Below are 477,478 nucleotides of genomic sequence, written 5' to 3' on the forward strand. Positions count from 1 at the left end.
ATTTAAGAAAGGATTAATTAACAAAATCATAGGGTAGGAGGGGTACAACTCCACACAATTCCCACCGCCCAATCTCCATATCTCACCCCCTCCCCAGTAGCTTTCCCATCTCTATGCCTTTGGGAGCATGGACCCAGGGTCCTTGAGGGTTGCAGAAGGTAGAAGGTCTGGCTTCTGTAATTGCTTCCCCGCTGAACATGGGCGTTGACTGGTCGGTCCATACTCCCAGTCTGCCTCTCTCTTTCCCTAGTAGGGTGGGTCTCTGGGGAAGCTGAGCTCCAGGACACATTGGTGGGGTCTTCAGTCCAGGGAAGCCTGGCCGGCATCCTGATGGCATCTGGAACCTGGTGGCTGAAAAGAGAGTTAACATACAAAGCCAAACAAATTGTTGAGCAATCATGGACCCAAAGCTTGGAATAGTGGAAAGGAAGTGTTAGGGAGGGTACTCACTGCAAACTCTAGTATACTTCTGCTTTCTTACTTTGGTGCCATACTCCAAACTCAGTCAATTTCTGCTTTGTGTTTCTACTTCTTCTTCTTTTTTTTTTTTTTACATGCATAACATTCCCCAGATTCCCATTTAACAATACAACCCCCACTATTTCATTCATCATTTTTCATGGACCTGTATTCTCCCCACCCACCCACCCACCCCAGAGTCTTTTACTTTGGTGTAATACTCCAATTCCATTTCAGGTTCGACTTGTGTTTTCTTTTCTAATCTTGTTTTTCAACTTCGGCCTGAGAGTGAGATCATCCCATATTCATCCTTCTGTTTCTGACTTATTTCACTCAACATGATTTTTTCAAGGTCCATCCAAGATCGGCTGAAAACGGTGAAGTCACCATTTTTTACAGCTGAGTAGCATTCCATTGTGTATATATACCACAACTTGCTCAGCCACTCATCTGTTGTTGGACACCTGGGTTTCTTCCAGGTTTTGGCTATTACAAATTGTGCTGCCAAGAACATATGTGTACACAGATCTTTTTGGATGGATGTGTTGGGTTCCTTAGGATATATCCCCAGGAGGGGAATTGCAGGGTCATAGGGTAGGTCCATTTCTAGCCTTCTGAGAGTTCTCCAGACTGTTCTCCACAGAGGTTGGACCAATTGACATTCCCACCAGCAGTGCAGGAGTGTTCCTTTGACCCCACACCCTCTCCAGCATTTGCTGCTGTTACCTTTTCTGATGTGTGACATTCTGGAAGATTTTTTTTAGCCATTATTTATTCAAAAAAAAATTTTTTTGGGAGTTGGGCAGTAGTGCAGTGAGTTAAGCGAACGTGGCACAAAGCGCTACAACCAGCGTAAGGATCCCAGTTCAAGCCCCCAGCTCCTCACCTGAAGGGAGTCCCTTCGCAGACGGTGCAGCAGGTCTGCAGGTGTCTATCTTTCTCTCCCCCTGTCTTCCCCTCCTCTCACCATTTCTTTCTGTCTTATCCAACATCAATGACATCAATAACTACAACAATAAAACAACAAGGAAATAAATATTTAAAAAAAAATTTGTTTGTTTTTTGTTTCTGCCACAGAATCTTCTCTCTTCCTGGAGATTAAAAACAAAAAAGGATTTATTTTATTTACATGTTTATGGGATAGGGAGAGAGCCAGTTGTCCATCACTGCCAGTCAGGAGGCTCAGTTTTCAAAGCTCCCCATGCCCTGGTCTCTAAATCGGGGTCCTCGGGCTTTTGCACCTCAGTTCTTTTCTGTTTTTCTTCCAGAAAGAGCTTCTCTGAGCACATGTCTCCTGGGACACAACCCTGAAATAAGGAAGGGCCCCCGCCCGCTGGCACCAGCGCTGTATTCCTGTGGCTTTACTACATGGACAGAGAAAGTTCAGATAATCAGGTCTGCTGGGACAGATGGGGAGAGGATGTGTGTGCATTCCCAAGCTTCACTGCTCTAGGCTTTGTTCAGGTAGAAAGAGGCAAAAGAAAAGGAGAGAGACCACAGCACCAAAGCTTCTCCCCCAGCCCAAAGGTAAGTATATATTTTCATGTTTCCTATGGAAAAACAAAAACAACCAAACAAACCAAGGAATTTCCTAAGAGGTAGGAATACAGGAAGAAAAGTACAACACTAAATTGGTACAGACTATAAGAATAAATTGGCTTAAAAAAATATTTTAGGGAGGTTGGGTTAAGCGGCGCCAAGCACAAGGACTAGCTTAAGGATCCTGGTTCGAGCTCCTGGCTCCCCACTTGCAGGGGAGTCACTTCACAGGCGGTGAAGCAAGTCTGCAAGTGTCTATCTTTCTCTCCCCCTCTCTGTCTTCCCCTCCTCTCTCCATTTCTCTCTGTCCTATCCAACAATGATGACATCAATAACAACAATAACTACAACAACAATGAAAAACAAGGGCAACAAAAGGGAAAATAAATAAAATATAGAAAAAAAATTTATTTTCTTTATTTGCTAGAGACAGCCAGATATAGAGAGTTAAGAGTGACAGACACCTGCAGACCTGTTTCACCATTTGTGAAGCTTTCCCCCTGCAGGTGTTACTGGGGGCTTGAAACCGGGTCCTTGTGAACTGTAACATGTGCACTCAACAAGATGTGCCACTGTCTAGCCTTGGACAAATTGGCTTCTTAAAAATAAAGGTTTGTCAAAGTGCAAGGACCAGCATAAGGATCCTGGTTCTAGTCCCTGGCTCCCCATTTCTCTCTGTCCTATCCAACAACAATGACATCAATAATAACTACAACAATAAAACAACAAAAGGGAATAAATATTAAAAAGAAAAAAATTAAAGGTTTGGGGGCTGGGTGGCAGTGCACTAGGTTAAGCGTACAGTGTGCAATGAAAGGATCGGTGCAAGGATCCTGGTTTGAGCCCGACTCCCCACCTGCAGGGGTGGGGGCTGCTTCGCAAGCAGTGAAGCAGGTCTACAGATATCTTTCTCTCCCCCTATCTTCCCCTTTCTCTCTGTCCTATCCAACAGCAGCAGCAACAATAATGGAAAAATGATTGCTGCCAAGAGCAGTGGATTTGTAGTGTAGGCATTGAGCCCCAGTGATAAACCTGGAGGGGGAAAAAAATGAGTGGCTCAGGAGGTGGCACAGTGATAAATCTTTGGACTCTCAAGCATGAGGTCCTGAGTTTGATCCCTGGCAGCACATGTGCCAGAGTGATGTCTGGTTCTTTCTCTCTCTTCCTATCTTTCTCATAAATAAATTAAAAAAATCTTAAAAAAAAAAGGTTTATAGGAGTCAGGCATATCCAATAAAGCACAGACCTGGATTCAGGTCCCTGGTCCCCACCTGCAGAGGTAAAGCTCTAGGAGCTGTGAAGCAGGGCTGCAGGTGTTTCCCCCCCCCTCAGTTTTCTGTCTTATCAAGTAAAAAAAAAAATAGCTACCAGGAGCAGTGGATTCGATGTGCAGGCACTAAGTCTTAGAGATAACCCTGGAGGCAACTAAAAATAAATACTATATTTATCTCATAAGCAAATGGAGTGGGAGAGAAAGGAGCTAGAACAGCACTCGCACATGTAGTGCTGGGGCTTGAACTCAGGACCTCTGCCTGCAAGTCCAGTGCTATGCCTCCTGATCACAAACTGGTTTTACTTTTTTTTGTTTGTTATTGCTGGGGCTCATGTCTGCATAGCTTCACTGTTCCTGGTGGCCATCTAAGAAAATCTTTTTGATAGAGGGTGAGATAGAGAGGGAGCAAGAGATAGAAAGAAGTGGCTGCAGCACTGCTTGTGAAGCTTCTCCCCTGCAGGTGAGGACCAAGAGCTTGAACCCCACTTCTTGTGCATAGGAATGCTGTGCTGCCCAGCCCCAGAATGCCATTGTAAGGCACCAGGAGACGCCAGGATGCAGGTCCATGTGCAGCAGCCCTGTGTGGCCCTGCCCTGCCTCACCTGGCTGTCCTCACCGCACGGGGGCAACCTCACACCATGCGAACAATTAGCAAGAAATGAATCAAAGGCCTGCATGTAAGAGCTAAACTCTTAGAATACAAAGAAATGAATCCTTTGATTTTAATGATGTGCTGGATACTTCTTAGCCCAGACTTCTGTCCTTTGAAGGGATGAAAAGGCAGAGGGAGGAAGAGGGAGGGAGAGAGAGAGAGGGAGAGAGCTAGTTTGCACTACTCCACCCATGGTGCTCCCATGTGGTGCTGAGTCTTGAACCTGGGGCCTCATGCAAGCTTTATGCTCTACAGGGTGAGCTCTCAGCCCCTTTGTCTTTCTGTTATTGAGCTGAGTTCTACCAGGTATGGTTTTCATAGTCTTCTTCCATTCTGTGGTCTATTGTCGCTTATTTGATAAGTGTCCTTTGAAGCACAAGCTTTTATTATTACTATTATTACTTTGCCTCCAGGGTTATCTCTGGGGCTTGGCACTATGAATTCACTGCTCCTTGTGGCCATTTTTTTTCTTTTAAGCTTTTTTGCATTATCTGTTATTTATTTATTGGATAGATACAGCCAGAAATCAAGAGGGAAGAGAGTGAGAGACAGAGACACCCACATCCCTGCTTCACTACTTGCAAAGCTTTCCCCCTGTAGGTGGGGGCCGGGGGCTTGAAACTGGATCCTTGAGCACTGTAACATGTACACTCAACCAGGTGTGCTACCACTCACCCCCATTTTTTCATTTTCACTAGACTGGACAGAGAGGACAGGGAGACAGAGAGGGAGACACTTGCAGACTTGCTTCACTGATTGTGAAACAACACTGCTGCAGGTGGGGAGCCGGGGGCTCAAACCTGGATCCTTGTGTTTCATACTATATATGCTTAACTGGTGTGCCACCACCTGGCCCCTCAAGTTTTTTTTTTTAAATATTTATTTATTTATTCCCTTTTGTTGACCTTGTTGTTTTATTGTTGTAGTTATTATTGTTGGTGTTGTTGTTGGATAGGACAGAAATGGAGAGAGGAGGGGAAGACAGAGAGGAGGAGAGAAAGACAGACACCTGCAGACCTGCTTCACCTCCTGTGAAGAGACTCCCCTGCAGGTGGGGAGCCGGGGTTCGAACCGGGATCCTTAAGCCGGTCCTTGTGCTTTGCGCCACCTGCGCTTAACCCGCTGCGCTACAGCCCGACTCCCGCCCCTCAAGTTTTTAAGAGGGTGAGAAATAGAGGGAGAAACAAAAGGGAGAGCTACCACAGCACTGTTCTACCATTCATGAAGCTTCTGTGTGGGGCCTGTGGACTTGAACCCAGGCCCCTGTGAATGGCAGAGTGTATACCAGGTGAGCTATCTTCTGATCTCTAGCATTTTACAAGAACTCTATTAAAAATGGGCAAACTATATATTTTTTGTGTATGTGGGGTCATCTCTGGGGCCACTGTGCCAGGCCTTTTTTTTTTTTTTTTTCCAGAGGCAGAGGTGAAAGAGTGAAAGAAACCACAGCACTACAACTTCCTTCAAGGCCATGGGGCCAGGCTGGAACCCGGGTCACGCATATGGCAAAGCAGCACACTGTCTAGCTGAGCTATACTGCCTGCCCAACAGACTTGAATAAAGATGGGAAGGGAGGGTAGGGGTGGCTCACCTGCTTATCTCTCACACTCTAGGAAAAAAAAAAAGTTACCAAGAACAGTGAAGTCCTGCAGGCAGCACTGGGTCCCAGTAGTAACCCTGGAAACAAAAACAGCAACACCCAGAAAGTGGAGCAGCCCAGCATGAACAGAGTAGAATGTACCCCTCCACTGGCTGGGATATCATTCAGCAGCAAGAAGTGAAGTTCTGCTTTATGTCCTGTGTGGATGGGCCACAAGCAGGACAATGTTGCCATGTATGTGCCACATTGAGAGCAGCAACAGGAGTAGGACCCAGGAGATAGCTCAGTGGGGATTAACACATGTGAGGCCCAGGCTGTGATCTGGGGAGCATCTAGGAGCCCCATGGATGGTGGAGTGGTGCTGTGGTATCTCTTCTGCTGTCTGAGTCCACAGATAGAAAGGCAGGAACACCCAGATGAGGCAGGTGAGTGGGTGCTGGTGCCCCCTGGGCTGGTGGAGTCACTCCACTGAGGTGACATTGAAAATTACGGGGCTGGGAGGTGACACACTTGACTGAGCAGACACGCTGCCGTGCTCAAGGCCCTGGTCCCCACCTGCAGGAGGTAAGCTTCGCAAGCTGTGTAGTAGTTACTGCAGGTCTCCCCCCCACCCCATTTCTGTGTGTCTTGATTTCTATAATCTCTAAGATTCTTCTGTTTCCTAAAAGTCTTTTTGTCTCAGAGGGAAAAAAAGAAAAAGAAAGGAAGAAAAAAAGAGCACTGGGAATGTTGGAATGGCCTTCCAGTCGCAGAGCCTGTGATAAGCCTGGCGGAGGAGAGAAAAAAAAGGAACCAGGCCCCCCAACCTTGAGCTGTGGCCCTCACTCAGTACCTCTTCTACAAAACCCCAATGCCTCCCCTTTCCTCAGCTCCTACAAAACCCCAATGCGCCCCCTTTCCTCAGCTCCTACTCTTTTTGGTTTGCTGCAGAGCCCTAGGGGCACCCCAAAGCCAGCTCTGAGGGCATAAAGCACAGGGTCCCTGCACCCAGGACCCACCATGACCCCAGACAGAGGTGGACAGCACTCCCTGGGGTGGCTGGATGGAGGGAGCACTCTCCTTGCTGAGTCTCCTCCATAGCCACTGTGGGGGAGGGGAGGGTGGGCTTCCTCCTGGCCCATGGGGTGGGGTGGTGTCTCCTGGGAGCTCTAGATTGTCGAGTCCACTCCTCCCTCCTAAGGTACCACCCTCTGCCTGGTGAAGTAAAGCACTCTGTCCCCTCCATCTTAGTGCACCTAGACCCAAAGGGGCTGGGCTGTGATTTCTCTCCAAGTGAAGCCCCCTGCCCACAACCTCCTGTGCTCACAGCTCAGCCTGCCCCATCACTGCACTCCCTCCCCGTACCCAGGCCACAACAGACACCTCATCCCAGCAGGGGTGCCCATTGTGCTCACCCTATGGGTGCCCCAATCACAGCCTATAGCTGCATGGGCCCCAAGTCAGGCCTTGTTGGGCGCACAGGGCGGTCTGTGTGCAGATGGCTGAGCACAGGGCTCCAGGACTCCCAGGTGGTTCTGGGTGGTGGCTGCAGGTAGATCCAGGGAGCAGGGCTTCAGCTCAGCCAGCCAGTGTAGGGGAGCCTGGGGACAGGCTGTGACCACACTGCAATGCTGGCCCAAGTTCCTGAATGAGAGCAGGGAAGGGGCCCCCCTTTGGCTGAGGTGTCCCTACTCAGCACATCCCAGATTGCACCCCAATGGGTGACCACTCCTGCCCACCCACTCCTGTAAGCATCCACACAGGAAGGTCCTGGGCTCCCCCTAGCCCCCTCCAAATTTTTGGGTCCCCACTGGGCAATGGGAGCCTCCAGGGACTCAGATGCCCACTTGCCCTCAGGGGAGGGGTCTGATGCCAGCCCCCCAGCCCCTGGCCACAGCCTCAAGGGTCAAGTGAGACTATGTGGACAGAGGCCACCACAGCTATTCCTGGGGTAACAGGCCAGACCCCACTGCACTGCACAAGGGCAGCTGGACCCCAGAGCTTATGACTGGCTGTTAGAGGCTCCAGCCCATGTGGCCACCTGGAGGGGACAGCCTGGGTGCCCCACAGACCCCAGTCCACCAGGTGCAGGCCCTGTGGCATCAGCTTTAATAGAGGGCTGGCCTGCTGGGGTGAGAAGGGTCCCTTTTAGGTTCTTGGGCCCTTGAGGCCCAAAGTGATGCCGCAGGGGGGGTCTCCTTACAGACCCGTAGGCTGAATCCTCTGTGCTGAAGGGCGGGCAGGCCAGCAGGCACTACTGGGGCCAGGGCCAGCTCTGTCCTGGGAGTCCTTCTCCATCATTGCCTAGGCAGCACTGCACTAGGACTCCTTATCTTGAAGGAGTGGGTGGAAGGACCCTTTGGTGCAGGAAGTAGAGCAGAGGGAGGGGCTTGTCCATGAAGGATGGCCTCAGAGTCAGGACGAATGTGTGACCAGTACCAGGGTGTCTGGGCCGGCCCAGGAGTCACAGCCACTGGAGCTTGAGCGCTGCCTGTGATCCAGAGATGCCAGGAGGCAGTGCCAGGCAGGGCTAGTCTGGTCTGGTCCTGGCTGCACGCATCACCTGTCAGCATCACTGCTGCCAGCCAGCAGCCTCCAGAGCCTGGTCAGCGCCCCCGGACTCTGTGCCTGTCCATGAGGAGCCCCGTGAGGTCCACGTGGGGAAAATTTTACGAGGCTGCCACCAGCTCCGCCTGCCGGGGCCTGGCCTTGCCAGGGACCTTTTCTGTGGGGAAGCAAAGAGACACCTGTCAGTAGGGTCCCTGGGGCTGGGAGGGCCACACAGGCCACACTAGGGTTTTCCCACGGGGGCTCTGTCCCTGCATGGTCACTACACTGCTCCCCAGATAATTATATTTCATGAAGACAGGATGAGAGACAGAGAGAGGAGAGAGACCACAGCGCTGCGCCACCACAAAGCTTCACCTGCTCATGGTGCTCCCATGTGACTGTTGTGGGTTTGAACCTAGGGCCTTGTATGTGGTAAAGTGTGTGTTCCATTAGGTGAGCCACCTCTGGCCCGTGCTTTGTTCTAGAATTCACTTTTCTTCTGGAGACAGTACTCCCTCCCCCCATGTACCTGGATGCTTCTCGGGCAGCGGCTCTGAAGGGACATCAGGCAGCTCTATCTGCTCCTGTGGGAAACGGGCATGTGAGAGCTGCCCCAGGGCCTCTGCAGCCCCATCAGATTTGGGGGGGCAGGCCTGGGCTGTGATCCACTGAAGCAGACACAAATCCCCAGCTGAGTGTCCACTGTGTGTTGGCAGTGTGGCCACTCTATCACTGGGGGCAGGCAGGGCTAGCTGCTCTTCTCTGCCCAGCACAGCTGGGCCACATTGCTCCAGCAGCCTGGAAGGTTCTGGGGACCCACCCAGACGCCCCTCCAGGGGCTGCTCCAGTTGTAGTCCGCTTAGCTAGATGTCTGTATTTCCAGAAGGAAAACTGCTGCTGTGCTCAGCGAAACCAGCAGGCTGTCAGCTGGTGGTGGCCATACTCTCACAGCCTGAGAGACAATGCTTGGTCCCCTTGTAAGTGACTACGTTCAGTCCTGTCATGAATGATTACATCCAGTCCCCATTGTGACTGTGCTCAGTCCCCGGACCTGAGTGACTGTGCTCAGTCCTGTGGTGGACTGTGCTTACCTGAGTTATGGCGTCTAGCTCCTCCAGGATGGCCTCTTCATCCTCCTGAGTGAGGCTTCCTGCCAGCAGCTCGTCTATTTGCTGTGAAGAGAATAGGGGGGATGAGAAGCACAGTGGCTGGGGAGGGGGAGCCAGGCCCTTGCAGAGGAAGGAGGTTTAAAGGTGCCTCCCACGTAGGCAGCCTCAGGGGCCCAGCTTTCTCATGCACCCCAGGCCCCACACCTACCCTCTGGTACTCCACAGCCTCCTGGGTCTCATCCAGAATCCGTTCCACCTCCTCGATGGACATGACCTGTGTAGGGGCAAGTCGCAGCCTGTCAGCTGGGCAGGGTGGAGCCCCCCTTCGGCCACGGGCTCCCCAGTCTTGTAAGAGTGAAGCCGGACCCAGCGGGACACAGCTCAATTTGGCCACTTTGGTGCACGATGGCGCAAGCCCAGCAGCTCCAGGGCTTTTAGGCCAGTGTCTCCAGTCTGGAGCATGACTCCTCTGTCCCCCCACCCCATGCTGCCTGCTGAGACAAGACTATGTTGCCTTCTCTAGGAAGCCCTCTGCCTACCCTGATCCACCCCACCATGTTGCAACCAGGGACTCAATAGACACCCTGAGCCCCCCCCCACCTTCTCCCACCAGTGAGAGGCACAACCTCCCCGCCCCTCACTTCAGGGCCCCACCTGCCCCACAGGGGCACACCTGGTGCATCTTCTTTAGACACTCGTTTCCAAACTGCAGCCCCTCCATCACCTTCATCTCGATCTGCGTGAACTCAATGCTCTGCACCTGGTGTGTATGGGGAGGGGAGAAGGGGGACAGGGTTGTGCTCAGACTGACCAGGCCGGGCCCAGGGGCTCTTGCACCCAGACCTCTGGGGGAAGGGCCTGGAGGGGCAAAACCTGGAGGGAGGCCACCACACCATATCCCTGCCCTGTCACCTCCTCCAGGGGACCTACCATGCTCTCCAGGCTACTGATCTGATTCTCTGTCTTGTCCAGGAGCTGCTCCCGGTACCGCTTCTTCTTGAGCAGCAGCTTGGCGCGCCTGTGGACAGAGGACAGAGGGCAGCCGGTGTGAGCTCGCAGCACCTTCCACCACCCTTAACCACCCCCCCAGCCCCCACCAATCTGCCCCGCACTCACTCCTTTTTGCCCTCCCGCAGCAGCTGCCGGGCCACCTCACGCTCACGCTCCAGCTGCTGGGTGATCCTACGCTGGTACTGCTTCAGCTTGTCCCGCTGCTGCTTCAGTTGCTGCCAAGAAGAAGCCAGGCTCGGCATCCATACCATGCTCGGGGTGTGCACCCAACACCCACTGGAGGCCCCCCAAGGCCAGGCCGACCCACTGCTGCCAGGGCAAGCACCCCCTCCAAAGCAGCATCTATCTCTCTGGGCCCAGGAAAGATGCTCAGTGGTAGAGCAACTGCCTTGCATGCGTGTAGCCCGGGGTTCCATCCCTGGAGAAGCAAAGATAACTCCACAGATTGTGGAGCAGGGCTTTGTACCTTCACAAGTGCAGTGTGCGCACATGCGCACACATACACACGAACCAAAACCACCTCAGTGCACACTTGCCCATGCGCGGGGACCTGGACCAGCCGGGAGAGCTAAGCATGGCAACTGCTGTGGTGTCTCTCCTTCTCTGTCTCTCTCTCAAAAGGTCGGAGAGAGTCCACCAGTAGCAAAGTCCCTGCCACTAATGACGTAAAATGAAAGGCCAGGCCGAGGGCAGCCTGGCTGTGGGGTCTCGGGGCGTTGGGCTCTGCAGGGGCAGTCACAGAAGTACACGGAGGAGGCCTCTCCGTGTAAGAGTTGTTCCCGCCCACCCGAGTGTGGGGACAGGGTCCGAGACCCTCCTGGCTGTGGCAGGCAGCCCTCGCCCTGTGTCACATGTGCTCAGGAGCATCGCGCTAACTGCACGTCACCCTCTAAAGGTGACGGCACCAAGGGCCCCTCCGGGCCGTGGTTGGTGCTGGACCCGCCCGGTCCTCCGTGGCCGGGGACCGGGGGCAGAGGGCAGAGGACCCGGGCGGGACACACCGCTGTCTCCGCTGCCAGCGCCCGCCGCTGACAAGCCGGGGCCGGGGTCGGGTGGTAGCGCCCGTCACGCCCTCCCCTGGCGGGGACCCGCCGGCAACCTGGGCCGCCGCTTCCTGCAAGAGCGGGTCAGGACGTTGGCACCTGGGGCGCCCGCCCCGCCCCAACCCCCTCCAGTCCGGCTGCCCCGGAGCCCGGCTGGGGCACCTCCGGGGTCCGCGTTCCGCCCCAGGGCAGCATGGGGCAGCGGGGGCGCCGCCAGGAACCCCGCCCAGCGCCCCCGGCGCAGGGGGCGGCGACCCGCAGCAACGCCCCGGCTGCGTCCCCTTCCGGCGACCCGCCCCGGCCCTCACCAGGATGGCCTTGTCCTGCTCGGTGACCCGGCTCTGCTTCTTGCGGCCAAACAGGTTGCCCATGGCGCCCGGCGCCCGGCCCCGCGCCCCCGGCCCGCCCAGCCGCGCGCCCCTCGCGGCCTCCGTAGTCTGGCACCGCCCCTGTGACGGTGGCCGCTGGGTCCACGCGCCGCAGAACTCCGACCGCGGGCCTCCTCAGCGCGTGCGCATTCGGCTCTGTCCTCCGGCTCCGCCCCCCCACCCGAGCAGGGGAGAGGCTGCGACGCAGGCCGGACGTTCGGTTCCGTCCAGAAAGTTCCTGCTAGCGCAGACTGGCCCCAAAGTTCCGGTCTCCTGTCTGTCTGGCGCACCCTTGCGAGCGGGCAGGTCCCCGGTGAGCGCCGGTGCAGGGGCGGGTCCACCGGGATGGCACACCTGCTGCTCTCCTCCCCTCCCCCCCGCGCTTTCCTGCGGTCAGTCCTGGGGAGACACCCCGCCCCAAAAAAGCTCCCGCCCCGGGTAGAGGCATTCCAGGGGTGCAGAGCTGGTGTGTCCTGGCGGGGCCTCTACATCTAAGGATGGCACCCGCCTTTCCCGTTGGCCCCCCCCCCCCACCAGGTACCCACAATGGGTGAGAGCAGACTGCCCCGCACCCCCAGTGGGAGTCGCTTTGGGGTGCTGTGCTTTGGCTGCTCAGCGGTCACAGCAGCCGGAGACACTTGCTGGGCGACATCCTGCTCTGAGCGCGCCCATTTCTCCATCCTGGCTCCCTCAGTGACCCGGGCCATGGGGCACTTCTACCAGCTTGGGGCCAGCAGACCTGTGTCACCCCAATGGAGATTCCCCTTCCTGTGGGTCCCTACCGGCTTCATGCTGCGGGGCTGGGGCTCAAGCTAAAGTGGAGCTACCTGAGTCTTGGGGTCCCCATGCCCTGTGTCAGCCAGCTCTGGCTTAGGAGCAACAGGTGGCTTGGCCGGGGCCCTGTGTGCTCAGCTGGCCCCCTCTTAGGGCCACAGGCAGCTTCAGGCCAACACAAGGGGACCTAGCCCAGCCTACCACTGGGGTCGCCGTGGCCACCTGCATCCCAGGGTGACGCTGCCATGGGAAGGACTGTAAACACACACACAGAGAACACCAGAAAAGAAAGGATTTACACCAGGGTTTTTTTTTTTTATTTTTGTTTTTTGTGGTGCTAAGGTCTTTCTTCAAGGCTGGAGTTTTCAGTCTTTTTATTTCATATAAAGAGAAGGAGACACTCCACAGCACCAACCCACCATCTGTGGGGCTTCCCCTGAGCTCCTGCCTTCCACACTGTTAGAAAGAAAGAAAAGAGCCCATATGGCTTCCCACCTGCAGGGGAGTCGCTCACAAGCAGTGAAACAAGTCTGCAGGTGTCTTTATCTTTTTCTCCCCCTCCAACACCACCAATAACAACAACAAGGGCAACAAAAATGGCCTGCCTCCAGGGGCAGTGAATTTGTAGTGCAGGCACTGAGCACCAGCAATAACCCTGGAGGCAAAAAGAAAGAAAAAGAATTGGGGGGAGAAGGAAGAAGGAGAAAGGGAAGGGGGGGGTCCATCTCTGCTTGCAAAGTCTAAATATATACTTTTTTTTTTTTTTTTTTTTTTTTTACTTTTTGCCTCCAGAGTTACTGCTGGGGCTCGGTGCCTGCACTACAAATCCACTGCTCCTGGAGGCTATTTTTTTTCCCAATTTGTTACCCTTGTTATTGTTGCCATTGATGTTGGATAGGACAGAGAGAAATTGAGAGGAGGGGAGACAGAGGAGGGGAGAGAGAGACAGACACCTGCAGACCTGCTTCACCGCTTGTGAAGCTACCCCCCTGCAGGTGGGTAGCAGGGCCTCCAACCGGCATCCTTACACTGGTTCTTGCACTTTGTGCCACCTGTGCTTAACCCTAACCTTTAACCTGACCCCCTGCACTGTTTTCTTTCTTTCTTCCTTTCTTTCTTCCTTTCTTTCTTTCTTTCTTTTTTCTTTCTTTCTCTCTCTCTCTCTTTCTTTCTTCATTCCATTTTGTTGTCCTTGTTGTTTTTATTGTTGTAGTTATTATTGTCGTCGTTGGATAGGACAGAGAGAAATGGAGAGAGGAGGGGAAGACAGGGGGAGAGAAAGATAGACACCTGCACACCTGCTTCGCCCCTTGTGAAGCGACACCCCTGTAGGTATAGAGTCAGGGGCTGGAACTGGGATTCTTAAGCCGGTCCTCGCTTTTTGCACCACGTGTGCTTAACCCGCTGTGCTACTGCCAGATTCCCACTGTTTGTTTTTTTTAATATTTATTTATTCCCTTTTGTTGTCCTTGTTTTTTATTGTTATAGTTATTGTTGTTGTTGATGTCGTTGCTGTTAGGTAGGACAGAGAGAAATGGAGAGAGGAGGGGAAGATAGAGAGGAGGAGAGAAAGAGAGACACCTATAGACCTGCTTCACCGCCTGTGAAGCGACTCCCCTGCAGGTGGGGAGCTGGGGGCTTGAACTGGGATCCTTAGACCGGTCCTTGTGCTTTGCACCACCTGCGCTTAACCCATTGTGCTACTGCCCGACTCCCCTACTGTTTTCTTTTTACAGAAGAGAATCCCTAGTTTTCTGAGGAGCTGTCTCCTCCCATGCTGTACCTCGTATCCATCCCACTCCCCTCGCTTCCAGGCAGCAGAAGGTAGCTTAGGAGGGTCTCAGGATTCTGGAGGCTTTTCAGACCAGTTAATGCCCCCAGAAAGTGCTCCCTCTTGGGGTTGGGAGACAGCCCACCTAGTAGAACACACAGGTTACCAGGCATGAAGACCTGGGTTTGAGCCCTCCTCATCCTCTTAAAACTGTCTCCACAGTGTGATTCCTGGCTGCCTGCCATCATGGAGCTAAGGCTGCCTGTTGAAATGTCATCTGGATCCGAGGTGGTGGTGGTGGTGGTGAGGACTTTGAGTGGTGGATCAGTGCTGCCGGTGTCTCTCCTTTTGTCTCTGTACCCATTGCCCACTTTCTATTAAAAGCTGAAAATGGCCACCAGGACTGGTGGAGCTGTGCAAACATTGAGCCTCAGGCATAACTCTGGTGGCAAAAAAATGTAAATATAAATAAAAGTCACCTGCCAGCAAGACAGCTCAGCATTGGAGCTCAGGACTTGCTTACTGGAGGCTCCAGGTTTGATGCCTGGTACTGCATAGGCTCATAAATGATCCTTGCTCCTCCTGTGAAAATGAATTTTATTAGTGGTGGTGATGTGGGGGACCCCAGAGCATCACTCTGGCACATTTGGTGTTGGGGATAGAAATCAGGACCTTGCACAGAAATCAGGACCTGGATAGAAATCCAGAGCCTTCCACAGTGCACCCTCCCAGCCCCCTTTCTGTGGGGATGTGGGGACCCCCCAACCCTGAATCTGGGCTTGACCCACACAAAGGCCATTCCCACATGAAGCTACATTTAACATGGGGACAGGGCTGGGGGCGGGGGTCCAGGGTGGACATGGGCTGTGGTCTCACAGCACTCTGGTTCACTCTGGCCCACACAACTCCCTCGGCTTAGGGGTCCTTGTGAGGGGGCCCAGGGAAACAGGTGCAGAGGCAGCAAGCTGAGAGCCAAGCCTCCCCTGGGTGGGGCTCCACAGCCCTGGCCTGGAGCTGCTGGCTGAGGGGTGGGGGATGTCTTCTGGTTCCCCAAGCCCAGCCCCACCCACTGTCCCTACAGGCACCTCAGATAGGGCCCCCATGAAACCCCAGTGGAGGGGGGAGGAGGAGGGCCCCAATCAGAACCTGGGCTTGCTGGCCTGAGAGCCCCCTCATAATGGGGGTGTCTCTGTTCCTCCCAGGCCCTCACAGGAGGGAGGGGATGATGGGGAGGAATGGAAAGGAAGGAGGGCCACTGCTGGGGCTGGGATGTCACATGGACCTGCAGTGGTGCCCTTTTTGGGCCCCCTCACTTTCCCTTCCCAGGGGGCCACCTGCCCAAGTTATGGATGGGAGACAGAGTATGAGGGCTCCCCCAGACCACAGGGGCCCCCAAACACAGGGCTTGCAGTCATGGTGGCACGCCCCTGCTAGACAGAGGTGACCGGCTGTGAAGGGGATATAGGTCTGCGTGACATCCTGTTGCTTCCTGTACACTGAATGTGGGAGGAACCTCTGGTGTCCCCACGGGGCCTGCCTGGCCTGAGTGACCGAGTGACCTGGTCACAGAGGGCAGTGTCTTGCTGGCCACGTGTCCCTGGGAGCCATAGATGGCCCAGCAGCAGGAAAACTGACACTAATGGGAGAAAAGTAACTGGGCCAAGGCCGCCCCCAAGGTGCAGAATATAGTTCAATTCATTCCGGGATTCCAGCAGCTCAGACCCCAGTTTCTATAGTGACAGCCCTCCCCCCCCACCCCCCCTAGAGCAGCTGTGCTCCAGGAACAGGAAACCTACCCCTTCCCCCATCCTGGTCCTGCCAAGTTCCCTCTCCACCAGCAGTGATGGGAGGGGGGCAGACAGCCCCCCTACCTTACTCCTCACAGAGACCACCCCACCATTTGGGGGGTGTTTGTAGTGCTGCTGCCTCCCTCCAGCTACCCTCCCAGCCTGGCTGGTCCCTGGTCCCAAGGCTGCTGTCCAGCCCTGACCCCAGACTAAATGCAGGGCCACCAGCCTCTTGCCAGGGGCCTCAGCAGCCCTGGAGCTAGTGGGGAGCCTCAGGGGACCCCTCAGCAGGGACAGGGTATCTGAGTGAGTCTGAGTATATCCCAGTACTTCCTGGTGGCCTGTATGACTGGGGCTGTGGTGCCTACCTGGTCCTCAGTGCCCCTCATCCGTTTCCCACCACCCCTCTGGAGTCTTCTAGAGTCCAGATGCCCTGGTTGCTGTTGCTCCCAGGGGTGTGGTCTCAGGCTTATTCCCTAGCACCCGGGCCCCAGTTCCCCATGGAAGGGGGTGACAAGAGCCTGTCCCCAAGCTGTGTTTAGGGAGCCATGCTCCTGAAATGACCTGGGATACCCCCTTCTCCCCACTGCTGATTCTGGACTCTTACTTCGCATAGTACCTACTCATGGGTGGCTGGGGTGGGGGTCCTCTGAGAGAGGGGGACGTCCATAGCAGAAAAGGAACTGCTGCACGGGGGCTGAGGCTAGGCAGGAGAGAGTTCTGGGACACTGGTGGGCCAGAAGGGGGCAGTAAGCTCCCACTGGAAGTTGTACACTGCTTTATCTAGCAGTGCTGCTCAGCAGTGGCTTATGGTGGTGCTGGGGATTGAACCTGGGACTTCAGAGCTTCAGGCAGGAGAATCTCTTTGCAGAACAGTCATGCTATCTCCCGACTGTACACTTTTTAAATTTTGCCCCCAGTATATCCCTGGGGCTTGGTGCCTGCATGGCTCCACCTAGTGGCCATGTTTTCCCCCCATTTATTTATTTCCTTTTGTTGCCCTTGTTGTTTTATTGTTGTAGTTATTATTGTTGTTGTCGTTGTTGGATAGGACAGAGAGAAATGGAGAGAGGAGGGGAAGACAGAGAGGAGGAAAGACAGACACCTGCAGACCTGCTTCACCGCCTGTGAAGCGACTCCCCTGCAGGTGGGGAGCCGGGGTTCGAACTGGGATCCTTATGCCGGTCCTTGTGCTTTGCGCCACCTGCGCTTAGCCCGCTGCACTACAGCCCGACTCCCTCTTTTTTTTTTTTTTAAATGATAGAAAGTGAAAGAAATAGCACAGCCCTGCTTCACTGCTAGTGAAGCTTCTCCCCTGCAGGTAGAGACTGGGGGCTTGAACCTCGGTCCTTGCACATGGTAACAGAAGTACTACTCTATCGGGTGTGCCACCACCCGGCCCCCAGCATGTTGCTATCTGGAAAGACAGAGTTGCTGGTCACTGTGCACGTAAGTATTTTTATTAACAGTTTATTGTCTGTTTCTGCTCTCATTTTCACATTCCAGTCCTGTGTTCTGTTAAGTCTTCCAAGTCTCCTTTTGGTAAAATAAATAGAGATAAATGAGCCTTCTGGGGGAGCTCTGTGAGCCCTGGTTTGGTTCACTTCATGATTGAGTTTTCGCATCAGACACCAAGGGCAGAGCAGGATGGGTGCCTAGAGCTGAGGGCAATCTGGCATGGAAGGTTCTGGGATCTGGCCTGGAAGCCACAGCTCACCGCAGTCAGAGTACACTGCGGCCTCATGTGTTCCCTCCCGGGCTCCCCCAGGACCTGGCTTGAGCAGCCATGCAGCTGGTGGGGACAATGGTCACCTTCTGGCCCTGCCTGCCCAGCCCTCAGATGCTGGGCACAGCCCCCTAAGGGGGGATGCCAGGGCTGGCCTGAGGAACCCCAGGTACCCACCACAGTCCTAGCCCATACCCCCAGTCACTACAGGAACTAGGTGACCCACTGCCCTTCCCTGTGGATAATCCTGATTCCCAAGGGGAAAAAAAAACTTTAAAAAATAATCATCATTCTGGTTTGTTCTCCAAGGTTGTGTCTGGTTCCTAGCACATCCTGGGTGCCAGCTGTGCCTAACGGGGGACCAGCACCAGGGACCCTGGTTCCTTGATCTGGTCAGTGGCTGTGGGGCAGCACAACCTGCGCCATGCGTGTGTCCAGTATGAGGGGTGTTGGGAGCGTGAGCCCTCAGGCTTGATGAGTGTACACACGTGTGGCCCGGGCACATGCATGTGTGCTGTGCCGGGTGTGAGTAGCAGACGGGGCCTGAGGTAGTGGAGCAGAACCTCGTACCCATGTCCCACCTGCCTGAGCTGGGGGAGGGCTGGTGTGCAGGATGGGGGGGCTCATGAGGATCCGTGGGTGTCCCCACCAACATGCCAGCTTGGGCCAGGCACCTGTGTCGTTTCTTGCCCTGTCTGAGTGCGCTGCCCACTGGCACAGGGAATGTGGGTATCCCCAGGCAGGGCTGCATGTCCTCACAGCTGGTGACGCAGCCGAGTGCCTGCTGGCCAGTCCCCAGGATGACTGAGTGGGAGGCAGCTCCCCTGTGGCCTATGGACAATCAGATGAGCCTCCCATTCCATCAGTCCCCATAGCAGGTAGAGAGATCTGAGCCCGGCAGCTGTATCCTTGGCAGGGGCCCAGCCCTGGGCTTCCTGGGTGGCACAGCAAAGACAGACAGACAGATGGCAGGGCTGCCATGGGCCCTTAGTAGCCAAGGTGGGGCCAGTGTTGAGGGAGGCATAGGGAGGCTGGCAGTGCTGCGCCAGCTATCTGATGCGCTTCTCCACCGAATACACGGAGATGTAGTAGTCATTGCTGCCCACGGCCAGGTGAGGCTGCAGAGAGAGAGAGAGAGAGAGAGAGAGAGAGAGAGCTGAGTGGCTGCCTCCTGGGTGCAGCCAGCAGTGGGGTGGGGACAGCAGTGGGGCAAGGGATAGTGTGGAGGGGACAGCAGTGAGGCAGGGGACAGCAGTGGGGCAGGGGACAGCAGTGGGACAGGTGACAGCAGTGGGGCAGGTGACAGCAGTGGAGCAGGAGACATCTGTGGAGCAGGGGACAGCAGTGGGGTGAGGGATAGCAATGGGGTGGGGATAGCAGTGGGGCAGAGACTGCAGTGGGGTGGGGACAGCACTGTGGCAGGGACAGCAGTAGGCTGGAGATATCTGTGGGGCAGTGACAGCTACCCCTGACTCTGGGGAAGATGGTAGATGCCAGCAGCCTCCCATCCCTCTACTGAGCACTGCCCCTGCTCCCCAATATCTGAGCTGCAACAAGCAGCACAGCACCCCTGTTCCTGTGCCCACAGGAGGGGGGCAGGGAGCCCAGAGATGATCCTGGGTGTGAGTGGGGTTCAAATGGGTCATGGGACTGCAGAGACTGGGCACCCTGGGGTGGCCAGTTTGATGAGGCTGGTCCCCAGCCCCCACACACTCACCCAGTGGGGATGGAAGGCCAGGCAACTGATGGCGCCTACACGCTGGCCCATGAAGCCGTCGTAGTACTTGATGTTGTTGATGAGCTCACCACTGCCACTGTACACAGCCGTGAACTGGTTCATGGAGCCACTGGGGATGGGGGGTGGGGACAGGGCCTTAGCAATTCTACAGGGCAGGGGGGCTGTGGGCGGGGGGGGGGGCTGCATGCAGAGAGAGGAGTGGGTATGTCTTTGGCGGCGGGGACGCGTGGGGACCTCTGGGAGGATTCAGGGATGTGCCCCAGGCATGGTTTGGTTCCCCCCAGCCCCCTGCCGCCTGTGTGAGTCTGGGACACTGGATGCTGTGGGGAGGGGGAGGCACGTACCAGGCGATCAGGTTGGCCTGGGGGTGGATGTCCAGGGCCGTGAGCCCCTTCACGATCTGCAGGACGTTCACAGACTCTGGCATCCGGGGGTCGAAGAAGCGTACGTCCCCGTTGACACTGTGGAGGTCTGAGTGAGTTCCCCACCCTGGGGTTGCTGCAGCAGGAAGGGGGCAGCCTGGGCCAGGGAGCAGCCTCTGCTGCGTGCACTGCAGCCAGACCCCTCTCCCCCCTTCAGGAGTGATGCTCTGCCTGTAGGGGTGCTTGGTGGCAGCGACAGCGGCCCCTCCCCTTGTAAATCCCATTCTGCCATCCCTTTAATGGGTGCATAAATATCCAACTCTCAGCATAGGGCTTAGCAGGGGCCTGGGGGTTGATGGTAGGCTGGGGGGGGGGAGCCTGTCCCAGGGCAGCCCCCACCTGCATCCCTGCAGGGGGGCAGGGAGAGCAGGGGCACAGTGTGCTGGCCCCACAGGACTCTGACCTTTCAGGCTAGCCCTGGAGCAGGAAGGAATTACAGCCCTGAAATGCCACTGATTCCCAGCTGTTGAAATGCCAGGACATGTTTAAGGGGCAGTGAGTGTCTGCCTAGCAGACAGACACTCAGGGACAGTGGGGCCTCTTACCTTACGCTCATGATATGGCCCTCAGGGCGTTTCTGCAGGTAGGCCTTCACCACCCAGGCTGTGTGCTCGCGGTAGGTCATGACGCGACTGTGTGTGTGGGGGGACATGGCTCAGAGGAAGGGCTGAGTGGGGTGGGAGGGGTGTCTGGGGGGGAGGTGAGGGACCTTACCACTCGCTGAGTGCCATCCTGCGGTCATAGACTCGGACAGAGCCGTCACCCAGGCCAGCCACGATGAGGGAGCGCTGGGGGTCGCAGGACAGGCTGGTAACGCAGCTGTCGGCGCCTGTGGGGATGTCCTGGGGGAGACACAGCACCCTGAGCCTGTGGGTAGGCCCCCCACGCACCCCAGATCTCCTCATGAGCCCAGACCAGCTCACAGGGTCTCCCTGCAGCTGATGCTGCAAGGCCTGCATGATGGACAGATAGAAGAGGGGATCCCGGAATCAGGACCAGCCAGGCTGGAGTGTGCGTGTATGACTCCAGCCCTAGGGGGAGAGGGAACCCCTGCTAGGGCTCAGTACCTCCTTGGCCAGGGGTCCTTGAGGGAAGAATAGCTGTGACCTGTGCGCCCCCCCCCCAACACACACACACACACACACACACACACACACACACACACACACACACACACACGGTGAAGGTGTGCACTCGGCAAATCTCTACCAGCCTGGCCTGGGTTCAACGCCATGGCCAACACCCCCATACCCACGTCCCATTGCACCTCCTTCCCGGGACATCCTGGGCACAATGAACATGGCCCCTAACTGAAATAAAAGCTGAGACTGAAAGCTCTTTGAAAAGCACGGGGCCCAACATTAATCACTTTAATTTAAAATATTTTCTACCCACTACTTTCAGATACTCATTAATTTGCACAGATAAAGTAATATTTGAGAGTAATTAGCGTCAGCAGAGGTTTAATTATGCAGTGGTGTGGGGTCAGTATACCGTGAGAGATGTGCGATGGCAGAATTGGCTTCTGCTGTCCCGATCTGTCCCTGCCCAGCCTCACTGCAGAGCCCCTGTGGCTGAGGCTCAGCTACTGACAACCCCCCCACACACACACCAGGGGTTTGCTGGAGTCTTGGGGTGCACCCTGAGGTACCTACCTGAACCTTCATCTCCCGGTCTGTGTCCCACACCCGCACGATACGCACGTCCCCGGAGCTCATGAGGAGGCCTGTTTCCTGCTCCCAGTCCACCACCATGCCGGCTCCTGGAGACACAGAGGACACAAGGTCAGGCCACATGGAAGCACTTGGTGAGCAGCGCTGGGACCTGTGGCCGGAGACTGCCCACTTGAGGTGGGACAGTGGGGAGGTGTCTCCAGGCCTCACACACAGAACAGAGCACAAGAGAGGAACCGGGCCCCACCACCGGGGAACAGCAGCTGCTGTTTCGTCAGTTTTGCTTTTAAAAAAATTCATCTCAGGACCAGGGAGGTAGGTGGCTTGGTGGCAGGATACCTGCCTTGTATATGTGAAGCCCCAGGTCCGAGCCCTGGTACCACCTGAGAACAATGAAGCTGTACTCTGGTCTTTTGTAAAAATATTATTTAAATCTTTATTATTTTACTTTTTTTTTTGCTTCCAGGGTTATTGCTGGGGCTCAGTGCCTGCATCATGAATCCACTGTTCCTGGAGGCCATTTTTTCCCCCTTTTGTTGCCCTTGTTGTAGCCTTATTATGGTTATTATTGTTATTGTTGATGTCATTCGTTGTTGGATAGGACAGAGAGAAATGGAGAGAGGAGGGGAAGACAGGGAGAGAGAAAGACCTGCAGACCTGCTTTACTGCCTGTGAAGCGACTCCCCTGCAGGTGGGGAGCCAGGGGCTTGAACTGGGATCCTTCCACTGGTCCTTGTGCTTTGTGCCATGTGCACTTAACCCGTTGCGCTACTGCCCGGCCTCCTATTGTTCTACTTTTAAGAGAGAAAAAGGAGACCAAAGTATCATTCCAATATTATGATGCTCTATTTGATTGTCTTATTTTTTTATATTAAATTTATTTACTGGACAGAGACAAACTGAGATGGGGAGAGAAGATAGAGAGGGAAAGAGATAAGACACCTGCTGCTCTGCTCTTGAAGCTCCTCCCCTATAGGACCCTGGGGGGCTTGAACCTGGGTCTCTATTGGGTGTGCCATCATCATCTGTCCACTACCTCCAGTCTTCTTATTATATTGTGTTGGGGATTAAACCTGAACTTCATATATGGGCTATGTGACTCAAGGATCCCCTTGTCCCAGTTTTTAAATGTCTTAAAAGTTGTCTTGAAGCTTTTTTAGGGGGCTGGGTGGTAGCGATGTGGGTTAAGCACATATGGCACAAAGTGCTTGGACTGGCATAAGGATCCCACTTTGAGCCCTCAGCTCCCCACCTGCAGGGGAGTCACTTCAGCTGGTGAAGCAGGTCTTTCTCCGTCTCCCCTCCTCTCTCCATTTCTCTCTGTCCTATCCAACAACAACAGCAATGACAATAATAATAATAATGACAACCACAAGGGCAACAAAATGGGGAAAATGGCCTCCAGGAGCAGTGGATTCATAATGCAGGCACCGATCCCCTGCAATAACTCTGGCAAGAAAAGGAAACATTTTAAAATGAAAACTTTTTAATTGTTTTACTGTATTTACTTGATATAGACAGAAAGCGAGAGAGAAGGGGGATTGAGAGAGAGACCTGCAACACTGCTTCATTGCTCATGAAACTTCCCTTCTGCAGGTGGGGATGGAGGGCTTGAACTTGGGTCCCTGCACACTGTAATATGTGTGTTCAACCAGGTGTGCCACTGCCTGGTCCCTTAAAAATTTTTTTTAAAAAGCTCTCTGTACATCCCATGGCAATGATGCTTTTATTTATTTATTTATTTTTTAATTATTTATTGGTTGGAGACAGCCAGAAATCGAGAAGGAAGGGGGACAAAGAGGAGAGAGACAGAGAGACACCTGTAGCCTTGCTTCACCGCTCATGAAGTTTTCCCCTGCAGGTGAGGACCAGGGGCTCAAACCTGGGTCCTTGTGAACTGTAACATGTGCTTAACCAGGTGCGCTACAGCCCAACCCCCCAATTTTTTTAAAAGAAATTATTTAATGAGAGAGCACCAGAGTATCACTCTGGCACATCTGGTGTTGGGGACTCATGTCTGCTGGGCCAGTCATGAGCAGAAAGGAATGGACCCCAAGCCCACCACACACAGCCCCACTTGGGACTCCCATATGGTGTCAGGGATCCATACATATGCAAGGTGTGTACTCTACCTCCTAAATCACTTCTCAGTCTCCCCCCGTTTTTAAAAATGTTTTATTTATTTAGCTTTTGATTATTTTTAATAGCTACTAAGTTTATTACTGTGGCTCGGTACCAATACTTAGAGTAAACCATTCCTGGTGGCCATTTTTTAAATTTTTAATAAGAGAAAGATATCACTCTTTTACATAATTATGCTGTCTCCCCAGCCCCTACTTTTTTTTTTTATACATTAAAAACAATTTATAAAATCACTTTATGGAGGAAATGTTGGTTTACAGAATTGTCTTGTTTGGAGTCCAGTTCTACATCTCCCCAAGATGGTGACATCATCTTCTACCACAGGGCACTGGGTCCCCAGCCCCCCCACAATACCCCATTCCTTTCTGAGTTCCCAGGTGATCTCTGTGACAGACTACAGTCTTCTGAGGATTCACCCTCTGCCTTGTTTTCAGAGCCCATCAGTGAGTGAGACTGTGGTATTTGTCATCCTTTGGGCTTATCTTGCTCAACATGACTTCTGCTTTCTTCCTTGTTGTGGCGAAGGTTTCATCATTTCTCACAGCTGTGTGGTACTCCACTGTGCATCTGTGCAACAGCTGCTTAACTACCCACCTGCTGCTGGGCACCTGGAAACAGGTGTGTGCCTGGGTCTGTTCAGATTCCTGCCTGGGCTCTTCAAAGAGATGGCAGGAGAGGAGTTGCCAGATGAGCTGGCAGCCTCCTGTTTCATGGTCTGGAGAATCTGCAGGCTGCTTCCCAAGGGCGGTGGCTATCTGCATCTATATCCCCGGCAGGTAGGAGTCTCCTGTCTTCCCTGTCCTCACCAGCACTTGCTGCTTCTGTTCTTCTCATGGCGACTGTCCTCACAGGCATCTCCCACTGGTCTTGAATGGCATCACCTCCCTGCTTTTAATTTTTTTTTTTTTTGCCTCCAGGGCTATTGCTGTGGTTCAGTGCCTGCACATGAATCCGCTGTTCCTGGTGGCCATAGTTTCCATTGTTGTTGGATAGGACAGAAAGAAATCAAGAGGAGGGGAAGACAGGGAGAGAAAAAGATAGACATCTGAAGATCTGCTTCAGTGCTTGTGAAGCACCCCCCTGCAGGTGGGAGCTGGGGGCTCGAACTGGGATCATTGTGTAAGTCCTTGCACTTCATATTATGTGTGCTTAACCCAGTGCACTACTGCCTGGCCCCCTGCTTTTTACATCTTAAGTGAAATTCCAGTGAACACTCTGCTTGTGGGCTTTGTCCCAGCTGGCCTTGACCCTAAGCTGGGAACATCTGCTGTTCTCAGGGCATCCCGGGTCTGAGTCTTCTCTCTGGGAGCTGACCTCGATGCCAAGACTTTGGCTAAGGATGCTGCCTCAGACCATAGACCATCTTGGAGTTGTTGCCAGCTTTGTGGGTCACAGCAGCCCAGCAGCTCTGTGAGGTGGTCCCAGAGAACACAGCAGAATGTGTCAGTGGCCCCTATGGCTTGGCCTGCAGCAGCCTGTGTCTGGACTCCATGACTAGAGCTCCACAGAAGCTCACTGCTCCCAGTCTCTGCTGCCATCCTGCTCTTGGCTTCTGCTAGGGCTGGGCCCCGAAGTTCTTTCAATGGGCCATGTCCCTGTTTTAGGCAAAGTGGGGTCTTGACAGGGCACGTAGCGGTCACTGTGCACCCTACCAGCTTTGCCCTGACTGTGGTGGGCTGTCTCCTCCCAGGCCATCTGTGTGGCAGCTCTCAGCCCTGCGAGTGTCCACCAGCACCCTCTGCAGACAGGCTCCAGGGCGAGGTGAGGAAGGGAGTGTCCTGGGCAGATTCCTAAGCACCAGAAGCTTCAGGAACCTTACATCCCTTCAGAAAAAGTCCAGGAAAGAGTGTGGTATGGGGAGTCAGTTTGTGATGAGAATGTTTTGCATCCTGCTAACAGGAAGTGGGGGGGTGGGGGCACTGCCTGTCAGGGGACAGCCAATCTGGCATGGGAGGGGAGGGGCTGGACCATATCACACACACCCCACTGGTGATGCCCAGCTCTTTCCAGGGAAGCTGAATCATTGGGAGATGGGGTGAAAGCAAAGGGGACATGACTCTCCTGCTGACCATGACCAGCAGAAGGGTGAGAACTGACTCCTGTGACGTCAGTAGTCATCACCACGATGGCCATTTCCGGCACCTGTGTACCACTGCTTCCTGTTGGCCAGTCAGCAGAGCCTCTCTGGAGTGCCTCCAGGGTGTCTTCCTGCTCACTTCCTTGTGCCTGAGCCCACAGGGGTATCAGGGAGATCAGGGGAGCCTGATATTCCTCTTGAACTGAGAGAGGTGGCTGACATCCCCCATGGCCCTGCTCCTTAGTTATGGGCTGTGCTGGCCAAGCAAAGGGGCACCTCATACGCAGCCCTGCCCCCTCCCCAACTTCACTGTCCAGGGGCCTCAGGATGGGAGTTTGGGTCTCTTTCCTTTACCCCTGGGGGATTCTTCATGAGCGATGAAGCAGGTTTGCAGGTATTTTTCTCTCTCTCCTTCCATCTTCCCCTCTCCTTTCAGTTTCTCTCTGTCCTGTCCAATACTTTTTTAAAAGCTCAGTATGCTTCATTTCAGACTGTGTCCAGAGATGTCAGGCATGGAATATCAACCCTTCAGCCTCATTACTCGGGTGAGACCTTTCCTTTCATGGGATTCTCTAATTCCATTCCAGGTGGTTCACTTCCTAACAAAGTCCCAAAACCTACATATAGACTAGGTCCCATGAGATAGGGCATATGTTCACATGTATCCATAAATTAGGGCAAAATATATACCTGAAAGCAAAAGTACACAATTATCTACAGTGAGTCAGTATGAAGTTCATAATGAAATAGTATCTACTTAGACTTAGCTACCCTCCTCACCTATTACACTTCCCTCAGTCACTCCAAAGCTAACCTTATCAAAGCAAGGACTACAAAAGCTGAGTAAGGGCAAGAGACTGGCATACTTTAACAATGACTAGTCACTATCAGGCCACCATCAGCTGGGGCCCTATTCGGGGAGTCCTGAGATTCCCAAACAGACATGATGGGCCTAGACCTTGAATAAATCCCTCTCCATTGTTACTGGTCATCTATACCAGGAACAACAAAACAGACCTCTTTGTGACCCCCATAGGACCTTGCCCTCAACTTGGATCAACAACGGTAGAGAATGTTCCATCCTCCGAAGGGAGGATGGACAACATACTCTATGCTCCACCTGAGGAAGATGGGTCCTGAAATTGGGGCAGCTTGGAATGTTCCTACTGATGACCACAGAATGTGAGCTCAGATCTACAGGGATGTAGATCTACAGGTCACATAGGCTTCTAAGCTGAATATGGGCCCCAGATTACATCAAATAGATGGGGTTTACAGTCAACAATATTTATACACCTTTCCCATATTTGGGAGCTACTCCCTTCCCTGATCCAGCTTTCTGGTCCTTTTTCCAGCCTTTTTCATCTCCCCAGAGAATAACTAGGATCCACCTGCATATTAGATTTTAGGCTTCGGAAAACAAACAAACAAAAAACTAGTATAGCCACAGGCCCTTTGGAATATAACTAAAATAGGCCTACTAGCTATCTATAGAACGGAGACCTCCCCCAACTCTTCATCTGCACTACTCTAGCCTTTAGGTTCATGATTAGTCAACAACTTGTTTGGCTTTATATGTTGACTCTCTTTTTCAGCCACCAGGTTCCAGATGCTAGCATGAACCAGACTTCCCTGGACAGACAACCCCACCAGTGTGTCCTGGAGCTCCACTTCCCCAGAGCCCTGCTCTGCTAGGGAAAGAGAGAGACAGGCTGGGAGTATGAATCGACCTGTCAACACCCATGTTCAGCAGGGAAGCAATTACAGAAGCCAGACCTTCCACCTTCTGCATCCCACAATAACCTTGGGTCCATGCTCCCAGACGGTTAAAGAATAGGAAAGCCAGGGGTTGGGCGGTGGTGCAGCGGGTTAAGAGCACGTGGCGCAAAGCGCAAGGACCAGCATAAAGATCCCGGTTTGAACCCCCAACTCCCTACCTGTAGGGGAGTCGCTTCACGAGCGGTGAAGCAGGTCTGCAGGTGTCTTATCTTTCTCCTCCCCCTATCAGTCTTCCCCGCCTCTCTCCATTTCTCTCTGTCCTATCCAACAATAATGACATCAATAACCACAATAGTGTTAAACAACAAGGGCAACAAAAGGGGAAAAAAAGAATAGGAAAGCTATCAAGGGAGGGGATGAGATACGGAGCTCTGGTGGTGGGAATTGTGTGGAGCTGTACCTCTCTTATACTATGGTTTTGTCAGTGTTTCCTTTTTTATAACTAATAATAATTTAAAAAGCTCAGCCAGACATTTCTTTCTGTCAGCAATTCAAACAGGGACAGAGGCCTTAAGACTTGGCACAATGTTCTGAGACATTTCCTTTAGAAAGCTCAGCAGAGGGGCATGGGTGGCCTGCCTGGTTGAGCACACACCACGTGCAAGGACCCAGGTTTGAACCCCTGCTCCCCACCTGCAGGGGGAAGTTTCACAAGTGGTAAAATAGGTCTGCTGGGGTCTCTCTTCCTCTCTATCTCCCCTCCTTGACTGTCCTATCAAATACAATTCAAAGGAGGGGGGGGAAAGGAAAAATAGCCTCTGGGGGCAGTGGATTAGTAGTGGCTACAAGGAGCCCCAGTAATAACCCTGGGAATGAAAGAAAGTGGGGATTGGGCAGTAGCACAGTGGGTTAAGCACACGGATTCTTGTTTGAGCCCCCGGCAGGGGAGTCGATTCACAGGTGGTGAAACAGGTCTGTAGTTGTCTATCTTTCTCTCCCCCTCTCTGTCTTCCCCTCCTCTCTCCATTTCTCTCTGTCCTATCCAACAACAATGACATCAATAACAATGATAATAACCACAACAACTATAAAAAAAACAACCAGGTCAACAAAAGGGAAAAAATAGCCTCCAAGAGAAGTGGTTTCGTGGTGTAGGCACCAAGCCCCAGCAATAACCTTGGAGGCGAAAAAAAGAAAGAAAGAAAGCTCAGGATAGAAAAAGAGCTTTAGCTCATGGAGTGTCCTGGGCTAGGAGTGTGGGAAATGGGTGGGGACTGGATAGTGGCTTCTGTGGAGGTTAACCCCCCACCCCTGCTATGAGTGTGTCTTTAGAGGATGCTGTGGGTACCCAGGAGAGAAGGCACAGTGGGGCAGCATGGAGCTGAGGGCCTGCAGGGTGAGGGTCCAGAAGATGCCCAATGTGGCAGGGGCCATGGACACTTCTGGTGAGGCTTCTTCCTCTTGCCACCTCCCCTCCCCTCCCCCCAGTCAGACCTTCATGCTTACTCCTAGTGCTCTTGTCCACAGGGGACCATGGGGATGTGTGAGAAGGGACTGAGCAAGAGCGACTGCTTTGAACCTCTGCTGTCATGGGGGCAGAACAGTGCTAGGTGCCAGAGCCTTAGCTGGCACACAGTTGAGAGAGGATGGCACTCCCTCACAGCCCTCCCCCAGCACAGGTGAGGGGACAGCATGCCCCTCCCCCTTAATGCATTCCCCCCCACCTTGAGCATAGATGAGAGGAGAACATTCCCCCCTTTGAACACAGGTGAGAGAGGACGGCACCCGCCCTTAAGCACAGGTAAGAGGATGGCACAAACCCCTCACCCCCTGAGGTGAGGACAGCATGCACTCACCTCCCTGCTTACTGTGGTCAAGATAGATCGAGACCTTTCTGGGCAGACCTGGGAGGAAACGGGTGATAGGTGTGAGGGGGGGTCAGCTGGGCATTGTCAGCTATGCCACACTGGCTAGGGCGGGTTAGAGGAGTGTCTGCACAGATGGAGGTGCAGCCAGGAGCAGGCACTGGAAACCAAGGGCACAGGGCCCTTGACTGGAGGACCCAGCCAGGTTCCCCAAGCCCCAGCCTTGGTGTCAACACAGGGGCAAATGGACAAGCTGGCGCTCTCAAGTCCAGGAGCTCAGCCAAATGGGGGTTGGAGAACACTGGCCCATCACCAGCTCCACATCCGGGGTCAGTACACATGACACTGCAGACACACACGTGCAGAGGGTGAAACACACACAGGTCTGTCGGTACACACGTGAGCGTGCACATGCCAGCCAGAGGGCTGGATCCCTGGGAGCCCCAGCACACACTTGCAGATACCTCCAAAGCAGGGCCCTTCTGCTCCACAGACCAGAGCAGCCCTTCAAACACATGACACCTGGCAGAAAGCGCACACATCACCATGCTTGAGGCCCTGGGTTCAAGCCCCCACTTCACACCTGCAGGGGGGCAGCTTCACGAATGGTAGAGCAGAGTTGCAGGTTTCTATCTCACCCTCCCCTCTCAATTTCTGACTTAGCAAAAGGATAATGAATGAAAAAAAATCACACCCACAGTCCAGGCAGCCACATGGAGCAGGGTGCACACACTCGGCTGGAAGCCTCCTGGGAGGTGGTGGCTTCTGACCGTGCAGGCACAATAGGACTGCGGGAGCTTCTAGAAGTTTCCTTCCAACACCAGGCCAAGTCCAGGGCCCCACTGAGCTTGTTCTGAGACACTGGGTGGGGTGGGCAGGGGTAAGCTAGATTTGGAGGGCTCCCTTTCTGCCCCCCCACTACTCTGGGAAAACCACAGTGCTGCACTGGGTGCTGTGCTCAGAGCGAGACTTCCTGGGAGTCAGACACTGCCCAGTGCCATGGCTATTGTCTCTCACACTCATGTCTCTCTGGAATCTCTCTCCATCTCATTCTACTGTAAGAGATGGTGCACACACACTACTGGCAGTGCTCCCCATCACAGTGGGCTCTCGGGAAGCAATTTTTTTGGGGGTGGTGTTCAAAAGCTGCTTCTAGACTTTTGACTGCCTGAAGTTGGGGTTTTCAGCACCTCCAGTGCACATTATTCACAGGGCAGCTGTGTTATATGTAGAAGGTGTCCTAGGACTTCTCCACCTGTTATATCAAGGTTAGGGTAGAGTCCTAGCTCTGTCTCTAGAGCTTCAGGACTGGCTCTGCAGCAGATGCTGACAGGCAGAAGGGGACTGGGATCACTGGAGGCTGGAGTGTGGGTGCAGAAGGAGTTCCTCTAGGTACCCCAGGGCCTCAGCTACCCTTCCTTCCTGCTCACCATTAGAACAACCTGTCCCTCACTTAAATGGTGGCCTCTTTAGTCACTGCCAGGCCACCCCATCACCTGGAGCCCAAGTCAGGGAATCCTTAGAATCCCCATAGATATGATGGGCCTAGAATTTTAACAGACCCCTCTTCATCATCACTGGTCACTTTTATTAGGAATGTCATCAAAAGCCCTCCTGTGAGCCTTTCTAGTACATTGCCCTCACTATGAAGTAGCATGCTCTCTATGAAGTAGATTGCTCCACTCCGAAGGGAGGCTGGGACAATCTACCCTGTCACTCAAGGAAGACTGGTCCTGAAATGAGTGCAGCCTAGAATGTTGTCAGCTGTGACTATGGACTTTGAATTCAGACTGAGGCTCCTGTGCTAAATGAATATAGATGGGCCCTGGGTCAGATTGATGTGGTAAACAGTTAACTGTATTTACATATTCTCTTCCAGTTTGGGAACTACTCTTTGCCCTAATCCAACTTTCTAGCCCTATTCTCAACTCTGACTATATCTTCCCAGACAATATTTTTAGCCCACCTCTATGATGCCCCCCTAGGAACATACCTAAAATAGACTTCCTAGTTTCTTTTTTTTTAACTTTTAAAAAATATTTACTTATTTTCCCTTTTGTTGCCCTTGTTTTCTATTTCTGTTGTAGTTATTGTTGTTATTGATGTCATTGTTAGATAGGACAGAGAGAAATGGAGAGAGGAGGGGAAGACAGAGAGGGGAAGAGAAAGACTTGCAGACCTGCTTCCGCCTGTGAAGCAACTCCCCTGTAGGGGGCGGGGGGGGGGGGGAGCCAGGGGCTCAAACTGGGATCCTTAGGCTGGTCCTTGCACTTTGAGCCACCTGTGCTTAACCCTCTGCACAACTCCCCAACTTCCTAGTTTCTTACCACCCTATACTTACCTGCTGTATTCCTGCTTTCTGGTTCCTATTTATTAAACATTTTGTCCTGCCTCATAACTTACTGCCTTTCAGTTGCAGATGCTACTCTGATTCCATCCAGAACTTCCTGGGCAGACAACCTCATCAGTGTGTCCTGGAACCTCACCTTTCTAGAGCCCTGCCTCACTAGAGAAAGATAGAAACAGGCAGGGGGATATGGATCCATCTGCCAATGCCCATGTTCAGAGGAAAAGCAATTATAGAAGCCAGAACTCCTACCTTCTGCACCCCAAAAGTAATTTTTTTCCATACTCCCAGAGGGGGGTAAATGTTTGGGGAAGATGACCAGAGGGTTCTGAAACTCAATTTTATCAGGGCCCAGAGACAGAAGAGGAAAAAAGGAAAGACATTTAAAAAAGTAGTGGTGTAGCTGTGACTTAGAAAGGAATAGAAGGGGGGCTGGGTGGTAGTGCAGTGGGATAAGCGCATGTGGCGCAAAGTGCAAGGACTGGCATAAGGATCCCAGTTCGAGACCCCAGCTCCTCACTTGCAGGGGAGTTGCTTCATGGGTGGTGAAGCAGGTCTGCAGGTGTCTATCTTTCTCTCCCCCTCTCTGTCTTCCCCTCCTCTCTCAATTTTTCTCTGTCCTATCCAACAACAATGACAACAATAATAGTAACAACAACACCAATAAACAACAAGGAAGGGCAACAAAAGGGAAAAAATGGACTCCAGGAACAGTGGATTTGTAGTGCAGGCACCCAGCCCCAGCAATAACCCTGGGGCAAAAAAAAAAAAAAAGAAAAAATGTTGGTATGCATGAGACCCCTTCTGTTTCATTTGGTTTAAATCCCCCCTGCTTAACACTATTCTATTTACATAACCACTGCATTCTATTTACATAACCACTGTTAACAAGCACCACCCTCCCTCCAGGGCATTGGTGGTTCAGTGATAGGATTCTCGCCTGCTCCGCCCCCGTTGTCACACTCTGATTTTCACCAGTCACTTTTCTCTCCACCCTCTCTATGTCACATCCTGTTTCCACCCTACTTGGCAAGTATATATAAAGACAGCATTGTGAGTTTTACTTTACCTTGAGTTTAGCTTAGCTCGGCTTAGATTGTGCTGCGTCCTGCATGAATAAAGAGATACTGCCTACAGCTCAACCATGAGTCCCTGGTCGTCTGTTACCCGCCCGTGAAGCCAGCCCGGCGAAAACAACAGAAAAAAAAAAGAAAAGAAAAGAAAGAAAGGAATAGAAGGCAGGACTGTAGAAAACGTGGGCAAATATATATACATATAAATACAGACAGGTAATTATAGGAATAGTAGTGAACCCCTATCCGTGACCTTGGAAGAACCACTGCGGTTTCCAATAGAAGGACTCTGGTGGTGGAAATGGTGTAGAAGTGTACCTGTTATTTTGTGAATGACTAAAAACAAAAGCCCCCCCAGCCTGTCCCCTTCCAAAAGCATTGAGGAAACTCTGTCAGCCACCATATTGGAAGGGAGGGTTTGGGAGAAATATCTGCTTGGTAGAAGCAAGTGCCAGTCCAGCTGCCCTGCTGCTGACCAGAGAGGGCCCAACCCCAGGGGGTTGTTCTGGGGGGACGTGCTGGCCAGTCCACTGACTTCAGTTCCCTCTTTCCAGATGGACTCTCTTCCACACCCCTACACTCCATTCTCCCCTCTGCAGACTGCTCTTTGCTAAAAGGCAGCGAACCACAGCATCACTCTGGGGCTCGGACTTGGGACCTCGTGCTTCAAGTCTGGCACCCTACCCACTATCCCCCTCCCAGACTCCCACTCTCTCCTCTAGAACTTCAGGGCATACCCCACAACCTCCCCCTCAGGAATCTGTGGGGTGGAGTTGAAGACTGACAGCCTGAAAGTACACATGCAGCTGCAAGATGAATATGCACTGCATAGCCCGGGTGGAGCCTCACTGAGATCCCCTACAACCCCACTCTTGCCTAGTCCTCAGCTTGACTCTACTCTGTGTGGGCTGTGGAGGGGGGCTGGGGATCCAGGAGAGGCCTGATGTCCTGGGGGTGAGATGCTGAGGGGTTGGGGAGGGGGTTCCCAGGCACCTGCTCCCAGATGGGGCATCTGTGGTGTGGGGTGCAGGGGCAGTGGGGCCCATGTAGAGGCCAGGCTTTCACGTAACTGGAAAAGGTGGCTCAGAGGTAGGGGACAGTCTGCAGCCACCTTCCCTTCAGCTGGATGACTATGTGTGGGGTGCCCCTTGCTGGGAGGGAAGTGTCCTCCCAGCAGACACTGGGCCAGGCAAGTGGTGGTGATGACTGTGTGGTGAGCGGCTATCTGGCATGGCAGACACACTGGGAAAGGGACAAAGACCCAGCACTCCAGATGCTGAGTAGAGGCCAGCTGCCTCCTGTGGCTGAGTCACTCATGCCAGGGGTCTGTGAGGAGGCCCTGGAGGCCCAGCAGAGGCACAGGCAGCATGTAGAGAACCACCCCTCACCTTGGCACCCTGCCCTCTGAGTATATCCCAGTGGAGGTCAGCACTCGGGGTCACCTTTGGCTTCCCCAGGGGGCAGTGGAGGCTACCCAGCCCAGTGCTTCTGTTCCATTTGGGGGGCTCTTCAGAGAACTGAGGGCTGTGTGGGGACTGTCACTGGGAGCAGATGGGGACCCACCTCGGGTGGTTGGCAGCATGTCGGAGAGGCCCTGCCATGCGGTTACCATCTCTGGATTTTTTTCCAAATCAGCGAAATTCTTCCACACCCTGATGGCACCATCATCTTAAGAGAGAAGGGGGGGGGTGTTTCATGACCTGGATGGCATGTAGGAGGTGAGCCTGTCTCAGGGGAAGGCACAGTGAATGTCAAGATGCACTGAGCATGTGGGTGCTGGGTGATAGGCCTGAGTGGGGTTCTGAAGGTACTGATGCAGGGTAGATGAAGGCAGGGGGCAGGGCCCCAGGGTGTCTGGCTGGGCTCCTCCCAACCCTCCCCCACCCCTGCCTCCACCAAAACTGGAGGCCTTTGTTGGTCTTGGAGGAGGGTCTGGGCAGGGAGACAGCTTCACTATGCTTCTGCTGCCCTGGGCCTGGCCCGGCCCTCAGGAAGCTGCCACCCCAAGAGGCCCTGACCTCCCCTGTGAGAGGCAGCCTAAAGGGGCATGGGGCCCGGTCTCACCGGTGGCTGTGAGCAGCAGCGAGCAGTCTTGGCCGTTGAGGTACTCCATGGCAGTGACCCTGGTGTATCGAGGGTTCCCATTGTGGAAGTAATCCAGCTTCTCCCCTTTCTCCCAGTCCCAGAAACTGAGGGAATGAGAAAGAAGTCACGACCCCACCAGGGCAGGGCAGTGGCTCCCATAGACAGGATGAGGGTAGACAGGGGTGCTGGTCACACAGTCCTCTGGCTGTGATCATGATCCAACAGGCAAAAAATGGGTAGAAAGGTGATTTTTGCATCCTGTGTGTGTGACTACAGTAACACAAAGAAAAATAACTAGGAATGGAGGTGTCCACCCTGCCCTGGGGTCTTCCAGATCCTTCCACCTGAGACAGCCTGCAGGATCTCAGATGCTTTGACTCCCAGGAGCTGTGTCTACATGGCATGAGGTGCATAGGCGGAAGAACAGGGCCTACCAGATGCTGTCCTTATCAGCCACGGCCACACAAGGTGTGAAGGGGTGAAACTTGACCACAGAGGGGACACCCGGGTTCCTGTTCAGGAATATCTGGTCATCCAGCCTGGTGACGCCTGCAAGAGATGCACGGACGGCTTCCACACCACATTCCTGTCACCTTGTCTGTGGTGTGGAGTGAAACGGGGGACAGGACAGAGGGGAGCAGAGCCCAGGCCTGGCTGCACAGTGCATCTTCAGTCAAGCTCCTCAGCCATGCACGACAACCAGTAATGCTCAGCCCAGTGCAAGTGTGTCCACTTCTGACTTCAGACCCAGGAGCTGATGGCTTCAGAGCCAAGCTCACTCAGCAGGGCCGAGCTGGTGACTCATACGCTGGGGCTGGGACAGTGTGTCCAATTCTCACTTCTCAAGGCCACTGTCCTAGTGGGTCCTTTCATCTACCGAGTGGACCCCGGGAGGTCACACAAGTGAAGGGGGTATGTGTGCGTTGATCTGCTAGTGCCCCCATTCCCCCCATACATAGCAGCACCAGAATTAAGTTCCCTCTGGGTCCTGAAAATGCATTTGGAGAGAACAATAAAAAGAGGCTAAAGATGCAGTGAGTGTCAAGGTGCACCAAGCATGTGGGTGCTGGGTGACAGGAGGCTCACTCAGCAGCTGGGGTGAATCCCCAAAGGCAGTATACACACAGAGACACTCCTGCCACATGACCACACATCCTAGGAATGACCAGCAGGAGGCTAGTGTGTGCTGGGAGCCCAGCTGAGAGGAGCGACCCCCCCCCCCACACACACACACACACACACACTGCTCCATGCTGGGTCAGGCTGGGGCAAATGAGGAAGTGATATTGGTGTCAGCTGGTGACTTAGGAAAACAGTTTGGGAAGGCAAGGCTGAGACCTGGCTTTGGGTGACAGTGACCAGTGGTTCTTTCAGGACTGGTTGGGGGGGGGTGTTTCAAGTACCACCAGAGGAAGTATTTTATTATTATTTTTTTTTGCCACCAGGGTTATCACTGGGGCTTGGTGCCAGCATGACGAACCCACTGCTCCTGGTGGCCATTTTTTTTCTTTCACTTTTATTTGATAGGACAGAGAGAAATTAGGAGGAAAGCAGAGACAGAGATAGGGGGGAGGGGAGAGAGACACAGAGAGAGAGAGACCTACAGCCTTGTTTCACAGCTTGTGAAGCTTCCCCCCTGCAGGTGGGGAGTGGGGGCTTGAACCCAGGTCCTTGAGCATGGTAACATGTGCACTCAACCAGGTGTGCCTCCACAGGACTGGGGCAGGGGGGCACATTGTCCATGGTGAATCCGGACGGGCCTACATACTCCCTCGGGAAACATGGGAGTGCAGCTCAGTGCTCAGCCCAGCAGGGCACCATCTGGGGTTGCAACCCTGTACCCCATCTGGAGGCCTCCTCAGAGGGCCCCTGCCCTCTCATTTGAGCCTGTGTGGCCTCCTTGGCCAGGCAGCAGGGGTGCAGGGCTATAGGGTCCTGCCTCTGGGATGGGCGGGTGCTTACCCTTCTGGATGAGCTGCTGCGCCTGTTTGCGCACGCGCGTGTTGCGCAGGAACCTCCACTCGCGCTCCTTGCGGATCTGGCTTTCCAGGTCGTGCTCCTCAGGGATCTGGGGGCAAGAGAGACACCAAGACTCGCAAAGAGAAGCACCTTTCCCACAGGGTGGGAGGCAGGGGCCCCCGGAAGTGCCCCTAGCGCCCCGCCTCAGGCAGGGTGCAGCAGCTGTGGCGACCAGTTCTTAGGGTATGTGTTTCTTGGGTGGCCCTGCCCCATGTCTCCTGTGGCCTCCAAAATTCCCAGCATGAGGCCCCGAGTTCGAGCCCTGGCATCACATGTGCCCGAGTGATCCTCTGGTTCTCTCTCTCATGCTAATTAATAAAACTGCAATTAAAAGAGGGTGGGGTTGTGAAGCTGCCGCAGTGGGTGTCAGGAGGTCCTGACCCAGCCCTAGGATCCTGCCACTCTTCCTGCAGGACCAGCTCCCAGGTCTGACTCATTAGTGGGGCGCCCAGGCCACCATCTGCACGCCCCCAGAGAGGTGCTGCTTGCTTCCTGGCCTGGTGTGTGTGTGTCTGTGCATGTGTGCATGTATGGGGCGGAAGAAGGGGGTGCCAAAGCAGCATATGTGTGGCCTGCACGGAGTAAGCAGGGAGCTGGGCTGACATCTGCTCTACTCGGGACAGTCTTATGGGGTACAAAGTACGTCCCCAGGCCTGTGTGTCCTCGGGTAACTCAGGCTTTGAGACCCTGCTGGGAAACCTGGAGTTGTCACACCCCCAAAGATAAGAGAGATGCAGGAGAATGAGGACTCTGCCCCTCTCACCAACAGTGGTTTCCCTGCAAAGTCACGTGTGGTCAGTCGCCTGATTGACCAAAGGAAGACAAACAGGTTCTCTGGGGAAGATGTGGGTGTGTGTGGGTGCACAGTCTACAGAGAGGCCACCTGCAAAGCCAGGACACACAACTGCCCATTTCCCTGGAGCCTGAGCCCACCACCTCCTGGACAATACCTCAGCCACTCACAGATACAGCCCCATGGAACTGCAGGAGACAGGCTGTGGAGCCACCATCGGCCCCATGGGGCAAATGAACCCTCAGAGCTGGCAGGGCAGCAACAGGGAACTGGAAGCTGTGCTGAGAGGGTGGGGCCATGGGAAGGCCAGCAGAAGAAGCGAGGACACAAGAGGCCAGGGGTCTGGGGGCCAGAGGCCACTCAGGACAGTTCCCCCTCTGCATGCTTCTTAACTGTCTATTCTACTCCCCAAACCCACTGCTGGTAATGGAAGGCACTAAGGGAAGGGGAGACAGCCAGAAGCTGTTGAGCCATGTATACAGGAGAGGCCTGGCATTGGCCTGCAGGGCTGCCTGACACCAGGGATGTTAGTGAGTCCTGAAGGTCCCCGAGGAGCATCTGGGGAGGGCAGGTGTTGGCCAGCGCAGGTGTGAGTCCACTGTGAGTCTCTGTGGCTCCCAAATACTCCAGGTGCAGGGAGTGACAGTACAAGCAGGTATGTGACTGCCAAGACCTGAAAACACCAGGCCAGGAATGGGGGAGCCAGGCCCCACAAAGACTTGTGATCTTGATTCTGGATTTCTAGAGGCAGCAACATGCAGTTTCTACCCAGGAAGCCAAGAGTGTTTAGGGACAGGAAGTGAGAACAAAGGTGACTTTTATCCAAAACACATACACAGACACACACACACACACAGACAGACAGACACACACAGTAGTCTTTGCTTGGATGTGGCATTAAAGGTGCTTTTCCCTCCTAACCCAGGCTTTCCTCTGACTCTGGGCCATGCTGAGTTATGCTATGATGAATACCCGTGGATAGATACCATCATACACACAGAGGGAGTTTTCAGATTTCTCACAGAGCGAGGACTGCTGGCTTCCAGGTTGTGCCCATTTGTAATTTTGATGGCTGCTGCCAAATTGCCCAACCCCGAGGCAGTATTTCACCACCCACCCGTGGCATCTGAGAGTTCCCATTTCCCCACGCCTGGGAAGCCAACCTCTCGATAGAATCAATCTTTGAAATTTGTCAACCTGGGAGTGAGAAAAAAAACTGTATTACTCTTGTGATCAGAACAAATCTCCATCTGTCTTTTGAAAGCACATGATCAAGCATTTTAAACACTCTTTCGAGGCAGTGTAAGCTCTGTAGCCAACGGGAAATAGAGAAGGCTATTTCAGTAAAAGCAGAACAAGTCCTAACACCACTGCTACTGCCACACAGGCCTGTAGGAAATCTGACTGTGAACCAACAAAAACCCTGCTGAAAACCATTCATGGTCACACACTTGCCTACTCAATCCCACCAACACCGCTTGTGCATGATCGTAACACCAGGTATGGTTTTGCTGCTGGATGAATACTTCTAATTTCTTTCACTTATGTTTGAAGTGGTTTGGGACTTTCCTGTCCTGTTGAAGGTACAAGCCCCACCTTGAGCTACTGCTAGCTTTCTTGTGCAGCTGGCTAATAAAAAAACTTCCTAAGGTTCAAGCCCCCAGCTCCCCACCTGCAGGGGGGTCGCTTCACAGGTGGTGAAGCAGGTCTGAAGGAGTCTATCTTTCCTCCTCTCTAGATTTCTCTCTGTCCTATCTATCAACAACAACAGAAATAACAATAATATCAATAACAAGGCCAACAAAAATAGGAAAAAATGGCCTCCAGGAGCAGTAGATTTGTGGTGTAGGCACTGAGCCCCAGCAATAACCCTGGAGGCAAAAGAAAAATACTTCCTAAGGCATTTTATTGTTAGAATAGGCTGTTAGATGATTAAGTAAATTCATAAGAGAATGCAGACATCTGAGTCCACATGCATGGGTTGAGGGGTCAGGGAAATGGCCTGATTAGCATGCTGACCTCACCCTGGCACCATGCCACTGGCCAGCTGACTGCCTCTGTGCCAGCCACATGCCAGAGCCGCCCAGCACTCATGCCCCCAAGGACATACACAAATCACTAATACCTGCGGTGACGCCTGAAGAGAGGAAAGGTCTGGCATTGGCTATGGTGCAGGTACTGGCTCTAGCTTGCACAGGAGCACCTTAACAGGCCCCTAAAAGTCATCATCGTCATCCCCCCCCCCCCCCCCGGGCCTTCTGCATCCCTCCAGGGCACCTGCACTTGCTGCCGCTGTGTTTATCAAGGCTCTGGATTTTTTTTTTTCCCTCCCAGCATAGCTCAGCTCTGGCTGGAGATTGAACCTGAGATTTTGGAGCCTCAGGTGTGAGTCTTTTTACAGAACTACTATGCTGTCTTCCCCTGTCTGGCACACTATTTTTGATGCCAGTCCACAGGCACTGTGCTCGGGAGGGAAACTCAGATTTCCTAGAAATGGGCTCTAGGGGGCTGGGTGGTGACATACCCAGTTGAGTGCAGACATTTCCATATTCAAGGACCCAAGCACAAGGCCCCAGTCCCCACCTGCAGGGGGAAAGCTTCACAAGTGGTGAAGCAAGTCTGTAGGAGTGTCTCTTCCCATATCTCTCTTCTACTCCCACCTCTCTCAATTTCTCTCTGTGTCCTATCAAATAACAATAATAATAAAAGATGAATTGAGTTTTGGATCATCTATGCCACTTGCCCCGCTGTCACAGGCAAATGACCAAGAACAGGCATTGTTCAAAGACTTCAATAGAAGTCACATCTGAGCATGAGCCCTGGCTGCACTGTGTGGAGCAGGAGGGCACAGCAGGGACTCTGTGCTGCTGTGCCTACTGGACTAGACCCTGCCTACACCTTGGCTGGATGGTGCCGATGCTGAGGACAGCTTGCTGCCTTCACCACCCATTGAGGCTGTGTCCTGCCATAGGTTCTGTGATGACCCCTCTCTCTGTCCTAAGCCAGGGTCTCAGGGGTGCTAGTATCCACCTGGGGGGGTTCTCTTGTAGATGTAGTTCTTTGGTAGATGATGTTCCCAAGTCACCTGGAGGTGAGTCAGAGAAATGGAGCAGGTACTGTGCCTGGCTGATCAGACTTTCACCCATGAGTCCTAATAGTCTTTTGGGATTTGTTTCTTAATCATGTTATTCTAACACTAGGTAGGGCATGTGTCTTTACATGCACAGAGCTCAGATTCAAGCCCCAGCAACACACAGAAGTACCTCGGCACCAAGGAACGTCCAGTACTGTGGTGTCTCTCTGTCTCTCATTCTGTGTCTCTCTCTCTGAATTAAAGTTGACCTGGGGACAGATTATTTTCTATTTATTAGCAAAATAGTCTTTCGGTGTGCAAATATAATACTTATACACATTAACAGTCTAGTTTGCCAAAATACTGAAGAAATAAGTAAAGGAATACCAAAAAGGAGACCACCTGGGACCGAAACAAGGCAGGACTAGAACGACTTCAGGAACCCACCAAACCACTAGGGAGTTGGGTGGTAGCGCAGTGGGTTAAGCACATGTGGTGCAAAGCACAAGGACCGGCGTGAGGATCCCGGTTCGAACCTCTGGCTCCCCAACTGCAGGGAGTTGCTTCACAGGCGGTAAAGCAGGTCTGCAGGTGTCTATCTTTTTCTCCCCCCTCTCTGTCTTCCCCTCCACTCTCCATTTCTATCTGTCCTATCCAGCAATGATGACATCAATAAAAACAACAATAATAACTACAACAAGGGCAACAAAAAGGAAATAAATAAATATATATTAAAAAAATACTAAAGTAAAAGAAAGAAAGGATCCTGAAGTTTGGATGAGAAAAATACTCATCTACAGAGGAAAACCCATTAGATTAGCAGAAGACTTCTCCACACAAACATTATAGTCCAGAAGAGAATGGCAAAATATCTATTGAGTGCTCAGTGAGAAAGGCTTTCAACCAAGACTGCTGTATCCTACTAGACTGTTATTAAGACTAGATGGAGGCATAAAAACTTTCTCAGACAAGCAACAGTTGAAAGAAACAACTATCACCAAGCCTGCACTGAAGTTCTGAAAGGTCTCCTATAAACAGTCAGACCACCATAAACATGCCATATATCAGAACACTCTAAAAGGAAGAGGAAGTAAAGGGAGAAATCAAAATGTTTCAAGAGTTCAATGAAAATGAAGACACAAGCTGTCAAAATATTTGGGACACAGTGAAGGCAGTACTGAGAGGGAAATTCATACCCATACAAGCACATACTAGGAAACAAGAAAAAGCTCAAATAAACAGCCTGATTGTACACCTTAAAGACCTAGAAGAAGAAGAACAAAGGAACCCTAAAGCAACCAGAAGGACAGAAATCACTAAAGTTAGGGCATAAATAAATAATATTGAAAATACAAAAGATCAATGCAATAAATGTTGGTTCTTCGAAAGAGTGAACAAAATCGACAAACCTTTAGCCAGACTCACAAAATAAAAAACAGAGAAGACCCAAATAAATCAGATTGTAAATGAAAGAGGAGATATCACAACAAACACCACAGAAATTCAACATATCATGTGAGGCTCCTATGAACAACTATATGCCACCAAGCTAGAGAACCTGGAAGAAATGGACGACTTCCTAGATACCTACGAATTTCCAAAATTAAATAAAGAGGAACTAGGTAATATGAACAGGCTCATCACAGCCAACAAAGTTGAAACAGTTATCAAAAACCTTCCCAAGAATAAAAGTCCTGGACCCAGATGGTTTTACAAATGAATTCTATAAAACCTTCAAGGAGGAGTTAATACTTCTACTTTTAAAAGTCTTCTAGAAGACTGAAGACACAGGAATACTCCCTTCCAGCTTCGATGACACCAACATCACTCTGATATCAAAAGCAGAGAGGGACACAACCAAAAAAGGAAACTACAGACCAGTATCTTTGATGAACACAGATGTTAAAATATTGAACAAAATTTTAGCCAAGTGGATACAGAAGTATATTAAAAAGATTGTTCATTTTCAGAAACAGAAAGATGAATATGGGAATAGCTCACTATCAGGCAGAAATTGAAAAACAAGATCAGAAAAGAAAACACAGTAAGTAGAACCTGAACTGGAATTGGCGTATTGCACCAAAGTAAAAGACTCTGGGGTGGACGGGGGGCAGAGAATATAGGTCCAAGAAGGATGACAGAGGACCTAGTGGGGGTTGTATTGTTATATGGAAAACTGAGAAATGTTATGCATGTACAAACTATTGTATTTACTGTTGAATGTAAAACATTAATTCCCCCAAAAAGAAAAAAAAAAAAAAAAAAAAAGATCGTTCATCATGACCAAGTGGGATTTATCCCAGGGATGCAATGTTGGTTTACTATATGTAAGTCAATCAACGTGATCCACCACATCAATAAATGCAAGACCAAAAACCACATGGTTATATCAATAGATAAAGAAGGAGCCTTTGACAAAATACAACATCCCTCTATGAGCAAAACACTACAAAAAATGGGAATAGATGGAAAATTCCTGAAGACAGTGGAGTCTATATATAGTAAACCTACAGCCAACATCCTACTCAATGGTGAAAAACTGGAAGCATTTCCCCTCAGATCAGGTACTAGACAGGGATGCCCACTATCACCATTACTATTCAACATAGTGTTGGAAGTTCTTACCATAGAAATCAGGCAGGAACAAGGAATTAAAGGGATACAGATAAGAAGTCAAAGTCTTCCCTATTTGCAGATGACATGGTAGTATACGTAGAAAAACCTAAAAGAGTCCAGCAAGAAGCTTTTCGAAATCATCAGGCAATACAGTAAGGTGTCAGGCTACAAAATTAACATACAAATGTCAGTGGCATTCCTCTATGCAAACACTAAGAAGATGAAATCCAGAAATCAATTCCTTTTACTGTAGCAAAACAAACAATAAAATATCTAGGAATAAACCTAACCAAAGAACTGAAAGACTTGTATACTGAAAATTATGAGTCACTGCTCAAGGAAATAGAAAAAGACACAAAGAAGTGGAAAGATATTCCATGTTCATGGGTTGGAAGAATGAACATCATCAAAATGAATATACTGCCCAGAGCTATATACAAATTTAATGCTATCCCCATCAAGATCCCAACCACTTTAAAAAAATTTTTTTTTTTTTTAGGAGAATAGAACAAATGCTACAAATCGGGGACCAGAAAAGACCTAAAATTGTCAAAACTATCTTGAGAAGAACAGAACTGGAGGCATCACACTCCCAGATCTCAAATTGTATTATAGGACCATTGCCATAAAAACTGCTCGGTACTGGAACATAAATAGACACACTGACTGAATAGAACTGAGAGCCCAGAAGTAAGCCCCCACACCTATGGACATCTAATCTTTGACAAAGGTGCCCAGACTATTAAATGGGAAAAGCAGAGTCTCTTCAACAAATGGTGTTGGGAAAAATGGATTGAAACATGCAGAAGAATGAAACTGAACCACTATATTTCACCAAACACAAAAGTAAATTCCAAGTGGATCAAGGACCTGGATGTTAGACCAGAAGCTATCAAATACTTAGAGGAAAATATTGGCATAACTCTTTTCTGTATAAATTTTAAAGACCTCTTCAATGAAACAAATCCAATTATAAAGAAGACTAAGGCAAGTATAAACCTATGGGACTACATCAAATTAAAAAGCTTCTGCACAGCAAAAGAAACCAGTACCCAAACAAAGAGACCCCTCAAAGGATGGTAGAAGATCTTTACATGCCATACATCAGACAAAAGGCTAGTAACCAAAATATATAATATGAGCTTGCCAAACTCATCAATAAGAAAACAAGTGACCCCATCCAAAAATGGGGAGAGGACATGGACAGAATATTCACCACAGAAGAGATCCAAAAGGCCAAGAAACACATGAAAAAAATACTCCAAGTCTTTGATTGTCAGAGAAATGCAAATAAAGGCAACAATGAGATACCACTTCACTCCTGTGAGAATATCATACATCAGAAAAGGTAGCAGCAACAAATGCTGGAGAGGGTGTCGGGTCAAATAAACCCTCCTGCACTGCTAGTGGGAATGTAAATTGGTCCAACCCCTGTGTAGAGCAGTCTGGAGAACTTTCAGAAGGCTAGAAATGGACCTATCCTATGATCCTGCAATTCCTCTCTTGGGGATGTATCCTAAGGAACCCAACACACCCATCCAAAAAGATTTGTGTATGCCTATGTTCTTAGTAGCACAATTTGTAATAGCCAAAACCTGGAAGCAACACAGATGTCCAACAACAACAGAGTGGCTGAGCAAGTTGTGGTATATACACACAATGGAATACTACTCAGCTATTAAAAAATAGTGATTTCACCATTTTCAGCCCATCTTGGATGGAGCTTGAAGAAATCATGTTAAGTGAAATAAGTCAGAAGTAGAAGGATGAATATGGGATGATCTCACTCTCAGGCAGAAATTGAAAAACAAGAACAGAAGAGAAAACACAAGTAGAATCTGACCTGGTGCTGGTGTATTGCACCAAAGTAAAAGACTCTGGGATCAATGTGGGGGCGGGGGGAAGGTCAGGTCCAAAAATGATAACTAAGGACCTAGTGGGGGTTGTATTGTTATGTGGAAAACTGAGAATGTTATGCATGTACAAACTATGGTATTTACTGTGGAATATAAAACATTAATTCCCCAATAAAGAAATTTAAAAAAAAAGAGGGAATGGGAGCAGGATAGAGAAGGGAGAGGGAGTGGTGGGGGGGAGACAGAGAGAGAAAGAGAGAGAGAGAGAGAGAAGGGCAGTTGTCCATGTGCTTCACTGCCCTGCAGGTGGGAGCAGGGCCTTGAACCTGGGTCCTTGCTCATTGAGACGTGACGTGTGCTCAGCTGTGCACACCACAGTCCATTTTCCACTTTGTGCAGCTTACTGATGACTTACTTTAAAAGTCACCCCATGAGACAGAAATGTAGAGTATATGTGTGTTATACATATAAGTACATGAAGATTTGTCTCCTAAAAAAAAAAAAAAAAAAAACAATAAAATATCTAGGAATCAATGTAACCAAAGAAGTAAAAAAAAGTTAGTCTAGTGTTATTTTTTAAAGATAAGATTTGTCTGTTTATTTTTTATAAATATTTATTCCCTTTTGTTGCCCTTGTTTTATTGTTGTAGTTATTATTGTTGTTGTTATTGATGTTGTTGGATAGGATAGAGAAATGGGGAGATGATGGGAAGACAGAGAAGGGGAGAGAAAGATAAACACCTGCAGACCTGGTTCACCGCTTGTGAAGCAACTCCCCTGCAGGTAGGAAGCCAGGGGCTCGAACCAGGATCCTAATGCTGGTACTTGCACTTCATGCCACCTGCACTTAACATGTTGTGCTACTGTCCAATTCCAGATTTGTCTGTTTATTAATGAGAGAGAAACAGAGCATCCTCCTGGCACATGGAGTGCCAGGGATAGAACTGGGGACTTCATGCTTGCAATTCCTTGGCTTTGCCATAGCACCACATTTACGGCCACATTATTATTAATTTATTGCTTAAAAAATTTTTTTTTTAAATTTATTGCTTTTATTTCTTTATTTTATTTTTACCAGAGCACTGCTTAGCTCTGGCTTACGGTGGTGCTGGGGATTGAACCTGGAACCTCAGAGCTTCAGGCATGAAAGTCATTTGCAGAACCATTATGCTGTCTCAATGGGCCACATTATTTTCACTATAAGAAAACTTTGGGGCACAGTATGGAAAACACAGAAATAATCCGGAAACACACATTAGGGCTACTGAAAGTGGGCCATTTGAGAGCCTACCATTAGGACTATTTCCTTTGTGGCTGAGTGGGCCATAGCATATAGGACCTTCCTCTCCTTCCAAAATACCTGAGCAGGAATGTTTCCTTAGGCTTTAGCTTTAACTCATATTTTTATGCAGTGCTTGGGGAATGAAATGAGGGCCTCCCAAAATCAGGAGACTGGTGGAAAGTCTCCCAGTTCACCTAAAAAAATAGAGTGGGGGAGTTGGGCGGTAGTGCAGTGGGTTAAGCGCACGTGACGCAAAGCGCAAGGACTGGTGTAAGGATCCTGGTTTGAGCCCCTGGCTCCCCACCTACAGGGGAGTCGCTTCACAGATGGTGAAGCAGGTCTGCAGGTGTCTGTCTTTCTCTCTCCCTCTCTGTCTTCCCCTCCTCTCTCCATTTCTCTCTGTACTATCCAACAACAACATCAAGAACAAAAACAATAACTACAACAATAAAAAAGGGCAACAAAAGGGAAAATAAATAAAATAAAATTTAAAAAATAGAGTGGGAGAAAAGAGAGAGGAAGAGACAGTGACGCATTGCTCTCCCACTCCCATGGTGCTGCCATAGTACCAGGGACCAAGCGCAGGGCCTCAAGCAATGGCAAGGCCTCAATCTACCGGCTCTCCTGACCCTATTTTTTTAATGTTTATTATAGACAGAAAAGGCAGAGAGAGTGAGAGTGAGAGTGAGAGCGAGAGCTAGAGAGAGAGAGAGAGAGAGAGAGAGAGAATGAGACCACAGCATCCAAGCTTCCTCCAATACAGTGGGGGCTGGACTTGAATATGGGTGATGCACGCAGCAAAGTAGCGCACTGTCCAAGTGAGCTTTTTGCTGGCCCACATTTACTTTTTTCCCCCAAAGTATTTTATTTATTATTATTGGATAGAGACAGAGAGGAATTGAGAGGAGATGGGAAGAGAGACAGAGAGACACCTGAAGCCCTGCTTTACCCCACTTGTAAAGCTTTCCCCCTGCAGGTGGGGACCAGGGGCTTGAACCGGGATTCTTGTACACTATAATGTGTGTGCTTAACCAGGTGTGCTACTGCCTGGCCCCTCCACATTTACTTTTTAACAGCTCCAACAACATGTCAGACATGCCTTTATCTTAAAGTCATTCAGGTTGATCCCACTTGTCACTATGACAAAGGTCACACATGACTCATTGTTCCATTAAGATAGTCTTTGGGGGGGGTCTGGTGGCGGCACAATGGGTTAAGTGCACATAGTACAAAGCTCCTGGTTTGAACCCTCAGTTCTCCACCTATAGGGGGGTTGCTTCACAAGTGGTGAAGCAGGTCTGCAGGTATCTTTCTCCCTCTCTAGCTCTCCCCTCCCTTAATTTCTCTCTGTCCTATTCAAAAAATTAAAAAATGGCCATAGAAGCAGTGGATTCGTAGTGTACGCACAAACCCCCAGCAATAACCCTGGGCCAAAAAAAAAAAAAAAAAGCCTTGGCTGATGCATTATTGGGGTCAAAGGAACAGGCCAATTCAAGTTTCTGATACTTATCACCACAATGTTTTCTGAAAGCAGTCTGGCCATTTCACATGGTGAAGTTCATTTAAAAACTGAAAGCGAGAATTCTCCCTTCTCAGCAAAGAACTTTCCTACTTGCTTTGGGCACTGGCATAGATTGCTTTGAGTTTCAAGGATATTAGTATTCACTCTGGGGAAGAGGAAAGCAGGAGAGTTGAAATCAAGAGTCAATACTCTTGAAGGAAATGACTCTGATGAGCTTGGTATAAAACAAAGAACAAGTCTGCAACCTGCACTTTCCAACCATATATCTGAGAGAAGAAAAAGGTCCTGCAAGGATGAGCCTTAGACCACACAGAGCCGATGGCAGCAGCTCTTGGACTCCCAGCAGAAGGAACAGAATCCAGGTGTCACTGTACTATGTCCCCCTCCTGCCACCAAAGCACACACTTCTGCATGACCGTGGCAGAAGTGACTCTGCACAGTGGTTGTGAGGACCAAGCTGAAACACATTTGGGTTAGAAAGGCAGGTCCTCTGAGGACCTAGTGGGGGTTGTATTGTTATATGGGAAACTGGGGAATGTTATGCATGTACAAACTACTGTATTTACTGTTGAATGTAAAACATTAATTCCCCAATAAAGAAATAAAAAAAAAACATAAAAAAAAGGCAGATGGTTGTGGGTTAAAGCTCAGGTGCCGCAAAGCTCAACGACCACCGTAAAGATCCCGGTTTGAACCCCTGGATCCCCACCTGCAGAGAAGTCACTTCACAAGTGGTGAAGTAGGTCTGCAGGTGTCTATCTTTCTCTCCCCCTCTCTGTCTTCCCCTCCTCTCTCCATTTCTCTCTGTCCTATTCAACAACGACGACATCAATAACAACAACAACAATAATAACTACAACAACAATAAAAAACAAGGGCAACAAAAGGGAATAAATAAATATTTTTTAAAAATTTTTTTAAAAAAGAAAGGCAGATGGCTTGGCCCAGCAGACCCAGACTTGGAGCACTCCCTACCAGATAGGGGACCTGCCTATTCAGGCAAAGGACACATGTCACCCAATGTGGGTTCAGGGTCACTGCAGCATGTCTGTGATGATGGGACAGAGTGCAGACACCTCAGCCTAGAGACCAAGGGGGTTGGAGAGAGGCCCTGCAGGCCTGAGTGTCTGCCCTGGAGCCTCCACAGCCAAGTGGCACCCCCAGTACCTTCATTACAGGCTGTGCAAAGTAGCGGGCACTCCAGTCACAGAACCCTGTCTGCATCGCGGCCGACATGAAGCTCTTATGTCCTGTAGCATCGTCTGCATCATCAGTGGTCTTTGGGGGGCATTTGGAGGAGAAGGAGAGAACACAAGAGAAATCTGATCACAGTCAATTCTCCACAGACATATGGCTAGGTTAGGGGTGACCTGCCTCCCCCACTTCCATGAGCCTGGAACCCTGGCTACTGGGAGGGGAGCCCTGGGAAGCAAAGACCACGTCTATGTTCAGGGGACCATGTGTCCTGGGAATGGTGAGGAGACCTGGAATGCAGAGCCACTGTGGCTCCCTGTGCTGGTTCCCCAGGACCCGTAGGCCCTCTCATTCTTAGGTATAGCTTAGATAAGTCCAGCCCTGTGGATGCTGGTGGATTCTGTGCACAGTGATCCTGGAAGGGAACACAGTTCAGCGCAGGCCTCCCAGGATGTCATGAGTAGGACAGCATTTGCCACACCATTCCATTTCCTGTTGCCAAGGCAAAGGGCCCTCAGTTGAACCCTCAAATGAGATGTAGTGACAGGGGTTCATTTCCTCCCTGGCAGGAGAACCACAGGCCACCCGCTCTGCTACTAAGGGACTGGAACCAAAGAGAGAAGAACCCCTGCATTTGGTCACCCTGTGTTCAAGAGGCTAGACAGGCCCTGGGGGCTTGTCTAGAGCTGCTGAGGGGAGCCAGTAGAGCAGTCATGGGAAACAGGGGCAGCGGCTGTACCAGCGCCTCTCTCTCACTGCCTGCCTTCTGGTCCTTACTATACCCCGGTGCTATGAGCTGGAGCAGTGGAGCTGTGGCTGCTGGGGTGCCCATGGCAGCCCCCCACCCATGGCAGACCCTTTAGACCTAGGGACCATGGCCCTCCTTTCAGCTAAGGGCAGTAGAGATGAACCCACAAGTGAAGTAACTGGTGTAACTGAGTGTTTATGGAGACAAACCACTGTTCAGCTGCTGTGGCATCACAGGCAAAACACCACTGACCTGGGAAGGGTGGGAGGACCCTGCCACACACTCTTCAGCTGGCACAGAAACTGCTAGAATGCAAGCCTGGCACAAGGGGAAGGAGGCAGACACCCATGACCCTACAGAAGTGACCTGGGCAGAGGCTGAGGGCTCTGTATGCTGCATAGGTGGGCCTCGGGCCTGTCCTGTTGCAGCAGGTGTGGCCTGAGCCCTCACTTGGTGTCATACCTGATCAGGGCCTTTGTCGAACATCTTCCGGGTTCGGGGGAACTGGTGGGAGTGGGGTGTGTATTGTACTCCTGTGGGGCCTGTTGTCCCCGGCCGGCCTGTGGGCAGATCCCGGCCACCAGGCTGCTTGGCCACGTCGTTGGTCAGGCTGGAGCTGCTGGTGCTGGAGGTGGGGGGGGAGCCCCTGTTGGGAGAGCACTATCATTACCTGTGAAGCCGCTGTGGGAGAGCCTTTCTGCTCACCTAGCAGCTCTAACCAACTCAGAGTGCCGAGTCATTTTTTGGGGGGCTAAGGGACACCACACCCTGCTATCCTGGGGCCTGTGCTTCTCATCAGCATAGGAGGGTCCCCAGCTGTCCAGTATGGGGGGCACAGACTCCTGTAAAGCTAGACAGCTGAGCTCCATGGGAACACTTAGGGGCAGGACAGGATTCTAGGAGGGGGCTCCAACAAGACAGGTATGTAAGAGGGGCACATGTGCTGGAGGGCACACAGGACCCTGCACAGGGTGGGTTCAGGTAGCAGCTGCTATGGCATTGCAGGCAAAATGCCATTTACCCAGGAGGGGAGGAAGGATCCTGCTGGCATAGAAACGGCTAGAATAGAGAGCCTGGCACACTCACCCTGCCTGGTGGATGTGGACACCCTTATTGGTGGGGCTGGCCGGCGCCGACTGGGTGAGTGAAGACGTAGGGAGGATGCGCTGAGGCCGGGCATTCACCGTGGCCTGTGGGAGCAGAGGGACAGCCAAAGGCAGTCATCAGGCTGAAGAGCTGAGAGGCTCCCGGTTATAGCAAGGAGATATCACAGCTGGGTGGGAGGTCCTGGCTGGAAGGCTTTCCCCAAAGGCACCTATAGGTAAGATGGTGCCCTCTGCTCTTCAGAAGGTACTGGGCCAGAGCCAAGCTCTAGGGATGGTCCTGCTCCAGGGAGCTCTGTGGGGAGGGGAGAGCCCCTGACTCTTCCTGCCTCTGCTGCTCCCAGGCTCCAGCCTCACTTTGCTAAACAAGAAGAGGAAGCATCTCTGGGGACAGCACATTTTCCTGCTCAGGGTGACAATTCTGAACTTCCTGCCTCTTTGCCCAGGCTGCACACAGGATCCCTGGGGACCATGGGCTGGGTGTTAACTGCCACAGGCAGGGCCAGGGCCGTGACTGACTCCCTTCACCATACATAGAGGGGCTGGCTGGAGAAGGGTGGCTCCTCATGGAGCAAGCCCACCAGTCTCTGCTCTAGTTCCTCCTACTTTGGGTGCTAGACCAAAACAGCTAGCCTGGCTGTGGCTACTTTGTGGGTTCCAGAAACTTCCTTTCACAAACAGTGTCAAGTGGCATTTCACCAAGAAGGAGGGTCTGTGGCAGCCTGAAGTGGCTATTCTGAGGAGTGGGCTTGGCTGGATGATTTCAGACAGGATTTTATGCAGCTCAGAAGCCAGCTGTCTGAGGAGTAAACCCTACTGAGGAAAGAGTAAACAAATGGGTTTTTCCCTGCTCATCTACTGGCAAATCTGACCTCTGGCAAGTTTCTTCCTGGGTGTCCTGGCCTGAGCACAGAGACACTGAGGTAGAAGATTAACAGCCCTTGCAGGAAGAACAGAGCTCTTGGGCTGTGTGAGCTCTTTTATACACAGCAGATGGCGGTTTCTGTGTTTGAAAAGAAAACTCCATGGGCATGCCTCAGTAACAAGGCTGTTTTGATGATGATAAAAAACATTGACTGCTAAGTCAAATATCTAAAACAGGCCCATTTCTCTGTGAATTGAAAGGCAATTCCCTCATTAGTCACTGGAGCAGAGTGAGCAGTTTCTAGAAATAAGGGCCAAGAAAGGGTTTCCTTTGTGCTGGTGTTTCCAAATCCTTCAGAAAGCAATGCTTACTTTAAGAAACAAACGCAACCTCCCCCCCCCTCTCTCACACACATACACACACACACACACACACACAGACAGAGAAAAGCATAAATATTTACACACACAGAGAGAAGACATATATGCAAAAATACATAAACAGATGGAGACATAAGACACTCGAACCGGATACTTAAGCCGGTCCTTGTGCTTTGCGCCATGTGCGCTTAACCCGCTGCACTGCCGCCCGACTTCTGGTCTTTTTTTTTAAATTGCCACCAGGGTTATCACTCAGGCTTGGTGCCTGTACTACAAAAATCCACCACTCCTAGTGGCCATTTTTCCTTCAATATATATATATAATATTTATTTCCTTTTTGTTGACCTTGTTTTTTATTGTTGTAGTAGTTATTATTATTGCTGTCATTGTCGGATAGGACAGAGAGAAATGGAGAGAGGAGGGGAAGACAGAGAGGGAGAGAGAAAGACAGACACCTGCAGACCTGCTTCATCGCCTGTGAAGTGACTCCCCTGCAGGTGGGGAGCTAGGGGCTTGAACCAAGATCCTCAAGCTGGTCCTTGCACTTTGTGCCACCTGCGCTTAACCCTCTGTGCTACTGCCCAACTCCCCCATTTTTCCTTTCTATTTCACTTGATATAACAGAAATAAATTGAGAGAGGAGGGGGAAATAAAAAGAGAGAAAGAGAGACACCTGCAGACCTGTTCTCCACTCACGAAACTTCCTCCCTGCAGGTAGGGGTGGGGGTTTGAACTTAGTTCCTGGCACACAGAACTGAGTTTACACTCAACTGGGTGTGCCACTCTCCAGGCCCCCCCACCCCCAGGCTATGTTTTTAAAGAGTTCAGGGTTGCAGTAAAGCTAAAATATAAGTCACTGAAAAGCAAACATACAGGCTGGCCATTGATTATTATCCAAGGAGCTAAGCTGACAGAAGGAAAAAGGACCTGCAGAGGGGCTGTCACAGAAAGAAGGCAAGGCCTGCAGACAGCTCTGTGGTCAGTAGCTTCCTGGCAGAGGGGAATTGGGAACTGCTCTGTGTGAGCCTAAATTCTAGAAGCTGACATCACTCAGTCACGTCTGTGCACAATATAAAGCATCACCAAAGTAGAAGCAACTGCTTACATTCCAGACTTGCTGTTCTCTACCATATGGGGTTGGACAGGCAGTGAGAACTGGGGTGGTTGATTTTCTTAGTGGGTAGCATGTGGACACGTCTACCCCAAGCTTTCAGCCCCAAGCTTCCCAGAATCCAGGATCATCCGGGAGCGCATTTCTGGGAGTCCTAGGGTTGGTTCTGGGGTGTATGTGGGCCTGCATGGTGCCCCTCTACCCCGCACTTCTGCCTGCCCTTGGCCACAGATTATAACATACATTTTAAAAAGGTGCATTTTGGAATTGATCCTGGGCTTATGGGAATAAGCAGGTATTTCTGCTTTCCATGACATAATGGAAATGCTAATTTGATTGACTGGCTGTTTTCTAGGGGACAGTGACATAAAAAAGAAGCTGAGGGCTCTCCCTCCTTCTTGAAGATACAGCAGGGTGGCCAGGTAGGTGGGGTGGGCTCACGAGGTTGGGGGAGTTCAGGTGAACAATAAATAGCCCAGAGAGTTCCAAGATGGCTGGTGGTGAAGCCTGACATGTACTGGGTTGTTGGAAAAGTCGTGACACACCTTTGCATAGGAAAATACAGAAAATTATGTCATGAGTTTTCTGACAGTCTAATAGCATCAGGCTGCCAGTTCTAACAGACAGGAAACATAGTGAAACCCCTGGACCCGTGTCTCCCACTTCAGGGGAGCCTCATTCAGGAACCCAGCTTTATATAATTCGTCATGCTTCCCCAAAGGGATAGAGGAGAGGCAGCAGTGTGTGGCCAGGTATATCACAGTGCCAGCCATGATAGACACTGCAGATGAGGAGGTGAATCTCAGGAAAAGACATAAACTAGACCAATAAAAACACTTTCAGGGAGCTGGGCGATGGTGCACTCAGTAGACCTGGGTTCAAACTCCCAACTGTGTGAGTGTATGTGGGTGTGTGTGGGTGGGGGAAGGGGAGAGCTTCATGAGTGGTAGAGCAGTAAACAGGTCTCTCTCTCTCTCTTTCTTCCTAGCAAAAGCAAAAACCAAAAAAAAAAAAAAAATCTGGTGTCTGGGAATAGTGGAGTTGTGTAGGCATTGAGCCTCTGTGATAACTCTGATGGCAATAAATGAATAACTCAGTCCAGTGAAGGAAAAGAAGACCGCACAAATTGCGTGTCCTCAAAAGGAGGGTAGGTGGGAGGCTGACAGGAGTGAGGCAGCAGCATATAAGGTCTGGCCTGGGATAGGAGAGACTCACATTCTAGTCCAAAGAAACACTTTGTTTTTTGTTTTCACCTGCAGATGGGGACCGGGGGCTCAAACCGGGATCCTTACACTGGTCCTTGTGCTTTGTGCAAAGAAACTCTTCTAAAGAGTCCCGGGGGGCCAGGTGATGGTGCACTGTGTTAAGCACACATAGTACCAAGTACAAGGATTCCCAGTTTGAGCCCCTGGCTCCCCACCTGATGGGGGTTGCTTTGTAAGCGGTAAAGCAGGTCTGCAGGTATCTTTCTTTCTCCCTCTCTATCTTCCCTTCCCCTCTCAATTTCTCTCTGTCATATCCAATAAAAATGGAAAAAATGGCCACCAGAAGCAGTAGTTTAATGGTGCAGGCACCGAGCCCCCAATGATAACCTTAGAGGCAAAAAAAGGTAATAGGTGGTGGTGCATATGGTTAAGAGCACACATTACAGTGCACAAGGACCCAGGTTCAAGCCCCCGGTCCCCACCTGCAGGGGGAAGCTTCACAAGTGATGAAACAGGGCTGCAGGTACCTCTGTCTCTTTTCTCTCTCTAGCCCTTCTCCTCTCTCAATTTCTCTCTATCTCTATCCAGTAATAAATAAGTAAAAAGAGAGAGAGGAAAAATTAAAAAAGAGTCCTAGTGACCCAGGACAGACTGGGGCTATGGTCAAGGCTCAGACAAGAGTCCACACAGAACCAGGTAAAATGGAGCAGCATTTCTTAGGATTCTTCCTGCAAGAATTCTCCTTTCAAGTCTATAGGCCCGAAAGCAGACCAGGAAGTTCCAAAAAAAAAAAAAAACCTTTTAAAAATGCCCTAGTAAACAACTGCCATGTCAACTGTCCATCTTCCAGAAACTACACTGAAGACGAGGAAATAATGCAACAGCACCTGTCCCTGACCTCCACGTCCTGGATAGGGGTTCTGGAATGACCCAGGCATCATCTGCCAGCTGACAGGACATTTGGGGGGAGCTGAGGTGACTCAGCCAATAGGGAGAGGTTTCTGGGGTGTCTAGGGATCCCGGGGCGGCCATGCTTCCTGCTGGTGGGCTAGGAGGGGGTGGCCACATCTCCCCCAGAGCTCATGAGAGGGGCTGGGAGTGTTCATAGTGCTCTCTAACACACCAATCAATCAATCAAAGTCACAAACTTCCTGTTTATGACAGCAGAACAAGTGGGGCAAATTCAAGCAATGCAAAGCAGCAGAAAGATGCATCAAGAGGAAAAGGAAGACAAGACCAAGGGAGAGACACCAGCCAGTCCTTGAGCTGGCAGCATTGTGAATTAAGAGAAGCCCTCACTTGGCGACACAACGTGGGAGGGGGCGATCACTGCAGGTCACACAGAGAGGACCCCAGAAACAGTGGAAAGCTCCTGGCATTGTCTCTGCCACAACAGGTCCTCAGAGCTCAGGATGAGCTGCTGGACTTGGAAAGCATGCTGAAGGCTCCAACACCCCTGGATGGACCTGGGCATTTGCAGCTGAGCCAGGAGCTGGCATCACAGGGCAGCAGCCACACGTACCTTATAGGCAATACTGTTGAGCACTTTCATGGCCAAGTCAGAAACATCTGGATACGGATCTGCCGCCAGGTGTAGTAAGACCCTCCAGATCTGAGTGTAAACACTGTTGAAGGAAACCCCTAGGAAAGAGAAACAGATGAGATGCGTCAGTATGAACAGCTCACAGCATACCTCCCAGCCTTCATGGCAGCTCTATATTTAAAAACTTAATTGTGCCTTTGGGAAGGAGAACGTTGGAGATGAGACTGCGGGAGACTTCTTTTTTTTTTTTTAAATATTTATTTTATTCCCTTTTGTTGCCCTTGTTTTGTTATAGTTATTATTATTGTTGTTATCATTGTTGGATAGGACAGAGAGAAATGGAGAGAGGAGGGGAAGACAGAGGGGGAGAGAAAGATAGACACCTGCAGACCTGCTTCACCGCCTGTGAAGCGACTCCCCTGCAGGTGGGGAGTCAGGACTCGAACTGGGATCCTTATTCCAGTCCTTGCACTTTGCGCCATCTGCGCTTAACCCACTGTGCTACAGCCTGACTCCCTGCGGGAGGCTTCTATGGTTATCACAGATGGCTACCAACAGGGATCTCATTTTCTTTCTCTTTTATTTTATCTATTTACATTTATTTATTTATTTATTTATTTATTTTAAACCAGAGCCCTGCTCAGCTTTGGCTTAAGGCAGTGTGGGGGACTGAACTTGGGACTTCAGAGTTTCTTTGCAGAACCATTATGCTGTCCCCCCACTTGGATCTCACTTTCTTTCTTTCTTTCTTTCTTTTTTTTTTAAAGATTTTATTTATTTATTTGTGAGAAAGATAGGGGAGAGAAAGAACCAGACATCACTCTGGTACATGTGCTGCCAGGGATTGAACTCAGGACCTCATGCTTGAGAGTCTAGTGCCTTAGCCACTGCTCCACCTCCTGGACCACAGGATCTCACTTTCTAAGGCTGAATGCTGGAAGGAAAGTGAGTGAGAAGAGAACAGGAAAGTGGCCAGAGGGATGGCACGTTGGATGAATAGATGCTCACACATGATGTCCTAAGTTTTATCCCTAGCATGGCATATGCCAGTTTTCTTTCTTTCTTTTTATTTTTTTTTCTTTCTTTCTACCTTTCCTTTCTTTCTTTCTCTCTCTCTCTCTCTTTCTCTTTTTTCTTTCATGTTGATTGATTAAATAAACCTTTCAAATAAAGCAGAAAGCAGGACTTGCCTTTGAAGACTGAGGCCACTGCTCTGAGCAAGGCTGGCCCCAGAGGGCCCCAGAGCTGCCCCCCTTTCCATGAGAGGGGGCTGTTTGCTGAAAAGTAAAGCTTGCCTAAGCACAGAAAGAGCTAGAGAAGAGAGTTCAAGTGAGCTACACTCCCACCCACACCAGGGAGTGGCTGCTGCATCCATGACAGCCTTGCTCTAAGGGGCTGTGGGGCTCAAGTGTACCTCTGATTCTAGTGCACTCCTGTAGCTTGTGAGTGAAAGTGGCACCATGTCTGTGGGGGCCTGTCTGGTGCTGTGCAAGCTGAGAGCACACCTTGAGTATAGACAGAAAAGCCCTGTCCTGAGAGACCTACCACTGGGAAGCACATCACTCAGCAGCTGACATGACAGTGGTGAGCTGCAGCTGCATGGGCCTCACTGCACCCAAGGGCTGGCATGTCTGTCCCATGGGCAGAGGCACTTCAGAGTAGCAGCTTCAGAGTAGCAGCCCTATCCTCAGGGACTCACTGGGCCATGCAGCCTGTACTATCCCTGAGGGCTATTCACAGAGGTCTAAGGAGAGGGGCCACTCCTGCTGGGCTGGGAACACCCATTCAGGAGACTTTCCTGAGGAAAGCCCACCAGGCCAGGGCAGCTCTTCTCCTGCATGTGATTCAGAGCCAGATGCCCGGAACCAGAGCCTCCTTGCCCCCCACCCCACCTTGTGACAGCTGTCTCTTCTGATAAGGCCCTGCCCTAAACTCAAAGTCCAGGTGCCACCCCAAAGTTGTGTGGGGCTGGTGGGAACAAGTCTTCCCAACTTCCTGCAGCCCTGGGAAGACAGGTGGGGAGAAGCTATTTCTTGTCACCAGCTACTGTGGAGGGAAACACTGAAATATTTTATGACCACTGAAGTACTTGAGTCAGAAACTAAACTCTACCTACACAAAAGACTCTGAACAAGCCCAAGTCTAGCCTAAGGCTAGACAGCTTTAGAGGCAAATTCTACCCAGATTCCCACAGAACAAGACTTTGAATCGGGGCGGGGCAGTAGCAAACCGGGTTAAAGGAACATCAAACAAAGTGCAAGGACCAGTGTGAGGATCCTGGTTCGAGCCGCCAGCTCCCCACCTGCAGGAGGGTCGCTTCACAAGCAGTGAAGATCTGCAGTGTTTGTTTTTCTCTCTCCCCTCTCTGTCTTTTCCTCCTCTTTCGATTTCTCTCTGTCCTATTGGACAACAACAACAACAACAATAATAATAATGATGATTAAACAACAAGGGCAACAAAAGAGAAAAAAATAGCCTTCAGGAGCAGTGGACTTGTAGTGCAGGTACTAAGCCCACCAGCAATAACCTTGGAGGCAAAAAAAAAAAAAAAAGACTTTGGATCACAGTAAGAAATATAGATTTCACTTTTGGAAAATAACCAAATGAGTTTCTAGTAACTAATGAGTGTGTTCTCTGTAAAAATCTAGAGTAAACATCATTATCTAAAGGTAGAAGTTTAGGGAGGGGGCTGGGTGAACACAGCAGAATAGGAAAAGAGAAGGCAGAAAGGACAGGGTGATATCACCAATGTGGGTGAACCAAGGCCAACTACCACAGACCTAGACGTCAGAACAGAGTCTTAAATCTTAATCTCTGTGTCACCTCTGCTGGAAGCAGAAGGAAAAATGCTGGATGAGTCAGGAAGAGAGGGATGAGAGGGATGAATACAGGGTAACTCCACATGGAGGTGGAACTTGGGAGACAGAATGAGAAAGGGAGAAGGCAGGACGAAACCTGGACTGGGGTGGGGGTGGGTGGCACTGAACCAAAGCAAGGGATTATGGAGAGGGGAGGGAATGGGAAGTCTTGGGGGAGAAGGGGATGGAAGACCTTGATGAACGGGGGGTAAGAGTATGTAGCAGATACCTGCTATAAAGAACTGAGAAAGCACACACATGTATAAACCAAAGTGCTGTAATTCATTATCCTCCCTCAATTAAAAAACAACAACAAAAAACACAGTATAGTCCCCACCAAGTAACCATGGCTGGGGAGGAGTCCCACCCCCTTCTGGAGCAGACCCTGCCCCTGCACACACCTCTGGGGCATCTCCTGATATCTGCAGAGAATCCCTACCCACTCTGCCGGGCTCAGCACCCCTGAAGACAGGTGGTGCTGGTGGCTTCCAGCCCACATGACCCTGGGATGCAGGAGCAGGGGACACTCTGGCATCCCTAGAGGTGGGGCGCCCCAGGCAGGGAGACCAGCGGGAGGCTCACCAATGAGGGAGTTGAGGGATGAGTAGGAGCTGACGCGCCGCATCTTGTCGATGGTCTCAAAGGACAGGATGAACTCCTCATTCTCGGGGCTGCCCAGTGTGCTGCTGGCACTGCTGCTGGTGCTCAGGTTCCCAGGGGAGAAGGCTGCCGAGCTGCCCGCTGCCCACCACAGGGAGAGAGGAGGTCAGCAGGGCCAAAATGCATGCTCCCTGCTGAGGACTGGCACTGCAAGCCCCCCCCCCCCCCCGCCCCCGGACCTTGGGAGCAGAGGACATGGAGCCAGATGCTTGGGTGCAGGGCCCAGGCTGGAGGAGTTGCCAGGGCTTGGCCTGTGGGACCACAAGACACGCCTCTGTGGCCAGGGGTCTCTGAGGCTTGCTGACAAGATAGCTCATCCAGATAGTGCTCTGGTTTTGTTCTGTGCATGATCCAGGTTTGAGCCCAGCCTCCATAACACTGAGGGAAGCCTCTGAGCTGTGGTATTTGTCTCTCTGCCTCTCTCTCTATATATATATATATTCTTCTATATGAACAAGTCAGCCTGGAGTCATAAAGCCTCAGTGATGATTAAAAAAAAAGTCCCTAAGATTTTTTTGATAAAAAACATGGTGGTTATTGTTGAAGTGGGCACAGAACATAGGTGGTGGATGCAGTGTGGGCTGATCCCCTGTGATCTTGTCACCTTATAAACCACCACCAAGCCACTGCTGAGAATGTGAACAGAACACGGGAGGCCCTGCCCTGGTCCCAGCTTACACTCCTCTGTCAGGCTCAGGTTCTGTAGAGACTTGTTTAGGCTTCGCGCCGTGGTGACTGCACGGATGTTCCCGTAGGAGCTCACAGAGCGGAGTCTGGGGGTGCAAGGGCTGTCCCGAACTGGCGTCAGGCTCCCTCCCTCTGCGGGAGATAATCACAGGGGGAGGGGGAGGTCAGTGCCCATTGCTGGCAGAATGGCACCCCTCCATCCCCATTCCACGCTCACTCGGATAAAGTCACCACCAGGTGGAACTGCGGGGTGCAGGAACAGGTGACTAAGCTCCTGTCTGATGTGTGTGCTATAGACATGCAGGCCGGGACCCTGCAGCTGTGTGTCCCCAGAACCCTGCTGTCCCTGGGACTGAACCTTTGTTATCCCCCACCCTTGTAACAGCAAGTGATGCCCTTATCGTTGGTCACAGTCCCCCTTGCTTCAGAGGTGGCCGTGTCCCAGGCTCTCCAAGTTGGGGGATGGGAGCGTGTGGATGACTGAGCTTTGAGATGCACAGCAGAAAGGCAGCCACTGTGGCTGACTCACACTTAGAGCCCCTAGAGCCCACACCGTGCCTCCTCATCATTTCTTTTTCTTTCTTTTTTGAAAAACTTTTAAAAAGTATTTATTTATTCCCTTTTGTTGCCCTTTTTTATTGTTGTTGTAGTTATTACTGTTCTTGTTATGATGCTGTTGTTGTTGGATAGGACAGAGAGAAATGGGAGAGAGGAGGGGAAAACAGAGAGGGGGAGAGAAATACAGACACCTGCAGACCTGCTTCACCACTTGTGAAGCGACTCCCCTGCAGGTGGGGAGCCGGGGGTTCCAACCAGTATCCTTATGCCGGTCCTTGCGTTTTGTGCCACCTGTGCTTAACCTACTGTGCTACCGCCCAATACCCCTCCTCACCATTCCTACGATGGGTGTGTGTGTGTGGGGGGGGGAGTCAGGGGCTCCCAGGGCTCCTCCCACTCTGCTAGGGATGACCAGGAGCCTGGAGCCCCTGGTCACCCTAACCTGGGACTTGGCAGAACAGGTCCAGCAGCTCTGAGGAAAGGCCCTAGGGTTGAACTGGGGCTGGCCAGACCATACCACACCACACCACACCACACCAAACCACACCACACCACACCACACACCACACCACACCACACCACACCACACACAAGCCACACCTGTAGCGGCAGGAGAAGGCAATGGGTAGTTCTTTTCCTCCTCCATGAACTGCAAGGCCACGGTGCAGAAATTGCTCTCGTACTGAACCACGAGGTGACTCAGCGCCACCACCAGCTCCTGCAGGGGAGAGGACAGGGCAATCAGAGATGGGGGAGAGGATGGGGAGGAGTGAGGCTTCAACCTGAATGCTGTAGGCTAGCCACAGGGAAGAAGAGAAGTTAAACTGGGAGGGCACTTGTTACTGCTTATGGGCTTTCCCTTCCCAGGGCGGACCTGTGGGATCAGTGGGAGCAGAAGCCCTTGTCCAGCAGGCCGCAGGCTGCTCACGGCATCAAGGGTACAGAACATCAACCAGGGCTTAGACACATACAACTTTAGGAACACTATACAGACAGCAGGGTGGACACACCTCAATGCCAAAAGGCGAAAGACTGAACACCCAGCAGTGTGGTGAGTTGGGATGTTTTTAAGCAGAAACCACCTGACAGGCCCAAGCAACGCCATTTTTATTCAGTGCAAAGCTCTCAAAGATATACTTGTTTCAACTCCAACGCTAAAGGAGCCCATCAGTGGTTGAGTAGAAGTGGAAACACAAACAGAAGGAAAGACATTGGACAAATAAAGACAAAATGTTCAGAGGGTATGAACAAAGTGGGTTAAGATAAGCCAAATATCAAAAGGCCAAATACTAGGCCAGAAACTCTATAATCCAAATCTCTGCCTCACCGTGTCTGAAACCTGAAGGAAAAATGTTGGGTGGGATGAGTCAGGAAGAGAGGCAGGAATGTGGAACACACACAGGTGAAGCTCAGAGACAGAGTCAGAGAGGGAGAGTACAGTGTGAAACATGAACTGGGAGTTGGGGGGCTGCATCAAAGCAAGGGGCTATGGGGAAGGAGCAGAGGAGGGGGTGACTGGAGTATGTGTGGGTCCTGGGTTGGGGGTAAGAATGTTTGCAAACACTCATGGTGCTGTAAACTATTAGCCTATAAATAAAGTGGGGGGAGGAGAAAAAAATGAAAAGAGATACTTGTTTCTCCTCCCCAGGAGGGGAGAAGGTTCCAGAATGACAGCAAACTCTTTAAGCCTTGTAGCCTCAGTGCTAAGAGGCACATGGTCCCTCTCTGCTAAGTAAGGCAGAAGGTGCAGTAATCCTGGGGGCCTGGACACCATGAGAGTCTGAGGACCGCCCCCTCCCAAATGTGGGTGTAGACTGTTCTCTCCACCATTGTCTAGTTTCAACGTAAGCTTTTTGTTTTTTGGAAAACTACTCAGAAGAGCCAAGGTCTGCTTGTTCTCTTTTTCTGTGACATCAGGTCCTCATGAAGGTGCAGTTACTCTCACCTTCACCTCACATATTTCCTCACACAGAGAGCAGGAGAGGCATCAAGGCCCCTGGCTACCATCGTCTGCCGAGACAATGAAGGGAGTGAGCTGCCAGTGAGGACACTGGCAGCACAGAGGCTGGATGCTCCCTGCCCTGTGTCTCTCCCAGGGAGCCCTTGAGGAAGGGCTGGATGCTTCTTGGTGTGTGTGTGTGTGGGTGGTGGTGGTGGTGGGGTTTGCTGACTGGGCGCTTTGGCTTCATGCCCTTCACAGGCGAGTCCAAGGTCAACAACTTCTGGGAGGCTGCTGAGAATCATTTGTTCACATGAGCACTTAGCTGAGTCAGTAGCCCAGAGCTCTCAGCTGTCAGGACCTCACTGGGGAAGGGGTGCTTCTTCATGAAGAACAATAGGATTTAGGTGCCCTCTCCCCTGCCATGCTGGGTTCCCATGTCCTTACTGTCCTTCTGTCATAGCAGCAGTGGGGACATACTGGACTTACCCAGTGTGCAGATTGCCTCCAGCAGCCTGCCTGGGGGAGGGGTAGTGAACGCTGGGGTTCAGGGCTCTGGGGCTCTCTGGTACTAGAGTTTGGTTCCAGCCCATGGAACCTGAATTCCCTCAGAGAAATGAGCCAGGACATTGTCACAGGAGGTTCTGGATGGAGAGGAGACAAGGGGACCCCTGATAATATTGGGGTTGTTCCCACTTGACTGTCCTATTCAAGACTGACCCTTCTCCTAGGCATGTCTGCTCACATTTTAATCCACAGACCTTCTCAGTTTGCAGACTGTAGACCCCCCACAGGGACCCAGGGGGCTGCAGCCTGTGGCTGAAATGCAAGAATGAAGCACTCACTACCAAAAGGACCAGTTTCCCAAGCCAAGGGCAAACCAAAAACACGAGAAAGGAAAATCACTCAGAGAGGGAGAAATGCTTGTGGTTGGGGGGGGGGGGTAGTGTGGACATGCTGGCCTTCTGCTTGGCCATTGCCCTGAACCTGTCCTCACCTGGGGGGACACAACTGCCACTCCTCTATGTGTGTAGGAGGTGGGGTGGGGCAGGGCAGTGCTCTGGAGCACATGCAGAAAGCTTTGGGGTTCCCAATGACAACAGCTTTAGTGCAGGGCGGGCTGGCTCCCCACACCACAGCCTGGTCTTCAGGGGAATGAGGACACATGTAAGGGGTGTCACACTTGTGCCTCTGGACCCCAATGTGGCAGGCAGCCCTCGCCTTCTGCAAGGGAACACCAAGTTGAGGCAGCTGTTGGCAAGGCCTGATACCTGAGGGCCCAGGGCCATGACTTCTGCAAAGGGCAGCAGAGGCTCACAGCAAGGGGGTGGGGACATACGCATGTTTCCAGTGACCTCAGCAACCTCCTCACACACAGAAACCCAGGGGCAGTCTTATATGATCTGTTAAAATACTTTAAAAATACTCTTTTGGAAATGTGAAAGGAAAAGTTCCTTTCTGCAAGGGGGATTTTAATGGATGATTCCAGAAAGTGCTGGCTTGCAGCTTCTGGGGATGTGCAGTTTAGGGGGAGGGGATGCTGACAACAGCTGGAACCTGAGGACTGAAGGGTGACAGTCGGGAGGGGGTCCCCGGCACTCAGATCACCTTGCTCCATGTCACAGCTAGAAATAGTGGTCTGCTACAACTTGGTTAGTTGGGGCAAGGGGGAAGGAGCAGGTATGGGGCACGTACGTGTCCACATACTCTTCCTCCCTAGCCAATGAGGTCTCAGTGAGGGCTGTACATCTAGACAGATTAGTACAGGCTCACTCAGTACAAGCACTGACAGACACCGGGGCTGGGCAGGGGTGTGCCCCACATACCTGTGGCCCATGTGCCCCGACTTCCCAGGCTGCGTCTGCTGCCCCAGCAAGAAGGAGCCTGGCACACAGGAGCCACAAGTGTGATGAAGTGACTCTCGAAGTGTGGGGACCACGCTCACTTACCTTGCGCACCACAGGGCTCCCGTCATTGATGAGCTGGGCTAGCATCATGGCCACATTGTGGTCGATGGTAGTGGAGTGGTCAGTCCTCTCTGCTGAGTTGCCCACAAATGTGCCAAGGGCAAAGACAGCGGCGCAGCGTACCTGAGGGGGTTGAGCTTGGGGTCTCAATTCTTGCCACAGGGGCTGCCATCACTCACCCCGTCAGTCCACCTGATGAACAGCCCCCACAGCCCATACAAACAGAGAAAGGTGGGGGCGTGTTCTGAAGTTAGAGGCCCCGGAGGCTCCACGTGACCCATTAGGAGCAGAGTCAGGCACAGGGAGGATGGCCTGGGGAGGTGGATGTGGCCAGAGGGAAGGAGTGGACAATGGGCTGGGCAGTGGCACACCAGGTAGAGTGTGCAGTTATCATGTACAAGGGCCTGGGTTCAAGCTCCTAGTCCCCACTTGCAGGGGAAAGCCTCATGAGTGGTGGAAGGGTCTGTTACTCTCTCCCTATTTCCCCCTTCCCTCTCAATTTCTGTCTCTATAAAAAGAGAGAAAGAAAAAAATATTGGGGCAGGTTGGCCATGGGGTCTGAGAGCCTGGTCTCAAATCCTGCTGCCTGCCCCATGAGATCCTGCCTATGTTAGCCCTTAGCCCTGCAGAGGCTCTTTCCTCACTTCAGCAAGGAAGGACCAACACACAGCTGGTGGACGATGGCGGGATATATACACTATGCAAAATAATGTGTGCAAAGTCCCACACGGGAGGAGGGACTACAGCCAGTGGCACTTACACTTCACCCTGTGAAGCTGGTCATGTCCAAGTTCTTGTGGTATGCACATTTGGCTTGAGTCAGAACTGCAGTGTCTACACTAACTCAAAAGGTTATCTGCACCCTTAGGCTCACAGCTGCACCAGCCACAAGAGCCCAAGCATAAGGCCCATTCATAGGAGGAGAGAAGAAGTTATGGTGGTGGTGGTGGGGGAGCTGAGTGGTGGCACAACTGGTAGCATGTACACATATTACTGTGTGCAAGGACTCAGGCTAAAGACCCAGGTCCCCACATGCAGGGGGGAAACTTCATGAGGAGGGCTGCAGGTGTCTCTCAATTTCTGTCTGTCTCTCTAAAATAAATAAATACAGAAAGGTTGTGATGATCTCTATATAAAGTATATTGCTTTAAAGAAAAAAAAAAGACACCCAACTCTTCATCTGCACTATTCTAGCCCTTAGGTCCATGATTGGCCAACAATTTGTTTGGCTTTGTATGTTAACTCTCTTTTCAGCCACCAGGTTCCAGATGCTAGCATGAAGCCAACCAGACTTCCCTGGACAGACAACCCCACCAATATGTCCTAGAGCTCCGCTTCCCCAGAGCCCTTTCCCACTTGGGAAAGAGACAGGCTGGGAGTATAGATCGACCTGTCAACGCCCATGATCAGTGGGGAAGCAATTACAGAAACCAGACCTTCAACCTTCTGCATCTCACAATAACTTTGGGTCCATACTCCCAGAGCGTTAAAGAATAGGAAAGCTATCAGGAGAGGGGATGGGATACAGAGTTCTGGTGGTGGGAATTATGCAAAGTTGTATCCAATGGTTTAGTCAATGTTTCCTTTTTATAAATAAAAAATTAATTTTGGTGCCCTACACCAGATTTAGTCAAATCCTGCTTTTAGTTTCCCTTTCTGTTCTTCTTTCTCAACTTCTGTTCTTCTTCTAGCATTTGCCCTTCTTCCGTAGCCAGTTAACAGTGTCAGGTTAAGCCTGATGTAAAGTTTCGAGACCTCCTTTGAATCTGGAGAGGTGGCAGTCGTTGACTATGTGGGTCATAGTCTGTCTGGAGCCGCAGGGGCAGTTCGGGTCGTCTCTGGCTCCCCAGTGATGGAACATAGCGGCGCACCGGCCATGGCCTGCTCGATAGCGATTGAGGAGGGCCCAATCATAATGTGCTAGGTCAAAGCCGGGTTGACGCTTGCAGGGGTCTGTGATGAGGTGTTTGTTCTTTACCTCAGCTGACTGCCAACTCTGTTTCCAAGAGTCTGGAACAGAGAAGTTCAGTGTAGGCGTAGGAGACCAGATTGGATGACGAAACGTCTAGTGTTGGACAGGGTGGGCAAAGATATCCGCGTATATTGGCAGGTCCGGTCGAGCGTAGACGTGGGAAATGAACTTAGATGATGCTGCATCCTGACAAATATCTGGCGGGGCGATGTTGCTAAGAACTGGCAGCCATGGAACCGGGGTGGAACGGATGGTTCCAGAAATTATCCTCATGGAGGAATATAATTTGGAATCAACCAAGTGGACATGGGGGCTACAGAACCATACTGGGGCACAGTATTCTGCAGTAGAATAGCATAATGCCAGAGATGATGATCGTAGTGTGGAAGCGCTCGTGCCCCATGAGGAGCTGGCCAGTCTTGCAATGATGTTGTTCCTCGCGCCCACCTTTGCTGCAGTTTTTATGAGATGTTCGTGAAATGACAGAGTGCGATCGAGAGTAACGCCAAGATAGACTGGCTGGGCTTCATGCCGGATTCTCGTATCATCAACTTCTGTTTATGAGTAGGATCATACCATACTCATCTTTATCTTTCTGACTTAGCTCACTTAACATAATTCCTTCTAGCCCTGTCCAGGATGGGTCAGAGGAGGTGGGTTCATTGTTCTTAATAGCTGCATAGTATTCCATTGTGTATATATAACACAGCTTTCTCAGCCACTCATCTGTTGTTGGGCACCTGGGTTGCTTCCAGGTTTTAGCTATTACAAATTGTGCTGCTATGAACATAGGTGTACAAATATCTTTTTGATTGGGTGTTATGGAGTCCTTGGGGTATATCCCTAGGAGAGGAATTACTGGGTCATAAAGAAGGTCCATGTCTAGCCTTGTGAGAGTTCTCCAGACTGCTCTCCACAGAGATTGGACCAATTTACATTCCCACCAGCAGTGCAGAAGGGTTCCTCTGTCCCCACAGCCTCTCCAACATTTGTTGCTGCTTTCCTTTTTGATGTATGCCATTCTCACAAGGGTGAGGTGGTATCTCAATGTTGTCTTTATTTGCATTTCTTTGACAATCAGTGACCTGGAGCAATTTTTCATGTGTTTGTTAGCCTTTTGGATCTCTTCTACAGTGAATGTTCTGTTCATATCCTCGGCCCATTTTTGGATGGGGTCATTTGCTCTTTTGTTGCTAAGTTTGCTGAGCTCTTTGTATATTTTGGTGATTAGACTCTTGTCTGATGTATGGCATGTGAAGATCTCTTTTCAGCCACCAGGTTCCAGATACTAGCATGATGCCGACCAGACTTCCCTGGACAGACAACCCTACCAATGTGTCCTGGAGCTCCACTTCCCAAGAGCCCTGCCCCACTAGGGAAAGAAAGAGGCAGGCTGGGCGTATGGATCGACCTGTCAATGCCCATGTTCAGTGGGGAAGCAATTACAGAAACCAGACCTTCCACCTTCTGCATCCCACAATGACCTTGGGTCCATACTCCCAGAGGGATAAAGAATAGGAAAGCTATCAGGGGAGAGGATGGGATACGGAGTTCTGGTGGTGGGAACTGTGTAGAGTTGTACCCCTCTTATCCTGTGGTTTTGTCAATGTCTCCTCCCCCCCTTTTAAAAAATATTTATTCCCCTTGTTTTATTGTTGTAGTTATTATTGTTGTTGTCTGTGATGTCATCATTGTTGCATAGAATAGAGAGAAATGAAGAGAGGAGAGAAAGACAGGGAGGGGGAGAGAAAGACAGACAGCTGCAGACCTGCTTCACTGCCTGTGAAGCGACTCCCCTGCAGGTGGGGAGCTAGGGGCTCGAACTGGGATCCTTGTGCCAGTCCTTGCGCTTCGCACCACGTGTGCTTAACCCACTGGGCTACTGCCTGACTCCCCAATGTCTCCTTTTTATAAATAAAAAAAGAATAAAAAATAATTAAAAAAAAAAGAAAAAAAGGACACACAGATATTTACCCATAAACAATGGAACCCAGCGTGGACATTAAAAAGATGACAGGTCTCACCCATAGGAGGCACATAGAGGATTGAAGCAAACAAATTTTCAAAAAGAAAGAAGGGTTAGCAGCCTGTCTTAGACTCTGGAAATGAAAGTGGTGATCAGGAAGACAACAGAGGCAGGGAGGACAGCAGCTTGGGGGTGTGGGGACACACACACATGTGCGTGCGTATAAAGGTAGGAAACCGCACTCCTGAACTTGCGGTTTTGTAAACTGTTGTTAACAGTCCTGTCTCCTCCAAGGTCTGTGTTTGCTTTCCTCGGTACTGCCCTCCTGGGCATAAGACCTTCCCCTCCGTGAGTGAGCTGCCTTGCTCTGCCAGGAACCAGGCTTGGCTCTCACGATGCTTACTGTGTTTGTAGACCTTTCCTCTGTGCTTAGGTAGCTTTGGGGAAACAGCATTTCTTCTCTGTGTGGTTTGTGTCGCTTGTAACCTCAGGAGGGAGTCTCTGGTCCCCTTTGTCACCTGGGGCTGCATGGCTCTGCCTGATCTGGACAGGGCCAGTTCTGAGGGGCCTGCCCACAGTTCCCACTTCCTCATCTCTTTTCACTGGCCCTGCCTCAGCATGCTATGCTGTGCATTTCTGTGATGCCTGAAGCATTTCCCAGAATACGCTGGCCAAGGCTCAGCTGTATTTGCTTCAGGGATGACTTGGAGGAAACCTCCTTTCTGGGGGGATCCTGAGCCCCACCTGCCTGTCAGTGCATGGGGCCCTGCCATCTGTTGGAGCCCTGAGTTCCCTCCCAAAGCGGGTGACCCTGAGGCAGCTCTCACCTCGGGAATGGGATCCGAGAGGAGGCTGCAGAGCTTCTCGTGTGCGCTGTCCCTCACGCCGCACCACCGGGCCGAGTCGAAGTTCTGCCAGATGCGCCCTAAGCAGATGGCCACCCACTGGCGCAGGAGAGGGTGTGGGTCACTGAGCTGCTCCAGGCAGATGGCAATCAGGTTGCCCTGGAGGCAGGCTTCCTGGAAGAGGCAGATAGTGCTTGCTTGGTGCACCCCTGTCTGCCCGGCCAGCACACTGGGCTGGAGTGAGGGACCAACGTCTGTCCTGAAATGCCCTGCTCTTCTCTGGAATCCCCTGGGTGCTGTGTTCCTGGGGTTTCAGAACCAGGGTCCCTCGGTCCCTCTGATCCCTGATTATGGGAGCTGGGGGTCTGGAGGCCGCAGCCATGACTCACCTGGCCTGTGTTGTAGCTGTTGACAATCACGGCGAGGATGAATGCAGTCATCGTCCTGTGCTCAGCCTGGAACACAAAGTCACAGTGTCACTACCCTCTAGTACATCCATGTCCCATCAGTACCTCTATGGTGAGGCTAATGAGGAATAACTGACAAGGCCACATGGTCACGGGGTCCGAGGCTACTGCAAGGAATAACTTTGGCGGGGGGGGGGGGGGGGGAACACACACTGTTCTGTAGAGCTTCCAACAGAGAGTACTTTGAAGAATGTAGGTCTCTAGGACACCTCCACATGTCTTCCTGTCACTCTCAAGTCCCCTGCCCAGGTCTGACCCCAGACCCTCACTGAGCATTAGTGAATGGACACAGCAGTCTAACTACATCACCCTTTCTTCCCAAATGCCCTTCTACTGGACAGACAGACAGACAGATGGACATTCACTGACTGGGAAATAGGCTTAGTGCTTCCAACTTTAACCTCCAGCCTCCCCGGATTACCCTGAATGCCCCTGAATCAGTGATTGCAGGGCCTCCTTTTCCAGCCAGTGATTATACAGGTCTATACATTTGCTATTCGCCTTGCTTAGTGCTGCTTCCTACTACCTGCTCAGTTTCTTCTGGAAATGTGGCCTTTCCAGTTCAATTTGTGTGTATGTGTGTGGCGGTGATCATGGAAGGGTTTTTACCCTAGTCTTCTTCAGGGTTACTTCTGCTGGGTAAACAATCCCAGGGGGGAGGGGTGGCCTGGGAGGTGGCATAGTGGATAAAGCATTGGACTCTCAAGCAGGAGGTCCTGAGTTCAATCTCTGGCAGCACATGTACCACAGTGATGTCTTCTTTCTCTCCTATCTTTCTCATAAATAAATAAATTCTTTAAAAAAAAAGAATCCCAGGGAGGCAGGCGGTGGTGCACCTGGTTAAGCACACATTACAATGCACAAGGACCCAGGTGCAAGTCGACCTGCAGGGGGAAAGCTTCATGAGTGATGAAGTAGCGATGCAGGTGTCTCTCTGTATCTCTCCATCTCTGTCTCCCTTTCTCTTCTCAATCTCTCTGTCCCTATCCAATAATAAATAAATAAATAATTTTTAAAAATAAAGAATCCCAGCGGTCAGGCAGTGGTGCATCCTGTAGAGTCCATATGTTACCTGAATTTAAGCTCCCAGTCTACACCTCCAGGGGGAGGTGGGAAGCTTCACAAGCTGTGGAGGAGCTTTGTCTTTTCCTCTCTAAGTCTCTCACTCTCTATCAAAAAGAAACCCAAAAGTGAAAAATGGCTGCTGGGAATGGCAGTACTGGGCAGGCATGGAGTCACAGTGGTGACCCTGGTGACAAACAAAACAAAGAGCATCAGCAACAACACTAAAGTTAAAAAAAAAAAATCCTAGGGTTCTGGTGGGTTCTCTCTGTCCCTTGAAGGCCTCTCCATGGCTCTTTGCCACTTGTCATTGCTGGGGAAGTGGTAGTTCTGTGTGTGACTGTCTCTTGTCTCTTTGCCAATGGTCTGCATTTTCGTTCTGCTTACTTTTTGTCTTTGATATATTGTACTATCATTAAATTGAGTGTGTGTGTGTGTGTGTGTGTGTGTGTGTGTGTGTGTTTGTTTTAGACAGAGGCAGAGAGAGTGAAAGAGCCCACAGCAATGAAGCAGCCTTCAATGCAGTGAAGGCTGGGCAGGAATCTGTGTTGCGCACATGGCAAAACAGAGCACTGTCTAGGTGAGCTGTTCTTCTGGTCCTTATTGCATGAACTTTTATAATACCTGGTTCTGGAGATGGAACTCAGGGTGTCACATGTGTGCTCTATCTAGTATGGAGCTACCTCCTACTCCCAATTAAACCAAACCGCAGAGACAGTGACATGGAGAGCAGGGCTGTGTGTAAGCACAGGCAAGGACAGCTCCCTGTGGCTCTGCAGTTGCCACATGGTGCTGGGGACAGAACCAGGACCTCACGTGTGGGAGGCAGGTGCTCTGCTGTTGAGCCACTTAACCTGCCCTGTGTGGGCTTGCTCTACTTAACTTTCTCAGGACCTGGTGAATTTGCAGGTGCTTCCTACCTGGAGATTCTTTTCTTTTCTTTTTTTAAAAAATGTTTGTGTACTGGATAGAGACAATCAGAAATTAAAAGGGAAGGGGGTGACAGAGAAACACCTGCAGCCCTGCTTCACCACTCGCACAGCTTTCCCCCTACAGGTGGGGACCAGGGACTTGAACCTGGGTCCTTGCACTTTGTAACATGTGCACTCAACCAGGTGCGCCACTATCTGGCCCCACCTGGAGATTCTTATCTATCAGGTACACACAGTGCTGCTCCCTCACCTTAAGAGACACAGAGGCCTCCATGTGGCCTGGGAGTCTCTCTTCCACATGCCCTATTCACCTGGGATGCTTGTGCACCAGACCTCTGATAGGCTGCAGCGCTCAGACAGGACAGTCTGCCCTCAAAATCTTTCCTCCTCCAGCCCACCTACTTACTTACAGACTACTTAAGTTATCTTGGAAGGTAAGAAAAAGATATAAAGGACAGAACATCATTTCCTTATGACAGGCATAAAAGTACTTGTCAAGAAACAATACACTGTGGCTTATCTTTTGTGTCTGTTCAAAACAAACACAACCTTGAGTTAGTCACTTGGGACTCATTTATCTGGACTCTGGATGTCTCTGATAATTTGAGTAGTTTCCGCTGTCTCGCTTGCACACCGGTCACTCGAGCACAAGCACATGGCTCCATGTGAGGGTAGGAGCAGGTGCATAGCGGGGATAGGTGTGTGGGAGGGTGCTCTGGTATGTGTGTCCCTACAGAAAGACCCTGCCTTTGTTCTTCTAGGACAAGGGCTTTTCAGAGATCCTGCTCATTCACTGGATGTGGCCTCATCCACAGGGGTTATGAAGGGCAGACTCAGCTGGGAGCATCTCCAGGTCCTTATCCTGCAAAGGGAGGTCACTAAATGGCTGCTGGGGCTCCACTACTCAGCCACAGGAGCCACGGTTACTAGATCTAAGAGCTCTCTCCCCACATCCTCCTTTGGTTTGTGGCATTTGGAGGTTTCCTTCCCTCTTCCATCCTCTCTTCCTCTTTTCTGTCCTTCCTCCCATCCTTCCTTGGCTATTTCCCAAGTCTGAGTGTGTTGTGTGTAGCAGACATAAACCTCCTGCATGCCAGCGTGTTCCCCATTTGCCTCTTTTCTCTGGTTTGAGTTTTGTTCACATTCACCCTGAAAGGCAGGGAGAGATTCTACTGCACCCACAGAAAGTATAAACTTTCACTGCTTGTAAAGATGCTTAACTATTATATTTCAGTGAGAACACATCAATACTTTTTACCTTTTACACAATACCTCTGCTTTCAATTTTTTCTGGTGCTGGTCTTTTTAAAATCATCGTGTAGTTTAGAAAGCCAGCTAGAGGATGGAAGTTCACACGAAAGTCCTCTCATCTGACCAAAGCCAGCAGGGCAGTAGACAAGCTGTCATGCTTAATGAGGTGATCTGTTAAGACTGATAATTAGAATGTCTATTTTGGTCTTCTTAATATGTGAAAAGCCAGAGGAAGTGAACACAGACATTAACTACGACATGTTTACTGGGCTGGAAAGATGGCCCCTTGGGTAGGGTACAGGTTTTGCCATGAGTGTGGTGCGTGTTAAGCCACAGCACCACAGGTGAGGTACCATGGTGTCGAGGGGAGTTCACTTCGATCATATTGCTCTTCCTCTCTCTACCTTATTACCATTCCTCCTCTTTATTTTTTATCAGAGCACACTGATCAGCTCTGCCTTATGTGGTGCTAGGGGTTGAACCCAAGACTTTGGGGCCTCAGGCACAAGTCTCCGTATAGCCATTATGCTATCTACCCTGCCCTCTGCCTTACTACCTGGATGAAAAAGTGAACGGTTTGAGACCATGACTCCACAAAATAAACAAATTAAAAAAAAAATACATGCAACAAGTACTATATAAGCTATTGTGGCTGACTAAATTTTCGGTGACTAAATACATTAAAGTACATTTCAAATGTAAACTTGCCAAAAAAAAGAATCTCATGGCTCTTTCGCTTCCAAGACATATTAGCATCTTGTTATGTTCCAGAAGCTTCTCTCGGCACATGACTGTGGACCCTAAAGAAAGGGTGCTGTCATATGCCTGGGAAATAGGTAGAGCAAACCTGCCTGCAGGCACATGCCTGGCTGCAATTCATGCTGGGGCCACAGGGCAACAACGGCAGACATAACACACGATCAGGAGAGCTTGCCTAGAATCCGGATGCAGCCTCTTACCAGAAGTCCACCCCCAGGCCCTTCCTTGGCTGAGAGGTAGCCGGTCCCCACGAGGCGCCCCCCTGAGGGCACCGTCCTCATGTGGCCTGTGTACTTAGAGCACTGCAGATATCCAGCCTGACCCCAGGGAAATGCGCTCAGAACTTACTGGCATGTAGGGGTCTGCCAAGACGGAGAGGAAGTACTTGTGGCCATTGTCCTTCACCAGGTCAGCTTGGCAGGACTGGGGAGAAACACAGGGAGACAGTGAGTGTGGGAAGCACTCAGTTTTACAGGCTTCAAAATGCAAGTGTGAATGGTAAGTGGTGAATGATGGCTGTGGAAAGGCAGCAAGAGGCCAAGGGCCCTCAGAGCAGCACCTGCCGAGGGCTCTGTCTCACTTTGCCAGCTGCTCCCCATTAAGCTACCTGCTGACACACTGAGGCCAGACAAGAAATGCAGGGGAGAGGGCCAGGCATGAATATGCGTGAGCTCTTCCCAATCACAGACCAAACCAATGGAGACTTGCCCTGAAGTCTGCCCACTGCTCTAGTCTTCTGGCACAGGTTTCAGGGAGAGGGAGGGAAGCGACAGAGGAAAGCAGAGAGAAGGGTCCTAGTGGCTGTGCTCTGGGGAGGATGTGCTGAGGCCAGGTCTCCTCAGCACAGACCGTGCCATTTGGGGAGAGAGGGACATGCAGAGGCTACCAGACCACTGGCCTCTGCTTGGTACCAGTGAGGTCAGGACAGACCTGAGCAGGGTCACTGATGGACACTGAGACCTCACAGAGGGCTCAGGAAAGGACACAGGCTGGGGAGGTCAGTGTCACACAGAATAGCCTGAGCTCCTGGAGGCCGTCAGGGATATCCACATGCATAGGGATAAGACTGCGTTAGGATGTCTCACACCCAGGTTATTCTTTTAATAGAGATACTGAGAGGGAAGGGGGAGAGGGGGAGAGAGAAAGACACCTGCAGCTCTGTTTCACTGCTTGTGATGCTTCTTCCCTGCAGGTGGGGGCTAGGGGCTTAAATCTTGGTCCTTGTGCATTGCTACATGTGTTCTACTGGGTGCACCGCCATCCTGGCCCCACACTGGATTTAAATCAGATTTTAATGAGTGTGGGGCCAGAAGCTAGGACAGCTGAAATGAAAGACCCCAGAGTTCCTCTTTAGCCCCCAAGTGCTTTCCCTACACTTTGAGGCCACTGAGCATACTGAACCCTCCCAGGAGGGGAAAGACACTTCCGTTCTTCCATCATTGCTGTAAATCTTCAGAAAACATCATAGCTCTCCTCACAGCAGATGCTCTTGAGCTGAAAAGGACTGAAGCTCAAGGACTCACATTGCCAGGAAGCCCATGTGCAGATGGGGCAGCTGTCACATCTTTACTCACTTTCTGGTTTATGTTCTCAACTTTGTAAACGTTTGAAGGTTCAAAAGTCAAGACCTGGCAGTGAGGAGTGGTGGGAGGCACTCTGTGCTGAGGGTGACCATTGGTTTGTGCCTTGCTCCTCAGGAAAGGGGGTCCCACTCCTCACTGCTGTGCCTCACTTGTTGCTGTGGAAGACCTGAGGTGTCCTGCATGGGGCCTCTCCTCACGTGCACACAGCCCCATAGAGGACGCAACCCTACTCATTCAGTGGCTGCTACGGACACTGCACATTTGAGTTGACCTAAACACTTAAGAAACGTCTCCGTAAGCCACTTCGTTTGGGTGCAGTGAAGGTGGGGATTCCTAGAGGTGACACTGCCAGGTCAGAGGACAGACGTGCAGGTCATTTATTTATTTTTTAAATATTTATTTATTTATTCCCTTTTGTTGTCCTTGTTTTATTGTTGTAGTTATTATTGTTGTTGCTACTGATGTCTTGTTGTTGGATAGGACAGAGAGAAATGGAGAGAGGAGGGAAGACGGGGAAGGGGGAAGAGAAAGATACACACCTGCAGACCTGCTTCACTGCCTGTGAAGCGACTCCCCTGCAGGTGGGGAACCGGGGCTCAAACCGGGATCCTTACACCAGTCCTTGCACTTTGTACCACCTGTGCTTAACCCGCTGCACTACCGCCCGACTCCCAGGTCATTTATTTTTTAAGTACCTTAAATATTTTATCTGGGGCCCGGTGGTGGCACACCTAGTTGATTGTACATGTTACAATGTGCAAGGACCTTGGTTTAAGCCTGTGGTCTCCCCCTGTAGGGGAAAAACTTTACAAGTGGTAAAGCAATGCTGCAGTTGTCCTTCTCCCTCCTATCTCCTCCTTCCCTCTCGATTTCTGCCTGTCTCTATCCAATAAATAAATAATTAAAAAATTAATTTTATTTATTTGACAGAGACAGAGAAGTCAAGAGGGAAGGAGGAGAGAGAGAGAGAGAGAGAGGAGACCTGTAGCCCTGCTTCACCACTTGCAAAGCATCCCCCCCCGCAGGTGGGGACTGGAGGCTTGAACGTAGGTCAATGAGAATGGTAATGTGTTTTCAGCTAGGCTCACCACAATGGTCATTTTGACGGTTGCATCATCTGTACTTGTCTGCAGAGCATGCTGGGAAAGTTCTGCCTTCCTGAGAAGGAGAACTGGAATGTGGGGGGGGGGGGGGAGCGGGGAGGCAACTCACTGAGCAGCATCTTCCTGTAAACAGACTCTCATGTGTTTGAGGCTGGCTCTATTTGTCCTCTGTCTGTTGGTGTTTTTCATGATTTCAAGACTTTTTGTAATATTAGGAGGACTGGTTGTTGATCTCTAATGTGTTGGTATGCTTCTAATTCTGCTTCTAAAACACCTTCTGTTTCATTGGTTTAATCCCCCCTGCTTAACACTGTAGTCTATTTACATAACCACTGTTAACTAAGCACCGCACTGCCTGCAGGGCACTGGTTTAATCCCCACTGGTTCATGATGTCTTTTTGCTCCGCCCCCTCTCGTAGTACTGATTTGCACCAGTCTCTTTTCGCTCCACCCTCTCTAAGTCACATCCTGTTTCTACCCTACTTGGCGAGTCTATATATAAGGACAGGATTGTGATTCTAGATAGTTTAGATGGCTTAGATTGCGCTGCGTTCCACATGAATAAAGAGATACTGCTTCCCAGCTCGGCCATGAGTCCCTGGTCGTCTGTCTCTCGCCCGCAAAGCTAGCCCGGCACTAATGGATTTAAAAAATTAAAAAAAAAATTTATTTATTTATTTATTTATTTTCCCTTTTGTTGCCCTAGTTGTTTAACATTGTTGTGGTTATTACTGTTGTTGTTATTAACGTCATTGTTGTTGGATAGAACAGAGAGAAATGGAGAGAGGAGGGGAAGATAGAGAGGGGGAGAGAAAGACAGACACCTGCAGACCTGCTTCACTGCCTATGAAGCGCCTGTGCAGGTGGGGAGCCGGGGGCTCCAACCAGGATCCTTGCACTTTGCAACACGCGTGCTTAACCCACTGCACTACTGCTCGACTCCTGATCTCTAGTGGATTTTTAAATGTTCCTGGTCCATTCTTGTTTGTTTGAAAACTGCCATTTGCCCAGGCACTTAAAATTCTGCTATGCAATCAAGTAAATTTTCAAAGACTTTGAGACTTTTATCTTAAAAAGGTTAAAAAGGACTTCTTCACGACAAGGTTAAAATGTAGTTTGCTGGGCTTTTTCTTTTCTGGTTATAACTGAGGTTTCACTGCTTTGGGTCAACTTTTTTCATATAGAAAGACAGACAATGACAGACAGAAAGATACCACCGCTTCCCTGGGGGCTGGGCTCAAACCTGGATCATAGCAAACGCATTATTCAAGTGAGATGTCTTGTTTTCTTCTTGTGCTTTCACTGATACTGAGTAAGAGGTCCCTTTATTTAAATTTTCCCTGAGATTTCTTTTCTTTATTTATTTTAGCTTTATTGAAGACCTCTCTTTAAAGAGGATTCTCGGGCCAGGTAGCAGCTCATTTTGTAGATAGAGAACACAGGTTACAGCGAGCAAGGGTCTGGTTTAAGTCCTTGGTTCCCACCTGTGTGTGTGTGAGAAGATTCATGAGTGGTGGGGCTGTGCTGCAAGTGTCTCTCCTCACATAACTCCAATCAAAGGAAAAAGAAAGGCCACTGGGAGCAGTGGTAGAGTCACACAGACACTGAGTCCTAGACACTGATAACCTTGTTAGCAAAATACAGTAAAAGAAAGCTGATTCTGAATTAAGATACGCAGCCAGGCCCAGACTGCTTCTACTTAGCCCTGCCATCTGTCCTGTCCCTCACATAGCACTGCACTCCCTTTTTTTTTTAAAATTAAAAAAAAAATTATTTATTTTCCCTTTTGTAGTCCTTGTTGTTTTTATTGTTGTTGTAGTTATTGTTGTTGTTATTGATATTGTCGTTGTTAGATAGGACAGAGAGAAATGGAAAGAGGAGGGGAAGACAGAGAGCAGGGGAGAAAGATAGACACCTGCAGACCTGCTTCACCACCTGTGAAGTGACCCCCTGCAGGTGGGGAGCCGGGGGCTCGAACCAGGATTCTTATGCTGGTCCCTGTGCTTTGCACCATGTGTGCTTAACCCACTGCGCTACTGCCCGACTCCCATGCACTCCCTTTTATTACCAAGGTTTCAGAGTTCATTTCTGTGGCTGGCAGGATTAATTCCCCCATCCAAATTCTTACTCAGAATCTCCCTGGTGATTCCTATTTATTTCTCCGTAGGAAATTTAGAAACTCTGCTTAGTGCCGGAGATAAAAGCCTGCTGGTAATTTTAGTGGAACTGTATTAAAGTATAAATCATCTTTGGGAAACTGACATGTTTATGACAATGGCAAAAGCCAGCGAGCAGGCTATGTTCTGATGTGTTCCAGCTGATTTTGGTGTTCTCTGGGAAAGCTTAGAATCAGGTTTTATAGAGGCTATGTTTCAGATCAGGTTTATTCCTAAATTATGACTCTCTTGTAAATGGGGGTGCTTTCTACCGTTCTACCTCACTTGCTACTTTTGGTTTCTGTATGTTAATTTTAAGGCTTTTATCTTCCTATATTCTTTTGTTGGTAGTATCTAATTGACTGCATTGGTCTTTCTTGGCATGTATGCATATCATTTACTAACTGTGTTGGCCACAGTTTTATGCCTTTAATTTTGTTCTCTTGTGTAGCTGTGTTTACGACAGTGGCATATTATCTTGTTCTTATTCGAGTTGGAATGCCTTTAGTTTTCTTCCACTAAATATGATGTCAGCTTTGGGGCTGATAGGAAGATATTTTATGAGAAAAAAGATAATATTTTATGAAAATATATTAAATCTTAGCGAAGTAGCTACTAATGCCTGTTTTACTGAGCTTTCCCCGCCCTCTGCAAGAGCAGTTAGCTTCCTCCCAATTTATTAATTTACTGCCTTAATAGCTTTCCTAATCCTAACACTGCGTGCCTGGAAGAAGCCCCTCTCAATGATGGTGGGTCAATTTTTCAATGTTCTGCTAAATTGCTGCAAATACTTAAAACACTTACAACTGTGAATACAATGTACTTTCCTTCTTTCTTTTTTTAACGCATAGTAAAATGTACCCACCATTAGACTGGCCATCCTTTACATTGCTATACATTTTCAATTAAAACACTTTTTATTATATTTATTTACTGGATAGAGACAAACAGAAATCAAGAGGGAAGGGGATGACAGAGAGGGAGACAGAGAGATACCTGCAACACTGTTTCACCACTTGCAAAGCTTTCCCCCTGCAGGTGGGGGATGGGGGCTCGAACATGCGCTGAACCAGGTGCACCACCACCTGGCCCCTGTACATTTTCAATTTTTACATCAATGTTACATATGCTTCATAAAAACAATTTAGATGCTTTCCTTTATTTTTGTGCCACAGAAAGATTTTAAAAATACTGGAACTAACTGTGCTGGAAAGGTTTAGTAGAATTCCCATGGGAAACCATCTATACTGGTGGTTTCTTTGCAGGGACTCTATTTTTTTTCTTTTTTTAAAAAAATAACATTCTCATGGTGAGGCAGAGAGCTCAGCAGGCAGAGCACAGGGCTTGCATGTCTGGTGTCCCTGGATCTAGTCCTGAGTCTGCAGGTAATACAATGCTGCTCTCACTTTTCTCTGTCACAGGACTGCATCTCTTCTAAAATTAATCTTTTCAAAAGTGATCTAACTTTCCCTACTCTTTCTCTGAGGTCTGTTTAAGTCTTACAGTCTTCTGAGATGCTTATTCCCTCCCTAGGAATGTAAGGCTTTTGTTTTCAAGTTGTCAAAGTCTCTGCACAGATGTGCAGTGTCATCTTTCCAGAGCTGTTTCCCCTTGACATCTCCAGGGTTATAACTTCTCCTTTAGTGAAGTGACCTGCTTGCTCCCCAAATAAGTCACTTTTGATTTGTTCTCTGATTTGTATATTTTCCTGTTTGCTAACTAAGAACTTACTGTTTTTCTCTTTACTGAACTTACTCCTGCTTTCCTGTAGTTTAATCTGCTCCATTTTCTCATCTTAATTTTTATTCATTCAAATCAAAATAAGAATTTGAGACTATCGGCTTTTCTCTGAATGGTACTTTGGCTGTATTTCATGGGTCTGCTATGCATCATTTTCATAACCACTAATTCTGGAAATCGCAGTTCTGTTTGACAATTCTTTTCTTTGACCAAAGATTTACATTTTTTTTAAAAAAAAAATTGCCTCTAGGGTTTTCACTGGAGCTCAGTGCCAGCACTATGAATTCACTGCTCCTGAAGGCTATTTTTCCCATTTTGTTGCCCTTGTTGCGGTTGTTATTGTTGTTATAGTTGTTGTTGTTGTTGGATAGGACAGAGAAATTGAGAGAGGAGGGGAAGGCAAGAAATTGAGAGAGGAGGAAAGAGAAACACCTGCAGACTTGCTTCACTGCTTGCAAAGTGACCCCCCCTGCAGTTGGGGAGCTGGGGGCTCGAACCAGGATCCTTACACCGGTCCTTGCGCTTTGCACCATGTGCACTTAATTTACTGCGCTACTGCCCAGCCCCCTAATTTTTTTTTAAGAGTACTTATTTACTTTACAAGTGAAAGACTAGAGCACTGTTCAACTCTGGCTTCTGGTAGTTTTGGGGACTGAAACTGAGGCCTCTGGGGCAGCAGGCATTTTTGCTTGAAAGGTCATTTAAATTTTTTATTTGGAGTTTGCGATGAATTCCCTAGATCTGTAGATTTATCAAATTTGCAAGTATTTTAGCCAATATTTCTTCAAACTGTCTCCTGCCAGTCCCCTTGGGGGCTGCAAATAAATGCATACATCTTAGCCTGCCCATCACTGACAGTGAAGCTCACAGCTCAGTGAGCTCAGATAGTCCTTCAGTTACAGGAGACACAGGGATGAAGAACCAGCATCCTGGGAAGGACCAACATCTTGCCTGCTCAGCCTGAGTCCAAGCCCTTGCACCTCATGGGAGGTACCCTGGGACCAGGGAAAACTCTGATGCAAAGGTGTCTCACCGTCTCTCCAATGCACTGAATGATCAATGACAAAAACAGCCTGGGAGTGAGAGGGGAAAATTCATTTGAATGCATGAGGCCCTAGCTCCCCTCAAAACAAACTGGAAAGAAAACAGAAGGAAAATTCTGTTCTTTTCAATTATCACAGAAAATGAAAGGAGAGAGGGAGGGAGGGAGAGACCGCAGCACCGCTCCACCATTCATGGAGAATCCCCTGGGCTGTGCACTGCACACCAGGTGGGCTGGGGGGCTTGAAACAGGGTCCTTGCATATGGCAACATGTGCCTTCCACTGGGGTGAGATATCTCTTGGCCCTGAGACAGTGAGACAAAGGCTTGAGCAACTCTGGCATGTGCAGTGCCTGGAGTTGAACTCAGGGCCTCATACAGTTTCTGTCACGAGCGCCTCCCTGGTCACAAGATGCTATATAGTCTTTCTCACTGTGCTTCATGACAGGTAGTTAGTTAAACACTGCTGTTTTTAGCTCAACACTGGGGCCTCCCACAAGTGTGAGTCCACTTCTGAGCAGCCTCTCTCCAGGTCAATGTTCCCACTTCTTATTTAGAGGCAGGGAAAGAGAACATCACCCCACTACTCCTTCACAGAGCTCCCCCAGTGCTATACAGGGTGCTCCCATGTGGTACTGGGGCCTGAGTCTAGGGTATACACAGGGCTAGGCATGCATTCTATGGACTTAGCTGTCAATGAAGTTGCTGTCATTGTCTCACAGGTCACTAATATTTTCTGTGCTGTTTCCTTGGCTGTTAATTCTACCCAGGTCATTGCAGCACACTTTGGAGTTCTCTTCTTCAGAAATTTGAGTCAGGTCTTTTTAGTACCTTGCTTGTCTCAATTCAACTGTTTTATGAGGGACAGACTTCTAATAGCAGTTTCAATGTTCTTGTCTGATGATTCTGATATTCAGAGTTTTGTGTAGGTTTTAAAGGACTGCTTTTACCCTCCCCCCTTTTTAAATTTTGTAATATTTTATTTAATTATTTATTGTAGAGAAATAAATTAAAATTAAAGGGAGAGACAGTGAGTAAAAGAGAGAGAGACTCTCAGCATTGCTTCACTGCTCATAAAGCTTCCCTCATGCAGGTAGGGGCTAGGAGCTTGAAGCTGGGTCCTTATGCATGGTAACATGTGCACTCAACCTGGTACACCACAATTAAGCCCTTTCTTCCTTTCTATTTAAATGAAGAGCCAGGAACCCAGAACCTCACACACGTGTAACATAGATGTCACCTCCCAGCTCACTTTTCTATCCATCCTGATTTTTATTTTGAAGATGGGGAGAGACACTGAAGCACTGCTCCACCATCAATGGAGTTCCCTTGGTGCTGTCATGGGCAGTCAGGGATTAAGCCAAGGCCTAAGGCACAGTGATGTTCTAGGGGGCCGGGCTGTACAGGTGGGTGGGGGAGGCCTGCATGGTGAAGCTGGACATGGGTTTGCCAGTGGTATTTGTGCAAGAGGTTCAATGCCAAGCAACAGGGGTTCCCATGGGCTCAGAACAGGTACAGATAAATATTTCTCCTCTATGAACCACTGGCAGCAGGGCCCTCTGTGGAAATACATTTAAGAATGGAGGGATAGGCTGGGGAGATAGCATAGTGGTTCTGCAATAGATTTCTCATGCCTGAGGCTCAAGGTATCAGGTTCAATCCCCACCACCAACACAAGCCAGAGCTGAGTAGTGCTCTAGTCTCTCTATCTTTCTCTCTGCATCTTTTATTACAATAAAATAAATAAGATATTAAAAAAGAAGGGTGGCTGACCAGTGGTGCACCGGGATAAGCACACATAGTATGAAGCACAAGTACTCACACAAGGATCCTGGTTCAAGCCCCCAGTTCCCCAACTGCAGAGGGGTTGCTTTATAAGCAGTGAAACAGGTCTGCAGGTCTCTCTTTCTATCTTTCCCTACCCTCTCAATTTCTCTCTGTCCTATCCACTAAAAAAATCGGAAAAAATGGCCACCAGGAGCAGCAGATTCATAGTGATGGCACTGAGCCCCAGCGATAACCTTGGTGGCAAAAAAAAAAAAAAAAAAAGAAAGAAAGAAAGAAAAAAGAATGGAGGGGATCTTCACATGAGAACACCTGCCACCTACATCACAAGTGCACACACAGACACTTATGTACACACGTGTACTGTACATACAGTAGGCCAACTGAGGTCTAATTCGAAAGGTCATTCTTTTTCACTTTTTTTTTTTCCTGTCCCCTTAAGTTTTCTCTGGGGCTTTGTGCCTATGTAATTTCACCACTCCTACTGAACCCTTTCTCTTTTTAAAACAGAGGCAGGTACCTATCACTCTTCTTTTATAATTCAAGGTGGAGTCACTGTTCACTTCAATATGGCCAGGGGAAAAAACTCTGAGAAGCCAGGTGCCGTAGGAAGGCCATGCTCACACCCAACAAATTGCCCCCACTGCTGTTCCCCACTGCCCTCCCAGCCCCCTGCCTAACCTGAGGAATCTGTCCCTGTTGCTGCCAGGACTCAAGGGTCCCACCAAGTATCCCCTTCCCTGAGTCTGTCAGAGGCACAGAGCTCTGGGGATACATGGTGGCCTACCAGGCTTGGCTGCCCTCCACATGGCTGCTCCCATAGGTAGGGCAGAATTTAGAGAGGGGTTGAGGGGCACATAGAGAGTTCCTTGGTTAGCAGTGGGAAAGGAGAGCTGAATAGCCAGGGCCCCAGTGTCCTGTGTCCTGGGAGGGCCTGGCTGTGCCAGGGTGAGGGGGTGGTGGTATCGGAGTGGCTGTAAGAAGAGAGGCTTGGAAGAAGGTGAGGATGAAAGATGTGGAGTCTCCCCAAATGCAGACATAGTGGGCACACCCTAGGATTTGGCCTGGTGTCGGGGAGAAGGCAGGGTGTGCCAAAGGCCTGCCAGAAAGAGGGCAGTTAACAAAGTGCACAGACCTTCTCCTGTGAAGGCACAGGGCTACTCACACTGTCCACGGCGAGAATCTTGGCCCAGATGAAGACGAGCAGCGGCCGCAGCTCCCTGGCTGAACTCTGCAGTAGCTTCAGTACGTACGGGAAGATGCCCACCGATAACGCCTGTGGAGAGAATGGCATGGGGGCTCAGGACTCATGCTGGGGTGCACTGCCACAGCAGTCCTCGTAGGGAGGGGCTTCCTCCAGGCGATGCAGCCTGACCGTCCTAGAGGCTGCAGGTGTGTCCCCCTCCACCCCAGGGCTACAGAGACTGGCCTGGACTGGGGAGACAGTGCGGATTCAAACCCCTGTTGACATGTAATTCTGTAATATAAAAACAAAAAATAAAATAAAAAGGAAAAAAAAGGGGAAGAGGAGCTAGGAAGAGAGACAGAGAGACACCTGCAGCACTTCTTCACCACTCGAGAAGGTTTCCGCCGCAAGCAGGGCTCAGCTGCTTGAACCTGGGTCCTCGTGCGCTGTAACATATGCCCTCAGGGAGTCGGGCTGTAGTGCAGTGGGTTAAGCGCAGGTGGCGCAAAGCACAAGGACCGGCATAAGGATCCCGGTTCGAACCCCGGCTCCCCACCTGCAGGGGAGTCGCTTCACAGGTGGTGAAGCAGGTCTGCAGGTGTCTATCTTTCTCTCCTCCTCTCTGTCTTCCCCTCTCTCTCCATTTCTCTCTGTCCTCTCCAACAACGACAACAACAATAATAGCTACAACAATAAAACAACAAGGGCAACAAAAGGGAATAAATAAAATAAGTATTAAAAAAAAAGAATGGTGAATTCATCTTTTTCACCTCATCTTGGATGGAGCTTGAAGGAATCATGTGAAGTGAGATAAGCTAGAAAGAGAAGGATGAATATGGGATGATCCCACTCATGGACAGAAGTTGAAAAACAAGATCAGAAGGGGAAACACAAAGCAGAACTTGGACTGGGATTGGTGTATTGCACTAAAGTAAAGGACTCTGGGTTGGGGTGAGGGAGTGTTCAGGTCCTGGAATATGATGGCAGAGGAGGATCTGGGGGGTGTTAGAATGTTACATGGAAAACTGAGAAATGCTCCATATGTACAAACTATTGTATTTTACTGTCAACTGTAAACCATTAATAAATAAAAAAGAAAAAAAATTGTTACAAAGAGAGACACAGAGAGAGAGAGAGAGAGAGAGAGCGAGAGAGAGAGAGCAGGCCTTTCCTCAGTAAGGGTCATCAGTGGGGTCTTTCTGGTCTACAGCGGGGACACAAGTGGGGGCTGAGAGGGCAAAGCAAGATAAATCCCCAATGCCAGGTTGCCGGGATAGCCTGAGGGTACTTCTTCCCGAGCTAGTGCTCTCTGGCTTGGAGAGAACTCAACTGGAGCCGATCTAGGCTGCTGCGTGGGAGAGGGATCGGGAACTTGTGCCGCACTAACTTCCGCAGGAGATACACTCTGGAACTCTCGGAGCCGGAAAGCAATTTCCAAGTGTCTTTAATCAGAAGAGCAGCTGTTTTTATACTCTCCAAGTAGGGTGGAAACAGGATGTGATATAGAGAGGGTGGAGAGAAAAGTGACTGGTGAAAATCAGAGTGTGACAAGGAGGGGGCGGAACAGGCGAGAATCCTATCACTGAACCACCAATGCCCTGGAGGGAGTGCTTTATGTAAATGTAAAAGTGATTTATGTAAATAGACCAAAGCTTTGAATGGGTTCAGTAAATCCCTATATAGGCATATGGTTAAGCAGAAGCCAGGGGGAGGAGGCATACTACCCAACACCAGGTGACAATAATGTCCACCCTGGCTACTGGCCACCCCACAGTCACCCTGAATCTCCCCTCCCCCTAACCTTTACAAAGGAAGCACATACCAGGCTTACTGCCCAGGGGCCCAAGTCCAGGAAGCGTCCCAGGAGGTCCAGTGCTCGAAGCCGGTGCACTTGGCTGAGTAGCACCTAGAGGGAGAGAGGACAGGAGGCCTTCACTGTGGAGGCTGCAAGGAGGTTAGAGGGGGTTGCCCAGTGGCTGGGAGCTCTCACCACTGCCTTCCATCCATCATGTACAGCAGCTGCCAGTGCCACTGTTCACGCTGTGAAAGGTTAGGGAAGCTGTCTTCTCATTAGCTGAGGGAATGCAGGCAGCACAGAAAGCATTAGCAAAACACTTCTAATTGTATTCCAGAAAGCCCTCCCTGATGACATCTTGGGCTAGATTTCCAGATGTTCTCTCAACAGAGAACAAACTACTGTTTTTATTCTCCTTTATTCATTAACTAAAGAACACACTGTGACAATCTCTCTCAGTCTCTGTGCCCAGGGTGGCTGGCCCTCTCTTCCCAAGGGGGCATTTCACTCACACACATGTGCACTGTTCACAGCTCCCCTGCCAGCTGGGTATGTAAACTGTCATCTTGTGTGCATTATGTAAAACTGTGGCAAGTACCACAGGAGATACAGCTTTGTGTCCTTACCTGACTTTTTTCCCCTAGAATGGATCTGAAAAGTGAAATTACAGGCTGGATCCCACACATCCCATTACCAAGTGAGGGGTGACCCTGGCAATTTATTTAACTTCTTTGAACCTTAATTTCTTAATCCAGAATCTACCCATAGGGGTTTTGCTGAACTAAGGTTCCTGGGAAGTTGTCAGCAGGTCTCACATGAGTATCTGCTCACATGACTATAGAAAATAAAATTGTGGGAGTTGAGTGGTAGTGCAGTGGGCTAGGTGCACGTAGTACAAAGCACAAGGACCGGTGTAAGGATCCCGGTTTGAGTCCCTAGCTCCCCACCTGCAGGGGGGTTGCTTCATGAGTGGTGAAGCAGGTCTTCAGGTGTCTATCTTTCTCTCCCCGTCTCTGTCTTCCCTTCCTCTCTCCATTTCTCTCTGTCCTATCTAACAACAATGACATCAATAACAACAATAATAACTACAACAACAATAAAAAAAACAAGGGCAACAAAAGGGAAAATAAATATTAAAAAAATTTAAAAAAGAAAATTGCCTTTAATCATATATATATTAGTAAAAATGAGGTTTAGCATTTTCCCATAGGTTAATTAGCTATTTCTCTAATAAATTAACCACCTGTGTCCTTATTTCCCCACCTTCAATGCCAGGCTTCATGATTTGAAAGAATCCTGTCTGAGTCAGAAAGAGCAGCACCGGCCCATGTTTTTCTTGCCTTCTCTTTTTCATGTCAGCATTGCATTCCTTGTGGAGTCCCTGGGGCTGGATTTCTTTCATGGCAGGTTCACAGAGGTCACCTGTGCCAGGCTACTCCATGCAGAGAGAAGGCTTCTGTTCCCAGAGGTGGCATCATCATGGGGTTGGATGATAGTTTTATTGCTCAGAACTACTGACTTCTGAGGGAAACTCATGAGCCTAAGGAGTTTCTACAGGATGCAGACTGAGTTGGACTTTCTACCTCCCGGGTGTGTTAAATGCAGCCCTGCCTCATTGTATCTGGCAGAAACCAAAGGGCTCAAACCCACATCACAAGTTCAGACAGGCTTCTTGCTACTTAGAGCTCTGCAAATGTGAAGGAAACTCCATTGCTTTGCCCTCTCACCCTCTCTCTCTTTCTCTGAATGAAAAAGTGGCCTGGAACAGTGAAATTGTGCTGCAGTTAATAGTGTTTTACTGGAACACATCCATGAGTCCTGCAGAGGAATAGCTCACTGGGTAGGGCACAAGCTCTACCCAGTGAGCTATTCACACCACGTGGAAGCATCTGAGCTGTAGTCTCTCTTTCCCTCACCCTCTCTCTGAAGAAATCAGTCTTTAGTGGTGAACTGTGGCCATAACAAGAACCACATGAGAAATACCAACCTACCCACGAGCCTTCACATTTGACCCCAAGGTCTTCAGCTAATGGGATTTTTGGGTGGAACAAGTTCTCTGAGGTCTGTATTAAAGGAGCAAGAAAACTTCAGTCTCCCCCTCAAACATCTTCTGACACACTAAGGCACCAGAGGCCACTTTCTGGAGAGAGACTGGGTATGGGACCAGGCTTGGACAAGAACAGAGGACTGAGCTCAGGGCCCCCAGCTGACAGGAGTGGGTATGGGCTCTCAGATGAAGCTGCCCCCTACCCCGCTGGCTTAACTGTCTCCTGAGGTTCCGGTGAAAGGAGGCTCACTCCAGGAGGCTCAACCCTTTACTGACCCAGCCAGGCGCAACTCAACACAGGCCCCCCAGAAAAAAAAAGGGAGTCTAGCTTGTCATCAGCCCTTGTGGGAAGACACCTTGGGAAAAGCTGCTTCCTTTCTGTCAGCTGTTTTCATCTCCTCACTGGGGTGTGGATGGGAAATGGACCGAGAAAGAAAAGTCAGTTGAAGCCCATTTGCAGCAGGGCTGTGGGCCAGGCCCCAGGAAGCAGGACTGCTCTGGGGACTGAGTTCATCTGTCAAACAGCTAAACACAGAAGGGTCACAGGCTCCTCTCCTGAGAGCCAGGGACTAGGAGGAGCTTCAGAGCGGGGGTCATGGCTGCCCCCAAATCCCACCTGGCCCCTCACAGTCACCCAGCAGCACAGAGCAAAGTGCTCCTGGGAATCAAGCTCCCGGTGTGCTTGTTGCTCCCGTCGTCTGTGCTGCAAGCGTGTCTGTTTAGGCTCTCCCTGGAATCGCAGGGCCGTGGCAGGAAGTCAGTGAGCCCAGAGCTGCATAGTGCTTACACAGGGCTGGGAATGAACACTGGGGTATACCCCAGCACTGTTCTCTGCGGTGGGGGTAGGGGGCGGCCCAGGGTTGATGGTCCTGTGCAGGTGATGCCCAGAGCCTGAGTGTGTGTGTGGCCCACAGGAGGGAGGGAATCAACCCAGAAGGCATGGAGCAAGGGCATGGACTGGGTGACCCACAGGCTGGGCTTGGAGCGGGCCTGCCCACTGGGTGAGCTCAGTACTCCTTTTTCCTTGTTCCTCCAGGGGGACACAGCTCTAAGGACACACCAGAGCAGCCCCAGTCCTCCCTAAAGCCAAGGCTGACTGAGGCTCAGAATCGAGGGCCCAGGCTGGCAGGGCCCCTGTGGGAGCACTGAGCCTGGCCTCTAGCCATGTCTGTGTGGCTTCTCTCCTGGAAAGCCTTCTGTCTGGGCACAGACAAGCAGCCAGCAGGTTGGTGGCTCCTCCAGCTCATGCATCCCTGGGCCAGTGTGCTCTGATGTTATCTTGGCTTTCTAGCATGTTCTATGCTGGTTAGCCCACAGATGCTTACCTGTAGGACGATGGGTAGCTGCTCGGGGGGGTTCCTATTCTCCACACCCATCGTGAGCCACACCTGGAATGCAGTCAGCTGCTCAGCGAAGAAGGGGCTGTGCTGTGGGAGGGCAGAGGGGGTGCAGTTACAGACCCCGTTCCTCCACCCCCACTCACCAAGTGGCCTCCATCCAGGCTGGCAAGGAGAGGCTGAAGCAGGGGGGCAGGGACTGGTCTGTGGATGGAGGGGTAGGGGAGAGCCGGAGTGGGTAGAGGGGATGGCTGGAGCTGAAGCGTGTGTGAGTCAGGGGCAGAGGGCCCAGGCCAGTCTCCAAAATGGAGAAGGCACAGCTGACGATCCAGATGTGGGGGTGGGAGGGTCATAGAGGGATACCTCTGTTGCTTCTTAGGCAGACTGGAAGGAGGACATGGCTGAGGAGGAGGGTGAAGGTGGGACACAGAGGACAGGCTAACCCAGGGCTCAGGGGCTATAGTCACTCTGCATAGCAACATCTGTACTGGGATGTCAAGGACCAGGAAAAGCAGAGAAGCAGCAGCACAGGCAGGAGAGAGATGGCAACTGAGGGGCTGGAGGGCAGGTGGGTTTTCTGCCTCACACAGTCAGTTCCACTCAACACACACTTCTGAACTTGAGCCCCAAACAAACACGATTCACAATTCTAACCCTCTGCCTCCTGCCTCCACCCCCTGGGTGCATCTCAGGTACAGCTGCACATCTGGTCATCTGTGTGCAGAGCGGACCAGGCCTGAGCGCTCATCTGCGTGCCAAGGCAGGGTGCTGGCTGGAACCCCAAGTTCTGTCCCCATGGACACCTGTACCAGGTGACCCCAGGCTGTGTGTGTGTGTGTGTGGGGGGGTGCTCAGTGTATCTGGAAGTCCCAAGAGCCCCAGGACATGACTCCCTGCCTGGGGCACAGCTGCAGAGATGAGCTCCTTATAAAACGTCCACATTACAGGAGAGGCAGTGGACGACTCACCATTGAGGAGGCTTTTGTTCCTGCAAAATCAGCTCTTATCAAGCTAGTCAACTGGGGTGAGGGAGTGGGCAGGAAAGCAGTGAGATGGTATGGCACTCCCCAAAGCAAACCTCTTGCTTTGAAGGATCAGTGATTCATATGGCAATAATCTCCTGGTCCTGCTCACGTCAGTCTGAGATAAGAGTTCTGCTGAGGGGAGGAAGCCTGCCCCATCTCTGCTGCTGGCCTGCTCTCCCCCCTACTCCCCCCTCACTCCTTTCTGCCTGAGGATGTGTTGGTATGCTTCTAAATTCTGCTTCTAAGAACCGTTCTGTTGCATTACTTACGATGTGGTCTATTTACATAATCACTGTTTTACCTGGGTCCCGCCCTGCCTGCAGGGTATTGGTTTAATCCCCACTGGTTAGATGGAAGCTTTCTATGTTCTGTTCATCGCTCTTTTTTTGCTCCGCCCCCTCTCCTAGTCATTTCCTTTCCCTTGTCACTTCCGGTGAAGAGATGCATAAAAGGCGATGTATCTGATTAATAAACGAGATACATAAAAGGCGATGTATCTGATTAATAAATGAAATACTGCTTCCCAGCTCAGCCATGAGTCCCTGGTCGTCTCTCTACTACCCGTGAAGCTAGGCCAGCCTGGCAAGGATGTGCCATGCCCCATCTGTTCACCCAGGTCTGACTGAAGCAGAAGCCTCTCCTGCTAGGGAGGCTGAGGCCCCTGCTTCCTGGCTGAGGGCAGAGCTCCTAACAGTGCCTGACTCAGCATCTTAATTGGCTCTGCATAACCTCCCGAGCGCTGTGCTGTGTATGGCCATGGTGAGTCAGATCTGTGTCAGGGCCAGATCTCCACGACTGGGGTGTTTGTCAGAGCCAGGGGGTGGGGCTGAGCCACATGACAACATGCCCAGGGCCTCCCTGTGCCCCCATGCCAAGTGGTTTGCTGTTGCCTGCCCATGTGTCGGTGGCTGGGCTGAGGATGGGCACTGTGTGGGAGGGAGGCAGACCAGACATGGCCTTGGCTGCCACTGACAGGGAGCAGCGGCATCAGGCCCCTTCACTGCTATCAGGGAGGACAGCACACTCGCTTCCCCCGTGGGGACAGACCCCCTCCCTGGACTTCAAGCTTTAATGAGGAAAGAAAACCTATGTGTGGCCAGGAGCATGGAAACCCCCAGCAGATGTGGACCCGCATGGCTTACAGAGAGGGCTTTAAGCCCCTGAAAAAGCCAGGCACCCTGGCTTCCCTGTGAACCTCCACCCAAGCAGCTCCAGTCCTGACAGGACTGTCTTGTTGTTAATTAAAGCCTGTCATTTCCAACTGCTGACTGTGGAAGAGCGACTTATATGCTACACTTTCTTCTCATGCCTCTGAAATAGAGACTTAGACATAAGGCCAATAATTTATGAAGAAATTATCAGAACAAAGATGCAGGTTTAATGAAGCCGCGACATGAAATTACTGGTAAACAGTATCTGCACAGGGAAGAAATTAGAGGAAAACTGAGAGAGAGACAGTGAGAGACAGAGACAGAGAGAGACCAGCCACTGCCAACCTGCTGGCTATGAGAGCCCACTGTGGAGATGCCTACACACTCCTGGGGCTCAGTCAAAGCTGTGTTCACAGGCAAGTCTGCAGTCACAGTGCAAGGACAAAGGGACCTGTAGAGAGAAGCTGGCAACAGTCACACAGGGTCATCTAGCTGTGTGGAAATAGCACTGGCCAGAGGAGATCTGTATGGGACACACACACACACACACACACACACACACACACACACACACACACACACACGGCAAGAGGAGGCGGGTTCAAATGTGAAAGGTGACACAGGACAGATTTCATTAGAGAGAGGACAGCACCGCTTCTCATGTATTGTCACCTTAGAGCAGATCAAGGTTTCTCAACCAGAGTTGCCAAAAGCCCACCCACAAAGGCTGGTAAATGGATTTGTACTCAGACTGCTCAAGATACTTAAAAGCAGCAGAACACAGGACTTGCAAGGTGGAGCAGCCACTGGGCTTACATATGCCAGGGCATAATGATGCTCTTCCTCTCATAAAAATAAACACGTTTAAAAAGGAAAACATTGGCGATTGAAGATAGCATAATGGTTATGCAGAGAGACTCTCCTGCCTAAGTCTCCAAAGTCCCAGGTTCAATCCCCCACACCACCATAAGCCAGAGCTGAGCAGTGCTCTGGTAAAATAAATACATAGGAAAACATTTAAAAATTAAGTTTGAAGAGTCAAACATGATATTCCTAATGCACGACAAAAGATTGGAACTCAACTCAGAATCTACACAGGACAAGAACAAACCAGTAAGAAACAGAATATAGAGCCCCAGGAGGTGGCACAGTAGAAAGGATGCTGAACTTGGAAGCATGAGGTCCTGAGTTCCATCTCCTGCATCCCATGTGCTTTGGTTCCTTCTTTCGCTTGCTACTTTGTGTTAACAACAACAGCAAAATCTAGTAATAAAAAATAAAATAAAGAAGGAAAAATAACCTAAAAGAAAAATGGCTGCTGTCAGGCAGAGCAGCACTGGAGGACTGGACTTGTAAGCATGAGGTCCTGAGTTCCATCCCTGGCAATCTCTCTGCTATAGTGTCATACCTGACACTGACTGTCCCTCTCTTCTTGTTCTCACAAACAATCAAATCTTAGAAACAAAGAAAAATGGCAGAAGTCCTCAACAAGCAATTTACACAAGGAGACATTCAAGTAGCCAGTAAAACAGAAGATGTTTAGCCACCAGGGAAATACCAGACAGAACCCTCACAAAATGCCTCTTCATACAAAATACCCTGTGCTGACAGGGATGCGGATCAACTGTAACTCTTGCTGGTGCTGCTGGCAGGAGCCCAGAATTCAGCCACTTGGGAACACCTTCACTAAAACTGATGGTCCTGGGCCTGTGAGCTGGTCTCCCTCCAGCAGCAGGCCTGGCACAGGCAGAGAATCTGACCCAGAGAACCAGCAGTGTCTGAGGAGCCAGGGTAGAGGAGTGAGGCATTCAACTCAGGCACCAAAAGGCCTACTTGTCAAGATAAGAAATAATAGTTTGCTGCATTAGAAAATAAGAATAGCTCCTTTTGTTGTAAGCACCAGTGGCTGCTGTTGAAATGGGCAAGTTTGTGAAACCCAGGAAGGTAGTGTTGGTCTTGGGTGGGATTGACCATTATCCATGCAAAGTGACAGCTGCCACTGGCAAGAAGAAAATCGCCAGGAGGTCAAAGATCAAGTTTTTTGTGAAAGTTTGTAATTATAATCACCTTATGTCCATAAGGTACTCTGTGGATATCCCCTTGGACAAAACTGTTGTCAACAAGGGTGTCTTCTGAGATCCTGCTCTTAAATGCAAGTCCTGTTGAAAGGCAAAAGTCAAGTTTGAAGAGCGGTACAAGACTGGCAAGAACAAATGGTTCTTCCAAAAGCTATGATTTTAGATGTTTTGTTCCAGTCATTAAAAGTTAAAATAATAATAAACTAAACACTGTGTCCAGAAAGTGGCACTGTGGGCATAGCACTAGACTTTCAAGCTGAGGTCCTGAGCTACATCCCTGGTAATCAGTGTGGCAGAATGATGCTCTGGTTTGTTTTCTCCTTTCTCTCTCCCCCTAAATAGAGCCTTAAAACAATACAGAGGTGGGTGGTGGCAATTGTGTGGAGTTGTACCCCTGCTATCCTATGGTTTTGTTAATGTCTCCTTTCTTAAATAAAAAAATGAAATAATAATAATAATAAAAAAAACAATACAGAGGGTGTCGGGCAGTAATGCAGCGGGTTAAGCACATGTGGCGTGAAGCGCAAGAACTGGTGTAAAGATTCTGGTTTGAGTCCCCAGCTCCCCAACTGCAGGGTGGTCACTTCACAAGCGTTGAAGCAGGTCTGCAGGTGTCTATCTTTCTCTCCCCCTTTCTCTATTTCTCTCTGTCCTATCTAACAACAATGACATCAATTACAACAACAATAATAACTATGACAACAATAAAAAACAGTAAGGGCAACAAAAGGGAAAATAAACAAATATAAAAAAATTAAGAAAAAGAAAACAATAGTGATCTGGGAGGTGGTGCAATGGGTGAAGCGCTGAACTCTCAGGCATGAGGTTCTGAGTTCAGCCCGCGGCAGCATATGTGCCGATGTGATGTCTAGTTCTTTCTTTCTCTCCGCCTCTCATTCTCATTAATAAATGAATAAAACATTAAAAAAAATAATACAGAAACCAGCAAAGACTCGATGCTGGACAAACTTAGGATTGCAAGTCAAGATGGGCTCTGTGCTGCAGACTTTGCTGTCTGCCTGGGGCTCTGTGAGGCTAGCCACAGGGTGGATGGATGGAATACTCTGCAGTATTCTACATGGTGATGAGCATGAACACCAGCCCCACATGGCTCCCTGAGGCTACTGTGGCCAGCAACAGGAGGGAGGGGATCGTGGTGTGGCTAATGCCTGCTGACTGCTCTGGGCACTGCCACTCGAGGACAGTCATCTGGTGAAAAGGCAGTAAGCCGCAGATACCTGACACATGGAACTCTCTAGCTGCCTGTCAGGTGAGAGTGAAAGGCAAACAGTGAGCTTATAGTCTAAGTCCTTATCCCTCCTGCCACTCTGGTGCAGGGATTCCCCATTGCAGAATATTGATCATGTGGGTGGGAAGTGGAGGACTTGGCCGGAAGCGAGAAAGTCATGGGAGGAGGGTAGTAGGGGAAGTGTAATGTTTCTTGGGAATGTACAGTTCTGTTCGCTTAAAGGTTCACAGTGAAAGGCTGGGTGGTGGCCCAACTGGTAGCACATACACATTATCATGTGGGAAGACCCAGGTGCAAGTTTCTAGCTCCCACCTGCCATGAGGGTAAGCTTCATTCACAAGTGGTGGAGCAGTGCTGTAGGAGCCTCTCCCTCTCTCTTGCTCTCTCACTGTATTTAAAAAAATATGGCTGTTGGGGCTGCTAGTGGGAGAGTCACACATTGACATTTGAGTCCCAGTGATAATCCTAGTAAAAATAAACACATCAAAGAAAGAAAAAAGTACAAAGTAAAACTGGGCACAGAGCAACTGAAGCCACATAGAGTTTTCCATACAGGGGTGGTTTGGGGAGCAGGCCTGCCCTCTGTGGGAGGGGCCCTGCCTGGGCAGGCATTGGACATGTGGGCAGCCCAGGCCACTCTTCAGTGTCTGTGGCCTGAGAAGCCAAGCGTATTTGTGAGGGCCAGCAGCCCCTCAGGGCTTAAAGTGGAAAAGGTGCCTGCAAGGTGGTGCGGGGGCAGAGTGCAGGACTCGCACGTGCCCCAGGACCACATGCGCCAGATTGAGGCCCTCTTTTCCTTGCCACCAGGGTTATTGCTGCAGGTTGGTGCCTGCATGATGAATCCACCACTCCAGCAACTATTGTTTTTCTTTTCATTTTCCTTTTTAGTTTGATGTAACAGAAAGAAATGCGGGGGGGGGGGGGGTAGAAAGGAAGAGAGGAGAGACATCTGTAGACTTGTTTCACCGTTCATGAAGCTTTCCCACTGTTGGTGAGGACCTGGCACTTGAATCCAGGTCCTTGTGCATTGTAATGTGTACACACAACCAGGTGTGCCACGGCCTGGCCCCTCTCTATCTTTTTCATTAACCAACCTCTTTCTCCCTCCTCCACACCAGGGTGTTTTCTAGGGCTTGGAGCCTGCATGATTCCACTATTCCTAGTGGACACCCCTTTGTTTCAACAGAGGATGAGAGACAGAGAGAAGGAGAGACATCATAGCATTGCTATTCTGCTCAAGAAGTCTCCCTAGTGATGTTGCCCCCATGTGGTGCCAGGATACTCAAACCCGAGTCCTCTCACATGGCAAAGTGTATGCTTTACTGGACGAGCCATCTCCTGTCCCTTAATCAGTCTTAAAAAATAAAACAGCACAAAGCACAAGGACTGGCGTAAGGATCCCGGTTCGAGCCCCAGCTCCCCACCTGCAGGGGAGTCGCTTCATTTGCAGGGGAGTCGCAGTGAAGCAGGTCTGCAGGTGTCCATCTTTCTCTCCCCCTCTCTCCATTTCTCTCTATCCTATCCAACAATGATGACATCAAAAACAACAACTACAACAATAAAAAACAAGGGCAACAAAAGGAAAAATAAATAAATATAAAAAATTGAAAAACAAAAACAAAGGGGCCTGGAGATAGCACACTTGGTAGAGCAAGGGAGAGGTCCCAGGTTCCAGACCTGACACCTCACAGGAACACCATAGCTGGTGGGAGCTGTGTGTAGGGGGAGGGTCCCATAGACTGTGGTGGAATGCTGTGGTCACTTCCTTTCTCTTTCTGAAAATTAATAAATTAAAAAGTCTGGGAGCAGTGGAGTCACACAGCATGAGGCCCTGACACTGCAAACAAGGCAAAGGAGGAGAATAGGGTGGAGAGGCAGCCCATGGGAGGGGAGGAGGTGTCAGAGCACAGTGTGTAGGTAGAGAGGAGAGCCTTGTCAGGTGTGGCCTTGACACTTCTGCTGCAGGCCAGAGGGTGCCCCTGAGAAGAGGAGAGGAAGCTCTGCAACAAAGGTGAAAACAGAAGATTCAAGAGGGACATCCCAGCTAGGGGAAGAGTCACTCACAAAACACACACACACCCACACCCCTAGAGTCAGTCACAAAACACACACACCTAGACAGATGTACACCCTTCCCCCCACCCATGCACAGGTGCACACTCCCAGGCCCCTGGCCTTCCTGCAGGACAACTTGGCACTGATGAATCCTGAGCAATGGAGAGGGTAGGGGCAGGGACCCTCTGTGGTGCCAGGATGGCCTGAGCGCCTACTGAATGCCTGTTTCATCCCCGTGTGCCCTGTTCCCCCTGGCAACTAAGGACACGGGGCTGGGAGCTTGGGAGCCTTGGAAGTGATCCTGCTATGAGCACATAGGATGGCTGCAGGGACTCACCCGGAACGCAGTGCCCTCCTCAATGATTGTGGGCAGTTGAGAGAGGCAGATGTCCACGGCCAGGTCCCAGGCTTGCCTGAGGGTGGGATAGGGGGAAGCAGAGCATGAGTGATTGGGGTCCGTGGGTGCAGGGGGCTCTCCCATCACCCTTCCAGAGAGCAATGCCATTGCCTCTGGAGTTGGGCTGAGGACAAGCTCAGGTGTCGGAAAGGGAGTCAGCCCACTGTCTCATGCAGCCTCTGTGCAAGTTTGGGGGCTCGGCACACATGCCCCATGGTCCTGTGTCATACCCTAGAGGCTTAGGTGCTCAGGTGCCCAATTATACAGGGACAAGGTGGACAGTGCTGTATGAGTGGGCAGGGCCAACTTCAGGGTAGGGGAACCTGCCACCCAGGATCTAACTCCACAGCCCACACACACCCTGGGCACCTTGATTCCAGTGCTGTGCCAGTCTTTGAGGTTCAGATGTAGAAACCACACAGATTTCTGAGGTTTTTGTATAGCTCATAAGCTTGTGGCATAAGCCTGGGTGGACACACTTGAGGAGGTGGGCCTGTTATCCCCCAAGGCTCCTGGGTAGTTTCTCAGGGGTGTCTGGCGGGGTAGGCAGCCTGATAGATGATAGCAGGCTGGCTGTAGTGTGCTGAGTGGCTACAGCATGTTTTGACTCCATGGTCACTTTGAACCACCTTTAACCCACAGGAAAGTGTAAGCACCGAGTAACACCTAGCAGCATCATCTGTCAGCAGACTCATCTGTGCCCCCATGGGCCTCCATGATCACTCCACACCTCATGAGTGGGTACAGGCTCCCACACTCTCTCCTTGTGGGAGCTGCCCAGGGCTCTCTGCACCCGCTGCCTCCCCCCTGCTTCCTGACACACACACTGAAGAGTTCAGGAAAGGCCTTCACACAGGAAGAGGGGCCAGCCAGTGGACACTGCCTCTGGCTGTTACATGGGCCAGGTAGCTCTGTAGTTGAGGGAAGGTGTCTCCAGCCTCTGTGGAATGTCTATTCCTTGGGGTCCCCCTTCCCCCTCATTTCTGGTGTGGACAGCTGCTTCTGTGTCCATCCCAAGCCAGCACTGGGATGTAGCCTGGGTCTGTTCTACTGTCAGCTGTGTGGCCTCAGCTGACCTTGCTGCCTGAGACACAACTCTGCGTTTGCCTGTCTGCCTCTGTGGTATGAGGACACATCCACCTGGCAGAACACTCCACCCTGGCTCCTGGCTTCTGCTCAGGTCCCAGGACACCATCCCTTCCATCCTGGGGTACCCATGGGCCCCTAGTGGCCATGCCCTGGCTCATGAGTGTGCAGGCAACTTCCAGGGGCTCCTGAAACCTGGGGTTCCCTCAGCAACCCCCCACCCCCAGGGGAGGTGAGAGTGTCCCAACATTCACCACCTCCCCTGCCTCCCAGGTCCTGTCCTTCCTGCCCTGCATATTGTCCCCCAGGTCCACACTGCAATGCTTTCTGCCTCTCTGGGCCCCCAACCCATGCTCCCCGGCCCTCAACCCCACCCCCTGTGTTGCCCTCACTCACTGTGCCCACTGCTCTCGCTGCTCAAGCCCACATCTTTGCTTCTAGCGACTACTCTGCATGGACTGAGTCAGCTTTTCGTGAAAAGAGGCAGAGGAGGAAGAGAGAGAGCTCTGGCCCCACAGGTGGGGGTGTGGGGGAAAGGGCAGGTGTTACCCATGGCAGGGGCCCTGGGCTCCATTTTCTATGTGCTCATCCACCAGCCAGGCCCAGGGGGCAGTGCCCTCATGCACAGACAAGCCCATATAGTGACAGCTCAGCAGGGCCTTGTCACCATCTGTGAACCAAGTCTGTGTCCTTCTGTGACCCTGGGTGATAGGAAGGCCCTGGTAGTGCTCCTGACAGTTAGGGACCCCCCCAAGATTTTCCTATAGAGATCATTAGTGCTAACCCTAGGTACAGTATGTGTCAGCCCTCCTCTCATTTCCATCCGATCCCCTGGGATCCAGACTGAGTGTGATGATCTCCTGGTCTCCCTGGAGGTGGAAATTTATCCTGTGTAAGCATGGTGGTGGACTCAGCTCCCAGAAAGGCTCTCTCCTCCCCAAGCCTTTTCCTGAGGGGTCCTGGGTCAGAGTAAAGTTTATTTAGGTTTATTTAATGAACCTGCAGTCTGTGTGTAAGAGTACCTTTACAAGTCATGTTAGTAAAGGATCAGGCCAAGGCTGAAAAACAAAAGACAGTAAAAACTGACTGGGGCACTCTTTCATTAGTCAGACTTAGGAAATGAACCCATTTTCTCCAGCTGGTCCACTGGCAGGCACGGCCATCCCCCTACTGATATAATTAGGAGGTAATCAGGAGATAATCAAAAGGCTTCAAAGTACAGGCAACAAATGGCTCCCATATGCTCTGTAAGTGCCCAGACCAGGATAAGCTACTTGTCATCCAGGAGGGAATGCTGCTGGTGTGGAAACAGTTAGGGAGAGCAATGAAGCCCTACTAAGAGGTACAGTAGGGTTAAGACCAGGGGAAGGTACGGGGTGTACCTTGCCTCTACACAGCAGGCTGACATGCACGCCCTGGCTCCATTTTCCAAAAAGGCTGCCAAGCTCTTGCCATCACCCCAGAGCTCTTCATGGTCCTGGAAGCTCTATACAAAGTGGAGAAGAGTGAGGTTTCATGGAGAGGCCACTTGAAACAGGTGTCTCCTGCACCCTGGCCAGAGATAGCTGTGCCAAGGAGGGGACAAACCTCTGTGACCTCATCATTGGAGGCTAGTGGCTTCTAGGTATATCTAGGCTCAACCTGGGGGTGGGGTGGGATGCTGCCCAGATCCAGCCCAGGCTGGCTGTTATTGCTTCCAGGTGAGATCCCTGGGATGGCAGGAGCCATATGGGTAGGTGGGCATCATTTAGGTGGCCGGGCCCACACAGAAGTGCTCAGAGCCAAGACTGGTTAGCACAGTGTCTGCAGGTGGGGAGGAGGGGCCTGCTTAGGGCTCCAGGGAGGAGTGGCAGTGAGACCCTCAGGAATGCTAAGAGTGGCTTCACCAGGGGACAGCAGGGGCCACCTCTCTGGCATTGTGGCTGATTCTTCCAGAAGAGGCTGGACTTGAGGACCCAGGACCCCATTAAAGTTCACAAACACCACACCCTTACCAAGGCTGACAGCTGTGTGACAATAATGCCGTCAGCTGGGCACTGCAGAAATAAAAATGAACTAGGTGGCTGAATTTGGCGTTGGGGGGGAGGGGGTGCTGTGGCTTGCAGGCCTGGTATCCATTCCCTCACTCACTCTTGCTCCAGCTTGGAGGTGTCTGGGTTCGCACTTCCCACAGCCGAGCTAGAGGCGTTCCAGAGTGTTCCAGAGCTGAGGCGCAGGCCTGTCCTCCCCCAGCCCCCAGCCCCTAGCCGGGAGGGAGCAGGGGCTCTTCGAGCCGTGGGCAGCTCATGACTCACTGTGGAAAACGTGCCATGCCAGCAGAGCTGGGGTTTTCAGGAAACGGCTGTGATGGATGGATGGATGGCAGGGGCCCAGGAGTGGGCGGTGGAGCCTCCCTCCAGGCTCCATCTGCACGGAGCTGCCCTGCCAGTACCCGGGAATGCCGACTATTACTGCCCAGGGGAGCCAGGCTCTAAGACTGGCAGAAATTGAAAGCAAAGGAGAATGGCTCTCTGATGGCCCCACATCAAAAATTAAACAGGAAGCTGGTCTAGCTTTTTCATCACCAGCACCCCTGCTAGAAGTGGCGTGCAAGCATGTGTTATTCTGGACTTTAACCTCAATTACTGTTAGGCTTTGTTCTCTGCACCCCCTACTAAAAATTCAACCTCTCGCCGCTGCCACCCATGGAATATCATAACCAGATAGTGAATTATTCATTTTCAAGGCTGAGCCTGACTGCCTCTGCTGGGTGCTCCTGGGGAAGTACAAAGGGTGGCCTCTTTATGGGTGCATGTGTGTGGGGAGTTGGGGCTCAGACTAATGTTTTAAGGTTTCCCCTCTTGCCCCCTCAATACATAATATGGAAATCCAGGGTCACATACCACCAATCCAGCATCCAGCATACACAGGCCCCCACCAGCTGCTGATGAAAGACACCCTGGGGGAGTCGGGCTGTAGCGCAGCGGGTTAAGCGCAGGTGGCGCAAAGCACAAGGACCGGCATAATGATCCTGGTTCGAACCCCGGCTCCCCACCTGCAGGGGAGTCGCTTCACAGGCGGTGAAGCAGGTCTGCAGGTGTCTATCTTTCTCTCCTCCTCTCTGTCTTCCCCTCCTCTCCATTTCTCTCTGTCCTAAAAAAAAAAAAAAGAAAAAAAAAAAAGAAAGACACCCTGGTCTCTAGCCTCAGGGTTCCCCCACCCTGCTGCTGCTTCCACCGCTGCGTCAGTGCCTGCCCCACCTCACTGCTCTCCTTTGAGAACAGTAGTCTGAGTTGTCATTGTCCCTCAGAACACCCCTCAGATGGGGTGGCCAGACACCAACAAAGGAGAGAGCAGAAAAGGTGGCTCCCGTGGCCAAGCCACATGGGAAGTAGGGCCCTGGCATTTGAGAAATGGGGTTTACAACTCCCTAGAGTGACCATACTCATGAACCCACACAGAAGGGCTCCTGCTGTGGTGACCAAACTGCAACTCAGCCAAGGGTTGGAGGGACACTGTCTGAGATGTCCCTCTAGCCAAGTCGGCGTGACCTGCAGGAGGAGCTGCATGACCCAGCTCTTCCTGACTCTGACTCTGTGCCAGCAGGGAGAGTCTGTACAGAAACCGGGGCCACTGCCAGCTGGAGGGTCTCTCTCTGAGCCTTCAGCAGTGCTTCCTGTTAAGCTTCAGTGTGGGCACAGAGTCAGGGTCATGTACTACTCTCCGGCATGGGACATGGGCCAGCTTCAAGGTCCCAGGTCATCAGGACACTAGCAGGACCCAGACAGCCACCCTTCATCCACCCCACTGTGATCAGGGTCATCAGTGATGGTTCACATTTCAGGAAGGCTGCAGCTTCCACATTCTGGAACATTCTTTCACAGGTCTAGTCTGAGATACAGTGCTGGCACTTTTCCTCTGGGGATGGGAGGGGAGCCCTTGGGTTCTCTTTTTGCTTGCTGAACCCCATCTCCCATAACCTTTCTGGAGGCAGCAGAAGGGGGCAGGTGAGGCCACAGACTCCCAGGTCTTCCTTCAAGTGGAGTTTACCCTGACACCCAGGTTGAGGTGCTGACTGGCTTGCAGGGACCAGGCAAAAGCCCAGAGCAGCCACACTGTAGGCCTGTGGCTGAGTGACAGGGCAGAGACCCTCTTCTCTCTGCCGCCACGAGTGTGCTTCTTCTCTGTGTCTGAAGCTAGATTTACATTTGATTGCTGATCTAGTGGGTTAGCAGTGTCACTACCAGCACTGGATGGATGGATGGGTGCTTTCTCTGCAGCTAATCCCCGAGGTTCCTGTGGGGATGTGGGTTCAACATGGTGGAGTGTGTGTGCCATGTGTGCTGCTCACAGGCTGCAGACTCATCCTCTCTCAGGCACAAAAGGGCTGGGGGCAGGAGGGGGAATGCAGGCTGGGCCCAGGCTGTCACCAGTCCAGGCTACGTGGATCTAATGGGCTCTAGTCACGACCATTCAAGAATAGTGAATGAGGCTGGGTCTGAGCACTGGGAGCACAGGAGTCCTGCTCAATACACTCTGCTCTGGAAAAGGACTCCTCTTCCATCTTCTCTGTCTCCTATACTGTCAGGGAAAACCTTAACCTAGATGGCTCAACTTTAAATGACAGCTTTTCGGGTTTTAAAGGCTTAATGGAAGTCTACATGGAGATGATTAATTACAAAAGTAATATCTACCAGCTTCTAAAGAGGAGACCTCTTGCTCTAGTCCTATAGGGGACTGGCACCAGGCATAGCTTTTTATGATCCCCCCATATATTTAAACAAGATTATACTGCTGAATGGCACACAAGATGTGTTTAAATTTAGGGGTTAAAAAAGAAAAAGAATTAAGAGGTCCAAACCCCAGAATGTGCCTTCTTGGGGAAGCCAAGAAGTCAGCTTGGGAACCAGTAGACCCATATCAGCCTGGCCACAGTATGTCTCCTCCTGCACCCTCCCCCCCTGAATGTCCATTGGAGCAGGCCTGTGGAGGTGCATCTCTGTGAGGACAGTGGCAGCTGGGAGGTGGCTGCGGTTCCCTCTGTGGGGTGCCCTTGGGGCTAGTGCTGTCTCCTTGTGATGCCTAAGAACATGTAGGGGGTTACAAGTACATTCACTCTGAACACAGCCCAGATGGGCACAGTGGGTTAAGCGCATGTGGCACAAAGTGCAAGGACTGGCATGAGGATCCCGGTTCGAGCCCCCAGCTCCCCACCTGCAGGGGAGTTGCTTCACAGGCAGTAAAGCAGATCTGCTATCTTTCTCTCTCCCTCTCTGTCTTCCACTCCTCTTTCCATTTCTCTCTGTCCTATCCAACAACAATGGCATCAATAACAACAATAATAATAACTACAACAATAAAAACAAAGGGAATAAAAAGGGAAAATAAATAAATATTAAAAAATAATAATAATAAAAAAAGAAACAGGTTGACTGGGAGCCAGGAGGCTGGACACTAAGGGGAGAGGAATTCCCTTTTGAACCTCTCAATCTCTGCAGGAGACAGATGGGCATTGACAGAGGGGAACACCTGTTATAGTATTGGCCCCACTGCTGGGGGAACTGAGGCAGGTGGGTCACCCCATCCTCATAGCTGCAGAGGGTAGGTTCACACAGCTGCAAGACTCACTCAGCTTGACTTTGCTCTCCATCAGGGCCACTTTCCTGCCCAGGGCGTGCTTTCCCGGAGCACTGCCTAACAGAACCCCAAAGCCAGTCTGCACCCTTAAAAACCAACTAGAGATCATCCAAAAGGGAGGACAAAGGCCCTAGGCTACAGCTGACACATCACAGGGGTGTCTGAGATTGAGCCACTATATGGTACCCAAGTCCTTAGGGTGCTACACCAGCCCCAGAGCAGCTCTAGAAAATGTTCATAAAGGGGGAGGTCGGGGAAACAGAAACCCCCAGGAGTCCACGAGCTTCTCCCAAGCCCCAGGCTTTCTGTATGCTCAAGACTCCGTGGGCTGCTGTGTTCCTTGGCAGCCGTGTGGACGAGGACTGTTGTATGAGCTTTGGGGAGCAGGATGCACAGGGCAGAAGGCTATTGTTTCAGTCAGAGGAGATAACTCTGGAGGGGCTGCTGCCTCATTTAGACCATAGGCCTCATACTGAGCAGTGCTACACAAACAAGTGCTGAGCCTAGAGACCTCCAAGAGGTCCATGAGTCACGACCTTGAGATGAGTGGAAAGATACAGGGTGATGCCCGGCTGAGCCTTTAGGCAGAAGTTTGCTCTTAGCCCTGGTCTCTGTCCTGTCCTGCAGTACTGTGTCCCCTCTGGGGTGGCTTTGCTGGGCTTCTCTCCCACTTCCTGTCCCTTAGAGTGCATGGCATCCCTTTTCTTAAAGAGAGTTAGGCTGCTCTATGGATCTAGTCTGCAGAAACATGGGCCCTCCCCTGATTATTCAGGCTAAGCATTGCAGTGGCTGGCAGGCAACCCTCTCCTAATCTAGCTTCCATGAGCTCATGAGGTTGACACCATCTGCATTTTGCTGACATGGGCTTTAGGCTGCTATTGCGCCCGACTTCTCAGGTGTTCAGCTCTATTTCTTCATTCTCCACACAGGGGAGGGGTTCTTTCTGCCACTCAATCTTAGTAAGGATTCAGACTGCACCTGCTTTAACTTTCCCTGTTGACAGTGTGATGTTGTGACTGCCACATAAAAACATTAGTTCCTGGGGAGTCGGGCGGTAGCATAGTGGTTAAGTGCATGTGGCGCAAAACGCAAGGATCCCAGTTCGGGCCCCTGGCTCCCTACCTGCAGGGGAGTTGCTTCACTGGTGGTGAAGCAGGTCTGCAGGTGTCTGTCTTTCTCGCCCCCTCTCTGTCTTCCCCTCCTCTCTCCATTTCTCTCTGTCCTATCCAACAATGACATCAAGAACAACAATAAAAACAAGGGCAACAAAAGGGAAAATAGATAAATATAATAAAAAAAATTAGTTCCTGTTAGATCTGCTCAGCTAACAGAGTGCATGCCTTACTGTGCTTGAGGCCCTGGATTTGACCTCAACTCCCCATGCAAACACTATGGACAGTATTGGGGTAGGGGAGAGGTCTCCATGGGTGGTGGAGCTGTGCTAACCTATTCCTCCATCTCTCCCCTCTCTCAAGAAGAAATCAAAGTGCAAAAATGGGGCCTGGTGGGTTCTCTCAGCAGGGCCACAAGTCTGAGACCCAGGGTTCACTCCTTGCTGCCAAAAAGAACACGAGCTCCTGGCTTTCCTCGAGTGAATGAGAGGCAGGGAGTTTATAAGCTCCTAGATGTTCCAGGTTTTTGGTTGTCCGGGGACAACGTGGTGATCCACATATTAATAAACCAGTGGCTAAAATGAGAAGACACCACAGCGCGGTTATGGAGGCTAAAGATAAATGCATTGCTCTTTTTAGATGCTTGTATCAAGGTTTCCCCCACTGTGGGATGGAACTGACTCACTTGTGCTTTCTTGTTCCATTTTAGCACTTCCTCAATTTCTGCTTCTGCTGGAATGGCAAGGGTACAGATGACCCCAGGTGTCCCCAGATACAATGGCACAGTGAAAGGCAGCTTTATTCCTAGTACTGTTGCCACCTTCAGGGTAAACAGAGTGGCCCTGCTTGGGCACGTTATTGCCCACAGTCCCAAAGGACCACACTCGGATGTGTGTGCATACCTGTGACATAAACATGAGGGCTCACTGGAACCCAACAGTTTCAATTCTCCATAGTAATCCCAGACATGCCTCATATGGTGCATTTTCTCTGCCCTGGATCTATTCATTCCCCAGCCCCTCAGTGACAGAGGTGGGAAGCGGGAAGGAGCTCAGAGCCACCTGCTCCTTGCTCACAGAGCCTCAGGCAGAACCCTGTCTCCTCTCTGTAATCATCAGGGTCTCTGGGCTGGGATAGGCTTCCTACCTGGCTTCCTTCCCCCACAGACACAAGCACCCACCCAGAGTCTGGCAGACATGAGCCACTCACCACATGGCATGCATGTAGGTGGGGGGCAGACGTGGGCTGCTGACCGGGGTGCAGTTGTATGACCTCATGATCCTCTCTGCCAGAAGGAAATTCCGGAACAGACTGGCCACCAGCAGATCCTGTCTGAAGAGCTTCTGGAAGAGATCTGTAGGAAGACAGGAGAGGCATCATCTCACGTCCAGTGTGCGAAGACAAACACACATTTATTATTTTATTTTGAAAACCAGGGTTGCTGCTGGGACTCCATGCCTCATGCCTGTACATTCCCACCACTCCTGGGGGACTTTTTTCTTTCTTTCTTTTTTTTTTTTTTTCTTGTTCCCAGACAGGAGCTGAAAAACAACAGAGAGAGCAAGAGACAGCAAAAGGAGACGGTGGAGGTACTGAACCCAGGTCTGTATTCTACTGGGTGAACCATCTCTAGGCTATCCCCTCCCCTTAATTTACTTCTATCTTTTAAAATTAATTAATTAATTAATATTTAAAATTTGGATAGAGACAGAGGGAAGAGGCAGATAGGGAAGGAGAGAGACACTGCTTCACTCTCTATGAAACAGGAGGGGACTGGTGGCTTGAACTCAGATTCTTCAACCAGATATACTACCTCCCAGCCTCATATCAATAACACTTTAAAAATATTGGGGGGGAGTGGCAGGCAGTGGCGCATCTGGTTAAGCACATATAATACAAAGCACAAGAACCCACAGAAGGATCCAGGTTCAACCCCCCGGCTCCCCACCTGTATGGGAGATGCTTCACAAGTAGTGAAGCAGGTCTGCAGGTATCTTTCTCTCTCCCTATCTCCCCCTCCTCTCTCAATTTCTCTCTACCTTATCCAATAAAATAGAAAAATAAATGGCTGCCAGGAGTAGTGGATGCCTAGTGCCAGCACCAAGCCCCAGTAACTGGAAGCAAATATATATTGTTTTTCAGTGAAAGAGATAGTGTGAAAGATAGAGATACAAAGATAGAGCAGGCGAGTCTTTTACAAAACTATGATGCTGTCTCCCAGGCCTCTATCAAAAACTCTTAAAAGCAAGTTGAGCAAAACAGATACATTTCCCATGGGTAGTACAGACAAGTATACATAAGTAGGAAGAAACTCCAAATTCCAAAATCGTCAATAAAAAAAATGTCCTAGTGATTTTTCATGGCAGTCCTGGTTAGGGAAACACAAATAGCACCAAAGATTTCAAGGAGAGAGAAGCCCTACGGCAGCACCAGTCTCACCTCGAGGAAGCACATTCCAGGCGATGGTGTCCGTGATGGCTGTGAAGATCCAGTTCAGCTCACCCAGCGGAGTCCTCCTGTCGTTCAGCCGCCCAGGGATTCTAGGAAACATGGGGTTTCTGTTAGTGATACCATGGTGAGAGGGAAGACCTGAGGGGAGGCAGCTTCGGGTGTAGCTGGGTGGTAGAGCCTGTGCCTACTACTCAAGGGAGGGCCCGGGGTAGACAAGACAGATGAGAGCCAAGTGTTGTATGCTTTACATTGGTTTGTTCTAGCCCTCCCCCACCAAGAGAATTAGATCAGTCCAGTTAGTTTCGCGGGCCTGCTTGGCCCTGCCCCAAAGGAACCCCACGAGAGTTCCAGAGTTGGAGGGTTCCAGAGTTCCAGAGTAAGGGAGAGTGCTTGTGCCGCCGCAAAGAGACAGCAGAGTTCTGTTTGGTGATTAGTTTGTCTTACTTTATGAATCGTTGTTCCTGAATAAAGAAATACAGCTGCCCTGCCCAGCCGTTGTCTCCGCGTCTCTGTTACCTGCCGTGAAGCTAGCCCGCCCAGCAAGAGCCACCGAATTTTAACAACAGCCAAGGAAGGTAGAGAGTGCAGCCCAGAGGTGGGAGCACTAGGCTCTGCCCAGGCTACTATAGCCTGCCCTGTTTCTAAGACTTACTTATTTTTAAATTTTGATGTGTTTCCAGGGCATGAGCTGAGGCTGTGATACCTCCAAGCTGCTTCTCCCCACTCAATTTTTGAATTCTATATACTTATATATACTTACGGGAGGGGCACCAGAGCATGGCTCCACCACCCACAGAGCTCCCTAGGTGCTGTTCATGGTGCTACCATGTTGTGCCAGGGCTCGGACTCGGCCCCACACCTGCTAAAGTGTGCACTCCACTCACTGAGCCATCTCCCAGCCCCAAGACTCATCTACTTCTACGTGTCATCTTCTATGTTACATCTCCAGACTCTACCTCCACCTTCCACCTTCTTCCCACTCCATGTTGATGCAAAGGCATCAGACCAACACCCAAGACCATATCTGCGGGGAGCCTTGCACCTGGACTCCTGTCTCTGTGGAGCTGTGGCATTTGCTACAGAAGCATTTAAGCCGCATTCTATGGCTCAATCTTCTCCATGCTGTCACCACCCACAGGAGCACACTGGTCTCCCAGGAGCCCATGTAGGAAAGCTTGCTCCACAGGGCCATTCATTCAGCACACATCGGGGCCTAGGAGTGGGAGGAGGAGGCCATGGGTGCAGGAGAATGGAGCAGGAGCTTCCAGTGTGGTGGGAGAGGTTGGGTAGCCAACAGAGCAGGCACACAACAGCCCAGGACACGCAGCCCAGCCAGTGTGGGGAGGAACTCTGCCAAAGGTGGTGGGAGGTGGCACTGGGAGACAGGGACAGGAGGAAGCACCAGCCAGCAGAGAGCAGGGGGCTGCACGTGTGTGTGTGGGGTGGGGTGGCACTTGGCTACCCCTGAGAGTTAGGGTAGGAGCTGTGGACGGGCCCCCTAAATCAGACATACTCTAGTGGATAGAGAATGAGAGAAACTGGGGTGGGTAGTTAATAGAGGGATGGAGACAGAGACACCTGCTGCCCTGCTGTGAAGCTTCCCCCCTGGGGTCTTGAACCTGGTTCTTTGTGCATGGTAACATTTGTACTCAACTGGATGTGCCACTGCCCAGCTCTATTTTTATTTTTTTTCTTCTTTTAAATTACCTTTATTTGTGGTCCGGGAGGTGGCACAGTGGATAAAGCATTGGACTCTCAAGCATGAGGTCCTGGTTTCAATCCCCCACAGTACATGTACCAGAGTAATATCTGGCTCTTTCTCTCTCCTCCTATCTTTCTCATGAATAAATAAATATTTTAAAAAATCTTTATTTATCAGACAGAGACAGCCAGAAATTGAGAGAGGAGGGTGTGATATATATATATGGAGAGAGAGAGAGAGAGAGAGAGAGAGCTACAGCCCTGCTTCACTGTTTGTGAAGCTTTCCCCCTGCAGGTGGGGACCAGGGGCTTGAACCCAGATTCTTGTGCATTGTAACATGTATGCTAAACCAGGTGTGCCACTGCCCGCTCCCCTCCTTTTTTTTTTTTTTTAATTTAAGAGTTTACTGGAGCAAATATCTATTTGAATAGAATAGCACAAGACAGATATAGTTAGGAACATTTAACATAGCTAAGGTAGGGATAAGGCTTTTACAGAGAAGACACAGAAGCAAAACATGGAAAATATTCAATCATTCATTATCTATAGGCTAACTTATTTTATTTCTTTTAAGAGGTGTGTGTGTGTGTGTGTGTGTGTGTGTGTGTGTGTGTGTGTGTGTGTGTGTGGTGGGGGAAGCCCCAAAGCTTCCTTGAGTGTGGTAGGAGCTGGGCTTGAACTTGGGTTGCACACATGGCAAAGCAGCGCACTATCCAAGTGAGCTAGTTTGCTAGCCTGATGTAATGGCTCTTATTCTAGCCATCTCTCTCACAGGAGACCTGCTTCCAAAGGAATGTTCCCCTGTGGCTTGGTTCAGAGATGAGAGTGGGATTCCTGCTGTTTATAAGACTTTCAGATCAGTAACTCCTGTGAGCTGGGCCCATTCCATGGCACCACTCTGTGTGAGGACAGTCACAGAGGCCCCAGGAAAGGCACAGCTGGGCTGGCTGCTTAACTTCCTCCTCCATATAACATCTTCTCCTGAGCCCCCCCCCAAGATGATAGGACAAGAAAAATAGGAGACAGGAAGCCAGTGAAATGATAGAAAACAGCATCAGTGTCCAAGCGACTCCAGAAGTCTCCTCAGAAATATTTCTAAATTCCAGAAAGCTTTCTGCCCCCAACAGGGAAGGCATTGTCTACCCAGAGGGAAAGACTATGACTCCTGACAATGTTTTGTGGCTTTGTGTGCTGTTATCTTCAAGGTGCCAGGCTCAGATCAGCCCTCAGCACAGGAACAAGGGTCTGTGAATAGCAGAGTCAAGCAGCTGCTTTCCATAGGCAGCAGGGTTTAGCCCGCAGGGTGGATGAGTGCGGGAGTGTGGGGTTCCTCCCTGGAAGAAACACGTCCAAAGACTGACCCAAAACCAGAGTGAAAAATGGGGAGTCAGAAGCATCTGTCTGTGAGCAAGGAGTAAGGAAACAAGGGAACAGCAATGGTGAGGTGGCAGTGAGCTGTTGTCTGAGTATTTTTACGTGTGTGTGTGTGTGTGTGTGTGTGTGTGTGTGTGTAGGCACAGCTGTACAACATTAAGTAGAGAAGACAAAGAGTGCAGACTCTTGGACTCTTGGTTACACATTAGGAGCCTCAGCACACCATACTGGCGAACACGTTCTTGACCGTTCACTTGTACACAGCTGACACTGTTCACCTGTGGCTGAGGGAAGGCCACACTGTGTGTGTGTGTGTGTGTGTGTGTCGCAGGGTTCACCTTCACAGAGTGAAAAAAAGCTGCGTCCCTGCTGGCTGGCCAAGTCACTGGGCTGTCAGGTGAGTTTTTAAACTGCTATCAGGGTTGTCACTGGGGCGTGGTGCCTGCATGGCAGATCCACTGTTCCCAGCAGCTGTTTTTCCCCTTTTTTCTTCCCTTTATTTGATAGGCTAGAGAGAAATTGAGAGAGCAGGGAAGGTAGAGAGGGAGAGAAGGAGAGACACCTGCCGATCTGCTTCACTGTTGTGAAGGGTCCCTTTGCAGGCCAAGAGCAGCAGCTCGAACCTGGGTCCTTGTGCACTGGAATGTGCACTCAGTTGGGTGCACTGCCATGCTTTAAATGCAAAACCAGACCCCCTACTGCCATGTGCTCAAAAGGCCACAGATTTCCAGTGAAGGGGCTATTGATCCCCATGCCACCTGCTGACAGAGTTCACAATTCTTCTCTGTCTGTAGACTGGACCACATGGACTGGGTCCAACTATCCTCATTTCTCATGCCAACAGCAGTGTTAAGACCCAGTGCCATGGAGTGTGAGGTCATTGGTGGGCACAAGGGAGGGGGCAGTGTAGCCTACAAACACCACCCACATCACAAAAGCTGCTGGGGCATTTGGGTAATGAGCAGGGCAGCCCTCTAGCCATCTCCACATGGTGCTCATGGAGGACTCCCTTCCCTGGGAGCAGTGGGGGCAGCTCACTGAGCTGGGAGACATGGAGGGGGCTCTGGGCCCGCCTGTGTGGCCCGGGCCTTCTGGCGGTTTCTCTGCTCTGAGTCACCCAGGCCAACCTTCTGTGCAAAGCAGGACGGAAATAAAATGGATAGATCGCACTTCAGGAGCCAGTGAGATCTCCTGAGGAAATGCATGCCACCTCCTCAAACCCTGCAGCACCACTGTTGCCACAGGGGTTATTTTTACCCGAACATCTGGGCTTTCCTATGGGTTTCTGATTCTTTTTGGGGGTGACCTTCCTTGCCTTCAACCCCTAGGCTGTCATGGGGGGTCATCTGGCCCTGGCACACACCAGCTGCGTGACAGCTTGTTCACCCCAGTTTTTCTCTCTTCTCCCTCCCCCCAAAGCCCAGGTCAGCTACAGCTGCATTTATGGGGGTGACGGGGCTGGGGCAGGGAAAGCTTGCTTTTGGCTTCCCCAAGTCCCAGGGACAGGCCAGCTCTTCTCCTTAGGAGTTTCAGCTCTCAAGTTCACAGACTCCCTCCATGGGGGACCTGCCACACAGGGCTGGGGACTAGGGGTGGGTGTGGGGTCACAGACTGGCCTCCCATCCCAGGAAACCTCCCAGCTGGTGGCCAATCCACTTTGATCCCCTTGACACTGTCTTGCCCTGACTTTGACTCACATGGTAAAATATGGTTGCATCCTCTCTGTCTCTGCCTGCCCCCAGGGGGAGTGGCTGGGAATCACAGACCCCAGAAGTCTGCCCTCCCGTCTGGCTATTTGCTAAGCCTCCGGATGTGGCCGTCCCCTTCTTCTGGACCTAAACAGCCTCTTGGCACATGCTCCACCAGGTGTCCATCTCCAGCCCCGTCTCTCCCTTCAAGTCTCACAGGACAGCGATCCTGGAAGTGGCTCCCCTGACCTCCCCAGCACCTACCAACAGCCAGGCCGTTCATCTCTACCCTCGACCCTGTGCAGGGGCTCTCATGGGAACCACAAGCACAATTCACTCATCTGGCCCCAGTCCTCAACTACACAGAGCCCTCTTTTTGGCTCTGTGGAGATACACCATCCTCTCCCCAACCAAGCCAGGAGCCTACTGGCTCCTCCACCTAACCCTCAGCTCTAGCTCCTGCCACATGGGCATCCCTCTGGTCAGCACGGGTTGTGGGGCTCTGGCTACAGGGGTGAGGGCTGGAGTCCAGCAGGATGCATGCAGAGTTCTGAGCGCATGCAGAGGTGGCTCTCAGTGGGGATTGCTGAGTGTACAATGATCACCTATCACTCGACCTGAGCTAGTTATCTTTGAATTGGGCCCCACAGACACAAGATCAAAGTTTGTCTCTACTCTTTTGTCCCCGTCATCCCTAATGCCCCTAGAAATTGCCTCCCTATGCACAAAGTCTGTGATAGCAGAGGTAGGGGTGGGGCTGGGGAGGGTGTCCTCTCTAACTGGATAGAAGACTAACTCAGACCTCCTGGGGTTTCTCTGGTGCCCCAATATTTACTCTTCTCTTCAGTCACCACTGCTCTGTGCATGCTAATCATCTGTGTAACTAGACCCTCAATTCTGTATGAAAAATGACTTACTTTCCTCGATATAAATCAATTTCCTTATAGTTTCTGGCAGAGTGCTGAGCACACAGCATGAGCCCGGCAGCCCACAGGTCTGACTCATGGCAGTTTCCTCTTTGAAAACAATTGCTACCCTCAGCCAGCACTTCCCGAGGCTGATATGAAGGAGCACTGCCCAGGCCTCCCAGGAAAGCTGGGCCTGATGTGGTCAGGACTCAGTGTGTCTTGAGCTGTGAGGTGGAGGCAGAGACCGAAGGCTTGGCCTCTCTAAGAGCTACGACTCTGACGGGTCATGGTGCTGACCTGGCATCAGAGCCCCCTCCTGGCCCCCGCTGTCCCCTGTCCCAGGTCTACACCTCAGACCTCAGCCAACACAAGTGGTTGCGGAAGGCTTTGCAAGCTGCAAGCTGCCCTATCAACTCCCTTGTGGTCTTTTCTGTCACTAAATATAGCGCTTCTTGGTGACTCAGAGCTTGTCATTTCCAGTAATCCAATGCATCCTCATGTCTGTGCAGACACCTCCCTATCCCCACAGCACCTCTGGAGATTCAGCTCTCGCCTCCTACTCCTCCTCACATGTTCTGCCCAGGCTCCCAGGGTGCCTGCAGACCTCTGTCCTGAAGCATGGCTTCAGGTGGGCTTTGAGCTCTGCGCAAGGAGATCCGTGCATGTTCTCTTTGGCACTAAGCCAGTGCTCGGCCCAAACACAAAGCCACAGCAGATGCTTGCTACAGATCTGATGAGTGAGCAAATGACTCTCAGGTGCTAAGCCATGTGGAGTGAGTAGGAACCTGGTTTACAGAAAATCACTACTGATACTGGGACAATGATCAAACACCAAGAAGGTGACACAAATCACTCCCGAGTCCACTGTCTATTGGAAACCCCAGTGACCACTGCTTCTAGATTCCTTTCTCTGCACCAGCTCAACTTCCTTCGTGGCTGCAGAGGAGGTCCAGAATGATGCTCCGTCCTAGGCCCCACTCCACACAGCACACCAGACCAAGAAAGACATAAATAGGCAATATGGGGCCAGGTGGTGGTGCATTTGGTTGAACGTACATGTTACATGTTGTCGTCATTGTTGGATAGGACAGAGAGAAATGGAGAGAAGAGGGGGAAGACAGAGAGGGGGAGAGAAAGACAGACACCTGCAGACCTGCTTCACCACTTGTGAAGCGACTCCCCTGCAGGTGGGGAGCCAGGGCTCAAACCGGGATCCTTACACCGGTCCTTGGGCTTTGGGCCACCTGCACTTAACCCGCTGTGCTACAACCTGACTCCCTTATTTATTTGTTTTTATTAACTTTATTTATTGATTGGATAGAGACAGTCAGAAATTGAGAGGGAAGGGGATGATTGAGAGGGAAAGAAACACCTGCAATACTACTTCACCACTTGCAAAGCTTTCCCTCTGCAAGTGGGGACCAGGGGCTTGAACCCGGGTCCTTTTGCATTGTAACACATGCACTCAACCAGGTGCGCCACCACCTGGCCCCACTGCAAGTGTCTCTCTATCTTCCCCTCCGCTCTCAATTTCTCTCTGTCTCTACCCGATAATAAAATTAAATAAATATGGGGCTGGGTGGTAGCACAGTGGGTTAAGTACACATGGCACAAAGTGCAAGGACCAGCGGAGGGATCTCAGTTCGAGCCCCCGGCTCCCCAACTGCAGGGAGTCACTTCACAGGAGGTGAAGCAGGTCTGCAGGTGTGTATCTTTCTCCCCCCTTTCTCCATTTCTCTATCCTATCTAACAACAATGACAGAATAACAACAATAATAATAACCACAAGAAAAATTAAAAACAAGGGCAATAAAAGGGGAAAAAATAGCCTCCAGGAGCAATGGATTTGTAGTGCAGGCACTGAGCCCCAGTGATAACCCTGGAGACAAAAGAAAAAAAAAAGTAAATAAACAAAAATCTTAAAAAATTTAATAAAAAAGGAAGGACGCAACAACAAAACCATTAAGTATTGCTTTGACATATTTTTCAAAGGTTTAAGTAGAAGGGAGATATACCATATTCATGGATCAAATTAACCAATATTGAACATAGTATAGTACTGGCACAAAGACAGACATTAAGACAACCCAAATCACACAGTCAAATGATTTTTGTAGCAGGTACAATGACTCTGAGACAGCTGAACAGTCATACAGAAAAACCAGTCCTTGCCTTTCATGTATGTTTACATGAAATAGCTCCTAAGGACTGGGGAGACAGCAGAATGGTTCTGCAAAAGACTCTCAGGGTCAGCCCCTTACACCACCATCAGCCAGAGCTGAGCTCTGGTTTTTCTGTATCTTTGTATCAGTCTCTCTCTCTGATTAAAATAAAATAAAATGTTTTTCTTTTCCAGCTATCGATAGGGTTTACAGTCAACAATATCTATACACATTTCCCATATCTAGGAGCTACTCTCTTCCCTGATCCAGCTTACTGGTCCTTTATGAAGCCATGACATCATCTCCCCAGATAATAACTTGGATCCACCTGCATTTCAGATTTCAGGCTCAGGGAAAAACAAAAACGAAAAAAAAAAAAACCTAGTATAGCCACAGGCCCTTTGGAATATAACTAAAATAGGCCTACTAGCTATCTACAAAATGGAACCCCCCTCCAACTCATCATCTGCACTATTCCAACCTTTAGGTTCATGATTAGCCAACAATTTAACAATCTGTTTGGCTTTATATGTTAACTCTCTTTTCAGCCACCAGGTTCCAAATGCTAGCATGATGCCAACCAGACTTCCCTGAACAGACAACCCCACCAATATCTCCTGGAGCTCCACTTCCCCAGAGCTCTGCCCCACTAGGGAAAGAGAGAGGCAGGCTGGGAGTATGGATCGACCTGTCAATGCCTATGTTCAGCAGGGAAGCAATTACAGAAGCCAGACCTTCCACCTTCTGCATCCCACAATGACTTTGGGTCCACACTCCCAGAGTGATAAAGAATAGGAAAGCTATCAGGGGAGGGGATGGGGTATGAAGTTCTGGTGATGGAAATCGTGTGGAGTTGTACCCCTCTTATCCTATGGTTTTGTCAATGTTTCCTTTTTATAAATAAAAAAAAATAAAGTTTTTTTAAAGGATAGAAATAGATCATATATATAAATGTACTAGTTAAAATCATAAAGTTTTTGAAAAACAGAAAAATACCCTCAGTCCTGGGGCAGGCAAAGACATCTCAGGTGGAACACAGAAATTAGAGATCAAGGTCACAGATTAAAAGAGGTATGACATCAGACTTGAGGAAGATAAGAAGACTCAGTGCTTCAAAGTCTGGTGAAAAAGAAAAGCATAAGCTAGACTGACTCAACAATGCAGAAGACAGAAACTTGTACCTAGAATACACAGGGGGCTCTTAGAAACAAACAACACAATTAAAAAACTGGCAAAAGACATGAACATCCATTTCATTCAAGAACATGAGTTGGTGTCCGACAGCGCTTGACAAGCTGTTCAGCATTAGTCATTAGGTAAGGCCAATTACAAGCCCAGTGATACAGTACCACCCAGCCATTAGAGAATCTAACATGAGCCAGATCAAGACTATCAAGTGCCCATGTGCATGTACTGCAAAGCCTCTGGGACACTCCTGGTGGGGATGTGAAATGGTGCAGCAATGGAAAAAGGCAGGAGGAGGCCAGGCTAAATGTCCAGCCAGCCCACACTGAGGTACCTGTGTAGGAGAAATAAACACAGAGCTGTACACACGAATACCTGCAGGAGCCTTGATCTTTATGGTCCAAATGGAATACCCCCAACTCCAAGCCCACTTATGAGTGAGTAAGTACTTGAAACAGGAGAAATAGGGGGTCGGGCGGTGGCACAGTGGGTTAAGCATACGTGGCGCAAAGACAAGGACGGGCGTAATGATCCTGGTTTGAGCCCCTGGCTCCCAACCTGCAGGGGAGTCGCTTCACTGGCGGTGAAGCAGGTCTGCAGGTGTCTATCTTTCTCTCCCCTTCTCTGTCTTCCCCTCCTCTCTCCATTTCTCTCTGTCCTATGCAACAACGAACAACATCAACAATGGTAATAATGATAACCACAACGAGGCTACAACAACAAGGGCAACAAAAGGGGGGGAAAATGGCCTCCAGGAGCGGTGGATTCATGGTGCAGGCACCGAGCCCAGCAATAACCCTGGAGGAAAAAAAAAAAAAAAGAAAAGAAACAGGAGGAATGAACTACTGGTGAAAAATCTCTCACAAATAAACAAACCCAAGCTACTGCCACCAATATTTCTGCCTGTGAAAGACTGCAGTTCAGCCCCTCCCAGCCATGCGAAGCAGGACTGTATAGGTACTTATAAACCCTGTGCCTCTGTGAATTCATTAAAACACCAAATGAGAGCCCCCCATATAGCTGGGCTGTGCTTGCTGCCCTGGTCTGCTGCCCTGGCTTTTCTCTGAGCCTGTGCTGGCAGACATGAGCTCCAAATCCCAGGAGTCACTGTCACCACCTGGCCTCACCCTCACTCTGGGCCTAACTCACAGAGCAGGTATGTTGTGCCATGGTTAGCCTCTTCTGAACAGGCTATGGTGGACTTCATGTCTGAAGCCTCCTTCATAGAAGCCTCTGCCTGGGGGCCCTGGTGCCAGCACTACTGGGTTCCACATAGAGGTGTGGTCTGTACCCCATGGCTCTTCACTTCTGAATATTCTCCTAAATCGATCCACTGATCCAGAGTCATGCCTGTCCCCCCCTCCCTATCAAGTTGGGGGGAGCTAGTTCCTCCTGTGGAATTTCCCTGTTGTTGGAGCAAAAACTCCCAACTACAAAGCTTGGTTTCTCCCTCAGGGACTGGCGCTACCGAGTCTCATGCTGCACATGTGATATGTGGGCATACTCTGGGGTCTGGACATTTGAGTCTAAACAGGAAGGACTGGCACAGAGCACAAATCTCTGACAGAGTTTTGCTGAATGAATAAATGAATGACCCAGGAAGTACATACAGGCTGTTTCACCTCAGAACATCTGCTTCCCTTCCCCATAGCGGGTGTCCTGCAGGGACACAGGAACTTCTTGATCAAAGTCAACAAGCTCACATCAGAGAGGGCAGAGTACAGTTCCCAAAAAAAGAGTATGTGGAGCAAACCTGGGTGCCAGTGTGAGGGGCAGAGCCAGGATCCCCACAGAATGACTCTGAGCAAGTCCCTGCTGCCTTAGGCCGAGCTGGTGGGGCTGAGGTGAGGTGATGAGGGCAGGCACTGCACGTCATGTTGGCATAGTGAGGGCAGTAGAGGGGCACTGAGGCACAGGGTCCACCCTCAGGATGGGGTGTGTAGGGGGAGCCTGTGTCTTGGCACCTGGGCCATGACTTCCATGTGCTGCCCACCTGTGCCTGTCAGAGCACTCAACACTGAGCCAAGGGGATACAGAAATGTGCACCCAGTTTCATCACCACCCGATGGCAGCAGAGTGGACAGAGAAGCCTCGGGCCACACATGCACAGTGGGACACATCCATCTGTGAGGGGACACCTTGCCTTTTGCAGCCACATCCTTAGAGTGGTGGGGGGTTGGGGGGTGGTTAGCCTGGGCTAAAATGTTAGAAGGAGAAAGACAAATCCCAGGAGACCCTGCTCATACATAAGATGCAGAGAAACAAAACAAGGGGACAAAGTCAAGCAACTCCGTGTGTGTGTGTGTGTGTGTGTGTGTGTGTGTGTGTGTGTGTGTGTGTGTGTGTGTGTAGGCTGTGGGAGTCCGAATGCATGGTGGTGGAGAAGTCTGGGTACTGAGCTGGTGGGCATGAGGGTCATTTGCAGAACCACTATGCTGTCTCCCTACACCCACACATAATGAAGAAGTGTAAAATTGTACCCCTAAGACATATAGTTTTATAAACTGACATCATTACCCCAATAAATCCAGTACTTCATGGTGGGGAAGAGGACAAGCTCAGGCCGGCAAGGTAGCTCACTTGGGTCATGCACTTGCTGTGGGGCTGGCTCCACTACACTGAGGGAAGCCTCCATTCTGAGGTGTCCTCTGTTTTTCTATCTGAAAAAGTCATCCTGGAGCAGTGAAACCTTACTAATAACCAAAAAAGAAAAAAAGCTGGTGGAAGGTGTGTTGTGTTCACATCTATCATGGGGAGACAGGAAGCCATACTGTGACAACTACAGCCTTGTATAATAAACCAACATCCCCCCCCACAAAGGGATCTAAAAAGGACCCCTCCTTTCCTTGAAGCGTGGAGTTCACATTTCACTGCAGTCTCTGCGTGCAGGTTATCATTAAGATTGGGACTTGTGGGAGCAGAAAGCACTTGAACCAGCATCAGGATCCCGGTCCTAGCTCCCGGCTCCCCACCTTCAGGGGGTTACTTCACAAGCAGTGAAGCAGGTCTGCAGGTGTCTTTCTCTCCCCGTCTTCCCCTTCTCTATTTCTCTCTGCCCTATCCAACAACAAAGACAGCAATAATAACAATGATGATAAACAACAAGGGCAACAAAAAGGAAAATTAAAAAATAAATTAAGTTAAATTAAAACAAATTGGGACTTGTTTGCTTGCTGAAAAGGAAAGCAGGAAACCACTGCAACCAGGAGTCTGGGTGGGGGTACAGTTGCCTGAGAACCAGGTGGACACACTTTGCTGGATGCCAGGAGGCACCAAGACCCTTAGGACAGAGGGCCCAGGGACCTACACATCCCATGGCCCCAGGAGCAGCAGGTACCCCCTGGGACCCTGAAATCAGAAGCCTGAGACAGAGGAGCTGGTGGGAAGGGGTACTGCCCGGAGAGGGGGCAGGTGGGTGGGTGTGCATGGGGGGCTACACTGTGCCAGCCTCCGCTTCATCAGTTACTCACATTCCCACTGCAGAGCATCTCTTGGGACTGGCTCTCTCCCACCTCACTTCTAAATCAGCTTCCTGTGACTCATCCCTCAGCAGAGAGTGGCAGGCGCTAATGAATTACTGATCCATCTCCTTCAACCAGCTGCTACAAGATATTGATGCTGGAAAGGTGCTGTGTGCACCAGGGCAGGCGCCTCTTCCTGGCTTCCCTTTCAAACATGATTCGTGCAGATGATTCTGACTCCATGGTGGAGTAAATCCCCATTGTGGGTGATGAATTTTGTGGCAGCAATCTGTACCTCAACCTGGCCTATGCTGCCCTCAGCAGACACTCCTGTCTGGCTTCAGTACCCCAGAAGCCCCAATTCACCCTTCCTGCACTCCACACTGACAGAGGCTGATCCAAGATGCCCTGACTGTTGGCTGCTGGGAGCCTTCTTTCCGGCTTGGTTCCTTGGGCTCCTGTCTTTATGATGTTGGTAAACTGAGACACCAAGATGGCTCACTTGGGAGGGTGTTTTGTCACAAGCACAACCCAGCTGAGAGCCTGGCCCTCACCACACTGGGGGAAGCTGTGGTGTCATTTCTTCTCTCTTTCTCTCTACCTGAAGAAGCTGCCCTGGGCAGGTGAAGCCCTGGTGATGACAAAGAGGAAAAAAAACAAACCAAAATATGGGCAATCGTAGTACTCCCCTGAAAGGGTCTAGCTGATGTGACAAAAATCAAGCAGAGGGTCAGAGAGCGAGCTCACTGGGAAGCCAGGTGGGGGCTCACCGGTCGAGTGCACATGTTGCCACGTGGGAGGACAATACTCCATCCCCACCTGCAGAGGGGAAGCTTTCTGAGTGTTGGGAGCAGTGCTGCAGGTCTCTCCCCCTTTCTCTTCCTTTCTCTACAGAGTAGGGAGGAGCTCACCAGGTATGGCACCTGCCTTGCCATGCATGTAGCCCAGTTCTGATCTCCAGCACCATATAGGAAGTACTGCAGCACTGGGGGAGCTCTGGGGGCTGTAGAGCCCCTCTCTTCAGCCTGCATGCAATGAACTAGCACATGTGCAAGGCCCTGGTTCCATACATACACAAGATTTATTAGCTGATACTGATTTTCATGATTGACTTTTCTTCCTTATTTCCATCCCCCCCTCCCTCCCTCACTCCCCTTGCTTCTCCTCCCCCTTCTCTAACCCCCGCCCCCTCCTGTTCTCTTTCTTTCCAGAGCACTGCTCAGCTCTGGCTAGTAGTGATTCTGAGGGATTGAACCTGGGACCTTGGAGCCTCAGGCATGAGAGTCTTTTTGCATGCCCACTATGCTGTCTCCCCAGCCACGAATGACTTTGCAACTATGGGATCACTAAATTCCAGTCAACTAAGAGCAATGTGATTGGTTGCCAGGAGTCAGGATGGAGCCACACGTGGAGCTGCCTTGCTCTTTGCACAGGACAGCAGGACCAGGGGACCTTCCGAGTGGTAGGATAGCTACATAAAGCAACTGGACTGTTCCCAGAAGTCCAAGCTAAGCGGATAGAAAGGAAGAAGGAAAATGACAGGACCTTGCTGTTGCTTCAATGCAGTACTGAGCTAAGAGATTGCTGATTGCTACTTTGCTGTAGAATTGATCCTGGGTTTCAGCCCTCAGCTCAAGAAAGTCACCTAAGATCTAAGTGTGTTAGTTTCCATCAACATCAAGGAGAGAGAGAAAGAGAGAGAGAGAGAGAGCAAAAAGCAAAGTCCTCAGCAAGCAGCACTGTGTTGCAGGAGCTCAAGATACACCTGTTTCCACTGTTCCTGATTCCCGACTAAAGGATCAGAGAAACTGCCCCTCCCCCTGCCCTTTCTTAGTCCAAACTAGCCTAGGGCCGGGCCTCCCAGCTGCCACCACCCTACAATAGTAGGGCATTGAGATCCATTTTCTTTAAGATGCTGGGTTGTGAGCCACTGAAAACACATGATGCACAGCAGCTCATCAGTTGTGATTTCCAGGAGCCAAGTGGTGGTGCACCGGGTCAAGCACACATAATACGAAGTGCAAGGACATGAGTAAGGATCCTGGTTTGAGCCCCTGGCTCCCCACCTGCAAGGGGGTCACTTTGCAAGCGGTGAAGCAGGTCTGAAGGTGTTTATCTTTCTCTGTCCCTACCCTCCCTTCCCTCTCAATTTCTCTCTGTCCTATCCAAAAAAAAAAAAAAAAAAAAAAGGAAAAGTTGGAGGCCACAGGAGCAGTGGATTCATAGTGCAGGCACCAAGCCCAGCGATAACCCTGGAGATTTCCAGGTTCATTCTGCACTTGCAGTGAGCAGCTCTAATGGGCAGTTTCCTGGTGGAGTTAGAGTCTCTCTGACTCCACAGGGCTTCCCGAGAACCCAGACATTTCTAGTGAAGTATAAGCACACCATTTTTGGGGGAGTGAAAAATGTCCCTTTGCATCGCCCCTCTCTCCAGGAATCCAGGCCTCCAGTGCCGGCCAGCCATCAGGCTGCTGGATGCTCTCTGATAATTAGAAACCGGGGAGGGCTCACTGTAATTTACATCCAGACATGGCAGCTTAATTAGAAAACAAATTCCTTTCCCAGCTTCAAAGACTGCTGAATAATCACAACGCACACACCCTGCCCAGACCATCCTACATCTGTGATGGAACTCTGAACCCCGCTGACAGAGGGGGCGGGACAGGGGAGGGCAGCTGACACGCAGACTCCTGAGGACCCTCGCTGTGAGTGGCCCTGCTTTCAGAGAAGGGGATATTTGGAGCAAAAGACACACATTTACTATGGAAGCACTGTGCTGCCTCGAAATTCCCCACTAGCTCCTGTAGTGATGTAAAGATATGGAGACTGTGCTCAGGCTGGGCTCTGAGTGAAGAACCTGTGGGAGCATGACAGCTAGGGCAGCTCCCACACCCTCTCCGTGCCCCCCTAACCCCCTGTCCATGTTATGAAGATGGCTGGAAAAACAGGTCCCAAAGTACCCTGAAGTCCTCACCCCAACCTCTGGGCCTTGTAGTTCCTGGGATGTAATACCACTTGCTGCCAGAAGGTGGGGCAAGATTTCTCTCTAGCCATCACGGAGTCAGGGATGCTCCAGCCCCTAGAGGCTGGCCCTGCAGACCAGAGCACACAGAGCCCCAGAGAAGTTTCTAGAGAGCTTAGGCAAGGGTGTGAGGGTGCACTGGGTACCCCCTCACCTGGGTGCTCCTCCCCAGCAGGAGATGTGAGGGAGGGATTATTGTAAATTCTCCTTATACTAATTGCAGATCTTTCAATTCAAAGGAAACAAAACCCTGACCCAGGCGGCTAGCCTCCCTGTCTTAGGTCCCTCAAGCTTGTGGTATGGGGACCAGGACTGAGGTACATTAGAGGCTATCATGTCCCTGCAGGAGCTAAAGCAGGACAGCCATGTGTGGGTTCTCCGAGTCCTTCCTGGAACTTAGAATTCTGCTCAGAAAGAAGAGCTGAGGGACTCATAAGCCAAGGTAGGGAAATGGGCAAAGACAGCCTTTCCCACTTGGTCCTACAACTGTAATGCAAACAAGCCCTTAAATCCCCCCAGAGCCCTGGGCCTCGTGTGTCCCCTGGGAGAATGTGGGCACAGGGATGGTGGATGCTGCTGCTGCTCTAGTGCTAGTGTCAGTGAGGGGCTGCAGCCTGTCTCCTGTAGCAGTGCCCATGACAGTGAGCAAGAACATGAGGAGTTACCTGGCAGTTCCCTAGGTCTTGAGAACTCCTAGGTAGCCACTTACTTTCTCAGCATTCGTTTTTTTTTTTTTAACTAAAATATCTCAAGTTCCTCTTTTTTTTTCCCACCAGTGTTACTGCAGGGGCTCAGTGCCTAAATGATCCCACCACTCTAGGTCATCATTTCCCACCTCCCTATGACAGAGACAAATAGAGGTAGGGAGATAGGAGGAGAGAGAGAAAGTGGGGGGAGGGAGAGACACACCTGCAGCACTATTCCATCACTCATGAAGCTTCACTCTGTACAGATGGGGACTGGGAGCTTGAACCTAGGTCCTTGAGCATGGTGATATGTGTGCTCAATTCCTAACTTTTTTTTTGCCTCCAGGATTATTACTGGGGCTCAGTGCCTATGAATCCACACTAGCACTAGCCACACACAGAGTTTAAAATGAAGTGTTTGCTCAGGCAGTGGTGGTGGGGAAGGTACCACGGTCCAGCTTTGCTCTCTTGTGGGGGCCTGCAGGGTGGTGCCCTGCATTACAGGGCACCGCTTGAAAGTCATCCCTAAGAGCATCTTCAAAGAGGACAGCCCTCCTGCTCACTGATCCTGGGGACAGCCAGGAACACTCAGGGCCACTCTGGGAGGAGTGAGTTTGAGTGAGCTGGAAACAAGCCTCCAGGTAGGAGTGGGAATGAAGGACCACTCATAGCATTTTAGGAAGGCTCTGGGTTTAGACCAGTGCTATATACTGAGCAGTGCCCTGGACTCTCATGAAATTAGTACATAGATCTTAAAAAAAATAAAAGTAACAGAGAAGGCTGTGCATGTCTTCTATGGTCAGGGAGGGCCTGGGTGCCCACAGGGCTGCTCATTTCTGTGGTGGTGGTGAGGCACCCCACACATGTGTCTATCTGAAGGTCACCTAGCCTGACTGAGATCTTGGGGTTCCTCTCCCTTTGCCTTTCACACTTTGATTTCATATTGTCTGACTGAAGGCTTGGCAAACAGCCAGGGTGGAATCCAGACCTGGACTTTTCAGCATACAATTGTATACAGAACCATTTCTCCTGAGGGCCCGGCCTTCCCTGTGGCTCCAAGCTGGGGGTACATACAATGGGGGCCTTGGGGATGGGCAGTCCCTATAGATAAGTGTCAGAGAGGGCTGGAGTTGTATGCTCTAGAGACATGGGCACGTACAGGGGGTCCTGTGGGGATGAGCAGAGTCCCAGTAAGGGGGGCAGGAGGCTCTGTAGGACCCCTGGCTCTGGACTCTAGGGTGTGGTGCTTTTGAATGCACTTGCCTTGGTTCTGGTAGCCAGCAGTCCCTGTGGGGCACAGGGGACCCCAAAACATCAAGGGAGACAGGACACAGTCCTAGCATTCTCTAGGATCAAAAGCCACCTATTCTGAAACCTCTTCAGCAAGTGAGAACAAAGTTGGTGAAAATGACGTGGCTTTCAGCTCAGGAATTGCCTGCAGTCATCTGGCACTGTGATGGCAGGGCAAGCTCAGCAAGCCGGGACTTGTTCAGACTGCTTAACTGGGGAGAAATCCTAAAATTGATAAAACAGAACAAGGGCACTTGCTTTTCAACAGCCAAGTCTCCCAAACCAGTTGCAACAAAGACATGCTTGGTCTCTCAAGACAGGTGTGTTGTTGGCTATGTTTTGGAGCTATGTGTCTAGGCTTTTGTCTAGTGCTTTCTAGTTCTGAGGGCTGGAATCTGGGATTGAAAAAAAAAATACAACCTGGGGCTGGGTGGTAGCGTACATGGTTGAGCACACACACTACAGTGCGCAAGGACCCAGGTTCAAGCCCCTGGTCCCCACCTGCAGTGGGAAAGCTTCACAAGTGGTGCTGTGGTGCTGCAGGTGTTTCTCTGTCTCTCTCCCTATCACCTTCTTCCCTCTCAATTTCTGGCTGTCTCTATCCAATAAATAAATAAAGATAACAACAACAAAAAAAATTACAACCCTTACATTGCAGTAGACCTTGCCTGGGCTCCAAGGGCAGCGGTCTTCGGGGCAAGCAGATCTGTGTGTGAAGACAGTGACCGAGACCCAGCTCCATACGTCCCAGGGCATGACCAATAATGGCGGGTTGCCAGCTCTCACTTTCCTTTGCCTCCATCGTGAGCCCCAGGACACTGCATCTTCCAGGGCCCCCAGGGAAAAGTGGGTGCATTTTCCATGCCTGTACCCCTAACTCACCAACAGCAGCTCTTCTATGATAGGGGCCTGTCTGAAGCTTGGGTTTTCCTTCCTACACCCCCACACCGGGACCTGCACCTCCCCAGAGCTGTGTGGGGCATGAGGGTAGCTGTTTTTATTATCTTTGGAAGCCAAACTCTTTGGATTTGTGTTTGGGGTGGGTGGGCCTCATATCAAAACGGGTGGGTAGTCTTAACGAAGATTCTAGATGGACAAGTATGCCAGAAGGGTGCGCTTCTAAGGGTGAGGGCAGGTTCCAGTCACATCTGCCTGCTGCCACAGCCCCTCCCTGGTTGCCAGCCCCCACAGATGCATATGCAGAACTGTGGTGTCAATGACAGGTTAGTATATGTTTCTGTAAACCTAGTCTCTCCCCCTCCCCCCACCTTTGAGCATCTGGCCAACTGTGCAGATCCCTTGGCTCTGAGCCTTCAGAAATCCAAGTACAGTGCTGACCATCACTCATTTGGCACTGAGATAGGAGGGGGAACACCTTGTGTCTGGAGAAAACACAGGGCTGCAAGTGATGAACTCATGATTGAGGAAAAGAACCAACAGTGAACACTGTATCTTAACCAGTAAGGGTGTTTCTGGCAGGAGTAGATAGCATAATGGTCAGGCAGAGACTCTCATGCCTGAGGCTCCAAAATCCCAGGTTCAATCCCCTGCACCACTATAAGCCAGAGCTGAGCAGGGCTCTGGTAAAAAAAATGAACAAATCAGTAAAAAATAAAAGGTGATTCTGTTTTCTTTCCTACCTCTTTTGGAATTTTGTTACTGCTGGGAATTTACCACTTTAGGCTGATCTTCTCAGAGAGACAGAGCCAGAGACAGGGAGGGAGAGATACCACATGCAGTGGGGGCCAGGCTTCACCGGCGTTTTGTGCTCATGGCAAAGCAGGCTCCTCCTTGGTGAGTTGTCTCGCCACTCTACTTCTGCTTTTACGATCCTTGCTGACCAGTTTCATTGTTGAGCAAAAGAACAACCTTTCTGGAAGGAAATGCATGCCCCCTACTCCCTGGGCTCAGCCCCTCTGGCCTGCTGTCCTCAGGGTCAGCTCAGTTCCCTGCTGCCTCCCTCAGCGTCCTGCCCTTGCTCCCCACTGTACATGTCAGCGCATTTCCCAGGCTGTCCTTGTGCTGTAGCTCTATGACAACAGACCTGTGCAACCAGCCCCCTCGAAGGACAGCGACTACTCCACTTTGTCTCTCCTCTCCTGGGGGAAGGCCCACAGCAACCCCTCTGTGCACTCTGAGCCGCTGGCACTGCTCATCAGTTCTGTCTCTAGTCATGTCTTTTCCAGAACCACAACCGGGTGGGAGCAGGGGTTCTGCACTCTCCTTGGTGTGCAGGGTCCTGTGTCAGAGACAACTACCCACCCCTTCTGGCACCAAAGGCCTCATGGGCAGAGGGGCTGCCAGCCCTTCTTGCTGCCCCTCTGACATCCATAATGGGAAGGGAGGCAGCAGCCTCTCCCTCAGAATTGATTTGTAAATGGAGAAATCATGCTTAGTGATGTGTCTGTAGGTGTCTTAATAATATTTTGTGTGAATTCTTTAAACATATTTGTAAGTAGTACTTTTTAAAATATTTATTTATTCCCTTTTGTTGCCCTTGTTGTTTTACTGTTGTAGTTATTGTTGTTGTTGTTGTTGTTGGATAGGACAGAGAGAAATGGAGAGAGGAGGGGGAAGGCAGAGAGGGGGAGAGAAAGACAGACACCTGCAGACCTGCTTCACCGCTTGTGAAGTGACTCCCCTGCAGGTGGGGAGCCAGAGCTCGAACCAGGATCCTTACACTGGTCCTTGTGCTTTGTGTCATCTGCACTTAACCCGTTGAGCTACAGCCCGACTCCTGTAAGTTTTTCTAAAATTTTTTTTATTTATTATTTATTCCTTTTGTTGCCCTTGTTTTATTGTTGTAGTTATGATTGATGTCGTTGTTGTTGGATAGGACAGAGAGAAATGGAGAGGGGAGGGGAAGACAGACAGGGTGAGAAAGACAGACACCTGCAGACCTGCTTCACCACCTGTGAAGCGACTCCCTCTGCAGGTGGGGAGCTGGGGGCTCGAATTTGGATCCTTATGCTGGTCCTTGCGCTTTGCGCCATGTGTGCTTAACCCGCTGCACTACCACCCAGCCCCCGGACTTTAAAAAATCTTAAATCTATTTATTTATTATTATATTTAGAGACAGAGTGAGGGAAGGATGGAGAAAGGGAGGGAAGAGAGAGAAAGAGAGAGACCATAGCACTGAAGCTTCCTTCCATGCGGTGGGGGCCGGGCTTGAACCTGAGTCACATACAGCACACTTTCCAGGTAAGCTATTTCAATGGCCCTGGCTGGGACTTCTTGCCTTAGGGCTCTAATACTTCTGGTGGACTCCTTTCTCCTTTTCTTTACTCCAGATAGGAGACAAGGACAGAGAGAGAGTAGGAGAGGGGTGGGCAGTAGCGCACCAGGTTAAATGCACATAGTTCGAAGGACAAGGACCTGTGCAAGGATCTGGGTTTGAGCCTCCATTTCTCACCTGCAGGAGGGTTGCTTCATGAGTGGTGAAGCAGGTCTGCAGGTGTCTCTCTCCCTTTCTATCTCCCCTTACCCTCTTAATTTCTCTTTGTCCTATCCAGTAAAATGGAAAAAAATGGCCACCAGGAGCAGTGGATTTGTAGTGCCAGCAATGAGTCCCAGCAATAACCCTGGAGGCAAAGAGAAAGACAGACAGACAGAGAGAAGGAGAGACCCCACAGCACTGCTCAAACTGCTCGTGAAGCTTCCCCTGTGCATGGTGTCCCATGTCGTGGCTGGGGGCTCACCCCAGGTCCTCACACATGGTGAAGGGTGTACTCTCAGTCTGGTAAAAACCTTTCTTAAAGATGGAAGATCTGAATGTCACTTCACATTCCTGCTCCACCCCTTCTCCAAAGGCCACCCTCCTCTTCAGAATAAACTACAAGTTTATCACTTTAGGCTCTTTAAACATATCTACATGGTTATGGATTGTTTTATGAATATTCCTGGCAGACTGAAGAGACAGTTCACCTGGTAGGGCACGTGCAAGGCCCTGGTTTGAGTCCCAGCATACACACCTTGGCGACAGAGAAAGCTCTACTGCTGAGGATCTCTCCCTCTCCCTGCCTCCTGAGCTGAATGAAAACACATCCTGGAAGCAGTGAAATTACACACATGATGCCCTGGCTCCTCAAAAACAAACAACACATGAAAAACTACTTCCTAGAATCTGACATGATACCCATTTGACTTTTTCACTGAGTAATGAATCTGACGGACCTTTCCACATCAGTACAAGTTCTCCCCCGTTATCAGCATGTTGCTCTTGTCATACAGGAAGCTGCCCTGGAGTTGTCCCCCTGCCCCTATTGGCACTGAGGCCTCACATCCCCTGTATTTCCCCAACACCTACAGGCATGCTGGCCTTTAGCGTCTAGGAGAGAAAGGTATAGTCCGTTTGCTTTCTCCATCTGCCTGAACTAAAGCAAGGCCTGGGCTGCCTGTATATGTGGCTCTGCATTAGGGCTCAGAGAGCCATGCTCTTGGGTGAGTTCTAGGAGCAGCAGGCTTGGGGTATGAACCTGGGTGAGTTAGGATGAACCAACAAAGGTGAGTAAGGAGTGGGGTTACTGGGAGGGTTTCAAGTCCAGACACACTGGGAGGGACGGTATCTGTGCCCCAGGGATTCTCTCACCTTTCTGAGATAGAGCACGGAAGGGGCAGGGCTGAGACACTGCAGCAGCAGCAGCAAAACTATATGGCAAGTTGCGGAAAACATGATGAAGCCAACCTCTGGTCTTGAAACCACAGCCAGGAACAGAAATGATTAGCATGTGTAGCCACATTTCTCGAGCTGGGAGTGTTTTCATGTTCAAAAGGACTGTTTTTATGCTTCTCCTCTAATCTGATGGCATTTAGCCCCGGCTTCTGCTAAGCACCCAGGTAACAGCCACAAAGATGCCATTAATCGGAGAACAAAAGGACACTGCCACATGAAAGAGAAACATGGCATCCCCTGAGAGGACGTGATTCTGAGAAAGGAATGTAAGAGCAGAAGGGCCCAGCCAGGCAGCCACACCAGCCCCTGCATACTCACTTCTCTATCAAGTCCAGCGTGACTCCAGGCACCAGGCTTACACATTTCTGCATGCAGAACCTGCAGAGAAAGAAGACAAGGGCAATCACACCAAGGGAATTCTACAAGTTCAACAGTCCCTGAGACAGTGCCAAAAGACCAAGGTAAGGAGTGGCTGCCTTGGTAGCAAAAGGAGATTTGAGTTCCGGTAGCCTCTGGATCCGTGAAGAAAGTCCTCTGTGGTGGGCAGGACCCTGGTGACACTATAAGCTTCTGAGTGGGGGTGGGGGTAGGGGTAGGCAAGTGCCAAGAGGTGGAACAGAAAAGAATGCTTCTGCCTACAGAGTGGAGAGACTAAATTTTTCTTTCTGTTTTTCCTTCTTGAAAAAGGGCTTGGGGTGGGGGCAGGAGGGTGAACAGAGCCCCTCCAGGCACACAAAAGAAATGTGCCAAGGAGACAAAGGAAAGCATATTCAGTAATATCATTTTAATTATCATCAAATCACACACGCCAGAGCTGAGACTTAATATCCGGAGAGTGGGGAGAAGGGAGTGGGAGATGCCCAAGGTCCCCTCCTCGCAGGGGTGCAGGCACAGCTGGAGTGAATGAAAGGTGACAAAGCCACAAGGTGACTTGGTGCTTTTACAGGCAGGAAGCCGATGCTTCTAACACCCCTACTTAAAAATCTAAGAACAAATGAACTGCCTCTGAAAACATGGAGACAGCTGTGGGCACACAAACAGACCCATTTATCATAGGCTGTCATGTGTCACTCAGTGGAATGAGGACCAGACGAGAACTGGAGGGTGGGCGGGCCAAGGGCCAGGCTGTGTTCAGGGAGAAACTGAGTGACATCTGGAAGAGAGGCAGAGAGGCAGACCTGGGATCCTCACACACAGACAGCCCCTGGGAACCCTGTGACAAACTGAGAGCCACTCCCTGGGGAAGCTGGGAGAAGTGGCCTATCTGGTTGGCAGTGGGAGACAAGAGTGCCACCATGGCAGGCCTGAGTGCTCCAGTTGGTTTGTATAGGACTCTTGCTTCCAGTGTCCACATGGTAAGAGTGTGGGACCAGCCCCAAGAGGGCCCTGGTCTCACTAAGCCAGGAGCCCTCAGTGCACAAGTGACATCAAGAGGGAGGCACACTTCAGGCTTCCTCTGAGCTGTCTCTTTATCCATCACGTGCTTTTGGATCAGGACCTCTGGATTCCAGTAATGGCAGACTGATTTCTACCAGACTAATCCTTATGCCAATAACAATAATCATACTCTGGAAACACTATAAAAAATGACCACGAGGAAGCAAACAGGCAGGAGAGGAAGAGAGAGGGCCTTAAAAAGAAAAGTGGGGGAGTTGGGCAGTAGCACAGCGGGTTAAACGCACATGGTGCAAAATGCAAGGACTGGTGTAAGGATCCCGGTTCAAGGCCCGGCTTCCCACCTGCAAAGGGTCGCTTCACAAGCAGTGAAGCAGGTGTGCAGGTGTCTATCTTTCTCTCCCCGTCTCTGTCTTCCCCTCCTCTCTCCATTTCTCTCTGTCCTATCCAATAACAACGGTATCAATAACAAGAATAATAAAAATAAATAAATAAAATGTATTTTAAAAAAAGTGGACTGAAGAGTCTGACTGGGACCCCTCAGCCTGTTCCTGGGTTTCCATGATCCCTTCATGGATCATGGGGCGGGGGGAAAGGAGAGGCTTTGGGAACTGCCCAGAAGTCTTAGGCTCCTTGCACCACAAAGGTAGGTGGTCTTCAGGATGCTTCAAGATTCTTACAGAAACAGAGGGAAAGAGCACTATGTTGAGAAGAAATTTACATTTATACCACCAGGACACTGCACATCTTGAGAAGATAAGAGACAGGGATGTAACAATCTCCAGTGGTCATGTGCCCCTAGTACTTAATGATTCCTCATCTTTCCAGATGATGAATTCTTACAGACACAGACCCTACCTCTGGGACTCTCCATTCTGTTCCACTGACTTTAGTGTCTGTCCACTCTTGTAATACTGAGTTGTAAGTTAAGGAGAACAGCCCTGGAGGAGGAGTGGAAGAGCATAGGACTCGAGGACCTGAGTTTGCCCCCAATACCATATTATGTCAGAGTGATGCTCTGCTTCTCTCTCTCTCTCTCTACACACACACACACACACACACATATATCTCAAAGAGGTTTTTGGTTGCTTTCTATTTTCTGATCTCACCATAAAGTGTCAAATCCCTCAGTTTATTCAAATTTACCTTTTTTTTTTTTCCAATTTACCTTTGTATCACCCAGTAAATAATGTGTCTGTTTTTTTTTCCCCACTAGAGAATTTTGAGTGATTTCACTCCTCTTACAGATTTTCTCCCCTTTTGTTTCAGATAGAGAGAGAGAGGCAGAGAAGAGACATCACAGAACCACTCCACTGTGCCCCCCCCCCCTTTGTATGTTGCTCCTCTGAGGTAGCCAGGGGCTTGAACCCAGGTCCTTGTACCCGGTGATGATATGCTCTACCAGTAAGCCATCTCCCAAATTCCCTTCATTCACTCTTGTGAAGTTCTACAAAATGTTCTTTCTGTTTGTCCAACACATTCTTGGCTAGTTGACGAGGCAATGGTCATTGCCTGTTATTGTTACCAACTGCTTGTCATATTTGCTTTCCTTCCCAGAATTTCCTTACTGTGTATGTAGCAGGAAGCAATCTATATATATATATTTAATATCATGGAAATTATCATGTACAGAACACATAAGCCATGGATATGAGTTCAGGGAATAAGAAAGTGAACACATCCAACACTCAGGTTAGGAGTTAGCACATTTTACATCTTGAACACCATCTGTGTCTCCCTAGTGATGTCTGCCACCCCACCCCCACCCCGGGGGCAGCCATGTTGCCTCTGATGGTATTGATTTGCAGACAGGTGTTTTTCTCACAGTCACTTGGCTGCACACTCATGTTACTGCTAATCGTTTTCCAATGGATTTTATCAGTTTTCTACCCCCAAAGATAAAGTGTAGATCATACATAATTCAAACTTGCCTTCTTACAATATACAGACCTGTCATTTCATTTTCTCATGTAATTATTATATTGACTCACATTTTCAGAAGTTTGCTGGGTGAATTAAAGCCAAGATGCATACTTCTCTTAGTTCTAATGATGCTAATGGAAACATTATGTTGAAGCATTAGTGTATGAAGATGCCTGCTAGGTTAGAAGGAAAAGTCTTTCATGCAAAAGAAGTATTCTATCTTTATTATAAATTTTTATTAAAATTTAACCTGTTAAAGTGATGAACTATGTTAATTGGTACCCTACTATAAAGTCATTAAAGTTATTCTGGAATGTATGTGACTTGAAAAAGTTTATTATTTCCTACTATACTGTAGAGTCTAAGTGCTGAAATGTTATTTTGAACTCAGGTGTGTGTGTGTGTGTGTGTGTGTGTGTGTGTGCCTGTATTTGTCAGGCTTGATACCCCAATCATGGTAACTTTAGGGAAAGCACTTAAGAGTTTTTACTTGCTTAATATGGCATACGCTTAAATGTTATTTTGTTACTGTTTGTTCTAATCCATATTGCAAACATTCACTTGTAGTTTGAGTCTTCATTGGGAGATGCTTCCCTATCATTTACTTTATTTCTTTCTGTTCCCCATCATATCTACATTACTTCTGGTTGATTCTGAAGCAACTTAGTATTTCTTTCTTTTTTAATTTTTAGTTATTTTTATTTATTTGATAGAGAAAGCCAGAAATTGAGAGGAAGGGGAAGTAGAGAGGGATAAAGACAGAAAGGCACTGGAAGCACTGCTTTACCACTACTGAAGCTTTCCCCCTGCAAGTGGGAATGGATCTTGAACCTGGGTCCTTATGCATTATAATATATGCACTCAACCAGGTGCGCCACCACCTGGCCCCCGCTACTTAGTATTTCTAATGACTCTGGAACCAATATCACATTCAGTGGTGGAAAACTGAAAGTGTTCCTTCTGAGATCAGGAACAAGACAAGGTTACCTACTGTTACCAATAATACTCAACAAAGTCCTGGAAGTCCCATCCATAGCAATTAGGCAAGAAAAAGAAATAAAAGGGGTTGAAGTTGGAAGAAAAGAAGTAAACCTATCATTACTTTTAGGTAACATGTTAGTAAATGTAGAAAATCCAGACAAATCCAGCAGAAAACGCTTACAAATTATTAGGCAAGGTAGTAAGGTCGCAGGCTACAAAATAAAAATACAAAACCTGGTGGAAGTCCTCTGCAAGCAATAAATTAGAAGACAGAAAAATCAAGAAAACAATCCCATGTATAACAGCATCCAAAAGAATTATGTATCTAAGAATAAATTTAACAAAGGAGATAAAAGATATAAACACCGAAAACTATGAGTCACTACAAAAAGAACTTTTAAAAGAAGAACTTCATACCCAAGGCAATATACAGATTTAATGCAATCTCTCTTTACAAAAATCTTTTATTGTATCATACACGACCTCAACATAAGTTATGTCCTTTGAAGTTATTTATATATAGCTTATATATGTATCTTATAAAGTAATGCCATCGGTTGCTTCTGTTCTCCCTGGTCTAAGCTTTTTCTTTCTTTTTAAAAAAATATTTATTTATTTGTTTGTTTTCCCTTTTGTTGCCCTTGTTTAACACTGTTGTGGCTATTGATGTCGTTGTTGTTGGATAGGACAGAGAGAAATGGAGAGAGGAGGGGAAGACAGAGAGGGGGAGAGAAAGACACCTGCAGACCTGCTTTACCACTTGTGAAGCGACTCCCCTGCAGGTGAGCCGGGGGCTCAAACCGGGATCCTTAAGCCGGTCCTTGCGCTTTGCGCCACGTGCGCTTAACTCACTGTGCCACCGCCTGACTCCCTGGTCTAAGCTTTTAGGAGAGCCAATATTTCAAAGAACAAGTCATTATTAGAGATGTACTAACAATTTGAGCCCACTGTTAAAATTCAATATGATTACCAATTTGAAGTCTTAAGTGCTTAGATTGAAAGAACATATACTTAGCCTATCAAAAGTTTGAGACATTCAATCCATTTCCCCCTCTCATATTAATTAAATAGTTATTTGTGAGACTATAAGTTAATAGGAGTGTATATTAACACCATCCCCCCCCCCCCCCCCAGGGAAGCTGAACATCTACTCTCACCCTCCACCCAGAGATTTTTACTTTGGTGCAATATTCCAAACTCATGTCAGATCCAGCTTTGAGTTTCCCTTTCTGTTCTTCTTTCTCAACTTCTATTTATGAGTGGGCTCATCCCATACTCGTCTTTCTCTTTCTGACTTATCTCACTTAGCATAATTCCTTCTAGCTCCACCCAAGAAGGGTCAGAGAAGGTGGGTTGATTGTTCTTAATAACTATGTAGTATTCCATTGTGTAACTATACCACAGCTTTTTCAGTCATTCATCTGTTGTTAGGCACTTGGTTTGCTTCCAGGTTTTAGCTATTACGAATTGTGCTGCTATGAACATAGGTGTACACATAACATATTATTATAGCAATAACTATCTATTGCCTTCTTAAATCCTAAGACAGCAGGAACCTCCCACTTCATCTATAAAGCCCATATTTCTTTCGGTCCTGGAACCTCTACGGTGGGGCTCACTTTACTGCATGCTTCTCTCAATTCATACCAACTGATACTGCATCTGCTAATACCAACTTAATCAATGCAGCAAGTACCACGTCGGCATGCTTCACTTTGGGTTGTGTTCAGAGATGTCAGGCATGGAATGTCAACCCTTCAGCCTCATTACACGGGTGAGACCTTTCCTTTCTCACAGGACTTCTTAATTGCATTTCAGGTGGTTCACTTCCTGACAAAGCCCCCCAAACCTAGATATAGACCAGGTCCCATGAGACAGGGCATATGTACACATGTATCCATAAATAAGGACAAAATATATACCTGAAAGCAAAAGTGCACAATAGTTTGCAGTGAGTCAATAAATGAAGCAAGCAAGTAGAAAGACCTAAAAAGATACCATACAGTACCTAATGAAATAGTTTCTACTTAGACCTAGATATCCTCCTCATCTACTTCCTATTACACTTCCCTCAGTTACTCCAAAGCTAACCTTGTCAGACAAAGTAAGGACTACAAAAGCTGAATAAGGGCAAGAGACTGGCATACTTTAATGATGACTCTTTAGTCACTACTAGGCCACCTATCATCTGGAGTCCTGAGATTCCCACAAAGACATCATGTGGGGCCTAGACCTCGAGTAGATCCCTCTCTCCACTGTCACTGGTCATTTCCATCAGGAACAGCATAATGGACCTCTTTGTGGTCCCCCATAGGACCTTGCCCTCAATGTGGATCAACAATGGTAGAGACTGTTCCATCCTCCAAAGGGAGGTTGGATAACATACCCTACCTACCACCTGAGGAAGATAGGTCCTGAAATTGGTGCAACCTGGAATGTTCCTACTCATGACCATAGAATGTGAGCTCGGACCTACAGGGATGCAGAGGTTACATAGGCTTCTATGCTGAATATGGGTCCCAGATCAAATCGATGGGGTTTTCAGTCAACAATATTTATACACCTTTCTCATATTTGGGAGTTATTCTCTTCTCTGATCCAGCTTTTTAGCCCCTTTTCAGCCATGACACAATCTCCCCAGACAGTAACTTGGATCCACCTGCATTATCAGATGTCAAGCTTAGGCAAAAACTAGCAAAGTTATGGGCCCCTAGGAATATACCTAAAATAGACCTACTAGCTATTTCCAAAACAGAAAACCCAAATCTTCTTCTGCAATATTCTTGGCTTTAGATTCATGATAAGTTAACAATTTGTTTTGCTTTATATCTTAACTCTTTTTCAACCACCAGGTTCCAGATGCTACCATGATGCCAACCAGACTTCCAGGGCAGACGATCCCACCAATGTGTCCTGGAGTCCTGCTTCCCCAGAGCTCTGCCCCACTAGGGAAACAGAGACAGGCTGGGAGTATGGATCAACTTGCCAATGCCCATGTTCAGTGGGGAAGCAATTACAGAAGCCAGACCTTCCACCTTTTGTACTCCATAATGACACTGGGTCCATACTCCCAGAGGGATAAAGAATAGGGAAGCTATCGGGGAGAGGATGGGACATGGAGTTCTGGTGGTGGGAATTGTGTGGAGTTGTACCCCTCTTATCCTATAAGTCTTTCAGTGTTTCCACTTTATAAATAAAAAGATCTTTTATTTATTAATATATTAGATATTGACAGAGAAAAACTGAGAGGGGTACAGAAGTGTAAAGAGGTAGAGAGGACAGACACCTGCAGCCCTGTTTCACTATTCATGAAGCTTCTCCACTGCAGGTGTGTGTGGGGGGGCTGGAGGCTTGAAGGTAGGCCCTTGTGCACACTAACAGGTGCACTCAACCAGGTATACAACCACCTGGTCCCCAATCTCTATGAAAATCCCAATGAGCAAGATGCCATGAACACTGATGCACAAATAAGCAAGGAGGAAAAGGTTGGAAACCAGAGAATCTCAGTCAAGCTGAGACTTAAGCTACAAAGCAGGTGGGGATTGCAGGGTGAAACCTTTTTCAGAGATTTTCAGAGCAGTTCTGAAGAATCGAGGCGGGTGGAGGGAGAGGAAAACAGAGGGGTTGCAGGGGGTTAAGGGATACAGTGGAGAAGGATGACATTTGGGGAGCTATGGAACTTGTATCTCTATGACAACAAACCTGCAATTTGATATTTTCTCAATAAAGTGATTACATAAAAATGTTTCTGGGATTTAAAAAAAAATGTTTCTGGGGACATTTGATTTCTTTCTCTTTGCTAGTTCTCTTTACTATTTTGTCACCTTAGCATTTATTTGTTTTTCCTAAGGCCCATTTCTCTGTAATTTCCTTGGGAGCCCGTATTTCCTGAGCCTTTTAGAACACAAGGCCTGTCTTCCATGCTCCTTTGCTGTACACTACACCCTCTCAGGTACCTGTGTGTCTATGGTTTTCTGCTCTCTGCTCACTTTTAGTCAGGACACTTGCTACAGGATCTGCTGACTCAGCATGTTGTTTCCCATTGCTGGTGGGTGCCTTGTGTATTGCTGGAGTAAAGTGGGGGGAGCGATCAGACCTAGAGGGGGTGGGTCTCCCACCCACCCCAAAGGGCAGCACACAGACAGTGCCTATCTTATCCTAGCGTCCTGTGACCTTCCCCTCAAGGCCACACTGGTCTTTTGCCTATCCTTTGCGTGGCAAGGCCTCTTCTGCATGGCCTTCCAACACACGGCTGCCCCACTTCCAGGCTCCCCAACACCCACACTGATCAACGCCTGGGGTGCTCCCTCTGTGTGCGTGCATGTGAGTTTGGACAAAACAACTCTGAGCACTGCCTCAGGATGTGTGTAAACCTACATCTCAGGAAACAGATGAGGCTATCTATGATGGCTGGAGTACAGGCTGAGGGGACAGCTGCCATTATAAGAAATGGCCCAACTGTTTCCCCCAAACACCGTGCCCTTTAGCACTTGCACTGGAGCATGACTGCCCTTGGCTGCTCTGCTACTGTCTTAGCAAGAGACGTCAGAGGATGTAACACAAGCTTCTAATTGTTATGGAGTGTGATCAGATGCTGTTTTCTTCATGAAGGATGATAGCCACCTCTCCACATGCTTATTTGCTACCCAAGTCCTTCCCTTGGCATAAGCCTTATGAATGTTTTTCAAACATTTTCATTAGCAGACTGAGGGTTCTTTATATATTGGGATGTGATAGTTTATTTTGCCATTTGCTGGTACTTTTTTCTAAGTTCTGCTTATTTTTCTCTCTTGACAGAGTTTTGCAAATCAGAGACTTTTTTAATTGTGAGAAAGCACAATTGATTATCTTGTTCTTATGTGAGTTGTGTTTGTGAAAACCCCACACAAACTCCTTTTGTTGCAGATGGAGGCCAATGACTGCAGATGTTTTTGCTGAAGACTCAGGCCTCTAGATAAGAGAGAGACAGCCTGCCAGGCAGGGTACACATGCCTCACCAGGTGTGCAGAGCAGCTCCAAGCTCTGGTGCCACATAGGAGGTGCAAGGGCACTCAGGAGAGCTCTTATTTCTCTGAAGGGAAAAGACAGGGAACAGTGAAATCATGCATAAGTAAGGCCCTGGCTCAACAAAGAGAAAGGGAAGGAGGGAAGGGGGAGAGAGGAAATATGTAGGCCCTCCCTTTCCTGTTGAATTGCCTATGCACCTTGGTTAAAGGTCAATTGATTGGATTTGTGTGACTCTTTCTGGACTCCCTGTTTTCTGTTTTATTGACATACGTGTTTATCCTTTTGCCAATACTACACTGTCTTAATGATTGTAGTTTTACAGTAGCTTTTGAAACCAGAGAGTGTAAGTCCTTAGATTTTATAATTCTTTTATGAGATTATCTGGATAGACTGACTTGTTTCTCTCACCCATGTAAATATAAAAACCAGCCTAACAGTATGTATCAAGAAGCCTGCAGGGATTCTGACGGAGATGGCTCTGACTCTACAAATCAATTTGGTGAAAACTGACATCTTAATGATGTCTTCCCATCCAAGGAATGTATTTCCATTTAATTAGTCATTCTTTGATTTCTTTCATTACTGTATTGTAGTTTTCATCATGTCGGTCATCCACATATCTGACAGAGACTATATACATCTTGTAATTTTTGTAGTACTACAAATAATGCTGTTTTCTTTCTAAGCTTTCAACGTGCACATGCTAGTGGAAGTATATGGAAATATAGCTGACTTTTGTATTGTTGTCTGTCTATTCTACAACCTTGGGTATGATCACTAACCATCTAAAACTGCTTGTGTTAGGGCCAAAAGGTAGTCCACTGCTGGAGCACTTGCCTTGCCAGTTGAAAAGTCCCAGGCCTGGTACCACATGGCAGTACCCTGGCACCAGTGAAAGCTCCATGGGTGATGGAACAGTGCTAATACATCTCTCCCTTTCTATCTGATTTAAGGAAAACAAAACAAACAAAAGAATAATAATAAAAAAACAGTCTAGGAGCACTGAATCATGTAAGCATGGTGTCCTGAAGCCACAAATAAAAAGCTTTTTAACTTTTTTGAGTTTCCTATGAAGAGGTAATTTTACCTTTTTAACTTCAACATGCACATGCTATTTTTTTGAAATATTTATTAATTTTTCTAGGACTTTATTAATTTTACCATAGCACTGCTAGATTCTGGCTTAAAGGTGGTACTGGGGACTGAACCTGAGACCTTTGGTGCCTTAGGCATGAAAGACTTCTAGCATATCCATTATGCTGTCTCTGCAGCCCAGAAAAAATATCTTTTTATCTGTGATTCAGAGGGAAAAAGCACTGTCCTGGCATATGAGGTGTCAGTGACTGAATGTGGGACCCTTCAAGTCCTGTGCTTCTACCACTGCACGCCCCTCCCAGTCACATATCTTACTTGTTTTGCTGTGTTTTTTTTTTTTCCCCCCAGTGGGTGGGTCTTACATTCAACAGCAGTGGAAATAAAGATATTGCTCCTTGAGACCCTGGTGGACATTCAGTTCTTTTCTTTTTGCCTCCAAGGTCATTGCTGGGGATTGGTGCCTGCATGACTCCACTGCATATGATGGTCATTTTTTTTTCTTTCCTCTATATAAAGGGTAAGAGACAGATGACTGATAGACAAACAGACATCCACAGAGAGAAGGAGCACTGCTTTACTGTTCATGAAGCTTCCCTCTGCAGGTGCTCCCAAGTGGTAGCCAGGGGCTTGAACCAAGGTCTTATACTTGGTAGCACATGCTCTTGCCTGGTGAGCCCCTGCCAGCCCCAGCACTCAGGATATTTCCCATGAAGGGTGATGTTAGCTGTTGGCATTCTGTAGACTTATTTCATTGGGCTGAGAACATCTTTCATTTTCTTAGAGTTTTAAATCAGGAACCAGTGTTGAGTCTGCCAAATGCTTTCCAATCCACTGATCACTCTTTCCTGGACTGACTTGCTTCTAAGTAAGGTACTTAAAGAATTCACAGTTGTGGAAATTAAGTTGTTTTAATGTTATCTCAATCCCTGGATTGAAGCACAGTGGCTGACAAATGCTTTTTACGATTGAGGTGATCATGGGTTTCCCTTTAATATATTAACAAATAAATGTCGCTCGTTCTTTCCTGGATGGTGAGCCAGCCTTGCCCTCCAAGAACAAAGACCACTCAGATAGGGGCTTTGTGCCTTGTTGCTGGCACCTAAGCCCCATGCAGTCTCTTCAGAGAGGTTACATAATGGCTTCCATAAGTGTTGCTGAGGAGTTATTCTGATGCAGTCTCCGCCCCCAGGTTTTACTACGCCCTGCGAAATCCTAGCAGTGCCCCCTTCAACCAATCCTGGCCCCACACGTCACCCCTGGTTGTCACCCAATAAAAAGCCCCCTCACCCCCCCCTCTCTGGGCTCTAAGCTCCCCCTCTCTCAGATCTCGCCCCCTTCTCCTCCCCCCCCCCCCCCCCCCCCGTGGTCAGGTAGTGGGGACGGCCATTGCCGACTGGCCCCACGTGGTCTGAACCACGCCCCCCCATCCTATAATAAAGATTTATGTACCCCTTTGCTCTGGAAGTCTACTCTCTTCTCCGCGGTGCAGCCTGACACCAGACCGCCACAACAACACATAAGGAATTACTTCTGGTTAAACTGTATCTGTGCTAAGGATGTGATTCACCAGGTGGGGATGGGGGAGCCTTGGTTGATCCAGGGAGGGAGCTGGCCAAAACCCTGTCTCAGAGGATAACAGCTGTGAACGGGATGGAGGTTGCATTCTCTTAAATGCTGGAACAAGGAGACTTAGAAGTTACATGCTGTGGACACGTGAGTAAGCTTCCTGTGAAGGCGGTGCTTCTACCACACTCTCCAAAAGGAAGGAGTCTTTCCTCAAGCTAGAAAAGAACAGCCCCCAACGGCCAGGAAGACAACTCACCTGGACAGTGTGCTGCTCTGTCATGTGTAACCCAGGCGTGACCTGTGGCGCCCCCCCACCCCGGTACTGGAGGAAGCTTTAGTGCTGTGGTGTCTTTCCTTCCTTCCACTACTCTGTCTCTCTTTTTCTGTCTGAAAAAGCCAATTTAAGGCCTTGTCTCTGAGTCCCTGTGCACTGGGCCAGCACTAGGGATGCTAGTCACAGTCTCCTACTCTACAGCCACTCAGATAACTGGGTTGTGATCTGGTGATAGGGGAGGGCCCGAGGGCCAGCAGGAAGTCCCCAGGGCCAGCAGAACGTCTCCAGAACAGAGATCCACCAACATCTCACTGAAGAGACACAGAGGACTCTACTAGCCTGGCCCTTTTGACCTGGTAAATACAGAGACTCTGGGCTTTTGACACTCCTCATTTGAGAGAAGTTTGGGATTAGGGCTCCAAGTGGCAGTAAACACACCATTAAAATCAAAACAAGCAAAGTCCAAAGCATTTCATTCAATCCAGCAGATTAAAAAAAAAATCCCAAGTAAACAACCCACTTGATACCACTGTGCCAAATCATCTACTGTTTGTGATGAAATTAGCAACTGTGCCATTTGGTCTTATTAGGAAAAAGGCAGGAGACTTTCCTAATTTATAAGCTTTAAATAGCTGCTGCTTCTAGGTCAGTAATCAGGACAGGACACACAAGGTACCAGCCCGTGTTCAAGGTTACCCTCTGCACTGAGGAGTCACTGAGGACAGAGATGATTATCCCATGGGGCTGAGGAGCACAGCTCAGTGCCTCATGGAGCGCTCTGCAATGACACCTGCTGGCCATGCCTTGTCCTATCTGCCTTCCTGCCCGTGGTGACCCAGCCTGGTGTGGCTGCAGGAGACAGCTTTCCCCAGGCCAGCATTAACTCTGTAGGGTGCTCTGTCACTGCATTCAAAACCCAAGGAGGTTCTGAAATCAAGACAAGTAGTTGTAAGGTGAAGGTTTTTAGAAAAGAAATGCATGTTTGGGTGCAAATACCACAACTTCTGTATATTCCTGCAACAGTCCAGGAAACAAAGCAACAGAGCATAGAAATAAGCAAGTGTGGGAAAATTGTCTACAGAGACTCACTTTATGGCTCAGCTTACCAGAGTAGATGGAGGATACTCAAGTTTATAGGGAAAGACTCCATGCAGACCCAGCTACATGGATGAGACAGTGTCAGGAAACCAGAGAAGGGAGGAAGCTGAAGTCCTGTGGTGAGCAGATGTCCTTCTTTCTGAAGAAGCCCAGCCTGGTGCGGTTCACCCCCAAGGTCACAAAGCTGGATGTAAGCCACTGCCCTAATTTGCAGGAGCAACCAGCACAGTCCCTCTTCCATGGAGACACTGCCCATAGCTGCCCACCAAGGACACAGATGCAAAGGCATCCATCCGAGATGCCCAGGGTTTCCAGGAAATGACACTGTGTAATTTGGTTTCTAGCTTGGTCAGGACAACTTCAATCTCCCAGTTGGATTCAAATCCTAATAAACTTACCATCACAAGGGACGTGTTTACTGGGTCCCCGTGACCACAGAGAAGCTTGCCTGGGGGTGCTGGTCCTTGGCTGGAGAGGCTGTGACAGAGGAAGGACTGCACAGGACACAAGAGGCACCCTGAAAGAACTGGCCAGGAAACTCAGGAGAACTACACCTTGGTGGGCTACAGGTGGGGTTGTATAGTGGAAGCCTTTCCACATTGTTCTCCTGATGAATTGGACAGACACAGTGAATAACTGTCACAGAACCCACAGAATGTAAACAGGACTTGTCTGAAAACTCACAGGGCCAAGCAGTATCTCCAGCTTGGCATTAGCTGCTATAAGAGAGGCTGAATTGAGCCTGGGGCTTTGGATCCTCAGGGCATGGGAGTCTCTGCACAAAACTACTGTTCTATCTCTCTTCCACCCTGATTTACCTCCTGGTCAGGAGTGAGTGATTAAGCTAAAAGGCCTTCTTATAGTTAAAAAGCCCTCAGCCTCCCACAGCCTATAGGGAAGAAAAAGAACAAAAGAGGATTTAATAGCCACTGTGCTTCAACTCAGGGATTGAGATAACATTGAAACAACTATTATTTCCTCAACTGTGAACTCTTTAAGTAACTTACTTAGACACAAGTCAATCCAGGCAAGAGTGATAAGTAGTTTGAAAAGTACTGAGAGAGGGACCTCATGTACCATATACAATGGTTAAATCAAGAAGACATATTGGAGAAATGAACCAGGACACAAGCCCAGCTAAAAGCCCCCCACAGGTACAGGCACAGAAGAATTAGATCAACCTTTAAACACTAATTGAGGAATTAGTCACAGGAGTGAGGAAAGAGTTTGCAAGTAAAGTAATCAGAAATGGGGAAAGAACAAATGAGACTACGAAAGAAAACACTATCTTGAGATAATTAGAAAGCTGAAGGCTGACATAGCGGAGCTAAGAGCACAACTAGCTGAATAAGTGAATACAGTATCAAAACGGTAACAAAACAGATGAACTACAGAAAACAGCAAAGGGGAGAAAGAATAGAACAAATGAGGCAGAAAACAGAATTAGCAAGATCGAGGATGAATTACAGAAAAATAAGAAAGAAGTAAGACATCTCAAAAAGGGATTAAGAGACACTGAAAACAACAGCAGAGACATGTGGGATGACATCAAAAGAAATAATATATCCATTATTGGCTTACCAGAAGAAGAGAGGGAGGGGAAGAAAGTATTCTATAGGACATAATAGCTGAGAACTTCTCTAGTTTAGACAACATAAAAGACATAAAGATTCAAGAAGCCCAGAGGGTCCCAAACAGAATTAACCCAGACTTAAAGACACCAAGACACACCATATTTAATATGGAAAGGAATAAGGATAAAGATCCTGAAGGCTGCAAGAGAAAAACAAAGGGTTACCTACAGAGGAAAATCCACAAGGTTAGCAGTAGATTTCGCCACACAAACACTAAAGGCCAGAAGAGAATGGCAAGATATCTATTGAGTGCACAATGAGAAAGGCTTTCAACCAAGACTACTGTATTCTGCTAGGCTGTCATTCAGGCTAAATGGAGACATAAAAACCTTCTCAGACAAGCAACAGTTGAAGGAATCAACTATCATTAAGCCTGCCCTGAAAGAAATTCTGAAAGGTCTCCTATAAACAGTCAGATCACCATAAATATGCCATATATCAGAACACTCTAAAAACTATAATAATGGTGTTAAAATATCTTCAATCTATGATATCCATAAATGTCAATGGCCTGAAATCACCTATTAAAAGGCAGAGTAGGAAGATGAATCAGAAAACACAATCCAACAAGATGCTGTCTACAGGAAGCCCACCTAACTCAACAAGACAAACACAGACTCAAAGTGAAAGGATGGAAAACTATTATACAAGCCAATGGCCCACAAAAACAGGCAGGAACAGTTATTCTCCTATCTGACATCATAGACTTTAAATGATAAAATTTAAAAAGATTGGAATGGACATTACTAAATGCTCAGAGGATCAGTCATCTAAATAAGCCATCTAAATACATCAAACACCTACTGAAAGGGCTACAGTAATATATTATCAGCAACACAGTAATAGTAGGGGACTTCAACATCTCACTCTCTCAACTTGACAGATCATCCAGGCAGAAAACAATAAAGAAACGAGGGAGCTAAATGAGGAGATAGATAAACTAGAACTATTGGACATTTTCAAAGCCATTCACCCCAAGAAAATGGAATACACATTCTATTCAAATACATATGGGACATTCTCTCCCATCCAAGTACTAACAAAGCCCAACCCTACTTAGCTTATGAGATAGGGCGTGTTCAGGGTGGTATGGCCGTAGACACACATGGGACATTCTCAAGGATAGGCCATAAAGATAGCATCAGCAAATTCAAGAGCACTGAAGTCATCCCAAGCATCTTCTCAGACCAAATCAAATTAGACTAACACTTAACAGTAAACAAAAGATTAGAAATAGTCCCAAAATGTGGAAAATCAACAGTACACTACTTAACAACTACTGTGTCAAAGAGGAAATAAAGGAAGAAATCAAAATGTTCCTGAGAGTTCAATGAAAATGAAGACACAAGCTATCAACATATTTGGGACACAACTAAGGCAGTACTGAGAGGGAAGTTCATAGCCATACAAACACACATTAGGAAACAAGAAAAGGCTCAAATAAACAACCTGATAGCACACCTTAAAGACCTAGAAGAAGAACAAAGGAACCCTAAAGCAACCAGAAGGACAGAAATCACTAAAGTTAGGGCAGAAATAAATAACATTGTAAATAAGAAAACCATATCAAAGATCAGTGAAAGTAATTGTTGGTTCTTTGAAAGAGTAAACAAAATTGACAAACCTTTAGTGAGACTCACAAAACGAAAAACAGAGAAGACCCAAATAAATCAGATTGTAAATTAAAGAGGAGCTATCACAACTGACACCACAGAAATTCAACATATCATGTGAGGTTTCTTCTTTTTTTTAAATTTTTTAATATTTATTTTCCCTTTTGTTGCCTTTTTTATTGTTGTTGTAGTTATTACTGCTGTTGTTGTTGTCATTGTTTGATAGGACACAGAGAATTAGAGAGAGGAGGGGGAGAGAAAGATAGACACCTGCAGATCTCCTTCACCGCTTGTGAAGCAACTCCCTTGCAGGTGGCAAGCAGGGGGCTCGAACCAGGATACCTTCCACTGGTCCTTGTGCTTCGCGAAGTGCACTTAACCCACTACGCCACTGCCCGACTCCCTCATGTGAGGCTTCAATGAACAACTATATGCCACCAAGCTAGAGAACCTGGAAGAAATGGACGAATTCCTAGATACCTATGAACTTCCAAAATTAAATAAAGAGTAACTAGATAATATGAACAGGCTCATCACAGCTAATGAAATTGAAACAGTTATCAAAAACCTTCCCAAAAATAAAAATCCTGGAACAGATGGTTTTACAAATGAATTCTACAAAACCTTCAAGGAAGAACTAATAGCTGTACTTTTTTTTTGCCTCTAGGGTTATTGCTGGGGCTCGGTGCCTGCACCATGAATCCACTGCTCCTGGAGGCCATTTCCTCCCCCCCCTTTTTTTGTTACCCTGGTTGTTTTACCATTGTTGTAGTTATTATTATCGTTGTTACTGATGTTGTTGTTGGACAGAGAGAAATGGAGAGAGGAGGGGAAGACAGAGAGGGGGAGAGAAAGACACCTGCAGACCTGCTTCACTGCCTGTGAAGTGACTCCCCTGCAGGTGGGGAACCGGGGGCTCGAACCAGTATCCTTCAACTGGTCCTTGCGCTTCGCATCATGTGCGCTTAGCCCACTGCACTACCGCCTGACCCCCAATACCTTTACTTTTAAAAGTCTTCCAGAAGATTGAAGACACAGGAATACTTCCTTCCAGCTCCTATGAAGCCAACATCACTCTGATACCAAAAGCAGACAGGGACACAACCAAAAAAGAAAACTACAGACCAGTATCTCTGATGAACATAGATGCTAAAATACTGAACAAAATTCTAGCCAACCGGATACAGCAGTATATTAAAAAGATTGTTCATCATGACCAAGTGGGGTTTATCCCAGGGATGCAAGGTTGGTTTAATATACGTAAATCAATCAATGTGATCCACCACATCAATAAAAGCAAGACCAAAAATAATATGGTCATATCAATAGATGCAGAGGAAGCCTTTGACAAAATCCAACATCCCTTTATGATCAAAACACTACAAAGAATGGGACTAGATGGAAAATTCCTGAAGATAGTGGAGTCTATATATAGCAAACCTACAGCCAACATCATACTCATGGTGAAAAACAGGAAGCATTTCCCCTCAGATCAGGTACTAGACAGGGCTGCCCACTATCACCATTACTATTCAACATAGTGTTGGAAGTTCTTGCCATAGCAATCAGGCAGGAGCAAGGAATTAAAGGCATACAGATTGGAAGAGAAGAAGTCAGTCTCCCCAAAGTCTCCCTATTTGCAGATGACATGATAGTATACACAGAAACACCTAAAGAATCTAGCAAGAAGCTTTTGGAAGTTATTAGGCAATACAGTAAGGTGTCAGGCTACAAAAGTCAGTGGCATTTCTTTAGGCAAATACTAAGTTAGAAAAAGAAGAAATCCACAAATCAATTCCTTTTACTTAAAGCAACAAAAACAATAAAATATCTAGGAATAAACCTAGCCAAAGAAGTGAAAGACTTGCATACTGAAAATTATGAGTCACTATTCAAGGAAATAGAAAAAGGGGAGTTGTGTAGTAGTGCAGTGCTCTAAGTGCATGTGACGCAAAGCGCAAGGACTGGTGTAAGGAAATAGAAAAAGCTACAAAGAAGTGAAAAGATATTCCATGTTCATGGGTCAGAAGAATTAACATCATTAAAATTAACATACTACCCAGAGCCATATACGAATTGAATGCAATCCCCATCAAGACCCCAACCACATTTTTTTGGAGAATAGAACAAATGCTACAAATGATTATCTGGAACCAGAGAAGAACTAGAATTGCCAAAATAATCTTCAGAAGAAAGGAGGAGGCATCACACTCCAAGATCTTATATTGTATTATATAACCATTGTAATAAAAACTGCTTGGTATTGGAATATGAATAGACACACTGACCAGTGGAATAGAATTGAGAGCCCAGAACTTAAGCCCCCACACCTATGGACATCTAATCTTTGACAAAGGTAATCAGACTACTAAATGGGGAAAGTAGAGTCTCTTCAACAAATGGTGTTGGGAAAAATGGGTTGAAACATGCAGAATGAAACTGAACTACTATATTTCACCAAACACAAAAGTAAATTCCAAGTGGATCAAGGGCTTGGATGTTAGACTAGAAACTATCAAATATTTGGAGAAAAATATTGGCAGAACTCTTTCCTGCATAAATTTTAAGAACATCTTTAATGAAATGAATCCAGTTACAGAGAATTCAAGAACAAACCAATGGGACTACATCAAACTAAAATGCTTCTGCACAGCAAAAGAAACCACTATCCAAAGACACCCCTCACAGAATGGGAGAAGATCTTTATAAGCCATACATCAGACAAGAGTTTAATACCCAAAATAAATAAAGAGCTTGCCAACCTGAACAACAAGAAGACAAATGACTCCATCCAAAAATGAAGAGAGGAGATGGACAGAATATTCACCACAGAAGCGATCCGAAAGGTTGCAAAATATATGAAAATATCCTCCAAGTGTTTGATTATCAGAGAAATGTAAATAAAGATAATAGTGAGATACCACCTCCCTCCTGTGTGAATGACATACATCAGAAAAAGCAGCAGCAACAAATGCTGGAGAGGTTGTGAGGACAAAAGAACCCTCCTGCACTGCTGGTGGGAATGTAAAATGGTCCAACATCTGTGGAGAGCAGTCTGGAGAACTCTCAGAAGGCTAGAAATGGATCTACCCTATGATCCTGCAATTGCTCTCCTAGGGATATATCCTAAGGAACCCAACACACCCATCCAAAAAGATTTTTGTATATCTATGTTCATAGCAGCACAATTTTTAATTCCAAAACCTGGAAGCAACCCAGGTGTCCAATAACAGATGAGTGGCTGAGCAAGTTGTGGTATATATAAACAATGGAATACTACTTAGCTATTAAAAATGGTGACTTCACCATTTTCAGCCCATCTTGGATGGAGCTTGAAGAAGTCATGTAAGTGAAATAAGTGAGAAACAGAAGGATGAATATGGGATGATCTCACTCACAGGCAGGTGAAAAACAAGATCAGAAGAGAAAACACTAAGCAGAACCTGAACTGGAGTTGGTGTACTGCACCAAAGCAAAAGACTCGAGATTACATACAGGTCCCAGAAGAGGATGACAGAGGACCTAGTGGGGGTTGTATGGAAAACTGAGATATACATATTATGTATGTACAAACTTTTGTACTTACTGTCGACTGTAAAACATTAACCCCCCAGTAAAGGAAAGCAAAACAAAACAAAAACCAACCAACCAAACAAAACCAAGTCCTGTCTCTGTTCTTGCCCAGGGCAGCAGGATCCTGATATAGCAACCTCTTCAGATGCCACTGGGGCAAGACATGGCTGTGGATGGTGGCAGTTGTTGTCCTGGGGAGGGACACCCTGGACAAAGCTCAAAACCATTGAGTGGTCAGGAGAGGGTCCTTTCCACCCACCCGTTTACTTCAGTCTCACCTCAGTCTTTTGTAAGTCATTTAAGCTCAGCTCTACAGGGATGCAGAGGCTAAATAGGCTCCTAAGCTGAATATGGGTCCCAGATCAGATCCGATTGATGGGGTTTACAGTCAACAATATTTATACACTTTCCCCATATTTGGGAGCTACTCTCTTCCCTGATCCAGCTTTCTAGCCCTTTTTCCAGCATGACATCATCTCCCCAGACAATAACTTGGGTCCATCTGCATATCAGATGTCAGGATCAGGAAAAAACTAGTTAAGTCATGGGCCCTTTGGAATATTCCTATAATAGACCTATGAGCTATTTCCAAAACAGAGAACCCAAAATCTTCATTGGCAATATTCCGGCCTTTAGGTACATGATTAGTCAATAATTTGTTCGTCTTTATATGTTCTCTTTTTTCAGCCACCAAGTTCCAGATGCTACCATGATGCCAACCGGACTTCCCAGGGCAGATGATCCCACCAATGTGTCCTGGAGTCCTGCTTCCCCAGATCCCTGCCCCACTAGGGAAACAGAGACAGGCTGGGAGTATGGATCGACCTGCCAATGCCCATGTTCAGCGGGGAAGCAATTACAGAAGCCAGACCTTCTACCTTTTGTACTCCATAATGACGCTGGGTCCATACTCCCAGAGGGATAAAGAATAGGGAAGCTATCGGGGAGAGGATGGGACATGGAGTTCTGGTGGTGGGAATTGTGTGGAGTTGTACCCCTCTTATCCTATGGTTTTTGTCAGTGTTTCCTTTTTATAAATAAAAATAATAATATGAAAGACTCATCATTTAAATTATTGGACTGTTGGAAAAGTCATGACACATTTTTTTCCATAGAAAAACAAGTTATGACTTTTCCAACAAACATATATATGGCCCAGGAGGTGGCACAGTGGATTAGGTATTGAACTCTCAGACACAAGGTTCAGAGTTTGATACCTGGCATCACATGTGCCAGTGATTCAGGTTCTCCCCTTTCTCATTAATAAATCTTTTTTTTTTTTAAGTGATTCTTTTTAAATTCAAGAAGCGCTTAACTGGCAGTCTCCTGCCATGTTTATATGGATTATACTCTTTCCCTGTTGTCTTTCTTAAGAATCTACGCCTTTGGGGGATGGGTGGGGTTCATCCTGTAGAGTGCAAGGACCTGGGTTCAATCCCCACCTCACACCTGCGGGAGGAAGCTTCACAAGTGGTGAAGCAGGGCTGCAGATTCTTTTTCATTCTCCATTTCTCTCTGTTGGAGTGGTAGTACAGATACCGAGTGCCAGTAATAACACTGGGGAAAAAAAAAAAAACAAGCCCCTTGCCACCCCAATCTCTTTGTCCCAAGTTCACTGGTGTCCAAAAGGGCAGGAAAACAGAGAAGAGAGAGGCAGATGAGTCTCAGTGAGCAGGGCAGGAGGTGGGACAGGGTACAGGGAAACTGCCACAGCACTGGGTTCCTTACTACCCCTCAACAGAGCTGGGCCCACGCAGACCTTGGATACTGGAGGTGCTGAGAGCAGCTGTGAGTGAAGATCACCACCACCTCCCACATGGGGACTGAAACTGATGTCACTGCACAGCTCTGGAGTCGCTGCACGTCTGGTGGCCCTGAGCCAAGCCTAGATTATGCTCTGAAATAAAGTGAGAGAAGGGATCGGCTGGAAGGAATTTTAAACAGGACAGAAGTAGCTAAGCTGTGCAGAATCCTAGCGCCTTCTGTTCTCAGGAGACTCACAGAACTCCCACCTTTCTGTAGGCAGGGGGATGGGGTCACGGAGATATGAATTTCCCTCTGCTACCCACACTGGCAGACTTCTGACCAGGTGATTTTGAGAGCCGAGGGTCACTCGGGGTGCCCCTGTCCTGAGGGTAGAGGAGCCAACACTGCATCTGCATTCCTTGTGGGTGTCTCATGTGGGATCATGGGAGGATGCCAAATATGGCTGCCACATGGCTCCTGCTGCGGGCACTGCACAGAGTGTGATCATAAAATCTGCCACCAAAAGGAGCCTTCTGAGTGAGCTCCAGTGTGCCATCTGAACCAGGGAAGGCCTCCCCATTCAAAACCTGGGAATTTTTCATTCCTTTACTTTTTAGCAGCAATGGGTTTAATGGGCAGGGAGATAGAATGGAGCTAGGAGGTGGTCATTTGGGGCAGGAGCTGGAGCAGAGTTGCCTAGATGGAGGTAGCAGGGGCAAGGAACTGCCTGTCTCTCTACTATCCTCCACCCCACCCCTTGCAGCCCCCACTCTGGGAAGGTTGAGACTGGAACAGTGGACTGGGTGGTGGGACACTCAGTAGAGCACACACATTACCATGTACAAGGTTCAAGGCCCTGCTCTCCACCTCCAGTGGCAAAGCAGGTGTCTCTCTCTCTCTTCCTCTTTCATCCCTTCCCTCAGTTTCTGTCTCAATAATAAATAAATACAGGGCCACCAGAAGCAGTGGGTTTGTAGCCCAGTCACTGAGTCAGTAATGACTTTGGTAGTATTAAAAAAAAAAAAAAAAGATTAGAACAGCATCACTGATTAGGTCTTCTGTGGCCAGAATCTGGCTCACAGATTTTGCTCTATCCTTCCTGTTCCACAGGCTCAGAAGGTTCTGAAATTGCCCAGCTAAGCCTGTGGACCCTTTTCTGGGCACAAAGCTATGGCCTCCCTACAAAGCCTTTGCATCTGAACCCCAAGTTAGAGATAATGTACAACTGCGTTCCTCTCACAATTCAGAGACCAGGTTTCATGCATCACTTCACAGGCTAGTCAGAGAAGTGGGGAAGGTGGGCAGTGGGTGGGTGGTGAGACAGTGGTAGCACTAGAAGAAGAGTGAGCAGTTCTGGGGTACCCTGGCTGTGTGAGGAAGGCCCACAGGGTACAGCCAGGATCTGGCAAACAACCTGTCTGCTCCTCTCCTGCTCAGTTGAGTTCAGGTCCACCGAGCCATAAGTAACCTTTTCTAAGTCTTGCAGGCCCATTTGGGCCTGTCTTTTCTGTGAGGAGTGTGATCCATGAGCTAGTTGGTCGGGCTGCATGAGCCCAGCACCCGGGCCAGAGGGGCTGTGGGAGCAGCTCTCTTCCCTTACCTGGCTTCCATGTCCAGTGTTTAAAAGCAAAACAGTCTCCCACAAAACCCTCTCACTCCCACCCCACAACTAAGTTATCCCTACTGTGTTTCTCCCCATTGATGTCTCCAATTATACATGAGCAAAGCAGAATGCCCAGAATGTCTGTGAATTAATAGCACTGACAGGACTGCAATTGCTTGTGAGGGAAGCATTTATCAATTAAGCAGACTGATGAGTGCCAGATACTCAGGCTGCTTTATGAACTATGAGTCTGAGCCGGCTAATGAAGAGGAGCAGAGGATGCAGGGGGGTGGTGAGGCGGGCCTGAGCACTCCCACCTGACAGCAGGTCTTCTGGCCATGTCAAGTCGGGTGGAGGAAAGGAACCAGACCCCTGTGGGCTTCTCCATCTCCCACAGGCATTAGTACCCATTCCCCACCCACCCCCCCAAAAAAAGTCCCCTAGGGACATGGGGGAGGAAAAGAACACCTGAGAAACAGCTAATTTCTGGCACTCTGGAAGCAAACAAGTAAATTTGTATTGATTTTCCAATTACCTTTTAAATGCATAGAGTGTTCTTTTAACATGCCTGATGTGGAACTTGTCCTTGATGCCTAAACTCAGTAGGAAGTTTGGAAATTATGCTCAGAGACTTCCTTTAGTCACGGGAGCTCATTTTACCTGTTGCTGTGTGTGGCTACTGGGCCAGAGGCTAGGGAATCACCCTTTGCTGAAATTCTGTCTAAACCAAGCCTCAGGGCTTCCCAAAGCAGGTGAAGCCCACTGTCATGAAGAGGCAGTTCCTGAGGACCATCAAATGTCAAATTCTGTTGTACTCCAGAGAGATGAGCACAAGAGTTAACACCTCAAAAGCATGCATGTGCAAGTGTCCTCAAAGCACAATTCACAATGTCTACAAAAGAGGAATGGCCTCTGCACCCAGGAACTGTGACTGCTGAGGCCACGCACAGGCTCTGCAAAGCAACTTCAGTCAGTGCCACACCAATGACTCAGGGCAACAGCTGCATGAGGTGACACCTATGCCAGGATGTGGTCAGTTATGATGACACCAGGGTGGGCTCTACTAAGAAGGAAGCTGTAGCTGGAGGGCTGCCCACCAGGCTTCTGCTTACTGGCCAATGACATAGTGATGCTGGTGCTCCATGCTGGAGGCTCCTAGATGCTGAGTAAAAGCAAAGGTGACACCGTGGGAGCAAGCACTGTGTTAACTGAACAGCCTGCTGGAAGGAAGAACACAAAGCTTGCAGTACAGGTGCAATTTCCTGTGTGGTGGCCTTTCAGAGCACCCAGTAGGAGGGGAATGGAGGGGAAACTCAGGATGGTCCAGACTCTAGAGCCTGGCTTCTAAGGACAGCAAGGTGGTCGTCTCCACCTACACCGAAAGCAGCATAACATTCTCATGATTCAGGTGTCTCTATAAGCTTGTGAGTCATTATTGGGTTGGAATGAGTGAGTTCACTCAGGCACCATAACACAAGTGATAGAACATTCTGGAGTGGTTGCACTGCAGTGTGTCCTGAATGATGGGATTCCATGGGCACATCCGCATCATGGCTTTTAGTTTGTTGACTAAAGCGTGGAGTAACAAAGGGTGGTGGCACCAAATGAGAGTGCTCTTTACCATCCATAAGGATATGGGTTTGTGCCCCCTGCCAACCCCCCCTCACCGTTCCTCACCTGGGGGGTGGGGTGGGGGGAGTGCTTCCTGAGCAGTAAAGCAGGTCTGTGGGTGTTTTATCTTTATCCCTCTCCCCTCTCAATTTCTCTCTGTCCTAGCTAACAAAAATGGAATGAAAAAAGAAAAAGGAAAAAATGGCCACTGGGAGCAATGAATTTGTAGTGCTGGCACTGAGCCCCAGTGATTACCCTGGTGGCAATAAAAAAAAATTAAGTAAAGGAAATGGAATGGCAGAAAAAATAATAATGCAAGCATGCACCAAAATAAGTAACAGACATCATGAAATGGGGGATGGTGGTCTCTAGCGAGTCATGCCTGATTCAATGGGGAGGCAGGAAATTATGGAGTGGCAGGTAATCTGCAGATGACAGCACCTATATCCTGGCAGCCCCTCTCTGAGTCCTGGCACGGCAGTGGGGACAGGGCTGCTGAAGGTGACCTGCTGCTACAGGCTGTTGGAGGATGTGGGGAATACTGAACTATGCAAAGAGCCTACTTACTGTACACAAAATACCAAACCAGTGTTTTCCAGAAAGATCTACTGACTGGCAACCTCAGTGATCATCACCCCACATAGGTGGCACAGGGCCTTGGAAGGGTGATCTATGGCAGAGGAAGCAGAACCAAAACCACTGAGCTGCAACCAGCGTGGAATGAGGCTAGAGTGAGTTTCTGGGCAGTGCAGTTCCTGGCTGGGCCCTGGTAAATATGGCAGCGGGCATGTGCAAACCCCAGGGTAGGACCCAGAGCCAGAGACTGGTAAATCAAAACAAGGGGAGCCCTTGCCTCCAAGCTTCCAGCTTAATAATTGGCAAGGGAGCCAGCAAGAATGAAAAACTGGCCCATAAAAAGAAAAGACATTTTCAATGACTACTCTCATGCATACTCAGGATCTATGTTCTGCTCAGCGGCATGGTGATTCACTGGCATACTGCATCACCATGCTTCTCTGCTATTGGGAAGATCCCTACAGGCCGCCTCTCCAACACACCCCTCCCAGTGCTCAACGACAAACCACAGGTGGCTAGTGGCGTCTGAAGCCTTAGTAATGCCTGGGCCTGCTTTTCATGAGTGGGCTTAGAGAAAAGGTCACCTGTGTCCCACCTGAGAGGTGGTCACTGGTTTCTGAGGGCAGCTGGCCTCAAAGAGCTGTGCACCTGAAGCCCCTGGAAGGACAGAATGGTACACAGAACCCTCATTAGGCAAGCCCCGGGTTCAAGTGGCAGCTTTGCCACTTACTAAGAGCCTGTGGTGGGAGGGGGGATGTATTTAATGACCCCTTAAATCTAGTTCTTTTCACTTAACAAAGCAAAGATGCCATCCTTATATTACAGGGGTTACTGAGAATAATAAAAACAAAGCAAGAAGTGCTCACATATTGCTGGCACATAATAAAAATTACATACACTTTAATTTCTCCCTTAAGAAAAAGACCTTGCTCACTGTCTTCCAGAGGGCTCTGTGTCCTCAGTGATGAGGCTCCTGCTGCTGCTCCACTGGGGACACTGACACCTCACACCCCCACCCCCTTCCTCACCCAGTAGAAGCTCCAGCAGCCTTGACTGCAGCTTCTCTAGAAACTCCCACAGGGGCCCCCATAGGTCCTTGCCCTCAATTTGGATCAACAACGGTAGAGAATGTTCTATCCTCTGAAGGGAGGCTGGACAACATACTCTATGCTACATCTGAGGAAGATGGATCCTGATATTGGGGCAGCTTGGAATGTTCCTACTGATAACCACAGAATGTGAGCTCAGATCTACAGGGATGCAGAGGTCATATAGGCTCCTAAGATGAATATGGGCCCCAGATTACATCAAATAGATGGGGTTTAAAGTCAACAATATTTATACCCCTTTCCCATATTAGGGAGCTACTATCTTCCCTGATCCAGCTTTCTGGTCCTTTATGCAGCCAGGACATCATCTCCCCAGACAATAACTATGATCCACCTGTATTTCAGATTTCAGGCTCAGGGAAAAACAAAAACAAACAAACAAAAAAAAAACTAGTATAGCCACAGGCCCTTTGGAATATAACTAAAATATGCCTACTAGCTATCTACAGAATGGAAACCCCCCAACTCTTCATCTGCACTACTCCAGCCTTTAGGTTCATGATTAGTCAACAACTTGTTTGGCTTTATATCATGCTAGCATGATGCCAACCAGACATCCCTGGACAGACAACCCCACCAATGTGTCCTGGAGCTCTGCTTCCCCATAACCCTGCCCCACTAGGGAAAGAGAGAGGCAGGCTGGGAGTATGGATTGGCCTGTCAACGCCCATGTTCAGTGGGGAAGCAATTATATAAGCCGGACCCTCAACCTTCTGCATCCCACAATGACCTTGGGTCCATACTCCCAGAGGGCTAAAGAATAGGAAAGCTATAAAGGGAGGGGATAGGATACAGCGTTCTGGTGATGGGAATTGTGTGGAGTTGTACCCTTCTTATCCTATGATTTTGTCAGTGTTTCCTTTTTATAAAAATAAAAAGAAGAAGCTCCCACAGGTCCCACAGCGGTGTCCTAGCCCTGACCAAGAGATGATCCCATTGGGTGGCCGGCTCTCCTCCCAGCTCCTGTGAGCCTGGCCTTGCCCTCCTGTGAGGACTCTGCTCTGTAATCCTGCCCAGGTATTGGGGGCTTCCATCAACCTTGAGAAGTTCCTCTGGTTCACCATGAATCATCCTTCTCACTCACTTGGCTGGCCTTTGGCTCTGTTTAATGTGAAAAGGGTATCAGAATGACCCAAGATTTATGATGGGCTACCCTCTGTGTAGTGGGGCTGGGAGCCCCAGTGGCCTGAGACCCCTTGTCTGGTCACATCTGATGGCAAAGAGGGGTATTATAAAACTGGGGGAGGGTTCACCCCACTACTGCTCAAGCAGCCTGAACACATTTCCAGCAGGGTCTGCCCCCTACCACCACTCATCCCACTGTTTCCCCATAGAACTTTCTAGTCGTGGTGTTACACCTGGACCTGGACAGACCTGCCCACCACTGTCACCTCTCTCCACAGATCCCCAGGGGTCTTACCACACCATCTTGCCCACAACTGCCTAAACATGGGTGACGAGGGGCAGAAGCCCAGTCACTGTCCCCCAGCTCTTCTCATCAGTGTGGCCTGACCTGTGCCAGGAAGTCTCCCTCTCCCTCTTCTACAGAAATGGCTTGCAGCATCTTAGAGATCTTAGGAGACTGAGGATCTTATCTCACACATCGATATAACTTAAGCACTGAGAAAGCATCTGGCACAGAGCCGAATCCCAGAGCAGCTATTTTGATAGTCTGTCTTGAATAGGCTGTCCGGGTGACTGTGGGGGAATACTGCTCCCCAAAAGGAGGCTTTGCACCCAGCCTCAGGGCCTTAACACGGCTTCCACATCCATCAACTGCTCTGAGCATGGAGATGGTGCTCTTGGCTGCTGAGAACAATCAGGTCAGCCAAAGCAGGTGCCATGTCCTGGCATCACTGACGCCACCTTTAACTGCAGAGACACTGGTGCCATTGGCCTGGCTTTTACAGGGCCACATGGGCTCAGGAGAAGCTTCTATTTCAAAGAGGTCATCAATCCCATTAAGGCATAAGTCAAATGAGAACAAGTTGCTGCTGCAACTTTGCTTCCACGAAGGCCAGCAGCACCCGCTGAGATGTGTGGCTGTGGGAGTTGACAGTTGTGGGTGCAGTGTGACTTGTCACTGCCCCTGAACCCAGGCCTGTGTACACTCAGCCATGCGTGGCAGACAGGAAGCCAGAGCACTATTAAGATGAGTGTGGGTTTAATAAGAAAATATAAACAGCAAAAGAACAGCTAACAAGTGATGGCAGAGAGCACATGAGGTGAGTCAGTTGCTTTGCACAGATGATTTCCAACATGGACCTAAATTCATTTGGAAGCTGGTGATGATGGCATCAGAGCAGCGGAGGATAGTGACTCAGCTCCACAGGCCAACAGGAAGCAGGAGGGCTGGGAGAGAGGGGAGAGAGGCTGGGGGCGGAATACTAGTTCATGACTGTTACTCCACCCCGAGTTGATTTCCTGGGAGGAAATTAATATCGCAGAGGCTGTAAGAGCCCCACTGTGTTCTGTGCTGCAGAGAATCTTCATTTTCTCCCGAACACTCCTATTATGGGAAAAGAAGAATCTGTTCGAGCTCACTACCCTTGAGTCTTCCACACATATTACCTGCTAATGCATTCAAATTCTTACAAATGATTTGCAGATTCACTAAAGCGCCCAGAGAGACCCGGCTGGGATAATGTATTCTATAGCTCTCTCATTAGAGACCTTCAGTGGGGGGAGTGAGCGATGGGGGCCCAGAGATTATTGCAAGACAAGAAAGTCCCTTTAGGAGCCAGAAAGAAAAAGGCAGGTGGCCCCTTAAGGAAAAAAAAATGACTACAGAAGATACTTTTTTCTTTAGAAGTAACTTACTTTCAAAAGGCCCCGGGTGCCTAAAACTTGGTCAAAATGGTCAATATTCCAGCAGTAGCTGTAGACATTATTTCTCAAATTTTACTATTATTGATTGCACTGGGCTTGGGGACAGCACTTTAATATGGTCTGTTGACAAATGAAAGCAATAAAAGGAGGCATGGTTTCACAATCCAGAATATTCACCAAGGATCCTCTGTAGTCTGTTCCATAAAGGTAACCTTTTCAAGATTACAGTGTCCAGAGGGTGGAAAAGGGGGCTCAGCAGGGTGCCTCACAAGTCCCAGGTCTGACCCCTGGCAGTGCAAGACAGCAACAAGAACAAGTGGAGCTCCAGCACCAGTTCTCATAACAATAAATACAGACTTCTTGGGGGACAGGCTGTGGCACACCTGGTTGAGAATATATGTTACTATGCACAAGGACCCAGGTTCAAGCCTCCAGTCCTCACCTACAGGAAGAAAGCTTCATGAGCAGTGAAATGGCTATAGTATCTTTCTCTCTCTCCCTTCTTTCTCAATTTCTCTGTTTCTATCTATCAAAATAAATAAATAAATAAATAAATAATAACTATTTAAAAAATAAAGAAGGGGAGGTAACTCACTAGCAGATTGCCTTCCATGCCCAAGCCCCTGGGCCACAGGCCTTGCACTCACAGTGGACTCCTGTGGGCCTTCATTTCTGTTATTTTTCTCCCTAGAGCCCCCAACCTTTCTCAGGCACCAACACCTATATTTTTACTTAAGTCTGTGTTGGCTTAAGCGAATACTATACTTTTTATACTTCATTTACAAAAAATTATTGTGCTATGGTCTAAATTGGTTTCATCTCTCCATTCAGTAGCATGTGTTTGAGAACAATCTAACCAGCTTTAATGAGGTGCAATTTGCATGTAATAAATGTACCCACTTAAAAACCACAGTAGAAGGCATGTGACACATGTGGATATATATAAACACCACTACTGCCCCCATGGAGGATGTTTCCATCACCACAGGTTACTGCTAGGAGTGACATCTGGTGCCAGGGACCCAACACTAGTGTTTTAGCACCATGGTTTAGCTTTTCTGAAAATGTTGCCTAAAATGCACTCTGTTATTTTCTTCCTTTTTTGCCTCCTGGGTTACTGCTGGAGCTTGGTGCCTGCATTACAAATCTACTGCTCCTGTAGTTATTTCTTCAGTTTTGTGGGGGATATGATGGAGAGAAATTGAGAGGGGGAGGGGAGACAGAGAGGGAGAGAGAAAGACAGACACCAGCAGACCTGTGAAATGACCCCCCCCCCGCAGAGTTAACCTGGGACTTGAACGGGACTGTGGCATGGATTCTTACACTTCATACTATGTGCGCTTAACTTGGTGTGTCCCGAATTTATTTTCTCCTGTTTTATTATTACTATTATTATTGCCTCCAGGGTTATTGCTGGGGCTCGGTGCCTGCACTACAATTCCACTGCTCCTGGAGGCCATTTTCCCCATTTTGTTGCCCTTGTGGTGGTCGTTATTATTGTTGCCACTGATGTTGTTGGATAGGACAGAGAGAAATCAAGAGAGGAGGGGAACACAGAGAGAGGGAAGAGAAAGAGAAACACCTGCAGACCTGCTTCACCGCCAGTGAAGTGACCCCCTGCAGGTGGGGAAGCAGGGGCTTGAATAGGGATTCTTACGCCGGTCTTTGTGCTTCATCTTATGTGTGCTTAACCTGCTGTGCTATTCCCCGGCCCCCAGTTTATCTTCTTTTAATCCACACTGTGTTTCTGAGGTTCAATCAATGGTATGTTCCTTTTCTGGTGCCCCCATTACGATGGTTAAACTCAAGTTTTTCTTTATACTGGTGCAAAAGTTACATGTATTTAGTAAAGTGTACATCAGGGGCTGGGCAGTGGTGTAGCTGGTTAAGTGAATACATTATGACAAGAAAGGACCCAAGTCCCTATCTACCAGGGTGGAAGTGGGGGACTTCACAAGCAACCAAGTAGGGCTATAGGAATCTCTCTTTCTCTTCTTCTCTGTCTCTGTCACATCTCTATATTTCTCTATCCTATCAAGTAAAAATTAAGGGGAGGGGGAAAAAGGAAACAATGGCTGCTGGGAGCAGTGGATTCCTCATGCAGGCACTTAAAACCAGCGGTAATGCTGGTGGCAATAAATAAAGGTGAATAAAATAAAATAAAATAGAGAAAGGATATTTGAGTTTTCACCCACTCTCACAATATTAGGCAGCAACAGTGAAATACCCAGTGACACCTCTTTCTCTCTTTTCTTTCTTTAAAAAAGTGGTTATGCAAAAAAGAATGTCCTGCCTGAGGCACAGAGGTGCCAGGCTCAGTCCCTGGCATTGATATTAACTAGAGCTGAGCAGTGCTCTGGGGAATAAATCAATTATTATTACTACTTAGCAGAATAGGTGGAGGGAGGGTAGGAGCAGACCTGAGCACTGATCAGCTCCAGCAAAGGGTGGTACCACGGACTGAACCTGGTAATACTGGGGCCTCGGGCATGCAACTCTGATGTGTTATAGCTGCACATCTCCCAGGCCCCTTCTCTATATTTTCTGAAAGGCTGTATAAGAGTTGGTCGTATTTCTTTTTTAAATGTTTGACAGAATCCATTAGAAGAGGTATCTGAGCCTGGAGCTTTCCTGTGATGGTTTGTTATGAGATACAAACTATCCAGGTTTACTTTTTCTTCCTGGGTCAGATTTGGTAATCTGTATCTTTCACAGAATTCATCACTTGAGCTGAAGTGGGATTTCTTGGGATTCAGTCCTCCAGTCATAACGGGGTTCCATTACTGCCTTTCTAATGGGCTGTAGAGGCATCCTCTCACTTCTTATAAGTTATAGATCTTGTCTATGTTATATTTTCTTCACCATTCTAGTAGCTAGTTTAAAAACTTTTACTGAGCTTTGCAAAAACTATCGTTTAGCTTCTTGGATTTTCCAGATCTTTTGGGTACATTTTCTGCTTTGTTTTTGCTCTTCTTTTTATTATTTCATAGATTCTACTTGTGATTTAATTGCTCTGTTTCTTCTCCACCAGGGTGCTTGCTGGGGTGCAGTGCCTGCAAGGCTCCACCATTCCTGGTGGCATTTTCCTCCTCTGTGTCTCCTCTCTCTCCCTGATAGAGGTGACAGGCAGAGAGAGATGGGAGCAGGGGGGAGGATACACCTGCAGCACTGTTCTACCACGTGTGAAGCTTCCCCTGTGCAGGCAGAGACTGGTGAGTTTGAACTTGGGTCTTCACACACAATAATCTGTATGCTCTACTGGGTGAGGTGCCAAGAAGTCCCTCTTTTTCTTGCCATCAGGGTTATTGCTGGGGCTTGGTGCCTGCACTATGAATCTATTGCTCCTGGTGGCCCATTTTTTCCTTTCCTTTTTACTTCCTAGGATGGAAGGGAAGATAGAGAAGGAGAGACAGAGAGAAACCTGCAGCCCTGCTTCACTACCTGTGAAGCTTCCCCCTGCAGGTAGGAAGTTGGGGCTCACACTTGGCTTTCTGGACATGATGTGCATTCAATCTTGCCCCTTGTTTGTCTTAAAAGAGAAAGCCTGGGCCATACAATCTAACATCTTTTCTAATTAAAAACCTATCAATACCATTACGATTTGAAGATCTATTGTTATTTGTATAAGTATACCTCATTGCACAATTTTATCTGTTGCTTACACGATTTTATCTGACTACCACACTGTCAACCTTTTGTTATTTTTCTTACAAACAGCATTATGGTGGGAAGGCTAGAGAACCCATCTCAAAGGGGAGCTTTGTGATGGAAAAATAAGGAACAAAAAGTGCTGATGGTTAAGTAGGTATTCATTGTGTGATAGCTCTGAATCTTCACTATGGGAAATATATTTTCTAGAATGAATGAAACATGGTAGATGATCATACTATACCTGGTGAGAAACACTTATACTGTTTCTGCTAGTTATGCATTAGATCCTGGTAGATAACCAGGTCTTCTAGACTGTTCCGTTTGTGCCAGCAGGAAGCCTTGCCTTGTCTAGACCTCAAGAGACAGCAGCTCAAGTTACCCCAGTGAATGTGCTGCCTGCTCAGCTTACCCAGTTAGTAAGCCCTTGTCACTCGATTTAAACATGGTGGCTGATGCTTGCAGATAAATCCTGACTCCCTCTGCGGCTTCACTAAAAGGAAAGCAGAAGAATAGGACAAGAAGAATAGGACAAGGCAAGCAAGTGGCAGCAAGTGAGATCAGCCAGTCACCAGAGTCAGGTGGGATCAGGTGTTTCCTGGGTGAGCATGGGGTGGGGCGGGGCAGGCAGGAGAAGGCCCTAGTTGATGCCCCTGAGCCTTTGTTAGCTGGAGAAGAGCTACCCCCTGGGCTTACTCTGGGTTGTCTGAGCAAGGCACTCAAAGTGACGCTCAATTTGTGCTGGCTGCTCTTATCACGATAATTTAAAATTTCAATCAGCTTAGAGTTGGATAAGCTGCAGTGACTCAGCAAAGGAGCGAGAACTGCAGCCTTAAGACTTTGATGGGAAAGGAATAGGGAAGGAAGTTGGCTCAAAATGCTCATTTTCAGAGAGGAGACAGAGCTGAGACATGTGGCTCAGAGCAAAGTGAGAGCACTGGCCAAAGGGTGTGCAGGGAGGGAAGGCCTGAAGGCTCTCGCTCAGCCCTCAGAAACAAAGCCTCCTGGGCCTTGAGCCAGAAAAGCTTGGGACGCCAGGCCCTGAGTGGAGCTGCCAGGGTCTTCTCCACTTCCTTTCCTTCACTTTCCCTCTTCGTTATTGCATTCTGGTGCTGTAAGGTGAACACTTCATTTCTTTCCCCTTTCCCAATCTGTATTCTCTGGCTGAGTGTATTAAACCCTCGCTCAGCATCAGCAATACACCCCACACGTGACAAATCGGGCCATCACTGTCACTCCGCTTTGATGGCTTCATAATTTTTTAAGAAGTATTTCTATTTCCTCTTCAAGGATTTACTTTTTGAGAAGAATTTTTCTGTTCTCTGACATCTTTTTAGAGCTGTGCTTTACTTGCTCCATGGTGACAGACTAGTATTTCTAAGACGCTGGTCCTCTGGGGTTGTTAGACACCTGTGCAGTACAGCAGAGAACTGGGAATCATTCAGCAATTATGCAGGTTCTGTGCTGTTTGGGGCACAAGGTTCTGCAGGCCTCCAGCTAATGAGTCCTGTTATGAAAACCTTGCCTGCTTTGCTTACTTTGGATCTATGGGGTGTTTCAGTCTCACCCAGGTTCTCTCCTTCTGTCCATAGCTCTTCCAGTCCTTACCTTACAAGGCAGGCCCAGGGCCATTTGTCAGGTGCATAGTCAAGCTCTCCATATTGTCCTGACTTGCTCTTTCTATAAGAAAACATTTTTCACCATGTCCCTTTCAGTAAATATTATACTAGATTCTACTTTGGTGAATATTAAAATTGTTATCCCACCTTTCTTTTGGTTCACATTTCTCTTCTCTCATCCGTTGATGTTCAAACACTCAAAGATTAACACTTTTCCTGTCAAAGTTTAAATTTTTTAATTTATTTGGATAGAGACAGGGAACATGAGAGGAAAGAGGGAGGTAGAGGAGAGAGAGTGTGAGAGAGACAAAGAGACAGACAGAGATAGAGAGACCTGCAGCCCCGCTTCACCACTTGTAAAGCTTCCCCCCTGCAGGTGGGGAAATGGTGGTGGGGGGTAGGATGGTTTGAATCTGGGTCCTTGCTCACTGTAAAGTGTGTGCTCAACCAGGTGGACCACAACCCGGCCCCTCAAATATTGTCTTAAACACACACCCTGTGGACAGGTTGCTATGTAGTGATTACTTTGATCCTTTGAGAGATGAATTCAACTCACTTGTAGTTAGAGAACATTTTTCTTTCCCCTGCTATCACTGGTACTTCACCATCCTGGGCTGACTTTTTCAGAAAGGAGACCAAGAGAGGAGATAGGGAAAGATAGCAGAATGATGAAGATTCCTACCCCCATCCCCGCCCCTATCCAGTATGGTGGGGGATGGGCTTAAACCTAGGCTGCATGCATGACAAAGCAGGCACCTTCTCAGATGAACTATCTCCCTAGTTCTAGGGTCCCGGATAATGATGAACTGTGTCTTAGCTGTCCTAACACACTTGCTCTCATTACTATACTCCGCCTCCCCCTTCCTTATCAGCTTCTTTGACAGTATTCCTTTGTTCTCTGGGTAACCTTAGTTCACAAATTCATTATTGTTTTGAAGCACCCCCCCCCCCCTCCACTGGCTCAGCTTTCTCTACAGCCTTCTCTCCAAACCCTTTACTAACTTGTTCTCTTAAATTCATGGTATGCTTTGGGCTTCACTTATTGGGCTAGTTTTATTTGTTTTCCCCATGGGGATGTTTGTAAGCCTTGGGAAGCCTTTAAGCCATGTGAGCACGCAATTTCACTGCTCCTTGTTTAACTGTCTCCATTTCGATAAAGATAGACAGACAGAGGGAGAGACACCACACTGATGTTTCTTTTGGTGGCACAGCACCACTGTGTGGAGCCAGGGCTGGAGCCTGGCAAGGCACCTGCTATTGCTGATGAACTCTCTCCAGCCCTGGACCTTCTCTTGGAGAGCAGTAGCTTTTTTTCTGTGTGAAAACTATATGCCCTGCTTCCATTTGCTTGGTGGTAGTCTCTATGCTTACTTTTTAGAACCAGTACCTTAACTAAGCAAGTATTCTTCTGCTGTCTCCTCTTTCCATTTCTACCTCTTAGGTGGTGTGCCTTCATCTTGAGTTTTCTCAGATTTCTCTGTTGGCTTTGCCAACCAGCAATGCTGCTCTTCAATGCAATGCCTACACGCCTACATTCTCATTCTCCTCTCTCTCTCTCTCTCTTTTAAATTGCCATCAGGGGTTATTACTGGGGCTTGATGCCTTCACAATGAAGCCACCACTCCAGATGGCTGTTTTTTCCTTTTCTTTTAATTGAGAGAAATTCAGAGGGGAGGCGGAACTAGAGAGACCTGCAGATCCCCTTCACTGTTTGTGAAGCTCCCTACCACCCCCACCCCCCGCAGGTAGGGAGCGGGGCTTGAACTTGGGTCCTTGGGCATTGTAATGTGTGCACTGAGATGGGTGTACTACTGTCTGGTCTCCCTTCCCTCTTTTGTGAGCCCCAGATACAGCCAAGCAAGCTGTGCACAAAGGTTAAGGTGGGGGATAGGGAGTTAGGCGCAACCACGACTATCTCAGCCACTCAGCCCTGGCCCAGGACCTTGCTCTGACTATGCTGCTAAGTGGACCCACTTTAGAGCCCACCCATCTCACTAGCCCTCCCTGGGCCTTGCCACACACTCTTCTCTCGGAAGCATAAAGGAGGGTTTTGTGTATTAACTCATCTTAAGGGAGACCTATTACAAGCCATCATGAGAGTCATCTTCATGAGACAGAAACAGTGTGAGAAGAGTTTCAATTTGGGAGAAAACAACCTTACCCTTGAGAGATCACAGAATCCAAAAGATACAGAATCATGCTGTCCCCTAGGATCAACCCCAGCTTCCACCACACTGAAGACTTCCATGTGAGAGCATCATTCACCACCTTCAAAGTGAACCCATCCACTACTGGTGTCTAAGAGAGCGTAAGACACAGTGACAAGAAGATTGAAAAGACACCTTGGTTAGCTGGAGTGTTCTGACTACTTTGCTCTCTGCGAGGGTCCCGACACCTCTGCCTTTCAACACCAGCAGTGGTCTGACTCAGCTTTTGTAGAGCTCACACCACAGGGAGCCCAGAGTAGCTGGGGCAAGTCTGCTCACCAGCAAAGTGCTTGTGGTATAGAAAGTCCCAGAGACCAAACTGTTAACCCCGTCATCAAACCCCAACACAATGTGCATTTCTGAAATGTGCATGTCCAGAGCTCATTCCAACTGCTTCTCCAAGAAGGAGAATAGCAGATAGAATGGCAAATAGTAAGCTATCCTCAACACTGGGCACTGTTCAGTGGGCAGAGGGGTGAGATCCCTAGGCCCTGCATGGCCACTGTTCCTAGCACCTGCGTTCATGCAAGGGGAGAACATAAGGCCAAACTTCCCAGGCCGGCAAACACAGAGTTTTTGTATGCCATTAATATTACAACACTGCAGAGTGGCTCCATTTAACTGAAAAGAAAGAAACAAGTTGCCTGACCTCTGTTCAAGCCTAAATAGCACTTGCCACTTCCACAGAGAGGCTGGGTTATAGTGTCACAGTCGTCACTTCTCACAGCCAGCCCTGGCTAAGCACACACTTCCCAGGGATAATTTTCAACAGTATACAGACATGCCCATGCTCCACTTCAAATGGCACCCTGCCACTCAGCCTGAGATGCAGAAGGTAGTCAGGGAGCAGCCAGCTTGGATTCTTGTCCTGTGCTGAGCTAGATGGTGAGTGAGCTGATTGCTTCTGTGGGCAGTCATGCCACTGTCATTCCTTTCAGAATGGTTGGCATTATCAATTTCTAGAAATGAGACAAAACTCTGAGAACAAAGTCTCCCACGAGACTTAATGCAGCATAAAATATGATTCACAGAGATACCCGGTATGAGGTGAGAGGCAGGAAATGGAATGTTCTATGGAAGACACACAGCAAACATCATAATAAAGCAAGGCTATGATTGGGCTTCTACTTTGACAGCTCTGCAGCATAACAGTAGAGCTGTTAAAACAAAACAAAATACAACGAAACAAAAACAGCGTCTTATTGACCTATGAATGAAGAGTGGGGGGTGGGAGCAAGGGAGAAAGCCTATCAAAACACCTTTTCAAGGGATTTTTTTTCTTAAATTTTATATTTACTTAATTTATTTATTTTCCCTGTTGTTGCCCGTTTTTTTAATTGTTGTTGTAGCTATTATTGTTATTGATGTTGTTGTTGTTAGGACAGAGAGAAATGGAGAGAGGAGGGGAAGACAGAGGGGGAGAGAAAGATAGACACATGCAGACCTGCTTCACCATGTGTGAAGCGACTCCCCTGCAGGTGGGGAGCCAGGGACTTGAACAGGGATCCTTATTTGCGCTTTGCACCACGTGTGCCTAACTACTGCGCTACCGCCTGACTCCCTCGAGATTTCTTATCCAGTTTCTCTCACTAACACAGCAGCTGGCAAGCCATGACTCACAGGTCAAATTTGGCCCATTGCCTATTTGTATAAATAAAGTTTTATTGGACCATAGCTACAGTTATTTATTTACACATCTCTCAGGCCTATACATAGGCCTATAAAACTTATTTAAAAATTTAAAAGCTGGGTCTTTACCTAAAAAGACTATAGCTTCCTATGCTAGAGCTACTCTGAACTTTCCTGCCTTTTCATGAAACTGTCCTATTCTTGAGTCAAATAAAACATGGAACACCAACAGTTTAAGCTATGGTGCCACCATTACACATAACGTTTACTAAGAGCTTCTCATTAGACACCAGGACTGAGAGATTTATTATGATGCTAAGGATTAAGTATATAGAATAGTAAATTTGGTCTAATTACATCAATCCAAAAAAAAATGCACATACACGGGAGAAAAGACTGAGAGGCAATATACCATGGACTGTAGTAAGGATGGTAAAATCCTGGATTATTTTTTCTAATTTTTTTTTTTTTAGGAGGGGGCAGCTTGCACTGGGGCTTCATGCCCAGATGATGACACCACTCCTAGTGGATTTGTCTTTTTTTCTCTCTCTCTCTCCCCTGTTCTCCCTTTCAACTCCAGAGAAAGAGAGGGAAGGAGAGAGAGAGAGAGAGAGAGAGCGTGAGCGAGAGAGCACTGCCCCCCACCCCCAGCATTTATGGCTGATATGACACTCATATGTGGCATCAGGGACTCTGATCAGGATCTTCACACACTAACAAGGCATCATCTTCAAGCCCCTACTTCAGTGTAAAATTTCTACAAAGAGAACACCTTCCACTGACAATTATTAACTTGATTGTCTCAAAGCAAAAAGAAATAAGTAAATAAAACCTCCCCTAGAAATACTGTCTGACAAAAATGTTCTCGTCCTTAAAAAAAAACAAACCCCAACAACCAGGTTTTCAACTCAGTTGTTACAGAGAACAGGACTGTCACTTGACAAGTCTTCCAATGAACATGTGATTTTGCCACCAGAGTTATAGCTGAAGCTTGGTGGCTACACAACAAATCTACCTCTCCTGGTGACCTTTATTCATACCTGCAGACCTGCTTCACTGCTTGTGAAGATTTTCCCTTCAGGTGAGATCAAGGACCTGAACTTGTGTCCTTCTAGATGGAAAAGTGTACACTCTACCAGGTGTGCCACTGCCCAGCTTCTTCAATGAACCTGGTTTCGTGCTCTTCACAGGCAAGTGTTATTGTTTGGTCTCATCTCTACACCCAGACGTGTCTGGCAGCCAGTGGTGGGTGGCAGAGACAGAGACAGGTCTTCCCGACAACTGCCCACCTGCAAAGTGTGGAGTATTGATTTCCAAGTCCATCTCCTGGGGAACTGGATTAGTGTGATTTGTTTTTTCACTCTGCTTCCTGCTAAATGCTTGCTTTGGAAAAATTCAATTACATTCCATATCTAAATAAGTTTTGGCTAGCTTTTGAGATGATGCACTTAGTCATGGTGGAAATCCCACTACCCCTGCAGAGAGCAGGTCCCCTTGCAGGACCTGTGGGGGGTGGTTGCCTCTTCAAGGGGCACAGAGCTGTGGGTGGAGGGACAATGAGTCCTGTCAGACATAGGGAGAAGATGACTGAGTTGAAGAGATCATGGGGAGGGGGCTGCAGGGTGCTGGCAGGAACAGGCCCCATCTCAAGTGCCCCACCCACTATGCACCTGCTGACTCCCTTGGACATCTCTGTTTACCTGCAGAAACTCCCGGAAGCTGTGGCAAACATGGTGCCCGGTCCGGAGGCAGGGGGGAGAATCTCCAGGTAGCATGCTTTGGTGTCTGGGGTGGAGTGCACAGTGGGAGAGGTGGCAAGTGGGATGTTCCATGGGAGAGGCTGAGGGCAGCTGGGAGCCTGTGCCTCTTGCCCCCTGCTACCCTCCCCCCTGACCTGTTTTGATTGCTCTGCCAAGAAAAGGCCCCGGCATGATTGAGGTCTCCCCAACACAGCATGAAATACTTCCTGTTCTTCCAAAGCCAATTCCTTACTGTAATACCTTCAGGGATCACCTTGCCAGCCCCAGAGATACTGGCGTCCTCAACCCCAAGTTCAAAGTGACTCACAGTCCATTCTTCATCCAGAAGGCCATGCCCACACCCCGTCCATCCCTCCCCGCAGAGGCCAGTTTACTCAATCACTCACTCACTCACTCACTCACTCACTCACTCACTCACTCACTCACTCACTCACTCACTCACAGGAATACCCTGTTCACTGCATGTGGGCCTTTTTGCTGGCCTTGTGTGTGTGGCTCCTTCTGCACATCTCACTCACCTGCTGAGAACCCCACCCCTAGTCCAGAACTTCCTCTGCTCTATGGTTTCCAGCTATGCCCCTCCATGCCTTGTTCATGGTTCTCAGGACCTCATGCACTCTGAAAACATATCAGCCTGGTCGACTCCATACCCAGGAGTCGATGGTTAGGGATGGCCCTGATGCTCAGACTTCTCTTTCCAGGCATTTTTATTGCAAATTTCAGGCCACAGGCCACCTGACTGCTCAGTGTGGAAGCCCATGCTCCCCTGCACAGCCTCCAGTGCTTAGTATGGAGCCCTATACAGCAGGCACTTGGTGAAATGTTTCTGGACAATGAACAAAAGGACAAAATCCTGAATCATCTGCTTCAAAGCTCAGTCCAGGATCGTGCCAAAGGGTGCGCAAAATCTTTCTGACTTTTATACAAGTGATCCAACAACAGACTCAAAAAGGAAACCCACTCATACACTCACCTGTGAATAGAACTGTGGGTCTGGAGAGAAAGCAACAGCAAAGATGGCAGAACGGATGGAGGTGTTTGGAACCCCTGTGGCTGGGGGTGAGAGAGTTTTGCAGAAAACTGAGAAATGTTACGCATGTACTGAAAGCTTTATTTACTGTAAACCATTAATTTCTTCAATAATTAAAAAAATAGGAATATGGAAAAAATGAGAGAGAGAGAGAGAGAGAGAGAGAGAGAGAGAGAGAGAGAGAGAAAGGAGCCTTCTTCCCTGATCATGTGCTCAAGGATGCTTCTCTGCCAGGGGACCTGGCTGGGTTGCCGTGACCCCCCAGTCTGGAGTCTCACCCAGTGTTGAGGAGTACACCTGTGTTGTACCCTCTCGTGGTACCCTCTGTGCTGGTTCTTTTTTTTTTTTTTTTTAAGATTTTATTTATTTATTCATGAGAAATGATAGAAGAGAGAGAAGGAATCAGACATCACTCTGGTACATGTGCTGCCGGAGATTGAACACAGGACCTCATGCTCAAGAGTCCAAAGCCTTACCCACTGCGCCATCTCCCAGACCACTCTGTGTCAGTTCTTTCCCTCTCCTCTTAGCTCCTCATATCCTAACAGCACAACTTCAAGTTTCTGTCTCCCTGTCTCTGTCCAAGTCTCCTCAACCCTTTCCTTACTGTCTTAGGCCTGAGCACACTCCTGCTGTGATCCCACCCACTGTGTCTGTATGTCAAATGCTATGGTTCTCTGGCCTGTTTCCACCTGTGTTATCTTCTACATTCCTTTTATTTGGATCACTTGTCCCTGATTCTTTCTCCCTATCTTCCACAAAGTACATCTGCTACATGAGGGCTGGTGACATAGTGGTGGCTAGTGTGTTGCTTTGCCATGTGTGTGACTCAGGCTTGAGGAAGCTTCAGCTCTGTGGTTTCTTCCTGCCTCTCTGTCTCTACCAAAATGTAAGATGACCCCAAAATGAAACAAAACAAAGAAATAGCATGCGCTGCCCATGCCAGCCCTGCCCTGTCCAGCTGCAGGGTGATACTTCCTCCTGTGGAGGTGGACCACCTTCCTTGGTGCTTCAGGTGGGTACCCGTCTGTGTCTGTGATGGCCCTTTGCTTGCCCTCATCTCCCTCCAAACTCTGCGGTGATGGTCCTCCTGAAGAGGCTTCTGCCTGGGGTGGTGCACCCATGCCCTGTGTGCTGGGAACAGAGCTGCTGAGGGGTGAGCACTGAACCCCAGCTTTCAGCAGCTCCACATATGCAGTACCCTTCTCTGCCTGCATTGGTCTCTCTGGGAAGTACTGAGGGCTCCCTGCTAAGCTGCCACTCCCCCCCCCCCCCCCCCCGGCCCCGGCATCCAGTCCATAGCTGACTCAGCAACCAGAGTGTCCCTACCTGCCTTTCTGGAAGCCTTTTATCTATGAACTGGAATTTCCACATAAGCTTCTGGGTAGCACACAAAATGGGGAAGGAGCTGGGGAGAGGGTGGCAGGACATCTTGGAGAGGAGACAGGGTTTGGAGCCAGGGCATGCACAGGCACCAGGGAGCATACAGATGGTTGGGGTTGGGGTGAGGGTGCCCACACTGCTGCTGGCCTAGCCCCTGCTACTCCTCTGTCATACTTTCAAGAGCTGGGGACCACAGAGAAGCGGTGGGAACAAAGAACTAGGATCTGCAGGGAGAAAATAGGAAGTATGTCTGTCTGCTCACTCAAGGACAGCAGTGACCTTTCATTTCATGGCTGGTTGCCCAGTCTACAGCCTGAACGGCTTGTCTTGTCCTAGGGCCTGGCCACCGTGAACAAGGCACGGATGGGGCATAGCTGGAGACCACAGAGCAGTGAGTGGTCTGGACAGCCAGCCAAGTGTGCAGAGGGAAGTCCCTGCCAAAAGTCCATGAAGCCTGGTGAGACCCTGGAGCTCTGGGCTCTACCTGTGTGCTGGTGGGTGCTGCGGGAGCCACTTACCAGCGCAGGGCGATCTTGATGGGGGTGGTGAGGCAGGACGTGAACAGGTCGGCCGGGAGGTCAGGGATCATGGGCAGGAGCTCATTGGCCTCACAGGCAGCCAGCTGTATGCAGTTCTTCATGGATGGTGGGAGGGGCATCTGGGCCAGTGGGTGGTTGGGGTTGATAGCGGCTACCTGCAGGGGAGAGGGCAGAAAGAGTGAGAGCTGCAGTGTGGGTGGGACCACAAAGGGTGGGGGAGACAATCTGTGAGGGGGGCATGCCCACTGGGGCCTGCGGCACTGGGGATTCCTATAGCTCCACTGTGGTGACCCCCTCATAGACCAAGACTATCTTCCTAGTCCCCCAAGCACACGGCAGGCTTAGTCTTTAGCAAGCTCTTTCTCCTTTTGGCTTATGTGAGCTAAGGCCTTTCCTCATTCTCTTAAAGTCTATACTGCCTGTACCTTCTCTCCTCTAAGTCTCTTATGGTATCGTGTCATTGATTTCAGTCCGTCTTCCATCCACTGTGACCTTATTTTACATGCTTGGTGACATGGGATGTGCTCAAAGTGTGGGGGGGTGAGAAGGCAGAGTACCTGCCTTGTTGCAGAACCCCTGAGTTCAATTATTGGCATGTTGTGTGATGGGCAGAAAGACAGACGGAAGGAAGGAAGGGAGAAGGCAGGAAGGAAGGAGGTGAACACCACCAACAGAAAGGTGGCAAAATCTGACTGTGCATGTACTTGCCAATGTGTCACATCAGAAAGAAAACGTGTTGAGAGATGTAGCACTGAGGTGGGGGATTCTCCTCTCTTTACTTTGTTTCTGAGTGTCCTACACACAGGCATATATTGCTGCTAGGATTGGGTGGAAAGGCCTGCTTTGTTTGCACCCAGGATTTCACTTCTCTCAAGGCAGGCACAGACATGGGGCTGGGAAAGCGGGCAGCAGAGGCTCTGTTCCTGGAAACATGAGGGGGCAGCAAAGACAAGCCAAGTAGATATAGGGATGGTGGAATGATGCCCTGCTCTTTGCTTCTATCTCACTAACTACAAGACAGGAGATGAGTCAGCGGCAGAGTGCAGGGGTGAAGTGAAGCAGACAGAGACAGAAATGCTTCCCTGAGAGCCCCTGCACTGGGATTTTGGTAGCTGACAGAGCACTCACATGTTGAGGAGACAGGCACCCAGCTAATTGCTATACTGTACAAATGCACACAAATTTCGCTTAACTGAATCAAATCAAACTCAAGTTGTAAATCATTTTTTCCCCAAATAGTGTAATATATTCGAAGGCTAAGAAAAGAATCACACTGCTACACATGTGGCCCATTGCATTCTCATGAGAAACATCAGCCTTCAATGGGCTGGATTATAAAACACAGCCCTTCCAGCACGAGGGGCTTATGGCTCCACTACACTCCACATACCACACACGGGTGACAATCTGTGGATCCACACGGTGGGCTCAGCTGCCTGTTCAGAAGTGACAAGGAACACAAGAATCCACGGGGCTGCTGCCATGGGATCTCGTCAGGAGGAGACTCACGCTGCTCCCTCCCTTCCTGTAAACAGTGGAGGATTGCTGTGCTGTGCGCTCAGCTCTCAGTGACACCCCGCTTGCTCGCTCACTCGCTTGGCAGAACAGATATGGCAATACTGGTGAGTCATGGGTGGATGGGAGTCCAAAGTGGCAGCCAGCACCTCCTGTGGCTGTGAAGACTTGGTTGCTGATGCTTCTCCAAGCTCTCTCATAGTCACGATTTCATCTGCACTCTGTCACCACCCCATGGGATCTGTTTACTTCCACCTGCACAAACTGATTAGGACAAAGGGACTGAACCCCAACAAAGGAGGGAGTGATCCCAGCAGTCAGTAGTAGTTGGCAACAAACACAGAGGTGACCAAAGTCTAGGGCAGTCTTTACCCCACTCCCCCAGATCCCTCAACTCCAGGCCAAGCACCTGAGGGATACAGAGGCTCTGTGAACACCTTCCAAACAGTACCTCAGCACTTTGCACATGAAAGACACAGGAAGCTAGATTTCCTCAGAATCTGATGTGTGGAGTGTTGGCATCACTGCTGCCAAGAAAAGTTTGTAACATTTGAAACATCTGAGATGGCAGAATAGTGAAGGCCCAGACTGGCTGACAACCTGTGCTACAATAGCAACACCCAGCACAGAATGGGGCCCGGATTCTGGCACAGCTGAGAATCAACACGGCATAAGCTTTCTGACGATCAACACAAGCTCTGTGGGGATGGGGCACTTACTGAAGGAAAATGTAGGATGCTGACCATTTGCACCCCCTTAAAGAAGGGAGCAGAGTGGGGCCACCCCCATGGTATGACTGCAGCACAGAACTGGGCCTCTGGAGCAGGGAGGAAAGGAGTGGCAGCATCATGTTTCAGTCCTCCTCAGTGGCAGCTCCAGCAGCAGAAGCAGCACCACGAGCCACCTAATCATACAGGAAATTAGTTTCCAGGTCTGGAGTGACAGCCCCATTCTCGAGGACGACTGGCTTGTGTGGGAGCTGGGGCTGTAGCTTTCCACACCTGCATCACACGGAGGCTCTGCAGTGATAGCTGTGGCACAGGGCACCGCAGGAGGAGGGTAGCTTCATGGCTCTGTGACTGGGGATGGGCTGTGAGTGGTGAGGGGACATGAGCTGGACTTGGGCTCCCAGGCTGGGTGAGGGGGAAACATACCCCTGTGAGGTGGGCATGGCCCATCTGGGACAGCGGCTGCCCACTTCCTATCAGGGGCACAACCGCCACCTGTAAAAAATGGGGACCTGAAGGAGAGGTGTAGGGGGTGAAGAGCAAGAGTGTCATGGGGACAAATGGCCATTTTTGTGCAAAGGTGGTTCAGTATTGTTAGGATTTTTAAAATTGCCATCAGGGCTATTTTGTGGCTCAGTGCTAGCACTACAGATTCACTGTTCCTGGTGGCTATTTTTTTTCCTTCTCTCTCTCTTTCTATTATATTGGATAGGGCAGACAGAAGTTGATAGGGGAGTAGGAAAGAGAGTGAGAGATAGGAAAGAGAGGTGGGGGGGGGTAGATAGCATTGTGGTTATGCAAACTGACTGTCATGCATGAGGCTCCAAAGCTTTAGATTCAAACACACACACCACCATAAGCTAGAGCTGAGCAGTGCTCTTGTTAAAAATACAACAAAAATGAGAGAAAGAGAGAGAGAGAGAGAGCTAGAGCTGAGCCATGCTCTGGTTAAAAACAAAACAAAAAATGAGAGAAAGAGAGAGCCCTGCAGACCTGCTTCAATCCTGGTGAGGCATCTTCCCTGCTGGTGGGGAGCAGGGGCTCAAACCTGGGTCCTTGTGCTTAACTGGGTGTGCCACCACATGGCCACTGATTCAGTATTAATTTAATTTCCCAAAAGAACACGTTTCCACAGCATAAATAACAGGGTGCTCCCCACTTTTTTTTGGGTGTCACTTCCCCCCCACATTAGATCTACATTCTAAACAGCTCCCCCCTCAGTGCCTCTACACAAAGCCTACTTGCCTTCTCTCTGGCTTCCATGAGAGGCTGCCAGGCCTGCCCCTAAGCCCTGGGCATTCAGACTACAGCCAAGCTGAGAACAGGGACAGCTGAGGGACAAACTGAGGGAGTAGCCTGTGACTGCAGAGTGGGGCAGCACACTGGCAGGTGCAGAAGCAGCTCAAGCCAGAGTGTCTATGAGGAACTCAGTTTCTTAGTTCACATCGGCCCCAGACAGAAAGTCAAGGGCTGAGCAGGGTCAGGAGTGGGTGGGAAGTTGGCTGCTACCACTCCAGGAAGGAAACCATGGTTCATTCAGGTTAAATCCCTCCCTTTCTACCACTGGGCTGCAAACTCTGTTCTGCAGATAATTTAAGTCAGTAACATTTAAAAACAACAACAACAACAACATTGAAGAGGCAGATGATTCTACCAATAAGTCATTATTTTTCATACTTGTTAATCCAAGGTTACAAAATCTGTTTGTTTATGGTCTCCAGTGCATCACTGTTCTGGGCCAATATTTTTGAGAAAGAAAGAGAAACACAGAGACAGAAAGAGAGGAGACAAGAGACAGCAGAGAGAGAAGACAGACAGAGATAGGAGAAGCCATAGCACTGAAACCCCCTAGTGCCACAGGACTGCCATGGGGTGCACCAGGGGCTCAATCCTGGGATGCCCCAAGGCAATGCAGGTACCCTCCAGGATGAGCTACCTCATCCTGCCCTACAAAAACTGCTTTAAGGGGTAGGTGAGTTCCATGCATTATCTTGGCTGTGCATGTCTCTTAGATACTCCCTTTCTGTGTAGACTGCTCTCTGGAAGCAGCTGCACACAAAGCCAGCTCCCAGTGGTTCAGGGAACTCTCAAAGGTGCTGGGCAGAGGAGGAAGCACTTCTGAAGCCAAGCCCTGTGGGCCAGCAGAGGGCTGGCTCCAGGGAATCTAAAGCCTTCCAACACTAGACAAATCCCTATCTCTAAAAGCTCAATAAAGCCTTCTGGAGGATTTGGGGAGGATCCGGCAGAGCCCTAAGATGTGACATGCAGTCAGCAGAGCAAAAGAAGACATCTGCTTGTTGGTCCTTGTGTGTGGGTCCTGTGCTCAGCGCTCAGGGGGACAGGCAGGCAGAGCTCAAGGAAAGAGTGCTGGTGTTGGTGGCTGTGTGTAAGTATGTGTGTTTGTCTGGGGTGGGGATGCCTACATCCTTTCTCTAGTTCCAAGTGGTACACTATGTTGCTTCCTCCACCCCAACACACACACACACACACACACACACATCTTCCACAAATGCCTTGCTGAAAATGATGATGACTAGGTGAGACCACTGCAATTCTAGCTTATGGCAACAATGGAGATCTCTGAAAAGTACAGAGAGACCAAGCCCAGCACCATTCCCTAACCCAGGGTATGTCCCCTGCCATTCATGGGGCTGCTACCACATGCCAGAGAGCAGAGGAGGAATAATTCTGAAGCCAAGCCCCGAGGGCACTGACAGCAGAGGGCTAACTCTGGGGAATCTAGAGCCTCTAACAGCAGATAAATTCCCTGTCTCTAAAAGCTCATTACAGCCTTCTGGAGGATTTGAGAAGTATCCAGAAAAATGGAAGCATGAATTTTATATAAATGCATATACTTATGTATTAAATATTACAGACATTGACTGACAGGAATGAGAAGCCTCAGCCTAGAGGGCAAAAGAGGTCCCGACTTCCATTTAAGGAAAACTTGTCATGATACCTTGGCACAGTGTTTTCAGCAGCTATGAGCCCTATAAAACAGGCAGAGTCTACTGCAATTTGAGTTTACCCCCCAAATCCATCCACTCTTCAGTTTTTAAAATGTTCACTCAAAGGGGTGCTGCACTGCCTGGCCCCTACTCTTCCCCCCCGCCAAATCATAAAATAGTTTTAGGTTTACCAAATGCTCTGATCACTAGATCTTTCACCTGTGATCTACTAATAAGGTAGAATATTTAGATGGACTTGCACACCTGGAATCAATTTCACTCAGTCATGGAGCAGATATATATATATAGATATACATATATATATATATATTTTTTTTTTTTTCCTTCAGAGTTATCACTAAGGTTTGGTGCCTGTACTACAAATCTACTGCTCCCAGTGGCCATTTCCCCCCCTTTTTTTGCATTTCCTTTTCTATTTTTATTTGACAGGACAGAGAGAAATTGAGGGGGGAGGGGAGATATAGATGGAGAGAAAGACACCTGCAGGCTTGCTTTACCTGCACCCCCCCCACACACACACACACAGGTTGGGAGCAGGGGCTCAAATCCAGGTCTTTGTGCATGTGATATGTGTGCTTAACTGAGTATGCCGCCACCTGCCATCCACCAAATTCTTTTTATTTAACCCACAGAAATGACTTGTTCTTATATTGTTGAGGATTTCTCTTCCAGCAACTTTTAAATTGCAGATTCCTTTCCTCCTGAGGTTATAGGACTATTCATATTGCCCATTCTATTTCTGCTGGAGTTGGCAATTTGGTTTTAGAAGAAATTGGCTGAGCTGGAAGAGAGTTTATCCAGTACCGAACACACTTGACCTAACAAGAGGCCTTGGGTTCAAACCCACATGGGAACATGAAGGGAAGTCCAGGAGTGGTGGAGTTTTATACTTTTCAGTCATTTGTTGCTTCAATAACTTTCTCTCTGTTGTTTCTGTTTTCAATATCAATGATTTCTTCTTTTTGTTTGCTATGGGCATGTCTTGTTTTCCCTTTCTCATCTCCTGAGCTGGAGTCATGGCATAAAATTGTGCTTTTCCCCACATCCCACATGCTGAAATTTCTATCATTCACAGGTTAGTAAGTGAAGCCTGCAGAAAGCACTTCTGTCAAGAGGGTGAAGTCCTTAAGAAAGGATTAAGATGTTTGTAAAGAAACCATTCCCTGGTCTTCATCACGAAGACAGCTGCCAAAGCAGGAGGAAAGCTTTCGCCTACAATACCTAAAACAAAACATGATGACCTCAGACTGCATGGTCTTCAGAACTGGGGAATAAATGCTGGCTTCACACGCTTGCCTGCCACCAGCCTTCTGTTACAACAGCTCTAACGGAAGGTGGCAGGTAGGGATTTGGTTACAAATCTGATACGCTCGCTTTTTTTTTTTCCCCTGATTTTTTTTATTGGGGAATTAATGTTTTACATTCAACAGTAAATACAATAGTTTGTACATGCATAACATTCCCCAGTTTCCCATATAATAATACAACCCCCACTAGGTCCTCTGAACCCTTCTTGGACTTGTATTCTCCCCACCCACCCACCCCAGAGTCTTTTACTTTGGTGCGATACACCACTTCCATTTCAGGTTCTACTTGTGTTTTCTTTTCTGATCTTGTTTTTCAACTTCTGCCTGAGAGTGAGATCATCTCATATTCATCCTTCTGTTTCTGACTTATTTCACTTAACATGAATTTTTCAAGGTCCATCCAATATGGGCTGAAAACGGTGAAGTCACCATTATTTACAGCTGAGTAGTATTCCATTGTGTATATATATACCACAACTTGCTCAGCCACTCATCTGTTGTTGGACACCTGGGTTGCTTCTAGGGTTTGGCTATTACAAATTGTGCTGCCAAGAACATATGTGTACACAGATCTTTTTGGATGGGTGTGTTGGGTTTCTTAGGATATATCCCTAGGAGAGGAATTGCAGGATCATAGGGCAGGTCCATTTCTAGCCTTCTGAGAGTTCAGGTGAAGGGGAGGGAATGACTTGCAGGAGTGGTGAAGTCAATATGCAGGTACCAAGTCCCAGTGGTTACCCAGGTAGCACAGGAAGAAAGAAGGAGGGAAAGAAGTATTGCAAGGAGATGGAGGGAGCAGAGTCCCATTAGTCGGGCTCTAGGTTGACATCTAGAATCACAAGAGAGACAGCCATGTTACCAGGAGATGAGCATTTATTAAAGCAAAGCAGGGACAGAAAAGAAAGGAAAATATACACTTTAGAGGTGAGAGAGAGGGGACCTGAGTTTTCTCATCTTTAAACTTTTATAGTGGGCTTAGGGGATGCTGAAGCAGGACCCTGAGGGGACTGACTTTAGCCACTGTGCTCAGGTCTGTGGTCACCTGCACTTTATGGCCCTAACAGTGAGCTGCAGACATGCTGGTATCTGGCCTTTGTCCCAGACTACCTGCAGAGGTCAGGAGGAGGGGTTGTTAATGACCTTCCAGGACCCTTCCCTAGATGGCCCCCTCACCAGGGAAGGGAGGAGGAAGGAAGCTGATTGAGCATTCATGTTTTTGAAATCCTGTGGTTCCTTTTTTCTAATCTAAGGATTTAGTGCTATAAATTTCCCTTTCAGTTGCTTTAGCTGCATCCTACAAATATTGACGTGTTGTCACTTTCATTCAGCTCAATGTGTTTTGTAATTTCCCTGGAGACTTGGGATCTGGAAATTATGTGTTATTTAAATTATTTGGGAAATTTTCCGTCGTCTTTCCATTACTGACTTCTGGATGAAAATGTGTGTATATGGTTGAGATAATTTGAGGTTTTCTTTATATCCTGGAATATGATCTGCCTTGATGAACATCCCACGGACACTGGAAAGGGTGTGTTTGGCTATGGCAATAGAGTGTTCTGGAAATGCCAATCAGATTCATATGGTTGGCACTTTCAACACAGACACTCATTTCATCTTCCTAAGCATAGTTTAATTAAAATTCTCCCTGTGTGTATGCCTTCTGTTTCTCTTCCTTGTCTTACTGCATGGGCTGATTTGTAGCACGATGCGGAGGGGGAACGCTGAGAATAAGCTCCTTATTGGAGCTTCTGGTCTGCATGAAGTACAAGCTACTGTCTCGTGTGACTTCCCACAAGGCCCTCTGGCACAGGCCTGGGTCCAGTCACTTTGGTTCAGTTATTTTTCTGGTTGCCACTAGGAAGCTCCAGGGTCTTGTGTCACCATGGGTTCTCTTCTCTATGAGAGAACATCTGGCTCTTTCTGCTGTATCCTCCAGCGTCAGCTCTGGGAAAGCTGAGCCCTCCGTCATGGGCAGCGTGCGGGGGCGGGGGGGGGGGATGTCCCTCTGACAGGGAGCAGGAACAAACAGATGGGCCCTGCTGGGAACCACAGTCCCCTGTGTCTTTTTATTTTTATTTTTTATATTTATTTACTTATTTTCCCTTTTGTTGCCCTTGTTGTTTTTCACTGTTGTAGTTATTATTGTTATTGGTGTTGTCATTGTTGGATAGGACAGAGAGAAATGGAGAGAGGAGGGGAAGACAGAGAGGGAGAAAGACAGACACCTTCAGACCAGCTTCACCGCCTGTGAAGTGACTCCTCTGCAGATGGGGAGCCGGGGGCTCAAGCCAGTATCCTTACACCAGTCCTTGTGCTTTGTGCCATGTGCATTTAACCCACTGCACTACCGCCCAACTCCCCCCTGTGTTGCTTTTTCAGCTATGGTCCAGAATAGTAAATGATTTCTGACCTACTTAAAATGATAAAATTGGGGGAAAAGATTAGGATTCACTTGAGAGAAGCTTCCAGTAGTATGATACAGCTGAAAATCTAAAATGTATTCATGGATTTAATTTAATAAACTTTGATTCTTTTTATACTTCATACAGAACAATCCAGACCAAGCACGAGAAAGCTCTGAGGAACAGCCTTGGTTACGAATTGTTTCTGCAACTGTGGTTGGACTGTTCCGGTGTTCTCTCTCTCCCTGGTTCTAGAAAGGCCATAAGATTTTCAGAGTGCTTATATGTCTCCCCGGTCACTCAGCTGGTTTGCACATAGATACTCTAATAATTTCCTGTGGCCCTTTGACTTTGTGGTCTCTGGCCTGCCGCTGCAGCATCTGTTGTGGTGGCTGCCCTGGCTGGCCTCACAACTCCCTACCTCAAAGTCTTCTCTAGCATCTGCTGCCCTCTCCAGGCTTTACGAGCTAATATCTGCTTTTCTGGGTATGGTCCCACCTAGCCCCTCATCCTGGACAGTACTTGGGATGCTTCTGCACTCAGGCAAAGCCCGACTGCACTTGATGGGTGTTGCAGCTGTCCATGTGGAGTGTGTGGCTGTTTTTGGAAAGCTGCTCTATTTGCTATATTTTAGCATAGGGAGCAGACCTTGCAGGCAGGGGACCCCAGGTTCAAGTCCCAGCACCACATATGCCAGAGTTGAGTGGCAGTTTGCTCCCTCTCTTTCTTAAAAATAAGTACATCTTTACCATCTCACACCTGAGAGAATGGCTTCCATCAGTCAACTGGAAAATGACAGGTGTTGGAGAGGTTGTAGAGAAAAAGGAACTCTGCTACAATGCTGGTGGGAGTGCAAACTGGTATAGCTCCTTTGGAAGACTGTATGGAGAGTCCTTAAACAAATAAAAATAATAGTACATTATGATCCAGCAATACCGCTCTTGGGCACTTATCAAGTAGATACTCAAGCACTAATTAGAAGTGACATATCCACCCCTATGTTCATAGCATTATTCACAATAGCCAAAGAGTGGAAACAGCCTAGATGTCCATCATCAGATGACTAGCTAAAGAAGTTATGAGATACATGTTCTATGGAATACTACTCTGCAATCAAAAAAGATGATACTGTGTCCTTTGGGACAAAATGAATGGAACTGGAGGCAATTATGCTTAGTGACATAAGTAAAGAGATCAAAGACAACTATCAGAATCTAGAAAGCAGATGTACATGAACTTGGGGAAAAAAATCCAAACAAAATAGAAGCAAGCAAGCTGTAAGACTTGTGAGAACTATGGTTATTATCTTTGGGTGGTGGGAGGGTAGGGATACAGAAGTTTGGTGGTGAGTGTGGCATGGAACTATACACTGTAATCTTACAATCTTATAACTATTAATACAATTAAAAGACACATCTTTAAAAGGGCTCAAGTGTGACCAGACAGTTGATTCTGATATATGTTTATTCCCCTCTCAGACCAAACCAGCACTCCCTTCTCTCTCTGGGCATGGCTTCCTGGACGGGTTCATTGAGTGGCTTTGAATTACAGCTGACAGCACTGACAGGACAGCTCCTGCAAGACAGCACTTAGTTAACTGCCCCATTAATTGTGTGGGCACTGCTGCTATAGGTCAGTCAGGGACTCCAGGCTCAGGGCAACCTTTCTGATGAAGTTGTTCTAGCTAACCCCTCATAATGGAGGGGTCTAGTGAGATGCTTTGCTTCTGCCTGACTTTTACTTCTTAACTTCAGTGGGGGAGATTATCATCTTTATAATGGAGAACAATCACTTTTCTTTTCCCCTGAAGCTTTCAGATTCTAAAGAAGAGGGATACTAAGGGCCAACAGAGAGAGGCCTGCTCTTTGGTGAGATGGACCCAAAGGGCCTGTACTGCAGGCACTGCAGGCCTTAGCCTGACCATGGGCTCAACATGGAGTTACTCACACCATCACAAGGCACCATGCCTACAGGCCTGGATGAAGTGCGTCCTGGCTGTTCTTATAGTTATGATGTCATATTATAAGCTCACATGTTACTATCAGTGATGACAACACAGGGAGACTGTGCCAGGGAACAGCTTAAAAGCAGGGCCCAGAATGGATGACGGAGGACTTGGGGCTCTCATTGTGAAAACAAGTGTCCCTCTGATAAGTTTCTGTGCTGCCAACTGCACTGCTGTAGCTAGCAGGAGTGGCTGCCGGCATAGCTCAGAGCATGTGGTGTAACATGACCTACTGGCAGTGTCTGGGGAAAGGCCTACAGAGCCAGTGACAGGGAAAGTAGAGACATGCACCTTCTCCAATCTCAGCAGTGTCCATTTGAGAGACAGATGGAGCCTCAATAAACATCCTTCCCCTGGCACAGCCACCCTGCTTAGCCCTGGGACCTGCCTGCTCTGGCTCTCCTTCAAGTGTGAGTGTGCACGCATGGCAGGCCTGTGGCTCCATGAAGCACAATATCTGTCTCCGTAAAGAGAAACCATTATGTGTCCCTGTCATGAGGGAGCAATCCAATTCCTGCCAGAGAGAGGGAGAAGTGGCCTAGGTGTCTGGAAGTGCCCGTGGGGATGTGAACCACCAGATGTGAGCAGAGTGGATGGATGCTGGCTCCATAGCACATCACAGGCTATCTTTGTAGTTCACACTCAGTCTCCTCTCCAGTTTACATACAAGGTCTCACTAGCTGAGCTAACAGTTGTTGCCAAGGTCCCTGCCATGGAAGGCTAATGAAATAAAAACTCAGTCAGAGAAAGTCTTCAGCCCCTAGAATTAGGCTCAAACTTCAGCAAATGAAAGGGCTGGGCTTCTAGCTGTCAGCCAGCCACCTTGATGTGGAATGTCAACAGAGAAAGCTCTGTCCTTACCCCAGGTAGTAGGACACAAACATATCTTTGTCTCCTCAGGGACTAACTGAATAAGGCAGGGAGTTACCCCCAAGGGAGACAAACTTCTGCCTCTGCTCACCTAAAAGACCTCATTAGAAAGGGTCCAGAACAGTGACCAGGGCAGTGGAATTCCTCTTGGTTGATCTGCTCAAGATCTTCTACCATACTTTCTTTAATAAACTTAAAATCATTTCTTTCACTTGGTGGACTTACTTTGCTGTCCCTTTGTTCTCATCATCAAGACACAATCAGGACGGACCACAGGTTACAGGGCACAACCAAGTGAGGTAGCACAGAGGCAGGAGAGTATGCATGTGAATCAGGGCCATTCTGAGACCCCTACCTTCTAACCTGAGGACTGAGGAAATGATAAAGATCCAATTTAAGAATAAGCAAGAAAAATCCCCAAAGAGCATCAAATAAACCTGCCATACAAATGCAAGCCTAGTCACTGGGAGAGCAATATTTCCAAGGTGTTAAGTCACTGGCTTAATGGTCTTCGTTTGCTGGAATTCTGTGTGTGTGCGCTGAGTATAGGGACCTGGGTCTGACTGGGGCACATAAGATAATCATAGAAGAAAAAAAAAAAAGTGCAGATAATGGGTGCTCTAAAAGTAAGAAATAGACAGTTCACAGAAACATAGAGCTTTTAAACCAAAGGTAGTACTGATTACTGAGGACACTAGCAACAAAAGCATGAAAACCTTACTTAAAAAACATAGGGGTTACCAGCTAGATTGACCCAGGTGTAGTGATGTCACCAAATGGAGAAGGCAGGAGAGGGAGTAGGAGAGACTCTCCCCAGAGTCCCTTAACCTACTCCAAGTGCAGACAACAAAGACATCTCCTTCCTGCCAAGCTTCTATAGAATTTCTCTAATTCTTTAAATAGAAGGCACTACCGGCAGGTGTGCTTTTAGTGTGAATGAGAGCAGTGAGCCCACAGGAAACCCAAGATTTATGAATCAGGAAGCAGAAGCGCAAGCAGATAATTTCTACCTTACAGATGCTTCATGTTGAGGAAGAGGTGACAACAGTCCCCAGGACCCCTTGAGCAGTAGAACCTTGGCTGGGGAATGGGGTGGAGGGAAGCTTCCATTCATGACAAGCCCCCCAAGTGGCTTATTTATACAGTGGCAGATAGTAATCTGATAAAAGCAGAACGGCTGGTTTTGAAAAAGAATATTGAAAGCAGACAAATCTGGAGACTTGCCTTAGTTTCCAAATTGCAAAGCAATGTGGCATAATGACACACAGGAAGGGGGTCACAGAGTGACAGGCATTCCTGGCTCCAAGAAGGTGATCGGTGGAGGGCACTTAGGTGGAGCTTTGCTGAAGCTGCTGGGCAGGCTACCAAAGTTGCCCCTCGACACAGGGGACATGAAGCAGGGCCTCCGAGCCCATACAAGGGCTGTCTTGTCAAGACAACCCAAAGCCCATAACCATCTCTCAGAATTTATGTCACTCATATCTATCTGTGTGAGCCTTTCTGGTCCAAGTAACTATCTTCTCACATTCTATTTAATCATGTTTTACTGCCTTAATTTTTTAAACACTAGCATAAACGGTGCACCTGCCAACATCCTTTTGCTCTCCTGTTACCATGCACACAGTAAAGTGTTAAAACATACTGTTAACTTACAAAGGCTTTGGCCAACTGCAGTGAGGGCAAGGATGCTGTAAGAGAACAAACCTGAGAGGGGCCACAGAGGATTGCTGTTTTCTACAGGGATAATAAGTTGGCTGAAATGAACATTAAGATATTAACTGGGAGGCAATTTTATCATTTTAATTTCCGCTGTTTATGCAGGAGACCATATGAACAATAGCCAATAACAGTAAGTATAATGGGGCAAAAACAGGACTTATCTGCACTGTAATTAAAAAAAAAAGAATGAAGATAAAAGTCAGAGCTAATCATAAAACATATGGCATAACTTTGCACTGCCGTATCTTCGCCACTTCAGATCACATATTTTTTCATTTACTCTTCTCCATGAGGAATTAGTCAATTAAATATTTTGCCCAACAAAGATACATAGAAATCCCTTTTTTGTTGCAATAGATGAAATGAACAGTTTCTTGGGCAGATCAGTCCTTGGCAACACACAGAGAACACATCTGAGTGCACAGAAGTACAGCGCTCCCCTCTGATGTCGGGGGAAGGATATTTAACAGGCTTTAATGAACTAAGGCTGAGGTCTTTTCCTCAAGCTTGTAAATTGATACAGAAATCAGACAGGATCTTGTGGCATTTCTGTTTACAGATTACACATGTAAAGATAATTTTTGCGATATTTATTACTTGCGATGGGGAAAAGGAAATTACTTCTCTGTGCTTTGAGCTTTCTAGTGCTCATTAGGTAATCCATCCCCTGGGCAACCTTAGACAAGATGCCTAAAAGATAGGAGAAATTTTGATGGTACGAAACTCGATCTCTCGCTTCTCTGATTTTAGAATGCAAAGAGAGTAATAACATCTCAAAGTGCCTGGATCCATTTTCAAGGGTATAGGGTGTCATATTCATCAGATAGTCTCAGGCAAAGTTTCTGCATAAAGACTTGGTTTGGAAAAGTAAAATATTAAACTGTGTAACATGTTAATTTAAAAACATGCCAAGCAGGATTTCACATAACACTGCTAACTGTATGACATCCTCTCTCCTGCCCTCAATGAAATGTGGAAACACTCAGCAATATATAATAGCTACAGATACTCTGAAAGGTTTAAGAAAATGTGGACAGGGCACCATTTCTTCCCTGGGTTCAGAATTTCCTACTGTGCAAACCAGCTGGAATTCATGACACCCCTGGGGCTACAAAATAGACTGCTCTCACACCTCTGGGCAGAACATAGGACAAGGCCTGCTAATTGAAACTGCCTCCTCCATTTCTCTTTAGAAGTTGCTTCCATCCAAACACCAGATATTAATTAAAACAACCAGGCAGAGTGACTCCCCATGATTAGAGCACCAGGGCTCTCTGGCTTTCTAACAGGAGCTTCCAATGGCTACTATGTGGATGAGCGAGCTGTATTTAGCTTTCTGGGGATTTTTTTTTCTTTTTTAAAGACAAAATAAAGAAAAAGAGGGGGCAACAGAGATGCTCTGGTGAAACTGAGCACTCCCAGGATGTAAGATCTTATGTGTAAGAGGAAGAACCATAAAAAGCCTGGGTAGATGGTAGCACTTAGGGAAGGTGCAGAATGAAAATGACCCTGAGCATAGAGAGGCGAGAAAGTGAGCCCAGAGGAAGTAGCAGCAGACTCATACTTGCTCTCCCTGGTCAACTAGGAAAAGCAATAAAAATCACCTAAAAACTCAACAAAATATAACCAGGATTTCTTCAGAAACCCTCCAAGTCACAGGTAAGCACACACGTGTGACTCATGGACAGGAAAGAGGTGAGGGAGAGATTCCCAAGATTAGGGGGCTGGGCAATGGCACACCAGGTGAAGTGTACATAGTGCAAAGCACAGGGACTGATGCAAGGATCCCAGTTCGAGCCTCTGGCTCCCCACCTGTAGGGGGTCGCTTCATAAGCGGTGAAGCAGGTCTGCAGGTTTCTATTTTTCTCTCCCACTCTCTGAATTTCTCTTTGTCCTATCTTAAAAAGAAAGAAAGAAAAAAAAAAAAGGACTCTAGGAGCAGTGGATTTGTAGTGTAGGCACTGAGCCCCAGCAATAAACCCTGGAGGGAAGAAGAAATTAATTCAAAATGGATTGAAGGCATGAATATAAAACTTGAAACCATAAAATACATAAAAGGAAACACAAGTGACATGCTCCCTAACACCAGTCTACAGACTCATTTCCAGAGGCAAGGAGACCAAAAGGAACTAAAAACTTCTGCACAACAAAAGAAAAACAACCCACTGAAGGTAAGAATATAAATGCAACTCACAGCAGAGATGAAGGGCTGGAATAGCAGCAGGGATACTCTATATTGACATCAAAGACACTGACCCGGCCTGCTGACTTAGGATAAACCCCCCCCTCCCCTATCAAGATATATTAACAGGGAAATCAAACACTTAGCCATAACGCCTCCTGCTGTCACGACAATGAAAACTGCACTAAATGAGGAAACTAAGAAATACAGACAACAATGATAGAAACCATAAATGACCCGACTGACAAAGATTTTGAAAAAAAAAAAAAAGACAGAGATGGAGTTCAGAAAACTTATGAAATCAATTAAAGAAACTAAAGTCAATATTTAAGAACTAAGTGATAACTTTACCAAAGAATTAAAAATTAAAGAAAAAAAAACCCCAACTGCACTGCAGGGGCTAATGAACACTTTGAATGTAGCTCAGGCTCGGAAGTAGACTTAATCAGATGGAGAAGAGAATATTAACTATCACACTCTGGATTTAAAACTTTTGGAGAGGAAAGGTTTAAGAAATATGAAGCACTTCTCTACAAAATAGACTCCATCAGAAAAATGAACATCAGAATTATTGGGATACCTGAGGAAGAAGAGAGTAAGAGAGGAGTAGAGAACATATTCAAAGAAATCTTAGCAGAAAATTTTCCATACCTTAGCATGTTCAAATTATAGAAATTCAATCCAAAACAACAGATACCAAGACACATCATTGTAAAACTATCTAAAATCAGGGACAAGATACAAAAAACACGGGCTGCCAGGGGAAGGAAGAAAGTCACATATAAAGGTAGAACTAGCAGGATTTCATCAGATTCTCATCACAAATCCCAGAGGCAAGGATAGAGTGGAATGGCATATTCAAAGTATTAAAAGATAAGAATTCTAAGCCATGAATTCTGTATCCTGTTAAATTATCCTTCAAATATGAGGGAGAAATAAAGATATTTTCAAATATTCAGAAACTGAAGGCATTTGCCACTACCAATCCTACCTTGCAAGAATTACTGAGAGGAGTCCCACATGAAAAAAAGCAGCAAAGAAATTCTAACTTTTGGGAGCTGGGTGGTGGCACACCCAGTTAAGCTCACATAGTATGAAGCACAAGGACTCAGGGTTCGAGCCCCTACTTCCCACCTGCAACATGACACTTCACTAGTGGTGAAGCAGGTCTGCAGGTGTCTATCTTTCTCCCTATCTACCCCTCCTCTCTCAATTTCTTTCTATCGATTGAAATGGGGTGAAAAAGGTGGGGCATCAGGAACAGTGGATTTGTAGTGTTGGCACAGAGTCCCAGTGATGACCTTGGAGGCCAAAAAAAAAAATCAACTTTTAAGGAGATGATCAGTATTAGAATAGAACCAGAAACACAAAAACAACAACAGCTAAGTGCATAGCTACATTATTCAGAGTAGCTAGAGTGGAAGCAGCCTAACTGCTCATCATCAGGTGTTTGGCTAAAAGAAGTTATAGGATATATACTCCATAGAATATTACTCTGCAATCAAAAAAAGATGATATTGTTGTCCTTTGGAACATAATGGATGAAACTGAAGGTGGTTATGCTTAGTAAAATATGTAAGGAGAAGAAAGACAACCATCAGATGGTTTCATTCATATGTGGAATCCAGAGATCTGGTATACATGAACTTGCCAAAAAACAAAAAAATCCAAACAAAACAGAAGCAAGCAAACTGCTTGTAAGACTTGTGAGAACTCTGGTGGTTATCTTTGGGAGGTGGGAGGATGGGAATACAGATCTTTGGTGGTGGGTGTGGTGTGGAACTATACACTGTGATCTTACAATCATGGAACAAACTATCAATTATATATATATGAAGAAAAAAGGAAAATGAGTCCAGAGCTGGTATCAAGTGTCTCCCTGGTTCTCTGTCCTCTCATAGGTCACCCTACCTGGAACTTTCTGAGCAATTCTCCAGTCAGAAGAGAGGAAAGGCCAATATCCCAGCCTCCCCTCCCCAGTCCCAAGGGAGGGAGCTGCTGGAACACACAGCACCATCCTTACCTCCAGCTCCTGTTCTCTCTGTAGGGCAAACTGTTTGAAGGACTTGACGATGAGGCCAGCATTAGAACAGTCGTAGACAAAGATTGATGGGCTGCCCATCCATGTCTGCAGGTCGTAGATTGACAGGGGGATGTACTGAGTGTAGTTCTGGAAGGCAAAAGGCAGTGCAGGTTAGTCAGCAAGTATGCTCTGGTCTGGGGGCACAGTGCACAGAACTGCCTCTGAGCCCAGTGTCACATCAGCGAAGCTCCCCCCACTCACGAGGCTGTTGGTCCACTGGCTTCAAGCTGGGTGACCTCCTGGTCAGTGGCCAGCCTGGAGATGCTCTGCAGGTGCCAGCAGACCCTCTCAGCACGTGCTCGTATAAAGACAGGGCCTCTCAGGACCCACATGCTTTGTGCACCCTGTTCCTGCCACTGCTCTACTCTGGGCTTGTGTCCCTCTGTGAAGGCCATGAGGTCAGCAGAGGAGACCAGGTCCTTCACTGTGCATGCTTCCTCCTATCCCTTTCATCCCTAAACACCCTGCCCTTAGACCACTGAGAGAAAATAAAGAAAAGATATGATCGGACTTGCAAGGCACAAGGGAATTTGGCCCTCTAACACTCTTCAAATAACAACAGAATGACTTGTTATAGCAGTCTGCTGAGTGGAGCAGTGTTTTAGAAATACCTCCCAGGTGTCACTCAAACACCCTCCCACACCTGTGTATAATCAGTGGTCAATGGAGAGGTGGCTATCCCTCCTCTTGCAGGAAGCACACAATTCAAAGCCCCACTTGAGGTGACAGTTCTAAGCAAGTCTTCTGCCTAGGAGTCCTCACTTGTTCACGGGCTTGAACGGGGAACCTTTGGCACCAATCAGTCCCTGGCCCTACAGCAAAGGTGGCTTTGTTCCCCAATAGCTGTGCCCCTGCAGCCTCTGGTGTGGACTAGAGGACTGTGTATAACATAGCAGGATGGAGGACAAGACTCACTGATAAGGATTGAGGAGGAAGGGCCTTGGAGCTGGCTGGCTGAGCCTTCAGAACATGTGCAGGATGGACCAGGTACCGAAGCCAGGAGCTAGCAGGGCCCAGCAGCACAGGCATGTGGGTATAGGAGGCACCTTGACTCACAGGCGCCAGTTCCTGCTGTTGCACTGCCCTCATATGCTGGGTGTTCCCATCACTGCACTGTGATTTCATTTGTTTGTTTTTCACCAGAACAGTATTCTGATCTAGTGGTGCTCAGGATCAAACCTAGGGCCTCTTGCATGCAAGTCTTATGAACCACCCCTGCACTATTTCCCCCAGTCTGATGGCCATGTAAGAGAACTCTTAGGAAATGTTCCCTCTAAAGAGATGACCAAGCCATTGATTCCTTCCTAACAAATCTATAAATTCACCCAAAGTCCAAGCAAAATCAGAGGTGGAGGCTCCTTTCATAGAAGGATACAAGAAACTTCCAAAGTAAGCATGAAAGAACAAGGCACACAAATAGCAAGAATAATAATGAGAAGAGTAATAATGATGAGGGCCTAAAACTACAGATAATACATATACTGTAAGTCCATGATAATCACAGAATGGTATTAGGGAGGGTGAGTCAAACAAATCTACAGAAGAGAAGGCCCAGAAATAGACTCACATATAATTGTAATGAAGGGAATATTTAACTCACTGAAAAAAGAATGTTTCAATAAGTCATACTGTGAAATCTAACCGACCACTCAACACTGCCAGCCAGTCTACACACCAGCAGTCAAGACACAATTTAAAACTAAATATAAAAGCAGAATGAAATATCTTTAAAAACAGCAATACAAAATTTTATAATTGTGATAAAACCTGTCAATGACAAGCAATTGAAGAGCAAATCAGGTATCACCTAAAGGACAATTACTGTCCCTTTGACAACCTTAATTAGAAATCATCAGATAAGTAAGGCCTAACTTAAGCCCCACTACAATCCTAGGTCTGTCTATTGCCTACCTAATTTGAGGCCAGACTCCATAAACCTAACACCAGTTAAGATACAACAAAGGACACTCAACACTTTAACAACTGGGAGAAAATCTAAGCTCATCAGATAAAAGAAAGAACTACAAAAGCTGGATATGGGCAAGAGATAGGCTCACTTCCTGATAGTCTTTTTGGTCTATACCAGGCAACCCCATCATCTGGAGCTCTAGTCAGGGAATCCTTGGATTCCCACAAACATATGATGGGCCTAGACCTCTAATTGATCCCTCTCTCCACCATCACTGGTCACTTCCACCAGGAATGTCATGATGAGCCCTCTTTTGGGCCTCTATAAGACCACGCCCTCAATGTAGAGAGCAATGGTAGGGACTGCTCCCCTCTCTGAAGGGAGGCTGAGTCAACCTAATTCTGGCATTCAAGGAAGACTGGTCCTGAAATGAGTGCAGCCTAGAATGTCCCTAGCTATGACCATGGACTGTGAGCTGTGCTAACTATGAATAGATATGGGCCCTGGATCAGATCTGTTGGGCATTATGCCAGCTCCCCTTCACTGCTTGATACTATGGCCTATTCACATAATCACTGTTTTGCCTGAAAGATCCCCACCCATGCCTGCAGGGTACATAAATCCCACCAGCCTTCTACCTTCCCAAAGTGCCTTGTTTTCTCCACCCCTTTTCCTAGCCAATCCCATTCCTGACTTGCCATTTCTGTTTTTACCCTATAAAGCCCACTGCTGTTCCTGGTTTTGCTCTCTTTCTCTTCCACATCCCGAACTGGAGACGGGCTGGCGTGCATATCGGGAGGCGGCCATTTTGCTAGCTCCACTTGGCCTACACCTGTTGTGTTCACACCCTACTCTGGGGTGTCCGCACCAATACAATTGTAGGGATTCAAGGGGCAGCCTCCTGAAGGCCAGAACATACTAGGCTCTCCAAATGCTAGTCATCATGGCAACCATAGTGGGGTTCTGAGGCCCCATGGAAGGGCTTGGGTGTGTGCAACACACCTCCACACAGGCTAGGGAGGCAGTAGGAGCTCCAGTGGCACATGCTGCCGTGCCTGCAGCCTTGACCCACCATTGCTGCGCACTGTACCACCCTGGCAGCATCCCAGCCTCAACCCGAGGTGCCCACAGCTGCTTCCTCCCCTACTTCCCAGTGTGAGGATCAGAAGCATCTTTGGACAGGGCCAAGTGTGCCTCCGGAGTAAGTCTCCTTGGGTGAGGAAAGAGTGTTCCTCCTCCAACACTAGCTGTGGATGTTACATTTAATAAACCGCATCATGGAAGCTGGCAGCCTGGCAGGGACACAGAATCAACTCTATTAAACCCTGCGGAGGAAAGTGACCTTTGAGAACTAATCCTTATTAGAGCAGGAGCCTGTGGGTCTCCTGCCTGGCTCAGAGAGCTTTGTAGGGCCTTTGTCAAGATTAGAGCCAGAATTGAGATGGAGCTGCAGAGACCAGAGGAATAGAAATGCATCCAAACTTCAACTGTTTGTCTGTGGAATATTCCTGGGCTGTCTCAGCTGCTGGGGGAGGGCATCAAACACGCCACCTCCCCCCCCCAACCCACAGGTTGCACACCCAGAACATCCTGGAGCTTTTCAGACACAGTCTGGCTTCTCCCACACCTGAAACTCCAGTGTGGAGAATCTCCAACCAGAGCACCTCATTCCCACTAGGAAACCCAGGCTCAAGGCTGTGTTTTCATTTCAAACAAAGAAATAGAGCGAGGTTTTGGATAATTTATTCATTGAAATCTACTTTAGCTGTCAGATTACATTAAACGTCAAGGAGAAAAAGAAAAAGCTCCCTGTTCCATCAGGCTGTCGCCGTGCGGAGAGGTCCTAGGCATGCCCGACACCGGGAGTAGAGCTAGAAAGGGGTCACCCTGTTTTCCAGGGAGAGACACAGAACACCCCGCTTCTGAGAAGATACTGGGTACATCTTCTGCCAAGAACTCAGAAGGCAGCTCCTGGAATTCTTGGCCACATGAACTGGCACCTTCTAACCCTGGTACAGGTCCCCGGGGGGAGGGGAGGTGCTCTCCTGACCCCAAAGGGTGTCTTCACATCCCATTCTCAGCAGGAGCAGGCTATGCCACTTCCTTTTGAGAGTGTTCTCTGGACACCCATCCTTGGCCAGCAGGAGGTGATGCCTAGGTACTACAGGTCCCTGAGGAGCAATGCTCCTGAACCAAATGTAGCCACCACCACCAAGTCCTGGCTGGGTCACTGCCCACTGCCAGTATCTGCCTCTGCCTCCCCTGGATTCCAGTGAAATAGCTGAGCAACTCTAAGAATAAATGTCATTTCAGTAACAAGAGTTACTACTGGGGGCCGTGCAGTGGCATACCAGGCTGAGCACACATATTACCACACACAATGATCTGGGTTCAAGCCCCTGGTCCCCGTCTGCACGAGGGAAGCTTCATGAGTGGTAAAGCAGTGTGTGCAGGTCTCTCTCTCTTTCCCTCTCCATTTCTCTTTGTCTCTATCCAATAAACAAATGCATAAATAGTTACTGCTGAACACATGCCTCTCATTCTGGTTTAGAGTATGGTTTGATATTGACATTATTGCAAGATGGACCATAGAGGTTTTTATAGGTATTAGCAGAATGAGGTTTGTGATTTCTCAAAAAGGATACTACTACAAGGTCACACTCAGAATTTTCCATGACTATTACTTTACCCTTATGGAGAATTTAGGAGGGCTGTGTCCTCCCACACCACATTGTTCATCTAATGGAAATTTAACATTTCAAGTGTTTGGTGATTATCATAATTGAAGTCTATTATACTTGACAGGACAGAAAGAAATTGAGAGGGGAAGAAGAGATAGAAAGGGAGAGAAACACCTGCAGACCTGTTTCACTGCTTATGAAACACCCAACTCCACCTGGGGAGCAGAGGCTTAAACCCGGCTCTTTGCGTATGGTAATATGCGCACTTGGGGCCACCACCACCTGGCCCCAGAACTACTTCTTTTTAAGAATTTGGGTGTTGGGTGGGATGATACAGTGGTTCTGCAGAAGACTTCCATGTCTGAGGCTCTGAAGTTCCAGGTTCAACCTTAAGCCAGAGTTGAGCAGTGCTCTGATCAAACAAACAATAAAGAGACTGGGTGTCTTTCAGGTATTATTTTCTTTATGGCAAGAGAAATGAGACCACAGATAGATCTCAGCTAGTTTCTAAGATATTCTATTTCAGAAAATGGGGGGGGGGGGTGCGAGCAGTGGTGGTGGTGAGGCAGCTATTTGCGGCTATGGCCTGCCTGCTACTTAGGCCTCCCCCTCAGTGGGCTTTTGCAGCTAGGGAACCTGGAGTCCTCACTTATGCCCAGAACTTGCTGCTAGTGGTCCAGGCACCCACTTTCAGAACTGTGGAGCTGATGGCACTGGCGAGCCAGCAAATGGGACATTCACTTTCCAGCTTCTATGCATTAAGAAGCATACTCCCTACTACCACAACTCCCCATTCATAGGCTAACAGACCAAGGGAAGACTGTCTTGGGTAGGTGCGCACGTGCGCACACATACACACAAACAAACACATACCAGAGCAACACACATGCCAGGGAGGCCCAGAGCAGCAAGGGACCCCAAGCCTGAAGCAGTGTTGGGATGCAGGTGGTTTGGGCCAGGCACCCTGGCATACTACAGTCACCGCAATCAATTGCAAAGTGAAAGATGCTGGGGCCAGGCATTACCTTAGTGAGTTAAACGCAGGTGGCGCAAAGCGCAAGGACTGGCATAAGGATCCGGGTTCCAGTGCCTGGCTCCCTACCTGCAGGGGGTTGCTTCGCAAGCGGTGAAGCAGGTCTGCAGGTGTCTATCTTTCTCCCCCCTCTGTCTTCCCCTCTTCTCTCCATTTCTCTCTGTCCTATCCAACAACGACAGTAATAACAACAACAATACCAGCAACGACAACAATAAACAAGGGCAACAAAAGGAAAAAAAAATGGCCTCCAGGAGCAGTGGATTCAAGCCCCAGCAATAATCCTGGAGAGAAAAAAAAAAAGGAAGGAAGGAAGGAAGGAAGGAAGGAAGGAAGGAAAGAAAGAAAGAAAGAAAGAAAGAAAGAAAGAAAGAAAGAAAGGAAGAAAAGATGTAAGCAGAGTGGCCTAAGCTGCATGGAATGCACAACTGTCTGGATGCTGACTGTCAAACAGAAGCAGGGAGAGCTGCTGTTGAGGTCTAGTATGGAATGAGCAAAGCCAGAAGAAGTCACATCTCTTCTTCCCTATCAAAAAGTTGCAGCAGGCTATGGAACATGAGTGAGTTCTCTGGAGGTGGAGGGATATGGGGGAGCACTGGGCTTCTATAGCCAGTACCTCTACCCCAGCTCCTGGGCTCTGGAGCCCCAGGGGCATCCCTCCAGCTCTCACCCGGGGGAGCAGATGGGGAGCAAGGCCCAGTAAGAGGCTGGAGTTTTTTTGGGTGGTCACTCACTCCAATATGAAGTGGACCTGGGGGGTGTCCTTGGATTGATCCTTTGGAAAGGTGAGCACTGAAGGAGACAGTCCATTTACCCATTTACTTGGGTAAATGGGTAAATTTCCTTCTTCCTGGCTTCAGGAAGAAGGAAATTTACCTCTGGAAAGTTACTGTCAAAGGAGAGTCAGTTCTCATCACTGTCTTCTTTGGCTTTTTTAATTTTTATTTTTTCCAGGCTTTACATAAGCCAGGGGCAAAAACTGGTGCTTTCCTGTGCCTGGGGGATGGCTTCTGCACAAAGGAGACCTTCTCTGAGTGTCCAATTCCAAGAGCATGAGTGAATTATTCCTTTCTTTTTCCTTCCTCCCCTCCCTCCCTTTCTCTTCCTCCCTCCATCCCTTCCTTCCTTTCTTTTACCAGATCACTGTTCAGCTCTGGTTTATGGTGGTGCAGGAGATTGAACCTAGGACATTGGAGCCTCAGGAATGAGAGTGTCTTTGCATAACCATTATGCTATCTCCCCCCTGAATTCTTCCAAGGACACAGAGATGAAGAGAGCCTTAGCAAGATTTTTCTTTTAATTTTTTTATGTCTTTGTTGTGTAATACATTAATTCCCCCCCCCCCCATTAGACAGGTGAGTCTAAGATGAACAATCAAGTCCCACCTTTCTCCCTGGTGGTGACCTCAGACACTTCAAGGACTCCTGCAGAAACTCTGTTTCCATGTTTATAAACATTTTCAGGAACAGAAGTCTCCGGAGGTATGCATCGTTTGAACATGTGATGGCGTTATCCTCTACATCTTCTCCTTTTGGACTTAAATACCCACCTATGATTTATTTAGCCCCTATGGTAACATTTCTAAGTTGTTTTTAAACAACTGGGTGCATTGTTTTGTTTTTTAGATGCCAGGAATGAACTCAGGACCTCACAGATATGTGATACTGCTGAGTGCCATTTCCCTACCCTTCAGAATTCTTAATTTCTTACTTTAATGAGGTTCAGGAGAGAAAAGACAAGAGACACGGGTGTGTGTGTGGGGGGGCACTACAGCACTGCTCCACTATCTCTGGATAGCTCCTGGTGCTCCCATGTGATGCCCCCATGTATGGGAAGGCACACATATACTGCTGGCTGAGCTATCTCCCACTTCCTGCAAACAGATCTGCATTAGTCATCTCCATCTTTGCACAGTGTCTAAGCACAGCTGTCCAAGTGGATTGATTCCAAGGAGCTGAACACAAGGTCAAGGTCATGAATCCCATCAACTCTACATCCATTTGCACTTTCATTTATTCAAGCTTTCGCAGGTATTGTCTGAGCCTGGCTGCTCCATTCCCCCAGCAGTAGACACTTTTAACTATGCCATTCCCTCTGAGAGAAGAAAAAGGCATCTCCTCGTGATTTCTCTGCCTATATACCAAAATTGGTTTATACTTTGGCTGACCATTTATACTTCTGTGCTGGGCCGGGCTAGCTTCATGGGCAGTAGAGAGAGACGACCAGGGACTCATGGCTGAGCTGGGAAGCAGTATCCCCTTTATTAATCAGATTCATTGCCTTTTATGCATCTCTTCACCGGAAGTGGCAAGGGAAAGGAAATGACTAGGAGAGAAAGGAAGTGGCAAGGGAAAGGAAATGACTACGCTCCACTAGGGCGGAGCAAAAAAAGAGTGCGAACAGAACATAGAAAGCTTCCATCTAACCAGGGGGAATTAAACCAATACCCTGCAGACAGGGTGGGACTCAGGTAAACAGTGATTATGTAAATAGACCACATCGTAAGTAATACTAGTGAACCTAATGTGATGATCAAAACAGAAGGTCTTATAAACAGAATTTAGAAACATACCAACACTTCTGCATCTTTAATTCTCATACACTTATCAGCGATTTTTGTTGTTGTTCTGCCTGAAGATGTTTTGTTGATTTATTACAGTGGTTTGCATACTAAAGAAACTGGCCTTGGGAGTTGGCGGTAGAGCAGTGGGTTAAGCGCACATGGCGTGAAGCGCCAAGGACTGGCATAAGAATCCCGGTTCGAGCCACCGCTCTCTACCTGCAGGGGAGTCGCTTCACAAATGGTGAGGCAGGTCTGCAGGTGTCTATCTTTCTCTCCTTCTCTCTGTCTTCCCTTCCTCTCTCCATTTCTCTCTGTCCTATCCAACAACGATGACATCAATAGCAACAATAATAACTACAACAATAAAACAGGGGAACAAAAGGGAATAAATATTAAAAAAAAAAGAAACTGGCCTCAGTTTGTCCTATTCTTTGTAATTATTTCCCTGCACTTGTCATTGAACTTTCTGATTTTTCTGTAATAGGCATAGAAATTTTCTGTGATCAAATTAACCAGGATTTCCACATGGATTTCTGTGAAATCCTTAAAGCATTCAACACTTAAAAGTATTTAAAAAGTATTGACTTTTTAAACTGTGGCATTATTTTGCATTATACAAACCACAACAAAGAATGATATTAGTCTCAGGGCTGTGGTTTGGGTTCAGAAGCCCTAGAAGAGACCTGTGCACTTTAGTTATATGCACGTGCAATAATCCTGGACAACAGTACGTGGTCCTGCATAATGCTGACAACCTTTAGGGATGGCATCGCCCTGTACATCTTCTGCACTTTGCTCTTCCTGCCTCACAGTGTGCTTGTGGATGGAGCTGACCTGATTCAAACTGCTCTAATGCATTTCTGGCCCCTGCTAAGTGGGTTTTTTGATCCATGTGCAAGCTATGGCTTTCTCCAAGCACAGTTCTCAGCAGAGCCACCTAGGCTGTGACGCTAAACACCATGCTTGTGATGGGGGAGGAGCTGGCGCACCACCTCGACATACACAGTAGTCCAGATGTTGGGGGAGAACAGTGTTATGGCCTATGAGCGAGTTGTTGAAATCTATACTTATGAATGCTTCACTTCATTTTATTTATTTTTTTATTATCTTTATTTATTGGAGAGAAACAGCCAGAAATTGAGAGGGAAGGAGGAGACAGAGAGACATGCTTCACCACTCATAAAACTTTCCCACTGCAGGTGGGGGCCAGGGGCTCAAACCCGGGTCCTTTCGCACTATAACATGTGCGAAGTCACTCAACCAGGTGCGCCACCACCTGGCCCCAACTTCATTTTATTTTATTATCTTTACTTTTATTGAATAGAGACAACCAGAAATTGAAAGGAACGGGGAGATAGAGAGGGAGGGAGACAGAGAGACACTTGCAGTCTTGCTTCACCACTTGTGAAGCTTTTCCTCTGTAGAAGGCCCTGGTCCTTGTGCACTGTAACATGTGCACTACCACCCAGTCCCTCACTTCATTTTAGATGGACATTTAATTCTGTTTATTTCAGTATGTAGTCATAGTATTTACTGTGGTCTTAGGACTTGCTCATGCCCAACCAAAAACAAATGTCCAGTATAAGAGTGGGGGGACCTAGAGGCCCTAGTGGGGACTATTTACTAAGTAGGCAGGGTTCCGTACAGCATACACAATGCTACAGAGCATTAAAGAGGTGAAAGAAGGAAGAAGCCCATGCAGCTCATCATCTTGAGCTTGCTACCGGTATAAGGATCCGGATGAGTTCCATTCACGGTGTGTACAACATATGTGTATGCATGAGTGTACTCAGTGCACAGTGTGTAATTCAGAGTGTGTATACTGTGTGTGCATGAAGCAAGAAGATGCATGTACAAGGTAGTTCATGGTACTCTGAACTGCCACCATCTGGGGCTGTGTCCCCTACTCCCACGGCCTCACTCTTCCTGCAGACCTTCAATTACATCATTAATACTGTAATTTTCTTCTCTTACCTTGTTTGAGTTTTTTTAGAAAGAGGCAGAGACAGTGAAAGAGACCCCACCACCGAAGCTTCCTTCAGTGCCAAAAGAATTTCACCACATGTGTCTGTCTCTCCTCAAAAGCACATCGTTGGTTTTACTTATTAAGTGTTACCATAATGAGGTCAAAAGGAAAGCAGCCTCCTCTTTAAATTCTGTATCCATGTTTTATGAATGGAGCCTTACTGCTGTGAGTGGTTATAACTAATTTACTGTCATATTAACATTTACTTTGGGACGTTTCAAGATGTACTGATCCAGTGCCTATTGGTGGGGACCTGGATTGTTTCCCATTTTACTTCAATTATAAAGTCAACATGTCTGCATATAGCCATGTGCATCAAAGAAGAGATGAGTGCTGTGGGAGGTGGGGAGGAGGTGCACACAGTTCTGAGGACTACAGAACATCTGTGCCCAGGTTGGGGCATGGGTTTGCCTGTCACCAGCCATCTGATACCGGTGACACCTTCTGGGAGTCATGAATATATGCTTCACTACAGGGACTCTTAAAAATGGGATATTTGTGGGATCAGAGGAACAGAAGATTCTGCTTCCAAACAGAATCTAAACATATGTCAACTTAGAAGCAATGAAAATGTAGATTCTGGTGGACTTCATGGGCACATTAGTCTGAACCTAAGGACGTTTCAAGTGTATGGTACTGTTGGGGGTCTAGTAGATACCTTACCCAGTAGAGTGCGATCAAATTATGGATTCAAGCCCAGGTGAGGAGAAAAAAACCTTATGGGAATTAAAAAATATATTTTTATTTACTTATTATTGGACAGAGGCAGAGAAAAATTGAGAGGGGAGGGGAAATACAGAGGGAAAGAAACAGACACCTGCAGCCCTTCTTCACTTGTGAAGCTTTCCCCCTGCAGGTGGAGTGGCCAGGGGCTTGAACCTGGGTCCTTGTGCACTGTAATGTGTATGCTTAACCAGAAGCACCTGGTCCTGGGAATGTTTTTTTTTTAATTGCCAACAGGACTATTGCTGGATCTTAGTGCCAATACATGAATTTACCATGTAAATTTACCATGTAAAAAGGCAGCCCTTTTCATTTTTTTTAAACAGAGAGAGATTGAGAGGGGAGGGGGATAGAGAAAGAGACAAAAGAGACAAGGAGACATCTGCAGACCTGATTCACCACTCATGAAGCTTCCCCCTACAAGTGGGGAACAGGAGCTCAAACCTGGCTCCTTGCACATGGTAACATGTGGTTAAGTGGGTGTGCTACTACTACCTGGCCCCCGATTTTTTTTTAACACCCATACTTTTAAGTAAAATTTACCCTTTTCTGTTGATGTCAGCCTTACAAAGGTTTGAACACTAGGCAATCTTCCAGTTTGGGAATCGGACTCAGAGAAATCATTACTACTGAGCTGTCAGACATGTCTAGGACCTGAACTTGCTTTCAGAAGGCTTTGAATTTGCAACACTAGCATTTGATGAAGTACTATGACCCATCAACATATTGCAAAAGACCCCTTTCCCTAGCCTCTGTCTAGTGGCGAGCTCTTATAGTCCCCACAGATTGAGGACTGATTCTTGCATTCACTGTGTTCCTCTATTTAAATCACACCATAAGACAGATGTGTCCGAGCATGCTTTTGCTGGGGTCCTCACTATACTCTGCTCTGCCCACCAACTCTGGATGCTATGCCAGCAACACTTTTAACTTAAAGGCTTTGGAAACTGAACAGAAAGTCAATCAGTTGTTGGTTAAAAGCAGAGATAATTTTTTTCCCTTATGGATAGATAGCACCTGATAAATTCGTGTGTGGACGCTTGGGGAGAACGGATTACTCCAGCAGTTCAGGAAGCACAAATAATAGAAGCAGCAGCAGAAATAACAGCAGAAGCCCAGTGATGCAAACAGTGACACAATATGAGAGCCGGATATGCCCCAGACACGCCGGTCCTGGTGCTAGTACCTCCTGACTCCCCACCTGCCTCACCCAAGCCAGACCCAGACGGGGTCTCAGGAGTGGTCAATCCCTTGTGGACCTGGACACTGCTGCCCAGCCTTGAGGACCCATCCTGTGAATTCTAACCTAGGTCTCAGCAGCTGTGGGGGCCGAGAAGAAAGGTGCTGACGGGTATTAATGATAGCTTGCTACGTTTATTAATGGAACTGTATTAATAGGAACAGGGAGCAGAGGCAGGCACAGTGGTAAAATGATGACAGTACAGAGTCTGCAGGCAGACAGATGTGACTTTGAGTCATTCTGCCATTAGTTATGTGTGTGATCTGGTGTGAGCTGCAAGACTGTCTCTTCCTGGAGTACTCAGTTGACATGAGGTCACTCTTGGTGCCATGCGTCAGAGTGGGTCTCGGGGGAGGGATAGTGGCATGTGGCCATTACTGGGTATCGACAAAGTACTGACAGCTCCACTGCTCTCCAATCCTCCATGCTCCTATATACTCATCCTTTCCCCTCAACTCCCTGGCAAGTACTTTTCTTTGTACTCTCTCTGTAGTTTTACCTTTTCCAAAAAATAGTCATAGCTTTGGAATTATACAAGCATGTAGTCTTTTCAGACTAGCTTGCTTCAACTAGAAAATTTAATATTCCTGTATGTTCTCCCATATTTAGGTCTGACTAATATGGGCTGTTCCAGGACTGAGCAGTTATGAATAAAGCTGAGTATAAATTTTTGCATGGACATGTTTTTCACTCTTTTGGGTAAATATCGAGGAGTATGACAGGTTGCTTGGTGAAAATACACTTAGGATCTAGGAGGTAGTTCAGTGGTGGTGTATGTATGTGACTTGCCTATATAAGGTCTTGGGTACTGCTGCTGGCCACCACAATGAAAAAGAAATTTAAAAAGAGAGAGAGAGAACATATTTAATCTTATAAGATACAATAGAACTATCTTCCAAAACAGCTGTGCTAGTCAGAACTGCCGCCGGAAGTTCCCGTTGCTCCCAGGCCTCCCTAACATCTGATGTCATCAGTGCAGTGAACTCTGGCTATCCTGGTAGGCCTGTAATGGATCTCATTGCCCTGATGATCTTTCCACATGCATACCTGCAATAATTATATTCTCTGCAATGTTGAGCCAGCCTTGCATAACTGGGATCAATTCTAATATCACAAGTATAACTGTTTTTATAAATTGCTGAATTAAACTTGTTAACATTTCATCAAAGATTTTTATATGTATGTTTTGGAGCAGTTTTGGTTTCTACTTTTTCTCACTTGTAATATTTGTCAGGTTTCAATATTAGAATAATTCTGGTTCATAGGACAAGTCAGGGTAACTTTTCATTGCTGCTATTCTCTGAAAAAGATGGTAGAAACTGGTATTATTTTTTCCTTAAGTGTTTTATTTTTAAATTAATTAAATTTTTAAATTTATTTTCAATCAATCAATTTTTACCAAAGCATTGCTCAGCTCTGGCTTATGGTGGTGCAGGGAATTGAACCTGGGACTTCAGGGCCTCAGGTGTGAGAGTTTCTCTGCATAACCTATATGCTATCTCCCCACCCTGTTTGCTAGAATTCAATAGTGACTTACAATGGTGACTTACTTATAAACTTACATCTAGGTTTGCTGCTTTCTGCTCTGGAAAGTTACTAATTACTTATTCAGTTTCTTTAACAATTGTAAGCCTATCCATAGTATTCAGTTCTTCTTGTTATATTTTTTCAGATTATCTATTTCAAGAAAACGGCCCATTTCATTTACGTTACCAAGTTTGTGGGCACAGAGTTATTTATTATTCCTAAGAATTGGGGAGGTAGTCCAGCTGGAAAAGCATCAGACGTGCATGCCTAAGATTCGCAGTTTGATCCCCAAGCACTGCATATACTAGAGTGGTGTTCTGCTTGTCTCTCTTTTCTCTATCTGATGTAAAAATATCTCTCCCTCTCATACGTAATAAAAACAATAAATATTTAAAGAATACTATCTTATGGTCTAGTTGTGCTGTTTGTCCCATGTAGGTCTGTGTAATTACATAGTTGTTGTTGTTTTTTTTTTTTAATTTTTTACCATAGCACTGCTCAGCTCTGGCTTAGGGTGGTGTGAGGGACTGAACCTGGGACTTCAGAGCCTCAGGCACGAGCATCTCTTTGCATAACCATTATGCTATTTACCTCAACCCTGTGTAATATTTTATTGTGGGTGAATGTCCAGAAAATATATCTTAACACACCAGGTTTGTGCCTGCTTCAGGTTTGCACAATCCATTGCCTAATTACTCTGCAGGAATAATAACATCTGTGGCTTTTCCAAGACTAATTGGTGTCCATGAACGCTACAACCCTGCATGAGAGTGCCCAAGTCATAGCTTAGTAGCTATCATCTGTGAGTGAGGAGGTACTGGACTTGTTGGCCTTGCTAAGATCTTGCTAAGATAAATCTGCTAAGATCTCATTAGGAGTACTAGTTAGGTGGAAGTCTGAAGTATTAGAATATTTCAAGCTTGATAGAAGAGAATTAATAGCCTTTCTATTTGCAATCTATGGCACAGTCCTTTTGCAGCTGTCCCTTCTCAATTTTGTTCCCCTTGTTAATGGACTGTTATGCCTTCCAGTGATGTACGCTGTTCTGGAATTTCTCTAATATATTGTGTAACTAACTGATAAAACACAGGGGACCCAGATGTCAGTGCTGTACTACCTGCTATCTTCCTAAAGGACAGTAAGAGATGTACACTACACTGCTCCCAAAGTTCCAGACTTGAGTCTTTGGGTAGTTACTTTATTTGTGTAAATCCTATGTGGAGACTAAGAGTTGAGGAAATGAACACTATGAGGTTTATACAGTGGGGAAATCATCTAGTGATACATTCTCAGAGTAGTGAGGCATAACTACTTTTAATAACCAAGGGACCTGCAATAATGTACCTCTCTTCCCTTTCTGGCACATCTCTCTTCTCAGCTTGATTTGAGGCTTATCTATTTCACTGATCGTTTTAAAAGAAATAGTTTTTAGATTCCTTGATTTTTGTCTACAGATCTTCTTGTTTCAATTTCACTGATTTCTGCTTTATTTCTCTTCTTTCTCCTCCACCTCCTCCTTCTTCTCTTACTTTGGATTTCATTTGCTTTGCTTTTCTCTCGACTCCTAAATTAGAAACTTGGATTACTGACATTCCCCCCACCCACTCATATAAACATTCAATGTTACAGAATTCCAGGTAAGCACTGCTTTTAATGTACATCACAAGTTTAAGTAGGCCATCTGTCCATTGCCATTTAATACAAAATATTTCAAAATGTTTTCCTATGACCTATGTGTGATGTAGAAGTATGCTGCTTTGTTGGTCTGCTTCTAAATTCTGCTTCTTTTTTTAATTATTTTTTTTAATATTTATTTTATTTATATTTTCCCTTTTGTTGCCCTTGTTGTTTTATTGTTGTAGTTATTATTGTTGTTGTTGTTGGATAGGACAGAGAGAAATGGAGAGAGGGAGGGGAAGACAGGAGGAGGAGAGAAAGATAGACACCTGCAGACCTGCTTCACCGTCTGTGAAGCGACTCCCCTGCAGGTGGGGAGCCGGGGTTCGAACCGGGATCCTTATGCCGGTCTTTGTGCTTTGGCCACCTGTGCTTAGCTGGCTGTACTCCCCTAAATTCTGCTTCTGTTTCATTGGTTTAATCCCCCCTGCTTAACACTGTATTCTATTTACATAACCAGTTAAGTAAGCACCGCCCTGCCTCCAGGGCATTGGTTTAATCCTCCCTGTTTTGCACGCTTTTTCCTTCTCCCCACCCCCTATCCTACGTACATCCTCTTTGGAACTGACTCTTCCGCCTCAGGATATATAAGGACAAGATTGTGATTAGAGATAGCTTAGATTGTGCTGTGTTCCACATGAATAAAGACTGAACTGCGTACCACTCAGCCATGAGTCCCTGGTCTGGTCGTCTCTCTCCCGCCCACAAAGCTAGCCCGACACTGCTTCATCTCCCTGTGTCTAAGGGCTTTTCCCTCATCTTTCTGTCACTGGCATTTAGATTAATTCCACTGTGATTTGACTCCAGACACTGAATGATTTCTAGCCTTTAAAATATGCCAAGATGTGTTTATGGCTCAGAATATGATTTATCGTGCTGAAATGCTTTCTTTTAATATTCTGGCTGCTATGAACATGAGGACCCAGGTGTTCCTTTTAATAAGTGTTTTCATGTTCAATTCATGTCTAGGAGTGGAACTGCTGGATCCTAAGGTATTTCCTCTTTTTCTTTTTTTTTTTTTTTAAAGGAATCACAACCCCATTTTCCATAGGGGCTATGCCAGTTTGTAGTCCCACCAAGTGTGTCAGAGTTCCTTTTTGTCCACAACTCCACCAGCACTTACATTCAGTCTTTTTTATATAAGCTTTTTCTCATTGCTGTGAAGTGGAATCTTGTAGTTTTAGTTTACATGTCTCTCTAATAGTGAGTTTTGATGGGCTTTCTTTCATATGCATGTAGGCCATATATGTGTCTGTAGATCTTTTGCATATTTTTTTTTGTTGTTGATATCTCAATAGTATTAGTTATGGAAGCTGGGGGGCTGGGTCTTTCTTGTGTATGTGTTTTAGCCATTCCTGTGTCCATGTTTTATCCTCTTTACATTTCCAGTTATATATATATGGAGACAGAAATTAAGAGACAGAGAGACACTACAGTATTAGAGTTTCCCCTTGGGCTATAGTATTCCCATGTAGTGTTGGACTTTAAACCTTTGACTGATATTAGCTATTCAGATTCTTTAATTTTATTCCGGGTCACTTCTAATGAGTGCTGCTTAAGTCTTCCCCTCCCCAGTCTAAGTTAAGGTGTTTTTGATATACAGTTATTAATGTGTTTTCTTCTTTACAATATGTTGATACCACCTCTTTCAATCCTAAATATTGTATAATTTTCTTGATTTACTAAACTAATAATTTATCAGTTTTACTAACCTCAAACAAAGAAGCTTTATCTACTTCCTCTACTCCTGTTCTCTGTTTTATGAAATGTCTGCTCTTGGGCTGGGGAGACAACATAATGGTTCTGCAACATGACTTTCATGCTTGAGGCTGTGAACTCCCAGGCTTAATCCCAAGCACTACATAAATCAGAGCTGAGCAGTGCTCTGGTATAAATAGATAATTTTTTGTTTTTAATATATTTAAAATAATTTTTTTATTGTTTCTTTCCATATACTTAAGTTGAGTTTAGTTCACATCCCACATTCTATTTCAAGTCAAGTTCTTAAGCCCTTTCCCTTTGTAAGGGATTATAGAATTCCAGGTTATGTATTTCCACATAAACACCACCTCAGTCAAATTCTATGGACTTTGAAAAGCCATATTCTCATTATTGCTGAGTTTTAATTATATTTTCCTCTGTGGTATCTTTGACACATTACTTAATTTCTGAAATTTGAGGATTTTCCAGATATTCTACAATTTCACATTGCATGGTCTGAAAACACTCTTGGTATGATTTAAACCCTTGGGACCTTACTGAGACATTTTTATGATCCAGCATATGGCCCATCTCAATGAAAACTCTACATACACTTGGCAGGTGGAGGGGGGGTTGTCTGTCACTGTTGAGTGGACTACCCTAAAAATGATAACTAAATCAGACTGATACTAGTACTGCTCTGGTCTTTTATATTAATAGTGAAAAAATTACAAGAAAAAAATTACTACATTAATATAATACACTGGAGTATTCTTTGTGAGTAAGTGTTTAGCAATTTTGTCTATGTTAACCTGATGCCTACTGACAGAGGTGCTTGAATGGCAGCAAGAATTACAGAATTGTGTCTTGACCCTTCTGGATCCATTCTGTTTTATCCATTTGAACACTACTGTTAAGCACAAATGCACTCAGAAAGTCCTGTCCCCTGATTACTTGCTTTGTACTGTTATCCTGAAATGTCCCTTTCCTTTCTGGCCACATTCCAGGCTTCAAGTCTGCCTTCTGATACAGTCACAACAACCCTCCAACAAGCAGAATTTACACAATATGTTTTTTTTTTTTTCCATCTAGTGTGTGTGTGTCTTTCTACTTAAAGTGTCTCTCTTGTGGGCAGAACAGAGTTTAACACGGCTTTTTATCCAATGTGGTGTGACCTCATGGAGAGAAATAAAGAAAGAAGAGGAAGGAAAGAAAGGAAGGAAGGGAAGAAGGGAGGAAGGAAGGGAGAGAGAAAGAAAGACAAAAGGGAGGGGGAGAGGGAAGGAGAAAAGACAGACTAGATTGTGGGGTGCTCTTAAGAACAAGCAGTTTACATTCTTTGAAAAATCAACACCTACTACTAATAAAATTACAAGTTACAGGCTAGAAGAAAATACTGGAAACACTGGAGAAAGGAACTAGGACAAAAGCCCAGATAAAAGTCCCCCAAAGGTAGAAGCACATAAGAATGAGGACAAGATACAAACACTAACTAAGGAATTAGTCACAGGAGTTAGGAAAGAGTTTGAAAGTAATATCAGAAATGGGGAAACAGCAAATTAGACTACGAAAGAAAATACTAACTATATGAACAGAACATTCACTACAGAAGAGATCCAAAAGGCTAACTAACACATGAAAAATTGCTCCAGGTCACTGATTGTCAGAGAAATGCAAATAAAAACAACATTGAGATACCACCTCACCCCTGTGAGAATGGCATACATAAAAAGGATAGCAGCAACAAATGCTGGAGAGGCTGTGGGGACAGAGGAACCCTTCAACACTGCTGGTGGGAATGTAAATTGGTCCAACCTCTGTGAAGAGCAGTCTGGAGAACTCTCATAAGGCTAGACATAGACCTTCCATATGACCCAGTAATTCCACTACTAGATATACCCCAAGGACTCCATAACCCCCAACCAAAAAGGTATGTGTATACCTATGTTCATAGCAGCACAATTCATAATAGCTAAAACCTGGAAACAACCCAGGTGCCCAACAACAGATGAATGGCTGAGAAAGCTGTGGTATATATACACAATGGAATACTACATAGCTATGAAGAACAATGAACCCACCTTCTCTGACACTCTTGCATGGAGCTAGAAGGAATTATGTTAAATGAGCTAAGTCAGAAAGTCAAAGACGAGTATAGCATGATCCCACTCATAAACAGGAGTTGAGAAAGAAGAACAGAAAGGTAAACTCAAAGCAGGATTTGACTGAATTTGGAGTAGGGCACCAAAGTAAAAATCTCTGGATTAAGGGCGAGGGTGGAAATTCAGCTTTCTGGGGGTGGGGAGGATGGGATGGGGCACAGTCTTTTGGTGGTTGGAATGGTGTTTATGTACACTCCTATTAATATGTAGTCATATAAATCACTATTTAATTAATATGAGAGGGGAAAAATTGACTGAATGTCTCAAACTTTTTAATGTACTGACCATAGGCTGAGTCTTTGATATGTTGACTTTCTTAAAAGCTTAGACCTGGGAGAACATAAGCAGCCGGTGTCACAGCTATATACAAATAATGCCAACAGACATAAATTATGGTGATGTTGCATATGATACAGAAAATCCTAACAAGGAATTTTTCAGTTAACCCAATTGCCAAATAAAATGATTATAGCAATAACTATCTATTGCCTTCTTAAACCCTAAGACAGCAGGAACCTTCCATTTCCTCTATAGAGCCTGGGTGAAATATAGGTCCCAAGGGTTTAAATCATACCAAGAGTGTTTTCAGACCATGCAATGTGAAATTGTAGAATATCTGGAAAATCCTCAAATTTCAGAAATTAAGTAATGTGTCAAAGATACCACAGAGGAAAATATAATTAAAACTCAGCAATAATGAGAATATGGCTTTTCAAAGTCCATAGAATTTGACTGAGGTGGTGTTTATGTGGAAATACATAACCTGGAATTCTATAATCCCTTACAAAGGGAAAGGGCTTAAGAACTTGACTTGAAATAGAATGTGGGATGTGAACTAAACTCAACTTAAGTATATGGAAAGAAACAATAAAAAGCAAAAAATTATTTATTTATACCAGAGCACTGCTCAGCTCTGATTTATGTGGTGCTTGGGATTAAGCCTGGCTCTTGGGTCCATACTCCCAGAGGAATAAAGAATTGGAAAGCTTTCAAGGGAGGGGATGGGATACGAAGTTGTGGTGGTGGGAATTGTGTGGAGTTGTACCCCTCTTATCCTATGGTTTTGTCAATGTTTCCTTTTTATAAACAAAAAAGAAACAAAGAAAAAAGAAAATACTATCTTGAAGTAATTTGAGAGCTGAAAGCTAAAATAGCTGAGCTAAGAGCTCAACTACCTGAATAAGCTAATACAGTACTGGAACAGGGTAACAAAATAACTGAGCTACAAAAAACAACAGAGCAGAGAAATTATAGAATAAGTGAGACAGAAAACAGAATTAGCAAGATTGAGTATGAATTAGGGAAAACTAAGAAAGAAGTAAGAGATCTCAAAAAGAGATTAAGAGATACTGAAAACAGAGACATATGGATGACTTCAAAGGAAGTAATATATGCATTATTGACTTCCCAGAGGAAGAAAGAGAAGGAGGGGAAGAAAGCATTCTAAAGGACATAATAGCTGAGAACGTTTCTAGTCTAGACAACATAAAAGACAAAGGTTCAAGAAGCTCAGAGGGTCCCAAACAGAATTAACCCAGACTTAAAGACACTAAGACACAGCATATTTAGAATGGAAAGGAATAAGGATAAAGAAAGGATCCTGAAGGCTGCAAGAGAAAAATGAAGACTCACCTACAGAGGAAAACCCATATGATTAGCAGCAGATTTCTCCACACAAACACTAAAGGCCAGAAGAGAATGGCAAGATATATATTGAACTCTTAATGAGAAAGTCTTTCAACCAAGACTACTGTAACCTGCCAAACTGTCATTCAAACTAGAAGAAGGCATAAAAACCTTCTCAGACAAGCAAGAATTGAAAGAATCAACTATCATCAAGCCTGTCCTGAAAGAAGTTCTGAAGGTCATAAATATGCCATATATCAGAACACTCTAAAATTTTTACAATAATGGCATTAAAACATCTTCATTCTATAATATCAATAAATGTCAATGGCCTGAATTCACCTATTAAAAGGCACAGAGTAGGAAGATGGATCAGAAAACACAACACAACCATATGTTGTCTGCAGGAATCCCACCCAACTCAACAAGACAAACACAGTTTCAAAGTTAAAGGATGGAAAAATACTATACAAGCCAGTGGACCACATAAAAGGGCAGGAACAGCTATTCTCAATCTGTCACGATAGACCTTAAAATAAATAAAATTAAAAAGATAGAGATGGACATTACTTAATGCTCAGAGGATCAGTCAATCAAGAGGTCTTAATGATTAGTAACATCTATGCATCCAATGAGAGGCCATCTAAATACATCAAACATCTACTGAAAGAGCTACAGCAATATATTAACAGCAACACTGTAATAGTAGGGGACTTCAACACCCCTTTGATGTTAGAAAAGAAACTACCAAATACTTAGAGGAAAATATTGGTAAAACTCTTTTCCATCTAAATTTTAATGGCATCTTCAATGAAACAAATCCAATTACACACACACACACACACACACACACACACACACACACACACACACACAAAACAGTTGAACAATAAACACAAACAGAACTTGGATGACTGGGTCTGGTGTATTGCACTAAAGTAAAGAACTCTGGGATGAGGGGGAGGGTTCAGGTCCTGGAACATAATGGCAGAGGAGGTCCTATGGGGGGTGGGTTTGAAGTGGTATGTAGGAAACTGAGAAATGTGAACAGGGGTAGATGGCATAATGGGTATGCAAAGAGACTCTTATTCCTGAGTCTTGACCTTCTTTACTCCATGTTGGATGGAGCTCGCAGATATCTTGTTAAGTGAGCTAAGTCAGAAAGAAAAGGATGACTATGGGGTGATCTCACTCACAGACAGAAAATGAAAAACAAGATCAGAAGGGAAAACACTAAGGAAAACTTGGAATGGGGTTGGTGTATTGCACCAAAGTAAAAGACTCTGGATGGGGGTCATGAAACATGATGGCAGAGGAGGACCTAGTGGGGGGTGTATTGTTATGTGGAAATGTTATACATGTACAAATTATTGTATTTTACTGTTGTCTGTAAACCATTAAGTCCCCTAATAAAGAAATTAAAAAATATTTACCAGACACGTATCTTTTAAAAAACTTATATACAAAGTATAAAAATAACTCTTAAAACTAAACATGAAATCAAATAACCAAGTCTTATAAAAGACTTGAACAGACACCAGATCAAGGAAAATATGCAGATGGCACTAGGAGTGTAAATATCAAATGTCATTAAGGAATTGCAATATTGAATCAACAAGCAGAGATCTCTGTGCATGTGATGAGAATGACGTCCTCAATACTTGCCACCCAAAAGATTTAGGAGGGTGAAGAGTAGTAGGAGGCCTCAGCTGCTGCTACTGTTGCCATTACTTTGGGCCATGTGTGCTTCACCTGCTGTGCTACCGCCTGGCTCCCTCACCATTGCTTTGGAATGTGGCTAGGCAGCTCCTTAGGACAATGCACAAGTAACAGGACTCCTACGTCAGAAAGCCTGTCTACACAGAGACTCCACACAAATGAAGAACAGGTAGTGTTCACCACTGCCCCAAACCAGAAGCAACCACAATGTTTGATCCATTGATCAAACCTGAAATTGGAGGGAGGGAAAAAGTCAGTCTGGAAAGGCTATAAACCAAACTCTAGGACAAAGATAAAACACTGGAAAAGACAAAACTCCAGAGATAGTGAAAACATCAATGAGTGGCAAGAGTTTCACTAAGGATGTCATTGCAGGCCTAGGATACCATACAATTGCCAAAAGCCTCAGAATGTATGCACAGGGTAAGCCCAATGCCAACTGTAGCTGTGCTTAGAGATAACAGTCTTGGTGCTTCATCTGTAATTGAGTATTCCACACTGAAGCAAGCTGCTCCCAACAGGAAGTACTTGGAAGGAAACTAACTGTGCAGCATCTCTAGAAAACTAAAGTGCTCTAAAGATTGATATCTATGAATTAAAAAGAAAAAATCCGCCACGTAACTACACTAACTCATTACATGAAAAAAACAATGCAGCCTCACTAAAGTAAACTTCAATGTCATGGGAGAAAAAAAAACAAGGCAAACAGATGGATTTGAATTGGAAGAGACTAAAAATTGGCAGATGTAGAGCCTGAAGCCAGTCTGCACTCTGGATGCCAGTTTGCACTCTGGATGTAAAACAAAATTGATATGGGAGGAGTGATGGTGAAAACCCCTTTCTACATGACTGGGAAGCACTGGTTACAGACTATCCATTAACCAATACAGAAAATTAGTTTTCACTAGTCAAACAATTATCACTATAACTACATAGAAAAGAGGGTTTGCGGTTTTCTACCATGGTGTCTATAACTTTCAACTAATTACAATAAAGAAGTAACTTATGTATAGAAATAAGCATGGGGGAGGCAGGTGGTAGCGCACCTGGTTGTGCACACATTACAATGCGCAAGGATCCAGGCTTGAGCCCCTAACCCCTACCCGCAGGGGGAAAACTTTGTGAATGGTGAAGCAGTGTTGCAGGTGTCTCTCTGCCCCTCATCCCAACTCTCCCTTCCCTATTAATTTCTGGCTGTCTCTATCCAATAAATAAATAAATGTAATAATAATAATAAACAGAGAAATAATCATGTGGTAATGTGGTAACAGAAGTATATAAGTGGGAAGTGTAAAAGTATCTGTCCTAGGGGCTGAGGACAGCTCACCTGCGTGGTCAAGTCACAGACCACGGGAGAGCCACAACACAGGGAAAGCTCCAGTGCTATGGTGTCTCTCCCTCTCTGAAATAAGGAAGGAAGGGAGGGAGGAAGGAAGGGAGGGAGAAAGGAAAGAAAGGAGGTAAAAAAGTTGACCCAGGGCAGAAGTAGATAGCATAATGATTACATAAAGAGACTCATGTCTGAGGCTCCAAAGCACCAGGTTCAATCCCCTCCTACCCACTCCCACCCCCAGCCCCACTCCCACCATAAGCCAGAGCTGATCAGTGCTCTGGTATTAAAAAAACAAAAAAGGGACCAGGGAATGATACATAGGTAAGGCCCTGGCAACACCAAAAATACAGTATAGTTTCTATATGGTATACACCAATGAATATAGTATAGAAACAGAGCCATCAAGAAGAAAAAAGGTATCAAGAATGAAAACACAAAGCCTCTGATAATGTAATGGAAAACTATAAGCGGGGTGGGGGGTGTGTGTGGATAGATTTAATATCTCAAGTTCCCCAACTGCCTATACCGTAGCCCTAAGCACAAATACTAGCTTTTGCTAATATTTATCTTAGATTTACAAAATGATCAGACTCTGATAAGGGGACTGTTTATGGATCTCTAAAAATATATCTGAAAATATAGCTCTGCAAACATCTAAATCAACTACAGCTTTAGACCAGATAGGTCCCTTTGACCTTGTAAATATTTAAAACACAAAGAGGTTCAGATACCACTAAAAGCGTTCAAATCATAGTGAAGTCAAGTATTCTAATATAGATACTAAACCCCCCAACTAACCTAGCTATAAAAATTAATTATTGATATTTTAACTCTCTCTAAGACTGTAAGAAACCCCTTGCATCCTCTTTAAGACCCACATTTCTCCTAGTCCTGGTACCTCTAGGATATGTCCATTCTTCTTGAAATTCCTTCTCTATGATTCTTTACCATCATACCAACTTTGTCAACTTCAGCCAAATAGCTACTGGTGCTGCCATCTTGCATTATGCTGCTATTGAAATCCTACTGTGGACTGCAACCAGAGATACCAGCCTGAGAAGCCAACCTTGCAGCTCTTCAAATCTGGTGAGATCTTTCCTAACACATCGGACTACCTACATCCAAGTTAGATGGCACATCATTTAACTAAGTAACAGATACCAGATTAGGCTAGGGTTTAGGGTACTGGATATAGGTATAGATACCATAAACGAGGGGCAATCATATAACTCAAAGTCAAAGTGCTTAAAAATGGTTGAAGTGCTTAAAGAAGGTAACACAAATTGTGTAATTGATTGGATTTAGAGCAAATTAGCAGGACAGCCTAGCAGAAAGGCCCAAAGACGAATCCCCAAAACCTAACTCTGGTCTGGCTCAACAAATGATACTCAACGCCTAAACAACTGAGAGAAAATCTAAGATTTTCAGATAAAGAAAAGACTACAAAAGTTGGATACGGTCAAATGCTTGGCCCACTTAATAATGGCCTGTTTGGTCAATATCATACCATCTGATCATCTGGGGTCCTAGTTAGGGAATCCTTGGATTCCCATACACATATGATTGGCCTTGAGCTCTAAAGGGTCCCTCTCTCCACTCCCACTGGTCGCTTCCACTAGGAACAGCATCTTGTGGGCCCTCTCAGGACCTTGGCTCTACCATAAAGCAATGACGGCAGGGATAACCTGTCTCTGAAGAGAGGCTAGGGGTATCCTACCCTGTCACTTGAAAAAAAAAAAAACTGGTCCTGAAATGAGTGCAGCCTGCAATATTCCTCAGATGTGACCATGAGATATAAGCTCAGACCAACAGGGACTTAGAGGTTACACAGGCTCTGGCACTAAATATAAATATGCATTTACTTATGGGCCCTGGAGCAGTGGATGGAGGTAAATAGTTAATTTTAGCCACAATTTTTTTTTATAAGAATGGCAGCTACTTCCTGCCCTAATCCAACTTTTTAGACCTTTTCTCCACTCTGACACCATTCTCTCAGACAATATTCTCATCCAATCTCAGGCTAGCTACCAAACTCAAGCAAACTACTATAGGTATATGCCCCCAGGAACGTGCCTAAAATGGTTCTCCTAACTTTCTTCTACCCTAAAATCCCTAATCCTACTTTCTAGTTCCTGTTCATTAACAATCTTGTCTCAACTTAGGTCATGCCACCTTCCAGACACCAGGCTGCAGATGCTACCATGACTCCACCCTTACTTTTCTGGGCAGATGACCTCTGCAATGTGTCCTGGACCCTCACATCTCCAGAGTTCTGGTCCACTGGAGAAAGATAGAAACAGGCTGGAGGTATGGATCGACCTGTCAACGCCCATGCTCAGCAGAGAAGCAGCTGCAGAAGCTAGAACTCCTACCTTCTGCCTCCCTTAAACAACCTTGATGCATGCTTCCAGCGGGGGAGAAGTGATAGGATGAAGGTAAGAGGACTCTGCACTCCAGCTCCATCAGCACCCAGAGAGGGAGAAGGAAAAGGAGAGGAACATAGGAGGTAGTTATGATATCATGAGTGGCTTAGTGGGAAAGAGAGGATTGAATCAGGAGAAGAAGGGACAACTATGTATAAATGTGGACAGATAGTTGTAGAGAAGATGGTTGGCCCATGTCTAAAACTTTAGGGGAACTGTGGTGAATTGCAGTGGGGAGAGTGAAGATTCAGAACTCTGGTGGTGTGGATTCAAACCTCTGTTGACATGTAATTCTGTAATATAAAAATATAAAAAATTAAAAAAAAAACAGTAAAAAAAAAAAGAATAGGAATGCTTACAATCTGTGTTCAGATTGTGGTTATCCATTGCGCCACTTTCTCGTCGGCCTTTAGATTTCAGATTATTAAACAATGTGTTCTTCTTTATATATGAGTGCTTTTTCATATACCAAGTTGCAGATGCTACCACGACGCCAACCTAACCCCCCCCCCCCCCCCCAACAGATGACCTCTCCAATATGCCCTGGAACTCCATCTCTCCGGAGCCCTGTCCCACTAGCGAAAGACAGAAACAGACTGGGAGTATGGATCGACTTGCCAACACCCATGCCCAGTGGAGAAGCAATTACAGAAGCCAGACCTTCCATCTTCTGCACCCCACAATGATTCTGGGTCCATTACAGATGCCAGACCTTCCACCTTCTACACTTCACAATGATCCTGGGTCCATTATAGATGCCAGACCTTCCACCTTATATACCCCATAATGATCCTGGGTCCATGATCCCAGAGAGATAAAGAATAGGAAAGCTTCCAGTGGAGGTGATGGGGTACAGAACTCTGGTGGTGGGAAATGTGTGGAATTTTACCCCTCTTAGCCTATGGTTTTGACAATATTTTCTATATTTTATTTTATAAACAAATTAAATTAAAAAAAACTATAAGCCACCTCTTAATAAAGATTGATTTACTTCCTAGCGACAGAGAGATGAGAGAATCAGAGCATCATGGGTGCACACACAACGCTGAGGATCAAACTTGAGGGTACAATGCTCCATCCACTGTGCCACCTTCTGCACTGCATAAGGCACCTTTTTTTTTTTTTTTGTAACAAGTATGAAACTTTAGTAGAAATGAAACACATTCCTACACCCACCAGTAAGCTAGAAATACTTTATGGAGAAAGAGAAAACAGGGGCAGCCCTTTGGCCATGAAAGAAAACAAAATCAGTAGGCAAAGATCTCTCTATGATCAAAATATCAGGCAGCTTTATTTGGCAGTTCTATCAAGCATTCAGGCAATCTATGCTTCATATCTTTTTTTTCCCCTTTTGTTGCCTTTGCTGTTTTTCATTGTTGTTGTAGTAGTTGTTGTTTTTGATGTCGTCATTGTTAGATAGGACAGAGGGAAATGGAGAGAGGAGGGGAATATTGATGTCATCATTGTTAGATAGGACAGAGAGAAATGGAGAGAGGAGGGGAAGACAGAGAGGGGGAGAGAAAGATAGACACCTGCAGACCTGCTTCACCACCTGTGAAGTGACTCCCATGCAGGTGGGGAGCCGGGAGCTCGAATCGAGATCCTTAGCTGGTCCTTGCGCTTTGCGCCACGTGCGCTTAACCCGCTGCGCTACCGCCCAACTCCCTATGCTTCATATCTTACAAAAACCACTCCAGTGTATATGAAAGGGATTATTTTCTCATCTTATTTCCTCAGGCCACTGTTAAGCTGATTATCCAAAGGCAGCAAGACAAAGAAAAAGCCCAAGACAATCTCATTCATGGGCATGGATATCAAAAGGTAAAACAAAATGTTTATGACCTAAAACCCTAATAAAGCACAATCTAGGTCAACAGGTTATCCCACCAATGCAGGATGTTGACTACTGGAAAAATAAAAGTCATGCAGTGCTTTGTCAGTTTATAGGAGAAAACAAAGCAAAACAGAATATGTGATACACAATGGCTTGGGAGAAAGTAACATCCATTCATGATTTGGAAAATAAAACTACAAATAGAAGGGTTTTTTGTTTTTAATGTGAGAGGAAGTTCTTTTTCACAAAATGTCCGTAGCACAATCCTACACTGCAGCACAGAACGTACACTCTCCCCACCCTTTGTCTCCCCGCACCCCAACACCATAGAAATGACTCAGATGCCCAGACGCCACCTCCTTCTCCTTGGGGAGTCAGCTGCCAGCACAGAAACAAGGACAGGAAACAAAAGGTGCGAGATCGGAAAGAAGGGAGGAAAACAGCTACTATTTGCAGAAGGCAAGATGGTCTATTCTAAAAATCGAAAAGCTCCATGTGCCATGGGAAAAGGTTACAGGATAAATTTTTTATAACAAATGAAACAACATAACACTAAAACATGCAAGAATTTCTGACAAATTATGCAAACCTTGATGAAATGATAAACTACTACTGACAGACATTTTGAAAAGCTTGCTTTGGAAGATGTAACATAATAAAACACCCATTCATCTATTGATATGTGCTGATTAAGGGCCTTCATGGAGGGTAAAGGGCCAAGGGAAGGGACCCAGCATACCCCAAATAGCTGTAGACACTGAGTTCCAGCACTCAGGAAACCAGTTCAAGAGCATAGATGGAGACCCAGGGAGCAGAAAAGAGAGATAGCTTAGAAACAGCCACACACAGGTGGCGCAAAGTGCAAGGACTGGTGTAAGGATCCAGGTTTGAGCCTGCAGGGGAGTCACTTCACAGGCGGTGAAGCAGGTCTGCAGGTGTCTATCTTTCTCTCCCCCTCTCTGTCTTCCCCTCCTCTCTCCATTTCTCTCTGTCCTATCCAACAACTATGACATCAATAACAACAACAATAACTACAACAATAATAAAACAAGGGCAACAAAAGGAAATAAATTAATTAAAAAATAAATAAGCAGCCACACAATCAATGCCTAATCCATCAAAGGTGGCATTACATGGTGACAAAATAGTGGGCCATGGTGGTGGGGGGGGATATTTCGAACCTCTTCCTAATAGTACCAACCTCAGTTATAGGTAGATTAAACACTGAAAATGAGCAGTCAGAAAACTTCCAGAAGGTCAGAAAGCGACTTCTATAGCCTTATACTTTGGGAATTCTTCTTAGTGGAGATCAAAATGTCCTGTCACCACTTAAAGGAAAGTGGACAAAATGGATTGCTTCAAAATAAAGAAGTCCTGGTCAGGGATACAGCTCAGCCTGTTAGACCACCAACTTGTATGGCCAAGGTGCCAAACGTCCCAGGTTCAATCCCTGGCATAGTCACCAACCAGAGCTAATGAGTGTTTTAAGTTCTCTCTCTCTCTCTCTCTCTCTCTCTCTGTCTCTCTCTCACATTTTAAAGCATTTATTTTTATTTTTTAACTTTATTTTATTTTGATAGAACAGAGAGAAATTGAGATGGGGAGACAGAGAGGGAGTGATATAGAGGGACACTTGCAGATTTGTTTTACTGCTTGTGAAGCTTTCCCTTTGCAGGTGGGGACCAGGGACTTGAAACTGGGTCCTTGTGCATGGCAATACATACACTTAACCAGGTGTGCCACCACCTGGACCCAGTGCTCTAAGATTTTTATCTATCTATCTATCTAATAATAAGTAAATCTTTAAAAAGTATAAAATAAAGCAAAGTGATCAGGAAGGCTGGGTCCCGAGTGTGGCCCAGCACAGCTATGGTCAGTCTAGCCTCATCAACCACAAAGCACTCTCTAAGGAGTCACACGGAGACCAGGCACGTTTCTAACTGAAGATCTCGAGGCTGTGAGACATATGGAACATCTTCCTTTGGACAAAAGGGTGGGAGAAGGAAGACACAGTGAGAGCTAGAGATCTGGGACCTTCCAGACAGACTCTCTCCCCCCCCCCCTCTCTCTCTCTCTCTCTCTCTCTCTCTCCCCCTCTCCCTCTCCCTCTCCCTCCCAACCCACATTTGGGAGATTTTAGGAAGACAGAAAGGGGAAAATGTTCGGTGAGGAAATCTTATTCTCAAAATTGTACACTGCCACTAAATAAAGCTTCCCACTGCCTGTGGCATCGGAGATGGGCAGTTCCTGCTCTATTTTCACACTACTGATGGGGTAGCAGGATGTTAATGCCCTCAAGAACCTCATACCACAGAACAGGGCCTGACCTGTTACTCGTGTCCCGGGAAGAAGGCAGGAGGCAGGGAGCTCACACTTACATCTGCAGGCTTTTATTTAAGGAAGTGAAAGAGGCATGCAACTTGGAGCCTTTGGACACTTACTCCTCCTCATTTTCCAGGAAGGACTGCTGATTCTCAAAGGAGGACTAGTCAACTAGAGGAATCATGTATCTGTCCAGACTAAACAAACGACTCATAACTCCTCAAGAGGGAGAATGAACCCAAATGCCAAGTCAGGATTTTCAAGACAGCTGTTGCACTAGCAGGTGTTGCTTAGAACCAACTCTTTGTGTCTGAGTGGGTTGCAACTTTTTACTAGTGAAATGGAAGTTATTTCACTACTTGTCACCAGACAACTGGTGACAGGTCTTCACTCCATCTCACAGCACTGAACATCAATGTCCCATAGGAGCTGCAGAGGAGTAGGGCCTGCAGTTCGCCAGCAAGCCCGCAGAGGGTCATGGTAGAGGAAGGAGGGAGCTTGGATGGTGTACCCACCTTGTTGAAGACCCAAATCTCTCCGTTGACGGTGGGCCGGGGCACACCATGGCCGTTGTAGTGGAAGAGAACCCGCTCTTCCTTGGCATTGCGCCGCAGGGACGTGCAGAGCTTCTTCACTTCATCCACGGTGGGGTCCAGGCTCTGCTTGTACCGGGCCTGCAGCAGGACAAGAGACGGGGGGTGATAACTATGGATTCTAAGAACCCTGTGAGATTAAACACATCAGCATCACACATGGGTTAAGTAACTGTGTGACCCAGCACAGCTGACCCGAGTTTCTCCAGTTTTAGAACTGAATGTTGTTAGCAAGAGGTGGCAGGGTCGACCTGGTTCTATGTTAGCAGGCATTACTGACTCCATGTTGCTCCTCACAAGCTAGGACTTGTAGACTTCTGGGAAAAAAACTGTACTAAGAATCTGTATGGGGAGTACCAGGAAAAGCTACCCCTCAACAAGGTTACCCAGTTTTCACTCCCTTATTGGGGGGATTAATAGTTAGATAGTAAAATACAACAGTACATGTGTAACATTTGCTTTCTTTTTTTTAAGTCTTTTTAAAAATTTATTTATTTATTTTCCCTTTTGTTGCTCTTGTTACTTTATTGTTGTTGTTATTGAAGTCATCGTTGTTAGGACAGAGAAAAATGGAGAGAGATGGGGAAGACAGAGAGCGGGAGAGAAAGAGACCTGCTTCACCACTTGTGAGGCAACTCCCCTGCAGGTGGGGAGCTGGGGGCTCAAACTGGTACTTGTTCTTTGTGCCACGTGCAGCGGGTTAAGCGCTTCACCCACTGTGCTACCGCCTGACTCCCTAACATTTGTTTTTCACCTAATACTCTACTCCCCCCACACCTAGATCTTCCACCATCATGTTCCAGGACCTGAACACCCCCCTTTGTCCCCCAGAGACCTTTACTTTGGTGCAATACAACAAATCCAGTCCAAGTTCTTTTTGTGTTTTCCCTTCTGTCTATGAGTGGGGTCATCCCATATTCATCCTTCTCTTTCTGGCTGATTTCACTTAACATGATTCTTTCAAGCTTCATCCAAAGTTGAGGTGAAAAAGGTGACTTCACCATTTTTAATAGCTAAGTAATATTCCATTGTGTATATAACCACAACTTTCTCAGCCAGTCATCTGTTGTTGGACACCAGGGTTGCTTCTAGGTTTTGGCTACTACAAATTGTATTGACATAGGTGTACACAGATCTTTTTTGGATAGTTGTGTTTAGTCCCTTAGGATAGATCCAAAGAAAGGAATTGCAGGATCATAGGGCAGGTCCATTTCCAGCCTTCTAAGAGTTCTCCAGATTGCTCTCCACAGGGGTTGGGCCATTTACATTCCCACCAGCAGTGCAGGAGAGTTCTTTTACCCCCACAAGCTCTCTAGCATTTGTTGTTTCTATCCTTTTCGATGTGTGACATTCTCACAGGAATGAAGTGGTACCTCACTGTTGTTACTCAGGTTTTACTCCAAGTGACAGGACCCTCATGTGGGGAGATGGCCTCTTAACAGAACTCTTTATGTTAGTCAGATGGTGGCCCCACTGAGCCACTGCCCTTCATAAGCTCTGGAGCCCAGCCTGAGAGTCAGATGCTTTTATGAGACTTAAGTCTGCCATTCCATAGGGGTTGCAAGCAGCTGACTAAACCTACTTTTCCTGTGTCAAGCCCTGTCTCTTGGCTAATTGTCCTTCTGAGCAGTGAACAATCTGAATTTCTGCTTCTATAACCCCAGCACCACCAACAGCTATAGCTAAATGGTGCTCTGGTCAAAAAGTAACAACAACAAACGCTGGGATAGAAACGACATCACAGGAAGAGAGTAAAACCTCTCATCCATTCAACAAATTTGTACTGCAAGAACCCTGGGATGATGGGACAGTCTGCCACAAGATAACTGAGAGAGGGCCATGTTGACACCCAGAGAGCATTTCTCAGGAGCACTGAAGACTTGATTGAAAAGGAAGGAAGGAAGGAAGGAAGGAAGGAAGGAAGGAAGGAAGGAAGGAAGGGAGGGAGGAGAAAGAAAGAAAGAAAGAAAGAAAGAAAGAAAGAAAGAAAGAAAAAAGAAAGAGATTGATTTGAGGAATATGGAAGAAAAAAATTGCTTAAATATAAGAATCTGACAGCAAGGTCAAAAGAAAGAAAAACAGTGGCAGAGAAGGTCACAGCAGGCCCTCTGCCGCCCTATACACTGGCTGCTAACCTCTCCCACCTAACCTCCTCTGTATGCTCCAATGTGAAACACTCACTGAATTAGCAGAGCTTAAAATAGACACATAAAAATCAGTGGCCTTTATGTACATAAACAATCAACAAAACAGTAAAAATCCTCATTTGTAAAGTGATAAAGTGCTTAAAATAAGGTTAACAAGAAATGTACAAAGCCACATTTAAAAACAAAACTCCTGAAAAACACAGGAGCCACCAAGAACAAACAGAAAGATGTTCCCTGCTTTGGTAGGTGGCATTGTGCACAGAGCAGACAAACCAAGCTTTTCAAGATGGGTGTTCTCAAGAAGCTGTCTCAGTGTAGACGGTGTAAAGAAGATGTGGGCCCTGAATTCTCTTGAGGAGCCATTAGTTCCCCTTTATCAAAGTGAGCATCACTTCATAGCCCTTGTCTTTGCCATACTTGAAAGGAAGTGGCTGTTACTTCCTTTCTCCCTCTCCATCTTTCACCTCAAGCCTGTCTCCAACTCTCTCCTCCACCCCCTGCAAAGATCTGATTTTTTTTTTCCCCTGGCTTAGCTGGCAAAGGAGAGGCTGGCAAGCCATTTTTGCACCCTCTCTCCCTTGGCATTGTTCAGCACAGTCTGCTGTCGTTCAGGATACTGAGAACTGTACACAGCAGAGGGCTGGGGCCTTCCCTGGGTCCAGACAACATCAGCATTATTTTTTATTTACTTTTATTGCGACCAGGGTTATCACTGGGGCTTGGGGCCTGCACTAATAAAACCACCATTCCCAGTGGTTTTTGTTTGTTTATTCTTTTTTGAATAGAAACAGAAATTGAGAAGGAATAGGGAGATAGGGAGAGAGAAAGAGAGACTCCTGCAGCATTGTTTCATTGCTCATGAAGCTTCCCCCCTGCAAGTGGGGACAAGAGGCCTGAACTTGGGTCCTTACACATGGTTATGTGTGTTTAACTGCTTGTCCCAGCAGCCACTTTTTTTTAAGTGATTTAATAATGATCAACAAGATTGTGGGATAAGAGATGTAACAATCCCACACAATTCCTGCCACCAGAGTTCTGTATCCCACTCCCTCCACTGGAAGCTTCCCTATTCTTTATCCCTCTAGGAGTATGGACCATTATTCTTAAGATGCCCAATTCTCTGCAAGTGAACTGACAAATTCAATGTGTTTCTGGTAAACATATTTATTTAGAAAATAAAGCTATTTTGTGGAGTTAATCCATTGCTACTGAAGTCCCCACAGTTTGGCTAGTCTGCCACCTTCACCCACAGCCTCACCCCCATGAAGACACCAAATGAAGCAGTGGACCAACAGGTCACTGGTTCAGTGGCTGGGGGCTCCCTGAGTAAATGCAAAACTCAGGTGCTTCCCTGAACCACTGCTGCCTTAATAGCCACACTTGGCAAGCTGCACACCACCTGAGCGGACATTTTCATCTGAGTCTTTATGGAGGTGGAAACAAATAGCTATGCATTTTAAATGGGAGTGCTCCGTGCAGGGCACCCAGCTGGTCAGCAGCAATGGCCACAGGCATTTAGAAGACAATGTTGGCAGCAGGAGCACACGGAAACAGCCGGGGTAGAGGGGGCTGAGCTGCCCTGGGATGAGATGGGGAGGTTAAACCTCACAAAATTATTTCAGCGGGTGCTGAGAGGAGTTCTGAATTTGCCATTCATTTCCCCTGTGAACACAAACAAATCAAGAGCATTTTTATTTACTACCAAGATGTGGGGCGTGGCCCAGTTCAAATGAGTTGTCTATATCGCCATGGTCTCGCCATGGTGCTGCCTGACAATGGATCTAGAGATGCAGGGCCTGTATCCAGAGCCACAGCACTTATAGACATAGGAGGAAGCTACCACTCACTACATGGGGCAGAAGCATCGGGGCTCTTTGGGGCCCAGGAGAGCTTCCAGCCTTCTCTATCACTGTGACAGGAGCCTGTGTGCTTTGAGGCAGGGACAGATGTGCCACCAATGAGACTGTGGTTGTCCCTCTGCTGGGCAGTCAGAGCCTGGAGTAGCCTCAGAACCTTCCTCTGCCTGCTGGTTTCTGAGACGTTATCCTAGATACATGAGCTACAGGGCCCAGGGAGCTGGAAGGTCAGGAGCTCCTGGTGTGGATGTGCAGAGAGCCAGCTCTCTGCCAGGTGGTGGGCGGCATGAGGCAGAGACAAGGGAGGGGAGAGGCCCAGGGAGATGAGACACAGCATGGAGGCTCCTGGCTGGGCACCCTCTATGGAGGCGTCTCCTTCCTGGGACCAGGACCCCTTGGGGACAAGCATGGAGAAGGCACCTCAAAGCATACACACCGTGGTCCCCAAAACCAGTGGGTCCCTGTCCCCAGCTCCACCTCCCTTCACTGGGGTGCAATCTGTTCTCCACTAGAATTTGAGGGGTTACTGTCCCTCTGAGGACCATTGCTGTCTCCTGAGATTCTGCCCAAGTAGGAGTTTGTTTTCCCAAAGTTCCCATGAGATCAGAGGCTTGTCACCACTAGGAGGCAGTAATAAAATTAGGGGTTCATTAGTTCTGACCCTGGCTGCACCACAGTCTTTTCCTGTGGGGTTGCAATAAAAAAAAAAAATGGTTTAGTTTCATTTCTTACCTACTGCACTAAAAGACTTGCACAGTAATGGACTTGCATGAAAGGCATTACAGATGATATTAATATGCCTCCTGGGGGATTATGGGAATTAATTAATATTTTTAAGGGTTTTGAAACGAGGCACTGTAATTTAAATGTCACATTGAGGTTTTGTTTCCAAACAGAATGCCTGGGACAAAGGCCCCATTGCCTGAGAGTGAGCGTGGCAGAGGACACCCTAGCACTGGGGGTTTATGACAGTCTCCTGAGCTATGGGAAATGACAATGCTGGGCTCTGAAGGATGCCAGTGGCGCTGGGCACCTTGGCTTCTCTTCAAGAAGGAATCAAATCTGCGCAAAGCCCCAGGACATGATGGGAGGGGAGAAAGAAGAGGGGAGAACCAGCCCCAGCACCCTGTCCTCTTCAGCAATACCCCAGTGACAGCAGGTGATTGATATGCCAAGGCTCAGGCAGAACTGCTGCAGGCCCAGGGAAGTAGTGCTGTGCCTGTCATCCCCTCTAAGGTGACAGGTCTCAGGGAGTGGGATGGGATGGAGCAAACCCCTTTGGCTCTGAGCCCCTCCTCCAATCTGAGGGCAGCCCTGTGGGTAGCAACCCCGGTGATTCTCTTCCCTGTGGCCAGAACCCTAAAGCCAGGGTCCCGATACTTCTCCAGAGTGTCTAGCCAAGACCAGTGTCCCAAGACTGGGAATATGAGGATGAATATTCCGATTCTGGTCCTCCCATCCCCTGTGGCAATAGATTCACCCCTCAAACTCAGGCCCAAGAAGGTGCTGAGATGCCTGGGAGATTCCCAGAGGCTATATCAAACCCTTTGGTCCCAAGCAGGCATCCAGGGAAATACCGAGCAGAGGAAACATAGGTCATCTCAAAGCAACCTGTCCTAGGAGACTGTCCCATAGGGGAAAGTCCCACGTGCTAGGCACTCAGGTGACTTATGCCACCACCCCTCAAAACCACTCAGTGCTGCTCTAGCCCTTTCCATCCTAGCTACTAGGAAGAGGGCTGGGCCACTGTCTTCACCATTTTTATGGTCACTGTCACTGCTCTTATCACTGTTCCCTCCACACCATAGCAATGACCACTGTCTAGGAAGGAAGGACAATGCCACATTCCCTTGTAACCCAGAGGATGGAGAGGACATTTCCTCTGAGACACTCAGGCCATGTTCCCTCTACCCAACCTTGCAGTTCATGAGTGACTAAGGAGCACAGGCCCTGGCACTTCTGTATCTTGTCTAGCACAGAGTCTTGCCATGTCTTCTTGACAAGAGAACAGGGGAGCCCAAACCTTTACTGTGAAACAGCCATCTGAGAAGCTGGGGACCCTTGCAATACACCTGAGTCCCATCTCTAGCAAGTCCAGCAGCAGCAACAACCTCCAAAAACAGTGTTTACAAGCTTCATCTGAACCCCTGCTCATAACCCCACATATCCCCTGCCCCCTAAAGGAAGGAAAGAAGGAAAGAGAGAGAGAGAAAGGATGCAAGAAACCCTTTCCACTCAGCTTTTGGTGGGGGAGGTTAATTTCAGAGTCTCCAACTCAGTTAGCTATTCTCCCAGGCTGGCACCTCCCAAAATAAACTTTTCTTCAGAGGAAAACTCTGCCAGTGTTTGGCTTTCTGTGTCAGGAGCACTGCTGCTGCCACCATCATTGTCACTCACTACTGTCACCACAGTCATCTGGTCGATGGAGGTCACATGGTAACTCTAACCTGCCTGTATCACCATGTGTGTTTGAATCTATTCTCCAAAACGTTGTGTCACCTGCAGACACACTGTGACCTCGGCGGCTCCCCTCACCTGTACACTCCTGGGGTGGCTGTCTGTGCCAACCTGGAGGCAACTGGACCCCAGGCAGAGGGCAATGCTAAAGTCCTCCACCTCCATGTTCCACTTGCCTGGTATCTGCTCACTTTTCTTCTGTCTCCAACTCCTAGTCGAACACTGACATTCCAAATACTAGGTTAAATAGTATTTTACTGGAACTGCCTCCTGCACCCCCCCCCAACCCTCAGAGGGAAAAAAAAAGCTGGGTTAGGTGCTTGTGGCGAGAGCTCCATGCACCGCAGCAGGGATGACCTGTTTTTTCCTCTCTCCTCCCTCCTTCCAAAGTGACGCTGGTGCTCACCTTTGCACACACACCCACACAAGGCCTTACAAACAAATGATGGCTTGCAAGCCAAAATAGAATACCTGAGTACAAATGGGAGACCAGAGTCTGCACCCTGCCATGAGAGTGGGCACCCACAGGGTACCTGCCATGACACCAGTGGTAGATCTGTTTGTGCATAGAACAGCCGCCAGGCTCCCCTTAGAGGTCACTAGCTCCTCTCAGCCTTACCAAGGCAGCTGTGGGGACAGGGTATGTGTGCACCCCACTGCAGAGCTGTGGGCCTGGTCTGGCCTCTAGCCTGTGAGGAAAGTTTTCAGGAGTAAAAAAAAGTGACCCTAGGAGAAGTCTGGAGATGTGGGAGCCAGGGCCCCATCCCAACCAGCTCCAGGGCCTGTCTGCTCATTCTGCACTTTGGGGAACTAAGGACCCCACTCATATCTCATGGTGAGTGATGGCTGGGGGCCTGGCTCTAGAGGGACAGGCAGGATGTTCCCAGCACATCTCCTGGCCTGGGGAGAAGCCTTCCACCTCCCACCTGGCTGTTTCTGTCTCTGGCAAGATCTGACTTAGATTTACATTTGCTTCAAGAGCCCAGGCTCCCCTGCTGATGCAGTAATATATCTCTCTAATGTCTGTCTGTCTGTCTGTCTGTCTGTCTGTCTGTCTGTCTATCTATATATCTCTATCTCTGACTTGGCCACTAGGATTATGGCTAGGATTTGGTGCTTGCATGACTGTATCACCCTTTCCTGGAGACTATTACTATTTCCTTTTCTTTTTTGATGGAGGGTGACACAGAGAGGAGAGAGAACTGCTGCACTGCTCCGCTGCCCATGAGGCTACCCCCTGCAGCAGGGGATTAGGGGCTTGGTGCTGGGCCCTCCAGCGTGATGATGTATGTGTTCTACCAAGTGAGCTAGCACCTGGTCCCAAGTAGTAAATCATTTTAAAAATAGCTTCTCTATTCCACAAGTTCCCTCCTCTTGATTCTAATCCTCACAGGACAGGGGCAGATGGAAACGTGTCCAGGTGCCCATACCTTGCCTACCTGCAGTGTGCGTCCAGGGCAGTGGTGCTTCACAGGTTTTAGTGACAGTGACAGCCACCTCTCTGTGGCCAGCTGGGAGCAAGCCCAGTCAACCATGTCACACCTCCAGGGACAGGTGAGGCAGAGTGAGGACCCCGGGGAAGGAGTCTCACTGACACGAAGCCTTCCCCAAGGGGTGCAGCTTCTGCTTGCCACTCCCGCCTTGGTATGGGAGGCGGCCTCAAAGAAATGATGTGTGACCACAGGAGATCTCCCACCATCAATGATGACCCCAAGGTGGCAGCTTCAGGATCCAGCCCTGTGGGCACTGGGCCTGGGGATCTGCTGCCTATCCCCCCTCCGTACAATGGCTCGCTTACTCCCCTGACAAAACACAGGCCAGGAGGCCTCAGCAGAGCTGGGGTGGCCCTCGCATACTGAGATGCTCTGGCTGCTACCCTATGCCCTTCATCCTCCATCAGCAGGAAAAACAGAACAGAGAGAGCTGTACCAGCTGTCAGCTGGGCACATGGTTGGTGAGTGGCCAATCTGCTCCAAGGATAGGTGTCCTGTTCCAGGGCTGTGGCTTCCCCACCTCACACCTTGGAGACAGGAGGGAGGATGAGTGGGTGCAGAGAGGGGTGCCTGGCTGAGCACTGAGGTAAGCCCCTCCTCCCACCTCTGCCTTGGTCTGCTTCCCTGAGTGGTGAGGCGGGTGTGAGTGCAGCCCCAGGGGAGCCAGAGAACTGGGTATGCGTTGCCGGCCCACCACCGCTGCTACCGCAGACCATTTCCCAGCAGTGCCCTATCAGCGCCCAGAGACTCCCTCCTCGCATTAACGCAGCTGCCTCCAAGCCAGATCGATGGCTGCGAGTTACCTGGAACACTCAATACTTCCTGGCCTGTCGGCAGGGAGAGCTCAGGACTGAGTGATGGGGAGGTGCATAGAGCTGAGGGGGCCCTGGAGAGTAGAGGGACAGTGGGAAGAGGGGAGAGGTCACTTGCTGGCCACAGTAACCACTGTCCTGCCCTGTGCTTGGCCACTGCTTATGGCATGTCTCCAAAAGGCGCCAGCGGGGGGCGCCTGCTGCTCTGGGCTTCACCAGAAGCAAATACAGGGAGGCAGAAATGCATGAACACAAGCAGGGCCTGACATGCTGCGGGCCCTAGGGCTGACTCCCTGAGGAAGGGCAGCAAGACTCTGGGAGTGAGGGCCAGGCCCTGTGCCTGCAGTGGGCAGCCCTGGCCTATGCTCACCCAAGACGCTCTTGGCATAGCTTGTTCCTCTCCATTCCAGATGCCTGGCACAAGGCCCTGGCTTCTTCCTGCTCGAGAGATGCATATCTGCCCCATTTACATGCGGGGAGCCCCCTGTGCCAGAGGCTGCTGCTGAAAGGGCTCTGGGACTACACGTCACGTGGGCACAAGGCTGGGAACACTGCTCTTTCCTGCACAGGTCTTCCCAAAGAGCAGTTTTACATGAAATGGGTTAAGATCAGTGCTTCTCTTTCCTTTATACATTATTTAGGAACAGGTCTTCATCCTGTCCTCAATTTACCAAGGAGGCAGGAGAGAGGTAGACGGCTGATACAAAATCTAAGCTAGAAGCTGCAACTCCGAGGTGGAGTCTGCAGACCGGCTCCAGTCCTCTCAGGGGCAGGGTCTGCCGAGTCCCTTCCCAGGTCTGGAGGCAGGCTTTGTGTCACGGCCCGGGGTGGGGGTGGTGGTGGTGGTGGTGGAAGACTGGTCATAGGAGTTTAATGAAACAAAGAAAGCAAGGTGGGGAGAATGTGTCAAATCCACTACAGATTATCTGAGAGAAAAATGAAAGTGAAATTATTTAGGGTAAGGGAGACAGCACGGTGGTTATGTAAAGGCTTTCATATATAAAGTACCAAGAATCCCCGGTTCAATCCCCAACACCATCACAAGCCAGAGAGGAGCTGTGTTCCCAATAGATGCACAGACATACAGGCACGCACACTATATTCCAATGCTTCTATTATTAAAATGTTTAAATCAGGGGCCAAGCAGTGGCACACCTGGTTGAATGCATACATTACAATGTGCAAGGATGCAGGTTCAAGCTCCTGGTCCCCACCTGCAGGAAGAAAGGTGCAATGGTAAAGCAGGTCTTTGATGTTTCTCTCCCTCTCTATCTCCCCTTCCTCAATTTCTCTATCCCTACCCAATAATCAATAAATAAAACATATTATTAATTTTTTTAATCATTACCTACAGAAGATGGGGGTAGAGTAGAGAGAACAGAAACAGAAATCAGACTTCTCTGAATAGTCCTTGTTTCATATATTTGACTTTGGAATATTTTACACAACTGGAAAGAAAAAAAATGTTTAACTTAAAGAATTCCTTAGAACTTGGAAGCAAAGTAGTGAAATAGTTCACTTGGATAGTGCACTGCTTTACTTTGTGTGAAACCCAGGATCAAGCCCCCCCCCCCCACAGCAGTGGGGAAAACTGGTGCTGGGGTCTTTTTCCCTGTCTCTCTGCCTGTGTGTCTCTCCTACCTCTATCTATCTGGGGAAACAAAAGTCCTCCTGGAGCAGTGAAGTCCTGGTAATGACAATAAAAAATAAAAATCAACGTGCACGCAGTTGACTGCTACAAGCCAACAGGAGGTGCAGTCTTCTGTCGCTGCTAAACAGGACAACCTGCCCAGCCTCGGGTGCCAGCATGGCAGGAAGTGCAAATACCTGGTGAGCAGTTGCCAGCAGTCATGTTAGTGGCAGTGCTGGCATTACTGTCTCAAAGTGCTTAGTGTGGAAAGAGAGGGATGAGTAGTTATGTTGGTGTCCATGGAAAACCTAAACGTTCAGCATGTGAGAAAACAGAGCTGCAAGTCCAGTCTGGTTAAGTCAAAACCCTGCAACCCTAAAACCAAATCAGTCCGAGCTCTTAAAGGAGTCCGTCAACACAGAAGAGCGGGAAAAACTGAGCACACGCCAGTATTACAGGGGTCTGGACTGAGCTTTCTAAAGCCCACCTCCCACTCCATGGACCCAGAACCAGGATGGGGGACAGTTCAGCAGCTGCAGCATTCACCTCACCATGGGTGAGGCCCTTGCCACCACATGGGAGCAGCATGGCACCTGGGAAGGGAGCTCCATGGATGGTATAGCAGTGTTGAGGTTGCTCTCCAGGTAAAGATGAAAAACTGGGCCCAGGAGGCCAAGCAGCAGTATGGCCACATGCTCAAGATCCTGAGTCCATTCCCTAGAGCTGCAGAGGAACGGGGGCACCCAGGACTCCGCGATAGATCCCGCTTAGGGAGGAGAAGGAGATAGGCTGAGGCCACGCAGCAGCAGGAGATGAATCCCACAATCTTCTGGATGGTATGGGCAGATCAATAGTTCATAAAATGTTCCCTTTACCATGTCCTGATCCAAACACATCGACTGTGTATGTTTAAAGTCACAATTATCCACAGAGATATTATGAAATATTTGCACATGAAATTATATGATATCTGGAATTTGTTTCAAAATAAGCCCCCAAAGTGGGTGGAAGCAGGGAAGTAGGTGGCAGCAGGGATGAAAGGAGACTGGGAACAAGTTAATAACTAATGGGAGACAGATAGCAGGAAGTGTGGAGATTTTCCAGAAAGAAAAGTTTAAAAACTCACAAGTGAATGAGCCACAAAACAGACAAGAGAAGCAGACAATGCCTGTGTGAGCAGCACTTCCAAATGTTTCCTTAGCATGAAGGGCTGCCCCAAGTATTGTCTGCACATGCATTCAACAATAACTTCAGGGTTAGAGTCTGCTTATACAAAGCATTTCACTTGGGCAGACTATTTTAAAAGGTGTCCAAACAGGTCTACCCCCTCCCCCCCACACACACTGATTTTGAATTTTATGTTGCTTTCTTTGTCTTTTTTGTTTCTTGTTTTATGTGGTTATGGGGTTGGAGCCTAGGGCTCCACACACTCTACTGCTGAGTCACCTTCTCGGTCTCTGAACAGGTGACAATCTCAAGTCTATTGAAGTTTGGTCACCAAATGACTCAGCAGTCTCAAAGTCTGTGACACCCGGGACAAGTAACTTTCATCCATGCAGTGCTAGTGCTACTGTGTTGCAGAAAACCCTCTGGCAGCCACACAGGATGGAGAGGCATCCTAATGGTGTGAGACGTGTTCAGCTTCCACCTGAGTGCCTGGTTTTCCATCCCCATGGGCCCAGTGAGGGTGGCAACTCCTGGCACAAGCTGTCCCCAGCTGTAGGCTGGGGGCGCCTGGGGCTCTGCCTCTACTGCCGCCTGCCCACCTCAGGCACTGTGTGGAGGGAGACACCCATGTGCTCGACAGGAAATAAGTGACTGTCCTGCAGAACAAGCTGCGCTGCTCTTACTGGGGGAACAGGAGTTGTCCATATGTTCTCCAGGGTGAGAGTATTTGTGGTCATAGGGGTGATCTCACCCATAGGAGAAAAGATTGTGGCTGCTCTGCTGGACAGTGAGAAACACTTGACCCGCATCTTGAGGCTAAGTCATACTGACAGCCAGGAAAACCACCCTCTGGCACTTGGTATGGCAGCCAGACACCACTTTGCATGTGAGGCCAGATCAGAGCAGCTCCATAGGAAGCAGATGACTATACACACACTGGACTCACCCTGGAGGCAGGGAGGCCTGACCTCAGCACCTACTTCAGCTCAGCTGTAGCCCTAAGCCAGAAAAGCACAGTCTACTGTCCCTGCCTGAGGTGGTAGCAGCAGCAGCAAGGCCAATCAAAAAGGAAGACCTTCTTATGCCCCGGGTCCTTCTACTAGAGTGTCTGTCCCACTGGGAGGGCTCAGATTCCCCAGACAACAACCCTGACATAATCCTGGATTGGGAGGTTTGAGGGAAGACAGTTGGAAACTTATGGAATAGTGTTTCCCTTGATAAAAGAGACTGGCTTGGTGTATTGCACCAAAGTAAAGACTTGGGCGGGGGTGGGGGTGGGGGTGCGTACAGGCCCTGGAAAAGGATGACAGAGGACCTAGCGGGGGCTGTATTATTATGTGAAAAACTGAGAAATGTTATGCATGTACAAACTATTGTATTTACTGTCGAATGTAAACCATTAATCCCCCAATAAAGGAAAAAAATAAAAAAGAATTATACCCTGTAGCCAGGCGTAGAGCACCTGGTTAAACACTAACATTACAGTGCTCAGGGACTCAGGTTCAAGCCCCTGGTCCCCTCCTGCAGACAGAAAGCTTCACAAGAGGTGAAGCAGGTCTGCAGGAGTCTCTCTATCCCTTTCTATCTCTATCCAATAATTAATAAACTTAAGAAAACATTTTTAAAAAAGAACTATACCCTGGAATCTTAATCACAAATAAAAAAGGCTTGGAAAAAAGAAATAAAAAAGAGATTGGTTGTTTTTCTTCCAATCTTCCTTTGAACACAATATGTGAACACAATATGATGCTGCAGCCATCTTGCTATCATGAGTCAAGAAACTGAAGACCATTCTCCAGAGCCCTGATGATATCAGACCATGTACACAGCCATTCCTAGAAGTACTAGAATTCATATGACACTATTTGCTGAATGGGGAGGGGGAGAGGAAAAACTCCAAAACATACAGGATAATGACTGAAAACACGACACTGGGAAGAGACAGTAGTCTACAGCAGCTCTGTGAGCTTGACAGGTGATGAACTCCTCCATGCCTAGACTTCTCTACTGCCTACCTCACAGTCTGGGGGAGGTTGAATGAGTGAGTTAATGAGCTGACAGGGTGTGGGGCAGTACCTGGCACACAATATACTCACTTTACTCAATTTACTCACCCAGCAGCTATCTTAACATGGACAAACCAGCTGCCCAAGGAATAAATCACTGCCCTACCAGACAGCCAATGGGGCTTCAGTCCTGCTCACCTGAGCCCAGTCCTTTATGGGGATCCCTGAGATACAGGCCCCAGGCAATCGCCTCACCCCCAGTCATATGTACCTGGCACTGGCTGCAGGGATAAGTGGGTCCCCAGATGGGAGTGCCCTCCCGACCCCCCCACCATTGCTCTGCATTTCTTCCATTACTGTACACACTGACACAAACTGGACAGCCAGCCACTTAATATGGAACTTATGTAATTGAGCACTTATTGTTGGCTTAATAATATCCTCAAACATCTATAATTCTCCATAAAAATTAAGGCTCACAGGAGTCAGTGGTAGCTTGTTGGTATGCATGAGACCCCTTCTGTTTCATTTGGTTTTTAAATCCCCCCTGCTTAACACTATTCTATTTACATAGCCACTTCATTCTATTTACATAACCACTGTTAACAAGTTCCACCTTCCCTCCAGGGCATTTGTGGTTCAGTGATAGGATTCTCGCCTGCTCCACCCCCTCCTTGTCACACCCTGATCCCTTCTTTGTCACACCCTGATTTTCACCAGTCACTTTTCTCTCCACCCTCTCTATGTCACATCCTGTTTCCACCCTACTTGGGAAGTATATATAAAGACAGCATTGTGAGTTTTATAGTACTGTACCTTGAGTTTAGCTTAGCTCGTCTTAGATTGTGCTGTGTCCTGCATGAATAAAGAGATACTGCCTACAGCTCAACCATGAGTCCCTGGTCATCTGTTACCCGCCCGTGAAGCCAGCCCGGTGAAAACAACATAACAGTAGCTCAGCAGGTTAAGCGCACATGGCGCAAAGCACAAGGACCGGTGTAATGATCCCAGTGTACGCCCCGGCTCCCCACCTGCAGGGGAGTCGCTTCACAGGCGGTGAAGCAGGTCTGCAGGTGTCTATCTTTCTCTCCCCCTCTCTGTCTTCCCCTCCTCTTTCCATTTCTCTCTGTCCTATCCAACAATGACGACATCAACAACAATAATAACCACAACAATAAAACAACAAGGGCAACAAAAGGGAATATATAAATAATAAATAAATAAATATTTTTTAAAAATTAAGGCTCACAAGTCTGCAGTGTTTACAACCAGCAGTCATGGAGAATGAAAACAGAATATCGACCCAGGCGATGTATCTATGTCGTCACTAGCACATGGGAGCTCTGAAATGGAAGCTCTTGGGTGGGGGGGCTCTGAGACTATTAGCACAGAGGTGACCCCAAACTAGAGTCTCCCTATCCTTGGAACAGGAGAGCCAGGCACTTGTGGGGAGCATAGTGGATGGTGGGAAGGAGGCTGAAGAAGATGTGAAGACACCTTGTGCCTAAGTTTCTAGAATTCTCATAACCTCACTATCCCCCCCCACAATGTTCTAAAAAAGGAAGTAGAAAGGCTCATCATAAACTGTGCAGACACGTGACATTTCCTTTTCTTAAGTCGCCATTTATTTCAGAGTGATCTAAGCACTGCCTGGCTCTGGTATACTCAGTGCTGAGCCTCAGACTTGGGGCTGTGTGCGTTCAGAGCTATCCCCAATGCCCTCCAGTCTCTTTCTCTAAACACACAGACTCAGGGTTCTATTCTGGCACTCCCTGCTATGCAGCGCACACAAGCGACATCCACTGAATGCACAAGGGGGTCCAGTCCTCAATGACACCCTTGTCCTGAATGGAATGGAATATAGAGAAGCAAAGCTGCTCACAGGCTCAGGGCAGAATACTGTGGAGCCTCATGGGAGGGAGGGAATGTGGAGAGATGAGAGCAATTAGAGGAAGAGAGAAGGGAGAGAGTGCCAGGAAGAGGGTAACAGAGGCCACGTGGTACAAGATGGAGGTGGCAGCTCAGAGAGGAGCAGAGAAGAACTGGGCATATGGGGGTGGCGGGTAGGGACGGCAGCTTAAGGACCTGCAACAGCACCCCCCCTCTGCACATTCTCACCCAAGGCCCCCACCCACCTGGGAGTCCTGCACATGGTCCCCCTCACCCCCTACCCCCCGCAAAAAAAGCCCTTGGCTACTGTCTTGAGCAAACAAGAACTGGCCATCAGCTCTAACTTGAATTGAGAGATGCAATAAAGCCTGTGATTTTCACCCTCACAGCCTCTACTTCTAAGATTTCCATTAAAATAAATCTCCCTCGAGTTTTAAGACAAATCACATAAGACAGGTCCAAAGCAGAAGAGGTGAGCTGGAGTGTGGGGGCCCAGGGGACTCTGGCAGAGCTGGGGACATAGGGGCTCATGCTGTGAGACATCTGAGTGCAGAAGGATGGGCCCAGCTGATCAACAAGACAGGGGCTACCCAGTAGGCATTGTCCTTTCCCACTACTTTCACAGGACAGGAAACTGAATTACACAGAGGCCCATAGAAGAAGTCCATAAAAGGGTCTTTCTGTCTTTGTGCCATGGTGCAAAAGCATGGTTACCACTGCCTCAGGGTGGAGCCACTCTGGACAAGGAGGCCCTGAGAACTGAGAGGAAGAAGCAGGAAGAGCCAGGGCTCTCATGGCAGCTGTCCCTGTTCTGCCCCCCCCCCCCCCCACACACACACACACACCTCCTTGGCTCCTTCAGCTCTCCAACAAAGGCGGCAGCTGTGACTCATCAGGCCATAGAATGAAGGACAAAAGCGTATCATCTCAACAGATATAAGTAAAGCACTTGACTCAGAATGCACTCATAAAGTGGAAACACTCATAAAGGCCATACTTGCTGAACATATTGCTGGCATCGTATACAATTAAAGACTCTCACTGTCATTATTACATAATGTCCAGCCATAGCAATAAGGCAAGACAAAGAAATAAATGGTACCCAAGTTCAAAAGGCATAATTAAAACTGTAAATATCAGGGGGACAAGCAGTAGTGCAGCGGGTTAAACACACATGGTATGAAGTACAAGGACTGGCGCAAGAACTAGAGAAAAGATCCTGGTTCGAGCCCCCGGCTCTCCACCTGCAGGGGGGTCGCTTCGCAAGCAGTGAAGCAGGTCTGCAGGCGTCTGTCTTTCTCATCCCCTCTGTCTTCCCCTCCTCTCTTGATTTCTCTCTGTCCTATCCAACAACAACAGTAATGGCAACAATAACAACAAGGACAACAAAATGTGAGAAAAAATGGCCTCCAGGAGCAGTGGATTTGGAGTGCAGGCACTCCGAACACCAGCAATAACTCTGGAGGCAAAAAAAAAAACCCTGTAAATAGCAGGACATAACACACACAAACCCACAATTAGAAATAATAAGCAAATACAGTAATATTTTGGGCTACAAAATTGATATGCAAAAATTTGTTTCATTTCTATATGTAAACAGTAGAGACATGAATCAAGAAAACTATGGCATTTGCAATCATATTTTAAAAAAAAATACCTTGATGGGGCTGAGAGGTAGCTCACTGGGTGGAGTGCACACTTGGTTATGATTTAGGACCTGGAAGCACTGGGGAACACTATTGGGGGGGGGGGCACGCTGCATGACCATGGAGTGAGGGTGGGTTATCTCTTTTTTTCTCTCTTTTTAAAGATCTAAATATTTATTACTGAGAGAGAAAACCAGGGTACTATTCAGGCAAAGGTGATGCCAGAGATTGAACTCAGGACCTCATGTTTGACAGTCCAAGACTTATCACTGAACCACCTTTCAGGTCACTCCCCCCAGCCCAACTACATCAGATATTTAAAGGGAAAAAACAAAATTCCACCAGGAGTAGTGGAATCTTTCAGGTGCAAAAATCCCCAGAGGAAATGAATGAATGAATGAATAAATAAATAAATAAATAAATAATAAATGGTTTTAAAAGACATCACTTTTTTTAGTACAGGCAGGGCAATAGCTCATCCCGTAGAGAGGACCCTTTACCCTGTGTGAAGATCCACGTTTGAGTCTCTATTCACTGTATAAGCACCATGCAAAGGGAAGTTACACCAGCAATGATGCATGTGCTGTGGGGTTGGGCTCTCTCTCACCCTCTATCTGAGGGGGGTTAAAAAAAAAAAAAGAGTATGGGGCCAGGCGGTAGTGCATAAGAACCTGTACAAAGATTCTGGTACGAGCCCCCCCCCCCCCCCGACTCCCTACCTGCAGCAGGGCCGCTTCACAATCGGTGAAGCAAGTCTGCAGGTGTCTGTCTGTCTTTCCCTCCTCTCTCAATTTCTCTCTGCCCTATTCCAATAACAACAAGGGCAACAAAAATGGGGAAAAAAATAGCCTCCAGGAGCAAACAAAGAATGAACATTAGAAAATAATAAAATAACCTCACATCCTTTAAAAAAAAAAAAGAATATACTAGAGCAATGGAATCGTGCAGGCATGAAGCAATGGTGAGAATCTGGTGGGGGGAAGAGAAAGAGATTTATTTTTATATATTAAGAAGATAACTAAGAATAAATGCAACCAAGGAAGTGAAAGGCCTATATAAAACTGTAAGACACCACTGAGAGAAACTGAAGATACAAAGAGGTGAAAAGACATTCTACACTTATGAATCAAGAGAATAAGTATTGTTAAATTATCATTTTAACCAAAATCAATACAAAGGTACCATGGAAACCCTCTCCAATATTCTTCACAGAAAACAAAGAAACCATTAAATATATATATGTAACCACAAAGGATCTCAAATAGGCAAAGTAATTCTAAGATAAAAGAATACAAATGTGGAACTATACCCCTATAATCTTTAAGCAACTATTAAAGGTATAAAAAAATTGAAGGATCATACTCCCTGACTTCAAATTATACTACAGAGCTATAATAGTCAAAACAGTGTAGCACTAGAACACACAGATCAGTGGAATAAAATCTAGTGTACAGAAATAACTTCACTCAGGCTGAGACAGCATAATGGTTATGCAAAAGACTCCCAGCCCAATCCCCAGCACTACCATCAGCCAGAACTCAGCAGGGCTCTGTTCTCATTCTGTGTATCTTTCTCTCTGTATCTCTCATTAAAAATAAATAAAATATTTTAAAAACATAATCTCACACTTATATGACAAGTTAGAGCACATGTGGAAGAAGAAAGCTTTTCAATGAATGGTGTTGGGCAAACTAGACAGCCAGCTGAGAAAGAATGGAACTGGAACATTAGTTTACAACACAGAAGCAATTAACTAGGGCTGTGTAGTAGTAACTCAAGGACCTGGGTTCAAGGCCCCGCTCTCCACATGCAGGGCAATCTCTTCATAAGTGTTGAAGCAGGTCTACATGTGTCTTTCTCTTTCCCTGTTAGTCTTCCCCTCCCCTCTCAATTTCTCTCTGTCCTATCCAATAAAAATAAATAAATAAAAACAGGAAAAATGGCCTCCAGGAGCAGTGGATTCATAGTGCAGGCACCAACCCTAAACAATAAACCTGGAGGCAAAAAAGAAAAAGCGAGTGAGAGAGAGATTCAAAATGGATTAAAAGCATGAATGTAAAACCTGAAGCCATAAAATACACAGGAGGAAACACAAGTGATGTGCTCCCTGACACATCTACAGACTCGTTTCCAGAGGTGAGAAAGACCAAAAGGAACTAAAAACTTCTGCACAAGAGAAAAGCAACCCACTGAAGGATAGAGGATAAATACAACTCATACCAAAGATGAGGGGAATAAATGACAATTTATAAAGAACTCATACTGCGCACCAACAAAATTAGAAGCAACAGAGTTTTAGAAAAGTCTTAATAGGCATTTTTCCAAAGAAAGTATACATACAGATGGTCACTGGCAAAGAGAAAAGTTCCAATATCTCCTGTTGTGGAAATACAAGTCAAAACCAAGGCAAGTCACCACCTCATGCCTGTGAAAATAGCTACTATCAAAAAGATGAAGGGCCTGGGAGGTGGAGCAGAAGGTAGAGCACAGGATTTACAAGCATGAGGATCCCTGGTTTGATCTCTAGCAGCACATATGCTACAGTGATACTCTGATATTATCATTCTTTCTTATGAATAAATTAATATCTTAAAAAATAGACAAGAAACAAGTATTGGAGAGATACAGAGAGAAGGGAACTCTTGTGCACTGCTGATGAGAGTATAGACTGGTGCACTTCAGAATACAGTGGTGATGCCTCAGAAGAATTATAGAACAGAGTTAATATGCTCCAACTACCCCATGGAAGGGAATTTACTTTTACTGAATGGCATGAATACAAATTCAAAGAGGTATCTGCACACCCATATTCATTGCAGAAAGACTCACAAGAACCAAGATATACCCATCAACAGATGGAATACTACTCAGCTATAAAAAGAGCTGAATGAAACCTTGCCATCTGTGGCAATACAGAGGAGTCTTGGGAGGGATTGTGCCAAGTGAAATAAGAAGTGAAATACTCCAATTTCACTCATATGTGGAAGATAAAGAAAGAAAAGGTGCAAACACAAGCAAAAAGTTGACTAGCTCTTTTGTCCCCCATGAGGTAGTAAAGACCGGGATCCTTATGCCAGTCCTTGCACTTTGTCCCACCTGTGCTTACCCCACTGCGCTACTGCCCAACTCCCCAGAGTGATGCTCTAACTTTTCTCTCTCGTGTGAAACTCTCTCTCTCTCTCTCCATGTATATATGCATATGAAATAAGTTAAGAAAATATATCTTTATGTCAAGAATTCACCTGAAATGAATGTGAGTCATCACCCATAGGAGGTGGGTGGCAGTTGGGAAATGACATTACTCCAGGCATAACTCTCTCTAGAGCTTCTCATGGGGGCAGAGGCCCTGGAGGGAAACACACATAGAGTCCCCGTTAGTGCCAAGCCCGATGCAGAGGTACATAGACACACACACATACTGCACATTAGAAATCTCCTTCCAGGGGGTTGGGTATTGGCACAGTGGATTAAACATACACGGCACGAAGCCAAGAACTGGTGAAAGGATCCCAGTTTGAGCCCCCGGCTTCCCACCTACAGAGGGGTCGCTTCACAGGCAGTGAAGCAGGTCTGCAAGTATCTATCTTTCTCTCTTCTTCTCTGTCTCCCCTCCTCTCACAGCTTTTCTCTGTCCTATCCAACAACAATGATAAACAAAAGGGAAAAAATAGCTTCCAGGAGCAGTGGATTCGTAGTGCAGGCACTGAGTCCCAACACTAACCATGGAGGCAAAAAAGAAAAAAGAAAGTTCCTTCCAAACAGAAGGAGATGTGATTTGTGAAGCTATGTTCCATGTCCTGTAAGACAGGCCAGCAAGTGCAGGCACCGGAGCAGGGAAGCCTCAGCCACCATCCCATGGGCCCTCACTTACTGGGGACAAGCCAGCCAGGTTTCAGGCCTGGGACACACTGCTATGCTGGGAAGCAGGAGCTGCTGGAGCCTGCTGGGAGCTGGAGGGAGTGAGTGGGGCAATGAGTAAGCCAACAATTCAGTATCTTTAACCTGTGCTTCAGGGCGACTGGCAGGCAGGTCCCGCTAACTGGGGGACCCAGGGCACAGAGTGGCAGATAAGTGTGAGAGTTGTTTCCCTTTGGAACATATGAAAGAAGGGAAAAGGGGATGAGTGAGTGGTGGTGACAAAGCTCGTGGAAGAATGCCAGCTAACACATGCACAGGGAAGAAGCCAGCAAGATCTTCAAGGTGGCCAGTAACTCAGGGAGCACTCACGGATGATGCAGAGCTCCAAAGGGTGGGCAAGTCACACGGACTCACCCCCAACCCCCCCACATGACTCCCACTTGGGAAGGAGGGAATGGCAGCTAGTGGGAAGAGAAACCTGGTTGTCTCAGATTTGGTGACTAAACCTGATATGGGAGCCCTCCTGGGGGCTGGAAAAGGCAGCTTCTGTCTGTAGCTTCCTGGCCCCTGGAGCCTGGCCCCTTGTAAGGAAACAGGAGTAAGGGGGGAGGGGGAAGTGTTCAGAGAAGTGGGGACTAGAACATTCCTGGAACTACTGGCAAAACACGATTATGAAACCAATGAGCTCATGGCACTGAATCAATGCTGCAGCGCCTAATTTTGATAAATGCACTGTGGTTATATAATAGCAAGAGCCTTGTTCTCAAAAACTCCACACTGAAGTATTTATGGACAAAGGGACATGAAGTTTGCAAAATACTTTCCCCTGGCTTGGGAAGTGCTCTCTGCAGAGAGAGCATGGCTGGTGAGGAAGCAGCTCTGGGCTTTCTCTCTCTCATTCCTGGGGATCTGGGAGCACCCACTCTGTCCAGCCCCAGAAGGCAGCTGTGTGCCTGTTTTCTGTGCAGTGAGGACTGGGCCATGAGTCCCTACATTTGTGTCCCTACCCTTCTCCCTCTTCCCTCACAGGAGGCTAGGAGCTGTGTGTGGCTGGGTAGTCCAGGGGAAGGGGGGCCAGGTTTATGTGATGGGAAGAGAGTCTGACAACAGGGCCCAGAATGTGACATGCTAGACGAGGGAGAGAGATGTCAGAGGTGGCTCCTGCTGGACTAGATAATGGACTGGATGTGGAGCATCACAGCAAAGTTGGGGTGTGGGTCACTGGTAGAGTGGACATCCAGCTTGCTGCACAGGGCTCAGAGAGGAAGTACGCGTGGCAGGCCGAGAGCCACTCCTGAGAGCACTGTCCAGAAACACCTCCGAGGTCCCGCGTCCCTGTAACTACAGGAAAGAAGGCAGGGTACTGTGGGGAGCAGGCAGTAGTCCCTGTAAGCCCACAGAGGTCGCCAGGGCTCTGTGCTGCAGTCCCAGGCAGGTGGCTCTCATTAATACAGTGAGCTTAAACCAGCCATGTCACCACATTAATTAACTGCAAGTGAAAAGCAAGATGTCCCTGTGTCCCATTTGTATTCATTTCCTGTGGCTTCTCTAACAAATTGGCACAAGACTGGTGGCCAAAAATAGCAGAAGGCTACCCTGGCTTTTGTGGAGGACAGAGGTTGTGCATCAGCTGGGCTGTGCTGCCACTGGGCTAGGCTCAGGGGACAAGCCCTGGTCTCCCTGTCCTTGCTCCTGGTGGCACTGGGAGGCCTAGCAGTCTTGGGCTTGTGGCCTTACCACTACCAGTGCTGCCCTGTATGCATAGGGTCTTCTCATCACAGAGTACCCTCTCCTGTCTCTCACAACAAACAAGTGACTCATCCAGGCTCTCCATACCCCCAGCTCAGCCACACCCTTCACCAGGTGTCCTAAAAGAGGCCTATGAGGTAGCACTGTGAGGTGGCACTCACAGGCTCTAGAGACTAGGGCATGCAGTCATCAATTCTGCCACACCTTTGAAATGACTCGTGGGGCGATACCACACCACACACAGAGCGCTCCTGCATGGCTTAGCAATGCTTACACAGAGCTACTTATACCAGGCCGTGCCTCCTCAGATAACAGAAATGAGCATAACTAATGTGAACCTTTTCTTTCCTATGTGACTGCTCTGCCAAATATTTGATAAGAATGAGTGAAATAAGAGTTAGCTTTAGAGAGAGCTGTGACAGGGATCCATGGAACTGGGATTTGTCTGTGAACATGGGGTTGGAGAGAGGACTTGGCAACAGAGACACAGTTTACATGCGTGAGGCCTTGGGTTTGATCCCCAGCACAACATATGCATTCTCTCTCTCTCTCTCCCTCCCTCTCCCTCTCCCTCTCCCTCTCTCTCTCGCACACACACACACACACACACACATACACACGTCTGACACTCATTACCATTACCATCTTCATGCCCTGTCTCAGTGGGCAGCAGTGGAAACAGGCTTCGCTGCAGTGTGGGGTGTAGCTGCCTGTCTGGGTGACACATGAAGACAAGCAGCCCATGAAGGAAGCCCAGCACCTGAGACTTGGACCAAACTCTGCTCTGAGAAGGGAGGGAGGGAGGGAGGGAGGGAGGGAGGGAGGGAGGGAGGGAGGGAGGGAGGGAGGCAGGGAGGGAGGGAAGGTGGGTGGAAGGAAGGAAGGATGGATAGATGGATGTATGGATAGATGGATGGATGGATGGATGGATGGATGGATGGATGGATGGATGGATGGATAGATGGATGGAAAAATGAGAGAGATTCTTGATTGTAAATGGTCTATAGGGCATCTTAACAATCTCAGGTCTTAAACAGGAAAAGGAAACAGAAACTTCCAACACCACTGCCAGCCACCCTGGCTCTGGTCTGTAACAGGAGGGAAAGTGAGTCTACTGGGAGGGCCCCTCCTGCCTGCTGTAGGTGAGCTGTGACTCTGCACTGGGAAGCATATCCTGAGGCTCCCCACACACAGGTCTCTCACTTTTCATCCAGAGGAAAGCAAAGGGTGGCTCACAATTAGTAGGGAGGAAATAGAAGAGCAGGGCTGGTCCATGTGAACCAGGGAGCTAGACAAAAGCCTTGAGAAGAGCTCCCCAAACACACATGCAGCCAGAAAGCCCTGGGGTGGGGAGCTGCAATCTCCAGGAGGTTCCAAATGGCAGATTAGGCTGGGCTGTCACTCACCACAGTGCTCTATGTCCACAATTGTGGAATTCCAAAATTCCCTCCTCTCATGTTATTATATTTTGGAAATGTATTTCCCCCCCAATCTTTTTCAGTTAGAAAGAGAGAAACAGACAGCTGGAAATGCTGTGCTTTTCCCATGTAGTTCAGTGGGGGGCTTAAACCCAGGTCTCAAGCAAAGCAAAGCAAAGCACATCAGGTGAGACCCATCCCTATAATTTCTTCTCTTCTCTCTTTTTTTTAAAAAATATTTTATTATTTTTCTTTATTTGATATGAAAGAGAGAGATTGAGAGGGGAGGGGAGGCAGACTGGGAGAAAGACACCTGCAGCACTATTTCACCACTCATAAAGCTCCATAGTTCTAAGGACCTTCTGTGGAAAGACTCTGGCACATACAGGCTATCTATTTCTCCACATTCATTCTAGGACTGACTCTAGCTTCTGATGGAGTTCTTCCTGTGACAAACAAGGCTGCTTAGGGTGACTGTCTGCATGGGCTCTGTATCTTGGAAAGATACCTTCAGGGCCCATTCCCAAAGTGAAATCTCTAGGCCCAAAGCAAAGTACATACAGGGCATGGACCTGGGTTCTACCCACCCTTCAAAGCGAGGGCCTGTTTCAACAAGCAAGAGGGCAACTTCCTCCCAGCTGACCCCAGAACATGCTGGCACCCTTCCTAATTGCCACTAGTCTGACGAATTAGAAGTGGCATCTCTTGTCATCTGGCTTTGCTTTACTCTAATTAGGAGCTTCAAAGCATCTCCCTTTTCCTGACCCACTTCCATACCTGGTGTGCATAGATTATCCACTCCCAGCTCCTTCCTGTTCTCTGTCACATCCTGAGTTCTGAGTTTGTGGGGTTGGCAGCCACTGGCCCGGAACCTGTACCAAATGCTCAAGATTTCTCCTCCCAGTTTGTAGTACACAGCTTCTGCCTACACTGATGTCAGAAGACTTAACCCACATTTTCTTCTACAATGTTTCTTGGTTTATTTACAAGTTTATCTTTTGTCTCAGCAGAGATGGCACGTTGATGACCTATTTATTATATTTCCTTATGTACTAAGCGCACATTTTTTTTATTACCAACGGGGTTTTTGCTTGAGCTTCAGGGCTTCATAACTCCACTTTCCAAGATGATTCTATTAATTTTTTAGGGGCCCAGGTGGTGACACACCCGGTTAAGCACACATAGTACTAAGCACAAGGACCAGGGTTCGAGGCCCCCACTCCCCACTTGCATAAGTGTTCTGCAGGTGTCTATCTTTCTCTTTCCTTATCTCCTACCCCCCCATTTCTCTCTGTCTTATCCAATAGTAAAGAAATAAAGATAAAAAACCTGCCAGAGAGTCGCTTCACAGGCAGTGAAGCAGTTCTGCAAGTGTCTCTCTCTATCTCCCCCTTCTCTCTCAATTTATCTCTGTCTCCAATAACAAATAAATAAACAAATAAATAAAAAGTTAAAAAAACATTTAAAAAATTTTTCAGGAGTCAGGCGGTAGCGCAACAAGTGTGGGTGTCGCGAAGCAAAAGGACCGGCATATGGATCCCGGTTCAAGCCCCTGGCTCCTCACCTGCAGGGAGGTCACTTCACAGGTGGTGAAGCAGGTCTGCAGGTGTCTATCTTTCTCTCCCCCCTCTCTGTCTTCCCCTCCTCTCTCCATTTCTCTCTGTCCTATCTTTAAAAAAAAAAATTCTAGATAGCAAATGAGACAGAGCAAGGAAAGACACCACAGCACTGTTCTACCATATGTGAAACCCCTCTGATAAGATGTTTCCATATGGTAGCCCAGGGCTTGAACTTGGGCCCTTTTGCACAGTAAAATTAGCCTAGAGCCAATTGAGCACACGTTACCATATGCAAGGACCTAGGACTCCAGCCTCCACCTCCAGGAAGGAAGCTTCACAAACTGTGAAGTAAGTATTGCAGGTGTGTCTCTATCTCCCTCCCCCATTTCAATTACTCTCTGTCTTGTCAAAAACTAATTAGCAGTGGAGCTATGCTGGCATCTGAGCCCTAACAATCTCTCTGGTAGGAATTAACTATTAGAAAAAAAAAAGTGCACTTTTGTGAAGGTGTCATCTCCTGGTCCCCAGGACTCCGCATATTCCCTCGGATCTGACTTCAGCCCAACTGGTACTAATGTAGGCATACTCCAGGGACTGGCTGCTGCAGGAGCAGGCCTGGCAGGCCATTTCCATGTGGGGGTGGGGTGGTGGCTGCTGCTTGCCTCTCCTCACATAAACTTTAATGCCAAAGTAAAGTGCTGGCATTCTTACTGACACTGTGTGGAATTCATCGATGAATTTCTAGAAGAAAGGAAAGCTTAATAGGCCAAGCTCTGGTCACCAGACACAAGACAGTTCTGGTTTCCAGGGTCTGGTACCTGACAGAGTTCTACACAGCTTTCATTAAGTGGTTAAGTGTAAAAATAGCTCGAGAGCAGTTGCAGGTGGCATCTAAAGGCCTGGTGTAGTTCAGCTCCAGTAAAACTTTTTTTTTTGCCTCCAGGGTTACTGCTGGGGCTCAGTGCCTGCACCATGAATCCACTGCTCCTGGAGGCCATTTCTTCCCCCTTTTGCTGCCCTCGTTGTTGTAGCTTTGTTGTGGTCATTATTGTTGTTGATGATGTCATTCGTTGTTGGACAGGACAGAGAGAAATGGAGAGAGGAGGGGAAGACAGGGAAGGGGAGAGAAAGACAGATACCTGCAGACCAGCTTCACTGCCTGTGAAGCGACTCCCCTGCAGGTGGGGAGCCGGGGGCTCAAACCGGGATCCTTACGCAGGTCCTTGCACTTTTTATGTGGTTGTTCCTTTTCTTTTATTTAATAGAAAGAAACTTGAGAGGTGTGGGGAAGTGGGAAGGGAGAGAGAGAGAAAGCATGGGGCTTTAGTGCTCATGAAACTTCACCCGGGGGTTTGAACCTTGGTCTGAAGGGTTCACGTGGCAGGCATTAGGACAGAGCTGGATGATTCCACATCCGGGAGTATCTGTCTGGAGCCTGAGGAGAAAAGCTAAGTGACCTCTAGTTTCTTGGTTCTTCTACTTATGGGACCCTTTTACCACCCCCACCCCTGCCACACACTGTCCTCTCTTTTAGGTCTCCTACAAAGCACCACTCAACTCTGGCAAAAGGTGATAGTGGTGCCAGAGATTGACACGTGCTGCTAGGATCAAACTCAGGACCTCATGCTTGAGAGCCTAACACTTTACTCACTGTTCTACCTCCTAGGTCCCTTCCTGACCTTTCTAGGGGAAAAGCCCCTCCATCCCTGGAGTTCCCCAAGTGTTCCATGTGCTCCCACGGGTTGCCAGGGCTAAGAGGCAGGGCTCCTCATGCAGGCTTACATACTCTACCAGGCAAGCGATGTGTGTGTGTGTGTGTGTGTGTGTGTGTGTGTGTGTGTGTGTAGCTGAGTGGTGTTGTACACCATTTACTGTGACTGTCTCAATGTCTTCCCTTATGGTGCAACACTCACTGGTTTCTGGGTTCGAAAAAGCAAGGGCTAGATGACAGCCATGGTGACAGCTCATGCCCTTCTTACTTTGAAGTCTGGGCATATCCATGTCTCTATGCTGAGGGTATGGTTTGTGTACTGTTTGGTTTCTCTCTTCCTTTTGCTTAATGTTGTTGTGGAGGGAATATTTGGGGGCATGAGCTGTCACCATGGCTGTCATCTAGCCCTTGCTTTTTCGAACCCAGAAACCAGTGAGTGTTGCACCATAAGGGCAGACATTGAGACAGTCACAGTAAATGGTGTACAACACCACTCAGCTACACACACACACACACACACACACACACACACACACACACAGCGCCTTCCCTGGCAGAGCAAAGGAGCAGCTATCTGCCCAGAGTTGGCCTTGTATCATTTCTGAAGGTGGTGAAGATAAAAACCTCAAGTGAGGCTTCCAGAGATGATAGCAAAGAGGAGACTTGACGCATGAAAGGCGTCCAATGGCCATGGGGTGAAAGTGGCCAGGCAAGGCATGGGCTGACAGTGAGGTCAGGGGCAGCTGCAGAGGGAGAGGCAGCCAGGCCAGAAGTAGTTTTTGAGCCTGGCTGAAGAGTTAGACTTTGTGCTGGGGCTGATGAAACGCCATCACGTGCATTAAAATGGCCAAGACCCTCAGAAATGACACCTTGAGGATGATCCCCAGAGTGGGGTGAAGTGTTCAGTGGGGAGTGGTTGTGCTTTCAGGGTAACTCTCTCTAATGCTTGCTTCCATTGCTGAGCAAGTGGGGAAAGTGGCAACAAAGACATGTTTTCTGGTCACCTCTCATAGCCCATTTCAGGGCAGGGCAGTTCAGGTGAAAAGGTATGTTTGTGGCTAAGGAGAAGAAAAATGTTTCTGTCAATAAGCTCTCCGGGTAGCCAACAGCATCTAAACCTTAGAGCCTTGGCAAGGAGCCCCTGATAGGACCAGGGCCAGCCACCTCAGATTTAGGCAGCTGACATCTCAGTCTGTCCTTCTCCTGCTCCTTTCTGTCTTTAAGATTTGCCCATACTGGTTACTGATGCAAAGTTCTGGCTGGGGAGGAGGCTTGGTGGCAACACACAGTCACAGTACTTACACGTGTGTGGTCCTGAGCTCTATCCTGGGCACTGCCTGTTGAAAGAGTGATGCCCTGGTCTTCTATGTCTCATAAATAAATCAATAAAACATTTTCCAAAATCTCCACACCACACTGACTTTAGTCCTGTTTGAGGAAGTGGTGGTACACGGAGACCCACTGGACTGAGGGGTGCGCTCCACCGACCCCCCATCAATGGCACCAGGCCTCCAGGCCCCTTGTGAAGCCGTGAGTTCTGCCATGGGGGTGGTGATGTCAGTGGGCCTGCAGGCCTCCAAGGACTGAAAGCGCCCACTCTGAAATGTTCCTCCTGCTTCATTAGTTCTCTGGTCTACCCCCAAATCAACTCTGCTCAAACTAGTACTTACTGCTCCCCCCACTTTCTCTCACACACACACACTCACACTCAGACAAGAATCCCATCCCAGCTGAGCACTCCTGTGCTTCCACCCCAGGTAAAGGGGGCACAGAATGCCTAGTCCGGGGTTGAGGGCCCAGTATGTGTGCTCACGAATGGGCATTGGTGCCCTGACCAGTCTCTCCATCCTGTCTTCGGCATTTAGGTCAAACTGGAAGGGCTCCATGTCCACTGCCACTCGATTCACTCAGAAATCTCTACTTCCAACAGAACCTGCCATTACATAACTACTTTTCACCCGCTGTGTCTGTCTTGTGTCAGTGAAGTTGGAGCAGGACATCATACATGGCACAGCCCCTGCTGATCACACAGCCTCTCAAGGACATTCACCTGCCTGACCGACACATTTTAGGAATGGCCTTCAATTCTTTTTTTTCTTCTTTTCTTCATCTCTCTCACAACCTTCCTTCCTTCCTTCTCATATGCCACCAGGATTATCACTGTAACTTAGTACCTATATAACTCCACCATTCCCAACAGCCAAGTTTTTCTTTTGTACTATTTTTTTCTTTTCTTTTTTTGGCTAGAAGATGAAAGAGAGAGAAAATGGGGGGGGGGGGGGACCAGGACTACCAGGTGGTTAAGTACACACATTATAATGTGCAAGGATCCAGGTCCAAGCCCCTGATCCCTGCCTGCAGAGGGGAAAGCTTCACAAGTGGTGAAGCAGGGTTGCAGGTGTCTCTGTCTCTTTCCTTCTATAACTTCCTCTCCCCTCTTAATTTCTCTCTGTCTCTATCTGATAAATAAATACTAAATATTTTTAAATAAGTTTAAAAAGAGAGAAAATAGGGAGAAAGAGAAACACCTGTAGCACTGCTCCATCATTCATGAAGCCTGAACCCCACCACCCTGCAATGGGGACCCAGGGCTTGAACCCAGGTCCTCACATAAGCTTGCCCAGGGCCCTTGCCTTCAGCTCTTAGGTGAACTCAACTTCCCCACCTCTGTGAACAGCAGCTTAGCAGTGAAAATGGCTACGTGATTATTAGCTATTCAGCCTACTTTCCAGTTCTTCCAGAACTGCTACCACACAGTGTCATTCAGAACCTGGGATTTAGTGCAACTCATGTTCTGAAAAATGGCTTTTTGTTTTTTTCGATAGAGAATAAAAGGCAGAGATACCCAGCACTGCCCCCATGGCACAGGCTGCTACTCCTTGGTGCAGTGGTGTTTATGTGTGGTGGCTGGGGCTTCAAACCCAGGCCCTTGCAGCCTGTCAGGTATACACTATACCGAGTGAGCCCTCTCCCCCAGCCCCTACATGGCTTCATTTTAAGACTGGGACCTGTGACATGCTTCATTCCTTGAAAAAATAAGCAAGGAAACCAATTGTGTGGTGATGAAAAGAGCAGGATGAGAAACTACTCAGCACCAAGTGGGAAAAAGCCCCACTCCCAGGTCACAGTGGAAATGCAGGGGCCCTTCTTAGATAAAGCATTAGCTGGCAGGCAGTGAGGAACATTCAGACCATACCCCAAAGGGTGTTTAGGCCTGGAAACAGATAAAGTCAGATGGCACCAAAATAGCAGGAGTGAAACCCTGTGCTGGAACAGGGCACTTGCAGTGTGCTCGGCAGCAAGAGACAGGGCCGGGGGACAAGGGGGCGGTAATGGTGGTATTCAAGGGCTGTCCCTCCACAAAAGAGAACTGCATAAGGAAGCTGCGGAACTACAGGCTCAGGGAGAAGCCCCCTCTCTCTAAGGACTGCAGGGTGGTGGAAAGGAGCAACAGCTGGCCCTGACCTGGGCTTGCCAGCATGCTAAATGACCTTTACTGTTAGGGAACTTCAGTGATTGAGAGAAGCATACCTAGAGAAACTCTGGAAAAAAGCAAGTTCACCTTAAGCTGTTAAGATTTTAGAGACATTTTTAAAAAATGTATTTGTTTATTCAGGAGAAAGATAGGCGGAGAGAGAAAGAACCAGACATCACTCTGGTACATGTGCTGCCAAGGATTGAACCTGGGACCTCATGGTTGAGAATCCAGTACTTTATCCACTGTGCCACCTCCCAGACCACTAGAGAGACATTTCTATTTTTTTATTTTTATTTATAAAAAGGAAACATTGACAAAACCATAGGATAAGAGGGGTACAACTCCACACAATTCCCACCCCCAGAACTCCATATCCCATCCCATCGCCTCCCTTGATAGCTTTCCTACTCTTTTACCCATTGGGAGTATGGACCCAAGGCCATTGTGAAGTACAGAAGGTGGAAGGTCTGGCTTCTGTAATTGCTTCCCTGATGAACATGGACGTTGACAGGTCAATCCATACTCCCAGCCTGCCTAGAGAGACTTTTTTAAAAAATTTTTTAATTTATTTTTATTTATTTGTTATTAGAGACAGAGAGAAGGGGGAGATAGAGAGGAAGAGAGACAGAGAGACACCTGCAGACCTGCTTCACTGCCTGTGAAGTGACTCCCCTGCAGGTGAGGAGCTGGGGGTTTGAACCAGGATCCTAATTGGTCCTTGCGCTTTGTGCCAAGTGCGCTTAACCTGCTGTGCTACTGCCCGACTCTTGGCTAGAAAGACATTTCTAAGGAAAGTAGCTCGCTGCCAATATTTAAGAAATGGGCACCATGACAGGAAGGTGACCAGTGGGTCAGAAGTATAGACTTCAGACAGTAAAACAACTAGACATAAAATCTAGTGATTGAGTGGTGGTGCACCTGGTTGAGCGCTCATATTATGGTGCTGCTCCTCACCTGAAGGGGGAGAGCTTTGTGAGTGGTCAAGCAGGGCTGCAAGTGTCTCTCCATCTCTTTCCCTCTATATCTCCCCCTTCATTCTCTATTTCTGACTGTGTCTATCCAGTAAATAAATAAAGATAATAAAAAATTCTTAAATATCTAGTGACTGAGCCTTTTAAGAAAGAGAACTGATAATGAGACGAGGATAAGCAGAGGCCAGAAAGTAACCCTCCCAGCAGAGCACATATTTTATTTATCAAGTTCAAGGACCTGGGTTTGAGCCCCAGCCACCACACAGGAGCATCATGAGTGGTGGCGCAGTGCTGAGATCTCTCCTCTGTCAGCCTGTTTCCCTTTCAGTTTCACACCTTCTGTGGGGTGGAGGGGGTGGGGGGGAGGGGGAGTCTGCTGGGAATTGTGGGGTCATACAAGGGAAAGTCCTCATGGCCATAACAATAGGAAAAGGGAAAGAAAAGCTAGGTTCATAGGGCAACAAAGAAAATGGTTTCCAAGGCAGCAATGTTTTTATCTGTGCCAGCAACTACCATGAATCACCCCAAACCTCTATATTTCTATGAAGTGACTCCTCCCCACCCACAGTCAGGGGCTTTGATGTTGATTCCAAGTGCATCGAGTCACCAGGTAAGTAGCTACTCCTGAGACAAGCAGGACAAAGTGCCAGGAGGCCTGTCACCAGACTCCTTGAACACATGGTGCACAGACGGCACTCCCCCACACTCAGCACCAACCCCACAGGATTACTGAGCACAGCCACTCTCTTCTTGGCATGGAGGCAAGACTTCTGCTAAGTTCTAGCCAGGATGGTGCATGTGCCAGAGCCCACAAGTTTTCTCCAATATCCCTTCCACTCTTTCACTGAATAGCAGAACCCAACTTTTTAATGTGAGCACAGGGTTACCAAGGTGACACTTCTCTGTCTCTCAGGGAGAGTACCATGGGTAACATTTAACCATCACTTTTTTGAAGGGCAGGGGAGGAGCCTTTCTTCTTTCCTGCAAGGTGGAATAAAAATGCAATGTCTGGGGCTTCAGTATCTTCATAGACAAAGAGATGACTGGAAGAACAGAAGACTGACTGACTCCCAGAAAAGAAACTGAGTGCACACAAAGAAAAGAAAGGAAAAATTGGTTAGACACACAGAAAAAGGTGTCTGCTTACAAGTCAAGTGAAGTGACCTCAGCAGGACGCCTGTTGCTATCTATGACTGTGGCTTTGTCTGTTATAGTAAAAATGAAAACTACTGGGGTGCTTTTCTTTGGGGTTTATAAAAGCAGCAGATTTATTAAGCATGATTTATTAAACCATGGTATGGAGTAGGGCGGTAGTGTAGCGGGTTAAGCGCACGTGGCGCAAAGCGCAAGGACTGGCTTAAGGATCCCGGCTCAAGCCCCGGCTCCCCACCTGCAGGGGCGTCACCTTTACAGGCGGTGAAGCAGGTCTGCAGGTCTCTCTTCCTCTCTATCGCCCCCTTCTCTCTCAATTTTTCTCTGTCTCTATCCAATAACAAATAAATAAATTAACTTTAAAAAGATTTTGAAAAAACCATGGTAGCAAAATAAGCAGAGGGAAGAATAGCCAGCCATGTGTTCACCAACATTGATCCACAACATATGAGGGTCCCGAGAGAAAGGGAGGAGACAGGGTACAGCAACAGTCCAAAGGGGCGGACTTCTGTGAGATGCTTGTTTAAGTAATCTCTCATTCCCACAACCCCTTGCAAGATTACGTCCTATGCTATAGGTTTGTGCTTGCTCATGACACCAGCCGTATACTAATTATAAACATAACCCATCATTCTTGCAGTCAATAAAAATAACGTATTTCCGGGGGTCGGGCGGTGGCGCAGTGGGTTAAACGCATGTGGCGCAAAGCGCAAGGACCGGCGTAAAGATCCCGGTTCGAGTCCCCGGCTCCCCACCTGCAGGGGAGTCGCTTCACAGGCGGTGAAGCAGGTCTGCAGTTGTCTGTCTTTCTCTCCCCCTCTCTGTCTTCCCCTCCTCTCTCCATTTCTCTCTGCCCTATCCAACAACGAACAACATCAACAATGGTAATAATAATAACCACAGCGAGGCCACAACAAGGGCAACAAAAGGGGGAAAAAATGGCCTCCAGGAGCGGTGGATTCATGGTGCAGGCACCGAGCCCAGCAATAACCCTGGAGGAAAAAAAATAACGTATTTCCAAATAATAATAATGATAATAATAATAATGTATTTCCAATAGTCTGTACTGTACCAACTCTATACTGTCCAAGGTTACTTCATACACACCAACTGTGGGGGGGGGGGCAGACAGACAGTTACGGGGTGTAGAAATGAGCCCTTCAGAAGCCATCTCTACAGCATCCAGTTGTGAAGAAGGTCTCAGCTAGATGCATACAAGGTACCGCATGGGAGAAAAGGAAAGCCTGGTGCCGACCTGGAAGCACCGTAGAGAAATGTGGACACCCTGCCTATTTTCAGTGACTAAACTACGCACTGCTTCACACGCTGTAGATAGCATAGCCCAGAGAGCTACAATGTGCTCTGAAAACTACCGCAGTGTGTACGATAAGGACTGGGAACAGATATGTTCATGGGTTATTTTAAGGTAGGACAGTAACAAGTGGGGATGGCTTTGGGCTGGGGAAGACAGTTCAGCAGCAGCTCACAGGACCTGAGCACAAGAAGTCCCAGGTTGGATCACTGTCGACCCCCGCCCCCAACAGCCAGAGTTGAGCAGTTCTGGGGAATGGAGCTGGAAGTGTGAGATGTCACTTTATATAAAAAATTAATGTAAGCTCTTGTGAAAAGTAAATACAAGTAATCTTAGTTTTCCTCAAAAGCATTGGGTTTTTTTTTTGCTGTTGTTTGTTTTTGACAGCTACCAATATTTAAATGTCTGGGCTGGAAGTTGGTTTGTGTGCCCTATCGCTGTCTTACATGGTTCTAGGTAGGAGTTGGGTGCCCTCCCGCCCCTGCCACATAGACACATACCAGCTCTAGGGCTGTAGGTTCATGGGGCTCGTGAATCTCAGCACTGTGTGCAAAACATGTACTGGGTAAGAGTGAAGGCTTCTTGTTTAGTTCCAAAATCAACCTTTTGGTCTCACATTCTCATGCTGGATGGTAAAATCCACAGTTTTAAAGTCCTACAATTTAGAAGAAATGGTCTACATATTTATTATATTTCATACTCCAGGATTTGAAATTAGATTGCCAATCTGTTGAAGTGGACTTTGCTTCCTGTCACTTTCCTCTGCCACAGCTTTTGCTACCTTTATTAAAAACACTCATTTAGGGAGTCGGGCTGTAGCACAGCGGGTTAAGCGCAGGTGGCGCAAAGCACAAGGACCGGCATAAGGATCCCGGTTCGAACCCCGGCTCCCCACCTGCAGGGGAGTCGCTTCACAGGCAGTGAAGCAGGTCTGCAGGTGTCTATCTTTCTCTCCTCCTGTCTTCCCCTCCTCTCTCCATTTCTCTCTGTCCTATCCAACAACGACAACAACAATAATAACTACAACAATAAAACAACAAGGGCAACAAAAGGGAATAAATAAATAAAACGAATATTAAAAAATTAAAAAATAAATAAATAAATAAAAATAAAAACATTCATTTGGAAACAGGGAGTGGGGGGTAGGGGTCATTCAGCAGAGTAGAGAACAGATTTTACCAGGCACCAGGACCTGGGCTAGAGTTCCAGACACCACATGGGAACGCCATGCACAAAGGAAGCTTCAGGTGTGGTGCTATAGGGCTATGATGCGATGATGTCTCTCCTCCTATACTCTTCCCTCTCTGATTCTGATTTTTAAAGGGAAAAAAAGAAAAAGAAAGAGCTCACTGGAAGCAGAGGAATCACATAAGAAAAAAAAAAAAAACCATAACAAACTAAAAGTTCAGTCAATCATGTGGAAGACAGGCAGTGGCCAGGGGCTGCCAGGTAGTCGAAGCGCAGGCCTTAAGGAATGGCGGCTGAGCTACACAAGTGTTGGTATGCATGAGACCCCTTCTGTTTCATTTGGTTTAAATCCCCCCTGCTTAACACTATTTTACTTACATAACCGCTGTTAACAAGCACCTCCCTCCAGGGCATTGGTTCAATCCCCAGTTTCATGATATGTTTTTGCTCCACCCCCCTCCTTGTCACACCCTGATCCCTTCTTTATCACACCCTGATTTTCACCAGTCACTTTTCTCTCCATCCTCTCTATGTCACATCCTGTTTCCACCTTACTTGGCAAGTATATATAAAGACAGCATTGTGAGTTTTACTGTACTTTACCTTGAGTTTAGCTTAGCTCGGCTTAGATTGTGCTGCGTCCTGCATGAATAAAGAAATACTGCCTACAGCTCAACCATAAGTCCCTGGTCGTCTGTTACCCGCCCGTGAAGCCAGCCCGGTGAAAACAACATAACCCAGCAAAAACAACATATGGTGCCCGAACTGGGACTGAAATAAGCCCTGAAACATGGACCGGCATCAACGTGGGACCCTACCCACCCATCGTCCAGATAAGTAAACTTGGCTACCCATCCACCATGGGTTGCCTTTCTACTTATGGAGAGGTTTGCCAAAGCCTCTACTGTTTCATCATGAGACAGTTACTCTGTCTCTGGAACATTTTACTCTGGGCCACATTTCGGTTCCCTGACTGGGAACTTTGGTTTCTTATGACCGGGATCATAGAGCTTGGGAGATGCACGGAGATTTCTCCTTGGACTTTCTGGATTCCCTCTCCCATGTTTTCTGAGGAAAAGGACTACATTTTGCTCCGGGCCACAGTTTGGTTCTTTATGACTGTGATCGTAGACCTTGGGATATGCATGGGGATTTCCCCTGGGACTTTCTGGACTTCTTCTCGAATGTTTCCCGTGGAGAAGGACTACTCTAATTTGAAGAGCATTCTCGAGTACCCTGGCAGTTCCCAAGTATGGAGACATGTGGTTAGTTCTACTCTCCTGATTGGATTCTTTCTTCGATGGAAAGACACTTTTAAAAATGGGTGCCTGAAGCAATCCAGCAGGAACAGTCCGAAGCACCCTAAATGGAATTTCGAGGAGCTTTTTGAACTAGGACGCCCTCCGGGGATTCTTAATCCTACATGGTGAGATCTTGATAATCTGGTTCAAGTTGCGTTTCATAAGAGAATGATTTGAATGACTGAATTTTTGTTTGACATTGACTTAAAAAAAAATGCTGGACGCAGCCATGATTTCTAGAGACATCCAGAAACAATTCAAAAATTGTTTTTTCCCTCCTTTGATTTCTCTTTTACATCTTGACATGATTCTGAAATGTTTAATCCTGAAAACTGTATGAGTTATGGGTGGGGCAGATAGTGCAATGATTATGTTAATTATTCTCATGCCTGAGGCTTTTAACCGTGGTTCTTCTGTTTACCTTTCCACATTTTATTGAGTTTAAACTGTTTAAACAACCTTAAAATCATACTAGAAAGGACTTCCAATTATAATAGAGTTATCAATTATAGTAAACTTCTAATCTGCTACAAGTTTTGTTCAACAAGTAAGTGAATTTCAGCTGTCAAAGTCTTCACATGAAAAAGCATCTACTCAAATGGAATTCCTGGAAATCCATTTGGATCCGGTTCTCTGACATCGCCCCCGAAAACCAATGATGAGACCTGGCACGACCTGAAGAAACAGATTCACAGACTCCAAAGATCACTCTCTACAGAAAAGCAGAATTCAGGTGGCCGACATTCCCCATCGAGACAGACATACAGCGTTTCATCCCTTGGCATTTTCTTCTGTGGTCAGCTACTTTGGACTGACACCTCCATCGGACTTAACTGGTACACACTGCTGTGTTTCTCAAAGACTAACTTCAGCCAGTTGCCTTGAAACTTTATAGACCATGTCCCCTCGCCTGCAGGCTCTGTCCCAGAGGCAGAAAGCTCCCCCTCCTTATTAGGTTATGCCCACAGAGGCATGAAGCGCCCCAAGAGGCAAGAGATGCCCACAGAGGCAGGAAACGCCCTTTGAGGCAAGAGATGCCCCCAGAGGCATGAAGCATTCCCAGAGGCAAGAAATGCCCTTTGAGGCAAGAGATGCCCCCAGAGGCATGAAGCATTCCCAGAGGCAAGAAATGCCCTTTCGCCTGCTAGGCCTTGCCCTTTGAGGCAAGAAAAGCTCCACTTGACATCACACTGGTTATTGCTGCTCGCCTATTTTGTTTTCCATGTTATATGCCAGTTCTTTTGAAAACGCCTGTACGATATACGTTTCTGTTCACCCCATAATGGCCATTAGTTAAAAAGAAAGGGGGAATTGTTGGTATGCATGAGACCCCTTCTGTTTCATTTGGTTTAAATCCCCCCTGCTTAACACTATTTTATTTACATAACCGCTGTTAACAAGCACCTCCCTCCAGGGCATTGGTTCAATCCCCAGTTTCATGATATGTTTTTGCTCCACCCCCCTCCTTGTCACACCCTGATCCCTTCTTTATCACACCCTGATTTTCACCAGTCACTTTTCTCTCCATCCTCTCTATGTCACATCCTGTTTCCACCTTACTTGGCAAGTATATATAAAGACAGCATTGTGAGTTTTACTGTACTTTACCTTGAGTTTAGCTTAGCTCGGCTTAGATTGTGCTGCGTCCTGCATGAATAAAGAGATACTGCCTACAGCTCAACCATAAGTCCCTGGTCGTCTGTTACCCGCCCGTGAAGCCAGCCCGGTGAAAACAACATAACCCAGCAAAAACGACACACAAGCAGTTCGGGAGCCCACACGGTTGCTGAAGAGCTTGTAGTTATGTTCATTTTCAGCAACTTCAAGTGACTGAAACCTAAATGAGAGCCAAGATCTCAGATGCTATTCAGACAAGGGCGTTTGCATCCCCACTGGCGATCTCATCTCCAGGACTGGTGTGACTGGGGCTGAGTCGAGCTGCTTCAGGGTTCCAGAGAGCTTATCCACGAGGCAAACGCAGTACGTGCTGGGAACACTTGCTGCCTGCCCTTGGTGTAGTTCTCTGATTAGTTGGACAAGGAGAAGATGGACAGTAAAAGCCAGCAGAAGAAAGGGACCAGGAAAGGCAAGAAGACCGACATGATACAGCGGTGGGTCCCAGAGAGATGGCATCCACTCTGCCCACAGCCACAGAACAAGGCTGAATGTCACCATGAAGCAGCAAGCTGGAATGCCAGGGTGTCCTGGAGAGGTGGGAAGTGTGGCGAGGAGCTAAGGCACTGCAAGAAGCAGCATAGCTACCCCGTGTGCGGGCGAGGCCTGGCTTCCAAGCATCTGACAGTGTGAGGCATCTCAGAGCAGGGCCATAGAACGCATTTCCCTTCAGAGGGAAAAGCATCACCTTGACTGTCTGCTGACTGTCTGCATCAAATGCTTCTGTTAAGACAACTTGTTTTTATTGTTGCTTATGGTTAAATTTACTGTGTTTCACTCATGCTTACTCTCACAGTCCATTTTAGCATAGTGCTAAACATATGAATTATATATGCATATTCCTTTATCAGAGCCTTTTTTGAAAAAGCTTTTATGAAACATGACATTTCATAAGGTATTTGTTATGCTTGAAAAAAAACAAAAGATGGGAGTTGGGCAGTAGCACAGTGGGTTAAGCGCACTGGCATAAGGATCCTGGTTCAAGCCCCCAGCTCTCCACCCGCAAGGGAATGGCTTCACAAATGGTGAAGCAGGTCTGCAGGTGTCTGTCTTTCTCTCCCCCTCTCTGTCTTCGCCTCCTCTCTCCATTTCTCTCTGTCCTATCTAACAACACCACCAATAACAACAATAGCTACAATTTAAAAAATTTTGTTGCCTTTTTTTTAAAGGGCAACAAAAGGGAATAAATAAATAAATATTTAAAAAAGAAAAGAGAGATTCCTTGCTAGGAGTCAGGAGCCCTGATATCAAAAGGACCTAAAAACCTTGAAGGAATCTGAACAATCTTTCTGATATCCCCACAGCCAGGGTTATCTCTGGAGCCTGTGTGAGCATCATTCCTGGTGGCCTTTGATCTTTTTGGTTAAAGAGTGAGAGGCAGAGGCAGGTAGAGAAAGGAGAGACTCCTGCTGGTCTGCCCCTTCTGAAGCTTCCTTCCCCCTGCAGGTGGAGACCAGACACTTGAACCCAGGTCCTGAACATGGTGATATGTGCACTTTATAGGATGATTCACCATCTGTCCCATTCTGAACAACCCTAGTGTGAGGCAAGAGGCTGCACTTTTTTTTTTTGCCTCCAGGGTTATTGCTGGGGCTCAGTGCCTGCACTATGAATCCACTGCTTCTGGAGGCTATTTTTTCTCATTTTGTTGCCCTTGTTGTTGTGCTTGTTGTAGTTATTATTGTTGTCATAGCTGTTGTTGTTGTTGGATAGGACAGAGAGAAATGGAGAGAGGAGGGGAAGACAGAGAGGAGGAGAGAAAGATAGACAGCTGCAGACCTGCTTCACTGCTTGTGAAACGACCTGCCGCAGGTGGGGAGCCAGGGGCTGGAACCAGGATCCTTACGCCAGCCCTTGGTGCACTGCGCCATGTGCACTTAACTGCTGCGCTACCGCCCGACTCTCAAGGGTGCACTTATGTTAACATTACTATAGCCAAAAGGGGCCCTGACACAGTGATCAGTAAGTAAGGGTCCATGACAGACATGGGGGGCAGGCCAGTGCCCCCACTCTTCTTGCCCCTCTAGGTTTGAGCAGGATTCTGAGCTGAGTATCTGCTACAAGCCCTACTTTTCCCAACAAAAACCCATCTACTAGCACTCACATTTATATACTGTCACGAGGGTTACTGCTGGGCATTCAGTGCCAGCACTACGAATCCATCAACCTGGCAATCATTTTTTTTCCTCTTTTTTTTTTTTCTATTTTCTTGGCTAAGACAGAGAAATGGGGGGGGGGTTAAAGAGGAAGAGAGAAAGATAAGACACCTGAAGACCTGCTTCACCACTAATGAAGCATCCCCCCTGCAGGTGGAGAGTAGGGGTTCAAACCTTGGTCCTTGTGCTTGATAATATGTGTACCTCATTGGGTATGCCACTGCCCAGTGACCTAAAAGTCACATTTTTAAAAGCAGAAATTGATGACAACTTAGTCAGGGGGGATAGAATGTTCCAGAAGCCCCTGTGAATCTAAGCCCATATTCAGTGTGAAAGCACAATGTGCCCCCCACCCCATACCTCTCTCACCATAATGGTTCCTGAATGCTATAACCTTTCCTCCTCAAGCACACACCTGCTTCCAGGGATAAAGGAGGTTCCAGAGCCCAATGAGGTGACTACAGACAAAAACAGGACCAGTGGCAGGCCTGATATGAGTGTGCTGGCTGCCTCAGCACCTGCAATAATGCTTTTCTGAGAACTCCTCTAAGGGCTGCTGAAAACCTCTCTTGGTCACCTTGGCAGTCCCCCACCCCCAGCCCGCATCTTACGCATCTTTTCTAGCCATCCTGACCTAACTGAAGTCACTGCCACCACCCTTGGAGGGCAGTATTCTCCTCTGAGACAAAGAGCAATACCTGCTGGGAGATGAGAGGAAATCAGTGCCTCGGAAGCATTCCGCTTCAGCCAAGATGCCTTAGTAGAAACATGGCGCACACACACTCACATGACCACACGCTCCTCTCTCTCTTACACTTACTCTTCCACATTCCCACGAGCGTCACATACATTTGCCCTCATCCTCACTCACCCACTATCTCACACACAGTGTCTCTCTCTGATATACACACACAAACAAACACATATATACACACACACACACACACACACACACTGTACAACTGTGTGTTGCGATGGAGACACACCAGGAACCTCTGACCTTCATCCTAGTCAGGGGCTCTGAAAGAAAGAGGACGGCTGAGCACACTTGAGGAAGAAGGCCCTTCGGGGACCATGAGGGGAAATGATAAGGGCAAAGAGGGGAGACGAGGGGGACACTGTGTGAGCCAGGCAGATGGAAACACCGGTGCATGTTTGGCTCGCCTACTCAGTCATGCTACTGGGCCTCGGTCACAAGGTGAAGCAATGCTCACTTGTGGTTTTTCACCAGGGGCAGCAAAAGCAAGTGCTGACAGCCACATCAGGGTGACCAAAGAAGCTGATGATCTGATAAAGGACAATCCAATGGCCAAGAGCACGTGGGGTGAGTTTAAGTATCAAGACCCAGAGTTCAGTGGAGGAGGTCAGGATGGGACGGAGAGGAAGGGTGACATGTGCCAGAGTCAGGAAAGGTCCATATGGGCCTCTGTGACTAATTGAACAAGGACTAAAGGCCAGGGACTTGTTTATGAAGAGGGTGTCTTTTCTGGCCATTTCTAGACAAGGGGGCAGACAGGAAGCAGCTGTGAAAAGAAACTGGTCCCAAAAGACCCTTACTCACAGGAAACAAGGCTTTAGAAGCTGGGCCCCTGGGAGTCGGGCTGTAGCGCAGTGGGTTAAGCACACGTGGCACAAAGCACAAGGACTGGCATAAGGATCCTGGTTCGAGTCCTGGCTCCCCACCTGCAGGGGAGTCGCTTCTATCTTTCTCTCCCTCTCTCTGCCTTCCTCCCTCCTCTCTCCGTTTCTCTCTGTCCTATCCAACAACAATGACAACAATAATAATGACAACAATAAAACAACAATGGCAACAAAAGGGAACAAATATTAAAAATAAATAAAGAATAAAAAAAGAAGCTGGGCCCCTGTCCTGGGTCACCCTCACAAAGCAGGTCCCTGTCCAGCCACTGTCAGCATGGAGTTCACAGACTCATCAGCTCTGATGGCTCTGGAGTGGAGATGCTGCAGACTTGACAAATGTGACAGAGAGGAGGGGGCACAGGTCCTATGAAGACTCCTGATTCCAGCAGCACCACACTTAACTGAAATAGACGCCGAGGTGCAGGCAGGGGCGCTGGGTGTGAGGGGGGATGGTGAAAGCCAAAGACGGGGAAGTGACTCAGGGTAGAGGGGACACCTTGCATATGTGGGGCCCCGGGTTCAGCCACTGGCATTGTATGAGGACAGCAGAGGGAAAGGGAGCAGAACTCCATGGGTGGTGGAGCAGTGCTGTGTGCTTTGTGCTCCTATGCTCTCTCTCTGTCTTTCTCTCTCTCTCTCATTAAAACAAAACAGGTTCAGGAAGTTTGGCTCTTGCCTATCCAAGGAGCTGTGTGGCAAGGTGTCCATGACCTCCCCAACCCACAAAGGTGAGGAAGAGCTGACCCCAATAAGGCTTCTGGGAATGAGAGCCATGACCACACATGCAGACTGGGCAGCGCTGGGAGGAACCAGTAGGAAGCCCTAGTAGCTCACAGTGGGCCAGATAAGCCTGTCTGTCTGTCCTCTCCCTCCTGCAGGAGCTAAGGATGTAGCCCTGCCCTGCAGTTAGCAAGGCTGATCAGCAGGCACTAGTTGCAAGAAAGTCTGGGAGGACAGCACATGGGGTTGGATAAACCAGACAGCCACACTGCTCCCCTGTGGACACAGAACCAGCCCCTTCCAGAACTCTGGATGGGGTGGAATTAACACACTCCCCATGTCCAGCACGCCTGTCAGGGACACAGTAGGACCAGCTCTACACAGTCCTCCAGGATTGCTTTGCTGCACACGCAAAGGGCTCAGGAATAGAAAAGTGACAAAGATGAGCAGTCAAGGAGACCAGAGAAATTATAACCCCTGAGAGGAGGGAGGCACCAAATTCTTCATCTTCTTTCCTTCAATCTAAAGGAGGGGGATGACCATATAGCATGTGGAAGCCTTGAAAACTGAAACCAGGGCTACAGCCAGACCTCCCTGAACACACCAGAGCTCATCTGAAATAGCAACAGGGACTCCATCACTACTAAGGTGACACCAACAGGCCTGTGTACATGTAGAGCACCTGACACATGGTAGTGGTGTCTCATCTGTGAACATGACAGTCACTCCTGGGCACAGGTCAGTGTCCTTGTCACTGAACCCCTCATGCAGAGTGTGTGTGTGTGTGTGTGTGTGTGTGTGTGTGTGTATGTGTCTGTCTGTCTGTCTGGAGGGGGGCTTCCAGCTCCCCCAGATCTCACACATGTATGGAAAGTCAGGTAAGAACAAGTGTCCAGTCAGTGCTCCCAGGGACACAGCCGAGAGGGCACTGGTCCCCCTGCTCAGGGTGGCTGGAAAGTGGACCTCACAGCCTACAGAAAGATGGAGGGACTAGAGGGTGGTATAACCCAGTAGAGCACACACATTACCATGTGTGATAACCTGGGTTGAAGCCCCCAGTCTCCACCTACAGGAGGGAAGCTTCTCGAGTGGTGAAGCAGTGCTGCAGGTCTCAGCCTCTCTCTCTCTCTCTCTCTCCCTCTCTCTCTCTCTTTCTCCTCTCCCTGCCTCTCCCAACCCTCTCAATTATTTCTGTCTCTATCAAAAAATAATAAATATAAAATAAAATTAAATAAAAAATGGGTTCCAGGAGGCATGGATTCTTAGTGTCCCATCAACAGCCCTGGTGGATATAAAATTAATGGAACTTTAAAGAAGAAGACGGAATCTGAACTCTGCATGCACACAGGCAAGAGGCCGGGAGACATAGGGGAGCCCCTGGGCAGAAGTCAGCTGCACCTCTTCACATGCTGCAGGGCACGCTGGAGCCAGGGATTTTTAAAAAAAATATTTATTTATTCCCTTTTGATGCCCTTTTGTTGTTGTTGTTGTTGTAGTTATTATTGTTGTTGTTATTGATGTTGTTGTTGTTGGATAGGACAGAGAGAAATGGAGAGAGATGGGGAAGGCGAGGGGGGGGAGACAGACACCTGCAGACCTGCTTCACCGCCTGTGAAGTGACTCCCCTGCAGGTGGGGAGCAGGGGGCTCCAACTGGGATACTTATGCCGGTCCTTGAGTTTTGCACCACCTGTGCTTAACTCATTGCGCTACCGCCTGACTCCTGGAGTCAGGGCTTTTGGCCTGCAGCAGGGGGCGAGGTGTGACCAGAAAGACCCAAGGAAGGTATGAAGGGACCCCTCATCACATCAGCAGCCCCCCCCCCAGCTGCTACACCAGGAGATGCTCCCCTGCATAAAGAGGGCCCCAAGAAGGAAGGGGGTCTCCCCACCACACATACCCAATCCAAGCATCTTCACCACGTGACTCCCAGTCAGGCTTGGTCCTGACCCTCCCATCTAAAGGTCATTCTGTCCCCGGTGTTTCTTTCTGTTTTCTGCAAAGCGGCAGATGCTGCAGAATTTCCCCATTAGCACGCTCTCGCAGAAAGGTCAGCTGGTTTCTCTAGAGTGAGGCACTGGCAGCACGTCCATCAGTCCAGACCTGCCAGCTGCCTAGGCTGGGGCTTGTCACCCCCACATGTATCACGTGGCTACCAGGTTCTTCCATCCCCTCTGCAATGCTGGACCCAGACTGTTAGTATAAGGCAACTCAAGACCGCTGCTTTTGTCCCATGAAGCCTGAGAGAATATTAGCAGGTTCTCTGATTTTTTTTTAAGAACTTGTTCGCTTGTCCAAGGAGACCTGGCTCAACAAAGGGCAAGGAGTGGGGAGGACACACCTGCACACAGAGACAAGCCCACTGCTGGCCCAGCCTGAGCCTGGCACAGAACTTCCATGGAACACTTTGCAAATGGGAAAATAAATTATTCAACCTCAGCTATTAAATCTGTACATCTTAGTCAAATTACTCTGAGAATGGTCTGGGAGGAAAAAAAATGGAATTGTAGGAGAGCTTTCCTCAGTGGAACACGAACTAGTCTTTATTCTGCTACCTCTTGTCCCCTCAAGTACCTATTTTTCAAGTCTGGGGGTCTCTTCTTTAAGGGTGTTCTGCCGCCTGGCCAGGTCCAGGTCCTGGGTCCCAGGTTCAGACACTGCAGGTGCTGTGGGGTTTCGATGAACTGCTTCTCACTCTGTTCCTGTCTCCCTAGCTCAAAGTGAATTCACAACTCTGCACAGACTGGGGAGACAACTGAGAGGGGCAGAGGGATCTGTGGAGGGCTTGTGCACTCTCTGCTCTCAGCACCAGTTCCTGGGGTAGGTAAACAGGGGTGGTGGGTCTTACCTTCCGGGGCGGCTGTTGGGAACCAGGTCCTGCTTATGCAGACCTAAGGTACACACATGCTGCCCCTCCCAGCCCTCCATACATAAAGTGACTGGGGGAACACTCTGGCCTACCAAACATTTAATCAGGAACAAGACAGCAGCTCCACCTGACCTGAGGTCAGGAGAAAAGTGTGCTGCTTAGGGAGGGATTCCTTATCTTGCTTTGCCTTCACCCATCCCAGCAGGGATTCTGACTGTTGGAGGTCCCTTGCTCTCTGAAAACCCCCCAAAAGGTAGGGGCCCCCTTTCAATGGCAGCCTCTGCTCAGGGTCTGGAAATATTAAGAGCCTGGAAAACACTGCTGAGTGAAAATGAAAACTAATGTTTCAATGACGATTTTCTCCTTCAAGAGTGGTGAAGCAGGTCTGCAGGTGTCTCTTTCTCCCTACCTCCTTCCTACCCATATCTATTTCCCTCTGTCTCTATCTAATAAACAGATAAATAAATAAAGTCTACTTTCCATATTTAACCTAGAGTTCTGGGCCAATTGAAAAACCTTGCATTTTTATATCCACAGCAACTAGCAAGGTCATATATGAGGCAAACCATCAGGGTCATTGTATGACAATGTTTGGACCGAGTATAAATCACTCTCATGTATTAGCTTTTCCTCTGCTTTGGCCAGTGTGACATGTTCACTTAGAATTACAGTGACGCTCAAACTCCCAACTTATCCCAACAACACTAGTGCTTCTCACAGTGCCTGTGACAGCTCCATCTCTCCTGTCTCCAGCAGACTGGACAGAGGGTGAAGCTACAGGTGCTTTCTCAAATTCATACCAGGAAGGAAGAAAAAAATTAATAATTGACGCTCACAATCCAAATTTAAAGAACAGGTAGTTTTTAACTAGCAGCTATTTCTGATGCCTTATATTAAAAGATAAAGAAAATATAGTTCTTCTCTAATGAAAATAACTAAAAAATAAAAAAGACTACCAGATTACAACAGATAAAGAATTCCTGAAAAGAAACAAGAGACTGGTGAGAAAGCTAAGGATTAGTCCTGGTGGCTGGGCAGATAAGTGAGGCTTTTTCCTCCCTTCCTAAGATTTTCATCCAGTTTTCAATGCTTTGTATCATTTTTACAGGAGAATTTTCTCAAAAAGCAATGAGAGCTATGGTTGGGGTATACCCCAGTAATTAGGCAGCCTTCAATTAGCTCTGGGCTATCTTTGATGTGGAGCAACCAGCAAACCATTTAATTGGGGTGTCAGGGAGAACCAGGGGGGAAGCAGGCCCCTAATCAACACAAAAGGTTTTCAGAGACATCCTTTCAAATCTTTTAATTGACAGAGAAAAGGAAGGATGAAAGGGAAATCAGGAAAAATGCCAAAGACAGGAGGAAGACCATCACAGTGCTCTCTATAGTTCTAAAATGAACACATTTCCTTCCTTTTGAGGAGAAATGCACGTTAAATACTGTATCAAAATTCATTCTGGACATAAAATTTATAAAACCACATTTTCCCTTTTAAGACAAATTCTGGGCCCTTCTGGAGCAAATGAACACTGTGAACTTATCTCAGTCACTTTACAGCTGATGAGCCATGTTTATAAATGCTCTGTCTGCTAATCAAGCTTCTAACAGGCAGGATTTCTTTGGAGACTACTTCCTCTTTCTCATCTCTTCATTAGCCAACACTTTCCAGGCCTGCCAAGGTCAAGGATGCTGAATGCTGCTAAGTGTTCCCCTAGAAGATAGGTTGAGGCATGGATGGAGAGGGTGGCTGAGAAGAGAAGGGAAGAGGAGTGGGGAAGAGGATGAGCAGAGGAGATGGGCGGAGGGGGGGAGCAGCAACAGGTTCTGGTTTTTAGAGGCTGAGAACCAGTACTAGGCATTGAAATTATTATTACTATTACTTTTTTAATTTTAGGTTTCACTTGTAAATACAGATAAATAAACTTGAACTCAAAATCTATACTGGATTGGTATCTCTTGCCACTTGTTAGAAAGGAGATGGGCGGTAGCACAGCGGGTTTAACACACATGACACAAAGCACAAGGACCATTGTAAGGATCCTGGTTCCAGCCCCCGGCTCTCCACCTGCAGGGGAGTCGTTTCATAAGTGGTGAAGCAGGTCTGCAGGTATCTATCTTTCTCTCCCCTCTCTGTCTTCCCCTCCTCTCTCCATTTCTCTCTGTCCTATCCAATAACAACAACAGCAAAAACTACAACAATAAAAAACAACAAAGGCAACAAAAGGGAATAAATATAAAAAATATATAAAAAGGAGAAAGGAGAGCCAGCTTCTCCAAAGTGAGACACAGAAAGTGTGATCAGCACAGCACCCCTCCCATATATACATACACACACACAGACACAGACACACACACACACACACACACACACACACACACACACACACACCTGTACTGTGGGCTGGAGGCACCCCTCAGGTCAGGGTCTGCCAGGTCACTGCCCCATGGCTGTAGAGCCAGGTTCTGTAGGTATGAGGTCAGTGGGGACCCCAGAGCCCAAAGTATCAGAAAGAGCTGAGCAAGGAGCTAGAGCACTGGCTGCTGCCCATGGGGAGGGATTAGGCTCCTGCTCACACTCATGCACAACCTTATGCCAGTTCACTCATACTCTCACACCCACATCATTCACTCACTCACACACCTGCACTCCTTCCCCCCGCCACTTACACAAACACAGACCTTTTCCCTCCTTCCTCCTGTGCGCACTAGCATGTACACACACACACACACACACACATCGCCGCCGCCGCCGCCACCACCACCACCACCACAGAAGCCTCAAGGCCTCTGCATACTGAATAGCCGCCATCAGAAAGGACTCAGACAAGGATAGGGACAGAAAGCCAAGCCTCCTCCTAATGCTGAAGCTGAGTAACAGGTAAAAGCAGTGGCATGGTTGTCTTCCACATGGCATGTCTATCTACGTAGTTGGGCCTTTGCTCACTGCCCTCTGAGAGGTGCAGGCCTGGGCATTGCCCTGAACTCCCCTTCAAAGGCAGCCTTGTGCCTCCCAGCTCATTTATGTTCAAGCTCCTATGTCTCCAAGGTACAGGGAAAAAACAGTAAATAAGACTTCTCCGCAGATTGCCTGGCTTTGAGAAAAGAAATGGATGATTCTTGCCATTTTTGCCAATTTAGGGCCGCTTGTGAAATGTAATATATGGCCTGCAGTCCCCTCCCCAGGTATCTGCCGAGAAACATGGAAACAGAAGCCAGCACAGGGCTTGCCTCATGAGCGCCTGCTGCAGCTTTGCTCACAGCAGCAGGAACTGGACAGGCTGGAGAAGGCTGAGCCATCCAGTGCAGTCCTGCCCCAAAACTCTCCAGGGGCAAAGCAGAAGCCCTGCCAGCACCAGCTAGCAGCAAAGGGGTGGGGCTCAGCAGTATCTACCACAGGGAAAGGCAACTGGAGACTCAAACTGAGGGTGTGTGAATAGGACAAAGACAGCAGTTCCTAGAGAGAAGGTGGCCTCAGCCAACAGGCACCAGCCAAAAAGAGGCACAAGGGACCATTTTGGGTGGAGGAGAGGTTCTTTCTACCTCTCACTGCTAAAGGGAACACAAAATTGTCAGGGGCCAGCTGATGGTGCACCTGGCTAAGTGCACACATTACAGTGCACAAGGATCTGGGTTCAAGTCCCTGGTCCTCACCTGTAGGAAGAAAGCTTCACGAGTGGTGAAGCAGGGCTTCAGGTGTCGCTCTGTCTCCCCTCACTCTCAATTTTTCTATGTCCCTATCCAATAATAAAAGTAAATAAATAATTTTTCTAAATGTCAAAAATCCATCAAACGGAACACTTAAGGCCATTTTGATTTACGTAAGTGACAACTGCTTACAGAATGGCTCAAAACTGCAGGTTTCAGAGTGACAGAGACTCAAAGGGATGTGAAAGACTAACTGGAAGCAGAGCAGACCTCCCCGCACAGCCCATGTGGGTGTGTGCTCTGCCCAGTGCAGGAGTGAGGTCTCTAATGGGCCTGGATGAGGGCTGAGTGTCAGGGCATCGGGGCCCCTGGTAAGGCCCACAGAGTAAGAGGCCTGTGCCAGAGAGGCCCCAACATTAGTGCCAACACAACTAACAATTCCCATATACATGTCATGCAAACTCTCCTTCCTCCCTTCTCCCTTGACATAGACACAATATCTCCCTCTCCCTCTCCCTCTCCCTCTCCCTCTCTCTCTCTCTCTGTCTCACATGCTATTCTGACAACCCACCAGAACACACGTTAAAAAAAAAAAAGACCCCTTTCACCTCATGCTTGAGAGCTCAGTGCTTTATCCACTGTACCACAACCTATGCCACACAGAAAACCCCTTTCACACCAGTCACTGAGACTCTTTAAAAAAAAGTGAAAACAAGAAGAGGCCAGGCAGTAGTGAATTTGGTCAAGTGGACACACTACCTTGCATCAGGATCCAGGTTCAAGCCCCCAGCCCCTACCTGCAGGGGAGAAGCTTCACAAGCAGTGAAGTAATGCTTCAGATGTCTCTCTCTCTCTCTGTTGCTCTCCCTCTCCAACGCCACCCTCACCTCTCAATTTCTCTCCATCTGATAAAATAAAAGAAAGGAAAATATATAGTTGCTAGGCATGATGGATCCATTGTACAGGCACAGAATCCCAGTGATCACTCTGGTGGCAATAAAAATAAGTAAATAAAAATAAAAGACTAAACAGGAGATGCATGTAGTTGTGTAGAAAGTCTCAGAGCTTAGCGAAGGACAGAGACGCAAGAGTAAGAAATGCATAATTTGAATGATGGCACACACAAACACCAGGTAAGCCTATGAGCTCAGCAGCTGACATTACCCAGGTATAGTCACACAGTGGAAGCCACACCCGAGTAGGCAGCACTGATGAAGCCGAGCTCCAGCCCGCACCGGAGTCTGAGCCCCAGGCCAGCTCCAACACACAGCCCAGCTTCTGACCTGCAACACAAGGCAAAAGCTAGGAAAAATGCTATTGTGCTCAATACAATCTAAGCTGAGCAATAATGGCTCCTAGACAACCAACATCAATGGGAATCAGATGAAAATCATGGGGTGGAAAGAAAAAAAAAGGCAATCCACGAATCTGGTTAAGTCAGCTAAACAGAGGATGAGACACCACAGCAAATGAGGATCAGTAAGCTGTGAGGTAGGTCAGTAGGAAATACCCAGACAAAACATAAAAAGAAAGAATAAACATCAAGCAGAATATCAGAAACACATGGGGTACAGTGAAGGGAACATATTCTACTAGTTAAGAGTTCCAAGAAAGGACTGGGGAGGCAGCACAATGGTTTTGCAAAAAGACTTACATGCCGGGGATCGGGCGGTGGCGCAGTGGGCTAAGCGCATATGGCGCAAAGCGCAGGGACCGGCGTAAGGATCCCGGTTCGAGCCCCCCGGCTCCCCACCTGCAGGGGAGTCGCTTCACAGGCAGTGAAGCAGGTCTGCAGGTGTCTATCTTTCTCTTCCCCTCTCTGTCTTCCCCTCCTCTCTCCATTTCTCTCTGTCCTATCCAACAACGAACAACATCAACAATGGCAATAATAATAACCACAACAAGGCTACAACAACAAGGGCAACAAAAGGGAGAAAAAAAATGGCCTCCAGGAGCGGTGGATACATGGTGCAGGCACCGAGCCCAGCAATAACCCTGGAGGAAAAAAAAAAAGACTTACATGCCTGAGGCACCAAAGGTACCAGGTTCCACAAGCTAGAGCTGAGCAGGGCTCTGACTGGGGGGTGGGGGTGGGTTGGGGAGGTGTCTGTAATCCAGGAAAGAAGAGTCAGTATTTGAAGTGATACAGAGGAAATCCATGAAGCCACAGGGTCAAAAAGAACTATAAAGGAGGCCGGGCAGTGGCACACCAGGTTAAACGCACACAGAAAAAGCACTATAAGGAGGGGAGGAAAGGGCTGGGCTGTGGTACATCCAGTTGAGCACACATGCTACCATGTGTAAGGACCCAGGTTCAAGCTCCCACTCCCGACCTACAAGGGGGATGCTGCACAGGTAGTGAAGCAGATCTACAGGGGTCTGTCTCTCTCTCTCTCTCTACCTCACCCTCCTCTCTTAGTTTCTTTCTGTCCTAGCCAATAAAATAGAAAAATAGAAAGGAAAAAATTGCTCTCTTAGTTTCTCTCTGTCCTAGCCAATAAAATAGAAAAACAGAAAGGAAAGGAAAAAAATGGCAGCCGGGAGTGGTGGATCTGCAGTACCAGCACCAGCCCCAGCCCTAGCAACAACCCTGGTAGCAATAAAATAAGCAAACAAAGCAATAGCATAGCACTAGAAGGACAAACACAAGAGAAACTACACGTAGACCGTGACAGCCCCGGGGAAGCTTGGAAACCTGCCAGGACACAGTGTGTAAAGAGTCACCTTTGTAAAGAAGGCCAGAAACTGAATGCTCATTAGCTATAGTAGCAGTTGGGGAAGTTCACTCATCTGCGTATACTGAAAGTAATGATGTCTCTATTCAACTTGTAAGTGAAGCCGCTATTTCCCTTGCTTTGAGGTCACATTGGGAACTGTGGTAATTAAAGAAGGGCCCCCCGGAGTCAACACTGTGGGCACAGAACCATGAGTCACTGCCCCCCTTGGGCTGCTTGAGCGGCTGTAAGCAGGCTGTTAGCTTCTCCCTGCAGGAACCCTCATGTGGACTGCTGTGCATGGCCCGTATCTGATTTCTCAAGATGTCTGGCTTTGTCTTTTCATAAAGAACATATTCAATAGAACAGAATTTTCTTTGACGAAAGCATGGTCTAAGCTCTCAGCAGTACTGTCTGTCCTGGGGTAAAATGCCCACAAGTGTGGCTGCTTTAATGCATGGTGCTGGCCAGCTCACCCCTCCCTCCTCCAGGGCTTGTTCCTCCCATGCAGTCAGTGCCCCCTGGTCTTGCAGGTGAAAGAAGCAGCAATCTGAGAGCCTGTCTCAGCAGGAAAGCCAGGAGAGCTACCCCAGTGGAAGGCCCAAGCATGACCTTTCTAGCCATCTCCTCACACAGCACAGAAGTGAGAGACAGGACCTCAAGAGGCAGAACAAACCACAAGCAGACTTCACAGCCCAAAGGCAGTCTCAGCCAGCCCCCCTGCCTTGAAGTATCACTGAAGGGCTGGGTTCAGGGCCTATTGCTAGAGCAGCCAATCAGCACACGATTGGAATGCAAAGTGTATAGAGGACTGAAAGGAAGGTCTTATATCTCCAAGACAAGAGTGCTGTGTATTCCTTTGGGGGATTATCTGTGCTTTCACAGATCTATGGAACCAGAATTAACCAACTCAGAAGGCCACCATGAGAGAGATGGAGACTGGGAAGGACAGGAGGTAGCACAGGCTCCCTCCCTCACTGCACACTCACTCTCGCAGGTCCATCTCTCAGTCTGCCTGTCTATCCATCCAGCTATCTACATGACTATGCATATGCATGCACCTAGCCAGCCAGCCAGCCATCACTTAGCTGCCTATATACTCACCCGCCCACATACATATCCACTACTTGGTCCTGCTGATCAATTTAAAAATTGTCCAGGAAGCCGGAGAGATAGCAAAAGACAATATGTCAGACTTTTATGCCTGAGGCCCAAGAAGTACCAGGTTTAGTACCCAGCACCACCATATGCTACAGTGGAATATTGTTTTGGTGTCTCTCTCGCTCATGCAAATAGATCTTTTTAAAAAATATAAAAGACTAGGAGCAGCCAGTGGCAGCACACTTGGCTGAGTGTACACATTACTGTGCACAAGCCCCGCTCTTCACTTCCAGGGGGGATTCTTCACAAGTGAACTGAAGCAGTGGGTGTCTTTCTGTGGGTGTCTTTCTCTGTCCCTATCTCCCTGTTTGCCTCTCAATTTCTCTCTGTCCTATCAAAGGAAAAAAAAAAAAAAAAAAGGAAAAAAAAGAAGGCAAGCATGGCTGCTGGGAGAGCTAGATTCGTAGTTCCAGCTGTGAGCTGACCAGGAGAATCATGAAACTGAAGGGAGAATTAGCCAGATTTCTATCAGTTACAACTACATAGTCAAATGTTGTTGAATACATTTTCTTCTCTTTCATCTTACTTTTTACACTTATACATTTTTTAATTTGCTTTTTTTCCCTTTTGTTGCCCTTGTTGTTTTACTGTTGTTGTAGTTATTGTTGTTATTGATATCATTGTTGTTGGATAGAACAGAGAGAAATTGAGAGAGGAGGGGAAACAGAGAGGGAGAGAGAAAGACAGACACCTGCAGACCTGCTTCACCATCTGTGAAGTGACGCCCCCCCCCCCCTGGAGGTGGGGAGCCGGGGGCTTGAACCAGGATCCTTATGCCAGTCCTTGTGCTTGGTGCCATGTGCACTTAACCCACTGTGTTACCCTCCCAATACTTATACATTTTTAATACTTTTCCATAACAGAAACTAAATAGTCAAAGAAGCCTGTTTTCCTTTGAAGTTTAAAGTCTTCTTTAAAACCATTCTCAATGTCTTTCTATGGTTACAAATTTATTTTGATTTTCTCTATTTTCTGAAGTCAATTAAGATCATTTTGTTTTCCTAGTAAAACATGCATTTCATTTCAATTTATTAGCAAATTTTTGCAAAACAATTCTTGATGAGTTTTGATTTCCTCAAACTCATTATTGATTATAAGTGTTCATTTGCTGAATTTTTACTAAATTTAGACTATATATATATTATAGCTTATAACTAAAACCCCATTATGCAGCCAGTTAGAGATGCAGTTCTTTAAGAGGAACATCACAGAGGCCACTGGCATAGGGCTCCTGGTTCAGGCTCAGGATGAATTTACATAGTGGCTAGGACAGCCAAGGCAAAAAGCCAGGGACCCGAAACCAGGTGGTGGCTCACCTGGGAGAAAGCAAATGTTACCAGGTGCAAAGAAAAGGGTTCCAGACACAGGCCTCACCTGCAAGGAGGAAGCATAAGAGCAGATCAACTCTCAATTTATTCAGGGGTGAGCTTGGATATATATAGAGAAAGTTATACAAAGAACATTTTTCAAATACATCAGAAATTACAGGTTTCTTAAAGGTCAGCTTGCCCCTATGGTAGGGGGCTGGTATGACAAGAATTGATGCAGATACATAAAGGTCAAGATAATTAGTCTCCTGATGCAGGTATTTAATTACCCAAAGGCGTTTGAGAGGAGAATAGGGGTTGAACCAGTTATGGTGAGATAGAGAGAAGATAAGCAAGGTTTGATGCAAATTAAGGACATCAAAGGGCAGTGTTAGGAGTGTGTGATAAGGTGTGTTCTCCTCTGAGATCAGAAGGTGAGGTGAACTTTGAGTAAATGAACCTTAAGGCAGGCAGTCATGTGGCCTGAAGTTAGCAAGGAGAAACTGTGAGATCCCTGTGGGCTTGAGAGGCTAACAAGGCAAGCTTAGTCTGGGAGACTTTTTTCCTCTTGGCTCACCTCTATGACGAGAGAGACTAACAATTGGAGTGTCTTTCCAGACCTCCATCCAAGGATGGGAGAGCTCCCACATAGTCCCACACCTAGCCAGGAGAACGGAAACGCAGGTCCACGTACAGACCTGCATAAAAACATTCATAGCATCACCACTCCTCACAGTCCAAGAGAGGAAACATCCCAGGTCCATCCACAGATAGGGAAAGTGTATCTACCCAATGGGAGAGTAACTAGCCATAATCAGGACTGAGTTAGTTGCATGCACACACCAACATGCAGGAGTGCTAACCTGCTGGCAGTCAGATGCATAAGACTCTTATCTCGGGGGGGTCTGGGTGGCAGTGCACCTGGATGAGCACACACATCCTAGTGCACAAGGACCTGGGTTCAAGTGCCCTGTCCCCACCTGCAGGGGGGGAAGTTTCACAAGGGTGAAGCAGTGCTGCAGGTGTCTGTCTCTCTATATATGTATGATCTCCCTTTCTATCTCCCCCTTCCAACTCAATTTCTCTGTCTCGATACTAAATAAATTTTTTAAGTTTTTCTAAGAAAGACCCTTTCATAGGCCAGTGAAATAGTTCAATGGATAGTGTGCTGCCCATGTGTATAACCCAGGGTTAAACCTGGCCCCCACTGCACTGAAGGAGGCTTTGGGAGCGAGGTGGTGACGCACCTGGTAGAGCACACATGTTACAATTTATAAGGACCCAGGTTCAAGCCTCCAGTCCCCACCTGCAGGTGGAAAGTTTTGCAAGTGGTGAAGCAGTGCTGTCTCTCTTCCTCTCTATCTCCCTCTTCCCTCTCAATTTCTGTCTCTATCCAATAAACAAAGATAATTTTTAAAAAGAAGCTTTGGTGTTGTCATTTCTTTCACTCTCTGCAGGGGAGAAGCTTCACACCACTCTATTAAAAATAAAATAAAATAAAGATAAGATAAGATACCCTTATGTGACTCTGTCTATGCTCTAATGAGCCATTTGTCTCCATTCTATGGCACACAACAAGTAAATCTTTGACAAGGCTTGGGTGCATCCAAAATTCATGCACACCCCTCCTGGCATGGTTTCCCTGCACAGTGAACCCAGCTGGCATCAGAGGCACTACCCAGAGAGACAGCCCTCCAGGCAGCAAGTTCCCACCAAGCTGGGACCTAGCTTGTTGGTTCCACTGAGCTCCATGCAACCGCCTCTGAGACTGTTGATGGGCGCCTGAGTGGTGGCCTCCAGTTGAACTTGGGGACTCGCACAAGCCGTGCGGGTGCCAGATGCCCGCAGCAGCTTCACTCATGCTGACAGTGCGTGACCCTCATTCGCGATCTGTCACCCACACAGAGATCACCGCCACTCTTGTTAGAAGGACTGTAAAGATGAGAGATGATGCCCTTCAGAGGCTCATTAAGGACGGAGTTCAGCCCTTGTTTTGCTCTAAAAATACGATGCTTCAAGTAGGTCAGCTGGTGCGGCAGAGTGGGAATGGGGCTCCCAGGTAGGGTGGGGCAGAGGCAAAGAGGAAAGCAGGCACAGTGCTGCGTAGGGGGCTTCACTACCAGCCTGGGTAGGAAGCTGGAGCTGTGTCTGTGTGTGTGTGTGTGTGTGTGGGGGGGGGTCTACACATGGTCCTCCTGGTGCCAGTCCTTCCCCCTGCTAGATACCAACCAACCTTCCTCTCACACCTGTACTGCACTACAGGAAAAGCAGAAACTTCTCAGTTACACTCCAAGGAAGCAGCAAAGTCACAAGCCTGGGTCCTTCCATGGTCACTAGCACCATCCCCACCACAGCATGGAAGTATCGAGCTCTGGTACATTCTCCCTGCCCATAGAGGTGGAGGCTGGTGGGCACACAGGCCCACTGGATTCTGTTCCAGTGGGTACACCACACACAACAGCGGGGCTCTGTCCCATTGACCCCTCCCAGCTGCACAGAGACCAAGACTCCAACCCGGAGACCCTCAAGTCCCAGCCACAGAAATGGTTGCAGGATGACTTCTGTCCTTGTTTGCAAGGTGTCTGTTGTGTTTCTAACAGTTTAGACGTCATCCCTCCATCAGTTTGGGGTGACCAGTCCTTTCTTCTCCCCAGGTATAGTAGGAGGTGGACAGTGTGAGGTGAATGTCTGATTCTCAGCAACACCTCAGGGACCAACTCCCCACCAGTTGAGCCTAAGGTCTGATGAGGGTGGATAGAAGCAGTATTACAGGCCTGGCACAGAGACATGACTCCACATTCTGGAGAGCAAGAGGTTAAGGAAACTGCCCACACAGTTAGCCCCTGGAGGACTGGTGACTCTACATCTACACCGTCATGCAGACTGAATGATCCTGATGCCAAGTGCTTCACCAGATACCAAGTTATGTAAACTGAGTCTTCTGTGAGGAGCGCTCCTTCAGTGTGTCACAGAAACACAAACGTGGTGGCAGCACGACCTTATGGCACATGGAAAAGGAAGTGGGCAAGATGGAGGCAGAGAGGAGGGAGCAGGGTGGCTGAGGGGCAACAGAACAGGGGGGTGGCATGGGAATGGCAGCAGGTGGCAAGACTCGTCTCCTGCCTTTATGGCACTTTCACTACTGTGTAAAACTATGACCTCAGTTTGGGGGTGATGCCAACACATGACTGTCCCTAAGCAAGAACCCCTATGTAGTCCATCCCACCAGTCTGAGACCTGAGGAACCCCCCCCACCCCCCAAGTCCCCACATCTGACTCAGAACCCACTTACTGATAGATTCTCACTCCCTACACAAAATTCCCTTTTAAACATGGAGGGTTGAATCTGCAGTGCAGTGCTGTGGGTCTCTGTGCTGGCAGCTCTGACCCATTCCCCACCCACCAGGGCTGAAGCCACCCACAGCTGTGAGTTACCAGCAGGGAGCAGTCCCAGCAGAGTGGGCCTTGGAGCCTGGCTTGGCAGCCTGGGCTGAGCACTCTTTCCTGAGTGCTCAATGAGTGGGGTCAAAGGAACCCTCTTCTCCCCAGCCCACAGACAGCCTACCTTTTTGAAGAGGCTGGGACTGTGGCCCTGCCTCTGACATGGCTGTGGGTGTCAAGGCCTGTGGACACCTGTGCCCAACGGCTGAGTACATGCCTGCCTTCCAGGTCTACAACAGCTGTCCTCTTGGCGGGTTACAGCAGCACCTTCCTTCAAGAGTACGCTCAAAGGCAGGTGAAATAGAGGGAGCCATGATCTTCCCACCAGGTTTTGGCCTGGCACAAAGGTTATAAGAAGAGCATGGCTGCCTATCCCCAAGCAGGCTGGTGTCCCTGAAAGAGCTAGAAAAACAGATCTGGTCAACAGCAAGACCAGTTTTCACGCCCTGGCTCATAAGGTTGGCCAGTCAAGATGGAGTCTGTTAAGGTAACTTGTGCATATTCTGTTGCTCAGTCCTGTCAGGGAAAAGATAATCAACAGACTGTCACATTCAGCAAACATTTCAAGGCCACCTCTGCGAACCCCTCTGGATCCTGCAGGTGCTAGTCAAGAGGGATATGGCAAGCACCCAAGGATGTGTGGGAGGAAGAGCCTAGGCCTTGTTATCAATGGACAGACACCTGAGTCCACTTCCCACCTCTCTGCCCCCATATCTGCTCAGAAGAGCTCAAAGTATCTTTACCTCAGGACTGAGGCTTTGTCTCTTGCTCTAGGCCTCTTGTACCTGAAGACCAAACACTTTCTAGCTAACATTCACCTTCTTGTTTTTGTTGTGTCATGCCATCCTATCTATCAATACCTGTCGATGCCTTATCACTGATCATGAGTCATGTGAGACTTGTGAAAACCTGCGCTGTTTGCAATCCATAGACTGTCACTGTGTGGTCACCAGCCTGCCCACACTTCACAGGACATTCATGAGGCCTTGGCCATGCTCAGACCTGTGAGGGAGAGTGGGCACCCAGAAACTCACTAAGGTAGTAGTCCTACTCCCCACAGATTCAGGCCACTCCAGACCCCTGCCAATAGCCAACACTCACCAAGCTGCTCCCCCCATCCTACGGAACTACAAAGACCTCCATTAAAACATGCTCTTGGACAATCAGATGAATACATTTCGCCCCAAGTTAGGTGTGGTGGCCTTCACCTCCTAGGGCAGGGGTGGGAAAACTTTTTTCTGCCAAAGGCAATTTGGATATTTATAGCATCAACTGCAGGAGATAAAAAACAATTGAATTAAAAATCAGCACTCAGGAGACTTCTGGAGGCGGGGCTACAAGCAGCAGCAGATCTGTTTCTCCTCTCCTCTCTCCTGGGTCAACTAGGAATACCAAAGGAGACCACCTGGGACCAAAACAAGACAGGACTAGAACGATTTCAGGAACCCACCAAATCACCAGTACAAACACGTGTGGCTGTTGGTCAGAGAGGAGTCTAGGGAGAGATTAAGTGGCTGGTCCGGCAGGTTATCAGTTGAGACACCACCTCCAGTCTGTTCCACCAACAAGGGGACAGCTGAAGGGAGGAGAGGACTCCCCTGAGACTCACCAAGTGCAACTGAGTCTCCATTGCTACTACCCTCAGAATCTGGAGCAGCAGCAGGGAGGCCCTAGGCTGACACCAGGGGACAGAGAACTAACCAGGAAACTCAGGAGAAGACCTATACCTCGGTGAAAAAATCATGTTAAGTGAAATAAGTCAGAAACAGAAGGATGATTATGGGATGATCTCACTCTCAGGCAGAGGTTGAAAACAAGATAAGAAAAGAAAGCACAAGTAGAACCTGAACTGGAGTTGGCGTATTGCACCAAAGTAAAAGACTCTGGTGGGGAGAATACAGATCCAAAAAGGATGACAAGAGGACCTAGTGGGGGTTGTATTGTTATATGGAAAACTGGGAAATGTTATGCATGTACAAACTATTGTATTTACTGTTGAATGTAAAACATTAATTCCCCAATAAAAAAATTTTTTAAAAAAAATCAGCACTCAGTATTGCCATGAAAAAAGCTGCAGTCACCTTGGCAGGAGCAGAAAAAATAACGTCTCTAGCCTCCCTTGTCTCAGAGACCCCTTGCCGACCACCCCCACCAGCTCCCAAGTTACACGGCTCTGCTGCCAGAATCACAGGCTTGCTGGAACGATTCTTAAAAAGATAAATTCTTTCCTTAAGTGTTTTTTTTAACTTTATTGTATTTATTATTAGGCAGTAACAGAAAAAAATGAGAAAGGGTAGATAGAAAAGAGAGATACCTGCATCACTGGTTAAGCTTTCCCTCTGCAGGTGGGGACCATGGACTTGAACCCAGGTCCTTGTGCACTATAATGTGCACGCTTAACCAGGTACACTACCACCCCCAAAAGATAGGTCTTTCATTGTGTGTCCTGGGCTTCACTAAGCTCTCCTTTCTATCTCCCAATTAAACTTTCAGGAGAGACTAGTGATGAAATGAGGGAGGTTTATTTAATTGCAGAATTTTCAGCTGAAACTACAGCTGGTCTTTTCCCTCCAATCTTCTGCAGAATAGCAATTTATTTACCTACCAGGCACTAAGGCCGAGTCTTAAATGAAGCCAAAGCAAGATTTCATCATAGCCAAACCCTGGCCGCCTTCCAAAAAAATAAATCCAATTCTCAGAGATTGATTGAACACCAGTCACCTTTACCAAAGTGTTTGCTCTTGCAGAAGGCTGGGAATGTGGGGAGAGTTGTGGGAAGGAGCTGGAAGGTCCAGGGCTCGCTGCTCCCTAGATGTTCATGGGGCCAGTGGCTGGTGACAGTGAGCCTCCATGTACGGCACCCAGCAGGCAGGCAGGCAGGCAGGCAGGCAGGCAGGCACTTCCACAAACTGTAGTAATAAAAATGACCTGGTTTCCATCTAGGAGAGAGAACCTGATCTCTGGGCACCGTACCCAAGTCTAGCATTGTGATCGTTGTCCCTTTGTCTTACTGCAGAAGACACAGCTGCTGCTGTTTATTGCTACAGAAACCTGAAAGCCCTGGAGAGTATGATAAAGTGGGGTACATTCAGCTTGGCAATGTTTCAGGGGGTCTGGGGAAGAGCAGGTATGGTGGATGCCAGCAGTGGAGCTTGGCAATTGCCTTGTGCTCTGTGTGAGAACCCTGCTGGTGGGGACAGGCCTCCCTCCCAGCCTGAATGTCACTGTCATGAGGCAATGAGGACAGAGACATGGCCCACGTGGTTGAGCACATATGGCACAGCCCACGGTGACAGCAGTGTCGGCAGGGACCTTGCTGTATCCACTTCTCTGGGTTCCTCCCTGCCACTAACCAGCTGCAGCAATGAAAACATAAATTGTTTTGAGGTGAAGCAGTGCTCAGCATCAAACCCAGGGCCTGATGTGCTCTGTCACAGAACTACATCCCAGCCTGAGTGCGGGGATTCTTTAAACATTTTCCTGTACTGAGAAATTAATGTCCTGGCATCCAGCGACGGGAACACTCTGTATTCAGCATTATGGTTCTGCCTCCCAGATGCAGGCAGAGAGCCACAGCGAGGTGCTGGGCTACAGCTGCCATGTAAGAACAGATGGAATGTGTGGCACCGACCCCCTCTCCTGAGTGTCTGCCTTATGAAAACACTTGCCTGCCCTCCCTGGCCCTATGAACCATCTCTCTCTAGGACACTATTTTGCAACCTGTGCTGGGAGTCCCACTGACTTGAGCACACTCTCATATTGATGACCACCCATTCAGTGGATCTGTGACTCTAACTCAGGCATATCTGTTCCACTCTATCAGTCCTGCCCATCTAGGTAAGGCAATGCCACCTCCAGATGTCAGAGAAGAGATCTACGGTTAGAACCATAGATTTAAAACCATAACATATCCTACTTTAAAAGACCCCAATTCTCTCTGCTAGCAGGAAGTAGCCAATACCTGCCAACTTAAACAAGTACCAGGAGGGGCCTGGTGATGGTGCAGCTGGTGGAGTGTACACATTGCTATGTGCAAGGACCTATGTTCAAGCCCCCAGTCCCCACCTGCAATGGGGAAACTTCATGGGCAGTGGAACTGTGCTGCAGGTATCTCTTTCCCTACCCCACCCCCATCAAAAAAGAACAAAAAAACCACTAGGTTCAGTGGAGTCACTGGCACCAAGTCCCAGCCACAACCCTGGTGGCAAATAAAATATATAAAACTAAATGCATAAATAAAGCTAGCTGTGAATCAACTCTAAGTACTCAAAGAACAAATAACACCAACAGAATAACATATAATAGCTTGCAATATTAAATGTGTACTCCATGGCTGCATCGTCTTTTGTATAATCATTCTCTAAAGCAAGTCAGTACAACAGCAGAAACTGGTTCTCTGAAGAACACAACTAACAGAGCAGACTTTATCTGGCTATGTGCCTCCTTCAACAAACACACCCAGTGCAGAGTCAAATCGGGAAGTCAAGCCCAAGAGAGTTTCAGAAGCAGTGCTGTCAGAAAGGCAGGTGTTTTCAATTAGGTGGGGCTGGCTCTTCCCCCAGGCATTGGTGCTGCCATGACTTAGATGGCACGCCTGCCTGCCTGCTGCCACGCACACATTGTGAGACTGGGACTTCTATCAGCGCCACATTCCTTGACTTTGGCCTTGTAGGGATCCTGAGGACCTGCAACATCTTCACAACATCTCTCCAGTCCTTCTCCAAGTCCAGACATGGCATACTCTCAAGAAAGTGCTTTCCAGTGCAGATGAAAATGGCTGCTCAGAACCTTCCTTGCAAAAAACTAAAAGCTCATGGTTCTAGACTTGACAAGTAGAGATTCGAAGCACAGAGAAATGTCCCAAACACACAGCTATTTCCCAACACTCTGCCCAGGGCAAAAAGCAATAATCACTCGAGGACACGAGCAACAGGAACCCAACAGCTGGGGTTCATCCCCTCTCTGGGAACTTAATAAAGGCACAAAGAATTTCTAGGTTCCAGGTCACATGTCTACATGATACAAAGATAAAAGCCCCAGGCAAGCTGGCGTTCACAGGGTCCCTATGCCATCTGCTTTCACAAGGCACCTGCCCAGAAAGGGACAGGAGCCTGAGGCACAAGGGAGAGCCAGGCCACCTGCCAGCCTCCCTGTCTGGCCCTCACACAAAGCAGGATCGGAAGACACCTCTACACACACACCCAGAATCTCTTGTCTACTCAAATGATTCAATCCTCAAACCTGTTAATGAGAAAGGCCAAAGGAAGTAGGTCTTTGGGGTGGGGGGAGTTACAAACAACTAAAGATCTTCAAGGCGATTTGACACAGTTATCCTATTCCATGCCACTTTTCTTTAAGAAAAAGAAAATGTGTAAGGTATTAGCAACAAAAGACATAGTAATTGGAAGCTGACTCCCTAAAAAGAATCTTCCTTTTTGAATCAAAGAGAAAGCCTCTAAGAGGTGTCATCATTTGAATGTCAAGTGTGGGTTTGTGTATATGTGTGAGTGTGTATGAGTGTGTTTTTTTTCCTTCAACTGTTTGAAAACTGAAGAGGGAAGAAAAAGCTCTAACTAGTTGAAGTTACATAAAAGTCACTGAAAACACATCTCTTACACCAAATAAAAACCATTATTTAGACATAGCATAAACTTCTTTTTTCTTCAAAAATTTAGAGGAACACTTAGGCAAAGGGAATATGAGACAAGAGTTCATGGCTTGGGGCAGTGCATGAGTCGTCTACATGGAAGGATAGAGCAGCCAAGTCCTAGACACTGGGGTGCAAGCACACATCAGGGACCCCACAACCACCTGAGTGACCACCTTGTGCAGCTGGGACAAGGTCTCCTGTGGACTTAAAGGCTACTAACATCACGGTGCTGAGGTTTCCCTGTAAGAAAGGAAGAATGCAAGCTAAGGTCACTTACCCTGGGCTGCCAGTTCTCGTACTGCTTCTGCAGATTGGCACCAATGGTTTCCAGAGCTTTCTGAGGGCCCATGGACAGAGGGTCTGAGGAGGTAAAGAGAGAGAGAGAGAAGCTTCTTTACATGCACTTTCACTGCCTAGCCCTCCCCATCAGAGCCTGATGGCCATGAAAGCTGTGGACTATGCTTCTATCAAATGAGGAGCTGCTTTCAGATCGAGTCCAGCACCCTTGTCCCACTTGAGCTCACTTTCCTTGGCGAGAAGCAGGACAGAGACAAATGTGATATTTCTGTAACTGTTCATCATTTCTTCATTTTAGAGACAGGCAAATGGAGAGAGTTTCTGGAGCATGGCTCCACCATTCCTGGAGCTTCTCCTGGTTCTGTGGTGCTATCCTGTGGTATGGGGGTTCAAGCCCAGAATCTTTTTTTTTATTTGGGGGATTAATGTTTTACAGCTGACAGTAAATACAATAGTTTGTACATGCATAACATTTCTCATTTTTCCACACAACAATACAACCCCCACTAGGTCTCCTCTGCCATCCTGTTCATCCCCTCCACCCACCCCATCTTTTACTTTGGTGCAAAACACCAACTCCAGTCCAAGTTCTGCTTAGTGTTTTTTTTTTTTTTCCTGATACTGTTTTTCAGCTTCTGCATGTGAATGAGATCATCCCATATTCATACTTCTATTTCTGATTTATTTCACTTAGCATGATTTCTTCAAGCGCCACGAGCTCAGAGTTTTGTGCAAGGTAAGGTGCACTCTTCTAGTCCCAGGGTGATGCATCCTAATGAACTGTCATCTCTCCCTTAAGTTCTTCCACAAACATACATGTATGCCTGTTTTGAGAGGCTTCTAGAACAAGTAACTACAATAGCAGTGGTGTGTTGACCAGCATTTATATTCAAAACTAAGATGAAAAAGTGTTATTTTTACATTTTAAATATTTTAAGTGAAAAAATTTTAAATCTTTCTCTATTCATGGTTTCAAAGGTAAGATATGTAGACATATTTACTCTGTCAATGAGTCTTTTGAAAAGACTGAGCAGAGGAGCACTAGTAGACATTCTCTCAACCGTACTAAGGCCAGGATCTCCTTGGCACACATCACTAATGCACCCATCACTGAGGGTGGCTTCAGCTCACACTGGTGAGGAAAGCCCACCACCTACACCTCTGCAACATGAGAGAGGGGTCCTGGCCTCGAGAATCATGGTCACCCTTGACTGTGACATTCAATGCGACAAGCAATGGGCCATCTGAGAAGCCCCCTGGCTGTGTAGCAGAGCAAGGGGCTCGTGCTCCACAGAGGTCTACATGATGTCCTTGGGCCTTCTGGAAAGTTCTGGCTTGCTATGGCTCCTTCGGGTGGAGCTGAGGTGCCAGAGCAGGGGAAGCTTGCTGACTGGCCCCCACACCTGCTGATCCTTGGGCCAGCTCCAAGCTCACCAGACAGGCAAGTGCAGCCCACGGCCCAGCACTCAGCACAGCCTGTGAGCTCAGCACTGGAGTTGAGAAATGAGACCTTAATACTCATTCCTCTCTGCTCTGGGAGAAACAGAATGGGGAGGCCTCACAAGAATAATGGCTCCAATCCTCTCTGCCATAATCTAATTATGGGACCAGAGAGAGACAGGATGGAACTGGGATCTGAAGAGGAAAAACAAAACAAACAAAAAAAAGTAAGCCTGGCTCCACTCCCAGCACAAGCCCCGATTAGTGGTGGCAGCAGTAGGGGCAGCTTTCCTTGATCTGACTTGGGCACCCACCCAGCGGGACAAACAGGTGGCAACTGGGCCACCTATCAGCTGTGACCAATCCAGGGGGCCTCTGTCTCTTGGGGATGGTGTGGGGGACGGGGGAGGGGGTCTGCATCATTTGAGGGGCTTGGTTCCTTCAAGAACATGGGGGAGGGAGAGAATGCACAGACCCAAGGACCTGTCTACACTGCATTTGTTCTGAGAAATTCTTTCAATAAACCATAATTCAGCTCCTGGATGGCTCCTGCTGACAGTGCCATCACTCCAGTGTGGGGTGAAGTGGATAGAGCAGAAATTACACTGCAGTCTGTCCTGACAAAGCATAGACATATTGCCAGGCCTGTGCAGGCTTCTAGTTAATGACTGGAGAAGGCAGGGGTGTGGGTTCAGGGTAGGAAAAGCACACAGTAACTGGTATTTGTGTAAAAGTTTAGCTTCTGGGGGCAGTAGGTGTGGTGGCTCATCTAGTGGAACACACATATTACAGAGCACAAGGACCTGGGTTCGAGCCCTGGGTCCCTACCTGTGGCAGGGGCCTCACAAGCAGTGAAGCAAGGCTGCAGGTCTGTCACCGGCTGTCTCTCCCTCCTCCTTCTCAATTTCTCTATCTCTATCCAAAATAAAAAATATATAAATAAATAAATAATGAAGTTTAGCTTCCCATTAACTTGCAAGTTTGCCCCCATAACCACTGTATTCCCAACACATAAGACTTTACAAGGAAATGCAGTCTGTCCCCCGACCTCCTCACACAGCAAAGGAAGCTGAGCAGTAAAGAGAGGGTGACGGGGCCCTGGGTGGCAAAGGTGACCTCTGGGGGTGGGGTGGGTGGAGGTACTTTGCTGCCCCACCAGCTTAGTCTGTAACTGTGTTCTAGTCCTCCTGCCTTACCAGGACTTTGCACCACATGTCAGCCAGCCCCAAGTTCCTCTCAAAGGAGCACCAAGAGCCAGCAATGCTGGCAACCCCTCCTGATGGTATTCCTGGAGCATCAGGACTGAACCAGGGGGATAGGGCTCTGATGACCTAGGCTCCTGGAGGCTCAACACACACTGAGCACAGAAAGAGCTCCTAGGATGCCTCCTGGGCCCCAGACTGGTTGTGTCATGTCTTCATTGGGGTCTGATATGTTCGTTTTGGGGAAACTTACCAAGCCACACACTGCAGCAAGGCTCTCTGTACACATGTAATCTACGGGCCAGGTAGGCTACACGTGGTCCCTCTGCCGGCGCGCCTGGCGGCCTCCATAAACATTAGCTCACCAACTTCCTGTGCAGCCTACAGGTCAAGTGCAAATGCCTCTGTGTGGCTTTCAGGGGCTTTGGCCCTCATTAGCTGCGTAACCTTGAGTGACTCATTTTTTTAAAAATATATTTATTTATCTATTTATTATTGGATAGAGACAGAGAGAAATTGAGAAGACTGGGGGAGATAGAAAGGGAGAGAGACAGCAATACCTGCAGCCCTGCTTCACCATTTGTGAAGCTTTCCCCCTATAGGTGGGGACCAGGGGCTTGAACCTGGGACCTTGTGCACTGTAATGTGTGTACTTAACCAGGTGTACCACCGCCTGGCCCCGAGTGACTCATTTTTGACTGAGAAAAAAACATGAGGACAAAAGGGACACTTTGAAATTAGAAATGGTTTCTACTAGCCCTGTGCTACACTGGCCATAATTCATCAGCATATATCTGACAATTATCACTGAGGCATTTTGTGTTACCGGACTCGAGTAGGGGCTATGGCAGAGGCACCTAGCTCGTGGCTGGGACCAGGGTCACTCACAGTGCCTGTGGGTCCCAGGGCATCAGTCATTGCCCCACACAAGGCTGGCTCCACCCCACCCACTGGGTCCCAGCCCCACAGAGCTGTAAACGAAGCCCACCCTGTGCTCTCTGCTCTGTGCTAGACAAAGGCTGGGGCTTAGGGGTTAGTGTTGAGGGGTGCCGTGTTGAGAAGGGGTGCGTGTGTGTGTGTGTTTGGGGGTAGAGGGTGCCTTGAGCCCTCTGTCTTTGGGGAGAATGGAGATATTGTGAGTGGCCAGTAGAACATGGTTCCAGCTCTAGCTGCAGTTCAAAGGTGCCAGACACAATGGCTGTGGCCAAGAGGCACCCCACCCCCACCCCCAGGAGCCACAACTGTCCCGAGAGGCCACTCCCACACTAGCTCCATCCCCTGGTCCCTGTTGTTACCCTACTTCTGCAAAGCCCACCACATCCCCTGCTCTTTCCTGCCTCTCCACACACACCTTCTGACTCAATACCCAGTGCTTGCCTCATCTCCAGGAGGTAACAGCCCCCACATACAATAGCATCCTTGCCATCTAAGGCTCCATGTAACTGAGCATACCCATTTGCCTGCCTGTTGACCCCGGACTGCTGAGAGACCCAGCCATGGGGACTGTGCTGAGGTCAACCCTATGTTTAGCTCTTCTGCATAGGATCTCTCAATGTTGCATGTGTGGAGGGAAGTGTTTCCCCTGAGGAATAAGTGAAAATCAAAGCACCTCCCCAAATTTCCTCTAGGTTAGAGGACTCTTGAGCACCTCAACCCACCAATGTCTGCCCCCGCCCCCAGTCATCGCAAACCATTGCTCTTAGCTGGTGTGAGGGGCTACCAGCTCCTAGGCACCTCCCCCTGAACCCCACCTTCCAACACAGAACTCTCCTGCAGGCCTGTCATGCACTGCTTCTGCACAACTGTCTTAGTAATGCTTGGTGGCATGTGTGTCAGACCCCAGGACCAAACCCAGTTGGATGTATATATATAAAATCTCACTCCTAAATTGCAAGAAAAAAAAATGTAAAGCTACTCATTTGCTGAACCTTGCATGGTAAGAAGGAATAAGGAATACTTTCCATATCTGCTAATCAAAGAGGCTGTGCAAGTGGTGTAGGAGACTTCTTTTGCTTTCCTGTATATTGCAGGTGGTATGTGGTGGAGGATTCCTATAAAATCAAGCAAGAGCCAAAGACCTGGCCAGGATGGGGCAGAGCTGGGCTGACATCTTCCCTGCCTGAAAGCCCCCATGCCCCTGCAGCTCACACTGGGATCCAGGTGGAAACCCTTGGTTTGAACATTCTAGCCCACAAGTAGTTAAAAAAAAGGAGAAATTAAACTCAGCTTTGATAAAGGATAAAGGAGGTGGAAACGGCCAGTGGTGGATAATAAGAAGTCAATTTCACCAGCCCAATCATGGGAAAGAGCAGAGGGCCAAGAGTGTGTCTAGACAAACAGGTCACACATGGGGAGAGAGAACCACTGCAGTTTCCACTGGAGGAGGCTAGGGACAGAGTTCTGGTGGTGGGAATGATGTGGAATTGTACCCTATTATCTTGTAATTTTATAAATTAATATTAAATCACTAATAAAATAAAATGACTGATGTCAGAGGAAGACCAGGTGGTAGCATACATGTTTAAGCACACATATTAGCAAGGGCAAGGACCCAGGTTCGAACTCCCACTCCCTACCTGCAGAGGGGACACGTCACAAGTGGTGAAGCAGGTTGGCAGGTGTTTATCTTTCTCTCCCCTTTTCTCTCAACTTCTCTCTGTTCTATCTAATAAATATGGAGGGGGGGCAAAAAGGGGGTGAGAGGCTGCTAGGAGCAGTGGATTCATAGTACTGGCAATAAGCCTCAGTAATAACACTGGTGGGACAAAGAAAAAAAAAGTAAATAAGTAAGTAAGTAAACAACTGGTCACAGAAAAGGCTCCACTCACTGTTGGAGAATGACCAAAGGGCCTGGGAGGAGGAGGTGTGACTGAGGTAAAGACCATCATTCTAAGACACCTTCATGCAGGGAAGACCAGTAAAGTGGGGATTTTTTTCCTGTTTGGATTAGCATCATTTGTCATCTTTGCTATTTTCATTAAACACAAGGAGTCTCTGGGTCTGCTCAGGGTTGAGATGGGATGAGCTGGCTCCTCTCCCATCAACAGCAGAAAGCAGAAGAACAGCATCTGGGCCTTTGTCCCAGCCTGTCGGAGTAGAGACCACTGGGCAGCTGGGTGAACAGAGTTCCAGAAGGAAGCTCCCTCCAGGTGACTTTCATGCTGGAAAGCAGAGGTGGGAAGAGACTTAAGAAACGGGGTCACCCTCAGGGCCCCAGGGCAGGCCAGCAGGTAGGATGGGCAGGGCCAGGGTCCCAGAGTGAGGAGAACCTGCACAGCCTGGCACATACCCCCACTAGGTGGAAGGGAGGGGTTCAACCACCTCCAGAGCATAAGCCTACAGCCCTGGGGGCAGGACATGCCCTGCTGAGGAGTGACATCCTCAGGTCTACAGAGTGCTCTGCAACTGCCTCCCACCAGCCCTGGGTGACACCAGTGTGCAGGCACAGGAGCCCTGGGCAAGGCTGCACCTGCTCTAATAGGGCAGCAAGGGCAGGCTGAGCTGGGGCTGTTTGTGCTGGCCAGGTGAGGCCACACCACCAGCTAGTTGCACCAACACCAATCTGACAGATGTGGGAGTGGTGAGAAAGGCTCATCCAATCAGCTGAAGAGCAAAATGGAGTGTTTCTTGAGAAGCAAAACTTCCATCTCAGGGCTGCAAAATCGTAAAAATCACAGGAGAGCCAGCTCTTGAAATAAACCTTGTTACACATACACACACCTGCACTTATACAGATGTGAATTTATGTGTCTGATCACACGTACTGTTTCTCTGAAGAACCCTGGCTGGATGAGGGCTGAATAGTCACACTAAGACTTGAAGCCTCGGCTGCAGTGAGTTTATCAGAGCAACTATAAATTCACTCTCAGCCACTGTTTTTCAGATACAGACAGAGTGGAAGAAGAGTGGAGGAAATCACAACATCACAGTGCCTTCAGTGCAGTGTGCTCTGGGTTCAAACCTGGATGGAGCACATGATAAAGCAATGCACTGTCCTAGTCAATCCTACTTTCAGCTAAGTGACCACTACCCAGCCTCACACTACTGGCAAAACAGGCCATGCTATCTCTGCATGTAAATCCCATTTACTTCACTCTCTAGAACAGAAAGGGTAGGGTCACATCTCCATTTAATGAGGTCAGCCTTGATCTTGGTAAGAAAACCCAAAACACGTAAGTTGGGAGAAAAGAAAACTACAGACCCTCATAAACTTAAATGTAAAAGTCCTTCACAAAACATTAGTAATCAGATACAGCAAAACATGAAAGAGCTGAAGCCAAGTGAACTTGTTCCAGGAATTCAAGGTTGGCTCAACAAACAAAATGCAATCAATCTAATTCACCACATCAACAGCCTGCAAAGGAGAAGCCAGGTGATTGTCTCAAGAGATGTTGAGAAAGCATTTTGGAAGGGACAACATTGATTCTTGACAAAAAAAACTCTCAGCAAACTAAAAATAGAAGTGAACCTATAAATGCATCTAAGAGAGAGAGGAGAGAAACACTGACTCGCATCATCTTTCACAGTGCCAGCCTAATCTTTTCTCCCAGGTCAGAAACAAGTGCAGGTTTCAGACTCTCTCACCATCTCTATCAATGTATGAAGATGACAAAGGACGAGGCTCACTTTCCTCAAAACAACTAGGGTTCCCTGCTCCAAAATGAGGCACCCACAGGCAGATATCAGTCATTCCATGTCATTCCATGTTTTCTGAGGGTGTATGGCAACAATTGTGTGCCAGATACAGGAGAAAATGATACTATCTAATAATCACTTTTATTCATTTTCCTCAAAGCATTCTCTACTATGAATTACAGGTGAGTGCATTTAAAATGACTTAAAGGCTCTAAGGTGCCACATGAAAACTCTCAGATTTTCACCAACCAGTGCCAGGGCACCAGTGGCCGAGGACAGCAGAGGGCAGACCTGCCATGTCAGAAGCCTAGTGACCTTGGCGAGGGGCAGGAGAGGGGAGGGGCATGCTTACCAATCCAGCATTCTAAACGTGCACAAGGGGTGGTCTTCACCACATCTGGAGGGTCCACACCAACATTCAGGCACAAGACTAAGGCAACACTGACCGTCTTCATCTAGAAATACACAAAGAAAGTAAAGATGTCATTGATGCTGGCTGGTGCGTATTCCCAGCCACGTTCTATGTTCCCAGCACAAAGCCAGTCCTCCCCCCAACCCCACCCTCTGCTAATAACTTTCTTCTCTGAAGAGTTCCAAAGGGGGGCAGGGGAGCAGGAGGGGCTGGCAGGAGAGGCTTCCCAGGGATACATCTCCAGAAATAGAATGATCTGATCAAAAGATAGAAACATTAGAAGGCATTTAATACATTCTGCCAAATGCCTTCGCAAAAATGAAACGAATGTTCACTCTGGCCGACACATCACCATGCTTGTTATTTAAAATAGCTCATCATTCCGTGAGAGAAAGCCTGGATTTTTTTTGTTTTCCAAAAGTGTATTCACTGGCGGTAGCTTTTGTCCTCTGTGGCTTGTCTGGGCATGTTCACACAGACACCATTCATTTACCAGCAATGGGAATCGGTTCTGATAGAGTTTCACTCACTCTTTCTTATTAACGAATGGGGCCACATCATTTGCTGGATTATTACCCCAGCAGGGTGCCTGGACCTGATTCACTCTGCTTCTAGATATCCCCAAGCCTGGCAGACACTTCTGCCTCCACACATGTTCCTGGGTGACGTACTGGCCCCACCTGCCAATGAAGTGAGAGACCTAGAGCCCCCCTCACCCACCGACCCAGGCACCAAACAGGTATGAACCCGTAGGTGCCAAGTGTGTCTCTCAGATGCTGAGATTCACCCAACTGCAAAGAAATTAAAAGCCTTATAGAAAGGGGGTGTATCTCTTCTGTGGGGGCAGGAACTGGAGATGGGCTCTAACTTGGGCTCACTGCTCCATCTTCCAGAGGTCTGAACACCCCTCCCCACTTCTCTACCCCTGTAAGCCCCCAGGCAAAGCCAGGCCTGTGCCAATTGTGTGACCCCAGAACCCTGCCCTACTGCACTCACCCCCCAGCCCCTTGCTCCAAGCTGTGCAGGAAACACATCTGCTCACTGCTGTTTCACAAGCCACTCCTCTTGCTACTGAACAAAGCCAGCCATCTCAGGAGGGGAAACACATGGTGCTGATAATCTCAGGGTTTCTGTGTAAGTTGCCCTGTACCTATCCAAGCTTCAAGAGGCACAGTCTAGCCTTTTCCAGAACTGGGGTACCTGGGACAAGACCTCAGGGTTCCCTCTGCCAGTTTTGGGGGGTGTCCCCAAAGACCAGCTAGATTGGGTAATCTGGGAAAGGCTACTGTTGCACCCATGTCCCCTCCTGCAAAGCCTTGGGTGTCCACCCTCCCATGGGCCAGACCCTCAAGGTGAGCATGACCTGGCTAACAGATGGGGTGTCGGTCTGTGCTAGGCCTTCAAAACCACAACACTGTGTGCCCACTGCTCCCACCCACCCCATCATAAGCCCAGCCCTTCTACCTCAGCTGCCACAGTGAACAAATTACCTTGCCTCCTCCTCGACAACTGTAGTTAATAACCTACAGTAAACAATCCTCCCCAAAATAAATAAGTTCTGATTTAATTAGCAAAGTATTATCTCGGAAGCTCTTCAAGCCCTGTAGACAGAAATACTAACAGAGAGGCACGATACTCACTCCTTGGTCCCTGGAGACAGGGAGAGGACCTCACCCCGCACTTGTCACTGGTGCCACCCACATCAGCAAGCCAGCAAGGCAGCCCAGAGCAGTGACTCCTCTGTGGTGGCTTTAAAGGTGACAGCAGGTGAGCATGGTCCTCAGGGGAAAGTGTGGAGTGGCCACAGTCTACAGGCAGACATAAATCATTCATCTCATCCGTGCTTATACAGCACATGCCTAGTCCTCAGAGACACAGTCTCAACAATATACTAGACTAATGCATCAACTAGAAAAACATCTGGCCTTTCTTTCTAGTGTCATTTCCTGGGATAAAGAGAAATTGAAAGGGGGAGAGGAAGATAGAGAGGGAGAGACAAAGATACCTGCAGCACTGTTTCGCCACTTGTGAAGCTCCTCCCCCCACCCCAAGACCCCAGCCCCTGCAGGTAGGGACCAGGGATTTGAACCCTCAACCACGTACTCAACCAGGTGTGCTGCTGCTGCCTGGCCCCCTTACTTACCCATTTAACACCACAACTAGGCAGTAAAAATCTTCAAGCCAGTAAAAATCAACCAGTAAAAATCTTCAAGCCAGTCAAATGTGACCTGAGTTCCCTGCAAATTTCAGTAGTATTGGCCTGATTTCAAATGTGGTCAGCTCTAATTCGCAGCTATGCCCTGAAGTGTCTTTCTGGTATTTTATTTTTCATTTCTATGGTAACCTTACCCCCCAAATTCTAGATTAATGCCTTTTAATAACACAATCATAGCATTAAGAGTGTGTATGGGCTATCAAACAGAATGTACCAAGAATTGCACAAGAGTACATAAAAGAGCCATTTCTGGACTTTGAACCGTTTCTCATCGGAAGCAACATAATTAAAGATGACACAGCTGTATCCCTAGAGGTCAGTTTAGAATCAGAAAAGAGCATCATTGTGAGGAATGTAATGCACTAAGGGATCACTAAAACTGCCTGACCCTGGGTGTGTCAGTTCATTCTGATCTCTCCCAAGCAGTCCCCAGGCCCATAGAGTGAGGGCTGAGAGTAAGGCTCCCTCTAGCCATAGCTGTGGCTGTGGCCATGGCCCTTGCTGCATTAGGGGCCTAAGATCTTGACATCACCTGGGATGCTTGGAGGTGGGAGATGGGCCTTAGTACAGCAATGGGGATAGCAGATAGCTTCCCAGGCAATCCTCTGCTGCCTGGAGTGTTTTTTGAAACTCAGAATCTTCCAGATTTGTGGAGAGCTAATATGGCACTTGTTTCCCCACACACAGGCCCCAGAGGGAAGTAGTAACATCTTTCCTACAGCTCTCAGTACCCAGGATGAAATGTACTGATATTCATGTTCCATGGGACAAATATGTGAAGACTATCAACAGGCTCACAGTAGGCCCTGCCGTTTTGCCACCAACTGAGCTGTGAAGACAGTGCTGAAGCTGGAACATTCTGGAGTCCAAGACTGCAGATAAGGGCTCTGCATGCAGCCACTGCCCTGTGTGAGGGGCCCTGGACGCCTTCTTCGCTGACTCAGAGCACACGAGTGCCTGCCACGCATCAAGGAATGCAGGAGAATCCTCTCTGGGCTTCTTCCCATTTAGTGGCTGTAACAAGTCATATGTTATGTAAGAGATCCCACTTGACCACACTGGGCTGTGACTTCATGGCTGACGGGCAGAGACAGCTACGCTGGCATGTGGAAGAAGTGGCACTCTTAAGCCAGCCCGTCGCTGTCTTCGCTCTCTTCTGTGTGACTCATTGCTTTATTCTAAAACACAGAGCACAGCGGAAACAAATGGGGGGCAAGGCAGCCTTCCCACTGAGGCCGTAACACTGGCAGGGTTGCCTGTTTGTCTGAGGCCACACCACCCAATTCCCGGCAGAGCATCAAGCAGAACCTCTGAGCAGAGCCGAAGCAACACCAATGCATAATTTATGAAGACAGACAAGAACCAGAACACTCAAAAAACACAGAAGTACACAGGGAGGGGAGGGGGCCGAGTCTGGAAGAGCTATCCCAAAGCCTGCCAGAAAGAAGGCACAATGAAATCGCAAGAAGCACATCAAATGGAATATTTGCAGCCAAAACCTGTGATCCAAACCAGGAGCTTCATCCCCAGCAGCAGCTGTCTCTGCCAGGGCTGGTCCTTATTTGTATCTGCCTTTGTTCAGTTCAATGAGAATTGGAGATGAACTCCTGAGCTTGGTTCTGTGCCTTGAACCTGAAGCCTAATTTATATTTAAGCACTCTTGTTTCTTTTCTTTTCTTTTTTCTTTTCTTTTCTGTTCTTCTAGAGGGCAAATTTTGTTTCTTTTCCACTGCTTTAAAATTTACCTTGATTCCTAGAAAAGAACCTAGTAAAATGAGAAAAGATAGGTTTTACATTGGTTTTTGTTGCTGTTTGTTTTAAGGTTTTAATTTATTCCATAGGAGTGTGGAAGAGAGTTGACATGAGGCACAGAGAATGAGAGAAAAAGAGAGACTATGTAGTCAGCAACACTCCAGTATATGCAGTGCCAGGTATGAAACTGGGAACCTCAGGTCTGAAAGTTCAATGTTCTAGCAACTGAGCCATTTCTCCACTTTTTCCTTCTCTCTTTCTTTCTTCTTTCCTTCCTTCCTCCCTTCCTTCCTTCCTTCCTTCTATTCTTCCTTCCTTGACATCACTGGGGCTTTACCACTCCAGGTTGACATTTTTAGAGAAAGAGACAACGATAGTGCAATGAATACCACCTCGGTATGCTTCACTTCAGACTATGTCCAGAGATGTCAGGCATGGAATATCACCCTTCAGTCTCATTACACGGGTGAGACCTTTCCTTTCTCACAGGACTCTGTAATTCCATTTCAGGTGGTTCACTTCCTAACAAAGCCCCAGAACCTAGATAGGTCCCATGAGATAGGGCATATGTACACATGTAATCTAGGGCAAAAATATATATCTGAAAGCAATTGTGCACAGTAGTTTGCAGTGAGTCAATAAATGAAGCAAGCAAGTAGAAAGACCTAAAAAGACACCATAAAGTACCTAATGAAATAGTTTCTACTGAGACCTAGATACCCTCCTCACCTACTTCCTATTACACTTCCCTCACTTACACCAAAGCTAACCTTATCAAAGTAAGGACTACAAAAGCTGAATAAGGGCAAGAAACTAGCATACTTTAATGATGCCTCCTTAGTCATTAGGCCAACCCATCAGTTGGGGTCCTAGACAGGGAGTCCTGGGATTCCCAAACAGACATGATGGGCCTAGACCTCAAATAGATCCCTCTCTTCTTTGTCACTGGTCATCTCCATCAGGAACAACATAAGGGACCCCACTGTGGGCCACCACAGGACCTAGCCCTCAATGTGGATCAACAATAGTAGAGACTGTTCCATCTTCCGAAGGGAGGTTGGATAACATATCCTACCTACCACCTGAGGAAGATGGGTCCTGAAATTGGTGCAACCTGTAACATTCCTACTCATGACCACAGAATGTGAGCTCGGATCTACAGGGACGCAGAGGTTACATAGGCTTCTATGCTGAATATGGGCCCCAGATCAAATCGATGGGGCTTACAGTCAACAATATTTATACACCTTTCCCATATCTGGGAGCTACTCTCTTCCCTGATCCAGCTTTCTGGTCCTTTTCCCAGCCATGACATCATCTCCCCAGACAATAACTTGGGTTCACCTGCATATCAGATGTTAAGCTTAGGCAAAAACTAGTAAAGTCATGGGTCCTATGAGATATACCTAAAATAGACCTACTAGCTTTTTCCAAAACAGAGACCCCAAATCTTCCTCTGCAATATTCCAGCCTTTAGGTTCATGATTAGTCAACAATTTGTTCACCTTTATGTTAACTCTTTTTCCAGCCACCAGATGCTACCATGATGCTAGCCGGACCTCCCTGGGCAGATGACCCCACCAATGTGTCCTGGAGCCCTGCTTCCCCAGAGCTCTACCTCACTAGGGAAAGAATCAGGCTGGGAATGACCTATCAATACCCATGTTCAGCGGGGATGCAATTACAGAAGCCAGAACTTCCACCTTCTGTACCCCGTAATAACCCTGGGTCCACACTCCCAGAGGGATAAAGAATAGGAAAACTATCAGGGGAGGGGATGGGATATGGAATTCTGGTGGTGGGAATTGTGTGGAATTGTACCCCTCTTATCCTATGGTCTTGTCAGTGTTTCCATTTTATAAATAAAAAATTTTTTAAAAAAGACAAAGACAAGGGGTTTGGGCACTGATATACCCGGTTAAGCACACACAGTACGAAGCACAAGGACCCGTGCAGGCTTTCTCTCTCCCTCTCTATCTCCCCTCCACTCCCCTCTCAATTTCTCTCTGTCCTATCCAATAAAACCAGAAAAAAAAAAAAAAAAAGGCTGTGGATTTGTAGTGCCAGCACCAAGCCCCAGAGTTAACCCCAGAGGCAGAAAGGAAGGAAGGAAGGAAGGAAGGAAGGAAGGAAGGAAGGAAGGAAGGAAGGAAGGAAGGAAGGAAGGGCATAGAAGCAAAGCTTTTTTCACTGTGGTGGGCCTTGAGCCTGGGTTTTATATCCATGAGCCAGCATAATACGTAAGTAAGTGAGCATGCCAGCTTGAGAGGTGACTGGTCCATGCTTGGTGTCTTCTTGGGCATGTGGGTACCCACACCTATAAGAGTGACTTTGCCTCTTCTAACAGTTTATGGGGTGAAGATTTTTGTTAAAATTTCCAATAACTAGTCAATCTCTTACCTTAAAAAAAAAAAAATGAAGCCAAAAATACTTGTTGGAGAGAAAAAATGAAGATACTTCCACATCCACTCAAATCAACTGACAATACTAAGTAACGCCTAAACATGATACAATTTATATGAAGTCTAAAGGTAGAGCTTGAAGGACATATGTAAAATGGCATTGTATGTCCCGTGGTGGACTAGCAGACTGCCTTTAAAAGTAAACGGTCAGGGCCATGACAGCAGTGGGTAGAGCATGGGCCTTGCCAAGCACAAGGGCCTGAGTTCAAGCCCCAGCATGCACATGGGAGCATGGAGAGCATGAGGGCGACTCCTTGGATGGTGGAGCAGTGATGTGGTGTCTTTCTCCTCTTTGATTCTCTCCCCCAACCCCAGTCAAATAAAAAGAATGAGAAAATTGGCCCAGTGAAGGCTACTGAACAATGGTATCATGGATAAGTGAGGTCCTGGGTTCATTCCTCAGGACTTATTGCATTTAAAAAATATATAATGATAGATAGATGATAGGTTGATAGAACTTTCCAGAGTCAGGGGTGTGACTTAATAAAGGAGTGCATGCCTTGCATGCAGTGAGGACCTGGGTTCCATCTCTGGCACCAGAGAGCACCAAGAACAGAGACAGGTGGAATGGTGCACTGGTGTCTCTCTCTTTGCTCTCTCTCATTAAAACAAAAACAGAATGAGAAAACCCACCAGACATCCTTTCCTTTTGTTGTTGTTGTTGCTGTTGTTTCTGCCAGTACTTCACTCCAGACCAACTTCTTTTCAGATACAGAGACAGAGACCACAGCATTGAAGCTGCCCCTCCTGTAGTGGGGGATGGGCTCAAACCTGGGCTATGCACATGGCAAAACAGGAGCCTTCCTCATTGAGCTAGCTTGCTGGTCCAAAAAGACATACAACCCCTGTGTGAGGTGTGTGCAAACATGACCTGAGAGAAAAGGGACACAGCACAAAGCTGCAGCCCTGAGCCCAGCCTGCTTATTCTGCCCAGCTCTTCATGTGTGTTACTCCTTTCAGATTTTCCACCATGAACACAATGCCAACTCTAGAAGCAGGAGAGGGGGTTATCAAACTGATTTTCTACAGTAGAAGAGGATTTTTTTTTTTGCTTGTGTTTCCATATGCTTGTGTGTGGTATGAATATGATGTGTATTACGTCTAGAGATAGGGAAAATACCGTGTTTGGTTAGCTGAAGTCTCCATGGCAACAGGCTGATCGGGGACCTTGTGGGAAACACAAGCATGCTTACAGCCAGAACCCAGCTGATCAGACCAGATCTGGCCCACCTACTCCACACACACACACACACACACACACACACACACGTTTCGATGGCAAAACAAGTAAAGCAGAGGGCTCCACTTCGCCCTCCACTCCCTCTAGTTTAGGTCACAAAAGCAGCTCACTGCTAAGTATTTGTATGGGAACAGCATGCCTCCAAGTTAATAAATGGCTTGGTCTCGAGCTAGCTAGATGTTTCTTCTATGTGATGGAACACTGGGCCGGTCCTCAGTCCTCATGTAAATGAGTGGCGTTATCAGGGGACTGAGTCATCCACTCACGACTAATCTGTCTTCCACTCTTCATTACCCAGCAATATGTCACCCACAGCACAGACTTCATAAAAACAGTCCCAAGGCAGAGGGAGCTCCCAGCCAGCCACAGAAATAGCCCCCTGGTGGTAGAAAAACCTGGAAAGCAGGCAGCTCACCAGTCTGTGTATGCTAAGCATGGCTCTCTCCTGCCTACTCCCACCCCCCTTGTGGGCTAGGCTAGGCAAAGTTTTGGGAGCTTGTAGTGGGAGGACACCACAGGGACACATGCAGATTCTGAGAGCAGACATCTGGAAAGGGAGCTAGCTGGAGGACCCAATGACCTCCCCAGAGGGAGTGGTCAGGAAGACTGACAGCAGCGCTAACGGTAACTCAGTTACTTGGGGAGCAAGAGAAAATGGGTGGAAAATTAGCCAGAAGGCTATGAGAGGGAAAAGAGACGGTCTGCCCTAGATGTGGCAAGAAAGGAAAAAAAAGAAAAAGAAGGAAAAAAGAAGAGGAGGAAGGAGGAAGCCCTAGTCACAAAGAACTGATAGATAGCTGCTTAGTGTGCATCGGAGCCTGGACCAGGTCAACAGAAGGCCCCGTCTTGCTAGAACATAGCAATGAATCACCACTGAAACACCCCAAGGAGAAGGCAATGATCCCCTGAACACAGTACTCACAGCCTTCGCAGCTCGGGCATCTCTGCTACAGATGGCCCCACATTCCGGAGGGAGAAGACAGCAATGGCTCTCAGACTACTGCAACTAGGGGGCTTGCCTATGGTCTGGGCTCCTGTGTCACATGCCAATGCGTTGGGCCCCAAGTCCAGCAAAGCCACCTCTCAGGGAGGGCACCTGGTTTTCACCACCACCACTCCCCTATTTCAGCAGCTGCATGAACCCACCTGGGGTCTGGCTCCTGGGTGCTTGGGGAGACCCTTCCTCAAATCCCTTTGCCCATTAAACTATCCTCAGTCTGTGAGTCAACATTCCCAAGGCTCTTTTTGGGAAAAAACACTCAGAGGCCAAAACCACCACCAGCTTTAACTCTATTGCAGGTATCTGGCAATGCCACCAGTTCAGGCACCGCCTAACCCAGAGGACAGAGGAAAAGCAGGGCCTGTAGGGGTTCTGTGCCCCAACAAGAGCACTTCCATCTACAGATTCAGGGAGACCTGCTGACTAGTGTAAAGGGGGGTGGGGAAATAGAACACACCGTCTGAAGGAACCCAGACTAGTATTTGGTGTGGGTCCAGAGGTGGGCAGGCAGGAAGAGCAGGGATTAGGGGGCTGGGTGTTTGTATGGGGGGGGGGTGGTGCCAGGTTCACTAGAAGCTACAAGAGGCCCTCCATGTTCTCTTCTGCACCTACATAAGAAGGAGGGCTTAGCAAGCATCCTCTTCACAAAGTGTTTCAGAACTGTCCCAACCCCCCTTACTTAAAGGCAAGCTAGGGGAGAAACAGCCACAGACCAGGGCCAAGGGTAGACAGGATTATAAACATGAAACAGCAAACTGTAATACTTTAATTTCCTTTCCAGTCCCTGGGGTAGAGGGTCCAGCACATGCGAATATCCTCAGGGGATTATCAGGACTAAGGCATACTGGCAGCAGGTCAGCTGTAACAGAGTCCGTGGCCCAGAACCTCACAAAATTCCAGTCACCTCCGAGCCTCTGCTTCTTAACGAAGAGGCTCCCTGCATGGGCTGCATTTCTTTCTGACATATGGCAACCCTGACTACAGAAGGGACTTTCCCTCCCTCCAGCATTCATTCTCTGGTCTCATCTCAGACACTGGAGCACAGAACACACCCAAGCAAAAAGCTGCATCTTCTCCACACCCAACAAAGAAGAGAGCCTCATCTCCAAGATGGGTTTCTCCACAGAGAGAACCAAGTGCAAGAACTTAACATTTTTGAAGGAGCTATCAAGATCACTAATAATTCCAGTAGAATGTCATCTCAAAGAAAACAAACTAAATTTAGTGCTTGTAGGGGAAAAAAAGGTACTATCTTTTTGATAAAATATTTTCAAATAAAAAATCCAAATAGAACCTCAAAAGAACAAATGTTTAGATTAGCTTTGCTTTTAAAAATAAGTTTCAGGGGTTGAGTGATGCCACACTAAGTTGAGCACCCATGCTACTGTGCACAAGGATCCAGGTTCAAGACCCCGGCACCCACCTGTAGGGTGGAAAGCTTCATGAGCAGTGAAGCAGTGCTGCAAGTCTCTCTTTCTCCCTCTCTCTCTCCTTCCCCCCCTTCTCTATATCCTCCTTCCTTCTTGATTTCTGCCTCTAATAAATGAATAATTTTTTTAAAAATCAGTTTCAGTGGCTAAGTGGTGGCACATCTGGCATAGTGCACACATTACCATGCACAAGGACCCAGGTTTAAGTCACGGGTCCCTACCTGCTGGGGGGAAACTTTACAAGCAGTGAAGCAGTGCTGCAGGTGCCTCTCTGTCTTCCTATCTTCCCCTTCCTTCTCAATTCTGTCTCCATCCAAAATAAATAAAATATTTGCTGTAAAAAAAAAAAAAAAGACAATTTCAAAACCACTGTTCTTAAGGGTCAGATGTCCAGCAGAACTGAAGGCCAAACCTCTTAAACCTGAGCACTGGGCAGGCGAGTGTGTATAAATGGGGGGGGGGGGGCCTCTGGACAGTGTGTGTGTGGCTCCCATGCCTTGTCACCTTTGAAGTCCTAGAACCTGGAACCCTTGGTATCAAAAAGATCCTGCGTAAATATGCAAAAGACAGAGAAGGGGTTATTTTAGAATTCAGATGTCGATCTCTGAACCTCCACTACATCTAGAAGGGGGAGGGGATGAGCCATAAAGACCAGGAAAAAAGTTGCTTCTTCATAAGGTAGATAACAAGAATCCCACTTAACACCCCCGGGTGCAGCAATGTCGTTTCATCGTCATTACATGTCACTGACACAGGACTCATGCCCCAGTGAGAATGCCATTCAATAAGACTTCCGGCTTTGAAATCCCAGAGCATCAACTGGATCTTCCTGCATTCTGCTGAAAGCATCTGTATATGATATGACTGTGAATTAAATATGAGCTGAAAGATGAATTCACAGGGGACAAGGACTCTGAATGCTCATCTCCTGTGTCTTCTGAAAATGCCATGAATCAGAGCTAGTCACAAGTTCTTTGTGACACTGAGATGAGCAAGAATCCCTTCCAGGAAACGGGAAATACTTGCCCAAGGAAAATCTGAGAACTACCTGTGCTGGTCAGAACTGAGGGTGGTCTGCAAAGAGTGAGCCCCCCCCACCTGCCCTGTCCCTGCCTTGTTATGATGGAGTGCTCAAGTCAATGGGGGGCTGTGACCTGACTCCCTAGGAGGTACTCACTGGGAAACTACACATCCCACCAAGGAGATCCACATCATCTTATAGAGTTGGGGTACATGGTGGGGGAAAGGGCTTGGCTCTGGAGAAGTGCAATGACATTTCTGCACAGTTCTGAACTGTTTTGGTTCTTTTTACTAATACACACTTGAGTGATATACTGTTTCCCCACCTAAAATTTCCACCCACATGATGGTCTTGCATCATTGACAAATATTTATATCAGCTTATATTAAAAGTTCAAAGCAAAAGGATGTTATCCATAACAAAAACATAGGCTGCAGAGAGAAGATCAGTCTCAAAGGGAAAGGAAGGGTGGGGATGAGAAGGGACTCAGAGATCTCAGTGTGGATGCAAACTACACAAACTAGCTTTTAGGAACAAGATAATCAGGACCAGCAAAGAAAAGTTACCTAGATAGTACACCTGTCTTACCATCTACGTGACCCAGGTTCAAATCCAACCCGCACTGCACTGGGAGAAGCTCTGGAGCTGTGGCTTCTTTCATTCTCTGTCTCTGTGTCTATGTGACATAAAGAAATGGCAGCCCATTGCACTAAGGCTGTGGCTGATGGTGACAGGGAGGAGGAGGAGGAGGAGGAGAAACAGGAGGATGACGGGACAACTGTGATAAGAGAATAAAATTAAGATGTGTGTAATATGTTTTAAACTTATTCTATTTTATAAAGATAAAGACTCATGGAAGGTGGGGGGCGTGTTGTAGCACACTCAGTGCTACACACAGTGCGAAGCACAAGGACCAGCACAAGGATCACAGTTTGAGCCCCTAGCTCCCCACCAGCAGGGGGAGTCATTTCACAAGCAGTGAAGCAGGTCTGCAGGTCTTTTTTTTTTTTTTTAATTTGCTTCCTCTCCCCTTTTGTTGCCCTTGTTGTTTTATTGTTGTTGTAGTTATTATTGTTGTTGTTATTGATGTCGTCATTGTTGGATAGGACAGAGAGAAATGAAGAGAGGAGGGGAAGACAGAGAGGGGAAGAGATAGACACCTGCAGACCTGCTTTACTGCCTGTGAAGCGACTCCCCTATAAGTGGGGAGCCGGAGGTTCAAAAACGGATGCTTAAGCTGGTCCTTGTGCTTCACACCACGTGCACGTAACCCACTGCACTACTGCCCAACCCCCCAGGTGTCTATCTTTCCCCGTTTTCCCCTGCTCTCTCAATTTCTTTCTATCCTATCCAACAACAATAACAGAAACAACAGGGGAAAGAAGAAAAAAAAGATGGCCGCCAGGAGCCATCTTAGTGTAGGAGCCATTGTAGTGTAAGCACCGAGTCCCAGCGATAACCCTGGAAGCCAAAAAAAAAAAAAAAACATGAAGAATGGGGGGCAGGTGGTGGTGCACTTGGTTAACTACACACGTTATCATGTGCAAAGAACTGGGTTCAAGCCCAACTCTCCATCTGCAGAGGGGAAGTTTCATGAGTGGTGAAGCAAGCACTGCAAGTGTCTCTCCCTCTCTATCTCCTCCTCCTCTCTTAATTTCTCTCTGTCCTGTCAAATAAAGAAAAAACAAAAAGTGGAAAAAATGGCTGCCAGGAGTGGTGGATTCATCATTCAGGCACCAAGTCCCAATGATAACCCCAGTGGCAACAAAAAAAATTAAAAGGCAAAAAGAAAAGAAAGATAAACTTTTTTTTTTTGCCTCCAGTTGCTGGGGCTCAGTGCTGGCACTATGGGTCCACAGCTCCTGGTGGCCATTATTTTCTTTCCATTTTATTTGATAGGACAGAGAGAAATTGAGAGGGATGGGAAGATAGAGAGGAAAAGAGAAGGTAGATACTTTCAGACCTGCTTGACTACCTGTAAAAATGTGCCCACTGCAGATGGCAAGCAGGGGCTCGAACCAAGCTCCTTGTTCAGGTTCCTGTACTTAGTATTATGTGTGCTTAACCAGGTGCACCACCGCCCAGCCCCCAAAAGATAAACAATTCTTCCAAGATAAAACAGAGTTCCTACAAGGCAATATGAAGTCATTAACACCACTTCCTACACGGTGTTCTTGCCAAAAGGTTTAACTTAAATATAGTTATACCTCTAGGTTAACCTTCTATTGGATTGTTGGAAGTCATGGTGTATTTTCGCATGGGAAAATATATATTTTTTAAATTTATGACTTTTCCGACAACCCAAGATTCCACAAAAAAATCAAGACAAGAAATACTGTGAGGAAACAATTAGTGAAACCCAAAAAGTTCTACATTCCTCCTTCATGAGGCAACAAAGTTCCAGGTTCAATCCCCAGCACCACCATAAACTGGAACTTAGCTGTGCTCTGTTAAAATAAATAAATGAAAAAAAAAAAATATATATATATATATATATATTTAAAAGTAAATTTACAAGTTCTACAATTAGGCAGCTGGAAAGATGACACAAGACTTAAATGTTTGAGGTCCTGAGTTTGATCCCCACCACATACTATTCCAGAGAAATCTTCTGGTTTTCTCTCTCTCTAAAAATAAACAATTTTTTTTAAGATTAAAAAGAGACATAAACTAATGTTACACGTAGATCTTGGTTTACAGAAAAATAATAAGAGACAAGAATGGAGCAGGTGGAGGAATGAGACGCAGGTGGGATATGAGAGGGCTCTGGGCATGGGACGGTGTGTTGGGCTAGGTGGAGGTGAGGTGGGAGAGGAGCTGGGGGGTGTTGGGGAGCGAGGGGTGTTACTATGCTCCTCCTCCTGACACCCGGTTTACTTAGCACCTCCCTGCCAACACTGACCCTGCCCCCTCCTGCTGTGACCCAGCAGGAAAGTGGGTCCTCTGAAACCCCTTAATGACAACCAGAGAACACTTGCTCATTTTAAGGAGCAGTGGCAACTGACAGCACTGGGAACCTTAGACATTAATGTGCCACTTGTGGGGTGTGGGGTGTTGGTGTGCCTACATCACCTTTACATGGTTCGATTGTACCTTCCCACCTGGACGCAAAACAGGAAAGACTCCGCATTTTACTTTGCCTACTATAATGAAGGTAGTAAAACTGGACATGGGGCAGGGCAGAGTGGACACCATTCCCCTCTCCCATTTCTTCCCCAAAGCCCCACCCCCAAACTCCCTACGCTCAAGGCCTATGTCCATGAGAGGCTACCCGATGTCCAAATCCCACTCTTGGCTCATTCACCTCCACATTGCCGCCCAGTCTAAATACTGCCCACTCCAGCCCACCTCCACTCAGAGGCCTTCCATGCCTTCTCCAGTCTGCTCCTGCAGACCCCAGCCTTCCAGGAGCACCTGACAACACTGAGACCTTGCAAGCACACACAAAAGGAATGGGCTGCCAGAAACAGGATACTCAGCTCTGGCCCGGGGTCTACAGCAGAGCTATGGAGAAGGGCAAGGGTGTCTGAGAGCCCCGGGTGGGGAAGAGCCCTTCACCAATTCGAGGGCTGGCAGCTGCTTCTAGTAAGCACAGAGTACGTAATGTAGCACCAAGATCCCTGTAAACTTCCACTAATGGGGCCAGGCGGTGGTGCACCTGGTTGAGCGCACTTGTTCCAGTGTGTAAGGACCTGGGTTCAAGCCCCTGGTCCCCACCTGCAGGGGGGAAACTTTGCAAGTGATGAAGCAGTGTTGCAGGTGTGTTTCTGTCTCTCTCCTTCTCTATCACCTTCTTCCCTCTCAATTTCTGGCTGTCTCTATCCAATAATTTTTTTAAAAATTTAAATTAAAAAAAGAGCTACCACTGAAGAAAGAAAGACTTGGTGGCACACCTGGTTAAGGGCACACATTACAGTGTACAAGGATTCAGGTTCAAGTCCCTAGTCCCCACCTGCAGGGGGAAAGCTTCACAAGTGATAAAGCAGGTGTCTCTCTGTCTCTCTCCCTATCTCCTCATCCCTCTCAATATTTCTGTTTCTATTCAATAATAATAAAATAAAGAATTTAAAAATATAAAGAATTTTTAAAAAAGAAATAAAGACTCTTTTTAAGAAATCTAGAAGCTCTCTCACACATGTCTATAAAACAAGAGGTGCCAGTTCAAACAGTTCTTCAGTAACTGACCACTCATGAGAGTAAATAAAATAACTCCCTGCTCTGCATCTCAGATGAGAGAGCTAAGGTGAAGAACAAAACCCTGAGTGGTTAGGACAGTGTAGAACATCTCTGTGGCCCCAGTGTAGGAAGGACTAAGAACATACAAAAGGAACCTACACATGCTCAAACAGCACAGGAGGGACAAGATGACCACGTCCTCTGTGCTAGAATAAAACTTTCATCAGACAAACACATGCACACACTGTGTACAGACTTAAAGGAGAAGGGTGGGCACAGTGGTGGAGCACACTATTGAATGGATATAGTACAGTGCTCAAGCCCCAGATTACCACTTACACAGGGAAAGCTTTTGGCAAGCAGTAGTGTTGCAGGTCTCTTTTCCTCTCTTTCTCTCTCCCCCCCTTACTTCCCCTTTCTCTCTTGATTTCTGTCTCTATCCAATAAATAATAAACATTTTAAAATAAAAGATTAGTGTAAGAAATAGAGAGAAATGGAAAATGTGGCCACCAGGATAGGTAGATTCATTGTGCAGGCACCATGCCCTCAAGAGAACCCTGGTAGCAACAAATTAATATATAAATAATAAAAGAAAATATCCAACTACACACATTACTGAATCACTAGTATTTATTGATTTAAAGACAAACAACAAATCAACAAAAACAAGGAAATCTGCAAACAAGTATCCCAACAAAAACCTCAAATGGCCACCTTACGTTGCTAAAAGCAGGCCCTCCTTACTCTTCAGGGGAACACCGATGAGCTACCATTTCATATTCCAGGACTGCAGAAGTTTCAGATGCCTAATATTAGCCAAGCAGTGGTCAAATAGGAACTTCAGAACATTCTTAGATAAGGGAGCATAACCGAATGGCATCTTTGGAGAGTTTCTGGCAACCTGATAAAGTTAAAGAATTCAGTCTGCCCAGAAGCAACTAGTTGAGTCACTATATTAGAAAGAGCTAGATGTAAATAACATTAAACGACATAAATAATGGTGAGGTCTTGTGCCATACAGAAAGTCCTAACAATAGGACTCTCAAAGTCAACCAAATTTCCAAATAGCTTGGTTATCATAATAACTATCTATTGCCTTCTTAAACCCTAAGACAGCAGGAATCCGCCCCATCCTTTATAAAACCCATATTTCTCCCAGTCCTGGAACCTGTGGGGCATGACTTGTTTTTCAACCAGCTTCTCTCAACCTATACCAATTGATACTGCATCTGCTGATCTCAACTTAGTCAATGCAACCAATACCTACATGGTTCACTTCAGACTATGTCCACAGACAACAGACCTGCAATGTCAACCCTTCAGCTCCAGTACTCTGGTGAGACCATTCCTAGTTCATAGGACTCCTTAATGCCATTTCGCATAGTACACTTTGTAATAAAGCCCCAACACCTAAATATGAACCAGGGCCCAAGAGACAGAGCACATGAACACATGTATCTATAAGTTAGGGAGAAATAGATACCTTAAAGCAAAAGTACACAATAGTTTTCAGTGACCCAGTAAGTGCAGCAAGCAAGTAGAAAGACCTAAAAAAAGACACCATAAAGTACTTAGTCAAATAGTTTCTACTTAGACACAGATAATCTCCTCACCTACTTCCTATTTCACTTCTCTCAATCACTCCAAAGCTAACCTTGTCAAAGTAAGGACTACAAAAGCTAGATAAGGGCAAGAGACTGGCATACCTTAGTGATAGCTCTCTGGCTTACTACCAGGACATCTCATCTCCTGGGACTACTTAAGGAATCCTGGGATTCCCACATAGACATGATGGAGCTAGACCTGTAACAGATCCCTCTCACCACTGTCACTGGTCATCTCCATTATGAACAACATAACAGATCCCTACGTGGGTCCCCATAGGACCTTGCCCTCAATGTGGATCAATAATGGTAGGGACTGTTTCATTCTCAGAAGGGCAGCTGGACCAAAATCCTCTACCACTCAAGGAAGATGGTCCAGCAATGGGTGCAGCCTAGAATGTCCTAGCTATAATCACAGAATACGAGCTCAGACCTACAGGGGTGCAGAGGCTATACAGGCTCTTACACTGAATATAAGCCCTAGATCAAGTCAGTGGGGTTTACAGTTAATGGTATCTATATACTTTCCCCATATTTGGGAGCTACTCTCTTCCCTGGCCCAGCTGTCTAACCCTATTTCCAACCCTGACATCATCTCCCCACCTTCATGTTAGCTGTCAGGCTTAGGCAAAAATTAGTAAAGTCATGGGCCCCTTAGAATATACCTAAAACAGGGAGTCGGGCGGTAGCGCAGCGGGTTAAGCACAGGTAGCGCAAAGCGCAAGGACACGCGGAATATACCTAAAACAGACCTACTAACTTTTTCCAACATGGAAACCCCAAACTGCATCTATATATTCTATATTCTATATTCTGCCTTTAGGTTCATGACTAGTTAAGAATTTATTCTTCTTTGTATCTTAATACTTTTTCAGACACCAAGTTGCAGATGCTTCCATGACGCCAACCTGACACTCCAGGGCAGATGACCTTACCAATGTAGCCTGGAAACTCATCCCTCCAGAGCCCTGCCCCACTAGGGAAAGAGAGAGACACGCTGGGTGTATGGATCGACCTACCAACACCCATATTCAGCGAAGAAGCAATTACAGAAGCAAGACCTTCCACCTTTTGTACCCCATAATGTCCCTGGGTCCATACTCCCAGAGAGATAAAGAATAAGAAAGCTTCCAGTGGAGAGGATGGGATATGGAACTCTGGTGGTGGGGAATGTGTGGGATTTTACCCCTCTTATCCCATGATTTTTCTCAATATATTCTATTTTTTAATTTATAAATAAATTTAATTTAATTTTAAAAGAGGGGAAAAGGGGCTGGATGGTGGCACACCTGGTTGAGCACACGTTACAATGCACAAGGACCCAGGTTCGAGCACCCAGTACCCACCTACATGGGGAAAGCTTTACAAGTGGTGAAGCAGTGCTGCAGGTGTCTCTCTGTCTCTCACACTCTCTATCCCTCCCTTCCCTCTCACTTTGACTGTCTCTGACCAATAAATAAATAAAGATAATGAAAAAAAATTTATTTTAAAGAGGGGAAAAAAGAACTCAGTCTACAATCAATTCCACTTTCAGGCAGAGGCCTGGGCGCTCCCACACATGCAAAGGAAAGTACATCAAGAAACACTCACTGTGAGACTTGCAGGGGGGGGGCCTTAAGTTCACATATAATATCTATTCTTCAGGTGACGAAGGAGTGATACCTACTAAGACAACAGCAAGGCCCAAATACTTTTAGGGCTTTCTCAAATGCACACAAAGACTGGAGAGAATACTGCTGAAAGTCACAGAAGTGAAGAGCAGCATGAAAGTGCTATCTCATCTGCAGGAAGCCCAGACCTGCCCTGGAAGTCACTGTGGCAACATGCCGTGAGGAAGTGTGAGTGAGTGCACCAACAGAGGGGTGGACAAAAGAGGGGCCCTCCTTTATTTTTGATCTTCTTAGATTTTTTTATAATAAAAAATTTATTTTATTTTGATGAGAGTGAGAGAAAAAGAGAGAGAGGGCAGAACACCACTCAGCTGTGCCGTATGTATTGCGGGGGACGACCCTGGGGCCATTCTGTGCTCTACCACTAAGTATCTCTCCAGCTCAGCTCATAGGTGCTTGAATTGCATGATCCTACTACCTATTCAAGAAACTTAAATGTCAACTTGATTGACAAAATAGTCTATTATTCCCTATGATCAAAGAAATTAAGTGATAGCAAGTAGAAATCTTCAATTACAAAATACATCCTTTTCTTTTCTTTCTTTCTTTTTTTTTTTTTTTTTTACCATTAAAGAAACATTAGCAATTTGCTATCAGCAAAACTCATCATTTTGTCACATTAAATTAATGGTGTTCATTTGGACTTTACTGGTTTTGTGGCTGGATCTATATTTAATTTGTACATTTGGTTTGGATTTAGAGCTGCATAAAACTCGTATAACCATAAGGAATTCACACCTAGCTTTGGTTCTTACATATTTAAGTAGGATTATAGTAAAAAGTATACTTTTATGTGAACACTGGTTTAATTATATATATATCCCAGCCCGAGAAGTGATGCAGTATATTAAGCCCTGGACCTTGAAGGATGAGGTTCTGAGTTTGATTCCTAATATCACACATGCCAGAGTGATACTCTGAATTCTCTTCTCTTTCATGAATAATCATTTCCTCTCTCTTTCATGAATAATTATTTCCTCTCTCTTTCATGAATAATCATTTTTTAAATGCAGTTAATGTTTAGATGTACAACGCATGGCACTGCAGAAGCAGCCACACTGTGTGGAATGAAGTTACATGTCTGATTCCCACCAGCAGGAGTCAAAATGATGCCCAGTGGGGGCTAGGCAGCAGTGTACCGGGTTAAATGCATATAATGCAAACCATAACAACCAGTAAAAGGACTCCAGTTCAAGCCCCAGGCTCCCCACCTGCGGGGGGGGGGGGTCACTTCTCAAGTGGTGAAGCGGGTCTACAAGTGTCTATCTTTCCCCCATCTTCCTCTCCTCTCAATTTCTCTCTGTCCAATACAACAACAGCAGCAGCAACAACAATAACAGAAACAATAACAATGGAAAAAAGATGGCTGCCAGGAGTAGTGCAGGTAACAAGCCCCAGCAATAATCCAAAAAAAAAAAAAAAAAAGGTGCCCAGTTGTTTTCAATAAGCAAGATGAGAAGGGAGGGAAACACAAAAAAATCAAATTTGACTTTATACATAATCAGAATTTTTTGCTTTATTTTTATTATATTTGATAAGGAGAAATTGAGAGGGGAGGAGGAAACAGAGACAGAGAGAGACACCTGCAGCACTGCTACATTGCTCATGAAACTTGCACCCTGCAGGTGGGGATTGGGGCCTTAAACCTAGGTACCACCGATCAGACCACCAAATTATTTTTTTTAATGTGTAAGAAACTTTAATGAATTGATAGACAAAATATTGAAACATTGGTCTAGGAGACACCATATTAACTTTTGAGCCCTGATTCAACCTTTTAAGTGGCTAGGCAAAAAAGAAGAAAAGGTTATCCCACCATCATAAAAAAAAAAAAAGTAAAAAAAAAAAAACAACAATAGTAGCCAACTAGTAAACCAATAGAGGGTCAGGTGGTGGTGCACCCAGCTGAACACATTTTACCATGTGAAGGTTCCCACCTGCAGGGAGGAAGATTCACAGGGCTAAAGGTGTCTTTTGTTCTCTCTTTCTCACTATCTCCCCTTTCCCTCTTAATTTCTCTGTATCTACCAACAAAAGGAAGAAGCAGAAAGAGAAGAGGAAGAAGAGAAAGGAGGAGGAGAAGGGAGAGTTGGAGGGGGAAGAGGAGGAGAGACAGCAATTAAAGAGACGACCTGGAAATAAGTGGGCCTAAGACCATTAAAAGAGATTTTAGACACTGTCACACTGTAGCTGTTGATCCCAGACTAGCTTCAGTAGTAGAACACAACCTGCATGTGTGAAACCCACATTCCACCCCCCATAGCACATTATCCAAGATGGTGCTCTGGTCTGTTCTCTCCCTCTCATCAACTATGAGCTGGCCTAGGAGGTGGGACAATGGCTAGACCTTTGGACTAAAAGCATGAAGTCCAGAGTTTGATTCTTGGCATCATATGTACTGGAGTGATGTTCCCTCTCTCCTATGCTAATAAAGTCATAAATAAACATTTTTAAAAAGTAACTAAACTGGGGCCAGTCCGTAGGACAGTGGGTCAAGTGCACATGGCACGAAGCGCAACGACTGGCATAAGGATCCCAATTCAAGCCTCCAGTTCCCCAACTGCAAGGGGGTTGCTTCACAAGTGGTGAAGCAGGTACGTAGGTGTCTATCTTTCTCTCCTGCTCTGTCTTCCCCTCCTCTCTTGATTTCTCTCTGTCCTATCCAACAATGACAGCAATAACAACAACAACAACAACGATAAACAAGGGCAACAAAAGGGAAAAGGGAAAAAATGGCTTCCAGGAACAGTGAATTCGTAGTGCAGACACTGAAACCCAGCAATAACCCCGGAGGCAAAAAATAAAAAATAAAAAAAGGTAACTGAACATTGATATTGCCACTAATCACAGAGCAATAAAATTCTCATAGTTTTCAATGAGTGAAAGATTGGTGGTGGAATCCAGGCCCATAGGACCTCCTTGTGCAGACACATCAGAGGCAGTTGCTGGTACGTAATTGGTGACCTTCTCTAACTTGCTTCCTATACAGTGACTCTTTTTCCTTTTTAGCTTATGAATCTTTAACTTCAGTAGTTCCAGCTAGAGACACAGAGCTGAGTTTCAGAGAATCCGCCTCCTGGTTGCTAAGAAGTATTATTCATAGGTAGACACTCAATGCAGTCTTCCCTGCAAATGCCTTTAAGGAAGGCAGATAGAGGCATTGATTTAAAAAGAAAGATAATTTAAAAAATAAAATGAGGATGTAGGTAAGAGGCAGGTAGATAAACAGATAGAAACAGAAGCATGAAACTAACCTCAGACAAATAATTTCCCACAAAGGAGGACTTCCGGAGGCGGGGCTACAAGCAGCAGCAGATCTGTTTCTTTCCTCTCCTCTCCTCTCCCGGATCAACTAGGACTACCAAAGGAAACCACCTGGGACCACAACAAGACAGGACTAGAACCACTATAGGAACCCACCAAATCACCTGTGAGTGCAAACACGTGGCTGGTGACACAGAGGAGCCTAGGGAGAGACTAAGTGGCTGGTAACAGTCCGATGCTCTATCAGTTAAGAAGACACCACCTCCAGTCTATCCCACCTACAAGGGGACAGCTGAAGGGAGGAGAGGACTCCCCGGAGACTCACCAAGTGCAACTCTGAGTCTCCACTGCTATTGCCCTCAAAATCTGGAGCAGCGGCAGGCAGGGAGGGACACGGGGGACAGAGATCTAACCAGGAAATTCAGGAGAAGACCTACCTCAGTGTTGTAGCTGTGGGGCTGTGAAAGTCTCTTTGCATAACCACCAGACTGTCTCTGCCACACCCTGCCTTATCTCTTGGTTAGGAGTCAGTGATTAAGTTAGAAGCCCTCAGGCTACCATAGCCTACAGAGAAGAAGAAGAAAAAAAGAGAGAGAGACTTTTAAATCACTGAGCTCCAACTCAGGGATTAAAATACTATTGAAACAACTGTTAACTTCCACCACTGTGAACCCTTTAATTACCTTACTTAGAAACAAGTCAATCCAGGAAATAGTGATCAATAATTTGAAAAGTACTAAGAGAGGGAACTCGTAACATAATATATAAAATGGCTAAACCAACAAGAAGAAATATTGGAGAAACTAACCAGGACAAGAGTCCAGCTAAAAGCCCCCCAAAGGGTGAAGCAAAAAATAATGAGTTCAACATCCAAACATTAGCTAAAAATAATCACAGGAGTTAGTAAAGAGGTTGAAAGAATTGTAATCAGAAATACAGGAACAACAAATGAGACTCTGGAAGAAAACACTAACTATCTCAAGGTTATTAGAGAGCTGAAAGCTGAAATAGCTGAGCTAAGAACACAACTAGCTGAACAAGCTAAAACAGTATCAGAACAGGGAAACAAAATAGATGAACTCTAGAAAACAGTAGAGGGCAGAGAGAATAGAATCAATGAGGCTGAAGACAGAATTAGCAAGATCAAGGACAAATTAGAGACAACTAAAAAAGAAGTAAGAGATCTCAAAAAGAGATTAAGAGATGCTGAAACAACAACAGAGACCTATGGGATGACTTCAAAAGAAACAATATATGCATTATTGGCTTACCAGAGGAAGAAAGAGAGGGAGAGGAAGAAAGCATTCTTCAGGCCATAACAGCTGAAAACTTTTCTAGTCTAGACAACATCAAAGACAAAGATTCAAGAAGCCCAGAGGATCCCAAACAGAATTTACCCAGACTTAAAGACACCAAGACACATCATATTTAGAATGGAAGGGAATAAGGATAAAGAAAGGATCCTGAAGGCTGCAAGAGAAAAACAAAGAGTCACCTACAGAGGAAAACCAGTAAGATTAGCAGCAGACTTTTCCACACAAACACTACAGGTCAGAAGAGAATGGCAAGATATCTATCGAGTGCTCAATGAGAAAGGCTTTCAACCAAGAATACTATATCCTGCTAGACTGTCATTCAAACTAGATGGAGGCATCAAAACCTTCTCAGACAAGCAACAGTTGAAGGAATCAACTATCACCAAGCCTGCCCTAAAAGTTCTGAAAGGTCTTCTATAAACAGTCAGATCATCATAAATAGGACATATATCAGAACACCCTAAAACTCTACAAGAATGGCGTTAAAATATCTTCAATCTTTGATATCAATAAATGTCAATGGCCTGAATTCTCCTATTAAAAGACACAGAGTAGGAAGATGGATCAGAAAACACAACCCAACAACATGCTGTCTACAGGAACCCCACCTAACTCAAAAAGACAAACACACACTCAAAGTGAAAGGATGGAAAACTATCATGCAAGCCAATGGCCCACAAAAAAGGGCAGGGACACGTAGTCTCATATCTGACACGATAGACTTTAAAATAGATAAGATTAAAAAAGATAGGAATGCACACTACTTAATGCTCAGAGGATCAGTCAATCAAGAGGACTTAACAATTATTAACAACTACGCACCCAATGAGAAGCCATTTAAATACACCAAACGTCTACTGAAAGAGCTACAGCAATATATTAACAGCAACACAATCATAGTAGGGGACTTCAACACGCCACTCTCTCAACTTGACAGATCATCCAGGCAGAAAATCAATAAAGACATAAGGGGGCTAAATGAAGAGATAGATAAACTAGAACTATTGGACATTTTCAGAGTCATTCATCCCAAGAAACTGGAATACACATTTTACTCAAATCCACATGGGTCATTCTCAAGGACAGACCATATGTTAGGCCACAAAGACAGCATCAGCAAATTCAAGAGCATTGAAATCATCCCAAGCATCTTCTCAGACCACAGTGGAATGAAACTAACACTTAACAATCAACAAAAGATTAGTAATAGTCACAAAATGTGGGAGCTCAACAGTACACTTCTTAACAACCTCTGGATCAAAGAGGAAATCAAAGAAGAAATCAAAATGTTTCGAGACTTCAATGAAAATGAAGACACAAGCTATCAAAATATTTGGGACACAACTAAGGCAGTCCTAAGAGGGAAGTGCATAGCTATACAAGCACACATTAGGAAACAAGAAAAAGCACAAATAAAAAGCCTGATTGCACATCTTAAAGACCTAGAAGAAGAACAACAAAGGAACCCTAAAGCAACCAGAAGGACAGAAATCACTAAAGTTAGGGCAGAAATAAATAACATTGAGAATAAGAAAACCATACAAAAGATCAACGAAAGTAAATGTTGGTTCTTCGAAAGAGTGAACAAAATCGACAAACCTTTATAGCCAGACTCACAAAACAAAAAAGGGAGAAGACCCAAATATATCGGATAGTAAATGAAAGAGGAGATATCACAACAGACACCGCAGAAATTCAACATACCATGAGAGGCTTCTATGAACAACTATATGCCACCAAGCTAGAGAACCTGGAAGAAATAGACGATTTCCTAGATACCTACCAACTTCCAAAACTAAGTCAAGAGGAAGTAGATAACATGAATAGGCCCATCACAGCTAATGAAATTGAAACAGTTATCAAAAACCTCCCCAAAAATAAAAGTCCTGGACCAGATGGTTTTACAAATGAATTCTACAAAACCTTCAAGAACTAATACCTCTACTTTTAAAGTCTTCCAGAAGACTGAAGACACTGGAATACTCCCAGCCAGTTTCTATGAAGCTAACATCACTCTGATACCAAAAGCAGACAGGGACACAAACAAAAAAAGAAAACTACAGACCAATATCTCTGATGAACATAGATGCTAAAATACTGAAAAAAATTCTAGCCAACTGGATACAGCAGTATATTAAAAAAATTGTTCATCATGACCAAGTGGGGTTTATCCCAGGCATGCAAGGCTGGTTTAATATACGTAAATCAATCAATGTGATCCACCACATCAACAAAAGCAAAACCAAAACCCACATGGTCATATCAATAGATGCAGAGAAAACCTTTGACAAAATACAACATCCCTTTATGATCAAAACACTACAGAAAATGGGAATAGATGGAAAATTCCTGAAGAGAGTGGAGTCTATATATAGCAGACCTACAGCCAACATCATACTCACTGGTGAAAAACTGGAAGCATTTCCACTCAGATCAGGTACTAGACAGGGCTGCCCACTATCACCATTACTATTCAACATAGTGTTGGAAGTTCTTGCCATAGCAATCAGGCAGGAGCAAGGAATTAAAGGGATACAGATTGGAAGAGAAGAAGTCAGAGTCTCCCTATTTGCAGATGACATGATAGTATACATAGAAAAACCTAAGGAATCCAGCAAGAAGCTTTTGGAAATCATCAGGAAATACAGTAAGGTGTCAGGCTACAAAATTAACATTCAAAAGTCAGTGGCATTCCTCCATGCAAACACTAAGCTAGAAGAAATTGAAATCCAGAAATCAATTCCTTTTACTACAGCAACAAAAACAATAAAATATCTAGGAGTAAACCTAACCAAAGAAGTGAAAGACTTGTATACTGAAAATTATGAGTCACTACTCAAGGAAACTGAAAAAGACACAAAGAAGTGGAAAGATCTTCCATGTTCATGGGTTGGTAGAATTAACATCATCAAAATGAATATACTACCCAGAGCCATCTACAGATTTAATGCTATCCCCATCAAGATCCCAAGCACATTTTTTAGGAGAATAGAATAAATGCTACAAATGTTTATCTGGAACCAGAAAAGACCTAGAATTGCCAAAACAATCTTGAGAAAAAAGAACAGAACCGGAGGCATTACACTCCCAGATCTCAAATTGTTATTACAGGACCATTGTCATCAAAACTGCTTGGTACTGGAATATGAATAGACACACTGACCAGTGGAATAGAATTGAGAGCCCAGAAGTGAGCCCCCACACCTATGGACATCTAATCTTTGACAAAGGGCCTCAGACTATTAAATGGGGAAACCAGAGTCTCTTCAACAAATGGTGTTGGAAACAATGGGTTGAAACATGCAGAAGAATGAAACTGAACCACTATATTTCACCAAACACAAAAGTAAATTCCAAGTGGATCAAGGACTTGGATGTTAGACCACAAACTATGAGATACTTAGAAGAAAATATTGGCCGAACTCTTTTCCGCATAAATTTTAAAGACATCTTCAATGAAACAAATCCAATTACAAAGAAGAATAAGTCAAGTATAAACCTATGGGACTACATCAAATTAAAAAGCTTCTTCACAGCAAAAGAAACCATTACCCAAACCAAGAGAGACCTCACAGAATGGCAGAAGATCTTTACATGCCATACATCATACAAGAGTTTAATAACCAACATATATAAAGAGCTTGCCAAACTCAACAACAAGACAACAAATAACCCCATCCAAATATGGGGGGAGGACATGGACAGAATATTCACCACAGAAGAGATCCAAAAGGCTGAGAAACACATGAAAAAATGCTCCAAGACTCTGATTGTCAGAGAAATGCAAATAAAGACAACAACGAGATACCACTTCACTCCTGTGAGAATGTCATACATCAGAAAAGGTAACAGCAGCAAAGGCTGGAGAGGCTGTGGGGTCAAAGGAACCCTCCTACACTGCTAGTGGGAATGTAAATTGGTCCAACCTCTGTGGAGAACAGTCTGGAGAACTCTCCAAAGGCTAGAAATGGACCTACCCTATGATCCTGCAATTCCTCTCCTGGGGATATATCCTAAGGAACACAACATATCCACCCAAAAAGATCTGTGTACACATATGTTCTTGGCAGCACAATTTGTAATAGCCAAAACCTGGAAGCAACCCAGGTGTCCAACAGATGAGTGGCTGAGCAAGTTGTGGTATATATACACAATGGAATACTACTCAGCTGTAAATAATGGTGACTTCACCGTTTTCAGCCCATCTTGGATGGACCTTGAAAAAAATCATGTTGAGTGAAATAAGTCAGAAACAGAAGGATGAATATGGGATGATCTCACTCTCAGGCAGAAGTTGAAAAACAAGATCAGAAAAGAAAACACGAGTAGAACCTGAAATGGAATTGGCATTATCGCACCAAAGTAAAAGACTCTGGGGTTGGTGGGTGGGGAGAATATAGGTCCAAGAAGGATTCAGCGGACCTAGTGGGGGTTGTATTGTTATATGGGAAACTGGGGAATGTTATGCATGTACAAACTATTGTACTTACTGTTGAATGTAAAACATTAATTCCCCAATAAAAAAAAAAAATCAGAAAAAAATAGTAATAATTTCCCACAAAGTCCTGGCTTAAACACAAGTATACAAATACAAACTAAAGATACTAAGGAATAGCTCGTTTTCTTCCAGGTCCAATCCTTTCTCCCCTTCAAGCTACATATAACCCTACTACATATAAATGTCCCTCCTTTTCTCCTCCTCTCTCTCCAGGTCCTGAAGGAGCTGGAGGTCAGAGCCCTCTTATCCTCTTCCTCCTATCATTTCTCTCCCATTGGGAGTATGGATCAAAATTGTTTTTCGGGTACAGACAGTGGGAGTTCTGTCATCTGTAATTGCATCTCTGCTGGACATGTGTGTTGACAGGTCAATCTATACCCCCAGCCTGTTTCTGTCTTTCCCCAGTGAGGTAGAGCTCTGGAGAGGTCAGTATCTATCTACTATCTATCTATCTATCTATCTATCTATCTATCTATCTATCTATCTATCTTCCCCTTTCCCTCTCAATCTCTCACTTTCTCTATCCAATAAATAAGGGGGGAAAAAGAAACAAACTCCCTCTCTCTCTGACTGAGAGAACTATGATGGTTATCTTTGGGAGGATAGGGGCACAGAACTTTAGTGAAGGTACAGTATGGAACTATACCCTGTAATCTTATAATCTTGGAATCCACTAATAATCACAAATAAAAAATGGATTAAGAATAATAAGAGAAACTGTGTGGTGCCACCTTTAAAAATGTACCTAACACCCATGAAAAACAAGAGCATCGGGCCCAAGATGGCCACCCCCTACTGGACTTCAGCTATTTGAATCTGAGAGCCTAGATGATCAGATCCAGGGTCACACCAGTCTCCCTGTTTGTGATAAGACAAGGACTAGTGACAGAGCTAGCTCACCCCTCCACACTGAGGGCCTCCAGTCCAGCAAGGTCCTCCAGCCCACAAGTCCAGCACTCTCACTAGCTTAGAGCTCAGACAGGTGCTACAGAACGATGCTGTGTAACGCACCATCTTTCCAATTATTTTTCTCAACTTGCCTCAAAAAGGAAGGAAAAAAGTAAGATGAAAAGTTATATAACTTACATCACAAAACTATTATTTAGTAGAGGAGTAGGGCCAGAGCTGTTGGGAATTTCACTCCAAAACACTGAATTATAAGTTCCCAGTCTTTCTTTCCTGTCTGGCTGCAAACTTAAGCTGGAGATTTAACAAAACCTGCTCTTAAACCTTGAGCCCCATGGGCAATCTGAGAGCTGCCGAACTACACTAGTGCAATACTCTTACAGTTTTACTCAGAAAAATGAAAGACTTGGGTACAAGTCACAGAAATTGCAAAGCTGGAGAAATCCACAAAGATGGTGAAGACAATAAAGAGAAAAGCCGTACAAAGAGTTGACACAGCAAAGGGACTCATTCTCTCTCAACTGATGTACAAACACAATGTGATTTCTTTTTTTTTTTTTTAATTTATTTATTATTTATTTATTCCCTTTTTGTTGTCCTTTGTTGTTTTGTTGCTGTTACTGATGTCATCATTGTTGAACAGGACAAAGAGAAATGGAGAGAGGAGGGGAAGACAGAGAGGGGGAGAGAAAAGGGAGTTGCTTCACTGCCTGTGAAGCAACTCACTGCAGACAGGGAGCCAGGGGTTCGAACCAGGATCCTTACACTGGTCCTTGTGCTTTGCACCACCTGAGCTTAACCTGCTGCACTACCGCCCGACTCACAAGCACAATGTGATGTCTATCAAAATTTCTTTCTTTTGTTGCCGCCAGGGTTATCATTAGAAATCCACCACTCTTTGTGGCCATTTTCTCCTTTTTTCCTTCCTCCATCCCTCCCTCCCTCTACCTACCTACTTACCTATTTTACTTGATGGGACAGAGAGAAATTGAGAGAGGGCAGACTTACAGACCTGCTTCACTGCTTTTGAAGCTTCCCGCCTGCAGGTGGGAGCAGGTGCTCAAACCCAGGTCTTACACCATGGAACCATGTGTGTTCTACTGGGTGCACCACTGCCCGACCAGCAAGATCTCCTTTTACAAGTACACTAAGGTTTATATGGGAAAGCAGGGCCAGGTGGGGGCACACATGGTTGAACACACGTTACAATGCACAAAGACTTGGGTTCAAACCCCCACTCCCCACCTGCAGGGAGAAAGCTTCACAAGTGGTGAAGCAGTGCTATAGGTCTCTGTCTCTCTTCCTCTCAATTTCTGGCTGTCTCTATGAAATGAAGATAATATAAATTTTTAAAAAGAAAAGAAAAGGAGGGAGTCGGGCGGTGGCGCAGCGGATTAAGCACACATGGCGCGGAGCACAAGGACTGGAGCAAGGATCCTGGTTCAAGCCCCCGGCTCCCCACCTGCAGGGGGGTCACTTCACAGGTAGTAAAGCAGGTCTCCAGGTGTCTATCTTTCTCTCCCCCTGTCTTCCCCTCCTGTCTCCATTTCTCTCTGTTCTATCCATCAACGACAACAATAATAACTACAACAATAAAACAAGGGCAACAAAAGGGAATAAATAATTTAAAAAAAAAAAAAAAAGGAGCTGGAATAGCTAGAATAATTCTGATAAAAAGAAAGTGGGGAGATTTTATCTACCCAGTTTCAAGCCTGAATATATAGAGCCACAGTAATGAAGACAGAATTGATGGGGGGGGGGCTTAGAAATCAACAGGACAGAGTGCAGACCCCAGAAACAGATCAGCACTAATGTGTCCACCTGATTTTGGACAAAGGTGAGAAAAAGACCCGACCCCTAGAAGAAGTACATCCAGCCTGGTCTGGTGAACTAGATAGAGATAGGCAAGAAAATGAACTTCAGCTTAAGTTCCAGTACAAAAGTCAACTCAAAATGGCTCACTTGGAAGGGTGCCTGCTTTGCCAAAATTGGCCCTAGAACACTGGGGGAAGTTTCAGTACTGTGCTGTCTTTTCTTCTCTTGCTGGTTTCTCTGTCTCTCTCTTCCTACATGAAAAAGTAGACCCGGAAACCAGGGGGTGTACAGCAGGTTAAGTGCAGGTTGCACAAAGCACAAGGACTGGCATAAGGATCCTGATTTGAGTCCCCCGCTCCTCACATGCAGGGGAGTCACTTCACAAGCAGTGAAGCAGGTCTGCAGGTGTCTATCTTTCTCTCCCCCTCTCTGTCTTCCCCTTCTCTCTCCATTTCTTTCTGTCCTATCCAACAACAGCAATAACAACAACGATAAACAACAAAGGCAACAAAAGGGAAAAAATAACCTCCAGGCGCAGTGGATTCTCAGAGTGCAGGCACTGAGCCTCAGTGATAACCCTGGAGTCAAAATTTTAAAACATAAATAAATAAAGAGGGGGCTGGGCAGCAGTGCAGTGGGTTAAGCGCACATTGTATGAAGCACAAGGACCTGAGCAAGGATCCTGGTTCAAGCAGGCTCCCCCTTCACAAGCAGTGAAGCAGGTCTGCAGGTGTCTATCTTTTTCTCCTCCCTCTGTCTTCCCCTCCTTTCTTGATTTCTCTGTCCTATCCAACAATAACAACAACGATAAACAACCAGGTCAACAAAAGGGATAAAATGACCTCCAGGAGAAGTGGATTCATAGTGCAGGCACTGAGCCCCAGCAATAACCCTGGAGGGAAAATAAATAAATAAAATAAAATAAATTTAAAAAATTAAAAAAAAGAAAAAGTTGACCCAGAGCAATCATACACACACACACCCCTCAGAGGATTTAGATACAAAAGAAAAGAACCACACCATTTTTAGTAAAAAGAAAACAAACAAAAAAGAAAAAGAAAACCAGGAGAAATGTTTCCAAATTTCAACACCAGGCAGAGTTCTTAAATTTAACCAAAAAGCATGATACAATAGAGAGAAAAAAGGCTGAGCTTCATTCAAATTTAATGTGTTTGCTAGCCTGTTAAGAGGATGAAGTAAAAAGCTACAAATGGGGCGATTACTGCAAACCACAAATCCAATAGGAGAACATCTATAGGCATTCTGGAAAACAGCTTAGTAGCAGCTCTTTGGGGGGGGGGGGCGGGTAAATAAACATGTCATTATGTGACCCACCAAATGCACTCTTGAACATTTATCACAGAGAAATTAAAATTTATGTTCAGGCAGAAACATAATATGGGTGTGCATAGCAGCTTTATTTTGTAATAAAAACTGGCAACAACCCAGATCCTCCATGATTAAACAACCCCTGTTCTGTCCACACTATGCAGTGTCACCCAGCAATAAAAGATACACACTGATGGATGGAGCCAACAATGTGGATGAATCTCCAGGGTACTATGCTGAATGAAAAGGCCAATCTTTGCAAATAAAGACTGACCCCTATGAGAATGTCATAAGTCAGAAAAGGTAGCAGCAACAAATTCTGGAGAGGCTGTGGGACAAAGGAATTCTCCTGCACAGTGGGAATGTAAACTGGTCCAACCCCTATGGAAACCAGTCTGGAGAACAATCACAAGGCTATAAGTGGACCTACCCTATGACCCTGCAGTTCCTCTCCTGGGGATATATCCTAAGGAACCAAACACACCTATCCAAAAAGATCTCTGTATACCTATGTTCTTAGCAGCACAATTTGTAATAGCCAAAACCTGGAAGCAACCCTGGTGTCCAGCTGATGAGTGACTGAGTAAGCTGTAATACACAGACACAATGGAATACTACTAAGCTATTAAAGATGGTGAATTCACTTTCTTCACCCTATCTTGGATGGAGCTTGAAGAAATCATGAGATAAGCCAGAAACAAAAGGACAAATACGGGGTGATCTCACTCACAGAAGTTGAAAAAACAAGATCAGAAGGGAAAACACTAAGCAGAACTTGAACTGGATTGGTGTATTACACCAAAGTATAAGACTGGGATGGAGGAGGGGGAAGGGGGGGTTCAGGTCCTGGAACATGATGGCAGAGGACCTAGTAGGAGTAGTATTGTTATGTGGAGAACTGGAAAATATTATGCATGTGAAAACTATTGTATTTTACTGTCAACTATAAGCCATAATAAAGAATAAAGAAATAAAGAAAAGGAAAAGAGAAGAAAAGAAAAGAAAGATAAGGCCAATCCTGAGACGTATGGGCTAGGGCTGCTTAGAAAAGGAAATCAAGGGCTAGGTGGTGGTACACCTGGTTGAGTGTGCAAGTTACAATGTACTAGGACCCAGGTTTGAGCCCCCAGTCCCCACCCGCAGGGGGAGAGCTTTGCAAGCGGTGAGGCAGGGCTGCAGGTGTCTTTCTGTCTCTTTCCCTCTCTGTCTCCGCCCCCTGATTTCTGACTGTCTCTATCCAGTAAGTGAATTAAGATAATACAAAAAAAAAAAAAAAAGTTCAAAAAAGAAAAGGAAATCAAAGGTCCCCGGTGCAGAAAGTAAAACTTATGACTATTTGCAGATGGCATGACAACATACACAGAAAAGCCTAAAGACTTTTAGATACAGAAACTATGTGAAAAAATAAATGAGTGCAATAAAGTGGTAGGCTACAAAATCAGTATATGAAAATCTGCTGCATCTTTATATGCAAACAACAAGCAAGCAGAAAGAAACTAAGGAAGTAATTCCATTTACAATAGCATCGGATGGAGTAAGTTTGATACAAGAGCTGGAAGACCTGCTTGCTAAAAAAATGTTAAGACATCATTAATAGAAACAGAATATATGAGGAAATGGAAAAAAAAACTTACATACTCAAGCATTAACCCTGCTAGAAATGAATACCTTATCTAGAGCAATACAGAGATTCAATGCAAAAAAAAAAAAAGGTATTTTCTGTGGGAAATGTACAGCAAACAATACTAAAATCTGTATGGATTACAAAAGGCCCTGAATAAGCAAAGCAAAGCAATTCTAAGGAAAAAAATGAAAACATCACACATACCCCAGCTCCACACTGTAATGTAGCACTATGAAGATCAAAACAGTATACAGTATGGGAATAAATCAGGTGTATGGATCAATGGACTAGAAATGGAGTCCAGAAGCAAACATGTATATATTACAAGGAAGCCAAGAACACAATAGAAAAACAGACAGTCTTCTTCAATAAATAGTACTGGCAAAACTGGACAAACACACTGAAAAGGAATGAAACTAGACCACTACTGTAGTACAACTCACAAAACTAAACTCAAAATATATTAAAGATGTGAATGTAAGACATCAAACTATCAAATGCAATAGAAGAAATCACAAGCAGAGTGCAAAATTTCAGGAAAATTCACTTTCCACCCATTACTCCATAGAAAATTCTAAGGCAGCAAGTCTCCTCCCAACACCCGTTTCTTCCTGATGCAGCTACAGCTGGGTCACTCTGCTCTGTTGCTGGGCGAACTAGCTGACTGACAGTGGTGGTGTGGACGCCACCATCACATTTCCCCATTGTATTATTCTCCCATTCTCTGTATTGTAAAATGCTCTTCAGAAGGGGAAGGCTAAAGTGGCATCTACAAAGGAAAAACTGAGTCTACAGGTCTGAGGCGCTGCTCTTCAGAGCCTCGCCCTTGTCTGGCCTTGATGGTGTGAGGACCTGGGGTACTGGTGAGGTCCAGGGACCAGACCAGACTGAGCAAATAAGCTCAAGCTTGCAGCCTGTCTTATACTGAGACCTGGAAGCGCTGGCAATCATGGTGGGAGAGTGATTCCAGAACCAATGCCCTTTATGGACACTCCCCCAACAAGTCTCTCTCCTCCCATCATTCCCTTAACACTTCAAAGGACACACCAACCTCCCGCTTACAAGCTTCCCTACACATGGTACAGAAGAAGCCAGAAGTGTAGCTCTGCCCAATCCTTGAGTTCAATGCTGACCGGTACTTGATTACAAACCAGACCTTCCACTAAATCCAAAGCTCTCAGTAAAGTGATTGTGCGTGCCAAATCCTCCTCATTTGGAGCTGTCGTTGCTTTCGCAGTTACTTGATAGGCTTCTCTGGGCTTGAAAACAGGATAATTAGATATTAAATCATTTTCAAGGCACTCGTCGTAGTCCATGGGGTTAGACTGCCTGGATAAAGATGAGACTATTCTTGTGGACAGAAACCAATGGCCTAGTGAGTGGAGCCAATAGCAAATCCAAGCAGCCTAACAGCCATTTGGAGGAAAAGCCCAGAAAGACATGAACATAGAAAGGTGCAAAGCACCAAGTCTACCTGGGCTGGTCCTCAAAAGGAACCTCCCAAGAATCAACAGTCTTCACCAATAGCAGCAAAATCATGGGCTATTAAGCCAGAGAGCTATCCAGAAAACTGAAATAAACGACTGCCACTCCCAGAATCTCTGCAGAGCCTCGGGGCCACTTCTGTGGTCACAAAGGTGCCATGTGGCCAGGGTGGGCTCTGTGGCCACTGACTACACAGCAAACTACCACCACAATTGTGTCCCTGTGCTCACAGAATCCATAGTTAGGAGCTGAGAGGCACAAGGGACAGCCTGTCTGTGCCACAGAGACTGGATCTCAGCCAGCAAGATGCAGCCAAGCATCTCACTAGAGGCTGAGACCTCATTCAGCCCGGCTGTGAGGAGGGAAACCAACCCATGTCCTCCCTCCGTGGCCTTCCCTTCCCATGGGGCTGCTCTGGGCTCCCTCACACCATGCTGGCTGGGTCCCAAAAACGGGTGTACCCAGGACCAGGTGAAGACTGTGTAGGCTTCAGCCCTTAAGATACAGGATCACTTATGTCACAGTGGCGCGGGGTCAGACTCAAGGGGAGCGAAAAGCAACATGACACTGGCCAGGAGGTATATCACTATAACAGGCAGGAAAAGAGCCTGGCTGGGGGTGCTGTGTGGGCCTCTCTGAAAACAAATAGCTCACCAGTCAGCCCCAGGCCCATCCTACCCTTCCACTGCACACGGCAGTAATACCTTCCAGGCCCCACAGGGCACCATCTCAGCTTAAAGACCAGGATCTCATCACCGCAACCATGGGGTAGGGCTCCTCCCGTGTCCCCTGACTAATGGTCTATGAATCACAGTTGCACCCAGCCTGCATGCATAGCGGGGCTGGCTTGGAGAGGAAAGGCAGGTGACAGGGACAGCCATCACCACAAGATTCAGGCCTGGCCTGGCAGTTGCTCTCCTGTTTAACGGGCTCTGCCTACAGGGACCTCAGCTTCACTGCTGAGATACCTACTTTCCCCTAACAAGGGGCCAAGTTTTCAACCATGTTACCCACCCGGGGAGGGGGTGGGGGACCCATGTGGGGGTCTTGATCATTTGTTTGCTTCAAGTCTGGGCAGATGTGTAGCTTCTTCACAAGCTCCTCAGGCTCCTTGTGAATCAGTTTATTGGGTTGTTAGGAAAGTCTTGACACTTTTTTTGCATAGAAAAACAGAAGAAAACATGCAGTGACCTTTCCAGCAGTCCAGTATAAACCACTATAGAGTTGCCTCCCTTTCCTCTCCAGTCCCCTCTCAAATCATGTCATGTCACCAAGTAGAAGGCAAGGGGCAGGGTGCACCGACAGTCCTGCCTGGACACCTCCTGAACTATATTGCTAGGTGCAGTAAATGCTCCCCTAGGTAAGAGCAACCCCAAGCAGCAGGCCTTCCACCCCAAGCTGGGGCCTGGCACATGCAGGCTCACTGCTGCCAGTCACTTCCCCATTCAGAGAAAGAGCTAAGGAGGGAGACACCACAGACTGAAGTGGCCCCCAGTGCCATAGTGCCTCCTGTGTGGGGCCAGGCATGGAAGCTGCACCCTGCCAGGTATGCGAGCTCCCTGAACTCCCCTACCCCCTGTGTCTTTTAAGCAAGGAATACATATTCTCCTAGGTGCTCCTCTGCCATGATGGGGCCGCCTGTGCACATGATACAATACCGCAAAGACCCCTCACACACACACTACAATCCCTCTGCTCTGGAGAGTCCAGGGCTTCAATGAAGGTGGTCGTCTGATGTTGTATCTGCTATGCAGAGGATGTGGGTATGGGAAGTCCCAAGCTCCATCCCCAGCACCACCAACAACCCAAGTTTAGTGGTTCTCTGATCAAAAGAATAAGTAACATTAGATATGATGTTTAAGAAAAAGTTGGGGCGGAGGAGCATGAGAGTTGATTAATCTTTATGCAATAAAAACCCATCTGAACCCCACTGTTAGCGTAACAGTCCTGTTATTAAATTTAAAAGGTTTGGAAATTTTAGCAACTTTCCCCTGATCTGAGTAACTTTTAGGCTATAATAAATTTAAAGGGCAAAAGACAAAGTCCAACTTTTACCTTTTTTTTTTAAAGTCTTTTTTTTTCTATTTTCCCTTTTGCTGCCCTTGTTTTTTTTTTTATTGTTGTTGTAGTTATTATTATTGTTATTGATGTCGTTATTTGTTGGCTAGGACAGAGAAAAATGGAGAGAGGAGGGGAAGACAGAGAGGGGGAGAGAAAGAGAGACAGCTGCAGACTTGCTTCACCGCCTGTGAAGCAATGCCCCTGCAGGTGGGGAGCTGGGGACTCAAACCGGGATCCTTACACTGGTCCTTGTGCTTTGTGCCACATACACTTAACCAGATGCACTACCGCCCAACCCCCCACAATCTTATATATATATATATATATATATATATATATATATATATATATACGCAGACACACATCATACATACAGGCATAGATATACAATCACAAAGAATCAGGATTCTGTTATCTAAACTAACTTTAGAACCCTGTTGGCATGCTCTCAGAGCTGGAGAAAAGTGCAGGACTGACTGGCTCTACATAGCACCTGCGTGCCTCAGATCAGGTAACTAACGCATCAGTTAAGCACCCAGATAAAAGAGGTGAGCAAATGAACATGGGTGCTGGTACTACACCTCCTCTTTCCTTGATGACAGGCACAGAGTACAGATCAGCCATTCCCTGAGTTCTTCCTAAAGGTTCTTATCACCTCCCATCTCCCACTTCTGAGATGTGCATAAGCCAAAAAAAAAAAAAAATTAAAAATGGATAGCTGTCACAAGAACAGATGTTGCAGGCTTTTATCTCCCAGTGATTCATGGGAAGAGATCCCACTCACCAACTGGCCACTCACCACAGGCCCAGAGTGCAGCCTCTGTTTATTAAGGCTTGCCATACTCAAGAAATGAAGAAGAAGCGCAGCCCAGTGATGGATATGTTTAATTAAAATGGTCAACATTCAGCAATGGCCGGTTCTCTCTGCTGCTTTTTAAAGGCTTTATCCTTCTGCCAGGAAGCCTCTGATTGAGCCGAGGGAGCAGAAGGGAAATACTGCAGTAGAGCTGCTTCCAATGTTTCCCCATGGCCAAGGGGCATGGTTTGGCTCAACTCAAGTCCTTCCTGCAAAGATTGCACCATAAGAACATTCACACAGAAGGAAACCTACTCTAGTGGAGAGAAATCCTGGGGTCAAGTTGAGATGCCAAAACTAACTTCCCGCACTTGAAGTGCTGAATGGCCACTAAGCACCACGCTCGAGTCCAGGTGTCAGCAGTCCTGAGACCTTTTGGTTTCAGGACCCCTTCACAACTATTAGAAGTATGGGGACTTTTAACAAAAGAGAGATTTCTGCCAACACAATTATTACTACTGACCAAGCTAGAAAATAAAGCTGAGAGCTTTTGATTTGTGTTTATTATTATTATTATTATTATTATTCCTCCAGGGTTATCACTGGGGCTTGGTATTTGCAGTACAAATCCACTGCTCCTGGAAGCCTTCTCTTTTTTTTTTTCTAATCTGTTGCCCTTGTTGTTATTGTTGTTACTGCTGATGTGTTGGATAGGACTGAGAGACATTGAGAGAAGAGGGGAAGACAGAGGGAAAGAGAAAGATAGATACCAGCAGACCCTCTTCACCACCTGTGAAGTGATCCGACACCCCCCCCCCTTACAGGTGGGAAGCCAGGAGCTTGAACCGGGTTCCTCATGCAGGTCCCTTGCACTTTGTGCCATGTGCACTTAACTGGCTGTGCTACCATCTGGCCCCCTGTATTAATTCATTTTAACAAATTCATTACAGCTTAACACTAGTCATAATATTTAAAAAAAAAAAAAAAAAAAACTTTAGTGAGAAGCTTGACTCTGTCTCTCATTTCTGCAAATCACATTAATACCTGACAGTGGAATTCAACCTCTTCTCCCTCTTCTCTTGGCTGCAATGAGGGAGGAGGCCCAGCCTCACAGGGCATGTCGCTGCATTATCTACATGGATTCTTTTCAACTTACTGTTGAAATTCAATACATGGCTGTCTCGCAGAGGTTATTTGCAAGCCCATCTTCAGATAGTTAAACTAACACCTCAATGTTTCCTCTTGCACAAAGGGGTCCTTTGGCCACACATGATTCAGTGACACCAGGAATCCCCAAGGCCATTGCATGTCCTCCAGGACACTCTCCCTCTCTCTCTCCCTCTCCCTCTCCCCCCCACCACATACACACCATTAACCCCGCTAGTCACCTCAGAAAAGGCTTTCAGAGTAGAGACACTGTTGCAGACATAAAATACTCAAGAGTCTTGTTGTATGCTTTACATTGGGTTGTTCTAGCTCTCCCCCACCAAGAAAATTGGATCAGTCCTGTTAATTTCGCGGGCCGCTTGGCCCCGCCCCAAGGAACCCCGAGAGGGTTCCAGAGTTGCAGAGTTTGAGAGTTGGAGAGTTGCAGAGTTAGAGAGTGCTTGGCGCCATTGCAGGGGAAAGAGGCAACAGAGTTCTGTTTGGTGATTAGTTTGGGTTAGTTTATGAATCGTTGTTCTTGAATAAAGAAATACAGCTTCCCTGCCCAGCCATGTGTCTGGTCATCTCTGTTACCCGCCCCTGAAGCTCGCCCAGCCAGCTAGAGCCTCTGAATTTTAACAACAGAGTCTGACTTTCATTAGAAAGCAACATTTGACCACCAGAGCTCCCCACTGCTAACAAAGCTCATGTCATTCATCTTTGTGAAAGATCTTAATTTTTTTTTAACCCCCAAGAAACTGTTTGGGGGGTTGGGGGTGAGGAAGAAAAGAGTTCAACTCACAGCTTGATGGTTCAAGTACTTTTCCTGAGATAACCATGGGGTCTCATTAGACACAACACTGCACCCCAAGAAATCCTTATATTGTAGCATACAGCATAGGTCATAACTTAACACCTGTTAAAGTCTGCTATGATCACTGTGTTTCACGACAAGTCTTTTATAAAATTAATGTTATTTAGCCTGCTTCCCTACATCTCTCTGTGCTTTATGTGCAAAGACCTCCTCTGTCCACCCCCCCCCCCCACCCATCCATTCCCTCTGAGGCAATACTCTTCCAGCAGAGACTTACCCAGTGCAGAAGACTAGCTACAGAAGATGGAGCATGTGTGCACAATGAATAGTACTCAGCTGTAAAAAGGATGAAACCCAAAGGATTCTGTTAAGTGAAATAAGTCAGACAGAGAAAGACAAACACCAAATGACTTCACTCATATGTGAAAGATAAAGAAAACTAAAATCAAATACAAGCAAAAACAAATAGACTATGAGAACAAAATGTTGGCTACAGAGAAAAGTGGGGAGAAGGGTCAATACGAAAGTCAAGGGTCAGCTGCAGGTAGGTGGTGGTGAACCTGTTTAAGCACACACATTACAGTGTGTAAGGATCTGGGTTCAAGCCACAGGTCCCCACCTGCAGAGAGCTTGAGTGGTGAAGCAGGGCTGCAGGTCTCTCTCTTTCCCTCTCTATCCCCCCTCCCTTCTCAATTTCTCTCTGTCTCCATCCAATAATAAGTGAATAAAAATATTGGGCGGTCCTGACTTCTTTGGGTAGACAACATCACCAATGTGTCCTGGAACCTTATCTCTCCAGAGCTCTACCTCACTGGGGAAAGACAGAAACAGGCTGGGGGTATAGATTGGCCTGCCAACACCCATGTCCAGCAGAGAAGCAATTACAGATGACAGAACTCCCACCAGCTGTACCCCAAAAACAATTTTGATCCATACTCCCAATGGGAGAGAAATGATAGGAGGAAGAGGGTAAGAAGGCTCTGACCTCCAGCTCCTTCAGGACCTGGAGAGAGAGAAGGAAAAAGGGAGGGACATTTAGATGCAGTAATAGGATTACATGTAGCTTGAATGGGAGAAAGGATTGGACCTGGAAGAAAAAGGGGGCAATCAGGTACAAATGTAGACAGATAGTTATAGAGATGACAGTTAACCCATGTCTACATCCTCAGGAGAACTGCAGTGGCTTGCAGTGGAGGGATCGGGAATTCAGAACACTAATAGTGGGTATGGCATAGAATTATACCCCTGTTGACACATAATTTTATAAATCACTAATAAAAATTTAAAAAGGATATACCTGATGTAATGATATCTACACAGTAACAGTTTTAAGTGCCCTCCCTCTGATGTTTTTTCCCTTAGAAATTTATCCTGATCTTTATCTATGTGATGGATACCACCTGTTATTTGTGCCTCGACATTTACTGGTGCATGTTTCACATTAAAAACATCTTTAATCTTAAAAAATGCATATATATGCATATATGGTGGGGGTAGAGAGCATAATGGTTATGCAAAGAGACTCTTATGCCTGAGGCTCCAAAGTCCCAGGTTCAATCCTCCACACCACCATAAACTAGAGCTGATTTGGTAAGAATAATCAATAAATTTTTAAAAAGAAACCAGTGCTGACGCTGAAGAGTCTGCACAGCAGAGGGTGGCAAGAGAAAAGGCATACACAGCCACTATCAAAAAAGAGAGCCCTATAGATAAAGAAAGACAAGAAGACACTTTGAATAACATTGTGTCACTAAGTCTCTTAATTTAGGTAGAAGATAAACTCAGACAAGCACAAATCAACAAACTCACTCAAGAAAGCCAGATGATACAAAAGTCCCTATAAGCTTTTGAAAATCACCAAAACACTTTCCCAGACATAAATCTTGACCCAGGTGAGTAACTGGAAAGTTCAACTGGTCTTACTGAAAGCTAGAGAGTGAAAAATAAAAGTCCCCCGCACTCCTCAATTGAAGTTGTATGCTACTATAGGGCTCGCATTAAATCCAACAACAGCTAAAAAAGAAACTACAAGAGGGAAAAAAAAAATCACACACACACACACACACACACACACACACACACACACGCAGGTCACTCTCGTTAAGAAAACGAGACACAGTAATACATAGAAAGCCCAAGAGACAGTGCCCAAGCTGGATCCCATGTGAAATGCAAGACAGTTTGACCAATAAAAAACTGTCTTGACCAATAAAAAAATGGGGGAGTTGGGGGTAGTGCAGCGAGTTAACCACAGGTGCAAGGACCGGCATAAGGATCAGCATAAGGATCCCAGTTTGAGCCTCCAGCTCCCCACCTGCAGGGGCGTTGCTTCACAAGCGGTGAAGCAGGTCTGCAGGTGTCTATCTTTCTCTCCCCCTCTCTGTCTTCCCCTCCCCTCTCCATTTCTCTCTTTCCTATCCAACAATGACAACAATAACTACAACAATAAAAAACAAGGACAACAAAAGGGAATAAATAAATTTTTTTTAATTAAAAAGTTTGTTGGGGGGAGTCGGGCGGTGGCGCAATGGGTTAAGCGCACGTGGTGCAAAAGCGCAGGGACCGGCGTAAGAATCCCGGTTCAAGCCCCAGGCTCCCCACCTGCAGGGGAGTCGCTTCACAGGCGGTGAAGCAGGTCTGCAGGTGTCTATCTTCCTCTCCCCTCTCTCTCTGTCTTCCCCTCCTCTCTCCATTTCTCTCTGTCCTATCCAACAACAAAGCAACATCAACAATGGCAATAATAACCGCAACGAGGCTGCAACAACTAGGGCAACAAAAAGGGGAAAAAAATGGCCTCCAGGAGCGGTGGATTCATGGTGCAGGCACCGAGCCCAGCAATAACCCTGGAGGAAAAAAAAAAAAGTTTGTTGGGGGGTCCCGGCGGTAGCTTACCCGGTTAAGCACACATAGTAATATGCACAAGGACCCACACAAGGATCTGGGTTCAAATCCCTGACTCCCCACCTGCAGGGGGAACACTTGACAAGTGGTGAAGCAGGTACAGACGTAGGTGTCTCTTTCTGTCTCCCTCTCTACCTCTCCCTCCTCTCTGTTTCTCTGTCCTAGTCAATAAAACAGAAAAAATGGCCACCAGGAGCAATGGATTCGTAGTGCTAGCACCAAGCCCCAGGCATAACCCTGGAGGCAAAAAAAAAAAAAAAACTGAGTGTGTGTACCTCCCACATAGATAAATTGAAAGAGAAAAGGAAAATCATCATTTCAGCTGACAGAGAATAGGACATGATCTAGAACATACAAATAATTCCTACAGGTAAGAAACCTAACAGAAAAAAGGGGAAGAGAGGCAAAAACCCTGAACAGGCAATTCATAGAGAAGTTAACCAAACAACTAGTAAGTACACACACTGAGGTACTCAGTTTCTTTTTTTTTCTTTTTTTGCCTCCAGGGTTATTGCTGGGGCTCAGTGCCTGCACCATGAATCCACTGCTCCTGGAGGCCATTTTTCCCCCTTTCGTTGCCCTTGTTGTAGCCTTGTTGTGGTTATTGTTGTTGTTGATGTTGATGTCATTCGTTGTTGGATAGGACAGAGAGAAATGAAGAGGGGAGGGGAAGACAGAGAGGGGGAAAAAAGATAGACACCTGCAGACTTGCTTCACCATCTGTGAAGTGACTCCCCTGCAGGTGGGGAGCCGGGGGCTGGAACCGGGATCCTTACGCAGGTCCTTGTGCTTTGCACCACGTGCGCTTAACCCGCTGCACTATCACCTGACCCCCAGGTACTCAGTTTGTTTAGTGATGAGAGAAACAGGAAGGGACCCATGATACAATACCTATGTACACAGTGCCACCAGAACCACATACCCTGGCCCAAATGCAAGCATCTCTGAGAAGTCACCCAGCACCAGCTTCTATTAGGAAACTTGGGGAGGTGAGGGGACAGGTATCTGTTGGGGCAAGAGAAGCAGCTCAGGGATAGAATACATGCAGGCAGCCAGCTATGTGAGGCCTGCATCTGACTGTCCAGCACTCTCCCAAACAAGTTAGGTGAAAGCAAAACTGAATTTCTGTAGGCCCTATATGCTTGCAAAACTGTCCCTCCCTACATCCAGACATGTGCAAACCAAAGATACATAACATCACGTTTATAGCACCTCTGCTCATGAGGACACAGAAACTAGAATGATCCCAATGTTCTATAAGTATGGAGTGAATGAGTCAGCTGTACTTAGTCCATTCAATGGTAGGTTTGCCACAGCAAGAAGAATGAATGAATGAATGAATGAATGAATGAATGAAATGCTATAAAGCTACATTGGGTGGGGTGGAGGTCCTCTGGTGTTTTAAGTGCAGGGCTCCACACTGAGAGGTCCTTCCAGGCCTGATGACAATGACCCCAGGACTGCTGTAAATGCAACATATCTGAGAAATGTATAAAGGTTAGAAAAGAAACCACAGATGACAATAATAACTACAATAATAAAACAACAAGGGCAACAAAAGGGAATAAATAAATAAAATAAATATAAAAATTAAAAAAAAAAAAAAAAAGATGGGGAGTCGGGCTGTAGTGCAGCGGGCTAAGCACAGGTGGCGCAAAGCACAAGGACCAGCATAAGGATCCCGGTTCGAACCCCGGCTCCCCACCTGCAGGGGAGTCGCTTCACAGGCGGTGAAGCAGGTCTGCAGGTGTCTATCTTTCTCTCCTCCTCTCTGTCTTCCCCTCCCTCTCTCCATTTCTCTCTGTCCTATCCAACAACGACAACAACAATAATAACTACAACAATAAAACAACAAGGGCAACAAAAGGGAATAAATAAATAAAATAAATATAAAAAAATTTAAAAAAAAAAAACCACAGATGAAGGAGCTATAAGTGGTCCATATTTTTACTCGGTAAATGTTTTTGGAAGATCAGTTATGAAACATTCCATCCAACTCATAGGGGAAGAAGGACCTTCTCACCACCGAGTATATTAAAACCCCATCTGGGAAGCACAAGCAGCTTCAGTTCATGGCAAGAGGTGAAACAGACAAAGAGGGCACAGAGGGGAGGAAGGTAGAGGAGGCCTTTGAGCTAGATGGTCCAGAATTAGCAGAACCTGTTGTCAACTGTAGATCAGACCTGCCTGCTCAGGCTCCGATGCACCAGAAACTGGAACCATGGGTCCTTGGAGACTGGGGGCCTTGGAGACCAGGGATGGGGGGACAGCAAAGCCCAGACAGCAAGCTGCTCTTTCAAAAAAGACAGCAGGGCTGGACTTGCCCAACCCTCCTAGGGTTTTTTTCTCTTTCAAATCCAAGATGTCAAAGTAGGGCTTGGTCATGTAGTGTCATGAAAGCAGATGCAGACAGCCAGGAAGGCCATGCTGCCCAAGCCACAGCCTGTGACCCAGGAGCAGCAGAGCAAGTATAGAGCCTGGCCATTTGAGCAAACCCCAATCTAGCAAAATTAACAATTCAAGTGTACCTCTGTTCCTCTCAGACTCCCTCCCTGAGAAAAAATGGGCCTGGGAAGGACCAGCATCTGTGGGAGACTAAGCCGGGCTGCAGTGGACATTAACGTATGGCTTCCCAGCCGAGCCAAGCCACTCCATCTGTGCCAGAGACACGATGGATGCCCTCACAGCTCAGGGCAGCCTGCCTCGTGGCCACTCCATCTGGGAACCAACCTGACAAGCTGCAGGCTATTCTGTGAAGTATGCTGGTGGGCTTAGCTCCTGGCACAGTAGAGAGAGGGGTTCACAAGCCTCCCAAACAATATTTAATGCACTTGACTGGAGACTAAGCAGACTGCCTTTAGACTGTAAAAAGGAACAGATTTAGAACTGTCGCTTTGCACACAGATAATCATTTCGAAATTTCTGGTTACTACAAAATTTGCTTAGCTGAGAGCCTCATATTTTAAAAGCCAAGCCAGGAAGAATATAAATTCCAGATCAAGGGACTACCTAGGCTCCTCTTTGCAATTAGGCAATTCAAAATATTTTACTTCTCAACTACACACAAATGACCCTGACAGTCACTATGAGAACCCCAGTCTTCCCAGAACCTCACCACTTTCAGAGCCCAGCCCCACTAGGGAAAAACAGAAACAGGCTGTGAGTATGGATCCACCTGCCAACGTCCATGTCCAGTAGAGAAGCAATGACAGAAGCCAGAACTCCTACCTTCTGCACCCCAAAAATATTTTTTATCCATATACCCAATGGGGGTGAAATGATAAGGGGAAGACGACCATCGATCTCTGAATACCCACTCCATCAGAAGCTGGTGAGAGAAGAGGAAAAAGGAAGGGCATTTGGATATAGTAGTGTAGGTGTGACATAGAAAGGAAGAGAAGGCAGGACCACAGAAAATAATGGGATATATATATGGAGAGAGAGAGAGTTATAGAAATAACAGTGAACCCACATCTGTGACCTTGAGAGGATTACTGAAGTTTCCAATGGAGGGAATGGAGACAGAATTCTGGTGGTAGGAACGGTGCAGAATTATATCCCCAATATCTTTTTTTTATATATTTATTTACTTATTGCCTTTTGTTGTCCTTATTGTTTTATTGTTGTAGTTATTATTGTTGTTGTTATTGATGTCATTGTTGTTGGATAGGACAGAAAGAAATGGAGAAAAGAGGAGAAGACAGAGGGGGAAAGATAGACACCTGTCGACCTGCTTCACTGCTTATGAAGTGACCCCCTGGGGGCTCGAACTGGGATCCTTACACTGGTCCTTGCGTTTTGCGCCACCTGTGCTTAACCCACTGTACTACCGCCCGACTCCCATCCCTTATATCTTATAATATTTTAAAATCAGTATTAAGTCCCTAATAAGATTTGAGAGAGAGATACCATTGCAGTGTTTTTTTGTTTGTTTGTTTGTTTTTTGTCTCCAGGGTTATCCCTGGGGCTCGGTGCCAGCACTACAAATCCACTGCTCCTGGAGGCTATTTTTCCCATTTTGTTACCCTTGTTACGGTTGTTATTGTTATTGTTGTTATAGCTGTTGTTGCTGTTGGACAGGAGAGAAATCGAAAGAGGAGGGGAAGACAGAGGGGAGTAGAGAAAGACACCTGCAGACCTGCTTCACCACCTGTTAAGTGACCCACCCCCTTGCAGGTGGGAAGCTGGGGGCTCGAACCGGGATCCTTCTGCCAGTCCTTGCACTTTGTGGCATGTGCGCTTAACCTGCTGCGCCACCGCCCAGCCCCCAGCCCAAGGTAGCAGTCTTTAAGCCGTCAGTATGACTTGGTGTCAGCAAGCCTCCCAACTGAGCAGCAGTGACAGCCCCTCCACTCAGCAGCCTGCGAGCTTCCAAATACTGAGGAGGAAGTGATAAGCCCAAGTGCTGACTCAGTAGCAGGACATGACAAACTAAGATTACACCCTTGATTCAATTTCTAATTGGGCCCTGCCTACCTTAATTATCCTCAAAGAGGCAGTCTCCTTCCCTTCTGGAAAAACATAGATGGGGTGGACACATGTTACAGTATACAAGGACCTGGCTTCAAGGCCCTGGTAGACCCCTACAGTAGGGAAGTTTCACAAGCCATGAAGCAGGGCTGCAGGTGTTTCATTTCTTTCTCTCTCTCTCTCTCTCTTTCCCCCCTACCCCACCTTGATTTCCTTCTATCTCTGTCCAATAATAGTAAATAAAAAAAATATTTCTTTAAAAAAAGAAGAGTACAGAGCATCCAAGGGGAAGAACACAGAAGCCAGCGTGAGCAGCTCCCTCTCCACTTGGCGAGGTGATATAAATATAAATAGCGTACGGCTCCCTTAAAGGCTTGAACTCACTGGAGCCTCTTTCTTGTCAGTAAACATCCCACACAGCTGAGATCTTTCACTTTAATAAACTTCCATGACTCACCAACTACCAAAGACTTGCTTCAAAGTTCAAAGCATAATTCACATTTTCTTATGGCAAGAAAAATAATAATAATAATAACTTTTTCTAAGTCGACAGTAGATCAAAGAGGCAGGAAGGAGGCAGAATGGAGTTCTGGGAGGAGGGCTCTGGAATGGAGAGAAGGGGGCTTATGGTGAGAAGAAACCACTGAGAAGGCCACTCAGCGACAGAGGGACAGCCACCACCACCAGGCTCCTCTAACCAAGACTCAGGGGTCTGGCCTTGATATCTCACTGTGTAGTGTGAACAGGAAAACTCCACAGAGCTTGACCCAGAAGAATGCCACTCATTCTTAAAGGCAGTTGTTTATGAATCATCCTGTAGAGTTTAAATGTTTATACTTTTTCATGTTTTTTTTAGGCTCCATGAGTTATAACCTTAAAAGCTGAAAAGAAAATTCTACAAGCTTCCCTAAAGCCCCAGGTGAGTAGTTTTTCAGTTGGTCTCAGTGAAATTCCAAGCAACAAAAGACAAACTCCATTAGAGCACTATTTGGGATGCTAATTTATTCCCCTCCAGGACTCAGAACAGCAGCACATTCAGTACACAAGTTAAAGACACAGAAGCTCTCGCTCACCAGGCCCTGCCAGCCAGACCTCCAGGCTTCTACCTTGCAGAGGCCATGGAACCCGCTCACCCCATCTGCACCTAAGTGCTTGGCCACGGCGCCTGGATCTAAGGCCCAGTACTATCCTGCGAGGGCACTTACATGAGATCATCAGCCAGGAGGTGGGACTAAGCAGGTGGCCTCCATCAGGAGGTGCATCTGCTCTGATCACATGCAGGCCTGGACCAGACAAAATGACCCGCCTCCCCCAGCAGGAAGACACTGGCCTCTGGGCCCCTAGCCTGCAGGCCCACCCTGCAGATTTGGGGCCAAGCAGCTTCCATAATCATGTGACCCTGCGCACGCGCGCGCGCGCACACACACACACACACACACACACACACACACACACACACACCTTGCACATATCCCTCTGGTGCTTTCTCTGAAGAATTCTGCCTTGTGTACACACACACACACACACACACACACACACACACACACCAGGAGACAGCATAATGTCTCTGAAGAATTCTGCCTTGTGTACACACACACACACACACACACACACACACACACACACACACACCAGGAGACAGCATAATGGTTATGCAAAGAAGACCTCCATGCCTGAGGTTCAAGGCACCCAAGTTCAGTCCCCAGCACCACGAGTGATTCTCCATGCAGTAAGGCCCCAAAAAACGAGAACAAAGGATGTACCCTTTACTGATCTGGGACCATGATGAGCTAGAAGGCTTTGAGTCTATGGAAGCTTCTCCCCAGGGAACTCCAGGCCTTCCCCACATAGTGCCAGGCAGTGCCCACCCTTCCTGCCAAAAAGAGATAGCCGATAGTGTGACTCTCACTTTTCAGATACAGAAGCCAAAGGCAAGGGAAGGGACTCCTACAAGTGGACCTCCCACCCCCCATCACTAGGTGCACCAGGAGAGAGCAATGCTCAAGGCCAGGCAGTGACCAGGTTTCCCTTGACAGATGTTCTTACATGCATTCCAAGTACTACATGTGATGCTTAAGCATCTGGAGTCTTTCCTCATGAAAAGGCCAGGTTTAGGAGAGCCCACCTACTCTACTGCCACCTTTGTGGTGTGTGTGTGCCAGGTAGTGAGGGCATACAGGCACCAGGAGAACCACCAAGTAAGGCAGTTGGGAGCTGGAGGGATCTCAGGTGCATACAGTGCAGGAAGGAAGCATGAGTGGTTCTCCAGGGCCTGGCACTGCTGCCTCTTTAGCTACTCACATCAGCTATGGGAAACGAGGAATGAAGATACAAAAGAATCCATCGCTGCAGGACACCACAAGGCACTGGTGAGGTGCGGTCATGCTGGGTCCCCTGGAACTTCTCCATGATCCAGCAGAAAGGCCCAAATCCCAGAACGTCCCATCGAGGCTTCTGCCAATGGTGGGCCCAGGGGGCAGGACTCTGCTGCTCTATGACCTTGTGTCTGTTCCACTCAGTTCTCGAAGCTGCCGTCTGTCTATCTACCCCTCTACCCCTCCGTAGCACCCAGCGGCAGCCCCTTAGGGTTGGGTGTGCCTTCCAGCACAATCCACACCCTGCCCTCTCCAGCTGGCCCCAAGGGATGCTTACAGTAGCTCTGATCACTGTCTTCTATGAGGATCCTTGTGTGGGCTGGGCAGTGAACGCCTCTCTGAACAGAACACACAGAATTCAAGGAGATGCCTGGACACATGGCCTCAAATGCCCAGTGAGAAGCTTGCATGAGCTCTCATGGGTAGCTTTGTCATATCCCAAGAATGCTAAATGTTCGTTTGCAATTACACAATGGGTGGGGAAAACAGGTGAGGCGGCCTGGGGAGACAGCATAATGGTTCTGCAAAAGACTTTCTTGCCGGAGGCTCTGAGGTCCCAGGTTCAATCCCCAACACCACCATCAGCCAGACCTGAGCAGGGCTCTGATCTCTGATCTCAGTCTGTCTGTTTCTCTCTCTCTCTCTCTCTTTCACTTAAATAAATAAATATATGAATTAAATAAATAAAAAGAAAACAGGAGGGGGGTAGGAGGAAAGAGCCAAATGCGAGGTTCCCAGCATCTTGTTCCATTTGCCATGGTGTGTTCACTTTCGCTCCCTCCAGATCATGACAGTTCGATTCTGTCAGCTACACGATTACCTGTCCCGCCCTATTTGGTCTCACCAGCAAACTAAGCAAACACACCTTCCAGAGCTTTACCTAAGGTGCTGGCAGGGTCACTGCAGAGCACAAAGCTACACTCCCCAGGGTGCCTCCCTCCCTGCTGAAGATCAAACAGTCCTCTGAGTAATGGGCTAAGTGTCAGCCCTGCTATAGCCCACTGTTCTGCTGACTCACAAACAAAAGGAGTAACACCACTGACCCCTAAACAACAGAGGCAAACATGCTCAGCTGTCTTGAGTACTTAAACAGTGGGTACTTGATCAGTGCCATGGGGACAGTGAAGTGAGCAGGCATCCAGTACTCCACAGGGTACTTAGCACAAGGCCAGTGTATGTATCTTCCAGGTACAAAGCAAACACCAAGTGCACAACTGCCTCCTCCCCCCAGTACTCACATTCGGGGTTACCCCACCACCACCCCAACCATCCATGTCTGATAACCCAGGATTGTGAAGTCACCTCACAGCACATGCCTCCCTTAGCAGTTAGGAGCAGTACAAAAAACAACATCCCCACGGAATAGTACGGAGTTTCCAAGGGGCGTGGCAAGAAGCAATCACATTACAGTGTGCAAGGACCCAAGTTCAAGCCCCTTGTCCCCACCTGCAGGAGGGAAGCTTCATGAGTGGTAAAGCAGGGCTACAGGTGTCTCTCTGTCTCTTTCCCTCTCTATCTCCCACACACCTCTCAATTTCTCTCTGTACCTATCTAATAATAAATAAAAAATGTTTTAGAAATTAAGGAATAAAACAGAGGCCACAGAATAGCTTGCCCAATAAGGTACCTGCAGCCTCACTGCATGCACAGACTGGGTGTAAGCACTGTACCCTAATGAGAGTCCCAGGAGAAAGCTGATGTAGCGATGTCTCTGCTGCTCTATCTGAAAAAAAAAAATTTAAGTCTACCTGGGAGTAGTGGAATCATTCACATCTGAAGCTCAGCACTGTAGAAAACAAACCAGCAAACAAGTTAAAAGTGATAAGGGGGGGCTGGGTGGTGGTGCACCTGGTTGAGCACACATTTTACAATGCTCAAGAACCTGGGTTCGAGCCCCCAGTCCCCACCTGCAGGGGGAAAGCTTTGCAAGTGGTGAAGCAGGGCAGCAGGTGTCTGTCTCTCTCCCTCTCTATCACTCTCTTGATTTCTGGCTATCTCTATCCAATAAATAAAGATAATTTAAAAAAAAAAACACTGATAAGAATGCAGCCTGGGAAGTGGCACAGCTAATGTGCCTTTGAACTCTCAGCATGGGTTCTGAGTTCGATCCCTGGTATCACGTGTGCCAGAGTGATGCTCTGGGTCTTTTTGTCTCTCCCACTAATAATACATGTATAAAACATCATTAATTAATTAAACAGCAAGCTAGAAAATGAAGGTCATTCACATGCTAGTGTAGGAAGAGAAATAAAATGCTCTGGGGCTAAGGCAGGAAAGGGAGGAGGCAAAGACGCAGGCAGGAAGGGGCAGTGGGAACAGCCAAGAGAGGTGCTCTGCTGACTGGGATGGCAGCTCTTTCTTGTGGTTGCAAAGGGTGTGTGTGCATACGGGTGTCTATTTAGTGTATGATCCTGTGCCCTTTACGTACATAGAGATGTAAATTTGTAGGAAGAAATGGAAAGACTGGGATAAAAAGAAAAAAAAAAAAGGCTACAACACACCTAGCATATGCACATTAGTGCACTATATATTTTGAATTCAAATACCTCATTAACCTCATTTTAGCTCACAAAGTCAGTAAGTATGACCCTGTTTTGTACTTTGAATTTAGCAAAAGAATTGTTCAGTACACCTTACTGTCTAATACATAAGAAACAAAGGGGCTAGGTGAGCCTTCAATTGTCCAAGGAAATGAAATAGCCGAGATTAACATTATACACTGGTACTGAGTGTGTCTACTGTGATTTCTTCTTTCTTTCTTTTTTTTTTTTTTTTGTAGTTTTAACTTGCATTTCTTTAATGATAAATGAAGTGAAGAATTTATTCAAGTGTCTGTGGGCCATGCGTATCTCTTCTTCTTTTTTTAAAAAATTTTTTATTTATAAAAAGGAAACATTGACTAAACCATAGGATAAGAGGGGTACAACTCCACACAATTCCCACCGCCAGAACTCTGTATCCCATCCCCTCCCCTGACAGCTTTCCTATTCTTTAACCCTCTGGGAGTATGGACCCAAGGTCATTGTGGGATGCAGAAGGTGGAAGGTCTGGTTTCTGTAATTGCTTCCACACTGAGTCTGCTGTGATTTCTAAGGAACTGCGATCACAACAGAAAATATGCCTCAGATGGTAGAGGAGGAAAACAATTAAATATTTTAATCCACAAAAAGGTGTAAAATAAAGAGTGCAGGATGGTGGAAAACACACAAGAAGTAAGCAGGTTTAAACCCAAATATGCAGAAATGCACTAAGTGCTTCATAGTAAGACAAAAACTGCCAGGTGAGATTTGTTTACGTCCAACTCTAAGAGATATATGAAAAGAATAAGGGTGGGGGAGACAGCATAATGGTTCTGCAAAAAAGACTTTCATGCCTATCATGATTCCATCCTGACCTCCCTGGGCAGACAATCTCACCAATGTGTCCCAGAACCTCACCTCTCCAGAGCCCTACTCCATTAGGGGAAAGATAGAAACAGGCTGGGAGTATGGATCAACCTGCCAGCACCCATGTCCAGGGGAAAAGCAGTTACAGAAACCATAAGCCCTACCTCCTGCACCTGATAAAGAAATTTGGTCCATACTCACAGTGGGGGAGGAATGATTGAAGATGACCAGAGAAAGGGCTCTGAACTCCAACACCATCAGGTCCCGGAGAGAGAAGAGGAAAAAGGTAGGGACATTTGGATGTAGTAATAGGTGTAGGTGTGACTTGGAAAGGAAGAGAAGATCAGACCATGGGGGAGGGCAAATATATAAAAATATAGACAGTTGTAGAAATAATAGTTAACCTATATCTGCAACCTTAAGAGAATTGCTGTAGCTTCCAATGGGGGAATGGGGATACAGAACTCTGGTGGTGGAAAAATAGTGTAGAGTTGTACCACTATTATCTTATAATTTTGTAAATCAATATTAAATCACTAATAAATTTAAAAAAAAACAAACTTTCGTGCCTGAAGCTCCAAAGTCCCAGGTTCAATCCCCTGTACCATCAGCCAAAGCTGAGCAGTGCTGGGGGTATCAGAGAAACTCCAGAAAAGTTGACTTACCTAGAGGAACAGAAAATTAAACAGTTCAAGTACTAAGAAAGAGGAAACTGGGTGGCTTTATCAAGAAGGCACTAGAGTTTAAAGCAAAAAGCATCATCATTGCAATCCATACTCCACTGTACCAGGAAAAGGTACAGAGCTTACATAGGTACAATAACAGCCTCAAAACAGAAACAGAGCACAAAGGACAGGATTCTAAACACAATCAGACTTACAGGCAATCGGGGCTGAGGGGCAGTGAACTCACCTTTCAGACACTGACAGTCATTAAAACATCAGCAAGTGTGTATCAACAGAGGACCACAGGACATTATTTAACTTAAAGCACACATGTTCAAACACACTGGAAACAGTTACAAAAAGTGCACACATACAGGTACAACACTCAAAAGAGCCATGGCACTAGGGGGCACCATTCACACCAGACGATCCTGTCAGTGGGTCTGCCACAAATGTGCCATCTACTGCCTCACAAAAATCAAAATACAATCACATAAGAAGTCGAAAAAAATCCTTTTTATACATTATAATCCAAGGGGAGCTCAGGTGGTGGCACACCTGATTAAGCACTCACATCACAGTGAACAAGGACCCAGGTTCAAGCCCCTGCATGGGGAAAGCTTTACTAGTGGTAAGCAGGGCTGCAGGTGTCTCTCTGTCTCTCTCCCTCTCTATTACCCCCTGCTCCCCCTCTCAATTTCTCTGCCTCTATCCAATAAATAAATAAATATATTGAATTAGCTGAGCAGTGCTCTGGTAAAAATAAATACATAAATATCACAAAGCAACATTTTTCAAAACTCTTGCAATGAAGTCAAAATGAAATATATAAAAGGAGGAGCTAGGGAGTCCAGCGGTAGCGCAGCGGGTTAAGCGCATGTGGCGCAAAGCGCAAGAACCAGTGGAAGGATCCTGGTTCAAGCCCCAGCTGCCCCCCCCTGCAGTGGAGTCGCTTCACAGGCGGTCTGCAGGTGTCTGTCTTTCTCTCCCCCTCTCTGTCTTCCCCTCCCCTCTCCATTTCTCTCTATTTCTCTCTGTCCTATCCAACAACAACAACATCAGTAACAACAACAATAATAACTACAACAATAAAACAACAAGGGCAACAAAAGGGAATAAATAAATAGCAAAAAAAAAATTGAACAAAAAAAAAGGAGGAGCTGAGCAGTAGCACACCAGGTTAACTGCACAAGGTGCAAAGTGCAAGGATCAGCACAAGGATCCTGGTTCGAGGTCCCATCTCCCCACCTTCGGGAGGTGGGGGGGTCACTTCACAAGTAGTGAAGCAGGTCTGCAGGCGTCTATCTTTCTCTCCCTCTCTCTGTCTTCCCCTCCTCTCTTAATTTCTTTCTCTCCTATCCAACAATGATATAACAGCACCACCACCACAATGGGGGGGGGGGGAAGGATGGCCTCCAGGAGCAGTGGATTTGTAGTGCTGGCACCAAGCCCCAGCGATCACCCTGGAGGCAAAAAAAAAAAAAAATTTGAACAATAAAAAATTAAACAGCAGGGAGTCAGGTGGTAGCGCAGCAGGTTAAGCGCACGTGGCGCAAAGTGCAAGGACTGGCATAAGGATCCCTGTTCGAGCTCCTAGGTCCCCACCTGCAGGGAAGTCACTTCACAGGTGGTGAAGCAGGTCTGCAGATGTCTATCTTTCTCTCCCCATCTCTGTCTACCCCTCCTCTTTCCATTTCTTTCTATCCTATCTTATAATGATGACATCAATAACAACAATAACTACAACAATAAAAAACAAGGGCAACAAAAGGGAAAATATTTTTTAAAAAAATTTAACAGCTAAGCACTGAATTTCCATAAAAGAATCTCTATGCCTATATAGTTTATAACTTAAATATTTACAAAAGTATATCTGTATTAAAAAATATGAGTGACTAAAAATTTAAAAATTAACCAAACACCCAGCTCAAGACCTTCCTCCTCAAGAATGGAGGGTGAGGGGGCCAAAGGATAGCTTATTCAGTAAAGCAGACACAAACACACAAATACAAACAGTAAAGCACTACACAAACCTGGGTCCAGCCCCCGGGCACCACATGGAGGACCTGCAGAGAAGAAGCTTCACAAGCTTCAACGGTGCTGTGGTGTCTCTCCTCACGCACTCTCTCTCACTCTCCCTCTCTTTCAACTTTTAAAAAAATATATTTTTAATATTTTCATTTATTCATTTGCCAGAGAGAGATGAATTGAGGTGAAAGGGGAGAAAGAGGGATAGAGAGAGAAAGAAAGCAGTACTGCTTCAAAACTTCTGAAGTTTTGAGGATGGGGCTTGAACTCATATCATTATGCACTGTAATGTGTGCACTCAACCACCTGGCCCCCTTTAAACTGCTTTTTTTAATTTTAATTTTTTTTTTGCCTCCAGGGTTATTTCTGGGACTCAGTGCCTGCACTACGAATCCACTGCTCCTGGAGTCCATTTTTTCCCCTTTTGTTTCCCTTGTTGTTTTATCATTGCTGTTATTGTTGCTGGATAAGACAGAGAGAAATGGAGAGAGGAGGGGAAGACAGAGAGAGGAGAGAAAGATAGACACCTGCAGACCTGCTTCACCGCCTATAGAGCGACCCCCTGCAGGTGGGGAGCTGGGGGCTTACTTACGCTGGTCCTTGCACTTTACGCCATGTGCACTTAACCTGCTGCGCTACTGCCCGGCCCCCTTAATTTTATTTTTTATTTAATAGGACAGAATGAATTTGAGAGGTAAGAAGGAAGGAGAGGGAGAGAGAGACCTGTAGGACTGCTCCACTCAAGAAGTAACATGAAGTGAGGGGAGGGAAAAAACTTCAACAGAAAGAAATGGGCAAAAAACTTGAACAGTCTTGAGAGAGAATGTGCAGTGACCCTGCCCCTGCCCCACCCTACGCCTGCCTGGGTAGACCAACATCAGCAAGGATGCCCATTTCAACAGCAATCAGGAGAGCAGATAAGCTGTATACACTTGTAATGCCACCACTGCAGAAGAGGTTGATTAATTAATTAATGTAATTAACCCAGAAATGGATTAATTACACATGTACTCAACAACCTGACTGGATGTTATAACTGTAAATTTAGGGCCCCTGTCTCCTAGGTAGCCCCTGTTAAGAGCACAAATCTTGCATTTCTAAGGACCCAGAAGCCACACTGCCAGAGGTGAGTGCTCTTCTCTCTCTCCTTCTCCTCGCCATAATAAATTAGTTTAATGTAAAATTGAGGAAGGAAGCAACACAGTAAACACAAGGGCAGTATGGCTCATATATACTTTAAAGGGGTGAAACTAAAGAGTAGTTCTCAGACATGTGCACATAGAAAAACCAAGAGACAGGAAAGCTATCAGGGGAGGGGAGGGGATACAGAGTTCTGGTGGTGGGAATTGTGTGGAGTTGTACCCTTATCCTATGGTTTTGTCAATGTTTCCTTTTTTAAATAAAAAAAAATTAAAAAAGAAAGGAAAACCAAGAAAAATTCACAGAGTATAAGAGAGAGAACCATTTGCCTCTAACTATGATGGGGAATGGAAGCTATATCAAGGATTTCTTGGGACTAAAATGGCCAGATGACCTATTTCTTGCTTGGGAAGGGGACATATCACTGGTCTTTTCATAAACACTGAAGACTGTAAATAGATGTCTTATGCATTTGTAACTTTATAATTTTTAAAAGAAAAAAATCTCATTAAGACCAGAAAGAGCCTTTCTTAAAAAATAAAAGCCAAATGAGAAGAGCAATTATACAACTCCTTATAGAGCTCTAATGATTATTAATAATAAAAGAGGATTTCTGTATAATTAACTAAACCCTTAAGGTAACAAGTCAAATCCTGCTTTCTAACACTCCATGACAAAGTGCCCAATTTAGATCTGTAACAGCCAAACAGGAAAGGGCTTTATTCTTAAATCCTCTTACATGCTCAACAATTATTTCAGCTTCAACCTCTTGACTGACCTGACTTCTAAAGCCCAAATGAAATGCAAATGTTTCAATCAGAGAGAGGAAGAAGTCTAGATCTAGACATGTATTATACTGTGTATCAGGGGAGCATGTGAGCTGAAGGAGTCCAAATTGTAATCTTAAATTTTAATGTCACTGTAAATTGGAAAGTGAAACAGAGAGGGGGGGTGTCCAGTGAAAGAAGAACATGTTCAACACCTAACAATCTACTCATCTCAAGGACTCTAGTCTACTTAGTACAGGGTGGTGGAGCCATGCATAATAAATACTACACTTCTTTCTTTCCATATCATAGTTACCAGGACCCCAACTTGTAGGAAAAGGGAATAAAGAGCCAGACTGGTCCTCCCATCACACATGACTAGGAAACCAAAACACTGTATTATGTTCTTTGGCAGACATGAAATAACATGCAATACAGAAAGTGATGGGGGGGGGTAGCTAGCATAATGGTTAGGCAAAGAGATTCTCATGCCTGAGGCTCCAAAGTCCCAGCTTCAATCCCCTATACCACCATAAAGCAGAGTTTAGCAGCGCTCTTATAAAAAAGCAAAAACAATCAATCAAATAAATGCCAATGCAAAGTTAAAAAAAAAAAGTGATTCCTGAGAGAGAGAAGGCAGATGTGATGAACCCCAAGACCACGGAGCTTTCTGCATGGGGAGATGGGTGCCCAGTAGAATGGGGAAGGTCACTGAGTTAAGCCCCAAGACCAGAGTTTCCTGTATGGGTAGATGGGTCACTGAGTGGAAGAGAAAGGCCTGAGTTTCTAGAGGCTGGAACAGCAGGAACTGGTGGCCAAGAGTCCCTCAGAGCTAGGAGGGAGTTTCTGAGACCCACATTGGATCCCTCTCACCCCGGGCTGAGGAATGCAACTGGGACTCTAAGAGGCAAAGAACAACTCCTGGGCCAAAACACTGATTCCAGTGTGTCAGAATCAAATGTTCACCTAGTGAACACACAGAACATTCACCAGAAGCCTCAGCAAGGCCACTCCTTAAGCACAAGGCTAGCCTGGGTCCAAGGCAAGGTTTCTGTACACCAGCTCATCCCACCTTTTCCGTAAAGAACCAGAAAGTAAAAATGTCAGCCTTTCCTTACCACAGTCTCTGCCTTCACTCTACCTTTGCTAGCATGAACACATATACAGCTGTGTTCTGTTCCAAAGAACTTGATATTTTTGGGAGTCGGGCTGTAGCGCAGCGGGTTAAGCGCAGGTGGCGCAAAGCACAAGGACCGGCATAAGGATCCCGGTTCGAACCCCAGCTCCCCACCTACAGGGGAGTCGCTTCACAGGCGGTGAAGCAGGTCTGCAGGTGTCTATCTTTCTCTCCTCCTCTCTGTCTTCCCCTCCTCTCTCCATTTCTCTCTGTCCTATCCAACAACGACAACAACAATAATAACTACAACAATAAAACAACAAGGGCAACAAAAGGGAATAAATAAAAATAAATTAAAAATAAAATTAAAAAAATAAAAATAAAAAAAGAACTTGATATTTTTAAAGATTTATTTTATTTATTTCATATAAGGTAGGGAAAGAGCTTCACATGAGAAAGAGAAGTCAGAGCTCCACTCTAGTACATGTGGCATCAGGGATCAAACCAGCAGTTTCAGGCATCTATTTCCCACTCTCTACTGACTGAGTTCTTTCCCTGATCACCCCCAAAAGGCTGCATTACAGAAACAAGCTGCCATTCATTATATGTTAACGCTTCTTTCAGCCACCAGATTCCAGATGCTATTATGATGCCAACCAGACTTCCCTGGGCAGGACTCCACCAATGTGTCCTGGAGCTCTACTTCCTCAGAGCCCTGCCCCACCAGAGAAAGAGAGAAACAGGCTGGGAGTATGGATTGACCTGTTAACGCTCATGTTCAGTGGGGAATATATTACAGAAGCCAGACTTTACAACTTCTGCATCCCATAATGTCCCTTGGTCCATGCTCCCAGAGGAATAAAGAATAGAAAAGCTATTAGGTGGGAGGAGATGGGATACAGAGTTCTGGTGGTGTAAATTGTGTGGAGTTGTACCCCTCTTATCCTATGGTTTTTGTCAGTGTTTCCTTTTTATAAATAAAAATTATAATAATAATAATAAAGAAACAAGCAGCCAGTTTACTAACCCCTGATCTAGATCTACTTTAAACAAACTGGAAAATCAGTTCTTAAAAAATAAAATAATAGGGAGTTGGGCGGTAGCACAGCGGGTTAAGCGCAGGTGGCGCGAAGTGCAAGGACCGGCGTAAGGATCCCAGTTCGAGCCCCCGGCTCCCCACCTGCAGGGGAGTCGCTTCACAGGCAGTGAAGCAGGTCTGCAGGTGTCTCTCTTTCTCTCCCCCTTTCTGTCTTCTCCTCTCTCCATTTCTCTCTGTCTTATCCAACAACAACATCATCAATAACAACAACAACTACAATAAAACAACAAGGGCAACAAGAGGGAATAAATAAATAAATAAATAAATAAATAAATAAATAAATAAATAAATAAATTTTAAAATATAAAATAAAATGAAATAAAATAAAATAAAGTAAAATAAGGGGCTGGTGAGACAGCATAATGGTTATGCAAAAGCCTTTCAAGCCTGAGGCTCTGAGGCCCCAGGTTCAATCCCAGCTCCACCATAAGCCAGAACTGAGCAATGTTCTGGTGTCTCTCTCTCTCTCTCTCTCTGTATCTTTCCCTCTGTATCTACTCTTTCTCATTACAATAAACGAAATAAAATATTTTTAAAAAGAATAAAATATTGATGCAGCAGCAAATTAACTCTGCCAGAAAGAAGCTCAATGTTGTTTAAATGAAGAAAGCAAAATCTAGACGCTGAACACTATAACAGTCCCTGTATCTGATAATAAAAAACTATGTGAAAACATAAAAATATCATTATGAACAGAAAAGATCCGTCAATAGAAAGAGACCCAGAAATGGTAGTGATGGTAGAAATAACAGAAAAATAAAGCTTTAAAATGATATTATAAATTTTATAAATTTATATTTATTCCTTTAGGAAAACATTGTTTTACAAAACAATCAAGTAGAATTTCTTTTTTAAAATTTTTATTTATAAATAAATGGAAATATTGACAAAACCATAGGATAAGAGGTGTACATTTCCACACAATTCCCACCACCAGAACTCCTATCTAATCCCCCCCATTCCTTGAAAGCTTTCCTATTCTTTTTCCCTCTGGGACTATGGACCCAGGATCATTATGGGGTGCCAAAAGTGGAAGGTCTGGCTTCTGTAATTGCTTCCCCGCTGAACATGGATTTGGCAAATCGATCCATACTCCCAGTTTTGTTTGTTTGTTTGTTTGTTTTTCCAGAGCACTGCTCAGCTCTGGTTTACAGTGGGGGGGGGGGATTGAAGCTGGGACTTTGGGCCTCAGGCATGAGAGTCTCTTTGCATAACCATTATACCCCAGCCCCATTCAAGTAGAATTTCTAGAGAACAAAAGTTACATGAAGGATGTGACAACAGATTAAACACTAAAGGGCAAGGGGCTGGGGAGACAGCATAATGGTTCTGCAAAAAAACTTCCATGCCTCAGGCTTTGATGACCCAGGTTCCATCCCCAGCAGAGGATGAGCAGTGGATAAGCAGCAGAGGATAAGCCAGAGCTGAGCAGTGCTTTAGTTAAAACTAAGAGGCAGGAGAAGGGGAGAGGAAAGGGGTGGGGGAGGGGAGAACACAGACTAGGACATGATGAAAGAAACCCTCCCAACTGAGGATGCAGAGGCGCTTGTGAGATGTAGCCATGGGAGAATTCAGTGGCATCTAAAAGTAAATGTAAATGAAGTTTTGAAAGATTCAAGTTGAGTTGGGAAAGGATACAATAACTGAAAAAATTAATGGCAGTATATTTTCCAAAAATTTACTGAAATTTTCCTGCAGACCCAAGAAATGCGACCAACTCCTAGAAGGCAAAGCAAACTCCACAAAATTACATCATAATCAAATTGCTAAGTAAGAGAAAGATCTTAAAAGTAGCTGGAGGACCAAAAAAAATTTTTTTAAAGCCATTACATTCTAGACTTCTGAAGCAATTCAGAAGTAGACTTCATCAAGAATAAGGTAGGAGGTAACAGCATTGTTCAAGTGCTAGGCAAGGGACTAACTACCAATCTAGAATCCTATATACACCAAAAATATACTTTCAAACTGAGGGTGAGATGAGTTTTCCAAGACCAACACAAGCTGAAGGGGGAAAAAATGTTGTTAATGGGTGCTACGAAAAACATTAAAATCTTTCCAGATTGAATGCAAATGATACCAGGTTGAAATTCAGGGCTACAAGAGGTCATGAAGACTAGAAAGAGAAGTATATCAGTAAGCATGAAAGGTGTTTTCTTCCTTTTTAAAATTTCAGATAATTGACTTTTTTAAAAACAAATTAGCATGGGCTTTATAACACGCAAAAGTAAAGTGTGCAAGATTAACAGGAAAAGAATGGGCAAGAGTGGGGCTACTGGGCAGTATGGGCCTTCCACTGAGTGGGAAAGGTAGCCATCATTTAAAGGTTAAGCTGTGGATAAGTTAAAGATGTAATTCTGCAAACCTCAAAACAATTACCAAATAAACAAATGAACCAAAGAGACATAGCTAGTAACTAACAGAGGAAATACCATAAAAGCAATCATTTTTGTTAAAGACTAACACTAAAGCAATTATACACTTTCAAAGGTATCTTTGCTTGTTTTATGAGCAAAACAAGAATATCATTTAAGCATATGTGGTGCCAAGGATCAAACCAGGGGTCTCATGCATGCACTCTACCCACTGAACCACCTCCCCAACAACCAGGTTGTTTTTTGCTTTTATATTTTTATTGTTACTGGGCTTGGTGCCAGTACTATGAATCTACTGCTCCTGGCAGGTATCTTTTTCCTTTTCTTTTCTTCTTTTTTCTTTTCTTTTCTTTTTTAATAGCACAGAAACTGAGAGGTGGAGGCAAGATAGAGAAAGAGAGAGGGAGGGAGACCTGAAACCTGCTTCTCCACTCATAAAGTGTCCCTGCAGATGAAGAGCAGAGGCTTGAACCTGGGTCACTGTGCATTCAACCCCCTAAATTGGGTTTTTTTCTTTCTTTCTTTTTAATTAATTATAGGAAAATGTGAATTACCTCAACTACAGTTCTACTCACTCCTACATCCTCTCCCTGCCCCTGAGTGTGCACCTCCCTACAAACTCTTTACACATGCAGGCATTTGCTGTTATACTCAGCTGTAGTTTTTTACAAACATAAGTAGAATCAGACCATGTAATATGTGCCAGGGGAGGGGCTGTTTTAATTTTTATCTTCTTTTCATTCCATTTCATTTAATTTTTATCTTCTTTTCATTCCATGCAGCAGCACACAGAACTGCTTGTCCACAATACATGCATGGAAGTCTGGTGCAGGATGCGCCACGATCTCATCGGTCAGTTCTCTCCTGATGGATACTATCTGGTCCACTAATGAATCCACTGGACAGAATAATACTGCTATGAATATTCTGAAAGGGAAAAGGTGTGATCTAAAAAATGCCATCTGTGAATTATTACTAGGTAACAATAAGCTCATTACTAGGGCAAGTCCAAACACACCACTTTCAAAACACATTTCTATATGGGAGTCATTAATGAAGGAAAAACTAACCTACAAAATCAGCCACAATCTACTTTGCAGGAAATTCCTCTCAGAGAAAAATGATATCATTGGGGACAATCCGCCAACTCCTCCTCAAATGGATTCACTGAAGTAAAAATAAACTTCAGCTGAATGAACACTATCACTAATTTTAATAAGGCCATAAAATAGATTATGCATTTGAATATAATTAGGCCCACAGTTAAAGGTGCCAAATGCACCAACAGGAGACATGAACATAGCACTCACTGCCTCAGACAAGCATACCCTGGCAAGGCTGACTGCAGAGGTAGGCACAGCGAGGGGCTCATGGTCAGCCAGCTCCCTAGGAAGAAGACCTATATTTAGTGTGTGGGGGGGGTATCACTCGAGGGCATCATCTTATCCAAGCCCACCTCAGCCAAACCTTTGGCCCCTATGTGAAACACAAAACTAGATCTAGACGAGCCCTGGGCTGGCTGTCACACAAGCATTTATCTGCAAGGCCCTGATCTTTGCAGAGATCCCAGGTAGTCAGCCACCAGCACAGAGGGGGAAGGGAAGTACACACCTGGGGGACAGGGGACCATTAGAAAGGAGTCCGGGTATCTCAACAGAGCTAGGAAAAGCTCATTCTGAGCAAGACAGGAATAGGAGATAAACAGCAAAAGGAAGATGAGCAGATTGCCACCTTCTCCTGTGACCTTCCTGTGTCTGTGCATGAGCTGTGGTCCTTTCTCAAAGTAAAGTTGTGTTGCCTGACTCACGGGGTCTCCTGATTCTTCATGGAATTTACCATAATGAATCAGATTCTGTGAAGACACCTAGGTCTCTCTGGGAGGGGGGAGGAGGGTAGACCATGGCCCCCACAATACCTAGACCACCAGACAGCACCAGCTGCAATAAGACACAGCACGCAGAGCCTCCATCCCAAGCCCTGGGCTGTGGGACCCAGGTCATAAGAGAAGGCAGAGCTGATGAGGGGGCCCCCATGGAATTCAGAAGAGCCCAGCAGGACTCATGGAAGACACCTGGCTCTGTGACTTAATACCAAGAGTCAAGCAGACACTGGAACACCCAGGGGTAGTGGTTTGAAGTGCATTCCAAAGTCCTCCATCAGTCAGCCCACACTTGTCCTCCAATGCTTTCAGCTCAGCTGGGCCCCAGTGCCAGGGGTGGGGAGGGACACAGGCAGGACTCAGGCCATGAAGGGAAATCACAGCAGCTGCCGCAGAGCACAGCCACTTTGCCCCAGAGCACTTTATGTCCACAGTGCCTCTGCAGTGACCCCATCTCCCCAGCCAGATTTGGTGGGCTCCCTGAGCTGTTCTTATGAGACTACTCAGACCCCAGGAGAGAAGGAGTGAATTTGATGTCTTGGAAATGAAATGTCCTAAAATGTCTTTAAAAAAAATAATAAATGGGGGAATGCTCGTATTGAGCACCTATTACCTATTGATGGCTGGCAGAAATCAAATCCTTTTCCGCAGTGTACACAAGTGTCGATTAATGGGAAGTGGGTCATAAAGGCTGGTGGTAAATTGACAGCCCTGGCCAGAAATGCACTTAAAACATGGTCAGGTGGGGCACAGCTCTCGAGAGAGCTCACTCATACCCTATCAGCACAGAGGTGACTTTCTGGCAAAGAAGCAAAAGCAGAGGTTCGGCAAGCCAGGAGCTTCCTGGAGGAGGCCACCTACCAGCCTCAGGCCTCACCCACAGCCCACTGTCTCAGCAAGAACCAGCTCTGCTCTTTTTCTTCTAAATAACCCATCATTTGTGACACGTCCATGCAAACAGACCAGATGAACTCATTAATGGCTCTGCTTTGCACTGAGGTGAGCATGTCAAATGCAGTGAGGTGGAGCAGCTCCACCCCCACCACACCAAAGCCACTCTCATTCCCTGGGTCCTGAATAAAGTGTCCCTAGCACCTCAAGCCTACTCCACTGTGGGGACACTAAGGCCAGGGCAGAGCCAGGGACTGAGAGCAGACTGCAAGGGAGGAAGCTTCATGAGAAGTGAAATGGTGCTGCAGATGTCTCTCCTTCTCTAGCTTCCCCCTTCCCTCCCTCTCAATCTCACTCTGTCCTATCAATGGAAGAAGAAGAAGAAGGAGTGGGAGTCAGGCGGTAGCGCAGTGGGTTAAGCGCAGGTGGCACAAAGCGCAAGGACCGGCGTAAGGATCCTGGTTCGAGCCCCTGGCTCCCCACCTGCAAGGGAGTCACTTCACAGGCAGTGAAGCAGGTCTGCAGGTGTCTGTCTTTCTCTCCCCCTCTCGGTCTTCCCCTCCTCTCTCCATTTCTCTCTGTCCTATCCAACAATGACAACAATAAAACAACAAGGGCAATAAAAAGAAGGGAATAAATAAATATTTTAAAAAAGAGAAGGAGAAGAGGAAGAAGGAGAAGAAAAGGCAGCAGTGGATTTGTCATACAGAGACCAAGTCTCAGTGGTAACACTGGTGGCAAAAAAAAAAAAAAAAAGAAGAAGAAGGGAGAAGAAGGAGGAGGAGGAGGAAGAGGAGGAAAAGGAGGAGAAGAAGGAGGAGAAGGAGAAGGAGAAGAAACTTCAATAAAAGACCTCAGTAGTGCAAAGTTACAGCCCAAAGAGCACATATCCACAAGCTTTGTTCACACCAACTGGGATAAGTGAGCTAATAAATGCAGGCAGACCATCTATCTATCAGTAGGTCAGCCTCCCACACCCACTCCAAGGAAGCGTGAACCACGTATGCAGGCAGTCTGCCTGCTCTTAGGGAGGCAGAGAGGACCTAACTTCATAGGCTGGGAATGATGATTCCTCCCAGAGAGAACAGCTCCCCTGGGAGGAAGAACAAGCAGAGCAGACCTCAGCCAAGGCCAAGGTCACAGCAGCAGCAAGGAGAATGCTAACACAAAGTACACTGGAGAAGGCACAGGCCACTGTGCTTGACCACTGTGTCCCTAAGCCTACAATCCCCATCTTTCCACAAAAAAAAAAAAAAAAAAAAATTACAGAGGGCTGGAAAGATAGCTCAGTCTGTGAGAACACAGGACTTACAAGCCTGAGGCCCCAGAGGCTGCAGGTTCAATCCCTAGCCCCACCTGATGCCAGAGCTGAGCAGTGCTCTCATTCTCTCTACCCTCCTCTACATTCTCTTTCTCATAATAACTAAGTAAATCTTTTTAAAGGTATATTTATTAAGAGAGAAGCACATGTGATGCTAGGAATTGAGCCAAGGATTTCATCAGTTTAATGCTTCACCCACTGCTCCATCTCCCTTTTTAATATTTTATTTTAAAAGAATAAATCTTTTGGGGGTCGGGCAGTAGCGCAGCGGGTTAAGCACAGGTGGCACAAAGTGCAAGGACTGGTGTAAGGATCCCAGTTCAAGCGCTGGCTCCCCACCTGCAGGGGAGTCACGTCACAAGCGGTGAAGCAGGTCTGCAGGTGTCTCTCTTTCTCTCCCCCCCCCCCCCCGTCTTCCTCTTCTCTCTCCACTTCTCTCTGTCCTATCCAACAATGATGACATCAACAACAACAACAACTACTATAAAACAAGGCCAACAAAAGGGATAATAAATAATAAAAAAAATTTTTTAAGAATAAATCTTTTTTTAATATTTTTCCCTTTTGTTGCCCTTGTTTTTTTTATTGTTGTTGCAGTTATTATTGTTGTTGTTACTGATGATGTTGTTGTTAGATAGGACAGAGAGAAATGGAGAGAGGAGAAGACAGAGAGGGGGAGAGAAAGAGACACCTGCAGACCTGCTTCACCACCTGTGAAGCGACTCCCCTGCAGGTGGGGAGCCAGGTGCTAGAACCAGGATCCTTACACGGGTCCTTGCGCTTGGTGCCACATGCACTTAACCTGCTGTGCTACCATCCAACTCCCCCCCCCATCTTTTTTTTAAGGAAAAAAAAAGCACCAGACAAATCCCGGCTGAGGACAGAGTCCTCTTCAGTGTCCTCACAACTGCCAGGGTCATCCAAAAAGAGGAGCCCAAGGAGCACTGGACTGAGTGTCACCTGAGATAAGGAGCAGAAAAAGACAACAGGCAAAAAAATTCAAGAACTCCAACACAGTATGGACTGGAGTTGGTAACAATGTATTGGTCCTGGGCATTAACTGGGACAAATGTATATCCTACAAATGGAAGATGATAACCATAAGGGAAACTGGATACAAAGTTTATGTAAATTTAACTCAATTTTTTCACAAATCTAAAAAAAAAAGTCCATTCAAAAAAAAAAAAAACTCACCAGTTTTCCTCTCTCATACTCATTCACCAAATCTCACAATTCTTAAACCTCCAACCTGCCGAAATAAATAGCAGCTTCTCCCCCATTCAGGCCTTTCAGCATCTGGCTCACAACATCTGTCTTTGTGTGAACCAGGCTGCATCCTCCTCTGGGCTAAGCCCTCCCTTATGTCCCCTGCTGCCCTCTCAGCTTCCCTTGGCTAATCTATCTCCTGTTCCATCACACCCTTCCTGCTTGGGCTCACCTTTCACTTTCACCAGCTGTGAAAGTGCCCCCCTCCCAGTCTTCTGTCTCATTCCACATGCACCGCCCCCCTCCACCCCACTAGGGACCAGCTTCTCCAAAGTCTCTCCTAGCTGAAGTCAGCTCTTCCTGACTCACAGCAGAGCTCAATGCTCAGGAATTCTCAGTGTACAAACTGCCTGGTTACCCAGGGGAAGGCCACATTCACCAGCCCCCCCACACACACACACACAGGAGCAGGACAGGCACGCCCAGCTCTGTCAACACTGGGCCCCCACTGGATCCTAACTGGCCTTCCTCTGAGCTGGGGGACTCTATCCACACCCCTCCTGCTCTGTGCCCCACCAGCTTCCCCACAGGCAGCCTACACAGTCACTCCTCCTAGGCCCTGTTCCCTTCACTGGCTACTAGGAGGCTGGCCCTCCCCCACCGGGTGAGCCCAGAAGCCTGACCAGGAGCAGCCCTCTGTGCTTCCCTACAGGGATATTAGCTTCTCTGCAGGGGTATTGACATTGCAATTCCTGCTGGGCTCAGAGCCTGCTCTATTTACTTCTTTGTCATTGCATGGAGGAGAAGGAAGCAGAGGCAAGAACTGGGCAGTGGGTGTCCAGGAGGTACAGGGAAACAAACAGTGATTCAGTGTCCCTATTCTCAAGAGGGGATGCCCAGCATGAGGGGCACAGATGCCAGGGTGGCCTAGGTTCAAATCCAGGCTCCGCCATTCAGTAGCACTGTGGTCAACCATCTAACAGCCCTTATCTGTGTCAACTATAAAGCGGGCATAATGGCCCCTGCTCACAAGCTAGCCAAGGAGTCCAAGGGGACATCAGCATGGAAATTCTGGGCCACAACTGACACACAGCATGATGCTCTTGTCCTGGGGTAGCAAAGACAGCATGGGCACAGGAAAAAACCTGGTTCTTGAATGTGTGAGCTCTCCAGGGGTCACAGTTAGGCTGCAGACCCCACAAGAAAGTAAGGACTTTAAATAAAAAGCATTCAGGGGCTGGGCAGTGGTGTAACCAGTAGGGCATATCAAGCACAAAGACCTGGGTTCAAGTCTCTAGTCCCCACTTGCAGCAAAGGAAGCTACTCATATAACCAAGAGCAAGGACCATGTTCAAGCTTGCATGCAGGGAGGATGCTTCATGAGCAGTAAAGCAGTGCTGCAGGCATCTCTCAGGCTCTCCCCCTCTATCTCTCTCACTCCTCTCAACTTCTCTGTCCTATCAAATAAAATAGCAAGGAAACAAAAAAATAGCCACCAAGAGCAGTGGATTCATAGTGCAGGCATCAATCCCCAGCCACAGCTCTGGAGGCAATAAATAAAGAGGAGTAAGGTGTATGTGTATCTTTCTCCCCCTCTGATTCTGTCTCTCACTTCTATAAAAAAAATAATATAATATAAAACATTTAAAAAAAAAAAAGGAAGGAAGGCGGGAGGGAAGAAGGAAGAGAACAAATGGCCACCAGAAATGGTGAAGTCTAGCAGGCCAAAGTCACTGTAATAACCCTGGTGTTAAAAAAAAAAATCATTCAGAATAATCCTCCTCTGTCTACACATACAACACAGCCCAGGTTGTAGGGGTGGAGCAACAGAAGACAAGGACAGGAAAAGATATTCAGAGTGGCACGACGGGGTTCTGCGCCATTTTCATTTCCAGGAGAGAGCAGGCAGCAGGCCCACACAAGCAGGGGTGCAGCAGCTGGGCCTGTGGCCCTGGGAAGAGTTCAACCCCTGCAAGGAAGGGCACCATCTTCCTCTCGCTGTCAGGTTTCCCACGGTCTCCAAATGTTCATCATGATCTATGTTATTTTTATAATCTGGAGGAAAATAGCATGTTTGCAGGGAACATAGTTACTTTTAAAAAATTACAAGTATTTTTCAAGGACCAGGCAGTAGCGCAGCAGGTTAAGTGCACATGGTGCAAAGCCCAAGGACCAGTGTAAGGATTCCAGTTTGAGCCCCTGGCTCCCCACCTGCAGGGGAATTGCTTCACAAGCGGTGAAGCAGGTCTGCAGGTGTCTCTCTATCTCTCCCCCTCTCTTTCTTCCCCTCCTCTCTCCATTTCTCTCCATTTCTCTCTGTCCTGTCCAACAACGACAGCAATAACAACAACAAAGGCAATAAAAAGGGGGGGGAAAGCTTTCAGGTGCAGTGGATTCGTAGTGCAGGCACCAGGACAAAAAAAAAAAAGAAAGGAAAGAAAAGAAAAGAAAAGAAAAGGAAAGAAAGAAAAGAGAAAAAAGAAAAGAAAAGAAAAGGAAAGAAAAGAAAAGAAAAGAAAAGAAAAGAAAAGAAAAGAAAAGAAAAGAAAAGAAAAAAGAAAAGAAATGGAGAGACACCTAGGCAACACAGCCTGCAGGTGGGGCCAGCAGCTTAAGCTGGGTTTTCGCATGTGGTGCACCACCACCCAGTCCCTATGGCATTGTCTTTCAACAGGAGGGTCAAGGCAGAAACCTGGAGGGGAAGACTATATATACTCCAAGTGCTGTCTGGCTGAATTCTACAAGGTGATAATGAGGAGAAAATGTTCTTACCCGTTACAGGACTCTTCCAATAGCACACTGCTCAAAACAGAATACCTCACATTTTTAAAGCAGGTTAAAAAAAAGCCAATTGATGTAGATGGTCTTGCTGTAACTTCTGAGCCTCATATGACAGAGACCAGCGGAAAGTTCACACACTCCAACTTAGACAACTTGGGCCACGGCTCCACCCTTTACCACCGCCAGACTCCATGAGACCCCTCTGGGTTCCTGGCTTCCCCCTGAGATCATAACTGCTCTCCAGCTGTGGTGTCCCCATCTCCACTCAAAACGCTCCGCTCCACTGTTAGCCAAAAGGATCTTTCACAAAACACAAATCTAATGGGCAGAAGAAATAGCTTACTTGGCTAGTGTATTGCTTTGCCATACGTGCAACCAGCTTCAAGCCTGACCCCCACCAAATTGGAGGAAGCTTTAATGCTGTGGTTTGTGTGTCTCTCTCCCTCTGTTTCTACCTGAAACACACAGACACACACACACAGACACACACACACACACACACGCACATGCACGGCATTCTCCTGTGTAAATCCTTATAAGACTCCCACCACCAACCACATTAAAGGGCTAGCCACGAGATTGCCGTGCATACTCAAAGGTCAATGCAATCATCTCCCTGAGCACTATGGACTCAGGATGTTCTCATCTCAGCTGTACTCAAGCAACAGCTGTGCATGACATCGTGCGACAGACACAACTATCTATCTGACAGACACAGGGTGTCAAAGACACTCCGAACGGGCAGTAAACCTCTGCTGAACTGCAGGTCTTGGTCATCTTTCCTAGCTGTGCTGCCTCCACCTTCCTTCCACCTACAGGAGCCGGCCCCTGCCGACAAGGAAACAGCCTTTGTCCCCATATGGAACCTCTTAACACACACCCAGAGCACAGAAAGAGGCCACAGATCACTTTCTTCTCTATTACCTGACTGACTGACTGCTTGCTTGCTTGCTTGCTTTCCTGACATGCTTCTTTTTTTTTTATTCTTTCTTTTTCTTTTTTCTCTCTTTTTTTTATTTTTTGCAAGGTATTTTTGCTGGGGCTTGGACTTGGTGTCTGCACTACTCCCAGTGGCCACCACCCCCCTACCTCAGTTTCATCTACTAGAACAGAGAAAAATTGAGAGGAGAGGGGGATGTAAGGAAGGAGAGAGAAAAACAGATACTTGCAGCACTGCTTAACCACTCACAAAGCTTCCCTGTGCAGGTGGGTACCAGGGGCTCATCAGAAAGATTTCGCAGTACTGGGAAGTTCATGGTGGCAGATATAGGTTTTCCCAAAAATTCCATTTTCACTTAAAGGCTCAGCTTGGCTCACTGGTCACATATACCACCAGAGCTTTCTTTGAAATGCCAGTTCACTTTTTCTGGCTAGAAGACAGACACCAAGTCTGAGCACCCACCCAGCTCTGGCCCACCAAGCCAGGTCTGTGTCATCTGTGAAAAGCAGCAGTCAGCACTCCAGGAGCCCTTCCTCAGGCCCCTAAGTGAGCATAGGCACAGCATCCGGGAGCCCACAGGTGGCGCAGGGGGTTAAGCGCACATGGTGAGAAGCACAAAGACCAGTGTAAGGATCCCTGTTCCAGCCCCTGGCTCTCCACTTGCAGGTGCGTCGCTTCACAGGTGGTGAAGCAGGTCTGCAGGTATCTATCTTTCTCTCCCCATCTCTGTCTTTCCCTCCTCTCTAGTTTCTCTCTGTCCTATCCAGCAAAAACAACAACAGTAACAACAATGATAAACAACAAAAGAGGGGGGGAAAGCCAAGAATTCTTAACAAAGTGTTGGTACTCCTGAACCTTAACCAGATCATTTGTGTACACTCGTGGTGATGGATTCATTTTGCCATGAGTGAGTGGATTAGATCCCTATATGTACCCAGTAACATCTACAAAGTAGCAGTGGCACAGTCCTGGTTAAAAGGCCTTATGTTAAAAGGCCTCCTTCCATGGGTGAGATGTAAAAGAAAACACCAGAGAAATGAGCCAGTGGGGAGCTGCTTCAGATATCAGGTGAGCACAGAAGGTCTCCCGGGGAAGGAACGTGCAGAGGGTACAAACAAGGAGGAGTCAGGTGTGCGAAGGATGGGCAGCTATGCTTATTATGAAGCAGAATGGACAGACAGTGCCAAGTGGTGGTGTTCTGAAAACAGGGTCAGGAGTCCACATTCTGCTCCCATCACTCAGGAAGCCACAGGAAGCACCTATAAGGAACCAATGGGATTTAACTGGTACCATTAACAAGTCCCTCTAGCCATTGCACAATCAAACAACCACAGAGCAAGGTGGTACACAAGGTGACCAGTCAGGACGCAACTTTAATCATCTGGACAAAAACGACAGTTGTCAGTGCACAGAGATGAAGATGACATATCCAAAAAAGATGCTTTGTCAGATTCTACTGATGAGCTGGATGGGGTGACAGGGGAGGGGAGAATTCAGGAGAAACTGCTGATTTAATGCCTGGATAGCCAAGTAGTGATAATGTGCTAAGATGGAGACAACAAAGGCAAGGCCCTCCCATGTGGCACTGGGGCTTGGTACCTGAGGCAGGAACTTCAGGTGAACCAGAACTCAAGATAGTGGGGTGGAGGGATGGGACATAGGGGACAGGACACAAGGGATGGGTACATACTGGCATGCAGGTGGCATTTAAAGCTAGGGGCTTGACAGGAACAGCTAGCATAGGAGGTCCCGAGCCAAAAGAAAGGGGCCCAAGAGTAGACTCTGGGGACCTGCATGTTGTTGTGTCAAACAAGACAGCAGTCTGAGGAGCAGCTTTCACCAAGTCTCAGGAAGACACAGCAAAGGAGGCATGAAAGAGAAAGCGTGCCACCGTGGATGCTAACGGCAGGGCAAAGTTGTGAGCTTCAGAGTTAGCAACAGATGGTGGACGGCACACAGGGCAGAGTAGCAGGAAGACAGTCTGATGAAGAGGACTTGGGAGAAGACATGAGATGAAGACATGATGAAGACAGAATCATAAGCTATTACTATTCAACCTCGCTTGAGAGAGAACCTAAACATCTTCAGGCCCATGTTCTGGGCCTCCTCCACGGCACAAATCAAGTATGACTACAAAGCAACATGACTAACGCAGAAATGGCTAAGTAAGAAATGGCTTCACCATCTCATAGCTATCTCTCTGCACATACACCCATACGATGTGTTCTCCACTGGCTTTCCTTCAAAGCAAAGGGTTCCAAGTTTCTCTGGTTCCACTCCACAGAGGGGAAGCAAAAGAGCTACCTGAAATTAACAATCCCATTTGACCACTTTTCTGTAGGAGAGTAAATTTGATGCCAACTATCACAGTGTTCAAATGGGGGAAGGGGGATGTGTACCTGTGTTAGCAGAGGCTAACAAGAGAAAATGAGATTTCTCTGGCAGTAGTCTAACTGAAGGAAGAGAGACTAAAAGGACTGTGAAGTTGTCAAACCCTCACAAACTTCACTGAATGTCAGTTGTTGATTTTCTTCTTCATTAAGCAACTTGCTAAGATCAAACATGCAAGTTTTTCTCCTTGACTCCTGGTAAGTGGTGAATCTCACAAAACTTTTCTTTTTCTTAGTAACGTATTATATGGAGTTTAACAAGGAATGCTGGTCATCCAAAAATAATGTTTTAGTTAAATGGAAAAATGTAAAGTATGCATTTTTTAATTGTTCTGAACAGTTTGAGCATGGTTTTAAAGTAGCAAAGAAAAATGATCTCACTAATGTGTCCAGAAACCCCACTTCCCCAGAACTGTATCCCACTAGGGAAAGATAGAAACAGTCTAGGGGTATGGATCCACCTGCCAATGTACATGTTCAGCAGAGAAGCAATGACAGAAGCCAGAACCTTCACCTTTTGCACACCAAAAAGAATTCTGGTCCATACTTTCAGAGGGAGAGAAATGTTAGAGGAAGATGACCAAGGGACTCTGAAACTACAATTCCATCAAGACCCAGAGAGAGAGTAGGAAAAAAGGAAAGATACTGAGTAGTAGTAATAGGTGTAGGTATGACTTAGAAAAGGCAGGACCATAGGGGAAAAAAGGGGGGGGGGGCAAAAGGGCAAATGTGTATAAATACAGATAGACAGTTATTGAAATAATAGTCAATCCATATCTGTGACCTTGGGAGTACTTAAGTTTCCAATGGAGGGGATAGTGGGGGGGAATGGTATGGAATTATACCCCTGTCATCTCAGCTTTGTAACTCAACCCTAAATCACTAATAATTTTTTTAAAAGAGAATAGGGAAAAATATTCTAGCATCTATCATCAGCAGAAATAAAGTAGCAAAGAAAACCACATTTCAAAATAGACCTCTCCAAGTAAAATGGAAAAAAAAGCATTAGTTACTTTAAACTTCTTTTCATATTGCAAAAAAAAAAAAAAAAATGGCTTTGAATGATATAACTGGTACTGCAGATGTTCACAAGACAGACTTAGTCTCTTTCAATAACCATCTCTTTTACTCCTTACACTATGTTTTCATGAAACAAGTTGTCCCAACCTTTTAATAGTAGGATATTTGGAAAGTAAATTAGTAAGTGAAACATTGCTTTCTAGTAAATGACTAACCAGAATATATATAAATACACACACACATGTTTTGCATCCTACACTGAAAGCAAGAATCTTCTCTACACATATGCATAATCCCAGAGCAAAACACAAACCTCCCATTTTTATTTTTTTCTTTTCTTATTTATTTACTAGATTTATTTCTTTAGTAACAAACAGAAATCAAGAGGGAATGGGGTGAAAAAGAGGAAGAGAGACAGAGACACCTGCAACACTGCTTCACTACTCGCAAAGCTTTCACCCTGCAGGTGGAGACCAGGTCCTTGTGCATTGTAGCATGTGCACTCAACCAAGTGTGCCACCACCTGACCCCAAACTCCCATTTTTATAGCACTAAAATGTTCAAATAAAAGTAATCTTAAAAGAAAAAATAAATCACAAAAAGTTATGAATGTTCATTGATAAGACCACTGCACTATTTTGCCTTGGCACGAAGGAAACAGCAGTTAAGGACAGATTCAACAAAGTTGTCTTATTTCCTATTAGCTGCTTATGAGACACTGTCCACACATCAACCATGGGCACCCCCTAAACTATGGAACTAAGTTCCAGCCCACCACACTTTAGCTTCTCTTGGAAAAAGTCTGAGTTACAGCAACCCAACAACACAAAGAACAATAAAAAGTCTGCATTCAAACCAACTTGTTTAGGAGATTATGAGTTCCCCGTAACTTTAAAATATCTTTGCATCTGCCAGTAATCCTGTTTCCTAGCACAATATATCAGAATTCAGCTGAACAATAAAAAGCAGACTAAGCACATGGGTACTAGTATTTTATCCCAAGCAGTCTTTCCTCTAGGTGTTAGCAGCACTTAACATATGGAAGAGTATGTAAATACTTGTAAAGCTATTTCCTAGCTCATTTTACTTTGAGTTAGAGCTGACTTTCAGTGGAATTAACACTATGCAATAAATAACTACAAACCAAAAATCTTCCTATTTTCAACTTAAAACTGGAGTCTGGAATGATCTGAGCTGTTTCCTTGACTTGCAATATGTTGCTGGGGGAGGGGAGAGCTTTTCCAAGGACACTCTTTTGGCTCTCAACTTTTCTCCACAGGAGTGGGGGGAAGGACTACCGAGGTCCCAGAGGCACAGTAAAAATGCACTTACCCGATCCTTCATCCTCCAGCTCTGAGCTAAGGACTTGGAGCCTTCAATTTTCTCACAGTGCCTCTTCTTCATAAAAGCCAAAGGCAGGTTCCAGTCCGTAATGTCGGCCTCATCTTCTTCCACCAGTCCCAGGAGAGGCGACTGCAGCATTTCCGACTCCATCAGCGGGGGAGGGGGTGGGGGAGTCCTTGGCAGCAAGCGCTCGAGAACCTCCAGCCTTAAAAACTAGTGTGTGCCCGTACTGGTTAAAAAGAAGAAGAAAGAATAGAAAAAGAAAATAAAAAAGAAAAGGGTAGCAGAAGAAAAGAGCAGAACGGAGCGTGCGCGGGGACCCCCAGCAGGGCACGAAGTCCGATCGCTCACTCTGAGCGGAAAGTCGGAGGAGAGTGGCCGACCGCTCCCGGGCAGCGTGCTCGCGGTCGCTGTCCCAGGCGGGGGCGACGAGCCCAGCTGTCAAGCACGCGAGCCACTCGCGGCCTCCCGATGACCCTGCTCTAGGCTTCCAACGCCTCGGCCGGTCCGGACACAGGCCGCCCGCGTTGAGCACGGCTCGCACACTGGGCTGGGGTGTCCAGCTGAGGGGGAGCGCTTCCAGGAGCTCAGGCTCTCCTCCAGCCACACTCAGCCCTGCGGGTCCCGCACTCGCTGGAGCTGCTGCAACCAGAGCCAGGACCGGCCCATCGTGCTCGCCCGCAACCGGTTTCTCAGCCCAGTCCGCGCGGCCAGCCGGGTCCTGGCCTTCAGCCCTGTAGCCCTCTCCTGCCTGTGGATGAGTCCCGAGAAACGGGCGACACTGAGCCACGGAGCAGGCGGGTAACGTGGACTTATAGGGTTAGGGAAGCTTTGCCCTCTGGTTTGAAGCTACAGTGAAACTCCTCTCATCAGCACATCAAGGAGGACGCCATATTGCCAAGACCCAACATGCAGTGCGATCTACGGCGTGTTTAATGGGCCAAATTTATTCAGGGCGTTCTGGCTACTTGTCCTGGTATAATGAAAGGGAAATTTCTACCTTGGTTGCCACGGTTACCGGAATTCGACTTTCAGAAGTTAACCGCAGTTCCTAGACAGAAGTATGTTTCAAACACAATCCTACAAACGAAACTATATTGACTTAATGGTGAAAAAGATATGTATTTTGGTGTATTGCACTAAAGTGAAAGACTCGGGTATGTGTGTGGGGTGGGGAGGGGTTCAGGTCCTGGAACATGATGGCAGAGGACTTAGTGGAGGTTATATTGTTATGTGGAAAACTGGGAAATGTTATGCATGTGCAAACTTGTATTTACTGTCGACTGTAAAACATTAATCCCCCAATAAAAAGAAAAGAAAAGAAAATATATATATGTATTATCACAACAATTCTTGGACCAGCCAGGAAGAAAGCATGATAGTTAGGCAAAAGACTTTTATTCCCAGGTTCAGTCTCTGCACCACCAAAGCTGAGCAGTCCCTGGTAAAAGGGGGGTGGGGGTGGAGATTGAGGCAAAATCACTACAGATGAATATTGTCTGATATCCACAGAGAGGACACTATTTGCTATCCCCCAATCTGGCTGATTTAAGCTATTGTCAGCATCAGTGGGTTTAAAAACACAGATTCCAAATATTCTGAAATTAAAGGAACCTACCTTTTTGCTTCTTAAGGGTTCTTGAAAAGGCAGCATAGGCTTCAGAAAGAGATTATACCTAGTATATTTAACATTATCAATCATAGTTTTTTTCTGGGAACAAGTGGGAAAAAAATGTTTGATCAGTTGTAATGTTTTCTTTAATCTCTATTTCTTTAATTCTCTATTTCAGATTAATGCACATTGTTCCTTTTCATGTGGAAAGTTGAGTCAGGTGTGGGAGGGAATTTAAAATCCCAAGGCAGTGTGCATGCCTGCCTTCAATAAACTTATTGTTGAGCTGGCAGGTGGCTTACCCGGTAGAGTGTACATGTTACCATGTACATGAATCCAGGTTTGAACTCCAGGTCAGCACATGGGAACATCTGCAGGGGGGAAGCTTCACAAGTGGTGGAGCAGTTGCTGCAGTGTCCCTCCTTCTCTCTGTCTCTCTCCTTGTCTTTCACTTACTAAGACAATATGAAGGGCTGGTTGGCGGCACAACCTGCTACACACACGTTACCATACTCAAAGACCCAGATTCAAGTCCAGAGCCCCTACCTGCAAAGCAGAAGCTTCATGAGTAGCAAATCAATGCTGCAGGTGTTTCTCTATCTCTCAAGCTCTCTTATCCCCCCCTTACAATTTCTGTTTCCTGTAAAAAAATTTAAAAGGGGGAGTTGGGCAGTAGTGCAGTGGGTTAAGCACAGGTGGTGTAAAGCACAAGGATTGGCTTAAGGATCCCAGTTTGAGCCCCCGGCTCCCCACCTGCCGGGGAGTCGCTTCACAAGTGGTAAAGCAAGTCTGCAGGTGTCTTATCTTTCTCTTCCCCTCTCTGTCTTCCCCTCCTCTCTCCATTTCTCTCTGTCCTATCTAACAACAATGACATCAATAATAACTACAACAATAAAACAACAAGGGCAACAAAAGGGAATAAGTAAATAAATAAATATATTTTTAACTTTTTTAAATAAAAAAATTTAAAAAGAAAACACTAGCCACAAGAAGCAGAGGTACAATGCAGGTACTGAATCCAGAGATAACCTGGTGGCAAAATAAAATAAAGGAGTCAAATCAGACCTACTCAGTCACAAAGAGTAGGAAGACAAAGACTCAGGATCTGTATTTTGACTCAGATTTGGGAATGCAAGACAATATTATTTCTATAGCTATTTGATACAAGTCTGCAATGGTTTTTTTATATCACATGTCTAAATATAAATCACTGTGCCAGGTAGATAAATACAGGGTGCAATTCTCCTGTCTCCCATCTAACAAAACAGAACAGGACTCCCCCTCTCCCTTAAATTACAGGAGAAAACACAACTACATGTTGGCATATAAGGGCATTAAACTTAACAAATGGGATTCAGGCGGTAGCGCTGTGGGTTAAGGGCATGTGGCGTGAAGCGCAAGGACCCACATAAAGATCCCGGTTCAAGCCCCCCCCACCTGTAAGGGGGGGTCCCTTCACAAGCGGTGAGGCAGGTCTGCAGGTGTCTATCCTTCTCTCCTCCTTCTGTCTTCCCTTTCTCTCTCCATTTCTCTCTGCCCTATCCAACAACAACGACATCAATAACAACAACTACAACAACCATAAAAAATCAACAAGGGCAACAAAAGGGAAAATAAATAAATATTTTAAAAAATAATAATAAAAAAATAAACTTAACAAATACAACCCTAGAACCAAGAGGCCATTCACCCTGAACTCAAAGTCAGATATGTGTACATTCTGGTCCCCAGCTCACCACCAATTCCTGTAGATATCAGCAGATCCTCTGTCCTTGGTCCCCATATCTGAGAGAGGAGGGACTCAAATAAGGTGAATCTGTAAGGTCACTTCAGGTTTAAAACTCTGTGATTCAGATAAAACCAGAAGGGGAGTTTGTGACAGCCCAACTCTCAAACCAAAGGTTTCAGAATTGGTGGAATCATTTGTCAGAATCAGCCCACTTAAAAGAAGCTGTGTTCGCATATATTGTGGGTGATTCTGTTCAAACCCCCAAACCCCAGCTGAGTCCCTGACAACATGACTCCAGGCTTGGCTTCTGGAAGGCAGTGATGTTTTTGATGAATGACAGGCTGGAAATTCAAGGGCTGATATTTCCCACCTGGGTGATCTCATTACCATGGTGCATAATCAGCCAGCCACTTGGACCCACAGTTCCCATTTCCAGTGTCTTCAATTCTGTACAAGCAAGGACATCTCCTGCTTCCCAAAAAAACTCTAAATTAGAGGCATTTGTCTTGAAAATAAGTTTTACAAATCTCAGAAAGAGGAGGGAAAAGTGCACACAAATTGATCAGATATAAGCTGTGAACACAGGGATAGTGTTGATATCCTGTTAAGGGTGAACCTTGAGCTGAAGATGCTTAACTAGAAAAGTAAGGGGCTTCCAGGCCTAGCTCTGATCTGAAACAGCAGAGCAACCTTGCAGAAAATGTGGAGGTAGATCAGATGACTCAGATTCTTTAGTAACTGAAAACAGAAATGACAATAGAGTAGGCAGAGAATATAAAAACTTGTTTGTGGTGGTCAAATACAACAGAAATCAGGGGAGATGTGTGTGGGGCAGGGATCAAATATATGGGGAGGGGGCTCAGAGGAAATGCCTTGGGTCCTGAGTACATTGCCCAGGAAGAACAAAGAAGGTTGGATTAGCACCCTATCCAGTCTTAGCTGCTGACCCACCACAATGACCTCATCGCTCCAAACACAAGAGCAGCAGGGCTGTTTGCAGGGAAGACAGACTGCATTCTATCCTCCAGTCTTGCCGTTTCTCCGCTAAATCAATCAAGCGTTTCTAATGTGTTTTGTCATTAGGAATCAGAAGCAACACCAGAGGTCAGGCAACTTGAGGAAGCACGGGTGCTTGACTGAGCTCTTATTTCCACACAGAGATATATGTGGCCATCTCCATCCCTGCCTGGAGAAAGCTGTGCTCAGCCTTAAAGAAACCAGGAAAGGCAGAAAGTCTTCTGCTTTCATCTGAGCATCAGTACCGCTTTTAGCAAAATTCAAACCACCTTCCTTGGCAGGTCAGATGTTTTCCTGACAGTGAGGTGAAAAGAGAAAAGAAAGGGAAGTAATGGGTTGGGGGTTGGCATCAATGAGTTAGAAATTCAAGGATCCAAATGAATCTGTCTTCCTTATTCCCCATTTCATCCATCTAAAAATATGGTGATATCTCTGTTTGCTCTTTGCACCCTCTGACACATACCTTTCTACTTTATTCATCCTTTTTTTTTTTTTTGCACTGGGCATGTTATGTATACTTTGATAAACAGAAACCAACAGCAGTGTTATTGCACTTTTTTGTTTATTTTTTATTTTTTGAATATTTTATTCATTATCCCTTTTTGTTGCCCTTGTTTTATTGTTGTAGTTATTATTGTTGTTGCTACTGATGTCATTGTTGTTGGATAAGATAGAGAAATGGAGAGAAGAGGGGAAGACAGAGATGGGGAGAGAAAGATAGACACCTGCAGACCTGCTTCACCACCTGTGAAGCGATTCCCCTGCAGGTGGGGAGCCAGGAGCTCGAACCCGGATCCTTACGCCAGTCCTTGTGCTTTGCACCACCTGCGCTTAACCGCTGTGTTACCACCTGAATCCCTAATTAGAATATTTTATTTAGTTTATTTCAATGAGAGAGAAAAAGACTAGAGCACTGCTCAGCTCTGGTTTATCATGGTGCTAGGGATTAAGTCAGGGGCCTCAGAGCTTCAGGCATGAAAGTCTTTTGCAGAATTAATATGCTGTCTCTCCAGCCTATTATTCCGCTTAAAAACACACACATTTATTTATCACTGAAAAAGAGAGAGAATTTACCAACCATTTTGTCTCACTTTATGTCCTGTCACCTTCCAGACACCAAGTTGTAGAAGTTGACATAGTTCCATCCTGACTTCTCTAGGCCGACAACCTCACCAGTATGTCCTGGAACCTCACCTTTCCAGAGCTCTAGCCTAATAGAGAAAGATAGAAACAGGCTGGAGGGATGAACTGACCTGCCAATATCCATGTCCAGTGAAGAAGCAATTACAGAAGTCAGAATTCCTACATTCTGCAGCCCCCCCAAAACAATTTTGATCCATATTCCTAGTGGGGAGAAATAATAGGAGGAAGGAGAAGGCTCTCAACTCTAGCTCCATCAGTATCCAGAGAGAGAAAGAAAAGGGGAGGGACATTTAGATGTAGTAATGGTGTCATCAGTCGCTTAGAAAGGAAGAGAAGACTGAACCTGGAAGAAAAAGGGAACAAATTTGTTTAATTTTCTTTATTGGGGAATTAATGTTTTACATTCAACAGTAAATACAATAGTTTGTACATGCATAACATTTCTCAGTTTTCCATATAACAATACAACCCCCACTAAGTTCTCTGTCATCATTCTTGGACCTATATCTGCCCACACCCCAGAGTCTATTACTTTGGTGCAATACACCAATTCCAGTTCAGGTTCTACTTGTGTTTTCTCTTCTGATCTTGTTTTTAAACTTCTGCCTGAGAGTGAGATCATCCCATATTCATCCTTCTGTTTCTGACTTATTTCACTTAACATGAATTTCTCAAGGTCCACCCAAGATCAGCTTAAAACAGTGAAGTAACCATTTTCTACAGCTGAGTAGTATTCCATTGTGTATATATACCACAACTTGCTCAGCCACTCATCTGTTGTTGGATACCTGGGTTGCTTGCAGGGTTTGGTATTACAAATTGTGCTGCCAAGAATATATGTGTACACAGATCTTTTTGGATGAGTGTGTTGGGTTCCTTAGGATATATCCCCAGGAGAGGAATTGCAGGATCATAGGGTAGCTCCATTTCTAGCCTTCTGAGAGTTCTCCAGACTGTCTCCACAGAGGAGGTTGGACCAATTTACATTCCCACCAGCAGTGTAGGAGGGTTCCTTTGACCCCACAACCTCTCCAGCATTTGCTGCTGTTACCTTTTCTGATGTATGACATTCTCACAGGAGTGAAGTGATATCTCATTGTTGTCTTGATTTGCATTTCTCTGACAATCAGAGACTTGGAGCATTTTTTCATGTGTTTCTTGGCCTTTTGGATCTCTTCTGTGGTGAATATTCTGTCCATGTCCTCCCCCCATTTTTGGATGGGGTTGTTTTCTTGTTGTTGAGTTTGGCAATCACTTTATATATTCTGGTTATTAGCCTCTTGTCTGTTATATGGCATGTAAAGATCTTCTCCCATTCTGTGAGGTCTCTCTTGATTTGGGTAGCAGTTTCTTTAGCTGTGCAGAAGCTTTTTAATTTGATGTAGTCCCATAGGTTTATGTATAACTTAGTCTTCTTTGTAAATGGATTCATTTCATTGAAGATGTCTTTAAAATTTATGCGGAAAAGAGTTCTGCCAATATTTTCATTTAAATATCTGATAGTTTCTGGTCTAACATCCAAGTCCTTGATCCACTTAGAATTTACATTTGTATTTGGCGAAATATAGTAGTTCAGTTTCATTCTTCTGCATGTTTCAATGCATTGTTTTCAATACCATTTGTTGAAGAGACTCTGCTTTTCCCATTTAATAGTCTGGGCACCTTTGTCAAAGATTAGATGTCCATAGGTGTAAGGGCTTACTTCTGGGCTCTGAATTCTATTCCATTGGTCAGTGTGTCTATTCATGTTCCAGTACCAAGCAAGTTTTGATGATAATGGCCCTATAATACAATTGAGATTTGGGAGTGTGATGCCTCCAGTTCTGTTCTTTCTTCTCTGTTGTTAAAATTCGTAAGGCTCTTGCTGGGCTGGGCTAGCTTCACGGGCGGGTAACAGAGACGTGGAGACAACGGCTGGGCAGGGAAGCTGTATTTCTTTATTCAGGAACAACGATTCATAAACTAAACCAAACTAATCACCAAACAGAACTCTGCTGTCTCTTTGCGGCGGCGCAAGCACTCTCTCTTACTCTGCAACTCAGGAACTCTGGAACTCAGGAACCCTCTGAACTCTGTCACTCTAGAACTCTTCAACTCTTCAACTCTCGAACTCTGAAACTCTTCCACTTTGGAACCCTCTCTCGGGGTTCCTAGGGGCGGGGCCAAGCGGGCCGTGAAAACTAACTGGACTGATCCAATTCTCTCGGCGGGGGAGAACTACCCAATGTAAAGCATACAGCAATTTCCCCTTTTCTTTTAACTAAATGGCTACAGTATCAAGGGTGTGGGGTGAACAGAAACCTATATCGTACAGGCATTTTTATAAAAAGAAACTGGCACAAACATGGAGAAACATGCAAGCAAGTAACAAGAACCAGTGTGCTGCTAAGGGAAGGCCTGAGGGGGCCATATCTGCCTCTGTGGGCTAAACTTTATCAGCTTAAAAAAAAACATTTCTTGCCTCTGGGGGGCGTACTTTCTCGACGGACATTTGCATGGGGGCGGGGAATGGCCTAGAGTCCCAAAGGCAGCTGGCTGCAATTTACTTACTATGAAACAAAACTTGTTATTAGCATATTTCTAATAGAGAAGGAATTTGAGACTTTTACATAGCAACAACGTCTTTTTAACCTTTTGTTACACCCATTCAAGATGGAGTCAGGAAAGGAAACCTCAGGCATGAGAATAATTAGCATAGCCATTGTGCGATCTACCATTTCTAATAGAGAAGGTAATGGAGAGTTTTACATATCAACAAGTCTATTTAACCTTTTGTTTAGACCAACTTAGTTAAAATATATTGATTGTTAACTAATTTTTACCTCAGACTTTAAATGTAAGTTAATTTTATCTTTATGAGAATTACGTTGAAAACCTTTTTCATTTAACTTTGACTAGTAAGAATTTAGCCTTAAAGTTACTGTTTACCAAACTTTAAACATACACATAAACATGGTCATTAATACACAAGGAGAGAAACCTTTGTTATGAAGACATGTCATTTTAAACACGAATTTAAATCTATACTGTCTTAGTTGTTGTGGGGGGGTTTCACCATCCGGAGGTGGCTTTTCGCGCAGCTTCACTTCTAGGAATTGCAGGTTGTGATCTCTGTACGAATCTCTGCGTACTCCAGCTTGTCTGCCTTCAGACCGGACCGGCAGCTGGAGATCTCGTGTGCCCAGTTTCGGCAGGGAGCCTGGGGGTCCGGGAGGTCCGGGATCGTTCCAGAATTCATAGCAAGAGGGCAGGCAGGCCAGTTTTGTAGAAGGCGTGGGCCTAGGTGCCCAGGGGTGGCGGCCATGATAGGCCGCCGCGGCCCTGCCCCATGGCCCTGATATGTCTGCTGCCCTGCTCGCAGTGGCTGAGCAGCGTGGAGGGATCACGCGTCCAGTGCCCTGAGCCACGTGGTGGAGAACCGGCTCCTGTGGGCTGGCCTGCGTGCTGGCATCGGGCTCCTGCGTGGTGGAATCGGGCTCCAGCGTGTTGGCATCGGGCTCCAGCGTGCTGGCATTGGGCTCTTGCGTGGTGGCATCGGGCTCTAGCGTGCTGGCGTCGGGCTCTTGGGGCTCTTGTGTGCTGGCGTCAGCCTCTTGTGGGCTGTGGGGCTGCAGGGCTGCGGGCGCGGTGCGCGGGGTTGTCTGGGCACAGCTGGCTGGCTGGCTGTTTAACCAGGTGGAAACAGCAGCTCCGCGCCTCGCCTCCCTCCTGCTGGCTCTTCCCACTGGCTGTTCTGAGTTTGCCCGAGCGAGTGGAAACCACAGAGTGGTCCAGAGATAAATGTTCCAGAAACAGCAAAACAGTCTCATGAAGAAAGAGCAGAGGCCTTTGGAGATCTCTTCACAAGCGGAAGAGAAGGCCATAGTACATAGGTAGCCAAATTGTCTTTACTTATCTGAGAGATGCGCAGGTCAGGTCCACATGGGCGCCATTTGTTGTTAAAATTCGGAGGCTCTAGCTGGCCAGGCTAGCTTCACACGCGGAGACAACGGCTGGGCAGGGAAGCTGTATTTCTTTATTCAGGAACAACAATTCATAAACTAAGCCAAACTAATCACCAAACAGAACTCTGCTGTCTCTTTGCGGCGGCGCAAGCACTCTCTCTTACTCTGCAACTCAGGAACTCTGGAACTCATAACTCTGAACTCTGTCACTCTAGAACTCTTCAACTCTTCAACTCTCGAACTCTGAAACTCTTCCACTTTGGAACCCTCTCTCGGGGTTCCTAGGGGCGGGGCCAAGCGGGCCCGCGAAAACTAACTGGACTGATCCAATTCTCTCGGCGGGGGAGAACTACCCAATGTAAAGCATACAACACTTCTCAAGATTGTTTTGGCAATTATAGGTCTTTTCTGGTTCCAGATAAACATTTGTAGCATTTGTTCTATTCTCCTAAAAATGTGGTTGGGATCTTGATGAGGATAGCATTAAATTTGTATATGGCTCTGGGTAGTATATTCATTTTTGTTGGTCTGCTTCTAATTCTGCTTCTAATACCCCTTCTGTTTTGATCATCACATTAGGTTCACTTGCATTGCTTAAAGCTGTGGTCTATTTACATAATCACTGCTTTACCTGAGACCTGCACTGGTTTAATTCCCACTGGTTTGCACTCGTTTTCCACTCCACCCCCTCTCCTAGTCACATCCTGTTTTCCACCATTTAATCCCTACTGGTTCATGTGCTTTTTTCCTTCTCCCCACTCCCTATCCTATGTACTTCCTCTTCCTGACACTTCTGCCTCAGGAGATATAAAGGACAGGATTTTCTAATGAATGGAGATTAGATTGATTGCACTGCATCCCCGCTCATCAATAAAGACTGAATTGCATTGTCAGCTCAGCCATGAGTCCCTGGTCGTCTCTCTCCCACCTGTGAAGCTAGCCCAGCATTTGGCACCCGAAAAGGGACCAGCACATTTTGACGATGTTAATTCTATCAACCCATGAACATGGAATATCTTTCCACTTCTTTGTGTTTATTTCTATTTCCTTGAGCAGTGACTCATAATTTTCAGTATACAAGTCTTTCACTTCTTTATTCCTAGAAATTTTCTTGTTTTTGTTGATGTAGTAAAAGGAATTGATTTCTGGATTTCAACTTCTTCTAACTTAGTGTTTGCATAGAGGAATGCCACTGACTTTTGAATGTTAATTTTGTAGCCTGACACCTTAATGTATTGCCTGATGATTTCCAAAAGCTTCTTGCTGGATTCCTTAGGTTTTTCTATATATACTATCATGTCATCTGCAAATAGGGAGAGTTTGACTTCTTCTATTTCAATCTGTATGCCTTGAATTCCTTGCTCCTGCCTAAATGCTATGGCAAGAACTTCCAACACTATGTTGAATAGTAATGGTGATAGTGGGCAGCCCTGTCTAGTACCTGATCTGAGGGGAAATGCTTCCTGTTTTTCACCATGAGTATGATGTTGGCTGTAGGTTTGCTATATATAGACTCCACTATCTTCAGGAATTTTCCATCTATTTCCATTTTTCTAGTGTTTTGATCATAAAGGGTTGTTGTATTCTGCCAAAGGCTTTCTCTGCATCTATTAATATGACCATGTGGTTTTTGGTCTTGTTTTTGTTGACATGGTGGATCACATTGATTGATTTACGTATATTAAAACAACCCTACATGCCTGGGATAAACCCCACTTGGTCATGATGAACAATCTTTTTAATATACTGCTGTATCTGGTTGGCTAGAGTTTTGTTCAATATTTTAACATCTACGTTCATCAGAGCAGCTCCTGACAGCTTTCAAGTTTTTGGTCCTGCTCTTTGAGTCCTCCAACTTAATGTTGAGGGGCTGTCCTTTGCCAAATGCGTTCTTATTGGTCAATTGGTGATACAGCATCAGGCAGATGTCATTTGCCTACAAGAAACACACATAGCAGTCGATGAAGCTGCTCGATTCACCATCAGTGGATTCAATTTAATATGCTATAATCTCCATCCTAAACACGGCTGAGTATTCTATGCCAAATCATATCTTGCGGACGTTTACCACATGGCCTCTTCGACCTGCTACGACTCCATTACTATTGGATCTATTCAGTTCGTCAACATATATAAGCCTCCCAGTGCCTCATGGGATAATGAGGTCCTGCCTAGCCCGAATCACCCAGCCGTTTACGTTGGAGACTTTAATAGTCATCACCAAGACTGAGGATATTCCTCCACTCATGCTGACGGCTCCATCTTAGCCGATTGGGCTTCAGCGAATGACCTCTCCCTATTATACGATCCTAAACAGCCAGGCTCTTTTCACAGTGCTAGATGGAATAAAGACTCATCGCCCGACCTGTGCTGGATTATCACAGTCAACGGACAAGCCTTTCCCGCTACGAGACAAGTTCTCAAGGACTTCCTGTACAGTCATCATCGCCCAGCTATCATCCACATTGGTCTCCAGCTCCCACTGATTCTGTGCTCGGAGAAACTAAGATGGAACTTTTGGAAAGCAAACTGGTGTCTGTTCAGTGATCTTACCAACAAATCTATTCCTGCAATTCCAATTAACTCTATCCCCTCTGAAGATTCCTATAGGCGCTTCCGCCAAGCCATCTTCAAAGCAGCTTCCCAAGCTATTACTCATGGGAGTTGGGCAAACTATACGCCTTGTCTTGATGCTGAATGCGAGCAACTACTAAAGCAGTATGATGAGTCGGGTGACCCAGATGTGGCCGACCATCTCATTGCCTCCCTGGATGCAGCACGCCAAGCCCGCTGGCAACAACTCACGGAAAGTCTGAACTTCACCCACTCAAGTAGGGAGGCCTGGAAGCTTCTTCATAGTCTGGGTGCTGGTAGCCAACCCTCTCCCTTCTCCCATCCTCCCGTATCTCCAAACTCAGTGGCCAGTCACCTAACTCAAGTTGGACGTGCTAAGATCGACCCAGTCTGGAAAAGAGAAATTTCCCATGAGTGGTCATCCCACTTCCGGTTATCTTGTCCATCTCCAAAACTCTCTCCCTTTACACTGTCTGAACTGGAAGACACTTTGAAGAGGGTTAAACCGGGAATGGCTGCTGGCTATGATAACATCACCCCAGGACTCATTCTTAACTTGGGCCCCACGGCAAAGAAGTGGCTCACTACATTCCTGTCCCACATCTTGGAATCCGAATCTATGCCCAAAATTTGGCATAGTGCGAAGATAATAGCAGTTTTGAAACCAAAGAAAGACCCAACACTGGCCGCCAGCTATAGACCAATTTCTCTCCTCTCCATGTGTTACAAACTCCTTGAGAGGCTGCTTCTGTCATGAATTTCTCCTCTTACAGAGAAATTCCTATCACCCGCCCAAGCTGGTTTCCGCTCAGGAAGATCTACCTGCGAACAAGTCCTGGCCCTCTCAACTTACATTGAAAATGGATTCCAGAAGAATTTAAAGACGGGTGCTGTCTTTGTTGATCTCACAGCAGCCTATGACACAGTCTGGCATCATGGTCTCCTAGTCAAGATCTCAAGATGCCTGCCTCCATGGGTGGCCAACACTATATCATTTCTTCTCCAAAACAGAAGCTTCCGGGTGCATCTGGGTGACAAGTCTAGCAGATGGAGACTTGTCTCAAGTGGCCTCCCCCAGGGCTCTGTTCTGGCTCCTACGCTATTTAATATTTACATCAGTGACCTCCCAGAAACTTCTTCAAGGAAGTTCATCTACGTCGATGACATCTGCTGTGCAACTCAGGCATCCAAGTTCGACATCCTCGAGGAAACACTCACGAAAGACATGTCTCTGATATCTGATTACTGTAAAAAATGGCGACTAATCCCTAGCACTGCAAAAACGGTATCATCTGTTTTCCATCTACACCATGCCTCGGCCTTGCGTGAGCTTAATGTGCAACTTAACAATACGAGAATCTGGCATGAAGCCCAGCCAGTCTATCTTGGCGTTACTCTCGATCGCACTCTGTCATTTCACGAACATCTCATAAAAACTGCAGCAAAGGTGGGCACGAGGAACAACATCATTGCAAGACTGGCCAGCTCTTCATGGGGCGCGAGTGCTTCCACACTATGATCATCATCTCTGGCATTATGCTATTCCACTGCAGAATACTGTGCCCCAGTATGGTTCCGTAGCCCACATGTCCACTTGGTTGATTCCAAATTATATTCCTCCATGAGGATAATTTCTGGAACCATCCATTCCACCCCAGTTCCATGGCTGCCAGTTCTTAGCAACATCGCCCTGCCAGATATTCGTCGGGATGTGGCATCATCTAAGTTCATTTCCCACGTCTATGCTCGACTGGACCTGCCAATATGCGCGGATATCTTAGCCCACCCTGTCCAACGCTTGATGTCTCGTCATCCAATCTGGTCTCCTACGCCTACACTGAACTTCTCTGTTCCAGACTCTTGGAAACAGAGTTGGCAGTCAGCTGAGGTAAAGAACAAACACCTCATCACAGACCCCTGCAAGCGACAACCCGGCTTTGACCTAGCACGTTATGATTGGGCCCTCCTCAATTGCTATCGAACAGGCCATGGCCGGTGCGCCGCTATGTTCCATCGCTGGGGAGCCAGAGACGACCCGAACTGCCCCTGCGGCTACAGACAGACTATGTCCCACATAGTCAACGACTGCCACCTCTCCAGATTCAAAGGAGGTCTCGAAACTTTACATCAGGCTCAACCTGATGCTGTTAACTGGCTACGGAAGAAGGGCAAACGCTAGAAGAAGAAGAGATATTGGTCTGTAGTTTTCTTTTTTGGTTGTGTCCCTGTCTGCTTTTGGTATCAAAGTGATGTTGGCTTCATAGAAGCTGGAAGGGAGTATTCCAGTGTCTTCAATCTTCTGGAAGACTTTTAAAAGTAGAGGTATTAGTTCTTCTTTGAAGGTTTTGTGAAATTCATTTGTAAAGCCACCTGGTCCAGGACTTTTTTGGGGGAAGGATTTTGAGAACTGTTTCAATTTCATTAGCTGTGAAGGACCTGTTCATGTTATCTACTTCCTGTTTACTTAGTTTTGGAAGTTTGTAAGGTATCTAGGAAATTGTCCATTTCTTCCAGGTTCTCTAGCTTGGTGGCATATAGATGTTCATAGAAGCCTTGCAAGATAATGTTGAATTTCTGCAGTGTCTGTTGTGATATCTCCTCTTTCATTTATGATATGATTTATTTGGGTCTTCTCCCTTTTTTGTTTTGTGAGTCTGGCTAAAGGTTTGTTGATTTTGTTCACTCTTTCTAAGAACCAATATTTACTTTCTTTGATCTTTTGTATGGTTTTCTTATTTTCAATGTTATTGATTTCTGCCTTAACTTTAGTGATTTCTGTAGTTCTGGTTGCTTTAGAGTTCCTTTGGTCTTCTTCTTCTAGGTCTTTAAGATGTGCAATCAGGCTTGAACCCGGGTCCTTGCACACTGTAATGTGTGTGCTTAAACAGGTATACCACCACTTGGTCCCCTGTTATTTCATTTTTTTAAGTTTTACTTATTTTTATTTTAAATTTTAAAAATTATTTATTTATTTTCTTTTTTGTTGTCCTTGTTTTTTATCATTGTTGTGATTATTATTATTGTTGTTATTGATGTTATTGTTGCCGGATAGGTTAGAGAGAAAAATCGAGATAGGACGGGAAGACAGAAATGGGGAGAGAAAGATAGACACCTGCAGACCTGCTTCAACTCCTGTAAAGCGACTCCCCTGCAGGTAGGGAACCGGGGTCTCCAATAGAGATCCTTATGTGAGTCCTTGAGCTTTGCCATGTGTGCTTAACCCACTGTGCTACTGCCCGACCCCCTTTTTAAATTTTTGCCTCAAGGGTTATTGCTGGAGCTCGGTGCCTACACTATGAATCCACTGAGCCTATTTTTCCCCTTTTGTTGCCCTTGTTGTTTATCCTTGCTGTTATTATTGTTGTTATTGCTCTCATTCTTAGATAGGACAGAGAGACATTGAGAGAGGAGGGGAAGACAGAGAGGGGGAGAGAAAGATAGACACCTGCAGACTGGCTTCACCACCTGTGAAGTGACTCCCTTGCAGGTGGGAAGCCAGGAGCTTGAACCGGGTTCCCTACGCCGGTCCTTGAGCTTCAGGCCATGTGCGCTTAAACTGCTGGCCACTGCCTGGTGCCTCTATTTTATTTATTTATTTGTTTATTTATTTATTTATTTATTTATTTCTATTCCCTTTTATTGCCTTTGTTGTTTTATTGTTATAGTAGTTGTTGTTGATGTCGTCATTGTTGGATAGGACAGAGAGAAATGGAGAGAGGAGGGGAAGACAGAGCGGGAGAGAAAGATAGACACCTGCAGACCTGCTTTACCACCTGTGAAGTGACTCCCCTGTAGGTGGGGACCCGGGGGCTCGAACCAGGATCCTTAAGCCGGTCCTTGTGCTTCGTCACCTACACTTCTTCTTCTTCTAGCGTTTGCCCTTCTTCCATAGCCAGTCAACAGCAAAGCTGTCAGGAGCTGCTTGTTGCTGGCTTTGAAAGTGACTGGGATCCACTTAACCCACTTCACTATCACCGGACTCCCCCCTATTTAATTTTTAAATGGAGGTTGGGGAATATAGTAGAAGACATCTTTTATTATTTATTTATTTATTTATTTACTTATTTATTTATTTGAGAAAGAGAGAGAGAGAGTATAACATTGTTTAGCTCTGGTTTATGGTAGTATTGGGGATTGAACCTGGGACTTCAGATCCTCAGGCATGTAAACCCTTACTTAGCATAACCACTAGACTATCTTCCTGGCCCTAAAACATCTCTTACCAAACAAACCACCCATGTTCCTTCTTTCTACTGTGTGAAAACAGTAGACAGTGTTGGCATGACCAGAGGCACAGAGCAGCCCCAAGACAGAGCCAGGAGGGAAGACACCAGGCAAGGGGATAGTAGTGAAAACAGGGCCTTCTTCCAGCCCTTTTCTTCCCATGAGAGGGTTGTCTTGCATGGAATAGTGAAAGGCTTGTTTGGAGAGCCTAGAATCTAGAACACCATGGACATTGCAATCAGCACAGGCATCCTTATTTACTTAGTGTTGGATAGACACAGAGAAGGGTACAGCTATATCTCCTTACTGGATCAGACCCCAAGGGATTCTCTGTGGAGAGGGGACAAAAGCCAGTGTCCATGTGGGTCATAAGTTCATTAATGCAAACTGCATCCTTCCTTGCCAAGGGCCCTGGAGGTAAGATCACCAAGATGTGCTCCAGGTGGCCCAGTAGACAAAGCATTGTACTCTCAAGCATGAGGTCCCTAGCTCAATCCCTGGCATTGCATGTGTAGGAATGATGCTCTGGTCCTCTCTCCCACTCTCTCATTAATAAACACATACATCAGTCTTAAGAACAATAACATATGATCTGTACCAAGAAAAGACAGCATCTTTAAAAAGGAAAGAGTATCCCCAATAATATAATAATTAGGGGAAAAGGGGGGAAAGGAAGGTTTTTATAACACAGACAGTATTAAGAAAATTTGTTATCCAATAAAAAAATACTAGAACATAATTTTATTTATTTATTTATTTTGCATTGATCGTATTGCCTACAAGAAGATTCAACCTTTATGAAAATGCACATAATGGAGCCAGATGTCTCTCTTCAACTCCCTGCTTTGTGGTTGTGTGAAATATTTACAGCTCATCAGTGATTCTCAGTCTAGCAATCCTGGGGGAACCCAGGCTGACACCTCCACCACCTCTGCCTTTAATTGGGGGATTAGAGAAGTGTGCCGGCAACCAAAATATGGTAATCCTTATCAGGAGTGTTTATGAGGAGCCAAGCCCTTTCCATGAGAATTAGTTCATGTAATCCTCTTAATAGCACTGTTTACCGGCCCAGCTTCAGGCCCAGCTTCAGCTCCACTTTGACAGCCAGCAACTGAGACACAGGACAATTAATTAGCTTTCTCGTGATCACTGTCCAGAGTGGTCTGAGGCTGACCCTGGAAAGGGGACCTGGGGCACCCACAAATGGCTCCTTACAGCCCTGGGGTCACACAGACCTGGTACAGAGCACCTCTGGCATCTCCCTGCCCTGGGTCCCCAACTTCAGGGACCAAATGGATCACTGGCAGGTTCCATTCGTAGTGGCACTCACTACAGGTGTCAAATACGCTAATGCTAGACACAAAAACTATTTTTTTATTGCCTCCAGGGTTATCACTGGGTCTTGGTACCAGCACTATGAATCCACTGCTCCTGGCAGCCATTTTTTGCATTTTATTCAGTAGGACACAGAGAAATTGGGAGGGGAGGGGAAGATAGGTAGATAGATAGGTAGGTAGGTAGATAGATAGATAGATAGATAGATAGATAGATAGATAGATAGATAGATAGATAGACTTACAGACCTACTTCACAGCTTGTGAAGTGTCTCCCCTGTAGGTGGGGAGCAAGGGCTTGAACCCAGATCCTTGCACAGGTCCTTGCACTTAGTATTATGTGTGCTTAACTGGGTGTGCCACCGCCCAGCCCCTACACAGAAACTAATTTATGAGGAAAGGCACCCCCATCTCTCAAGGGGTGATATCTGCAAGCTATGTGCAAAGACCTCAGGCCACCAATTGGGAGCAGCTTTGAGGGGAGATTCATGAGTGGTGGAGTGATGCTGTGGTGTCTCTCCTTTCTCTGTCTCTCTCTCCCACTATATATGTCTTTCTGTCTTTCATGCTCTATCGAGAAAAAAAGGGGGAAATGGTCACTGGGAGTGGTGGCGTTGTGCTGGTATAGAGTCCAATAGATTATCCTTGTGGCAATAAGAAGAGGAGAATCTGACTGAGTTTGGAGTATGGCACCAAAATAAAAATCTCTGGGTGGAGGATGAGGGTAGATATTCAGCTTCACTGGGGTGGGGAGGGAGGGAAGACACAGACCTTTGGTGGTGGGAATGGTGTTAATATACAGTCCTATTAACTTATAGTCTCACAAATCATTAATATATATATATATATATGTATGTATATATATGAGAGGGAGGAGGAGGAGATGCCTGGAGAGGTTCCCTACTAAGTAGAACATAGGACATGCATGTGTGAGGACTAAGTTCAATCCCTAGCCCTGCTGTGGCCTACCTCTTGATTGTTCGACAAATATGTTTAATAGAAATTGAAAAGTGGAGAAGTATCTGATGTGCAAAATGACCAGGACAGCTAAGTTGGGGAAGGGGTGGGAGAGGGAGACTGTTCTCCACGCCACACTGTAGCCCCAGAAGTATAATTTGTCATTTTAGACAGTACCTCAGAGTGCTTTGACTGTTCTTCCTAAATTGAATAAAATAAATAAAAGGAGTCAATATTTGTTGGAGGACATTAGAAAATATCAACAAGAATGTAAGGATAAAATTAAAATTACTCACCAGACCACAGGCCAGAGGTACCACTTTTAGTATTTCCCCATTTTGTGTATTTATTCTTTATTATTCCTTTCTGGCATATATAGATATACATATGCATGTGTCCATCTGTCCATATATGTGTATATATACACAGAGAGGGAGATAACCACACAGAGAGAGAGATAACCACCCTATTAAAGTCAGTTCCACTGAAGAGTTCCCAGGTACAGGTGGCAGAGAACTACTATGCCCAGCATGCTTTATGTCACCAAAAGGAACTGATGCCACTCCAGCAGCTCCTCTATAGTGCTGTAGAAGAGGTGTTAGTTTGCATTCTAGGGACACGCTCCCATTGGAACTGCCCCTTCCACAATGCCTGTTTGTCATAGTTTCTGAATAAATCCATTTTGGTGGTAAAATCATTTACTGGGAGTTGGGTGGTAGTGTAGCAGGTTAAGTGCACGTGGCGCAAAGTGCAAGGATCATTGTAAGGATCCCAGTTCGAGCCCCTGGCTCCCCACCTGCAGGGGAGTCGCTTCACAGGTGGTGAAGCAGGTCTGCAGATGTCTATCTTTCTCTTCCCCTCTCTGTCTTCCCATCCTCTCTCCATTTCTCTCTGTCCTATCCAACTACAATGATGACATCAATAATAATAATGACTACAACAATAAAACAACAAGGGCAACAAGAGGGAATAAATAAATAAATATTTTTAAAAATTTAAATCATTTACTGTTTTTCTTTTAGGTCAATCATACATATGTTATACATATGCCTACATAGTTTTATTTACTTTTCAATAGCATTATTCTGGAACATTATTTTTAAAGTGCTGGGGCCTTGCACTTGTTCAGTTTCACTGCACCTGGGAATACTCTGTCATTCTGTTTATTTCAGAGAGAGAGGAAGAGAGACCACACCCCCAGAGCTTTCCCTGGTGCCATGGCATTCCCACATGATGTTGGGTTCATATCTGAGCTGTACACATGGCATGGCACACAGTCTACGTGATGAACTGTCTCCCAACCAGGAACATTACTTTGAAAGTAAAGAACAAGAACAGTTTTAATTCCACTGTGTAGGCATTGCTGCTTTAGTATTTCTTTGCATAGTCTTTCAGATCATTTATAGATTCAGAGCCTTGGGCATGAGCAATAAGCAACCTCAGCAGGATATTTTTTCAGTATTTTCATTTACTTCTATTGGATAGAGACAGAGAGAAATTGAGAGGGGAAGATGAGATAGAAAGGGAAAGAGACAGGGAGACACCTGCAGCCCTGCTTCACTACTGAAGCTGTCTCCCTGCAGGTGGAGACCAGGGGGTTGAACCCAGGTCCTTGTTCACTGTAATGTGTGCACTTAACCAGATGCACCACCAACTGCTCCCCCCTTTTTCTTTTGCCTCCAGGTTATTGCTGGCGTTTAGTACCTGCACAATGATTCCACCAGTCCCAGAAGCCATATTTTTCCCCTATTCCTTTTCTTCTCTTTCTTTATTACTTTTTATTATAGAGATGGAGAGAAATGGGGAGGGAGAAGGAGAGATAGATATGCTACAATACTGCTCCATCGCTCATGAAGCTTCCCCCCGTAGGTGGGGACCAGAGGCTTGAACTTGGGTCCTCACACATGGTATTGTATGCACTCGACTGCGTGTACCACTTCCTGCTCCTTCCCAGGATAATTTCTTTTCATTTTTTATTTTAGAGAACAGGGAATGAGAGGGAGAGATAAAGGGAGAGAAGAGATACCACAACACTGCCCCATGTTCTGTACAATGCTGAGACTCATATTCAAGCCTCACACATGGGAGAGTGCACACTGTACTGGGAAAGTTATCTCCTGGCCCAGTCTATATTATAAATATGTGTTATAGACATATGTGCATAATTTTTACCAAAAAATTCATGTTTATATAAAATCACAACTTCGCAAACATTCCATTTCTGACTTGCCTTTTCCACTGTAGCAGAAGCTTTTTCCTAAGTCCTCACTTCCTAGTGCTCCTCAGATGCACACCATCAGGGCTGCGCACATCTTGGTGCAGAAAGGAACATGTTCAGGGAGGCCTACAGAAAAGGAAGGGGAAGAGATGGGGAATACCCTGCCTGGAACTGCCACACAAAGCTCTCCCTTTTCTCCTCTAGGTCTAATGAAATTCAGCATTCCACACCTTGGGGTTACAAAGCTGGAAGACTCCTGTTGAAGAAACACCCAAATGTCTTACCAGCTATCCTAGACCCAGAGCCTGCAAAGGTAAACAAAGCTGGAAGACACCCTTCCCAAAGCAGATCAAAGGGCACGTTCAACCCACTTGAAGAGCCTTTCGGAAGCTAAGTGCCTATTAACCTGATGTCTAGCTCCTAAGCTTAGCACACATGCTATTTCCCTAGATGAGGAAGCTGAGGCACAGGAGAATTCTCCCACTGTTCAAGGTCACCCAGCTGAGAAATGGCGGTGAGGATCCACACCAGCAGCTGGACTCTTGAGCTTCCTGCATGTTCTCTACAGCACAGTCACCTGGGAGTTCCCCAGGCTGCATCTCTGCCCATTTGATTGTGTGTGTGTATGGGTGGGGGGAGCAACCTGGCATTTCCCTGGCACCTTTGATGCCTAGGACACATGGTACCCAAGTGCTTTAGCACTACATCTACACAGAGGGAGTTGCTTCCCAGCCTATTGGGCTTTCTTGGAGGCAGCAAGGTTTGCCTGTTTGACCACAGCACTGCTCAGTTTTGGCTTATGGCAGTGCTGGAACTGAACCTGGGACCTCAGAGCCTCAGATGAGAAAGTCATTGCATAACCATTTTGCTGCTTCCCCAGCCCAGTATGTGTTCCTGAAGAACGTGCTTCCACAAGTGTCTCTTCCTCTCTATCTCTTCCTTTCCTCTTTCTTTTTTATATTTTAATTTATTTATTATTGAATATAGACAGAGAGAAGTTGAGAGGGAAGGGAGTGATAGAGAGGGAGAGAGACAGAGAGACGCCTATCGCCCTGCTTCACCACTTGTGAAGCTTCTCTCCTTGCAGGTAGGGGCCAGGGGCTTGAACCTGAGTCCTTGCACACATAATGTGTGTACTTAACCAGATGCGCCACCACCTGGCCCCTTCTCTTCCTTCTCTCTCAATCTCTGACTCTATCCAAATAAATAAACATTTAAATAAATAAATAAAAAGGAGGGAGAGCAAAGTTATCCACATACCATCTGAAATGACTGCTTCCAGTGGAGTCTGGCTGGCTCTTTGCAGATGGCCAGATGCCTGGGCACAAGATATCTGTGTGCTTGTCATCGTGGTCAGTTCCTCTGATAGTTGCAGGAGCAAGGTGACAGCAGCTAGTCCTGGGAGGAGCCCTTCAGTCACCAATGCCACAGAGCTTCCAAACACCATGCTCCACCCAGGGTTGCCACCTTGCCTCCTCTGTGAATTATTTATCCCCATCCTCTCATGATATGTGACTGCATTCCAGGCAGAATGTCAGCCAGGGGAACATTTGTAAATGTGATTCATGTTCTCCATCTTTGTCCTAGTTTGGGGGGCTTTTGCTCCCTCGTAATTCTCCATATTCCACTCATATTTCCCTGGCTCAAGTTTTTAATCTGAGGGATATGTCAAGAGTGAATGAGAAGTCTCTGCCTTCCTTCCAAATGGGCCCTCCTGTGGCAGCCGGCACTGGCACAGAGAAGCCTCAACGCTTGCAGCTTATGTTTATGATCCTTTGCATTATTGCCTTTGAGTAAAAGTGATTTCTATGGTTATCACCTTCATATATATATTCTCCTCTCCTCTAATTTATTCTGAGACTTGAATTTTTGTGCATTTTTTAACCTAAGCTCCTGAGAGAGGAGTGGAGGGATGGCTGAGAAAATAGGGACCACCCCCTTAGCATACAGCAAACTGTCATTTCCTAGTGCCCCCACTGTTGTGGGGGCTCCTGAGAAGGCCAGCTGTCCAAGAAGAAAGCTGATGTGATGAAACTGGCCCAGAAGGAGGAAGCCCAAGACTGTCGGTGTGATTGTCTCTGGATCCATGATGCTCTGTGAAGGCTGCAGGGTTGCTCTGAGCCAGTCTGTGCCATAGGCCCAGAGTTGTCCCAGCTGACTGGATCAAGGCTGGTCTCCCCCATGCTGTCCACAGATCTATTGCTCAAAGCATTAATCAGGTATCCCCTCTTCCCATTATCCTTTCACTGTAGACCAGCCACCATGTTACACCAAGTGCTCTGCTGGCTCTCAGAAGTAATGAGTCCAGTGAGAAGGTTGAATGTCTATTATTTTTTTTTATTTTTATAATTTTTTAATGTACTTATTCCCTTTTGTTGCCCTTGTTGTTTTATTGTTGTAGTTATTATTGTTGTCGTTGTTGGTTAGGACAGAGAGAAATGAAGAGAGGAGGGGAAGACAGAGGGGGAGAGAAAGATAGACACCTGCAGACCTGCTTCACCACCTGTGAAGCGACTCCCCTGCAGATGGGGAGCTGGGGGCTTGAACCGGGATCCTTACACCGGTCCTTGAGCCTTGCGCCATGTGCTTAACCCGCTGCACTACCGCCCGACTCCCGAATGTCTATTATTTTTAGAAATATATTTTATTTTTAAAGAATTTTACTTGGGGAGTCGGGCTGTAGCATAGTGGGTTAAGTGTATGTGGCACAAAACTCAAGGACCAACATAAGGATCCTGGTTAAAGCCCCCGGCTCCCCACCTGCAGGGGAGTCGCTTCATAGGCGATAAAGCAGGTCTGCAGGTGTCTATCTTTCTCTCCTCCTCTCTGTCTTCCCTTCCTTTCTCCATTTCGCTCTATCCTATCCAACAACAACAACATCAACAACAACAACAAAGGCAACAAAAGGGAATAAATAAAAATAAATAAATAAAAGAATTTTTAACTTTATTTAATTTGATAGGACAGAGAGAAATTGAGAGAGAAGGGGGATAAAGAGGAAGAGACACAGAGATACCTGCAGCCTTGTTTTACCACTCATGAAGGTTTCCCCCTGCAGGTAGGGACTGGGACCTTGAATCTGGGTCCTTGTGCATGGTAAAATGTGTTCTCAATCAGGTATGCCACTGCCTGGTCTCTATTTGTTTTATTTTAAAGAGGGAGAGGGAGAGGGAGAGGGAGAGGGAGAGGGAGAGGGAGAGGGAGAGGGAGAGGGAGAGGGAGAGGGAGAGGGAGAGGGAGAGGGAGAGGGAGAGGGAGAGGGAGAGAACACTACTCGGCTCTGGCCAGACAGGCACTGATTCTTGTGTGGAATCTCTGGTCATAAAAACTGTTTTCTAGGGAGTTGGGCAGTAGTGAAGCTGGTTAAGGGCAGGTGGTGCAAAGCCCAAGGACCGGCCTAAAGATCCTGGTTAGAGCCCCTGGCTCCCCACCTTCAGGGGAGTCGCTTCACATGCAGTGAAGCAGGTCTGCAAGTATCTATCTTTCCCTCCCCCTCTCTGTCTTCCCCTCCTCTCTCCATTTCTCTCTATCCTATCTAACAGTAATAATAACTACAACAATAAAAAACAACAAGGGCAACAAAAGGGAATAAATACATAAATAAATATTTTTTAAAATCTTAAAAAAAAAATACCTTTTTTTCTGGGGGATCTGAGGACTGGTGCAGGAAGATGACAGGACCTCCCTAGTTGTGAATTGCCATGAGCTGCTTGGGGATGTAGGCTGCCACCCCAATTCCATTTTAATACCCCCCCATAGCACTACTCAGATTTGGCTTATGGTGGTGCTGGGACTTTAGAGCCTCAGGCATGGTATAATCATTATGCTACCCCCTGGACCCTTCAGTCCCCCCTTCTTTATTTCCTCTGTTGGGGCCTTGTGCTTTGCACAATCACACTGCTTCTGGTGATGATGATAATGATTTTCATCAAGAAAAAGACACCACAGCACTGTTCCACCATAGCCAGAGCTTCCCTTTCATGGCAGGCAGAATACTCCCATGTGGTGACTTGGACCTCAAACCCAGGTCTTCACACATGATAAAGTCTGAGGTTTACCGGATAAGCTATCTCCTCCCTATCCTCCAGTGCTATTTGTAAAGGATTCTGTAGCTCTCATGGGTGCAGGGACAGAGGAAGGGTTCTGGGCAGCTATGGCTCTGCAGGCTGTGTGGCTGGGGTAACACATGGCTGGAGGGGCAATCTTATGCGCACTCAGAGCTACAAAATGCAAGCCAGTACCTGCTGGTCACAGTCCCTGCTCCATGGGTCTTTCAGCCTTGACACCACTTGACAGCACTTGGATTAAGTGTTTTTTTTTATGTATGTATGTATGTATGTATGTATGTATGTATCTCCAGGGTCATCACTGGGGCTCCGTGCCTGCACTATGAATCCACCACTCTTATGGCCATCTTTTCAATTTTTTCTTTTTTTGACAAGACAGAGAGAAATTGAGAGAGGCTGGGAAGATAGAGAGGGAGAAAAACAGAGGCATCTGCAGACCTGCTTCACTGCTTGTTAAGCAACCCCCTGCAGGTGGGGAGCCAGGGGGCTCAAAACTGGATCTTTGCATGGATCCTTCTACATCGTACTATGTACACTTAACCCAGTGCGCTGCTGCCCAGCCCCCATTCTTTTTTTTTTTACTTTTATTTACTTAAAAAATTTTTTTAAATATTTATTTTCCCTTTTTTTGCCCTTGTTGATTTTTATTGTTGTAGTTATTATTGTTGTTATTTATGTCGTTGTTAGATAGGACAGAGAGAAATGGAGAGAGGAGGGGAAGACAGAGAGGGGGGGAGGAAGATAGACATCTGCAGACCTGCTTTTCACTGCCTGTGAAACTATTCCCCTGCAGGTGGAGAGCCGGGGGCTTGAACCGGGATCCTAGCCGGTCCTCACGCTTTGTGCCACCTGCGCTTAACCCGCTGTGCTACTGCCTGACTCCCACTTTTATTTACTTTTTAAGAATGTTGAAAAGCAGGGTCGAGGGAGTCGGGCTGTAGCGCAGCGGGTTAAGCGCAGGTGGCGCAAAGCACAAGGACCGGCATAAGGATCCCGGTTCGATCCCCGGCTCCCCACCTGCAGGGGAGTCGCTTCACAGGCGGTGAAGCAGGTCTGCAGGTGTCTATCTTTCTCTCCTCCTCTCTGTCTTCCCCTCCTCTCTCCATTTCTCTCTGTCCTATCCAACAACAACAACAATAATAATAACTACAACAATAAAACAACAAGGGCAACAAAAGGGAATAAATAAATAAAATAAATATTTACAAAAAAAAAAGAAAAGCAGAGTCGGGCAGTGGCACACCCAGTTGAGCTCACATATTACCATGTGCAAGGACCCAGGTTTGAGTCTCTGCTTCCCACCTGCAGGGGGGGATTCTTCACAAGTGGTAAAACAAAACTGTCTCTCTTTCTCTCTCTCCCTGTCTAGCTCCCTCCCCTCAAGCAAAAAAAAAGAGTGGATGGCCACTGGGAGGAGTGGACTCATAGTGCTGGCACTGAGCCCCAGCGATAACCCTGGTGGTAATAAAAATGAATTAAATGTTGAAAATTGTGGTAAATACACATAAGAAGAATATTTTTTAACCACTTTTAAGAGCTCAGTTCTGGAGCATTAAGTGTAGCCATATTGTCATGTAACCACCCCGCCATCTGCCTCCAGAGCTCTTTTCTTCTTACTAAACAGACTATCCCCAGTAAACACTCATCCTGGGCATGGGCAGGCGACTCAGTGACACAGCATGTGCCTTGCTTGTCCTAGGTTTGATACTCATCACTGCACAAAATCATGAAAGACAAAAAAGAGGAGAACATCATAAATGGAAGTCCCCCCCACCTAAAAAAAAAAAACCAACTGGGGCTGGCAGGTTGATGAATTGTACACATAAATACATACAAAAACCAGTGATGATTCTTGTGAAGAAAAGAAAAAAACTGATTTCCCTCCTCCAGCCCATTGGAATCCACCTCTTATTTCCTGTTTCTATGAAGGTGATATTTTTGGTCCTCATATAAGTGGAAGAACGTAGTATTTGTCCTTTTTGTGGTTGGTTTACCCCTCTTTTAATTTTATTCTTTATTTTAATATGTTATTCTTTTATTAGAGTCAGAGAAATTGAGAGGAAAAGGGTAAATTAAGAGGGAGAGAGAGAGAGAGAGATAGAAAGAGAGAAAGAGACCTGTAACATTACTTCAGTTATCATGAAACTTCCCTCTTGCAGGAGGGAACTTGGGGGTTGAAATTGAGTTCTTGAGCATGGTAACTCAACCGGGTATGCCACCATCCAGCCCCCTCTCTATTTTTAAGGATAATAATATTTTCTTTATGAGAGAAAAAAAGACAGCAACCCTCTGGATCTTGTGATACTGGGGACTGAATACAGAACCTCATGCTTGAGAGTCCAACATGTTATTCGTCTCCCAGGCCTCTTGGGAACTCATCCAGGTTGTACCTTTTTCCCCCCACACATGCAGTTCCTTTGCTATCGGGTCAACATCATCATCATCATCATCATCATTATTTCACATAGAGGAAGGGATAGAGAGAGAAAGAGATACCACAGTACCACTCCATCATCTGTGGGGCTTCCCTTGGTGACTTGCTGTTTTTTTAAGATTTCATTTACTTATTTATTATAAGAAAGATGAGCGAGAAAGAGAGAGAGAGAGAGAGAGAGAGAGAGAGAGAGAGAGAGAGAGAACCAGACATCATGTGCTGCCAGAGCCTGAACTTAGGAACTCATGCTTGAGAGTACACTGCATCACCTCTGGACCATGTGCCTTGCTATTTATAGCATGCCCATGTGGTCCTGGAACACAAGCCTGGGTCCTCAGGTCATCTTCTGGCTCCTGAATTTTCAGGCCAAACATTAATCTGTCAAGCAGGTGGTTCCCTGTTTGGAGGTGTTCTGTGCACTATGGTCTACTCAGCATCTTCCTAGCCATCACACTCTGGATATAGTAGCACTCCTCCCCCCACTCCCAGCTGTGGCACACCCCAGATCACTCCAGACTTAGTCAGAACCCTCTAGGGGACAGTCCAAAAGCCCAGTCACCCCTGAAGACCTGGCTTTCCTTGCACATGCCCCCAACTGTCACTTCCACAAAGGGACCATGTCTTTAGTTTCTGACTGCAGCCCAGCTCCTGGGTCCCATCAGAAAGGGCAAGAAAAGTCACATGGTCCAAGTAAAGGATGCCTCAAACACAGGGAGGAGGGCAGCAGGTACTTCTCCCAGTAAAGCACATACTTTACTATGCTAAGCTACCTGGATTTGAATCCCTTGCCACCACATGGGAGCAGCTGCGGAGAGGGAAGCTTCATGAGGTGGTGCTGCAGTGTCTCTCTTTCTTTTTTTTAAGTTTAATTAATTTAGTATTGAATTAGAGACAGAGAGAAATTTAGAGGTGAGGGGGAGATAGAGAGAGGAAGAGAGACAAAAAGATACCTGCAGCCCTGCTTCACTTGTGAAACTTGCCTGCTTCAGGTAGGGACCGGAGACTTGAACCTGGGTCCTTGTGCACTGTAATATGTGTGCTTGACCAGGTACACCACTGCCTGCCTCCAGTCTCTCTCCCTCCCTCTCCCTCCCTCTATCTATATAAAAAAATGAAAGAAAAAAATTTACCTAGGCCTATGAAGTAGCTCACCTAGACAGTGCGCTGCTTTGTCATATGTGCAATGAAAGATTGAACCCGGCGCTACCACATCGCATAAGTGTTGGTGCTGTGGTCTCTCTCCTCTTTTCTTCCCCAAAAAGAAAAATAAAAGAAAGAAGAAAGAAACTTTGGAAGGAAAAAAAAAGAAACTTTGGGAACAAAGGAGTCATGCAGGCGCTGAGCTCCAGAAATAAACTTGGTGGCAAAACAAATAAACAACAACAAAGCCCATTAGGCCAGGATTTCATAATAACCATTTTTAATAGGAACAGACAGTTTCTTCCCTAAAATCCACACAGAGCATATAGCAAAGTCAGCTGCTGGCAGTGTATTACTTGCAGGCCTGGTGGTGGCCCTTGTTTTCTAGTCTCCCATCTGGGGAGACATAAGTCCTACTTAGAGAGGGACCTCAGGAGACATGCTGGTGTGTCAGCACCAGAGATAAACAGGCCTGCTCTGCCCTTGGACACATAAGCTGGATTGTTCCCAGTAATCCAGGCCCTATGTGGAAAAAACTGAAGACGAGCAGTACCATCTATCAATGTGCGTGTAGACACACACACACACACACACACACACACACACACACACACACACACGGAGCATGAGTCTGGCAGCTGAGAAAGCTGGCAGCCACATCTGAGCAAGATTTCAGCTTCTTCCCCACCCCACACCACCCTGACCCCTCCTACTCCCCAGTGCATTATCTGGGCCCTGAACATATTTCCTCTGCTCAGACATACTTCACCGGATATTGATTATGACCCTGGGTCCATGCTCCCAGAGGGATAAAGAATAGGAAAGCTTTCAAGGGAGGAGATGGGATACGGAGCTCTGGTGGTGGAAGTTGTGTGGAACTGTACACTTCTTATCCTATGGTCTTGCCAATATTTCCATTTTATAAATAAGATAAAATAAAATAAAATAAAATAAAATAAAAACATTGTGTCCTTAGCACTTCAGCATGAGAGCAATTAAGCCTCCCTTCCAGTGCCAGGAGGGAACCTGGGAGCAGTGCCTGGGCAGCTATTTGTTGGAACATTCTAGAAAAGCGGCAGTTTTCACCAATTGTTTCCCTCTCTGTGTGCCCTCACCTTGAGTCATGTGACCTGTGGCCCTTCCCAAGGGGCAGGCCATGCTTCCACATTGGTCACCAAGAAGCCAGTGAGTCACTGGCTGCAGTGGAGGGGGCATGAAAACAGGTTTGGTAGCTGAGGTCCCCAGTGGTGAGAACCCAGAGTCAGGATTCAGGACCTGTCTGTGATACTTCTTTGAGACTGGGGACCACTGGGTCCTGGTGTTCTAGGAGGTATTGCTTTTAGTGATATAGAGGTGTGCCAGACACACCTAGGATTTGACCCTGCAACCAGAGGTGGGCAAATGAGCCCCTGCTGCAACCATGTGCCCTTCCCTATACTCAGATACCCCAGCACTCCTCTCCAGGTAGGCAGCTCACAAGCAACCTGTCCTGAATGGATGCCGGACGACCAGGTCTCCAAACTACACAGTCACAGTTACCAAGAGGTTGGGACAGTCCATGAGTCCATCAGGGGATACACAGGATGTGGCCCACCCACAATGTGGCATGTTACTCATCCTTAAGAAAGGAAGGGGATTGTGTAGCCTGGGAGCTGACTAAGTAGGCCACTTAACACCTTGCACCAAAATGAGATAAAAAGATCTGCAACCTTGGAAGAACTGCAGTGGAGGATTATACTCCTGTTGCCTTATAATTTTGTAAATCAATATTAAGTCACTAATAAATTTATTTTTTAAAATATTTATTTATTCCCTTTTTGTTGCCCTTGTTGTTTTATTGTTGTAGTTATTGTTGTCGCCATTGTTAGATAGGACAGAGAGAAATGGAGAGAGGCGGGGAAGACAGAGAGGGGGAAAGAGACAGACACCTGCAGACCTGCTTCACCGCTTGTGAAGTGACTCTTCTGTAGGTGGGGAGCCGGGTCTCAAATAGGGATCCTTATGCCAGTCCTTGCACTTTGCGCCACCTGCGCGAAAATGCTGCGCTATCGACTGACTCTCATAATTAAAAAAAAATACTAGTTATTTATTTATTATTTATTTTTATCAGAGCACTGCTCAGCTCTGGCTTGTGGTGGTGTGGGGGCTGAAACTGGGTCTGAGAGTTTGCATAACTATTATGCTATCTCCCCTGCCCAAAGGTTTTTTGTTTGTTTGTTTGTTTTTGTTTTTTCCCACTAGAGCTGCCAAACTCTAGCTTCTGGCAGGACTGGGACTGAACCTGAACCTCTGTTGCATCAGGCATGAACATCTTTCTGCATAGCCACTACACTATGTAGCCAGCCTTATAATGCTCGTGTCCAAAACTTTTTGAACATCTTGTTCAAAAATTTGTATAAATCCCAAAAACAAAACAAAACAACGTAAGTAGCCAAAGCATTTGTGAGATAAGATATTAAAAATGGAGGAACTTGGGAGTCTGGCAGTAGCGCAGCGGGTCAAGCGCAGGTCTCTCAAAGTGCAAGAACCAGCATAAGGATCCCGGTTTGAGATCCTGGTTTCCCACCTGCAGGGAAGTCACTTCACAAGTGGGGAAGCAGTTTTGCAGGTGTCTGTAAAAAATTTTTTTAAATGACAAATAATGTATCGTTTCACTAATACGTACAATCTAGAGAACAATCTAGAGAACTGATAAACACTAACTAGAAAAAACTGAAACAAATTGTCTCTCAGATTTTGTGAGGACTTATGGTGGTTATCATTGGGAAGGGGGGGCACAGAACTTTGATGTTGAGTGCATTGTGGAGCAATAATCTTACAACAAACCACTACTAATCACAAAAAAATAGATGAATAAATATACTTTCCCTGAGAAGAAAAGATGATATTGTGACTGATAGGTCAAAATGGATAGTAGTACTGAAAGTGATGATGCTTAGCAAAATAAGAGATGAAAGACAACTACCAGAAGGTTTCACATGTATTTGGATTTAGAGAACTGATACACAAGAACTTGCAAAAAAGAAGAAGAAGAAGGAGGAGGAGGAGGAGGAGGAGAAGGAGAAGGAGAAGGAGAAGGAGGAGAAGGAGAAGGAGAAGGAGAAGGAGAAGAAGAAGAAGAAGAAGAAGAAGAAGAAGAAGAAGAAGAAGAAGAAGAAGAAGGAGGAGAAAGCAATGTGTTTCAAAGACTTTTTTTTACCAGACTATGGTGGCTATTGTTGGGAACTTTGTAGTGGCTTCAGGGTGGAACTAATACTGCAACCTTAAAAACCACTACTATTCACACACACACACACACACACACACACACACACACACACACACACACTTAAAAAAGAGAAAGGGAAGGGAACCAGGAGCTGAGAGTGAGCTCAGCTGTTCTGAGGAGGCTATGTCTACCCTTCCCACAGGCCTGCGGTGACCAGCTGTGGACATTTCTTCTGCAATATGGCAGGTGCAGGGGGAGAAGTCAGAGAACTCAGTGCTGCTGGGACAGGGGTTCCTGAGGCAGAGTCGCAGGGGACCCCAGGAAGTGAGGTCACTTCCTGGAAAATAACTGCCATGGAACTTGGAATGCATGTGACCAGGCAACCAGGTTCTGGGGACAGCCCCAGTCAGCAGAGAGGGACAGAGCCCTGAGCTGACAGGATGTCTTGCTGTGTCCCCCTGGCCCAGGGCTCTGGGCTCAGGAAGCCATGGAGATCACTGTGTCGGGGGCTGCACAGCCCCTTCAGCCATCTCAGTCTGCAGTCCTGCTGCCTCTGGCCCTGGGCCAGGAGAGCCCCTGAGGTAAAGCAGGGCAGGTGCAGCTGGAGACCCCCATGGGCTCCTGGGACCCCCTCACCACCCATCTAGTCAGGGCGGGGAGAATCTCGGGGTACCAGGCAGGGCCAAGCTGGGTGCTGGTGGTCTTCTCTGCCTGGTTCTGGGTGTGTCCCCTCAGAGGTACACCCAGGGTGTCACACAGGACCTATCCAATGGGAGCCTCTCCTCAGTCACCCTCCAGGAGGGGCAGGAGTGCCCTCAAAGCCAACAGAGTCCAGCACTGGTTGAAAGTGAGTGCAGGCCAGGGTGGGGAGGACTCTGCGCCCAGCACCTGGACCACCCCAAGAGAATCCTGGTTCCCAGAAGTCCCTGGGGCCTCTGTCCTGAGCTCCCTCCTGGACTCTGACTCCACAGGACTCTGGGTCCTCTCTTCCCACCTCCCTTACTGCCAGCCCGGGATCTGGTGAGATTCAGGCAAAGTAACTGTATTTTTAGAGTTGGGGGTTCAGAGGCTACACTGCATTCCAGGGGGCCACTTGTTTCCATGGAGACATAACTGTCACTACTGAGTCCTAGATGGGACCTCTGTTGTCACTTCTTCAGTACTCAGGGAGCACCCACTGTCCTGTGTCCTATCCCCACCCCCCAGGGCCAGCCTATGTGTCCATGTGTCTGGAAGGGGGTGTCTGGTGAGAGTCACAGAGACAGTGCTCCTCACACGGGGAGGTGCTTGGCAATGCTCACACACCTGCTGGTCCTCTGCTCATCACCCAACCGGACTCCAGCCCTCTCTCTCCATTCCCATTCATTTGTGGGACAGGGGAGAGGGGGAAGAAGAGACAGAGAGAGTAAGCATGACTCTGGTACAGGGACCTTGACTGTCCTTTGGGGCCTCATGTTGAGAGCCGGTGCCTTGTCCTCTGCATCAGCTCCTGGGCCACCAAGTCCCAGGGCTGCCTCAGACATAGAGACCCTTCCACCTGCTGGGGACACTCTAACGCCCCCCACCCTACCCCCAAGTTGTGCCTCTGACTCTGGGTTCCCCTCTGTCCCCAGGGTGCACATAGCTCAAAGGGCAGCAGGATCAGCACCGTGAGACCTGAGCGGGCAGGTGCCATGGAGAAGATGGTGGCACACCTGGTGCCCGCTCTCCTGTGCCACGACCCCTCTTACCTGCACACCTTCCTGTCTTCATGCCGAGCTCTGGCCTCCACCCAGCAGGTGCTGGACCTGCTGTTCACCAGGTGAGCCCCACCCAGAGCAATGAGGGGCTGCTGGGGGCAGGCAGGGTGGGGGATGGCCAGGGAATTGCTCCCTGCTGAGGACTGAGCAGGGAATCACTCACTCCCTCTCCCCTGGGTGAGCCCCTGTCCCTCTGACAGTGGCCTGTACTGACTTGATTTCCACCTGAAAGGAGACGTGACATTCACCTAGACATCACGTCTTGGGGAAGTTTAGTGCAGGAATCAGCAAGGGGGTGGTGGCTCTGTGGGACCCCAGGCCTCAGCTCAGTGTGAGGGCTCATGGGTCATGGAGGCATGAACACACTGGGGACCACTGGCATCCCCACAGGAACTTTCTGGGCCCTGACCTTGGCCCATGCACAGAGACTCAGTACCCTCCCCAGACAAACATGGGAGCCAGGAGCCAGTGTGGAGCCAGTCAGAAGCACCCACACCTGCCTCCTGGGCCCCTCTGTGTCCTCCAGGTTCGGCTGTGTGCTCCCCTACTGTGAGGAGGATGGTGGACCCCTGCACCAGCTCACAGTGTGAGTGTCCTGGGCTCCCCAAGGGGGCTGCCTGCTTCCATAGTCTGTGTGAGGGGAGCAAAGGGACAGGGTTGGGGTGGGGTAGGGCTGAACATGCCTCACACTCCTGAGAAGCTTCCAGAAGCTGCAAGGTCTGAGGTTTCTCCAGCCAGAAGAAGGAAGGAAAATGTCAAGAGCAGGCTGTGGGGGCTGTGGGGGCCAATTGGCTGTGAAGCCTGAGGGGGCTGAGGGGGCTGAGGTAGCTGAGGAAGCTGTGGCAGCTTGAGGGGGCTGAGGGGCCTGTGGGGGCTGAGAGGGCTGCATGGTGGGCAGACACAGAGCAGCCCTGAGGAGGGACCCTTGCACCTGGCTCCTCAAGGGAAGAATCTCCCAAGTGTCCCCTAGCATGCTGGGTGCCATCCCCACTGAGTCCTGTGAGCACAGGGACAGAGCAGGACCTTGTCTGCCTCCACAGAGGGGCTTTGCCCAGTGGACAAAGAGGACACATTTCAGGGGGCAGGCTTCCTGGAGGCAGGGGCAGGTGGACTCCCCAGAGGGCAGGCTGTCACTGTGGATGACTCTCTGCCTGTCCCCTGGGAGGTGGCCCTCAGGACTACAGATGGAGGGGGGGGCATGGAGGGGCCTCCACTCATGCAGCAGGTCAGGGCACAGCCCCCTGGGGCCTCAGGAGACTGAGGGCAAAAGCCACCCTGTGACTCTGCTGCCCCTCTGCCCACAGGGCCATGTCCTCCCTCCTGGGCACCTGGCTACATGAGCACCCCGAGGACTTCTACCAGCCTCCTGACTTCCCCTGCCTGAAGATGGTGCTGGCTTATGTGCAGCTAAACATGGCTGGCTCCACCCTGGAGCAAGGGGCCCTCCTGCTTCTGGAGCAGCTGGAGCAGCTGGAGGCCACCCAGGAGCCTGAGGGGGAGGCGGGCAGGCTGGGTGCTGGGCTGTGGGCAGCAGGTCCTGGCAGGCCAGCCCCTTGGAGCTGCAGCTGTGAGTCCCTGCAGTCTGAGACCTGGGGCGTCTCTAAGGCTTGGCCCTCTGCTGAGCACACCTCCAGGAGCATGAAGGCCCCAGCCTGCTCAGGGTCTCCAGCCAGTAGCAGGAGCAGCAGCCCCCCCTGCAGAGCTGCAGAGCCTCAGGCCCCAGCCCTGCCTGGAGCCCAGGACAAGAGCAAGGCCCCTCCCAGCTCCAGACTCTGAGCTCCAGCAGGTTGCACACAGTGCTCACTGCAGCTCTAGGGCTGGGACAGGAGCCCAAGGGGGCAAAGGGGAACTGTCAGTATGTCAGGATATACTGCTCCACACCTAGAACAACCAGGGGACTTATTCTAGCACTTTCTCCACCAAGTCCCATCAAATTCACCAGCCCATGAAGTCCAGGCCTATCAGCTCCAGTGCAGACTGTGACTCTACTCTGATTCTCCACACATGTGCCTGGAGCCAGAGCCAGCTCAGGAGCTGCGCCCGCTGCTGCAGGGCTCTCAGGGCACACCTGGGGCTCAGAGGGCAGCTGCTGCCCCAGAGACTCACAGTCTCCCCAGCTTTTATTTATTACTTAGCTTTTAGCTCTGTGTTTCATGTATTTAATAACAGAATCTACTGTATTATAGGACATTCCCCTGAAATAAAGTCTAATGCTTATTTATTTAAATACCTGTTTGATTCTCTGTGTGTTGTTCTCAGTGGTCACCTCACCCCAGACATCTCATTTCACACATTTCATTCACAGTCACCCCACTGGCCACCCCCTATGCCCCCCCAGCATCTGTCTCCTGGCTCAGCAGGGCTGTACTGACACAAAGCTGCCTGAGAGGACCCAGGGGACATGTAAGTGGCCTCAGCAGGACCCATGGAATTGGAGCAAAGGAGTCTCTGCAGGCATATCAGGGCTTCAGGGGAGTTATGGGCAGGTCAGAGCCCCAGGCCCAGGGCTGTGGAGCTGAGAAAGCTCCACCCATCCCCTGACCCCATCAGTGACCCTGCTCAGCCTGCACCAGTGTCCCCAGTGCTGAGCACCCCACATTCAGCCCTTTGTGGAGGCAGGCCCCTTTGCCCCCTGCCAGCCCCCCAAGTGTCAGTCAGGGAAAGAGTCCCCATCACAGGTCCTGGGGGAAGGGAGGCTGAGTCTGGAGCTGAGGAGTGAGTTCTGGGCAGGGGCCTCTCTCTTCTCAGTCAGGATAGGAGTCCATGCAGGCAATGGGGACCACACGGGGGACTCTGATCTGCCCATAGATAAGCCCTAGGACTCCCTGAAAAGCCCTTGAGTGAATGGGGCATAGGGATGCAGATCCCAGCCAGGGCTGAGGTGGGTTGCCCTGGGGTGACAGTGCTCAGGTCAGGGCTTCTATGCTGGTCTGAGGCCAAGAACCTTTCTCAGTAACCTCTTCTTTGCCAAAGAGGTCTCCAGAGAAGCCTCAGTGCAGACCCCAAGTCTCCCCCAGCACCTAGAGGCCTGGGGCCCCGAGTGAGGATCCCCTGTGTGGCAGGGACAACTGTAGGGACTAGGGATGTCCTAGGGAGCCCATGGCTCCTTTAGTGTTTTTGGCATAAGGATGCACTGCCAGTGTGTGGTCTGTTGTGTTCTCTGGAGCAGAGCCCTCAGGAGCTAGGGGTGCAGGTCCTTCATCACCACCCAGGACACCCAGCCCCCTCTATATCTCTTCTTTAGAGAACTGTCTCTTCATGTCTTCTTCTCACTTTTTAATATTTATTTATTTTCCTTTTTGTTGCACTTGTTTTTATTGTTTTTGTAGTTAGTGTTGTTATTGATGTCGTCGTTGTTAGATAGGACAGAGAGAAATGGAGAGAGGAGGGGAAGACAGAGAGGGGGAATGAAAGATAGAAACCTGAAGACCTGCTTCACCGCTTGTGAAGTGACTCCCCTATAGGTGGGGAGCCGGGGACTCGAACCGGGATCCTTAAGCTGGTCCTTGAGCTTCAACCATGTGTGCTTAACCCACAGTGCTACCACCCGACTCCCTCTGCCCACTTTTTTATTGGGTTCTTTTTCTTTTCCTCGAGCTATAAGAGTTCTTTGTAGATGTTTGATATCAACCACTTGTCTGAAGATGGTGTGTGAACATGTTCTCCCCATTGTTGTGTTTCTTGTTTATCCTTATGGAGTTTTCTTTTGATGTACAGAAACTTTTTAATTTAATATAGTTCCATTTGTTCAATCTTGTTTTTGTTTCCCTTGCCCATGGAGTGAAGTCTCCAAACAGTATTAATGTCATGAAATGTTTCACCAATATGTTCTTCTATGTATTTTATACTTTCAGGTCTAATATTCAGATCTCTGATCCATTTTGAGTTAATTTTGGTGTATGGTGTTAGTTGGTAGTCTAGTTTCATTTTTCTACATGTAGTTGCCAACACCACTTGTTACAGAGACCTTCTTTTCCCCATTGGGCAGTTTTGACCCCTTTGTCATATATGAGATGCCTATATGTGTGGATTAAGTGCTTGACTCTCTATCTTATTCCATTAACTTTCTTTTTAAAAGTATTTTTTGTAGCTTTTAAAAATTTATTCATTCCTTTTTGTTGCCCTTGTTGTGTTATTATTGTTGTTGTAGATGTCATTGTTGTTGGATAGGACAGAGAGAAATGGAAAGAGGAGGGGAAGACAGAGAGGGGGAGAGAAAGACAGACACCTGCAGTCCTGCTTCACCGCCTGTGAAGCTACTCCCTTGCACGTGGGGAGCCAGGGGCTTGAACCGGGATCCTCACGCCGGTCCTTGCATTTTGCGCCATGTGTGCTTAACCTGCTGCGCTACTGCCCAACATCGTATATAACCATTTTTGTAACAATACTACACTGTTTTGATTATTACTACTTTGTATAGGTAGGGTATTGTGATGCCTCCATTTTTTATTTCTTTTTCCTTAGGAGTGTTTTTGCTATTCATGTTTTTTTTTTTTTAAGTTCCACATGAATTTTTGAAGAATCTTTTCAATTTCCTTGTAATATGTCATTGGGATTTTAATAGGAATTGCCTTGAATATTTATTCTCCCAATCCATGAACAAGGGATATTCTTCCATTTCTTTGTGTCATCTTCTATTTTTTTTAACAGTGTCTTATATTTTTCCTTGAAAAGGTCCTGTACATCCTTTGTTATATTTATTTCTATTTAATTTAATTTTTTTGGACTCAATTGTAAATTGGATTGTTTCCTTTAGTTTCATTTCCTCTAGCCCATCTTTTGCGTAGATGAATGTAACAGATTTGTGGATATTGATTTTGTAGCCTGAATTTACTGATGATTTATAGTAGTTTCTTGGCAGAGTTTCTGGTTCCTTTCTTCTCTATAACCTCCTTCCCTCTCAATTTTTCTCTGCCTCTATCAAAACAAGAAAGAAAGAGAGAAAGGAAGGAAGGAAGAAAGCAAGCAAGCAAGCAAGCAAGAAAGAAAAATGCTGGGAGTGACAGATTTGTCACAGGGTCCTAGTGATGCTGACACTAGTAGCAAAAATTAAAAAGATTCGTGGGTGGATGAGCAGGCACATGGATGGGTGGAAGGAGGATGGGGAAGGGTAGGAATTTGTGGGTCTGCATAGATGGGTGGATAGTTCAGTGGAAAGAGGTGGATGGAAGGAAGGATGAATGAGTTGATAGTGTAACAGGAGGATAAAGAGATGACTCCCAGGCCCAGGGTAGAAGTTCTCACCTGCAGCTACCACTCATGAACTTATAACTTCCCTCCCTGTAACATGATGTCTGGGGAGTTATTTTTTTTTTTTTCTTCCCCATCCAATGGGTTGTTGTGAGAATCAGATGAGATTACAGGGATTCAGTAGTCATATCTCTATAAAAATGCCAATGAGGGGAGTGTTGTTCAAGAGAAAAAGCACTTCTTCAGTCAAGTAACTGTTTCCAAGAGGAGCAACCCACTAATTTAATTGCTACCTGTTGCTCCCATAAGGCCAGGGTTGGGAGAAGGCAGGGATATTTCTGGTGGAGGGTCCTTCCCAGTGAAATTGGGGGAGTCAAACACCATTACAGTGGATTCAAGACAATAACTAAATGACAGCCTTAAAAAGACACAGATTGGGAGTTGGGCGGTAGCGCAAAGTGCAAGGACTGGAGTAAGGATCTGGGTTAGAGCCCCCAGCTCCCCACCTGCAAGGGAGTCACTTCACAAGCGGTGAAACAGGGCTGCAGGTGTCTATCTTTCTCTCCCACTCTCTGTCTTCCCCTCCTCTTTCCATTTTTCTCTGTCCTATCCAACAACGATGACAACAATAATAATTACAACAATAAAACAACAAGGGCAACAAAAAGGAATAAATAAGTAAATGTTTAAAAATAAAAAAGATGCAGATTTAGGAGCCTTGAGGAAGTGGGTTTGAGGCTTTGGCCCCCATGTATGAAAGCCTGCAGGGGATGGGGGGTTTCATGAGTGGTGGAGCAGTGCTGCAGTGTCTCTCCTTACTCTATTTCTCTCTCCTTATCTCTGTCTTTCACCTTTTATCTAGAGGAAAGAAAGGAAAGGAGGAGAATAAAAGCTTTGGAAAGCAATAAAATCATGTAGGCACTGAGCTCCACTATCAGCCCTGGTGGCAAAAAACAAAAAGTGAACAAATAAGTAATCTTTGCACAGAAATAGCATTGCAGACATATAGTATAAAATGCCTATGTGCACTGTGGTCTCAGATACCTAGAACTTAAACATTTGTAGATTTTGTGGTTGAAGTGATGCTTCTGCCATTTAAGCCCAATTTTTAATTTTTATTTATTTATTATTGGATAGATACAGAAAGAAGTTGAGAGGGGTGGGGGAGATAGAGAAGGAGAGACAGAGAGACACTTGCAGCACTGCTTTACCACGTTTGAGGCTTCCCCCCTGCAGGTGGGGCCGGGGGCTTAAACCTGGGTCCTTATGTACTCAACCTGGTGAACCACCACCTGGCCCCTTGAAGCCCAGTTTTTTAAAAAATTTCTTTATTGGGGAATTAATGTTTTACATTCAACAGTAAATACAATAGTTTGTACATGCATAACATTTCCCAGTTTTCCATATAACAATAAAACACCCACTGGGTCCTCTGTCATCCTTTTTGGACCTGTATTCTCCCCACCCAACTACTCCAGAGTCTTTTGCTTTAGTGCAATACACCAATTCCAGTTCAGATTCTACTTGTGTTTTCTCTTCTGATCTTGCTTTTCTTTTTTTTAAATTTATTTCTTTATTGGAGAATTAATGTTTTACATTCAACAGTAAATACAATAGTTTGTACATGCATAACATTCCCCAGTTTCCCATTTAACAATACAACCCCCACTATGTCATTTATCATCCTTCATGGACCTGTATTCTCCCCACCCACCCACCCCAGAGTCTTTTACTTTGGTGCAATACACCAATTCCATTTCAGGTTCTACTTGTGTTTTCTTTTCTGATCTTGCTTTTCAACTTCTGCCTGAGAGTGAGATCATCCCATATTCATCCTTCTGTTTCTGACTTATTTCACTTAACATGAATTTCTCAAGGTCCATCCAAGATGGGCTGAAAACGGTGAAGTCACCATTTTTTATAGTTGAGTAGTATTCCATTTTATATATATATGCCACAACTTGCTCAGCCACTCATCTGTTGTTGGCCACCTGGGTTGCTTCTAGGGTTTGGCTATTACAAATTGTGCTTCCAAGAACATATGTGTACACAGATCTTTTTGGATGGGTTTGTTGGGTTCCTTAGGATATATACCCAGGAGAGGAATTGCAGGATCATAGGGTAGGTCCATTTCTAGCCTTCTGAGAGTTCTCCATACTTTTCTCCACAGAGGTTGGACCAATTTACATTCCCACCAGCAATGCAGGAGGGTTCCTTTGACCCCACAACCTCTCCAGCATTTGCTGCTGTTACCTTTCCTGATGTATGACATTCTCACAGGAGTGAAGTGATATCTCATTGTTGTCTTGATTTGCATTTCTCTGACAATCAGAGACTTGGAGCATTTTTTCATGTGTTTCTCAGCCTTTTGGATCTCTTCTGTGGTGAATATTCTGTCCACGTCCTCCCTCCATTTTTGGATGGGGTTATTTGTTGTCTTGTTGTTGAGATTTGCAAGTTCTTTATATATTCTGGTTATTAGCCTCTTGTCTGATGTATGGCATGTAAAGATCTTCTCCCATTCTGTGAGGGGTCTCTTGATTTGGGTATTAGTTTCTTTAGCTGTACAGAAGCTTTTTAATTTGATGTGGTTCCATAGGTTTATGCTTGTCTTAGTCTTCTTTGTAATTGGATTCGTTTTATTAAAGAAGCCCTGTTTTAAAGATGGACAGGGACAAGGAAGGGGCACAGTGGGTAGGCAAAATGATTCAATACTTGTATCTCTGAGGTTCCAGGTTCACTTCCTTGTACTACCATAAGCTAGAGCTGATGGAAGGAAGGAAGGAAGGAAGGAAAGAAGAAAGGAAGGAAGGAAGGAAAGAATAGATAGACAGAGGTTTGCATGCTATGCTCCTTCTCTGCACATTTAACAAAATGAATAACTGGCCATGGTGCCTTCTTGTGATTGCAGTGATGTGGTATTCAGGTTTGCTACTGTGCCCCTTGCTGAGATAATTGTCTTTGTCCTCCTTTCCTATTTGCTGGCCTCTCGTATGCTTGGATGGGCAGGAAATGAGGGGGGCAGTGACATGTCTGAGGAGGCAGCCAGCAGGAGGAGGTATGCTCCCTGCACAGTGCTCCTCCCTCCTATTCTTTCATCTGTGCTGAGGCCCTGTCCCTAGGGACCACAGCTGCTGGTGCCTGAGAGTCCTATGTGGGTGAAGAGCCACCCTGGGCCTGTTTAGGGGGCTCTGGGACAAAACCATCAGGCTGAATGGGGATGCAGCATTTTTAGGCACCAGGACTTCATCCTCAGGGCACCCCATGGTGCTGCCGTTTTTTTTTGCCTGCCTGAGCAGGGAGGGGGTTGGTTGGGTAGGTGGGAGCCAGGGAGCAGCAACAATCCTGTGAGTGACAGTGTGATGAAAAGGGCACGGGTACTCATTTCAGAGACTGGGGCTGGGGGTTGATGAGCTGCCACAGCCGGAAATACCAAGGTTTAGCTACTGGCCTGTGATCTGACCCTACACCAGATCCCTCTGGAGACTTCCCTCCTCACTTCCACACTGGGGAGGGAACTCCACCCCCACCTGGCAAGAAGCATCCCAGGAAGCAGGGCCACAAATGGCCTCTAGTTAACAGAGGCTGTCCAGGGTGGCTATTGTGGTCAGTTATTGGGGTTAACAGTGGGGCCCAGATGCAGATGTCACCTGCTGCCCACCTAAGACCAGATGGGACTGGGCACCAGCCTGTGAGCTTGGTGGAGGGGTGCTCATTGCTCTCTGACCCCTCCCCAGAGATTAGTGGTATGGACCAGGCCTTGATTTTGCATGCCAAATATCTGGGACCAAAACGGAACCGAGTGGGCAGGACCCAGGCAGGCTCTGCGTCCTGCAAAGGGACCCTGGGGCCAGTTCCACTTCAACATCCAGCTGACTAGGCTCACATACCAGACCCTATGTGGCTGCCAGGATGGGTTTGGGGTGAAATGAACGCTACAGCCTATGAACCTGGAGTGAGTCAGGTGGTCCTCTGTAATTTGGTAATGAAGGCCTTCAGAGAAAAGCTCAGGTCCCTGTCAGGGGGAAGAACTCTGCCTGTCAGACTTCTAGCCTGTCTTCTTGCCTTGTTGGCACACAGACCAGCCCATGGCATCCAAACCACCATGCAGTTTTCTCAGCAAAGCACACACTTTTTACAATGCCCAGGAACCTGGGTTTGAGCCCTCTGCTCAGGAGCACCACACAGTGAGGAAGCTTCATGAGTGGTGGAACAGTGCTGTGGTGTCTCTCCTCTTCCTGTCTCTCTCCCTCTCTCTCCTCTCTATCTTGTTATTTTAAAAAAATTTCTTTATTGGGGGTATTAATGTTTACAGTCGACAGTAAGTATAATAGTTTGTATGTGCATAACATTTCTCAGTTTTCCATGTAACAATACAACCCCCACTAGGTCCTCTGTCATCCTTTTTGGACCTGTATTCTCCCTCCACCCCCACCCCAGAGTCTTTTACTTTGGTACAATACATCAATTCCAGTTCAGGTTCTACTTGTGCTTTCTCTTCTGATCTTGTTTTTCAACTTCTGCCTGAGAGGGAGATCATCCCATATTCGTCCTTCTGTTTCTGATTTATTTCACTTAACATGATTTCTTCAAGCTCCATCCAAGATGGGCTGAAAACGGTGAAGTCACCATTTTTAATAGCTGAGTAATATTCCATTGTCAATATGTATCACAACTTGCTCATCTGTTGTTGGCCACCTGGGTTGCTTCCAGGTTTTGGCTATTACAAATTGTGCTGCTATGAACATAGGTATACACAAATCTTTTTGGATGGATGTGTTGAGTTCCTTAGGATCTATCTCCAGAATATTTTGTTATCTTTAATAGTATCTTTGGTTAGTGATTTCATAGTGGTTTACAAGATGAAAAGATCACAGGGGTGTCTATCTTCTTCACCAAAGTTCAGAGAACCAACCCTCTGATAACCACCATAGTTTTCACAAAGTCTGGACAACAGTTTGGTTACTTTCATTTTTGCAAATTCTACATATGAGTAAAACCTTCAGGGATTGTTTTTCACCACCTTACTTACTTCAGTAAACTTAATCACTTCCAGATCCATCCTTTGGTCTGAAAGGACACAATATCATCTTTTATTTATTTACTTACTTATTTACTTTTATGGTAGAGTAGTGTTTCATTGGATGTATATCCCATAACTTCCTTAGCCAGTCATCTGTCAATAGGCATTTAGGCTGCTCTTTGGATACCGTGAATAATGCAGCTATGAGCATGGGGGTGCATATGTTCCTTCCAATTAGTGTTTTCATGTCCTTTGGATATATGCCTAGAAGTGATATTATAGGATCATAAGATGTTTCTATTTTTATTTGTTTGAGGACTCTCCATACTGTTCTCCATAATGGCTGCACCAGTTTGCATTCCCACCTACACTGTAATAGAGTTCGTTTTTCTCTACCATCTTGCCAACACTTGTCATCATTCAAGCCATTCTCTCAGGTGTAAGATGATATTTTAGTGTAATTTTAATTGGCATTTCTCTAATCAAAAGTGAAATGGAGCATTTCTTCATATGTCTGTGGGCCATGTCTATCTCTTCTTTACTATTCAGCTTTTTGGCCCACTTTTTTATTGGGTTTCTTAATTTTTATTTTATTGAGCAGTATGATTTTTAAATAAAATTTATTTATTTGCTTTTTTAATGGGAAAAGTCAAGGGACCAAAGAACTGCTCAGCTCTGGTTTATGGTGGTACTGGGGATTGAATGTGGGACCTCAGAGCCTTGGGCATGAGGCTATGCTGTTTCCCCAGCCCCATATGATTTATTTATAGATATTTGATATCAATCATTTGTCAGATGAGTGATGTGAAAATATCTTCTCTGAATTGCTAGGTTGTCTTTTTATTCTCATGGAATTTTTTTTCAATGTTTAGAGATTTTCTTTAAAATTTTTATGTATTTATTATTGAATAGAGACAGAGAAAAAAATGAGAGGGGGAAGAGACAGAGAGATACCTGCACCCCTGTTTTATCACTCGTGAAGCTTTTTCCCTGTAGGTGGGGATCAGGAGCTCGAACCTGGGTCCTTGTACACTGTAATGTGTGCACTTAACCAGGTGCACCACATTCAATGTATAGAGCTTTTTAATGTGATATAGTTCCATTTACTTAATCTTATTTTAGTTTCAATTGCCCATAGAGCCGAATCTCCAAATGCATCTTGGATGCTATGGTCCTAAAGTGTCTCACCAATGTCTTCTTCCACATCTGTCATAGTTTCACGTCTTTTTTTTTTATTGTTGTAGTTACTGATGTTGTCGTTGTTAGATAGGACAGAGAGAAATGGAGAGAAGAGGGGAAGACAGAGAAGGGGAGAGAAAGATAGACACCTGCAGACCTGCCTCACCTCCTGTAAAGCGACTCCCCTGTAGGTAGGGAGCTGGTGGCTCGAACCGAGATCCTTATGCTGGTCCTTGCGCTTTGCGCCATGTGTGCTTAACCCGCTGCGCTACCGCCCGACTCCCATAGTTTCAGGTCTTGTATTTAGATCTTTGATCCAATTTGAGCTGATTTTGGTGTAACATGTTAAGTGGTGGTCTAGTTCCATTTTTCTACATGTGTTCAGTTTTCTTAGTATCATTTGTTGAAGAGGTTTTATTTTCTTCATTGAATGGTCTTGACCCTTTTGCTACATTTATTTTTTTTTATTGTTGTAGTTATTATTGCTGTCATCATTGTTAGATAGGACAGAGAGACATGGAGAGAGGAGGGGAAGACAGAGAGGGGGAGAGAAAGATATACACCTGCAGACCTGCTTCACCACCTGTGAAGCGACTCTCCTGCAGGTGGGAAGCTGGGGGCTTGAACTGGGATCTTTATGTTGGTTCTTGTGCTTTGCACCACCTGCACTTAACCCGCTGCGCTACCACCCGACTCCCGCTACATTATTTTTTAAAGATATATTTATTTATTTATGAGAGAGAGTCAGAACATCACTCTGGTGCACACCATGCCAGGAATCAAACTCAAGACTTCATGCTTGAGAGCCCAACACTTTGTCCATTGTACCACTTCTGGCCCCCATCCTCTTCTGCTGGGAAATTGTGCAGTCACATCTGCCATGTTGTCCCCTTGGGCTATTGCTAGTTCCCGTGAGAGTTGGGACATTCTTGGAGCGCCTGTTCCACCATGTTGTGCCCTCAGGGCATTGTCTATTTCCCTGCCGTAGTTAAAGTGCTATGGTTACTTCTCCCCCTTCCCATTCTCGCTAAAGCTACTCCTATAAAAGCCCTTCTTCTTCCGCACCTCGTTCTCTTGCCAGCACTTCACTTCAGTGTTCAGACACAGGAAAGGTTACTGCGTGAGGCGGCCATTTTCGCTACCTCCACGTGGCCCAACCTGTTTCTTTAGCACCCAACCAGAGCAAATAAAGATTTGTGTTCCCTCTTCACTCTGGACCTCCTCTCTCTCTTCTCCGCCACTCACAACAACACTCTTCCATCCTCTTTCATTTAAAGAATGTGCCAGGAGTAGTGGAGTTTTGTAGGCATAAAGTTTCAATGAAAGCAAAAAACAATGGATTCATTAATCTATTTTCATGAGAAACAACCCAGTGCCGTTCAGCTCTAGTGTACAATGGTGCCAGAGGTTGCATTTGAAACCTCTGCCCCCCCCCCACACACACATCCTTAGCTCTGACACACTGAGTTTTCTTGCCCTCTCTATGTATATATTCACGTTTACAGTGCATACACACTTATTCACACACACACACACATATATATAGACGCATGCTACTGGTTCTGTCTCTCAGATACAACCAGGGCCACTCAGAGAGTCACCAGTGGCCTGGATAGGACCACTTGGCCTCCAGCTCCTGGCCTGTGAGAAGGAGGGAGGCTAAGAAGATGATGTGTGATGAAATCTTGCCATTAAGCCATGAGCCTGTGAGCCACATACAAGGGGCCCCAAGTGTGTAGAAATACAGCTGTCTGGCTGAGAGATGATGGGCCTGGAGGCAGTCACCAGCGAGACCCCACTTGTCCCCAAAGGCCAGCAACATCAGGTTAAGGGTTCTAGCCAGCAGCCCATCTTCAAGAGGCTGAGATCTGACAAGCCTGTGATATACCTTCAAGGGCTCCCAGCCCTTATCTTCTTGTCAAACTCTCCCAGCGCCTGTGTTAGCTCTAGAACTTCAGGGTGTGGGCCTACTTGGAATTGCAGCTGGTAGTGTTGGTGTGCTGGGGGGGGGGTGGTAACTTGGGGAGGGAATATGGGGTGGTGAAATTGCAGAAGCAAGAAAGAGAAAAGGAGATGCACCTGCAGCACTGCTCCATCACTCATAAAGTTCCCCCCCTGCAGGTGGAGACAGAGGCTTGAACTGGGGTTCTTGTGCATGGTAACACAATGTGCTCTACTGGGTGACCCACCCCAATCCCCAGTTCCTTTTTTCTTTTCATGTCCCTTGTTTTGATTGTACTAAAATACACACAATATAACATTCAGCACTTTAATTGCTTTTCAGTCTACAGAGCCATAGCAGTAAGTACATTCACCCTGTCATCATCCATCTCTAGAACCTTCTATAACTGCCCCCACTAGAAAGTATCTTCCTCCGTAGTCCCTGGTTCTTACCATCTCACCTACATGCTCCATGAATCTAACTCCTCTGTGCTCTCCCCTTGAGCAGCGGACACCCCTCTGCTGTGGCTGCCTTGCTCTACACAGCACTATAGCAGGTGCCAAGCTGGTCCTCCTCCCTGAGGCTGAGGAACGTAATATTGTTTGCCCACACCTTGTTTGGTGTGTAGTCAACACTAGGGCTGCTTCTCCCTTCTGGCTCCTATAAGCACTGCTGCTGTGAGCACAGGTGCACAAACACCTCCACACATCACTGCATCTGGGGGGCTATACTGGCCCCCATCTCCTCATTCAGAGGCAAAGTAGTTTTTGGAATTAGAGTCTCCCTGAGGGGTTAATATATTTTGTTGAATGACTCAGCCTTGCCTGGCTTGTGCTGAGAATTTTCTCTCCTTGTTCTCTCTTTTTCCCTCCCTCCCTCCCTCCCTCCCTCCCTCCCTCCCTCCCTCCCTCCTTTTTTCTTTCTCTGACTTTCTCTCCCCCCCCAAGCCTCTTTCTCTATCTTTCTCTTTCTTCTCTTTTGCTTCTTTCCCTCCCTTTCTTTTTTTACTTTTTTGCTTCCAGGGTTATTGCTGAGACTCAGTGCCTGCACCATGAATCTACTGCTCCTGGAGGCCATTTTTCCCCTTTTCGTTGCCCTTGTTGTTGTAGCCTTGTTGTAGTTATTATTGTTATTGTTGATGTCCTTCATTGTTGGCTAGCACAGAGAGAAATAGAGAGAGGAGGGGAAGACAGAGGGGGAGAAAAAGACAGACACCTGCAGACCTGCTTTACTGCCTGTGAAGTGACTCCCCTGCAGGTGGGGAACCGGGGGCTCAAACCGGGACCCTTATGCTGGTCCTTGTGCTTTGTGCCACGTGCACTTAACCTGCTGCACTACCTCCCAACACCCTCCTTTCCTTTTTTTCTACCTTTCTTTTCCCACCAGGATTATTTGGAATCAATGCCTGCACGGTAACTCTAAAATACCTGGTGATGATTTTTTTTTTTAATAGAAGGCAAGAGGCAGAGAGCGGTAGACAAGAAGACAGACACAGAGAAGGAGCAACACCTGCAACATTGCTCCACCACTCATGAAGCCCCCCCCCCGCAGATGAGGACTGAGGGCTCTACCAGGTGAGCCTCTATGCTGAGAACTTTATCCTACCCATAGGTGTAGTGTATTGAACGATTATTCCTATTTTAGAGATCAATACCAAGGGGCCATGTCTTTGCATACCTGGTTAAATGCACACATTGTAGTGAGCAAGGATGCAGGTTCAAGCCCTTGATACCCCCTGCAGGGAGACACTTCACAAGGGGTGAAACAGGGCTGTAGGTATCTCTCTCTCTCTCTTTCACCATCTCTATCTCCCTCTCCTCTCTCAATTTCTCTTTGTCTCTTTCCAATAATAAATAAAAAATAATAACAGAGATGAAAACTAGCCCAGGTCACACACCTGTAGGTAGAAGCTTAGCTCCAGACAGTCTGCCTCCAGCACTTTTTTTCTTTTCTTTTTAAAAATTTTATTAGTGATTCAATATTTATTTACAAAACTATAAGAACAGGGGTTTAATTCTGCACCATTCCCACCACCAGAGTTCTCCATCTCCATTCCCTCCATAGGAAGCTACAACAGTTCTCCCAAGGTTGCCGATATGGATTAATTTTTATTTCTACAACTATCTGTCTAAATTTGTATATATTTGCCCTTTTTTTTTCATGGTCCCATCTTCTCTTCCCTTCAAAGTCACACCTACACCTATTACTACTTCTGAATGTCCTTCCTTTTTTCTTCTCTCTCTGGGTCCTGATGGAGTTGGAATTCAGAGCCCTCTGGTTATCTTCCCCCAGTCATTCCTCCCCCATTGAGAGTATGGACTGAAATTTGGGGTGCAGAAGGTAGGAGATCTGGCTGTGTAATTGCTTCTTTGCTCTGCCAGTCACTTTTCTCTGTGGTTCCATCTCTGGGTCTGCAAAACTGCAGGGCCCTCATCTGCAGCTCCATTTGTAGACTCTCTGCTTCCTTCCCTCCTGTTCTCCTTACCTCTTCAGATACCGCATCCCTGGGCCTTTGTTCTTTCTGAATTGACTTGGTCAGCCACTCCACAGCTCAGGAGAGGGGCTGGGGGGGGGGGACAATATCTTCACTTTACAAGAGGCCAGGGTCTGTGAGCCCTGAATGAGCCAGACAAGGGAAAGGTTAGGCAGCCGGGGGAGCTAAGAGCCCCGAAAAGTTTAAAGACATCCTGCCAAATGGGTGATTGGCTCCCACTGAGATTAATGCTGATCAATTATTAAGAGACACTTGAATATTTTAAGAGCTTATTTCATCACAGAGATTCGAGAACATTTAGTGGGTTTTCTTCCCTGTGTCTACCAAAGTGGTAGTTGGGGGTTGGGGGGTGGGGGAGACAGGAAACAAATGTTGAATTTTTTTTAAGGGTTTCCATTGAGATTATCAGATATCTTCAGTCTTCCATTTCTTTTGTACATCTCACAAGCCTGGCTCCAGGCATGGAGGGTGGAATTGGGTGGGGGTGGGGGTGCAGCTCTCCCTACCCGACGTCCTGGCTTTGTTCTAGCACCTCAGGATTCAGCACAAACCTCCTAGGTGACTGACAAGGTGTGTGGTCCCTTTACCCACGTTTGTGAGGTGCACCACAATGGCCCTGGACCATCATTGTTCCTCCTCTACTTCCAGCTCCTTCCTCCCAGACGCGTTTCTAGTCAAAGGATTGGGGAAAGGAGCCACCAACAGAGGGCAGCAGCAGTGTGAATAGAAGGCAGGAAGTCTTCCAGTCTGTCTCTGTGGTTGACCCTGGAAGAGTGGAGATGACTGGGCTCTTATTTTTAATGTGTGATCAAATCCTTTAAGAAAGCTGATAAAAAAAATTTAAAAAAGAAAGCTGATAAAGTGTTCCTTTCCCCATCTATCTGTTCATTCATTCAGCTACCCATCCATTCATCCCTCTCCCACCCACCCATTATTCATTCACTTAGCCATCCATTCATTTATTTACTCATTCACTGTCCACTCATCCATCTATCCATCCACCCACCAAACCACCCACTCACCTATCCATTCACCAGTGTGTTCATCAATCATCCACTCACTCACCCATCCACCTATTCACCCACTAATTCACTGCCCACTCATCCACTTAGCCATCAACCCACCCACCCATCCATCTGTCCACCCACCCATCCTCCGCTCAAACCATCCACCCACCTATTCATTCATTAATCCATCCATCAATTCATTCACTTCCCCCACAAATCCATTGTTGTTAAAATTCGTAGGCTCTAGCCCGCCGGGCTAGCTTCATGGGCGGGTAACAGAGACGCGGAGACAACGGCTGGGCAGGGAAGCTGTATTTCTTTATTCAGGAACAACGATTCATAAACTAAACCAAACTAATCACCAAACAGAACTCTGCTGTCTCTTTGCGGCGGCACAAGCACTAACTCTGGAACTCAGGGAACTCAGGAACTCTCTCTTACTCTCGAACTCAGGAACCCTCTCGGGGTTCCTCGGGGCGGGGTCAAGCAGGCCCGCGAAACTAACAGGACTGATCCAATTCTCTTGGCGGGGGAGAACTAGAACCCAATGTAAAGCATACAACAATCCATCCATTAATTCACTGCCCATCCATCCAATTCATTCACTTCCCCCACAAATCCATCCATTAATTCACTGTCCATCCATCCATCCATCCATCCATCCATCCATCCATCCATCCATCCATCCATCCACATCTACATCCATCTGCATTTACCATGTACCTAGCTCTAAAAGTGAGATTCTCAAGAAACTCAACTCTGAAGGGAGACAAGCCTAGATCCCCCCCCCCCCCTACATAACCAGGATTCTGGATGCTAAACCAAAATGTCTTCAAGGTAGGCTGGGCCAAGGGACAGGTGGACCTCACAGAGAAGGGCCACTGCGCTCAGTTCATATTAGTTAGGTGGGACAAGAGATGCCAATCCAGGCAGAGAGCGGCTCTAAGACAGTGCCTCAGGCAGAGAGCGGCTCTAAGACAGTGCCTCTTGCTCCATGTGGCTCATTGGTGCTGATGTCAACTTGCTCTGCCCTCTTGTGCCCAGCTCCCCTCCCCATCCAGCCATTCTCCTAAGAGTCTGCAGAATGAGGGTCCTGGGAAGACCCACTTTCCCTACCTGCCCTTGTCTTCTAAAGGAGGATCTCATGGTGAGGAGTGTGGGGGAGGTAGGGCTGGGAGCTTCTATAGATTCTTTGACTCCTTGCTGTTTCTAGAGCACATCTTGTCATCATTAACACAGACCTTCAAGGTTGAGCTGCGTTTGGTAAGTTTTCCAAAATGGACCAGAGCTTTAAATCCCAACTGCTTCTGCCTCCCCACCCAGAATGTTCCCTCCCTCCCAAGGATTCCCCCCGACACCCTGCTTCTGCACATGGTGGCAGTCTTGCCACTGAGCATCACTATCCCAGGGGCCTTTGAGGACTGACTGCCTCCCTGAGATTCACAGGCAACTAATGTGCTCTGGAACCACCACACTGCTACCTGTTGTGGGGTCTGTACGTACCGTATATGGGACTCCCACTGTCGCTGAGCATCACCATGGGTTGGGTGGCCCCAGCCAGCCAGCTGTGTGGCAATGAGTACTCGGGCAGGGCCGGGATGAGCATTGCCCACATACTATGGGTTCAACAGCGGGTTTTGCTTGAAGTCCTCCTCCGCCAGGGATCTAGAGATCCTAAAGACAGTAGGTAAAATATTTATTGAGCAGTGCAGCTATTTTTAAAGAGGGCTGATTTCAGTTCTATTATTCATGCAGCCTCAGAGGGCAGGAGCTATGAGACAAAACAGGAGAGTCTGAAATCAGAGAGTGGGTCTGCAGGGCAGTGTGGAGAAGACTCTGAGAGTATTGGGGGTACTGGGGGTGGGGACTAACCAGATGCTAATGTTACTTTCCTACTATGTTGGCTCCCTTCAGCTAAACATGTACTCACAAGGAACTCTGCAAGGGGCCAGGGCAGCTTGGAGCTCAGTCACACACAGCCCCCCATCCTTGTGAGGCTCCCTTCTATAGGGATCTTCCCCTCTGCACCCCGACTCCCAGCAGGGAGGTCTCTTGGGACATCATGACCCGGTTCAGTTGGTGCAGCCCCTGGTAAGTATTCCTGTTCAGCTGTTCTCCAGAGTCTTGGGAAAACAAATGACTTATCAGAATCCAAAGAAAACACACACGACCACCCCTGGGCCGGCCAAGGTGGTCCTTAGTTCCTGGGTCTCCAGGCTGTCAGACATGGTCACCCCCTGGATAGGGGTGACATCCCAAATACCACATAGGAGTTAGTAACAGGATGATGGTGTCTGGGCTCTCCCAAGACCAGCGTTGAACCCCTTCTTTGCCCCAGGGTTCTCATACCTAGAGAGACAGCCTGGGGCACAGCGATGGTGCACTCAGGAGAGTGCATGTTAATATGCACAAGGATCCCTGGGTTCAAGGCTCCCAATTCTCACCTGCAGGGAGGAAGCTTCAGGAGTGGTGAGATGCTGCAAGTATCTCTCATTTTCTTTTTCTTTTAAATTATCTCCACTTATTGTATAGAGACAGTTAAAAATCAAGAGGGAAGAGGGAGATAGAGAGGAAAAGAGACAGAGAGATATCTGCAGCACTGCCTTACCACTTGCAAAGTTTTCCCCCTGCAGACGGCACCAGGAGCTTGAACCTGGGTCCTTGCACACTTTAATGTGTGCAATTAACCAAGTGTACCACCACCTAGCCCCTCTCTCCTCTCTCTCCTTCCTTCATCCACTCTTGGTGAATTTATTTATTTATTTATTCATTTATTTATTATGAGATAGGATGGAGAGAAATTGTAAGGGGAGCGAATACTGGAAGAGGGAGAGAAAGACCTGCTTCACTGCTCATGAAGCATTCCCCCTGCAGGTGGGCAGCAGGGGACTTGAACTTGGGTCCCTGTGCTTGGTAATAAATACATTTAACTGCCACTGCTCATCCCTCTACCACTTCCTTTCTATATCTCTCTCTCTGTCTCTCACCTGCTACTGAAAAAAATAATGGACATAGGGGCCAGGTGGTGGCACACCTGGTTAAGTGCACACATTACAGTGTACAAGGACACAGGTTCAAGCCTTTGGTTCCCATATGCAGGGGGAAATTTTTGCAAATGGTGAAGCAGGGCTACAGGTGTCTCTCTGTCTCTCTATCTTCCCATTACCTCTAGACTTCTGGTTGTCTCTATTCAATAAATAAATAAATAAAGATAATGAGAAAAGTTAATGGTTGCTAGGAATGGTGGAGTAGTGCAGGCAGAAGGAGAGCGAGCATCCATCACATGGCCAAGATGTTTTGACTTGAAGGAGATGCTCCCTCAGTGAGTACATGCACTGGCTGGAACAAATGGTTGTCACCAGGTGTCCAGTTGTTCTACTCAGTACATGAGGCTGTGATGGACAAGGAGGTACAAATGGATTGTCATTTTCAGGGCTCAGCATGTCTTCCTCCACTCTACATCCACACTAGTGACCCAGCCTTGAGTTGGAGTCTTGGATGGTGCCAGTGCTGGCTGACTCCTTGTCCCCAGATGGGTGTCTGACGCCTGTGACTCAGCCGGCTAGGGTGCAAGGGGACCCTCAATTGTCTCAAGGCACTTCTTATTCCAGGAGTTGCTTGCAGAGATTCCACTAGCATCACACACTGCACCAGGCACCCTGAGCCCCTGCTTCAGGCTCTGGGCAGCCAGACCTTGGGGTGGGGGGGGTGATGAAGAGTCAGGGGAGGGTGAGACAGTGCCTGGGGGGTTCAAGAACATTGAGGTGACATCTCAGGGAGAGAGAAAGAGTGGGAATAGAGAACTAGGTCAGCACCAGAGGCTCCGTGTGGAATCCAATTACCTCCATGCTGTGAAGGAGGTGGGGGGGGGGGTTGCTTAGGGAGGCTGCTGGCCAGAGTGACTGTGCCCATAGCCTGCTGGGCTCAGCCAGGCTCAAATCCTGGATCCAGGCACCCAGAGTGCCCCCCCCCCACTGGCCTGCAGGCAGGGAGGTGGAGAGGTAGAGGGAGGCAGAGGCAGGCTTATTCCTTCCTCAAGGAACTACTCTCCTCCCTCTCCCTCTCCCTCTCCCTCTCCCTCTCCCTCTCCCTCTCCCTCTCCCTCTCCCTCTCCCTCTCCCTCTCCCTCTCCCTCTCCCTCTCCCTCTCCCTCTCCTTCTCCCTCTCCCTCTTACTCTCCGTCTCTGTCTCTATCTCTCTCTCCCAGGGAACTCACAGGTGCCATGATGTCACACACATCTTCAACTTGGCCCCTGAACTTGAGCTAATAAGACTCAGACCCAGCTATCCTGCCTGTTCCCCACCAAGCCTGGGACAATTCCAGGATTTCTTCCTGCCTCGTTCTAGCCTGAAATGCCCTGAGAAACCCCTGAGCTCCAGTAATAACCCTGGAGGCAAAAATAAATAAATAAATAAATAAAGTACCTCCCACCCCATAATGCGGCTCAGAAGCACCTATCTTGGGGCCACATGGTCACATTTGGAACGTGTCTGGAACAGTCCAGTTATTTCTTTCTCAAATTTTATTTATTTATTTATTGGATAAAGACAGAGAGGTTGATAGGGAAGGAGATACACGTATATGTATATGTATATGTATATGTATATGTATATGTATATGTATATGTATATGTATATGTATATATATATATATATAGAGAGAGAGAGAGAGAGACTTGCAGCACTATTCACAAAGATTTCCCCCTGTAGGCGGGTACCGGGGGCTTGAACTTGGGTCTTTGTGCATGGTAACATCTGAGCTCAACCCAAGTGTATCACCCTTGACTGTTTCTTGTGGACATATGTTTTAGGGCTTCAGAACAAAATCGGAGGGCATTGGGCAGTGGTGCATCATGATAAGCACACATAGAAGTGCAAGGATCCCGGGTTCAAACCCCTAGCTCCCCACCTGCAGAGGGTCTGCTTCACAAGTGGTGAAGCAGTTCTGCAGGTGTCTCTCTGTCTCTCTACCTTTCTACTTCCCCCTCTCCTCTCAATTTCTCTCTGTCCTGTCCAACAAAAAAAGAAAAGAAGAGAAAAGAAAAATGGCCACCAGGAGCAGTGGATTTGTAGCGCAGGCACTGAGCCCCAGCAATAACCCTGGAAGCAAAATAAATAAATAAATTTTAAAAAGTCTTACAAAGTATAATAGTGACAAAGAGACAGGCAGGTGGCTAGCCTGCAGAGTGCATATTCTCAGGCCTGAGTACCTGGGTTCAAGTCCTGGATGCTATATGGGAGTGCCTGCAGGAGGAATGCTTTAAATAGTGAAGAGGACCTGTGGTGTCTCTCCTTTTCTCTTTCCCTCTTTATTTCTGTCTTTTACCCTCTCTCTGGAGGGGAAGACATTAGGGATGGGGAGCAGTGGAGCTGCACAGGTGCTGAGCCCCAGCAATAACCCTGGTGGCTGGAAGAAAAGGTAAGTCAATAAAGGTGCTTCCACATAAAAAAGAGAGGTGGCGGTGGCCTAACGTCTTGGTAGCAGAGAGACCTAGAGCTTGGGTGGGGCCTAATGAGACAGCCCCCACCTGCCTTCAGGTCCCACCCTACCCCAAACTCCACCACCACTCCCCACTGGCCCTGGGGGACCCAGCCTCCTCTGCCTGTGAGGAGCATCTAGGCAGCACCAAGCAGAGGGAGGTGCTGGGTTCTCCACACAGCTGGGGGTGGGGGGGAGGGCTCAGACCCAGGACTGGGGTGGAGACCACACCTCCCTCTTCCAGGCAGGAGGCATAATTGAGTGCAGACAGAGATCAGAGAGCAAGTACCAGCCCCCCACTGCTGGGAGCACCCCCTCCCTGCCAGGCTCTGGGGTGGCCCTTCTCCCCCAAACCAGGTACTATGCTCTGTCTGGGGCACCCTGCACAGGCATCCCTCCCTTATCACTTTAGCTGGGGGAGTGTAGCCTCTGTGCAGAAAGTCAGAGATTTCTGAGCCGGAAACAGCAGAAAGAGAGATCTCACTCCTCCTCCACTGCATGGCCAGGGAAGCTCTGCAAGAGGTGAGACTTCCAGCTGCATGGAGAGGCCAGAGTATAGCCAGGGGACTCAAGACCCAGCAGGGTCAGTAACCCCCTCCCCCAGCAGAACTGGGAAAGGGTCAGGGAAGGTGGCCAGGCTCCTGGAGTGAAGCTGGCTGCAGGGACACAGCTTTTGTGTCCAGGTTGCAATGTGCCAGTTGGCCTGGGGGCCGAGGGGGAACAGCATCCCAGTGAGCCTATCAAATCTGTACGCTATGCCGTGTCCACACAGCTCAGAAGTGCAGGCTAGGGGGTGGGAGATGGGTGGTGGAATATCTGGCTGAGCACACATGTTGCCATGCACAGGGACCCATGTTCATGACCCTGCTCCCCACCTGCAGGAGGGAAGTTTCATGAGCAGTGAAGCAGTGCTGCAGGTGACTCTTTATCTCTCTTTCTTTTTTAAAGATTTATTTTTTAATATTTATTTATTTATTATTTATTCCCTTTTGTTGCCCTTGTTTTTTATTGTTGTAGTTATTATTGATGTTGTTGTTGTTGGATAAGACAGAGAAAAATGGAGAGAGGAGAGGAAGACAGAGAGGGGGAGAGAAAGATAGACACCTGCAGACTTGCTTCACCACTTGTGAAGCGACTCCCCTGCAGGTGGGGAGCCGGGGGCTTGAACCAGGATCCTTATGCCAGTCTTTGAACTTTGCGCCACCTGCGCTTAACTCGCTGCACTACCACCTGACTCCCCTCTCTTCCTTTCTATCTCTCCCTTCCCTCTCAATTTCTCACTGCTTTAGGGGGGGGAAAAGCCACTGTGAGCAGTGGATTTATCATGCAGGCACTGAGCACCAAAAATAACCCTGGTGGCAATAAAAGAACAAAAGTGTGGGCTACCTTGAACATGTGCAAGGATCTGAAATGGACAGTGAGGCCCTGTGACCTATGGGCTACAGAGCTATGAACAGCTCTCTGTCCCAGGCCAGGCTGTTCTCACAAAGAGGAAGTGCCCACCAGGGCCAACAGAGGCAGAAAATGAGATTGGTTGAAGAGGAGAGTGTTGGGTGTCCCAGAGAAGTTGGAGGCAGGAGAAATGAGTCTGAGCAGGGTCAGGGAAGGGTCGCAACACAGCTTGCCTCTCCCAGAGAAGGTTCTGGAAAGCCTGTGGAAGGGGCTCACAGAAGTTATGTTGGAAGATGTCACTCTCCCTTGAGAAGACTAGGACCCAGACAAACTTGTGGGTGCTGCTATCTCACTCCATTTCTGCAGTTATGATGGGAGATCCAGCACCCCTGCTTCTGGACATGTACTCCAGAGATGGAGCCGCAGGATTTGGAAGATGTGCTCGTTGTTTCTTTATCCCCCTTCAACCAGAGGTGGCAAAATGCAGTGCATCCAAACATGGGAGTATTCTTCAGCCCTAAAAAAGGAAGGGAATTCCGATGCAGATTATAATTTTAGGGAGTCTTGACAGCATTGCACCAACTTGAAGAAGTCAGTTACAGAAAGACCACCAACTCCACTAATGTTAGGAAGTAGAAGGAGTCCCATCCATAGGCACAGAAGTAGGGTGTGTGTATAAGGACTGGGAGAGAGGTGGGGGGTAGAGGGTCAGTGTGTTAATGGGTACACATATCAGTTTGAGACAATGAAGGAATTCTGGACAAGCTGGAGTAGTTCACCTGGTGGGGTGCCTGCACTGTAACACATGTGACCCAGGTTCGAGCCCTAGCACCACATGGGAAATGCTATATCAACATATGCAGCTTCTGTGTTATAGTGTTCTCTCTCTTCTCTCTCGCTCTCTTTCACTCTCTCTCCTATCTTCTGCCCCCCATCCTCTTTATCTGAATTTAAAAAAATGACCCAGTGGCCTGGAAAATCACACAGTGGATAAATTGTTGGACCCTCTGGCATGAGGTCCTGAGTTTGATCCTTGACATCACATGTACCAGAAGGATACCCTGGTTTTCCTCCAATAAATAAATAAATCTTTAATTTTAAAAAGGTGACCCAGAGGAGCCAGGCAGTGATACACCCAGTTGAGAGTACACATCACCATGTTCAAGGACCCAGATTCAAGCCCCCAGTGCCTACCTGCAGGGTGGAGGCTTCACAAGTTGTGAATAAGCACTGCAGATGTTTCTCCCTCTCCTCTCTTACACTGGTCCTTAGGCTTTGCGCCACCTGCACTTAACCTGCTACCACCTGGCTCCCTCCCGACTCCCTCCCTCTCCTCTCTTATTGTCTCTCTGCCCTATAAAATAAAATTTTAAAGTGAACCAGAGAGGTGAAATTGAATCAAAACCACAATGAGATTACACCTTACACCTGTGAGAATGGGCTCCGTTAATAAAACAAGAGAAGATAAGTGTTGGAGAGGATGTGGAGAGAGGGGAATTCTGCTATATTGCTGGTAAGAATGTAAACTGGTGCAGCCACTCTGGAGTACAGTATGGAGAATCCTGAAATCAATACAAACGGAAATACCTTATGACCCTGTTGTTAAAATTCGGAGGCTCTGGCCGGGTGGGTTAGCTTCACGGTGGTGAACAGAGACGCGGAGACAACGGCTGGGCAGGGAAGCTGTATTTCTTTATTCAGGAACAACGATTCACAAACTAAGACAAACTAATCACCAAACAGAACTCGGCTGTCTCTTTGCGGCGGCGGCGGCGGCGCAAGCACTCTCTTACACTCGAACTCAGGAACTCTCCAACTCTGGAACTCTGGAACTCTCGTACTGGGGAACCCTCTGAAACTCTTCCACTGTGGAACTCTCTCTTACTCTGTAACCCTGAAACTCTCGAACTCAGGAACTCAGGAACTCTGGCCCTCTCGAACTCAGGAACCCTCTCCCGGGGTTCCTTGGGGCGGGGCCAAGCAGGCCCGCGAAATTAACAGGACTCATCCAATTCTCTTGGCCGGGGAGGGCTAGAACAAGCCAATGTAAAGCATACCTAACAAATGTAGTAACATTGATTCGAAGGGACATATGTACCCCCATATTTATAGTGGCTTTATTCACAATAGGAAAAACCTGGGAACAACCAAAATGCCCTTCAACAGATAACTGGATAAAAAAGTATGGAATGTATACTCAACAGAGTATAATGCAGCAATAAAAAAGATGACATTGTGTCCTTTGGGATAAACTGGATTGAACTAGAGAAGACGATGCTTAGTGAAGCAAGTAAGGTGAAGGACAACTACAGAATGGTTCCACTGATATATAGAATATAGAGAATTGAGAGGCAGTAGTGCAGTGGGTTAAGCACAAGTGGCACAAAGCACAAGGACCAACGTAAGGATCCCGGTTCGAGTCCCTGGCTCCCCACCTGCAGGGGAGTCGCTTCACAGGTAGTGTTCTATCTAACAATGACAACATCAACAACAGTAATAATAACTACAACAACAATAAAAAACAAGGGCAACAAAGAAAATAAATGAATATAAAAATTAAAAAATAAAAAAGAATATAGAGAATTGAACATAAGAATGTGAAAAAACAAAAAGTCAACCTATTTCAAAGATTGTGGGAGAACTATAGTGGTTGTCTATGGGAGTGGAGATGGGGACAGAGACCTCTGGTGATGGGAGTGGTGAAAACAAAATAAACAAAATTTACAATTTAAAAAAATTATAAAAAGAAAGAGAAGTGAAACCACACTTGTGCCAGACACTAGTTCCACAGAGAGGGAGGAAGAAAGGAAATATAGAAGGAAGGTAGTATGGAAGGAAGTAAGGAAGGAAGAGAAAGGAAGGAAGGAAGAGGAAGGAAGGAAGGAGGAAAGAGGGAGGAAAGAAGGAAAGGAGGGAGGAAGGATGGGCAGGTGAGCTTGGGAGATAGCATAATGGTTATGCTAAAAGCCTTTCATGTCTGAGGCACTTCTTCTTCTAGCGTTTGCCCTTCTTCCATAGCCAGTCAACAGCGTCAGGTTGAAAGCTGTCAGGAGCTGCTTGTTGCTGGCTTTGAAAGTGACTGGGATCCATGTGGATTCAGTCGGCTAGGAAGGATCGCCAGTTTCCCCAATGAATGGGTACTCACGGGATGCACCATGAGAAGGTCGATCCAGTGCATCCCACTGAAGGGGTTCAGTCCCCAGAACTGCCATAAGCCAGAGCTGAGTGGTGCTCTGGTAACACACACACACACACACACACACACACACACACACACACACACACACACACACACACACACACAGTCAGGGGTGCAGAAAGAATGGAAGAAAAGAGTCCTTTCTCCACTGCACTTGGGGAAGCTTGAGAATTGTGGTCCTTCTGTCTCTATCTGAAAATACTGGTCAAGAATGGAGAAGCAGGGGCCAAGGGTGGTGCACTGAGTTAAATGCACATAGTACTGATTGCAAGGACCCCTGTGGCAAGGATCCTGGCAGAGAACCAGACTTGCATGTCTTTAGGCTCCTGGTTCGATCCCCAGCATGGCATGTAACACAGTGGTGTCCTGCTGTCTACTTTTCTCTACCAAAAAGCCACCTCATGCAAAATGAAAAGTAAATCTTGAAAAAAATAGTTAAGATGGTAATTTGTCTTTCTTGTCTCTAGGACTTTGCTGAGGCTTCATGCCTGCAAGATCCCACAAGTCCTGGTAGAGTAGTGAAGGGCAGGGGCTGGGTGGTGGTGCATCTGGTTAAGTGGACATATTACAATGCTCAAGGACCTAGGTTAAAGCCCCTGGTCTCCACCTGTAGGGGGAAAGCTTCACAAGTGGTGAAGTAGTGCTGCTGGTGTCTCTCTGTCTCTCTTCCTCTGTATCTTCCCCTTTGTCTCAATTTCTAGATGTCTCTATCAAATAAATAAAGATAATAATTAAAGAAGAGAGTGAAAGACAGAAAGGAAAAGACAAAGAGAGAAGGAGAGACACCACAGCAGTGTTCCACTGCTTGTAAAACTTCTCATTTGCATGGTGCTCCCATGTGCTGACTGGGTCTTTGCACCTGGTAAAGTGTGCAGTCTGCCAGGTGTGTTCTCTCCTGATCCCAAGATGATAAACACTTCAAAAAGATAACACTACCCACCCAACCTCCTTGATATGTAATGGTACTGACTTACAGAAGAGGGCTCTGGGCAGGAGGACCCAGCCTCAGGTGCTGCTCAGAGACCCATTTTCCTCCCCTAAGCCCCCATCCTCTCTCTTCTTCTGTGTCTCTGTGGGAGTCAGAGAATGTTGTAGGGGGATAGCATCCCTCTGTAAGCTTGCTCAGCTGGTCTAAGAGGGCACCTAGGCAGGCCAGGCACAGCATGGGTTCTGAGAATACCTGGGAAGAGGAGGAAGCCAGCTTCTGTCTTCTACTTGCCCAGGTTGCAGGCAGGCCAGGACCCCCACTCCCCAGCAGGTGGCTTTGGGGCCTGTGGAGAATGAGGTGCACAAAACCACCTTCCAGGAAAGACTGGGGTTCACCCAGATCTGTAGGAATGGGGGACAGAGGGGATGTGCCAGTATTCAAGTGACCCATGCTGGACCCTATCTGCACTTGCTCCCCAACCAGAACCTGAGCTCCCCTGGGTCCCACCCCCTCCCCAGATAACCACCACCCACTGGGGTCTAGGATGGAGCCCCACCATTGGAAAAAGTCTTTGGGCGGTGGGGGTGACAGCAACAGGGTGGCCCCAATGGAATGAGCAAAGGAATGGGTGTTTCTGGCACCACCCACTTCCAATGGGATATTGCCCCATTCCTGAGGGTCACCTGGTCTACACAGGAAGGGTGGGGACTCAGGGACTGGGAGCTGGGAGTTCCCTCTCTTACTCTTTTGGGAGATGAATTGGCACAGAGAGGGCAAAGGCCCTGTGAAGGGCACCCAGCCCCCAGCCCACTGAAGGGTGTGGGACCTCCGGAGTCAAGGAGGGGGCACCTCCTCTCCTGTAGTCAGTGGGCTTAGCTCCTGCCTGGGTGGGACCCAGTCTCCTCTGACCACAGGGGACTAGGCACCTAGGGAGAGCCCCCAGGGAGGCTTCAGCAGACCCAGCTCCACCATGCGGGTTATGTGTGTGTGTGTGGGGGAGGGGCACTGAGGAGCCCTCCAGGTCCTGGGCTGTGGGGTGGTTCATCTGCTGCAGAGTCCAGCTGCCCCTTCCCTGCGTCCTGGGAGGGCGGTTTTCTATGAATGAATAGCCCAGGCGGCCAGGGCAAGCCAATCAGAGAGGGGCTGTGGGCCTGGCCAGGGGTGGCCCCCTCCCCTATGCTGGATTCCCCCTTCCCCAGTGCAGGTCCCTCCCAGCCGGTGCCCTCAGCCTCCCTGTTAAAGGGAGCATTGCAGATCACAACTTCGGGTTCAGTGTTTAATGAGGCCGCAGGCGCAGTCTGGCCTGCAGTCATGATGAGCTTTGTGGGGTGTTATGCAACATGGAGCAGCCCAGCAATCGGCCTGCGACAAAGGGAGGCCCATCTGGGGTGCTGCTGGGCTCTGGTAACAGGGACACTGCAGTGTGAGCCCAGGCCAGCATGGCAGGGCCCCAGGGGTCAAGGGGAGAATGTAAAGGCCAAGAGGGTGGGCGCTTCACCAAACACCAGACACTGCAGCAGAATGCAGCAATTTCTGCCCGGGCTTCCCTCTCACTGCCCCCCCACCCCCATCAGCCAGGACTCCCTCACTTAAAGGAATAGCCAGCAGGGCTGAGGTGCCTCCTTCAGATAACAGACGCCAACATGAGGGCTCAAGGTTCTCTGGGGGCCTGTCCACAAGTGCCCCCGTCGTGCATAGACTGGCCACCAGAAGGTAGCCCAGGTCTTGGGAGACAGCTCAGCCTGGTAGAGCTCCAACCTGCACGCCTCAGGCCCAGGAGGCTACAGGTTCAATCCCTGGCATCACCTTATGACAAGCAGTCTGGTTCCCCCTCTCTCATTCAAACAAGCATATATATAATAAATAGAATATGTAACACACACACACACACACACACACACACACACACACACACACGCACTAGTTAAAGAAGGTAGTGGTCTGGATAAGGTATTGGTAAGGTATTGAACTTTCAAGCATGAGGTCCTGAGTTCAATCCCTGACATTGCATGTGCCAGAGTGATGCTGTGCACCTCTCTCTCTCTCTCTCTCTCTCATTAGTAAATAAATAAAATAAATCATTAATAAAAAAAGAAGAAGGTAACCCCAGCTCTGCTGGCTGTTCCTGGCTCCTGGTCCTCCCATGTGGATCCTGTCTTCAAAGCCAACCCACAGCCCAGGGCTTGGAAGGCTCATCAATGCCCCCCACCACATATGGTGGAGCTGGGTCTGCAGAAGCCTCTGGGGGTAGGGGTTGGTGCCTGGTTCCCTGGGTTCAGTGAAGACTTGGTCCTACCTGGGCAGGAGCTGAGTCCACTGACAACAGAAGAGGAGGTGCCACTTCTTTGACCCCTGAGGTCCCTTTGGCCCCCCTTGGGGTATGCTGGGAGGCAAGGAGGCCCCCCTCTCAGCTGCAAAGATGCAGGCAGAGGGTATACTGGGCTCTGGAGCTCCAGGGCCTGCACCTAGGGACCCCAGCCCATCCACCAGCTTCCATCCACCAGGACCACAGCAGGAACTGTCTTTTGCCTGTGTGACACCTGGCCGGGCAGGTTCCTCTCTCTTCTCCTCCACTGTGGCTACTGGGCGTTTAGGGCAGTGGGAAAGAGGGGAAAGGCCACAGGACACCAGGGCAACCCCCCTTCCCACACCAACCTAAGGGAAGGGGAGACAAAAAGGCCAGCAAGGCTGTGTCTAGGGGCAGGGCCAGGGGGGTTGGGAGATGTTGCACCAAAGGCAGCCTCCTCACTCCCGAGCCACCAAGTGACCATCTCTTTATTAACAACTGTCCCAAACCTGCTGGGAACCCCTAAAGTATGAGCAGCACACAGAACCTGTGGGACTGGGTGGGGGCTCACCAGGCAGAGCACACATATTACTTGCTCAAGGACCTTGGTTCAAGCTCTGGGTTTTCACCTACAGGAAGGAAGTTTATAAGTGGTGGAGCAGTGTTCCAGGTGACTCTCCCTTGCTCTCTTTCTCTCTGTCACTCACCCTCAATCAAGAAGATAAGAAAAATAAATGGCTTTGGGAAGTGGTAGGGCTCCAGTGATAACCCTGGAGAAAACTAAACAAATAGAAAAGGAGTAACAAGGAGCAGGGGATTGTGCCTCCCCTGCTTTGGGCATCACAGAGCATTATATTACCCCATTTACTGGGATGTGAGCAGAGCCCCAGGGCCTGTCCTACCAAGGCAGTCATGGTCTGGCCATAGCATGGGATAGCAGAAAGACTCTGACCAACTTCCTGCGTTTTCCTGTCCAGTTCCCCCACAGCACCTTGGGCTGCCCCTATGTGGAGAAGAACATAAGCCAGAAATGCAAACCTACCCAGACAGGGGACTCTAAGACCTCCTGCAGGAGGAAGGGTCTCTTACCCTCATACCGCTTCCTGTGTTTGTCTCCAAGCCACTGGACTGGTTTAGGATTTCTTCCCTTCCTCTCTCCCACCAAAACACAGACACACACACACACACACACACACACACACACACACACACATAGACACACACACACATACACACATACACCATACAGACAGATAGACAAGAGACACGCACACAGAGACACACACAGATTCCTTCTCTATCTCTGTCCACAATTTATGCCAACATTTTAAAAGTACCTGGAAATGAAACTTGAAACCAAGAAAATTCTAAATATAAACTTAAAAAAAAAAAAACCTCTGGAAGGGGCCAGGGAGTGGCACACCCAGTTGAGCACACACATCACCATGTACAAAGAATGGGGTTCAAGTCTTCAGTCCCCTCCTGCAGGGGAGTGGTGGAATAGTGCTGCAGGGGTCTCTCTCTCTCTCTCTCTCTCTCTCTCAACTGTCCTCTGAATTTCTGTCTCTATAAAAATAATAATAAAATAAGGGAGGGAGGGAGAAGGCAGGAGAGACTGTAGCTGGGAGCAGTGGATTCACCATGCAGGCACTGAGCCCCAGAGATAACCTTGGTAACAATTATAAAAACAAAGCAAAAACTGGGAAACTCCAGGGTCCTGCTGTCTAGGAGCATTCTGTTCATGGAGTAGACTCTGACAGGGTGCTTACCAGCTGCACAGAGAGGTGGGTGGGTGGGGGGGGAGCTCATGCATTGAGGCTCAAAAGGCCAGCTCCCAATCCCCTGTGCTTAGCTGTGAACTATAGGACACACAGCACTACAGGCTTGGTGCAGCATCTGGAGATGGGTGGGGTATTCCCCTGCCATGCCACCCTCCCAGTGTAACCATATGTGACAATACTTCCTTGTGGAGGAGTCTGTTTGCACTGTGACCCTCCTCTGGGCCCAGGGGTGCTCCCAGGGTGCACAGGTTCACCCCTCAAGCCTCCTCCACTGGGCCGGAATCCAGGAGCCAGCCCCCTCACCCCAGGTGTGAGTGATGGCTTCACAGGCTGGACTTTGACAGGACTGAGAACTTGGGCCAGCACCACTGCATGAGCCTCATGCCAATACCTCCAAGCATGCAAAGGAGGGTTTTGGGATGGGGGCTCCAGCACTGGGTGGGTGGAGGCAGACTGATGGGGAGCACTCATATGATGGAAGTGGCAGGAGACTGAGCAAGAGTACTGTGTCAGAGGCTATCAGTACTCATAGTCACCTGTGTAAAATCCAGAGGTAGAGGGGCTAGATGGTGGCACATCTGGTTGAGCACATATGTTACAATGCATAAGAACCTGGGTTTGAGCTCCCAATTCCCATCCACAAGGGGACTCCACCACCCCCTTCTCTTGATTTCTGACAGTCTTTATTCAATAAATAAACAAAAATAATACTCAGTTTTTTAAATCCACAGGTAGAAGCTGATCAGTGGCACAATCAGCTGAATGAATATGCTACAATGTGAAAGGACCCAGGTTCAAGCCCCCGACCCCCTCCTGCAGGGTGGAAACTTTCAGAATGGTGAAGCAAGGCTTCAGGTACCTCACTTTCCCTCTCTATCTCCTCCACCCTCTCATTTTCTCTGTCTCTATCCAATAAAAATAAATAAATGAATAAATAAAGTATTTAAAAATAAAGCCTAGCAGCCTGAACACAACAGCTTCTGAATCCTGGAGTCTGCAGATCTCTTCTCTGCCTCTCCTGCATTTCCTCCTTGGTCTGATGGTTTCTGGATTGACTGAGCTGTGACTCTAGCACCCTTGAAGATTCTCCCTACCTTCCCTCATCAGCTGTCACCTCATCCCAGACCCAGGACCCCCCCCCCCCCCAGGGGGATCTGTTCAGCTCTCTGGACCACAGCACACAATCCAGTCAAGTGCTGGATTCAGGGTCAAGGCCTCAGACCTCATTGCTTCTGTCTCACCCCTCAACTGCCCGCTGTTCACTGCCAAGGAGGCATGTCCTGGAGTGAATGCATGCTTCTGGGAGCAACCCTCTTCTTCCCTCCACCCTCTGACTCCCTCATCTCAGCAGGCAACAGCAGCACCCCCTCATTCCAAACTGGAAGAGTCTGGAATCTTCTCAGGTTCCTTCTTCTGCTTCTCTCCTTTGTCCTGACAATTGATTCTCCTAGATGTTCTCAGATCCACCCCTCTCCCTTGGCTCCCATTGCAAATGTCCTTCTAGAAGCAGGAAGTGGGGACACCCAATATGTCCACTGCACCCCCAACTGCTCCCTCTTGAGAAGCCTACTTCACAGGTTGAAGCTGTGGCTCTTCCTGGTTTGCAGGTTTCCATCCTGCAATGCATGCAGCCCTCACCCCTACTGCCTCTCTTTGGGACCTGACTCCACAAAGATGAAAGAACCCTTCCACCCTGGTGCCAGGCAGTGACACACAAGGTAGAGTACAAAGACACAGATTCAAGCTCCCAGTCCCCACCCGCAAGGAGGAAGTTTCATGAGCAGTGGGATAGTGCTGCAGGCCCAGCCCTGGGTTCAACAAATGTGTGTTGTACAGTGTACAGTCTCTGTGTTGGCATGCATGTACATGTAATTTGTGCCTGTGTGTGTAAGATTCCTACCACAGGCCCACCCCCTTGTCTGTCGAGACACAATGGCCAGCCAGAAAATGTGGCCAAGGGATGGACAAGGGAGTGGACAAGGGAATGGCTTTGGAAAGCTATGTCCAAGGAGGTAATAGTCCTCATCACTACCTGTGTGTGTGTGTGTGTGAGGGGGGTGGGGGGAGTTTCACCAGTAGTGGAACAGTGTTGCAGGTGTTTTTCTCCCTCCATCTCTTTCTCTATCAAAAAGTTACCACTTGGGATGGTAGAGTCATGAAGGAACTGAGCCCCAGTGGTAGCTGTGGTGGCAGAAAAAAAAAGAGAGAGAGAAAAGATGACAGAGTGACAGTCCTGAAGATCTAGGTGGGTGAAACCAGTCCCCTGTCACATCAGAGTGGCTGTACCAGTGGAGGGTCTGAGCCCTGAGGGGTTACTGCTCTAAGGTGACCGCAGGCCCACTGCGGGGCTCAGAGGCAGCTGGCATAGAGGGTTCCACCACCTGCTCTATCCTGACAGCCCATGTGGCCTCTCTCCTGGTGGCAGAGGAAGCATATGTCCTCAGCTCTGGGGCCACCTATGGCTGCAACAACCCCACACCCCATGAAGAGCCTGACACCACCCACAGTGACCTCAACCCCACCCCTCCTCCGTGACCCTCAACCCCCACCCCCATTTGGAAGCAGCATCAGGATGGAAGGAAACACCCTCCTCCCTTCCCACCTTATTCCAGCATCCATCAGTGAGGGAAAATGCCCTCCCTCCTGCACCCTGCCCCCTGCCCACCACATTCCAGCATCATCAGAGAAAGCTTCCCTGCCCCTGCTGCCCTCCTGCCTCCCCCCTACAGAGACAGCAGCTTCAGAAGGCAGAAGGGCTCTTACTGGATGGGCTTAGTCACGTGGGTGGTGGGCTCCACACACACCCCCAGATCCTCCCTAGCCTAGCCCCCCAGCCCCCTGCCCCTCTACTGTGTGCCAGACAGGATCCCAGGCTGGCTCATGGCCTCTGCACTTGACTGACTGGGGCATGAGGATGGATGGGGTTCCTGGGCATAGCATAGGCCAAGGTGCTTCCCCACAGAGTTCCACTGTCTTCAGGGAAAGCCCTCTCAGTAGGCTCTGTCCTCACAACACTGATCCCAAGCCCCCACCGAGGGGGCTTAGGCCCCTAGCTACCTTTAGCTTCTTGCTCCACAACACACCCTCCTTCTAGGAGGAGCAGACTGCCCCCCCCCCCCCACATACACACACAAGTGCTGAGCTGGTGCAGGCTGAACGCTTCTGGTTTTCAGGAATCTGCAGGCTGACTGCTCCACACAGTCATTCATTAAAATTTAAATCATACAAACCCGGAGTTAAATAAATGGCCTTATGAGCAGAGATAGCAGGCGCCTGCTCATGTCTTGGTCTCCTGCCCTTGCCTGGCGCCCTCCCCCCTCATTGCATCTGTTGTACTCCTGGGACTGGGGCTGGGACCGGTGTCCCGCGGGTCCCCCCCCCCCAGATCCAGATGTCAGTAACGGAGCTTTCTGCCCGCCCCCCTCCCGCTGGCGGTTCTGGGATCCAGACTGGGTGTCGCCGAGGTGTCACTGCAGCCCCAGCCAGAAGGTCCCCGGGGCTCCTGTGCTGCCCTCCCCCGCCCCTCAGTGGAAGCGCGATTGCAGGGTCTGCACCCGGGAAGTGGGGGAGCCTTCTTGCAGACTCAGCAAAGGCGACCGCTGCCGCCCCCCCCCCCCCAACCATCGCCTGGGCGGTGTTCCTGCCTCCCGGAGCCTCGGCCCCCTTCCCCTTAAGACTGACTCCCGAGGTTGGAGCGTGGCACCCCGGGCTTGGGAAGATCCCGCATCTGCTCTGGGGTGGGAGTTGGAGGCGGTGCGGAAGGGATTCCTCCGGGTCGCGTCTTGGCCTGTTGCGCGCCTGGAGACCCCCACGTGGGGATCCAGTATGCACCTCTCAGTGACCCCCCCAGGCGCCCAGCCCAGGGCAGGAGTGCGGGCCGCTGGGTCCCTCTGGCGCCTGGAAGTGGGGTGCGACTAGCGGGAAGGTTAGAGGCGGGACCTGGGGACCCGGGGAGGCGGCTGGGGGCCGGAGGGGGAGGTAAGTAGGAGGGGCTGAGAGGGGTTCCGCGGAAGTCTCAACCGGATTCTCTCTCACCGGGGATTAGAGCCCGGCCCCCAGAGTCTAGAGCTGCTGTGGTGACCTAGGGGTCTCTGCCGATGGTGCCCCCCTTACCCCTCCCACCGTAGAACAGCAAGAGGCCCTGGAATGAAGGGGTGTGTGTGTGTGGGGGGGGTGTCAGAAAGCCGCCCCAACAGTCGGTCACATTGTCTCTTGAGCCTGACCTGGACACCTGGAACCCGCGCTCCCAGCTGTACTTGAGCGCTGGAGGTGGGAGTGGGGGGCTCCTGAGCACTCTGGGTTCGGACCACTCTGGGGTGGCCCACTGCTCCTGGGGGGGGGTGTCTAGGAGCAAAGTGCCTCATGGTGAGGAGGCACAGCAGCCCCCACCCCCAGAACCCCAAACCCTTCCAGGGGCGACTTGGAAATGGGGGAAGCTGGGGAAGAGAGGTGCTGAATCCAGCACGCAAAGATGCACACTTGGACACACAAGCACACAGACACACGACACACAGACACAGAAACACACACCTACACGTACACACACTGACATGCGCTTAGACATGCACATACAGATCTGCACACACCAAAGAGAGCCAGACATGCATGGACACACAGGAACAGACACACATAGACAATCACACACAATGACACGTGGGGCGCCCTACACCGGCCCCTCAGAGGCTAGGAATTGCCCCTCCCCAGTCAGCTCAGAAATCCGGGTGCTCCACAGTCAGGGAAGCTTCTTCCAACATGCCTCTGAGAAGCACTATCAGCTCAGCTCGGATGGGGCTGTACACCCCTGCGCTAGGGCGGGGGAGGGGCGAGAAAGCGGGATGCTTCAGACCTTGGCGTAGTTAGTGGTCTCATCTAAGGCGCTTGGAGCGGCGAAGGCCACCACCTCTTGGGACTTCGCGGTTTCCGGGATTGGCTCTCCGTCCCCCCAACCCCCGGGCATCAGTGGCGAGAATTCGGGTCCTCAGGGACCCCGCCGGTGTTTAAACTACCCCCTCCCTGGGTGTGGCGGACTAGTGGAAGCTAATGTCTCTTGGGGACGCCGGTCGCCACAGCTCAGTGGGAGAAGCGGATACCTCACAGGTGGCCTACCCCAGGCTGCGGCCCGCCCCCGCGCCGCCCCCGCCACGCCCCCGGGAGCAACCCCTCCCAGCACCCAGAGGGTTTGGGGAAAGCGGAGACTGGGGCTGCTGGGAGAAGGCGGCCCCCACCCTGAGCTGCGACCCCCGCGGGCCGCGGGCAGTGTGCGCGGAATTCCTCCCCCGCTGACGTCGGGCGCCCGGCCCCTCCCGCAGCGCATAAAAGGCGCGGGCTGGCGGCGCAGGCGGCAGTGGGGGCCGGACGGCGACACGGGCGGTTGAGTTCGCCACCACCCGCGCCCGCCCGGAGCCCGCCCGCCACCATGCCGGCTCGCACCTGTGCGCTGCTCGCTCTGTGGCTGCTGGGCGGCGCGGCCGCAGACTTCGGGCCCACGCGCTTCATCTGCACCTCGGTGCCGGCGGACGCCGACATGTGCGGGGCGGCCGTGGCGGCCGGCGGAGCGGATGAGCTCCGGACCAACGTGCTGCAGCTCCGAGAGACGGTGCTGCAGCAGAAGGAGACCATCCTCAGTCAGAAAGAGACCATCCGCGAGCTGACCACCAAGCTGGGTCGCTGCGAGAGCCAAGGCACGCTGGACGCGGGCGGCGGCCGCAAGCAGGCCAGCTCAGGCAAGAACACCATGGGCGACCTGTCCCGTACCCCAGCCGCCGAGACGCTCAGCCAACTCGGACAAACTTTGCAGTCGCTCAAGACCCGCCTGGAGAACCTCGAGGTCCGCGCGCCCCTCCAACGCCCCCCAGCACCCCTCCCCCTCCCCGCGCCTGACCCCCGTCCCTGCCCCCGCCCCTGCCCCAGCCAGCGCGGGACCCCGCCGGGCAGCCCCCGCAGTAGCCTTGCGCCCTCCCGCGCCCCTCGGTCCCTGCTGCCCTTAACTCCGCCCCCCCCCCCGCGCTTCCCCCGCAGCAGTACAGCCGCCTCAACTCATCCAGCCAGACCAACAGCCTCAAGGACCTGCTCCAGAGCAAGATAGATGACCTGGAGAGGCAGGTGCTGTCCCGGGTGAACACCCTGGAGGAGGGCAAGGGGGGGCCCCGCAACGATACCGAGGAGCGGCTGAAGATCGAGAGCGCCCTGACCTCCCTGCACCAGCGAATAAGCGAGCTGGAGAAAGGTAGGGCTGGAGGAGGGGGGAGGCGTCCCCCCCACCCCCACACTGGACCTCACCGCCCCCGCCCTTCTCGGCCTTCCCAGCCCCGCTCCAGCGTCTCTCCCCACCCCAGGATCTGAGTGTCCAGTGGAGTTCCTGGCTAGGATTGGGTGTACTGGAAAGAGCCAAGCAAAGAGGAGGGTGCCTGGTGTGTGTCTATCCGTCTGTCTCTGCCCCCCACCTCCAGCCACAGTCACTGGGTGCAAGACTTTTCTAAGTCTGGTCTGTTTAATCTTCAGTAACTTTGCGCTGTAGTGGTGGCTGTCCCAGCCCTCCCGGCCAGGAGAACAGGCTCTAGTCCGACCCTCTACCACCAACCTGCCCCCCCCCCACACACACACATGCAGGCCCCGCTGAGCTCCGACTGGGCTGTGTCCTCCAGTCCCCTGAAGCTTTGGACCCTGGGCTGCTTTCATCAGGCTTCTCCCAGCATCCCTGGTGTCCTCCGGGAATCTCTGCCCTCCCCCATTCTCCCACCAAGCCTCAAGACCTTTTTTTTTTTCCTGAGTGCCCCAAATCCGGACACCTTGAGTCCTGTGGTTCCCTGGGTCACCACTCGGGTGGCACAGCTGGCGCCCCGGGGTGACTGGTGAGCTCAGGTGGCTTAGTCCTGCAAGTCTCAGAAATCAAACAAGGTTGTAAAAGGGGGGAGGAGGCAGGGGTGGGGGGAGCAGCTCACAGCTTGGAGCAGGGTCATGTGACCCTTCTCTGACTGCAAAATGTTCCGGATGGATTTAAACAGTGCCATCTTAAGGCGCATTATGTAACTGAACAACAGTTCAGGAGGAGGGACAGGGAGGTGGGGGAGGGGAAAGGGGGGAGGTTTGGGGGAGGTGGGGGGGTTGGTACAGGGAGGAATGGGCAAAGAGAGAGCTTCCTGCTATGCTCCCTGAGTCCAGGCTTGCAGGGGTTGGCTGGCCCACACCTTCTATGGTTTGGAGGGTCTGGTGTAGTGTTGTACTAAGGCCCCGGGTCACTTGGGAATTGGCAGGTATGTGCCGCCCCCCCCTCAGGCTCAGTGCCGGTGCCCAGGACTGGTGTGTGTGTGTGTGTGTGTTTGTGTGTGTGTGTATCTGTGTGTGTGTATGTATGTGTGTATGTGTGTGTGTGTGTGTGTGTGTGTGATGAGAGCTGGTGGGACAGTGTTCCACAGAAATGGTGTAGGCCAGATAGATCTCACCCTAGGAATAATGTGTGGCTTCTTCTCTGAGCTGTCACCTCCAGTGATGCCTTGTGGCACCCTTCCCCAGTAGGATTGTAAGAAAAACTGCTTAGAGGGCTGTGAGGGTTTCAGAGAGTAGGTGGTCCCTGCTGCCAGTTTCCTGGCTTGGTTGAGTGACAAAGGACCAGAGGCCTGTCTTGATGAGGACCCAAGAGGGGAGTGTGGCTGTGATCAGCCCCTGGTCAGCAGCCAGCAGCCTCACCATAAGGTCTGATGTTTGAAGAGGCTGCTGAGAGGGGTTGGTCTTTTCCAGAGAGGAAAAGAGATTCCCCCCTCCTCTTTTCTGCCCAGCTTTGGCTCTCCCAGCCCACCATGCTCTGTCCACTTCCCCCAGCCCCAGCATCCCTGGGGCACTGCTGGCCTGCAGGGACCTGGGCTCAGTGCTTTTGTCCTGCCTTGTGCCCCAAGACAAAGTCCTTGACCTCCCTTCTCCACCCCTGAGGTGGAGAGACTTGAGCTCTGTCCCCACCAAAGCCTGGGCCCTTATTCAAGGCTCAGCAGCCAGGACCATGTGCCCTGTCCACCTAGGCCAGAAGGACAATCGCCCCGGGGACAAGTTCCAGCTCACCTTCCCGCTACGTACCAACTACATGTATGCTAAGGTGAAGAAGAGCCTGCCTGAGATGTATGCTTTCACCGTGTGCATGTGGCTCAAGTCCAGTGCAGCACCCGGCGTTGGCACACCCTTCTCTTATGCCGTGCCTGGCCAGGCCAATGAACTGGTGCTCATTGAGTGGGGTAACAACCCCATGGAGATCCTCATCAATGACAAGGTAAGGTGCCCCTGGGACCCCAGCCCCATGGAGATCCTCATCAATGACAAGGTAAGGTGCCCCTGGGACCCCAGGGCTTGGGGCCGAGGACTCACATCTGTGCATGGTGCTAGGCCCCTATCCCCAAGGGGCGCCTGGTAAGGGCAGGGGTTGGAGATAGAAAAACATAGTATGGGGGGCTGTTGGGATAGGAGCTACTTCTCTCCCAGGAAAAGGCCTCCTGAGTGGGGGAAGTGGGAGTTGACACAAGGGCTGTCAGGCTGCAACCCTTCAGGAGAGGCAGCCTGTCCCCCAAACCTGCCCCACCTTCAGCCTAGCTCCCCAGCTTCCACAATCCCTGTCTGTGCCAAGCTGAGTGGCAAGTATTTGGGTAGCCAGCTGGGAATTGGAATCTTGCTACATTGGTCCCTTTGCCCCACCAGTTCAAAGATTGTGAGGGCTCCTGCACACCCCCACTTATGCCTACCCTATGAAGATGGAGGAGAGGCAGGTCTGAGCTGGAGAAGTAAGGTGTCAGGTGGCAGCTCTCAGATTCTTGTGAGGGGCCATTGGACCTGGAAGGCAGACCCTGGGGATGCCCCTCTCCATTATGGAGCAAGATGGGGAGGGAGGAGCATGCCTTCACCTTGACAGAGCATCAGTCCTGTACCACTTCCTATCTCCTCCCCTGTACGGGGTCGAGGGGCTATGCTAGGGAGCTGGGGGGGGGGGCAGCTGGTGATAGCACCCAGCAGGTTGTCTAAGAGGAAGGGCTGAGCCCGGGACCATTCATGTTCCTCCCAGGTGGCCAAGCTGCCCTTTATCATCAATGATGGCAAGTGGCACCACATCTGCATCACCTGGACCACCCGGGATGGGGTCTGGGAAGCCTACCAGGATGGCACCCAGGGTGGCAATGGCGAGAACCTGGCGCCCTATCACCCCATCAAACCCCAAGGGGTGCTGGTGCTGGGCCAGGAACAGGTACTGGTGGAGGGGTGTGGCGGGTGCTTCAGGGAGGTGGGCTGGCTTGGGGGGAGGGGGGCTGAGGGGCCTCTTTGGAGGAGGGCTGACTCAGGAGATCCAGACATTTCAGGAGCTGCGGCAATGTTCCCTTTGGCACTGGAGTCCGGTTCTTCCCTGCTCAATGCATAATTTATTTCCTGGAACTGGCCTGTGCGCACCTGGGGGTTGGGTGCAGGGGAGTCTGGTGGGGGGGTACATTGTCCTGGCACTCCTGCTCTCACTGGCAGCTGATGCTAGCAGAGTGGCAGCTGAGCTCCTTGACTCAAATCAGGGGATTGGATGTCCCCCACAGGCCTGCTCCCACACTTGTCCATCCACACTCCCAGCTGTCCCCTCACTCACTGGCCCAGGGACAGGCTATAAGGAAAGGGCTGAGCCCAGGTGCCCCCAGGAGAGATGGGGCTGCAGGGCAGAGGTGGCCCACAGTTTTTCTTTCCTGGGCTCCCTGGGAGTGGGGAGACAAAGCGGTGCCCTGTGGAGAGAGCCAGACAGAGCCCGTCCACCCGCCCCCACTACCCTCACCCTTGCTTTCTCCCCAAGGACACTCTGGGTGGCGGGTTTGATGCCACACAAGCATTTGTGGGCGAACTGGCCCATTTCAACATCTGGGACCGCAAGCTGACCCCGGGGGAGGTGTATAACCTGGCCACCTGCAGCACCAAGGCCCTATCGGGCAACGTCATCGCCTGGGCTGAAAACCACATCGAGATCTTTGGAGGTGCCACCAAGTGGACATTCGAGGCCTGTCGCCAGATCAACTGAGGCCCTGGACCCTCAGCCACCTTCCCCTCTTTTGTGTGGTGATGACCCGTCTATCTGTCCTCCCCTTCGCCCCTGGAATGACTCCAGCTCACCCCTTCTGACCTTCCCCCCAGCTCGCTCACACACAGCCAGGTTCTGGCCACCTCCATCTCAGCTGCCCCCAGGAGCCCACTGGGTTCTCCGGGTGTGCCTGTCTGTCTGGCTGTGAACACTAAGAAGTCAGTGTGAGGATGCAAGTGTATCTGTGTGTGCCCAGGGACCACTTCTCTCAGAACAGGGTGTGAGTGCCTCCTCCCTGCCCTCTGAGGCTTTGGGGATTCCCAGGACTGGTTGGGTGTCAACTCTGCCTGCTTCCTGTGCCTGGGGCTGCTACAGCTCCCTCTGCACCTGCATACTTATGTTTGTCTGTGTTCACCGGCTTTTTGCAGAGTGACAGCTCTCTGGTCTGGGAAAACAAACATCTCTAGTGGTTTCTCCATGGCCAGGGGAGATTCTGCTTAGCTAGAAGGTAATTCTTTCTGGAGGCCTGCAGTGTTCTGGGATGGAGGGGAGGAGGCTGCCAGGCAGAAGAGGGAGGTGGGCAGACTGCCTCGCAACCACCCCCCCGTACCCAGCCAGACCCTTGGCATCTGTGGGCAGCTCTGCACTTGGGAGACAGATTAAGTTTTGCCAGTTTGTATCTGGCTGGCAGCCCTGCCACCTGGTGACACTGCTGGGAAATGGAGGGGTGTGCCATCCATAGCCGGCACCTCAGGGCTTCTTCCCTCTTGCCTCTGGCAGTGGGAGACCCTTGTAGATAAAGACACTCATATCTGGTGGAGACTCAGCCACTTAGGGCCTCTGAGACTGAATAGAAAGTCCCTCCACCCCCAAGGGTGACAGTGAATTGTAATGTTCTCCCCAGCACCCTGGGGCCCAGGTAGGGCAGCTCAGCTGCAATCCTCCATGGGGGCAGGACCTCCGGAGACCTCCCACAGTGTGTGGCTAGCCATCCTTGTCCCCAACTTATAGGGCTCCAGCCCCACAGCAGCCCCTAGCCTGTCACCAGCAGGTGACACGGAGACCCCACCAGCCTGTGATTCCTGTTGCCCCCTCCCTGCCCCATGAAAAGCATGCATGTTTCCTTCTTGTTCTTCCAAGGAGGGGAGGGGTGTGTGTGCGCACGCATGTGTGTGTGTGTGTGTGTGTGTGTGTATGTGTGTGTGTGTACACGTATCATGCCCAGGGTACAGTGAGCTCCCTGCTTTGTTGCACCATCTGGGGACCACATGCCCCCGATGCCACCCTGGACTCTTATCACCAGGCGTCTGATTAGGAAATGGCTGGTGAGTTTTTCTAGAAATTTCACTGCACTGCCTGGCTCAACCACAGCTGCAGGCATCTCTTCTGAGGGAGCAGGTGCTCTGTGTTCTGTTCCTTCCAGGGGCCACCTGTCTCCTTAAGCACAGGCCCACGTTGTGTCAGAAACCTAGTGCATCTGTTTGTGTCTGTGTTGGTGTCTCTGTGTTGGTGTCTGTGTGGGCTGCCATGGGCCTCGAGTCACTCTTCTCCAGAGGGTGCAGTCCTGGCACCTTTCCTGGAGCTGTGGCTCCTCCATGGTTTCCCCCCTTGAGGTCATTGTGTTTTGTCTAAGCCAGTGGGATTGTGGCATCTTTGGATCTGCAGGGACCTTCTGTGTTTGCATGTTCTTCAGGGTGGCCTGTCCCTTGCTCCTTCAGTCGATGTATGTCCCCTCCCCCTTGCCTGCATGGACTTCTCCGGTTCTGTGTCGTGTGCCAAGTGCCACCCGTTGTTCTGTGACCATCTGTGTAGCTACTGAAAACAAAAACAAACAAACAAAATGACCGGGCGAGCAAGCCTAGGGTGTGAGAGGAGGAGGTCTAGAAAGATCGCTTTCCCTCTTCCCCTCCCTGCTCCCCAAACATACCAGGAAGTCTTTTTCATGCACAGGTTGAGGACGAGCCTGAACTATACCCATGCTTGGGAAAGAGTGAGAGCTTGGAGTCACCCAAGCAGAGCCCCCACACCCCTCACTTCAGCCATCTAGGAGCAAGCCGGGTGCTCTCCCCATAGCACCTCCCACTGGCCCTGCCAATCTACGGACCCGACCACCTGCACCCCAAGGCATGGTGGGAACTGTCCGTTCAGGACCACAAGCCATCCTCTGCCTGGGCAGAGCAACCCCCAGATGCTTAGTCCCTTTCTAGTCCCCCTATCCTGTCGCACCCACGGTGCCACACTTAGCTCCCTCCCTGCCTCCATCTGGGACCCGTGCCAAGCCCCCGACACCCTCACTGTGCTCCCTCTTGGCACTTGGCTGGCCCCAGAAAGGTAGATGACACAGCCACAAGTTGAATCCACATAGTTCCCATCTACCCCTTAATCTGACTGATGTTCCCTCTTGCACTGAATACTACATGCCTATCTCAGGTAAGCCATTTTATAAAATAGGAAGATACAAAAGCACTGTGGAGACAGTGTTTGCTTTTTGCTGAGCTGGTGTCCCACAGTCCCCCCCCCCCCCACTCCCAGGCGCCTGAGGTGAGAGTGCTCCCTGGGACCTTCGGGTAGGGGGTGGGGGCACAGAGCCCACTGGAATCGAAGCCTTCTTGCTTTTGATACCACAGTATTATTTCTCTTACTGTAGAAGACAAAGTTTATTACCACACAAGAGTATTTTTATGGAAGAAAAAGGACAAACCTATAAATCAATCCAACTTCTATCTCCCTTGGGAAAAAAATAATAACTTTCAGGCTCTGCCAAAAAATGAAGGACTGAAAGCATGTATTTTGAAAGAGAGAAATACATTTTTGTATGCTTTCTTTTCCTTTTGTAGATTTCCCCAGTTTCTTTTCTAAGACTGCAAAAATCACTTTGTCACCAGCCCTGGGACCTGAGATCAAGGGGGTGTCTGGCAGGCAGAGAAGAGGTGGAGGAAGCTGGCAGAGGGTGATCCATTTCACTGGGCTCCACAAGCAGGGGAGCCACCTGCTCTCATAGGCATGTGGGGACCAGGACACCGACGGTCACTTGTGGTGGCCCCTCTGTCTAGAAGCTTGACTTGTTGAGTGGAATGAATTGAGGATTGGACACTAGAAAGCAGATGCTAGGGTTAGGGATTATCAGCATTCAGAGGAAAGAATTCTTTTTATAATCTTATGGCAACCAAAACCTGGCTTGAAGCAATCCTGGTTTCATCTCTTTAAAAAATGCAGTGTGTAAAATATTAAACTGATGCCAAGAAATGTACAACTTCCATGCATGGTGGACTTATGCCATTTGTTGAAAGGAAAACAAGTCATTGAGGAGAAACAAAAGCCCAACACTTAGAGAGTCCCAATTTTGTCTTATTTGCCAAAAAAGAAAAATAGCAGACCCCCTATGGTTGATATTGTTAAATGTATATATTGTATAATATGAAAGAAAAATCGATGTATCTACTTTTTCATTATTTGCTAACCAAAGCTGTACATTTTTCATATGATCTGCAGCCTTTTGGGTATCAAATGGGTCAACAAACCATGGGACCTGCCACTTCCCATCAGCGGTTCTGGAAATGCACTATTTCTACTGGTCTTCTGCTTTCTTTTTCTTGTTCTTTCTTTCCTTCTTTTTCCTTTTTCTTGCTGAAATGACATGAATTGTTGAGTTTATTTTTACATAGTAAAGAGTGAAGAAAGACTGTGGACTCCTTGGAATGTTTGTTTCTCTGCCTGTTGGATAGCACTTTTGTCCCCATCCCTACCCCCATCCTGCAAGGGTGGGAGACTCTTACCTGCAAGGGGATGACTGTCTTGCACTGCACAGTGCTGTCCCCAGCTGCACAGTGATAACAGGACATGGGGCAAGGAGAGAGCATCTCTGTTACTCTGAGCAACTGCCCTAAGGCATATATCAGGGTGCAGGAAACTCCCCCTGCCCCCCGCCACTTCCTCACCTGCAGCCTGCCCCAGCCTGGGTGGAAACACCCTCCCCAGAGCTTCCTGCCTTATTCTTCCCAGACAAGCCTGTCTTGGTTATTTTGTCACATCCCTACTAAGGTCCTTGGCCAGTGCCTTGTGGTCCACCTCTTCTGGCCTCCCTAGATCCCCTTCCCTGCAATCAAGGAGGAGAGGTCCCCAGAGTCACACCCCATGGGGACTGGGAAAGCAGCAGTCCTGGGTTTGGGAGGGACAGAGGCCTCTTTGAATCTAGCTAGATTCTGGACAGGCCTTGTGTTTGCAAATTGCTCCCTTGCCAGGAACAGAACCAGTAGTCCTAGGTAACTTCAAAGACCCACATTTCTGAAGGAGCTCCTTTATAGAAATCGAGAATGTTTGAGCATGGCCATTGCAGGTTTAGTTGGCCCCTTCCCCACAGGGAGGCAGAGAAGGGGTGTCAGTTGGCACTGCTGCAACTGGGCTTGACCAAGGGTGTGCAGGTTGCAGACGGGCACCACCACCTAGGGCAACCCTGGGATAGCCAGCCCCAAGCCCTCCAGCCAGGAAGGGCTTTCTCTTGCTCCCAGCCAGCTTCCCCTGCAGGGATGCAAGAGACCAGGCCTCCTCTTCAAAGCACCCAGGACCGGGGGCCCTCACACCCACCACACCCCAGCTCCTGGGGCCCAGCCAAGTTCATTCAGCTCACCCAGCACGTTAAGAAGAATGAACAAATAAATGAATCTGTAGAAAATACTGGAAACCTGGAAGAAATCTTATCGCTATTCTATGCAGAGTCCTTCAGAAAGGGAGCCATAGTCATTGGTCTCAGTTCCCCCGATAGCCCCTGCAGTCCCCTAGGCTCGCCTTGTCATGACAGAACAAGACACCACAAACCATGAGTTCCGAGACAGGTCCTCACAGAGGACAACCCCACTCAGCTCCACTCTCCTGCCCACAATGGAAGCCTGGCCTTACATTGGGACCCACCACGCATCCCAAGACAATTCATTCTTAGGGTGGCTTCTAGAGATGGGGTGGAGATGCATGAGAAGGGAAATAACAGCTGCAACTCTTCACTGTGTGCACCATACAGCCTCAAACCCTGGCCTCACAAAACTAAAGGAAGCTGTGCTGTGGATTCTTGATATTTTCCTTAATTATTGTATCAGGCTTAATGGCTTACAGGACAGTTGCTAACACACAGGCATAATTTCTCTTCTCCCCATGACAGGTGTCTGCACACCACTCCCATCACCAACTTGAGTTTTTCTTTTTTTTTTTTCTTTTTCTTTCCAGGATTATCTCTGGGGCTCGGTGCCAGCACTGTGAATCTACCACTTCTGGTGGCCATTTTTCTTCCCATTTTATTGGCTAGGAAAGAGAGACATTGAGGGGGGGAAGAAGAGAGAGAGAGAGAGAGAGAAAGAGAGAGAGAGAGAGAGAAAGAGAGAGGGAAAGAGAGACCTGGTTCCCTGTTTTACCACTTGTGAGTATCCCCCCCTGTAGGTGGGGAGCCAGGGGCTTGAACCCAGTAGTGCTTAGTACTATGTATGCTTAACCAGGTGTGCCACTGCCTGGCCACCACTAACTTAAGTTTTTCTCCAACCTTGTGCACTGGGTCTTCAACATCCTGTCAACCCTGTTGCCCCTCCCCAGAGTCCTTGACTTTGCCACAGTACACCACACCCAGTCTATGTGGTTCTCTTTGCTTTCCTCGTTTCTTTGTTCTTTATTTTTTTAAAAAAAATTTTTATTTATTTTTGGATAGAGACAAGAGAAATTGAGAAGGTAGAGGGAGATAGAGATAGATAGCTGTAGCTCTACTTCACTACTCATGAAGCTTTCCCCCTGCAGGTGGTGCCGAAAGGGCTTTGCACTCTGCAGTGTGTGTGCTTAACGAGGTGCGCCACCACCTAACTCCCCCCCTTTATTGTCCAGATGTATCTCAGTTGTCTGTATTCCATGTAAAGTTCTTAAGAATAAGATTTTTGAACTGTGGGATCCTTCTGAGGGCAAACACATCAAAGGCCTACTGGCATTGGTCTTCCTTCTTGACTGTAATACAACTCTGTCTCCCTGCCTCACTGTCACTGCCTGTCCTGTTACAGCAGTTACCCAACTGGTTAATTCACCCTTTCCTGGTTCACTGTCGATGCAGACATGGAATGATATTATTAATTCTTACTTAAAATCTATTAGTGACTCCCTCCACAATAAATTCCACTGCCCCAGGCATAGGTTATTCTGTATTGCTCATACTTTGAGACCCATCTTTGGCCATTGATAATCTCTACCTTTATTTAGGAACACATTTTAGCGTTTAATATTTCTGGGCATTTCTCCACCTGTCCTGTCTGTTCAGAATGTACATTCTCACATTTCTGAGCTTGGTTTTTAAAAATTTTTATTTATAAAAAGGAAACACTGACAAAAACCATAGGGTAAGAGGGGTACAACTCTACACAATTCCCACCACCAGAATTCCATATCCCCTCCCCTCCCCTGGTAGCTTTCCTATTCTTTATCCCTCTGGGAGTGTGGACCCAGGTGCAGAAGGTGGAAGGTCTGGCTTCTGCAATTGTTTCCCCACTGAACATGGATGTTGGCAGGTCAATCCATACTCCCAGCCTGTCTCTCTCTTTCCTTAGTGGGGTAGAGCTCTGAGGAAGCGGGGCTCCAGGACATTTTGGTGGGGTTGCCTGCTCAGGGAAGTCAGGTTGGCATCATAGCAGCATCTGGAACCTGATGGCTGAAAGAAGAGTTAACATACAAAGCCAAACAAATCATTGACTAATCATGAACATAAAGGCTGGAATATTGCAGATGAAGATTTAGGGGTATCCGTTTTGTAGATAGTTAGTAGGCCTATTTTACTTATATCCCAAAGGGCCCATAACTATACTAGTTTTTTAAAAAATATTTATTTATTTTCCCTTTTTGTTGCCCTTGTTGCTTTTATTGTTGTAGTTATTACTGTTGTTATTGATGTAGTCATTGTTGGATAAGACAGAGAGAAATGGAGAGAGGAGGGGAAGACAGAGAGGGGGAGAGAAAGATAGACACCTGCAGACTTGCTTCAATGCTTGTGAAGTGACCCCCCTGCAGGTGGGGAGCCGGGGGCTTGAACCGGGATGCTTGTGCCGGTCCTTGCACTTTGCGCCACGTGTGCTTCACCCGCTGCGCTACCGCCCGACTCCCAACTATACTAGTTTTTGTTGTTGTTGTTTTCTGAGCCTGACATCTGATATGCAGGTGGACCCAAGTTATCGTCTGGGAGAGGGTGATGTCATGGCTTTAAAAAGGGCTTGAAATATGAATCAAGGAAGAGAGTAGCTCCCAAATATGGGAAAGGTATGTGAATATTATTGACTGTAACCCCATCAATTAGATGTGGGGCCCATATTCAGCTTAGGAGCCTATGTGACCTCTGCATCCCTGTAGATCTGAGCTCACATTCTGTGATCATGAGTAGGAATGTTCCAAGCTGCCCCAATATCAATATCTTCTTCAGGCGGAAAATAGAGTATGTTGTTCAGCCTCCCTTCAGAGGATGGAACATTCTTTACCATTGTTGATCCAAGAAGGTCCTATGGAGGCCCACAAAGGGGTCTATTGTGTTGCTCCTGGTGGGGATAACCAGTAACAATGGAGAGAGGGACCTATTCGAGGTCTAGGCCCATGATCTGTTTGGGAATCTCAGGACTCCACGACTAGGGTCCCACTTTCCTTGTTTCTTAAGCCTCGTCTATAAGTGTGTTCACTTGGTATCTGTCTTTCCCATTCTGGCTGATCTCATTTAACATGGCTCCTTCCAGTCCTACCCAACAGGAGGCAAAGGAGGTGACTTCATCATTTTGTATGGTTGGATATTAGTCCACCGTGCATCCATGTCACAACTTTCCTAGTCACTCCTGTCACTGGGCATCTGGGTTGTTCCCAAATTCAAGCTATTACAAACTGTGCCCCTCTGGCCATAGGCCTCTCTTCTGATTGATGTTCTGTTTTGTGTTCTTTGGGGAGATCCCCTGGAGAGGAAACATTGGACCACAGGGTAAGCTCAGGTCTCGGGTTTGAGGAATTGCCACACTGTTTTCCACAGAGGCTGAACTAGTTTACATTCCCACCAGCATCCTCTCTCTCTCTCTCTCTCTTTTTTTCTCTTTCTCCCTCCCTCCCTCCCTCCCTCTCCCTCTCTCCCTCTCTTTATCCCTCTTTATCCATCTCTTTCTTCCTTTCTTTCTCCCTCCCTCCCTCCCTCCCTCCCTCTCCCTCTCTCCCTCTCTTTATCCCTCTTTATCCATCTCTTTCTTCCTTTCTTTCTCCCTCCCTCCCTCCCTCCCTCTCCCTCTCTCCCTCTCTTTATCCCTCTTTATCCATCTCTTTCTTCCTTTCTTTCTCCCTCTCCTTCTCCCTGCTTCTCTATCTCTTCCTGAAAAAGCCAGCCAAGGGCAATGAAATCCTGAAGAAAAACAACAACCAATAAATAAGTAAGTTAATAAAGCTACAATACAACTGAGCTAAGGGCTTGCCCATTTACTCATTCATTCACTCATTCATTAATTCATTAATTAATTCATCCAGGACTGATCTCCTGAGCATGGAGCTTAAGCTGGCCCCTGTGCAGCTCCAGGCCATCATCGGGTTGTGTGAAGACAAAGGGTGGGGAGGCTGGGTGGCCACAGAGCTGAGCCAAGGCAGCCAGCTGTCCCTGCTTGATTTCCGTGCTTCTCGTGCTTCTCAATCCAGGCCAAGATGGGGGCCCATCTGCTCAAGCAGGAGCAGAGTAAACAGTTTCACTGTGCAGAAAATTGGCTTCTGAGGAGAGGCCGTGTGCTCAGCACTGAGCCAGTATAGCAGAGTGTGGCAACCAGGGGGATGCTTCTGCAGAGGGACAGAGGGAGGTGCTGGGTGAGGCTGGGGATTGGGAAGAGGCAACCCCCAAAGCTGGAGAGACTCCCCTCCCTTCCCTGACCATCCTTGGTAGGCTCCAGGCACCAGACACTCAGTGTCTTGTAAGCAAGAAGCCCCCTAAAACAAGGGGTCTGTGGGGTGGGGTGGTCGCTTGAGTGATGACTTTGCTGGGACACGAGCCCTAAAATATGCAGCTTGCCCACTGCAAGTGTAGGGTTAGAGCTGCACTTGTTTGTTTTTGCCAGAGCCCTGCTCAACTCTGGCTTAAGGTGTTGCCGGTTATTGAATCTGGGACTTCAGAGCCTCAGGTCTTTCTGCAGAACCATTATGCTGTCTCTGCAGCCCATAGCGTTTTTCTGATACATTACTAATAGTTATATAAGGTCTTAAATTATGACACATTTACACAGAATAAAATTTCACTGCCAGCATTGGAGCCCATGTCTTGTATATGTGAGGACTTGGGTTTGAGTGCTGGCACTGCATGAAATGACAGAGTAGTAATGTGCTCTCTCACATGATCAAACAAATGAAAATGCCAACATTGAAGCATTACTGAAATGCACAGTTAAGTAGTATTAATTACATTCTCAGTGTCCCGTGCCAAACCTTTCTTATCATGCTAAGCAGAAACTCTCTACTAATTCTACATTTCTCCTTTCCATATCCTTGCTGTCTCTAATCTACTCTCTGTCTCCCTGAGCTTGCCTATTCTATGCACTCCATCTAAGTGGACTCCTCTAATATTTGGTTGTTTGTGACTGCCACTTCCTTTCATTTCACATAAAGTTTGCCAAGTCTGGCCATGCTATCCCATGTCAGAACTCAGCTCCTTGTTCATGGCTGAGTAATGTTCCCTTAGGTGGACAGACCACATTTTGCTTACTTATCCTTTCCTCTTCTGATGACTACTTGGTGGCTCCCACATTTTGACCTTTGTCCAATGTTGCTGAGAGCACAGGGGAGAAGTATTTGTTTCCTTCCTTGTTTTCAATTTTTGGGGTCTATACTTTTGAGTGGACTCATGGCGACTGTGTGATTTCTGAGGGGTCACCAGGCCTTTTTCTAGAGTGGCTGCATCACTTCCATCCCCCTCTCACATTGCACTAGGTGGTCAAGTTCTCCACCAAATCTTGTTATTTCTGGTTTACTTATAGGGTTAGGAACTGCCTTAAAGGAGTGAGGTGGGATAGCAGGGCACTGGCATAGTCTTTCTTTGGGCTTCACTAGGTCAGCAATGCTGAGCATCTTCCCCATGTGCCCAGAGTTTCTCACATAGCTCCTTTAGGGATGTATGTACTCAAGTTCTTTGTGAAAATCTGGTATTTATTACATCTGAGATAGGGCAGAGCATCACTCTGGCACATGCAGTGCTGGGAATAGAACCTGGCACCTTAGGTGTGCAAGTCCAGTGTTCTATCATGTGAGATATCTCCTCATTCACCCTTTGCCCATTTTAAAGTCAGGTGTTTTTGTTGTTAATGTTTGGTATGTATTCTGGATAGTGACCCTTCATCATATATAAAACTAGGAATATTGTGGCCATGGAGGTGGTGCACTGTACTTTCAAGAATGAGGTCTGAGTTTGATTCATATGCCATAGTGATAGCCTCTCTCTCTCTCTCTCTCTCTCTCTCTCTCTCTCTCTCTCATAAATAAGTTAATCTTCAAAAACCTTCTCCATATCTTCTCCAGTCTATGGATTGGATGTTTTTATACTCTCTTGCTGTCCTTTGATGCACAAGCACTAACTTTCTCTCCCCCTCCCTCCCCCCTCCCCTCTCCCTCCCTCTCTCTCTCTTCTCTCTCTCCCTCCCTCTCTCTCTCCCTTCCTCCCTCTCTCCCTACCTCCCTCTCTCTCTCTCCCTCCTTCTCTCCTTCTCCTTCTCCTTCTCCTTCTTCTTCTTCTTCTTCTCTCTCTCTCTCTCTCTCTCTGTCTTTCTCCACCAGGCTTACTGCAGGAACTTAGTGCCTACATGACAAATCTACCACTCCCAGCACCCATTTTTCCCGTTTTTTCCTCCTCCTTTTTTAATTTGGTAAGACAGAGAGAAATTGAGGGGGGAGTGGAAGATAGAGAGGTAGAGAGAAAGAAGCTGAGATGGAGGCCTCTCAGCAAAGAGCTAGAACCAACTGTCTTCCTCATTCTTCATTCTTTTCCCTCTTTGTCTTTCTTCCCCTCTATTTCTTTCCTCCTTTCTTTCCTTTTATTCCTTTCTTTTTCTTTTTCTGGATGATGGTGGTGCTGGGGATTGAACCTGGGACCTCAGAGCCTCAGGTGGGAAAGTCTTTTGCAGAACCACTGTGCTGTCTCCCAGTTCACAAGTAATTGTTATGAAGTCCAACATATGTTTTTTTTTTCTTTTCTATCTTTTATTTGCCTAAACTTTTGATGTCACATGCAAGAAATATGTTCCCTGGTAGGCCCCTCCCTCCCCCTGTGTCCAGCAGCTCCTATGGTCCCTGCAGTGACAGTCATCCACCCTTGGTCTGTCCACTTTGTGCGATATCTCAGACCATGACCATGAAGGTGGAGTCAGAGACTGATTCTGTTTCCTTTCTCCTAGAAGCCTCTCCTGGCCTGAATGTTCTTGGCTCTGGGCTCTGCTCCGGAATGTGGATTCTCTAAGAATCACAGACTGCAGCACAGATGTAGAGAGAAAGGGAGCTGGAATGTTCTTTGCAGCAAGAACTGACTGCCTCACACACGGGGAAAAGCAGGAGTGGGCGACTAGCTGGACTCCCTGTGGGAAAACACCCTGAAGCTAAGGACAGGCTCTGTGTCCACCTCCTTACTGCCTCCAAGGCCAGGCAGGAAGGGAGGGAGGGAGGAGAGTGCTGGGATAAGCTGTGTTGTCACCAGGGTATGACATACAGGGGCTACACAAGCAGAAAAGCAAAGGCTGACACCAGACAGGGCCACCCTGTGGCTGGGGCCGGAAGACAAAAGCCATTTATGCTTGTCCATCTGGGGGACACAGACAGAGCTGGGGTGCTGTCCAGCCAGTGTTGGATGTGGGCATATGGCCCCTCTCCTTGGCCAAGTTGGCTAACTCTGCTTTGCTTTTGCTTTGCTTTCCTGCCTTCTGGGTAAACATGACTGAGCAGACAGCATAACAGTTCTGCAAAAGACTCTCCTGCCTGAGCCTCTAAGGTCCCAGGTTCAATCCCCAGTACCACCACCAAACAGAGCTGAACAGTGCTCTGGTCTGTCTCTCTCTTTCTCTAAAATAACATCTTTAAAAAAAATGATTGAGCTCACCCCCACTCTTAGGCAGCCTCTAGCCCAGTCCCATTTCCTTGGTCCCCTCTCAGCACCCCTCTCCCCACTACAAGCCCAAGGTGATCCCCCAACTCCTTGTGAGACTCAGTCCCCCACCACTGACTCCCTTCTCCAGGTCAGAAGGGAACTCATGGGGACACACCCCTGGCCACACATAGGTGCTCAGGATGGCTACTTTCTAGGCATCCCCTCCCTCCTGATCTGCTGGGTGAACGTTGGTGGGGTGCATGTGTGTGTGGAGGGGGTGGGGGCTGTAGCTCAGGAGTCCCTGAGGAGAGCAGAGGTACGTGTTGGTGCTATCCCCTGGCTGCCACCCTCCCTGGGACCTGATCACCTCCCCTATTTTGTGGGACCCCCATCCCATCCTTCTGCTGGTCAGGTTGGCTTAAATGTTCCTCCCTCACCTGGACTCATCCTAGAAAGAATGGCGGATGGGGGTGGGGATAGATCATAGCCTTGCTCAGCTCTGGCTTATGATGATGATGGTGTTGGGGATTGAACCTGCATCCTCTGGGATCTCAGGCATGCAAGTCCTGTGCTCTAACAGGCTGAACTTCCCCTTCCACCAGCCCAGAAGGGGAAGTCTTTTTAGTCACCTCAGGAACCTGCTTTCCCATCCATGCACAAGGGCCAGACACTACAAACTGGGAGAGCGGTATGAATGCATTGAAGAGGGGACAAAAGAAGAGAGCATAGAGAATAAGTAGTGATGTTGATGGGGGTTCTGTCTTGCGAAGGGATCAAGTATTTTTCTACTTTCCTGAGTTTTCCAATTTTTTTACATCGAACAGGAGTTTGTTACATAAATTTTATTTATTTATTTTTAAGCCAAATCCTCCAGCCAACTGTACACTTCCCCAGTTGCAGTAACTTTCCTTTGGTTATTTATTTATTTATTTAAATTCATGCCAGGAAATAAACTCAGGATCTTGCACATGGATAAAATGACTGAGCCAACGCCCAAGTCCATTATTATTATTTTGAGAGAGAGACCGAGAGACAGAGAGATGGAGCCTAGTTTTGCTTGGAGCGAGGTCGCCCCCTCCCCCTACAAGCCAGGGCCGCCCAGCCTCGGGGTCTCTCCTCGTTGCTTCTCTGGATGATACCCCCTTGAGTGTGTGGAGGGAGGAGGCTGAGTGGACCCCGCTGGGCTCGGGGTGCCGCCCATCCCACAGCGTGGCCAGAGTGGGGGTCCTGGAGAAAGGGGAGGCGCGGGGGCGTGTCCCGAGTGACAGTTGTGCGTGGGGGGGGGGAGGACGAGTGGGTAGGGTTCGCCCGGCCTCCCTGTGACCTCTGGCCGCGGGTCTGAGTCTGCAGAGGACGCTGCTGGAGAGCGCGGCAAAGCGGTGACTGAGGCCTCCAGGTGGGGGCCTTTGGGGCGGGGTGTGGGTTAGTCGCCAAGGCAACGCGCCGGGAGCGCAGAAATTGGTGGGATGCAAGGGCGGGGCTGAGCATCGGCTCAAGGCTTCGGTCCTTGATTTCCGACTGCGGGTCCCTCCCACAATTCAGCGGGCTTACAGTCAGGGTACACAACTTGACGCGACTTCTTGGCCCCACTTCCGGTCCCCTGGCTTCCTGCCATGTTTCTGTGACTTACTGGTGTCCCCAGTACCAACTATGTGGCTTCCTTCGTTGTCACCTCCCTGGCTCCGCAATCCCCATCTTTACACAGAGATGCTCCCTTTTTGTGACCCTCAGGCCTTTTTTTGGCTTCAGTCCTGTCTCTGGGCCCATATGTTCCCCGGCCCACATGTCCCCCATCTGCATGATAGTGCAAGGCAATCGCGCTTTTCCGCACATGCACACACGTGGCTTCCAAAGTGGGGGGCCCTCCTGACTCTGGCCACACTCTGGCCTGACATGGTAGGCTAACCACCATGGCTTTTTGAAGAAAAGAGGAATGAGGAGACGAAGAAAGAGGCCAGGAGGGGTAGGTAACTGCTTTGAACAGGAGTTCCAGGCACACACCACCATCTTTCTTCTTCAAATATTAGAGCCCCCCAGGTACACAGTTTTTGCTGGCCCCTCCCTGCATGTGCCTGGCGCTCCGTGGGGCTCCATAGTGGGTGGAGAGGACCCTGAGGGTTAGTCAATGGCCCCTGAAGCCCTGCGGCTGCCCTAGGAGAGGCCCATGTGCGTTTGGGCAGGCTCTGCGGGCCCTGGACCCTGACCACCTGTTGTCAGCAATGCTGGCTCTGTGCCTAAGTGGTTCTAGGTCACAGGTACTGTTAGAAGTTAAAATTATTTTGTTTTCAAGTATTCAACATAAAATGTGAGAAAAGGACACGTGTTCGCATTTCATCTCTCCCCAGGAGCCTAAGCCAGGGAGTGAATTCAGCAAACTTGCATAAAGAGCTTATTTTACAAGGAAGAAAAACAGTCCCCCCGCCCCTTGTCTCCATCTTAACTTCAGACTGACAGGAGACAGTAACTGTGTGACTAAAGAATGATGAAGTATATGTTAAGATACTGTTTTTCTTTTTTTTTTTTTTATGGTGGTGCTGGGGACTGAACCTGGGACCTTTGATGCCTCAGGCATGAACATTTTTTTTGTATAACTATTATGCTGTTTCTCTAGCCTCCAGCCCTATATTCTTTATTTTAAATGCTTTTTAAAATTTTTTTAAAATTACTTTTTAAAGTTTTTACTTTAAAAAAAACTTTCTTTATTGGAGAATTAATGTTTTACATTCAATGGTAAATACAATAGTTTGTACATGCATAACATTTCAAGATACTGTTTCTCTATTGCCAGACTTTTGGACTAGATTGTAACTCTGGAAATACCCAGCCAATGGAGAAACTGGAGGAGAGACTTTGCGTTAGGATATAAAATGTAGATTATTGTCCTAAGCCAGTGTTCGCCAACATGGTTGACCCAGGTGGGGCCAGTGCCTGATTCCTTAGAACTGAATAAATATTTCATTTCTTTCTTCAAGTTTTCTGAGTTCATTTTTGGAGTGAGTGGGTTAATTTATTTCTAACAGTACTTGGTTAAGTACCCTCCCCTTTCCAACAAGTAAGCAGGCATGGCTAGGCCAGCCCTCCTTATAGTCACTACATTCTCTCCCTGAGCACTGAAAGCCCCTTGAATGTGTTCATTACCTTCCCCACCTGGAGGACCCAGGTGTGAGAAGCTGGGATCTTCCTGGGCTCCTTTGAGGGATCAGAATATGATAAGCACCCTGGGATGCCTGGAATCACATCCAAACCTCTGGATAAGTAGCTCCCCTGGCAGCATAGATCCTAGGAGGGAATTTTTTTTAAACATTTTTTTAAAAAAATATTTATTTATTCCCTTTTGTTGCCCTTGTTGCTTTATTGTTGCAGTTATTATTGTTGTTGCTTTATTGTTGCAGTTATTATTGTTGTTGTTACTGATGCCTTTGTTGTTGGATAGGACAGAGAGAAATGGAGAGAGGAGGGGAAGACGGGGGGGAGAGAAAGATAGACACCTGTAGACCTGTTTCTTCACCACTTGTGAAGTGACCCCTTGCAGGTGGGGAGGAGGAGAATTCTTTGCAGACTTGTGCTACCAGCTTCTTGGAAGGCAGAGCTCTATTCCCCAGCAGCTAGGCACTTCTGGGCCTGTGTGCAGTTCTGAAGGTATTTTCTTCAGGACATGAGTCACCTGGCTTGAGCCCTGTTCCCATCCAAGCCAGGAGTTGTAGGTCTGTGTTAACAAAGGGCTGTGCTGCCACTGTCCTTCTGAAATGGCCATCTGATCTACCTACACCCTGCTGTCAGGGCATCTGTGGCCCTCTGGAACTCGGTGGCAAAGAGAGCTGGAACCGGGGATGAGCCACGCACTTCCATGTGCCTGCCAAGTGGCACAGTCTCCCTGGCACCACCGGCCTGCTGCCCACCACCGTGATTTCCTGAGGGCTTCCCCGAGGGCCCTGCATGTCAAGCCAAATCTCCCTGGCAGAGGGAGACTAGAAGGGAGGGAGGGACTTGGCCAGGTCTCAGACCCATGGGGAGGAGGGGGAGAGACAGTCCTCCCCTGATGCCCTAAGGACCCCTCCTGGAGGCACAGGTACCTAGTGTACCCTGCAGACACTGGGGCCCAGCACAGGCAGAGAGAAATGTCTCCTTGACAGCCTCAGTTGGTGGGGACAGGAGGGTCCCTGTCCTTCTACCTCCAACGTGAATGGGCGTTGTACCCACTGGACTGGGCAGTGAGGGGCAGGGGCAGGACTTCACAGAGCCAGCTGGTTGGTCCCCACTATTAGCATCAGAACACAGTCTCCCCAGCTACACCCCAAAAGCTGCTCAGCCTGAGTCTGTGCCCATGTCCTCTGCTTGTGGGGGAGTGGCGCTTATTTCCTGGGAGGGTCCCCTGCCACCCCCAAACCGAGTATCTTAAGAGACCACCCATATTTATTTTTATTTTTAATAGTGAAATAGAAAGATAGAAAATACCCACAACGACTCTGGGTCCATATTCCCAGAGGGACAGAGAGTGGGAAAGCTGTCAGGGGAGGGGGTGGGATATGGAGATTGGGTGGCGGGAATTGTGTGGAGTTGTACTCCTCCTATCCTACGGTTTTGTTAATGTCTCCTTTCTTAAATTAAAAAAAAAGAAAATAGAAAAGAGACAAAGAGAGAGACACCAGCAGCACTACTCCACCACTCATGGAGTTTCCTCCCTGCATGTGGGGATCAGGGATTTGAACCAGGTAACATACACACTCTACCCGGTGAACCATCACTTGATCCCTGGACATTTCTTGCCCCTTGGGGAATAGCTGTATCCCTCTGAGCTGGGTTCCCCACCTCCCTGGCTGAAGGGGCCATACCTGTCCCAGAATCCTGAAGAAGCATGTGAAAAAGGCAGATTCATCTTTTCCCTGGGGATTCAGATTAACTCAGCAGGGGAAGCCCTTTTTGCTGCTGCCCCTCCCACTGGAAGTCTCCTTGCTACTGACCCTGCTCCTCCCCTCCTGGAAGCCTGCACCTGGGGACCATCTGTCCCTCTGACCTGAGCCTGTCCTTACATGGGGTGCCTACCCCTACCATCAGAAGGATGAGGGGACTTGATAAGTGGGCCAGGTGGAGTTGGGGGGCTGAAAGGAGCAATCTGTGACAGGGACAAACACTGAGGGACAGTGGAGAGCCAAGAACACCCCCCAAGAAGGCAGGCAGTCATCTCAGGGGGCTAGAAGGTGGCTCACCCAGTAGAGTGCACACATTACCCTGCACAAATCTGTGAGCCCCTCGGGCCACCACAAGGGAGCACTTGCAGGAGGGAAGTTTTAGGAGTGACGCATTCTCTCTCATTCTCTCCCCCACCCCTATAAAATAAATGGCTGGTGGGAATAGAGGAATCATGCAGGCACCCTTTCCCAAAAGTGGCCTTAAAAACAAAAAATGAAGACATTCATAGAAGGTCTGGTCCTGAGCCAGGGGAGACAACACTGGGCCATGGGAGCATCCTGAGCAGATTTTCTGAAAGAAGGGATGTGTCTGGAAGCCGGGAGATGGGGGGGTGGGAGGTAGGGGGTGGGGGAGGGGTTGGGGGTGTTGGGGGCAGGCTGCCTCCAGGGCTTTCCAGTAGGCCTGGCAGGGTGTCTGAGTCATTGTCCTGAGCCTGTCCTGGGCTCCCTGCCCGAGGCTATGAGGCTCCTTTGTGGAAGCAACTTTCCAGCAAGTGCGTTGGAGCTTTCTTGGAAGAAGGCTGTGGATACATTATAAATAAACAAAGGAGAGAGAGGGAGAGGGAGGGAGAGAGAGAGAGAGAGAGAGAGAGAGAGAGAGAGAGAGAGAGAGAGCTCTGCAGCAGGGTGTGGGCCGCTGAGAGAGGGAAAGCTGGCAGGTGCTGTCATGAGGGAGCTCCTATTCCCCCTGAACTTGAACCTGGCTGGCCCCCATTCCCCACCCTGGCCCTACCCATGGGTCTCAGCAAGCACCCAGCTTCTAGCCTTAGCCTGGGATCTGGGCTCTCAGGGATGACCTTGGCCAGGCTGGTGGAGGAGCCCTGTGCAGACTCTGCAGGGGACTAGGGAGCAGGCACACACAGCCTAAGAGGTGCAGGCCTGAGTCTCTGTCTTAGAAAAACAGGCCTTGGTGGACACTCATCTGTGTGGGAGGTGTCTCACCAAATGTCTGAGGGGGGGGGTGGGAATTCCATTTTCTTAGTTTTTTTTTTCTTTTTTTCCCTTTCTATTTTTTGCTTATTTTTCTAGATGACTTCATTTCTAAGAAGGGTGTAGAGTAGAGCAGAGAAAGAGGACAGAGGGAGGGAGAACAGGGCCCTGACAGGGGACCTGGGGTGCCGAGGTCTCTGCAGTCTTGGTAACAGAGCGATGCTGGGTGCCTTGACCCAATGTTTCCATCCCAGGCTGTGTCGCTCCTCCTGGTCTCATGGTGTCTTTGTCACCACCATTCCCTCAGATCCAGAATCAGAGGTCATCCTTTATCCAGCTTGGAGTATCAGAGAAGGGTTTATAGAAGCTTCTCTCTGGGGTGTGACCTCTATGCCCCATGCTGGGGGGGGGGTGCTTCCTGGTAAGGTCTCTTTACTTCAGATGCCACTTGGACCCAACAAAACCCATTTCTGGCTGGCTTGGTGGGTGGAAAAGGAGGTTTTTTTTTTTTTGTTTGTTTTGTTTTGTTTAAGTTTTTTTTTAAATTTTATTTATTTATTTATTTATTTTCCCTTTTGTTGCCCTTGTTGTCTTTTTTTATTGTTGTTGTAGTTATTATTGTTGTTGTTATTGATGTGGTTGTTATTGGATAGAACAGAGAGAAATGGAGAGAGGAGGGGAAGACAGAGGGGGGAGAGAAAGATAGACACCTGCAGACCTGCTTCACTGCCTGTGAAGCGACTCCCCTGCAGGTGGGGAGCCGGGGGCTGGAACCCGGATCCTTACGCCAGTCCTTGTGCTTTGCGCTACCTGCGCTTAACCCACTGTGCTACCGCCCGACTCCCAGTTTGTTTTTTTATTTAAAGGATGTCAAAGAATCTTCTAGAGAGCTATGCAGGTGTTTGGTAGGCACATGCCAGGAGCCACATCCCAGATTCTATGCCAAGTGCAGGTCAGAAGCCCCTACCCTGACATGTCACTGCCACTCTGCTGCCAACCTAGATAGCAATGGAGTCTGGAAGGTGGCACAGAGAATAAAGCATTGGGCTTTCAAGCATGAGGTACTCAGTCCAATTCCTACCTGTGCCAGTGATGCTCTGGTTCTCTCTCTCCCTCTCTTCTTTTTTTTCTTTCTTCTTTAAATATTTTATTTATTTATTGGATAGGGACAGAGAGAAATCGAGAGGGGAGAGGGAAACAGAGAGGGAGAGATACATCTGTAGCACTGCTTTACCTCTTGTGATGTTTCCCCTCTGCAAGTAGGCTCTCTCTCTTTCCTCTCAAATTAATAGTTTAAATTTTTTATTTATGGGGAGTCGGTGGGTTATTATTATTGTTATTGATGTCATCGTCGTTAGGACAGAGAGAAATGGAGAGAGGAGGGGAAGATAGAGAGAGGGAGAGGAAGACAGACACCTGCAGACCTGCTTCACCGCCTCTAAAGTGACCCCCCTGCAGGTGGGGAGCCGGGGGCTCGAACCGGGACCCTGATGTGGTCAGTGTGCTTTCCACCATGTGTGCTTAACCCACTGCACCACTGCTCGCTCCCTTAAAAAAATTATTTATTATTGAATAGAGACAGAGAGAAACTGAGACGGGAAGAGGAGATGGAGAGGGAGAGTGCCCTGATTCACCATTCACAAAGCTTCTCTCCTGCAGGTGGGGACTAGGGGCTTTAACTTGGGTCCTTGCACATGATAACATGTGCTCTCAACCAGGTGAGCCACCGCCAGACCACCCCCTTTTTTCTTTCCTTCATTTCTTTATTTTCCCCTTTCTTTTTCTTTCCATCTTCTCCTTCTTGAGAAAGACACATCCGACAGCCATACCACCCTGAACACACCCGATCTCGACTGATCTCAGAAGAAGGACATAGAGAGATAGGGAGTGGAAAGAGAGAGAATAAGGGAGACACCTGCAGCACAGTTCTACCACTCATGAAGCTTCCCCTCTGTCAGTGGGGACCTGAGGCTTGAACCTCAGTTCTTATTCATGGTAATGTGTGTTCTACCAAGTGTGCCACTGTGCAACCTCTCTGCAAAGACAATTAAAAAATTATTTATTTATTCCCTTTTGTTGCCTTTGTTGTTTTATTGTTGTTATTATTAATGTAGTTGTTGGATAGGACAGAGAGAAATGGAGACAGGAAGGGAAGACAGAGAGGGGGAGAGAAAGAGACATCTGCAGGCCTGCTACACTGCCTGTGAAGCAACTCCCCTGAGGTGAGAAGCCAGGTGCTCGAACCGGGATCTTTATGCTGGTCCTTGCACTTTGTGCCACATGAGCTTTAACCCTCTGCGCTACCGCCCAACTCACGTGAAGACAAATTTTTAAAAAGCTGTATGTGAAAGAACTCTGTTTCACCATTTACGATGTTCTGTTTGTTTTGTAGAGCCAGGATCTCATGTATGTGTGATTACACTACTCCCTCTGCTCCCTGGCCAGCTTTTCATGGAGAGAAAGACAGAAAGAGAGAGAGAGAGAGAGACCGACCACAGCATGAGAACTTTCTCCAGTGCTTTAGTGGTACCACCATAAGGTGCCAGGGTTTGAATATGGGCCATGCTAATGGCACTCACCCTACGCAGTGAGCTCTCTCCAGGCCGGTTCTATTTGTTTTTTTTGGTCTTGTTTTTTGCCACCAAGTTTGTTGCTGGGGCTCATTTTTCTTTCTTTCTTTTTTTTTTTTTTAAATTTGATAAGATAGAGAAAAACTGAAGAGAAGAGAGGGAGACAGAGAAAGAGAAAGAGAAAGATAGACACCTGCAGACCTGCTTCACTGCTCATGAAGCATCCCCCCTCCAGGTGTGAAGGGGGGCTTAAATCTGAGTTCTTGCACATGGTCATGTATGTGTTTAACCAGATACACTATCTCCTGTTCCCTTTTCTTGTTTTTATGCAGTGCTGGGATTCAAACCCAGGGCCTGACGCAGGCAAGGCACTTGCACTACTGCTGAGCCACCTTCCAGGCTCCTGTAAATTATTTTGTTGTTGTTAAAGATTAATTTATTCATTAATATGAGAGAGAGAGAGAATATCACTCTGGCAATGTGATGCCAGGGGCCAAGTGTGGGAACTTAAGTTTGAGAGTTCACATCCCCATCTGCTAAGCCCCCTCCCAGGTCACCCTTCAAAGCTCTGAACCTGAGTCAAGTGACATTTTGAGGTTCTAATGAACCAATTTTTGGTGCGAGTGGTGGTGGTATGGAGTGGGGAATCACCCATAGGGGTGAGCAACGGGCACAGAGCAGGGGGAGGGAAAGCGGGACAAGGGGTGACGTAGGTTGGGGACATGTATGGAGAAGTTGGGTGGCCCCAGCCTATGCTGTGGTACTGGGACATCAGCCCTGCTCCTACAGACAGTGTCACCCACACCATAACTTGGTCTTCCTCCATCATCTTTCCTCCAAACTTGAGGGGACCCAGTGCCAATGCCCAGTGCCCCCTCGAGGCCCCCTGTCTTGGGATCCTGAAGTCTCTAAGTCCAAGGGGTAGGAATGTGACCAACCTCTCCCAGAATCCTGTCAGCTGGAGTGTGAGCCCTCTTCTCTGTCACCCTGACAGCAAATGTGCAGATTGAGCCAAGGGGCCCAGGGCAGGGGAGGGACAGTTGAGGCTGGATAGGGGTGGAGTGGGCATATTCAGGGTACGAGGGCAGAGTCATGACAGAAACACTGCTGTGCAGTCCTGCCCTTAAGCCATACCTGTGTAGCAGGTGGGAGCTCAGCTCAAACCCAGTCACACACATTACACAGGTCCCAGCTCTGTGCAGCATTCTGTCAGGGTAGGGCTTGAATCCTGCCAGGAACAGGGAACTCAGCGTGGAACAAAACAACGATTCCAGAGCAGCCCTACCTGTGAGAGAGAAGCATTTTTTACTTAGACAAGTCCTTCCTTCTCCATGTTCCTGGGGGCTCTGACTGGGACAGGTGGGGATGGAGGGTGCCCTCTAACCCACACTTCTCCAGGACAGATGTCTCTCTCTCTCTCTCTCCCTCTCCCTCCCTCCTTCCCTTCCTCTTTCTGTCTCTCCCCCCTCCCTCCCTCTCTCCCTCCAGGGTTATCACTGGGACCTGGTGCCTGCACTACAAATCTACTGCTCCTGTGGCTCTTTTTTCGATTTTTTGGATAGGACAGAGAGAAATTGAGAGGGGAGGAGAAAACAGAGATGGGGAGAGAAAGACACCTGCAGACTCACTTCTTGGCTTGTGAAATGACTCCCCCTGCAGGTGGGGAGTCAGGGGTTCGAACCAGGATCCTTGCGTGGGTCCTTGTACTTTGTATTATGTGCGCTTAACCCGCTGTGCCAACACCAGGCTCCCAGTTTTCTCTTTCTCTCTCCCACCAGGGTTATCACTGGGATTTCTAGCAGCCATTTCTCCCTTCCTTTTCTTTCTTTTCCTCTCCTTTCCCTTTTTTCTTCCTTTTAAAAGAGATTTTATTTTGTTTTTAATGAGAGGTACAGAGAGAAAGACTGGAGCACTGTTCAGCTCTGGTTTATTGTGGGGCTGGGGACTGAACCTGGGACTTCAGAGCCTCAGGCATGAAAGTCTTTTACAGAACCATTATGCTGTCTCCTCAGCCCCCCTCTTTTTTACAGAATTATTTATCTTGGATAGAGACAGAGAGAAATCGAGATGGGGAAAGGTAAAGGGAGAGAAGACTGCTTCACCACTTGTAAAGCTTCTTCTCTGTAGGTGGGGGCTGGGGGCTTGAACCCAGGTCCTTGTACATGGTAATGTGAGCACTCAATCAGGTGTGCCACCATGGGGCTCCTCTTTCTTTTTGATAAAAGGTGAGAGTCAGAGGGAGATAGAGAGGGAGAGGAGAGACACCTGCAACACTTGTGAAGCTTCCTCCCCATAGGTGAAGCTGGGGGTTTGAAACTGGGTCCTGGTGCATGGTAATATGTGTAGTCTAGTGAGTGTGCCACCACCTGGCCCCCGATCTCTCCACCTCTCACCTATTCTCTGACTGAAGGGGAGGGGTCTGGCTTTGTGGTGCTCGCCCCACCCAGTCAAGGACACAGGGCTCTTGGGCTGTTAGACAGGTGCTGAGGATGACAGCAGGCAGGTGACCCTTCAGGCACGGTGAGGGCTGTGCCTACTCTGGAGGTGACAGAAGTTTTCTCAGAGAGCCAGCCATCAGGCCACCTCTAGTGGGGGCCAGTGCCCTGCCCTGGAGCCTTGGCAGTGTCACCCTCTGGGAAGGGAGGAGCAAAGGCAGCCGCCAGCAAGTGGAACAGCTGAGCGACAGCCACGCTGAGTCACTCAGAATGGGGGCGGCTGGCGGGCGGTGGGGGGCTGCTCAGGCTGTGAGGAAGGGGAAGGATGCTAAGCCTGCCTGGCATCCTCCCCTAGCATCTGGGGTGGGGAGCAGTGACATGTGTGTGTGGGGGGCTGGCCTCAGTCACTGCTCCATCCAATGGGTCACGCCCTGTCCAGTTGGCCATGTGACCTATGCCAGGCCTGGCAGCTCTGCTCACTCCTTAATGCACAAACCTCAGAGACTCTGGGGTGGGTAGTGAAGGGGTGTAGTGCGTACTCCCTTCCCTCTTTGAGCCCCAGACACATAGGCCTGGCTTGGGAGGGCGGTGTCACTGCCCCACATCCCCACCCCAGGCTCTGTCAAGCCCCTTGGTGTTTCTCACCAGGAAGACACACGGCCTTGTGGTGATACCCCTCTACTGGTGGGCCCACCCTTGACCTGGCAAGAAGAACCTGCATATTGTGCTGGACATGCCCCTCATCCTCTGAGGCTTGGGGCTCAGGAGCTGGGAGGTGGGGATGTGGTGATGGCTGCCTGCCCTGTCCCTGCTCTGGTGGGAAGTTAGGCCCAGTGTCCTGGGACCCACACCCACAAGGAGCCCACAGCCCTGCACCCCCTCCTGTGTGCTTGGTCTCTCTCCGCCCCCAGGCTCCAGGGAGCGGGTTCCTATGGCGCCTTCCCCCCGCAAACACTTAGCTCACTGGCAGCCCATCTGCCCTGAGCAGCTTCCCAGCAGATGTCTCCCTGCTAGGCCAACCCCAGCCCCCATACCCCCCCCCAGGTCCACAGGGTCAGGCTGGGCCTGCAGACCCCTCTGACTTAGAGGGAGATTTGGTACTTGGTGCACTTGGGCGGGGGGGGGGGGGTCTCAGTCCTCTGGCACCCTGGGCGAGCCCCATAGAGTATGGGTGCTGCTCCTAGCCCCTGACCACAAGCTTCTCCAGGAGGGAGGTGGAGCCCACAGACACAGCAGCTGGACCCTGCTGTTTAAAGGGGGGGGGGTGTCACAGTCCCTAGTTGGGGCTCTGGGACCAGCCTTCCTCAGCTCCCTGCCTTCTGAGCCCTGAGCCCCTCTCCAGCCCTCAGCCCCTGCACCACCAAACTCAGGTCTGCTTTACAAAAGGTGTGTGTGTGTGTGTGTGTGTGTGTGTGTGTGTGTGTACAATGAGAGAGAGAAAGAGAGTACAGGATCCCTGGAACTAGACCTCTGGACTAGCTCCCATTTCTGGGGTGCAGAAGACCAGTCTTGTTTCCATGGCAACAGCCTCCAGCCAGGGTTGGAGAGGAGGGACTGTGAGACCCTCCGGAGTTCAGCTTCAGCTGTCCCCCTCCACCTTCATCCCAAATCCAGGAGCACAGTCTCACAGCACTGGGTGCTGTGCTGAGCCCATCGAGTGAGGGGGTCAGGGTGGAAAGGGGCTGGGGTTGCTGATTCTGGGGCTCCCACATCAGGAAAGGATGTGTACATTCTGGGAAGGACAGCTGTGTGGGCCATTTTCACCTGGGCACCCAGCCCTATCTTAGCACAGCTCGTGGCCCTGGACTGCCAGGAACAGGTGAAGGGACAGAAGGGGTCTTAGTGGGAGCAGGTGCACATGGGGTCGAGAACCACCTTGACCCCAGAAACCTTGGAAACCAACTCCCCCTTCAGTGCCCGCCCCCGGCCCGCCCCCACCCCAGTGCCCTGCTCACGCACACCCCCTGCTGCCTCTGCACACCTCCCACCCTGCATGTGCTGTGCTTCAGTTCCAACAGGGACACGCTGCTCTCTCACAACTGCCAGCCTCTTGCCCTGCCTCAGGCCCATATGTCAATGTCATGAGTCAGCACCAGTCTTCCGGGCTGCCAAGTGGTGGCTGTCACTCACCTACAAGTCCGTGGGGGCAGGGCATTGCCCCACCCCAGAGTGGGAGTGGGGTGAGGATGCTGGGGTATGCTTATGGGTCCCCCCAGGAGGGACAGAACCCTTGGTGGTCAGTGCTTTTCTGAGAATAAATGACGTGAAACCCATAAAGGCATGTGACCATCAGGAGTGGCCTGTGTCCCCCAGCCTGACTCTTCAGCCCCTGCCTCTGCCCAGGGTGATCCCAATCCACCAGTTCCAAGCAGAAGGGAGGGGGGTGGTTGAGGCTTGCACTGCAGGAAGCAGAGGGACCCTGTGCAGCCCAGCCTGCTAGCACTTCCTTGGGCTGAGCACTGCATCCCTGGCATCTGAGGACATCATCCCTTGCTTACAAGAGAGAAACACATGGGAAGAAACCATGCCCAACTCTCTGGCTTGCAGCCTTGGAAGTTAGTTTTTCTTAGCAGACCAGTTCACTGAAACATGCCCCCATGTCAACACCCCCCAATCTGGGGTCTGGCCAAACCTCCCTAGTCTCCCTGTTAACTGCCCCTGTGCTTACCCCCATGTGGGGTCCTAAAGGGGCCATGCCAGTCACCTGTGTGTGCTTGTGGCAAGCAGTGATCTGTACAGGCTTGACCCAGCAGCTGGCTGGGGAGTGTGGGGGGTAGCAGGTTCTGAGGTGTGAGTCTCGGGAGGGAGGAGCAGAGGACTCACATGGGACCAAGGGCTCCAGGTTAATTAGCTGTTCCTTGCTGCTGGCATGATGGACTCAGCTGACATTTCCTTAGATAGTTAATTGACACCCAAGTAATTTGTCATCGAGACCTCGATATATGCCAACTGGGTCCCTTAAGCTGTCAGCATCTGTGCCCCAGAAATAAGACTGGCAAGTTAATCATGGATCCTTAATCATGCGCTCCCTGCTGATGTGGGGGGAGATGGAGATGGGGCAACTTGGTCCTGAGCCTTGGGAGCAGAGCATCCAGAGTCCGGGAACTGGGCACCATGGAGAGAAGGCCACACACCCCCACTGCACCCCTTCTTCCCCGCAGCAAGGTGGGCCTTCTGACTGTGGTGAGGCACTGTCTCCACATGATGGGTAGAGCTGACTACTCTCATCCCTGACTCCAGGCTGGGATTGTACCCCCCACCCCACACATAGTGAGGGCCAGAAGCCAGGGAGCCCTGGGAGCCCTCCTTGGAATATTTTGGGGGATGCACTTTGCGTGAGATCACCCCAGGGAAGTTAACCAGGGGCATCCAGACACACAGACCTGGGGTGAGGGTGGTCCCCTAGGAAAAGCCCTAGTGGGCAGAGCAGGCTGACAACAGTGAGATCCCCCCACCATGGTGAATTCTGATCTGGAGGCATCCTCCATGTTGGTTTACATGTAAAGAGAGGTTTCTCGATCCACCTGAGTTCATGCCCACCTGCAGAGCTGAGCCATGGAGCAGCAGGTCCAGAGACAGCAGGTGCAGAAAAGCAGGGCCAGGGCGGCAGAGGAAGAGCATGGGTCCTGTGCACTCTCAGAACGGGCTTCAGCACCAGGGACAGCGCCAGGCTTAGTCTGTGCACTAAAATGGGGAGGGGGGAGCAGAGTCCTAGACACTCATGAAATGGAACATTGCCGGACACAGATGCCTGGACACATGGAGTTTGCAGAGCAGGGGCAGAGGCAGTGAGAAGACTGGGTGTGGGTGGGGATGGCTCCTGGGACTGGAGGACACTGGCGAGTGGCTGTGTCTAGTTACCTTTTGCTACGTAAGGTACCCTCCTAGAACAAGCTCTCTCATACCTCACAGTCTCTGAGGGATCAGAATCTGGGGCAGGGTTACCAGCTGCTTCTGTCTCAGGCACTTCCAGAAAAGGAAGAAGCCATCTATCAAATAGCACAGTGGCTTACACAACAGGCTTTCATGCCAGAGGCTCCGAGGCCCTAGGTTCAGTTCCCAGCATCACCATCAGCCAGAGCTGAGCAGTGCTCTGATTCCAAATAGTTTTAGTAATAAATAAATAAATAGGGACTGGGTGGTGGTGCACCTGGTTGAGTGCACATGCTACAATGCACAAGGATTCAGGTTTGAGTCCCCAGTCCCCACATGCAGAGAGAAAGCTTCACGAGTGGTGAAACAGGGCTGCAGATGTCTGTCTCTCTCCTCTCTACCTCCCCTTTCCCTCTTGATTTGACTGTCTCTATGCAATAAATAAAAATAATTAAAGAAATAAATGAATAAATAATTTGGCTGGGGAGACAGCATAATCATTCTGCAAAAGACTTTCATTCCTGAGGCTCTGAGGCTCTAGGTTTGATACCCAACATCACCATAAGCCAGAGCTGAGTGGTGTTCTGGTTAAAAAAGAAAAATAAGGGGGCTAGGCAGTGGCACATCCAGTTGAGCACACATGTGGCAATAAGGAAGGACCTGGGTTCAAGCCCTGGTCCCCACCTACAGAAGGAAAATTTCACAAGTGATGAAGCAGTGCTGCAGGTGTCTCTTCTTTCTTTCTTTCTCTTCCCCTTCTCTCTATATTTTTCCTCTATCTCTATTCAATAAATGAATAAATGTTTGTTTGTTTTTTAAACCAGGGGCTAGGTGGTGATATACCTGGATAATCACTCACATTATAGTGTGCAAGGACCCAAGTTCAAGCCTCTGGTCCTCACCTGGAAGGGGAAAGCTTCACAAATGGTGAAGCAGGGCTGCAGGTGTCTCTCTGTCTCTCTCCTCTCTACCTCCCCCCTCAATTTCTCTGTCTCTATCCAATAATAAACAAATAAAATATTTTAAAAATTAAATAAAAAAGGAGCTGGGGAGATAGCATAATGGTGATGCAAAATGACTTTAGTGCCTGAGGCTCTGATGTCACAGGTTCAATACCCAGCACCACCATAAGCCAGAGTTGAGCAGTGTTCTGGTCAAAAAATAAAACAAAATAAATATAAATATTAAATTAAAAAGGATCTGGGTTTGAGCCCTGGCTCCCCACCTGCAGGGGAGTTGTTTCATGCTGGGCTAGCATGAGGGTGTTTCTTCCTGGGCACGTGCTCTCTGGGTTGGAGGGAACTCGACCAGAGCCACCCTGGGCTGCTGCTTACTCAGCGATGCGGGAGACCAGGAACTCGTGGCAGAGCGGGAACGCAATGTGTCTTTATTGATCAGAGACAATGCTTTTATCTCTTAGAACCAGAAGAGGCAAGTCAGAAAAGGAAATGGCCAGAAAAGGGGATGGAGAAAAAGAAAGAGTGGGAAGGTAGAAAGCTTCCATAGCAATGGTTGCTAGCGTTTTAATTGGTGGGATTAATGTACCCTGCAGGCAGGGCCAGTCTCGAGGTAGAAAGAAGATAGATCAGGCAAAACAATGATTATGTAAATAGGCCATAAATGATTATGTAAATAGGCCAGCAATGGAAGATGGAGCAGGGGGGCTGCCTGATAGTTTCACAAGCAGTGAAGTAGATCTGTAGATGTCTTCTTTCTCTCCCTCTCTCTGTCTTCCCCTCCTCTCTCAGTTTCTCTGTCCTATCCAACAACAATGATAGCAATAACAAAAATAATAATAACAAAACCAATGATAAACAACAAAGGACAACAAAAGGGGAAAAATAGCCTCCAGGAGCAACACTAAGCCCCATTGATAACCCTGGAGGAGAAAAGAAAAAGAAAAATAAGAGAGATTTGTAGATGGTCTAATGTACTAAAAAAGAGACTTCTATTTCCACTGCAGGAGATTGAAGTAAGTAATAGGTATGTAGACAACAAACCATATGTAAAATATGAAGTTGTAAAGCCCAGGGATAACAAGTTGTTGTATAAGAAAGATGACATAACTGTCATGTGTAAATAGCAGGTGCAAAGAAATACTAACACATAAACTGAATTCTCATTCTTCTGAGCGAAAAGCAGTGTGTGTATGTGTGTGTGTGTGTGTGTGTGTGTGTGTGTGTGTGTTGACAGTGAGAGAACAAAGTCTCAACTCCTACTGTAGGAAGCCAATAGGCCATTTCTAAATCTTGAAGAAAAAGAAAGGGGGGGCAATGTTAGCATGATATTGAGAATCAAATACCAAAAGAGACAGCAGTAATAATAGACTTTTGCCTCCAAGAAAGGGGAGTCAGGAAACGGGGTGATAGTGGGTGGGTAGGAAGTGACTATTTTTCTCCTTACAAGTCTTCAGAGAACTATTTCATGATTTAAACTGTGGTCATTTATGACTTTAATACTAATAAAAAAAAAAACCACAAATGGAACTTAAATAATTAAACACAGAAATGTTCCAGCCTTGGGGGCCAGGCAGTAGTGCAGCAGGTTAAGCACACATGACTCAAAGTGCAAGGACTGGCATAAGGATCTTGGTTCAAGCCCCCAGCTCCCCACCTGCAGGGGATGTTGCTTCTTAAGTGGTGAAGCAGGTCTGCAGGTGTCTATCTTTCTTTTCCCTTCTCTGTCTTCCTTCCCCTCTCAATTTCTCTTTGTCCTATCCAAAAACAACAACAGCAATAACAATAACAACAGCAAGGGCAACAAAAATGGAAAAATGTCCTCCATAAGCAGGGGATTTATAGTGCAAGTGCAGGCTCTGAGCCCCAGTGATAACCCTGGAGCCAAAAAAAGAAAAGAAAGAAAGAAAGAAAGGAAGGAAGGAAGGAAGAAAGAAAAAAGAAAGAAAGAAAGAAAGAAAGAAAGAAAGAAAGAAAGAAAGAAAGAAAGAAAGAAACAAGAAAAGTATTCCGTCCTGCTTCCCATTCCCATCTCTCCACCCGGCACCTGGAATCCCGGGGAAAGGTCTAAAGGCTGTCTCCTTCCCTGGGCACTGCCTCTACTTCCTGGAGCCTGCCCCCCAAACTCCAGCTTCTCTTCTCCTGAGGCACCCAAGGCCTGATTGTCTGTGTCTCTGGCCTCAGCCTCAACCCCCAAATTCTCTTGATGGTCCATGGGAGGTGGGGTAGGACAACACAAGAGGGGGGGGCAGCCCTGTGCACAGGAACAACTAAGCCCTGGCCCCTGGTCTGTACACCCCAGCCTGCTGCTAGCACCCAGGAAACTTCAAGAAGTAGTGTCCACTTCCCAGGAGGTGAAGTGGGGGTAGCTTGCTGACTACCACACTCCATCATTTCATAAAACCTTGCCTAATTACCTTGCCATCCATTTGGATGTCAGTACAGCTGCATGCTTGTGCCTTTAATTAATAACTGGTCAAAACCCTGCACAGGAACTGGCCAGGGCAGAGAGAACAGCAGGGACTCCTGGGCTGGGCCATTCCTGGAATCGGTGGGACCCCTACATGCCTCAACAAATCAGGGTCCCCACTTCCATTTGTTCTGGAGTACAGATGCTGGCTGGGGTAGAGGCCAGCACAGGGGCTGGGTGTGCAAAGTTGGTGAGCTCAGAGAACACAGACTAGAACCCAGGGTCTTGGACCCTTGTCCCAAGCTGTTCCCACCTGCCCAGGGACCCCAGGGGCCCCTTTATAGATCTTCCAGGATATAGCAAGAACAGACCTCAAAGTGTGTATGTACAGTAACCAGGGTTTTTTTTTTTTTTTTTTTTTTGGTGGGGGGAGGGTTGGGCCCCTGAGCCCTGCGGGGTGGGGGCTGGGAGTCTAAGAGAGAGGGGAGGTGTGGCTGAAGGGACCAAGGAGCTAGCTTATGGAACCCAGGCTCACGGAGGAGGCAGGGCCAGAGGAGAGGCTGGGGGTGGGGTGGGGGCTATAGGAAGTTAGGACCAGGCAGGGCCTCACCCCCAAAGTCCCTTTCAGCCCTGCCTGTGAGAAAAGGGTGAGCTGACCTGGGGCCTCCATACCCTCCTTGTGGAAGGCTCTCATCTCTCCCAGCCCTGGGTGGGGAACTGGGCTAGGGCACAGAGATGGGTAACCTAAGAACAAAATTTATTTGAGTCCAACTTGAATTATTGACAGGTTCCAGGTTTATTTTTGGCTCTGGGACAGGCTGTGGTCTGGGAGACAGACACTGCCGTGGTCCTATTTTTAAGGTTCTATAGGACAGAGCTGAAATGCCACCGAACTGGAGGTTGGGCTGGGGTGCATGGGAGAAGGTAGGACTCTAAGGAACCCTTCCCACTCATACTGCCTTCCATGTTGCCTTCTGGAAGCCACAGGCCAACCTCCACCTTCGTTCCCTCTAGTTCCTTTTGTGCACCCCAAGCCTCTTCTTAGGGTTGGGCTATAGGCACACCTACTGCCTTGTGGGGGACATCCTTGGGGGGGGGGGATGGTCTCAGCAGGCTGCTGAACCAGTCTCTCTTTACCTTATTTCTGCCCAGCCTTATTTCTGCCCATGGCCCATAATGCTTGGGGGTGGAAGGTGTCATTTTCTGATCTTAGTTAGTGATCTCTTAAATACAACACCCAAGGCACAAGTAACAGGTCAATGACAGATGTATTAGGCATCACCAATTGCAGAATCTTCAGTGCACACTAAAGAAAACCAAGGGATGGTTGGAGAGGCAGGGCAGTGGCAGAGCAGAGGACTTGCATACAACCCTGGCTCTGCATATGCCAGCACAGTGCTGTCAGGCAGGATGGGTATGCTACTGTAGGGTGGGCACAGCTGTGTCCAGAGCCAGTGGGTAGGAGAGCTCATGCCTACCAGTTTAGCCAGCTTTGATTCTGGTCCCCTAGCCAAGTCCTGATGGGCCCTGGGTAGGAAGAAGTCTGGTCTGGAAGAAGTTAGGATGACAGTGGCCATGGAGCCCTGGGCAGACAAGAGCCAGGCCTCCTGAGGGCTCTGTCCTCCAACTCAGAGCTGGGTGGGACAGGCAGTGGCTCTAAGTGACCAGCCAGTTGCCACTGCTGACCACTTAAAGCCACTGCCTAAGTCCTCAGACCACTGTCATCAGTCCCCCTGCCTTGTAAGGCTGGCCACCACAGGCTGCCCCTCCCAACCAGGCCTGGGAACCTTTCTCCTGGGGTCAGGGAG

The 477,478-nt window shown here is 47.7% G+C and overlaps 4 protein-coding genes, 1 long non-coding RNA gene and 1 pseudogene across 8 annotated transcripts; 4 read left to right on the plus strand and 2 right to left on the minus strand.

Annotated features, from left to right (window-relative positions):
* Window positions 1-7,594: 7,594 nt before the first annotated feature.
* On the minus strand, window positions 7,595-11,682 carry CHMP6 (charged multivesicular body protein 6). Its single transcript, XM_007534744.3, has 8 exons — window positions 11,524-11,682; window positions 10,278-10,387; window positions 10,092-10,179; window positions 9,835-9,921; window positions 9,370-9,435; window positions 9,144-9,224; window positions 8,582-8,636; window positions 7,595-8,227 (listed from the first exon to the last, which is right to left on the minus strand). Exons 1-8 carry the CDS (start codon window positions 11,584-11,586, stop codon window positions 8,172-8,174), a joined length of 606 nt encoding a protein of 201 aa, XP_007534806.1. The 5' UTR covers window positions 11,587-11,682; the 3' UTR covers window positions 7,595-8,171.
* Window positions 11,683-17,353: 5,671 nt separating this feature from the next.
* On the minus strand, window positions 17,354-370,117 carry RPTOR (regulatory associated protein of MTOR complex 1). 3 transcript variants are annotated; one of them, XM_060171821.1, is made up of 35 exons: window positions 369,949-370,117; window positions 294,184-294,286; window positions 286,535-286,617; window positions 222,402-222,560; window positions 191,328-191,474; window positions 173,587-173,762; window positions 130,478-130,537; window positions 107,998-108,098; window positions 106,768-106,912; window positions 97,685-97,760; window positions 89,778-89,879; window positions 86,433-86,516; window positions 84,590-84,700; window positions 74,365-74,439; window positions 69,935-70,000; window positions 69,528-69,719; window positions 64,745-64,885; window positions 61,457-61,574; window positions 60,290-60,430; window positions 59,534-59,692; window positions 56,073-56,191; window positions 50,972-51,075; window positions 50,348-50,531; window positions 49,111-49,221; window positions 36,745-36,850; window positions 35,217-35,331; window positions 34,762-34,886; window positions 34,261-34,365; window positions 29,269-29,316; window positions 21,457-21,563; window positions 20,516-20,643; window positions 20,347-20,433; window positions 19,724-19,840; window positions 19,359-19,488; window positions 17,354-18,759 (listed from the first exon to the last, which is right to left on the minus strand). In XM_060171821.1, the coding sequence occupies exons 1-35, from the start codon at window positions 370,108-370,110 to the stop codon at window positions 18,691-18,693; spliced, it is 4,056 nt and encodes a 1,351-aa protein (XP_060027804.1). In that variant the 5' UTR covers window positions 370,111-370,117; the 3' UTR covers window positions 17,354-18,690. The 3 variants fall into 3 exon arrangements, with proteins under 3 accessions (XP_060027804.1, XP_060027805.1, XP_060027806.1); XM_060171822.1 differs by lacking the exon at window positions 29,269-29,316; XM_060171823.1 differs by lacking the exons at window positions 17,354-18,759; window positions 19,359-19,488; window positions 19,724-19,840; ... (2 more) ...; window positions 21,457-21,563; window positions 29,269-29,316 and adding an exon at window positions 24,273-24,576.
* Window positions 110,988-114,126, plus strand: LOC132532662 (uncharacterized). Of its 2 annotated transcripts, XR_009544569.1 has the most exons (4): window positions 110,988-111,150; window positions 111,417-111,482; window positions 112,828-113,008; window positions 113,721-114,126. It is a non-coding gene; the product is annotated as an uncharacterized LOC132532662 (long non-coding RNA). The 2 variants fall into 2 exon arrangements; XR_009544568.1 differs by lacking the exon at window positions 111,417-111,482.
* Window positions 370,118-390,966: 20,849 nt separating the features above from the next.
* LOC132532908 (small nucleolar RNA SNORD22) lies at window positions 390,967-391,041 on the plus strand (annotated as a pseudogene).
* An 11,067-nt stretch (window positions 391,042-402,108) lies between these two features.
* LOC132532693 (ral guanine nucleotide dissociation stimulator-like) lies at window positions 402,109-405,076 on the plus strand. The gene is made up of 4 exons (XM_060171004.1): window positions 402,109-402,142; window positions 403,175-403,362; window positions 403,827-403,886; window positions 404,605-405,076. Exons 2-4 carry the CDS (start codon window positions 403,235-403,237, stop codon window positions 405,074-405,076), a joined length of 660 nt encoding a protein of 219 aa, XP_060026987.1. The 5' UTR covers window positions 402,109-402,142; window positions 403,175-403,234.
* A 35,329-nt stretch (window positions 405,077-440,405) lies between these two features.
* Window positions 440,406-448,908, plus strand: NPTX1 (neuronal pentraxin 1). Its single transcript, XM_007538193.3, has 5 exons — window positions 440,406-441,028; window positions 441,220-441,427; window positions 443,214-443,458; window positions 444,242-444,421; window positions 445,004-448,908. The coding sequence occupies exons 1-5, from the start codon at window positions 440,618-440,620 to the stop codon at window positions 445,223-445,225; spliced, it is 1,266 nt and encodes a 421-aa protein (XP_007538255.2). The 5' UTR covers window positions 440,406-440,617; the 3' UTR covers window positions 445,226-448,908.
* The last annotated feature ends 28,570 nt before the right edge of the window (window positions 448,909-477,478 follow it).

The sequence above is a fragment of the Erinaceus europaeus genome, chromosome 14 (assembly GCF_950295315.1).
Source record: "Erinaceus europaeus chromosome 14, mEriEur2.1, whole genome shotgun sequence".
Lineage (NCBI taxonomy): Eukaryota > Metazoa > Chordata > Mammalia > Eulipotyphla > Erinaceidae > Erinaceus > Erinaceus europaeus.

Coding starts and splice junctions, on each gene's coding strand:
- LOC132532693 (XM_060171004.1), top strand. CDS start 403,235: ATGGAGAAGATGGTGGCACACCTGGTGCCCGCTCTCCTGTGCCACGAC. Junction 403,363..403,826: donor CTGGACCTGCTGTTCACCAG/GTGAGCCCCACC, acceptor TGTGTCCTCCAG/GTTCGGCTGTGTGCTCCCCT. Junction 403,887..404,604: donor CCCCTGCACCAGCTCACAGT/GTGAGTGTCCTG, acceptor CTCTGCCCACAG/GGCCATGTCCTCCCTCCTGG.
- CHMP6 (XM_007534744.3), bottom strand. CDS start 11,586: ATGGGCAACCTGTTTGGCCGCAAGAAGCAGAGCCGGGTCACCGAGCAG. Junction 9,922..10,091: donor TCAGTAGCCTGGAGAGCATG/GTAGGTCCCCTG, acceptor CATACACACCAG/GTGCAGAGCATTGAGTTCAC. Junction 8,228..8,581: donor GCTGCCCGAGAAGCATCCAG/GTACATGGGGGG, acceptor GCTTCCCCACAG/AAAAGGTCCCTGGCAAGGCC.
- NPTX1 (XM_007538193.3), top strand. CDS start 440,618: ATGCCGGCTCGCACCTGTGCGCTGCTCGCTCTGTGGCTGCTGGGCGGC. Junction 441,029..441,219: donor CCCGCCTGGAGAACCTCGAG/GTCCGCGCGCCC, acceptor CTTCCCCCGCAG/CAGTACAGCCGCCTCAACTC. Junction 441,428..443,213: donor AATAAGCGAGCTGGAGAAAG/GTAGGGCTGGAG, acceptor CTGTCCACCTAG/GCCAGAAGGACAATCGCCCC.
- RPTOR (XM_060171821.1), bottom strand. CDS start 370,110: ATGGAGTCGGAAATGCTGCAGTCGCCTCTCCTGGGACTGGTGGAAGAA. Junction 51,076..56,072: donor TCAACAGTATTGCCTATAAG/GTACGTGTGGCT, acceptor CTGCTCCCACAG/GCCACGGTGAATGCCCGGCC. Junction 34,366..34,761: donor GCTGCTGCTCACAGCCACCG/GTGAGACCGGGC, acceptor TTCTCTCTTAAG/ATGATGGTGCCATCAGGGTG.